Source organism: Lepisosteus oculatus, chromosome 7 (assembly GCF_040954835.1).
Source record: "Lepisosteus oculatus isolate fLepOcu1 chromosome 7, fLepOcu1.hap2, whole genome shotgun sequence".
In the NCBI taxonomy this organism is placed as follows: domain Eukaryota; kingdom Metazoa; phylum Chordata; class Actinopteri; order Semionotiformes; family Lepisosteidae; genus Lepisosteus; species Lepisosteus oculatus.
In genome coordinates, this window is record NC_090702.1 from 17,773,281 (window position 1) to 18,293,383 (window position 520,103).

Below are 520,103 nucleotides of genomic sequence, written 5' to 3' on the forward strand. Positions count from 1 at the left end.
GATGACCTAATCTGCAATTCAATCATGCTACCCTGCCCTCCCTGTAGGAACAGGCCCAGGAAACTAGCCCAGGGTTCATCTGAATCTGAAAAAAATATATATCTATGACAAATTACTGTGATTAAGAATTTTGTTAAATTAATTTATTTAATTATTCAATGCAATTATGATTTTGATTCAAAGGGTGAATCAATTTATTCATAATTTAGTTACACTGTATTGAAATGTATTATTTATATTAATTGAATATTTAACATACATGTACTGAGATATTTAAAATTAAAAGAAGGTCAATGTAGTTTACATATTATTTATTATAGTTTCTATCAGAGTCCTTATCACCAAGGGCTGTTTGTTAAAGAAGGCAGAATTTGTACACTGACTGGGAATTGAACCCAGGCATGCTGTGTGGCAGGCAAGAATTTCACCACTGTACCACCAATGCATCACTCAATTGGATGGCTGAATTTGTGGAAGAGTGGGGGCATTTGGGGATGTTAACTCATACATTTCGTAAGGTGAAAAGACACTGTAGTGTTTTTTTTTCTGTTTTAAATGATCAGTTGAAATACAATAATACAGATTCTGGATCTTTGTAAGAAACTGTTAGTTTGCCACTACAGGCTGTTTCACTGTCCTCGTCCTTTGTCACCAAATAAGAACAAATATGAATTTCAGGATAACAAAATCTCAGTATTATCTTGTATCTCATGTTTTTTTTTTCCAGTTTTGTAAAATAAACCATTAAAATTAGAGGTTCCGTGTGTGTGGACCGGGCATCTGTTTATCAATACTCCTCCAGTTTTGTTTTCTTTTAAACTAGACTATTTAAAATGGAACAGGAAGCATTTCCTTAACATCATGTACTGTACTGTAATTTTTAAACATCGGCCATGTGAGTTGAATATGGAAACAAAAAGACTACAGTTCTTGACATGTCACACAAGAGAATATACACAGAGGCATATCTACAGATACCATACAGTGCAGTACATCAACAGGAGTACAGTACTGATTAGCATAATTCTCGCAGACCAAATTTATCTAGATGCCATTACTATCACTAGCATTACTATTTATCATTAAAATTATATTGCATGAATGTTTTTGAGTACAGTATACGGTACAGTACCTCAATAGAAAATTGTGATAGAAATAATTTACACATACTGATCTACTTGTAGTATTTGTTGTAATGCAACTTACTATACAGTAAATGATTGGCAAATTTAAATCAATACTAATTTTAAATTGGCCTCTGTTTTATTATTTTTTTCATTGTATGTTTTTATTTCTTTTTTTAAAAAACAATATGATACTGTATGGTTTTAAAGCCACTACAGTATGTACAGATGCAGCCATTCAAAGTGTGCAGTACACACACGTACCAGAGGTAATTGGCTACGGCGTCGCGCATTGTGTCACACGATGCCGCGTGGTACCGCGGTACGTGATTGGTTGACCGACAGGGGCACTCGTGGTCCGTTGGTCTGTCGTAGAAAGACTTACTGTAAACGTCTTTACTGTGCCCGTTGTAGATATTGAATTTTACCACTGAAGGGAAATCTTAGTAGCTGAGCATAAAAAGAATAGGAGCATACTGTAACGCGTGTGAAGGCCATAAACAATATTAATTTTGATATAGCTGGTCTTGGTACTATAAAGAAAAAATACACACCAGTATTCCATTTCTCCCTAAACATTTTAAGCATCAAAGTCTTTAACTAACGAGATACCGGAGTCAACAAGCATACTTTTAGAATTTAATAATAATAATAATGCTAATAATGTTTAATAATAATGTTAATAATGTAAGAATGTTAATAATAATAATAATAATAATAATGTTAATTAATAATAATAATGATGTTAATAAGAATTTGATTAAATTTGAATAATTTGATTAAAAGGGGATATAATATGGAATCGTGTATCTAAAGAAATTCATGTACCGCAACACAAGAATAGTATACGCTGTACATTGTCTGTTAATAATGTTTCTGTAGTGCTTTTTCAGCACTCTGCATGTGACCTTGCCGGTGGCGCTGTGGGTTAGGTTCCTGACTCCCATGTCACACGGTCTGTGATCAAATCCCACTGTGGAACCATTACTTTTTTTTTAACAAACATTTCTTTGAAAAAATGAAACGTTTCCCTGGGTCAGAGATTAAATAAAACCTCACTCGCACCAAACAAATCTATATTTCTAAATATCACAACATGATCGAATTTAAGTCATTTTAATAACAATGAATAGTCACCTAGTCTACCTACATAGAGTGAGAGAGCCAGGACAGACAGGCAAATAAGATACACTCCACAGACATTCACAACAGCGACATATCATAAAACGTTTGCACATATAGTTAAGTTATTACTTGGTTTTCAAAGTGCAATGAAATACAATATTGTTGTTGTTGCTGTTATTGTTGTTTTTATCCTGTAAAGCATTTTGAGAAGCCACCTTTAAAGGCGATATATAAAAGCACTGAATCTTATCGAATGTGTTCAGCCGGGGGTTCAAAAAAAATTTTTTTTTAATCGCGTATCTAAGGAAATAGCAGTATACTGTAACTTTGTTCATGCACAAACAGTGGCATGTTACATTATTAATTTGGGTGTCTTCTCTTGCCAGAAAGCTTTAAATTGCATTTTGAGTGCGGTTTTGACTTTTTCTAAATTGCAACCCATAAATAAAGCTGATACAGCATAGACTTATTTTAAACTGTATTACAGCAGCACAATGGACAATGCAACGTAAATTGCAAAAATGCACTTGGAATCTGTCCAAGCCCTACTTTGTCAGGCATTTTTTTTACTGCAACGGACATAAAAACTCCCTTGCTTTTAACAGAGCATTTCATAATTTCTAACTGCGAAAATTATTTAAACTGCGACACTTATCATTCATTCCATTCCATTCCATTATCAGTCTTCCATTTCTCCCTAAACATTTTAAGCATGAAAGTTTAATGAAACTGTACCCAAATATGCGATTGCTGTATGGAATGAATTTTAATTTAAAAAAAAATATTTAACACGAAAATTAAGCTGTTTACATCTTCCGCCTGAGAACAGTCACCCGTTTCTACCCAACGCAGAAACGCAGCCACTAACTAGCAAAGAGAGGACATTAGCTAGCCAATCTGATAAAGAAATAAATGATTATTTTATTTCTTTTGCACATTTATTTGAACATTTCCATCAAACTGTCCAATCTCTAGTTCATCAGGCATTTTCTTTTATGCTGCAGGCATTCTCCTGGTCTGGCGCCGATCTGTGTCTTCTAGGATATAATGCCAGCGAACTCTTGTTTTTATGTCCACTATAACAGACGATCTCCTTTGCTTTTAACTGAGTGTCTAACCCCTCTGATTGGAGAAAAAAGACGTGCTGGTTTGCTATACATACTGTACCAGGAAGATTATTTCTTTCTATTCGAAACGTGTATTTTTAAAGTTTAAGAAGTAAAAACCTTACAGCGTACACAGATTTCTAAGCTGATCAGGATCGTTATCTTTGTCTTATCCATAATAATGTTCACCGCTCTGTCCAGCAAATTAATAATAAACTTTATTTTATATAGCGTTTTAAACTAATAAGTAATTAGATTGCTCATAAACCTAATTAATGTCTTAGCCGGAACATATCATTATATCTCATTTTGTATTTCTATTAAAAAATCGTTTGCCCAGCTTAACACTATTGCTGTTGTTTTTATCCTGTAAAGCGCTTTGAGGAGCACAGCTTTCTCACCACTTAGATTACTTTTTGATACCATCCTTACACAAAGCAGAAACTTCTTGTATTTTCCGATGACATACAAGTGGAAAGATTACAGATTTTAATCGTTTTTTTTCTGAACCAGGGAAAATCTGATCATGTTTCTCTATAACAATAATAAAAAACTTTATTTTACATATCACCTTTAAAAGTGGCATCTCAAAGCAATACAGTAGATGTAAACCACAGATTACAAAGTAAATACCCAGACAAACGCAAACGCGTTTTTAATAAAATGCTTTTATTCATTCAGCAGAGAGAGTGTAAAACCTGGGCGTAACAGCTGTTCCTTTTTCTGATCACTCGCTCTCTGGATAAACGTCTCACCTGTCCTGTTCTTTGTTTTCCTGATTTGCTGGTTATGCCTTCTGCGATCCACTCCTGCCCTCACACCTAAAGAAGACTATTTTGAATTTCTTTGCGCGGTCCATTGTGCAATTAACCCTTGTATGTGCTGTCCTTAAGGTGATATCACATAAAGGTGATATGTAAAATAATGTTTTTATTATTGTTATAGAGAAACATGATCAGATTTTCCCCTGTACAGAAAAAAATATCTAAAGTATACTAGTTTGTCACTAGTATACTTTTAATACAGCCTTTGCTGTGCTCTAGAGGATCCTTGTGATATTTCGAGCTCTGGTTGAATGATAAGTGTTGCAGTTTAAATTATTTTCGTAGTTTCGTAGTAGGGAGTTTTTATGTCCGTTTCAGTTTTTTTGCAACATGAATGTAATTATATTGTTATTAATTTCTTTAGATACGCGATTCCATATTATATTCCCTTTTAATCAAATTCTAAAAGTATGCTTGTTGACTCTGGTATCATGTTAGTTAAAGACTTTGATGCTTAAAATGTTTAGGGAAAAATGGAATACTGGTGTGTATGTTTTCTTTAAAGTACCGAGACCAGCCATATACTGTATGTTTAAGTTCCAAAATTAATATCGTTTATGGCCTTCACACGCGTTACAGTATGCTCCTATTCTTTTTATGCTCAGGTACTAAGATTTCCCTTCAGTGGTAAAATTCCATATAAATAGTCAATACTTAAACGGGCACAGTTAAGACATTAAATATACATATACATACTGTATACAGTAGTTTGCATACGGTAATATGTTTATGTTCCTAAATCAATCTCTTTTATGAGCATGTGAAAGGCATGGTGAATCACTGTACTTTGCATGATTGGAAACAAATGCGTGATTGCGAAATGCTGTGGTGTTACTTTTACAAAGACGGTCAATGAAAAAAATAATGTGGACCAGGGCAATACTTTGAGTTTACAGCTTGTCCAAAGTCATTCATTATTAATACTATTAGTAATATCTTCGTTAAAGATTTTGATGGCGACAGCTCAAACATGAGAGGTTGAGCTTTATTAGCTCCACCTTGCGGAAATTCTGGATACTATTATTTTGCTTGCGGTATTATAGGAGAATTTACGGTAACTAGCGGTATTTACCGGTAACTCGTGGTAGACTGCGTAAAGCGCACCTGAAAATAATACGGTATCGCCCGCACATTTTGAATGGCTGCATCTGTAGTAAATATGACAGTCAAAATATAAAATAACAGTTTTCTAATTACTATTTACACACAATTACTAAATAATAAATTATGCTGTGTGTAATTATAAAATGATAATGTATCAAACACAGGACTGTGATATTGTGACATACTGAAAATTATGTAAATTAGAATCATGGTAGCAATTTGATAGTCATCCTGCCTCAACAATGTACTCATTCTATTCAATGGAATTGTTTGTCTCTAGTGCAGTAACACCACCAAGGTAGCCCTTTAAACTGTTCTCTCTCCCTAATGACTGCATGAGAATGTAAATCAGCATCACCTAATTAGAAACCCTATATTACATTCTCAGGCGATTCCTTTGTGTTTGTGCTAGAACCATGCCATCGGCTGTAAAGCTAAGAAAGAAACCTTATATCCTCTAAGGAACCTTTATAATTTTCTGTAACCCTGCTGCTTGCCGTAGGTCATGGGATTGAAAAACCCTAATTTGAGTGACTATGCTCCTCTCAAGGTATTGACCCCCCCAGCCCATGATAAGGCAGTGAGGAAAACCCACACTGTTACATTAAGTATGATTAGCACAGGAAAGCTCCATGGGTCAGTAAATATTTAATACTGTAACAATTTATGTGTCAGCCAATTTAAGTATTCATTGTGCCACCTTGGATTTTTACAGAGCAGTGCAGTCCTACATCAGATTATTTAATAACTGATTTGAAAAACTAAAAATGTCGAGAGGAGGTGCTGATGTGGCATTATTTTTGTGATATGCCACCTGACACAGAATAGCTGTATCTGTATTTGAATGTTTAAATTATGGTTCTTGAAGGCCTTAGGAGAAAGGTTTATGGGAAGAGTGCAGAGCTTCTATTCAATATACTATATCTTTCAGATGGCAAGCAGTTCATTGCTTGGGCAAAGATAAAGTTTTTAGTCTTTACAATCCATGTCTGCTTTTAAAAAATGTACTAATCCAAAAACAATGAATGTCTTGATTGGTGTTAAAAGAGACAAATCCATAAACCACAGTTTGTGTTGAATTTGTGCAGGCACAAAGATTTGCTGGTAAAACTTTATTTAACTGAAAATCAACTAACAGTTTTACAAATTGGTTAATTCTATATGTAACGCAACGGGGGCTCAGGCAGGCGCCCTTGCTGCATCTGATCGGCCCCTGCACCGTCCGGGGCTCGAACCCGGGACTTCCGCGTCTCTCTGCAGCGACCTAGCCCCGTGAGCTAAAGAGAGATCTCTCCACAGCCCAGTAGCTGTGGTCCTGCTATCACAGGGAAGGGCGGTGACGTCACCCGCTCTGGTACGCCGGCTCTTACACACAGTGCTTGTCGGCCGTAAGCGTTACACATACAATAGCAAAGATCATGCCATAGTCTGTGTGATTGCATTCTGAAATTTTAGTTTTATGCAAAGAATATGGGGTTTTAAGCCTGATTTTCTTAGCTTTCAGGAGTAATTTTTTACGCATGTAACTCTTTAAGATTTTAACATAGTGCTTTATGATTTTGTTTTAATTAGTTTAGTGGAAATGCCAGAAGCAAATCGGTATGACTGGGGTAATTTCATGGCAATTAATGGAAAGCTTCATAGGTAAAACAAGTTAATAAGTGGCAAGTGACCTCCAAAGACTGTCCTTACTCACAAAGGAGTGTAAAATATGATATGGAAATACAAACTTAAGAGTACTCCATAATTATATTTAATTTAACTTTTCAAAGTTAATTAATAAAGCTGAAATATGACCTTTAAATATGTCACATGATTGTAAAATGATGTAACCAAATAACAACAAAAATAATTAGGAACATCCTTGAGTAGCTCTGAATTGTGTTTATGTTTTAGATAAAACTTAAAATTTTAGTGCTGTCTTGTGTCTTTTTTTCAGATTTCAACTACATGGTTTATTAAGCTATAAATGAATGGATGCCTAAAGAGTAACCTCAAAACCTGCTGTGAGTAAGATATTTGTATTACAATTTAATCTCAAACTGCATAGAAGATGAAAGCATTTCAATTGGACATTATTGGCCACTAAGGTCTAACTGACACTATCAATCTTGTTAATCTCAATGAATGCAACATTTTTAAGACACAAAATTAACACCCTGCTAAGCATGAGAATGGCAAGTTATAAAAACTGTGACTACCAATTCATCTTTAAGTTAAAATGAATTATTCTTTTTAATATTTGTATTGATTAAATAGACCATTAAACCATTTCTATTTATACTATGCAAATTACTGCTTTAATAGATATATTTATAAAAAGAGATGACCTTCATGTAAAAAGGGATAGATTATAACTGTTTTTTTATATGAAAGTAGCTGGTATTTTACAGTAAAATGTATAGTTGGTCTATTTTAATCTATGATAGTAGATTAAATCTACATCATATAATATTGTATTTTGATTTTGGGAGTGAATAACTATAAACTCAGAAATTATATATATATATAAGGTATACAACTTTACATTTCTAATTATTTTTTGCTTTGCTCATCTAAAAAATCATTAAAAAAATCTTAACGTTTTTCAGTTCTAACAGGTGCACTCATTCATTTCTTAAACTTTTTTTTATATAAATTCATTTTCCTGATTATTTGCCATCTATGAGGTTTTTTTTTTTTCCAACAAGGAGCCTGTAGAAGTCACAGGCTAATAGCATGCATCATCACTGTTGGAAGCAATACACCATGTAAACCTGTGAAACATTTTAATAAGGTTGCAGATGCTGTCTTGTGAGATTCTCATTCCTTGGAAACACAAGACAAGCATGTGTCTGTTCACTGATGTCTGAACCCTTGATGCTATGTGTCATCCCAGCTTATTTGTCATACAAATGTAAGATGACTCTTATACTGTATCTGGTAAAAAGGTTATCATCACAAGAAAACAACTGTTGCAAAAGCAGCATTGATCTGCTTGAATATTACAATATCATTCCAAACCCATACCAAGGGCAGCAATTTAGGACCTTGGGTTTAATCAATGGAACCCCCTTGTGTTCAGGTCTCAATTAGTCACTCCAAGTGGAACTCTTTATCTACTAGACACTCCTCCCTAGACTAACACCCTTGGACCTCCCCATTAATTTGTCTATTTTACTCAATATTACAATGTTTTAAATAATTTGTATTTTGTGTCACACACATTGACATCCATTATAGTGCCTATTCAAAACCTTGATCCACTACTGCAAGCACAGATGAGATTCTGTTTATAAAAACTCTTTCTCTTGAGTTTATTAACTGTAGTGAGCATTGGACCACCGATTAAAATGTTTTATTTCAAGATGCTTTTGGGCAAGTCAAAATGTCATGGGCATTGAGAATGGTGTTATGCTTTTATAACTTTCAAAGGGTACCATCTTTGGGATGCACCAACCAGATAAACATTTAGAAAGCAGTCCAACTTATAACATTGCTTTATCTATTGGTTAAGTTACTAGCTTTAACTTAAAAATAACAGCAGATCGTTTTACTAAAACGATGGTGTACAGTGACTTGCAAGTATTCAGATCTTTTTTTATGGTGTCCTATTTTGTGAAATTATAAATTATAAAATGTAAAAAATTAATATTATATGTAATGTACTGTTATTCAAAGTCCGAGTGCTCAAAATGAATACTAATACATAGTGATGTGAGGATTTTTAATTTACTAAAACAATTAGAAATTGTTACATTAAGTTGTGAGAGTGCCTTAAGAGCTGTGAGGAATCAATCAAACACAATAACAAGACACAGATTACAAATATATAATACACAAATGCAGCCATCTAAAATCAAGGTGTCAGTCAGCAAACTGTGGTACTGTATGCGCTGTGGTGTCATGAACAGTGCCACAGCATGCCTTCCTTATTTTTTTGAATAGCCTGATGCAGGACTGCACTACTCTGTGAACCTGTTAGGTGGTGCAGTGAATTACTAAAGTACCACAGCTGTGTGCGGCTGTCAGAAAAATATATAAAGTATAAAATGTCTATTAACCCATTAATGCTTTCCTGTGCTAATCATACTGTATGCATACTAATAACAAATAATTGAATTAAATGTAATGAGTACTGTTGTTGAAATAGGATGTTGTTACCATGTTGCTACCATAACACCACATGAGATGTCACAATACTTTTTTTTTAAATCCTACATTATATAGAATTATTAGTAATTGATTTTAAATAGTAATTGGAAAACAGATAATTTTAAGTTTTTGATAAGTATTTGACATCATGGCTTCAAACACATCATATTTAAAAGAAAATTAACATATAGAGGCCGGATTAAAATAAAGGTTTGTAGTAGTAATTTGAATGACTTTGTTCTAAACTTTACGGTACATTGTAGCTGATACAAGTGTTCACTTTGTTGAAATCTCCACTATATTTAGACCAATATATTTAAATTTCTAATATTGCAATTTGCTGTTATATTATTGACGTATAAACTGCTCAAAACATTTTCCATATTTTAACGATTCCTTGCAAAACTGGCATAAAAAATTGCTACTAGATGAAGACACTCTGCAAGAATGGCTTTAATAGTTGTAGTGTATGGATATAGGTGGGTATTACCGCATGGAATTATTTAACTCGGTAACTGATTTACATTATTTTGCTCAGTCTAACCAAAATTGTATCATGTCATAATTAGTAATGTTATGTGTTGATGTTTATGGGTTATTGTATTTGGTTTACAAATTTAAAAATAAATTATATGCTTGCTGAGGCATACACTTCCTGTTTGTTTAAAAATATTTTATAAATTTAAAATTAATTAATGCTACCAAAAAAATCCAAAACTATTGTAAATATTTGTCAAAATATATAATTAAGTCTTAGAAAGGCAATAAGCATGTCTGTTTGAAACACTATGTAATAATTGCTGAATTTTAGAAAACACATCCTTGTCACTAGCTACTTTAAAATAACAAACAAGATGTACCACAATCCATTAGAGGAACATTTTTCTTAAAATTCATCAGATATCTTCACCATAGTGTTTGGATTTAACTGGTTTTAACTGGTTTTAAAAAGACAGCAGAATATCCTGATTTGGGGCACAGCACTCATTTTTACTGAGTAGAAAGGAGGTGGGACCGAGAACAGGTGGAAGATCCACAAAGTGACCTGGGGACAGGATGTGTCTGTTTGAAAAGAACATTCCAGTTTATTTCTTCTAGGTGGTCTAGTGGTTGTTTTATTGACTACTTTGCCAACCTACTGTAGCACAGTTTAAACCTGAAGAACAATATTAACAAGAATTTTTTTTCATTTGAAATTGAAATGGTAGATGTTAAGGACACCTTTCTTACCTAATTTGCCAGTGCACCTAAAAAAAATGAGGCACACAGAGGCAAGAGACCACTACCATATATGTGATGATAATACGATTGCTTTGAAGTTTATTTTAGGTTGAATTCAATGCAAACTTCATGGAAGCTGATCTTGACGGAATGAGACAGTTTAAAATAAGTAGAATGGTACAGAATAGCAATTTTTTCCCAATAGTGAAGTCAGATGCTAAAAAACAGTATCCCAAGTGGTTCAACAAATAAAAGTAAAAATGTTAGAATCTGGTGCTAATTAATGCTCGTTCAGTTTGTTCTTCATGGATTAAAGATAATATATGGGGTGTGGGGAGAGGGAGGATTTTTCTTGGACTCTGAGTTTATATGTTAATGTAAGCTGTGCCAATTTGTCCTAGCAAAAACATTTGTGAGCCCTGCTTTTCACTGTAACAACATAAATATATTTTAACTTCCACAATCTTTAAGCAAGATTGTTAAACTTTGCCTGCCTGCACTCAAGATCCAGAGTTTTTCTGTTTGGATTTGTAGTACTAAGTATAGTAATAGGGAACTTCTGGCAACTGTGTTCTCTTATCCCTATTTTCAATTTGTTTCCTGTATATCTGGGGGTCCTTTCAATGGAACACACTAATATATTGCACATTTTTGGGCTGAGTATCGATAGCCTACATCACATATCCATTTCAGAACTAGTGCTGCGTACCTGATATTTGTAGTTTTTTAAAGAAAATCCAAAATATGAAAAATGATGTATTCCCGTCTTAGATAGATACTTTATTGATCCCGTGAGGGAAATTGCAGTGCAACAGCAGCTTAACACAGACAACACAGCCACAGTGTAACAAATTATATAATAATAGTACAATACATACAATACAATACAATACAAGAGTTACTCACAGTCCGGACACACAAAGAACAGACTAGAACAGAACAGTACACAGAAAAATCGTATCACACATATGAATATAAATATAGATGTAAATATAGATATAGATATAAATATAGATGTAAATGTATTGCACAGGTCCCCGGCATATATTGCACAAAAAACGGTTGTAAACGGGAAAAGAAAAAGAAAAAGAAAGAGAACAGATGTAGCAGTAGATGTGTGGATGCGTTCAGTTCAGAAACAGGTCACTGTCAATGTTGCCTCTGCCCGGACGCAAGGTGGATGCGTTGTACAGTCTTATGGCAAAAGGCAAGAATGACCTCCTCTAGCGCTCTCTGTCGCACCGTGGATGAATCAGTCTATTGCTGAACGTGCTCTTCATTTCTGCAAGCAATCGCTACCACTGACTGATAGAACATATGTAGCATCTTACTACACACATTGAAGGACCTGAGCCTTTTCAAGAAGTAAAGTCAGCTCTGTCCCTTCTTATAGATGGCCTCGATGTTCTTAGACCATTCCAGTCTATCGTCGATGTGCACTCCCAGGCACTTGTACGAGTCCACCATCTCCACGCCACTCCCATGGATGTAGACAGGATTAGGTTTGACCTTTTTCCTCCTGAAATCTACCACCAGTTCTTTTGTCTTTGTTACATTCAGTTCCAAGTGGTTCACCCCACACCACTCCACAAAGCTGCTGACCAGTCCTCTGTACTCCTCCTCCTGCTCACCCTTGATACATCCCACAATTGCAGAGTCATCTGAGAATTCTGCAGGTGGCATGACTTTGAGTTGTACTTAAAGTCCGAAGTATAGAGGGTGAAGAGACACCAACACTGGGCTGGTAGGCAAACTGTAGGGTGTCCAGTGATGAGCTGACCAGGGGTCTCAGGTGGGATAAGACCAGCCTCTCCAGTGTCTTCATGACGTGAGAAGTCAGTGCAACTGGTCTGTAGTCGTTGAGGACAGAGGGGCACCCTTTCTTTGGTACTGGGACCATGCATGATGTCTTCCAGAGCACCGGGACTCTCTCCAAGCGCAGGCTCAGGTTGAACAGTCGCTGGAGCACTCCGCTCAGCTGATCAGCACAGGCCCTCAGAATTCTGGGACAGATGTTATCTGGTCCTGTGGCCTTACCCTGGTGCAGCCTCTTCAGCTCCTTCTTCACCTGGTCAGCCTGGCCTGGGGGATGGTGCTCATAGTCCTTCCAGTGCTGCAGGTGTTAATGGAGGAGGTGTTGGAGAGTGGCAGCTGTGGGGGATGGGTGGGTGAGTAGCTGTTGGGGGTTGTAGCTGTAGGCGGCCAAGTTTGTGGGGGGATGGGGGAGGTGTTGGGCAGTCGCAGCTGTGAAGGGTTAGGGAGCGTGTGGCTGTGGGGGGATGGGTGTTGGGCCACAGGGGACCCAGAATCAAACCTGTTAAAGAATTGGTTCATCTCGTTGGCCATCTCCAGGTTCCCCTCTGTTGCACCCCCAGCCTGTTTGAAGCCAGAGATCTCTCTCATGCAGCTCCATACATCCCTCACCCTATTTCTTTGCAGCTTGTCCTCTACCTTCCTCCTGTAGGCGTCCTTGCTCTCTCTTAACTTCTGCTTTAGCTCCCTCTGTACACGCTTGACCTCTTCCTTATCTCCCCTCCTAAAGGCTCTCTTCTTGTCATTCAGAAGAGCCTTCAGGTCGCTGGTGATCCAGGGTTTGTTATTGGAAAAGCAGTGTATGTCTTTGGTGGGGATGGTGTTGTCTACGCAGAAGTTAATGTAGTCAGTGACACAGTCCACCATGCTGTCTATGTCGTCCCCATGTGGTTCGCACAGCACATCCCAGTCTGTGATGTGAGCAATGTTATCATTTAAAAAACTATAAAATGCTATCAGATAGTTAAGAAAACACTTTTTTTGAATGAGAATCATTTATTTTCCAAAACTGATAAAACATTGCATATTAAAAAGATTCTGCTTTCCTGATGTTTTTTTTTTACATAGAACACAATTACTAGTACAACAGTCTGTAGCAGGGATCTAACTCACAGTTGCTTACAAATTAGCAAATGTTGAAGAGCATATCCCCTGTGAAATCCAGGACAGGTACACCCCAATCTGACTGACATATGTTGTGAGGTGTGTAAGTTTGGCTCTTATGAAAGAAGACTGTAAAGTGGCAGGGGATATCAAGGTATGCAGATAACATTGCTCAGGTGAAGATTTATGCTTATGTTTAAATTATTTCATTAAAAAAAGAAAGAACAAACTTTCTTTTCATGTTTAAAGCAGTGTACGTATGCATTTATTATAGTATTTTGTGCAATTGTGGTAGTAGTTTCCATCCCAATAAATTAATTGAACTGACATACTGTCAGGTGTTCCTTGCAATTAACATAATTGTCTATACCTAAAAGGTTACTTTTAGTTTTAAATATTCAAAACTACAAAAGACACATCAGTTTAAAGTTAACTTTCAATATTAACTGCTATCTTACAATATCTGAAATTTAAGTGCATAAAGAAAAAAAAACATTGAATCAAAAGAGTAGAACAATACAAACACCCGAAGATGGCTCCACAGCTGAAATGTTGTTCTTTTCTTCTCTTTTCAGCATGGAATAAACCTTTACTTGTTTCTTTGTGAACAACACAAACTAACTTTTGCACAACACCATATAATATATTCAGATGTGTATTATTACAGCAGAAGCAAATTTTACATCATACTAACTTTTCATAACACTATTCATGCAGTAGGAATTTAAAATATAACTAAGTACTTCACAGAAGTTTCAGTATGATAGAATTGTCTTCTATGTTAAACCTCTTTTGTTGTCTAGCATTAAACTGAACATATTGTTTAAGTACGAACCTCAAGGGTATCAGCTAGGAAGTTGAAAGGCATTAGTCACAACAATCAAGCAAATTCAATTGATTAGTTAAACACCAGCACTTATTATTTATATGCTCCACTTCACTAATTAGTATACCTATTAGAGCTTCTGGTTGTAGAGGACTTAAGTCAGTACTGTAATCATTGTGAATGTTGTATTACAACCTAGTAATGACACTATTTCCTGCAGTTTATATTACTGGACAAAACCTTATACATAAAAGAAATGTTTTAAAGGGAAAGCTGGAGAGAGAGAGAGAAACATGTACAGTATATAACAAATTATCTTGATCAAATTAAATGTTCATAATCAAATACAAATAATTATATAATATCTATCTCTGTAGATATATTTATATGATTATATATACAAGATTACATGCCAAGGGTATGACAATTAAGTGATAGCATTCTCTGTCAGAGATTTTATAAATTATACTATTATGCCACATACTGTATTACTGCAGTTTTGGTTGTATAATTTGAACCTGCTGTTAGGTCTTTTTATTGATTTGTTGTGTTATCTATGCCAGTGGGCATCGACTATGTCAATTGCATGAATTTGTTTTTTAAGAATTCAAGCTCTTGAACTAAACTGTTAAAGACAGCAGACATTTCTAGCTAACTCAGTGGGCAAAATATTGATTTCAAATGCCTAGCTGGAATAGCTGTTTTTGTAGTTTTATATTCTGTTTACACTTAAGAGTTTTCCTTAAGTTTGTTTTCCTCTAACAAACAGTTTCATTTCTGAGAATATTGTTGTTTTCCTCATGAAGCTATCTAAAAAATAGCGTGTCATTCATATTTTTGTTTTTGTTATTGAATGTATTTGACTGAAGGGTTTAATCCGTGGAGGGCAATTTAAACCACAATATGTTCAGGAACTCATGCATGTGCTGTGAAACACTTTGAGGTAGCTGGGAATTTCCACCAGAGTAATAATCAGATTATGAAAGTACAAAATGTGCTTGGGCATACTCTGAAACTCTTGGATGTTGTCAAATTCTTGTTTTTTTCTTATTATTTTTTTACATACAAGGGGGTCTACTGTTTCTTTTACGAACTGAAGCTAATTTGTGTGATATAAATAAAATTTATATAATTTTTACCAGACATAATAGAAAAATATTTCAGGTGGGTAGCTGCATCAGCATGCGTAGGCTGCAAAGGAACAAGTAATAGGTTTATTCTGTGCTGAAAAAAAAAGAAAGAAAACGCAATGGCTCCAAGGCTCACACTTGAAGAAGGCTCCATGGCCGAAACGTTTTCTTTCTTCTTCTTTCAGCATAGAATAAACCTATTACTTGTTCCATAATAGAAAAATTGTTATTTGTGATGGGTTTTATACAGTTAATCCTAGCAGGGACATTCATCAAACCCTGTCTGCTTTACTCCATTAGTCTATATATGCTTTCAGTGTTATCACTGAAGCCAATGCACAAAGATAATAGATAATAAAATGCGAAAAAATGTGCCTTTAATGTACCTGATTTTTATATATACAGAAATCATCTCAGTATCATGTGCAAAAAAATTTCAACTGCTACCATTAGGAAAAGTTTAAACAGGAATGTATATTTTAACTGACTTGGTTTTTATATGAAATGGCAAATCTTTACTTTCAACAAAGCCTAAGATTTTAATAAAAACAATGTTAAACATTGTTCTATATAGTAGTTCAGGTGGGTAGCTGCATCAGCATGCGTAGGCTGCAAAGGAACAAGTAATAGGTTTATTCCATGCTGAAAAAAAGAAGAAGAGAGAAAAAACACAGCATTTCGGCTGTGGAGCCTTCTTCAGGTGTGAGAGAGACAAGGCAGTAGGCAAAGGTAATGTAGTGGGAGAACAAAGGCTGGGAGGGAGGAGGGGTTAGAGGCGGGAGCAGGGGACAGAAAGAAAGGCCATCAAGAGGTGTGAAGTCAGGATAGGTGTAGAAAGGTGTGAAATGAAACTTCCAATGTATGGAGGAAATTTAGTAGAATAGTAATCTGTTGTTAAGAGAAGGGGGAAGGTGTGATCCTAGCTGCAGGATAAGTTTGGTTTCGGTAGTCTTTCTGATGTATGAGTTCGGAAAACCATCTTTGAGAACACAGACAGAGAGATTAGAGTGGTCTTGGCCGTCAGAGGTGAAATGAGAAACAAGGGCTTGGAGAGCTTTAATCTTCACAGCCCTGACGTGTTCTGTGAAGCGGTCTCCAAGTCTCCTTCCTGTTTCTCCAATGTAGAGAGAAACTGGTCATTTACTGCAAGAGATACAGTAAATAAGGTTGCTGGAGGTACAAGATGCCATCTGGGTTATCTGGAATTGTCCTGAGGGGCCTTGAATGAGTGTGGTGTTTGAGGTGTACTTGCAGGTGATACAGCGAGCTCTGTTGCAAGGGGAAGTACCTGGTGTGGATGGTTGCTGAGGCCAGTCAAGGGAGCTGTGAACAAGAAGGTTGCGCAGATTAGGTGATCAGTGATATGAGATGATGGGGCAGTAAGAAAAAAGGGCCCCAATGGAGGGATCATCCTGTAGAATGGAAAAGTTGTTGTTAATAGTCCTGTGGATAGTGTAGATTATGCCGGTTCAGGGACGCCAAATATGTAATCATAGTGGCTTTCTGAAGGCACCAGTTCTGTAGGGTTTGGGCATTTACTGAGACAATTATTAATTGTAGCAGTAAATCACAAAGTTGATTCTTTTGATGGCTTTAGAATCCAACCATGCGACATAACTCAAACAACGCGCACACACAGGTACTAATACACGAGGATACATTTATTAATACATAGAATATGCATATAAACCTAACAGATCTTATCGAGAGGGTTATCAGAATACAAAAGATATATATTCAATCAGTTACAAAGAGTTACACATCAAGAGGACATACGTTCAGTATATCATTCATTAAGACCATTTCGTAAAGTGGACTTGGTTACAACTTCTACATTAGATACTCAAACAAGTACATAACTCTTAGGAATTAAATTGATATCAACTGGTTGGGATAACAATTGAATTCTCGTGCTGTAATGCATTGAAGTTGAATACTCATCCAATCTTTGGGGATTCAGATCTCCTGCGGGCACAAAGGAACAGTTGCAGGCTGTTGCTGTCCAATCCGCGCTCTCTGGCTCGGTGCCAGGCTGTGCTGTGCGGCTTGCGACGGTGCGCTGCTGATGCTCATTGTTGGCTTTAACTAGCAAAGTTTGTGCACAGGAGAAAAGATGACTGTGGGTCCCAGCAAGTCAGGAAGAGGACCGGTTCGTTCCTGATGAAGAGCTAGTTCTGAATAGTGATTCAGCTTTCCACAGTTCCGACCTGTTCACGAGGCCTGCTGCTGGTTACTCTCTGGCAACCTCCACTCTAGACTCTTCGAACAAAGGAAGGTTCTGGCACTCGGACACACTGGCCGTTCCGTGGTTGTCCGGGCTGAGTCTCAGGATGGTCAGGAGGCGCGCTGCGAGAATGTCCTGCCCTTGGGAGCCTTCTGCTCCTGGGCCGTCCTGCCCTGGAATTCTTCTTTGAATTCCCTTTAGAACAGTCCACAGAATCCTCTCCAGAATCTTGCTGAATCTCAATCTGAATCTCTCAGGCTCTCTGTGTTGCCTGTTTTTACCTGGAGGAACTTCAGCTCATTGATTGGCTGAAAGTTCCATGGGCATCAGAGTCCCACGTGGGTTACTCAGCCCTACCGGTCCCTGATTGGTTGATCAAGGTGAGATATGAGTCGCTTAGTCCTGACACTTAGGAATGCAATCCAGATGTCCAACTCGCACTCCCTAGACAGATAGGCGCCAATGGGTGACCATTGATCATGATAGCCAGGCTTAGCTAAGTGCATCCCCCTTTGGGAGCTGTCCTTGGACCTTAAATCACCTTGCATGAATGGTTTCTCTGTGGCTGCACCACAGAGATGAACAGAGAAATGAGGCCTAATTTGGGAAAGCTCAGAAACACTTAATTCTGCCTTATTATTAAGCCTCGCCGCTACAATAGGAAGTGTGTTAGGGTGGTAGGGAAGCACCAAAGGAATGGGGCTGTTACGGCGGGAGTACCTCATTGGGTTGATGGGCCGAGGGGTGTTTTGGCTCCGGCAAGGGCCCTGTCAATAACACTGCTGAGGTATCCTCTGTTGATGAAAAAGGAGTACATTTTGAGGGCTTGGTTCTCGAAGTCGATGTCATTGCTGCGTAGTTGTCATAGCCGAAGGAACTGTGAAAAAGGGAGAGAGTTTTTAGTATGTTTGGGGTGAAATGAGCTATACAAGAGATAGCTGTCTGAATCCGTGGGTTTGTAATAAACCAAAGTGGAGAGTCAGGGGTAGTTGATGGAGAAGTTGATGTCTAGAAATGGAAGAGTAGTGGAAGATAAGTTAACTGTGTAGCGTTGCCATAGCCGGCCCAGGGACGCCAAATTAAATGTAGTGTGCTCTCTGAAGGCACCAGTTCTGTAGGGTTTGGGCATTTACTGGGACAATTATTAATTGTAGCAGTAAATCACAAAATTGATTCTTTTGATGGCTTTAGAATCCAACCATGCAATATAACTCAAAAAACGCACACACACAGGTACTATATACATGAGGATACATTTATTAATAATTATAATAATAATTGGGCTACACAAATGCACACTACCTATATCATCCAGTCTCTCTTACACTACACATCATGCCGAGACCCAACACACTGTCCCTCTCTACAAACACATACAACCTCTCTGGCGCCTCAGTCTCAAGCCCCCAGATTGTGAACTCATAGCTGCCAGCGCACCTCACATTGTGCCCAGCCACCAATGTGTTATATCCTTGCAGCTCCTAGCACACCTCTGCAGTTGCCTGAGCACCTCATACCATACCAAGGCAGCACTGCATTACCTCCCAGAGCGTTGTAGCTAGATACAGATGCAGCCATTCAAAGTGCACGGTACAGACACGTACCGGAAGAAATTGGCTACGGTGTCGCACATTGTGACACACGATGACGCGCGGTACCGCGGTACGTGGTTGGTTGACCGACAGGGGCACTCGTGGTCCGTTGGTCTGTCGTAGAAAGATTTACAGTAAACGTCTTTACTGTGCCCGTTGTAGTATTGAATATTTATATGGAATTTTACCACTGAAGGAAAATCTTAGTAGCTGAGCATAAAAAGAATAGGAGCATACTGTAACGCGTGTGAAGGCCATAAACGATATTAATTTTGGAACATAAACATACAGTACTGTATATGGCTGGTCTCGGTACTTTAAAGAAAACATACACACCATACACACATAATGATGTGTGTAACGAAGAGCATAACGAAGGTCATAAAGGTCATAAACGATATTAATTTTGGAACATCAACATATTATGTAAACTGTATGTTGCTGTTATTGGTATTTTAAAGAAAAAATACTGTAAAATCCTGGGTTCGGTACAATGATTCAGGCATTCATGTGAAGGACACCAGAGCTTTCACTGGCTCAAAAAGACAAAAAGACAAAAAGAATAAAGGGCAAAGCGCGAGCCTGCATTCTCTCCTCAGCCGTCCACACTGCACTTTTCCCTGGGTCAGATTTTAAATGAAACTTCACTCGCACCAAACAAATTACCACACACTGAACACTGAATATGTTAACCCAAATATGTCTCACAATACTTTTATGGTACATTACTTTGCTAAAATGTATTTAAAAATAAAAACGATTACAAACGCCAGCAGAGAGAGAGACACACACACAGTTCTTCATTGTCAAAAAGTAATAGTTTTTTACTTTGTCAGCACCCAGACAAACGCAAACGCGTTATTAATAAAATGCTTTTATTAATTCTTAATCGAATTCACAAGAACTCACTAGACTCACACATGGCTAGACTTGACTCAGCTCTGGCTTTCCCATCTATACCGATGCACTGCAAGTACAACCCCCTCTCTGCGGGAATGCTGGCTGTGACGAATTAAACCGGTTTCACAGGTATTTTCAAAGTAGAAGGGGGCGAGATTTCAAGCGAAAGACACCTCCCCCCCTCCAAAACCCAGTAAGTACAGTACTTACTAGTTAAGAAAGCTAGTCTCCTCAGTGAAATCGCTTTAACATGCTAATGCATTGGTGTAACAGTCCGGGAGTGGCAAGCTTCTAACGGGCATTCTTCCTCTCCCTACATTCTCAGAGTAGAATAGAATTTTCCTTTGACAAAACAAGGCTCGCCAGATAATGTGAATCGAAACCTGTTTTTCTAGCTTTTAAAGTCGTGCGATGTGTAAGCAGGAACAAATCATTATATCTTACATATGAAAAATACATAATATAGCTCCCAAACAAACGCAAACGTGTTTTTAATAAAATGCTTTTATTCACTCATAATCTGACAATTTCAGGAAGACTAAGGAAGGACTAAGGGAATTGTCAACTGCTGTTGAAGCTCTGTGAGCTCGGTGACTTTGAGACCACTTGTTATCCCAAGTTGTTTGAATCGCCACAATTCAAATAGAGAAAAAAGAGCTAACTGACAAGATTTAAGATGTGGATAAAATGTTGGATAAAAAAAAACACGTTGCCCGACGTTAGATGCATTGCTTGAAAAATATTTTTTTTCGAGAGACTGGATAAGTAATTCAAGTGTTTTTTTAACTTCCTGAAAAACAAGTAATAATTTAACAATATGTGAAAATGTTTTTTTATGATATGTCGCTGTCGTGAATCTCTGTGGAGTGTATCTTATTTGCCTGTCTCTCCTGGCTGTGCTCTCTCACTCGCCCCCCCCCCCCCCCCTCAATTCAATTCAATTCAATTCAATTCAAGGTGCTTTATTAACATGACAGATGGGTACAATCAGTATTGAGTATTTACTTTGTAATCTGTATTGCTTTGAGATGCCACTTTTAAAGGTGATATATAAAATCAAGGCTTTAACTTGCTTGAACTCCGCAAGTCTGAGTTCTTGTTTCCGTCCTATCCGAGCCCGAAAGTATTACAATATGTATCTTTATAGCAGGTGGTGAACAGCTTTTTAGTATAGATTACACTTTTCTAAAATGTATTTAAAAAATAAAAACGATTACAATCTAATCTTTCCACGTTTGATCCCAAGATCCCAAGAAAAATAAATCTAAACGGGGAGAAAGCTATGCTGAAAGTTTATTAAGATACTTACAGATGCAACCATTCAAAATGGGTGGGGTATTTCGCGGTATACCCCGGTGGGCGTGTCGCATCAAAACGCAGTATCACGCGGTGTATCGCGTCATTTGACGTCATTCTGGAAAGTATCCGGAATCACCTTGTAAAACCGCCAGGAGGAGCCAATAAAGCTTAACCTCTCATGGACAGCATTTGAGCTTTTAAATTTAAACTGTGTATTACAGCATGTTAATCATCAGTCATTAAAAAGTTGGTATATTTTATGAAAGCAAGATTGCTCAGTTGGATAAAAGTACACAACCTACCTTTATCAGAAAAATTTATGCATCAAAGCCTTTACCGAAGATATTACTAATAGTATTAATAATGAATGACTTTGGACAAGCTGTAAACTCAAAGCATTACGCTGGTCCACATTCTTTCTAACCGTCATTTTAAACGGAAATACTTTTAGTTTTTTCTTTGACATACACCACAGCATTTCGTGGATCTAACTAACGAGGACAGGACATTAGCTAGCCAATACGATAAAGGAATGACTTTTTTTGCTAATTTCTTTAGCACATTTGTACAAGCACTTGGAATCTGTCCAAGCCCTACTTTGTCAGGCATTTTCTTTTACTGCAACAGACATAAAAACTCCCTTGCTTTTAACAGAGCGTTTCATAATTTCTAACTACGAAAATTATTTAAACTGCGACACTTATCATTCAACCAGAGCTCAAAATATCACAAGGATCCTCAAAAGCACATCAAAGACTATTAAACGATACTTGTATCAGATACATGAGAATCCAGGCTTTTTTATCAACACTTTCTTTTCCATATACCAGATATTATGGAACCACTTCAGAAGGGTGTCAGCCAGTCAGATTCCAGGAATCAGTACTTTAAAGAAAAAATACACACCGGTATTCCATTTCTCCCTAAACATTTTAAGCATCGAAGTCTTTAACTAACATGTGAAATAGCGTGTAAAAAAGTAGTAGTTTTAAGCTTTTCTGCTAATATAATATGGAATCGCGTATGTAAAGAAATTAATAACTATATGATTATATATGTATACTGCGACAGGGCTGTGTAGGGCTGTTTCGCCTCACAATCAGACAATGCAACATAAACTGGGCTGTGTAGTCTTCTACAGATGCAGCCATTCAAAGTGCGCTGTACACACACGTACCAGAGGTAGTTGGCTATGGCGTCGCACATTGTGACGCACGATGACGCACGGTACCGCGGTACATGATTGGTTGACCGACAGGGGCACTCGTGGTCCGTTGGTCTGTCGTAGAAAGATTTACAGTAAACGTCTTTACTGTGCCCGTTGTAGTATTGAATATTTATATGGAATTTTACCACTGAAGGGAAATCTTAGTACCTGAGCATAAAAAGAATAGGAGCATACTGCAACGCGTGTGAAGGCCATAAACGATATTAATTTTGGAACTTAAAGATACAGTATATGGCTGGTCTCGGTACTTTAAAGAAAACATACACACCAGTATTCCATTTCTCCCTAAACATTTTAAGCATCGAAGTCTTTAACTAACGTGATACCAGAGTCAACAAGCATACTTTTAGAATTTGATTAAAAGGGAATATAATATAGAATCGCGTATCTCAAGACATTAATAACAATATAATGATATTCATGTTGCAAAAAAACTGCAACGGACATAAAAACTCCCTTGCTTTTAACAGAGCGTTCCATAATTTCTAACTACGAAAATAATTTAAACTGCGACACTTATCATTCAACCAGAGCTCGAAATATCACAAGGATCCTCTAGAGCACAGCAAAGACTGTATTAAAAGAATCGCGTATCTCAAGAAATTAATAAGATATAATTATATTCGTGTACTGCGACAGGGCTGTGTAGGGCTGCAGATCAGTAAATCAAGGGACAAAACAGTTATTGCGCCCGGCTCCTCAATGGGCTTTGACGTGCTAATGCGTTGGTTTAACAGTCCGGGTGTGGCAATGTTTTTTATCATTGTTATAGAGAAACATGATCAGATTTTCCCTGGTTCAGAAAAAAAGACAATTAAAATCTGTAATCTTTTCACTTGTATGTCATCTGAAAATACAAGAAGTTTCTGTTTTGTGCTAGGACATTAACGGGTACAACCCCCCTCTCTGCGGGAGTGCTGGCTGTGACTAATTGAACCGGTTTCACAGGTATTTTCAATTATTTTATCGCCCGCGCATTTTGAATGGCTGCATCTGCTATGCTGAAAAGCATCCTCCATCTCTTCATCCAGCTTGTCTCAAAGGCACAGCCCAGGCATACTTGGATAACACATCTACAGTATACCTTTAAGTACGTATTTAAACTTTGTGAACTGACTTATAGTACGTCGACAAGGTGGGCTATTTCTTAAAACGAACACACATCAGTTTATGCACAGAATATGCATACTGGTCCAAGAGCCATTTTTAAATGTCCAGCTGACCCCACCAGAAACCCACTCTATTTAATAACATACAAGTCATTGCTCAGAAAAGTGTGCTATTTCAGCTTTTGGAATGGTTTAATTAGGAATTCTGTTGGTCTGAGTCTTAATGTGACCTGATAGAAATATTGTTGGAAAAAATGTCTTGTTGATCTATTAGAAATTAACATAGGGTAAGGGTTAGAAGTTGTACTAAAATTGGTTGCTATTGTGCTAATGGGGAAATTTTAGAAAATGTTAAAGAGTTAATTATTTTTTGAAGCACATATACAGTAAAGGCTCACTGTTAATAAAGAAATATTAAATAAGTGGTAAATATAAAATATAGAAGAAACGCAAAATAGCCATTATATCTATAGTTCTAGTGGTACTTAAAATACATACATAATGATTATAAAGATCCACTTTTACTAATTTTCTAACCTTAACACTAGTTTGTTACTGTATATCTAAATGCTATTGTATTTGTAATAGTTCAGATTTTGATTAAATCAAACCTCAGCATTGATTAAGACATTTGTTTTTTACATCTAGTCAACAAATTAAATAGAAAACTACATTAAGATGCAATAAAAACAACTTTAAATATTCAAGCCCTTTGCTGTTACAATCCTACAGTAAATTAACAGTTAGTTGGGTATCTGTTGTCTATGTGCATCTATAATGATTCAAGACTTCACAGCCAAAACATTGTGTTTTCTCTCTTCTCCTTTCAGCATGGAATAAACCTATTACTTGTTCCTTCACGTGATTTTAGGATGTATACACCTATTTCTGTAAGACCTTTCGGTAAAGTACTGAACTCCAGTCAAAGCTCCAACCATGAAGAGCAAAGAACATTCAAAAGAACTCAGGTATTAAGTTGTATAAAGGCACAAATCAGGATATATCCAAAACCCTTAATATCTTTTGGAGCAAGAGAAGTCCACCATTAACAATTAGAAAGCACCCAGGTTGGATTACATTTGGAAGGCCTATATCAGGCTTTCCTTTCAAACTGAGCAGTAGTGCCACTGTGATGAGGCCAATGGCATGTTTGAAAGATTACAGATTTAAGAGTATCTTGGTCAATCCACAAAGGAAGCTTGTATGGAATTGAAAAATAAATTCAAATCTTGCATGGGGTTCACAACAAAGCAAAAATGCACCAAAAGGCACTGTGGTCAGATGAGATCAAATTAGTACTTTTTCAATTAAATAACAAGCGCGTTCCAACTGGCACAGACCCATCACAGCACATCTCCCAGTTAGCACCATCTGTGGAGTCAAGCTTGGTGGTGGCAGGATCATGCCATGGGATTGTTCCTTCCCAGCAGGGATAGGAGAGCTTGTAATGGTTGAAAAAAATGGACACAACAAACCAGAGACAAGTACTAAAGGAAAACACGTTTTGTACAGGACAATAATCCAAAATTCATGTTTAAGGATACACTGGAGTGGCATAAGAATAAGAAAGTGACTGTACTTGAGTGACCCTGTCTTGACTACTGAAAATCCAGGGAAGGACTTGAAAAGACTGCTAGCCATAAGCAATCCTAAAGCAACTACCAATGAAAATGTGCACCAATATTGAATCCACAGGTGTCAATACTTACATAATCAACATATTTACTGTAATTTTGTCCTCTATAGTTTGTACTGATATTTACTGTAACTTATCTTACTTTTATAAGTCTTTAATTTGGGAATTCTGGTTTTGAATAAAGTTGGGTTTTAAAAAATGTGCATACAACATTTTTCAGTTCACAAAATAGGACACCATAGGAAGAATTTGAATACTTAAATTATGTTTTTTTTTTTTCTCTAACGGCCTTTCTAATATTTGTTTTGCCATAGGCTTTAGTTTACTTTAAAAATAGCTATTATGAGATCAAAGCCAAACATCTTTATAGCACCCATCGATTCTATACATATTCTTTACCTTAATCCATTCAAATATATTTTTTTTCTTAAATTCATGAAATTGTAAGCCTTTGTTTTGGTATCTACTAACTTAGTTCCTTTATGGTTCGCTTGGCTCTGTTTTACTTGCACTGGCAATGCATATTAATATCTGTTCAATACTCAAACGCAAGACAGTTAGCAAAATATATTATTCTCAAAGGGTCAAAATTAACATTACATGTTTTCTCAAAAGCAATGAAATATTGGAAAAATATAAGGAACATTGTTGTAGGGTTGATTAAGTGCTTCATTATATGGCATGCTTATGCATTATTATGACAGCATTTTTACAACTTGAAAATTAATGTTTATATCTGCTAAATAAAATGTGTGAGTACCTCCTAAAGGCAGTATTAAGCTTCCCTAGTAGAATTAGACCAAACTTTCAGACAGTTTTGAAAATGTGATGGATTTGACTGTAGAAATGATATATATATATTTAAAAAATTTCTTCCACTCCCAGTCTTTCTATACTTCAGTGATGTTTTAATTTTTGAATCTGTTGGAGTAACTTTGTACATACATTCTCTGTTGTCACTGAAGTACATTATAAGGTGGACATACTAAACTGGTTTGAACTGGAATGGAAGAATGCTGAACACAAGGGCTACTACGTAATTCTATACCTTGTTTACAGGAATGCGTGCTACAGAACGTAGTAACCAATTGTATCAATAATAATAATTGCTAACACTTATATAGCGCTTTCCTGGACACTCCACCCAAAGCACTTTATAGATAATGGGGACTCCCCTCCCCCACCACCAATTATTAAAAGAAGTTATCTTTGGCAAATAGGAAAGAGAAAGATGAGCGTGATTCTGGAATGCTGCCAATCTGCTAAGTACAGGAAATTGTGATAGACAACAGAAAAAATATTTAAAGACTGGTCTAATTTAATTACTTTGAACTTGAAATTTATTGCCATATGTAACTGGTACATGTACTGGTATAAAGGAATTCTTACAGAAAGTCTCTCGATTGTTAAAAAATGTGTTAAAACACAAAGTGCAGACAGTGCATCAAGACAATATACAAACAAACAGTAGACAGTGTACAAGTTAACAAGTAAACAGTTCGAATGTAAACAATGCAGACATGTAAACAATGACTAATGATGTGCAATAAATAAAATTATAATGAGGTAGATGGTGTAGGTGTGGTCCAAGTGGCTTGGTCAAATATGTCCGCCTATCACATTGCTTGTGGGTAGAAGCTATTGAAGAATCTGGTGGTAAGTGTCCGTATACTTTTGTATCTGGGGTGAAGAGCTCATGCCCGGAGTGGTGACTGTCCTCTGTCATGGCCAGAAACCTGCCACAGCAGCGTCCTCATAGAGCTGTTTAATCTCTGTAAACCTACAGCCAATGATCTTCTGGGCCACATTCACTGTTCTCTGCAGTGCCTTTCTCTCTCAAAAAGAGGTGTTGCCCTACCACAAGTTGATCTCATTGGTGAGGATGCTCTTGATGGTGCAGCGGTAGAAGTTCACCAACACAGGTACTGGCATCCCCTATCAGTTGAGGCACCACAGGAAATAGAGGTGCTGCTGAGCCTTCTTCAAGATTTCAAGTCATTGTTCACAGTATAGGTTAGGTCATTAGAAATGTGAATTCCCAAAAATCTAAAGCTGGTGACTGTTTCCACTTTGGTCCTGTCAATGTTGAGTGAGCTGTGCATGTGCAGCCTGTGTCTCCAAAAGTCCACTATTAGCTCTTTTGTTTTATTCACATTCAAGTTCAGGTTATTGCCGTGACACAAATATTGTGTCAGCAGCTGTACGACTTCATCCCTGTAAGTGGACCCGTCATCATTGCTGATCAGGCCTATTATAGTGGTGTTATCTGCAAATTTAATGATGTGGTTGTTGCTGTGACTTGCTGTGCAGACGTGACTGAATAGGGAGTACCACCTTGGACTCAGACAGCAGCCTTGGTGAGTACCAGTGCCCAGGGTGAGCAGTGTTATTGTTTTATTACCTATCTACACCACCTGTGGTCTCCCGATTAGGACGTCCAGCAGGCAGTTGCAGACAGAGTTGTACAGTCCTAGCACCCTGAGATTTGTCACCAGTTGGCTGGGTATGATGGAATTGAATGCTGAACTGCAGTCGACAAACAGCATTCTCACATGAGTTCTTAGTGTCCAGGTATTCCAAGACTATATGTAGAGCTAGGGAGAAAGCATCATCCACTAATCTGTTGTTCTGTTAGGCGAACTGCAAGGGGTCCAGGGACTCTGTGATGGATGGAGTTGATGTGTGGCAACACCAGCTTCTCCAGGCATTTCATCACCACAGATGTTAATGCTACTGCGTGGTAATTGTTCAGGCACGTCACTTTTGCCTTTTTTTGGGAGTGGAACAATGGTGGTTTTTTTGATGCAGGTGGGGACAATGGACTGCGACAGGAAGGAGTTAAAGATGTCCGTAAACACTGTGGTCAGCTGGGGTGCATGTATCCTGAGGACGTGGGGTGGTACCCCATCAGGCCCTGCAGCCTTACAGATTTTCACCCTACTCAGTTTTCTGCACGTCCTGCTCCGAGAGTTCAAAACAAACTCGTCCTGTACACTTGGGGTCTTCTCAGCAATGTCCATGTTCATTCAGAGCATCAAAGCGGGTATACAGTAGAAGCAGTTCAGCACATCAGGCAGGGATGTGTTATTCATGTCGATCTACTGTCAGTAGCCCTTGTAGCCCATGATTGACTGTAATCACTCCGGCTATCAGCGAAGTGCATTTCAAGCCGCACACTGTAGCTTCGTTTAGTGCATTTTATGGCTTTCACTAATGCATATCGTGATTCCCTGTACAGATCTTTGTCCCCTGTTTTGAACATGATGGATCTATCTTTAATTTTACTGCAAATGTCGATATTGAACCATGGTTTCTCACTGGGAAATGTGCAGATTTTATTTTCTGGTACACAATTGTTGATGAAATATTTAATATAGCTTGTTACCACGTCCATATACATATTTAAATCTGTCCGGAGCTCTGAACCTGAACCTGTACCTGCTTTTCACCTCCTCAGACCAACAGTGCACTGACCTGTAAGCAATGGGGGAGGTCTGCAGCCTCCATTTGTAGTCTGGAAGCAACAGGAGAGCGATGTGGTCTGACTTTCCAGAAGTCGGTTTGGGAAGTGCTTTGTATGCTCCTTTTAGTGTTGTGTAGCAGTTGTCCAAAATATTGCCTCCTCTTGTCGGTACAGGGACATGCTAAACGTATTTTTGCAGTACTTTCCTCAGATTGCAGTGGTTGAAGTTCCCGACTACAATTGAGACGGCTTCTGAGTGGAAGTCGTCATGTTTGCTGATAATGCCATGGAGTACGATATGTGCAGCTTCAATGCAGGCTTGAGGTTGAATGTAAATGGCCATAATAATGGTGGCGGAAAACTCCCATGGCAAATTAAAGGGTCAACATTTTATGGTCAGGTGTTCTAGATTCGGTGAGCAAGATTAAGAGATTACTTCCACGTTGGTGAACCATTTGATGTTGACAAGGAGGCAAACAACTCCTCCTTTACGTTCTCCGGTTGCTTGGTGGTTTCTGTCCATGCGGTAAACGGTGAACCCCTTTGGCTGGACGGCAGTGTCCTGGATGCATGCATTCACCCAGGTTTCTGTGAAGGCATATACACAACATTCCCTCAGGTCCCTTTCCGTGTTGATCTGAAAGTGTAACTCATCTATATTACTGTCCAGTGACTGAACATTACCTAACAAAATAGACGGCAATGGTGGTCTGTGCAGACACCTCCGTAGACGCGCTAGTACGCCACTTCATCTCCCCCGGTGTCTGCCCACCTGTTGTTGTTGTTTGTTGCATCACTGTCCAGTCCGGCAGATGGGGAAGTATGTGAAAAAGTTGATGACCCTAAGGAGTCTGTCCTCAGTTTTAAAAGTGTTTGTCTGTCATAAGTAATGACAGTCTTTAAGCGTCCAACACAAAACAAGAGCATTAACGTATAAACAAAAATGTAAACAGTCACACAACGAGAGAGCTTTCTGTAAACTGTAGTGTGCTCTCACGAGGCACCAGTTCTGTAGGGTTTGGGCATTTACTGGGACAATTATTAATTGTAGCAGTAAATCACAAAATTGATTCTTTTGATGGCTTTAGAATCCAACCATGCGATATAACTCAAACAACGCACACACACACGGGTACTAATACACGAGGATACATTTATTAATACATAGAATATGCATAAAAACCTAACAGATCTTATCGAGAGGGTTATCAGAATACAAAAGGTATATATTCAGTCAGTTAAGAAGAGTTACATATATGAAGAGGACATACGTTCAGTATATCATTCATTTAGACCTTTTCGTAAATGAACTTGGTTATAACTTCTACATTAGATACTCAAAACAAGTACAGAACTCTTAGGAATTAAATTGATATCAACTGGTTTGGATAACAATTGAATTCTCGAGCTGTAATGCATTGAAGTTAAATACTCATCCAATCTCTGGGGATTCAGATCTCCTGCGGGCACAAAGAAACAGTTGTAGGCTTGTTGCTGTCCAATCCGCGCTGTCTGGCTAGGTGCCAGGCTGTGCTGTGCGGCTTGAGACGGTGTGCTGCTGATGCTCTCTTAAGACTCGCTAGTTTGTGTTAGCTGAAACTAGCAAGAGTTTGTGCTCAGGAGAAAAGATGACTGTGGGTCCCAGCAGGTCAGGAAGAGGACCGGTTTGTTCTTGATGAAGCGCTAGTTCTGAATAGTGATTCAGCTGTCCACAGTTCCAACCTGTTCACGAGGCCTGCTACTGTTGCTAACCTCGGGTGGATCCTCTGGTTACTCTCTGGCAACCTCCGCTCTAGACTCTTAGAACAAAGGAAAGTTCTGGCACTCAGACACACTGGCCATTCCGTGGTTGTCCGGGATGAGTCTCAGGATGGTCAGGAGGCACGCCGCAAGAATGTCCTGCCCTTGGGAGCCTTTCTGCTCCTGGGCCGTCCAGCCCTGGAATTGTCTCGCACTCCTTAGAATTCTCCCTTTCAGAAAAGTCTTTAGAATAGTTCACTACAGGCTCTCTGTGTTGCCTGTTTTTACCTGGAGGAACTTCAGCTCGTTCATTGGCTGAAAGTTTTATGGGCATCAGAGTCCCACGTGGGTTACTAGGCCCTACCAGTCCCTGATTGGTTGATCAAGGTGAGATATGAGTCTCTTACTCCTGACACTTAGGAATGCAGTCCAGATGTCCATTTGGCACTCCCTAGACAGATAGGCGCCAATGGATGACCATTGATCATGATAGCCAGGCTTAGCTAAGTTTATCCCCATTTGGGAGCTGTCCCTTATCAAAAGAAAACATCTTTAAATCAGCCTCCATGAATAGCTTGAAGAGAGAGATGGGGCCTCATTTAGGAAAGCACAGCAACACTTAATTCTGCCTTATTAACAAGCATTGCCGCTACAAAACCGTCGCCATCTTGCCAGTATACTGAGAAAGGTACACTGAGCATGTCTGTTTCGCACCCATACGCATGAAATAAGTACTTTCTTTATCTTTTTTGATGGACTCCTGACCATCTTTTAAGGGGAAGTGGACTGTTTCATAAAACAACCACAAATGAAAATCTGCCCATCTTTCTATTTATTATTTAATAGTTAAGTGATCTATGAAGCTCACCCACTGTTTTTTAAACTAAGCTATCATTTTTAAAAATCTTTTCTTTGTTTTTCTTCGGTATTCTGTCTTCTTTTGGTAGCCTTGGCATATTTGTGGATTTAATAAAAAAATGTTGACAGTCCATTTGCAAGTGTTATCCCGTTGAATATTTATGTGCTTCATTTTAGGATATTCTTCATTCCATGTGAAGTCTGAAAAAATGTAAATTATTTTGTTCCTTTAACATAAATTTGGGTAATACCACAACTGTTTTTTTTTTCAAAATCATTAGGAAGATTGTTTCAAACACATTGCTAACAATCTGTATATGAAATCACTGTCTGCTTTTCACAGATGTTATTTCATGTAAATGATGATAGTACATATCACTATAAATATTTAAACTTAATTTGACAAGATACAACCTTTTTTACATAATATATTGTACTACTGATAGCTATGCATTTCATTTCTCAAAATGAAAACATTTACAATAAACACTGGAAATGACATGATATACAGCAGCTATAGCTCCAGATTTATTCATACCCCTCATGAAACTGGGAAAAAATCATACTAGAATGAGATACAGATTCTACATTGTGCTTGAAATAAAATAGTACTGAAATTTTATACTATAAATAAACAGCATACCACCGAATAAAGTTATATTTGTTGTAAAGGACTAAATGAATTCCAGAAAACACAAGGATCACATTTATTCACACCTTTAACTGTTTTTGAATAATTAAATCTACACTACACTATTGGCTCCGCCATGACCCTGTACTAGATAAAGTGGTTAGGAAATGGATGAATGGAAATACGGTAATATTTTGGTCTTCTAGAACAGTAGAAATGTCTATGAAGATTTCTTGTGTCCCTAAAGAGGAAAAAGATTGTAATATGTGAAAGTGATTAGTAACATTGGTGTCGACTGCTGAATATACCCATACAGCATGAATTCATTTTACTGTACTAATGACCATTATGACCAAATCATAGCCATTTAAATGATCAGCTTGTAAATGTCTGATTTATCTGCACTCACTGAAGAGTTTGATTAAAAATTAAAATTAAAAATATAATATAAAGCAGATACTGAATAGACTGTACCTAAAATCTCAACATATAATATAACCACTCTCTACATCTCGACATCTAAAACTACTTGCTTGATCCTCTGACTTCATTAATGGATTTTTATTCAATATCATAGTATTTCATATGTATGAAACACACACTTCAGAGGGAAATGTCTTTTGAAAACAGCCTTGTCTGGCATAGCATTCTTGTTGAAATGCATGAGAGAAACTATAAACAGAAAAGTGAACATAATCACAGGTACAGTACCTTCTGGTGTACATCTGTCACTTTGACAGTAAGAATGATCATAATCATCTCTAGACATTCCAAGCTTCTGTTCTGCACTTAAAAACAGCTGCTGCTGTAGAGAGTGTTGTTTAATGAATCAGCTTCATTAGTGTAATTCCTGGTTTATTTGACTGCTTTTAGACCATGAATATAAAGTATAGATGCATATTTTAGAAAAATATATTTTTCTTAATACTTATAATTATGTCCAATATTGCTGCATATACTCATTTGTATAATATATATAAAATGAAGAAAAATATCAGTTTCCTGATCATACTTAATTGAATAATTGTAAAAGAGCTGTCTCATCTATAATCTATTAGAAAACAACAAAATTTATGATAATTTTCTGACTGATTTATTTTGAGGATTTTTGTGCATTCAATATTCATATCAAGTTGTTATATTTACAAACCTTTTAGTTTGGATTTGAATTATTCTTATTTTGTTTTGTATTGAAAAGCACCATGTTCCACTAGAAGGAAATGCATTTTTGTTTCACAGAAATATAATTCAAGAAATATAAACCTAATAACTGGTGGGATTATCATCTAAAATACAAATATTACATCACAGTTTTGAAATTTATTATAACTATTGTCTAATTGGAGCTTCAGTCAACTGTGGTGTAGTCTGAAGCTTTGTTGACGTACTCAAGCAATTGTGGGATGGCAACAACCTTGTATCAGACTTTTTTTTTACTAAAATAAGAATGTCCGAACAAGAATGACTATACAATAAACCCTTGCTTTACTAGACTAATAGGGGGAAGGGGTTTGTGTTGTTGCCAAATGTCGGTTAAATCAATTAAATCAAAGTTGTGTTCCAAATCTCATTATTATATGAGGATATATACAGTGCCTTGCAAAAGTATTCACCCCCCCCTTGGACTTATTCACATTTGATTGTGTTACAGCATGGAATACAGCCACTCATCAACACAAAGTACTCTATAATGTTAAAGTGAAAAAAAGTAATTCACTAAATTAAAAATTAAAAATTGAAAATAATTGAATGCATTCATCCCCCCCATATTTAATACTTGGTAGGACCATCTTTGGCAGCACTTACAGCTGTGAGTCTCTTTGGGTAAGTCTCTATCAGCGTTGCACATCTTGGCATTGGAATTTTTTTCCATTGTTCTTGGCACAATTACTCAAGCTCCATCAATTTGGATGGGGACCATTTGTGAACAGGAATTTTTAAAAGTCATTCCACAGATGCTCAATTGGATTGAGGTCTGGGCTTTGACTGGCTGACTCCAGGACATTAATCTTTTTGGTTTTAAGCAACTCCAGTGTGGATCTTGTACGTTTCAGGTCATTGACCTGTTGGAAGATGAATCGTCTTCCAAGTCCCAGTGCTCTTGCAGATTGCAGCTTATATCATTGCCCTGACTGGTAGTTTTCAAGAACCTTGTCTCGGATCTGCTTGGAATGTTACTTGGTATTCATGGTATAGTCCTTCGATGGAAATGCACTCTTTCGATGGAAAAGTGGGGAAGCTCCCAGAAACAGGTGTATTTATTGTATTCAGGTTGTTTCAGCATGTTAGCTGGTAGGCAAATGTTCGAGGTGAAAATTCTTCCACAAGGAGCGTACCTTTAAAGCAGTGAAGATCGCACCAAACATTTTCGGCTCTGTATGTCACTTAATTCGTCTTTCACACTTTCTTTGGTCCTAGAGGAGGGAAGGACCTGTTACCATTTTTAACCATTCTTTATTTTATTGATTAGTGATAGTTTATGCTAACGTCTGACTTTCTTTTTTAGATGTATATACAATATTGAACTAAGTGAACTAAGTGTGACATAACATCCAGAAATACAATAAAAAATAATCTATGGTATTTGTGTTGTTTCAAATACATAACTGATTGATGAGAAAGCAATGTTAAATGAGAATTCAAAAGTGTTAAAAGTTAAAAGAAATGATTTACGTTCCATTATTACATTTTAAAGTCAAACGGACATGATCAGTGCAAAGCTACAGAACAGGAACTCCATGCCTCCTCTCAGGTCTGCCTCTTTGATAGAGCTCAGCGGGTGGTGTCCTGTTTCCTCAGCAACCGGCTGATTGCTTCACACTTCAGGAAGAGTTGAGAAGAAATGCAATTTTATCTGTACGATATGCGTGTTGCGTTTACAAAATCAAAATGTATTTTTTAACTTTTGAATTAAACATTTTAAACATCTTACACAAAGATTCTAAGATGATCGTGCATAAAAAGTGTCAATAACTATCTAAACCCATAAATAACTATCTAACCCCATTTTTTCATGGTCATGCAATTTTAGGTAGATACGCACTATTTCTATTTTTTATTTTCTTTAAATTTGAAAGAATTAGCTGCCCATCATGCCATAGAGTGTTACATTTTTATATTTTTGGTATTTATTGAACACGTTGTGATATATATCTAAGAATAAAATGTCAATATAATGTACATAATATTAACTACTTTAAATGCGTATTTGTCAAAGGAGAACTCGTCCCCTGAACAGGATTCAAACCCCACCTTCCAGAATGTGAGTCACGCACTGAAGCCATTATGCCATTAAGCCGCTCAACAGCTTAGGCTATAGCTGAAAAGGGCAGGCAAAATATTTACACGTAATCAGTGAGTGAATGAGTCATATTAATGCAGAAGTTTACAAAGAAAGTGGACTATGTTAATAATTTGAGCTATATGAATATAATTAAATCCTAAAATCTCATTATTTTCTTTAGATACGCGATTCCATATTATATTCCCTATTAATCAATTTCTAAAAAGTATACGTTTTTTTACTATGATAACAAGAGCAAGTATTCATAGAAAAGGTTAAAACTGGGAATACAGAGGGAGTTTCAGAAATTAAACAGAGGTGTGGAACACCCTGTCTCAAAAATAGACATTTAATAAATTGAAGGCCCACACTCAAACAACAGTGCTGGCAGTCACGTGACTAAGTCTGAAAGAGTGCACGAGTGGATGGAGGAGGAACGTTCTGAGCTTTGCAGTATCTTTTTAACTAGAACGAAGACGGCCGATGATTGGTTGAGAGTTTGGTGGGCATTTGAGACCCACGTACCCCACAGGTCCATGATTGGTTAATCAAGGTGAGAGACGAGTAACAATGACCTCTGACATCAAGGACTGCAATCCAGATATTCCCAAGAATCTCATATTCCCAATCTTTCTCATATATTCCTTATAAGAAAGAAAACACTTTAAATCAGAAACTACATAAATAGCTACTCTGTGGTGCAGAGGAAGAGAGGAGCCTCACTTTGGAAAGCACAGCAACACTTAATGCTATCTTATTAATAAGCATTGCTGCTAGAACATACTTAGAAATCTTACTTTCATCTAGTCCTCACCAAGTAGATAAATCTAACCTCAAGTGACACATATCAGTTGTATCAGTTAAAATGCAACTTCAACTCTGTCCTATTTCCTGTTTTTACATTTGTTTTTCAATACAATATGTTATTTAAAGCCACTATTGATACATTTTAATGATCAAAATCTAAAATAAAATTGTGTTTTCTAATTCTTAATGTGAATTCATTACTATCATATATATCATTTAGAGTTGTGGTAGCAACATTCTGTTTAAAAAATGTAATATTTTTTTATGAAACTGTATTTTGTTTGTAAGTGTACAATGTGATTAGTGCAGGAAAGCACTAATGGTTGATAAACATTTAAAATTGTACTGATTGGTCTGAACCACACACAGCTATGGTACTTTAAGGTTTTACTATGTCATCTGGCAGTTTTACAGAGTAGTGCAGTCCTACTGTACATTAGATTATTTGAAAAAGAAAAAAAAGTGATGGCCACTTTGGAATCTGAGACATTGTGGTGTGTATCGTGGTATACCTATGACACCTCATGTGGTCTAGATGGCTGCAACTCTAAATCAAAACTAATTCTGTCCCGAAACAAGCATTCCATCATCTTTCAAACTAATCCCCCCCAAAAAGCATAACAATTCAGGCTATTCATCTCAGAATATTAGCCCCTTAGGCTTCAAGTTGCTTTCAACCTTAACCGGGGGCTGGCCCTCAGTCAAGCAGTGTCACGGGAAGCCGGAGCTGACCCGGCAAGAAAAGAGCACAAGGCATGGTACACCCTGGATGGGGCACCTGTCCATCGCAGGGCAAGTGCAAGTCAATTAATCATGGGGACAATTTAAAGTAAAGTAACCCCCCACTATAGTGGGGCATTAGGACCCTCACAGACTGCAGGGTGGGCGCCCCCCACTGGTCCCACTAACACCAATTCCAGCAGCAAAAATAGGTTCCCAGGTCTACCATCCAGGTACTTACCAGAATCAACCCTGCTTAGCTTCAGTGGGTAGCCAATTGAGAGCTGCAGGGTGATGTAGCTGTTGGCACTGCATAATTGTGAGTTATTTAAATTAATTGGTTGACAACTAATAACTAATGTATAATTGAGTCTCTCTGAACAAAATAATCTGGAACTTCCTACTTTTTAAAAGCATTATCTGGTTGTTTTCATCCAATAGTACTATATCTAAAGCACAGCTCTATTAAATTTATATAATAACTTATACAATTGTGTCTTAGGACTTATGGTAAGTTCTAGGCAACAGGTCCAAAATATACATTTTTATTAATTAATTTGTTTAAGACAAACTATTTTTGAGGTTCTTTGCTCAACTATAATTTACATGATTGTAATGCTACCCTCAGAATAATTAAATCTTTCCCAGCACATAAACATTTCTTTGATTCATATAAATGTTCAGTACTACACAGCAGTTGATGTCATCATAAATACAATTTTATGTATGGATGATCCTCCACACTTAATTTTAATAGAGCTTTGTTCTGCCTCCTTTGAACTATCTGCAATTTAATTTAGACATGTTGGTTAATCTAAGCCCACTTCTACTAATACACTAAATTTTTAACAGCTTTATCTTTGCTTGCAAAGTCTTATAATGATGTAACTGAATAATTACATGCCTAGACACACGTTTGATTTTTCATCAGACAGAATGTTCATACTTCAAAAGAACACATTGGTTCTCTGAAGGAGAGGAACGAAATGTCATTGAAAAAGCACATTTAGAAAGTGTAGTAGGTCAGGTCAGGCCCTAACTTTTTGGGGCTCCTAGGCAAGACCTTGTAAAGGCTGTTGAAACAATGGGGCACACATTTTACAAAGATTAAGTATTTTAACATTACAAATAAGGTAAAAGAAACATTGATAACAAATAATGATAAATGGGATCTCTGCTGCTTCCAAATTTTGGTAGATCATAACTGACTGCATTGAAAACGTTGTAGAAATGTATTGGAGAAATAAATATAAAATTGTTTGAAATAAAAAAAAACAAGTACACTCGATAAAAAGGGAGATGAAATCATTAAGGCTGAACGGATAAAGTTTTATAAAACATTTTCTATAGATTATTTTTTTCCCTCAGGTATGTTTTAATTAACTTGAGCTCTGAAAAGCTCCTCTCTGCTCCTCCCACTGTCACTGGGAAAGTGACTGCAATCCGAAGGACTTCAGCTTGAGTTCACAATACCTATGTTCAGTGAAGTACAGGAAAAACCTCAAGGAAAAAAAAACAATGCATTAATGCTGATTATGTACAATTGCTGAACAGTCTTTTGTACCATACATTTGCCTTCACATTTATATTCTGTACTTAAGAATCATTACATGGTCGATAATCATTGTTTTGTTGTTGTTTTTTTTGACTGTGCATCCATTAGGTTAATCCAAAGCAGCAACAGAAAGAGACACTATAGGGAATTATTCACTCATATTTGTATATTTTGACTAAAAATACATTGTGTTGCACACTGAGGTGGCCCAGTGGTGATGTCGGGGCCCTCTGCAATTGTCTAGGTCACCTATGCCTATGGTGAGCCCTGGTAGAAATCCTCTAATATAAACTAATGACGCAAAACATCTGTTTAAGTTTAATATAATAAGAGTTATATTATTAATTATAAGTGTAATACTAATATTGAGGGCATAAATGCCTAAAAAAAGGTGTTCTCTGGTTAGTATATCTTCCCTACCTTGGCACCTGACTATATGAGGTATGAGGTGTCTTTGAATCTCTTCTACATGTCTTACTTACCAGACTATGACTTAGAATTTTGTTTGGCTGGTGATCTGAATGTGTCTTTATATTTATTTATGTAATTATATACTTTGGTATGTATCTTGCTAATTTATGAATTTCACAATGCAAGCACTGTAATTAATCCTTTTTTGTGCTGTAATATTTTATCAGGAAGAACGTCTTGATTTCTCTAAAAACATTTACTTCTCCATATTCAAAGACTTGGGCTTTGAGACATCTTTTTGAGACGATAGTATAGTAAGAAATAAGGATGGTCTTTTTCTGTACTTTAAAAGTTCCTGTAACTACTGTACATTCAACCATCGCTGAGTTTCCAAGAACCTTCAGACCAAAAAGGGTACGGAATTTCCCAATAAGAGGATTCAACAGCTTCTAAAGGAACAGGATGTTCACCACTTTATAACCAAAACACTCATGTTACTGTAAGTCCAGTGTGGTGGAGAGACTCAACTGAAATCTGAAATTTAAATGTATCATTATTTCACAGCTGCAAATAGGTTCAAGAACATCACTGTTTTGGAAGACCTTGTGTGTGGTTACACTTACCTTAGGACCTTTCAGTGCAAACTGAGTCACCCCAGAACATTCTCTTGAAATAGTTTAAAATACAAATTACCAAAGTATAATAATGCTTCTGAATGTCATTAACAGTATTAATTTATGACTACAAATATATTTATACAGTTGGTAGTGGTAGCTGCAAATAAAAAAATAAGGTTCCTAACAGTATTCCAGTATTCACCTTCACCATAAACATTTTCTGCCTCAAATTATTTAACTCAGACCTGATTTGCTTTTTTTAACTTAATTTTCTATGAACACTTGCAAAGTTCAAATTAAAATAAAATAAACAACATATACAGGTACTCTAATGTCATGAATCCTAATTGCATCAATTGAGTGGCACCCAGATCCACAATGAGATTACTAATCGGATTAAGAAAATTAGAGCACCTTGGTACTAAAAAACAAAGTCACAGAGACTCAAGAAATGCTTTCTCTTAGTATTCCATGCTTTCAGCGGGAAGAAAAAGATCTGGAGTCTAGCAGTACTTCATATACTGTACAATGAGCAACCCAGGAAAAGCTTTGTACAATTCTACTGAAGATAAAGAAAAAGAATGTAGCTACATCATAAGTTGAAAAACTACAACAAATTCTAAGCACCATATGAATCAACAGTACAGTACCTAGACACCTCTGCATTGATCAAGACATCTGTTTTTTACATTGTAGCTAGTCAACAAATTCAATAGAAAACTAAGCAAGAGTAATCTGTGTTTTACAATTTGAATATTAGGAAATTAAAAATTGTATTTCTTGGCTAGTGATTAGTGTTTAAAAAGTAAATTACTCTTTTAAATATGAGAGTTGGTCATAACACGCTGTGTGTACTGCATTTCAGCTTTGTAATGGCACTCGTCGCTGAAACAAAATGTCATTTCTTTTGTTCGTATTTTATTTTAATACATTAAAGTGAGTGTGTTAAATACTTTTGTGTACTGTACATTTCACTGCATGTGATAGTCATCAGAAAATAATTTCTTTAATTGCATTTAGTTTGACTGTGTAGCTGGGTATTTAACTGAGAAAATATTACCATAGCTTCAACATCTTAATAGCCCATGTCTGCATTCCTGTTTATTTCTTCAGAAGGATAAACAGTCGGGTGTGGAGTGAAAGCATTGTACAGACCTGAAGCACAGGCCCGTTACTGTGTTAGCATGGTACTATCATGACATCATTAGCACTTAGACTTCTTTAAGACTATAGTAGTTTTTAGACTGATGTAATGTGACATAGTAAGGACTAGTTATTAATAATACTATATCAGTAAGTTAAATAACATATACTGTACATTTGCTTGTCCTTTAAATATTTTTAACTAACCTATGTGGTAATTTAACTGTAGGGATTTCAAATCCAGTATTGGCGTAGGTCTCTACCGAATTAATTAAGAATATGCCTTTGAAACTTTGAAAAAAGTCCCTTTTAAAAAGTAATTTAAAAATGCCTTATGTAAAACTAAGGAATTATTATTAAAAGTGCCTAAAATAGATTCTTATTAGGAAAAGCTTATACTGTGTCTCTGTAAAAGATTATTTATTATTTATCATTTATTGTACAATTATTACTCGTATTTAATATTTGACCTCTCTGTCAATATCAATAACAAGATTGTACAACAGACGTGCTTTTTGATAGAATGTTATCAGCAGTGTGAAATATTTTCTTACAGTGACAGCTAAGGTTTCCTAAACTGTTTTATACTTGTTTCTTGATTAACATGGTAAGTTGAAAGTTGTCATACAATTACAAGCCTATCCAATTAGAATTGTTGCAATTGTAAAATAAAATGAATAAACTTAATTCTCTTAATATTAACAAGAAAAGTAGTGTATTGCAATTGTCTCAACTTCTTGTAGTGAAACATTTATTTTGAGAGTATAGAGAGTATTCTTAATAAACTTCAAAAGATATGTAACTTAATATTTTAAAATATCTGTAATTAACATAATCTGCAAAGTAAATGATTATAACAATGTCAGTGCTCAGCATTGTTTGACTCTATTTACAGAATGTTAGAAAATGAATACTTAATACTAAAATGGAGGGGTTTTCATTTAATCTTTTGCAAAATATTTGTAGATATGCTGCATTGAAAAATGTCAATGGAAATGATATGACCATGTAATGAAGCGTGATTTGGGCACTTCATTTGACTAATACCTTGTCTATCATATCACAAACATCAAAGAGGTTTTGAGCAATTGCAGTCATCATAGCCTCATTGGCATATTGATTGTTTACCCTTTTGACAATGTTTAATGGAGATGATGCCAGTAGGGGGTGTCTATTAACAAATATTCATTTAAGGTACATTATCAAAACAGCCCAGGCAAACTACAGAACATTACAACAAGAGTTAATAAATAAATGTTTCAGCTGTGCTAAACAAATTGATATAATCTTAGGTCTGATAGAAAAATAGTGCCAGTAAAGGACGTTCTGACCTTAGTGGGATCTAAAATTAGTGAGATCAACCACTCATTCAGTGCATTTGAATAACACTTGTTTCAGATAGAATAGAAAATTACTCATCCACACACCATCTCTGCTTACACAATTTCCCCCAGTAAAAGTGATTATATAGGTTTGCCTATACTTCTAAAACAACTTTATCAATATTTGTATAGTTTTTAGGATAGAAATATATTGTATGCCTTCAGAGTGTTATTGAATTGGAGAAGGAAGCAGCCAGAGGCAGGTTATAATGATCACAGACATTTATTGCCTTTAATCTTTAACAACTGTGTGCTAGTCATGGAGAGTGAGATGGAGTATATACAGTACTTCGCTAACACCAATTGTGGTATAATAAACTAAAAATCTAAAATAGGTTTTAGGAGAGTCCACCTCCTTTTATAGGGGTGATAAAGGTGCCGTGTAATAATGGTTTCCTCTGTTGTAGATAGAGGCAAGTGGGCTGTGATAAGGGAGGCCTGGGCAGAGCCCAGATAGGCAGCAAAAAGCTGTGACTCTTTTCCAGAAGCCCCCTGCAGCTATGGGAGAACTTTATTAGTGGCAGCGGTTGCTGGAAAAACAACAGGTTGTACCCCGTCCTCAGAAGGAGAATAGGAGTGCTGAGAATATGGGCATGTTTCTGGAGAGGTTGTATGCACCCCCTCCCACAGACAGCTGTCTGTTCCTGGTAAAATACACCCAGGATCCATGGGGGAGGTACATCTGGTATCTGGTCTCACACATGGCCTGAAACATATGAGATTCAAAGTCCCAGCCTTGACCAGAGTGGATTTCCTGTGGCACCCCAAAGCAACTGAAGAAGTCCCCATTTTGTCCTTTATGGAGCACTTTCCACTTTTCACCAGAGAACTGCGTGCAGTTCTAGGTCTGCTTCACGATTCTCCTCTCTTGAGAATGTGGACTCCATACAATCCAGTTCTTGATCCTTGCAGCAGTCATTCTTTTCCACACAGCCTAGACTAATGTTTATCTGATGTTCTATTCCTGGGTCAGTCGTCTAGCAGATTCCACTTCTGCATTTGTGTGCAGGCTTTGGAGGGACATTAGTGTGGTGTTCTAGAACAATCTGTCTCTGCAGTATGGAATGAACCTCCCTGGGGAAAATGGCTGGCACCACCTTTGAAGTGGTGCTGGTTGCCACACAAGACAATTGGAGACTTGCCCATGCCTAAGGGAGACTTCCTAAAGTTTCCTTAGAATGGTATGACCAAGCACACTACTTTGCTTGAATAAAAAATTGAATGTTCTAATAATATTAGAGAATTAATCTATTATTCTAAACACATACAGTGTATCATATCATAGAGTTTAATTGAAGAAAGTAACTGAATGTTAGTATAATAGAATACAAGTATACGGCAGACTGCTGCTTGCATAGATCCACAACACAGGGACTAACTCAGTCAAACTTATGTATTACAGGGTGGAAGCTTCAAATGCAGTAAGAAAGAGGAAATAAAATAATTTAAAAAGCAGTAGAAATAGAACCACAGCCTCTGAACAGTAGTTATTGGGCCAAGTCTCCTGGCACACAAACTGAAACTATCCAAGTCATAGTGAATTAAAATGTTGACAGTTGTGACACAATAATTTAATGTTTCAAATTGGTTATTAGTTCCTATTGTTCTATGCAACAGTTGCACTTTTTCGATTACAGAAAATGCATAAGGTGCAAAGTTATCTGCATTTATCATTGCTTCCATATTAATACCAGGGGGATTATAATAAAATATTCATTTTGACATTAACATAAGGCTCAGCTGTTTTGTTGCCAGAAAGCCTCACACCTTAGCTTTAGATGTGCATGTGCTGTATTGAAATCACAGATGAGAGTGTGACTAAAGGATCAACAATAGCTTAAAGCACCCTAGTGCAATTTATGTCTCTGGCAGATTGTCTTTTTTTGCTGAAATATCGAAGAAATAAAAAATTAAGAAAAGCCTTAAAAACGTGACAAATCTTAAAGATTTTTTCAAGATTTGATTTATTTTAAATGGTCTTTTTAATGTAATTTTTTATTGATAAAAGAGGGCAATGTTTTTTTTCCATAATAATTCTTAAAACAATTAAAACCTCAAACTGAAATACACAATATTAATAAAAGGTTACATTGAATTTGCTTTGTATTGAGTTTGTTCCTAAATCCCTTCTAATTTGTAGTGGTTCTAAAACTTGAGATACAATTTGCATTTCGTAGTCTTAAATTGAGCTCATGAATTATTTAGTGCTGTCTTGCAGGCATGGCTCTAAACTATAATTAGTTGTACCGAACACCTCTTGTCATGGTACGTTTCTGAGCCACAGGGGATGCATTGTTTCTTTAAGACAGAAATCTAGAGAGCAGAAAAGGGAAGCCAATGAGAGCCAGAGTGTATAGAAACAGTTAGTGACACCTTGGTATAGAGTCAGCTGAGAGAGCTGCTAGCTTCAGCAGGCAAGTGCCATTATGATGAATGTTTACAGCACTTTTTTGAGAGCCAATTATCTGCTTCTGTGTGAGTCATGGAGATCATTTAGGCTGGTAGCATGCACAAAGCAACACTGGAGCTTTCTCATTTTCACAAAGGCTGTGGAAAATGTAAAAGAATGAAATGCTTTATCTTAGGCAGGTAAGGATGCCTACTGCTTTGCAATTTCACTCTGCATTGTCTTTTTGTTAAGCAGGGCAAGGGAATCTCTTCGCTTGTGCTGTGTAATAGCTGAATAACTGTTTCAAGCTGGAAGTTTCACTACAGATAGGGAAGAAGGCTTGTTACCTTTATATGTAGGGAGCTGCTCTGGCAGGAATAGTAAGTCTTTATAAAACACAGGTATTGAATTGGATTTATGTGGAATGTTAAAAATAATTCAGTAAATCTATACTTAATTGATGTACTAGACCTATCAATATTATATATACTGTTAATCTTGTGTTTTGTTTTACGGAAATAGCAGTTTTATTTAGTTAAAAATGAAATGAAATATGAAGCTGCATGAATGAATCAAGTTTTTGTTCATTTTTGCTGTTGAATGAGAGATGTATGACTCCTAGAGCAAAGTATCATCCTCTGTGCAACTACAAGCTTTAAATCTGCAAGAATTAGGTCATTCTGGGTCAGGTTTATTTAAAAGATTTTCTTTTCCTCATTGTTTCATCTTAGTGGAAATCAAAATGTTTTAGTTAATGGAATATCTAATATAATTGTTGGCCTCTTGACTAAAGAATTAAGGACTCACTTAACTCACTCAACTTTTTTTAATACCATTATGAAAATCTGTACAAGAACAACAATTTAGTGATTGATATAAAGTCTTTCTTATTTTATACATATTTTTGCAGAATTGGAGACCTTTGCAAATTTATGATAATCATTTGTAAGAAATCTTGTTTTCCTTAAATTCTGTAAAATATAATTAACATTTGGAGACTAGTATAAATAGTAACCATATAATGAGTCATACCATTACACAGAGCTGTTGTCAATAACAGTGAATATACTGTAAGTCTTGTCTGATATCTTCATATAGTATTAATGTTGCTTACAATGGTAGTTTCAATCAAGATAATTTATTAAGAAGGTTACCTTTATAAATAAAAGCTATAAATACATTGTGAATATATTTATTTAAGTTTTTATTTTGATTTCTTAGAAATTTAAGATTAGAGTAATTGATTGCTGACCTTGCAGTATGAACTTATTTGTTCTATCTTTTTGGCGTTTTGTGGTATAATCTTATAGAAATTTTATAACTAAGCTGAGATGGCTACAAGAAAACAAATACCTTTTGAATTTTTAAACAGAATTAATTGTGGTTGCAGACAAAACTCTAGAAGTATCAGGTCAGAGAAAGATTTATCAGACAGGCTTATCTTAACAGTTATGCTAAATACAAGAAACAATGAAGCACTATGTAACTGTTATTAATTTGCACTTACCCTTGGTAATAAAAGATTACCTGTTAGAACTTCTTTAAAAATGTGTTGTCTTCAGCAGAATCCCTCTCTTTTATTTTGTTTAGTTTTTACCTTTGAAGATCATTAGAACCATAGTGGTGGAGTGTAAAGGATAGATTGTTGTCAAGGTCAGGCAAAGATTGGGCAATTGCTATGAAAATAAATCAATGCAATTCATTCTGGAGGCTTTTGTTCATTTAACAGATAATGTATGAAGCTTATAGGTTACATTGTTGATATGCACAACTGATTTTATCATGCTCTTACTCATACATTTGTACTCAACGTTAGGGAGACATACAGTATGAAAAAGAACTAAGACCCCAAAAATCATCTATAATAGTTCAACAGAAAATTCAGTAGAAAATTACTTTTAAATATGTTTTCTGCAGCAATTTTCAAATGAAAATGTTTCATTTATTAGCCATCACACTGATAAAAGCTCATGAATATTTAGAAAGGCACTAAATACAATATTCTGGCAGGTGCCAGAGAAGAGTGTGGCTTATGCCGGCATCACACAATACAACTTTTCCTAGGATTTTCAGTCGTAGCCTTCATCTACATAATCGTAAGAAAATCACAGAGAGTTGTAGAGAGTCGCCCATTACCATCAGTTGTGCAGTGTGACGCCCCCAGTGACTCAATCATAGCGCTGTTAACTGCCTCTACAACTCTCTAAACTGGTTTGTTTTTTTCGTAGCGAGTCGCAAGTCCTATGGGTGGGCAGTGAGCCAGATGTGTACTTGTGAGATAATGTGCTCATTATATTACACGTTATAGTGCAATACTAATTTGTTTACAATATTTGTTTTACAGGTGTATTATATTTTTAACTGTTTTATTTTTGTAAATGTGTTCTATATTTATAAAGAATAATATTTTTTAAGGTGTTTATTTGTGGAAAACAATGCCTGTAATACGTCTTTAAAGATGTTTACGTGCTTGTTCTCCATGTTGTTTGTATACTTTTGTGTGGTGCTCCTCCTCTTATTCCGGTGTGCTCCACATTGATTGGCTGCCAAAATGAGGGGACCTCATGGTATTTTCGTGGCATAATTCGAGATTTGGAACTGTGATGAAAATTCATCTGGGAATCGTGTAGTCATCCCCTGTGATTCCTATTTGTATAATTTGACACTCTCTAGGACAGAAAGGGCAGCAAGATTCAACAACTGCAGTCGTTGAATGTCGAGTCCTGTAGTGTGACGTCGGCTTAAATAACCAAAAAAAGTGCAAACTATTGTTCTTAATAGTACAGTTACAACTGCATGTCCCAAAAATCTCTTAGAAAAAAAAATGTCCTACCACAAGGTCCGAAGGGTTTAGAGACATATCTGAAAACTATTGTTCTCCTCACGTTTAATAAGGCAGTGGCAAGCAAAGCTGATTTTTCTTGTATTTAAGTTAGATAGAAATCTATAGGACTACAGCATTGGGGAAGATAAGATTTTTAGGAAACATCTAATTCTTTATAGCAGGTTGGAGTAATGAATAAAAAACTAACAAACAAAATTATCTTGGAAACTAATAAAGTCAGGTGGTTTTGAGTAAAGCTACTCATTAGTTAAGAAAAATGCATTTATATCCTTGTTCTTATTATTTATAAACAACCAAATGGGCTTCTCTAATTTATAAACTTTGTCCTGTTTTCTTATTATCGCTTACTTAAAGAAATTACCCTGGATGTGAAAAATAAGATTCAAGCACTTTCCAGCATAGCCAAAACCACCATAATATATATTGTGTATTCAATCTGTCAATGTATATCATTGTCTACGGGTGTGAACAAAATCTGGATTAACTTTAATAGAACAATCATTGTGTTCTTCATATCTGTTTACCTTTTAACATTGTCCTCCAGCATTTCAATAGTTTCAAGAAAGGAGCCTGGTGAAAAAACTGCTTCAGCTTCACAGGCTGTTTTTCTTTTCATTTTAAAGGGATATTTTACCTTTGAAACAGAAGTTGTTAACTTGTCAGAATAAGAAATAATTGTTCACTACTAACTGAATTTAATGCACTCAGTCATTTCTTAATTGTATGCATTGAAAAATCCTCAAAACTTTGTTATACAGTTTGTCCCAAAGGCTACACAACACGCCATTACAATCTCAAAGTACAATGTTTTTAAATTAGTCTTATTTAGGGAATAATACTTCTGATCATGAAGTCATTGTTATGCATTGCTAACTAACCACAACATAATTACATCCCATTTTAGGGTCTAGATAAAAAGCTACCAATGTTTTCTGTTGTGATACAGTTCACGCTTTGCCTAAGTAAAATGTTGTATACCCCCTGGTGAACTGGCAGAACCTACTCAATTTTGGCATCTCTTCTAAGTCTGTGCAGTACCATTGGCACTACAATGAAATTTATTGTCATGTGTCCAAGAAAGGAGATAAAATATACATGTCATATTTTAATATGCTGATCATAATCAATGATTACATTTCTCATGGAATGGAGAAATTTCATGACATATCATAATGGTGTGTTCAGTGCAGTCAAAAGTTCTAGAAATGTGGTATGCAAAGCAAGCTAAATTTACAAGATGGAAAGAGAAAATTAATTATAGGAAAAACAGTTCTGTATATTCCCCAACAAGCCGTCATCTTGCTGCTGATTTCCTTTCTACATTAGATCTCTGCATGTAAAAAGGAAACAGTAAAGATACATTATGGAAGAGCTCATATCAAATAGTGTTACAGGGACCTGCAGCTGAATCTGTTAAATAATCAAGGTTGATTGCATATTTTATTATTTTTTCCCCAAAAAATAAACATACAATGTGCAAAAATCTGGATAAAATGGAAACTTCCACACGAAAAAATGGCACAGGTTTTACAGATTAGAGAAAATGTCCAAACATGCTGTCACTGTCTCTACACTAGCAAAAATGAAACCAAGCCATATTTCTTTTCAAAGGAACCATTTCTGAGAATGAGTGTTTTAAGATAGATGGTTTGGCTGCAGATAAACCCACAGCAAAAGACACCATAACTTAAGGTTGATTGTAAGCTGGTAATCGGGAAAGAAAAGGACTGGATGAGGGTCAGCAGCATAGTCATCAGTTAAATCCAAAAGTACATCAGTCACATACTGTATACCCAAAAGCGTTCTATCACAGGACATTCCCAAACAATAGCAGGTACAGATGCAGCCATTCAAAGTTCGTGGTACAAACCCGTACCGCACGCATCTACGCATGAACCACCGCACCGTACCGCGGTACGTGATTGGCTGGCCAAAATGACCGACAGGGTCACTCGTGGTGCATTGGTTGGTAGTGAAAAGATTTAATCATTTAAGCTCTTTACTGTGCACATTTTAATCCGCTTAGTATTTAATATTTAATGGAATTTTACAACTAAAGGGAAATGTTAGTATCTGAGCATAAAAAGAATAGGATAAACGATATTAATTTAGGAACATAAACATACTGTATCATGTAAACTGTATATTGCTGTTATTGGTATTTTAAAGAAAAATTACACACCAGTATTCCATTTCTCCCTAAACATTTTAAGCATCAAAGTCTTACATGTGGTTATTTCGGAAACATTTTTACGTGCTCCTTGCTCCTTCTGACCATGCTACTGTACGTTTATATACAGTATTTTGTTAGAAAAGGGATAGTTTTAAGCTTTTCTGCTAATACGCTCAATATTTGAGTAAATAAAAGCATACTTTTAGAATTTGATTAATAGGGAATATAATATGGAATCACGTATCTAAAGAAATTAATAATGATATAATTTTATTCAGGTACTGTAGCACAAACAGTTGTATAGCAACCTGTACTTGCCAGGTACACCTTGAGTGCATCTGTTACAGAAAGTGTGGGGAGTAATCTTCATATGAAACCACTGGTGTTGTGGCAAATATTCTGTTTGAAATGAATTAGCAGGTGTTCTGAATGTGTAGAGGAAAATAAAATATTAATACAGACTGTATCCCAGTCAGGACTACAGCAGCTTTGTAGTAATGCACTGAATTGGAATCAAACATAGGAAAAACATTGAAGAGTGGTGTCCTCAATTCAAGTCTTCTTTAAGTTCTTGCATATTCCATAAACATACTGTATGAATATACCAACAACAGATATCAAATATGGTAATTGCATAATAAATTACAAATAAATAAAGTTTTGTATAAATACTGCAGGCATTATATATACACTGTATATTCATAATTCATCTGTTCCAGAAGGTTCTTGTATTTTCTGTTCCTTGTCTTCTTAGTTTACTTGCAATTGACCATACAACCAGTGCCTGCAGCCCGTAACATGGTTGAGTGGTCAGCATTTGCAACTGTAATTGGAATTGTGGAATTGTGAGCAGTATCTGCAGTTCAGTTATGGTGTTGGGGAATACTCATCTCAGGTTTTTTTGCAAAACTGAAAAGCTTAGCATATTTACTTTTCAGAGACGGCCAGATGTCTAGCCTTATGCTAAAGATAGGTATATTTTTGTTCTGTTTCAAGCTAGAATTGTAATCTCTCTCTGAGAAATCTATTAGTTGTAATTTTCAAGTTTCAGAACCATTTTTGACTAGTAGAAGCAAAAGCGGTGCAATAGGGCAGAATCAGTCCTTTAAGTGAACTTAATTTAGAATTTTTGTTTCTGTAATCAAGTCAAAGTACAGACATGGGGCTTAGTTTGATGAATGAAAATATATCTCATTATGTAAAGCATGTTGAGAAGCCACTTTTAAAGGTCTATATAAAATAAAGTTTTCTTATTATTATTTATGGAGATAACATATTGCAGAAAATACAGATTAATAAAAATAGTCAATTTGAAAGTATATTGTGTGTCTGCATAAAACTATGTAAACATTTTACTCCATTATTGTTCAGCACAAATTTGGGTTATTGCAAAGTTTTATAATAAGCATAAGTAAGTAAGGAATAAGAATAAAAACATTTTTACAAAAATAATATTCACAATTATAATTTTTTCTTAAATCGACTAGAAATCTTACTGGAAAATAATGTGAAAAATATAATTTAAAGAGAGAAAAAACTAAAAAAAGAACATGATGATAACTAGCATGCAAATGCAACATAGATGCAAATGGTACACAATACAATGGTATACTATGGAAAAATAATCCATAGTATATCAGTTTATAATCAGTGTTTTCACTTCATTTTGAAACGATATATATTAATGGTGTATGGTGAGGTATGTTTAATATTTTAAAAGAACATAGCTGCTTCATAATAACAGTGTCACTACCTATACAATTATGAAGCATCTTCAAAAGCTTAGCAGTTTATGACATTATGCAAATCATGGCATTTATTAGCAAGAGGTTTACACTGTAAGTGGTTTAATGGAGTTTATTCTGCTGAAGTAGCTGTAAGGAGCAAAGAATATTGCAACCTATGAAATTAGGGCCAGTCACTGTCATTTTAGATATTCCCTACAAGGGGCAAGACTGGAAGCATTATATCAAACCTTCAGAAAATGACTTTTATTTATGTTTGACACAATGTAAGCTCTGGTTCCCTTTTAGAACTATAATAATTGATAAGCAGTGTCTGATAAAAAAAACATCCTTAATCTTTTTTTCATTGCTTTTGATTTTTTTTTATTTAGCTGTTGAAAATGATTAAATGTGAGCTTATATCACCACTTACACTGCTATAACAACATCTATTGTTACTATTATTGTTATTTGGAATTTTAAGTTTGCTAATCATACATTTACTAATTTTCCTGCTAATGTTGAGATAATAAAGAGCAGTTACTGTATTTATGGTACTTGCCTAATGAAGATTAACTTTACTTGACCATTTATTACTTTTGAATAAATATTTAAATAGAATATGCCCATTTAAGGTCATGGCCTAACTTTTTTAATTTTTCAGACTTGTGCTAAGAGATGGACAGAAGGTAAACACGAGAGTAATCTGTTTTTGTCTATCTGGTAGTTGATACTCAGTTAACATAAAGATTTTTATTTTTCCATTATTTCCACACCCATTCAAGTAAACCTTGTTAGAAATATTACTACTGATGACAGGCAGTCCTGGCTACAACACAATAGTAGAGCTAAATATACTTAGCTTTAGTTGTAAAAATAAAACAAGTTAAAAAGGGTAAAAAATGTTTTAGAGAAAAAGAACTAGATCAGGGTGCTGTGAGAGGAGCAGGAAAGATTGCCAGCAGGGTTCATACACCTGTCACTGGTGTCGTGAATAAGACGCCTTCAGGCATAGGGGCTGAATCGACAAACCATGATGACAAAGGTGTTGGCAGAGGCTGAAATATCAAACAGAAATGATATTGTAAGGCTGTAAGTTTTGGTTAGGATGCTTGTCACAGGGGCCACCAGTAGGATGCCGACAGATGAGAAGTAATGAGCACTGGAAAGGGGGATGGTCATTACCCATATATATGTTCAACATGACGTGTGAGGGTTAGTCCTTGCTCTCTAATGTCATTTAGAGAATGGCTATATCTTTGTTTTCAGAGCCTTCTGTATTTCTTTAGGCACTCTAGAGTTTTTGTGTTTGTATTTTTATTTGTTCAGAGCTCTTCATTCAGAGAACATTTTATATTGCAGAAAAAGCAGCATATCTGCTTCATATACTGTACACTTTAAAACTGTATGTGTGTTTCTTAAGCAACATGAGTGTTCTAACAGATTTTGAAAGAGGTCAAATAGTCATTGACCAAATTGCAGGTATGTCAGTAACAGAAATGATTAAATTATTTAATGTGTCAAGGGGGAACAATGTTAAATATAATACTGGACAAAACAAGGAAAAAGAGCATCAGGAGAAGTTGTCCAAAGTCAAAGTTCACTTACAAGAATAGATGAACACTTGACAGGAAAACAAAGGCATAAAAAATTACTATATAACTTATTCTACACCTCCGTGACACAGTCTCAACTAAAACTGTATGTTGTGAGCTTCACAAAGTGGGTATTTCAATTTTAGCTGAACTTGTTTTAAATACTTGTGTTCGCTAGGGCTGTGTTTTGTCATTGTCGCCTTTACTTTTATCCATCTATACTAATGAAATGCAGATACGGAGATGATCTGACCCTAGTAGAACTGTTTACTGAGGATGATAGAGAAGGGGTGGAGAATTACTGCCAACAGATAAGTAAACTGGAAGGGTTTTGTCAGTCAAGCATGCTTCATATTATTATTGATAAAACGTAAGTACTAGCTACTTGTGACAGTCATAAGTTAGATTTTCTACCTCTCTCACTTATTAATTAATCTGTAGAAGTTGTTCAGTGTTACAAATACCTGTGAACAGTAATAGATGAACACTTAAGCTTTGCAGAGAATTGAAACTGCATTTTATAAGTAGGATGATCAACATATATTTTCATCAGGAAATTGAAAGGGTTCATAGTGGGACAAAATGTTTTAGAGATGGTTTATAGAATCTTGGTGGAAAGCATCCTTATATTTGGTATCACAGTGTTATGTAGTAGCCTGAGTATTAGGAGTAGGGGGAAATTGACCAGAATTGTTAATATTGCAAGTACAATTATTGGATGACCACAGAAACAACTGAAAGAGCTATATTATATTGCAGTTCAAAGGAAAGCTTGGCTTATCATTGATGACCGCTCCTACCTTCTTCATTCTAATTTTCATGTGCTACCTTATGGGAGAATATTTGAATGCCTGTGGATAAGTCAAATCTATACAAGACATTTTTTGTTCCCTGTGCAATCAGTATATTAAATGTAGCTATGTGACTATTTCCTATATGAAGCTATTGGATTTATAGTAATGTTTGTGTAAAACGGGCAGAGGAATATTTGGTATATGTATTGTTGAATGGCTAGTACTAATGCTAGTTTGTTTTTAATGTGGATTTTATGTTGAGTGTTCCATGTTTTGTTTTTTTTTTAACGGTGATGCCAAGGACAAAAATGGGCAATAAAGTTATATATAATATATATTTAGGGCAGAGCGGTGGCTCTGTGGCTATGGCTCTGAACCTGTGGCTGGAAAGTTGCCGGTTCAAATCCCGTGGCCAGCAGAAGAATTCTACTCCCTTAACCCCAGCTGCTCCAAGGGTCCTGTACAATGGCTGACCCTGCACTCTGACCCCAAGCTTCTCTCCCTGTCTGTGTCTGTGTGTCTCATGGAGAGCAAGCTGGGTTATGTGAAAAAGATGAATTCCTAATGCAAGAAATTGAATATGGCTAATAAAGTGATCTTAATATTTATGATAGGGCTGTCATTTTAAAACTACTTGTAACCAATATCAATGCTCAGCAATGCATAACCTGGTGTGATGAGCACAAACCTGGCAAAACCTGGTTATCTATCTTTTAACTCTTAAACCTATCTTTAATTCTTTTCCCTGCATATGGTGAGGTTTATATTTGGAAAAAGCCAAAGTAAGCCTTCAAACCACACTGCCTATTGCCAACTATTAAACATGGTGGTGGATCTGTTATGGTGGTGGTATGGACAGCTGTCTCATGGGAGTCATTGGGTTTGATTGCTACTCTGCATAGTAGAATTATGACCAAGGAATACAAAGACACTTTAGGCAACCAGATGCACCCTGTAGTGCAAACAGTTTTCTCAAGATAACCACATATTTCATGGCAAAAGTACCCCCATACACACTGCTAAATGGATTCAAGTTTGGTTCCATGATCCCTAGGATGAAGTCAAACGGCTTTCATGTCCTCTCTAATCGGGTCTAAATGTCATTGTAATATTATGGAATGTTCTGGAGTGTAAAGTGTGAAGTAGATTTCCACCTCCATCATCTGAACGAACTGGAGGCTTGCCTTCTTGAAGAGAGATTTTAGATCCCAATAAAAACAGTTCAAAACTTGGATAACTGTTTTCCAGAAAGGTTGAAGCTGTTGATAAAGCAAAGGGTGTCCCAGCTCCTCATTAGTTAATACATATTCCTATCTTACCTGTTTCCATTATTTTGCTCACCTCATGTATTTGTTGCCTCTTAAATCTGTAATGTCATGGGTGTCCATAAAATGGATAATTTTGAGATATATTAACTAAACACTGGATTTGCCAGGAAAGAAAATATGGAAAAGTGCCGCTCCTTTAGAGAAACAGCTATGACAAACAAATGATTAAAGAATGTTTATTTTTTCTTCTCTTCTTGTCAAAATGACAAGAGTAATCTGGGTGAATTTAGTCTAGTAAAATGGTGCATGTATGTGAACATCTTGTATTGGGCATGTATTTTCAGATTTGTTGGGAATATAAAGAGAAGAACAATCACCCAGCTATTACAAGCTACTAAATTTATAAGATCATTTATTGAATAAATGTTTAAATGAAAAGATATACATAACATTACACTTCTCAATAACTGCAAAGTGTTGTATTTTGGAAATAAATGTGACCTTTAATTGTAAAGTATGTGGAACAGTACAGTAAACAAAACCCTTTGTTGTATTGTCTTTGCCATTCTCAGAAATTAGGCTTTCCAGAGATGCCATAAAATGCACGAGCTACAGCTGGATATTGTAAAATGTAGCATACATATCCAGATAAATTATGAAGTTGCATTGTGCCCTGGTTAGACCCCAGCTGAAATACTCTTTTTGTTTCTAGTAACCAGGCAATGAAAAAGATGGATTTATTCTGGAACTGAAGAGCAAGAGTTATAATACTTCATGTTGAAAGAATTGTATCTATTTACCCTTAGTAAATGATTAATTAGAGAAGGCTACTAATTTATATATAATAAATCTGAAGCCGTAGATGTTGATTTATAGAACAGCACTTAAGGACCAAAGTCACACTGTTACAACTTCTTTTTTTTCACCTGGAAAGTGTTTTAATACAAAGATTGAACCTAGGTGATACACCTACTATACATCCTTCAAGATATACTTAAATAATATATTTTAGTATATAAAGAAACTGACAAGGAACTGACAAGTGACACAAAGCCACCACAAAAATTAAAAATATGTTGTATTTTTGGTATGTGAAATCAAATTTATTTGGATAATTCCAGCAGTATTTATTCCATTGTGGTCTTCTCTACTTGTTTAGATATCTTCAGTTTCTGATATATTTAGTAATACAAAGAGAGGGTAAACAATTTGGATTGGTAACAAATGTTCAGTTTTCAAGCCAGTAATCTAGAAATAATTAAACATGTTTAAGTGAATAACAAAATAGTGTAAGTAGATCATTTTTTAATTTGTTTACATGGGTGGCATTGCTGCCTTTCAGTGCTGGGGCTCTGGGGTCATTTGCAGACCTGGTGTGCTGCATGCGTGGGGTCTGTGTGTTCTCCTCCACATGGGTCTTCTCCTGGTGCTCCAGTTTTCTCCTACAGTCCAAAGATGTGATTTTTTAGGAAAACTATCCCAGGTGTGAGTGTGTCCATATTGTTGTTTGTATGTGCACTGCAGTGGACTGGTGTTCTGTCCAGGGTGTATCCTGCCATGCACCAATTGCTTGCCAATAGGCTTCGTCTTCTCTGTGACCCGGTATTGCATAAAGCAGTTAGAAAATTAATGGATGGATGGAAAAAGGTTATAATAAAGACATTTTTGCATTTAATTCTGTTTTTTTTCCCAGTATTAAATAGTAAGACATTTTACATTTTTGTAATGTTTATTGGCACTTGTAACTGTATGGTTACCTTGTCCAGTTTAAATCCAATAATACTTTATTTAATAAAATACATATTTATTGTATTTTTTATCATTCATGAAATATGATTTATGTTGTTGAAAAGGGAAACTACGCTTCAAATTAATATGGAAAAAACAGATGATCCCTGTTTTGTGCTGTAGTGGTTCCTTAAGAGTTAACAGCTGTGACTCATATGTCTGCTTGTTTGCATGCTGATTGTATACAGTTCAGTTCTTACTCACACTGGCTGTGCCCATGCCACAGAAATTTTAATTGTCCATTGGTGAGCAATGCAGAATACAAATGGCAAATATATTCTCTAGACTACCCTTTTATTACCAGTTAATATTGCACTCTCAGATGCTATAGTTAGTGGTATAGAGGGTATTGTTCCAGTTATTCAGAGTAAATAAGAACAGTTCTTTGAAATGCCAGATAGCAGGACATTATTTTCCTAAAAGCATCTTTTCAACTTGGTTGAAATGTGTACTTCTAGTACTGTAGTATGTGCTTAAATGTTTTTAATTCTTTCATTTTTATACATTGGGTAACTATTGACTAAGTTGGATTTGTTTTATGTGACTTTGTATACAATATTCTTAACTGTACTTTCACATAAATACTGCACAGTGTATTAAGATGACAAGCAGTGACCCGCCCTAAATGTTTTAAATGTCTTGTTTTATCTAAATGTCATTCTTGGGTTATTATTTAATGTTTAATGTTCAATATTTATTTTGGTGTAATACAAATCAGCTTCAGAAAGATTAACATTTCAAATGTCAAATGCCTGATATGAAATTAAAACAATAACTCAACTTTTTTAGATTAGATGAAAGATAAAATGTGTTTTGACACTTATTTTTTCTAGGATAGTGTTCCAGAGGTTTGAGCCCTAACACCAAAAGACAACATCACCCATTGGGTTTTGAGAAACAGTGGAACACTAAGTAAGCCAGCATTGGAAGAAAGAAATTATTTTTCCTTTTCTGTCCTTTTAACATGACGCAGAGGCTATGAAAACCAATTAATTAAAATGAAGGTGATGAGATCTTCAAGTTCTTCAATGCTATGAACTATTTGAAAAGCATTCATACAAATGTTTCCAAACATATAATTCATTGATATGTTGAGAATATTTTAAACCTGATGGCACACCTAGTTTACTTTAATCATTTATCATTGAAATATAGTGTACTGTTTTGTAAGGTGCCTTAGGTTGGAAGCAGTCCTTCAGTTTTTTGCTGACTATGACACTAATCTCTGCTTTCCTGAGATCAGCCTCTGCATTTACCCTTGTGTCATATTTACAATCATGCTTTTTTGGCAGGCATATGTATGCAATATCATATAAATTTCCTTCTATACATGTCTTCAAACTGATCTAAATATAGTTTTAGAGACTGGATTAGTACACATTACACTGAACCAATTTCTGGTGTGAATAATCAAGCAGACAAAAGTAGGTCACATCTATTGCAATTCAAAAATGATTTTTTTAAAAAACAGATGTTTCATGTAATGTTAAACAAGAAGAAGAAAGAAAGCCTTTAACCACTCAGGAAATTATTGCCTTTATTTCATATTTTATTATGTCACACATACAAAAGATCTTTTGCAGATTTTTTTTTAAGCCTCCAGTGCCAGGATCAGATGGAACTTTTTGATCTGATATTGCTTCATGAAAATAATGTTACCATTATTGGTTATGACACTGTCACTACAAAGGACCATGATGATGTTGATCCCAGATTGATACAGAAGTCATGTATAACCCTATGTCATGTAAGGGTTAACGCTATTCTGTTAAAATAGTGAGGGACTATGAGAATAAAAGTTAACAGAATGCTGTACACTTAGATTGTAGTTGAAAAGAGGATACTGATTCCTGACGTTTGCATTAATGGCCTCCCAAACCACTATTCTTCTACCACTAAAACAATGATTCTCCTTTCCATATAAGGAAAGTTTACATTATCAGCAAACCTTTTGAATCTTCAATTCCAGTTTTTACAACTGCTCTAAAATCTCCAAACAAGAAACAGAACTGGAAATCATCAGTAAACACAGCAATGGACAAACATCTAAGTGGTTGTCACCCTGGTTAATTTGAGTTAAAGTACTTTGTATAGAAACCTGACAACTGTAAAGGAGTTTAGGTCTGAGAAAGGGACTTCCGTGATCCAGTTTTATTTTTACTAGTTTAGAAGTTATCTTCTAGACGGGTCCGTCGAATCCAATGATCCTCTTGTGTGTTTATGTTTATGTACAGTATGTTATGCTAATGTATTCCCAGTAACTAGCTGAACATCCGTCATTCTGTATTGTATTTAACAAAATTACCAGGCAGCTAATTCAAGCATTAACAAGTCGATTTTAAAGAATTCCTATTCAGCCACTGACCCAAGTATTAAAAATTTGTCAACACAGATGTTATCAGATTAATGAAGGATAAACAATCATTCTATCATTATTTTGTGGTAGTGCATTAAAATAAAATAAGAATGATGACAAATGCTGAAAGGTATTTTTTCTGGATAAAAGTCCTGGTTAATAATGAAACATGATATTAATCTTGACTGAATGCAGGTTAATGCTTAGAAACATCTTGTCGCAAGCTATCATTTTTAAAGCTAAAAAGAAATTTGTCCCTGGTCAGAGTGGATTATCGTATCTATTGTGTACATGGGGGCAGACAATCAAGTCATTTCCTTTAATTATTTTATCATATCATTGCACCCTTTTTTATTCTGCATGACTAGAAAAGACACCACAGAATTAATGGATGTGAGATGTGAGGGCTGATGTGGGCTGGAGAGATTAGCTGTAATGCTGACACTGACAAATTTGATACATTAAGGCTTCGCTGGAGGGATCCATTGGAGGAGGAGAAGAAGAAATGCAGAGCAATCTGCATACAGTACCAAACATCGTTTCCTAAGATCTTATATAAGCTACAGAAACAGATAAATAATAACCTGTGGTATAAATAAAAAATGAAGGTGATTAATGGTATTTTCTTACTAATATTTTAATTTTGCTTGTGAAATGCTGGAGATTGGATGATTAAAACGTTCTTCTTTTTGTTAAAGAAAAAAAGACAATATTTTTTATTCCATAACATTCTTAATATGGACATTTCAATATTTTTTATATAGACATTTCAGTTGGTTAGCATTCAAGAAAAGGATGAAATGAAAAAGTGAGTAGCTTACTAAAGATTATGGCATACTTACCCATCATGTAAAATGTACTGTACATATACAAAATCCATGTATTTAACTTTATTTGTTATAAAAACAATGTTATTCCGATGTCTTGAATTTCATCATTACATCTCATATCTTTTTTATAATGTGGATTACCCTGCTGTACTAATTAAATTTAAAGGTTTGAAACATTTTCATTAACAAGGAATATTTTTGTCATCGGTGAAATTTGATGCTACCTAAGCAGTTTCTTTTTCTTAATAATATGCAGTATGTCATTTAAATTAGGCATGATTTTGAAGAAAGCTGGAAAGAAAACATATTGTTACAAGGGGGGGCGGTTTACAAAATGGTGAATTTCAGGAAGTGATCGAGCAGTTTAATCAATAAGTAAAATAATTATTCATAACCCCCAACTTCTGCCATATACCAATATACCTTAGCAGGTGGTATAGTTAGAGCCACATGATTTGTTTGGTCTCTTGCACAGCTTTGGTGAAAAGAAAATCCAGGCACACTTGGTTAAACAAATATTTATTAACAATGACAGTGACACAATACGCTACACACAACATAAAGATACAACACACAAGTTTCTCTATGTATTCAGTATGTACAGACTAGGCATTCCGGCGGGCCTAATATCCTGGTCACCCAGAAACCCCAGAATGCTACCAAGTATTTGACTCTTAAATAGTGCCTGCAGAGGCCAAAATAACACATAAGCTTGCCTTCTAAATTAAACAGAATGCACTACAATCTGCAGCTAAATCTCTCTCTCTGCAACCCCAGATCCCAGAAAACAAATAGGAGCTCATGTCCCTATTCTAAAAAAGTACCCCCATGCAGGAAGGTCTGCTTTGTTCACTTCATATTTGATTTGCTTTAGAACACCAACTGGGGGACACTGTTGAGAATACAGATAGGATATAGAGGGAACAGGAAGGAAGTAGAAAAGGGGAATGTAATAGCATGTTTTTTTTCCAGTAAAGGTTATGTAATTCATTACTTGTGCTTATTCATTTCTATACTTACAACTTCAACAGCCATTTAACCGGGGTTTCTTTTACTCATGGTACCCTAAAACACAGAATAGCAGGCTCTCTTTGGCAAGGTTCAAATACTTAGCTCCAATCGGATTTTGTCTGAATGATCATGAAGAAAAGATTCTCACCTGACCCAAGTTTCAAGTTCCAACTCCTCCTGACTTCTATCTTGTCCTTCTCCTCTTCCTTTTCTTACCTCCTGATCTGTTCTTATATGGTGTTTTTCTGGCACTTAATTTCTTGACAGCTAATTGTTTACCCACAACTTAGTTAACTATGGTAAACAAAGTTAAACTTTATGATGTACAGTACTATAATATATTACATCTGAAATACACTGAAGCATATACCCCTCAATCGGATGAAAATTAACTAAATTTAAAATTACATGTTATATTCATCTATGATGTGATGTTTTACCTCAAAGTGTTTAATCAGTGGTTAATTCATTTTCAGTATTATCACCCTGAATAAATATATTTGTTTGGTCCTTCTTTGCTCCTTTAAAGGTAATAACTGCTACTGCTATTACTACTACCAATCATAATAAATAATAATAATTATTAGTAGTAGTAGTAGCATTAGTAGTATATACCTTTAAAGGCACCAATTAAATAAAAGGCTTTTTGAATGAGAGGGTTTTGAGTCTGGATCTGAATACTCTCAGGCTGGGTGACTCTCTGATATCCTTGAGGATAGAATTTCAGAGCTCTGGGGCAGAACAAGAGAAGACAAACACCCTATCACCCAGAACGTTTGAGGGACAAACAGAAGAACAAAATCAGACAAACAGTTTTTGAGGAGGGGAGTAGAAAAATATTAAATAAGAACTAATAAGAAGCCAGTACAAGGACTCAAGCACAGGAGTAATGTGATCACTTGCACAAGACATGGTCAGCATTCTGGCTGCTGAATTCAAAATAAAATAAAAGCTGGACCATATGAGAGCAATGTCAGGAACTCCAAACACAGTTTCAACATGAGAATGTGAGATGTGTCATGATTAAGAGTGTCAAAAGCAGCACTGAGGTCAAGGAGAATAAGCATAGATAGAGAATTAGAATCAGCAGCCATAGGAAGATTATTAACTTTAACAAGGGCAGTTTCAGTGCTGTGTAATTGCGATGAGATGGCTGTTTAATTGAATGGTAGGAGTGCTTTCTACAGTTTTCACAAGATAAAGTAGTTTTGTTTTTTTCAGGAACAGGGGTAACTGCAGCCATTTTAAATGCCATTGGTACCACTCCATTGCTCAAGGACTCATTAATTATGTTGAAGCATAGGGCAGAAAACCAGGATTAAAATTAAACAATAGCAATAGGATATAATAAACAGATGGAGTATTTCATATATAATCCAATTTACTAAGGTATGCAGTGTGAAATTGAAAGAAAAGCAGTGCAGTAGTAGCATGCATGGTGAAAAAAAAATGACTCTGGATGTGGTCAGTCTTGGAAGTAAACACATGCAAAGAAGTTGAAGTAGTATGGCACTTTTGCTTAACCAGTCTATTAATGATGGAGAATAGATATCTAGGATTGTTATGGTTGTTTTCAATGCTGTGGGAGAAGTACCTGTATCTAGCAAACCTCTGATCTCTATAACGTTTCAACAGTAAAATGTAAAAAAAAATACAACTGAACATTGAAGGAATAGTATTTCTGTTGAATACTTGATAATTGGTAATTGACATTATCAACCTTTGGGTAATCTGTGTTCTTCAGAATCTTCTGATACTGCCAAATAACAAATATATAATGAGAACAAATAAATGTTGTATCTGTTAATGAACTATACTATTATGTTGACAGCTCTAAATATATGATTACATTTTTTTTACCCAAATTCTATTGGCTATATCATTATCACACAGTAGTATCTGATTTCAGTAGTATCTAAGTGAGTAATCTGATTTCAAGAATTAATGTTCTGTAGGATATAGGAGTCAATACAGAAAAGGCTTCTCTCTGACTGACTTAAAAATCCAATTTGTAAAGGACTGATTAGAACTCTTTATTAACAGAGGCAAGCTAATTATATTTAACCCAGTGATAATGATCTTAATAATTAAAGCATCTCTACAAAATTAGTTAATAGGATAGCACAAGATATTATGGTTCTACCATTCTGCTATGGTTTTACAAAAGGTCAAAATTATTTGCTTGCTTGGTATGAAAGGTCATACACAGAATATTTTTTCTCATGCTATCACATTCATTTTAAATATTAAGCACAAGTCGAGCACCTGTGTTCTACACCATATGCAAAAGCCTTTAAGTTAGGTTTTCAAGGGAAGAAAGTTCTAGCTAAAGACTATGGAGTTAATAATATCCTGTAATTTTTGTGCAAAAGAAATTAGTGTTTTTAAATCTTAAATTATTTAAGACTTGTTGTCTCTAATTAGTTGAAAAGGTAAAAATGTGTCTCTGCAATAAAAAAAAACAATTCCTAAATGTAGGTGTTAGAAAATAAATTATATAGAATAATAAAATGTTCTATGAAAAAGCTTTTATTGTGAAATACAAGTGTCAGAGAAATTGAAAGTGCTTGAATCCAAGTATATGCTGGTAAAACTGGAATTAATGCAGTCTACAGATTGTATTTCAATACTGAAGGAACTTGCTTCTTTTATTTTGTGATCTTAAGTCAAGGGAAGATGGCAGTGATTGATTTCGTTTTGTCAAAGTATGTGCACAAGATAAAATTTAAGCTCATGCATATGTCTTTTTACAACAAATCTATCATCCAGTGGCAGGACAAAGCAAGCTTCTGAACCTCCATCCTGAAACAAAAAGTAACTGTGATGTTACCATTTACTGTATGGCACCACCGTGACCAACTTCAAGAAATCAGAAATAATTAGTTGTTTGAATAGAAAATGTTTTTAAGACAAAGTGTGTTTGTAATTTTTCATTGCATTACAACCTTACTATTAGAATGAGTCTCAAGTTGAAACTGCTTTAGAAAATAATTAATTGGCTGTTTATCATCACATATCATCAGTTCATTTTTAATTTGTTTCCATGTTTATTTTGATGATTGAGTTTTCACTACCACCATGTCAAAATTTCATTTTTTCTTTCTGTGTGATGTCCACAAAAGAAACAAATGTGCATTAAAATTGCCTTACTGTATTTGGAGAAGGCCCTTATAAGCCTTAGATAGATCAAGAATCAGAACCAGTAAAGATAATATCCTGGAAATACTGCCTATCATTGCTGACTGTTGCCTAGCAACATTTTGTGTGCTTTACCACCAAATTTAATGTGTGGTCTGGAGTAGTATGAAATTTATCTTCATTATAAGTGTTTAATTATTGCTGTCAGCTCCATTCTGATGTTGATCATATGTTAGCTAAATGCTTAATGACTGACTAAATTAAAGACCAAAGGAAATTACTGAGTACAGCATTTGCTGTTTAGGTTTTAGTACTGATCAGAAACACATAAGGAATATATTCCCATCTAGGGCAGTGCAGAATTCTATTTTGTAGAAAGGGATGAAGAAAACAAACACACTGGTCGATAACAACATTCTTTGTTGATTATGTCTATCCATCATTTTGCTGACAGCCAGTCACTTGGAACTGATTGTGTAATGAGCTTACATTTATTGGAATGCTATCCTTTTCAGAAAAGTCATTGAGGTCGACTTCTCATGCATTTATGACAGGCCTTTAAGGTTATGAAAGATTTCTACACTTTTGATAGTGGTGTGTATTACTTCATTAGAATTTTGTATTTGAAGTTAATTTGTTGTCATACCCAACACAGTATAAGTAGCTAAAGAACAGTAGATATAAAGTTATAGAGTAAAAGATATTAGAAAACAGCTAAATGCTACTGTGTGTGGCTTTGAAACCTTAAATGAGTAGCTAAGGACAAGAGAATGACTATAAAAATCTAAAGATTTTTAAACATTATTTGTCAGGAACACTCCTATATATTTGAATAATTATACATGTATACAATTTAATTTTTTATCCTACTGTGGATAAAGCAAGCCACAGCAATTCCCACAAAATACAAATCATAAGGTCTTGTGATCTGTTTTTTTATTTTGCCACGGCTCCATAAAATATTAATTCATATATAAACATGAGTTTTCTCACCCAATGTCTAATTACAATCATACTGCTCTAAAAAGTCAGTATATATCTTGCACAAAAAATTAAGGGCATGCATAATTGTCTACAAATAGCACACTGAATAATTGTATGTATAAATGCTATTGTTTTTTTTAATAAAGTACTGTTTTAATACACATACACCTAGAATACAATAAATGGAACACATCCTGAAATTTTAACAGTGGATGTGTGCTTTTTTTCCACTCAAAACAGTTAACCTTGTGATAACTATATTTTCAAAAATTTTGTAAGCGTGTGGTACCATATATAGATGTTACTGATAGTATGTCTGTTATTCTCAGTCTATGTAATGTTAATGAAAAGTGTGTAAACTCCACAACAATTTAAAGAAAATTCCCTTCGTGTACAGTTACATTTTAAGGACTCTAATTTAAACCTTCACCCCTTACATACAGTATGGTGCTGATTTGGGATTCACATTGTTTATTTTAGTATGGTTTCTGAAAGAAATTACTTGTTGGAATTCTTTTAAAGTTAATTGCAATATGGGGAGGTCACAAAGGACTTATCTTGATTAATTATAATTGATTATAATTAAAAATGCTTTAAATAGCACATTAATTCAGCAAAATGTATGAGGAAGTAAATTATTAAATCCAAATTATAGTTTTTGATTCTCTCAATACTGAATCTATCAGCGATTGGCCTTTCATACATTGAAACAAACTCCAGTTGTACAGAAATTGCATGGTAGAAAAGGATAAAGTAATCACGCAAGGAGAAAAAATACAAAGAAAGGAAAACTACTGTATGTCATTTTTAATAAAATGGTGAAATTAAACATTTATAACCACCAAAACATAAGTAGTAGACTGAGGATCAGATATGTGGTTTATGATGAGCTTAGGCTTTGGAAAACTCTCCAAAAACAAATGTGTTTTAAATTTGTGAATTTATTCATTCTGTTTTAGGAATTTATGATAAGTAGTTTGGTTTAAGTTTTAGTCTAATACAGGGGTTGGCAAACTTTTTAGAGCAACGGCCACTAAAAATGTTTTACTAACCTTGCTGGGCCATCTGAGTAAAATCCTCTATTTAGCCGATAAACTCACCGACTGGAATAGATCGTGTTTCTCCGGGCACATCTCTTTCGCGGCCTCTTGCATACACTGCTTAATAAACTCACCATCCGTGAAGGGTTTGCCAGCTGCTGCTACAAGCTGTGATACTTGATAACTTGTTCAGGTAGCCACAATATTTTCTTTGAATTTTCTCTTGATCAGTTTTTGCTGCCCCTGAAGCAATTTTTCCCTTCGTCCATCTCCTGTGTATTCCAAAAACTTAGCCTGATGTTTTGTCTCGTGATGCCTTTTTATGTTGTATTCTTTAATCACGACAATTGTTTCCTGACAGATAAGACACATTACCCTTTCTTTCCAAGGGACACAAAAGTACTGTTCTGACCATTTGTCTTTGAATTTTCTACCCTCTGCGTCGATCTTTCTTTTTTTTCCCCAACATGGCAGGAATACCTTAGTTAGCCTCTTGTCAGTTATAACTTTTAGAACCATTTGAAATCATTACCTGCTTTCAAACAAGATACCATACACTAGACATCATTTGCATGACTGAGCCAATCACAGTAGGCAACAAAAACTCAAATGAACGTATGGTAAGAACCACAGGCGTATGTAACCTAGGATAAAGCTGATGTCTGATAGGCTAAAAGTAAAATGCATCGTGCAATAGGTGTTGTTCTGCAATTGACCATTAGTGCTGAGAGAGAGCAGCAGAGCTAACAAGTAGAGGCCACTGGCGGACAATTTTCAATATCCGATGCAAAAAGTAACACTCAAGATTCAAACAGTAGTGAGCTGCAGGGCCACTCAGAAAAGTTCATAGGTGCCATAGTTTTCTGACCCCTTGTCTAATACATTCTCAGTCAATTAAAAAAGTGTTAAATTATAGGTAGATTAATCCATCTAATAAATCAAAATTAGAAACAAACAAGATATGTTTAATTTGAAAAAAATACAGTTATGAAATTAGGTCATGTCCAAAGGAAAGATTAAAAAGGTGAGTTATGATTTTTTAAATCTTTCCACTGATCCTTGCAAATTTGCAAATAACATTAAATGAATTAATTAAAATTATGTGTAAAAATGCACAATAGCATTCTGTATTGTCTTATTATTATAATACTAATTATATCTTATGTCTTATTATTAATATTAAAGGTCGCATGTTTACCAAGAAAAAAAAATGTTTGAGGTCTTAATTTCTCATTATATATTTTTTTAACCTGTAACATTAGTGAGCTGTACAATTGGATCCTTTCCACACTTTATCTTGTTCTGGACCTCCGATTGAATTCATTATAAAACTGCAAGTTACTATATATTATGAGTAGCATTTTGATGTAGAATGATAACAGATAAATCATTTTGACACTTAAGTATCCAAAAGCAGTCAATGCAAATTTAAAACCCCAGTTCACAAGTTTGACAAATAGCCTGCAAAATTTAAGGTGGCTATTTAGCATTGTTACTGACAGTGAAGCAAGCAACAAAAACCTTTGATATATGTTACCCTTGCCACAATGTATTGCATCATATGTCGCCCATTGTTAGGGGTGTGCATTTAGTTTTCTGTCAATATCTTCAAGTGACACAACTCCTAAATAAATTAAGTTGAAGTTAGGAAAGGACAGTCCCCCAGGAACATCTTAGATGTCTGTTAAATGAGTTGGCCTTCTCTGGGACAAATGCCAATTCAATCTTTCAAGACATAGGACCCTAAGGGATAAGAAAATATATTAACACTTTAAAAGAAACCAGAATATGTGGAAGTTTAGAAATTCTGTGTACATTTAATTCAATATCTATGGAAATAGTTTGTTGAACTGCATTTTAGACTTAGCTGTTAGCACTTTCGACTACTGCTATTCAACTCAAAATAATACAACATTGCATAGTAAAGAAAATATAGAAATTATTTTTCTATAATTAAAGAATTAAAGAAAGAAATTAAAGAATAACAATAACATAAATGAAACTCATATTTGAACCAGGCCTAGATCTAAGATTGTTGAAATAAACATTGATCCTTTTTTAAAAAAAATCCTCATTTCAAACAGCCAATGAGAATTTCTTAAAATAAACTATCCAAAACAACGAAAAAACAACTATATTAATGCACTTGATCTTGTATGTATTGACAATGTTAGTACGAACAGTCCACCACCAGGATAGTATGAACAGTCCATTTCATAAGGCATCATACTAAACCCAATTACAAAATTATAGATATAAAGTATACTGTGAGTTAGACTTTTTGCACAATTGAAAAATACTATGTGGGATGATGACAGTGTAAAGAAATTGCCTATGTTTTACTAAACTTTAAACACCCAGCCATATACCACTGAACATCCATATAGAGAGAGCTCATGGTTTCACTCATGGTGGGGTTCCAAACACCTGATAATGGAAGCGAAATGAAGAGTTGAACTACAGAAGAGAAACAACAACAAAATGACAACATTCATGAATTTAACAAGTCTGTTGGTCTTTTTTCAGCCCCTTGGGGCAGTCTGTATAATCACTATTCCCTCCTCACCTGTAATAGCTCTCCAAGGAGGCTAAGTGTAACATTGTCCCCACAAAAGGCCAGACATCCTCCCAGGGCTGCAGACATGACTTAGTTTTAGTACTTAGTGTAAGTCCTATACTTGGACCTGGCCTACTCATCCGGCCCATCACTGACTCCATGAGTCCAACCAGTCCTGGTGCAGTTTCCCCAATTCAGCCATAAAACTTGACACATTAGCTGTTACACCACATCCGAAAGACGACCAAGCAGAGTGTGGGGGTCCTCCCTTTAGATGGCGAGCCAGCATGGTGAGAGATTCAGACAGTATCCCTTCTTCCTCTGTGAGCTGTAGTCTCAGTCTTGGATGTGCCAGAAGGCCTTCATCATTGGAAAAAGTGATGGAAACCAGGGCCCTCAGGGTCCTCCTAACTCCTGTACAAGAGCCCATCTCACAGCATCCACTTGCCCCACTGGCAGGACAGTTCCTCTGGATTGGGTCACCACCCCACCTCAGGATCTGCTGCCTGTTGCTCCCACATTCCTCAAGGGACATAAACCGTAAACACAATCCCCTCAATCTTTACCTGCTCCTCTTGAGCCCTAACAGACACCTATTGTGCAAGACAAGGACAGGGCTGTTATGACTCCTGTCCATATTGTTGCAGAAGCTGGCTGGTGGGAGAAGGTGTCTACATTCTTCTGTTACTTTACTGCATAGTGCTCTAGACCCTGCAGAATCTCCACTTAACAGGCCGTCTGAACTTCAGGCTCTGGAAGCTAAGAATCTAGGATTTGGTAGCATATGGAAAGGGGGTGAAAAATAGCTTTCACCACAGCTATTAGTTCCCATCACATAATGCAATAGTTTACACATGAGATGGGCAAAGGAACAACAACATCTACAAATTCCGAGATAAAGCAACAGTAATATGAGGTCTTTCCAATAAAACTCCTCATTTCATGAACCAGCTGGTGTGTTGAGATATTTACTGTGGTGACATATTAGAGGTTGGTAAAAACCCTTTTTGGCATGATAATGTTTCCTAGAAAGTGGGACTTTTGCATTAGGAGATAGAAATTCCTTAGACAAATTTTGAGATCCACCTTTCTTATGAGGCCCTTTATGAGGCCCATTATCCTTCTTAGATTATCCAGGACCCTGAATAGCAGGTTGACCAAGTACACCACACACTCTGATTCTTCTGAAAATGGGCACAACTTCTGGGCATAGGATTGAAATAGTTGTTCCATTGTCTAGGAGAGCTGAAATAGTGATACATGCATGTTGCCATTAACATAGCATTGTCTTTAGTCCCCAGGATACCAGGGCTGAGGGATCCAGGGTGCTTGAGGACCATCTTGAGGTCAGTATCAAAGTACTGATATGTTTGGGTGTTCTTGAAGAAATAAGAAGCTTCTGTCTTAGAGCTAAACTGCATGACTTTCCAAAATAACGGATAAGAAGGACACACTGGCTTGTAACAGCAGCATATTCTTTCTAAATCCCAAGCATTCCCACACTCCCTGTTTAAAAAATACCACAGTATTCTGTTTAATCGTCACCCATCCCCAAGAAAACAGTGTTCCTTATCATATGGCTTCATATTTTTGTATATCAGGTACTCTTTTGGTTAAAATATTCGTTTTTTTATCAATGCTAGGTTCATCATTTTCTATCACATTCATATGCTTTATATGTTAGAATTATAAGAACAATTGACAGAATGACATTTCTATGAAACCTTTGCCTACTTTTTATTTTTATAATAATAATAATAATAATTGTTTACACTTATATAGCGCTTTTCTGGACACTCCACTCAAAGCACTTTACAGGTAATGGGGACTCCCCTCCACCACCACCAATGTGCAGCATCCACCTGGATGATGCGACGGCAGCCATAGTGCGCCAGAACGCTCACCACACATCAGCTATCAGTGGGGAGGAGAGCAGAGTAATGTAGCCAATTCATAGATGGGGATTATTAGGAGGCCATGATTGGTAAGGGCCAATTGGAAAAATTTGGCCAGGACACCGGGGTTACACCCCTACTCTTTTCGAGAAGCGCCCTGGGATTTTTAATGACCACAGAGAGTCAGGACCTCGGTTTTACGTCTCATCCGAAGGACGGCACCTGTTTACAGTATAGTGCCCCCATCACTATACTGGGGCATTAGGACCCACATGGACTGCAGGGTGAGCGCCCCCTGCTGTCCCCACTAACACCTCTTCCAGCAGCAACCTTAGGTTTTCCCAGGAGGTCTCCCATCCAGGTACTGACCAGGTACTGACCAGGCTCACACCTGCTTAGCTTCAGTGGGTTGCCAGTTGTGAGTTAAAGGGTGATATGGCTGCTGGCATTCTTTTTGTTAAGAATTCCACTTTGTTTACATGTGGAAAGATATTGAAAAATACCAAAACAACCTGAGCAATGCTTGGATAATGTATTGACCGCACCTAGTCTTCTGTTCCTTATCTGGGATTCTGCCAGCTTGGCTCTATGATTTAATGAATAGCACATAATGTTTTCCATATTCCATTGGTTTAACAGGATACTTCTGGATCATATTTTATGGTAAATTATCTTAGATTCATTGACTAAGGCTATTAATTTGCTGCAATGGCATTATAAAACTTTATTTACAATCTTAATTTCACTATTAAACAGCTAATTAGTTATTGATCACTAATTACTAAGTGAACTGCACAGTTTTTTTTACAATTCAGTTCCATTAACCTTGTATACATTTCCTTAGTGACAGCATGCTTTGCTGTTTCCAGACATTTAATGTCAGTGTTTAAAATGTTGCATCAGAATTGCACATTGCCCTTTTTTGACAAGAGATCAGAGCTGTCACAAGATTATTAACAGGTCCTCACTGCTCTGGTCCCCTTTGTTCTCAGTGTTTCCTGCTAATATGCACATTCATGACAACATGTGACTATTGTTTTCAGCATGCGGGCAGTCAAGGGATTTCAGATCACTGCTTGAGCTGTCTTACATCTTAACAGCAGAGGAACATCAATGTAGAAGGCAGTTCTAGGTCCTGTCATTTGCACAGACACCACATTCCAAATTCCATCAAAAACATGAATGCCAAAGTTATATAGGTGTTAAGCAGTCAAATCAATCTAGAAATCACTGTGCAATACAAACATTGTATTGTTAAGATTCTTTGACTTGTGATGTTTTTTATGGTTGTTGAAATGTGTGAATAATGCATGTTATTTTATGTCCTTATTTTATATAATTTCTGAACAATAATTTCTCTTGGTTTCTGCTAAAATTATTTGCTCTGGTGTCACACGCCTTGTGAAAAATAAGTTTGGAATATTCCATTATATTTCGTTTTCCTTTATTTAACACGGAAAGGAGCAGGGGAATTGTATGTTTGTAAAATTCATTGTTTCACTGAACTCTCACCAATGAGCTGTACATCTTGATATAGTGCTTCTGTATGAGCCCTCTACATTTACCGACATTATTGATTTTACTGGAATATTTAACGAGGCAATTGCCAGCTTAAGCTGAAGCAATACCATGGGAGCACAGAAAATGCAGTAACCTTTTTTTAAATATATGCAAATATATGGTAATTTAAAAAAAAAACGAATGTGCTTTCATCAGTTTATGTTTTCAATATTGAATGTGGTGAATTTGTTTTAAACAGTTTGTATTTTACAGTTTCACATGTATTCCTAAACTAATCCGCACTAAATTTTATTCAGTTACTGTTCCAAGTTCCTCTACAAGGCCCAAAGCTTAATTTTCTTTATGCAAGAAAACATATTTTGGAGACAAATATGATTTCAGTGTCATGGAATAGTAATAATATTGATGTCTGAAAGCTGCGTCCATGTGATGAACTGTCCATTTTCTCACATGACATTTTTTCCTGTTCATGAACTGGGAAAGTTTCTTGTTGGGGCATAGTATACTGTATATGTAAGTCATTTTATAATACTGAGGTGTCTGTGTAACTCTTGTACCCAGGCTGACTCCAAATGGTTCATCTGTGCTTCTGAATGGCTCATTGATCTTGTATAGTACACAGTAAGGTAACTAGGGTGTTGCATTTATGGCTATTAATATATAGCTGTAGGCAGATTGAAGTAAAAGTGAATTCTGGTTAGGACCACTTTCAGCTTATAATTGAATTCTTACAGCATTGAAAGAAGAATACACATGCTGTAGACAATGCACGTGCTGTTACCATGTTGCTTTACATAAGAAATCCAGTTTGAATTCAAACAAAGTTACATTAAATTACTAACACAATGCATTCCCTTGCTGGATAAATGATGGATTGGATAAAATAAAAAAAATGTTGCTATATGTTTTTCAGTCAATGTTTTTAGTAACTATTAAATACATAATCCTCAGAAACATGAAGACATGCAATTGCGCATGTAATATTAAGACGATTAACTGGTTCTATCATGTTACCCTAGCATGACATCACAGATGAAGTTCCAGTTTAAGTCTGAAGTCTGCAGTCCAACCTGCAGATTTAAAAAAGAAATCATATCCCAAAAGTTAACAGATGTGGCAGAAATTATTTTTTATGGAGAAAAAGATTGTTTTCCAATAACGTTCATCATATTTATTAATGGTGATGCTCATGCTAGAGGTCTGGTACCCGACCCGAGCCCGACAAAGTATTGGGTTTCGTTCCGGGTTCAGGTCAGCTTTTCACATACAACTTCGGGCTCAGGCTGGGTTTGGGTTTGTTTTCTAATAAGTGATAGTGAATTATTATTATTTTATGTTTAAAATATAATTTTATTAGGAGAAATTCATTTTGCACGCTATTATGGTTCCCTCCTTTCAAAAGTATTACAGATTTAAAAAATACCAGTTTTTCTCAACAAAGGGCATTTTCTGTTTATCAGCTGAAGCGCATTGCAGCCAAGCAAAGCCGCGTCTGTGAGAATCCGTCTCCGTTTGTGCGTGTGTGTCCACTCGCTGTGAGAGGGAAAGAGAGTGACTGATTTTGAGTTTGAGTCGGGTTCGGGTTTCATATTTGGCAGCACCATTCAGGCTCAGTCAGGTCGTGTCTCAAGGTCTTGGGTACGGGTCAGGTTCGGGCTTCAATTTCATGCCCGTGCAGACCTCTAGCTCCTTGCACCACGTGACTCCGTATTGGAAAAATTGGTTAGAAAATGGATAGAAGAATGGATATTTATTTTAAAACTGTTATGTTTCTTTTACTAAAATATCCCAATGATTCATAGGAGTTATTTAATAAAGGAATAATTCATCGTGCATGTTCTGTGACAGTATATTTTCATGTCGGGAAACATGGGTCATGAGGCAGCAGTCTGTGTGCTTCTAACCCAACACAGCACCCACCTTATTAATATTCCCTAACCTTCTATGCCAATGTTTTTCTTCTAAAGAACACTCACAGAGTTTTTCCATTCACATAGTGAGTGCTGATTTGTAATTAATTTATGTAATGAAACAGTATATTACTCATAATTTTAAAGTCTTACTTCATCAGTTAGCCTGTTGTAGTTAATATATAAAATATTCTTTTCACACAATCCAAATAAAAAATATATTCTTCAGGGTGTTTTTTTTTTCTTACAGAAAGTATTTTTGATTTAAATGCCAGAGGTAAGGGGGAGCATGAGTCAAGGACTGAGTATCACTACGTTCTTCAGGGATCTCATAAACAGAAAAGAGAGCATCAACTAGGAAAGGCTTGCAAGATGTTAGCTTATGAAGAAAGAAAATTAGAATATTGTATGGTAGTCTTAAAAACAGTCTTCTTTATTCATTCTTCATCCACTTCTTATAACTTTGGGTTTTCATGTGTTTCTCTGCATTGTGGAACAAGACCTCATAGCCTTAAATATCTGGAAACACAAAGCATACAGTTTTATCAGAGCACATTGGAGACACGCATGCTGGTTGTCCCCCGCACTCCCACCCACCTTTCACTGCCAAGTTAAATTTGGTGACTGTTGCTTGGCGACAGCATGCTAAGGCACCCTGCCATGTGGCTTAATATCTATACTGAGGTGAAGCAAGCTTGCTTGGCTGTAGATAAGAAGCTTAGGTGCAACCCTGCTCAAAAGTAGCTGTCTGTAATTTATCTAAGGTTTTTGTGATTCATATATACTGTTCTATGAGCAGCGAAGCATTAAATTGCTTTCCTCTGGGAGCAAGTTGCATTCAGGGGTCGACAAAGCAATGCCATTCCATGGAGCATACTTGATTTTCTCTGAATGTTTCTATGGAGATCTTTGAAGTGACTTTGTCCACCTAATTAGGATTAGTAGTTACATCTGGTGATGCCAAACCATTTCAAACTATTATACATCTGAAGGTCAGATGCCAGCCTTCAAATGAAGATGAAAATATTACCTCTTTGCAGATCAAACCTGCTATTGACAGCCTGAGTGTAACAGGTTATAAGAAGAATAACAATTGTCTCCCTCATTTACAATACATTGTTTCCTATAAAAACAAGCTGCAGGATATGGTGTGACATAGATATAGATAATCAGTAGAAAGTATTTTTATACCTCTCTAATTTCTTTAATTCTTATGACATTGGTCCATTAAGTAGAGAAAATTCAAATTTTCCTTGCATATTAAATACATATTGCTGGTAGGTTTAGTAAAATAATAGTTAGAACATTAAAAAGTTTGTTTTGTTTTTTTTAAATGAGATAATTTTGTATTGCAAAGGCAGTTTGTGGGTACTTCATTTCGTGAAGTCTATATAAATGTGACTATATAAATGACTGCACGATATGTATAAAATACTTCACACCAGCTCAGATACTAGTATTCAGATACTGAATATCTAATAATAACAATGGTAACATGATGCTAATATTTAAAGATTTTAGTTTTGAATATACAAATACAAATAAAATGTCTGGAAAAAAACATTTAGTAGCGTGTGGCAAAAGAGTGCATGCATATTTTAATGAGCAACATAAAAATTTAATTAAACATACAGTCACTCCTTGCATTATAATGTACGACAAAAGTGATTAAAATGTTAATCACTTATAAAAAAAACTATTCATCCATCCATTATCGATAAACCACTTAACCTGGTTAGGGTTGAAGGCAACAGATGTCTTGAGAAGCAGCACAAAGAGAGACCAGAAGCAGATGACTGCTCTTCCCCAAGTCAGGACACCAGTCAATTACAGGCACATGGGGAAAGGGACAATTTAGTATAGTCAATTAATCCTAGGCAGCAAACCCACACAAATTCTACACCCACTCAAACACCTAAGGCAGGAACTGAAACCAGAACCCTAGAGGCAACAGCACTGACAATCATAGAAACCCCTTTATAAAATAAAACATAGGATAAACCTGGAAACACTACTGACAACTCAAGAGTGTTGAGTACTGCAACCTAGAAACAGATTTTTGTGCAACATGACAGCAATAATACCTATTATTTGTTTGGTGTAATATGATTTGTTTCAAAACAAATCAATAAAAAATGGAAATGCATTAATAACAAGTGACAATTTGGTATTGTAGATGCACCAGGGTTATTTGTCTTTCTTTCTTTAAATCTTATCTTGCAATGAAGAATTATTGTAGCAACATACAATTATCTCATTAATTGCCTTATTGCAATAAATGCATAATTTCTGCTACTTTTATTTTCAAATACAGCATCTATCTGAAATATGGAAAGCTAGCAGTGTGCAGAATCAAACAGTCAAGTCTGTAAATCAACTGTACTGTTTACAATATAGTGTATCTAGGTATGCCTTATAATTACTATTTTCTTTGGTTTCAAAAGATAATTTAACCACACTGTATTAAAAACATATATCAAAAAGATCCTTCATTTAGTCTAGACATCTCTAAATAAGAGGTAATTTATTAGCTTTGTTGGGATTAAAGAAAAACAGTTCAGGAAGGTCAGGCAATATCACTGTGTGTATAGGGGATAGTAAGAGGTTTTGTATAGATTGTCCATGTGCTCCACTGCGAAGTGAAGTTGTATGATGTTGAAGTCTCAAAGGTAGTTTAAAGAGTGGCCCTTGCCTTAAATGAGGATCACTGCTGTAAGATATGCTGAAGGGCAGATAAAAAAGAAGAAACAAAACATTCAGCTCTTTCATATCCTTTAACAGGAGGAATTTATTTGCATTATTATCCTCTAGGATGAAACTGTTCCTCTTCCCAAACACTTCAAAGTTGTTGTGTTTTATTTCTTAATGCATACAAATTTATCCAAGATGATGTTCCAGAAAGTGTAGCATCACAATCATTCAAAAATCCTTTGAAGTTATCGTGAGAGAAATGGGCCATTGAAAAGGTATGGTTCTCAATGGGCTGTTCTCTATTTATAAACCACTTTTGAAGTTACAAAAATAATTTAAAAGAAATGTTAATGTGACATGGGAATGCATCACATAAAATAACACATTTCAAAAAGCTATGCATGACCTTGTAATTTTTAATGACAGTTGATCTGCCTGAGGTTTGATATGGAAATTAATATTTTAAAAAAGTAACATTTCCCAGTTAACTAATGGCTGCACATTTCTTGTGAATTCTGACTGAAAAGCAAAAGAATAAAATGTGAATATCTTATGTAATTCCTAAGCTCTGCATTATTTCGTTTCAAAGTCAGCCCTATTTGTCATTTACACTCAAATGGAGCATAAAGCAATTGAATCAATATGTAGTTACATGAACTTTTTTAATCCGAACAATTTATTGTGAAACAAAGGCTATCAATGGCTATCAATTACAAAGGCTATCAATGTGTAATTTTTCAGTTGGAATTCATTTGGGTTTTGCGGCCATTACTTTAAAGCACTACCAAAATAGGAGTGATGTAATAATTTTTATTGCGGTGTTAGCACCTTGTTGTCAGACCTCAGAAATTAAATGTTATTGGTGCAGATCTACCCCAGCTAGGGTTTGATCATGACAGCTCACAGGCTTAGAGCACACAAGATACATTTATATAGTGTTAAGCTCCCCTACAGCAAAAGATGGACTCTCCTTCTGCAAGACAGTTCTATACTGTGTACGTTTTCAAGGAGGTGGCATAAGTGCTGTTACAAGCCTACCCTGGTAAGTACCGGGATGGAAGACCTCCAAGGAGCTAGTTTGCTGAAGTGGTGTTGATATACCTACAGATTGACCATTCCCTCTGAATGAGAATTTCCCAAACCAATAGCCAATTTGGTGACTGTGGACACATTCCACAGTTAGGAGCCAATGAGTAAGACCTTAACTCCCGTGACACTTCTCAAAAGATTAAGATTGTACTGTGCTCTGGCTAAATTCAACCTTGGGCACAAACAGTCTCACTTTTTCATTTGATATGATCGGAGTTTTGTGTCAACCAGATGGACACATACTGTAAGTGAAAGTTATATAAGTGAAGCAAGCCATTTGTAATCCTGTGTAATGAAAAGTACTATATAAATATATATAATTGTTATTAATAGGAGCAGTACTATTTCAAATAATTCATCTTTTCTATGACTTTCTACTGTCATAGTCATTTTTCAGTCCTACTGACTTAATAATCAGTATGTAATGTCTGAAAACAACATTATTTTCCCTTAAAATCTCTATATTGTTACTGCCAACAGTTCAGTATGTGCTATTTTCCATGCCTATAAAAAGGTATTTTCTTTCATTGTAGAATAGACAATAGTTACTATGATTCCCCCCTCAAAATCTAAAAAATGTAATTTTATGATTCTAAATATTTTATGGATAAATTCATGGAGATAAAAACTGTTTAATATTAGATTGTTTACTTAAGCTCATTCTAAAGTATCTTCAGCATGTGAGTGTGCCCATCACTTAGAATTGCTTGATATATTTTTAAAAACTGGAAGTGTATTTTCTACCTTCTACGATTGTCCTGTGCTTTTTTGTTCATGTTATACATGAGTGTGAACTTTACAGATCACTTCAGCCAATTAATGAATACAGGAGGCTTTGTCCAAAGAGACCAGACTTCTGTAAAACCATTTAATATGTTAAAACCCTTTTGGCATATACAGTAGTTGAACCAATACAAACATGATAGTATAAATCTAATTTCTTATTTCAGCTTCACAACTGGTAATCACTAATTTTCACCATTATGACCAAGTAGGTATAAAAAAGAAATGTTTTTTTATGGACATTGAACCCTGTCATGCGTTGTAAGATCAGACATACTGATAGATACAGTAGCTGTCTTACTAATGATCTCCAATAAGGGAGTAACAACAGTCTGTGATTGCTGCCTTTGACATTTATACACCAAGCAGAATACAGGACTATATAGATTTTTCTGAATGTCTCTGGGAATTTGGAGCAAATGTGATTGGCAAGTGGGCAAGGAAAATGTAGGGAGAACATGCAAACTCCATGTAGGTCGGAATTAATAAACTAATCTGAAATTAATCCCAGAACCCTGAAGTCATGAATCAGTAGTGCTACCTATCATGTCATTCTGTGAATCCTACTTTTATTGATCGGGTTTTCTCAAACCAAATGTGAGGTACTGCATTTATCTCTGAGTGTACCAAAATACAGACTTTCAGTGAACAGGTATGAGACAACCACTCATCCCTTTTCACAAAGTCTGTGTTAGAATGAAGTGAATTACACATCCAAGGGACTGTAAGTGCACAATATTGTACATGCACTGCCTACTCTTGTCAATATATAGAATCTTTGCTGTACATCAAAATAATAAAACGTGCTGTTTAGGGCTATTACTATTATTTATTTTGCAAACGTATATGGAAATTATGAGCAGAACAGATTTAAAACATGAAGGATACTTGTGCTGTTAAAGGGGTAGCATCCTTGAAATTGTATTTGTTATAGGCAGGGGCATCTAAATCTTATTCAGTTTTGCTGGTTGTGTGTATTTATCAGACCCTTTGTGGGCATACCTGTTACATACCTGTTGTCCTCCTTTTATTTTTGGAGGACAGACAATTTAAGATATCCAACTCTGGGATCGTAGTCACTTTATTTTTGCACTGCCTTGGGTGTTTTGAGTGACAGGAATATGCTTTGCTGAAGTCCCTGTGTACAGACTCTTTTATCTTTAGTCTCTGTTGTGACTAATTGCTGCATACTGTACATACATTACTATTGACAACATTTATTAGTTTTAAGTTTTGATCTTTTCGTGGTTGTCCAAAGGTTACAACAAATGGTGAGATTTTTTTTTCTTCCATATGCCATTGATTTCAGCCTGCAGTAGAGGAAATTATTTTTATTACTTGCTTAGCAGCCACACTTATCCAGGGCAAGATCAGCAGCACTGATTTTTACTGCTATGTACTGCATATACAGCAAATCTGCACATGCATATACAGCAAATTTGTACTCACTTTAATATTGCTGGCTTTGACAAACTGACAGGATTATGCTTTTTTGCATGCTTTTGTATGTCAATAAATTTGTAGAAGATAAAATTAGAATGAAAACTTTTGAAAATGTATGCAGGCACATGTTTTGCTCAAACAAAACATAATGCAGGCTCAGGGGCATTATATATTTACAGCATGCACTGAACAGATCAATAAACCTGGGGGAGTTTATTGAATTTATAAGCATTCAGTGAAGACCAACATCACACCTGCGTTAAAAGGGTGAGTAAAACAGAGAAAAATATAAAAGGAGGAAGAAGCACAACATATGTCATTAAAATCTGGTTCTTTAAAAGCCATTAATTTTTTTTTTATGTGAAACTAAAGTATACAAAAAGCATAAAAACAGGTTAAATGTGTCATATTTACCAGTTGCAAAACTACCAACAGTTCCACTAGCCATTCTGAACATATTCCAAGGGTCAGAAAAATAGTTTGTTTTTGCAGCTTCTAATGAGAGTCAATTAAAAAGACATTCTCCAGCAAGCTTTGCCAAAGCTGTAACTATATTTCACACTGCACATGAAACTGCTGCCTTGCCAGTGCCTGCAGTGTATCCTGAAACTCAGTTAAAATGCCACTGCTGTAAGAAAAGAAGACTTCTTGTTCTACAAGCCAACCAAGCTGGTCTTGAGCTCTTGGAAGAAAATGTGAATAAAACTGAGACCACCTATGAGGTGGTGAAACTACATTGAGGGTCAATTAAAGCATTATAGAAAATGTAATACATAAAATAGACTTTGTTTTTAAAGCATAATAAAAATAATTCATAATAACATAACTTCTACTATGTTTGTGGATGGTTGTGCTGTAGGGGGTGTACAGAAAGGACATTAAATCTAGGTCCTGATTATTTGGCTATTAAAGATCCTTTGGCACGCTACTGTAAAAATAGGATGTTAACTCTGGTATTCTGACTGAATCCTTTTCCATCCTACTGTGAATCATACTGTGTAGTGGGGCTACACTTCACACAAATGTGTGCTACACCTCATAACTTTTACGCCACGCCCCCAGGGGGCATTCCATCTTGCATTCCCACACGGTTCCCAATTAACCTTTTACCCTAGCCTATTTAATGCTGCTTCACACTCTCACCTGTGCTTAGTATTAGGTTTTCCTGGTTAGAACTACCCCATCTTCTTGTTATTAGTTATGTCTTGGTTTTTGGCTTCCTGACCCTGGTTTGTTCTCTGACTACGTCTTCTGGTTTTGTTTTGGTACTTTGATTATTGTTCTGGCTTAGAATCTTGGCTTTCTCGTGGCTTACGGCTCCGTTTTGAATTTTTAACTTTTGCATCGGTTTGTTTTCCTTCGGCTTTTGGACCTCGGAATGTTTAATTGACTACACTTTTGAAGTTCATCCTGATTATTCTGCATAGGGTCCTCATTAATATTCTGTAACAACAACTTGATGAATTAGGTCCCCTCCAATATATAAAGAACATTAGGATTCTTTAGGAAAGGTAGTTCCACACAAATGCAAGGAATTATTATCAGCCATAAAAGCATACGTCGTTGAAGTATATTTCAAACGTGTTCGAACATGTTCATAAACATCTTCCAGTCTCTCTGGTGTCACACCCGGGCTGGGAGCTGTTGTTAGGAGCAACCAGCACATTCACACAGGGCCCCTTCTGAACGAGATTGGGACGCTTCTCAATTAGGCCAATTATTTATCAATCAGTCAGTCAATCCACTGTTCAATCATCCCATTAAGCAGGCTATTTAAGGCAGGACTCTCCACTTGACCGGTCCTCCAACATTAGAGCTAACTACATTTAGACTACTGCTTACACGCCTCTTAATAACAAAAGCTGTGTCTCTAAAAACTGTAAAAGCACCAATCCAGTAGGGACTCTGCTTCCCCTGGAGATCCTCTTGCCAGCAATAAATTCAGTCCTTTGTGTGACCTGCTGCAAAATCCTCTGTCTGATAATTCCTGGCGAACTCTCCCCAGCAACCTTACTGTCTACTTTGCAGGCAGCTCCTCTCTCACCTGTCTCATTGCCTTCTCATTGAAGACAATTCACAATTTGCAAACAGCAGCTTTTTCTAACTCCAAGTCAAAGACTGCCTGCACGTCTCTTCTACTTCCTACTCACTGCCTTACTTCCACGTAGTCTCTCCTGAGTCTCCTGAACTTCCCCAAAGTCTTGCACTTGGGTCTTGATCTGTCATCTAGCTGCAGTACAGCTTAATAGTGACTGCAGCATAACACTTGGTAATCTAATGTTTTGTGTTTATAAAAAGCCGGTTGGCAAGAAATGTGTTTTCTAGAGTTCAGAAAACTTTCACAGAGGAGTGTGTTTTTACAGAATTCAGACATGCAAAAGCAGAAGTGAACGGTTGAATTTGAAAAATATTTCCATGATGTTGATGAAAATACATTAAACATTCTTCGAATACGTTATGTGTATGTTTATAAAGAAGTCTAAATTTAACATTTTAAATGTAACATTTTAGCAAGAAAAAACTAACAATAAATACCTGAAAGGGTATTGTCAAGTTTTTCATCTACAGTATCTCAAAAAAAGCTATATTGGATTTCTTTAAAAGTCAAGGTCATTTAAACAGATGTCCTGTTTCACAAAGTGTCTGGTAGTCTGGAATCCACTTACAGTCACTGTCAAAATGGTTTGTCAAGAAGGATAGAGTGATCTAGAGTAAAAGGCCTCTGGTAGATACACAAATATGACATCTGTCAAAGAGCACAAGCTTCACTGCCTTGAGGAGATCTTCAGTGACCTTTAGTAAGTTACAGACTCCAAAATGGTTTATACAAAACAGTATGCTAATGAAAATTGGAATAATTTCACGATAAGATGTGTAACATTTATATTTCTTGATGGTGTTTTAATGAACAGATTAATGAGAATCAATCAACTTGCTTAAAAAAACTTACTTATTTCAACATTTTGAGGTTAGGGACACAAATTAATATATTACAAGTGTACATGTGACTTTTGGAGTAAATCCACATTGACAGTCAAATTATAATTGATATGCAACATACTGTACATTGACTGTCAATCTATAGGTACAACTGTGCAAATTTTTTAAAGCCTTACTAAGAAAAAAAATGCTAAACCACTGGCTTATCTGAAAATGTTATTATCCATTTAAAAAAAGATACCAGTTGCTTCCATAAAATTCCATAAAATAATTACTGGTTGCTGATTCTTTTAAATTGAAGCTTGAAGAGGAATCATCTATGTACAGTATGTCAAGCCGAGTCAACACCACTGCCAGAACAGAGAAGAAATATGCTGATGTACTGTACCATGAAAATTCAACAGTTGCATTGTAATATTAAAATACAAGTGGATATATACAGAATCCTAAAATAAAAGAACATACGAAATGTTTAAAACAAGAGAAGTCCACTAGGAGCCTCACCTAGCCCATCTAAGAATCCTATCCAACTGTTTCTTGAATGTAGCCAGTAATTGACTTCAACAACATAATTGGTAGCTTGGTCCATACATCAACAACCCTTTACATAAAAAGTGCCTCTGTGTATAACAAGCTCTTCCACATAGTATCCACTGGTTTCCTCTGGTTCACGTTTCACTGTTCATTCTGGTGAATTTCACTTTATGAAAATTATTTAAGATTTTAATACTTGCATTTGATCCTCTCCTAGTCTTCTTGTTAAAAATTAAAAAGGTTCAGTTCTGATAAGCAAAAAAGGGTTTTTGTGTTTATTTTCTGTATTAATCTACATTTCCAATTTAATTGGAGGGCAATGTAAATAAATGAGTACATAAAGCCTACAGAAAAGTACTTTTAAGCATCTCTGGAAACATTTAGTGACCGCAGTGGAAACAGTATGAGAAACCTCATGAGAAACAGAAGGAGAAACAATCAAATGTTAATAGAGTGTTGTAGCTCTAAGTGTTAATTATTTGTATATGTGGAGACAAATGAATGGAACCATCTTGACACCTGATTATTTAAATAATCTTTAGTGGATATCTGGAGTGGCAATGAAGACACTGGTGGAGTGTACTTATTCATTGTTTTAAAAGACTTGAATAGAATAGAAGAAAGAATATGTGTTTGGAGACATTGTTTTGAAAATTATTGCTCATTCAGTACAAGAGCATCTTTAGCAGTCTTTGAAAATAATCTACCATGAGCTAATGATATATTGTTATTTTTATTCTGACAACCTGTCTGGATTACGGTCAAATAATGAAGCTGGGTGAATTTTCGACACGTGTACTGTTATTATTGTAAATCTGATTAGAAGTGAACAACATTTCAAAAAACACAAAGAACAAAGGTTTCTGCAGCTGAGAAAGAAAAACAAGTAAAACCAAAGAAAGATCTGTGAGAACTGTAGTAGAATCCAAAACTTATGCTGACCTTGGCAGGTTACTTCTAATTTAAGTTCCTCAGTGAATCCCACCAGATCAAAGCAAACAGTAAAAGCCACTGTAAGAGGCTGATATGATAAGGAAAGCTGAAGCACACTAAAAGCTCTTATTGAGACAAACCCATGGCAATGTGTAGAATGTGCACTAAGCCTTCAAAACTGCTCAGAAAAGCAATGGAGAACAATGCCATGAAAAGATGAAAAAAAATAACACCAAAAACAGGGTAGAGAATGTGTAGAGAACTTGTGTAGCGTACTACAAATAAAACATGTATTGTACATGTTCATGAGTGGGTCTGGGATTATTTTACTGGTGCACATTTGAAAAGTATAATATATACAGGAAACACCACATTTGAAAAAGTATAATATATAAAAGATAAAGTATTGTTCTATTTTCCAGCATGGAACCAATCTGTACAGAAGTCAACCTGTACCCAAAGCTATTTTCAACATGATAATAACTCTCTGTATGAACTGAAACAAAAGTTAGAAGAGGAAGGACAAAAATTTAAATTACTCTGGTTTCCAAGGTCATCCTAACTTTATTCTGAAATTGTCTTGGATGATCTTAAAAGTAGTGAGAAAGAAAGAGTGAAAAAGAAATTGCCTTCCATCCAAACTACGTAATGCAATGAATCATCATAACAACTGAATAAACCAACAGAGGAGGATATACTGTATATGGCTTTAGATATTTGATAGAATTCCTCAAGTATGGCAAATGTGATCCATCCATCTATTCGTTTTCTAACCGCTGTATCCAATTCAGGGTCACAGGGAGCCTTTCTTGGTAAGCAACGGGCACAAGGCAGGGTACACCCTGGCCGGGCCAGCAGTCCATTGAAGGGCATATACAGACACAAACAAGCACAGACATACATCTGGGACAATGTTTACAGAAGTCAATGAACCTACCAGTATGCCTTCGGACTGTGGAAGAAAACCAGAGCACCCAGACAAAACACAAACAAACACAAACTTGGGAAGAACATACTGTACAAACCCCACTCATATAGCACCCCAGAAATTAAGGGCCCCACCACTTTTAGCGGCAGCAATGCAAAAGTGTTTTCTAAAAAACATAGCTTATTTTAGATACATTTTATAGTAAACTGTTTTTTTTTAACATCAGTAACAAGCACTCAAATTTGATTTTTTTCCTGTGTCGATTGCATGAGCAGTTTCCTGTTCTAAGGAAGTTGTACTGTAAGTGTAGTCATAGCTTTCCAGTAAACAATTCTAGGAAGCTTATTAATGCACAAAATCCACCTAGAGCCAGATACATTTCTGTGCTATGAATGGTCATTGTAATTGAAATTCATGGTTTTAATAGAGAGAAGGAAGACAGAAGGAAGATAAATAAAAGATATTACAGCATATTATTGGTTCAACTTTGAAAGTGGCAAATGTATTTAATCAATTTATCAGGAGACAGATTGGCCTTTTTTCAGCTGACCTTCATGTAGCTTTAGAGTAAGATGGTATTCATTGGTTACCAAAGTTCAACAGATTGTGTGGTATTTGGATTTTTCCCTGTGTACTGTACATGAAAACCTACTTTAAAAGACTACAATTTCTAACATAGTGTTAAAATCAATACAAAAGTGATATTCATGGTCTCCAATCCAGTGTAGGCTTGGTAGTACTTGGAGTGTATTACTTGAAGACAGAAATAATTAGAAAGAGGCAGAGTGCCATATTAATCACTCTGCTACCTCACAGCATGGGTTCTAATGGACCCTCTGTGTTGAGTTTGCATGTTCTCCCTGTGTGTAGGTTTTCACTTCCATCATCCACAAAAATATTAGCTAGTCATTTCTCTCTAAATTTATCCTTTGTGGCTGTGTGTCCATGTTGTATTCCTTTCTTGCATCCTGTGTTTCAGGGATAGATTATCTGTTACCCTGACCTTTCCCCTTACAAAGCAGTTTTCTGTTAAAGAAGGAAGGGATAATTGGATGGATAAAAGGCCAAACATGTGAAGTTTAAAGAAAAATGAAGATGGAAAATTGAAATTCAAACACATCCAGAAGGTCATACAGTGAAAGGTAAAAAGGTACAAAAATATAGATTTGGTTCAAGTGGGGGTAGTGTTTTCAATATAGAGCCCTACATTCTTCAGCTTTTGATTTACACGTCTAAATTCATGGGTTATGTTCTTAATATATTTAAATTATTAATGTATGTTTTCTTGCACCTTGGGCATATGATATCCATGTGGATGGTTTCCATTACATTTTCATTGATACTTTGTGCCTTAAAAATACAGTAAATGTATATGCACCTTCCGTCTTTCTCAAAAGTAGGGCCAATTCATGAAAGTGTAGAGTTGTACTTTTTGGAATCGTGACATAACTGTACAGTATGTTTACTCCTGAAAGGGAAAAAGTTAAAAGTTTGAATTTAGAATAAACTCGGGAAAACATGCAATACCTTTTTCTATTGCAAACTGAAATTATTCACATTTATTTGTTAATCCTGGCAGCCTTTTTTCATTCAAAATTCAGTATTGATTTGAACTTATACTGTATAATATTGAATAATGTATACATATTTTAGTTCTAGTACGGTATCTTCTTAGGTGTCAGTTGTCAAAGTCAAAGACTGTACTGCATTGATTTGTAGGATGAATGACATTTTTGAAGCAACTAAAATCATTAAATGCAAGCATTCCAAAGAACAATATCCAGTGTATTATTTAAAGTTATTGAAATTTAACAGTACTACCATAATTTCTCCTTAGAGGTTTTGTTTTCGTTTCATATGTTATGACAAAATACTTTGTAATTTCTGTCCATTAAAAACAATAGGAAAAAGCCTTTCAACACATGACTGACCTGTAAATAGTCCTGCTAAACTATGATTTAACTTAACCAGCATTATATTCCCCAAAAATTAATAATAATGATTAATGCACCTGGGTTAATCTTATCAGACCAATTATTCAGTTTTAAGTGCCTGGAGTTTTAAAGGGTTTGCTCATTCTAATGGTCACATTTTAGATTTAGTTACTGTATTTTTTAGGAACAGATATTCATATTTCTTCCATTATTATTATTTCTTCAATATTATTGTTTCTGATTTTATTGTAACTTTCTGTGACAGTCCTATAATATAGGAGCCACTAGAATGTGTTGTGCTTGAAAAGCATCTAAGTATTGAAATAATTATATAGTTTTTATTTTTTTCTGAATTGAAATGAAAATAATCACTGTTAAGCTCCAATTCAACTGACTAAGATTTAAAAAAATGGCTGTTAGGTTTAATTAATGATGGAGTCTCTTTCATTTATCAGTTAAAAATAGAACAGTTAAGCATGATAGTGATGCCTCTTTTACTTCTCCTTTAGATCCAGTGTCGACTACATTTTTGAAGGATGTGTTTAGCTGCTTGTACTAATTATATTTCCCAGATAGGAATGATATCTTGATGATGCCTAGTCTAGTTTTTAATCCAATCACAGCACAGAGAGTGCTCTGGTCAAAGTGGCAAATTATCTACTTACACATGTAAATTCAAATTCTATATTTATCCATCAAACCATTTTCTAACTACTTTTTTCCAATTCAGGGTCGTAGGGAAGCCAGAGCTTGTCCTGGCAAGAAACGACTGCAAGGCCGTGTACACCACAGACAAGGCGCCAATCCACAGCAGTGCAAACACAGACACAAACACACTCACAACAGGGCCAGTTTTACCCAGAAGTCAATTGGAAATTAGCACCTAGAGGAAACCCAAGTGAACACAGGGAGAACATACAAACTCCATACCGATAGCACGTCAGGAAATGTATGCAGGGCTTCAGCACTATGAAGCAGCTTTGCTAACCACAACAGTATATGCCACTGTGCAGGCCTACTTTATTTGTGTAAACAGAAATTATAAAACATAGTTTGTATAAATTAGGTTCCAGCTCCCCCTGCAACCCTGTACTAGATCAAATGTTTTACAAAATGAGAGTATAAATGCTATACACATATTATTTCATCACTATTATATTCAGCTCATTAGGTAAGATTATTCTGTACAGTACATGAGTTAAACTTTCATTGTGTCAGTGTTAGCAAAATGATGGCACACTATGCGACTGTTAGAATTTATATACGGTATTTGTTAAATCAGGTGACATCAAAGCTACTTTGGCTTTGAGTGGCTTTCTGAAAAGACATTTTAGTCTCAAAAGTGTCTACAATCAAACCACACTTATATTAAGGCATCTATAGATTCTCAGAAACAAATTGACTAAAATAGATACAGTTTCAAAGTTAATTTTGGAACATGGAGGCTATATTGGATTCTGAATTATGAATTGAATCTCTCTGTAAAAAGCTGAATTTTCTGAACACAAATTATATACAGTACAACACCAAAATACACTCCCAACCCTATTAAACTTTGAATCTCATAGTACACAAAATAGGACAGCACGATGATGCAGTAAGTAACATTACTGCCTTGAAGCACCGGGACCCTGGGTTCAGTTCCAGACCTGGTGTACTATCCTTGCAGAGTATTTATGTTCTCCCCATGGTCATTGGTCATGGTCATGGTCAGTGGGTTTCTTCCAGGTGCTCCTGTTTCATCACATGGTCAAAAAACATACTGTGAGGTTAATTGGTACTGGGAAAATTGGCCCTAGGTGTGAGTATTACTATGTCTGGGTCTGTGTGTCTGCCTTGTGATAGTAAAAATTGGTCCAGATGTATGTTTGTGTGTTTTTGTGTCTCTGTGTGTCCTTTAATGGACTAGTGTCCTATCCAGGGTGTATCCTGCCTTGGGCCCTTTACTTGCCAGGGTAAGATCTAGCTCCCCCAAGACCTCATGTACAGATGGATACGACAAATTATTCAAGTGTCTTTTTACCATTTAAGAAAGATTTCTGATATTACATGATTTCATTCTTTGATGTTGAGCATTTACTGTAGTTCACCCATTTTATTATTGCTAAATGAAGTATTACGATGCTTTATTTTGTGGCCAATATTTTGAGCAGCTGCTTAGGTTCTAATATATAACAAATAAAAGGGACCATATTACTGCTTGCAGTACATTACAAGACTGATTTTAAAATTATTTTAGTAACCCATAAAGTGTGTTAGCACATGCGTTGGTGCAATGGTTCGCATTGCTGTCTCGCCGTGCTGGGGCCTGGGTTGAACTTTGGGCTACAGAGTTTGTATGTTCACCTTGTGTTCATGCAGGTTTCCTCTGGGTGCTCTTGTTTCCTCCCACAGTTCAAAGATATACTGACAAGTTATTTGGCTTGCGTACGCGTGTGTCTGTGTATGCCCTGTGATGGACTGGCAGCCCATCCAGAGTGTACCCCATCTTAGACGCATTGCTTGCCAAGGTTTAAGCTCCCTCTCAACCCTAAATTTGATGAAGTTGATGAAGAAAATGGACAGAGAGAACACATAAAAAAACTTACTGACCAGGTCCCTAATGACATATAAGGCTATCTGGTTTGGGACTTGGTTACACCTGCTCTTGTGGTATTTGTAATTTTATTAATCATATTTTATTTGTAATTTTAGCCTAGTTTAGAAGACATTCTTAATGAATGCATTATAATGCTAAGATTTAACCCCTTAAACTATGTTACCATTACAGAAATAATGTGATGCTCTAGGTTGTAACATAGTTCAAATTTCTTTCAAGGCCCATTGGAAATCAATTTTAAAGTTCCCTACAAACAGCAATACATAACACTTCATGGTTTTTTATTAGAAGCTTCACAAGTGAGAATTTCTTATTGTTTGTCCCATCAAAGACTCAGCAAGAAGACTCAGAAAGAAGGTCTATAATTTACTATATTATATATTAAGTTTATAATTAGCCAATGTATAACAAATTCACCTCTTACTGTAAACAGCCACCAGCTAGCTCATGTTCATGGGCTTAAAATATCCCTGAATGTCCCTTGAGACATAGAAATATAAAATACAATAAAAACAATGTGGTGTAAATCTGTTAAAGCTTCCTAAATTGATCTTTAAAAATAACATAATAATTAACTGTAATTGAAACTCCAGTTCATAAGTAAATGTCGTTCCAGTGTTTTTTGATTGCTTGTGCTTTGTGAGTTAAAATTAAAGTTTATAGTATCCACTTACATTTATTAGCCATTTAATGCAGCCAATGAATTGCATCATCAGACTCTCAATTGACACAGTGGTAAATCAGAGAATTAATACTTAAAATGCTAGAGTTAACATTAAAAAATATAAAATAAAAATTATACGCAAAATTGTTCTTATTTAATGTTCCAAAGGTTTCTTAATCTATAAAGCATTGTAAAGTCTAGTTCTACTAGCTTGTTTGAAGATGCTATTATGTAGGTAAATTACTTCCTTAAAATATAGTTATTGAGGCATTCTGCAGGGGTGATATTTCCTGTCTAATTTTATTTTAATTTCAGTGTCTAATATAACAGCAGGAATGCTGTCTTCATCAATTGAATATATACTGATTTTTGTGAAAGTATGTCCTGAGGTGAATCATTTGACTGATTGAACTGCAGGAGGGTGCTAAAAATGTAGGTCCCTGATTAGCTGTCATTCAATAAACCACCTGGGAGTAGACACCATGCTGCAAACAAGGAGTCAAGATTTCTCCTTCTGTCCTTTGTTGGACTCACTTTTCATCCAGATATTACATGCGTACGAAGCACTATTGAGAGACATTACTGACTATTTGAAACTCAAGGCTATATGTTGTTACAAACTAGCTGGTGTAACAAATTGCACCTAGTTGTTAAAATACTGTTAAATAGTCAAAATGATATAGGGATTTACAGAATATGATACAAGGATGAAAGTCATTCTCAGCAACTATTCAGTCTCATCATCTCACTTGTGTCACCTGTTTAAGTGGTTAGATACCATTTGATTAAAATTGCATATACTTTTGTAAATCTCTGATCATTATTTATTTCTTATTATTTTGATAGAAAAGCTCTTTGATACATTGTATTATTTACTGTAGTATGCCATATTTTTGGAACATTTGTCGCATGGTCTTTCAATTTGATTTACATCATTAACAAAATTAACTTAAACTTAATTTTAGAGTCAGAAAAAAAATGTTTTACACATTACAACACCATAATATCTTGATGAGAAATAGAAATGTTTTGTAGAAATTTGTCAGTTATTGCTTCTTTAGGCCTCTAAACTGGATTTCTGCATACCAAATGCATAGCAGAAAACAACAGTTGTTAAACCTGGGATTACCTTAGAAATGTTGGCATCATTGGGAAATATTGATAAAACTAGTCTATAGGTCAAGAATTGTAGCCCAACGACAGAGATTCTTTTGTCAGTTCTCTTTTTTGCTGTTTTTCTTAGCCCCTGTGTCTAATTTAAGCTTGGTTTCAGCCTCCGGTCTACCTAAAATATTTGGGAAAAGTCAAAAGTTTGATTCTCAGAATAAAACCAACAGTGATGTGGCAGTGGTGAGCTTTCAGGATAGCGCAGTCTCTGAGACTTTAAAATACTCAGATTTCACATTGATTTGAAAATTGGATTTTACTTTTGAATGAAAAATTAATGCCCATATGAGAGATACCACATTGCAAAGCAAAGCTAGACAGTCTGAAATGGAAGATGTCAAACTGGGAGATCGCTCATATATCCAGGATATCCATGACTTTGGCTGGTGTCTAGTCTTTTCCATTGTATTTCCTTGAAACATAGTAGCTATCTATATTTTCTGTGAAAAAGAAATGATACAGGAGTCACATTCGAAATAATAGGCTTTGCATAATAATATGTTCATGTACCATCTTCTGCACATAAAAAAACATAATTATATTAATTTTATTGCAAAGGAATTTTCATCTTTCTATATTGAGGTCATCAGGTAGTGAATTGGTGAGACTTTTGGAATGTGTTGACTTTGATATTATTCTGAGTGCAAATATAAATGGGGTCATAGATCACATTGTCAACAGATTAAATCAAAATAGATGTGTGCCCAATCTCTGATAACTAAGTTAGAAATAACAAAACAATGTCTGCTTTGGGTGTGAGGTGTCCTAAGATATATATATATATAATATATATTATATATATATATGGGTTTATGTGTATGTCAGCAGTTTAATTTATCATCCAAATATTATTATTTTTTCAGTTAGACATTTTTTCAGATAGACATAAATCTTACTCCAGAATAAATTATTGGATTGCCTCCCAAATTTATTTTATCCACATCCCATTGTTTGAACAAATCAGCCTCCCAAAATCTCTGTATGTTTTTTAGCTAATAGATTGTTGCAGAACACAGACTGGTATAAAATGTGTTGGACATCAAGCTAAGTTTGAGAAGTATCGTGATTTTAACTTTGGCTCAAATGCTCTCAAAGGCTTCATTAAAGATCACTACCAAATTTACCTCATAATTCCATAGATTCTACCTAAGTAAAACAGCTGAAATGGATCCCAAAGTCCTAGAACATTTTTCTTCAACTTTCTTCAAGTTTTTTTTCTCCTGATAAAGTCCTTGGTTGCAATTGTTCTATATTCTGGGCCATTATTATGCTGCATGGTGAAACACTCTCCAATAAGTATGCAAAGCATTGCCTTCTATATAAAGTGTTCCTGTAAATGTTAAAATGTATTCTGCTACTGGCTTCATTAGTTACATCATCAATAAAGATGAATAAAGCTAGCCAGTTCCACAGATGACCATGCATTTGCAGGTCTTTTCTTTTTCTACACTTTAACCTTTCCATCATTTTGTTATGGTTTTATTTTGGTCTAATTCGGGTATGAAACTTTGTTCCAAACCATTGGAAACAGATTCACTTCATTTTTTTTATTAAACAGATTGGGCAACTGCTTTCTAACCTTTCTAAGCATAATGTTTTTAAACTTTAGTTACCTTTTTTCTACTAATTCCATACCTAACCTGCTCCATTAGACTTATTTTTTAACTCTGTGTTATTCCTTCATTCTGAAGTATTAAAGACTAGAGCCACAGAAACTCATGAGGATAGAGCCCATCCTGGTTCCTGTAGTGTTAAGTGGACTAAAGAGCATATGACCATGGAATGGATACTGGTTCATTGCAGGGATTACTGCAAAACCATGTTTGTCCATATTTATACAATGTGGAGGGTTAGAGCTACTGGGGTGAAATATCTTGCTCAACAGTACTTAACAGAGTCTGCATCTGAACCCTCAATCTGCCAGTTTAAACCCTAAGGTTTACTATTTTATGCCATTCCCTGCTTCATAATATACCAGAGATTGGAGTGGCATAGTGGCAAGTATTTTGCATGTTCTCTCCGTGTTAATATGGGATTCCTCTGGGTGCTCCAGTTTCCTCCTACTGGTAGGTTTGTTGGCTTTTGTGAATTGGCTGTGTTGTGTATGTGTGATTGTTTGTGTCTGTGTAAACCTCACAAGGGTGTATCTTGCCTTGTACCCAATGCTTCCAAGGATAGACTCCAGGCCTCTTTGTCCCTTGACTGAAGATGCAGTTATTGAAAGTTATGTGATAATAAAAGTGATTCCTAAAATTAAAAACCTTTATTTTGGTCTTCATCTGTACTAAATATTTGTCAAAGTATATCATAGAATAATAACAGTTCCCTTCTGGTTCTCTCACCTCTGTTTTCCATACTCTCTCTTGATGTTTTGAAAACACTAGATCAATATAAAAATTCCCTTTAGCTAGCAGGTTTTATGAAAAAATTGGGAAGCAATCTTTAGCCATGTCTTCCACTTCAGTATTAACTGCTCACATCCCAGATGACTTTTCCTAATCTCTTAGAGGAAAGTCAAATCCTCCATGGATAATTACATCATTCTTTATAAATATTTTTCTTATTTTATTATATACGATTGAATGATTTCTATTTGAAATTCAAATTAGTGGTCTGTATACTGTAAGTCCATATCACTATGCACTCTGAAAAGTTTGACCTAACTAAATTCTGAGAGTATGGTTTCAACTACATGTAGTTTAATTTATTTGTAGTTATACAGTGCTACACCTCTGCAGTACCTCTTCTGTCTTTTCCGTTTCTTTATAATGCTGCATATCAACCAATGGTGCATTTGCAACCACAATATTTTTTTTCTAATAATTTTTAGTTTTTGTATTTTATTTATAATAGTCCTGACATTCTCCATTATGCAGCATGATATAAGGACTACAGGAAGCTTGACTTTGTCTAACATTCGATTTTATTTTTGTACCTTTTTTAGCATTCCTTTGTTTGGTTTAATGCTGAGATTCCTGTACCTGGATGTGTAATGATGCGTAGTTTAGGACCCTGTGCAGACAGTATAATCCGGAAGGGACTGGAATAAGACTTAAAGAGAAACACAGTAGGAGCAGGATAGGATGGCAGACAGGGGGCATGACTGTGGTGATCTGGTGCTCGGGGAGCGTGGCGCAGGCGAACAGGTCCAGAACAGTCCAAAAGGGGAATGCGGGGTGAAGTCCAAAAGTCCAAATCCGAGTGATTCAAACAAGACGAACAAGAAGAGGTTGAAAACCGGAACGGGATCCGGTGCTGGGACAGAGAATAAAAATGGGATGATGAGGCCAGGCGCTCTGAGCCCCAGACTCAGCTGGGTCAGGACACCAATAGGAGACCTATGCCCTCAAGCTGCGGATGCAGGGCAGTAGGCAGGCCTCTGTGTGTCCGTCTTCCAATGCAGAGCCCAGAGTAGCGAGAGTGCCCGGCTTAAATAAGGAGGGGCAGGATTGAGGGCAGGTGCAAGGAATCAGCAAAATGTGAAAGAGCCGGACCGCCCTTATGAAGAGGGATTACGATCATCATAGGATGTCTACCTGTCAACTGACTGTCCGTATAGAGTTCATGATTTCATTAATATTTTTATACCTGTACAAAGCTGTAGTTTGTAATTTAACTTCCTCAATTAATCCAGTTAATTCATTAAGATCAAGCCTTCAGCAGAATCCTTCCCAAAATAACAGATGACATGTAATGCCCATTTCATTAATTTTCATAATCTTAAACTCCTTACAGTAGTTTTTTTTTAATCTTGTAGTACCAAGGTGTTTTACATTTTAGCAGATGTAGTGTTTTTTAATGAGGATGGCCTTTCCTTGTTCCGGAACTTGGATTGATTACTGTTTACTTGTATCTATGTCTCAGTTCTGCAATGAGAGCTTGTAAGAAGGCTTTTCCCTTGGAGGTCAAGGTCCATAATAAATCAAATGGAGGCCAGATGGAAGTTCAAAAATATATTTTCCAATGGAATATTAATAACAATACAACACATGTGCACAGAATTCAAAGCACTTTCGAGGCTCCTCTCTCACTTTCTCTGTCTCTCGAGGAACAGGAAGCAATGCTGGGGAATGTAACTTTTTACCCTTACTGATAATTACATTGCCATTGCTAAAAGACCTTGTGTAAATGCAACTGTGAAGCTTCTTTCATATTCCGGATATCTGTGAACTTCCCAGTATCGACCTCATTGTGTGGCTGCTTCTGAGTCTTCCATTCCAGGGGTAAAAGATCCCTGTTTTTTTATTTGAACTGAGCTGCATTATCCCCAAAATGATCTAGTTTGGACATCGAACTTCACTTATAAATAATAATATAACGCAAAATGCAATAGTATACAGTAGCTGTAACTTACAGTATTAATATTTTGGCAATTATTAATATTTTATAATTCTAGCAAAAATTAATATGATACTATTCCTTCAAGGCCTGGATGTGTGAAACTGTCTATGCAGCCAATCTATAATCAGCTTAACTTTTTTTTTGTATCACAAGCTTCATCCAATCTTTTAGCAGCAGAGTATTTAGTATTTGGACTTGAATACCACACATGAAACTGTATCCTGGGACACTATTCAGAATGATATAACATTCACTGCCAAATATCTTAATCATCAAATAACCCTCTGTATGGGTATGGTGGACATGTTTTTACATATGTTCTGAGAGTTTCCAGATGGGGTTAAGTTTGGGAAATAGGTCTCTTTTCCCTTTTCTACTTGTTTTTCATCTGCCCTCATAAAAATATCAGAAATAGATCTGTTTGGCTGTTGTGACTATAGCTAAAAAGATTCTCTCCTCTGGCATTATTGAATCCTGTCCTATGTTGACATCATTTAGATGGAACTCTCTACTGCTTGGGGGTCCAGGATGCTGGTGGGGAAACAATGTAGGTTTGTAGTGCTGCTGCTGCTACTGATGCAGTCAGAGATTCTATTACATTTATCTGTCTAATTTTAGTTTGGCAATCCAGTTACTTTGGCAGATAATCCAAAAAGGGATAGCAAATATGGAGGGAAGAGGTTTTTTAACTACATTCAAGCTTAAGCATAAGTTTTCCAGTTATATTCATAGCATCCAGTATGTGAAAGTGGAACTTGGAGTGGGTTGTTCAAATAATAGTAAACAGTTCGTAAGCCTTATGACACTGAGTAAATTTCATTATCAGAAATAGATTAATTCTCTTTTTTTTCTCTTTCCTTTGATTCTAATTGCTGGTGAGCAGTAAATCGTTGTGCATCAATTTTATATAAAATAGTTACAGTACCTTACAGCAATTAAAACATACAGTTCTGCTTTTACCCAGAAGGGTTCTTCAGAATGATACTACAGTAGGAGTTTACAACAACTACTAAAAAATACCAGTCATTTACTGTGACTTTGCAACAATAAAATAATGTATTGATCCAACCATTTACTACAGATGTGCATAGAGCATTTGTACAGGTGGTTATTGTAATTAAAAAATATTGATACTAATTAAACCCACAGACAAACAAAAAGAGAGCAGCTTAAGTAAAGGGGACCATTGTGCCATCATATTAGTATCACAAGCCCTTCACCTCACAAAAATAATCTGCACAAGACACTTCAGTTTTCTCTCACTATCATCCTCTGCCAAACACACAAAATGTGTATACAGCAATTAGCAATTAAACTAAATTTCAACTAAAGTGACTCTTTATTAAAATGCATGCAGTGAATTAAATACTAAAAAACAACACTCTGAAACATGCAAAATAAGAACTGAAAAGGTTTGCAATATAACACACATTTACACAAAGCAAGTTTCTTGTGCCAAGCTGATACCAGCTTTTCATGCATTTTTATCACTCTTGTGACTTCCAAATTAAAAATGACAGCTGTTCAAAATTCAACCAATAGAAAAAAATATCCTGTTTAATTTAGTGACCAAGTGAAAACAAGCAGTGACATTTTTTTCTGTGCTTTCCTCTGTAAACGATGTGCTGAGGTTAAATAAGCCTGGAACAGTGCTGAACAAATTGGTCTGGCTATTTTTAGAAGCAGTCAGAAAACATGGTCTTCATGCATATACAACTGTAGATATCTGGCATTCTTGAAAAATGCTCATGGTGCATTGAATCACATTTCTAATTTGTAACAGAAAGAAGGCAAGAAAACAAGACAGTTGATATTCAAGCAAATTAATGTAAAATTAACTAGGTAAGGAGAAATAGGTAAGTATATTTTGCTTTGAAAAAAACTGGTTGTGTTGCAAAGATTCATTATTCTTTTGACCTGTTCTCTTTTGTTTCTGCTACTGTGATAGTCTATCTGTGAACAGTTTGTGTGTGCTTTTTCAATCTTCCTCATTAAATTGTGCTAAAATTAAAACCTTCTTCACTAAAATTATTTTTGCTCAAACTTTCATTTCACTTCATTCTTTCATGCACTTTATTTATTTAATTTAAAACAAACCAAAATTGAAAATTACTATTTTATCTTTAACTGTGTGTAAAATAAAATATTTAATTAGCTATTTTTTTAATTTCTATACTTAACATTTAATATTTCATGATGTTTAATTCCAAAATGCAGAGTAGATACTGGGCAGTTTGTGTGAGATCATCTCTGACCCAATTGCTAGTTTCCTGTGAAACATTACTTTGCAGTGGCAATCTGAGAGTACTGTCATTGTCTAAAGACAAGCCAACACTAGTAGTAGAGAGAAAAAAAATAAGATTAACAGTTCTTACAAAATGACAGTATGCATCATTTTCCGAATTAGGTTAGTTTTATACACTTGTATTCTTAGTGTTCTTTTTTTTAAAGCACTTTATCTGTTGGATGTGTCACTCTGTCAATACGATCTTTCTCTACACAACTGCTTGCTATGGATACATATTCTGATTTTGTGATTGATCAGGGTTCTCTTTGCAGATGCTTGAAACACTATTATGTTGAATGCAGTGACAAAAGGAGTACACTAGTACTGACTGTGCTCCCTTATGACACATTAAATGTTCTTGAAATATCCTAAAGATTATTGTACATGTTCGTTTTGACATTTCATTTCAGAGTACATATTCCTTATGGAGCAATTTTATTGGCCTACTGTACCAGATCAGTGGGCTGAATAAATGCAATCTACATTTCATTTGAAAATGTTCAGCACAGTTCACTGTGGTGAAACAATATAATATTTTGCATGTAACATTTAAACATTTAAATCTGTTAATTCATCTCTGCATTACAATGTGTTCTTTTGGGACTAATTTACTTAATAACAATAATCTGGACAAAATAGTGCAAGCTGAATGGACATCACTCTATGCAGTTACACCAAAAATGATCACACAATTCAGATATAGTGTATATAGTTACCTTCAAATGTGTGCATACCCTTAATGAAACAGGAAATGTAAACATGAAAAAAGCAGAATGATGGACTAGATAATGTGCCTTTGTTAAACTACATCTGAAAATGATATCTTGTAACCCTAATGTTAGTATTTTAAATAACTTCTTTTGGCATGGATTTCAATGACAAAATGCCTTATGTATTGAGCTATTCGGTTCTTGCACTTCTGGGAGGAAATATTTGATTATTATGCTGGATTTCTCTAGATCCTTCAGACCCTTTTTTGTTAATGCCATAAATAACATTGATGAGTATGTCCACAAAGCTCAAATTTCTCTGAATCTGACCACAGGACATGGTTCCAATTCAATCAGGCTAAGTTTAGCAAATTCGAGTCACCCATTATTGTGGTTCAACCTTAGAAGAGGCTTCTTCCTCGTACCAAGACTATGAAAGCCACATTCATGAAGCAACCATAAAATGGTAGTGTTTGATATATATATTCCGTGTTGGAAATCTCCAGCTGTTCACTTTGAGTTTGTGGTTGCCTCTTAAACCTCTTGTATCACAATTTGTGGTGGCAGGATTAACAAGTGTCATCTTCCTGGCAGGGTTGCCACTGTACTAGTGACTCTGAGAATGAAGGAGGAAGGAATGAAAACCTCTGGTGATCTGCCACCACTAAAGACGGGGCAACTATACAAGCCCCCAAAAGTGGCAGCATAAAACCAAAGGAAAGGAATGAAGGAGCTTTTAAAGGAGTGTATAAGTGTTACCCCTGTGTTTTTTTGTGAATTTAATTATTTATTTCCGATTAATACAACTGCAGTATAATTATGGTATGACATTATTAGACATTTTTAAGATAAGTTATCGAATCCATTGCTTATTTGGTTATATGGGATTTTTTGCTCCTATTCCGTCAAGGGTATGGATAAATCTGTAGGGGACTGAAAATACAAAAGGACAACACGGCTTCATAATAGATTAAGGTGTCTACCACATGGTGGATGCACAGATGGAGATATAGAAAGGTGGAAAGAAAACATCCTCAATTTGATATTCAAAGAGTCCAGCTAATCTGATCATTTAAGGTCCTAAAAAGTGCATATTCTAAAATAGCATGAAATGCAACAAAATAAAACTAACATCCTTCATAAAATGAAAATGTTAAGACCTCCTCCTAATTGCCTGGCACTCCAATATTCTACAAGTAGACTTCGATTTTTTTTTTGGGGCAGCTGACATATAGTTGCCAGCTCCCACATAGTGCTGAGCAAAAACATCAAATGTTCTTTGTGCCTCAGCATTTCTGACAGCTATATTGTGTAGTATAGATCATAACATAGTAGTTCAGGTGGGTAGCTGCGTCAGCATGCGTAGGCTGCAAAGGAACAAGTAATAGGTTTATTCCATGCTGGAAAAAAGAAGAAAGAGAACACAATGTTTCGGCCGTGGAGCCTTCTTCTCACCTGAAGAAGGCTCCGCGGCCGAAACGTTGTGTTCTCTTTCTTCTTTTTTCCAGCATGGAATAAACCTATTACTAGATCATAACATTGTAGGATTCCTTCTGATGGGGTTGTTTCTGCTTAGTTGCAGCAGTGTTTTTTCTCTGTTTGAAATTTTGATAAAATGTGATAAGGACTTGCCAAACCTTCATATAATAAGGACATGCCAAATCTTTATGAATATGCAAATTTACAACAGGTCATTTGTACTTCATATCCTATTTACAAACGAATCGCAGTGTTCATCAAAATATCATCAACCTGACAATTAAAGGGAACCAGACTAATGCAAAAATAAAAGCAGAAACTGGTCATGAGAAAATGTGGTTAATTCATTTTCTAAACACAAACAGGGTCACCGGAGAGCTGGAGCCTATCCTGGCAAGCAACAGACACAAGGGAAGATACATCCTGGACAGCCAATGCATTGCAAGGCACACACAGACACAAATATGCACACACTCTCACCAGGGCCAGTTTTCCAATAAGCCATTTAACCTATCAGTTTGTCTTTGGACTGTGGGAGGAAAACAGAGTACCCTGACAAAAACACATACAAACACAGGAAGTACAAACTCCATGCAGATAACACCCAGGTCCAGAATTGAGGCCAGGACCACAGAGCTGCAAGGCATCAAATAAATATTTTGAATAAACAAAAGTGTAAGTGGCGAATAAAAACAAAAATGATTTAATGTTTAATATGTAAATATTTTGAATGCAAATGCATGCATATATATATATAAAAACAAAGATACTGCATGTTAATAGAGTAAAAATCATATAAAATGCAAATAGGGTGGTTTATTTGAATAGTGTCTGGTGCATTAATGTTGGCAAAATCAGAGGTTGTATTGGTTTTGTTCAAATTATGTTTCTTCCATGTTTGCTGAGCCTCATAATGAACATTTAATTTGTAATCTAAAACAGTTTGATATGTCCTGTGCTTGTACTTGAAGTGTAATTCCTAAAGCTTATGAAGGATGAAACAATAATAAAGCTGAATAAAAAGAAGTTTCAAAAGAGGCAAAGACTTCCATAACTATTGTAATTTTTTGCTACATATATTTCTGTTGCCTCTCTAATGATTCACAAATTTGAATGGTTTTTCACGGCAGGATTAATGCTTTATATAGTCCATTTACTACATGAGAGTGAAAGTAAAGATATTAACTTAATAAAGCATAACACACTTAAGAGAAGGATAGTGATGCAAACTTATCAGCTGTTGTTATTACTTAGCTAACACTGCTGCTAAGAGATTTGGAGGTGAAATGTAGACTTCTGGATTAAAGATCATATCAAAGCCTGAATGGGTATATTACTTTGTGAGAAATGATCAGAAAGATAAGAAACTGGAACCAGGGAGTGATGATATTGAGGATACAGAAACAGTTTAATGCGTATCTCATGAAAGTGCTACTTGTAACGGTGGTGGATGTGAAGATTAAAAAATGTCCAGAACTGATTAAAGACATAATCAAAGCATGAAAAATTTTAATTTTGAAAAAAAGAAGAAATACGTATGTTCCATTTGTGACAGAATGCTAAACTGCAAATTGAATGTGTCAGAAAAGTTTCTGATAGAAAGTGTACTGAACATGTAATTGAATCAGGGAAAATAAATCAAAAAGGAAATTTAGTTAGGAATTATTTGCTTAATGTCTTAAGCATTACCTTTACCTGACCTTTTTTAACACTGGTATAGCTTTTTAAAGGTATGATATATAGAACTTTATTGCTTTTAATACCAAGTTAAAGTCTACGTTTTCTTAACAGTGTACAAAATCAATCTAAAAGTGAAGTGGAGATAAAACTTGACAAAATTTGTTGTATTCCTATGGCCAGGAGGCTGCCCCCTAACCAAGTGTTTTAACCTAACTCAATATACTTTAAATGTATTCAAATATCTGAATCTTGAATGTTGCTATTCATCATTAAATTGTTTTAGTAAATATGAAAGCAAAAAAAAACTCTCCTGTATAAAAGATACATCAGATTACCTTGGTCCTTCACTATTTGAAAATTATGGATTTATCATTGGTGTTTTTCCCTCCCCATAAATATTAAAATATTGCCTTAATTGTTTCTCAACTAATAAAGGCAATACTCGTCCTTAATCCAAAATTATCTGGATGATCTGTGTTCTTTTGGTGAATAAATGTAAAGACAGAGTTATATTCTGAAGGTTTAACATCTCATATTATTTTTTTATTTATTTTCCTTATCTTTCTGCAAAATAAGGATTTTCTTCTAAATATTTTAAGTAATGGCAAGCTTCATATTGAAAAATGAAAAGATTAACGGTGAAACTTTAACCCAAAATGCCCTGTGTAATTTGAGCTCTAATACTCAGTTCAACATAGAAACAACTTAAGGTACTACCCAGATAGCAAAGAACTAATTAAACTACATTTTAAGAATGACAGAGATCAGATAGCCTCAATAATTCCCTTAGTTCATAGCCCTCACTATTCTGTAATTTATTACTTGGCATTTTCTCAGCTTCCCAGAGAAGCTTTCAATTTCATTTTGCATAAAACCTCCCATAAATAATCTTAATAAAGTAATTTAGGAATCAAATTTAGGAAAACCAGCCATGTAAAATTCTTATTAAAAATGATACTGACACAGCAGGTTGTAGGTATACCTTTGTATTGCTAATTATTTAAATAATAATTCTTTCACACATTTTGTATAATGTAGTTTGTAGGTGTAGCAGAAGTTAATTAATTTATAATAACCTGCATAGCACTTCTCTCATTTCATAACTGTGTTTAACTAAATTAGATTCTGCACTGTATGTTACATATCACTGCTAATATTAATTTTATTACAGCTTGCCTACTAATGTAAGCCAAAATGTACTGTATTTAAAACATGCAAACCACAGTATTTTGACTGACAACATTAATATACAGTACACAAAGTTATCAGTATCCTGATTTAGTTTTGTTCACTAGTGTGAAACAGCAGCCTGATGTCAGTTATTTTACACATATACTGTAGCATAACTAAAAAAATCTGAAGTTTTAAAGCCTGTTTTGTAAAAAAAACTGAAATGTAACATGCACAGCTGCACAGCACACTAAAATAACTTACTGACCCTTAAATACCATACTTACTTACGTGCTACCAAGGACTTAATATTCAAAATGATTGATTTTATTTCTGATAATGGGTGGCACAATGGCATTGTTAATAGCATTGCTTCCATGCTTCCCTGGGGTTCAGGGTTCAGGGTTAAATTTTGGATCCGTGAGGAATCATGAATATGTATAATAATACATTTAATTTATAAAATACATTTCATTACAATGAATCTCAATGTGATTCTCATACAGAAATGGCTAAAAAAAGAAGTAATAGAACTCACAATATCTAAGAATGCAAATGTAAGAATTTAGTTTATAGTACTGGAAGTTCAAAGACATCCTGGTAGAGAAGGTTTTAAAGATCTCTTAAAGGTCTCAGTTGAAACGGCTTGTCTGAGATGATCGAGAAGGCTATTCCACAAATGAGGACCAGAGACAGAGAAAACAGTTTAGTATGTTGGCTGGTTCTGGGGACATGCAGCAAATTACATTGACTTGATGTTAAAAATGGGGTTAAGTTTGAAAAAGAAGAAAGTCAGTGAGGTTAGGTGGGACATTTGCTTTTTAGAACCTTAAAAACAATGATTAGCAGTATTCAAGAGGGACTTATATTCCCCCTGTATTCATGTGGATTTCCTGCAGGTAGTCCAATTTCTTCCCAGTGTCCAAAAACTTACTGGTAGGTTAACTGGCTTCTGAGAAATCTGACCCTGGTATGAATACAGTATGCACATGTCTGTGTCTGTGTGTGACCTGTGATGGACTGGCATCCCACCCAGGCTGTACACTCTGACTCCCCAACAGCCATGAGTTTGATGAAGAGGTTAGAATATACGGTATGTGGATGGATCGATGTCTGATCATTGTGTTAAATTAAAATAAACATTAAGAGAAAACTATTAGAGTTTTTCAATTTAATAGATAAGAAATACTAGATTCCAAAATAAATATTACCTTAAATATTCTGTAAAAGGTGCTCTTTGTATAGAGGTGAATTTGAGAAATATATGGATCAATTTTGTCTTGCAATATTCAGTGTAATAAGGCTTTAATTAATGGAATATACAGTATTTCTGTTTTATTAATGGAAAAACAGAATTCTAGAGGGACATTTTACAAAGTATTCAAGAACGAAAGATCGTTCTTAAGAAATATGCATTAAACTAAAGTAGAGTATATCACTGTTTTTATGTAGGATTTTATATGATAATGCAGTTATTTGGTTCATAGAAAAGATTTGATCTAAATACATATGATATGCTTTCACAGTGAAAACTGTGAAAAAAAGTGTGAACATATGATTGGAACTGTGAAGTCTATGACTGTGTTAATGTGCTGTGTATATGCTTGCTAAATATATACAGTATGTACCGGGAACAAGCTGAATTAATATTGATATTGATTGTGCCAAAAGCTGTGTGCACTTTCTTTATTGTAATCACCTAGTCCTTTGCATTTCAGTATTTATCATTTAGGTGCAGATGTTAGTTGTTTAAATTGAAGGAAGACAGGGAATTTCCAAATGACTGGTTAATAAGAAACATGTAAAAGACTTTGAATTTCTACTACTCATAAATCAGACACAACTGGTACCTGTCTAGAACTACTGTACTCAGTTTGACCAGCAATATTTTCATATAAAATACATATAATATCAGATACTGGGTTTATAGTAAAATAGTCATGAAAGCATACATTCAGATATTTTATTCATATAAATTCCTTCATATATTATAAATATAATCAAAGCATAACATTTCCATATATATTGTAACGCTTACGGCCGACAGGCACTGTGTAAGAGCCGGCGTACCAGAGCGGGTGACGTCACCGCCCTTCCCTGTGATAGCAGGACCACAGCTACTAGGCTGTGGAGAGATCTCTCTTTGGCTCACGGGGCTAGGTCGCTGCAGAGAGACGCGGAAGTCCCGGGTTCGAGCCCCGGACGGTGCAGGGGCCGACCTAATGCGGCAAGGGCGCCCGCCCGAGCCCCCGTTGCGTTACATTGGTGTCAGAAGCGGGGCGGGATAGCCCTTGAGTGTAACGCTTACGGCCGACAAGCAGTGTGTGTAAGAGCCGGCGTACCAGAGCGGGTGACGTCACCGCCCTCCCCTGTGATAGCAGGACCACAGCTACTGGGCTGTAGAGAGATCTCTCTTTGGCTCACGGGGCTAGGTCGCTGCAGAGAGACGCGGAAGTCCCGGGTTCGAGCCCCGGACGGTGCAGGGGCCGACCTAATGCGGCAAGGGCGCCCGCCTGAGCCCCCGTTGCGTTACATTGGTGTCAGAGCGGGGCGGGATAGCCCTTCGCCGGGGACGGCAATTTAAGCGGGGGAGAGTGTAACGCTTACGGCCGACAAGCAGTGTGTGTAAGAGCCGGCGTACCAGAGCGGGTGACGTCACCGCCCTCCCCTGTGATAGCAGGACCACAGCTACTGGGCTGTGGAGAGATCTCTCTTTGGCTCACGGGGCTAGGTCGCTGCAGAGAGACGCGGAAGTCCCGGGTTCGAGCCCCGGACGGTGCAGGGGCCGACCTAATGCGGCAAGGGCGCCCGCCTGAGCCCCCGTTGCGTTACAATATTTTATTTTGATCTGTAAGCCAATACTGTATGTTTAATCTACAAGTTATTAAAATAATACACAAAGATTTTAAAGTTAGTTACTCCTGATCTTGTTCCTGTTTTAAGATTTCACTGCCTTTAAAAAGTCTGTACTGGTGTTTTTAAACTTTTTATCACATTTTTAAACATTTTTTTACATTCTAATTTAAAATTATTTTTTTTTATTTTAAAATATGCAATTTCATTGTTTTTCAGATGGTTCAGGTCACACATTTTCAAATGATAGGAGTTTTAAAGGCTTTTTCAAAATCAGTTCTCCTATGCAATGGAACTATATGTACTGCTACTGTATTTGCAATCCGTCTGTGTACTGACCATGACCACTATCGCTGCCCTTCCTCCAGATTAAATATACATTTCAATTCATTTCCCAATTGTGAATTGCAAACCTAGTAGCACATAACAGGTTTGCTATGATAAAATGAATAATCATTTGGCAAATAGGGAGCTGCAAGCTATTACTGAGCTATTTATTGCAATTAGTTGATCAGCCAAAACTTAATGTAGTTCTACATCCTGCCCTCATTCTGAAGAATGAAAAACCTGATTTAGCCGCACATTTAATCCTTGGAATTTTTTTTTTCCCCAATTCCCTTCATTCCTTCTTTACTTCTTTGCTATATACTGTATACTTCCAAGCACTGTTGCCAAATTGGATCCATACATGCCAGTAGATGTCACTCTTTAAGGAATTAAAATTTTAATACCCTGTTACCCCATAACACCGTACTAATTGGGTTTTATTATAGCATTTATTGAAATGTGTTGTACTCTGATTATACGTTTGCTAGTAACACACCTTTTCATTTTCCTTGTTTCCTCCTTTTCACAAAGTTGGAAGCACACGTGTGTACCTGCACATAATTATTATTCTGTCAAGGATATTTAACGGTGACTTATTTCTATAACTTTGCCAGTGGTGGTGTGAAGAAACAAACACACTAATTTAAGCATGACACTTTACCTTTTTTAATTTTACAAAACAGGTCCAGAATTAGTTTAGCTTCTGAATTACTTTTAAAATCCTTCCCAAATAAAACTTTGATGGCTGCACTGATGTTATTTGAATTAACTTTGTTTTCATGGGAGGTACGTATTAAAAAGATTTTGTTAATTTATATTAACTGGGGACAGTAAATGCACAATTTGAAATTATGATTACCACTGTTCTTTTATGAGTGAATAATGCTGGATTTAAATAGAATATGAGAGTGCATATTTATTCTGAAAATGTTCATACTAATGAATATTACCCCACATTATTCTTTTTCCTTGTAGTATCTGGAATAATCTAAATTCTTGGCATTCCTAACTTTCATTTAAAGCTTGCACTTCCAGCAAGTCAGTCTTCAAGCTTACAATCATTTATTTAATATTTTTTATTAGATAAATGTGCTACAAAAGCAATACAAATATTCTGTTAGGAGTGTAAAAAGATAAAGTTGTATCAAGATATGTAAAATACCTTTAAATATTTCTAGAATGTTTGTATCACACTCCTGAATTGAGCTTAGCCATTGTTGCAGTTTGTTTTACAGAGCACATTTCTGAATAATAAAATAATAACAGAAACTTGACTTCTATTGTTTATGAAGTCACTGCCTTGTGTATTCATACAGCATATTAAACAGGAAATCATGAGTACAAGACAAAGGTTACAAATGTAAGAAGGCCATTCAGCCCACCTGTCTTGTTCGGTAGTTATTAGCTAATTGATCCAATCATCTCAACCAGTCATTTCTTTAAAGGAACCAGAGTATCACTTACAACAGCATAGGAGGGTACCTTGTTCCCACAATCCTTTGTTTAAAGAAATGCTTCCTGCTCATTATTTTAAATACACTTTGTGACAGAGGACTCTGTCACTAGGCATGGGTAGCACAGGAAAATCACACACACAATTTTCACCAACCAACTCAGGGCTTGGCTGGTGACTGCTGTTGTGTGTCCATTCGTTAATTTGAGGCACAGTGATGGCCAGATACATACATATTGTCCGTTTTTATGTTGCTATCATGTGAATGGAAAGTGCTCTCAATTTGTGTGGTACTTACTGTTTGTTTGATTGCGGTTTGAGACTTGTTGTGCTATAGTGTCAGCCTATGGCGGCTCCAAAAGTCCAAACCTAACCTCTAGTTCTAAAGGCATATTTTTAGAAAAAACACATGCATGTTTCAATGGGAAGAGTCCATTTTCTACTTTTACTTCGGGAAAGGGTAAAAGAGAAGTGGTAAAATGTTATTTTTTGATACATTTTTTTCCTTTCCTTTTGTTTTTGAAATCACCGTGACCAGACTGACTGAATTGTGAAATATTTTGTGTGTAAAATCAAATTAAGATAATGGTTGATTCTGAGGGGTGGGCAGGCTTCCAAACAATATAAGCTGGTCCTTAGCCTAGAAGGTTTGTTGGATGTTCTGAAGTGAAGGATTAAGAGTATCAGAAACACTGTAAATAAATTGCACTTTTATAAATCTGAGTGCTTTATGGCGGTACCATCATTTGGGGAAAAAGACCTGCTTTTGCCAGCGCTTGGGTCATTTTGTGACACGTTTACATATAGTTTCCATGTGTGTTTCACTATTAATTTATAAGATTTCCACTGGGTTGATTTTGTCAATGCCTTTGAGGATTTTGAATGCTTGGATCAGAACACCCTGTAGTCTTCATTAAGTAGAACGTAAAATGTTCCTTTTCTTGTTCCTTCTTCCTGTCACATTCCTTTACAACAATATCTGAAGTGTGGAGTCATAGAGAACAGTATTTTAGTGACAAAATTGTAAACAATATTCTAAATGTGGATTCTACAATTTTATCATAACATCCCTTGATTTACATGTAATGTTTTTTTCCACAGTGAAAGTGTATTCACCCCTTTCCAATGACACCACATTTGTTGAATTGTAAATTATGTTTACACATTTTTAATATGAATGTTGTTAATCAAAAACTCAGTGCTCAAATTGAAACAAAATATGGTGAAAGAATTTACACAAAAGCTGAGACAAAAAAATGTTTGAATTCATACACCCATATATGTTATGTTGTAAATGAAAGAAATAACATCTCCTTTGCCCCACCTGTCTACAGTACTGTAATGCATGGATACAATTGGACAGCTTCTTTTCTACAGATGTAAAAATATAGTTTTAAAATTATTTAAGCCTAATATTACGCATTCGTAAAGCAATGCTAGAAACCAGTCTAATACAAGATAAAAATGTATAGTGACAACTGTCTTAGTTAATTATACATTGCATGGGGACTGTATACTACTTTACATCGCAAAGATCTCAAAAGAGATTGGCTGCATTCACCACTGAAGTGCAGTACCCAACAAGGTTATGTACAACAGTCACTCAGTGGCCTGGTTGCACAACAGATCTGGTAAAGTGAGAAATTGTTTCCTTTATGGCAGTATGGAAAGTATGCTTTACATTCAACAAAGGAAAATAATGATTTTTTAATGTTCAATAATGCTGTTACTCAGAAAGACATTCCACATATTTTTGTCTAGTTTACATATACATATTTCAATATATTTATATTCCATATTGCTGGTTTTATTTCAGATAAAAATACCAAAATGTATTGTGTCAGTAAATGTGTCAATAAAATCATGTAATCACTAGCTGTTAATATGAACTCCGCCTGGGAAACATGGAGCTAAACTCATATAACAAACCCAAGAATTCACATAAATGAATTAATAACATCAGAGTATTTTTGTAACTTGAAGAGATGGTTTCTGAACTTTATGATGAAGGTGCATTAATTAGATATTGATGCACCATCTCACCATCTCAGAAGAATGATTATATCAAAAGCATGTTTCTCTTATTTTGTTCTCACAACACATCCTATTGTTTTTGATACACAATGTGTCACGACTATAGTTCCCCCTCCTTAAGGGTGCTCCAGCCCTTTCACTAAAGACTTCATTCCCTGCACCTGTTTCCCATTCACTGCCCACCTTAAAAGCCAGGCGCTGGCGCTCATCCGGGCTCTGCATCTGATTTCCATATCGTGCGAGTCCGGGACCAGGAAGCGCCTGGTCCCGTTAAGGTTTTAACCCCTGTTCCTTGTCCCTGTCCGCCGGTTCCGACCCGGTCTTCGTGGTTTTTAATTCTTGTTCTGATGGATCTCCTGGTTTTGGACTTTCTCGTGTGTTTTTGGATTTTCCCTAAGGATTACTCTTGGATTGTTCGCCTCGGCCACACCTCCCCTGTGCACCAGCGCACCTTGGACACGACCCCCTGTCTTCAGCCCCGTTTTCCTGCATGACGTTTCCCCAGTGTTCCCCCACTTCGTCGGATTGTGTCGTCCGCATAGGGTCCGGAAAGAACTGTTCGTTACAGAATGCAGAGCCAACACCTGGACCCCGCGGACGGCACCCTGGCAGCCTGGATTCCATCGTTTTTTTTTTTCTCCCTTTTTTTTTCTTAGGGCTTCGGAGCCGCCCTGAAAAGGAGGGGCGTACTGTCACGACTATAGTTCCCCCTCCTTAAGGGTGCTCCAGCCCTTTCACTAAAGACTTCATTCCCTGCACCTGTTTCCCATTCACTGCCCACCTTAAAAGCCATGCGCTGGCGCTCATCCGGGCTCTGCATCTGATTTCCATATCGTGCGAGTCCGGGACCAGGAAGCGCCTGGTCCCGTTAAGGTTTTAACCCCTGTTCCTTGTCCCTGTCCGCCGGTTCCGACCCGGTCTTCGTGGTTTTTAATTCTTGTTCTGATGGATCTCCTGGTTTTGGACTTTCTCGTGTGTTTTTGGATTTTCCCTAAGGATTACTCTTGGATTGTTCGCCTCGGCCACACCTCCCCTGTGCACCAGCGCACCTTGGACACGACCCCCTGTCTTCAGCCCCGTTTTCCTGCATGACGTTTCCCCAGTGTTCCCCCACTTCGTCGGATTGTGTCGTCCGCATAGGGTCCGGAAAGAACTGTTCGTTACACAATGATTTAATGAGTTAATACTTAAAGAAGTTGACAGCTCTTGTCTGAACTACATTTCCCAGAAAACTGTAGGTGTAAGACAAGGTGTAAACTGCACTAGAGAGAGAGAAGAAAGCATCCATCTGTGTAACAGGTGGAAATAAGAATTTTGTGAATGTTGAAAAAGTTTAAGAGAGAGAGCTCTTGTTTTGGAGCTTTTAAAGAAGTCATTTAAAAGCCCCAAAAAGAACTTTACGCTCAAGCTTTTGGGGAAAAAATATTTTCTTTTAGATAAAGAATAATTGAATGATCCCAGAACTCCTTTGTGGTTTTAGAGAGAGGGTAGGAAACATCTTCCTTCAATGTAGAACTTTTTGGAAGCAGATAAAAGTCACTGTATGGAAGCCATTCAGTGATGGTATACAAACCTAATGAGAGCCCTCATTACCATATTGGACTTACACTGGGAGATGCCCACAAGAGCCTTAGAGAAGGGACTGAAACTTTTTGAACTTCAGGTTGCCCAATTATGTACACATTTTATGGAGTATGACCAAAATAACAAGAGGGAAAATAAAGAAAGCGCAGCTGGAAGCAGAGCCACAACAAATAAAAAGGGACCTGATGACAGTGACACAAGAGGCCCTAGAAATTTATATAAAAGAGCAAAGAAAGACTACTCCCAGCAAGAAATAGGTTGGAGAGCAAGGTACTTGCTTTTGAGAGATATGACAATCCAGCTAGGCTGAGACCAACCACATATTGAGGTGTCTGGAAGAAGTGAGCAAAAAGTCAAAGATTTAGAAAAAGAGTGACAATTTCTAGGCAGAGCTGGAAAATGTCAGGCAAGAGATGAGTTCCTTCATCAAGCTTCCGTATAGAATGTTCAGTACTGAGATGAAAATGAAGGATAGATGTATACAAGAGGAAATTCTTCAGTACCAGCTTGGCAAGGCTGTTGTTGAAAAGAAGTAGCTGTATAGACCATGCTGGACACCAAGGGAATGGAAAAGAAGAGAGATGATATATGAGAGACCTATAAAGACTTCATTAAAGCATTCAAATGATAATAAACAATGCTATACCCTTAAACACTGAAGACTGACGATATAAAATGTTATTTTTTATTTTAAATGTGATGACATTACATTACAGCCTTGAATGATTAGTGAACACTTTTTCTTCATTTGTGGCCAAAAATCCCCTATTTACAGGCTGCACTGTGGGAGACTAAACACTGGCACCCACTTGCATAAATTAATCTCAGAGATTAACAGTACTTCTCTCCATTGGACTCTGTGTTACAGTCATAGCTTTATTAACAAAGATGTAACATGTTTATGTAGCCATACATCATAGGTTATGTTTTAGTTATTCAGTTTCCAAGAGGAAAGCATTAGATATACATTGTATTTAGACCTGTTATGAGAGTAAGGCCTGTGATGTCATGCAGCAAAATTAAAAAAACAAATAAAACCTCAGTGGCATCCTAGGTTATCACAGCATCAGTTTTCATGGGAAAGGATAGCAAAAAAATTGTAGAAAATTAAATAAAGAACAGAAGCTGGTTGAAGAGGAAGGGAGTAAGTACACTTAAATTATTTTCTTCTCTGTTATTACTGTACTATAATAACCTTTATTACAGTGGAGAAGTACTACATTTATAATAGTAATAAAAACAATGTAAAAAGTAAAGAAAATATCCTCCACTAACAATGGAAAAACTACTCTGATACAGGGTAAGCTATAATACCATAATAGTGATCTCATTCATGTGCTTACACATGCAATAAATTGAATTATAGGCATTAAAAACTGTAAAAATGAGTATTGGAATCAACAGTATTAGCTATGTTTCTATAGATATATCAATATTACAGGTATCTATGAAAATTATTTCAAATTGGAGTATTACTCTGTTATGAAGTAGCAGAAATGCAGAATTTGATGGATGTTTGTGAATTTAATTAAGACCTCACAGAATGTATTTTAAAGTATGTAATATTTAATATATTCCACAATACAATTAGCACCATGCAAGTTAACTAGGGCAAGGAAAGAAAAAGAAGATTTTCTTTTAAGGTATTTAATTATTAGTTCCTACAATTTGTAGATATCCACTGTTGTGAGGATGCTAATATTTTGCAACAGAAGTTTGTCTTTGGGGACTAAAAAAAAACACAAATTAGAAAGTACAAGATTATTTAAATATTTTTATTACAATAAATAAATATTCCTGAGAACATGAATGAGTGTAAAGTAAATCAGATTGATACAGTAACATTAATTGCCACATGTTCTATGATATGATATAATTCTAATCATAAATGCCTAATAAAAGAACCATATGTCTTTTTCAGGACTTAAAAAATTATGTTTCCACAATATTTCAAGATAACAAAATGTTTATATAAATGTTTTTATGAATCACTCAATTAAATAGAATCAGGTTAAACATCATTACCGGGACAAAAAACAAAATAGCAAATACTATATATGTGTATTATTTTCATCATCATCTATAATACATTAAAGTAGTTCAGGTGGGTAGTTGCGTCAGCATGCGTAGTCTACAAAGGAACAAGTAATAGGTTTATTCCATGCTGAAAAGAGAAGAGGGAAAACACAACGTTTTAACTGTGAAGCTTTCTTCAGGTGTGAGAAAGAAAGGGCAGACAGCAAAGATTAAATAGCACAGAAGAACAAAAGCTGAGAGAGGGGAGGAGGCAGGAGGGGCAGAGAGGCAGAGAGGACACAAAGTGAAGAAAGGTGTGAAGTCAAAGCCTGCATGAGAATAGAGAGTTTACACGAAAATAAATTGGTCATTGAGAAAAGAGGGATGGTGTGAACCTAGTTTCAGGATCAGTTTCGTTTCTGTTGTTTTTCAGCTATGGGAGAAGAACATAGCTTAGCTAAGCAGGGTCGGGCCTGGTTAGTACTTGGATGTGAGAATACCAGGTGTTGTAACCACAACCACAGGAAGCGCTCTATCTCCGCTCACTCATTTCCATTTTCAAACGTGCAATTTTTGTCCTCCAATATTGTGCATTTGTTACCCACAAACTTTTTGAAGTGTGGCTAGTTCTTCAGTGGACATGACATGAAGACAGCTTTATCAAGTAGACAAGTTAGTTTTTTTCAGAATTAATTATCATTAAACACTACAAATGCAGTTTTATAATCGTAGACACATTTTCCCAGGAGCCAATTAACCTACCAGTATTTCTTTGGACTGTGGGAGGAAACCATAGCACCTCAGAGAAACCCACACAACTACAGGTTGAACATACAAATTCAGCACAGATAATATCCCAGGTTGGGATTTGAACCCAGGACCCCATGTCTGCAAGGCAGCAATATTACCAACTGCACCATTATGCTGCCCAATTGTTAATTTATTTTATATAATTCAGTTCAGTTTATTTGTCATATCCATAAGTGCAATTAAGTGCTTATTTGCAAATATGTCCCAATACAATCACCAAAGGAACACCAAACCTAAATACAAAACAACAGGGTGTACAACATCAAAGTTAAATAATACACAACTTGAATAAAACACAAGAGTGTACAAAAAAACAGTTTGAGTCAGTGGTAGAGGTTGATTTCAATAATCTGACCCCTTGCAGAAAGAAGTTTGCTTACCATCTCTACAGCTACCTCATTGATGTGAATAGGGCTGTGAAGCCCACCCTTTTTTCTGAAATTAACAACAAGCTGTTTGGTTTTGCTGATGTTGAGAGAGAGATTATTGTCATGGCACCACTCCACCAGGTTCCTGACCTCATCCCTGTAAGATGTCTCATCCTTACTAGTGGCCAATGATGGTAGTGTCATCAGCATATCTGTAGATAGAATTGGAGCTGTGTCTGACCATGCGATCATGGGTAAACAAAAAACAGCAGGGGGCTAAGCACAGAGCCCTGAATGGCACCTACTGTATATTGACAGTCATCATGGAAGAACCCTCACAGTCTGTGGTCTGCCAGTCAGGAAATTTAGAATCCAGCTGCAAAGAGAGGAGCAGATACCCAGATAATTTAGCTTGCTGACAAGTCTGGATGGAACTATAGTATTAAAGCGGAGCTGTAATCAATTAATAGCATTCTAACATATGAGTCTTTATCATCCAGTGTGAAGAGGCAGGGAAATAGCATTGTCAGTGGACCTGTTATGCTGGTATTCAAAATGCTGGAGGTCAAAGTACTCAGGTACCATTGTGTTAATACCTCATGACCAGCCTTTCAAAACATTTCATTAGAGTAGATGTGATAGCTACTTGTCTGTAATCATTAAAACAGGTTGCAGTATTTTTCTTTGGCACTGGTATAATTGTAGTTTTCCTAAAACACACAGGAATGACAGATTGTAAAAGTGAATGATGAATATCAATATAATATTGAAATGTATTATTATTTTGAGAAACATGATGTATCCAATGTGTAATATTTAATACATAATATTAATCAGACTCATTGATTTTTTTGTTAAAACAAATTTTTAATATGTCTGCAGAATTATAAGAATTTATAAGATTTTTTTTAACAATCTCCCAGTGCAATGCTACACTGTTGTAAAAAGTTGTTACATATATAAAAAGACTTGGAAAATGAAGTACATATACATACACATTATTTCATTGGTGTAGAAGCATAAAGCTGCCTATGTGGTCCCTTTATTTTTTCATTGGGAATATGATGGATGATGTTTCAAGAAGGTTTCACTTGGCCCTGATAATGCAAAAATGCAGACAGGGAGTTTAAGCAGATAAAGATAGTAACAGCTACTCAGTGGATTTGCACTGCATTGTTTATGTGCCCCCCAAAATTGCAGCAATGAAATACTGAAACTAGAGAAAAAGAAAAGGTTTGACTACAAATGCACCTTGTAATGAGTGAAACATATTTGAATTGCAGTTAATGAGCCTGGTCATTAAACTTGAAATATGCAGTGAAAAGCTGAAGAATAAAAACTGGTGTCTAAAGACAGGAGACAGGCTGCTATATAAACATTGGAAGCAGTGATTTTGAACTTGGTTCCATTTTGCATTATTAAGTTTGGATCTCTATTGGATACCTTCTGATTGCATATATTATGAATTTACATTTTATCTAATGTTAATTCAGTTAAATTATAATTGTACTTTTTATGATTATTTTATTTTACTAAAAAGCCTCGTGATTTCCATATGAATTTATGATTCTACCAGTCGTAATGTACAAGTCTAAAATTTGCTCAGTATGGAAATAGAATTTTCAACACTTTATTTAATGGCACTTTAACTAATAATAATTGCTTACACTTATATAGTGCTTTTCTGGACACTCCACTCAAAGCGCTTTACAGGTAATGGGGACTCCCCTCCACCACCACCAATGTGCAGCATCCACCAGCCATAGTGTGCCAGAAAGCTCACCACACATCAGTTATTAGTGGGGAGGAGAGCAGAGTAATGTAGCCAATTCATAGATGGGGATTATTAGGAGGCCATGATTGGTAAGGGCCAATGGGAAATTTGGCCAGGACGCCGGGGTTACACCCCTACTCTTTTAGAGAAACGCCCTGCAATTTTTAATGATCACAGAAAGTCAGGACCTCGGTTTTATGTCCCATCCCTAGGGCAGTGCCTGTTTACAGTATAGTGTCCCCGTCACTATACTGGGGCATTAGGACCCACATGGACTGCAGGGTGAGCACCCCCTGCTGGCCCCACTAACACCTCTTCCAGCAGCAACCTTAGTTTTTCCCAGGAGGTCTCTCATCTACAGTAGGTACTGACCAGGCTCACACCTGCTTAGCTTCAGTGGGTTGCCAGTTGTAAGTTGCAGAGTGATATGGCTGCTGGCCATACACTTTTTTAGGTTTAATCCATAATGTTCAAGTTTCAAAGAAGAAAAAACAAATCAAAGATGTGATCATGCTATCCTTGTATAATCAGAAAGCTGTATGCATGGTAAATGTAAATGCTAATAAGCATAGAATTTGGTTTATACACCTTTCCTGTTAGAAATCTAAGACAAAATACCCCTGAATACAAAATATCTCTTTTCTCATTTGTTATTATTTAATAGAAAATAATTTGTCATCTTTCATTGACTGTCCTACAAATCTAATTTCCATTAATTAACTATTGGTATTTATCTAAGTTTGCAAAGGCATTTTCATTTGTATAAAAAAGTTGTTGCCATTAAATGAACAATTGAACTCGTTGCTTGTTGCAGAGCTCTGTATTAAACTTGTCATATTTACTTTAAGATTTAATCATCAGAAACTCCATATAATTTATCAAATGATTTCATTTACTGGTAAATGTGAAACTTCTAAAATGTAAGACAGGCAATATATGATTTCCTCATTAAATTAATCTGGCTTTAAATGCTTTTGATATTTCTTAGTACAAGTAAGGGATTATTGGCGTTTTATTATTGAGCCTTGATTTATTTTCTTGTAATATTTTTAATGAATTAAATACTGATAATCAAATACTTTAAAAACTATTTTTTGAACTCCTAATTAAGGTGTACACCTATTGTTTGGTTGGTGTGATTATTTGTGTAACCAGATAAAAATAACAACAGAGAGAGAAAATAAATATTTTATCCTCCATTACAATGTTGTCCTAAATCTATCTCTTAGCCTTTCTAGTTTCATTTTTATTTACGCATGCAATTCACTGTATTCTTTTTCTTTAGCTTGATACTAGTTTTTATTTGTTAATTCATACTACAGGAATACTGCTTTTCAGCCTTCACTCACTCTTGCTGTAAATCTGTTCTGTGCTTCAGGTAGAATTATTTTAAATGGTTACCAGCCATTTTCAACAGATTATATATGAATGTTGTCCCTTTCTACTTTAATACATTCTATAATCTATTTTAAGCAATAATTTCTTCCAAGTCTGCTTTCAAAATTGAAATAGTGAACTTCTGGACTCAAGTTTCTTTAGTTCATTATGTTATTAGCCTTGAGTTGTGATGACAGATTAACACATGAAATCATAACATTTGAAGTTGCTCTAATGTCACACATTTTTTTAAATGTAACATATTTTAATATTAACCACCTAAGAGTGGCCTCACTTTTTAAGCCACAAATATTGTAGTTTCAGCTAAATATTAAATATCAAAAGGGCATAAGGCCTGTCAGATTTTGTTCCAACTTTAATTGTCAATTACAATTAATTGATCTAATTGCTGCTTCATTTTGACAGCATTTAACAATTTTTAAGGTCCCTAAAAGAAGACAATAAGTTATATTTGAAGTATAATACACTACTATAACACTGTAAACCTAGCGTATTAGCAAATATGAAAGCTTTAATGAAAAAAACAAATGTATCTTTTGACTATCCAGGAACTCAGTATGACACCTCTATTGTATAATGTAGTGTTCTGTCTTGATTAAGATCCACATTTAATAACACACTATTTATCATAATGTGCTAAAGTATCAGTATTACAGTTTATTGATTTTGCTTAGTTAATTTTTAGCATAGAGGATTGTTTGTTTAGAGGATATTCACAGGATGTACCTGTAACGATTCACAATCTTACAGTTTAGGGATACTATAACCCTGAATATTTTCATCTACACTTCATCAGAAACGTCTTTTGGTTCATAAGAAAGACTAAATCTCCTAATGAAAATGGGTATTTATTTGAGCAAATCTAACTCCTTCGGATGAGACGTAAAACCGAGGTCCTGACTCTCTGTGGTCATTAAAAATCCCAGGGCATTTCTCTAAAAGAGTAGGGGTGTAACCCCGGTGTCCTGGCCAAATTTCCCATTGGCCCGTACCAACCATGGCTTCCTAATAATCCCCATCTATGAATTGGCTTCATTAGTCTGCTCTCCTCCCCACTGATAGCTGATGTGTGGTCAGCACTCTGGCGCACTATGGCTGCCATCGCATCATCCAGGTGGAAGTTCCACATAGATGGTGGTTGAGGGGAGTCCCCATTACCTGTAAAGCGCTTTGAGTGGAGAGTCCAGAAAAGCGCTATAAAAGTGTAAGCAATTATTTATTATAATTATTATCATTATTAATAATAATAATAATAATTATTATTATTATTATTATTATTATTATTGTTACTATTATTATTATTGCTATTATTATTATTATTATAACAATATTTTTAATCTAATTAGGGTCTGAAGTCTCCAGACAGTAGTTACCAGGCCCAGCCTTGTTTAACGTCTGAGATCTGAAAAGACCAGGTGGCACCGTTTACTGAAACTAAAAACTGCTACTCATTCACTCATATCTTGAATTCCTCCTAATGTGCCCTTTAAGTGCTTCCAGCAAGGTTGTATTGAAATAAATATAATGCATATAATCAATATAATGCATATAATCAAAGGAAACACTCAGCTTCTGACATGTTATTGTTGATTACAAATGAGAAAAATAAAACTCTGTAAATAATCAATGCTCACAAAGGCTTAATTGTAAAGGAAATCATGGAACAAATATATTCAATTATGCTGGTTACCAATTAATCGACAGGAAAAATGTTAAAAGTACTTGTGTGACTTGTGTGGAGTGGTTACCACAACACAGGTCTGTTAATTTGTTCCATTGGAAGTAAAATAACTCTTGTTATGATTTTTCTTGTTGGAATGTAATTAAGTTACAAAGGCACACACAGCAGGTTACATTTAATCAAAGCTGAAAATAATCTCAACATTAGGCTACCTGAACTTTTTATTTCTTTGATCAAGTAATTCTTCATCATGTAAGCATGCAACATGTGACGGGATCTAAGTCAGCACCCTGTTCAGAGGTAACAAAATTACAAACAAACAAGGAGAAAAAATCAATAGCAAGTGTCTCATGGCATGATGAACTGGCACTTCTTCGGAAAATCAATTTCACTTCTGCACAGTGTCCATGACTGATTCAGTTCCACAAAAGTATTCAGTGACCTTATTATTACATCTTTCTTTATATATTAAAGATGTATAGTGGATTTTTTCATTCCTTTATGTTAACAATTGAACATGATATACTCTCTATTTTCTCACCATTCCAATCTACAAAAACGTTTTTCTTCTCTTTCAGATTGACGGAGCATAAATGTTTGACCTTTGAAGAGATATCTATCAATAATGCTGTATAGGATACACAATATAAGTAAGTGTTGCAAGATATATTCAGTAATCCTACTGATTTCTGCCATACAATTAACGTCTTCGGTGCAGTTCTCCAGATATTTTATTTCAAGTAGATATGCCTCATGCAAAACACAACATACATTACTGTCCTGTGAATTTACCAGGTGTAGGTTTCTATATTGGCATATTCTTGGATTAAACATTCTTAAATTAACTGCTTTTCCAGTTTTAGTTTCCCCTGCTACTAGAATATTTTTATATTGAACTAAACATTAAAAAATAATAATAGCAGCAGTGAAGGAAATAAGAGTATTGGTGCATGGAATATTACTGGAAAAGAACAATGACTGTTGCCTGGTGCTGATTTCTTATTATCCCAAAAGAAATACTAGATTCCCATGTTTAGCTCATGTACCTTTACCAAATCAAATAAAGTACCAGTAACACCACAAAGATACATAATTCACAATATATGTGTGACCACTATATTGATTTACAGTACAATAAATGTCCATTTTATGTGCAACATTTGGTTTTTTGGGAAAGTAACGACAGAGGGTACAAACTTCTCTGAACGAGACCAACAGTCTTTTTTCACTTACGAATTGAGACAGATAAATGACTTTTATTTACTGCTGATGAAGACTGAAATTGAATGGTGACCCAGAGGTGAAAAGCTCCAAATGTCATTGTCAATCATGGCAGCTATCCAGTCCACAAAACTGTGAAAATTAACACAAGCTATCTGCAAGGCACATAGATAGCTGCAGCTAACAGTGATGGTGATTTTTGTGATAGAAGGAGATGGGTTGAAAAAGTATTTCATGCTTGAGGAGTTGTGGAACAAAATATATGTAGTGTGGAATTCTATCAGTTGTTTGCAGGCAGACATGTATAAAACAAATGCTCATCACAAAAGATTCATTTGACAGAAGTCATACAGTTTATTCAAAAATTGGATAAATGACTTATACTACAGTATATATGTGTTTCTTTTTTAAATCCATTTGTTTTCAGTAACTCACTGCTTCTGTTCAACATTCTGTTGTGTGTTATATTATCTTGTACAGATGCAGCCATTCAAAATGCGCGGTAAAAACCCACGGTACAGTAACCTACCCGCAGGGCACCGGAGGGCACCACGGTTAAGTGATTGGCTGGCCAAAATGACCGACAGGGGCACTCGTGGTGCATTGGTTGGTAGTGAAAAGATTTAATAATTTAATGTCTTTACTGTGCACATTTTAATCCGCTTAGTTTGGAATATTTATATGGAATTTTACCACTAAAGGGAAATTTTAGTAGCTGAGCATAAAAAGAAGAGGAGCATAACGCATCTGAAGGTCATAAACGATATTAATTTAGGAACATAAACATTACTGTATGTACATAAACTGTACTGTGTATGGCTGGTCTTGATAGTTTAAAGAAAAAATACACACCAGTCTTCCATTTCTCCCTAAACATTTTAAGCATGAAAGTTTTATGAAACGGTACCCAAATACGCCCCTCTCTGCCGGTGTAATTGTTGATATATGATATACTCGTAACATTTTTACAAGACGAACTACAACATTTAAAAAATGACTTGTATGTACTTGATATCTCTAATCAATCCACGGCGACATTGTTAAAAGCACAAGTCCCAGCACAAAACGAAACTAAAACGCATACCGTTTCGCGCTTCTTATTAGTTGCTCAAAAGTAATTTGACCGTATGAAATGCATAATATAAACCTAGAAACATATACGTGAGCAGTATTTACACACTGTAGTATCGGTGTTAAGACATACCTCTCAAATACTGTAAATCAAGTTAAAAATATTTCAAGACCGATTCTGGTCATAATGAAACCATGTTTCGTGAATGTTTTATTTAAAGTACTGAGACCAGCCATATACTGTATGTTTATGTTCCAAAATTAATATCGTTTATGGCCTTCACACGCGTTGCAGTATGCTCCTATTCTTTTTATGCTCAGCTACTAAGATTTCCCTTCAGTGGTAAAATTAGATATGAATATATATATATATTCATTCACAGTTAAGACATTAAATATACATATACATACTGTATACAGTACAGTTTGCATACAGTAATATGTTTATGTTCCTAAATCAATCTCTTTTATGAGCATGTGAAAGGCATGGTGAATCGATTCTCAAAAATTACTGTACTTTGCATGATTGGAAACAAATGAGTGATTGCGAAATGCTGTGGTGTTACTTTTACAAAGACGGTCAATGAAAAAAAGAATGTTGACCAGGGCAATACTTTGAGTTTACACTTACAGCTTGTCCAAGGTCATTCATTATTAATACTATTAGTAATATCTCCGTTAAAGACTTTGATGGCCACAGCTCAAACATGAGAGGTTGAGCTTTATTAGCTCCACCTTGCGGAAATTCCGGATACTATTATTTTGCTTGTCGTATTATAGGAGAATTTACGGTAACTAGCGGTATTTACCGGTAACTCGCGGTATTTACTGGTTACTTGCGGTAGACTGCGTACAGCGTACCGGAAAATAATGCGGTATCGCCCGCGCATTTTGAATGGCTGCATCTTTATGGTACTCCTTTAACAGCTTGGATATCTCAAGTGTTCTCCCCAGGTTTAGTCTGTATTAATTCTTCATTTTATTCCTGTTTCTAGTATCCAGATGTATAACTTTTCAATATGATAGATTGGAAACAGTGCTTTTGATGTAGTTAAACAAAATATGGGTAAACACCTAATAAAGCTCTTTTTCTAGTTAGATAAAGCATATTTCAAATAATTTGGGCAAGCTTACAGTATATCCATCAATATGCTTAAAGCCGAAATTTTGTGTTGGTTTTTTTCTTCGAAACGTTGTGTTTCTTTTCTCCTCTTTTCAGCATGGAATAAACCTTTACTTATTCCATTATTGCTGTTGCTTTATCAAAGATCTGTGGCAAGTAAGTTCAGAAAGACTCACCTTTTAAAATCCACGTGGCCAGTTTTAGAATCCTATTGCCAAACAAATGATCCTGTAGTGCAGTTCTAATCATTATTTCAATTACCTTGCACGTAATAGGACTAAGATTTATAGATGAATAGTTCCTTGGTTTAGTTGTGTCATGTCACTTGTTTGGTTTTATGAATGGGTGCTACATTTCAGGCAATGGTAATTATCGCTGTCTTGAGTAACTGTTAAATGAGTTTTATTAATGGCATATGTCTCTTGCTGCTTTAAGTGCAATAGTTAGAAAATCATCAGACCCTGATGTTTTGATTTATTTACTTATTTCTAGTACCTCCAACATTTCTGCTTCTTCTATTTGAACATTATTTACTATAGACTTTTGTTTTTCTTCAGCCTGAGAAATGTTATCCTTCCTTGGTAAATATCTCAGTGAAATATTCATATAGTGCATTTTACCAACTAAATAATTCTTTAAGATGGTTTTGGTCTATAATCATTTTGTCCACTTTTGAACATTTTGTGTAATTTGTTTAATTAGAGAATATTTTAAAAACAGAAACTCCCAAAATGACACCATTAAATACTGAAAACAAGTAACCCTTTGTTGTTAAAATCCTGTCTGCCATTTCAATCACCTGTAAAACACTCATACTTAGTGAATCACCACTGCACACCTCTTCTTGTTAGGTCAGGTTTTTCCTGCCGTCTAGGAAGGAGGACTTTTACTAAGAAAATAATTCTGAGTCATGTCTCACATTTATTTTTGAACTGCTAACAGAACTTTTGATTTTCCCAATCTATATGAGGTTAATTTAAAATCTCCCATTTATTTTCCTATATACAGTGCATACTTTTTATTTCACTTTATACTGTAAGCCTGCTGTATTGTTAATATCTGAATAAGGTAGTCTATATCATACTCCAAATACTATTCATTTAAAATATTTTTTAGAAATCTGAAACATAGAACTTAGGTCCATCTAAGCTAATTGTCTGTGCTTGAATGAGCTTTTTAATGTAGAGGGCTTCACCTTCATCTCTTCCATCTCTTCTTTATTGTCTTTTAGAGTGTTGCATTTCAACTGCTGTTGTAAATGTTATTCAGTGATAACAATTACTTTATAATTGTCTACTAAAGCATTATAATTTCAATCTCTTGTATTTTGTTTCCAATACTCCTAGTATTTCAGTACAAGAATATAATTGCTGTGTTTTTTGACATTTTGTTTTTCTTCATGCTGCTCCCTTGCAGATTTTCTTCAGAGCCTCCCCTCCATTTTAATTTAAATGTTTTTAGTTTTTTCTGAGGATCCTTCCCTCTAATGACCTGGAGCCCATCACATTCAGATACAGTTCATCATGCATGATTTGGAATGATTGGTAAAAATGGTGATAATTCTGCATTACCTGAACATTTTAGGTAGTTTTGGTAGAGTTTCCTGCCTCAGAAAGCTATCTAACAACTGATGGTTTAACAGGTACAAGCTTGCCGTCTAGTACTCTTGAGGAACTAAAAATAATTCATTTTTTTCTCTTGCTACCTGTTAGCATCCCTCAGAAATAGAAAAGTGAATGAATTCTCCAAGGTACTTAATAATCAGTCATCTCTGTGATGAACTAGAAATAGCAGAATATGAAAGACCTTGATTATTCCCCTTTGATGTCTGGGAAAGACCTATACATAAAAATGTATGGCAGCTGTTACTTTTGAGATTTCACAATTTGTCATTGTTGGTGAGTCTTTTTTTACACATATTGCGAAGTTCAAACATACAGAATCACACAGTTCAATGTTTGTTTGACTTTTTATTAAATCAGTAAACTTGTAGCTGGGTGCAATCTAGAAATGAAATACAAAATATAATCTTTTCGCCTGTTTTGTGTTTATATGGAAACTGATAGGTGGGGTTCGAGGGGAGAAGCTGGGGGTGCTCCACCCCTTTCTCTATCATTCAATTTTCTTTTCTTATTTAAACCCTAACTACACTAACATACTCGTCTAAAGTTTTGAAATCAAGTCTCTTGAGTGCCAGACCAATAATGGCTCGCATTCCTAATTCTCTGCCATCCCCAGATCGCCTTTCTCTCCTCCAGTTTGTTTTCTGCTGTTTCGCATTGTCAACCTCCTAGTTTTCAACCTAATCCACCTCTCTCCCCCTTCTCCGATGTTTCTGCTTCTCCCATCCAGCCTTGCGCATTAAGCTGGTCAAAACACTGCCGCACCACCTCGGATACGCCGACTCGTCTCTTTTACAAAGACTGGCCTCCTTTAAAGCTCCTCAAATCACTGTTCAGCAGATGTACTCCTATTCCACCTGTCTGACCATTAAGGCCTTTTTCTACTTTTATGCGATTCAGTCTCAGCTGAACCAGTTCAGCTCCCTGCTCTCTCCACTGCAGTATCTTAAAAACGGATTCCTCCTCTTTCGCTCGGCTCTTCCTTTTCCTCCTGCACAGCTACCAAGCTATCTAGTAGATACCCTTTCTCTTCAGATTTCCCAGCAAGTTTCTCAAATACCCAACATTAACTCCTGTCTGCTCAAAATTCCCTCCATACAGCTCCGCATCCTGCTTCAGCCCCGCTCGTCTCCAGTCTCCCTCTACCCATCACCATGTCAGATTTCACCCTCAGCACAGCTACTGCTCAGGCTCTTAGGCTGCAGCTTCAGTCCATCATCATATTCTCGCTCCTCATTTGCACCACAAGATTCTTGAAGGTAAAGATGTCAATCTCCTTTCTCTCTTCCTACCCAGCTCTGAGTTTATTGATCATCGAGTAGTGGATTGTGGAGATCTTGCTGTGACTCCAAAATCCTGGGACCCACGTCTTCTCAAAAGTTTAACCTTCTGCGAATTTATTTTGTCTTTCTGTATTTTCAGAGATGTCTTTTGTTCTATCTACCCTCTTAGGCGCCAGCAGTTGGACCACTACACGAACTATATTGCTGATCTTTCTGTTCGTTATGGTGTTTCTTTATTTTATAAATACCACCAAGCCTTTTCAGCTAAAGCTGCAGCTATTCTCACTACGGATAATCATATTTTGACTGATCCTCTCCTTTTTCACCAACCTTTCAGTGGCCTCAGAGCCAACAGGATTTATGCTTCTACTGCTCATTCAACCTCATTCTGTCCTAGAGCTGCAGCCTCGGCCTCTTTCTCCACCTTTTCTGTCTCTGACCCCCCCCCACCCACCTTCCCCCTTCTATTAATAATAATAATAATTTTAACCATTGTTCCTGTTCAGTTAAGGTATGCTCCTATCTGCACATTTGTAATTTCTGTGGTGATGTCCACTCTTGATTCATCTGTCTCTGCTCCAAAATGAGAATCTACCCTCTTCCAAATTCATACAGATGCAGCCATTCAAAATGGGTGAGGTATTTCGCGGGTCGCAGTATCACGCGGTATCACGCATTTCACGTGTGTCACGTGACTAACTATCCGGCGTCGCCTTGTAAAACCGCCAGGGGGAGCTTAACCTCTCATGTACAGCATTTGAGCCTTTAATTTTGAACTGTGTATTACAGCATGTTAATCATCAGTCATTAAAATGTTGGTATATTTTATGAAAGCAAGATTGCTCAGTTGGACAAAAGTACACAAGTACATACTACCTTTATCAGAAATATTTATGCATCAAAGCCTTTACTGAAGATATTACTAATAGTATTAATAATGGATGACTTTGGACAAGCTGTATACTCAAAGTATAATTTCTTTAGCACATTTGTACAAGCACTTGGAATTTGTCCAAGCCATACTTTGTCAGGCATTTTGTTTTACTTCAACAGGCATAAAAACTTCTTTGCTTTTAACAGGGGGTTTCATAATTTCTAGCTACGAAAATTATTTAAAATGCGACACCTATCATTCAACTAGAGCTTAAAATATCACAAGGAAAAATACACACCGGTATTCCATTTCTCCCTAAACATTGTAAGCTTCGAAGTCTTTAACTAACTTGATACCGGAGTCAACAAGCATACTTTTAGAATTTGATTAAAAGGGAATATAATATGGAATCGCGTATCTAAAGAATTTAATAACGGTATGATTATATCCGTGTACTGCGGCAGGGCTGTGTAGGGCTGTTTCGCCTGCCTGATCATGTGAGCTTTCTTGTAGCCTACTGGTCTAGGTGCGTGACTACCAGCTGGCAGGTTGTGTGTTCGAATCCAGCTGGTGCTGGACTTTTCATTTTTATTTATTTATTTTTTAATCGCGTAACATAAACATATTACCGTATGCAAACTGTACTGTATACAGTATGTATATGTATATTTAATGTCTTAACTGTGCCCGTTTAATTGAATTTAAAAAAAATTATTTAACACGAACATTAAGCTGTTTACATCTTCCGCCTGAGAACAGTCACCCGTTTCTACCCAACGCAGAATGGTGATTGGCTGACACTATCTGACACCCCTCTGATTGGAGAAAAAAGACGTGCTGGTTTGCTATACATACTGTACCAGGAAGAGGATTTCTTTCTATTCAAAACGTGTATTTTAAAAGTTTAAGAAGTAAAAACCTTACAGCGTACACAGATTTCTAAACTGATCAGGATCGTTATCTTTGTCTTATGCATAATAATGTTCACCGCTCTGTCCAGCAAATGAATAATAAACTTTATTATATATAGCGTTTTAAACAAATAAGTAATTAGATTGCTCATAAACCTCATCACTTGCTTTTTCTTTTTATTTAGGCTCAGATTTCAACTATAGATCGTATTATTAATAACCATAATAACAACCAACCAACAAAAACAACCATATAAACATAATGGTGGTGCTGGACCTTCCAGTTTTATTTATTTATTTTTTAATCGCGTAACATAAACATATTACCATATGCAAACTGTACTGTATACAATATGTATATGTATATTTAATGTCTTAACTGTGCCCGTTTAAGTATTGAATATTCATATCTAATTTTACCACTGAAGGGAAATCTTAACATAAACATACAGTATATGGCTGGTCTCGGTACTTTAAAGAAAAAAATACACACCGGTATTCCATTTCTCCCTAAACATTGTAAGCTTCGAAGTCTTTAACTAACGTGATACCGGAGTCAACAAGCATACTTTTAGAATTTGATTAAAAGGGAATATAATATGGAATCGCGTATCTCAAGAAATTAATAACGATATAATTATATTCATGTTGCAAAAGAACTGCAACGGACATAAAAACTCCTTTGCATGGTTTCATTACAACCAGAATCGGTCTTGAGATATTTTTAACTTGATTTACAGTATTTGAGAGGTATGTCTTAACACCGATACTACAGTGCTTAAGTACTGCTCACGTATATGTTTCTAGGTTTATATTATGCATTTCATACGGTCAAATTACTTCTGAGCAACTAATAAGAAGCGCGAAACGGTATGCGTTTTACTTTCGTTTTGTGCTGGGACCCGTGGATTGATTAGAGATATCAAGTACATACAAGTCATTTTTTAAATGTTGTAGTTCGTCTCGAAAAAATGTTACGAGTACATCATCTATCAACAATTACACAGGTTCTGTTTCCATATTGCGGATTTTGGTTACGTAATATTATTTTCTAGATTTCACGTTGTGAATATGATGGGATGTCTGATGGGATGTTTCTAAAAATCCATCCTCTGTAAAACGTCTTCTCTAGTTGTCCTGCATATGTATTCGCTAATGAAGCTGTGTGTTCTGAGCCTGGATCTCTACATTTCTGTATGAACCAGCTTAGAGGGCTAAAGACAGCTTGTGTTTAAATTGAGTGTAAGGCAATTTATGCTTCTAAAGCCATGGTCAGCATTTATCTTTGTACTGTGCTGTAAACTTGTTCTGTGCCAAGTCACATTATTTTATAGAGTTTTTATAGCGTTATCAAATACGGTGTTACTGTAGTTTACTGAGTCCCATGTCACATGGTCTGTGATTGAAACCTGTAAAACCGGTTTAATTCGTCACAGCCAGCACTCTTCAGGTGTGAGGGTCTTCTGCTCAGAATGAAACGCTAAAATGTTTGTGTATATTCTAATGGTAGTGGGGGCGGGGTGTGTGGGAACAGGTTTGGTTGAAATTGCATTGGAGATCTATGTTCTTCACACCTGATACATTTTCTCTGAAAGCATTTTCTTCGCAGTTTAACCGATCTTGTTACAGCATGTTACAGTTTACTATTATTAACCATATTAATTTTAAGTGCTTAATGTAAAATCTTGTAAAAATATATTTTCATTGTTCAAATATACATTAAGTCTGACTATCATATAATAAGTTAAATACAAAACTAAAGAAAAAATAGGGTTAAATATAATTCAAAATATTTTGCTAACAATGTTAACTGTTTATGAATAATAAAATGTATTAACTAAGGAGTAGGATGGCACAGTTGTTAGTATGTTTTTTGTTTTGTTTCTTTTTCATAAATACAACAGTGGTACCTGATGTCTCAGTGGCTTTCAAAATTAAATTATGCATGCAAACCTGTGAACTAGAAAGATAACTAAGATATCCATCCATTATATTCCATAATATCCATGAAATATATGGCGCTGAAATACAGTATGTGTGACGCATAAAAGACACCAAGGGATTGGGTGAGCTCCCATCACAAAAAAAAAAACTGCGAACCTGCACTACAGCGACCATAGTACAGTATGGAGACCAAGGCGTTTTACGGGGTTGTACTTGCAGTGCATCGGCATAGACGGGAAAGCAAGAGCCGACCGCTACGCCGCCCTCGTGTTTCGAAATCTTGTGACTTTTGAAATTTACTGGGGGTGGACCACGTCTGTAAATTTCGATGGGTCCAGAGGCAAAAGTGCCTTGCCTTGCAATCTCCGGGAAACCATTAGTACGATGGTGAATCGGAGATTCTCAATCCTTGCTGCGTACGACTGGAAAATAATTTGTGATCGGATCAACGAAATGCTTCGTAGGAGGAGGGGGTCTTTTCCTCTTGTCTAACAGTCTGCCCACAAACAAAAGATTCCTGTTAGACAAGAGGAATTGAAAAAAAAACAATTTTGTCAATGAAAACCGGTGTGTGTGTCTCTCCCTGCTGGATGTCCCTCTCACAAACTGCTGAATGAATAAAATAATTTTATTGAAAACGAGTTTGCGATTGTCTGGTCTTTAAATTCTTGAGATACGCGATTCCATATTATATTCCCTTTTAATCAAATTCTAAAAGTATGCTTGTTGACTCCGGTATCGCGTTAGTTAAAGACTTCGATGCTTAAAATGTTTAGGGAGAAATGGAATACTGGTGTGTATGTTTTCTTTAAAGTACCAAGACCAGCCATATACTGTATGTTTAAGTTCCAAAATTAATATCGTTTATGGGCTTCACACGCGTTGCAGTATGCTCAGGCACTAAGTAAAAGGAGATGCTTCGTATTGCTTGACTAATTTTAAAAACTAAGTTATAAATGCAGACGCTCCCTCGATGCGCTGCTCTGGTGCGTTGGCTCCTACACAGTGCCTGTCTGCCGTAAGCGTTACAATATACTAAATACTAAATACTAAAGCCAATACTGGCTCAATGGGCTTTGACGTGCTAATGCGTTGGTTTAACAGTCCGGGTGTGGCAGGCTTCCAGTGTCAACTCGACTTGATTGGAAGATAATGAACGTATTTTAGCCCTAAATGAATTAATAGCAAACATGGTTTACATAAAATACATTTTTCCAAGAAAGTTTATAATAATACGATCTATAGTTGAAATCTGAGCCTACTTTTAAAATAAAGGAAAAGCATTTTCAGAGAGCAATCACGCTGTGTTTATGTAGAAAAAGTGATTAGGTTTATGAGCAATCTAATTACCTATTCGCTTAAAACGCTATATAAAATAAAGTTTATTTAGAGATGAATGATCAGTGTCGCAGTTTAAATAATGTGAGTCAGGAAACTAACACAGCGCCACCGGATTTAATAACGCAATAAAAACGCTATAAAATAATGTGACACAGTACAGCACAGTACAATAATACTGACCATGACTTTAGAAGCATAAATTACCTTACACTCAATTTAAACACAAGCTGTCTTTCTGTATGAACCTCTAAGCTGGTTCATACAGAAAATGTAGAAATGCATTAGCCTGATTATGATTAAAAAACACATAATTAAACACGCGTTTGCGATTTAAATCAGAACACGATTTAAATCAACATAAATGTTTATATTGTAGCGCATACTGTCCAGTCTCCATTTCTCTATAAAAATTTACTGTTGCGCACACACACACACAATAGAAGCAGGAACCGCTGTCAGAAGGGAAGATATGTTCAAAATATCGCAAATATCGATCATGTTGCAATATTTTGAAATATAAAAGTCAATTGATTGTCCATAATATCGCTTACCTATTTTTTCGAAGAAATGTTTGTTAAAATAAAAGTCCAGCACCAGCTGGATTCGAACACACAACCTGCCAGTTGGTAGTCACACACCTAGACAAGTAGGCTACAAGACAGCTCGCATGATCAGGCAGGCGAAACAGCCCTACACAGCCCTGCCGCAGTACACGGATATAATCATACCGTTATTAAATTCTTTAGATACGCGATTCCATATTATATTCCCTTTTAATCAAATTCTGAAAGTATGCTTGTTGACTCCGGTATCACGTTAGTTAAAGACTTCGAAGCTTACAATGTTTAGGGAGATATGGAATACTGGTGTGTATTTTTTTCTTTAAAGTACCAAGACCAGCTATATACTGTATGTTTACGTTCCAAAATTAATATCGTTTATGGCCTTCACACGCGTTACAGTATGCTCCTATTCTTTTTATGCTCAGCTACTAAGATTTCCCTTCAGTGGTAAAATTCAATATCTACAACGGGCACAGTAAAGACGTTTACAGTAAGTCTTTCTACGACAGACCAACGGACCACGAGTGCCCCTGTCGGTCAACCAATCACGCACCGCGGTACCCCGTGTCATCATACCTGCGGTACGTGTCTGTACCGCTCACTTTGAATGGCTGCATCTGTACACCCATCTGTATTCCTGCCCTGGAACATGCCCATCAGAAACATCCAGGCACCCTTATTTGTTCACTACTGTACCTCTTAAGTGGATTTTCTACTGGTCTTCAATTCCAGCTTTATCCTACTCTTGTCCCAACCTTCATTCCGCTACTGCTGAACCTGAGGTGGTCACTGCCTTGATTCAAGCTGAGCTCCAAAAAAGGTTTTCTCCTTGACAACTTTCTTCTCATCTCTCTGCCAACTGACCCCCTTGCACTCGGTTTAACTAATCTCACCACTCTGTTTTCTACCCTCGGTGTTCCCTAGTCTCCTCAAAAAAGCTATAGTTCTTCTCACTGCTCTGGAATTCTTGGACATCCCTCTAGATACAGTTAAATTTGAAGCTCTCCTTTCTCCTGACAAGCTGTCTCATACTTGTTCCCTCATCTCTCATTTTCAGATTTCAAATTCTATCTCTAAACACAACTTGCTATCCTTGTTGGGGCATTTCAATTATGCTATCTGCATTATATCTCAAGGCAAATCTTTCATCTCTCGACTTCTTGCTCTTTCTACAACTGTCAAGTCTCTCAACATCCACATCGCCATATCAGCTGACACTCAGAAGGATATAAGAATGTGGAGTCTTTTACTCCGCCACTGGAATGATCTCTCTATGTCTTACAATGATTGGTGTTCTGCTTCACTCGATCTGTCTCTCTTCACTGATGTTTCTGCTGTCAGTTCTTGCAGATATATTCAAGGTTCAATGGTTTTGTAGCTTTTGGAGCTCTCCCCATGTATGATCCTCAGCCCTTCTGGAGCTCTACCTTGTTGTAGCTGCCATCCACATCTGGGGACACCAGTGGATCAGAAAATAAATTCAATTTCATTGTGATAAGAAATCCACCATTTTCATCATCAATAAAGAAACATCCCCCCCCCCCCCAATTTCTCTCACTCAGAACTTCCTTGTTAGAGCTGAACACCTCCCTGGACTTTCTAATGCCACAGCCAATGTTCTTTCTCATTTATAGATACCCAAAATCTGCAACCTGTTGCCCAATGCAGCTCTTTCTCCTCTTCAAGTTCCGGACTTCCACAATCTTCTATTTCACTCGAATCAACTCTCTCTATTCAACTTCAATTTGCCCGGTCCTAAGTGTCTGCTGTTTTAGATCCAGCCACCCAAGCCACCTACTTTTCTGCCTGGACGGCATACACCACCTGTGCATTCCTCCCAGCTGCCTTCCACTCCCATCAACCTTACTGTTGTTATCACCTTTATTGCTTATTCATCTCTTCATCTCTCTCCAAGTGCTATAAAATCTTACCTCTCAGGGATTCATTTCCACCTCAGGCTCCAGTCTATTCACTGTCCTACCCTGCTCTCTATACCAGGAATCTGCCTCACGCTCCATGGAATCCAAAAGACAGCACCTCTAATTGTCTCTTCCAAGACACCTATCTCCTCTGACATTCTCTTCATTATATCCTTTATCCTGAGGCAAGGTTGTTTTACCCCATATGAGGGTGCACTTATGAATGTGATGTGTCTGACTGCCTTTTTCAGTTTCTTAAGAGTCACAGAATTTACCAGTTCCTCTGTATCCTGTTTCCAGAATCGGGTCTTCCTCTTTGAGACCTGTCTTGTGTACCAGACTCCCACTTCATTCTCTTTCTACACTATTCTAAAACCATCCCCCTTCATCATGGACATTTCATCCAGCTATCCAAAATTCTGTCTCCATTGTGCCCTTATTCTGCCCTTTCCAACTACCTGGCTCTTCGAGCCTTTACTAACACTGCTGCTCCTTTGTTTCTCTCACCCTCTTTATCACTTGTAACCAGGCACTGGTTTTCACAATGACTGAGAAGTAACCTGGCCTCGCCTCGCCTAGCCCAGTTGTGAGGCAGCGCCTCAAAAGCGTCTCTCAGCGAGTCAGGTGATTTCTTTCACTTCCTTCTCAAGCAGATTTCTCTTCCTTCTCAACCCCTTGGGCAGCACCTCTCAAAGTGATTCTTTCAGTCAGGGGTCCTTTCTCTTTCTCCCTGAGGGACTCGTTCCCAGTTGTGAGGCAGGGTCTTTCATGCAACTCTTAGTGAGTCAAGGGGCTATCTCCTCCTTTCTATCACCTGAGGCCATAACCTGCTTGTGAGGCAGTGCCTCTCAAAATGACTCTCAGCGAGTCAGAGGAGTTTTCCTCTTCCTTCCCTACCCCTGAGGGCCCAGCTCACAGTCATGAGACAGTGCCTCTCAAGCCACTCTTCATGAGTCAGGGCTGTTTTGTTTTCATGCTCCAGGGGCTGCGGAGTCAGCCAACCCACACAGACCACTTGAGTTCCCCGTGCGGTCCAGGTGCTACTTTTCTACTTTACTAACCCCTACTTCTTCCCTTGAACTAACAAAGTCATTACCATCATTCCCATAGATTAGGGCTTGATGGGCAGCACTTTAACTCCATTTGTGGGAAAGATGCAAAGCTGCAACAACATTCAGGGAACGTAGGTGAGATTCATTACTGTAATTTAATAAGAAAGGTGTACTTTTAGATACCTATTCTAGACACAGACATTATGGACCTTGCAAATTGTTGAAAATTGACCTTTAAGTGTCTAAGAATAGACATTATGGAGGCTATCTATTTATAATGTAAAAGCAGTTGTTTTAATCATCAGTTTACATCTCTTTTAATGAATGGCTGCATATTTCCACCTTCTCTATTAAAAAGATGTAGATATGATCATTTTGCCATGTATTTCTGTGTGTGGTTCTAGGGTCCATGTTCAGGCTGAGTGGTCTTTCTTATATTTCAGGTGAAAAAAAAAACATTGGCTCTAGGATTAATCTCTGACATTCCTTCTAGTTTTCAAATACGGGTTTTCCAGTCATCTTTAGAAAGGTTGAGCTACCTTGAATATTTCTACAGCTCACATAATGTGAGAAAGATATTTCTGGGAAGGAAAAGAAAAAGGCAAACTACTCTGCTGTTGTAAAACAAATCCCAGGCTACATTGAAAGTAGAATCCTTGAGGCCATTCAATTCTTGAATTATTTATGATTCATAATTATTTGTGCATATGAGAAGCAGATGAGCCTTGAAACCACTCCATGAATAAGATGAGAGTAATGATATGGATGTGTCCGGACGTGATTTGCATTGCTTGGAGATCATTGCATAAAGATAGTGAATGTCTTATGTTTCCTGAGACAATTTTAAATCTAAAACAGGTGAGTCAAAGAGGCTAAATTGGTGTGAGTAGCTGGTGATTTCAGAGGGGAAACTGGCAGATGCTAAATGATTAGTCGGTTATTCCGTGGAGATACTTTTCTTGGCTTGAGAAAGTATAACCGTGATTATGGATGTTCTTTTCATGGGAACTGGCTACTGTTCAGGTATTTTTTTACTGTATAGGGAATTATCCTGTTGAATAAATTATACATTTTCAAACTATGCTCTGTTTTTAATCCTTTCTTAGTTATAAAAATAATTAAAATTTATCTAGGGACTTTAAACCTTTCATTCCATATATGTTTACAATTATTTCCTCATATCTGTTTATTGGTTAAATTCCAGAGATATGAAACATAAGTTTCTTGTCAAAAGACAAACAACAGTGTATAAAACACTATTGTTTATTTTTAAAATATTTTTCAGTTTCTGAACAATGGTGTCTTCCAGTTTCTTTCCTGTTGGGCTTGCAGAGCATATTTATGCACTTGTGTTCTTAATGAATCAATATAATTATTTTAGAAAGGTTTTTCAAAAATGTTTTACAAGTATAAGATCATCCTAGAAATTTTTAAATAATTATTTCTCCTGTTTCCTCCCTTGTGTACATCTTAACATACTGCATAAGCTTCTAGCTTGCTCCAGTAGTATTGTGACATATATTGGTTACAAACAATGTCAATATTTTTTAAAAAAAATGCTGTGTCCTAAGGGATATCAATGACCAATTATTTTCATCGGGTCAAAATCTAGATCACCTATTTTTATTTCATTTGGCTCTCTGCAATGACCCTTGTATCTTCAGTAGATGAGTGAAGACAACTTCCATTGTCCTTGTGATGATGCACTTTTGATCCCTCCACATATTTTCATTCTTACACCGCAAAGCACCCAGAGGACTGATGCAGTTATCATACTAGCCCAGTAATCCACAGATGGGAGGGGCAGTGTAATGTGGCAATCAAGTATACTCAATGGAATCACCCAAGATTGTGGTATTTGGTAAGCTGTGTGCTGCCAGTAGTGAAAGTTAAAGGTATAAACAATATTTTAAACAACTTCTGAATAGAGTGCCACTTGGATGTTACTACCACTCTTCTTGTGTATCAGCGGTTTGGTTAATCACAGTTCTCTCCTACTGATGGCATTGTTGATTTCATCCCACAAAGCCCAACATTGTTATCATGACGTTGTACCATTGTAATCCTTGCTCTATGTGCTATAGAGCTTATATTGTCTTCCAGGCTTGCAGGAACGCAAAAGCTGTGGACCTAAGGAATTAGGCATCGATGAGCATAAGATTACTTTCAATGTGCACATCATCACATTTTCACTGGCTCGCTGGTTGCAATTGTTGTCTCCCATTAGGTCTGCCAAAACTAAAAAAGCAGTAAATAAAACTTCCAAACACCTTTTCTCAAATAATATACGACCTACAGAAGACAGTGAATTCTCTCAGCTGTCGACATGTTTCCTCTGAACAGTGTCTGAGCATGAAAATGTTAATGCAGACAGTAAGCTACAGTACAGATGTTCTGCTGGATTTGGATTTCCAAGTGTCACGGCAATCTTAAGATAATTATACAGATATGTGACCTGTTGTGTTCCAGGACGTGGCATTCTAGTTTATGTATACTAGTCTGTGCTGATTGATGAAGTAGGATATTATTCCCTGGTTAGAATGGTTTTACAGTATAAATGATATTATTCTCCTCTTGAGTAATCTAGTTTAACCTTCATTGTTCAAGAAGTAAATGGTCTTATCATTTACTGTTCTTGCTTTAATTAAAACAGTTGCTGTTTATTCAGATTATTAATAACTTATTTGGGTCATTTTAACTTAAATGCAAACACCAAACTCCTGGCTTTGTCACGAAAGCTCAGTATTTTATCTTAGAGTACAATACTACTATCAAAACAACCAAAAACATGTCTGTTTACTATTTGAAATTTAAATAAGATTGATTAGCTTAAAGCTTCATGTTTGGTGACAAAAAAATTGAAATATTCTGTAAAAATAAATTTATATAATATTCTTTATCAATTGGCCAAAAATATATTGCAAAATCTAACAAATTTAAAATGAGTATAATTAGTTCCCCCCAATGGACTGTTATTTTGTGGTGGTAAGGAGGCTTTTGTGCTTCACACAGAGAGCTGTGATACTGGGCTTTTGTTTTTGGTTGTTCCACCCAAACAGCCAAGCAAGTTATGAATGATAAGTCAAAGAAAGAGTCGTCAAAGCTCCCAGTAGGGTTGTGCTATGAATTAACCCCTTGTACATTTAAAACCTAGTAGATTAATGAAGACTCAGAGGCTTCATGTGTTTCTTGGCATGAATGGATTACAAGTACTGTACAAGTACAATCTGTACTGTAGCTATAAAACATACTTATGCCTCTAAACTAAAACATAGCATTGTCCACATTTACAATTTTTACAGAATGTTTATAAAATAAATTATATATTTTTGTTATTTTAATTATAATCAAACTTTATATTCCTTAAATATATGATATAATCAACCAAAACACCATTTGAACTGAACAAAATGTATACATTGACTTGAATTAAAAACCCATATCTTTTGGCGAGATGGAATTTATTTAAATGAAATCATAAATCTAAAAATAAATATAGATAAAAATACAAATTACAATATGACAATGTATTTTTTACTTTAAGAATCTGTATCAGTATCACCTTAAATCATGGTACTGAAATTTACACTGGGAAAAGATTAATATTTTTTGATATTCTGTAATATCTTGTTTACTACTGCCATTATTCTGCTGAAAAATAAGGGTTTCCCAGGAAGGAAACTGATTGTAGGGGAATACCACAATTGTCTCATTTGCATTGCCTTAAAGATAAGTGTGGATGACAAGGCTGTTAATAACTGATAAATTATTCACAGAGGTCTGGCAAATCCTGACTGCACGTAGAAAGCACAATAAATTCTGAACTACAAAGGCAGCAACACTAAGGTGGCATCAGGTGAAAACAATAGTGTTTTGAAAAGGAGTTTAAATTTGTTGACTACAGCACAATATATATTGCCTTACAAAAGTTTTCAGGTCTTCCTACTGTATGTAATCCCTTTTTGTAAAATTGCAAAGTGAAACAAATACATTCCTTTAACAAACTAAAGAGAAAAAAGTGAAACATGTTTATTGATTTAATATTGAGATCTGTAAACTCAATATTTTGTGGAAAAACCTTAAACAGAGATTATGGCTGCATGTCAGGTTGCGAACGTCCCTGTAAATTCTACACATCGGTTTAGTGCAATTTCTGCCCATTTTCCTAGGCAGATTTGCTCCAGCTCTCAAAAGCTGCTTGGGGATCACTTATGGACTTTCCACAGATTCTCAGGTGGATTCAAGTCAGGACTTGAAACAGGTTTCCCCCTAGTATTTTTGTATACTCTGACATTTTTCCTTCAATACTTTACAGTTGCTGTTAAGGGGAACAGTTCTGATAGCATCATGCTAAGTTCATCATGCTTGACTGTAGAGATGGTGTTGACTGAGAGATTTACAGTGACTGTGCCAAAAGTAACACTTAAGCAAAAAGTTCCTGTTTTGTTGCATTAGATCACAAAACCTTTCACCACACATTTGAAGTGATCAGTTAAATGCTTGGTTGAAAACTCCATATAGGAATTGAAATAGGTTGGCCAACCTGCCATACTGACTAGATTTTTTTAGGTATTCTGTATTCAACCATTGGACCCTGTAGCTTTTTCAAAGTTGTCATTAGCCTCATAGTGGCATCCCAAAACGGTTTTCTGTTTGCCTGCCTGCTCAATGCAAAGGGATGGCCTGATATAGTCCAGTGTCTGGGTAGTATAATACAGATTTCATTTCTTAATAATTGATTAGACTGCTAACATCAGTATTCTGAAGTTTTCAATATTTTTTGTATTCTTTTCCTGATTTTACTTAGTGATTTTCAATTATTTTATCTCTGACTTGCTTTGAAAGCACTTTACTCTTCACTTGAAATTCATTACTTGACCAAGGAATCTCACAGAGACATGTATTTCTAGTCTAAAATCATGAGAATAACAATTTTTGCACACAGTCAGAGACTACTCAACTACTCATGTGGCTTGTAAAATAATTGCTTGTACCTAAAGTTTAATTTTGGAGAACTGGAATACTTGTACATGTAATCATGGCTATTCCATTGTCCTGTACGGTAGTGTAGCGGTTAGCATTTTTGCCCCAAAATGCTGGGACCTTTGGTTAAATCCCAGACCTGGTGTGCTATCTGCATGGAGATTGTAATTTCTCTCCATAGTGAAGTCCCATCAATGGTATATCCCACCTTGAGCCTGTTTTTTTGCCAGGATAAGCTCCAGCTCCCCCATGACCCTGAATTGGATGAAGTAGTAGCAAAATGGACGGATGGATGGACTATTCCATTATTCTTTCATATTAATTGTCTCTTTACTTATTTCCTTTTGATTTTGTTTGAATGTGTGGTGCAGGCTGTGTATGTAAAAACATAATCAGTGTAACCATATGAACTTTAATGGCAATGCAAAATAGTTTAAATAAACCATATTTTTCTGATAAGGATGAAACCACAACGGGCTCAGGAGTAATTGGCATCCTTGAACATAACAAAGCTGTATAAAATAGGCAGCACAGATAGTGAACTATATTTTAAGCCTCCCAAAAATGGGAAAATACAGGCTTTCTGTCTAATACAATAATTTCAAAATACTATTTGTAATTGTAAAAAGGTAAGTATATACATGTGTAAGAGCCATGGAAAGTACATAGGAGGTTATGATGAGGTTTAAAGGTTAGAGCAAGTAGTGGATTAAATCAAAACCTCAGTTTCCATTTACAAAAACATTTTATCAAAGACCTCATATGACGACAGGTTTGTTTGCCAATGGTCTTGCAGCTGTCCAATTAAGCATTGGTTCTGTACTTCTGATGGTGTGACACTGCCTAGGGAGGTACAATGGTAAGACTATTTTAATTAGATGAGATAATGCAACTCAAACGAGCAGAGATGACAAATATGATACAAAAGAGTGACCTTTACTGTACAATGCCATAGCAAATACCAAAAACAGAAAACAAAAGTCTGACTCAATCGAACTATCATTTTCACCAGGCAGCAAAGATATCAGAACCACAAAATTTAAATTTGTCAGCAGTCCAAAGCCTAAGTCAAATATCCTGCAGATTTACTCTAGTTTTTTCTTTGATCCCTTTTTCCTTTGCCTTCCTAGTTGTTCAAAGGAGAATCTGCAACATTTTAAGTCTGCATATTATTTGTCTTTATTTGTTGAATGCAGCACATTTCCAGTGGATCTACTTTCTAAACCAGGCAGCTTATACAGTGAATCTTCCCTCTCTGTTTTTTAAAACTTTATTCGGTACCATATGCAACCTTCTAAAGATGATTATACTGTTCACATTTGTTCACTGTTGTCTACATTTTCATACTAGGTTTGGACTTTATGTGTTATTTAAGCAATTGGTAAGCAAAAAGATATATAGTGGAAATGTGTTTATATAATACATAGAAAAACATGAAAAATGTAATCCAAGTACATCATATATTGAAAATTGGAGTCAGCATTGACACAAGGAAATTCAAAAGACATTGATGCTGCAGATTTGTGTAATTTGTGACTTTAGACACATTCTACTCCTGGAGTAATACTGAAGTTTATTTGAGAAAACAAAAACTCCCAGAAAATCTTCAAAACATTTTCATGGATCTACTCATTCTTTTAACTTTGTAAGTTTCTGTAGCCAGTGGATAGTATAGCTTTTCAAAGCTAACATTGATTAAAAATTCAATGGTGCAAGAGAGGCTTGCTGGACTTATTGACACACCATCAACAGAACATGAATCATGGGTCTAAAAGAACTAATGTCTGAGTCTGTTAAACATAAGGCAAGAAAAATCATTTTAAGAGCACAAAATGGTTTTTCATTTTAAAGTTCATTTAAGTTTTCTAATTTCTTTCAAATTTGGATTCAGTTATAATGGCAGCTAAAGCAAGGTAGTTTGTGATAGTTTTCTGTTTGGCAGAACAAAGCTTGTTCAAGTCTATTGCATGCACTATGGCAAGACTTATTCAGTTGTTTGAAAATGAAACCTACTAGTATGAAAATGGGATTAAAGAAGAGCATCCAGAGAATACTTACATGGATATGGGAAGAACATGCAAATGCAATGCAGAAAGTGCCCTAGCTCAGATTTTGTTTGGAGTTGTGTCATGTACCGTCTTTAAACAGCCAGCAGCCATATCACCCTACAGCTCTCAACTGGCTACCCACTGAAGCTAAGCAGGGTTAAGCCTGGTCAGTACCTGGATGAGGGACCTCCTGGGAAGCTATGGTTGCTGCTGGGAGATGTTAGGGAAACCAGTGGGGGATGCCCACCCTGCAGCCTGTGGGGGTCCTAATGCCCCGGTATAGTGGTGGGAACACTATATTGTAGTGGGTACTGTTTTTCAGATGAGACGTTAAACCAATGTCCTAACTCTCAGTGATCATTAAAGATCCCTGGACATTTCTCGATAAGAGTAGGGAGTTATCACTGTGTCCGGGCCAAATTTCCCCCCTCGGACTTCACCGTGGCCTTGCACTTGCTCTGCGATGCACTGGTGCCCTGTCCAGGGTGTACCCTGCCTTGCACTCGTTGCTTGCCTGATAGACTCCGGCTTCCTGTGACACCATATGGTATAAAGTGGTTTGGCAAATGACATGACCTTCTTTAAACAAAATTAGGGCATTATAATTTTTTCCTAGTTCATAGGGAAGAGGCTACAAGTGAATAGTTGTGTACAATAACACCTAAACAAAGCTTAAAGATACTCATAATTTGGATCTATTAATCGGAAAGATGCTAACTGGCTATAACTGCTCTATGGCAATAATAGAGTTACAGTAACAGTGCAAAGACCAATAGCATTATAGCTTTGCTGAGCACAATAACAATGTGGTGAGAAATTTACAGCGGTCTAATATATTTGATGTATTAGGAAATTAATTACAACTCATATTTCTTCCTTCTACACACATGGGTTGAAATAATGGTGTTATTTTATTTACATTTTAAAATATTTTAAAATGTTTAAAATATATATATTTTTAAATTCATTTTCTCCTCAAATTAGAGGGAAGTGGTAGACTTGCAATGATCTTAGATAGCATTGGTGTAATGATATTCCATCAGCAAACCAGCCAGCAGTCCCTGTACTTATGATTGTTTTCAACAAAGTTACAGGAAGATTTGTTAGAATTGTCTGTCCTTTTTCTTTTGATTGTTTTTTTATATGACAAGGATCCGAAGGATATAATTTGCTAGTAGTGGACCTCTTAAATTTGGTTTGAAACTCCTGAGTCTCTAAAGGCAATTTAGTGTTGTTTTATTGAAATCTGATAGTTAAAGGAGCTAATGCACACTAGATGGTGTCCAAGGAGGCATGGCATATGAATTGTCTGGAAAAGGGAAGTCTGACCTGATCCGAGGAGCCCATGCATATAGTCTGGTGATAGGCTGGCTCTGAGTATGCTACTGAAGGAAAATAACTGATTTGATTGGTCCGGCTAATGATTCCAAATTCCAAAGAATTAGTTTAGAGTATATTAATAGTCAGGTGTGTCTAGGGTGGGGTGTTCTGTGTTTAAGTTTCTGCCATTCAGGGAGATAGTGTAGTGGTAGAATTGCAATCATCCTCACTATATATATTCCTGTCATGTGTGATGACCTAAATAGAAATGTAATAAAAGTTGATTGTAGTTAATCTTAGTTGTAGTCAAGATGTGGTAATTAATACACAGAACTCATAGAAAATCTCTAAGATGTATTTAAATGCAAAAAAAACATTCTGCCTTTAGATGTGAATAGAATTTCCTCCACTTAGTACCACTAAATTCTGATTTTGGTGGACTTCTTCTGTGAATGTATTACCAAGAGACAATTGCTAACTTTAGCTATATTACAATGTAATTTGATTTGGTTTAAATTAATGTATTTGCTAGTTGTTAATGAAATTGAAAAGCCCTAATGCATAAGATGTTCATAAACTACTGGTATTTATAAATTATCAAGTAGAGTATAAGTAAACATGAATGAGTATTTACAAACTGTATTGTGTATTTGGTGAAGGAAAAGTAAATATGAAGCCTTTTTGCAGAAGGACTAGTTAACCTATAGTTGGCTTCTTGAGCTTATTCTCAAGGTGTTATAAAAAGCAATCAAAATCATGGCTCTGTTTATATTGTTGTAAACAGGAAGCTTTACAGCCCACGTCTCATTTTCTGGGCTGACCTCGCTGTAACTATAATATTTGCTTTGCAAACTAAGCAATTAAAAATAAGAAATATGTACATGCTACTCATTATGGATATGTCCCCACAAAAAGACTTTACAATGATAGTGTGACTATTTTAAGACTACGTTTTCTATGCAGTTTGGAAGAATGGACCATATTCTGCCACATTTCTTGAAAGTGCTTTCAAATTCTCTAATAGCACTTCCTGATGATAATTTATCTTGGGAGAGTACGTACAAAAGATAACAAGAAGTTATTACATATTTTTACAGTCATTTTGAAAAGCTTTCAGTCTTCTATTCAAATTTGTGGCATACGCAAACAGGGCATTTTTTTATTACACAATACATTAATTATGAAAAAATGTGGCGCAGAGTGATAAGAGATTAAATTAGTTTAAGAAATAGTCTTTAGTTCAGAATGCAGAAACTGTACAGAGAGACTGAAGCCATCATTTTGTGGAAGCTTTTGTCAATAAAACTATTCATCTAGGATAACCCACTAAACTAAAATTATTATTATTGTTGTTGTTGCTAGTAGTAGGTTTTGTTGACTTGCAAATGATATATACATGTTTTAAAAAGTGAATAGTAGTATTCAAAATTTGCTAAAAGTGAACATTTTAATTGATGCTAGAAATTAAGTCAGCAAACAGTGCTCCATAGTTCCACAACCCTTTATGTAGTGCCTCCTGTTTTTCATTTCATGTGCACTTCCACACAATTTCCACTCGTGTTTACTGCTTTGTGTTTCACTGTCAATTCTGCAATAAATCTGCACTGTTGAGTTTTTGAATACTTTTTTGTACCTTCACAGTCTTTTCAAGACTTAAAATGTTCAGTTCTTTAAGCTGTCAGCTTACCTTCCCTTAAGTCCAGGAATGTAACAAAATGCTCTTGTACTGTATATAATTTACATTTAAGTACCTGCATGTACAGTAATACCTTATATTTGTCTACATTAAACATCATGTGCCAAGAGTATGCCCAGTTATGAACGTTGCCTAAAAATTCACAATTGGGTTCCTGTGTACCTGAAAAACTGTGCAGGTTGAAAAGTCACAAAGTCAGTTTCTCTGTGGTAGTCAGGTAGCAAATTACAAGCAAAGATTCAAGCATGAATACTAAGGTGTTTTCAAAACAAGGGAAATTTGGAGAAAGGAGTAGATATTTTTAGTTCTTGATTTTGAACATTGGATAGATCTGAATACTTATTCAAGGCAATGCAGTATGGAACATATTCCATATTGTAACACTTAGTCTACATTTTGTTAAGAATTGAAGCAATCAATTGTCCAGTTAGATTTTTTTTCATGATTTGTTACTTTCCCTTCAGTCACCTGTGCATGGAAAAACAGATTTTAAATGTGATGATATACACATTATTTGTGTCTTACATTTTTACCGTAATGACACACATATAAAAGCATGACTTTTTGAGAATGGATTAATGAATTTTGAATTTAACGTAGTAGGAAGTCACTCTATGTCTTTATGCCACAGAATTGGATATAGAAGTTATGGGGTTGATTAAAGCTCTTTAAGTGAGATTAGAACTCGGTAATAAATATCAGCTACAAATTATGAAAGAACCTTGACCTAGAAAAGGGGGTCTACAATATAATGAAAGTTCAAACTGTTTTTCACACCACATCTACAATAAAGTTGTAAAGATTAGCTTTGACTATAATTCTATATTAAATTGCCCTACACTTGTGAGTCCCAGGGTAACAGGGTTTCTCATTTCTTCATAATGCCTTTACCTTGCTTTGTAAAATGCAATGTAAATCTGAAACCTCAATGCCTTTTCTGTATTTTCAAACGAAATAATAGCATTGATTTCTTTGGCAAAAAAAAAAACATATGCAGGGAATTATGTGGATCCTGTCACATGAAATACTTCACCTCTTTGGTGGATGTCTAAAACAGCTTCACAAAGGGTCTAAATGTTATCTTCAGTTTTAGTGTTGTTGCTGTCAGACTAGCTTTGAAATGTTGAATTGCTGATGCTGTTTATGACAGGTGTCATTCAGAATTTCTTCCAGAGATAGACGTACAGGTGATGTTAGTGGGTTTCCAGGGTAAAAGATATCTCAGTTAGAAATGTCTTTCCTTCTAAGGGTGCATTTTTATGGATATGGATGTAGGCTCCCATTTATTTTGTGACCGGGGTGCAGAGAGAGAGATTTAACTGCAGGCTGCTTTATATTTAGTTCGAAGGCAGCTCATCTCTTATGTGGCCTCTGTAGGCATTAAAGTAGCAGTCTGGGGTTTTCTGGGTGACAAGAATGTTAGGCCTCTGAAATGCCCTGTTTGTAAATACTCTACATAAGGTAACTTGTGTGTTGTATGTTGTGTGTAGTTTTTGTTTTGTCATTGTAATAAATATTTGTTTAACCAAGTATGCCTGGATTATTACTCCTCTCACCAAAGCTGTGCCAGAGAACAAATAATTCATATGCCTCTAATTGTACCAGCTGCTTGGGTACATTGCTAGAATTCACTTACAAGTTGGGGGTTATGAATAATTATTTTGCTTATTGATTAAACTGCTCGGTCAAATCCTGATTTTCAACATTTTTGTAACCCACCATTTGTAACAATATTATATACAACACAACTTTTATTGTGTTCTATATAGTACATTATCATTTACGAACCTTGGATCCCAGTACGGACACTGTAAAATTATTAACAGTATATATATGTATCCATGTCAATTACAGATATTGCTGTGTTACAGAAAGCTGAGAAAACTTTGGATGTCTAATATTCATCCGATCCTGGCAGTTTCCTTTTAGCTTTCATCCTCATTATGGAATCCCAGTGATAGTTGCCTTTTTTATGAGCTGCTCAGTGCTTTCTAAGAATTCTTCAAATCATATGACATTAAAATGTACCAATCTTGTTTATTTTGTATGCTTCACTGTTTTCTTTAGACATTAATACATTTTGTAATAATATCATCTATTTAATTGCATTGTAATAATATTTATTATTCAGACTTGACAGTTGTTGATAGTAACTTTTACTAACTTTCTCTACATAAAATAACATTTGCACCTGCTCATAGATCATTCAAGGTAAATCTATTAATTCCCATATGCAAAATGAAGATCTGTGAATGTTTGGAGATTTTAGAAAAAACTTGATTGAGTACAAAAACTGTTAACTTCTTTGCATGTAACTGCTCCATTTTACACTGTGTTTCTGTGAAACTATAAAAAAGACCAAATAAATGGCCAAGTGATTCAGGGCACAATCTAGTCTTTCATTATCTCAGATTTTTCCATTTCATTGCTGAATAATTAAAAAAAAGATTTTTAAAGAAATACAAGAGTAAAGATTTTATTGTATGCCAGATTTTGGGCTTACTCTCTGCTCCTTGATTACGCATTGATGCAAATTGTGTTTAATTTGTAGTCATGATAGTGTTTTTACTTTACACTTCATTAATTTTTTCTGCCAAGGAAAATAATTATCCAAGCTCACACTCCTTTGAAGGGCTGTAAATTTGGTGCTAAGAATAGCCATAGGTATCACAGCAGGTCAAATGTTACAACATCTGTGCACAGGTTCCATCCTTTCAAGCCAGGATGAACAGAGCTTATTATAATAATTTGCACAATGACACCAGAGACATCTGATAAAGCCACTTCAAATTATGTTATTTAGTTCTAAAAATAAAAAGGTAAATAGGATAGTTCTTCAAACTGTGGGCATTACAAACAAAGGTTTAAAATGTGCCTAAAAACTTTGAAATGTAGAATAAACAACTTTTATTTTAGATAAGTTGTAGTTAAGAGAGTATTGTAGACTTTGATAGAATTTTAGTTTTCAAAACAATTAACCAATGTAAAAGAAACAACAGTAACTTATATGGAACAAGTAGAGATTAATTAAAAGTAGAAAGTAAGAAAGAAAACAAACATTAAGGATGTGAAGCCGTATTCAGGTATGAGAAAGAAAAATTGTGAGAATTCTATGAGTTGAGAAAGAGCGACCAGTGAAATAAAAATATGGGAGGTAAATCTTAAGGGATGTACTGTATAAAAGGCAGAAATCTGTAAATGAAAAGGTAAAATGATATGGGTTATAGTGTATTTGTCAATTCTGTCCTAAAACTTTGCTAAGATACTAGTTAGTGATTACCGGTTGTAAATGATACAGATCAGTTAGTATTTCACTATAAAATCTATACAGAAATAATATAGATATAATATAAGATATCATGCAGACCAATCACTGACATTGTTTAGAAGTTTAAACAGTCTGAAATGTTGAAGAAATAGTTAACTGCCGATCAGAATAAAATGTTTATTGTACAAAGGTATTAAATGCCAATTTTCATCTCAACTAAGACCCCATGTTGAATTTACAAATTAGAATTTTATATTTAAGGACATTTTATAATACTTCTCTCTCCCAATGTCATGGTGGACACATAGTCCTTATGGTCACCCAAATACTACTGAATGTCTTTAAACTTTCACTACACTACTTACCACTACACTCTGCTACATTCTAAAATCTGCAAATGGCACTTTTTCTGTAACTGTGAAATTCCAAATATTTGTACATCATACTGTAAGAGGACCAGAAGGAGGGTCATTCAGGACAGGTATTTTAGGAACGATCTGCTCACTGTACTCGACTTAGACCTGAACAAGATGGCCGTTAAGAGAAACCAGCTGACCCACAGATGGAAAGGGCCCAGGCTAAAAGACAACGAGACGCAGGTGGGTCTCATCAGGAAACAAAATATATATGCCCCGGAAACAGTGAACCAGCGCGGAAGCCAGTAGGTGAATGTGTGTTGGAGAAGATAGGGGAGTTTGGTTGGAGTGAATAAAAATTTAAGGACAACGGATTTTCGGAACAAATAAAGGATAACGGTATACGGCTTGTGATTTGGACTCGGCGCGGATTTGTTGGATTTTACGAACTTTTGGAACATGGACCGAACAAGGACAGAGAAAACGGATTGCGGACTGTTTTGGAAGACGGACGGACGGACAAACGAAAGAAAAGGAAGAAACCTCACGAAAAATAAAAGAAGAGTTTGTGGTGTGAGTACTTTCGTACTTATTACATTTATCTATTCCCCCGGAGACACCACAATTGGTGGAGGATGCGGGCATCCGCTGATCGTGACTAAGTGACTTGTGGAAATAAAAAGTTTGGTTTGGGGAAGAACTCTCGCTAAGAACAATGGAACAATTAATACAACAATTGTCCCAGGCCACCCTAACTCAGTTCCAGGCTTTAAAGGCACAACAAGAAGCCATACAGCCACAGCAGGAGGCTAATAAGATTCAAACGGAGACGAATCAACGAATTATAGAAGAGCAGAATTTGGTGAGAAGGGAATTGCAAAGATTAGGAGAAGAAATTAGACGGTCCTCTGTAACAGGGGGAGAACCCTGTAAGATGGAAGAAATTGGGCTTCAAAAGATGTCGGAGCTCAATGATGTAGAAGCATATTTAACCACTTTTGAGAGAACAGCTGCCGGGAATGCATGGCCCAGAGAGCAATGGGCAGGGACAGTGGCGCCTTATTTAATTGGGGAAGCCCAGAAGGCTTATTACGATTTAAAAGAAGAGGATGCAGAGAACTATGAAACTCTAAAAAAGGAGATTTTGGCGAGATTAGGGGTAACCATGGCAATAAGAGCAGTTCCATAACTGGAAGTATCAAATGGACAAGTCCACAAGATCTCAGATGTTTGACCTGGTTCATCTGGCGAAGAAATGGCTTCAGCCAGAAAAGCTAAACTCGGGGCAAGTGGTAGAAAGAGTAGTATTGGACCACTTTGTGAGGAGTCTGCCTGTGCACTTGAAAAGAAAAGTGAGTGATGGGGATCCCCAGACCTTAGACCAGGCTGTTGATTTAGTGGAGTGACAGCATGCCACAGAAGCCTTGATTAAGGAAGAGGAGAGGAGGAAACCTGAGAGTTCAGGGAATGGAACGAGGTCACTGAAGTACCGGGACCATCGAGATCCTCCTCAATTTACAACATCTTTTCCGGAAAGATCGGTTCAAAGGCCCTGACCATGGAAAGAGTCCCGTAGGTGTTTAAAGTGCCATAAAGAGGGACATTTGGCCAGTAAGTGTCCCAATTGGGGTGAACCTATGCAAGTGGACACCAGAGAGGAAGCCAAATGCAACTACCTCACGGCGAGCGTTCCGTCCTGTGAGGCGCCCCACATCGCTAAAATCAAGATAGGGGAAAAGCCTGTCGAGGCCCTGTTAGACTCTGGAAGTATGGTGACCCTGGTGACCTCTTCAGCCCTACCTGAAGGAACCAAGGTCAGGCAAGTGGTGGGGATACCTATTACGTGCATTCATGGGGAAACTAAGGTGTATCCATCTGTGAAAGTTTCCATTACTACAGAAATGGGAATGTATAGTTCGACTGTAGGGGTGGTTGAACAATTGCCTTACCCTGTGGTGTTGGGTCGTGACTGTCCCCACTTTCTTCAAATTTTGAATACTGTCCAGTTGGCTAGGCAAGAACCACTCCCCGGTCCAGGAGATTCAGATGATAACACAGATTCCCCTGGAGAGGCGGACCAGCCAGGAAAAGGCTCGGAACTTGGAGATGAGTTCTTAAATATGGATTTACCAGACGGAGCCACCCGAGCATCGAGGTAGGTTCGGAACGGCCCAGCTGGAAGTTGGGAATTTAAGACATGTATGGGGACATGTGAGAAAAATTGAGGGGGAGTTATGTAATAATAATAGTCCCCTGAATTACCCCTACTTTATGGTAAAAAACAATCTCCTCTATCAGGTCCAGAAGAGAGGACAAGAAGAAGTGGAGCAACTTCTCATTCCCCGAGCCTACCAGTCGAAACTCCTCAGCTTGGCCCATAGCCACCTCTTGGGAGGACACCTGGGCATGAAGAAAACGGCTGAAAGGCTACTTTCTCGATTTTTCTGGCCCGGAATATACAAGGCCATCGAAACATATTGTCGGGAATGCCCAACCTGTCAGAAAACTGCCCCACAACCTTATTATAAAAACCCTCTGATTCTCCTCCCAATAATAGATACTCCTTTTGAGCGGATTGGTATGGACTTAGTGGGACCCCTGATTAAAACTACAAAGGGACATCAGTATATACTGGTGATAGTGGACTATGCCATGAGGTACCCCAAAGCCATTCCTCTGAGGGCAGCTACGGCCAAAAACATAGCTAGAGAGCTAGTGCACGTTTTCTCTAGAGTGGGAATCCCTAAGGAGATCTTAACCGATCAAGGGACTCCTTTTATGTCAAAGGTCATGCAAGACCTAAGTAAGCTTTTGGGTATTCATCAAATCAGAACCTCTGTTTATCACCCGCAAACAGACGGACTAGTGGAGCATTTCAATAAAACCCTGAAAAGCATGCTGAGGAAGGCCATGCAAAAGGATGGCAAAAATGTGGATCAATTGCTCCCTTATCTAATGTTTGCTATCCGAGAAGTACCGCAAGCCTCGACTGGGTTCTCTCCTTTTGAGTTATTATACGTTCGGAGACCACGAGGATTATTAGACCTGGTCAAAGAGTCCTGGGAGCATCAGCCTTCACCATTACAGACTGTCATTGAACATGTGGAACAAATGAGGGAAAGAATAAACATTGTTGTTCCCATTGTGAGGGAAAATCTGGAGAAGGCCCAGGCGCAGCAACAGCAAATTTATGATAGGGGAGCTATAGTGCGAGAATTTTAGCCAGGGGAGACCAGTATTGCTATTGGTCTCGGCCCCGGAATGTCAATTCCTGGCCTTCTGGCAGGGGCCTTATGAGGTGGTGGAAAAAATGGGTCCGGTCACTTATAAAGTTAAGCAACCTGACAAACAACGACAGCATCAAATCTTCCATGTGAATTTACTAAAGAGATGGCATGGTGCAGAAGTTTTGCTCACCCACTTCTCCCCTGATCCTTTGGAAAAAGAAACGGGTGCCGTCGCCGTGGGGGACCTGGCTCCGGCGCAGAAGCAAGAATTACAAGAGTTCCTGTCGCAAAACAAGGATGTTTTTTCCCAAAGTCCTGGTCGAACCCACCTCATTCAACATAAGATTATCACGGAACCATGAAAAAGGGTAAGGTTGGCCCCCTATCGAGTACCTGAAGCAAAAAGGAAACTAATTAAGGAAGAAGTAGAAAAAACGTTAAGAATGGGGATAATAGAAGAATCCCATAGCGAGTGGGCTAGTCCCATAGTACTGATACCCAAGCCAGACGGAACTATTAGGTTCTGTAATAACTTCAAAAGATTAAATGAGATCTCATTGTTTGACGCATACCCTATGCCTCGTATAGATGAGCTAATCGAGCGATTAGGTAACGCCCGATATATCAGTGCGCTACACCTTACGAAGGGATATTGGCAAGTACCACTAGCAGAAGAAGCTAAACCCAAAACCGCGTTTGCCACCCCGGAGGGGCTATACCAGTATCGGGTCCTTCCGTTTGGTTTACACGGCACTCCTCCTATGTTTCAGCTATTAATGGACCGCATACTCAGACCTCATCGAGATTTTGCGGCTGCCTACCTAGATGACGTCGTAATTCATAGCACAACTTGGGAACAACACCTACTACACTTGGGAGCAGTAACCAGAGCTTTGCGGAAAGCAGGATTAACTGCTAATCCAAAAAAATGTTGTCTAGGGACCCAGGAAGCCAGTTATCTCGATTATACGATTGGGAGGGGAATGATCATGCCACAAGAACAGAAGGTACAATTAATTAGAAACTGGCCTAGACCTTCTACAAAGAAGCAAATAAGAACATTTTTGGGATTAGCAAGCTACTATCGTCGATTCATTTCAGGATTTGCCGCCATTGCCGCCCCATTGCACGATTTAACAAAGACGAGTTGCCCTGAAAAAAATAAAATGGACAGAAAGGGAAGAGAGGGCCTTTCAAGAACTAAAAAGGACTTTGTCATCGCAGCTGGTCTTACAGGTACCTAATTTTCATGGTACAAACTGATGCATTGGACACTGGGATTGGAGCCATACTGTCACAGGAAATTGAAGGATCAGAGCACCCCATTTTGTATATTAGCCGTAAATTAAGCCCTGCGGAGAAACATTATTCCACAATCGAAAAAGAGTGTCTTGCGATAAAATGGGCCCTGGATTATTTAAAATATTATTTATTGGGAAGACGATTCATTTTGTATACTGACCATGCGCCACTAACCTGGCTGTTAAGGAACTTGGACAAAAATTATCGGATTACGCTGTAGTATGCTCTCTGAAGGCACCAGTTCTGTAGGGTTTGGGCATTTACTGGGACAATTATTAATTGTAGCAGTAAATCACAAAATTGATTCTTTTAATGGCTTTAGAATCCAACCATGCGATATAACTCAAACAACGCACACACACACAGGTACTAATACACGAGGATACATTTATTAATACATAGAATATGCATATAAACCTAACAGATCTTATTGAGAGGGCTATCAGAATACAAAAGGTATATATTCAGTCAGTTACAAAGTGTTACATATATCAAGAGGACATACGTTCAGTATATCATTCATTTAGACCATTTCATAAAGTGAACTTGGTTACAACTTCTACATTAGATACTCAAAACAAGTACATAACTCTTAGGAATTAAATTTATATCAACTGGTTGGGATAACAATTGAATTCTCGAGCTGTAATGCATTGAAGTTGAATACTCATCCAATCTCTGGGGATTCAGATCTCCTGCGGGCTCTCTGGCTCCATGCCAGGCTGTGCTGTGTGGCTTGCGACGGTGCGCTGCTGATGCTCACTGGCCGGCTAGTTAGTGTTGGCTTTAACTAGCAAAGTTTGTGCTCAGGAGAAAAGATGACTGTGGATCCCAGCAAGTCAGGAAGAGGACCAGTTCGTTCCTGATGAAGCGCTAGTTCTGAATAGTGATTCAGCTGTCCACAGTTCCGACATCTTCATGAGGCTTGCTAACCTCGGGTGGATCCTCTGGTTACTCTCTGTCAACCTCCGCTCTAGACTCTTAGAACAGAGGAAAGTTCTGGCACTCGGAAACACTGGCCGTTCCGTGGTTGTCCGGGCTGAGTCTCAGGATGGTAAGGAGGCGCAGTGCGAGAATGTCCTGCCCTCGGGAGCCTTCTGCTCCTGGGCTGTCCTTTGAAATCCCTTTAGAAAAGTCCACAGAATAGTCAGAATAGTCTTGGAGCTCTGTGTTGCCTGTATTTACATGGAGGAACTTCAGCTCATTCATTGGCTGAAAGTCCCATGGGCATCAAAGTCCCACGTGGGTTACTCGGCCCTACCAGTCCCTGATTGGTTGATCAAGGTGAGATATGAGTCACTTACTCCTGACACTTAGGAATGCAGTCCAGATGTCCATCTGGCACTCCCTAGACAGATAAGCGCCAATGGATGACCATTGATCATGATAGCCAGGCTTAGCTAAGTGCATCCCCATTTGGGAGCTGTCCCTTATCAAAAGAAAACATCTTTAAATCAGCTTGCATTAATAGCTTCTCTGTGGCTGCACCACAGAGATGAACAGAGAGATTGGGCCTCATTTGGGAAAGCATAACAACACTTAATTCTGTCTTATTAACAAGCATCGCCGCTACAACGCAATGGGGCCTTAGTCTCCAGAGGTTTCAGTTCCAAACGGTTTATAGACAAGGTAATGTCTATGCCCTCTCCCGAATGCATTGTTTCTTTTCCAGACAGCCCGAGGACGGGGCTGATCTCAGGGGGAGAGTATGTAAGAGGACCAGAGGGAGGGTCATTCAGGACAGGTATTTTAGGAATGATCTGCTCACTGTACTCGACTTAGAGCTGACCAAGATGGCCACTAAGAGAAACCAGCTGACCCACAGATGGAAAGGGCCCAGGCTAAAAGACAATGAGACGCAGGTGGGTCTCATCAGGAAACAAAATATATATGCCCCAGAAACAGTGAACCAGCGCGGAAGCCAGTAGGTGAATGCGTGTTGGAGAAGATAGGGGAGTTTGGTTGGAGTGAATAAAGATTTAAGGACAACAGATTTTCGGAACAAATAAAGGATAACGGTATACGGCTTGTTACTTGGACTCTGCGCTGATTTGTTGGATTTTATGAACTTTTGGAACACGGACAGAACAAGGACAGAGAAAACTTGTATAAGTAACATTAATTTAGTATGGTTGAGTTTCTTTTGTCTTGTATTGCTTTGGGTAGTCAGTGAAGGTTAGCTCAGGTGTTTGAAGACGCCGGAGTCCATGTGTTTCGGGTTTTCTTTTGTAGTTAGGTCAGCTTTCCCTCACTTTCTTAGGCAGCTCTATTTTTTTTGTTGTTTTCTTTTCTTTGGCACCACTCTAGTTCCCTATCCCGGTGTGTTATCGTGTCTTATTACATACCAGTCACTTATTCACCTTAAAATAATCACTTTTGCACTAACCCTTGTTATCACGCTTCCTAAGTCCCTCACCAGAACCCACCTGCATCCCAAAATTATTCTGAATGTTACACCCTTTTACCCCTAGACACTTGGGGTCTTAACATGAAGCAACAAATCATTTATCATGCACAAAAAATCTAAGATCTCTCCTCTTACCCAGTCTTTTTGAATATACTTTCTTATTCTCTGGGATGAGGTACCAGATACCCTATATAAGAGTGTGTCTACTTTCTTTGTTCTTAAAAGCATTCAATTGTTGAATAATTAAAAAAATGTGTTGCTGGTAGGGATCTAATTATTGTTGTTGTTGTTGTTTTAATAAGCTTATTATCTTTTCTTAACCTTTTTGGATGATGGAGTGATTTTGTTGAATGTTGTTTTGTATTATGACAAATAAGGGGTTAAAAAAATTGAAATATCAAGAAGTGACCAAGCAGTTTGGTCAATAAGTTAAATACATACTCAACTTGTAACTCCCCAACTTGTAACTTGTAACTGATTTCTCCAGAATATACCTGAATGGTTGGTATAGTTGGGAATATGAATTCTTTATTCTCTGGCACAGCTTTGGAGAAAAGTGTAATAATCCAGGCACATTTGGTTAAACAAATACTTAACAATGAAAATACAACACTACACTAAACTCCACAAACATACGAGACATAATTTTCTGTATTTATAATGAGGTTTTCCAGAGGGAAACAAAAAAACAAACAAAAAACTCACAAAATGACCACTCATAGAAACAGAAAACACCAAAGTCGTATGCTGGTACATTGCTTACTGACTGATTACTCTCGTGGCCAGTGTCATATGACACAATCTAGGACCTTCAAATCCGCTAGGTAGCGCACAATTCATACATTCTGTGCACACGACCAGTGGGTTTTGCTCGTAACACAATTTTTCTTTGACTGGCGATACCTGAGAAATGTAAGATAAAACAACACCAAACAAAGTGGAATATAGCAAATATTTACTCATTTATTTTTTACCTCAAGGACTGGTTAAAACTGGCTGGCGGGCCGAATCAATCCTGCTGCCCGTAGTTTGCCAACAGGTGATGTAGGGGCTCTTGACTGGTGGAAGCTTTAAATTCCAACTCCTCCTCTCTCTCTCTCGTGGTCAGACTTTCTTCCTTTTTTTTCTTGTCTCCTCCTTACTCTGATCTCATCTTATAGATGTGTTTGGTAGACCAAGGTAAACTTTATGATGTGCCTTGATTACAAACTCTGGACCCCTTAAATCCCAGGAAACATACCGTCTGCTTTGAAGCTGAAATATTTATACTACCAGGTGTTACACACTTTATCTAAATTCTTACGACACTTCCTAGTCACCAATATTTGTAACAATATTATGGAACTGTATTGTATTACTGTCGTATGTTATACTGTATGTTAATGAGCTTTTAATGTGCAAGATAAATTCCCATAGGTGCAATAAATTTTAATCCGTTCAGTTCAAGACAGGTGTAACATTTACACTTTGTGGGTGATACAGTACATAACACTCTGAAAGTATATTTAAGGGAAATTTCTTGTTATTTAAATGGTGTTTCAATTATACTTTTCTGATTTCAGCTGTACGTGTGTCTTATTTTCCATGTGAATCCCAAAAGGTACTGAATATATAGTTCTTGCTTATTTTCTTATTACAAAACAAGGTGCTGATAGAGACATTTTTTCAATTATTTAGCTTCCTCCGTAGTCTTAATGTCCCTTCGTATTTCTGCAAGAGATATTTCTACCTTCTTAAGTATCAGTATAGATTTATGACTCACTCAGAAGCAAGATCCTCTTCTAATTAAAATTTTAATCACTTTATATACAGTAAAAAAGCAAGGATATTGAGTGTGTGAATAGAAGGGCACTGTCTTTTGATTTAATAAAAAGCTAATTGGATTAAAACAGTATTATGCTAATAAAAAGCTAAGGTTGTATGTTTTCATTGTCATTTAGGTCATTCCACTAGTCTGTCAAAAATATTTTATCATTAAAACATTTTTTTGTTGTATACTTATATATTTGCATGCAGTTTTACATTAAATAGAATGCATATACACCTATAACAGCCTGCACACTGACAATTCTCCAACTAGAATATTTGCATATTAAGTGCTAAGTATTTTTGGGTGCCTATGGAGTAGCATCACTGAAAGAGGAGAAAAAGTTCTACAGTATGTAGGAAAATACATATGATAACAAAGTTTCCAACTGAGCAGCAATCAGTGCAAATAGTAGATGGTGGGTCTTGGATGTCTGTTACAGGATATATACAGACATCTGCAAGATGTTTGGCTCTTTTGAAATAAAACCTTCAGCATCTTTGGACTACTAGATATTCACTTTTTCTACTGTACACTCTTTTCTTGGTTATAAAATTTGGTTATATATTTGGTTATAGCCAAATTTAACTCCAAAAATACTATTCAGCTTTTCCTGAGATAAATACTCCTTTATAAATGATGTGATTTAACAAACATTTTGAGAGTCAAATTTCCACTCCCCTATGTATAAATATGCCCTGGCTGCACACAACTCCGCAAGCATCTTTTTCAGTACTTAGTATTTCAATCTCATTGGAGACAGATGTGCTTCACACTTGGTGTTATTAATACTTTACCTTTATTAGTAATGGATTGGAGTTGCTTCTTGCCTCTTCTCAATCAAGCACTTCTTCAACTTTAATTTATCCACAAAGGAACATCTGGCTGTCTCTGCTCCTGTCTGTGATATCTGCTTTTTTCATTCAGTTCTCCTGTCGTCAGCCCTTTCCAGAACTCAAAACAGCTGTAGCTGCTTTGTTGCTCTTTTCCCTCCTCTTCTTTTTCTACTAATCCCGCTCACTCCTCCGTAGTTAATATAAATAAAGCCTCAGAGTATATTCACTGTTGTATCTCTAGCAGCCCCCCCTTTCCTACCCTTGGTCATTGACACCTACTCTGCCTTGTAGGTGTGAGTGCACCCCATCAATTTGTACCATTTGTGGGCCTCTTCATTAATAGCCCTTAATAATTAATAGCATTAATAATTCCTGGTTCCCAATTTCCACTGTCAGCCCTGGCTTCTATGGCAACAATTTTTTCCCCACCCAATTACCCCCTCCATTGGTTGGTATCCCTCTGATATGGTGTCAGCCCATGACTCTTGCCCCCCCCCCCTAAACTTTCACCCATGAACATTGTTGATATATCTCCTTTTTGGGGACTGTACTTGGAATATGTTCTCATCCATTCCGCTCTAGCAAATATCAGTCAGTTGGAGTTCTTTTCTTATTTCTGTATGAGGTTGCCCTTCCAGATGGCTGCAGCATCTTCCACTGCTCATCACAGAGTTCCAGTCTAAAGTTAGCCAATGCTAGTGCTAATGCTGCCACTTGTTTGCGTTCCATCACCCAAATTATACTTGTTTCTCATTGATTTAATTCTCCAAAAGTGTTCCTCTGAAACAAAGGCAAATCTACTTTGATCAAACAACCTGTATTATACATGCTTCTTATTCATTCTTCATTCCACGCTATGTTCACATTTTGAGGAACTTCTTGCAAAACTTTTTAGCCAGACTGACCCGATCCTAGCTCCAGGTTCAATATCTGAGTCAATGTTTTGAGGGTCCTTTTGGGGATTTGTGACAGCACTGTTCATTGGCCAGTGCTTTCATTTCCTCAGCCAGGTCAGTTAATGCCATATTAAATTTGCCATACCTTTATATTCCTTCCTTATTGAAATTTCATAGAAATATTGAACATATATTTTGTTTATGATGCTAATTTGTTAATATCTTTATTGTTTCAGGTCCCTTTAAGTTGTGAAAAACTGTACTTGTCAATATTTACTGATTCAATTATTATAAAAAAGCAACAACTAAGGTATAATTTTCTGGTGAAAATGGATATATTTTTAGAATGATGTCATCTGAAACAGATAGTTTTCCTTTAGCTTTTCAGTTTAATTATTGTGGTATTTTAGATCAGATGTTTGGGATAATTGAATGTTTATGACACAACAGGATTCATTTGTGTTTTAAATGAGAATTTTAAAATGGTGAGCTGAAATAATTTCTTTTGGTGTTGACAATTAGTAGGAATTAAAATAGTCAAAGAAAATGTAAATACACAAGGCACAAAACATAATGTATACTTCAGGAATCATATTTCATTTGACATTTATGTATTGTTTCTAAACAATTGTATTAAAAACTGCATGGCAATATTCATTGTTAATTGGCATTATTCAGCACTTGATTATAACACTTCAGTGAGAGAACGACAGTTCTAATTTGTGAGGTTGTGACCTCCAACACAGAAACTAATGAAAACAGCTGTCACTATTCACACCTATATGGTTTCTGAGGTGCAGTCCTAGCTGAATTTGACATCACTGGGCTATGTCAAGAACAGGAGGAGTACATGACCTTACTGAGGAACAAGTAGTACCCCCAGTCTTTTGGATAAATTCAACAAGCACAACATGAAACAATTTAGGGACATACTTCAAATGCCTAACACAGTAATTTAATTCTGATAATATGAATGATATGCAATACTAAACAAAATCAGAGAGGAAACATTTCTGAATTTAAAACCACTTACATTTTATGAGTTAAATTATTTACAACATCCTACTAAATACAATATTTAGCATAATTAAGAGCATAATTGGAAGCATATTCAATTACAACCACTCGATTTTTTATCTTTGCTGTATTTTTTATCCTGTATATATTTAATGTAATTACCTTACATCAATGATCTGTTTGAATGTGGCAAAATTAAGATTTACAATTTTTCACAAAAAATATACATTGAATTTAGTGATGCTTAGATTATACATTAGCAGCTTCATAAAAGGGTACTGTACATAATTTGATTTGCGGAATTATGTAAAATGTAAATATATAGTCTTATATATACAGATGCAGCCATTCAAAGTGAGCGGTACAGACACGTACCGCAGGTAAGATGACATGGGGTACCGCGGTACGTGATTGGGTGACCGACAGGGGCACTCGTGGTCCATTGGTCTGTCGTAGAAAGACTTACTGTAAACGTCTTTACTGTGCCCGTTGTAGATTTTGAATTTTGCCACTGAAGGGAAATCTTAGTAGCTGAGCATAAAAAGAATAGGAGCATACTGTAACGCGTGTGAAGGCCATAAACGATATTAATTTTGGAACGTAAACATACAGTATATAGCTGGTCTTGGTACTTTAAAGAAAAAAATACACACCAGTATTCCATTTCTCCCTTAACATTGTAAGCTTCGAAGTCTTTAACTAACGTGATACCGGAGTCAACAAGCATACTTTTAGAATTTGATTAAAAGGGAATATAATATGGAATCGCGTATCTCAAGAATTTAATAACGGTATGATTATATCCATGTACTGCGGCAGGGCTGTGTAGGGCTGTTTCGCCTGCCTCTTCATGCGAGCTGTCTTGTAGCCTACTGGTCTTGGTACGTGACTACCAACTGGCAGGTTGTGTGTTCGAATCCAGCTGGTGCTGGACCTTTCAGTTTTATTTCTTTATTTTTTAATCGCGTAACATAAACATATTACCGTATGCAAACTGTACTGTATACAATATGTATATGTATATTTAATGTCTTAACTGTGCCCGTTTAAGTATTGAATATTCATATCTAATTTTACCACTGAAGGGAAATCTTAACATAAACATACAGTATATGGCTGGTCTCGGTACTTTAAGAAAAAAATACACACCAGTATTCCATTTCTCCCTAAACATTGTAAGCTTCGAAGTCTTTAACTAACGTGATACCGGAGTCAACAAGCATACTTTTAGAATTTGATTAAAAGGGAATATAATATGGAATCGCGTATCTCAAGAAATTAATAACAATATCATTATATTCATGTTGCAAAAGAACTGCAACGGACATAAAAACTCCCTTGCTTTTAACAGAGCGTTCCATAATTTCTAACTACGAAAATGCCAGGTGAAAGGATTTGTAAACATATTTTGTTAAAGCAAGTCAGTTTTTTCAGCAACACATAAAATACATTTTTCCAAGAAAGTTTAGCCTTTGTCACTAATGAAACCACTAAATAAAGACATAAATATAGAAATCTTAAGATTTGTTTTATTTAATGTTGGTAGCAGGATGAACTGTCAGAGTGTATATTTTGTCGCGAAGTTGCTGCAAGATGTTAACAGTGAAAAAGGTATTTAGAAATGAGTTATTTCAAGATGAAAAAGAAAACATACACGAAACATGGTTTCATTACGACCAGAATCGGTCTTGAGATATTTTTAACTTGATTTACAGTATTTGAGAGGTATGTCTTAACACCGATACTACAGTGCTTAAGTACTGCTCACGTATATGTTTCTAGGTTTATATTATGCATTTCATACGGTCAAATTACTTTTGAGCAACTAATAAGAAGCGCGAAACAGTATGCGTTTTAGTTTCGTTTTGTGCTGGAACCCGTGGATTGATTAGAGATATCAAGTACATACAAGTCATTTTTTAAATGTTGTAGTTCGTCTTGAAAAAATGTTACGAGTACATCATCTATCAACAATTACACAGGTTCTGTTTCCATATTGCGGATTTTGGTTAGGTATTATCAAATCCAGTGGCGCTGTGTGTTAGTTTACTGAATCCCATGTCACATGGTCTGTGATTGAAACCTGTAAAACCGGTTTGATTCGTCACAGCCAGCACTCTTCAGGTGTGAGGGTCTTCTGCTCAGAATGAAACGCTAAAATGTATGAAAAAGAAACAAAACAAAAAACATACTAACAACTGTGCCATCCTACTGCGTGATACCCCGGTGGGTGTGTCGCGGAATGCCGCGAAATACCTCACCCATTTTGAATGGCTGCATCTGTATATTTGAGTATATGAGTTTCATTAACATTTTATCCTTCCACAATATATAACTTGGATTTTGTTAATAATACAGTTTATTAGGAAACCTATAAAATTCTGTGGTTTGCACCTTTTTAAGTTTGTACCTAAGAAATAGGTAATAACTTGAAGAACTTTTCTAGCATGAACAGTTTTTTACAGTAGTGAGAACAAGTTTGTGAAGGCTTTGGAATTATCTGGATTTCTGCATGAATGGCTCCTAAAATGTAATCTGATCTTCATCTAGGTCATAATAATAAATACAGTCTTATTTAACAAACAACACACACAATATTTTACATTGTCATATCTTTATTGAACAAATGGTTACTATAAGGACAATTAAAGTAAAAAAAAATGTCAAAATGTTTCCAAGACATCCACTTGTGATATTTTAGCTGCCTAGTTACATGATTCCATATTAATATTAATACAAAGTGGTAATCAGTAAAACTTTTTTACAATAACAGCAAGTGAGGTTGTTACTACATATTCTTAGAAAAGGATAAAACATTATAACTTTTTATGAAGTACAGTATATAAACTTTAGAATTTTAGAACAAGTGTGTTAAAACCATAAGCCACTGTAAGTCATCAAGTTAAAGACTGATGCACAAAATATACAAGGTGGTTGCGTACTTTTTTATATTTAGCTACCACTACCATCTACCGTGTGTAAATTGGGCTCGTATTATGTTATACTGCTGTTTAAATTTTCCACTACCAAAATTTATGTTTGGATTTTCTCTATGTGGATGTAAAGCTAAAAGAAGCACATCACGTTCACAAGCTATATATTTTTTATATAACCGACTGAGCAATATTGCTTTTATAAAATATAGCTGCTTTTTAATTAGTTTAATATTTAACATGCTATAATACACAGCTTAACATTAATAAAAGTTTAAACTATATACAACTTAAATTCTATGATTGGAAATTTGTCCCTCAGCTTTGACCGGGATTCAAAACCCAAATGCTCCAAATGCAATGTTAATCTTTCACTGCTCCACCTGGTGGTTTTACATAGTAGTGCAATCCCATTACTGAGTATTTCTAACCAGCTGCGGTACCCTGCAGGCACTGAACTGCAAACTACCGCAGTATTCCCCGCGCATTCTGAATGGCTGGATCTGTACCGAATGTGTTCTATTTAAATTAGGTCTGAGACTGGGTCTTCAGAACACCAGCTCTTACACACTTTTATAAAGCCAAAATATACATTATATCTAATTGGGGCTGCAATTACTTATTTTAAACCACTTTCAGTGCAATTTAAATTGTCAGATATTTCACTTCCTGCTTCCCACAAGCTCAGTCATTATGGTATATGTGTTTTCTTTGAAAATCATCTGTTATTTTCCAAAGATTAATTTTCAATTTTTAGCTATGTCTTGTAAACTAATAAACATTTTTCAATTAAAAAACATATTTTTGCCACAAACAAGAATCCCCTTAATTAGAGCATATCCTTTTGGCGAGTAGTACAGAGTAGTGCAAGGGAGAAGTACAGAGTGTCTGTGAAACTGGATCCAAAGCAGCATGTTTCAGTTAACAAATAGCTCACAGTTTATTCACATAACGTATTGTGCTCGTGTGATCTCCTCTCTTGATTGCATGTGTGATAGCTATCATAATGGGCCCCATTATGAAAAAAGTTTAATTATGTGGTGTGACAAAAGAAAAGAAAGCAATGACCTTGGCTATTGAAATAGAAGTTATTAGAATAATTTAATAATGGCCAGTGATTAAATAATAGTTGTATATTTGTAAGACAGTGAACCTGGCATCATCCTCAACTTGTACTATCATATTATGAATTTTCACTCTTTAAAGTCTTAATTTTAACATTCCATTAAAGAAAATTAGAATCTTATCTTAATATTCTTTTACTGTTTTACATTGAATAATTAAGGTTTTTGTTAAATACAATTGTTTATTAATTTGTTTACTTAATTTATGATGTTTAATTATAATGTACACAATTGATTTTACCTTTTACAGTACAGTAGTTACCATTTAGTATTCTAAAATATATATGAAAAATATAGTACAACTTGGGAACCAGACAGAGGTTTTTGCATGTAAAGGAATAGTAATCATTTTTTATTTCTGAATTCTCACCTTATGAAGAGTTTCCATGGAGTAAATGTTACGGATTCGGCCAGTGAAACCGAAACCAAGTAGTGAACCCACTTGCGGGAGCCGATAGAGACAAGTCGTGATCCAAATACCATAGCCGAAAGAGAGAGCCGAGAGTCCAGGGGAAGCCGGAGAACCAAACTAGGAGAAAGCAACCGAAGCCGAGCCATAATCCAAAAGAGGTAGTAAAAGGGGAGAAACCAAAGTCAGAACCAGAACAGTACAAAGAGGTAAAAGGTGTAGCGCAACTAAGTAGCTCGAAAGGAAAAACCAATACTGAGCAAGGAGGTAGGGAAAGACTAATGCTTAAATACCAGATGAGACCGAGGCGTGGTTGTGAAAGCGTACACTGATAGGTGGACTAATGAACTAAGGCTACGCCTTCTTCTGCCTCTTTCGTTGCCGAGAGGCAGGGATCGTAACAGTAAATTATCCTCAGAAATTAAGGGATGACTGAAATTCATATTTAATATATTATTGACACTATAAAAATCTCCACTAATCAAAGTTGAAAAGTAAAATACTTACATACCATATAGTATTTTCCTGCACAAGAAACACAAACTTTCAAAGGACATGAGCTCTAATATGAAAAAATAGAACCCGGTCTCAGATAATATCATGTATTGAAATGATTGCAGGTTTTGAACTTTTTTAATGATTTATTAATTATTAATGTTTTTTACGTTTTTTTTCATTAACCATTGGCAGTAGTAGGATTATAGAATGGATATTCAGAAATCAATTGCAATTGAAGAACAACAAAAAAATCCCCAAATGGATTCCACTGGTTGATATCCACAAAGTATTAAGTCCTGAAATTTTTTAAACATACCAATATTTTGTAGATTTTTAGGGTCATGTTTAGTAATATGGTACTGGGATATTCACCTATGTTATGTTCTTTAATTAACATGATAAACGGTTGGTTTGACTATGAAAATCAATGTGCCACATATAATCTCAAGAAAATTAAATGGATGGAAATGTTAAACTCTGGGGTATTACTTCCTAATAACTACAAGCCAGTACTACATAATTATATGTCTCTCATTCTACTGCTGGACTGAGTTGTAGTAAATGACTTTGATCATCTACATGAAGGATTTTAACAAGCTACACTTCATGATATGAACAGTAGACCTAGAATAATTTTAATGAAGTTTTTCAGTTGAAACGGAAGGCCACCAACACTACTACTGTGACACTGTATTTTCAATGTACTGCATATAATTATAACTGATTTCTTACGTAGCATAAGTGGGTCAGTGTTTATAATGTATATACATTTGTTATAAATGTGTCACAATTGAGCTTGGTAAAAGTCACAGGCTACATTTTAACATCTGACAAACCTTATTTTCAGTCTGGAATTTTGATATTAGGAACACCACTTTGATGTCAGTCATGTAAAAACTAATATTATAATTTATAGTTGATCTTTTAACTATGCTATTTTGACTTTTAACTAATAGGGATGATAATAGGGAAAATCTATTTTAATGGGTTATGACAAATGTTACGAACCCTGGCTCCCGGCAACGGAGGAGGCAGAAGTAGGCGTAGCCCCTATCTATCAGTTCACCTATCAGTTTTCCCATTCACCACCACACCCCCGTCTCATCCTACTTAAACACCTGTCCTTCCCTAACTTGTTGCTCAGTATTGGTTTTCCCTATCGAGTTTCCTGGTTGCGCTTCTTCTGCTCTGTGTTTGTCTTGGATTTCGGCTTTCGGTTTTTCCCTTTGGACTTCGGCTTTTCGGATCTCGGCTTGGATTGGTGCTTTCGCTCTGTTTTGGATTTCTGGCTACCTCTGGATTCTCGGATTGCTCTACGGACTACGGCTTCGGATTACTCTTCGGCTTCGGTACACGTACCCTTTCGGATATCTTGCTTCCCCTGGACTCTCGGCTCGTTCCTACGATTACGGTTTGCTTTCGGATTACGACTTGGCTTTGTTTGCTCCTGCAAGTGGGTTCACTCACTCGTTCGGTCCCTGTTACCGAACTCGTAACAACAAAGGCATAATTGAACTCAATTAGATGGACATATTTATTATTACAAGAAGTGTAGATGGTCTAAATATATCTGAGAAAGTACAATTCTGAATGGAAGATGATTTGGAAATGCTATAGTTCTGTGATGCTTTAAAATAATCATACTCTACAGAAAAAGGAAGCCCATAACCTATAATTATTAACACAGAAACATGAAGGCTGTAATAATTACAGTTTAATTACAAGCATTATAACATAAATAATTGTAGTTATTAAATGTTATTAGACTGGTGGGGTCTACCTGAGGGGAGGTTATGTAATAGGTGGTAACATGGGTGTGTTGGTCATCAGAAATCTATCCTGCCTGCTTCTTTGCTTTGGAAAAATTGTCAAGGTAGGATAGATGATAACAAATTACCCTTTCTGCAGAGTGAACACACTGTAGTTTTTCTTTGGAGAGGGCAGATGCATTGCCAAACTAAACAGGAATAGAGGCAGACAGAATGCTCTCAATAATGGCTTTGGTTGAGAGACACCAAAGCTTTTCAGTTGCTACAAAAATACACTCCTTATTATGCTTTCTTTGTGATACTGGTGATATTCATGTCCAATTTAAGGGTATCAGAGATAATTCCCAAAAACTTAGGACTCCATCATACTCACAGCCACATCATTGATTACCAGGTGTTACGATCCCTGCCTCTCGGCAACGGAGGAGGCAGAAGTAGGTGTAGCCCCTATCCATCAGTTCACCTATCAGTTTTCCCATTCACCACCACACCCCCGTCTCATCCTACTTAAACACCTGTCCTTCCCTACCTCGTTGCTCAGTATTGGTGTAGAGAAAACCGGTTCAGGGACGCCAAATATGTAATCATAGTGGCTCTCTGAAGGCACCAGTTCTGTAGGGTTTGGGCATTTACTGAGACAATTATTAATTGTAGCAGTAAATCACAAAGTTGATTCTTCTGATGGCTTTAGAATCCAACCATGTGACATAACTCAAACAACGCGCACACACAGGTACTAATACACGAGGATACATTTATTAATACATAGAATATGCATATAAACCTAACAGATCTTATCGAGAGGGTTATCAGAATACAAAAGATATATATTCAATCAGTTACAAAGAGTTACACATATCAAGAGGACATACGTTCAGTATATCATTCATTAAGACCGTTTCGTAAAGTGAACTTGGTTACAACTTCTACATTAGATACTCAAACAAGTACATAACTCTTAGGAATTAAATTGATATCAACTGGTTGGGATAACAATTGAATTCTCGAGCTGTAATGCATTGAAGTTGAATACTCATCCAATCTTTGGGGATTCAGATCTCCTGCGGGCACAAAGAAACAGTTGCAGGCTTGTTGCTGTCCAATCCGCGCTCTCTGGCTCCGTGCCAGGCTGTGCTGTGCGGCTTGCGACGGTGCGCTGCTGATGCTCACTGTTGGCTTTAACTAGCAAAGTTTGTGCACAGGAGAAAAGATGACTGTGGGTCCCAGCAAGTCAGGAAGAGGACCGGTTCGTTCCTGATGAAGAGCTAGTTCTGAATAGTAATTCAGCTGTCCACAGTTCCGACCGGTTCACGAGGCCTGCTGCTGGTTACTCTCTGGCAACCTCCACTCTAGACTCTTAGAACAAAGGAAAGTTCTGGCACTCGGACACACTGGCCGTTCCGTGGTTGTCCGGGCTGAGTCTCAGGATGGTCAGGAGGCGCACTGCGAGAATGTCCTGCCCTTGGGAGCCTTCTGCTCCTGGGCCGTCCTGCCCTGGAATTCTCACAGAATCTTGTTGAATCTGAATCTGAATCTGAATCTGAATCTGAATCTGAATCTGTCAGGCTCTCTGTGTTGCCTGTTTTTACCTGGAGGAACTTCAGCTCATAGATTGGCTGAAAGTTCCATGGGCATCAGAGTCCCACGTGGGTTACTCGGCCCTACCAGTCCCTGATTGGTTGATCAAGGTGAGATATGAGTCACTTACTCCTGACACTTAGTAATGCAGTCCAGATGTCCAACTGGCACTCCCTAGACAGATAGGCGCCAATGGATGACCATTGATCATGATAGCCAGGCTTAGCTAAGTGCATCCCCCTTTGGGAGCTGTCCTTATCAAAAGAAAACATCTTGCATGAATAGTTTCTCTGTGGCTGCACCACAGAGATGAACAGAGAAATGGGGCCTCATTTGGGAAGCTCAGAAACACTTAATTCTGCCTTATTATTAAGCCTCGCCGCTAGATTGGTTTTCCCTTTCGAGCTTCCTGGTTGCGCTTCATCTACTCTGTGTTTGTCTTGGATTTCGGTTTGCGGTTTTTCCCTTTTGACTTCGGCTTTTTGGATCTCGGCTTGGATTGGTACTTTCGCTCTATTTTGTATCACTGGCTACCTCTGGATTCTCGGATTGCTCTACGGACTACGACTTCGGATAACGCTTCGGCTTCGGTACTCGTTCCCTTTCGGATATCTTGCTTCCCCTGGACTCTCGGCTCGTTCCTACGACTACGGTTTGCTTTCGGATTACGACTTGGCTTTGTTCGCTCCTGCAAGTGGGTTCACTCACTGGTTCGGTCCCTATTACCGAACCCATAACACCAGGGAGAGATGTTTTGGATAATTTCTTTGGAAGTCAACTACCTTTTTTCACTGTTTTAAGGGTATTTAGCTCCAGGTTGATGTTAACACACCATGATACAAATCAACTCATCTCCCTCCTGTAGGTTGGCTTATCATCATTAGTGATGAAACCTACAAGGATGGTCATCCCTTTAGGTCTCTACAAAGGTGATCATTTGCAGTCATCTGCAAACTTAATATTTGTAGACTTCCTCTGCATTGGGCTAGAACACCTACATTAAAAAAGAAAAGGTCATACTAGCAGGCAAAATTCATAAGAATCTAGACCATCCTCTTTAAATATGAAGACAAGGGCATTCCGCTACATGGCAAAATTATATTATGACAATTACAAATCAGGTAAAACTCCCCAATTCATCATTAAAGAAAACATTGGGGATTCCATGGCCAACAGTAATTAAAAAATGTGATAAATTCTTACAAAACTGCATATAAGTTTAAATGATTAATTAACAGCCTGATTATAAAAAAGTCTTAATAAATTTTATTAAGATTATTGTCTTAATAAAAAGTCTTTAATTACCTTATTAATACAGGAAATTAATATTCTGCTGTAAATTGCTATTATATATTCCAAGGTTTAAAATAAGAGATTTAAATGGTTCAGAACCATGTCTTACTCTGTCAGCATGTTCTCCCATAATGTATGGATTTTATGCTGTACTTTGATTTCACGACATATGGGCTTTGGCCCCAGAGGGCAAATTTAATTGGATTTGTGAGCTGTAAGAGCACTTCAACATTGTCCCAGTCACATTTATAGCAGTGAACTGTATTATACAGATTATTTACCCTTAATCACCATCCAGACCGTCTTTTATTTTAACATCTGTGCTTCAGTGGTATGTAGTTGTAAAAACACAAGCTGTCCTGCAAATAATACTGTTAAATTCGATCAATTATAAAAATAATTATAGTTTATGCAGCACTACAGTACATTCAGTTATGGGGAATTAAAAGAAAGTAAAATCAGAATATCAATTAGAATAAAAAAAACATCTTGAACATTAATCTGGACGAAAGTCTGTATTTTTTCATTTATAATTGACGGTTTTTCCTTTTTGCTTACCTTTCACCAACCTCTGTTTTAAAATACACTGTTGTCAACTAACTTGCTTTCCTCCTATATCCTTTTTACCTTTAATGGAGGAATTAAGACTATAACTCTTTCCTTGAAAGTACTCATTGTTGAACCATCTGCCATTTTATATCCTGCAGATTCCCAAAGTCTCAAAACAAAGTTAGTTATGAATTAGAGGACTGCAATAATTCTACTTTACTCAACAAGTCATGGGAGTCACTGTTGTCTGGCAATCCCAGGATATCTTTAATGTGTTAAGACCACTCAAAATTAAAGCTGTTTGAATTTTGCTGTGGCCCCAGTGCTTCAATGTTCTTATATTGTTCCTAATGTGCACATGTAGCTGCTGAGTTAATAGACACCTCAGGGCGTCGTACAATGCCTGTCCATTACATTTTGGGCATTTACAGCATTTGAGATATAGTTGATGTTAAACAATAGATAGATGCTGGGTTCCTTTTACAAAATCATCAGTCCTTGTCCTTGAGGCAATTGTTGGTCCAGGGTTGAACCTTACCTTGATGTAATCAAGTTTTGTTTGCTTTCATGAACCTTTTAAAACTGACTATGTGGGTTTTACGGAAACAGTTTTGTGTAAACATAAGCCTGGCTTTGACATTCTGCCCTTGAATTCTCAAGCAGAAGACTATTCTATAACTTTTTTCTGCCAATAATTGAATTATTTTGCTATTTTCTCCCAGATGTACACCTTCTTTCCTAATATAACAGACATGAATGGAAATGTGTTGTTTAAAACAGTGATTCTGTGAAATGTGTGCCCAAAACCCCTTACAGTTATCGAAAATCAATGACTATTTGATTACATGTTAGATAACATTATCATTATTTTGTGTAAAAATGTAGTCTATGCCTTTTTGTAATATACAACCTATTCTGTATTTCAGACAAAGTACCTCTTACCGAACATTCCATTAACTATAACAGGTTTTGAAAAGAAAAATGAAGGAGAGCATCCCCTGTGGCCTTCAGTGCATTGTGAATAATAAGTTGTTCTTCAGTTTTACCCCCTGATCCAAAGAAGATCCAGTCTGTAGGGATTGTTTCCTTTGGGAGCCACAATGTTTGCATTGAGTCCTTTGACATTGTCAGCTCTATTCATCATGTGGATTTTGAAATGTTAATTAAGAAAAATGATGGTCCTGTTGATGATTGCTCTTTATTTATTTATTATTAGGAAAATGACATGCATGGCTCATTACATAAGTGCATTTTATGTTTCTCATCATAAAAATAGAATACACAAAATAGAAATACAATGTTCAATATGACTGTTATAAATGGAGGTTGGAAAGGAAATGGAAGCAACAAAGGACAATGAAGAACATAACCTTTACTGAAAAACATGGCTCTAACACTCCCCCTTTTCCTACTTTCCTCCTGTTCCTTCTAAATCCTGTATTCCCAGCAGCATCCCCTTGTTTTAAGTGAATACAATATCTCCCCTTCACAGAAAATAATTACACTTATTGCATAGACTTGAAAATAAAATAACTAGTCATTTCAACATAACTCTTCTGGGGAGTTGTCCCTGTACATGATTGCATATGATATATAGTATTTGAATGGAGCATAACCCATTACAGTATGTTGCAACAGCATTTCTCAATATAGAACAGCATCAACTTTGTCATCTTTGAAGTTGTCAATCAGTATCTGTAAAGTTCTCTGTGTTAGATTGTGACTGATTCTTTCATTCAAGCTGGTTGTCTTTTAGTGCGCTCGCTCTCAGATCTAGTATTCGCCACATTAGGAGATTTTGGATTAGCTCTGCTATTCTTGTCAGCAGTTCAGTTAAAGTCTGAAGGCAGCATTGCTAGATGTGAAGCATCCTAGGTTCGTCCATCGCTTGGTTAGTACAGTATCTGTGCGTTCCTCTTTTCCTTGTGATTTGAAGAGGGTCAGTATACTTTGGCTTTCCTTTCTTCACATGAATTGGTTTTCGCACCCAAACAAAATCACCTTCTTTGAACCTTGGGGTCCTAGCATTGCATTTGGCATTCATGTATGTTTTCATTTGGTGAAATTGTTTCTTTTTCCTTGATTCTTTCTTTCACTTCCTTTGTTGCTGGGCTCTCTTCAAAAGGGGATAGAATGTTCAGATTAGTCCTGATCTTCCTCCCAAACATAAGTTGGAAAGGAAAGGTTCCTGTAGTCACGTGAGGCATACTGTAGCTCTATAGTTTTGGTTGAAATCAAATGTTTTCCAGTACACTCTTTCGCTTCCTTAAGTACTTTTGTTCAATTTTTTCACAGTGCCGTTTCCTTCAGGATAATATATGGAAGAGCAAATGTGTTTCACACCTCTCTCTCGCAAGAATCAAGTAAACTTGGAAGAAAAAAACTGAGGTCCATTGTCATTTACAATCTCTAGAGGGTTACCTATCTGGCTGAAAGCAAAAACTGGCAACAAAAAACTAATAACAGTATTGGCTGTCATTTGTGCTGCAAAAGCAGCCTCTGGCCATTTAGAATAGTAGTGTAATGACAAACTTGCAGTAACCAGGCCTCAGTTTCAAAGGGACCTACGATGTCTATGGCTATTTTCTGCCAAAGACTAACTGGGTACTGTGATGCAGTACTGCAGTCAGTGGTGCAGGCACAGTCCTAGCACTCTTATCACGCATGTGAAATTGCAGATTGTATGTCTGAGTCCATTTTTGGCCACCAGTATAGAAGTCTCAGCCTTTGTTTTGTTCGTACAATGCCCTGATGAATTTCATGAGCTAATCTGGCCATGTGTGATCTTAGAATCAGTAATACGAGTACCCTAGGAGTTCCTCCTAGTATATAGGAGTCATGAATAACGACTTTAGCTCTTGCTCGAAAGTATAGAACCGTGTCAGCAGGCAAGTCTTAAGATGTGGCAGGCCAACATTTTTCAAGGCACAGTAGGTGTGTAGTGTACTTAGCTTGGGACAGAAATTGCAGGCAGCAGCAAAGTTGAGCACGGGCACAGCAGAAAGCAGTGTGGAGACAGCAGGCACAGTATTGGGCTCAGCATCCAAGGTCAGGTCATCCTTGTTAGGCAGTGGCAGATTGGAAAAGCAATCAGCATTTTGGTATAAATGCTACATCTGTAAACAATGTCACAGTTGAAACAGAGGAGTCTAGCAGTCCAGCATGCTATTCTCAGACCAGCGTGTCCCATGCCCTTAGTGGGTAGGGGTGTAGTTAGGGCCCAGTTGTCTGTTCTCAATGTGAATTCTGTGCCCAATAAGTATGTTTTCCATCATTCCATAGTCCAGACACATGCAAGGGCTTCTGTCTCAACGACTGAATACTCCCTTTCTGTGGCTGTCAATGTTTGTGAAGCAAAAGCTACGGTCCACTCCATTTTATTTGAAGGAGCTAAGTCAAAACATCTCCTATTACTCTGAAGCATGAGTTGACACTATAGTAGGTAGTATTGGGTCAAATAGAGCCAGCGTAGAGCTCTCTGTAATAAGCTGCTTTAATTTTTGGAAACTGTGATGTGCTTCATCAGTCCGTTTGAAGGCATTGGAAGCTCTCAGTACATTTCTCATTGGTTTTACAATTGTAGCATCATTAGGTATAAATTGGCATACCACGCAATAATGACTTGAAGGTTCCAATGGCAGAAGGATTAGGAGCATCACGTATGACCTCTATGTGCGTGTCGTCTGGCAGCAGACCATCTTTGTAGATAAAGTGACCCAATAATTTGAGATTCTCCCAGTGAAACTTGTACTGCTCTTTATTCAAATGCAAACCCGTCTCCTGTAATTTATAAAGTACTGACTTCAGATGAACATTGTGTTCTGGAGCAGAGCTTCCATACACTATCATCTAAATAACACTGTACACTTGGGAGTAGTGTACACTTGAGAAGAGTAGTCATCGGCTTCTGAAATGCTGAAGGTGCAGAGGAGAGTCCATAACACACTCTTTTATACCTGAATAATGCTTCATGTGTTATGAATGCTGTCAGGTCTCTGCAGTCCTCATGTATTGAGAGCTGGTGATAGGCACTTCCAAGTTCAATAGTAGAAAATATTGTAGCACCTCTCAATTGTGAAAACAGTTCTTCAATGTGTGGAATTGGGTAGACATCCATAACAATTGCTTTATTAGACCCCCTGAGATCTACACACATTCTGATACTCAAATTTCTTCTGAGTTACCCCAATCACTGACACCCAGGGTGAAGCATCCACCTTCTCAATTACGTCAGCCTCCAGTAGGATGTTCAACTCTGCAGACAAAGCATCCCTGAATGAAAAAGGCAGATGGCAAAGTTTCTGTTGAACAGGTGAGGTATTAGCTCGCAGTTTAACTTGATACACAAAGGTCTTTGCAAAGCCAAATGCAGGTGCAGATAGGGTGCATCTATGGTACCTGTATAAGTTCAGTGAAGTCATCAGGTCCGTGCCAAGAAACGGAGTCCCTGTTTTCACTATGTAAAATGTGGCTGATACTGAATGTCCTTCATGTTATACCCATGTACAACATGTACCCAAGGACAGGTAGATTTTCTTTGGAATAAATAAAAGGTGTACAATGGTATTTCAGTGAAGTAAGGTTTGTAGAAGTCTTCAGGTAACAATGAAACAGAAGATCCAGTATCTAAAATCAATTAGATAGGTTGAGTACCTGTTGATGTGCCCAGTTCAACGGTGCAGATAATTTTGTTTGAAGCAGGAACTGTATTTGTCATGTACAAAATGGTAAGTGCAGAAACGTCAATTTCTCTAACTTTACGTTTCTCAGCAGAATAAGTTAAGTTAAGATCACTTTATTAGCCATATACAATTTCTTGCATTAGGAATTTGTCTTTTCGCTTACCCCAGCTTGCTCTCCATAAGACACACAGACAGAGAGAAGCCTGGGGTCAGAGCACAGGGTCAGCCATTGTACAGCGCCCTGGGAGCAGTTGGGGTTTAGGGCTTTGCTCAGGGGCCCAACGGAGTAGGATTCCTCTGCTGGCCACGGGATTTGAACCAGCAACATTCTAGCCACAGGTGCAGATCCTTAGCCACTCTTGCAAAATGTCCAGTTTATCCACATGCTTTTGAAGTCTTTTCCAGAGTGGACACTACAGTGAATTTGCTAAATGATTACTTGAATAACAGTGGAACCATTCACCATCTGCGCATGCATGGCTCTCGGATCTCCCTGGTTTATTAGGACCTTTATGCAATCCTTGGGTTTTTGGTTTCTTTTTTACACAATATTCTTTGGACTTGGAATTCATCTGTTTTTGTCAACTCATTTGCATTTGCCACAGCATTCTCTACTTGGCTAGCGATTTGTATTGCTTTCTCTAAAGTTAAATCAGCCTTGAGCAAATGTTCACGTTGCAATTACTGTATGCTTTTTCGACAAGCTGGTCTCTCAGCATTTCATCCTCTTTATCCCCAAAAGCACACAATGAAAGATTGCAATGTAATGAAGCCACATACTGCGTAATTGTTTCATCCTGTCTTTGTTCCCTATGGCAAAATGTATGTCTCGGCAATGACATTAACTTTTAGTAGAAAGTGCATTTGCAAAGCATTTAAGAGCAGACTTGTATGTCGTACCAGAATTGGGAAGAGTGTAAAAAAATCTCTGTGCTTCAGTTCCCAGAGCATGAAGTAGAATTGCATGCTTGTGGGAGTTGGGCCATTCATCCCCTTCCACATGTATTGCAAGCAAGTAATTTTCAAACATTTGTATCCACATTGAAAATGAAACTTACCTGGACATGGTAGGTACAGTGTATGCAGGAGGTAGGAGAACAGACATCTCATCGCCAGTATTGTTGTGTAAGTATCAGTATAGAAATGAAGAAGTGCAACTAATGAAGAACATAACCTTTACTGAAAAAGGTGGTTCTTACATTCCTCCTTTTCTTCCTTCCTTCCTGTTACCTTAAAATCCTATTTGTATTCCCAACAGTGTCCCCTAGTTGGTAACAAAAAGCATTTCACATATGAAGTGAACACAGCAGATCGACACAATTCAGAAAGCTTAGAATAAGGATGTGGTTTTGAGCTGCTACTTTGCTGTATGAGGAAAGTAAACACATGGCAAGATACAGATGATCAAAGAATATTCCTATGAATAATAATTTATTCCACAAAAATAACTTCACAATGAATCATTAGGAATGTCATTATAAAGACTTACATTAACATTTAATATTACAGCTACTAGCCATTCTAAAGGAAGTCATTCAGACAACCTTCCTAGAAAGGAACCACAGTGTAAATACAGGAAAGACAGGATAGAGAGTTAAAATGAGGAAGAAATTGAAAGAGAGAGGAAGAAGGAAAATCATCATCATCTACAGATGCAGCCATTCAAAATGGGTGAGGTATTTCGCGGCATACCCCGGTGGGCGTGTCGCGGTATCACGCGGTATCACGCAGTTCACGTGTGTCACGTGACTAACTATCCGGTGTCGCCTTGTAAAACCGCCAGGGGGAGCTTAACCTCTCATGTACAGCATTTGAGCCTTTAATTCTGAACTGTGTATTACAGCATATTAATCATCAGTCATTAAAATGTTGGTATATTTTATGAAAGCAAGATTGCTCAGTTGGACAAAAGTACACAACCTACCTTTATCAGAAATATTTATGCATCAAAGCCTTTACTGAAGATATTACTAATAGTATTAATAATGGATGACTTTGGACAAGCTGTATACTCAAAGTATAATTTCTTTAGCACATTTGTACAAGCACTTGGAATCTGTCCAAGCCATACTTTGTCAGGCATTTTGTTTTACTTCAACGGGCATAAAAACTTCCTTGCTTTTAACAGGGTGTTTCATAATTTCTAGCTATGAAAATGATTTAAAATGTGACACCTATCATTCAACTAGAGCTTAAAATATCACAAGGAAAAATACACACCGGTATTCCATTTCTCCCTAAACATTGTAAGCTTCGAAGTCTTTAACTAACGTGATACCGGAGTCAACAAGCATACTTTTAGAATTTGATTAAAAGGGAATATAATATGGAATCGCGTATCTAAAGAATTTAATAACGGTATGATTATATAAACGTGTACTGCGACAGGGCTGTGTAGGGCTGTTTCGCCTGCCTGATCATGTGAGCTGTCTTGTAGCCTACTGGTCTAGGTGCGTGACTACCAACTGGCAGGTTGTGTGTTCGAATCCAGCTGGTGCTGGACTTTTATTTTAACAAACATTTCTTCGAAAAAATAGGTAAGCGATATTATGGACAATCAATTGACTTTTATATTTCAAAATATCACAACATGATCGATATTTGCGATATTTTGAACATATCTTCCCTTCTGACAGCGGTTCCTGCTTCTATTGTGTGTGTGTGCAACAGTAAATTTTTATAGAGAAATGGAGGCTGGACAGTATGCGTTACAATATAAACATTTATATTGATTTAAATCGTGTTCTGATTTAAATCGCAAAAGTGTGTTTAATTATGTGTTTTTTAATCATAATCAGGCTAATGCATTTCTACATTTTCTGTATGAACCAGCTTAGAGGTTCATACAGAAAGACAGCTTGTGTTTAAATTGAGTGTAAGGTAATTTATGCTTCTAAAGTCATGGTCAGTATTATTGTACTGTGCTGTACTGTGTCACATTATTTTATAGCGTTTTTATTGCGTTATTAAATCCGGTGGCGCTGTGTTAGTTTCCTGACTCACATTATTTAAACTGCGACACTGATCATTCATCTCTAAATAAACTTTATTTTATATAGCGTTTTAAGCGAATAGGTAATTAGATTGCTCATAAACCTAATCGCTTTTTCTACATAAACACAGCGTGATTGCTCTCTGAAAATGCTTTTCCTTTATTTTTAAAGTAGGCTCAGATTTCAACTATAGATCGTATTATTATAAACTTTCCTTGAAAAATGTATTTTATGTAAACCATGTTTGCTATTAATTCATTTAGGGCTAAAATACGTTCATTGTCTTCCAATCGAGTCGAGTTGACATTGGAAGCCTGCCACACCCGGACTGTTAAACCAACGCATTAGCACGTCAAAGCCCATTGAGCCAGTATTGGCTTTACTATTCCCCCCTTCTCCCCTCAATTCAATTCAATTCAAGGTGTTTTATTTGCATGACAGATGGATACAAGCAGTGTTTGGTATGTATATTGTAACGCTTACGGCAGACAGGCACTGTGTAGGAGCCGACGCACCAGAGCAGCGCACTGAGGGAGCGTCTGCATTTATAACTTAGTTTTTAAAATTAGTTAAGCATTACGAAGCATCTCCTTTTACTTAGTGCCTGAGCATACTGCAACGCGTGTGAAGCCCATAAACGATATTAATTTTGGAACTTAAACATACAGTATATGGCTGGTCTCGGTACTTTAAAGAAAAAAATACACACCAGTATTCCATTTCTCCCAAAACATTTTAAGCATCAAAGTCTTTAACTAACGCGATACCGGATCAACAAGCATACTTTTAGAATTTGATTAAAAGGGAATATAATATGAAATCACGTATCTCAAGAATTTAAAGACCAGACAATCGCAAACTCGTTTTCAATAAAATTATTTTATTCATTCAGCAGTTTGTGAGAGGGACATCCAGCAGGGAGAGACACACACACCGGTTTTCATTGACAAAATTGTTTTTTTTCAATTCCTCTTGTCTAACAGGAATGTTTTGTTTGTGGACAGACTGTTAGACAAGAGGAAAAGACTGCCTCCTCTTACGAAGCATTTCGTTGATCCGATCACAAATTCTTTTCCAGTCGTACGCAGCAAGGGTTGAGAATCTCCGATTCACCATCGTACTAATGGTTTCCCGGAGATTGCAAGGCAAGGCACTTTTGCCTCTGGACCCATCGAAATTTACAGACGTGGTCCACCCCCAGTAAATTTCAAAAGTCACAAGATTTCGAAACAAGAGGGCGGCGTAGCGGTCGGCTCTTGCTTTCCCGTCTATGCTGATGCACTGCAAGTACAACCCCCCCTCCATCTCCTGAGTGATGGGTAACAGTTGGATATCTGGGAAAAATATTTGTCCCACTGGCGTCTGTGAATTCCGCTGTGCTTCCTGGGGGGAGATAGACGGCGGGGACAGCATCAACAGATTCCTGAGCGGTGGTGAACTGAGAGGCCGGGATGGAGTGTCCTGAGGCGGTGTGTGCTCTGCGGGGGGCAGAGCTTCCGCCAGGCATTGCAGCCTGCGCGGCGGGGAGAGGCACTTTTCGGGAGACAGCTGCTCAACTGTTTGACTGCTGGAACTCTAGCCTCCCAATCCTCCCCAGTAATGCATCGTAATGCTCCCGCTGCTGCCAAAATGTCTCCATACAGGTGCTGCTTCTACAGGTTGGCACCCTGGCCAGTGGCCGAGAGCAGAGACCCACGGCCTGTGGCAAAATAACATAATTCATGTAAGAAATAAAGTCACACAGTAGTATTCATCAGTCGCGGAACAGAAGTCAAAATAAACTTTTCTTTTTTTCCGTCTTACCGCTTTCTTTTTTACTGTCCTGGTGGTAGATCGTTTTGCCCGTGCGGTGTTTTCTTGAAGAACAGGCTACGAAGAAATAATTATAATTGAATTTAAAATTCAAAACGGCAATAATACCTTGTAATATGCGCTGTAATCGCGTATTTCAGATGAAGTCTGCTGTATTTGCTTACCCTTCGCTCTTTGGAAGCTGGGGCAGCAGAAGCACCCCGTCTCTTCCCGTAAAACGCCTTGGTCTCCATACTGTACTATGGTCGCTGTAGTGCAGGTTCGCAGTTTTTTTTTTGTGATGGGAGCTCACCCAATCCCTTGGTGTCTTTTATGCGTCACACATACTGTATTTCAGCGCCATATATTTCATGGATATTATGGAATATAATTGATGGATATCTTAGTTATCTTTCTAGTTCACAGGTTTGCATGCATAATTTAATTTTGAAAGCCACTGAGACATCAGGTACTACTGTTGTATTTATGAAAAAGAAACAAAACAAAAAACATACTAACAACTGTGCCATCCTACTCCTTAGTTAATACATTTTATTATTCATAAACAGTTAATATTGTAAGCAAAATATTTTGAATTATATTTAACCCTATTTTTCTTTAGTTTTGTATTTAACTTATTATATGATAGTCAGACTTAATGTATATTTGAACAATGAAAATATATTTTTACAAGATTTTACATTAAGCACTTAAAATTAATATGGTTAATAATAGTAAACTGTAACATGCTGTAGCAAGATCGGTTAAACTGCGAAGAAAATGCTTTCAGAGAAAATGTTTCAGGTGTGAAGAACATAGATCTCCAATGCAATTTCAACCAAACCTGTTCCCACACACCCTGCCCCCACTACCATTAGAATATACACAAACATTTTAGCGTTTCATTCTGAGCAGAAGACCCTCACACCTGAAGAGTGCTGGCTGTGACGAATTAAGCCGGTTTTACAGGTTTCAATCACAGACCATGTGACATGGGACTCAGTAAACTAAAACACAGCGCCACTGGATTTGATAATACCTAACCAAAATCCGCAATATGGAAACAGAACCTGTGTAATTGTTGATAGATGATGTACTCGTAACATTTTTTCAAGACGAACTACAACATTTAAAAAATGACTTGTATGTACTTGATATGTCTAATCAATCCACGGGTTCCAGCACAAAACGAATTTAAAACGCATACCGTTTCGTGCTTCTTATTAGTTGCTCAAAAGTAATTTGACCGTATGAAATGCATAATATAAACCTAGAAACATATACGTGAGCAGTACTTAAGCACTGTAGTATCGGTGTTAAGACATACCTCTCAAATACTGTAAATGAAGTTAAAAATATCTCAAGACCGATTCTGGTCGTAATGAAACCATGTTTCGTGTATGTTTTCTTTTTCATCTTGAAATAACTCATTTCTAAATACCTTTTTCACTGTTAACATCTTGCAGCAACTTTGCGACAAAATATACACTCTGACAGTTCATCCTGCTACCAACATTAAATAAAACAAATCTCAAGATTTCTATATTTATGTCTTTATTTAGTGGTTTTATTCGAAGCTTACAATGTTTAGGGAGAAATGGAATACTGGTGTGTATTTTTTTCTTTAAAGTACCGAGACCAGCCATATACTGTATGTTTAGGTTAAGATTTCCCTTCAGTGGTAAACTTAGATATGAATATTCAATACTTAAACGGGAACAGTTAAGACATTAAATATACATGTACATATTGTATACAGTACAGTTTGCATACGGTAATATGTTTATGTTACGCGATTAAAAAATAAATACATAAAACTGAAAGGTCCAGCACCAGCTGGATTCGAACACACAACCTGCCAGTTGGCAGTCACGCACCTAGACCAGTAGCTACAAGACTGCTCGCATGAACAGGCAGGCGAGACAGCCCTACACAGCCCTGCCGCAGAACACGGATATAATCATACCGTTATTAAATTCTTGAGATACGCGATTCCATATTATATTCCCTTTTAATCAAATTCTAAAAGTATGCTTGTTGACTCTGGTATCACGTTAGTTAAAGACTTCGAAGCTTACAATGTTTAGGGAGAAATGGAATACTGGTGTGTATTTTTTTCTTTAAAGTACCGAGACCAGCTATATACTGTATGTTTACGTTCCAAAATTAATATCGTTTATGGCCTTCACACGCGTTACAGTATGCTCCTATTCTTTTTATGCTCAGCTACTAAGATTTCCCTTCAGTGGTAAAATTCAATATCTACAACGGGCACAGTAAAGACGTTTACAGTAAGTCTTTCTACGACAGACCAACGGATCATGAGTGCCCCTGTCGGTCAACCAATCACGCACCGCGGTACCCCGTGTCATCTTACCTGCGGTACGTGTCTGTACCGCACACTTTGAATGGCTGCATCTGTATCAGTCTCCTCTTCCCCCCAGAAAAACTCAAGAAATGCAACCGATCTTGTGGTTTTGTGGAGCCTTGGAAATAAGATTTTGGTTAGGTAACCTTCACATTATAGAGATCTACCAATTTTATTCTGAATTTGTGTATTGTACACTCCTCAGACTAAATATATTCTCTCCTAGTTTCACAATGCTTTATAAGAATAAGGAAATTGATCCTCAATCCCTTTTGGGCATCCATGGGCATCCATGTTATATGAAGGAAGATTTAATTGCATAGAAATCACTTTTACTAGGACATACAGTAGGTTGTTTACCTCTTTGGCCCATTTAATTTCTTTGTGAATTTAAGGAGCAGAATTCTGAGTTTCTAGGTTGATATGAAATAGGACTCTGAATTATCTCAATTAAATAATTTGCCTCATTAGGATACATTCACAAAGGTGATGTTGCAGAATGGCTAATAAATACTGTACTGCTTTGTGGTTGCAAAGGTTTTTGTTTTCAGCTAGGTAGTGACCTTTCTAGAAGAGAGGTTTCCTCTTCTTTCAATTCCATATTTGAAAGTGTACAGAATGTAAACATTTTACCAGTTTCCTTTTCAGATCGCAGTGTACTGCTATAATGTGTTATGGATAACAATATATTGCATACAGTCAAGGAATGGCACTTCAGCTCTGGAGAAAATAAATTCAGTACACATTTCAGACTCAAATGAGCAAAATGCATTAATATACATTAAGCTTCTGTGTCTGATTATTGCTTAATATGTAAAGTGCTTTATCAGAAGCTTTAACAAATCTTTTGCCTCCGAAGTCTTGTAGATGGAAAATTTAATATGAAGGTAAAATAACAATACTTTAATCATATTTTAAAAAACGTTCTCTCAAAATCTTTGGCAACAGGCTTAGAAGTTCCTAAAATGTAAATTCTATACTCAGGGGGTGTCAAATTTCTTATTCAGATGACAAAAAGAAATTACTTTTAATGCATCACACTAGTCATTTACTAGCAGTCCATTTACAGCGTAATGGAGCAATAGCAAATATACCATTTATTAAAATCACAAACGGTGACATTAACTCAGTCCCAGACCAAATTAAAGAGCTTTGCCTATTTTTATTCTGCTCTGTAGAGTTCAAATGTGTCCCCTGATCAAAAACCACAAGCATCTGCCTTAGATAACTTCTCACTACCTTGTTTCTCAGAAAGAGAAGCTCTCTGATTGGCTCTGATCACTCTTGTGGGAGCTTAATGTTGCACTGAAAAGAACATTAAACTGTTTCTGCCATGTTGTCCCTAGATGAAGAGAAGGTATTCATTTAGTCTAGAGTGGGATTACGTATGGGCTGTTCTGCATCTCAAGGGTATAGATTAGGATTTTAAGTCTCCTGTATCCCAACCCTTTAGCCATGATTTTTCAGGTACTGCTCACTTCAACTCAGCACTTCTATACATGCTAAACAGGTCTGTCCTCTCACGTCTGTATTATTTGTGCTGTGGTAAGTACAACCAGCACAAACGTTTATGCCAGTCCCCTAATATTACAGGTACACATCTAATACTCTCTATGCCAACAAAATTTTAGATTCTCTCTAATGAAAAAAATTAACTGGGGCGAATCATCCCTTTTTCCTGTAAATCAGTAGTTCTTAACATGGGGCGCACACACCCTCTGGGGGTCACAAATTACTTCAACAATGTTCGATAAGGGAAGTGAGAACATACTTTGTGAACCAAAGGGGTGCAGAACAAATTATGATACCCTGCATTAAATCTGCTTTTACTGCTTGCTAACGTGTCGGAAATTGTATCCAAACATCTCAATAGCTGAATATCTTAGATATCGGGGAGTTAACATTTATCCTTCTCTCACAATTTTGGGATGAAAATTATACTTTTGATGTTGAGATACATCAAGGGGCGGTGTGCTGTTGTAGTGATCTTTTAATAGACAAATCCCAGGAAAATAGACCAACACCGCTGTAAGGTAATAAAATAAGTGCCCTTTATTTACAATGCAGGGAAATATAAACTACAAAGAAAACACAACTAAATCTCCTTTTTGAGGTAATAACTTCAGGTCTTCTAAGTGTCCCTCTCTATAAACATCCCAGTAGCTGAGCTGCTTACTCAGCTGCTAACTTTGGCTTCAAAATAGTCTTTCTGCAACTTTCCCCCCAAAATTTCTCAAACTTTTAGTCTCACACAATACAAAGTCTTTCTCTGTGATACTGAAAGAAACTCACATTTCATTCCGACTAACTTGTTGGTCAGTTGATTGTTTACTTCCTCTGCAGCAAGCAGAGGTCAATATCCCCTTGGGAGCTCAGCTTCCTAGTTTTCAGTGTCACCCAACCATTTGTCGTCCCCCAGTTGGTCAGGTAACAAGACAGCAGGTCATTCTCCATTGCCGTCTGAGGTACATGGTTTCAAAAAAGAACTACCATCTTGCCTGATCCAAGCTCCATTTTACAGTATGAAGTTTGGCTGGAAGCCTATTCAATTCAAGCTCAATTAAGCTGACTATACTGTACTGTACCTACCTCTGAAAAACTTTGTTATTCTTTTAACTCCTCGTAAAGATACTGGAACATAACTCATTATTTTCTAATTTATTTTGTTAGGGCAAGGTAGCAGTTTTTAAAATTGCTGTGTACAAATTCTAATGGAGGTTTGGGTCTATCAACTTTTAAACAAGTTTTTGGGCATATGTCCTTCATCTGGCAACTAAAGGATATGGCTTTTATCCAACTTAACCATTTCATCATCATCAGCATAAAACAAGTTTAGTTACTCCTCATAGGTTACAAGACTAAATTTTCTCTAAGGCTTCTATGAGAGGGCAACCAATTTAGCCCTATTTATTCCATATCTAGTTATGATTTTGTGTTTGGCAGTGAATCATATCATACTGAAACAAAAAAGGTTTTTAAAGTCCTCTCTTTCATAATGGTTCTACTGACAAATAATTGCCATGTCTGTTTATGTATTTATGTCATCTCTTTATTTTGTTCATTTTTCTTTAATGATCATCATCGGTGACATCCTGTTGCAGGTGTTAGTGTATTCAGAGCTCACATGACATTCCAGGTTACCTATGTAATGGTAACCTATGGGCTGCTATTCTCTTATCATCAGATTAAATTTCTTCCCCAGTCATTTGGTCAACAAAAGAGCCCTTCATGGGAACATTTGGACTAACCCAAAAATCCCCAAAGATAAGATCACTTTATTGGCCATATACAATTTCTTGTATTAGGAATTTGTCTTTTCACACACCCCACCTTGCTCTCCATGAAAGACACAGACAGGGAGAGAAGCTTGGGGTCCAGCACTGGGTCAGCCATTTATACAGCGCCCCTGGATATGGCTGCGGGATATGAACTGGCAACTTTGCAGCCACAGACGCAGATGCTTAGCTACAAAGCCACCACACCACCCATATATGCCTTTAAAAACAAAGATTAAATGGTCTATTACAAATTTTATTAAATAGGTCATGTTAACACAGCAATAAACTAGCTCTCCAGAATGTACCCTCAGAGTGTGGTGGAAAATGTTTAATTATTTGTGAGAATATTCAGAGGTCCACTTTTCTGGGAGAATATAGAATAGTAACAGAACATTCCCCTGTTTTCCATAGCTACTCCTATTGAATGATGATTCCTTACTGAAACAGGCTAAGTGTTTTTTTTTCAATCATTGGCTTTGTCATAATCTGGCATAGCCTGTTTGTTGTAAGAGTAATCGATCAACTACTGTACTTGATAAGGGTCGGGTCTAGTCTCAGACCATGTCCCAAATCCCACACTAAACCCTCTGCACTTCCTTCAGGTCTGCATTTCTGTGTCATTGTCAGGGAACCTATACGTGGAATAGGAGGATCCTTATGCGTGACCGGAATCCCACAGGACGCAGAGTAGCAAAGGGACAATCCAAAAGACAAAATCCAAAGGCTGGGTGATAAGGGAGGCAGAGGGTCCGGTAACGAGAGATATTCAAAAACAATTCAAAAGACAAAATCCAGAAGGCGAGGTCAAGAGGTGGAAACAGAAGATTCGTAACGAGAGATCAGTCAAAAGGTTTGGGAAACACACACTGGAGAATAATAAGAAAGGCTTCTCAATAGTGAGCATAGGAAGGTGTGCGAAGGGGGTTTAAATACTGAAAGGAAAGGGGTGTGATTGGATGATTGGTTAGGGAGTGAGAATTTTAGGAATCTGATGCATGTGAGAATGTGCTGGGTTCAATCAGGGATGAGATTGGGAAGCAGAGGTTCCGGGAATGTAACGTCGTTTGCAAGGGAGAGTGTGGGGCGTGACAGTCATACTGCAAGTGTGTACTTAAAGTGTGCAAACCTTCAAGGGTGCACGATTAAAAAGAAGGTAATGGAACACCCTCGCACGACATCACTTGTTGGTTATAGAGCTCACGGTCTAAATGCTTTCTGTTGTTGATTCTTATTTTCCACTGACCAAGTGCACATCTGCAAATACTTTTTTAAAGATTTCTTTATTTTCCGCTTGCAGTTAGATTGAATTTAATTTAATCTTGTTTGTCCAATAGTGACATACCTGTATTGTGTTATTTTTGTGTACAAAATATACTGTAGGTAATTATCATTCATCAGTCGAAAAGTGGTGATTAAATAAAAACTTTGTCACATCGAATACATATGAATCTAAAGTAGCCTAATGAAATTTTGATTTTACATAAATTATTGTGAATTTTAACATTTTAAATTAAATTTTACTAATACATAAATATTTCTCCATGGCAACTTCTTTCTGCTTGGATAGGTTAGAAAATTAAACATCACCATTCTTCAAAGAATTGGGGATAATTCCTTTCAGCAAAGTCTGCTCCTATGTGGACTTGAGAGAAGGTTGCATAAAGGGGGCATTGGGGGCACTCTTGAGCACTGCTGTGTAACACAAATTAGAAATGGGACAGACTTGAGCAGGAACGTGCATATGAAGGGTACAAGCCGCGAGTGTGCATATTGGGACAAAGCCTTAAACGAGAGATCACTGAAGGAAATGAGTAGGGAATCATCAGAAAAGTAAACAAACAACTACAGAGGATTCAGCAGAACCGACTAAGAAATATGTTCTAAATTAAATCAGTCAAGATGTTTTTAGAAATTATTCGAACCTATGGTGTTACTAATTGGATTATTTTAAGAAGACTTTTACTTACTGCGAGAGAGAGATACGTACACTCCAGGAAGAAGGAAGAAGCTATGATTAGAAGGAAGCTCAGTTGGTTTTCTGGGTTTAAACTATCTGCAATATTATTTCAAAGCTTTCCCTACCTGGACTACCTTTTGTCTTTCAGTAGAATAGTTTACGTATTGATGAACTATGGCTGGAATAAGTAATTGTACACATTTCTACCTGTAATATAGATGTTTTTGTTAAAAACTGAAAAGCCTCATTCATTGTATATATACATTTGACATTTCTAAACTTTTTATCCTATCACATTCCTTATTAGTCTTGTGTGGTATCTTTTGAACATCTCAGTTGTTATAAGGTATTGTAAACTTTTTATTTTTTAATAAAAGTTTGAAATGTCACTTTAGAAATCAAAATAATTCAACAGCAATGTTTTATTGGAACTTAACTGCTTTCCAGTTATCCAAGTTTGTGCTGTTAATGTTTTCAATTTCAGGTTTTCTAAAAATTGGACTGCTTTATCTCTTAAATAACTGTAGTAGATACAGTACATGCAGAATGTTACAAGGCAAACAATGCTGAACTGGCTGTTTATTTTCTTTTTTGCACACATTGTTCACATTGTTACATTACTACAAGTCATGAATCAGTTTAATTTATGTATAGACTGCCTGCACATTGCTGAATGGCTTTATGCAATAAATGCATACTAAGATATACAGACAGTAGTTGACCTTTGTAATTGTATGACTATCACAGAAGAATAAAGTGTATGTCAGTATGTGCTGACACCAGAGAACCACAATTTAAAAAATACAACTACAGTATATTGTTAAATTTCGACAGTTATTTTTTCCTTTTATCCTTATCCTTAATGTTGATCTTGACACTTTTGCACACATTTCTATATGAAACATAAGCCTTGGATTAAAATGTTTGAGTAGGTTTGTTTGTTCCACTACTCACTTTGAGTGAAAAAATATTTTGACATTGTTTCAAAAAATGAAAATGACCTGGTTTTCACCCTTTATGTATCACAGAGTATTTCATATTTATGAGACAAAAGTTAAAAAAAAACCCTGCAAGAGGAGGTTTCAAAATGTGTACAGTATGTTCTGTATATAGGTGCTTGAAACATGAAAACATTAGATTGTATTTATACATGACTTGATAACAATCTGAAACATTGCAACATTCTCTATTACAAATGATGTATCTTCAGATTAGATACACTGACAGAGATGTAAATGAACAGCCGATGTAAATGACTGGTCTGTGACTGGAGATGTGCATGATCTTTTTAAAAAAGGAAAGATTTTCAGATGTGAGTGTGTTGCCTTATAAATCGGCATTTATGTTGTTAGTGTAGTTTTTTAAAATATACTCTCATCCTCTACTTATTTTAAATATTTGGAAATAATATATAATATATAGAGAGAAACTGTATCTTTAGCTTGCTGAATAGCTGACCCGTCCTCACAAATGTAATACAGTCATTGAAGAGGCAGCTATTTCATAAGAATGATGGCAGCCTAAATCTGTCCTCCTCCTATTATGGATTTTGCACACCTGAGGATATTACATTTGATGTATGACTCCCACTACTTCCCTCCCCAGATGTACAGCTTTCCAAGTTCATAAAGGACACAGTAGACTGTCAGTACAATTACACATTGTTTGCAGATTGTTGTTTAAGAGAAGACTCATCTTTGCCATGCTATCTTTTCAGAGATGCAAAGGAGTGAATATAGAGGTTACAGCATATAAGCATCTTTCCATGTGTGTTTTAGGTGGACCTGTGATTTTTGAATACAAGAGAACGATTTTCAAACAAACAAATATTTACTTCTGTTTTAAAAACAATCATATTTTCAGATTATCTTCAGCGTGTATGTGCATAATGATATGTTTCTTTCCATGGCCTAAGTGTTCTATAACATTATATCAACAATCTATTAACATAAACTGGTGAAATAATTGTTACTGTTTTATACCACTAGCCAGTTAGGTTTAAGGGATATGATGAGAATTGCAATTTTATTACCAACTGCATAATTTCTGTCAAATGTATTAATACTGTACTTAATAATGCAATTTCCAACCCCTATTCTAAAGTAGTATTATACTGTATGTGCATCCCTTGTAATGTTCCTTTCTTAAGTAGCTAGAGTATACTGTCTACATGCATTTGAGGATTTCAGACAGTCTTAGCCAGGGCTCACTTGCAAAGGGAAAACGGCACAGCTGAGGTAGTTATCTTGTAGTGTTCAAGTGCCTTGATGATGAATGTTTACAGCTCTTCATTGAGAGCCAATTATGCTGCCTTTGTGTGTGGCTGAAATATCCCTCTTGCTGTTAGTGTGTGTAGAAAGCACTGCTCCATCTTCCTGTGAGGATCATTTTCTCTGTAGCTGGTAAGGCTGCTTTGTGCTGTACCTTTCCCCTTTGGAAGATGCACTGAATACTTTGCATGGTTCAGCCTTGAATATACTTGACTTGCTTTGTGTCCTTGACAAGGCAACAGTTGTGAATGAACTGACAGGTCCGTTTCTCTTACGTTTCTGAATGAAATTTCCATTTTTGTTTACTGGCTTCTTTTTCTTCTTTTTCAGATCAATCAAATGATCATTTGTTGTCAACTTTGCTCAGTGCCAATATGCAACACAAATAGACGTCCCTCTTCAAAAACCTTTAGCTTCTTAAGAAAGGTATGTTTTTTCATGACATTGCATCCATTACATCTATGCTCTGTTTGATTTTTAGGTGATTGTACAAATTTGGAATACTCAAGATACTGTATCTTATATTAATGTTTTTTCTTGCTTATCAAAAGAGACATTAAAGTTTTCCTATATTTTTTTTGTAGTGTAACATATAAATTGTCAAAACTTTTTGTTTCTTTCCAATACAAATATATTTATGCTTGTGTATGTCTTTGAAAATACTGGTGTATCGCTAAGGGTGTAGTCTTCCCTTGCAACTTGTCCTTCTGGGATAGGCTCTAAATCACTGCAGACCATACCAAAAATATAAGTAAATATGTCTGCTTTCAATTTTATTTTTGATGTCCAGTCATTGAAGTATAAGTATAATATTTAAACATTTGCGTGACTTAGAGAAACCCCCAACAAGTACTTATTTTGTATTTTGTTGTAATATGTTTAAAGCTGTGTATTTCACTTCAGAATGACATATTAAAGTGTGCCTGAGTTACAAACCCAGATCAGGTTAACTTAAATTTATGTGTGGCACAGTTTGGACCGAACAAAAACATTACATTTGTTTGTGTTTCCCTGTACTGTATGTTTTCATGGCAAGTTTATGACAAAAGGGAAACTTCTGACACTGGATTAATAATTATTTTTCTCCTCTTCATTATATTGTTCTAATTACCAAAATATACTGACAGTCCAATTGGCAGTTAAGATGGAAAAGCTTCATACTGTAAAGTGTATGATTAATCTTTTTATCTTAATTGAACAAGAAGTACATTCTTTATGTTGATAATACATGCAGATACAGAAGAACTAAATGTTGAAATAACAGCTATAAGTAAACTTAAGACTTAATTTTTCCTTAAATTATTCAGTGTGTCACTTTAATGCTTTAATTTAGTAAAACTGAACCTGTGCTGTTTTAACTTTTCTTTTATATAAGGTACATTCCACATTCAAATAAAAACTTATTGGTTTATAAAAAAGGAGTAATAAATTTAAGCAAACATCAATATTATCTATACATTTGGGAATATGCTACAAATGAATTCCAGGACCACATTTAATCTTTTTTAAGGGAAATTACTGAATATCAAAATCAATTTTAATGGACCTCTGATTTACAGTACAGCTGTTAAAGTATATTCTGCAATCTTTTTTATTGAAATAAAAATTGTATTTGTGCAGTGTACTGCATTCAAATAGCCCAATCTTTAATGCTGTTTTTAAATTTAAAAAAATTGCAATGGGTTGACAAACTTTATGTGTGCTCGATTGTTCATTTGGAGGCTTTCTTCAGATAATAGTATGGAAAACTTTTGACTGAATTATTTTTATCAAACATGAAACAAATGAATTGCACAACCTTTCTTTTAATTTCTTGAGGCATCTGAATAAGCATATTTTGCTATTATTTGTTAGTGTTTTTGTTATTAGTTTACAAAAGATGCTCTGACATACTTTTGTTTTGTCAAGGACATGTTATTTAAGGAGTTAAGTGTCTCACTTTTCAAGTGCTGTAAATGCATATTAAAAATTCCATTAATTTGGATATAAAGACTTGGTATTGCATTAAAGGTGGAAGAAAAGTATAACCATAAGGAATAATATTTAGTTCTAACTATTCCATAGAGAAACTCAGTGGTGTGGCATGCCGTATAGTTTTTGCTACAAATTTACTTGCTAGTTAATCTTTCATTCAGTTTTCATTACATTTGTGCTTTCTTTAGAGTAAGGGCTTGGTTTAATGTATTTTGTCTCCTTGCAGTCCTTAACAGCCCCAAGGGTTCAGATTGAACAAAATATGGTTTCCAGTCTGCTTAATGGAGTTTAGATCTCTTATGTTGCAGTCTTTTTGTCTACTTCTGATGATGATGATTCCTCTTTATTTGTGCTTACTCTCTTGCTGTATTTGTGATTTATGGCTGACAATGAATTAACAATTATCTTAACTTGAGGAACAATTAATACAGATGCTTTGCTTATCTGTGTCTTTGGTCATGTTTACTGATTTAAGAAAAATAGCTAAACCCCCAACCACATTGTTTTGTTATATTACTGTTAAAAATATAGATGCAGCCATCAAGAATTCACATCACAACTCATGACAGTAGAAAGCTCAAGCTGTATATTGCAGTCCTGTTCACCATACCACTTTCAGCCCTTCAAAGCTCAAAACAGATCACTGGGTTTTACACGTTGATTGATTTTACACCATCATTACATTTTTTAATGTGTGTGGAATATTGGGAAATGTAGTTTTTTTTTGTCCATGTATTTGGCTCTCAGGCCGAATTAAGAGCTAAAGTACATGCTGTGCTTGGTATTTTAAAAAAGACTCTTAAAAAAACATTTAAAATTATTTTAGAAATGTAAAATAAAAAAAATGACACTGGCAAAATACAGAAGTATTGTAAATATTTGTTTTTTTGTCCCCTCATGTCAGAGCTACTAATCAAAATATATGAAAAGGCTTGTGTGGGACCTGCAGGACAGAATGATTGATTAGAATGTTTGTGTGAAAAGTGACAAATAAAAATATTTTTTTAATATTAAAAAATTAATATTAGTCTGTAAATAGCCCTTCCAAAGTTTTTTTTTGTTTGTTTTATTTTTTGGAGGAATCTGACTGCGACGCGCAGCGCAGTCGTTGCTCCGAGGGGATCTACCAGCAGTCCGGCTGGCTAGTAGAAAGTCTCTATGCACTGAGTGTGACTGCGAGTCCTCACAAGTCACTCTTTTGCCTGGGAAGAAGCTGGTTCGTTCCCGGTCCAGCGCTGCTTCTGAATAAGCTATTCAGGTTGTCGACGAGGGTCCAACTGTAGGCTGCCGTTGATCAAGCGGAGCATTCACGTTGGTAGAATTCTGAGTACGTACGGGATCCTCGGCCTCGCGCTTAGAACAAAGTCCAAGTCCTTTTGCAGACAACAGCAGTTGTCACGTGATTGTCTCTGAGGATGCGCGAAAATGGCCAAGGAGAGCTCCGATCTGAGCTTGCGCTCCCTTTTTGATCAAGACCCAGATGTGTGCTGATTGGTTGAGAGTTTGGCGGGCATTGGAGACTCATGTGGTATTACCACGCCCTGCCAGTCCCTGATTGGTTGGTCAAGGTGAGATATAAGTCACTTACTCTTGACACTTAGGAATGCAGTCCAGATGTCCATTCGGCACTCCCTAGACTGATAGGCGCCATCAGTGCAATGGATGACCATTGATCATGTTAGCCAGGCTTAGCTAATTGCATCCCTGTCTGGGAGCTTGTTTCTTATCAAAAGAAAACATCTTAAATCAGCCTGCATGAATTCTTTCTCTGTGGCTGCACCACAGAGATGGAGGGTGAGATGGGGCCTCCTTTAGGAGCATACCAATGCTCAATTCTGTCTTATTAACAAGCATTGCCGCTACAACTGCAAGGACCTGTGAACATGACCATGGCCAGGCAGCACAGGGACTTGTGATGTAGATGTGATTGGGAAGTGGTCCAGTGGTTTTATGGGAATTCTGATGTTGATATTTGTTCAATTTTCATTTTTTGGAACTTAGATTGCGTTTTAACAAAATGACCTAGTGATATCAAACAAATTCATAAAAATTATGTTTTGTCCAGTGCATACCTCAACAATATACTGTACAGTAATGGCAAATTGCAATATTAACAATATAAATGTATTCATCTAGATACAATGCAGACCTTACTAAGCTGAGCACTTAAATCTGCTATAATGCAGCTTAGAGTATGAGACAAAGTAATTGAAATCCGTATTCGTATTTTTATTTTAATCTAGCCTCTTTTTTGCTGTTTTTATGTGATTATTTGCTTTTAAATATTATATTTTTCAAGCCAGTATGTATAATATAATGTTTTATAATTAAAATCTAAACCTTTGCTGTTTTCTAATTACACAATTATTAATAATTCTATGTAATGTGTGTTATTAAAAAAATCTAATTCTATTAGTGTTATACAGTATTGTGGCATATCTCATTTGGAGTTGTGGTAGCCATGTGGTAACAACATCCTGTATCAACAATATAATCATTTGTGAATGATTAATCAATGGAATTGTCACTAGTATGCATACAGTATGATTATCACAGGATAGCACTAATGGGTTAATAAACTTTTAATACTGTACTGATTTGTCTTACAACTGAGGCTGCACTACCTGTGATACGGAGGGTTAGCTATGATTGAAGTGAGAGGTGGACCCCATGCGAAGTTTTGATGAGGAAGTATACGTCTTTAAAAGAGTTGTTATGTTGTTCAGCAAAGTTGTGAGTACTTATCCAAATGAAGGTTCTAACAGAGGTGCTGGAGACAAAATCCAAAAGCCATAGTTAAGGGGAAGTCTTGTCCAGAAACCAGGAATTAAACATACAAGAAGAGTTTTTCCATAAAGCAGGAAGTTTAGCTCAACTGGTAAAACCCAATACTGAGCAATGAAGTTACTGAGAGCAGCCATAAAGTATGCTAGGGCGGAGGTGTAGTGATGAACAGGTAAGCTGATTGGCTATCTGGCTCTATGTGGTCTATGCCTTCTCAAATTGACTGAGGTAGAAGTTTGTATCTGTGATGTCCTCTGGTTGGGGGATATCGTAACACCTGGCAGTTTTACAAACAACTGCAGTCCTGCATCATATATTCAAAAAAATAAAAAAAGATAATGATGTACTGCAGTCCATTGTTGCAGCCTACCTCAATACAGTATATCTGCTGACACCTTGCACTTTCTAGAGGGCTGCATCTGTATAAGGGGTTAAGAAAATATAAATACTAAGCAGGATGCAAGTTATTTCATTTACAAACAAGGTGTTCCAGAGGCCTACGTCCTAAACAAACAGAAAGACCCAGAGTGCTAACCCAGTATTAGAAATCCTATAAAATGCCTAACAGAACAGGAAAGTTAGTCCTGTGTCAAAAATAAAACAGAATAATCTTATCAGAAGTTGTAAGGGTATTATACTAGCTATAGTGCAGAATAATATTTTGAACATATAATTAGCAAAAAGAGTATTCATTCATGAATTTGAATGTTTGATTGTTATGAGGCGGTGAGAAGATGGAGAAAGCCACATCTTGCTGACAGGCTGAGGAATCCAAATGCTTGATTCCAGTAAGGCTTGTAGAATGATGAGAGCTGACAGAAATAGCTGAACCAGATCAGAGTATGAAGGTAGACGAAGATAGCTTAACAGGACAGGTGATAGTAGGCGGGCTGATCCTAGACTGAAGTCAAGCGCAGCTACTGTATAAGGGCTGAGGAGAACAATATAGCTGCACCAACATGCAGGGCTGTAAGGCAAATAGTACCATTCAATGACAGATGGGGTGCTGACAGGCAGAGCAGGTTCAAGACCGAGAAATACATGGACTTAAGTCAGACTGGTTGTCCTTCTGGGAAGAGGGCTCATTGTGCTTCAAGCACTACCCTTGCCAGAAGGTAGCTCAGTGACTGTTCAGTGACAGATCAGGGTTTAAATGTCCTGGACTAATTAAATAATTATCCATTAATATTGGAGGCAGGTGGTAGGAGCAAACAGCTTGAGTTAGTGCTCGTGGCTCCAGGAGGTGTTTGACTCTCCATGCAAATGTGGCCAGTTCCATAGAGACTGAAGGCTGTCAGCTTTGGAATACCTGGGTGTAAAATGTATACAGTGATTTTTTTTTGCATTTTGATTATCTGCACTATGCACAGTATTGATATCACCAGACACCTCAATGCTTTATTTTACTTTTAAAGTTATGAGTTCTATACTGTATTTGATTGCAAAAGGTTTATTAGCATAAACTATTTGTGATTGTTAATTAATCTTAGTTAGTTCATGTCATACTTGTTCATGTGTTCTATGGAGATCATACCATTTTTAAAAAAATTGTTTTAAAAAAGTTATGCTTAACAAAAGAACACAAATTACAATACAAACAAGAGTACATATAACAATTCAAAACAAAAATATAGTCAGGGGTACATACTACTACATAAATTCTAGTTATAAAAAAAGATTAAACAAATTAAATAAAAATAATGTCCGTACCTCTTTCATATTTTTGCATTTCGAAATAGTCTGCAAATACCCCTTTACTTCCATTTTAAAATACTCAAACACAGGGTACCTCCCAGACCACTTCATTTTATGTATGTGATAACGAGATCATACAAATTGTGTTGTCACCATATAGTATGGAGTTTAGATTAATGTCCATAAATAATTTGGACACAAATCAAAACTCAAATGTTTTATGTCCAGTTATGAGCACTTGGAATGAATCAGAGACTTTGCTTTTACAAGTTTTCACCCATGAGCAGACAGTGTACTTGAGTGTACTTTACCACTGCCACCAATCCATGTGGAAATTGTCATCTTGCTGACAGTATATTTACACAGTTTCTTGTTTTTCATTTCTCAAACAGATAACTAAATGCAAATTAACTACTTCTGGACAAACAAGAAAAACATCGAAATAAATATACATTATGCATATATAAATGTGTCAAGTTAAATAATTTATCCAGGTACACCTTTTGTGTTTTTGTTGTCATAGATTTAATATTAACAATGCTAAGCAAGTCAATTTCAATTCCTGCTGGAAACTGAACTAATGATCAAGTGACCCCAGTTAGAATAATGGCTGCTTGTACAGTACTTTTTATAATAGTTTTATAATAACAATCCATCAGAAACCATCACTCTTAATCAATCAACAGCTGTTCTGCTGGATTTTCATACAGTAAATAGATGTAATGCATTTCAGTGCAGTAGCAGAAATGTCAGTGATTAAAAAACAGGGAAATTTAAGTGGTTTTAAAATAAATACCAAATGAAAGACTTTGAGACCCATAATGTAATTTACATTAAATTCATACAGTGTGTAAAAATAGGGAAAAAAACTCCACATGACTTAAGGTTTATCAAATAATCACAAGGATAAAAAAATACAATGATATCACGTCATTCTCAGTTTAATTTAGTACAACAACTTCTTAAAAATGTAGTTTATAAACAAGAAGAAACTGCTAGGTTTCCAGAACCATTCTTACACATACACAGTACGTTTTATAAGTAGTTGTAATTTTAAAATAAAATGAATGTGTAAAAAAATACATATTAAATATACAGTATAATATAAAAAATTATATATTAAAAAATTATATAAAAGTAGTAAACAAAGTATCTGTAATTCATTGATTGTTTTTTTTTTAAAGCTTTTATTTGAAAATTGAAGGACATTTAAACAATACAAGCCACCAAATATGCATCCATTTTGGTGCTGCAATGTAATTCAAGCAGTGGAAGCATGAAAATTAACTTATCAAATCCATTGTAATTGACTATTTGGCAGCAAGTACATGTGATCTAAATTAAATCTGTTCTAAATATTCTTGGCTTCATATAGATACATATATATGTGCCAAATATATAATTAGAGTTGAATACAGAAAGTTCTTAGGATTTCAAGTTCAAACTATCATTTGAAGATAAACAAAACAGAAGGTAACATGTACCAAAATAAATGTAACATTTGCAGCTTGCTCTTTGTAAAAGAAAACATCCAGAGGTTTAATACTAAGGGGAGAATTAAACACCATCATTTTATTATTTATATAATTTAAACATAAATGCAATGAACTGGGTTCTGTAGTCCCACTTTTTGACCAATGCTTCCAGAATAGGCCTTGAGTTAGTGAGACCCTCTCTAGAAATAAATGGCTTTCTGATAATGGATATTATCAGAAAATATAATGAATTCCAAACATATGTGTGAAATGCTCTCTTCAGCTATTTGCATATATTAACAGTAATACACAGTAATGAGAAATGCAAGCTGATCACCAAACTGGTTTTGGTTGCTTGGCAACCAAAAACCAGCAGCAGAAGTAATTTTCAAACTTGCTGGATCTATTTGTCTTCATTATATCTTATTTACATTGAGGCTGAATTGAAATTGGTAGCTAAAATGCATTTCTGAAGGGGTTTATAGTTGACAATGCTTGTTTGTGCATAAGAAAATGTTCAGATGTGTATCTATGACAGAGTCATTGCTTTAACTGCCTATTTGGCAACTCACATAAAATAAGCTATGAAAAATTTTAATTAAGTAACAGATCCTGATTCTTAAACAGATGGTCAGGAATCAATCTGTGACATTCTGCGCTATTTACAGTCAAAGGCTGAGGACATCTCAACAGAAAATTAGACAAAGTAAGAAGCCTTCTCTTCAAATACAGTACTACTACACTGGGAAAGTAAATGTGTTATCTTTGATTTTCAGTTTTCTGAAGTATATGATACAAGAAACAATGGTCCATAATTTCAAATTCATTAGCAAATATGTATGTTACTTCAAACATTTTGAAACACTAAAAGAATTAAAATGAAGTATGTATTGTTGCAAAACAACAGTTATAAAAAGCTTGGAATCAGTATTTCACACATATTTACATATATTTTCTATAAACAATTTGGGTAGTGAAAATGTTTATGTTCTTTTTCATGAATGTAAGCTCTTAAAACTTTTTCACTAGTAAATAATGTAGAGGGCCATTTTGTAATAGAATAGTGGCCCTGAGTACTATAATCTTCAACATAATCAATCCCTTGCCCAAGCAGGTTCATGTCATTCAGTCATTCAGAGATCTTTCTTGCAAAGCAATCTCTAGCATAATCTCTTGCAACAAAAAACAATCATGAAATTAATCAAAACAAACAACACAGAATCACACATAATTTAAAAAGTATAGTATGATACCTGTATAAAACCAAGAGCCACCATTTATAGCATGAGCTGATCTTTTAGGAAATATATCAAAGTAAAAATTAATGCATTTTCAACAATCAATTTATGTGGTTTGGAAATAGTCTGAAGCCTTTTGGATTCCTATAATGGATATTTCTTTTATTTGCGATAACATTGCAAGTACCGTAACAGCCACATTTCCACGAATTACCCATTCCCACATCACCATGAATTAATTCCCTGTGATCAGTTTTCAAAAGTGCATGTTTGTGTTTTGAGCTAGTCTGTATCTTGTAAAACTACTCCATATTTGACTGACTAATTTATAGGTGCTATAAATAAAATCTTCCGAAAAGATCTTTTTGGTCATGTTTGAGAATCACAACTCTTTTATACTAACGTGATATATCACATCATACATCGGTACTTGCACTATTAACATTATATTTCCTATTATTTCTTATAATTGTCTAATTTGGTTTGACACATTTGATGATTGTGAACATAATTATTATTAATGATAATAATACCACTTGTAGCAACTGAGATTTCCATGAGACTGAGATGAAAATTGTTTGTTATCTCCCCAGAACTAAAGTTTCTGATCCAAATCAGCTAGAATAATCGAAAGGCCTCTCGTTTGTAACCATTCTTGTTCTACAGTATGCATTTCTGCTACCAGTACTAATAATCTCTTTGTTCTGTTTTATAAAGTATTATACAGATGCAGCCATTCAAAATGGGTGGGGTATTTCGCGGCATACCCCGGTGGGCATGTCGCGGTATCACGCGGTTAATCTCGTCATTTGACGTCATGCCGGAAACTATCCGGCGTCACCTTGTAAAACCGCCAGGGGTAGCTTAACCTCTCATGTACAGCATTTGAGCTTTTAATTTTGAACTGTGTATTACAGCATGTTAATCATCAGTCATTAAAATGTTGGTATATTTTATGAAAGCAAGATTGCTCAGTTGGACAAAAGTACACAACCTACCTTTATCAGAAATATTTATGCATCAAAGCCTTTACCGAAGATATTACTAATAGTATTAATAATGAATGACTTTGGACAAGCTGTATACTCAAAGTATAATTTCCTTAGCACATTTGTACAAGCACTTGGAATCTGTCCAAGCCATACTTTGTCAGGCATTTTGTTTTACTTCAACGGGCATAAAAACTCCCTTGCTTTTAACAGGGCGTTTCATAATTTCTAACTACGAAAATGATTTAAAATGCGACACGTATCATTCAACTAGTGCTCAAAATATCACAATATCCTCAAGAGCACAGCAAAGACTGTATTAAAAGATACTTGTATGAGATACATGAGAATCCAGGCTTTTTTATTAACGCTTTCTTTTCCGTATACCAGATTTTATGGAACCACTTCAGAAGGGTGTCAGCCAGTCAGAGTCCAGGAATCGGTACTTTAAAGGAAAAATACACACTGGTATTCCATTTCTCCCTAACGATTTTAAGCATCGAAGTATTTAACTAGCATGTGAAATAGCGTGTGAAAAAGTGGTAGTTTTAAGTTTTTCTGCTAATATAATATGGAATCGCGTTTCTAAAGAATTTAATAACAATATGATTATATTCGTGTACTGCGACAGGGCTGTGTAGGGCTGTTTCGCATCTCTCTTCATGTGACTTCCCTTGTAGCCTACTGGTCTACTTGCCCGATTACCAACTCACGGGTTGTGTGTTCAAATCCAGCTGGTGCTGGACTTTTCTTTTAACAAACATTTCTTCGAAAAAATAGAATAGCGATATTATGGACAATCAATTGACTTTTTTATTTTAAAATATCACAACATGATCGATTCTAAGTCATTTTTGATAACAATGAATAGTCACCTTCTTCCCTTCTGACAAAGGTCCCTGCTTCTGCTTCCTGTTTCTATTGTGTGTGTGAAATAGAGTAAATTTTTATAGAGAAATGGAGGCTGGACAGTATGCGTTACAATATAAACATTTATATTGATTTAAATCGTGTTTTGATTTAAACCGCAAATGCATGTTTAATTATATGTGTTTTTTTATCATAATCAGGCTAATGTAACATAAATTGATACAGTATCTTTGTCTTCTAAGTATCTTAATAAACTTTCAGCATAGCTTTCTACCCATTTAGATTTATATTTCTTGGGATTTTGGGATCAAACGTGGAAGGATTAGATTGTAATCATTTTTATTTTTCAAATAATAATAATAATAATAAACTTTATTTTATATAGCGCCTTTAAAGGTGGCTTCTCAAAGCGCTTTACAGGATGACAATAACAATAAATAAGAAGACTACAACAATAAATAAGAAGATTTCACAAGATAGGACACAATTATAATTACAACAATACAACAATAACAATAGAGGAGACCGTGGAAGTTGGTATTAAGAAGAGCAGAGGGGTGAAGAATGGAACCAGTTAAGTAAAGGCTTTTCTGAAGAAGAAGGTTTTGAGTCTGGATTTGAAGGAGTTTAGAGAAGGTGACTTTCTAATATCCTTGGGCAAAAAGTTCCAGAGCTTGGGGGCATAGCAGGAGAAGGCCCTGTCGCCCATACAATGTAGACGGGCTTGGGGGACAGTAAGGAGGGCAGAATTTGAAGAGCGGAGGTTGCGAGATGGGGAGTAGGGCGATAAAAGTTCAGACAGGTATTGAGGTGCCAAGCCATGTAAAGCCTTGTAGGTGAGCATGAGGATTTTAAAGTCTACGCGGAATTTGACCAGAAGCCAGTGCAAGGACTCCAGGATAGGAGTAATGTGAACACTTGCACTAGACCTGGTCAGGATTCTGGCTGCTGAATTTTGGACATACTGCAGCTTGTTCAGAGTAGATTTAGATACCCCAGGGAGTAGAGCATTGCAGTAGTCAATTCAAGAGAATACAGATATGTTGATCAGCTTTTCAGCCACAGTTAATGTTAGCATAGGGCATAGTCTTGCGATATTTCTAAGGTGAAAAAAAGCTGTTTTGACAGTATGCTGTACATGTGGGTCGAATGTTAAGGCAGAATCGAATATAACCCCAAGGTTTTTCAATTTTGATTGAAGCTCAAGTACAGAGCCATCTACAGACAGGGTTACAGGACTGGCTTTATGAAGTTGATGGGGGTACCAATAAGCATGACTTCAGTCTTGTCATAGTTAAGATGAAGGAAGTTTTGAGTCATCCAAATTTTTATGTCAGAGATGCAATTAGATAGAATAGGGTGGTATGGATGTATATTTGAGTATCGTCAGCGTAAAAATGAAAGCTGAGGCCATGTGATCTTAAAAGCTGACCAAGCGGGAACATGTAAATGCTGAAGAGCAAGGGGCCCAGTATTGAGCCCTGGGGGACACCAGACTAAAAATATGTTTTAGAAAAGTGTAATCTATACAGATGCAGCCATTCAAAATGGGTGAGGTATTTTGCGGCATACTGCGACACGCCCACTGGGGTATCACGCGGTTCACGTGTGTCACGTGACTAACTATCCTGCGTCGCCTTGTAAAACCGCCAGGGGGAGCTTAACCTCTCATGTACAGCATTTGAGCCTTTAATTTTGAACTGTGTATTACAGCATGTTAATCATCAGTCATTAAAATGTTGGTAGATTTTATGAAAGCAAGATTGCTCAGTTGGACAAAAGTACACAACCTACCTTTATCAGAAATATTTATGCATCAAAGCCTTTACTGAAGATATTACTAATAGTATTAATAATGGATGACTTTGGACAAGCTGTAAAAGTATAATTTCTTTAGCACATTTGTACAAGCACTTGGAATCTGTCCAAGCCATACTTTGTCAGGCATTTTGTTTTACTTCAACGGGCATAAAAACTTCCTTGCTTTTAACAGGGCGTTTCATAATTTCTAACTACAAAAATGATTTAAAATGCGACACCTATCATGAAAAGAAAAAAATACACACCAGTATTCCATTTTTCCCTAAACATTGTAAGCTTCGAAGTCTTTAACTAACGTGATACCGGAGTCAACAAGCATACTTTTAGAATTTGATTAAAAGGGAATATAATATGGAATCGCGTATCTCAAGAAATTAATAACGATATCATTATATTCATGTTCCAAAAGAACTGCAACGGACATAAAAACTCCCTTGCTTTTAACAGAGCGTTCCATAATTTCTAACTACGAAAATGCCAGGTGAAAGGATTTGTAAACATATTTTGTTAAAGCAAGTCAGTTTTTTCAGCAACACATAAAATACATTTTTTCCAAGAAAGTTTAGCCTTTGTCACTAATGAAACCACTAAATAAAGACATAAATATAGAAATCTTAAAATTTGTTTTATTTAATGTTGGTAGCAGGATGAACTGTCAGAGTGTATATTTTGTCGTAAAGTTGCTGCAAGATGTTAACAGTGAAAAAGGTATTTAAAAATGAGTTATTTCAAGATGAAAAAGAAAACATACACGAAACATGGTTTCATTACGACCAGAATCGGTCTTGAGATATTTTTAACTTGATTTACAGTATTTGAGAGGTATGTCTTAACACCGATACTACAGTGCTTAAGTACTGCTCACGTATATGTTTCTAGGTTTATATTATGCATTTCATACGGTCAAATTACTTTTGAGCAACTAATAAGAAGTGCGAAACGGTATGCGTTTTACTTTCGTTTTGTGCTGGAACCCATGGATTGATTAGACATATCAAGTACATACAAGTCATTTTTTAAATGTAGTTCGTCTTGAAAAAATGTTACGAGTACATCATCTATCAACAATTACACAGGTTCTGTTTCCATATTGCGGATTTTGGTTAGCTATTATCAAATCCAGTGGCGCTGTTAGTTTACTGAGTCCCATGTCACATGGTCTGTGATTGAAACCTGTAAAACCGGTTTAATTCGTCACAGCCAGCACTCTTCAGGTGTGGGGGTCTTCTGCTCAGAATGAAACGCTAAAATGTTTGTGTATATTCTAATGGTAGTGGGGGCAGGGTGTGTGGGAACAGGTTTGGTTGAAATTGCATTGGAGATCTATGTTCTTCACACCTGAAACATTTTCTCTGAAAGCATTTTCTTCGCAGTTTAACCGATCTTGTTACAGCATGTTACAGTTTACTATTATTAACCATATTAATTTTAAGTGCTTAATGTAAAATCTTGTAAAAATATATTTTCATTGTTCAAATATACATTAAGTCTGACTATCATATAATAAGTTAAATACAAAACTAAAGAAAAAATAGGGTTAAATATAATTCAAAATATTTTGCTAACAATATTAACTGTTTATGAATAATAAAATGTATTAACTAAGGAGTAGGATGGCACAGTTGTTAGTATGTTTTTTGTTTTGTTTCTTTTTCATAAATACAACAGTAGTACCTGATGTCTCAGTGGCTTTCAAAATTAAATTATGCATGCAAACCTGTGAACTAGAAAGATAACTAAGATATCCATCCATTATATTCCATAATATCCATGAAATATATGGCGCCAGGGCCCCTCACCATGTCAGGCCACCACTGCGTCACACATATTTCAGCGCCATATATTTCATGGATATTATGGAATATAACGGATGGATATCTTAGTTATCTTTCTAGTTCACAGGTTTGCATGCATAATTGAAAGACATCAGGTACCACTGTTGTATTTATGAAAAAGAAACAAAACAAAAAACATACTAACAACTGTGCCATCCTACTCCTTAGTTAATACATTTTATTATTCATAAACAGTTAATATTGTTAGCAAAATATTTTGAATTATATTTAACCCTATTTTTTCTTTAGTTTTGTATTTAACTTATTATATGATAGTCAGACTTAATGTATATTTGAACAATGAAAATATATTTTTACAAGATTTTACATTAAGCACTTAAAATTAATATGGTTAATAATAGTAAACTGTAACATGCTGTAGCAAGATCGGTTAAACTGCGAAGAAAATGCTTTCAGAGAAAATGTTTCAGGTGTGAAGAACATAGATCTCCAATGCAATTTCAACCAAAACTGTTCCCACACACCCTGCCCCCACTACCATTAGAATATACACAAACATTTAAGGGATTCATTCTGAGCAGAAGACCCCCACACCTGAAGAGTGCTGGCTGTGACGAATTAAACCGGTTTTACAGGTTTCAATCACAGACCATGTGACATGGGACTCAGTAAACTAACAGCGCCACTGGATTTGATAATAGCTAACCAAAATCCGCAATATGGAAACAGAACCTGTGTGATTGTTGATAGATGATGTACTCGTAACATTTTTTCAAGACGAACTACAACATTTAAAAAATGACTTGTATGTACTTGATATCTCTAATCAATCCACGGGTTCCAGCACAAAACGAAAGTAAAACGCATACCGTTTTGCGCTTCTTATTAGTTGCTCAAAAGTAATTTGACCGTATGAAATGCATAATATAAACCTAGAAACATATACGTGAGCTGTACTTTAGCACTGTAGTATCGGTGTTAAGACATACCTCTCAAATACTGTAAATCAAGTTAAAAATATCTCAAGACCGATTCTGGTCGTAATGAAACCATGCAAGGGAGTTTTTATGTCCGTTGCAGTTCTTTTGCAACATGAATATAATTATATCGTTATTAATTTCTTGAGATACGCGATTCCATATTATATTCCCTTTTAATCAAATTCTAAAAGTATGCTTGTTGACTCCGGTATCACGTTAGTTAAAGACTTTGAAGCTTACAATGTTTAGGGAGAAATGGAATACTGGTGTGTATTTTTTTCTTTAAAGTACCGAGACCAGCCATATACTGTATGTTTATGTTAAGATTTCCCTTCAGTGGTAAAATTAGATATGAATATTCAATACTTAAACGGGCACAGTTAAGACATTAAATATACATATACAATTGTATACAGTACAGTTTGCATAAGGTAATATGTTTATGTTACGCGATTAAAAAATAAATAAATAAAACTGAAAGGTCCAGCACCAGCTGGATTTGAACACACAACCTACCATTTGGTAGTCATGCACCTAGACCAGTAGGCTACAAGACAGCTCGCATGAAGAGGCAGGCGAAACAGCCCTACACAACCCTGCCGCAGTACACGGATATAATCATACCGTTATTAAATTCTTGAGATACGCGATTCCATATTCTATTCCCTTTTAATCAAATTCTAAAAGTATGCTTGTTGACTCCGGTATCACGTTAGTTAAAGACTTCGAAGCTTACAATGTTTAGGGAGAAATGGAATACTGGTGTGTATTTTTTTCTTTAAAGTACCAAGACCAGCTATATACTGTATGTTTACGTTCCAAAATTAATATCGTTTATGGCCTTCACACGCGTTACAGTATGCTCCTATTCTTTTTATGCTCAGCTACTAAGATTTCCCTTCAGTGGTAAAATTCAATATCTACAACGGGCACAGTAAAGACGTTTACAGTAAGTCTTTCTACGACAGACCAACGGACCACGAGTGCCCCTGTCGGTCAACCAATCACGCACCGCGGTACCCCGTGTCATCTTACCTGCGGTACGTGTCTGTACGCCTTCCTTAACCCCGCCTTTCACTAGTGTCCTGCTCTTCCCCGCGCAACCCAGCCGGGCGCTCTTCGGCCTCTGCCCGGGACGAATGTATATTTTGATATTTACACCCTGCGCGGCACCGAGGGAGCGTCTGCATTTATAACTTAGTTTTTAAAATTAGTCAAGCAATATTAAGCATCTATTACTTTTAAGTCCCTTAAATACATTGAGCACAGCTTTCTCACCACTTAAGATTACTTTTTGATACCATCCTTACACAAAGCAGAAACTTTCCGATGACATACAGTACAAGTGGAAAGATTACAGATTTTAATCGTCTTTAATTTTGTTACGTTATATGTTTTAGGAACATTTCATCTAAACAAACACCACAAAACTATTCTCGATTGTATTTCTGAATGTTATGTTACATAGTTCACTGCTTTAAATACATCGAATTAAGAAAGTTAGGTGTAGCACTTTAGATCTTTTTTTCTGAACCAGGGAAAATCTGATCATGTTTCTCTATAACAATAATAAAAAACTTTATTTTACATATCACCTTTAAAAGTGACATCTCAAAGCAATACAGTAGATCAAAAAACAGTTAAAAGGGACCAAAGTAAATACCAGACAAACGCAAACGCGTTTTTAATAAAATGCTTTTATTCATTCAGTAGAGAGTGAGAGGGACACACCGGTTTTCATTGACAAAAAGTAATTGTTTTTTTTACATTTTTTTTACATGTTTTGTTTGTGGACAGACTGTCCACAAACGTGACACTGTCTTTCTCAGACTTACATTCCCGAAATCCCCCACCCCAGTCAACAATCCTAGGAAGAACACGAAACAGCCTGTTAATAAAATTCTTACAATTTTGATCGGTCAGTTCTTCCTCCCAGAATTTATAGATCGCATCGATCAGTTCCTGCTTTGTGACGGGCTTAGCAGTTTTCCGAACGTAGTCTTTCAACGAATGCCAAACCATCTCTATCGGATTTAGATCTGGGGATTCGGCTGGAGTTTTCACCCAGTTCACTCCTTCTGCTATAAGCCTCGCCCTTGCTGCTGTGTGTTTCAGATCGTTGTCTTGAAAGAGACGGTGCCTTGATCCAGACTGCTCCCTGATATATGGGGCATCATGCTGTGTGACCACGACTTCCTCGAAGAATTCACGGTCCATAATTCCTTCGAAAATAAGAAGTGGTCCCGGGCCTCTTCTAGATATACCCCCGTGAACGTGAACCTTCAGTGGATGTTTGGGCTTTGGCTTGTCCACATATCTCCCCTTTTTTGCAAAATGCCATTGTTGAAAACTGTTCCAGAGCCACTGTTGTTTCGTCGGTGAAAAGTACATCCTGAAATGCCTCCCCCTGTTCAATCCATTGGAGCGCTTGCTTGAGTCTTTCCTCTTTGTTTTTTAGCCTTATCATCGGGCATGTGTTGGTTTTTCTGTATCTCCATCCAAGCCTCCTGCGTACTCTTCTTATCGATGTCGGGCTAATGGTCGCACCAAGGTCAGTCCATAGCTGTCTTTGGACTTGCATCGCCGGTAGCTCATCATTTTCATCAGTCAGTTTGTTGATAGCTCGCACAATAGGACTTGAAAAAAAAGAGATCAACAGTTAGTTTTAAAAATAATGTGCGTAGTTGTATTTACATGCAAGAAAGGTATTTTTAGAAATTTATTTACCTTTGAATCGTCCTCGGTTTAGATTCTCTTTGCCTCCTCTCCCCTTTATAATGCCTTCTCACTGTGCTTTCAGAAACGAAGATGTCAATCGAAGCCAACTGCTGTACAATGTCCCGTGTTGACTTCCCGTTTCTTTTCCTCTTCATTATTTGGTGTGAGAGAGTCTTCGTGATTTTGGCCATTGTCTGTCTCCTTACCAAAGCGATACAGTGGTGCAGCTTGAGTTCTGTACCTATATACTGTATGGTACGGTACAGATAAAACATACAGCATACCAATGAGTTAATATCAGGGAAAGATACTCCTATTTTATTTAAAAAACAATACACCAGGAAATGTGTCTGATGCATTAGCAAGTTAAAACAATTGGGTCGAAAACCTGGGCGTAACACCATTTCCTTTTTCTAATCACTCGCTTTCTGGATACACGTCTCACCTGTCCTGTTCTTTGTTTTCCTGGTTTGCTGATTATGCTTGCTGCAATCCACTCCTACCCTCACACCTAAAGAAGACTATTTTAAATTTCTTGGCGCAGTTCATTGTGCAATTAACCCTTTTATGTGCTGTCCGCGCTCAATATGCAATTTAAAAAAAGTCAAAAACTGCGCTCAAAATGCAATTTAAAGCTTTCTGGCAAGTGGAGACACCCAAATCAATGTAACATGCCACAGTTTGTGCATGAACAGGGTTATACTGCCTATTCCCTTTGATACACGATTTAAAAAAAATGCTTTGAATCCCCTGCGGAACCGGGCATCCATATGAATCAGGTAACAGGTTTATTCCATGCTGAAAAAAAGAAGAAAGAAACACATTCCATAAGAATTGACTGAGCTCCACTCTGTACCACGCAATGATCCCCCCGGAGTCTCTGCCCCGGGTTATTTGGGTTTTTAGACAGAGGGTAAAAAACTCTCTCTCTGGCTTGACCTCCCCCTCCATGGGTATTGTCTGTTTTTTTGTTAACAAGGCTCGCCAGCTAATGTGAATCGAAACCTGTCTTTCTAGCTTTTAAAGTCGTGCGAAGTGTAAGCCGCAATTCAAATAGAGAAAAAAGACCTGGCTGACAAGATTTAAGATGTGGCTGTCAATGTTGGATTAAAAAAAACACATTGTCTGATGTTTGTTGCATTGCTTGAAAAATAACTTTATTTCGACAGACTGGATAAGTAATTCAAGTGTTTTTTTTAACTTCCTGAAAAACAACTAATAATTTAACTATATGTGCAAACTTTTTATATGTCGCTGTTGTGAATGTCTGTGGACATGTGCTGGCTGGACAGGAGGCTCCACTGTACATAGAGAGGGGCGGGAGGAGGGGACAAGCCGATACATACTCTTAGAGTTTGATTAATAGGGAATGTAATACAAAAATATAGTACTAAAAATAAGATACACTCTACAGACATTCACAACGGCGACTATCAGAAGATAGGACACAGAGGCTCAGGCACCCGCTGAATGGAAAAGGGGCACTTTAATGTTCTGTATGGCTAATACTAAAGCCAATACTAATATTCAATACTTTAATATTCTTTACTGTATGTTTAACAATAGTGGGTACAGGCCTAATTCGTCCCTGCTCCCGTTGTTAGGTGTTAATGTGTTGTTAAGTGTGAATTTGTACCTGTTTCCCTGAGGTCTGGCTTTTTTTCTGGAAAACCATAACTCTTGTCCAGATTGACTGTTGGCGCCCAGGTCTGACAGTGCTGCTCCAGCAGTGCCAGGTTCTGGCGCAGCCTCTGTTCTGTGGGCGACAGCGGGACCAGGTCATCAGCAAAGAGCAGGAACTCGATTTCCATAATTAATGCAGATCAGTAAATCAAGGGACAAAACAACTATTGCGCCTGGGTCCTTAATGGGCTTTGACATGCTAATGCCTTGGTTTAACAGTCCGGGTGTGGCAAGCCTCTAATGTCTCCCGACTTCGGCAAAAGGCACCCGCCTTTCATTGGAAGACAATGAACATTCTAGCCGTACATGTGAATATAGCATAAATACACCAAGGGATTGGGTGAGCTCCCATCACAAAAAAAACTGCGAACCTGCACTACAGTGACCACAGTACAGTATGGAGACCAAGACCTTTTACGGGAAGAGACGGGGTGCTTCTGCCGCCCCAGCTTTCAAAGAGCGAAGGGTAAGTAAATACAGCAGACTTCATCTGAAATACGCGATCACAGCGCATATTACAAGGTATTATTGCTGTTTGAATTTTAAATTCAATTATAATTATTTCTTTGTAGCCTGTTTTTCAAGAAAACACTGCACGGGTGAAACGATCTTCGAAATCTACCACCAGGACAGTAAAAAAGAAAATGGTAAGATGGAAAAAAAGAATAGTTTATTTTGACGTCTGTTCCGCGACTGATGAATACTACTGTGTGACTTTATTTCTTACATGAATTATGTTATTTTGCCACAGGCTGTGGATCTCTGCTCTCGGCCACTGGCCAGGGTGCCTACCTGTAGAAGCAGCACCTGTGTGGAGACATTTCGGCAGCAGCAGGAGCAGTGCGATGCATTACTGGGGAGGATTGGGAGGCTAGAGACACTCCTGAAAATGCAGAGGAAGGAGACAGTATGTTCCAGCAGTCAAACAGTTGAGCAGCTGTCTCCCGAAACGTGCCTCTCCCCGCCGCGCAGGTTGCAATGCCTGGCGGAATCTCTGCCCCCCGCAGAGCACACACCGCCTCAGGACACTCCATCCCGGCCTCTCCGCTCACCGCCGCACAGGAATTTGTTGATGCTGTCCCCGCCGTCTATCTCCCCCCAGGAAGCACAGCGGAATTCACAGACGCCAGTGGGACAAATATTTTTCCCAGATATCCAACTGTTACCCATCACTCAGGAGATGGAGGGGGGGTTGTACTTGCAGTGCATCAGCATAGACGGGAAAGCAAGAGCCGACCGCTACGCCGCCCTCGTGTTTTGAAATCTTGTGACTTTTGAAATTTACTGGGGGTGGACCACGTCTGTAAATTTCGATGGGTCCAGAGGCAAAAGTGCCTTGCCTTGCCTTGCCTTGCAATCTCCGGGAAACCATTAGTAGCATGGTGTATCGGAGATTCTCAACCCTTACTTCGTGCGACTGGAAAAGAATTTGTGATCGGATCAACGAAATGCTTCATAGAAGGAGGCACTCTTTTCCTCTAGTCTAACAGTCTGTCCACAAACAAAACATTCCTGTTAGACAAGAGGAATTGAAAAAAAATAATTTTGTCAATGGAAACCGGTGTGTGTCTCTCTCTGCTGGATGTCCCTCTCACTCTCTGCTGAATGAATAAAAGCATTTTATTAAAAACGCGTTTGCGTTTGTCTGGTATTTACTTTGGTCCCTTTTAACTGTTTTTTGATCTACTGTATTGCTTTGAGATGTCACTTTTAAAGGTGATATGTAAAATAAAGTTTTTTATTATTGTTATAGAGAAACATGATCAGATTTTCCCTGGTTCAGAAAAAAAGATCTAAAGTGCTACACCTAACTTTCTTAATTCGATGTATTTAAAGCAGTGAACTACTGTAGGTGCAACATAACATTCAGAAAAACAATCAAGAATAGTTTTGTGGTGTTTGTTTAGATGAAATGTTCCTAAAACATATAACGTAACAAAATTAAAGACGATTAAAATCTGTAATCTTTCCACTTGTACTGTATGTCATCGGAAAGTTTCTGCTTTGTGTAAGGATGGTATCAAAATGTAATCTTAAGTGGTGAGAAAGCTGTGCTCAATGTATTTAAGGGACTTAAAAGTAATAGATGCTTAATATTGCTTGACTAATTTTAAAAACTAAGTTATAAATGCAGACGCTCCCTCGGTGCCGCGCCGGGTGTAAATATCAAAATATACATTCGTCCTGGGCAGAGGCCGAAGAGCACCCGGTTGGGGTGCGCGGGGAAGAGCAGGACAGGAGTAAAAGGCGAGGTTTAGGAAGGCGTATATTTCTTGACATTAGTATTCGTTTGACACTTTTCATAAAAGCATACCCGATTCTGTTTTTCAAAGAAGCCCAATATTTACTTCACTGTGGATGCCAGTATTTATAATTTTATTCTGACCATTATGCCATTATCTCTAATTTGTAACTAACCTGATTACATTCAATTTAGAATCTCTAAGTGCTAATCAACTCAACTCACTACTAAGACTCCTGTAGTATTTCAAGGGAGCTGATGACCATGAATGCTTTCCTTTGTTAGATGCACTTTTCAGAACCATCTTTCATCTTCTGCACTGCAAGTCCTACACTGCCCACAGGTGAGGCAGCGTCGATTGAACAAGTGACGTGGATCTTAATGACAAAACCACAAGCTCAGACAAGTGTTGCTACTACTTGAGACACTACCAAGCCATCCCTTCATTTACAGTACAACACAGTGCAAAAAATCTTTCTTTAGCTTCAACATCAATGAATATATTTTGAGACACATCTGGTGTAATGCAGTGAAGTGGTGTCACAGCCAAAGAAGAGAAATATAATTCTAATTACCAAAAATGAAAAATACTGTTTTCTTTCTTGATTTTCAGCAATCCAGATGCTCAGACTGTTAGCAGATTGAATCTGTGTGACATACCATACATACACTGTTACTCAGCAGCACCAACACAGATGTAATCTCTGACCGGTATTTGTTGTGCTTCTTTGTGTACTGCAGGGGATCAATCTTTCTTTCTTATGCCCTGGATAGTTCTTGAATAAATTACTCTTTGTTTTTTGGAAAGCTATGGTTTTCCCAGTTTCTTTTCTGTATAAATTAAAGTTTTGTTTTTCCTTTTACAATGTTTGTGATGAACTGGCGTCCCATCCTGGATTTTTGTACCTGTTGCTTGCTGAGATAGGCACTGGCTCCCCTGTGACCCTGAATTGGAATAAGTGGTTAGAATATGGATGGGTGGATAGATTGGGTAGCAGATCTATAATCTAAAGGTATATGAACTGCTTAAAAAAATCTAAAAAATCTTACATGTGGAAATTAAATAAGGACACCACACACAGTACATGGTTTAAAATACCAAAAAAAAAAATGTTACCCGTCTGCATTTTGTAAAGGTCAGAACTAATAACGAAAGGAAATGCAATTTTTCCTGCACATCTTCTTTTTAATGATTAGTATATCCTTCTATTAAAGGAGCACTGAAATGTGGGGCTGATTTTTGCTGTATATTTATTCTTGAGAATTGTGTTACATGTATAACAGTCTGTAATATTCATTATAAAATAAAAAATATAATTGAAGTTATGCATATATCTCATGAATCTCATATATCTGAAAGTGATCTCCACTTACATTCAATCTTTAACAATTTTCTAAACATGTCTGGATGTCCATACCTTTCCTGTGTTTTACCATGCTTATAACCTGCATTCTTTACTCTGACATAATTTTAATAATATACAGTATTACTTTATTAAATTGCTCTATGCTTCTGCAGGTTTTCTGGCATTATTTCACCATAGCAGATCTTAAAATAAGCAAAGACATACAGTAGTAATAATTGAATAGCTATTGAATATCTCAACTAAACTTTTAAATAATGAACACTATTTTATAAAAGTGCACCTAGGTTTTTCAATCTATATGATAACATTTTGTGTGCATCTATTACGAAGTATAGTTACAAAATAGACAGACGTTATGAGAGATACTGTATATACAATAAGCATTTTATTTCAAAATGTGCATATGAATTATACTTTATAACTGTGCTTCAGAAGCAATTTCAGATGGACTAAGATATATGACCTTGAATGTAATGAATATAATGTACATGTATATATAAATATCATGAAGATCTGTCTCTCAAATTCCAGTCTGATATATAACAGTGCAGAACCCTTTTATGATTATGTGAACAGAATAAAGCAGGGTCTTAAGTATAGATAGTATAAGTTAAGATAATAAACAATAAAAACAACAACCACAATAATAATAGATCATAAAATTTGGATAAATTAGCAATTTATGATAAATATTAATAAAATATCCATAGGAAACAAATACACCCTTTTGAAATTCTTAATTTTCCAGAGTTAATTAAGGCACAAAAATGACAACCAACATATTCAAAGTCCCGTGAAATAAATGATTAATATTATGCTCATAATTCACATTTCAGCAGTTAACAGATCTAATCATCAGTGTGAGAATCTCACATATTTGTTTTTTATTCATTTCCAAATGTTTTAATGCTCTCTGTACATGTCAGTCAGAGTTATAAATGCAATAAATGTAATCCTATGTGACATCATGCCACTTTTCCAGCCGAAGAGCTTAGTACAGTAGCTGAGCTCCAGACAGAAAACGAAAAACAAAGAGATTAATGTAGATCCATCCATCATCACCTGGCAGCTGATCAAAAGCCAACATTGGCAGATATTGGAGCTGCAGTTTTACTTTCTACTAGGTATCTGGAGAGATATACTGTATATGTAGTATCTGTTTTTGGGCAGGATTAGAAACGTTGAAATGTCACTAAAATTGCTGAAGAATTGAAACATTTATGATGGGTATAGTCTGTTGTGTTTGGGAGGAGAGGATATTATTACATTATATTAAGCCTGAGAATGTAAATTCCTATAAATTGAGAAGATGAAATCATAAGATCAGGGAGGTGGCAACATCCACTTTTCCACTAATTACCCATTCCCACATCACTATGATTTAATTCCCTGTGATCAGTTTTCAAGAAGCTGTTTCTTCGTCTGCTGGTGATTGCTCTCTGCCTGATTTGTTTGATCATGTCATGTCTTTGATCTGTCCCTGATGTATAGTATTTTTTAGTCCTTCGACACTTCAGCTTCCCTATAACCTCATTGATTTGTTTGCTCCCTGATTGGTCTTCACCTGTGTTGAACTCTTTCAGATATTAGCCAGCCCTCTCCCAATCCCACAAGCTGGCCCTGATACCCGCTTTTGCATCTATCCTCTGATTGACGTCTGGCATGGTTGTGCCCCTGTGCCCTGCTCCAGTAAGGACTTGTGCATTCAACTGTCTCTTTGCCTGCTGGATTTACCTATGCTGCCTATGCATGTGGCTGCTTTCCCTTGGCCCCAAGTTCTGTCATGGGTTTGTCTGCAGAGCAAGTACAGTAGCAAGTTTGTCTTCTGTTTTTGTTCCTCTGTCTGCTTCTGACTCTAAAGATGTTACTGTGATGTTGTAACTAACCCCCCCACCCCTTCTGTCACTCCCTGTTTTAGTCATGACTGCTGCAGACCCCATTAATGTTGTACTATCAGACTTTACTCACTAGCTATATCCTATTCTGTATCTTGTCAGAGCTCTTTCCTGCTCCCTTTTTACCACGTTACTTTTCAGTCCCAGTTTTCATAATCTGTAATTATCTATTTTGCTGTCTGTTTTGGATACCCCAAAGTTCAGCCCCCTTCCTATGCCTTTCATCCTCAGCCAGTTGAACCTACGTAGTTTCCGCTTTACTTTGTTACTTAACACATTCCACATTTCTACATGCGACAAGCTGTGTTCTGGCTTCCTGCTGGGTTCTTGTTTATTTTCAGATATTGTGGGTTGACTCATATTCACCTTGTCTGCTCAAATCAACATTCATCATTGCCTCTTCCTCTTTCTGTATTCTCCCAATGGAATATTGCATCATCTGTCTGCTCACATCAGTATTTCCATTTTATTACCTGCCAAGCTATGGCTTTCCATCTGATCACTTCATAGCTGATTCCCTTCTTTCTAATGAACTTGCTCAGAAATTGATTAGCTTTTTGAATTGCCCACTATTCCTTGTTTTCCATATCACACTTTTTGCTGTCAAACCCACACATTCTAGTAAAAAGCATTGCTTTCAACTTTTCCACTACAGTACTGCCCTGCCATGATCCTAGCATAGATTCATTTCCATCTTTGCAGTCTTTAGGGATGCTTGGATTGCAAAGGCCATTATTTTCTATGTCTTTAGGATCTTGCTACTTGATTCTGAATACTGCCAGTTGTATTGTTTTTACTGGCATGGCTCATTTTATGAATGATTACCTCGTCCAAGATTTCCTATTTAGAGGTGAGCCCTCAGGTAAGGAGTGTAAAGTGTTGTATTTTACAGATTTGATAGTCCTTCCCCTGGGGAATAAACAGTCACCCAGCTAACCTCCTTTGGATTTGTAGCCACTTTACCTTCTTCCTCGTCTGGAAAGCACCCAAACCATTTTTGATTTATTTGTTCTTGCTTACATTTCCTTTATTGCACTAAGAATTGGCTTTTTGCTCTTTCTCCAGAGTGATGGGAATGTAGATGGAGAAAAAGACTGGCAATTGAAGAAAACCTTTCAAACGTTTATCAGAATATACTTGATACTACTTGAATCTGAGTTTTTGTGGGAAACTTGAAAACCACTGTCCATAAGCTATGTCAAAAGCATTTGCGAGAATGTGATCATATTTTCCAAGAAGAAATTGCACCATGCCAGTGTATAATGTAGGTACTTACATAAAAAGTCTTGCAGATCTACTTTATGCAGATGCAATTGCATTTTGAAATAGCAAAAGTGTTTCCATCAGATACTGAGTTCACAGATCTGAATACTGAAACCAGATGTCTCTTTATCTTTAGTTTTTTCCTTGTATTTACTACAACACATCATGCCCATATAAGTCTTCAATTTGAGTTCTCATTTCAATTAAGTTTTTAAGTATAAAAAATGTGTTTGCATCGGCTTGTAATTTTGACACCACAAGAAACATCTGAATACTTTTGCAAGGGACTGTTTTAATTTGTTAAACTTTAAAATAAGTAAAAATAAAATTTTAAATTTTAAATTAAAAAAACTGTTTTGTAGTTTCATTTGTTTCACTGGCTCGGATATAAAAATAACCTTTTTAGTGGGATTATGGATTAAAATAAACACAGAAATAACAATTCAGTTATGAGCCTCAATGGTCTGCAAGGCAATTCACTATGTACAAAATGTAGCTTAATTGTTCTTCAATTTTTACAGTTATTATCACTTTTTTGTCTTTATATTTTCACCTTTGACAGCCAGGCCTAGACATTTTAACAATGTGTTGCTGCTCAGTAGTCATGAATCACATAACTATTGTAGTTACTAAAGTGATCCTGGATAACCAATATTAAAATAGAAAAAAAACAACAGTCCTAAAAACCCACTGGGTGTTTCATTCTCTTTCAAGATGTCTTACGTACATAATTAAAATTATATTTTTTAATTCCTCTTCTGACATAGCTTTATTAATTTACATATTATTTCATGTTCTTACATATTATTTGATCAACATGGAAGAATACTAAAAGAATGCAAAATATTTCATTTAAGCAAATGATGGTATAACTCATAATAATGAATAACATACAGTAATAAGTTGAGAATTGTAATTGGGTGTACAGGGAAGACAGATACGAGAAGACCTCATGACCGCAGATTGACATGAATGGTATTGAGCAGATATGCAAATTTATTTTACAGAACTGAACTGCAATTTCTTTTTTCCAATTTTCTTTTTCTCTCTATACTTAAATGTAATCTATAGAACAAAAGTAATGGTATTCAAAAATAGCTGAATTCCAGACTGACTTTTTTCTAGATCAGCACTTTTATCCTTTGAAACATCTTGAAGATTATTCTATTTTTTACTCACAGAGATTACAGTGACCTTAAAATTGCTGGTGACATCTACAGGGACATGACTGGGAGCTTCATAATCTAATGCAAATGTACTCTCTCACCCCAATCTAGAAAAGTAATTATAGAAAGCTAGAATAAATTTTATTTATGGAGTATGAGGAAGGAAAGTGTCTGATTAAGGTCAAGCAAAAAATACATCTTTTTGAAACACATAGACCCTATTACTTTTTCTCTGCAATTGTATCTATATGGAAAGATAGAATTCCCCTCAATTGCTCCAAATCCTCTTAAAAAGAGCAAAAACAAACTTTCAGTGACTTTAATAGGATAGGATTTACCTTTTCTCAGTTAAATGTCTGATAATGTACTGCTAAAAGTGTTTAGAGTACTCTTTCTAATTTAGAGAGTATTAAGATGCATTCCAATACAATTTGAAATTGTTTCCCAATACAGTTAAAAACTTAGGAATTACCTTACACAGTTGAAACAGTGTAACAAATTGAAACACATTTAGGAGTTCCGTTTTATTCACCTCCCACTTACAAAGGTCTTACATAGGGGGGTTATTTTGACTTAAATTTTTCTTAAATTCATGACTTCATTAAAAACTCAAATTAATTTTCATTACAGTTACCAGAGATTATTTCAGCTTCGTTTTCATATTCAGCTTTGCACAGAACCACTGCACAAGGCCATCACCAAAACAGCATTGTTTTCATCAATTTCCTTTTAAGTATTTTATTTGGCCTTCTGGTAATACAGAGCACTGTTTTATATAATTATTTTAAATGGAAAAACTTTGCCAAAAATGAACAATTTAATTTAAAAAATACATGAGAATACTTGAAGAATACAAGAAATGAGACACCGATTGGCATGCCTCTTAACACATTTGATATACAGATTTCCTTCTCCAACCCTGGAGGTTACATTGATGAAAACCCCTGTGGTTAGCAGAACCACAGTCATTAAATATTTCAGTATATGAAAATAGGGGTTGGGTTCCCACTATCCATGTTACACTCATAATGTACCTCCAGATCCCCCTGTTTTTACTGTTTTTATTTGTTGAACCATTTGTAGCTAATCCTGCTCTTCAAGTTTAAACTGTATAAATCTGAAAATGTATATGCATGGTTGAGAATATGATCGTCGGGTAAAGCATATCCTAAATATAATAAGTTTAAAGTATACTACAAAATAACATAAGTCTCACTGCATTTCTTGTGATATCAAATACCTCTTTTTGCACATTTTGCCTGTTGCACGCCTCATCCACTTTTCCACACTTCTCACTCTGCAACAAAAAGTGAGAAGAAAAAGGAAAAAGGGAGGAGAGAATCTTAACTGTTTGCTAATCTTAACTGTTTGTACTGTAGTTTATTGTCTTATTAATACTACTTTCTTATTTGAGATTTTAACTATGAAAATATATTACACATAGGGACTTTAATGTTAAGTATTTAAAAACAATTATGCATTTTTGCAATCATTATTTTCATAATGTTTTGTGTATAAGAATTCATGGGGTACACATTTAATTTTTTTATACTCATAGCTTTATTTTCATTTTGTCATTATACAGTACCTTGGTATAAAATATAGGAATATCATTGGATGTATTTAGTAATTCAAGTTTTCAGAGATACAGTATTATCACTAGAAAAGATCAGTTTTAGATCCTCCTGTATCGAGGTGGAAAACAATTCTTTGAAATGTTGCTCCATAACATCTACTCAGTGATAGATAAGTATTATTGTTTCTACTGAAAGTGGGGGATGTCTTTCAGAGGACAAATGCTAACATTTATTTAAGTGTGAATCTGCTTCAATTCTTTCAAACCAATTTCTGAACTTCATACTTCTAGACCTTATAGCAAGTGTTTTTTGTATCCTTTTACATAAAATATCTTTGGGTTTATGCAAAGAAAACTATTTTCCTTTAATTACTATATTCTTTTTAAAAAGAAGGACATTTCTGTTTCACTTAAATGTATTTACCATTCTATATATGAAGAATCTCACTATTCCAAATTTCTGAAACATGTTATTAAATCTCAGTAACAAATTATTTAATTGACAGAATTTATTGCCAAAGTTTACAAATTAAGCACAAAATCTTGAACTTTCCGCAAGTGTTGTATTGTCATGTTGTTTTTAAACTGCTGGTCTCACCACGGACAGGAGCGAGAAAACCATCCTTTCGTGTTCACTAGTTACTGTAATGACTAATGGAATGTGATGTATGAGCAAATTAGTACAGGTTGTGCAGTAGACATTTCACCACAGAAATATTCCAATGTGATCTGCATGTAGAGTTAACAAGGAGTATTTGTTGGCAAAACCTTCTCAAAGTTGATATGTTGAATTCAGTTCAATTGCACTCATAGAAATTAGCAGTCCAGTTAAAGTATCTAAAAATGTTACCTTGTATGTGTCAGTTTCATAACAATATGTATGAATTAATACAGTAGAAAATTGGCATGTTCTAAAGCGTATGCTTTATTGCAACAGAAATAGATTGTTTTCAAATATTGTTAATATGGGATAGGACATGTGTATTGCAATTTTATTGGGTTTACATGATAGCCTGACAGTACATAGTATGAAATATATTTTCATTTCGGATTATAAACCAAAACTTGTGCTAAAACCAGGTGCCATTCCTGCTATTTTTGCCCAATAAGAGGGTGATAGCAGTGGTTTATAGAAAAATAGACAAAGCTATCTTCATGATTTAAGTGATTATTTGTATCATAATTATGTTAAAGACCTAAGTTAATATGAACTTGAACTTGAACTTTATTGCCATATGTAACCGGTACTGGTACAATGGAATTCTTACTTACAGAAAGTCTCTCGATTGTAAAACAAGTGTAAAAAAAAGACAAAGTGCAAACAGTGCATCAAGACAATGTACAAACAAACAATAGACAATGTGCAAGTAAACATGTAGACAGTTTGAATGTAAACAATACAGACGTGTAAACAATGACTGGAGATGTGCAATAGATAAGAAATCATAAAGAGGTAGATGGTGATGGTGTAGGTGTGGTCCGAGGGGGATGGCTAAATGTGTTCTCCAGTCTCACTGCTTGTGGATAGAAGCTATTGAAGAATCTAGTGGTAAGTGTCCGGATGCTCTTATATCTCTTGCCTGACGGCAGTGAGGTGAAGAGCTCATGCCCGGGGTGGTGACTGTCCTCTGTGATGGCCAGAATTCTACCACGGCAGCAGTCCTCATAGAGCTGTTTAATCTCAATGAGACCGCAGCTGATGATCTTCTGGGCCATATTGACCATTCTCTGCAGTGCCTTTCTTTATCGCAAAGAGGTTTTGCCATACCACACGGTGATCCCGTTGGTGAGGACGCTTCTCGATGGTGCAGCGGTAGAAGTTCACCAACACATGTATTGGCATCCCCCATCGCTTGAGGCACCGCAAAAAATAAAGGCGCTGCTGAGCCTTCTTCATGATAGAGTCAGTGTTCACAGTCCATGTTAGATCTTTAGAGATGTGAATTCCCAAAAACCTAAAGCTGGTGACTGTTTCCAAATCCGTTCCATCAATAGTGAATGGGCTGTGAGTGTGTGGCCTGTGTCTCCGAAAGTCCACTATTAGCTCTTTCATTTTCTTTATGTTCAAGTCCAGGTTATTGCTATGACACCACCTAAGCAGCTGTACAACTTCATCCCTGTAAGTGGACTCATCATCATCACTGATCAGTCCTATTATAGTGGTGTCATCTGCAAACTTAATGATGCGGTTTTTGCTGTGTCTTGCTGTGCAGTCGTGAGTAAATAGGGAGAACAACCTTGGACTCAGACAGCAGCCTTGTGGGGTTCCAGTGCTCAGGGTGAGTGGTGTTTATGTTTTATTGCCTATCCGCACCACCTGTGGTCTCTCGATAAGAAAGTCCAGCAGCCAGTTGCAGACAGAGTTGCACAGACCTAATCCCCTGAGCTTTGTCACCAGTTTACTGGGTATGATGGAATTGAATGCTGAACTGTAGTCCACAAACAGCATTCTCACGTACAAATTCTTAGTGTCCAGGTGTTCCAAGGCTGTATGCAGAGCCAGGGAGACAGCATCATCCACTGATCTGTTGTTCTGGTAGGCGAACTGCAAGGGGTCCAGGGACTCTGTGATGGAGGAGTTGATGTGTGACAACACCAGCTTCTCCAGGCATTTCATCACCACAGATGTTAATGCTACTGGGCGGTAATCATTCAGGCATGTAACTTTTGTCTTTTTGGGGGTTGGAACAATAGTGTTTTTTTTAAAGCAGGTGGGGACCATGGACTGTGACAGGGAGGAGTTAAAGATGTCCGTAAACACTGTGGTCAGCTGGGCTGCACATGTCCTCAGGACCCGAGGTGGTATCCCATCAGGCCCTGCAGCCTTATGGATTTTCACCCTGCTCAGAGTCTTCTGCACGTCCTGCTCTGAGAGTTTCATAACAAACCCACCCTGCACACTTGGGGTCTTCTCAGCATTGCCCGTGTTCAGACTATCAAAGCGGGCATAGAAGTGGTTCAGCTCATCAGGCAGGGATGCGTTGTTCGTGTCAATCTCCTGGCTGCAGCCCTTGTAGCCTGTGATTGACTGTAATCCCTGCCACAGCCTCTGGGTGTCAGTGCACTGCGTTTCAAGATGCACTCTGTAGCTCCGTTTGGTGCGTTTTATGGCTTCCTCTAATGCATACTGTGACTTCTTGTACAGCTCTTTGTCCCCCGATTTGAACCCGGTGGATCTATCTTTTATTTTATTGTGAATGTCGTTGTTGAACCACGGTTTCTGATTGGGAAATTACCTAATTTTCATTTCTGGTACACAAATGTCGGTGCAGTATTTAATATAGCTGGTGAACGCGTCCGTATACTCATTTAAATCTGTGTCGGGAGCTCTGAATGCGTCCCAGTCTGTACTATCAAAGCAGTCTATTAACTTGCTTTCCGCCTCCTCAGACCAACAACGCACTGACCTGTTCGTAATGGGGGAGGTCTTCAGCTTCTGTTTGTACTCAGGAAGCAACAGGAGAGCGATGTGGTCCGACTCACCGAAACTCGGTTTGGGAAGCGCTTTGTATGCTCCTTTTATTTTTGTGTAGTAGTGGTCCAAAATATTGCCTCCTCTTGTCGGTACAGTGACATGTTGAATGTATTTTTGCAGTACTTTCCTCAGATTGCAGTGGTTGAAGTCCCCAGACGGCTTCTGGGTGGGAGTTTTCGTGCTTGTTGATAATGTCGTGGAGTTCGCTATGTGCTGCTTCCACGCAGGCTTGAGGTTGAATGTAAACAGTTGTGATAATAGTGGCGGAAAACTCCCTCGGCAAATAAAAGGGTCGGCATTTTATGGTCAGGTGTTCTAGATTCGGCGAGCAGGATTTAGAGATTACCTTCACGTCGGTGCACCACTTGCTGTTGACCAGGAAGCAAACGTCTCCGCCTTTGTGTTTGTCTGTTGCTTGGTGGTTTCTGTCCATACGGTAAATGGTGAACCCCTTTGGCTGGATGGCGGTGTCCGGGACGCATGCATTCAGGCAGGTTTCAGTGAAGGCATAAACACAGCATTCCCTCAGGTCCCTTTCCGCGTTGATCCGACAATGTAGCTCATCTATCATATTGTCCAGTGACTGAACATAAGCTAACAAAATAGACAGTAGCGGTGGTCCGTGCGGATGCCTTTGTAGTTGCGCTAGTACGCCGCCTCGTCTCCCCCGGCGTCTGCCCACCTGTTGTTGTTGTTCGCCGCATCTTTGTCCAATCCAGCAGGTGGGGTCCAGTACGTGAAAAAAGTTGTTTGATGACATTAAGGAGTCTGCACTCAGGTTTAAAAGCGTTTGTCTATCATAAGTAATGACAGACATTGAGCGTCCAACACAAAACAAGAGTATTAACGTATAAATAAACATTAAAACAGACACACAACGAGAGAACTTTCTGTAAACCATTGCATTGCCTTGTTCTGAATTGCTGACAATTATGGCAATATGGTCCTGCACATAATGTACCTGGAAATTATGTGACGTACTGTAAATAGGAGGTTTTACATGTTACAGTGCACATTTTGCTTTCATTTTTGTTTGATGCACTCATCATTCTTTCACACCCCAAAACATAAAAATAGTTTTACAGTTCCCCTTTAACAGTAACTAAACAAGGGGGAAAAAAGATGGATGTCCTTCTTTGATTTGAAATATTTCTGATGTTGTTATTTTCCGAAAATAGTACCATCTACACTTTGGATATTTCAATGCTCAAGCCTATTACTGTTTATAAAATATGTAGAACTCTAGCCTGTTGATGTTATTTACATTTCAAAAAGATTTCATGCATATAAATACTGTGTCTAATAAATAAGCAGCACCAAACACAGCATTCAATTTCATAGATAAAAGATTGCAATCATACCAGGTTAAAATGCATACATTTTGAGAGGAGGAAAAGTATACGAGGAAGTTTGATTTTCATCTATAAGTAATATAGTTTTATGGAATGCAATTAAATAAATGGAGTCGGACTATTCACTATATACATTTGACAGTTTTGGATTCCTAAGAAAAATAAGTTTTACATATAAAACATATAAAAACATATAAAAATAAGGCAAGTCAAACTTTGAACCCTTTGTGTAAGGGGTTTAATTTTTATGTACAGTATATAAGATAGATTGACCGATTGGTTGTTGTTAATGTTTACAAGACTTCTGATATTTTAATTTACTTTCAGTAAAATAAAAGACAAAAATGAAGGAGACAAATATCTATTATTTCTATTTTACTTTTTGACCCAGGACAGAATAAAGTAATCATGGCTGTACCAACAATACTCAACTCAACTGGATTTGTCCTCTTCTGCAGATTCACTAAGTGATGGAAATTGTCCTCCAGCTCAGCAACCTTAAAGTCCAAACTCTCTAGATTCATTGCATTAACATTCAGTACCTTTAAAACCCCAGCTGTTACAGCAATCCAAATTATTTTACTTCTTTTCTAATTGAGAAAGAATTGGGTGATGCATGAGTTCACCTTCCACTGCATCACTAACATTTCAGACAGCAATGTACAAATCAACAGGTCAAAAGGTGGAATAAAAATGGCAAGTTGGATGGGACACAAAGGGAACTCTATCTAAAGACTACAATTCTTGTATGCCTCCCTATTTCTGTTATAAAAATGTAAGTAAATCAAACAAGGCTACATATTATATTTAATAACTGGTACATACTATACACATTGACTGAAGGTGTGGATTTAAACATGGTTCATTTTTCAGTGATTACATATTTTAGCCACACAAGTTCTCGCAAGTTGCCAGTGGGAATTTCACATGGAGATTTTTTTTAATCATTATGTATTGTTTAAAAATTTTAAGATAGAAGAAAAATAAAGTTTTGGATTTAGAAACTGTTATAATGAAACAGAATAGCGTCTCGTTTAGTAGAAATCACTATTTTATGATGTTCAGCCATGATGTATAGACGTATTTATGACATTTTTTTTGCAGCACAGCACATGCAACAATGATATCACATGCCCTGTCTGGGAATACAGCACAGCTGTGTTGAAAAGCGTACTAATTCAGACACAGTGGGTTAAACAAATATTAGTTAATAATGACAATGACAACACACAACAAAAACATAAAACATACAACTAACACTATTTACAAATTTACAAACAAGGCATTATAAGGCTTACATCTTGAAGGCCCAGAAAACCCCAGACTTCCAAGTATTCAAATCCTTAAATATACTGTATGCCTACACAGGCCCTATTCTAAAAATGCACCCACTAACCAGGAGAGGCCCTTTTTAACAGAGAGATTCTTTACACTAGAAATCAGATTTCCTAACAACAGAATGGCAGACTTTCTTAATAAGGTTCAAATTCTTACCTCAAGTCTGGTTTTTGAGGATGATCTGGACAAGAACTTCTTGTCTCTCTGTGTTTTTGTCTGTTGTCTTCCCTCCAGTCTCTTTCCTCCTCCTCTGTGTGTTTCTTTCTGTACTTGCTTGTTTTACATTGTATTCCTAGACTATTTATGACACTCCTAATTATTTAACAAAAACTTAAACTTAAACTATAAACCAAGGTAAAGTTTACAATTTCTTTGAGCACCGAATCTCACACCCCTACTTCTCAGCAAACATCTCCTTGCTTCGAAGCTCCCGAGAACTGGAAATGCTGACACAAGCTTACCCATTGTGTCTAGAGTCTTAAAGACACTTAATTACTCACAATACTATATATATATATTTTATCAATAATACCTAAAATAAAATAAAATTATTGGTGATTCTAATGACTAATAATTAGCCTATTATAATAATATATGCTGTATGTAATTAAAAAAAAATTATATTAGTGTTATACAGTATTGTGACATATCTCATTTGGAATTGTGATAGAAATGTGTTACCGGCATACTCTTTTAAAAATGTAATAACTGTATTAATGAAATTGTCTGTCATTAGTATGCATACAGTACAGTTAGCACAGGAAAGCATTAATGGGTTAACTATTTTATCCCATATGGTGACACAGGGGCACCAGAGCCTATCCTAGCAATCAACTTAAACAAGACAGGGTACACCCTGGACGGGATGCCAATCCAAACACACACTAACTCACACCAGCGCCAATGTTTCCACAAGCCAATTTATCTCTTTGTACGTCTTTGGACGGTGAGAGGAAACTGGAGCATTGGAAGAAATCCATGCAAACACAGAACATAAAAACACCACACAGATAGCACCCCAAGTCGTGAACTCAGGGTCCCAGCACTGCTAAACACTGCCTCAATATGATGGAAAGTAATTGATATAAAACAAAGTTTTTGTACACAAGGTTTTGAAAGTACTTTTGGTTAGGAAAAGGTCATTTACATAGATCAAATTTGTTATAAAATATATTCTCCATCAAAAGTCTTTCCTCATATTAAAACAGATTCAAAGAGTCCTATCAGGTAAGGTATCTTTACAATATCATGATTCAGGGGCAATATCTCTGAAATGATGCCTTAATGACAATTTCAGGTAAAAGCATATTCATATCCTATCAGATATTTTGCATATGCATTTGGTTATAGAGTGGCAGCAGCATCATTGTAACATCAAAGCTTAATTATTCTTCTTATATGAATTTGTTTATAATTCAAATTTCTTTGAACATTTGAAAAAAAACATGACTGTTTAAAAAAAGAATACTGCAATACTGTATTTAAATGTGCATACTTTAGCAGTAATATAAGATAATTAATTGCAAAATGTGTTGCATAATAACTAAATACATTATTCTTAATGGCTATCAAATTAGTAATTAATAAAAGTATGATTTACAATTCAAATTGTAGATTAGAAACTAACATGAAGGACTATAACAAATTAACTAATGTTTCAGTTTATTTGTCTGTTTTGGTTGTTCCATTATTTTGTATTTAACTGGAAATTACCTTAGTTCCAGGCCACATTTGCTTCCATTTCACAGAGGATGTCTGGAGAAAATAATTGAGTACACCTGCACGGTACCTTCTCACTCAGAAGTAACTCCTGTGCTGGTAAATAACTTGCACATGGCAGTTTTCCAAAAGCACCTTCTAATTATCTCAATACTATCTAAATTTTTAAAGCTGGAGACCAAAGCAAGGTGCATATTATTTGCTTTTCCACCTTGGTAATCAATGAAATATAAAAGTAAATTCAAACATAGAGTCAACATGAAAATCTAATCTTTTTCAAATACACAACCAATTAACAATATACTGCTGAGTTTATTGCCAGCTGCAGGCTATGCAGTCAAACTGAAATTTATACAGACCGAAATTACTCAGACAGATTACTTTAATAAATGTGTTGACAAAGCTCTGGCTTTTCCATTTCATGAACCAAGATCAAATTAAACAAAATCAGTTAAGAAACTATAGCAACACATCCTCTATTTCTAGATTGCTCCATGCAGGTTAGTTCAAAGTTAACCTGACTTTGCAGTTAAAATCACATCTCACCAACCAATCAGTACCCTACAAAACAATAACATCACCTTTCTTAAAAGGTCCAGTTGCCGTTAGAACTTTGTTTAGAAATCACCAAACCTTCAGTTCACCAATATGTTATGTTTGAAAGTTACTATTTCAGCAGACTATAATATACATTTGCAATCTCATAAACCCATATATTGTATTGTTAATGCCAATCATCATAGCCCAGCATTAACAGAAACTCAAGTTCTGAGATTACTTTTGACTGGTGCGGTTTTTATTGTGTTGGTGACTTGGATGACTTCAGTAAAGCACCGGTGTGTTCAATAAGAAAAGTGGTGTTTGCACTAAAACAGTCTTGCATGGTTTTTCACATTAGTGAATACTATGAAACAGGATTTTCATGAAATAGCAGGTACTGTTCTTACTTATAATTCTATCCACTGTGCATGTAGCTTCTCTTCCCTGTTGCTACAGTATGTACCATGACCTACACATTTTCTTGCAGCACTTCTGTGCAGTCCAGAACACAGCATAATACAGTTGCAGCCATCTAGAATGCATGAGGTGTCAGTTGGTATACTGTTGTAGGCACTGTGATATCTCAGACAGCATTAAACACAGTACAGTATTACATGTTTATTAGAAAATGTTTGAAAAATGTGAGACAACAAATGTAAGATATTATTTTGTTTGTACCATGCTGTGCATAATATTCCAGCATAATGGTCTTTTTTATCTTTTGATATATATACATATATACTAAACACTTTATTACAAATAAGTAACAATAAGAATAAGCTTTAGCAGCTGTTAATATCTTATTGTACAGTATGTTACAATTTCATCACAGCATGGTAAAATCATAAAAAAATAATAATAGACCTGACAGACGATAAGAAAAAAAGGATATCTCGAGGATACCTATTATTTTTTATTTTCGTTAAAATTGGTGATTTTGAGAGCTACAAAATTAATTCCATATGTTGGAAATTCTGTGAACGTTCTGCATAGTACATTTCCACAGTCTAAGACAGAGTCAAAAATCCTAATCATTTAAATAGCTGCATTTATCAAAACATCTTCTGTAGGGTATTAATTTGTTGAGTTTAGAATTGAAGGTGTTTTTACGTTCCCAGTGCAATGTAATTTCCATAGTCCAGATACTGTATATAAAGAACTAACAGAATTAAAAATTTATTGAACATACAGATTTGAAGTGATTTTCCGAAAGTTTGCCACTAGTTTTCCATCACCAGTAACCACTCCATCACCACTTTATTTATCATGATGTTGGTTTTAGATAAAAATAACCAGATTGAAATATTACATTGAAGTGGCTTGTATCTTGTACATTCTGCAGCTTTCTTGTATCTTCTATATAGCTTTATTTTTTTCAAAATTGCTTTGCCTAAAACAAAACAGGTTTTCCACATAAGCTTTACTTTCTGTTTTGCTATTAAATTCTTTGTTGCTTTAAGAAGCTATGTTGCTTATTGACAAAGCTTAGTATTTACATTTTCAATTTAACTGATTGGTACAAAATAGTTTGACTCTCTTAAACAGTCATTCATAATGACCCAAATGTAAAAATCTTGCCAGCAGGTCAAAGGTTATATAATCACCCTGATAGATCGTCATAAAATGCCAGAGAGCAAAATTAATGAATCAGGTTATCAAAACACAAGTAAGTGTGATGTGTATCTTGAATGTTAGTCACTCAATAAAGAATTAGTGAAGAGTAGTCCAGAAATGCATAAACATAGTAGGTTTCATTTCTTTATTCCACATTTTAATAACATACTGCCTTTATTTGTTATGTTACATGTTAGTTTGGAATTTATGTTACCAAAAATAATTTTCAACCACAGGTTCAATTAATAATGCAGAATATTCACATTTAAGGAAAATTGGTGAAATACACTTTAAGCTGGTTCTGAACTACCTTAATAAAAGAGAAAAAAAAACAGAAATACAAGATATTATATTTGGTTTGATTAGAATTGGTCCAGAAAAATGATTGAGATTTGATAGAAAAATAAAAGTATTATTTTTTTAGCTTTTTAATCCATTTTGAATAGTTTAACATTAAGGTATATTGTAAAGCAATCTGAGACAAAAAACTGAACTATTATTAAAGAAAAGACACAAAGTCCAAATAAATGTATTCAAGCTGTCATGATACAGAAAAAAGCTACTTTGCATATTTGATTTATGTGATTTTGTACCAAAATTTATATAATTTTAATTTTATTGACTTGAGAAAATTAAGGAGGCACCTTAATGGTCACAACATGAAGATCAGTGAATCCTAATGATTCATGAAAGTTTTTAAAAAAGAGAATGCGCTACAAATTCAGGGACTCTTATAACTCTTTTTGCGTAACTTTGATTATTTATGTACTGTATGTGGAATTTGAATCAATGTCATCTGCAATCTGTATAGTCAGAAGACCATTATGTGTCTCACCATAATTGTAGCAATCTTTCAGTTGTATTTGGATTTTGACACTTGGATTGCATTGAAGTTATTTAAGGGCACACCACAATGTGGGCTTATGTTCAAAATCTGAGCGGCATGCCACTGAATTGTCACATTTTTTAAACATCTGAAAGTACCTATTAATGTTTTGATTGTTCCATAACTGGGATCTGATTTCCCTCTAAGTCATTCTGCCTAATCTCAAGTCAGTATTTAACTACAGTATTTAAAACAGACACACGTCTTTTATGGGCATTGAAGCTAGTTCTCAAAATAATAACATTAAAAGTGGATTATGCTGTTTGATTTTTCAGTATCAAGAGGAACATAAGAAAAACTTGTATACTGTCAGATGAAAAATATCAGTATCAATCGCAGACAGATCTAAAACATAGATTAAACTGGTGGTGTTATGTGTGCACATTTAAAATATTTTTACTAAACAAACTGTTTGGTTTATTGATATCTTGCTGTGGAAAAGTCCCAGATGTAAAGATAAAACAGCCATGTTACTATATATTTGTAGGCCTTTTCATGGGTGACTGAGCTTTTATGAACCTTAAACACACCAAAATTAGTCTAGGGAAAAAAAGATTTTGAAGGTCTGAAGAATTAATAAGCCTTTCTCATTTGTATGCACCATTTGCAGCAGCTAGGCCTACAAAGCCAAAGTTTCGCATGTTCTTGGAGACGCCTTTGATGATTGTTGATAACACTTTCCAGCTCCCAAGAGACCATATCAGACAATTAAGTTTAGGGACTCTGTTTGCTGAGAATAGCTCTGCTGATCCAAACAAGAATTTATTTTCTAAATTCTTCTGAGAATGTAAGGTCTAATAAATATCTCATTTACATATTTTTGATTAAAAACATGAAAATTTATGATGATTAAGGAAATAGTTGATATAAATGGGCCCCTCTTCTGCTGAAAAAGACTCTTGCTGCAATGTGCTAATTTGAAAATTCCATCCATATAGATGAAAAGGTTTTTCAGTGGATTAGCTGTTGTTCCAGGTGGCAATATGAAAACAAAATTGTAAGTAAACATTGCAGCTCACAGGGGACAGATTCCCGACATAACTCTACATGGACCATTACAGTTAAGAACACGAAAAGGGTCACAAACAAGAGGATGCCTTTCAGTCCATCTGGCTTGTTTGGTAGTTAGTAGTTAATTGATGTTATCCATTCATTTGTTGAAGGAAACCAAATTATTAGCTTGAATCACATGGCTGTGTAGCTTGTTCCATAAAGTAGTGCCTATTCTCCTGTTCTCAGTTTCATTTGCACGTCCTCATATTTTTCTAGTAGTTCTCTGATTCATGCTAAACCCTAAGGTTGTATGTATTACAAACCATCTGTTATTTATTTGCCCAACATTGAAAATATCAAAATCTATTTCATGTGCTGCTTTTATGGTGTTAGCTAATACTTCCAATTTTGTATCATCTGCAAACTTAAATTTCCTGACTACAGCAGAATCTAGTTCATTGACATAAATTATGCAGAGCAGTTGTCCTAGTACAGATCGTTGTGGTACTCCACTAATTACATCACCCTAATTAACCCCTTAACTGTACACTTTTTTCATTTTCAATCCAAATGAACCTGAATGCTATGTGTCCGCAATTTGATAATTAATCTTTCAAGGGGAACTTTATAAAAACGAAAACATGAAAATCTAAATACACTGCATCATATTTTCTTTGGAGTCAGTTACTGTAATTGCTTGTTCAAAAACCTCATCAAGTTAATTAGGCAAGTCTACATTTTCTAAATCCACGTTGACTATTCCCTGGGATGTTATTTCCACATACAGGTAGGTGATCCTTTAGTTTAGTTCTGATAATTGTTTCTGTAATCTTACATGTAATAAAAGTCAGACCTAACGTAGGTCAATTTTGTCACCAAAAATCATTCGGACGGGAACTCCAAAGGTTTGTGCAATGATGCATCAACAGCAGCCTAATTTTGAATGTTAATAAAACAAAAGAAATAGTTTTTGATCCCAGAGCAGTTGGTGATCACTCATACTGTATGTAGTAATCCACAACAAACCTATCACTCATGTTGATTCATATAAGTACTTGGGAGTACACATAGACACTAACCTGTGCTGGACTACTCATGTTTAGAGTGTTTGCTCCAAAGTTCAGCAGTGCTTATATTTCTTGCGAAGACTAAGAGTGTTTGGGCTTTGATGGGAAATAATGCTACTCTTTTACCACACTGCAATCGAGAGCATTATCGGATATGGTATAACAGTGTGGTTTCGTAATTTATCAGTTCAATTGAGATCGCAAATTACCCGTCTCATCCAAACAGCTTTGAAGGTCATTGGAGTGAAACAGCACCCCTCCCTGCAGACAATCTCTGAAAAATTCATAATCAAACAGGCAGAAAAAATACTGTATAACAGATCCTTTCCACATCCTCAATTCTGAATATCAACTTCTTCCTTCTGGCAAACATTTTAGGGTTCCCAAATGTAAGTCAAATAGATACAAACATTCCTTTGTTCCATTATCCATTAAAGCTGTCAATGCAAATGGCAAAGATAAACACAATTTTTTACCTTTACAATCCACTTGTGTGCAATAGGTTTTATAATGTGTTATAAATGATATATGTTGTAATGTGTTATACATGTGCAATAGTATGATGTGCAATGTTTTGTTTTGGGTTTTTTTGGGGGGTGTGCATTATATTTAAATGTACAGTAGATGTACCGAGATCATCCAGATCAATATTATTCAACAGCCACTCTGTGAGTAACAAGACAGTCTTATTAAATTTATAAGAGGTATGCAGTAAAAGACAGCAAGAAACAAAGAAAGAGCAGAAGAGACACTTACAGACGGTGTTATTTGTTCCAATCAGCCTTAAAGGCCAGATATGAAGTATTTGAACCTTGTTAAGAGAACTTAATTGTATTTTTAGGAACCTATAATTTCCCGGATAGAAAATCCATAGGTTAAAAACAGCCTCTCAGGTTAGTGGGTGCATTTTTGGAATAAGGGGATAGGTTTCCAAATTCCCTTTATAGTATCCAGATTTATAGAGAAAGAGATTTAACTAAAAGTTGTATTCTCTTTGGTGCAGAAGTCATGTTTGTTGAAAATTAATAATGGACTAGAATCTTCAAGTCATGCATTTTCTTGGATTCAACTCTGTTTTTTGTTAAGCCACTTTTGTGTTTAGATCATTGCTAAAATTACAATTTTTGACCACGTTTTAGATTCATGGGTGACACAAGCATCTTTTCCTCTATTTGTTTTCTTACTATTTCTTACTACTGTGACTTTTCTACCACTTACTTACAGATGCTTCTGCTGTTGCTTGACAGTTGGTATGGTGATTAACGGGTGATTTGTAGTGTTGGGAATGCTCAAAACGTAACACTTTGAATTCAGACCAAGAAAATCACTCTCATCTGAAAATAAAGCTTTCTTCTACAAGACAGCAATATATTTCTTATGAGATTTAAGATGGGATTTTTGCAGTTAAAAGCTCTTTCTTGTTACACACTAATAAAGGACAGTTTTGTGTAGAGTCATAATGCTGTAGATATACTGTTACAAACAGATATACCGTATATCTTCACAAATGTTCAAAATGAAAATTGTTGTCTTCACTGTAGTGGTTTCCTGCTTTTCTGTCTGCTCAGTTTGGAACTTTTTTATGGTTAATCTCTTGAAATGTTTTGTTTATTGTGGCTTGAAATTCAGTATTTTTTTTCCTTTAAATTTTACACTGACCGATGCATGTATTCTGAACTCACATTGAAGTTTGATTGTACACAGACAGAGACAATTACACTAAATTCAAAACCTTTCAAACTATGTTTTAGCAACGATAGGCTCCAGCTCCATGGGTGCTATATGAACTCAAGCATCCCCAATGGTTTTGATCATATTATTGCTATAGCAACGTGACTACATTTTACTTTGTGTTTGAGAGATACCATAACATTGTGCATACACAAAGCAAATTAGATATGTCCTGTCCCAAGCTCTGTAATTAACTTATCTGACTATAAATTATGATTGTAATCATAAGTAACTGTGTGCAAGAGACAGCTGCAGCTAATGACTGAGCTTAACAGGAGACATGTATTTGAGCAATGAATGCATTTGTGATTTGGAAAACCATCCCTACAAAAACATCTCTCAAATACCAGTATCTGAACTTACTTTGACTGCTGAAAGTAACAGAAAATAATACACCAATGAGCTAATGATGGAAAGAAAGCCAGCACCTAATAAAAAAAAAGAATGGCCAGGCATTTCAGCAAAAGTGGACATCAGCTATGGCTCATTTTTACTGGCTTTTGACAAATATTTTTAAGATGCAAAAGGTTTTGGCTGAACAAAGTTTTCTACAAATGTGAAATTTATCAAGAATTAAAATGACAGAAGGTCAAACTTCTGTATTGATTGTGAAACCTAAACGGACTAAATATAAAGTTTCATTTAAAAGTGTGATGATTTACAAACTCTGTTGGCAACAAAATGATGAAAATGTGCTGGAGATCTGAAATATTTTGCAAGGCACAGTGTATAATCAGTAGACAGTATAAATAAATGTGAAGTAGGAGTTCAGCACATTTTGTAACTTGGGTACTTTGAAAAATTTATTGTGGTATAAATAGCAGTACCAATTACTCTTGACCTTAGAAGGCAGCTATTGCATTTGGTGAAACTGTGTGTGAAACAAAAAGAGTCTGGCAGTGCAAGAACTCATTTCACTTTAGCCATAAAACAGCTGTCAAGTTTAAATAACTCTACATCACTTGCAAGATGAGCTACATGTGGCTACATGCTTCACTGTCAATAACATTTTTCTTTTTATAGTCCTCAAACAGTGAGAAAATAAATAATCTGAAAATAAGTATGTCTCCATTTTTGTTCTCGTATACTTAAAATGTTATTGTTATCAAACAACAATTGGATTTGAGAATATAAACATGTTTCATTCTAATTCTTTTTCTCTCACAATAACAGAAACAGATCTGGAGCTAAAAAGATTGGTTATACAGTGGATGACTCTCCATTCCCTCCCCTTAATCACTGTATTCTGTCCTACTTTAAGATTATTTCTTAATTCCTGGTTTGGGATAGTTAATGCTATGTTGCTTGGTACTTCTATTGTTGTTGTCTGGGTTGATTTTTGGAGGACCTTGGGTCAAAGATCAGAGGTGGGAATCACTGATGTTAGGCCAGGGATGTGGAGCTGTATTAGTTTATTCTGTGTCTAGAAAGTCTAAATCTAATAAAAATTGGATTACAAAAAAAGAGAATGTAAACATGTTAAGGTTTACAGTATACAGGAATTTTGTCCTTCCTATATATTGTACCATATATTATATGTTGAAATGCAAAAGAAAATTATCACAAGTGCTTAAATGAAAAGGTTTTAGATGCTTTGGATGAAGGAATTTTGCAATACCTCTGTGTGGACTGATGAAATAGCAGGGCCAGTACCATAAGTATAGTTTCTCATTGGGAGATCTTTTGTAGGTTATAGCTGTAGTGAAATTTAAACTGAAGTGACACTTAGAAAGCTGGGCACAGGGAGAGAAAATGAGCTTTTTAAACGAAGCGGCCTATTGAATAGTCAGATTGACAGTTTTAACAGTTCAAGAAGATGGAAACTGCTTGTTGCTTTTGTGGCATTGAGGATCAGGATTAAAGTAATGCAGTGCTATTACCACATCACAACGCACATACACAGAGGTTGGCCCTATCACTGAGCTTCTCAGTCATTATCAATGAATGATAACATACTCAACAGAAGCAACTTAACCGGCAAGGTGACAATCCTCTGTACATAAGTCCTGTATATGCATATTCTGCATACATATTTTGTTAGTGTGAGTGAGCATACAGTATCTTGGAAACATTTACCACACATTTTCAATGATGATTATCTCAAAATACAATTATTTTGAATTATAAATGATGTATACCTATTTTGAAAGTTAATATTTCAATCAAAGCTTGAATACACAAAATAAATAATATAACTGTTGAAATAAATCAAATGTCATCCAAAAAAGACAAAAATCCAAATGAAAATTTGTTGAGTTCATAGGTTTTCACAATCTTTGCTATGACGCACCTAAATTAGTTCAATTGCACAAAATTACTTTAACAAGTAACACATTTAGTTGAGTGGCTTCTGTCTGAATGTCTGAAATATGGGGCGGAGCGGTGGCTCTGTGGCTAAGGATCTGTGCCTGTGACTGGAAGGTTGCCGGTTCAAATCCCACGGCTGGCAGAGGAATCCTACTCCGTTGGGCCCCTGAGCAAGGCCCTTAACCCTTACTGCTCCAGGGGTGCCGTACAATGGCAGACCCTGCACTCTGACCCCAAGCTTCTCTCCCTGTCTCTGTGTCTGTCTCCATGGAGAAAAGCTGGGGTATGCGAAAAGACACATTCCTAATGCAAGAAATTGTATAGGGCTAATAAAGAAACATCATTATTATAAATATGACTGCACTAAATATGAAATTCAAAAGACATTTAAAGTTTCCAATCATCAACAATACATTCTTTGCTTGGTTGGTGAGGGAGACACTCAATGATTTATATTTTGTCTTAATGCTAATTATGCGATCTAAAGGACAGAAGGAAATTTAAATAAGACATTTTATTCAATTTTCGTTAATATAAAAAATAATGTCACATTCCTCTGTTTAATTAACTTGTTTTATTGCTTCCTGGGGCTGTGGTAGCTCCGACAGCAAGGGCATCTAGCACCTAATCAGAAGGTCCCAGATTCAGTCCCAGGTAGGGGCAAGTGATTTAGCTCCAGGTCCACTCAGCCTGCTTGCCAAATGAGTACTGGGGGTTAATCCTTCAGGGGGTAATAGGCTGGCCAGAGTGTGATGCTGAACACATCACCTCCACCTCCAGTGTCGTATGGTCAGAGAAAAATGGTGGCCCTTGTCCCCCATTCCCCATGGGCCTTTATGGCCTGAAAAGGGAACCTATCTACTTCTATTGTTTCACAAATTATTCAATCATCCTATAACAAATCCTCTTCCAGAAATACAATGTAAAGTTTGCAGATCTCTGTTTAACCATGTCTCTAATCCTTTCCCAAAGATGAGATGGATTTGATTAGATCAGCCAATCAGACTAATATCTACCCTTGTTAGGATAGCATACAGTACAGTAAGGAATACAAGAATTTAATTTATATTGGTTTCATTCAGTATGTTTATGAATTTAATATTGAAAATATAAATTAATCAGTGTGTTTAAAGCTCTTTTTAATATATACTGATCTGACCCTGTCTAAAACTTGATCCCTTGGTTATTTACCCCTGAGTTGTTCTATCCTTGAGTCCCTGGTCTTCATTGTTGAATCTGCTTAAACTTACCACCTAACTGAGGGATCTAATGTACTTTGTCACCATTTTGTCCCCTACCAACTTGATGTGTAAATTTGCAGCTAAAGTTATACCATAAGCCACATATTCTTTATCATTTCACAAAATACCACACATGAACGTGATCTCCAAAATCCTGTAAATCTAGAGTACATGTGTTTTCCCAGCAGTGAAACCATTTCCGAAAAAAACAACACGCTGAAAACATACAGTCCTTCCCGAAATTTTCATCTTTCAAATCAAATCAAAACTCAGCACAACAAGTTGCTGCCCTATGTCAACCTTTTAAATAAAAAAAAAATGTATGAACATAGGAAGCAAAATGTTAATAATTTAAGCTTTGTTAAACATTTGTTAAATATTTTTTCTAGTTTTTCATACTACAAATAGATTAGCCAGAAAAATTATTATAATTATACATTTTAGATGAAAATAAACTTTTAGTATTCTAGTTTTAAGACATTAACTCAAATGTGTGTAGCACAGTTATCACTTGAAAGATTTAATAGTGTCAATGGTCAGGGAGGGATGAAAATACAATTGAGTAATTTTTATTTGGTAAATAAGTTATTAATGTTATCAGTAGTATCACCAGTACTCTCTTTGATTCCTTTTGAAAGCAACAGTTTAATATATAGTACAGAATTAATTAATTTCAATCCTGGGCTGAAGTTGTGGGGTTAAAAAAGAGCCTCTTGTCGTGCATTTGTTACCAATACCAGCTGATCACAAGGATTACAAACATCTTAAATTTAGAACTGCAAAAGGCATATTTTAAAACTATTATATTGTGTTTACAAGCTAACATTAGGAGTTGGGTTTTCAGGTACATCCACAAATTGACAGTTTTATTGTTAAATGAGATGAAGTTAAGATCATATGGCAGAAGGGTTTATGTATGGGCAGAATAATAGTATGAAACAGTAGATGAGGGGTCTATAAATTGTTCCTGTGACCCTTGAAAACAGATGAAAGGCCACAGAACTTCATCATCTTGGGACCCAGTGTCCAAAGTGAAAAAGAGTGAATTGTTCTAACCATTCATGAGTTTTCAAATTGTAAGCTCCGATTAAGATATCCCAAGCCAGCACAGTTTTGTTTAGAACATACTTTCTGTGTGCTCTCCATTGTTTTACAATAATAAATGCATTTCTGAGTAACATTGACTTCAATAATATAATTTAAATGCTTTCTTTTTTCACTTGGATGCTGCGAGGTACAATTTTTAAATGGAAAAAAATGGAAAAAGTCTGATTTTGGGCTTTAGGGCAAGTAAAGGTGAACATTTTGAAAGGGGGTGGTGACTTTCTATACCCACTGTATGTACAAGACAAATATCTTCTTCTGGGTTGTAAAAGTCATAGAATTAATCAAGAATCCTAATTATGAAGATTACATTGTAAAAGTACTTATTGAACTTGTACAGTTATGCAGTCATTTTTTTCTTACTTTTTGGGGGGCAGATGTCAGACTTCTACAGCATGTACATACAGACCATTACTATGGAATACTAATCTGAATGAAACAAAATGACATTGATAGCATACTGTAAAAGTGAATAAATGTTCTCAGTGTTGGTTGCAATCACATTTTATTTTGCTGCCATGTTAGAGGTGCTACAGCACATGCTTAGTACTTCTGTGCGTGGTTCACTGGCCAAAGATAAAAGATAGATGACATCTGTGGTGCATTAGATGTTAGTAAAACGATTGCTTTATTCAATGTTTCCATATACTTCTTTAAATCCACTTAATGTAGAATATAAATATGGAATTATGTCACTTAAAGGAAAATTTTGGTAGCTAAGAATAAAAATAACTCTAAACATAATTAACTATATTAATGTATTAATTAACTATATTAATCTCTAGTATAGAAGGTAATGGTAGCTGAAAATAAAAAAATAAGGTACACAACAGTATTACACCTTTTTCATAAACATTTTCTACATCAATATCTTTAATGTCGGTCACTTGCTGTGGTTATTTTAGAAAAGTGTTGCTTTGGAACTCAACTCAGACTGACACATTGGTAGAATTCTGCAGTTATGCAATAGGGTCTAGGTTTGATCCCAGTGAAAATCCAAGTTATCTTCTTAACAAATTGTCCCTTTGGCATATTAAAGATTTTCTCTAATAATATAATGATATGTGAATTGTATTCACATTTATCTTAATTTTATATGTGAAATAATATTTGACAGTGTTTCAAAGATTAAAATAATATTAATAATAAAGTAATAACATACATGAACATCCCGACCAACAATCTCAAGGATGCTTGGAAAGATCAAGGGAATTTTAAGATGCCCTTAAACAGAAATCGCAATTGAGGGTTTTACATGCCTTCACTATTTAGTTTTAATTACCTCTATATATATAGTGATTTTTTTATTTAAACTCTAAATTTTGTTTTTTTAAACATGTTTATTTCAGTCTTTTCTGATGTAGCACTGCTTAGGAACTCTAATTCGCATAAACCTAACGGGGCGACTACCTGGTAGCATCTACAGTTCATCTACAGTTTTAACCTGTTTACCTTCCTGTAGGGCATGTTACAGACCAAAACAATCTAATTCAACTGACTGCTCAACAGTTGTTTTATTCTGGACTTTTTGTGTTCATTTATTTTTAAATATGAAGTTTTTAAAGCCACTTTGCCAAATGTACACACCATGATCTCACATGCAGGTGTGAAATACAATAGGATTAGTAACTTCTGTATAAAAAGATTTCAGTTGTTTTTGTTTTGACATTTGTATCTGTTGTAACTGTTAATACAATGGGGAATATAATTGCTATTCTACTGTTTATAGCCTAATACTGAGAGTCATACACGTGTGTTGTTAGTTGGGTGTACATTATTACGTACAGGTTTAGTCTTAGCATTCTAACATTGAAAAAAAATACATGTGCTGTGTTGATGTTAGGGGTTTTATAATAAATCAAATATGTATTTTTTATTTATGGCATATTATTCTTGCATATTGTCATCACAATGTTAGACTATATACTGTGATGAGTAACACTTCTCCACTAAAGCTTCTCCCAGCAGCAACCTTAGCTTTACCCAGGAGGTCGCCCATCTAGGTACTGGCCAGGCTCACACCTGCTAAGATCCAGTAAGTTGCAAGTTATGAGTTGCAAAGTGATATAGCACAATGTGTTAAATCACATTTTTGTGTTATTAAAATAATCTATATTGTGTCTTACTGCTAATTTCAGCAGCAAGTACTGTCAATTAATAAACAACTTTACTTTAGTTATGAAAAATATGTTTCACACATACAATACTTTAGTAACAATACTTTATAACCACACAATATCATACTGTATTTACTACATATACCATATATGTATACAGTATACCAATCATACTGCAGTTCATTGACTTGTACACTACTGTTTTGGCATAACTGTAAATATGACTTCATGTGATTCTTGTGTGTGACATGTCGGGTGTTGTAGTCTTTGTTCACATACTTGATTCATGTGGCTGATGCTTTAAAACTACAGTACACCCTGTGAAGGAAATACTTTCTGTTTTAAATAGACTGTACAATGTCATAATAATAATGGAGTTGGACCTTCTTTAATGCTTTTGTAAACCTGAAAAAAGTATCGTGTTAACAATGGCCTATAGTAATAAACTATTTTTTACATATCTGGCTGCGTAATTTTGCTTTGTGAATCAGCTTTACTTCTATTTTTAATATTAATTTAATATTTAACACACTGTGGTATACGAAATTAATTTTAAAATGTCAATATAGTAAATAAATAAAATGTATTATCTTCAAGGGGCTGGGGATTGATTCAAACACAGGTGATTAGCATAAATTTGCACAAATTCTCCTATACGCCACATTAAGCATTCATTGTGATACCTGCCAGTTTTACAAAGTTTTGCATTACCATTGCGGTAAAACATGGTACGTACTGTAGTTTGTAATAACTCATTATGACTTGAATAGATGGATCTGTATGCCAAACAAGCAAAGAAAACTGAAACAAAAGCTAGACATGCATTTTGATATGGGTATTTTGTAAACTTGTAAACTTTTGTAAAAATGTAGAAACCTTATGGGATCCTGAAACAAAAACAATAAAATTCTTCCATAAAGATGCTGAAGTAATTGCTTTTGTTTTTCACAAAACAGCAACTGTATATTCTCCATGATAAGAGATCTTTTCTGAACTACATTCCCCAAGAAACAGTAGGGATTATGAGCTGGGACATCATCCTGTTTTTCCCTCGTGAGTTATCAACCATCCCCCCACCGAACTCCTCCCAGACTCAGTCGTTTGCTTCAGAGACCACCATAGCTGCAGCCCTTTGGCCTGCCACTACTTCTCAGCCAAGTCTGGAGACTCATCCACATTGCACAAGGAATGTATGGAAGTTCATTCTCTGAGTTGACAGCTTCACTCACTACTGGTGTCAAACAGCGGGTCCCAGGGTTCCTATCATAAGAGGTGTTAACCACCTTCTGGCCACAGCTCAATGCAGCCAACTCAATGACTGCAGTTTTGAGCAAGATCCATTCAAACTCGGTGTCCCCAAACTCCCCTGGAATAGATGAGGATCTCTTTTAGGGATTCTTACAGAGGTGGGAATGAATTTATCCTCCAGGGAGGCAACTGCCAGGTGTTCCCTAACTACCATTTGTGTCTCCTTCTCTCTCCATCTCTCTGAAACAAATGGTGATCAGTTGACAGCTCTGATAGCTCTCTTTATCCAATTTTCCAGAATAGAAAGCCTAACATCTGATGATACAACTGCTAAGTCAATATTGACCTACAACCCAAGGTGCTCTGGTAAACTTATGAGCACCCTTGTGTTCGAACATGGTATTCATTATGGAAAGTACATCACAAGCACGGAAGTCCAATAACAACTCATCACTTGGGTTCACATCAGTGAGGCCGTTCCTCTCAATCACCACTCCAGATGAATGCCCCTTCGGGTCTCTCTGTCATTCCCCTTGTGAGCATTTAAAACCTCCCAGCAGGACTACAGTAGCTGGCACCCTATTGACCAGTGCAGCCACTATCTCTCTTTTCTCAAATACTCTGAACAGTTATTATGTCAGGATACAGTAATAGAAAATTCTGCTGTAAAAAATGTAACAGTCTGCAGTACCTGTCGCAAAAAGAACAGAATTTACTGAAAGAAAAAAATTGCTCAGTGTTACTTGCAGGGATAAACTCATGCCAGTAACTTTACATAATAAAACCTAGGACTGGTGTTAATCACGTTGAACTAAAAGCTCTGATCCCTTCAGTGGCACCCAGTCATAGGTAATGTAACATTGGTCACCATGACTACTAAAACAAAAACAAGCCACTTACTCTTCCCTTCAGATCATCCCAGTTAATTGAAAACCATTTTCCACTGGATTCAAGATTTCGTTTATCTAATGGTCTTTAGCAGGTGCTTTTGAAAGTCTCATTATTATGTCTTGATGTATTGTGTCAGATGTGATTTCATGGCCTAATACAAAGAACTATAAAGCCTCCAAAGTGATTTCTTTTTCTGAGAGCTGTAAAAGGTTTCTTTTTCTTATTAAACCTTTTCTGGAGATTAATGACACCCTAACCTAGCATTCATTTTATATACTTAAATCTGAGTATGACCTAATCATCTAAGGTGGCCTGTTCATTCATAACACAATATATAAACAAAAATACACGCAAAAATACCATACATGACATACAATCACGTGTGTAGTGTTATAATTACGGATGTTGTGCTCTAGCACATTGGTGACTTGTTGAAAGAGGATAATTTGTCACTGAAACGTGATCCTCATGTGGTGGACTAGTGCATGTTTCCTTTTAATACTGCAGGCATACATTTATTTTGTGACTGCCTCCTACAATATAATTTTCTTTAGCCTGACAGCCTGTGAGCGGCTGCAACGCAATAATGTGAAATTGATTATATTCTTTTTCAAGTGCAGAAAGGTCTAGATGTGTTTTTGGCTCTTTTTTATTAAACAAATTAGTGCTATGTGTTGGTGTTGATGGATGTGCAGTATGGCTATTGAAGCAAGAGAAGAAATAACTCTAGCTGGAATTTATCACAGCGTACAGGTTACTTTTTTATAAATCCCTAAATTCTGTTCTTTGTAAAAACTGCATTGTATTGTCCTTGTATAAACCTATTTTCTTCTATTAATGGGGATATTTTATGAGCCTTGAATGTCAAGAGACTGGATATGTTCTATGAAAATCCCATCTGCAGAGCTTTGCAGAGACTTATCTTGATCTCATGATTCATTGAGAGATCAATTGTTCATCAATAATCTACAGTATGTGAGAGACAAAGCAAAGTCAAGCCCCAACTTAAGAATGAGACTCAAAAAAGCTAATACAAATATTGAAATGGACTTTAATTTGTCACTTTGCATGCTCTCTACTTGCACAGTTCTACACCAGGCATAAGAACATGTCACACTTGGGATAAACCAAGTTAAATAATGACTAATGTGTCATGAAGATTAAAATTGAATGTAATTGAATTGTAATTACACTGTAAGAATAAGGTATTAATAAATACTGTATGTAGTGATGTGAGGGATTATAATTGATTAAAATAATTATAAATTGGAACAGTTAGTTGCAAAAGTGCATTGATATCTGTTCCAAAATCACCCAAACCAAAATGCTAAGCAGGTAAATGCACACAGACTCAAATTATACAAAATGCTACATATTGATACAAAATTAATGTATTAACTTTGCATAGTAAACCAACAGGAGTAATAATATACTGTATACAGATGCAGCCTTCTAAAACGTGCAAGGTCTCTACAGTGACACAGACTGCAGCGTGGCATCACTTTTTTATTTTTTCTAATTATCTGATGCATGACTGCACTATTCTGTAAACTGTGGTGCAGTGATTCCTTAAAGTACCACAGCTGTGTTTGATGGATAAATCAGTACAGTATTAAATGTTTAGTAACCCTTTAATAGGGTGATACAGGATGTTATGACCATATTGTTACCACAACCCCAGATACTATATAACAATAATAGACTTAACCTATTTAATTACATACAATGTATACAATTATTAGTAATAACGTATTAACAATAATGATAAAACTGATCATTTTATTTAATTATAAGAAATACTATACATAGTAGCTTTAAAAACATATCATATTTAAAAGCAAATAAACACACAAAAATGCCTGTTTAAAATAAAAGTTTTGAGTAATGTAGTGTTAGTTTCATTGTAGCTCACATAGGTGCTCATTTTGGGGAAGTCTATACTATATATCAATACAATTCAAAAATTTAATATTGTAATTATATTGTTGTGTTAGTATATTAGTATCCGTTAGTATAAATAATTTTATCTAGATTGAGGCAGTCTGCAAGAATGATGGCAATAGATGATGTACAGTATTAATATCTGTGAGAATATTGGAAAATGTAGTTTTGTCTATATATTTGGCTCACATGCTCAATTAAAAACTATATGTTGTGCCTTGTGAGAGATAGACTTGAATTCTAGTTTAAATAAACCCTTTAAAACGACATAAAATAAAGTTTTTTTAGAAATTTAAAAATAAATTATATGACACTGGCACAACTCAATAGTATTGTAAATATTTGCCTTTGTTTTAGTCTCCTCACGTCAGAAAAAGTAGATATAATACATAATACATCCTGTATGGACCTGCAGTGCTACATTACCTATTTGAAACAGATGGACAACTCTATGTCATTTTATTAAGATGCAGAAGAAGTTCCAAAAAAATAAAACTGAGTGAATATCAAACTGTGAGCTAACTTTACCACAATTCAACAGTTCTCTTTTGTTTAGACAGCAGCCAGAAGCAGCAGTGAAAAGGTTGCTTGTTGTGTGCGGTATTTGTGAAACAGCACTAATCTTAGTAAAGGTGTGGTTAACAAGTTTTTCACTTGCATGTTAATTGGTTTCTGTTTAAGGGCATTTTTAATTCCTTTACTCTCTCTGAGCATCCATGAGATTGTAGATCTCACGGAAGGTCCATATAGTAGTAAACCTGTTTTTCTTTCCTCCTCCTATGACGGGGTTCGCATATCCTAGCTCTAGTACCCTTCTTCCTTTTTGTAACACCAGATAAGGGACTAAAATGCAATGGTAGTCTAATTAATGACATTTTAAGAACTGTCACTATCCAATTTATGGATTCAAGAAGATTTATTGACTTCAAAGGAAAAATATTTTTCTACTCATTTTCTTGTCATTTATGACTAGAAATGTCACAGGGCTTGTTGATGTTCATAGTCATTCAGGCCTGATCTTTTTTGTAATGGGAAGTTATCTTAAGTACTTTATAATCTGTTACATAAGCCAGAGCTTCAGGGATGTGTTGTTGGTTTAAAAAGAAAGCTGTTAATTTTGCAAGACGAGCATGGAGATGTTTTTATTTTGTATTTTTAACTCTGTTATTAAAAGATTGCTTATTTTAATTTTTTCAATCTGTTAAATTGTCTGAGACATCCACTATTGCTGAGAATGTATTATAATATTGTATAAATAATTTTGCATGTTTTGGATCCCTAGTGTCTTGCTTTAATTTTTATTGTGACTGCCATTTTTATTAATATAATTATAATTTTTATAATGATTTGGCTTCTTTTAACACTAAAGACTTAGAAGCGTTTTCACATGCAGCACCTTTCAGTATAATTTTTCTGTTTAACAAAGGAGTGTCTGGCGCCTTGATAGTTTCATTGTCTCCTCACAGTGGGGGTACAGGGAGTGAGCTGCACCCCTTTTATTATCCTTGATATGTCAAAAAGCAGAAACTGAAAAATCTATATGCTCTAAAGTTTGCTATATTTCTTTAGAGCAGTTTGCAACATTGATTATTATATCATTGCAAATGGAGCTAATTTTCAATTAAACAATCATTAGGTCATCTACAGTAGGTAGCTACAAACCAAAAGTTCTATTGAAACACTGGATTTTTCCCTTTGTGACTCTGTGTGTGACGTTTATATGTTCTGTTTCTTCTACTTCCCAATTCCTGGCTCCTTAGTATGAACATGTATGTTCTGTGACACAAATCAGGACATTCTTTTGGGCTTGCTTTTTAAACCCAGTTTATGTAACGGTTGCCGGGTGAGGCTCCCGTGGAAAGAGTATTTTAAGACCCTAGGTGAGGCGACCAACCCGGAAAGGAATAGTGAACGGACTGTAGGGAAGACACACAAGGTTTATTGGTGCTCACAGTGATGATAGGGAAGTTCATGCAGAAGTGAAGGGTAGGTATCCATTGCAACAAATCCAGGGAGGTCCACAGAAGAATCAGAAAACAGTCCATATCTCCATTATCGGGAAATCCATCTGGAGACAAAACAGGAACAGACACTTGAAAAACAAGAACCAGGAATATGGGGCTCAGAAGGTTAGGGTGACTATTACTGGTCTATGCCCTCAGATTTCCCCGTGAAGCCTGGACATAGGCGGGCCATGAGACAACCATTTTCCAAAGCTGAGCCCCAAAGGCTGGGGGAAGAAAACTTAAGAGACTTAACTACACACACCAGGAAGTAATAATTAAAAGGACTATCTAGATAGGATTAGAGCGCTCTCTGGAGGAGAAGATGTCGACCGTGACAGTTTATTCCATGTGATGAATTTTAATAAAAGTATTTTCTTCTCATTTTGATATTTGGTATCAAAATCTGCTGTACATCCCCAGTACAAACAGTTATGCACAATTAATGTAAAAAGCTTCAATAAACTTGGCAGAAGCAAGTTGTCTGCAGCACATCTGGTTTTTGGTAGCAGGTAGTGACAAGGACTTTTTTTTCTGAATTCCAGAAATTATCACGTAATGTAGTATTTCACAAAACGTATTAATTTGCATTTCAGTTATGCTCTGTGCAGGTCCCATCCAGGCCTTAATATATATTATGACTACTAGCTCTAACATGAGGGGACAAAGGCAAAAAAATATGGACAATGGTTTTGGATTTCCTGAGTGGCATTTATTGATTTTACATTTCTAAAATTATTTTAATTTTTAAAGGGTCTATTTAAAATGGAATGGGAAGCACAGCACGTGGTTTTAAATTCAGCATGTCAGCCAAATACAGGGAAAAAAACACTTCCCAATGTCTCAAACATGTTGAAGACCTCTGTAAAGTAATATGAGCAGATAACCTTACTGAACATCATCTATCACCACCGTTGGTGCAGATTCATCTAGATGCACATTTTTACTTCACTGTTTCACAAGCAATCATTAAAAAGATATAAAATGTCTGGAATGGTGTAAAATTAACTTTTTATTAATATTAAATTATTATTCGTATTAAAGGATTAAATTAGTATTCGTATTTTAAATTAAATTTTGATTAGTATGTAGTCACTCCATTAAATTAAAATGTTTTCTGAGAATTTCCACAAAACAAGGCACATTAACAAATTAAAGTCTGATCCAGTCTCCATTTGTAGCATGCAATCCCATTAAAAGAAACTGTACAGTCATTTTGAAACAGGAGCTAGACTATGTATTTTATATATTTATATAACATATAAAATATTTTGTATCTCAAGAATTATGATTGTTAGACTAAGAAAAATCAATTTCATTAATATCTAATGCTGTACAAGTGCCATCTAGCAATCAAGAGTTGTGAAGGACTGAAGGCAGTGTGCCACACAGGCCTGTGGTCCAAATTGTGCTTTAGGCTGACGTACGTTTTGATTCACTTTCTAGATGATTGCATCTGTAAATGTGAATTGATCTGCCATGACATAAATTGTTGATTGTTGACACAGGTATTACTAAGATCAGAATTTATGATATTAAGTTTAAACTATAACTATAATGTTGCTTCCATCACAGTGAGCTTCTAAATAATTTTAATGAAATTCCATCTGTTTGACAAGTTTAAAACCAATACTCATCAGTTTAGTGGAACATTACAGCATTTGTCTTCAGCTCAAACAGTATCCTTTTTGACAAGCCAAAGCAGATCCATGTCATTATGGAACTGTTGCTTTCTTTGACAATACACTATTTTTTAAATTTTGTCTAATAGTTTTTAAAATTATTTGACTAAATCCATGCATGTACTGTATTGCTTTTTTAACATCAGTAAATAAAGGTTTGTCTCTGTCCATTTTGGTGCATTGTATTCATTGGACCTAGATGTATTAGTGTCAAAACTAAAGCAGAAAAATATGTTATATAATTAATATAAATATATATGTATCAAATATACATATTTCTTAAAAATACAACTTGCAAACCATGGACCTTCTAGCTCACAGGTGACAATTCTACTACAGAACCAAATCGTCAATCAGTTTGAATGGCTTGTTTGGACCAAGTTTCTTTTTCCATTGTGACAATCATGGCAGAAAATGAGGTTAAAATAAGCACAAAGTCAAAATGTTTCCAAAATAACCACAAGTGATGGAGTTAAAGAATTCATTGTTTTAGAAGAAAGTGGAATATCCTACCAAAACCGTTTAAATTAATAGATTATATTTATATTAATACATTTATATTGTTAATGATGTTTGGAATCTTATTTTTATTCTCAGTATCCAAAATTTCCCTTTAGTTACATGTCTCCATATTAATATTCAACATTAAGTCGATTTAAAAAATAATTAAATTTTTGTTGCTGTATAGTGTAGTGTGCTCTCTGAAGGCACCAGTTCTGTAGGGTTTGGGGATTTAATGGGACAATTATTAATTGTAGCAGTAAATCACAAAATTGATTCTTTTGATGGCCTTAGAATCCAACCATGCGATATAACTCAAACAAGACACACACACAGGTACTAATACACGAGGATATATTTATTAATACATAAAATATGCATATAAAACTAACAGATCTTATCGAGAGGCTTGTCAGAATACAAAAGGTATATATTCAGTCAGTTACAAAGAGTTACATATATCAAGAGGACATACGTTCAGTATATCATTCATTTAGACCATTTCGTAAATGAACTTGGTTATAACTTCTACATTAGATAGTCAAAACAAGTACATAACTCTTAGGAATTAAATTGATATCAACTGGTTGGGATAACAATTGAATTCTCAAGCAGTAATGCATTGAAGTTGAATACTCATACAATCTTTGGGGATTCAGATCTCCTGTGGGCACAAAGAAACAGTTGCAGGCTTGTTGCTGTCCAATCCGCGCTGTCTGGCTCGGTGCTGGGCGGCTAGCAACGGTGCGCTGCTGATGCTCAATGACCGGCTAGTAAGTGTTTGCTTTATCTAGCAAAGTTTGTGCACAGGAGAAAAGATGACTGTGGGTCCCAGCAAGTCAGGAAGAGGACTGGTTCGTTCCTGATGAAGAGCTAGTTCTGAATAGTGATTCAGCTGTCCACAGTTCTGACCTGTTCACGAGGCCTGCTGCTGGTGCTAACCTCGGGTGGATTCTCTGGTTACTCTCCGGCAACCTCCGCTCTAGACTCTTAGAACAGAGGAAAGTTCTGGCACTCGGACACACTGGCCGTTCCGTGGTTGTCCGGGCTGAGTCTCAGGATGGTCAGGAGGCGCGCTGCGAGAATGTCCTGCCCTTGGGAGCCTTCTGCTCCTGGGCCGTCCTGCCCTGGAATTCTCCTTTGAATTCCCTTTAGAAAAGTCCACAGAATCCTCTCAGGCCCTCTGTGTTACGTGTTTTTACCTGGAGGAACTTCAGCTCATTCATTGGCTGAAAGTCCCATGGGCATCAGAGTCCCACGTGGGTTACTTGGCCCTACCAGTCCCTGATTGGTTGATCAAGGTGAGATATGAGTCACTTACTCCTGACACTTAGGAATGCAGTCCAGATGTCCATCTGGCACTCCCTAGACAGATAGGCACCAATGGATGACCATTGATCATGATAGCCAGGCTTAGCTAAGTGCATCCCCCTTTGGGAGCTGTCCCTTATCAAAAGAAAACATCTTTAATTCAGCCTGCATCAATAGTTTCTCTGTGGCTGCACCACAGAGATGAACAGAGAGATGGGGCCTCATTTGGGAAAGCACAGAAACACTTAATTCTGTCTTATTAACAAGCATTGGCGCTACAATAGCAAAGCAAAGGGCAGTCACTGTAATGTGTCAATGAATTCTACCATGCACTTTGTACCATAGCTTTTTTAATATGATAAAACTATAACAGTCCCATAGTTTTTAAATGACATTTTGCATTAAATTATTAATTTGTCTCTTTGATCAAATAAAGTCAAAGCCAATACATGCTTTGTATTTAGACTTTAATAAAATGTCCTTAATTAGAAATAAACTTAATTTTCTTTGACAGGATAATTTGAAATAATTAATTTTATTTAATATAATCCTATAGTGAGTTCCAATACAGTGATTAATCAGTTGCTGTTTATAGCTCTTTGTAGTCTGGATTTTATTCAATCCTGTGCACACAAATGACATTGGGCTATTTGAAATTTTAGTAATAAAAACATGAAGAATCAAGGACACAGAATCTTGTACAAAGGTAGAAAGTTCCATATTTAAAAATACAAGAAAACTGTAATATTACCAGGAGGTTCCCTGTGTTTGTTTATTTTTGAAAACTTTATTAAGTAGTCGATTGATTGTCTGGTACACACTATTTGCCCATAAATATCTATGATATTGATGTAATAGCCTTTTTAAATCTTGGGAGGACTGGCTGTTTGTACTATAACTTTATTGTATTTTTTTTGTAATATATCAGAGGTGTAAAGTATGTGGATGTTGCAGAGTATTTTTGTTATCTTTTAGTTGGCACTTGAATACACACGTGAATAAACTACTGTACATACATACTATATTCTTGGTTTTATCATTGATCATATGCATATGGATTAGGTTACTTGATTGTTACTTGTCTAAATGGTCTCTTAGCTCAATTTTTTTTTCATTTAGATAGGAGATTATATGTTGATTATATATTTCTCCAGATATTTTATATAATGTGTAAGTTTCCATTTTTTACCAAATAATTCATCCTTTGGTTATTATTTAGATTCATGTTGCCAGCTTTAGACCTTAATATTTTGTATATTTTGTAGTCTCTTTTATTTCTGGAAATATTAATTGAACAGAATAGAAAATAGCTTATGTGTGATAGTGATCTATATACAGTACTGTACTACATATACTGTATATAAATACAGTATGCTATGTAATGTTTTTGTGAGTCTAAATTATTTTAATATTCACTCATTTTGAATATACTGTAGGCAATATATTCTGGAGGATCATTTTGCATTGGTGAACTGAAAACATCTGATTAAAAAGAAATTTGATCTTTTTATATTTTCTAAAAAAGGTTTTTGTTAAATGTAATTGAGTCCCATTTTGAATGAAAATATAACTGATAATCCACCAGCATTAACATTAAGCTTTGCTTTTCCTTATTTTTTGGTGATAAGGAGAGGGGGGGATATTATATTTTTGTTACAGAAGATCTTGATGACATGTACTTTTCTTTAAAATGAATATGCTTCACTTAAAGATCAAAGATTAAATTAAATTATATTTTAAGGTAGAGTAAGTGCTCTATGAGTCTGTTAGAGGCTTGAGAAAAAAATCACAATTTAATGTACCTTAATCAAAAAACCACCACAACAACAAATTTTATTGTGCAACTCTGTCTTATTCCCTCTTAGTTGCTGGGCTCTCTGTCTAACCTATTTAAATAGAGAGAAGTGCAGTTATCAGGTATCAGAATTGTAAGTGGTGACAACTACCCCCTCTCAAAAAATGATTTGGTTGACTGCCTACCACAGAATCTAATACTTAATTTAATTTATATAAATTATAACTTATAATTACAAATAATAGTAATTTGCAACTCATATTACAGTTCATACCAGTTTGGTATGAACAATATCAGACATAAATGTTAAAATAGTAATAAAAATAGAAAACCATTAATAGAACAATTCTAATTGTTTTATTGATTAGAAATTAAAATGACATAGGCGGCACAATGGTTAGCATTCCTGTCTCACAATGCTGGGGCCCTGGGTTCATTTATGGACCTGGGGTGCTCTCTGTTTGGAGCTTGTTCTGTATGTTCTCCCCCTGTTTCTATGGATTTCCTATGGATGCTTCAGTTTCCTCCTCCAATTAATTGGCATCTAAGAAAATTACACTTGGTGTGAACAGTAGGTGTCTTTGTGTGTCCTGTAATGGATTGCTGTCCGGTCCAGGTCATGGCCTACCTGCCTGATGCTTGCTGGGAGAAACTCTGGGTCCTCAATGATGTGAATTTGATGAAGTGGTTAGAAAATGGATTGATGATGTAAAGAAAGTACATTAAAACTTTATTACATAAAATTACATTAATACCAACATGTAAAAATTATTTGACAGATGCATTTGGATCATGAATATATTTTGGATGTAATCAAATATTTTCTAGTTATTGACAGTTATTATCACTGAAAGCTACTATTTATTGATTATAGCAGGATAAATAATTGATTATTATGCCAGCTAAGGCTATTTTGCATTCCTGTAATGTCCTAGAAAACTTCAGGCTTTATGGACTCTACCAGTCAACACTAATCCTATAATTTACTGTAATGTTTGTAAACTTTCAAAAGATGAATGGCTAGGACAAGGCAGATTACCCTCTATGCCCTTCCTCTTTTTTTCCTTCTGGGTACACTGGTTGTTGCTGTCACCCAAGACTTGAAGAAGTAACTGGCAGTTTATTTGTATTTTTGATACATATGGGAAGATTAGTAAAAAAGAGAATTAAATAAACTGAGCGAGTTAAATAATTAAAGTAAATAATGGTAACCTCCCAAAATGTAAAGATTTTGCCAAGAATAAGTTATTTTTCTCTAGCACAGCTTTATGAAAAGAGTAATAAATCAGGAACACTGGGTTAAACACATATTTGTTAATAAGGATCCAACACAAACTAAACAACACACAACATTAGCATACAACATACAATTTACAAACGAGACATCTCAAAGGCCTACATCCTGACTAACCACAAAAAACCCCAGACCGCTACCAAGCATTTGAATTCTACATAACACCTAACAGACTCCAAAATAGAGAGAAACCTGCCTTCTGCACCAAACAGAATATGACCTATAGTTAAATCTCTCTCCGAGAGATGCTACAAAGTGAATGGGAACCTATCGCCCTCTTCTAAAAATGCAACCCCTTACCAGGAGTGGCTGTTTGTAACCTAGCGATTCTCTATACATGAAATCAGAGTTTCCTAAAAATGGCAAGCTCTTTTAATAAGTTTCAGATGCTTAACTCAAATCTGGTAGAGACTGATTGGAACAAGAACCTCCCGCCTGCCAATGTCTCTTCTCCACTCCTCTTCACTTGTGTTTCTGTCCTTTCTACGGTGTTCTTCTCTCTAACCTGTATCTGCCCCCCTTCCTGCCTATTTATAACCTCTCTTTCTCTACTCTTGATCACTCTAAATCATTTGCCATGAACTTAACCACGGTAAACTAGATGATTCCTTTCATCAGTGTGTTTCAGACCCTTTTCCACTTGGCAAACACCTCACATCCTTTTTGGTTTTGAAGCTCCTAAATATAGACACTAGCTGGATGTTTGAAAACTAGTGTAACTAGTGTTTTATGATTGTCCATAATACAATATACTGTATTGCGAGAACTACTATATCCTTTCTAATTATGCAACTTCTATTCTGTATCATTCACAGTATTCTTTGAAATCTCTCTTGCCTGCATTGGCATAAGAGAAGAAATATATACCGATTATTGAGTTTTCTGAAAAATTAGATGAAATTTTAGGAAATGTAATTTAAAAGTCTACATAGTATACCATTCATGTACTCATGTACTTGTGTAAACTACAACTACTCATGTAGTTTACACAAGTTATTATGGACCATTATTAACTTGATAAACCATTATTAACATAAAATTTAAATTCCAGTTTCTGGGATACATATTTTTAAAAAATGTTTTTAACTTTAATTCATATGGACATCCAATGCATATTGTTTACAAATTTTCCTTCCGCTATTTCATATAATTCCAATCCAATCATTATGTCATTATTCAAAGCTATGAAACTGAGACATAAGAGGTGACAATAAATAATGTCTACATCATATCAACAATGCAAATATGGTTTAAAAAAGTTCATGGAAAGTGAGAAATGTACTAACATTTGTTCATCTGTAGACAGAGTGTTTATTGAAATAAAATTGTAAGACTACATATCATTTATTCTTGTCACTTGATACAGTTTTGGACTTATCCTTGCTTACAGTAGTTGCACCATTTTGTTCAAAAAGAGGATATACTGTAACTCCTTCTGCATGATTTATGAAACCATGAATTTCTAAGGTAAAATTTAGACTTTTGAGTTCTCTTTTTTGAACTCCATGCTGCAGATTGTAATTTCTTCACTCAGACCACCCCAATCACAGGCCCACTTAATAAATTAAATCCATGCTTCACATAAATCATATTGGAGCACTTGACAGAGATTGACTGCTTCTGACTAATCTCTGGGCACTCTACAATTTTGTATTTTAGAAGCCAATTTAAAATCAATCAAACCTGATATGAAACATTCCATTTAAAATGTATTTTCTACCCTGCGCTTTCATGTTATATAAGCTATCGCTAGAAAAGCTAAAAAAGAAACAGATTCAATGAATCAGACATACTGTACAAACCTGAATCACAAAGCAATACAGCAACAAACCAAATTGAATGAATTTTCAAGAAGTATTATTACAAACATGTGTACATTAGCCCTTAGTTGTTGTACAAAACTGAACTATTTATACACTGCACATTTGTAACTACATTTAGTTTCTATCAGTTTGCAAAACTTTAAGACTGAGTACAGATGATTGACAGATGCTGTGTAGGCAACATTTAATCTTGTTAAATTCTAGTTACCAACATAAAAAATGTGGACCACTAGCACAGAAAAGCAAAGATAATGAAGGTTATGCGGTCCTTTGAGTTCTCTTTCCTTCCTGAAACCATCCACCATAATCTCAAAGGACTATAGTATCTCTATGAAAGCAGCTCTGCCATTAGTTCCAATTACCCAGCATACTCTGTGGATGTTTCTTATGCTCGTTGCTGAATCTGCATTTACAGTTTCCCATTTTGACCTCTACCCCAACTTTCAGAGTGTTTTTGGTAACATTGTTTTTCTCTTGTTATGTCACTGTTAATCCTTGAACATAATTACCATATGGTCATTTGTTATATTAATATGTATTAATTTCAACATTTGCAGCACTGTTAATTAAGCCAAGGTCAGAAAAGGGAACAAAATCTTCAAACTGTCATACAAGCAAAATTGCAAAAGCCTAGATAAGCAAGTCAGATTTTTATAGTATAAGTCTTATCTGACTCAGTCCTTTGCATTTGTGATAACTATAAAATAAGCTAAGCTTGTTGTATTTATTTGTTAATTAAATTTAATATAATTTTTATAATATTATCATGGTACCATAAAAATAATGCTGTATTGCTATAGGGAACCATCTGATTATGTCAATAGTCATACTAATTTTTATATAAATTAATATTTTGTTAACTCTTTATCAAGTAGAATCCATTCATAATTATTTTTCATTTCTTGTGTTCTTGTTTGCTCTCAAATTTCCTAATTTCCTTATTTAGCTCTAATATCCAAAAAATTGAAAGTACGTGTCCTCAGGTTTTGTTTATTTAATTCAATGTTATTAATCAATCAATCAAGGTTTATTTATCAATGCACTAACAGTACAGCATACAGCGGTGTTGTCGGCAATGACATGCTTTGTCCACGAGCTCGTTAAGAGGGATAGAAGAGTAGAAGGACAGGAATTTATAGGGATTAGATTAACGAAAAGAAAAAAAAATTAGGATGCAATAAATTACACAATTGCAATTTACAATACAATTTACAGATTGTGCGAAAGTAACACAAGGATAGGAGGTATTTAGCGCTCTTCATATGTATCCTGAGAGTGCCAGTGCACCTATCGGTTCAAGGAAGTAATTGCAGGCATCTGCTGTGGTTGGCTGTTTAGCGGTCTCACTGCCTGGGGGAAGAAGCTGTTATGAAATCTGGTGATCTTGCTCTGTATACTTTGGTATCGTTTTCCGGATGGTGGTAGGGAGAACAAGTTGTGGTTAGAGTGACTGGGGTTTCTGGATAGAGCCGCCCTTCTTGATGCATCTAACTGAATAGATATCCTCGATGTTCGGTAGCACGCAGCTGGTAGTGTTTTGTGCTAGTTTTACCACCCTCTGGAGTACCTTGTGCTCTCTGGCGGAGCAGTTACCATACCAGGCAGTGATGCAGCAGGTTCGGATGCTTTCAGTAATTTCACATTACTGAATTGACCTTTAGTTAAGCCAAGAATGAAAGACTCCCATAACTCTTTTCAGTCTGCTATACTAATCTGAAAGCTCCATTGGTTTTATTCTGTTCTTTTTCAAGGTCATTGCTCTGGACAGCCATCTGAGCAACGGCAGCAGCTTTACTCTGCTAAGTCCTGGAAGACTTCTCAAACAGAAAATAAAAACACAGAGAGTTATACAGATATACAAGTCCATAACATTTCCCTTGACTCCTCTTTTATCATTGGATTTGCTTGCCCAACTTTGGCACAAATTTCCAAGTTACTGTTTTTTGTTTTGCATATGCTTTATTCCCTAAACTATCAAGAACCTTTGTCAGCTTGATCCTCCAAACTTTAATTTGCTTTTGCCTTCTATAATGTCTGAACTCTTTAACCTTTCTTTTTGATCAGCTCAATTGGCCCCTTGTCAGTGCTGAGTGTGATGCTGAATCGTTTTCTACTACTGCATCTTTGCCTTATACGGTATGTACATTTCATCAGTATTCTCAAAACCTTATTGATTCCCCAGCCAGTGTTTCAGGCTCTTATATCAACTATTCATTGCAATCATGCCATTATTTGGTTTATAAGCTGCACATTTCTATTATTATTATTATTATTATTATTGTTTGTGCAGTAGCAGTGTGATGCAGGAATACTCACAAGCAGTAATTTTAATAGAAGAAGTAGTGTAGTAGTATCTTAGTAGGAACAGCATGTTAGTGAGTATTGGAATGGTAGTATCAGTGGAAAAAGTAGTCATATAGAAATTCTCATAAAAGCCAACAAACAATACAACTGTGGCTTTCACATAAGTCATTAAGTAAAGTAAAACCAATCTGATCCACATTCCAGTGTTATATAATTTAAAATGCTATTCAAGAGCAAAACAAGAAAGGAACTGTACAGTAGTTGTCAAACCAATCTCCATTAAGCAAATTTAAATAGTTTGTAGTGCTTATCTTCTCCAGCCAGTTTTTCACTGATCAAACGCTTAGTTTACTGTATATTTAGAGCGCATTAAAGCTAGAAATTAATTGCATTCTGGCTTCAATATTTCTCACTGGAGATCAGTATTGAAAAGTGTAATAAATGTTGTGTTGTTTTTCACCTCCAGAGTTAATAGGTTAGCAAATGCATTTTTATTTGTAAAATGGTTGGATTATGAGAGTCTACAGTATATATAAAGCAGCATTTGTCTTTCTAGTGATTATTGGGTTTCAGATTCCAAAATAGTTTATTCCTTAATAATAAAACAAGCTAAACTCAGTTGCAACTGCATAGATATGGCTGTAGCATGTGTACTCAGAAATAGGTATTATCTTCAGAGCGACACATCTGATCTTCAAACAGCAGACACACACACACAAAAAAAGGAAGGTTAGATTTTTATTTTTTTTTGTTAGTTGTCCGTAAAGTCAGATTAGTCTGCACTAGCTATGGTTTTGTAATCCCTTGAATACGGCTGCTTCATATAAATTCCTCTCTGTAAAGCACTTGACGTTACTTGAGGTAAGACAGAGTTATTATATGTTTAACATTATTTTAAGGTTTTAATTCTGCCATGCATAATTTCACTCTTTAATAGCTAAAAATGTTTATTTTCTTGGTCACATTTTTTAGTCAGATAATAGACTGAAAACAATGGAGGATTGTTTTGTGAGAGCACTTTAGTTCTTAGGCATCAAGGGTGGATTGTTTTGCCTCACTAGACTGAAAATTTATAGACCACAGTTGTTTTGTTTTTCTCTGTTCAGATTTATACTGTTAGTAGTAGCCAGCACTTGACCACATGTTTTTTCTTCTACTGTCATTGGGTTTACAGTGAAAGTATACATACTGTAATAGGATAGTTTTGTTTTTCCTGCAGATTGTTGTAACATCAATTAATAGAAAACAGCTGCAGAATGTATTTTTAAAGAAGGTAAATACAGAGTAAATTAAACACACATATGCAATAATGAAGGAATGATGATTTGATACAATGGTATAATCTGGAAAGACGAAAGTTAAGCTTTCTGTTCATAAGGAGATATTTCAGAAAAGGAGATGAGCTGCATGTTTCAAGTGTGTGAAATCTAATAGGTCTTGTAACTTTAGACTTGAATGGTATTATCATAGCAAAGAAGACACTATTTTGACTATTTCTGTGCAATTTAAATATTAAATGGAAACCTAGTTAATTAGGTCAGAACTGAAATTATACTTTGTATCTTTCAAAGATATTTGATTAATATCCTTAATAGTCTTTAATATATCTTCACTATTACTATCACTTTTTAAGTTAGAAAAACGTGACAAAAAACAGCAAATGTTAAAAGACAGAAATTTAACAATGATAAAGGGATAGTTAGAAGTATAGTTGTGCTGCAGCTTATATGGCTGTTTTTTGCTCAATTGTATTCACATGCATGAGGAATACTTTCACATTAAGTGCATTTTCTTTCAAGTTGCATTTGGTGCAAACCAAGATCCCTTATGTACTAGCAGCAAAGCTTTCCTATAAGAAAACAAAAGTAAATCAATGTTCTTTTCAGTGGCTGCCCAATGCTCACATCTAAATCCAATTTTAAATCTGGGGGATTTACACAGAAAAGAAAATGAATTACTACAGATGTCAAAGAGAGCATGGTTAAATAATTCAATTACCCAAGTGTGGAATGACATTTTATCTGATTTTGTCTGTCAATGCCACAGAGGTCATGAAAATGAAGGTGGCCTACTGCTAAATAGTGATAAGGCTGCAAATTCTAAACTTAAACAAATATTAATAGAAATTGTCTTAGGACAATAGCTATCAGCTGTGTCTGAGATTATTATTTTCCCCAATCTCTTCATTTGTGTACTTTTCTGCTAAAAATGTGGGAAGTTTAAGGACTTTATGTATATTAATAAGCAAAAGAAATGACATATCATCTTATTTTTAAAAATAGCCCTGTATGAAATTGCACGTGATGGTGGTGATGGCTGGGGATGGGGGGAAAGATATTTAAAGCTTAAAATACCATGGTGGTTATTTGTATTACCAGTAATGTTTCATTATCACTGTAAAAAAATAAGAAAACTGATAATTGTTCTAATAAGTACAGGAAAATTACACAAGTATAAAACAAGAATTGTATTAATTTTGATCTTATTGTATACTGTATATCACAGATATTAAATGAAATCACATGCACATTGAAATGTATAACAAAGCTAAGCAAAGTTTAAGTATTCTAAAATGTTTATGTCTTTAATATATTATCTTATTACAAATTAAAGGCAGGATCTCTGCTCCTACTATTGACAGTTTGCAGTATGTTATATAACTGATTGATGGTGATGAATTAAGCTTTGATACAAATATGAAGTTAAAGGTATAAATTGATGTGATTAAGTAGTACAGAAATCATAAAGCCTTTATGGAAAAGGTATGTAGTTTAATTGCTTTAAAAAGTTATGTACAGTACATGTGATAAATGGTAAAAAATGTCTGCTTTTACTGCTTTTTAGATGCACCCCTAATATTTACTTGAGATTTTAAAGATTTTAATTGGTTATTTGGCTAGTTACTAACTTTAGTTATTTTTTCCTGTGTGAAAAAAAGAGTGCTAAAGCACACGTTTTCTAAAAACAAAGTCAAAACAATGTTTTTCTTTTCTGTCACAGTGTCCATTGCTCTTTTTCCCTTGGAGTCTGGGCTTTTCCTGCAGAACCCTAGTGGTTGTCTTCCTCAGTTCTTTATCTACTGAAGGCAGCACACTTTTACATGGAGAGGTCCGCCGTTGTCAGATTATATGAGTTGATGGCCTGTCACACTCAAAATACAACTGTTTATAAATATTTACAATAAGTGTGAGTACCTGGGCCCTGCCTTTTACAGATCTAAAACTAAAGCAAATAAGCAAACTATCAGAGAAAAACATGCAATGTACTTAGTGCCTCATGGATTATACAAATACCTCACTGTTTCCATATCTAGGCTACACAAAAACCGACATGTATTGAACTGACTGGTGATTGGATTGCTCAGTGGCTATACAATAATCTATATACAGTAGGTATCTCTAAGTAACATCTGACCTGACAAGTAACTGTATGTATACTTGCATATACTGTATAGATCCCTTATTTTAATGGAAAGAAGTGTTATTTTTTTCAACTTCAACTTAAACCTTTTGTCTTTTTGGTGGAATAAACACGTACTGTAAATATAACATCCACATGGGGACTCAGACAATAGAGGAATGCAGATGGTTGACTATAGTCCCACCACTTAAATATGCTGGCCAGTTAGCTTACAGTTGTATGTAGAGACACAAATACTGTACAAACTGCTATATTGATGGGAAAAAATGCATAAATAATTAAATCATAAAGCATATTGTATAGATGTAATGGGTATATCTTAAGCTATTATATTTCTTTAGCAGTCCATACAGAAAGTGAGTAAGACTCTTTTTCCTCACATTTGATGTGAGGAAACATGAAAAATGACATTTTTTGAGGTCAGAAAACAAAGGAAAGACATTGTTAATAAGTCTATATCAGTCTGTTTAGGTGGGTTGCAGTTTGATAGTCCTCCTTTGCAGGTGAGCAGTGATTAGCTATATTGTAAATTAATGATCTCAGGTAAATTCTGTAAAATATGTTTGTATGTGTAAACAGTATCTTTCCTATAAGGTGGTTTAATAAAATAATAGATAAGCAAGACAAACATATATGTGAAAATAAATAATAATAGCGTACCCCCAACATGCTGTTTTCTAATAATAATATACATTTCTGATCTCTATTCTGATATCTGATGATATTTTATTTAATTGAAATATTGATTTATTTTTACAAGCAGTAAATAGGTGTAGATACAACTAAATAATTCAGCCATCTTCATGACAACCATATACTATACAGTATGTGATTCAATGGATTACAATTATTTGAATTATTTCACAGTGTTCAATCTGTTGCTTTATTATATTGGATCTGCACGCATTTCTAGTTGCAGAGTTTTTGACAGCCTACTAAAACAAAACATGCAATTTCCAAACAGGTCATAAAGGGTTCTGACTCTGAGTGCATTTTCAGTAATATACAGTACCTATTGTAAATATTTCAAACAGTGTTCCGTGTGTTAGTTATTTCCTTGGGGGGTCTCAAGAAGTGTACTTGTTTTATGAACAACTCTACTCTAAAATCTGATTATTCTAAATTTTGTGTACTGTGGAAGTACAAATGCTGTACCACTGTAAAGTATATAAATATAACATTCCATAAACTACTAAGAAATATAAAAGAATAAGAAGCACAAAATGATATTTCTGATAAATTTAACAAAGTTGTATCTGCTAGAGAAATCATAATGAGAAGGAATCCCACTATTTTCCGTCTCAGACTATCAATTTTTTTCCATGACTAAATATAAACCTAGTAGATTTGCCCATCTGTCTCATTGCTCCTTATAGTCCAGTTCTCATTAAAATATTGCATTTGACAGTATTACTACAGCTCTAGTGTTGCAATATTGGTCTTTTTCCAATAATAACTAATATTTTCTTCCTATCCTCTCTACCTCCTGCTGTCGTTCAATGCATCCCTGGAGGTCTGCAGAATCTGATTTTCTCATACATCGCTAATGATGAGAAAGCTCTAAGGTCCATTAAAAAGTGATTTTGACTTTTACCTTACTAGTGAAAACCATTAGCATATACGATTAAGTTGTGTTTCTGCTCTCTGCACAGAAAAAAAATGAAGCAAATTAATGTTCTTGTTTGACACAGTGAGTGAAAATTATGGGATAATATAATCATTGTTACTAAAACAGTAGGGAAGAATCAGGATACATTGATTAAAAAAATAAGAAAAAAATATTTACCTCAAGACTGAGGATATATTTCACTGTACTTTTACTGCAAATTTCCATTACAATTTTCCTAGGATGGCTGTCTCAGGTTTTATTCGGGTGTCTTAGCAGGTTTTACTAAGCCCTTTGCTATTTAGTATTATATGTTACCCCTTTGGTCCAATTACATGGTCTGATGATATCTATATACAAAACCTCATACTAAAAGTAGCAGTTTGAGGATCCTCTCATAGTGTATTTCATACAAAACATTTGAATGACATTAATATTTAGCATTAGCTGTGATAAGACTGTACAACATAAGCAATTATTTCACAACTTCGCTACTATCAATTATGTAAAAAGTTTACTCTGAGTAGTCCTTTACTGCATGCATTGTATAAGAGCAAAATAAAATTAACAAGTGAAAAAAGTTTATGCAATATAACAAAACAAGAGAGAAATATTTGACAGAAATGCCAATAAATAACAAAATGTGTTTATAGCTTTGTGTCTATTTGGATGACATGCTGTGTTTAACCAATGTTTGGTCACATCCTCAGTCAGTGCTATGTACAAACCTTTGTGTCCTGCACACAAACAAAAACAATGCATAAATACTGTCCCTATTTGGTGGGAGATTATACTTCATCTGCCTTTCACTATTAATTTCAATTTATGGGGTCACCAAAGCTGCATTCAAGACTCTGTTTGAGAATCTTACTGTGAATACAGGGCAACAGGTAAATTCCTATTATTATAACTCGCACAAGTACATATAACAACATAATAAAGGTTGCAAATGAGAGAAATACATTTTGTGCATGTACTGTAATTTGTGTAGTTGCTAGTTATTATGTTATCCAGGGAACTAACACTTGTTTCTTGAAAGAAGCCAGAATAACAATTTCATCAGTTCACTGGACAGTATGTTCTAGATACCCACAACAATTTGTATAAATAAATTAATCCTATTTGCACTTTCCTAGTAGTTTCCAATTGTGTTCCATGGTTGCTACTTCACTATTGATTATAAAGTACTCCATTGGGTTTGTCAATGCTTTGGAATATTTCAATCATAAACCTTTTTGTTTAAGACTGAAAATGTTTAATTATTAGCAGAAAATGTCTTTAAACCCAGTAATGTGCCTGGTCACTCTTCTGTTTCTATAACAGCAATTTCATTTAATTTATAATCCTGTAGTACAGCAAAAGAGAGTTTTGACTGTTCAGAAAAAAATAGTTTTGGCTTTTCAGTGAATAAAACTCAATTCAGCAGCTGAGAACTGTTGTCAGAATTATATTGGGATTCCGAAAATCACTATCAATTCAAGATCTGCCTTGGTTTAGATCTGTGGCAGATTTTTACTGAGTTTACAACATAATGGAACCACTGGTGTTTTTAGGTTGAACTGTTCCTATCTATCATTTGGTAGACAGATAGAAATTATTGTATGGTGCAATTTACTAGGTAGAAGAACCATATTCTTTGAGACCCCTTTATTCCTGAAGTGGCATTATCCTAATGTTCAGTTCTTGCGTTTTTTAACACATATGTTTTAATTGGTGTTTCACACCTTTTTAAAAGGGAGTACACATGAATGACTGGTAATTCACATTGAAATATCTATCCATTGATTAATTTTCTAACCACTTCTTCCAATTCAGGGTTGCAGGGGAGCCAGATAATATCCTGACAACCAATGGCCATAAGGCAGTATGCAGCCTAGATGGAATGCCAGTCCATTGTTGGGCAGACAGAAACACAGAAAGAAACACGCATGCATGCGATCACACCAGGGCCAATTTTCCCAGAAGCTAATTAATCAACCAGTATGTTGTTGAACTGTGGAAGGAAACCAGAGCACCTGGAGCAAACCCACACAAATACGGACAGAACATATAGACTCCATGAAGATAACACCCCATGTCTGGAGTTCTACCCAGGGCCCCAGTGATGCAAGGCAGCAATGCAACCTACTGTGCAACTGTGCCGCACTAAACCACTCTCTTTACAGTGAAAATAAATCATCATTAATACTTTAGTATACAGTAAATAGTAGTAGAGATATTTATATTAATACTACTAATATAATTATGAAAACAATAACAACATTGCACAGGACATTAATTATGAAAATAGAAAATTATACAGTAAATCCTTGGTTTAATGGACAAACTCTGGTAAAGGGGATTTTAGTCAGAAAGGGACATCAGTGGTGTTGAATTGTGATCTCCAGCCCATATAATAGCAAAAATACATTAAACTGAGTTTTAAATGCAGTGACAGATGACTTTGGCAATTTTGTAAATGTCATGATATTGTGAAATAATCTATTGTGAAGCTCTGAGAGCACCAGTGTTAACTCTGAAGAGTTAGAACCATTCCATAAGAAATATAATACATTAATCCAAGACGAAGCTGTCGTATTATCCCAACTTTACAATGACTATGAGACTGGTCTCTTCTGGCATTCACTCATGGAAAATACCCAAGCACACAAACACTAGGACCTCTATGCAAGGACAAAACATTAAAGACTCTTAGCATTAAAAACTTACCCAGATTGACACCCATAGCTTCAGCATGTCACGGAGACTGAGTGTCCTCCAGGATATGATGAACAAGTTTCCAGTACCGTATTACCACTCCCAAAATTCTTGGTTTACCATCCATCTGTTTTCCAACCACCATTTTTTTTCTGAAGCCAACTATCCTACCAGTATGTTTTTGGATCACAGGAGGAAACTTTCAGTTTCAACTCAGTTTCAGTTGTTTCAGTTTTGTATTTGTCTGAACCCTGAACTGAAAAGGGGGTAATAGATGGATGTGACGGTATCATATTTCTTTTGCAAGACAAAAATATCAAATTAATTTGTACTGTAAACGAAGGTAAAATGGTGTTTGTTATTTACTTAAGGGTTCATGTCAGATTTTGGAACAATTAATCTATTCCCAAAATTCTCGTAATGTTTGTTAAATATGTCTTTATCTCAATATTAGTTTTCTATGGACATTTTTTTCATGTAGTTCACCCACAGCTGTTTCTTACAGTCTATGTCTAGTGATTGAGAGGGAAAGATTGTCTTAACAAGCTAAAGACTCCCTGGTTATCAGTTCTATCCCCAGGCTGTAGCTTTTGTGATCAAAATGCTGCACTCCTCATAGAAATGCAAATTTTCATCAGTGCAGTGAAATAGAAACAGGCTATTATAAAATATCTTTTGTACAAAGTATAGTCTATTTTTATTCTTAAGCAAACATGTTTAAATGATGTGACTGGTATATGAAGGTCTACTTGAAATAATATTAATTTACATCCCTTTAATTTAGAGTAAAGTATCTAACTGCTTAGGTTACTTCTTGCAGCCCTTTTATTTTGTACTGTGGAAAAGCCATGTCACCTCACCACTTAATTTAGACTGTCTCAATGGCTTCCTGATTTGGCATTTTCAAGAGTAAGGCCAGCAAAAAAAGCATCAATACTATTCGTTTTGTTCCAGGATGGTTTTCCCCCTTCCGCAGTCTGAAAAAAAGGACTCTGCATGGTATTTACTACATACTGAAGGGTGTTTTCTAGAGTGCTGTGGATATTTGTTCCCTAAACAGCAACAAATGATTTTAATTTCTTATAAATATTTATCTTAAACTGAACGTTGGAAGCTGCTTTTAAGGATTTTTGCTATTATTATTGTAAACACCTAATAATGGTCTGTGATAAGTTTTGATTTATTTTATTTTGATTTGTGAGCAAAGTAAATGGATTGTATTTTTAAAAATCCCAAATATATTAATTTCAGCATATATTATGGGGGCAGCATAGCATACTAAACACCATATAATAATCTGAACATTAATTAAATGTTAAAGATAAGTTTATATATGAAGAGGTACTTGAATGCAATATTAACAGTGTGGCAGGGAAACCAGAGGCCTAACCTGAACGTTTTTATATGTTTTCTTAATTTTAACACTGCAATATTTGTCTGTTTTGCTCTTATTGATTTAGGCATTGATTTCCAATATTCCTAAATTAAGATCTCTGGCAAGTATTCCCCAGGGCAGAGAGACCCTGTATTTGTAAAAGAGGTTAACTGTGTCTGGGCAATTTAAAATCACTATGTGAAAGGAAGAGAAAGTAATATATATAGACAGTATATGTATGAAAACTACAGCACAGTCTTCTTTTAATCATCTCTCATCCATAACAAAATATCTCCCATGCATTTCCAATTTGTACTGTATCTCAAAGGACAGCTAGGTCAGGCAATGAAAATACACATTACAAAACAAAATCCTAAGCACCAGATTCTCAAAGGAAGAATTCCTAATGGACACTAAGTGCCATGTCAGTAATATGGAAACATGATTCCATATGGCTTCTTCAGGAAATCATCTGCAAAGATGCATTTGATGGAACACCACAGCTAAGCAAATCAGTGACATAATTATATCCTGTCTTTATAGTGAATATATTAATCTTTTTGAACACTTGGGAATTCAGCTTTTTTCATTTTAAAGGGTTACATAGATCACATAATAATGTGTGTTGATTAAACAAAACAGAAGCATGCACTGTCATTTTATCAGATACTATGTTTATCATTGTGAAGCAGTAATTTAATTTGACTGCCATTTGTCACATTTCCTTGAACTAATTCTGTTAGAATTTGTTCTGTTATTTTAAAGTAGACTGTATGCTCCAATCAGGAAAACATACAGTATCTGTTATTTTTAGGTCTATTTGATCATGTAAACATTCAATCTTGATTCCTTAGACACTTATATTGGGTGACTGATGAGAGACGAAGAATTAAATATAAATCATTATATTATTTGATTTTTATAAACTCAATTAAGTTCTAACCTATTTGGACAATTAAACAAATTGATAGTATTAACATCAATCATTCATTTTGACTTTGTTAAAAAGTGTTTGAGGTCTGTAGGCAAAAGTCAAAATGAAACTTTCTGTTAAAGAAAAGCAGGTGATTTTGAAATTGAAAAACACAGAATGCCAAAACATTAGGCATACTGTACAGCACCAAAACCAACAATTTTAAATACACTGAAGAAAAAAGAAACCTAAGGTAAATTTACCTATTAGCCAAGACTGAATCAGACAAGAAATCACAGCTACTGTTGATGACTGAAAAAATAATATCGGAGCTGTCAAAGCAAACAACTGTCAACTGAAATCTCCAATAACTTAAAGAATGCAAGGATTAAATATATCACAGTCCACATTATACAGAAGGGTACCACAAAATGTAATCCTCTCATTAACACTATGAGTACTGTAGAATAGTTTGATTACAATTTGCTTGGAACTATAAAGATGAGACACGAGAGATTTTAAACAAAGTTTTATGGATGGGGCTTTGCTTAAGTGATGGACAGGTTAAAGTATGTAGAAAAAAGGGAGCTGCTGATGCTCCAAAGAACACGACTTCATATGGGAAGCTGCATGGAGGTAATTTTATGGTCTTTGCATATACAGTATTACAGTCTCTGGACCTGGCTCCTCTTTCTTGATGATTTACTGTAAGTAATAATGGCAGTGCCAGAATGAACTCTGAAGTTGACTGAAACATTTTTATCTGCTTTTATGGAAGAACATGCTTATATACTGTACTTAGTGGGCAGTGCTTCACCATGTATGAAAAACATACAGCTAATGCAATCAAGGAGTTCATCAAGAGAATGAAAAAGAGCAAATGGAGTTAAGGTGACATTTGAGCTCTTCTAGTACAATATCATGTCTAAATAACAGGAATTTGGTGAGGTTAAAAGAAGTTGGGGTAGGTTTGGGCCTGTGTTAGATTTTACTGTAAATTTAAAGTTTCATAAAAGTCATCATTTCATTTTTAAGAGCATCACTTGTATGGTTTGGATGGCACTGAGGTTATTTTTTAAAATTGCTTTTTGGTAATGCCATGATACAAATGAGAAGGAAAATAATGATCACTTTTCATTATGTGTAATGCTAAAAATTGCTTAAATACCATAGTTTCCACAAAATGCATTTTATTTATTTTTTTACTTTATGTGAGCAGTCCTCACAATATACCCAAAGCTCATGTTCACTGATTGGGGTATTGTTAATATTTTGCATCTCCTCTTCTGACATTTATTCTCCATTTTAAAGAAATCATGTCTATCGGTAAAAAATATAATTGGATACAGATTAATTATACATCTCAATTAGTAAACATTTAGTAAACATTTCAAAACAACTTTAATTATGTTGGGTAACATATATGATGTGTATTTACATTCTTTTAAATTAAAAGAAAATTAGTATTCCCATCTTCTCTAGCATTTTAATTTGCTAGTATAACCTTTCCTAAACAAAAACCCATACTAGAAGCTCTCATATCATCCATTACAATGAATTATAATGAATTCGGCAAGCAGTGTTGTTATACAACAACAAAAAAGAAACATGGAATTAAAGTCAGTGAACAGGCATTATACATAAGATTAATTATGCTTTAAAGCATATTTTGTCTTCATTATTATTCTGTCTTGTAAATAAATTGACTGCAATTATAATGCATATTAATTTATTGGAAGCCTGGAAATCAGGAATGTTGCCCGTGGAAGACTCATAGCTGACAATGAGCATAAGTAATATTCAAAAACTCAAAGCCTATGTCTAGCAATGTAACTAAAGATCTTAAAAATATTATAGTGCTTAAGTAGAAATGGTACTGTATAGCTGTACAATAAACAGGAACACAGTACACTATTGTGTGTTTTTTGTTTTAGCATTTACTATACTCTGTGATATCCACGGCATGATATATTTCCTAAATTATACTGAGGTGAATTTGTAGATATTTGGCAAACCATGTAGAAAAAAATCAAGCTGTTTATTTGCTTAGTTATTTGCATCAGCTGAATGAATTAAAATCTGAAGATGCTTTAAAAAACATTCTGAAAAGTATTTATCATACAGTATACCCCTTTTTCAATAATGAAAGGGAGTTTGAGATTATAAAAGACTTATAAAGCTTTCTCCTTTGTTTAAGTTATGCTCAGCTTTTATACCACCTGTTGGCCAATACCACCTTTAAGATGCACAGAGCCCGAATGTACGATAAGTTTACAGAGCAATGTGAAGTGGAGGAAGTGGTAAAAATAATGAAATCAAAGAAAGTGATGCTGTAATCTTTGGCAGATAGGCAGGTCCTGTTCTCTCATTATAAACTCATTCCACATGTGTTTAATAATCTAGGTAGTATAACCATGGATGTTAATATGGCAAAATGAAGGATTTGAATATCTGTTCAATTAAATTATCTAATAACACTACTATTAATATTGCCACTGCCATTTTTTTAAGAAAAGCAATTTGATGTCATATTTGTCTGCCCATCTGTCTTTCTCTTTCTACCTTTGCTTGTTAAAATGTACAGTAGTAATTTAGCTGTTTGCATACTAGGCCCACACAAAAAAAACAAACTAATTCATATTCTTTGCCAGCTGCATTATGTTTTTTTTAAATGATGGTATAAAATTTTCACTTTGTTTCTTTTTTTGTTTTGCTATTAATCTTTTTAGTTTAGGCATGAATTACTCTTTTATAGTGAGATGAATACATTATATCTACCCACAGGTTAAAAGCAAATAATATACAGAGAGAGTGGGATAAACAAATTATTTTCTTTCATTCTTCCCTCATATTCTTGGTTTACTAAATTTTTTTGCATCCTTGAAACCTTTATTTAAAACATAATTCTATTGATGTAAAGACTGTAAATGAAACCAGCATACTCACACATTAAATAGGTTGTTATCTCTAAGCACATTTTTCCATGTTATTTACAAGTTTTTAATGAGCTGTCATTCTTGTTGTAATGCAATGGGGGTTCAGGTGGGCGCCCTTGCCTCATTAGGTCAGATCTGCACCGTTGGGGGCTCAAACCCGGGACTCCCGCGTCACTCAACAGGGACCCAGCCCGGTGAGCTAAAGAGAGATCTCTCCACAGCCCAAGGGCTGTGGTCCTGCTATTACAGGGAAGGGCGGCGACATCACCGCTCTGGTAAGCCGGCTCTTACACAGTACCTGTCGGCCATATGCGTTACAATATTAATGTAAAAGCATGTAGAAATAAGGCACAAATAATAAGTTTATTTCATGCTGAAAATAGAAGAAAGGAAACACAACGTTTCGGCTGTGGAGCCTTCTTGGAGACTACGCATGCTGACGCAGCTACCCACCTGAACTACTTTATTTTATATTGTACATAGCTTGTACTGTATATTGCATTGTCTCTACTCTTCTCACTGAACATTTTAGAGAAATATACAGTATTCTAAGGCAATCATCTGCTGAAAATTTGCTCTAAGCTATCACTTGATCTTAATAGTTTTTTACTACAAAACTTAATATTTGTAGCTTAAAAGAGTCAATAAGATTTCTAATAAAGGTGATGGATTAGTTTCTACAACACTTCAGGATGGCATTTGTGTGTATGGTTTTATTACATGTTGTTATGATAAAAAATGTGGAAGACTCTGACAAATATGAATAAAAGATTTTCAAGATTGGTTTCTACTCACCAGTAGTAAGGTACAGTATATTAAAAACAGTTAAAGTTATAATAATAGTAAAGAACACTAATGTAGGGTTTGAGTAAATTGTTGCTCATAACGTGCAATACAGCATGCATATCGGAACAGTTCAAGTACTGTAGGTACAATAGCTGCGTCAGCATGCATAGGCTGCAAAAGAACAAGTAAATGTTTATTCCACACTGAGAAGAGACAGAATGTTTGGGCTGTGGAGCCTTCTTCAGGCCTTTTTCTTCTTCAGCCTCCACACACGTAAAGAAGGTTCCACAGCCAAAACATTGTGTATCTTTTCTTTTCAGCATGGAATAAACATTTACTTCTTCCTTTGTGTATTGTAACTCTTGAGTGTGTCTAAGATATCTAATATTTGTATACAGCTGTGCATATACAGTAGGATGCTACTGTACATTTAGCTGTTTAAGGGATATTGAATTGTCACTCAAATCAGGCTTACATCCAGTGCAGTGCAGACAATTGAATACACTGGTACTTTCATATAGAAGAGTACAAATTTATATGAACTTTAACTGAACTCATCATTAAAATTCTAATACTTTTTACTTTTCTTTCATAGACTCAGCTGTACAGGAGGGTAATAAAATCAATAAACAGTGTTAATAAATGGAACTTTTATAAGATAGTATTACCAGTATTTTCTTTTATTGCTTATTTATTGCTTTTCTCATGCTCGTGTAAGATCCTTTATTCCCAAATGCTGTCTATTGTTGAAGAACAGACACAATTTTCCTCTGGAAACATTAATAATGAAAACAGTGTGGATATTACTGGCCCCTAATCCTATGTTCTTCAATGTAGTAAAGTCCATATTGCCTAATCTTTTTCCCTACCATTAAATGGATTATACCTGCTCTAAAGTTATTTCAAAAAGACTTTTATTTAATTAGAAGATATCATTGACTGTTCTGAGAATTAGATGAATGCTTGCAGGGCCTGTTTCAGCTATTGCAGGTTATGGAATAAGGTGTTCTGCAAAGATGTGGACATGGTATGTTAAGTTGATTTCAGTTTAGTCAGCTGGATTCAGCAGGGTTCCTGTGTATGTGCAGTTTAAAATGCAAAGAAAGTGTTTTCTTTGCCAAGGGCAGAATACACAGTTTAAAAGACTAGCATTGTTTGCAAAATGTACTTCAATTTGTTTAACAGAAGCATTTCTTTTGTTCTCTTCCATGATAAAATAAGGTTTAGAAACAAATTGTCTCAAGCAGTTACAGCTGAATGATGAGCATTCTTAAAAATGTCTGAAATGTGATAGTTAAAATGCAATATTAGAAATATTTTAAGTATTATAGTATTGTTTCAAAGTGAAACCTTGAATTTTAATAATAAATCAAATGTAAATGGAGGGAAACCAGGCATACACCTAATCAAAATAAGAACGTTTAGCAGATCATATAGGTTCTAATTTTTTTAACACAGTGGAACAGGGTGGAGTCACAAATATTTTTTTTTAATTCCACAAATAACCCAATTTTAGTTGCTGTATTCTTTCAAAGTGATTTAATCAATCTTTGTGGAACTACAAAACATTCGTTTAAATTCAAAATGACAAAATGTTTTATAATATCCTTCAAAGCAGAGCTGAGCGTAAAGGCATAAGCCATTTCTTTTAGTATAAACATTAAAGTCTCTCACAGATATGAGTCTCAGCAGTAAAAACTGAAGATTAAAAACATTATTGTACTTTTGTACTCCTGATGTTAATGAAAGCATTTTGTTTTTAACTTCTTGAATACTCTAAAACATTCATCTCTGCTATTTCTTTAGATAAGGTCATGTTTAAGAGATAGACAGTAAATGTTTGTACATCTCGCAGTGAAGCGACTCTCTAATACTTCTAATCACTGATCTCTCTACCTTTCCCTTGACTACCTAAACACACCTACATTAGCTTATAAACTCTGAAGTATAGCTGGCAGTTTTACCATACCTTCAGCAAACAAGTACATTGAGGCAAGGTAAATACACATCCATTTTACAGTATAATGAAATATGATAAACATGGCAATTTGAATGATTATCTTGCCATTAAATGAAAAAAATATATTATTAGAATGAGTCACACATTTTCTATTTGGTTATGGGGAGGAAAGGAACACTTCAGACTCTTAATACCCTTTAATTCTATTTTGGTGGAGTTAATTCTCATACAAGATCTTTGGTTGACATATGCATTACACATGTGTCTGTTATACTCTGCCCCACTGAAGTGCAATGGCGTAAACTAGCATTGCCATGGAAACTGCACCCACCTATTCCCCTAGTCTGTTATGCTGATTGCCATGGATTTTTAATCAGACAGTGACCTGGGCCTCAGGTGGTTCAGGTTACTTGGACGTACAGTAGTTCAGTGCTCTGGTATAGAGTTTGCTTGGAGCCTCTCAGTGCTTTGACTCAAGGTCCTTTGTTCTCTGAGCCTTGAGTTTTCTGAACTCCTATGTCCTCAACTTTGCCTTTCAGATTTTCCTCACTTTATTATTGTGTTTACTGCTCACCACAGACCCTGCTTTGCTCCTACTTTGTGTTTTAGATTTCCCTTGTTGCCTTGGTACTGTGTTTGCTGCTGGCTACAGACCTTGATTTGTTCCTGACTTCACCCTCGGACTGTGTTTGCCTGCCTGTGTACTTTGCTTGCTAGCTCCCATGCCTGTGCTGCCTGCTCACGTCAGCTTGCTTAGCTCCTACTGCTTTGGTTCTGTACTCGCCTGCTCCTGGCTTACCTCTTGCACAATGGACTGATGCTTAATTCCCACTCGAACAATGGATATCATAGTGTTAGCTCCTCGTAAATTATGATAGAGGACAATTCATCATTAACTTAATCATTAATTTATCATTGCACCAAGGGCCATTTCTGTTTAACTTAATTGATTTGATTGAAAATGCAACAAATCTGGAGTAGCAGATGCAAGTGAAGTATAAAACATGGTGTATATGAATTTCTAGAAAGCCTTTGATAAGGTATTAAAATAATTCATAAATTGAAAGCTGTGGAAATCCAAGGCAATATTATTTGTATGGATGGACGGATAACTTAAGTAAACTAAGGGAAATAACTTAAACTGGACTGAGGTAATTAATGGAATAAAAAAATGGTTTATTTGTTATTGATGTAACCATAAAGTATGGTCATTATTTTAAGAATATTGTTATTTGATAGTTATTTTATTACATTGGTTTGAATATTCTGTATTAGAGAGAGATTTTGACCCAGCAATTACTGCAAGTGTCTAAGAGATGGAGAGGGGACTCATAGATGGCAAATTAGACAACATTATTGAACTAGAAACTTCTTAGACTTCATTCCAAACGCATACGACAGTGAACAGAAGTGTACTTGTTAATTAAAAATGTAATTGCTTTATGACTGAACAAGTGCTCCTCTGATCCATTCCATTAGCTTATTACCGCTGTTAAAATTGATTCTTTACCTGTGAAGAAGATAATGACGCTTTTGTTCTTCAAGCATAATTCCATAACTGTAGATTATTATATACTATATGGTGTTTTTTTTGTGGGACTAAAGTTATGCCTAGCAACTGAATGTTGGTGGGTCAGTAACTTTCTTTCTGTGCTGAATTTTGGGGATATATCCATGCCACTACATATTGTGTAATTTATTACTGGCTTTGTAAAGGTAGGAGTGCGACTTACAGTATTACGTTACATTTTTCTTATGTTACATTTGCGACTGATGCATAAAAAATTAACATAATGCATTCTGTGGTGAAAAAGATATTGAGGATAGAACATCTTTCCTCCTGTTAAAAGAATTGCATATGTAGTTTATTATCTGAGCAAGAACAGAAATATACAGAAAGAGTTTCACAAATTAAAGAAAGGTTGAACCCATGTACTGTATAATTGTAGAGTATTTTATGTTTGTGTTATTCTGCATTATACAGTATGGCCAGGTGTTTCACATATGTAGCTTTTGAATAGTAATTCTCACATTATGAATCATTATTATGATGATGATGATGATGATGATGATGTCATTTACCAAACCACTTTATGTCATATGGTGTTGCGAGAAGCCGGGCAGGGTACACCCTGGACAGGGCACCAGTCCATCGCAGGGCAAGTGCAAGCCAATCATATATGGGGACAATTTGGAGGCGATGGTAAAGACCAAGGGGGGAAATTTGGCCCAGATAATGGGATAACTCCCTACTCTTATTGAGAGTTTAACTTCTCATCCGAAAGATGGCACCCAATACTGAATAGTGTCCCCACCACTATACCAAGTATACATTACATTACATTACATCAACTGTGTGTAAGCAATTGAGAAAAACTGTAATGGAGTGTTATGTTTATGTCAGAAAGGGCAAACTGCAAACAATTATAAAACAATTTGGGAGAATGTAGTCCACAATGTTGCTGTTCAGGGTGAACAGTGAGAAAGTGGAGCACAGGCTCTGTTGAGCCCTGCAGCCAAGAAGCTGGGACTTCTAGAAGCATCATGTGAAGGAAAACTCAGAAGAAATGTTGTAGACAGGGCAGCTGGGGAGAATACTTACAGTAGGTACAGTAGGAGACTTTGCTCAAATCAGTGATAGAACCTGAAGAGATTATTGAGGATCAAGAGAATGGTGACGGAGAAGTGGAAATGTATTAAAAAATAGTTTTACAGGGGGAAGAATGAGAGAAAAACTTAAATACATTCAGATTCCTGTACAACAAATTTGGAAAGTGAACAGGGCTGGCTCTTCTGGGGTTCAGTGTGCAGAGAATGCTGTGGATGGTAGAAGTGTCAGTTATGGCATAGTGAGCAGGGAGCCAGTGATACAGATTTGTCATGTAGTTATGATCCCTTCCAGCCATCCAGCAGCCAAGAGAGTGTTATACTGCTAAGAATATTCAACATTTCTTAGAGGTTGTGAAGGACAGAAAAGGGGATTAGTATGAATGATCACTTAGCTTAGCTATTGTGTATGTTCTGCTAGGCAGGGGATGAAGGATGCAGTAATTTTAAGACATGGAAAAATTGAAAAGCTTTATGTATTGGATTAGAAAAGTTTTGTGTTCCCTTGAAATGCACATATAAGGACTAGGTCAAAACAAAATCTTTTCCTTTTTACTTGATTTTCTTTTTCCTTTGAAGATTTTCTAGTCTATAGTTTTGTCATTTATTAGATTCTTCTGAGAACTGTAGAATATTATGTACAGGTACCTGTAGTTCTCTATTAGCATGGTAATATGTTCCTAAAAGATAAGGTACAACTCATGTAACAAATGTGTGGGGGGGTGCATTCCAGGTTCACTCCCCAAAAGAAGAGTGAACCTGGAATTTTTTACTTTTTGAGAATTAGTTGGAAATTTAATCTGAGATAATGTTCTGTGAACTCAGAAAGAATACTTCCTAAAAAATTCAGAATTATTGATAAACAGCAGGTCCAGGGTATTGTGAAACGTGTTTTGGTGTCAGATATTTTCAATTTTTGTAATGAATGAATCATCTGTTATGTTATTTTGAATACATTATCAGTTCAATTTGAGTTTAAATCATCTCTGTAGTCCTCAGATGTCACTTATAGGTCAAAAGATGCAGAGTAAGGCCAAGATTGTTCTGTCTGCACTCCAAATATTACCCTAAGGATTTCATGAAGTTTGTTTACTCATTAGTCCCTAGAGAACCAAAGGAAAACAAGACTTGATTAGCTTTTAACATGGTTTGGTAATCAGGAATTTAAAAAATAATTGAATTATATTCAGCTACTGTAAGTCCTGAAAACTCCAAATTTAAACACTCTCATGAGTGGAGCATACAAAAATATTTTAAATAACAGAACTATTTGTCTTATTGAATGTCAAAGTAAACAGATAATCATGGATCATTAGTGGAAAATGTGTGGCTAGTTGACCTGAGACTTTTCACGCACATGTTTCCTTAGGACTTCTCATAAAAATGTGAAAACAAGATTGGAGATGCTCAATAATAAACTAACACTTTTGCTGACACTGTGTTAACAAAATAACACTTATAAATGAGAGGTCATCATCCCATCTAGATTGCTTGATAGTTAATATCTAATTGATCTAAGGATCTCATCCAACTTTTTTTCTTGGAAATAGCCAGGTTATCAGCTTCCACAATGGTTGGGTAGCTTGTTCCATAATCTCACAATCCTTTGGGTAAAGAAGTACACCTGTTTCTATGTTTTATGTTTTTTAATTATTCCCCCATTGCATTTGTTTTTTCTATCAGTATCTGGATTTTATAGGAGTTACCAAAAATGTAGTCTGGCTGCTTCTTCAGGATTCACAACATGTCAGAAAAGGTGTAGATCACTGGTTTAAACACTATTTTTGTGAAATATTAAAGAAAGAGTTTTGTTGTTGTTTTTGTTGAAGAAGAAGAGAAAGGGCTATACTGTGCTGTTTCTCTACAACTGCTTAGATGCTGTCATCTTTCCTGATTACAATTGCCATCTTTTCAGTTCCTCTTGTGACACTTTGTTCTGAAAACCATCTCTGTGAACATCAATCTGTTTGGCCTATGCACACACCTCTCCTACAATACAATTTCAAACTTGCTTTTAGGAAACAAAGATAAATTAGTGATTACAATAACTACTTTCTGGTAGACAAGTTTTAATCAAGTAGAAAATGGTCTTCACCATTTCACTGGCTCGGTTGATATTCCTCTAAATCATAGGGCCCTGTATATTCCCTCTCCTGATATCACTGGATCCTGGCCTACCTTGATTTTACTTATACAATATTCACATTTTAGGGATCCTTAGTTATAAACTTTTAGGTGCGACAAAGAGTGATGGGTGAGAAGGGATTGTGAAGAGGAGTTATTTAGGATTTTACAAAATATAAAAAATAAAACATTTGCTGATTTACAATGTATTTAAAATGCCCATGAAGTATACTAAAACTGCAGGCTATGTGATGCTGTACATGACATTTATTTAAACTGGTGTTAAAATAGCTTATCAATTTTACTTTAAGAATAATTACAACTTTTAATGAAAGGTTCAGCGATGTATAAGATCCCTGAAGGTGCATTTAAATGAAAGCTCTTATTAAAGTTATTTGTCATTGTTTATGACCTGTGGCTGTGTTAATATGTTAGAAAACCAGTGGCATCAACAAACTAAAAACGTTTCTATTTAAATCATGACTTTTGCACCATAGTTTTTATCTCATAACATCCAGATGTATAGGTAAATGTATATTTTAATTTATTGTTTGTACAGTCCAGCATCACAACTTGAACGTAATCAATCATTTAAAATATTATTATTATTTTATTGCACGTGATGTATTCATAAGTTATGTGATTATATAAATGAACATAACCCCTACATAGCTAAAGCACAGTGTTACAAGAGAAGTACTTTCTTGTTTATATTGTACTATAATAGTCTGATAATTGTGCATCATAGATCCAGTGGATTTTTGGTTGGTTATCTACTCTACCATTATAAATACTGAAGGAAAAGTACTTGTTGCCAACAAGACAATGACTGGAATAAAAAGTAATACATCTGGTAAAAGGATGTTTTTAAAAAACATTTCAGTGTTTAATAATAATAATAAAGCAGTTGTATCCAAAGTATCTATCGATCCATTCATTTTCTAACTGCTTTATCAATATAGGATTGCAGGGGAGTCGTAGCCTATCCCAGCAAGCTACAGGCGCAAGGCAGAATACACCTGGACAGGACACCAGTCTATAGCAGGGCACATACAGACAACAACACCACACACTCACACCAGGGCTGTCAGGGAGGATTGGACTTTGGTGGATTGGGATCTTATGCGAGGCTGTTCAAATTAGGAAGGTTAGGAGTAGAGACGGGATGCAAAGCCGTGGTCGTGTACTAGTGCTTGGGTCAAAATCCAGGAATGAGGATTTGTCGGTACCAATTCGGGAGGTGAAGACGTAGTTGAAGGGAAGCGTTGAGTCGAAATGCCGGGGGTCTAATTACTAGTTTTGCGGGTAGGGAATGTATGAATACGGAGCTCAGGGAGGAGACATCAATCGTGAGCAAGGAAAGGAAGACTAGTAATGGTTTAAATAGTTCTGAGAAGATTGGTGCGTGAATGCTTAGGGAGAGAAGAGCTCGTGGGAATGTGGGAGCGCTTACATGTGCGAGTGCGATTCATGACAAGGGCCAGTTTTCCCAGAACCCAACTAACTGACCAGTATGTCTTTGCACTGTGGGAGAAACCCAGAACATTCCCAAGAAATTCACTCCAATATGGGAAGAACATACAAACTCCATGAAAACAGCACCCCAGGAACTGAACCCAGGGCCCCAACACTACAAAGCAGCAATGCTAACCACTGCTCCACCATGCCACCTTATCAAAATTATATATTTCTATACCTGGGTTGTTTTTTTGAACATTGACAGGGAACTGATTATATACTATAAGTGACATGCAAATATCTATACTAGGTGAATATGTCTTGCCACTTAATGTCTTATTGTCAGCACTACTGAACATTTCATCCAAGCATTCAGTGAGTGGTCTCATTCATACTGCAAAAAACATGATTATTGCCGTAGTGCACAGGGGGAGCAAAGTACTAACATTTCTTAGAGATATACCTCCTTCAGACCTCCTTCAGGGAATCTGTGGAATTACATGAAAACCTCTGCTGTCCAAGCAATCCTAAAGCAACTTGAGAGAGTTTGCTCAAATTTGCCAAAATGAATGAGCAAGGCCTGCACAAATACAGATGCAGCCATTCAAAATGCGCGGTAAAAACCCGCGGTACAGTAACCTACCCGCAGGGCACCGGAGGGCACCACGGTAAGTGATTGGCTGGCCAAAATGACCGACAGCGGCACTCGTGGTGCATTGGTTGGTAGTGAAAAGATTTAATCATTTAATGTCTTTACTGTGCACATTTTAATCTGCTTAGTTTTGAATATTAATATGGAATTTTACCACTAAAGGGAAATTTTAGTAGCTGAGCATAAAAAGGAGAGGAGCATAACGCATCTGAAGGTCATAAACGATATTAATTTAGGAACATAAACATTACTGTATGTACATAAACTGTACTGTGTATGGCTGGTCTTGATAGTTTAAAGAAAAAATACACACCAGTCTTCCATTTCTCCCTAAACATTTTAAGCATGAAAGTTTTATGAAATGGTACCCAAATATGTGATTGCTGTATAGAATGAATTTTAATTTTTAAAAATTATTTAACACGAAAATTAAGCTGTTTACATCTTCTGCCTGAGAACAGTCACCCGTTGCTACCCAATGCAGAAACACAGCCACTAACTAGCAAAGAGAGGACATTAGCTAACCAATATGATAAAGAAATAAATGATTATTTTGTTTATTTCTTTTGCACATTTATTTGAACATTTCCATCGATTGTACAAGCACTTGGAAACTGTCCGATCCTTAGTTCATCAGGCATTTTACCGGTCTGGCGCCGGTCTGTGTCTTCTAGGATATAATGCCAGCGAACTCTTGTTTTTATGTCCACTATAACAGACAATCTCCTTTGCTTTTAACCGAGCGTTTAATAATTTCCTAAAATGAAAATGATTTACTTTATTTCCCTCACGGGATCAATAAAAGTATCTATCATCTGTCTAAACTATGGAACAGAATTCTGGGGTCTCCCCATACCAGAGATTATGGTAGGGCTTCAGAATGGTGATTGGCTGACACCATCTGACACCCCTCTGATTGGAGAAAAAAGACGTGCTGGTTTGCTATACATACAGTACTGTACCAGGAAATTGATTTCTTTCTATTCGAAACGTGTATTTTAAAAGTTTAAGAAGTAAAAACCTTACAGCGTACACAAATTTCGTTATCTTTGTCTTATGCATAATAATGTTAACTGTTCTGTCTAGCAAATTAATAATAAACTTTATTTTATATAGCGTTTTAAACGAATAAGTAATTAGATTGCTCATAAACCTAATCACTTGCTTTTTCTTTTTATTTAGGCTCAGATTTCAACTATAGATCGTATTACTAATAACCATAATAACAACCAACCAACAAAAACAACCATATAAACATAATACCAACCAAAAACATAGATAACGACCACAATACAAAATCAAATATATCAAACCATTATACTCTCGCAAATTCCTCCAATTATCATACTCCCACCCCTTATGCAAAAGCAAACCCTCCTCCCATCCCAGTTTATCCTCTTTATCATCCTCAAAATCCACCTCAATTTTCAACATACAGCATTACTGCTTACCGGGTTTTTGAGGGGGAGGGGAAGTGTCTTTCGCTGGAAATCTCGCCTGCTTCTACTTTACGAGTACAACCCCCTCTCTGCCGGAGTGCTGGCTGTGACAAATTAAACCGGTTTCACAGGTATTTTCAAAGTAGGAAGTACAGTGTTAAGTGGTAGCTGGGCTCCTCAATGGAATCGCTTTAACATGCTAATGCATTGGTTTAACAGTCCAGGAGTGGCAAGCTTCCAATGTCAACTCGACTCGATTGGAAGACAATGAACGTATTTTAGCCCTAAATGAATTAATAGCAAACATGGTTTACATAAAATACATTTTTCCAAGAAAGTTTATAATAATACGATCTACAGTTGAAATCTGAGCCTAAATATAAAGGAAAAGCATTTTCAGAGAGCAATCACGCTGTGTTTATGTAGAAAAACTGATTAGGTTTATGAGCAATCTAATTACCTATTCACTTAAAACGCTATATAAAATAAAGTTTATTTAGAGATGAATGATCAGTGTCGCAGTTTAAATAATTTTCGTAGGAGGGCTTGGACAGATTCCATTTTTGCAATTTACGTTGCATTGTCCAATGTGCTGTTGTAATACAGTTTAGAATACAGTTAGTCTATGCTTTATTTACGGGTTGCAATTTAGAAAAAGTCAAAAACCGCACTCAAAATGCAATTTAGAGCTTTCTGGCAAGAGGAGACACCCAAATTATAATGTAACATGCCACTGTTTGTGCATGAACAAAGTTATACTGCAATTTTCCTTAGATACGCGATTAAAAAAAATACATTTTTTGAATCCCCGGCGGAACACACTCCATAAGAATCAGCGCTTTTATACAGTATATCGCCTTTAAACACATATATTTAAACACGCATTTATGATTTAAATCAAAACACGATTAAAATCAATATAAATGTTTATTTTGTAATGCATAGGTGACTATTCATTGTTATTAAAAAGACTTAAATTCGATCATGTTGTGATATTTAGAAATATAAATTTGTTTGGTGCGAGTGAGGTTTTATTTAATCTCTGACCAAGGGAAACGTTTCATTTTTTCAAAGAAATGTTTGTTAAAAAATAAAGTCATAGTTCCATGGGATTCAATCACAGACCATGTGACATGGGAGTCAGGAAACTAACACACAGTGCCACCAGATTTGATAACGCTATAAAAACGCTATAAAATAATGTGACTAGGCACAGAACAAGTTTACAGCACAGTACAATAATAAATGCTGACCATGACTTTAGAAGCATAAATTACCTTACACTCAATTTAAACACAAGCTGTCTTTAGCCCTCTAAGCTGGTTCATACAGAAATGTAGAGATCCAGGCTCAGAACACACAGCTTCATTAGTGAATACATATGCAGGACAACCAGAGAAGACATTTTACAGAGGATGGATTTTTAGAAACATCCCATCAGTGACATCACTGAAGTCAACTCCTAGGTACTGTAACTGTCGTGTGGATAGTTTCACAAGAATCAGACAAAGGTTTAAGCATCGCTTGTTCTAGATAAAACTGCAAAAAAAAAACAACAACCCATAATGTACTTCTTTGCGGCTCTGTTTGCCCAAATCATATATTCACAACATGAAATCTAGAAAATAATATTACGTAACCAAAATCCGCAATATGGAAACAGAACCTGTGTAATTGTTGATAGATGATGTACTTGTAACATTTTTACAAGACGAACTACAACATTTAAAATGACTTGTATGTATTTGATATCTCTAATCAATCCACGGCGACATTGTTAAAAACAAAGTCCCAGCACAAAACGAAACTAAAACGCCCTGGGCATACCGTTTCGCGCTTCTTATTAGTTGCTCAAAAGTAATTTGACAGTATGAAATGCATAATATAAACCTAGAAACATATACGTGAGCAGTATTTACGCACTGTAGTATCGGTGTTGAGACATACCTCTCAAATACTGTAAATCAAGTTAAAAATATCTCAAGACCGAGTCATAATGAAACCATGTTTCGTGTATGTTTTCTTTAAAGTACCAAGACCAGCCATATACTGTATGTTTATGTTCCAAAATTAATATTGTTTATGGCCTTCACACGGGTTGCAGTATGCTCCTATTCTTTTTATGCTCAGCTACTAAGAATTCCCTTCAATGGTAAAATTAGATATGAATATTCAATACTTAAACGGGCACAGTTAAGACATTACATATACATATACATACTGTATACAGTACAGTTTTCATACGGTAATATGTTTATGTTCCTAAATCAATCTCTTTTATGAGCATGTGAAAGGCATGGTGAATCGATTCTCAAAAATTACTGTACTTTGCATGATTGGAAACAAACGCGTGATTGCAAAATGCTGTGGTGTTACTTTTACAAAGACGGTCAATGAAAAAAAGAATGTTGACCAGGGCAATACTTTGAGTTTACACTTACAGCTTGTCCAAGGTCATTTATTATTAATACTATTAGTAATATCTTCGTTAAAGACTTTGATGGCCACAGCTCAAACATGAGAGGTTGAGCTTTATTAGCGGAAATTTCCTTGCGGAAATTCCGGATTCTATTATTTTGCTTGTCGTATTATAGGAGAATTTACGGTAACTAGCGGTATTTACCGGTAACTCGCGGTATTTACCGGTAACTAGCGGTAGACTGTGTACAGCGTACTGGAAAATAATGCGGTATCGCCCGCGCATTTTGAATGGCTGCATCTGTATAGTGTGCAAAAGAGTGAGAGACATACAGAACCCAGAAAGATATGAGCCTATAATTGCTACTAAAGGTGTGTCCATCAAATATTGAGTTCATTTTTCTGAATACTTATGCAAAGAACCTGTTTCAATCTGTTTATCAGATCATCATCATTATGACGCTGAGACAGCTAAGGTTCATAGCAACAATTGGCCATTGCATCGCTCTGTGGCCCGAGTCCACTCACACTAGATACTGGATTCAGTGCCATTACCAATTTTCTGCACCCAAGTATGCCTCGGATGACCTGGGGACATTTTCCAACCTGGCAGCAGATGCCATTCTAGACCAGTCCGAGCACTGATATCCATGTTGTGTATGAAGTTGAACCAGCAGACTCATATGGAATGCTTCAAGCCTTTGAATGTCTTGCTTCAACAAGGTCCAGGATCTGGTCCATAAAGTAGGATAGCAAGGACACATGTTTGATAGATTTGGACCTTAGTTTTGTCTAAAATTGTGTATTGATGCCAAAATCAATGAAGTGCTTGCATCACAGATACAGCCAAGCCAATTAGCACAAGCATTTCTTGCTTCCGAGATATACGATTCCTCTACTGCTTCGACTTCTTGTCCTCTAACAATGTTTTCAGGTTATTCACCAGCACCTAAGTTTTGTAACTTCTGCCATGAGATATGTAGATCGAGAGATGCCCATTTCTCATTAGTTGTCTTTACTCCGACAGAAGATAGCGACGATGCACAGAAAGATTACTTTTATAATCAGTTAGCGGCTTGCATACAGTCAGCACCTCTTCAAAATGAATTACTAGTTCTTGGCGACCTGAACGCAAACCCCGGACCAAGGGTACCCAGCTTCGAGAAAAGTATTGGACATTTCAGTTTCGTGACAGTGAATGACAACGTGACAAAGTTTATACAGGGCCATCAGGCGAGTACCTGGATCCTTCAACACAAACACCTCTGTCCCAATACTTAAAATAAATGGCACATCCTGCAGAGCACAGGACTATTCTGAGTAGTCAATCAAATGTTTAGGGCATGTCAGTGGAAGGTGGGAGGAACCTGGGACATCCAGTGCAAAGGTGAAGAGAGGGAGAACAAGCAAACTTCAATGGCATCAATTATATTGTATTTGTATAATAATCTACTAAATTTAAGGAATTGAAGTTTCACATTATCTCATTATCGTCTTACAAATGTCAGTGTTATGGTGTTTCACTATGAATGATTAGAATTATATTAATTTGCTCTGACAAATTCTCATAATATGTCGGATATGTACTGCATATACAGTAGTACAAAGAAGATTATTTTCCTTTTCTGCCTGCATACTCTTACGCTGAAATAAGCTTTGCGTCAATAGCTACTATACTGTAGGTAACGTGACAGACCTGATTTTTTAAATAAGATACTCCTGAAACAGTTTTATTTTTCATATGATGTTAATGATAAAATAGTTTTGAAATGGGAATATTGTTTGCATACAGTGCCTTACAAAAGTATTAGGACCCTTGCAGAGCTTTTAAATATTGTTCCTGTAAAGCTTGCAGTGAGGACACTTCAAAGTAGCAATTAACAAAAACAAAAGAAAAAAGTAAAAAGATAATTAAAATCAAAGACAAATGGAAAACTTCTGAATGCATACTGCATTCAAATCCTTCACTTTTCTAAAAATAAATTATAGCCTCTGTTTGCATGCAATAGTAATTCACATGATTTCTAAATGAAGACAGCTACAGTAGCTCTGTAAGGTCCCTCAGTCAGATAGTGAATTTCAGGCAAAGATTTAACCATGAAGACCAAGAAGCCTTTAAAATAACATGAGTATGAATTTGTATAAAAGAACAAGAGAAATGTATAAAATATTTAAAAGGCTCTTAATAATCTCTTTGCCTATGGTGAAGTTGATCATTAAGAAGTGGAGAACACCCAGACACTGCCTAAGCCATGCTCTTCCTCCAAACAGCAGCCTGATCTATAATGCCACCATTAGGCCAATGGCAATTTGGAAAGATTTACAGAAATCAATGGCTGAGATGGGAGAAAATGGTGGGTTGTTTGGAACCCAGGTTGTATGTAATCCCATGCTTTGGGATTACAATAAATAATTTAAGTCATACTGCAAATGTGTGGCAAAATGTTTTGTGCTGCATAATATATCATTTAGACAACAACATCAATGTTACTACTGTCATTACCGTCAAGTTTGGTGGTTTCATATTGCAGTTCTCCTTGTCAACAGGGACTAGGAAGCTTGTCAGAACTGACTGCAACATAGAGTACCCAGAGCAAACTTCTGGAAAATCATAAGGAAAACCTGCTTCAGACCTAAAAATGGAACAAAAATCCAACTTTCAGCAGGTCAATGACCCAAACCACAAGGCCAAAAACGTGGCTTAAGAATAAAAAGTAAATGTCCTTGTGGAGCCCGGTCAAATCCCTAACTTGAAAACTGTGTTCAAGGATTGATGATCCTTAAACAATTTGAGAGTGCTTGAACAAATCTGTCAAGAACAACTGGAAAAAAATTGCTTTGGCCCAGTGTGCAAAGGTGGTAGTGTCTTGCTCAAAAAGACTGCTAATTGTGCTTCCACCAGTTATTGGGTTCTCAAATCTAATAATTCAGTAATCAACATATTTCTTTTTTTGTTTGTTTTTGCTGACATTTTTTGTATCACTGTTACTGTATCTCACCCTTAGAATTTGTCACCTTGAGCATTAAAGTTGCAAATAAAAGTTCAGGTAAAATAATATGTACTGTATGCATCAATTTATTTATAGGGTATTTAAATCCAAGCTATATTTAACATCCTTCCTATACTTGAATGGTACAAGCCTGTTGATGCTGAATAACATTATTATTTAAAGGATCCTTTATTATTATTTAAATCCTTTTGGATTTATTTTCAAAACCACAAAAAAGGGTATCAAGTAACTGTGTTTTTTATTTTTCAGGTGAGGACACACATCTAATGGAATGCTTTTCTCCCTAACCAGTCCAGTCTGTGTTTTTCACTCTCTTTCTTCAACACTGCTGAAGCAGTGGCTGGTTAGTTAAATGTAAGATAAATTGTTCTTTGAGATAGGTCAGACCAATATTACCTTTATAAAATATTAATGATGAAAGCTTTGGGGACTGGGTGGATCTCTGGCTATAGGGTATTTGCAACAACAAGGCTTCTAGAAGTCTCTAACCTATTTTCTTTTACGGGGTTGCTAAAAAACAATTTACTGGGAAATTTGCTATATAATGCACCTGAACTCCAATATAAAGGTAATGGAATTTTCCTCTTTTTTCTACCTTCATAACTTCATAACAAGTTATTATGGCTTTCTCACTATAGTTAAATATATTAGTCTAAATGTTTTATTCTGTAAAACAAATGTTGAACAAATGGTTCCTAGAAGTTCTGGTATGTTTCTAACAACTAAGTTACTTTGGTAGTTGTTGATGCTGTGAACTGTAAAGAGTCCTGAGTAATAATTGTGCAAACTAGATGCATATTTTTAACATCTGTAAAATAAATGCCTTTGTAAAAAAAAATCTATCCTAACAAAAAGTGGAGTGCATGTTACAATAGGGATTCAGTCAGAGGTACATGTTTATTTACAGTATTCATTTATGATCTGTTTCTATTCCTAAAATGCATATACAGTAGGTCTGTACTATGAAGAATCTTATTTTTAGCAGTTGTAATGGAGTTCATACTGAGGTATATAAGTTATATACTGTAAATAGGTATCCTTCACTTCTACTGTATATGTCCTTATACAGTATGTAGCAGTTTCACCTATCTTATACATTTCAATGCAAATTTATTTATTTTTATTCTGAAATCTTTAAAATGTGTAATGTAACTAAAAGCACAAATAGGTTGTTAAGCAGAATAGTAATACTGTAAATAATCTGATTTTTACAATATTTTGTAAAATTGTATTTACAATATTTAAATACAATACAAAAATATTTAAAATATTTTTTTAAGAAGCTAAAATATAGCAATTTTAGGATTGTCAATAAGCTTTCCACAATTTCACAGTGTGGGTTTTAGTAATATATTATTATTTCTTTAAATCAACACAACTATGCAAAGATCATTGTATTACAGTTCATAGGGGTGGTTGGTGGGCCTCTATTTTTATATTAAGTGACACATGCTATATACTTACTTTATTTGCATGTTAAAAATGGATTTAAAACCATGGACTTGTGTTTTTTAAAGGAGAAAAGCAACACTATTTTTACATTTTGGGGTTCTAAAGAATTGGCATCGATGAGTTCATTTCAAACCACAATGAAAGTACAAAGTACACGTTAACATGTAAAATTTCCAATTTACATCACAATATAGACTAAATCTCCAGGTATACTCAGTGTCATATTGCCGGCATTGTCTATAATTCAGAACAAGGCAGCAAAACATCTGGTGATGTGAAGCAGTCTTATTACATTGTATACAAACAGGCTTGTGAATATATCTTTCTGATAGAAATATTGCTCTTAGTCCTAAAATCATATCTAATACACACCTCAACTTAGGTCTTAAAAATAATTTTGATACAAAGGATCATTTAAATTGAGAAGATATTTTTATTTCTATTTTTTTATCCAGCACTGCTCACTGCATTATCACCCACTCACTACATTCTCTTTACATTGGTTGGTTTGTGTAGGCAAAAATGGTAGGAATGACATTTGAGCACAAGTTTTGGTTCAGTCTGAAATGAAAATATATTTAATATTGCAAACTATCAGGCTTCAAATAATATTTGTAAAACATATATATATATATTTCTGTTACAATAAATCTCATGATCTAGACCAAGCAAGAATAGCTACTGTATTAATGTATATACAAGGTTATGAAAACGACACATACTTTAACTAGACTGCAGATTGGAATGTATGCAATTGAATTAAATTCATCAACAACTTAGAGACAGTTTTGCAGACAAATACTACTTGTTAACTCTGCAAGCAGATCGTGTTGTAACATTTCTGTGGTAAAATATCTGTGCACAATCTGTACTTATTTGCTCATACTGTACATCACATTAACCTAGTCTTTACAGTGACTTGATTCCAGCTCATTACAGTTAGCAGGAAGGAATGATTTTATGTCACAATTTGCACAAACCCCCGCTCTTGCCTATGGCAAGATTAGAGGTTTGTGAAAACATGGCGACTTACAGTACTTTCACAAAGTTCATGATTTTGTGCTTAATTCAGAATTCTTCAAATTTTGCAATGCCGTCAATTAATTAATTTTCTAACTGAAATGTAATAACCAGACTGAGAAATTTGGACTGCAGTCCCCCTTTAAATCTCTTTTTTTTTATGAAGACACACTTTTTTGTCCCACATACAGTAGTACACTTTATACATATTAATTATTTGCACTTTCTAGCCCTCAAGCTATTCACTTTTTATTCATGGGACCAAGAAGTGATCTCAACATGTTTTATTACTTTTAATAAATGTTTAGTTATATTTTAATGTCTGAATCCTGAAGATTTTTTATACTTCCGACAGGAGCTTGGAAGCTTTAATTGACATCCAACAATGGAACTAAAGTGTAATTGTTGCCACAGTAGAATATATGTGGTCTTGTTCTGATTTACCTATAAATAGAATGATGATCCTGTAAGTAAGGAGCCATAGTATAAATATATTTAATGACTTTTTATTGCTGTGCTGTACTCTTTTTCCTGTGCTTTAACTCCTGTTGCAGGAGTATTAAAAAAATCTATTAATTAGAATAATTTCTAGTGTGTTGTAATGAGTGGACAGTTGTAGGTGTTTTGTAAATTTACTGCAATAATTTATTAATTGTAACAGTAGATCACAAGGTGATTTGTTTTTGGCTATTAGAGGATCAATCGTCAGAACAATCAGCAATGTACACACAAAATACATTTATAAATACATAAAACTGCATATAAAAATATATCAGTCTGCCTGGATACAGATGCCAGACCTTACTGTGAGGGTTACCAAGATATTGTAGAATATCACAAGAGATAGAAAACACAAAGATATACAATACAAACAAGGAATATGCTTTAGTATACTATTCGGCTATACTATATTGTTAATCAGTCTCATTAATACAGATTCTACATTTGATACTCATTACTAAATGCATTGCTGACATGAATTAAATTGATATCAACCTGTGTTGAGATAACAATTGAATTCTCAAGATGCAATGTAGAATATTGGGTTACTTATCCAGATATGGATGTGAATTTCCTACGGACACAAAGGAACAACTGGCAGGCTCTGTCACAGCATCCAATCTGTCCTTCCCTGGCTCCTGGCCAACCACTCCTGGTGCAGTCGGAGGTGCGGGGAGAGAAAGAGAGTGTCCATCTGTCAGCTGCACTGGACAAGGGTTTACTCTTCATGGACCACCTAGTTAGCCTTGAGCTGAACTAGGAATTCTCTGTGCACAAAGGGGTGACTGCGTCGGTCAAATGCGAGTCACTCTTTAGAGGGAAGAAACTTGGTTTGCTTTCAGCGTAGTGGCTACTTCTGGATAAGGGTATCCAGTTGTCAACAAGGGTCCGGCCATAGGCTCTGTTGATCAAGCAGGCATTCACGGTGGGTTGCTAGCGTCCACGAGGTTTGCTGAGGACAAATTCTTGGGCAGATATGTCTATACGTAAGGGCTTCCTCTGGCCTAACGCTTGGAACAGGTGTAAGTCCCAGCACTCAGACAACACTGGCAGTCACATGATTGTCCAAGCTGAGCACGGGAAAAGACAGAGGAGCAAGGCTGATGATTGTTCGAGTTTGGTGGGGATTCAGGACTCAGGACTCAGATGCCCTGGAGGTCCCTGATTGGTTGGTTATTTCTAGGGATGAATAACAATGAACTCTGACCCTAGGACTGCAATCCAGATGTTCCTAAGAATCTCAGAGACAGATAGGTGGCAGGAATGGCAATCGATCACGATAGTTGAGCCATATCTCCATTCTGGGATGGTTCCTTATCAGTAAGAAAATGAGAATGTCCTCTGTGTGTCCTGCACCACAGAGATGAGAGAGCGGGACCTCTGGAAGAGGCACAGCAAAACTTAATTCTGTCTTAAGCATTGCCACTACACCGTCATGTTCAATATGTGAAGATATTATTACACAACTTCAGAAAATAACTGCATATGTAAGATACTGGTGCAGACAAACATGCAGTACAGTACAATTTATTAACAGATACTGTCTTTGGTTTATTAGAGCATATACAATACAAGACAATTTAATAGCTGTAGCAGTATTAATAGTGTACGATTATGACCAAAGCTAATCTCATTTAGTAAATGTAATTAAAAAAGTGTTATGTTTTAGGCTATTAAAATGTATGGGGCCAGTAAAAACAATCTCCAATGTTCTCTAGCAAAGGTGAAATACCACACTAATCTAGGCCAAAGTGTGCATGGGAAGTAACTGGATTATTTTTAAAGAAAATTAATAATTTGCTTTGTGTATTGTTTTATTATATTGTTGCTACCTTTTATATAAAATGCTGGAAAACAAAACTCTAAAGAATATTAATAAGAGTTAGATTGTGTAATGCAGAAGTGATGATTAATGTGTTCCTTTGAATGGTGGGTAAAACATCTGAGTAGGAGAGGGCTGATAAAAAATATTCACATGGTAGTTCTTGCACTAACAACTTAGTGTTGGTAAAAAGATAAGAAGTCACATTCGCAATTTGGGTTAATTATATCATTACAGTAGATTATACTCATGATTTGCAGAACATTTTCAGCTTTGGGTAGCAGTCTGAAGAGACCTCTTTCTCTTTTATGTAGCTTGACTATGGTAGTCTGTGTGGTCAGGAGGAAGGGGAGGTTTTGTGCTTCACCTGGTATTTCAGTTCATGGAGTTAGGGGTTAAGGCCAGATGGAAGAGCTAAAAGAGGGATTACTTCCACTTGTAAGCTTCAGCTGCATACTACCCCATGATTTGCATATTTTGTCCAGGAATCCTGGTCATTGACTGTCCACATGTTACATTCATACTGAATGTAGGGCAGTTGGATAATATGATTTTCTAGAAGCATTTTGGACTCTGATGCAAGGGTTATTGGTACTGAGCCCAGTTTCTGGGAGGGCTGTATAAGGGGTGCAGAAGGAGTTTCTGGTGGCAGAAGTGACCCCACCTATGGCAACTGTTTTAGAAGGAGGTCCCAATCTTAGTGGAGGGGGAACAACAGGTGGATTGGATTCTTCCAACACCTGGAAGAAGGTGTTGGGCAGGTATTTAACAAGGAGTTCCAGGACGTTTAATTAAAAAGTGGTTTAAAATATCCATTTATACAGCTTTTAAAATCACAAAATGTTTGAGTTAGGCAGGAACATGTCATTGTATGTTATTTATTTATTTTTTAAATAAAAAAAATAGTTTGCCCGTCATGTTGATAGGCTGTTCTCCGATTACCGTAATTGTAAAAAATATAAAACCATTCCCCCCTCCCTTGTTTAACTTAAAGATTTCCATTAAGAAATGCTTTAACACAAAACCATCATGTGCCCTTCTTTCAGTTGGGAATGCATGATTAGCAACACAGGGTCATTGTTATGATTTCTCTATTATTATCAAATCCCTCAACTTGTTCACTTGTGTTTATTTTGGAAACATTTTGACATGTTCCTTTTAACTACATTGCTGTCGATATTGTAGCAATAGACAAAATGAAACTCTTGGAGTTTGTAATGTAGGGCGCTCTGAATGAGTAAAACTTTGTTGCAGGACAAATAAATGTATTTCGCAAATAAATTATTTGTTATTAATAAATCACTTAGCTTCGAACGTGTTGTGATATTAAGAAATATAAAAATTGTCAATATAGTGTCCATAATATTTGCAATTTTAGTTTTTCAAAGAAATGTTTATTTGTTAAAAGAAAACTCATGGTAACAGCTGGGTTAAAACCCCCGACCACCAGCATGCAAGGCACACACCTAAGACATTACACCACACACGTAATAACAGGGGAATGAGTTAAACTGATGCAGACATTTCCAAAGAAAGTGTACTACCATGATAATTTGAGCTATATGAATATAATTCTATAATTATTAATTTCTTTAGATATGCAATTCCATATCATATTCCCTATTTAGCGGATTCTAAAAAGTATTAGGTTTTTTACTGCGATAACAAGCGCAAGTATCCATAGAGAAGGTTAAAATATTATAACTTTTTATAAAGTATATAAACTTAATATAGTCAGAAGGAGCATGTAAAAACAGTGCAGCCTGCAGCCAGTTACAAAGAAAGTGGACCACGGCAATACTTTGAGTTTACAGCCTGTCCAAGGTCATTCATTATTAATACTATTAGTAATATCTTCTGTAAAGGCTTTCTATGCATAAAACATGTATACATAATTAAAATATTTATGATGAAGGTGGAAGGTTGTGTACTTTTCCCAACTAAGCAATCCTGTTTTTATAAAACATACAGAATTTTTAATGTTTAATGATTAACATGCTGTGGTACACAGTTTAAAATTTTTAAAAATCTAAAGAGTACACAACTTAAATTCTTAATTGGAAAAAGATTTTTCCTCAGCAGTGACTGGGATTCGAAACTGGGCGTTTTCTGACAACAGCTCAAATGCTGTATATTATTTATTAGCTCCACCTGGCGGTGTTACAAGGTGATTCCGGATTTTTGACGCAGCATACTTTGCGCATTTTGAATGGCTGGATCTGTACATTATTGAGCTCATAATCACATAGAGTAAGGAGTGGGATTTACATTGGAATTACTGTACAGTATGTTGTAGATTGAGAGATTACATAAATAACAAACAATACAAATAGAAAATAATTAATGATAAAAAGTTGTATTTTGTATCTTCTCTTGTTTTTCTTGTTTTTACCCAGTGCACCATATTTTTCCTTTAAGGGTTTAATGCATTGTTATTAAAAAAAATCATATCTGAAATCCATTTAAAAATAATAGCTGGCACTAAAGTGATTAAATTATTAATTAAATCCTGATTTGAATTTTATAAATTAAAATAGTTTTAAAGGGATTATTGCTTTGTCTTCTAAATATAAAGACTTTAAAGATTATAAATTAAAATTACTAAAATTACCATGGAAGGCTCATTTTCCTACTACACTTGATGATTTTAACTCCAGAACTGGAAAGTAAATATTACGTTTTAAATTAATGTACTATAATGACTGTGTTGTGTATAAAGGCTAGCATTGGTGTTTAGAATGGTGAGGTGCAAGGACTTATTTTACAACTGCATGCTCTACAGTGCTTTAAATTTAAAGTATGTACTGTATGCTTTTATTACTTAAAATTTTAATTTGTTATATATATATATTATAGTGATTTTGATCACAGACCTTCATTTTCTCTCACTGTCAGTAAATTAAAAGCCACAAACAATAAAACGATAAATTACAAAAAACACTGTTCATTTTACAATATGTCATTCAAGGAAACACAAAGATCAGGACCTGAATAAATGGCTCTAACTTAGGAATGTATTGATTTCTTTTCTGTTTGCAAGATCCTCTGTGAAAGTCAATTTCTGAGCTTTGATATATTTACCATTAATCTTTTTTTTATTATGATTTTGGAAGCCTTTTGGCACACACCTTACAGAATGAGCATTTTCAAACAGGGTGAAAACATTCATTTTGGGCACAAGGTATTCTGGATTACAGACCTAGCACCACAAAATGGCCTATCTTTAAAATCAGCACATTTAATTTTCCAGCCTGTCGAGATTGATTTTTCCCTTTTTATATATATTTTTTTTGTACTGTCAGGTCATAGAGTTTGTTCACTGCTTTCATTTTGTGCTACATACTTGTATGAAGGATAATTTGCATACAATTCTTGTTTTAGTATTGAGTTTTGACTGCCATTCCTATGTCAAATAGGATTATTCCCCATGGACAAGTACTGTAAGAATGTGAAAATAATACTATACAGTACTTAAAATGTATTCTACCAATGCCAAACAGACATGTCTTGCGTGCCTGGCTTTATACTGGATTTATGGGGGATTAATTTACATCTTATTTTACAGTTCTCTTAGTATTTATTTTTAGTAATATATTTTGAGGATCTTCATTGCCATTATTTTTGTTAGCTTTTTCTTAGCATATTTTTTGTTTTTGCTTTTTTATTAGTTAGTTGTTTGTGGTCTAAAAGAAAAAATATATATTCTGTTTATTCTGTTTAATTGTCAGTCCAAAGACATCAGCCTACCTAATACTTTATTATATCTCCTTTCATTGTTGTACTAGCTATGAGGAGAAAAGAAAAAAAAAACAGCATAGAGTTGTATCTTTAGTGTAAGATTAATGTATAGCATTGAAGTTGTCAGTTGAGGTTGTACATGTTATATAATTGAACAAGTAATAGGTTTATGTGGAGCTGAAAAGACAAGAAAGATAACACAATGTTCCAGCTGTGGAGTCTTCTTCGGGTGTGAAAAAGACAAAAGAACAAAAGCTGGGAGAGTGTTGGAGGTGGGAGCAGGGGAGAGGCAGAGAGGCCAGGTGGTGTGAAGTAGAGGGAGGTAAAGAGATGTGTGAAGTTGAAACCTGCAAGAGAATAGAGAAGATTGCACGAAAACAAGCCTGTCATTGAGAGAAGAGGGAAGGTGTGAACCAAGTTTCAGGATAATTTTTGTTTCTGATGTCTTTCTACTATGGGAGTTAAGAAACCCTTCTTTGACAACACAGACAGAGAGATCAGTGTGATCATGGCCATATGAGGTGAAATGAAAAACTATAGGCTTGGAGAAATCTTTAATCTTCACAGCCCTGACATGTTCTCTGAAGTGGTCTCCTAGTCTCCTTCCAGGTTTCCCCAACATAGATAGCTGGGCATTTTGTACAAGCGATACAGTATATGAGGTTTCTGTAGGTACAAGAGGTCACCTCGGTGATCCAGAATTGGTCTGAGGGGCCTTGAATGAGTGTGGTGTTAAATCTGTACTAGCAGGTGATGCAGCAAGCTCTGTTGCAAGGGAAAGTACCTACAGTAGTGTGGGTGATTGTTGAGGGCGGTCAAGGGAGCTGTGAACAAGAAGGTTACACAGATTAGGTGGTCGGCGATATGAGATGATGGGGCGGTCAGAAAAGAGGGCCCTAGTGGAGGGATCAGCTTGTAGGATGGAAAAGTTGTTGTTAATGGTCCTAGGAATAGAAAGTTTGTTGGGGTGGAAGGGAAGCACCAAAGGAATGTGGTTGTTAGGCCAGGGGTTCCTTATTGAATTGATGGTCCGGGGGCTGTTTTTGGCTTGGATGAGGACCCTGTCAGTAACATGGGTGGGGCATCCTCTGTTGATGAAAAAGGAGTGCATTGTGAGTGCTTGGTTCTGGAAATCCATGTCATCACTGCAGAGTCGTCGTAGATGAAGGAACTGTGAAAAAGGGAGAGAGTTTTTGGTGTTTTTGGGGGTGAAATGAGCTGTACAGAAGATAGCGTGATAGTGTGAATCCGTGGGTTTGTAAAAGACTGAAGTAGAGAGTCTGGGATGGTTAATGGATAGGTTTATGTCAAGAAATGGATTCCCATCACTAGGCAATCATGTTATATAATTGCCTAGTGATGGGAATCAATTGTCTGTAAGGTGACAATAATGTGCCAACACAAAAACCCAGTTCTTACGATACATGAACAGAACAGATAGTGATGACATGCCAGACAAGGTTAGAACAATGTACTGTAGCCATTAGATGTGTTTCAGAACATTGTTTGCTGGTACTCATTGAAGAACGTAATGGATATAACCAAATGAACTTTGTCATAGGGATCCTTTTTCTAAACCATAAGCAAAACCATATAAACCTATTTTCACGGGGGGGGGGGGGGGGGGGTTAGAGTTGTAGCATCCTATTAATTTTTAATTGTTTTTTTAAAGTGAGGTATGTGCTGAAGTTGAAGTATGTACTCTTTCAAGACAGTATGCAATTACAGTATGTAAAGCTTAATAAAGACTTGCTGCTCTGCACATTCCAGTACTTCTGTGGTTGAGCCAATGGTTTAGTGTACACTGGGTCATTATGAGACACTTGACAACAAAGTGATAAACTCACTTGCTTAACCTGAATTATTAAGACAAATGAAAGCTGTCTAAATGTAATGGGAAGTAATTTGAAGAAAAGGAACTATTATACAATGTCCCAGTGGAAGTATCACATCAAGTCATCTGTTTCAAAAGGACAAGAGAAAAACCACTGTTTTTACTTGTTATTGTCTATGTTTTCTTATGTTCAAATTTAAGCCTAAGATCACTAAATCTGTTCCACTTTCTTTTTTATTGTTGACATTTTCTACAAATGTTTCACAACCCTTCTGGGTGTATTGACAGGAGAATTTACTTGCAATGTACAGTACGTACTGTATTTATCCCTCTTTAATGCATCCTGCATATGTTCTTAAGCTTTCCTAGATAGGAAAAGCACAAAAGAATGCAAATGAGATTATTTTTATTTCTATAAGCTGATTTTAATGCTGCACTCAACAAAGTTTCTGGTTTTTAATTGCTTAAATGTTTTTAATTTTCTTAAAATGGAAGAAGAAAAGACACCCCAGCCCACCCCCCATTCAGGGACTTATCATTCTGTTCTATGCTACTATGTTGTTATCAATAGAAACTGCTCGTATTTTTTTTTTCATTTTGGTTGAGAAAAAAATCTATTGAAGTAGCTGAAGGTCTGACACAAAGCAACTGCTGAAATCACGAGATTCTTCTGGCTTAATTGATTATTTGTGCAGAGCTGTGTATCTGTGAAGTTCAGAATTCCCTGGGGAAATAATGTAAAATAGGTAAGAAGATTAAATGTGGGAAAATTGCTTTCTGTTGGCTGCATTATTAATCTTTTTCTCTTTCAAAAAGGGTTTTTCATCAAGGTTTCTCATTAAAAGGTGCTCCCTATAGCTTCATGATCATTACAGAAAGCTTCACTAATAGAGATTTTATAAAGTGATAGAGAAGACAAGGAAAAGTGTTCATTAAGGTCTTTTTTGGTGTTCTTCAGAAAGAAAACACTTTTTTTTTTCTCCCAGGAGAGTTCATTATTATTTACGCATAACATTTTTGTTCCTTTAAAGCTGAAACAAAATGAATTTAGAAAAATAACAGAGCAATTTTCCATTATAGTTTGACTGTATTTTTTATGTTTATATTTCAATTGAATATAACATTCAGTTTACCACAGTAGTCCAGTCCATTCTTTCAATTATTTCAAAGTAATGAAAGAAAAAGCTTTAATTTCACTGATTGCAGATTTTGTGAGGTTGAAAAGTGAAATTGATTTATCTTTTTAAATGTTAGATACATCTCGTATATTTTATTGAATAGTTTTTCTATTATTGAATTATTTGTGTGATTCTTTCTGTTATTGATGATGCTCAAGTTGAAATATTTTTGAATCAGTGCATCTTCAATAAATTAATAAACTTACCAAATGTTATTGATCTTAAACTGTATTGATCTTAAACCTTTATTAATGACTCAACAGTGTTACGATACCCACTTCCTGACAACAGAGGATCTCTTGTTTTGTCTGCAGGGGAAAGCATAGGATTAGTCAACCTATCAGATCACTTACTCTCCACCACACCTCCATCCCCCAGTATACTTAAGCACAGTTTTACCTAGCCACCTCGCTCAGTATTGTTTTTTTGTAAGTGAGTTACTCTTCCGGTCTGCGCTTTATTCTTTGAAGTGATTACAGTTTTGAGATACTCTTTTCTTCTTTGTATTTCTGTGAAGAAGAAAGCCTTCATCTTCTACATTGAACTTACCGTCATAAGAACATGTTGTAACAAACAAATAGTTTCTGGTTTTGAGTTTATTGCATGAGTTTATTGCATGCAAGGAACAATATATTGTTCAGAGAATTGTTGTAAAGCTCCAGTTTATATAACAAACTTCAGCCGTTTCTGACGCAAATTGTTACCATGGTAATGGGGGGAGGTCACCTGTCTTTGGACATTCCTAAGACCTTGAACACTTTGAATGGCCGATCTTATCTTCCCATAGTTAGGGAGTCTCCATCTCACACTTGGAATCTCTTATCAGTTAACTCCCGTCCCTGCCATAACTCAAAAGAGCTTAAGCATGGAATGTTTTGTACCAAAAGAAGCCAACCCTTTTTTCACATCTCATATCCTTCTTCAAACATAAGATGGGTTGCACATGAGAGAAGGTCACTTGACTCATTGCGCTCATCTATTTTCTAGTAGCTTATTGATCTTAAGGTCTTGTCTAGCTACTACTTTAAGGGTCCCAGTGTACAGTATCTACTTCAACAGCATAGCTGGACAATTTGTCTCAGGTGCCCATAGCACTTTCAGTTAAGAATACCTCCAGTTTTCAGTCCTAAATGCACTCCCTCTTGGTGCCTAATTGTATCTTTGGGTCTTTGTTTCAATGCTGGTTGTGAAATAATTCTTTAGAATCACTTTGTCAATACCTTTCATGATTTTAAATGCATGTATCAATTCCCTTCAGTCTTCAGTCTTCTTTGCTCAAAGCTAAAGCTTTGAGGTTTATCATTGTTAATTCTTATCATCTTATTACAATAATATGATTATAAATACTGTGTTAGAGTTAGAATTATACTAAAAGTTATAATTAAAGTTTCTATTTATCAGGAAAAGTCATATACTGTATAATATTTATCATCTGACATTTTTAAATGTGGATTTAATTAATTTATCAGTAAACTAACAGCAAACACGATTTATAATGTAAAATCATGCTGTCATTTCTTTTTATGTTTATGATATGATATTTGATATACTATATTACATAGATTAGCAAGAACTTTCTATTTTTCTTTAGGACTGCACTAGAAATCTTTGTAGATAAGAAGAGATTAAAAGAACAAAATTCAATATATCATTTGTAAGCAAAGGACTGGCTTTTGGGGGATTGTTTGCAATTTATGCTGTTGTCTCTAGAGGAATTATGTAAGGGGATTTAGGTGTAATCTCTGGATCGAATATAGCTATTTATCTGGTGAACCATTGTTCAAGGACACCTGAAGAAATGATTGACTGAAAAAATCCATTGTTTCAGAAGATAATGAAAATGGGACGTTTCCAAGATTTATAATAAGTTGTGTTCTTTTGAATGTTGAGTTTTATGTGATGAGGCTCAACATGAATTTTATCTGAGAAATCAAATACAATAAAATTATAAAAATAAAATATACTGTATTCATACTTTAAATGGAAATGTATGATAATGTATGACAAGGTTTGAAAATATCATATTATTACAAACATGACTTTGTTAAACAGATTTAAGACGTGTATGGTTTTCATAAAAAATAGTATTCAGGGACTGGAAGATGAATGTCAGGGAATTTAAAAATCTGAACAAAATAAATAATTATAATAATATTACACAGAGAAACAAAATCATTTTACACTTAAATCTACAGTATAACATCTGTAATAATTAAATCAATCTTAAGCACAGACTGATGACACGACACTAGGATATTGCAAAACCACTTTAAATTAAATACCCCACAGATATTTAGCTCATTTTGAAGCCCTATTCCCTCATTCACTGTTCAAATTATGTTTTCAAAATAATGTGTACAGTGCACAGTAAGTTCAGACTTCACAGCAATGTTCCTTCAGAACCTATTTTTTTCAATAAATGGAACATAGCTGTGTATTAATTTAGCATTCAGAAAATGACATGTTGCTAAAGGCGTCTTACCTAAAAACCTTCCAACTCATTTGTGAAAGGTAAAGTACAGTAGTTTTCTCCTGGTATTGATTCTAGTTTAGCCGATTGTGATGGATTGAAGGTGAAAGAGGTATTTGCACCTCTTCTGTGTCTTTTTGGCAAGCTTTAGTATTAAACTTTGAAAATGTTTTGTACTATAGTATGTGGTTTCTAGAACAAATGAATACTGTATCACCATGGCTAGTGTATATAAGTGTATATAAATGTGATATAATACCTTCTTTCATGCAGTATATATTGCATACTTCCAATCTGGGCCTTAATTGCTTCATTTCTCCTAAACATAAATGTGTTTCCTCACTGGGGGACCATCAACCTTTGATTCTTTGCTTGAAGGCTTGACTGCTGCCTGGCCTCAGCTCTTAAGGGAACTCTCCAGACAGAAAGAGTGGAGGACCCCGGGGCCAGACCTTTCACATTGAGTTTAAGGCCTGTTTTGACATTTGCCAGCAAAAACTGCACAAAATTGAACTCAAGAACAGTTTCCACATGATTGTTTGATTTTGCTTTATATATATTAAATATTTTCCAAGATGATTTTATTTTTGACATGTTGAATTTGTATACTTGTTAGTGAAATTACTCTAATAGACATCACCTAAATGTTAGTGTTTCTGTGCATACAGAATATATAAATTGGTAACAAGGCAATACAATAGAACACTTTACACTGGGTACAATAGAAATATTGTATGTATAGCAATAGTGGGCAATGTTCTGTTGGGGGTGCAGTCCTCTAGATTAAATAATAAATGAGTGTCTTATACACAGAAAAGTTTGAAGTCCCATTAGCACATTTCACAATACCAGGGGTGTTTCTATTAACAGTTTGCCTTTAGTTTGTTGTCCACCAGTTCAGAATTGCTCCATTCCAGTGGTGTTCTGTTTTAGTTTTTTTTTACATAGGGTGGTGCTTCCCAAAAAATAATGTAAAAGTTACATTTTACAGTTTACATTTGCATTCTTAATTCTTTGCATCCTTTGGTATACAGTGCATTAAGAAAAGACATAAAAATATTTAACACCACATGCTTTGAAAAACATAAATGATGAAAAGAATTACTACGTTATACAGTACAGCCCTTTAGTTCATAGACTATTTACAGTAATACCAAGGTGATTACCTCGGGAAACTTGCCTGAATGAGAATTAAGTACAATGAAGTCATTATTTGTCCACCTCTCCAGAAAATTACAATACTCATCTTGAATTTGCAACATTTCTTCCATTTTATAAGACTTTGAACTTCAACTGCAGTACATTTACATTTACGATCCCATCATTTCCAGCTCCTGATGCACTTTGAGGTGTTTCAACTTTGTGGTTACGACTTCCTTTTTTATTTCAATTTATTTTTTTACTCAACATCACAAGGTACAGCTCCATTTGTGTTATTGAATGCTGAGGCACCTTGCAAACATAAACAAGAAACACAAACTGAAATTAGTATAGGGAGTTGTATGTCAGCCACCACCCTCAAGTACTTAAGTACAAGTAAGTATGCTGTAAATAAGGCAGATGAGTAACATAACTACAGGAGTTTACATTTCTCTCTGAGATATGCAAGGTGATTAATCACTTTTTTTATTTCCAGTTTCAAGTTTCAAGAGCTCTTTGTTTACCAAGAGTCATTTGAATGGACAAATTTAAGGATGCTACAGCCTGCTGGCGGCTTGTGGAAGAGAAATCACTACTCTAATCCAAAGATTATTGTTTATTTATAGTTTATAATATCAGTATGAGTACCAAACAAAATTGAGTACATATATTATGTGTCTTCCTTTTCTCTGCATTAAATAAAACAGACTTTTTTATTACCTACACTAGATTCATACTCGCTTTAAGCAGAAGTGGAGAATGATGTGAAATTGTATTCAAATCTTGCATCTCTAGATACATACAGTATGGACATACTATAGTTTTTTAAAAAATAGTGGAAAATTACTTGCAGTTTAGAAAGAAAAAGTACCGAATATTATACTTTGAGAAAACAGATTTTTTGAAAGCAGGCTTATTAGTCAATATAAGATTTTCATGAGAAAATAATCTTAGATTTGTGGCAAAGAACATAAATGTGCACATTTTCATACTGTATATAAAGGGCTGGACAATACTGTTCAGAGGACAATTTTCACTTCTACTTTATAAGTTAGATAAAGCCATGTGTTGTCCTTTAAACAATATATATATAGTATATATATATATATTCTCTGTAAGATTTTCATGTATATTGAATCTCTGTCAATAAAGCTAAGAAAAGTTTATTTGCTAATAGAAGTTGACACACAGTACTTGATTATGTTATGTAATGTGGTTTGGCAAACTATAATTTACCTCAAATTTTCTCAGAAAAAATGTACAGCAGTTATAGAAAAACAAAACTACGAAAAATTTGCTGTAACAAAATACAGAAGAAACCAAAGTAAAAACCAAATCAGGGAATATGAACACTTCTGTTATATTGTTGTATTTTATTTCCTATATTTAATGTATGAATATAATGGATCCTTCTTACATTGTGGCTCTTCTTCTTTTTTGCTGTAGTTCAAGCTCGATTATGAACATTTTTGTTTTTGATTGAGTCTTGCCTCTTTGCATTACTAATTATGAGGTGGGCAGGTTTTGACAAATGTGCTCTGAACAGTTTCAACGAGGGATTTGGGGGATTTTATCAGAGCATGTGGAGAATTATTAAAATGATCTGCTGAGCGTTAATATTTATTATAATGAAATAAGTGTTGTATTCAAATATTCAACAGAATGCACAATGGCATGAACCGGATAATTTAAAAATTATTCAAATGCATAATTGTGTATTCTGCTTGCTCTGGACTGAGAGATTAATTTGTTTTGTTTTTTACAAATGTGCGCAATGTCTTTTACAGAGTTCAGTGAAAGTGTTAATTCAACCTGTATGCAGTTAGATTTCCATTTCACAAAGAGTTACACCCAAAATTAAATTTATTGAAAAATTCCTTATGTGTTTAGTCATAGTAAGAATTAGTTCTTGCTTGGATGAAGGCAACTCCCTGGCTATTGGACTAGGAGGATGGGTCCCCCATTCTGAGTGAAGATCTAGCCAATGGGTAGCTGCAAAGTTAGAGATGGGGTGAAGGAGAAATGCAAAAGACAAATGCAAAGTAGCAATGGCTTATGTACAGTATTTATACAGTTAAATATTGAAACAGTTTTTTTTAATTGAATAAATGACATCAGAATGACTACAAGTTAGAGTTGCTGAGATGAGATTGAACTTGGCTGCAGCCATCTCTCCCAAACTTTTATTGTAAACTGCATTCAGTTTTCAACTGTATTCTCCTTCCCAAAAACAGATAGATATGTTTGAACGAATATGTTTAAGCTTATTTTCGTTTCACCGTGCTAAATGTACAGTAGTGGAGCTGTCCAAAATGACTTCTAGTTCCATACTGTAAAGCTAGTTAGGAGCTATAGATACAGTAGCTGTTTCTCCCCTTACTAGGGCTCATCAGCATGACATACTGTAGCTCACTAGATGAGTGAAACAGATGTATTTCACTGTTTTACAAGGAAAAGCTTTGCGATCTCTGCTTATGTTTTAATAGCATAAAACCACTAAGAATAATGTGAGTGAATTTTAACTAGCTCTTGGCATTTTCATAACACTGAGGATTGTAAACCAGCTGCCCATGACTATTTACTTACCCTTTTGTATATGCAGAAGACAGAAGCAGAAGTCTCTTTCGAGACTCTTTAGGGTCTGTCCCTAGCATTGTAATACATCAAGAGCTGATTATAATATATAATTCTCATAATAGATAAGTGACCACTAAGAAATAGTGTGAAAGCTTCCCTGAAGATATGAAAAGTACTCAAGGCAAATAAGCAACGGAACTATTAGTACATTTAATATATATAAATTGATGTAGGTCTCCTGATAACAGAGTACGAATAACTGAGAAAAGCAAAAGGTAGAGAACACAGCTGTGTACTGCATTTGCAAGCCCCACTTTCAATTTGAATGAAGAATAAACAGCATTGCAGTACATTCTGCATTTTGCAAGTGAAAACACATATTCTTCTAAACAAAATAAAACAAAATTAAAGATGGTACCCTGAAAAGGGTAAGACTAATATAATTGAGAAAGACAAAGACTTGGACATACTGTATGAGGGATTTAAGACATAACTTGTATCTATTGTACTTTTTACCTATTTTTCATTTTTTAAGTTAGTGCTGTTTGCTAAGGATTTTCAAATAGATTCAGAAAACTGAATTAATGAACAAACTATATGACACTATAAACCAGTATTCTTCTTCATAATTGTTATAACAACAGAAACCATTGCATATACTGTGGATTGAAACTGCTTTTCTACATTTGCACAGTAGATGATATGTGTTGACAGCATTTAGCCTATATGATGGATAACCAGGTATTATTTGTGTCCACTAGTCATATGGGTCATTACCTACAGTATGCCCTTACGTCCTAGTAGCACAACAGTAGAAACGTCCATGTTGTTAAAGAGAAAAGGTACTTACTGTTCTTTCTATGGAGTAATATAAATGAAATTGTTGCCATTTTCCCTTGCGATTTTCTTACACAAATCATGTATTAAGGGTCCCAGAATGGTGTGACATATGAGAATCTAGTACAATATACAGTACAGTACATTGACTCATCTAGTGATACAAAAGAATTTGCCCTCCTCTAGAAGCCATGCAAAATAAAATTATGCAATGTAATAACAGTCACAGTTAGATCAATAAAAATAATGTCTTTAAAGTTTATGGATACGCTTTAGACCTTGTATTATATACTGTGTTTTTTTTAATTTCTAACCACAACTTCTTTACAATTAAAGGTATTCAAAAAGAAACAAGACACTTTAATCATTTAACCATTTTTTTGCACTTAGAACTAAAATAAGTTGTGGCTAGAGATCTCTATATGCTCTCAGAAATTTGCAGACAATGTTCGTTTTCCAGTTCAAACTGCCAGAGTCATCAAATAAGAAACTGCAATGTTCTTCAGTGATGGTGAATGCAGTTTTTACTGCTGAGTCAGACATAGTAAAAGGTTTTGAAATGTCAGGTCAGAATAAATTTTTAAACTTCATGTCATTCCAGAATGCTAACTGTAAGGTGAATAGTGATTTTAATTGGCTTAATATCATCTCTGTATTGTCAACATTGGACAAATCACCATTATTAGTCTTGGTGTGTTGATTGAAATGTAAGGCAGCATGTTGGCACAGTGTTAGAGCTGCTTCCTTACAACTCCTTGGACTTATGTATTAGTCTGTGTGAAGTTTGCAGTTCTCCCTGTGTTAACATGGCCTTCCTCTGGGTTCTGTAATTTTCTCCCATCTTCCAAAGACTTGTTGGGAAGGCTTAACAGGTTATTCTGGCTGCTTCTATCTTCCATGTCCCTCTGACGAAATGTCATCCTATACAGCAGGAGAGAAGCTGCACTACCTTAGCCCTGCCTAGTGTCTATTACTTCTGGTCAAATCTGTATTTCTACGACCCTTATTGGGATATTCAACTTACTGATAATGCATGCATGGATGTTTGTGTGCAAATGTAGTCATGTACAGTACGATAAGCATGATTATAGTACAACTACAACACTAACAATCCTGAAATTTCCACAAAGTTTAAATAGTATTTAATGTTAGTGACTGTGCATGATTCACAAGTGAACCTGAAAGAACAAGATTTTTTTTTTCAGTTTAAAATGTTAATATATCAATTAAGAAACCACAACAACAATCTAGAGAAAATTGAACCTAATAATGAAGACCAATTATAGCTATTTTGTACAGTAATTGTACAATCACACTAAATCTTAATAACCTTAGGTTGATTCTGTATCTCATATGACAAAAAGAAAATTAAAGTAGAGATGATGCTACTAGCCAAAAAATATAATCCAAAGATATGTTAATTCATCAGAAGTATAGTTTATTTAGGAGACATTAAGCTGCAGTCTATACTGTGGTCAATAAAGATCTCATTGCAATTGCTGTTACATTGTTAACCCCAGTTTCCTGGCTAAATTCCAGTCTGAACAATCTGGCCTTCCTAAAGTGCCCCCTTATTTTATTTGGAGCAGAAATGTATTAGTTCTCTACCTAATCTTCTCTGTAGTGTGGTTTCTGGGACACAGTACTGTAACTGCTGCACATTTGTTGATGGGAAAAGTGGGTCTCCCTCCTATATGTAAAGATATTTGGAATGAAAGATAATATACAGTATACTGTAAAAGTTCATTCTAAATACTTATGGTAATAATTATTCAGATTCTGCAGTCATACGCATTGCGTGAATGCTTGTAAGACTATTCTTAACACAGTACTCATGATTGTGGATGTCATATTCCATTTCTGAGCCTTTACATTACTGCACACCCACTCCCTGACCTACGTAAAGTTTCTGTTCCACAAGTCTTTATGTACTGTAACCTGAATTTTTACCTACAGTAAATTGGAAGGACCCTTCTCTACACAAAGCAGAGAATTGTCGCTCATTATATTTTTTTACCCAAAAACAAGAATAATTAAAAATCATACAGTATGTACACTTAATAGACTTAAATATACAAAGTTATACAGTAAAAGCTAAAAGAAACTTTGGAGACAGAGAGTTCATTGGGGAAAAACAGATTCCACAATTATATGAAAACAAAGGAAGGGTGTAAAATGTTGCCCAAGTGGATGATGTTGGTGATTGCATTATTCTTACTCTCCACAATTCATCTGAAGAAAGAAATAACTACAATACTTACTCTTTACGTTTATGCCAGCAACCATATCATCCTGCAACTCACAACTGGTAACCCACTGAAGCCAAGCAGGTGTGAGCCTGGTTACTATCTGGATGGGAGACCTCCTGGGAAATACTAAGGTTGCTGCTGGAAGAGGTGTTGGTGGGGCCAGCAGGGGGCACTCACTCTGTGGTCTGTGTGGATCCAAATGCCCCAGTATAGTGAAGGAGACACTATAAAATGGTGGAATCCTTCAAATAAGACTTAAAACTGAGGTTCTGACTCTCTGTGGTCATTAATAATCCCAAGGTGTTTCTTGAAAAGAGTACGGGTGTTACCCTGGCATCCTGGCCAAAATTCCCATTAGCCTTTACCAATCATGGCCTCCTAATAATCCCCGTCTATGAATTGGCTTCATCACTCTGTTCTCCTCCCTACTGATAGCTAATGTGTGGTGAGTGTTCTGGTGCACTATGGCAGCCCTCACATCATCCAGATGAGTGCTGTACATTGGTGGTAGTGGATCATGTCCAGATGTGCCTAGAATGTTCTGCTAGACATCCAGATATCAGTAGTGGAATTCCATCATTAAGAGTACTGGTACTGGGTATCCCTTATCTTCCCACATGCAAAGATCACAAGGTCATTCTGTGGGTGAGATCACAAAGAGGCACCTCCTTAGCTCCATTCCTGTACCCTTACACTTGAAGACACCAGGCTGCTTGGTCAAGGAACACATGATTAGAAATCCTTAATAACACTTAATTCTAATTAAAATAACTGTCCCTACACTTTCAATATAGATTCTAACATATACAGGATCTATGGCAGTGATTATTCATGTTGATTATTAAAAATTATCTGTCCACCACTAAAGAATCAGAATTTTGAAAATAATCAGAATTTTTACTACCTTCAAGGCTTCATCTATTAATGCTCCATAAAATTTGTGACTGGAATGCATTGGAACCTTGCAATGTAACAAATACAAAAGAAACAAGGCAAAAGTATAATATTTTATTTGGCCTGCGTAATAAGAACATAAAAAAGGTTACAAACAGGCAGAGGCCATTCAGCACATCTGGCTCATTTAGTAGCTGGTAGTTTTGTCAACATTCATTATCCATTTATTTATGAAATATCTCCTGAAAAGTATCATGGTGCAGAAAAAGTGTGTATAACCTAAACCTTGGCCTAATTGCCAAATTGACAGATATGTTTATTGATTGCATAGTATAGCCCTAAAGATCAGTAAAGGTCCCACTTAGGGCAAGGGAAAAATCTATATGAAATGTCTTTCTTCAATATTGAGTCATCACAACAAATTATTCATGTTTATTTATGAATATCTATTGAGAAGGGTGAAAGCTAATCCATACAACTTTATTTCTTTTTTATTTCTTACATTCTGCTTCAGTTATGTTTAATTCAATAGAACCATTGGTCTCAATCATGTGTCTGTTGATTTTTGTTCTAATTCTCCAGTGCTAATCGGGGCCTGTAACTGATCTGCTTTTTTCAGGTTAGACATTTTTCAGCCTTATTTCCAACAACATCAGCACACAGAACATTTCAAAGTCTCTCCTCAAATTACTAATTAAGAAGGTACTCCCTTTTTTTTGAAGTACACTGTTCTTAAGAGCTGATCTTTGATGATGAACAGACTTGAGGGAATGACAGTACCTCACACTCCCACTGCGCTTCAGTGCTTTTTACCTTCTGCTTGAGTCCAATTGGTTAAATTTCAACTTGCACATTCGAATGAAGGTTGTCTTGAAACCTTAATTAGCACAAGATTTATACCAATTATAAATCTTATTCAGCTTTGTAGGAGCTGAAAGCACATTCACAAAAATATATCAAATAGATAATTGCAACAAATTAGCTTGTGATTAAGAACTTGGCAAAACCAGCAAACACATGAATACTCCAGGACTAGGACTGAGAATCGCTGTGCTAGTTCTTGTGTACAGTATGTAAAAAAAAGGTTAAAAATACAGCATAAAAAAATTGCTTGGTTACTGTTTCTAAACATTTGTCAGCATTCTAAGTATTCTAAGTCTGTTGTTTTTTTAAATGATGCAGTAGCTAGCATTACTGCCTTGCAGCACAGGAGCCCTAGGTTTAGTTCCTGGAGTTCCTGTGTGGAGTTTGACTGTTCTCCCTGTGTTTGCATGGGTTTTCTCATGGGTGCTCCAGTTTCCTCCCACAATCCAAAGACATACTGTTAAGTTAATTGATTCTGGTAAAATTGACCCTGGTTTGAGTATGTGTGTGTGTTTGTGTCTGTGCCTGTGCCTGCCATTGGATCCCATTCAGGCTTTTTCCTGCCTTGTGCCTGTTGCTTGCTGGGATAGGTTCCAGCTCCCCCGCAACCCTGTGTCTGATAAAGAGGTTAGAAAATGTATGTATGAATGACTATTTTCATAGGATATTCAAAACTACTCATACATCAAGATTTATGAAATGGTGATAATTTGATCAAAGAGTGCATAGCTAATGAAGATAATTTTGTTAAGCTTAAAATTACAACGGTACACCTGAGAATGTGCACTATCACTGCATGGTAACAGGACTGACATCAATTCAAAGCAGATCAAAACAGCAGTGGGGATATGGAGTAGAACCATACAGGCAGTAATACAGGCAGATATAATAAAACAGACTGCTGTCATGTTCTGAAACACTCCTCAGTATAAAATTGTATTAATGTAGTGCTTGGATTAGAATGGTTGTCAAATGAACCAAAAACAGCAAACAAAAAATTGTGAAAAAGTCATCATCCAAGACCAAACTCAACCAAACAAAACTGCACTATGCAGTAGAATACAGACTTATTAACTAAAAGTACCAAATATATTTGGACTTCCTTTAACTTTATAAACAGAAAAAGTGGACAGTCTCCCAGACAGATCTTTAGTTTAGATCGAATACAATGCTTGAAACAAATAGTTTCCCAAGCAGATGGTTAAGTTAAATGATAACCAATGCCATCCCATTTCAGTGCCAAGAGAAAACTGACTTATGAATGTGCTCTATTCTGTTAAGTTTACAGAATTTCAAATAGTGCATTATTTAAATTTTTAACAGAATTGGTATTAAATAAAAGCCAAAGTTTAGAGTTTTATTGGATATAAACCATAGGAGAGTGCAATTTTGGAGGATTTGGTTTACTTTTCATCATCAATATTTTCATGGGCAAAGAGAAATGATCCTTCAGAAAAAAAAGTTTAATCCAGGCACAGTCTAATCCAAGATGGCTATCAATTTCTAATATTCATGAACCATCCATTGCAGGTCTCTGATGAATTACTGTTACTTTGCTCCGATTAAAGAAATGGTACATTTAATTGGATAATCACAAACTCGTTAATGAAAACAATCCTAAGAAAACACTGTATATTAGCAAAATTGATATTATTCAAACATAGAGCATTAAGTTAGTAATACATAGGAAGTTAAAAAAATATACAGGTGTGTTTCCTGGAAGTCCATACAGCCTGTAGCAAAATATTTACTTCAGTAAATATTACTATACTTTACTATATTTTACTTAAGTAAAACTAAAGACTTTAGTTTGTACAGTGCCATCCAAAATAAGCAAACCCAAATTTGCTTTAGTCAAGCAATTTACATTTCTTATCAATAGATTAATATAAATGTACTGTATATATGATCAATAGAGTGTAATGTTTTATTTAGGGTAATCCCATGCATAAGTTTAATCATATTAGAAAAAATATACTTTATATTTAGCCCAGTGATTTCAACTGATCATATATATTGGGATACATTCACTTTTTTGTAAATATCAGAGAATAAGAGTCAGTTTATACTTGCATTTTCCCTTGAGCTCACTACATGTGTGCTCTCCTGGCTGCTGGAATGGAGCAAAATAGAGCAATGATAATATGTTTTTAAGGATCAGTGAGAACTGTATATCAGTCTGCTACTGTGAAATATAAGGTACTTTTTCCCTGGTTAGATTTGTCTAAGGCATGTTTGTAGTCTACTGTTTCATAGACTTACAAAGATGAAAACTCTGCTGCCTGTTGGACCTATACTCTTATGCAAATATATTATGGACTGTTTGCCACCAGATAAAATGTATTTTATAGGTAAACATACTGTATCAGTCTTGAGGCAGTTAACACCTCATGTTTCAAGTGAACAATGCACAAAGAAGTAATACCTTTGTTCTTATCATACATATAGTGTACACAGGTGTAATACTTAGTTTAGCACTAGTATCAGATCAGCATTGATTTTGAATTGATGTGTACCTTTACTGCCATCTGATGGCTAGATATCTAAATCATACAATAAATAACTTTGATAGAAAATGTAACTGTCAGATCAAATTGTGTACTATTTGTAAAATGTTACAGACTGTCTAGAAAAAATTATATGACGTGAAAAATGTTTGCATTTATATTCATCTTTAATCAAATGAAAATTGTATAAAGCTGTTTAGATAGGATAAAAATAGGATAACTGGAAGAGATACAGATTCAGCTGCACATTGACATTGCAAGGCATTTGCTTTAAAAAACAAACTGACTAAAAATACAAAGGCAAACTAAACCTACCCTTAAACCTACAAATAAAAAACTATGAATAAAAGTTGCTTCTGATTTACAGTTCTCTTGTGCAGAAAAAATATATCTTGAATAAGTGAAGGCAAGTAAAGTACAGCATACTAAAGAAGGAAAAAAAAACAAAATAATGCAAAGAAATGCTTTCTGGATCTAAAGCTTCTGAGGGGGACTTTCCCTTTAGCTACCACTAACTAGGACTGCATGCCCGGCCATGCACTCTTACAGTGTATGACCTACTTTTCATTCATGCTATTTTTAATTACACAAATACTACAAAGATGACCTTGCAATCATTCATTGATTGAGCAAAGGCTGAAAAAATGAATCTCACACAAGATATTTCCCTAAACTCAGTTATGTGTGCATTTACTTAACAGTCATCCACCAATCTAAAATAAACAGCTATTTTTCCTTGCAGTTGCAAGCATCTAATTTAATTGCACTGTAAATAAGCTAAATACATGACATAATTTTGAAGGGATCACTGTTGAAATTTGGGAGGAAAGGATAATCTAAATGTAAACATTAGATTATTTATTGGAAGAGACTAGACTATAAAACAATGTAGACATACTGAGTTTTGCTAATTAGATGTACATTTTTGTTTACAGCAGGTTTTTGGATCTACCTTTTTATCATGCGGTTGATTCGGAAGTATCTGGACAAAATGAGGTGCTTTCGGAAGCGTTCAGCTATCCCTTTCTTAGGTGCCCTGATCACTTGCCTTCTTTTTGTGAATCTTTATATAGAAGATGCCTATGTATTGGTAAGTACTTACTATGTTTTTAATTTATACAGTACAAAGCCCCTCATCCTAACACCTGTTTTGAACAAACAAGTATTAAAACTAAAATGTTCTAATATGGAAAATCCCTAACTGTTAGTTAAGTGAATATTTGATTATATTATTGTGACTGGAGAATTTAAGCAAGGTCAGCAATGTTTCTAATTATCAGCAAAGTTACCTTATACTGAAGGTTTGAAAAAATGGGTATTGTTTTTCCATTTTTACACAGCTATTTTTGCCAAGAACTAGAATCTAAAAATGTCTGTATGTAAGTAAAGTATGTCCTGACTTAGACAGACAACACCTCCAGTGTTTGGTAATTCAATTATCAAGAGGATGTAGCATCATTTCACCTTCTCATTCAGGCATGAGAACTCCTTCCCAAGGTGCAGGAATCATATTTGTTTCTCAGGACTATGCACAGCAGAGTTGTGATTAACACAGTGGCAAACCTGCTCTCTCGGGAGTTGTGACTATACAGAATGGCACCTACTGTACAAATAAAAGTAGTGCCACATATTTAGGAACATGTTAGATGGGCAGAGGTGGACCTGTTTGCCTCTGCACAGTAAATAACCCACTGTTTACTGGGTTTCTCTTTCAAAGATTGAGAACCTCCTAGAAACTAGTAAAACAGTACACCTGTAGCTCAATAGTAGGTAGCTTGGACATTATTATTGGCCCCATGCTGTCTGAGAAAATTCTAATTCCTATTTCTATCCTTGCTAGAGTACATGCCAACAGTCTACAGTACATGCCAACTGATTAATGGCTGCAGCACCTTTTGGCATTTCCAGAGGCTGTCAGACTTAACTGTGACCCATACAATGTACACTGTAGTGTTAGCACAGGCACTGATTGATGTCTGATTGAATAAGACCTTTCTGCTTCAGATAAAGATTAACATACATTTTTCCCCTTAATTTGTCTTCGGAAAAAAGATCATTGCCAAATGACATGGAGGAGTTGAAATGTCATTGGATAGTCTTGATATACAGATGTAGCCATTCAAAATGCGCGGTAAAATCCTGTACCATGGGAAAACATCTACAGCCTACTGCGGTATATGATTGGCCGACCAAAATGACCGACAGGTGGCAATTGTGGTGCATTAGTTGTTAATGAAACGATTGCTTCTCCTTACTGTGCATGTTTAAATCCACTTAATATGGAATAAAAAAATGGAACCTTACAACCTTACGTCATAAACGGTCATATGATGGTCATAAACGATATTAATTTAGGAATATAAATATATTATACAAACTCTATATGGCTGGTATTGGTAGTTTAAATTAAAAAAATACACGACAGTATTCCACTTTCTTTATAAACATTTTAAGCATCAAAGTCACTCGGTGGAACAGTGGAAGTAAAGAAAAATGTTTTTATTAATTCAGTTCAATTAAAAAATACTGCATCCCAATGGGGCAATTCAAGACAAGCCTTTACAACAAGTCTTAAAATGAAAGAGTATACTGTATATTACAATTATAATCGAGAATAACAAAGCGATATTAAAAACACCACTGAAACCAAACTATGATAACGTATCGGATCACTATTAATTATATTTAATTATTAATTATAGCAATTTCAAACTTTTTTTTATTTTGTTCACGGTTATTTGTTGCTGTTTTCACTTCCTTTGCTTTCTTATTAATACTCCTAAGTTTGAGACAGGATTTTTCAGATCTCAATAACTCAACCAACAAATGACACAGAACCTTCAAAACACAGGCATTTTTAAGATTGCGATTTGTGAAATTCTCTAACATATCTAGTATCTAAATATCTAGTACCTGGTTGCATTTTTACAAACCTTAGTTTGAATTAAGCAGATCCCAGGTGTAAAATTATTTAGCATTATGCTACATTTTTATTCATCAGTCAAAGTGTTCTGTAGACTCTCAAAAATATAAAAATATAACAATATTGTACTGCACTATGGGCAACTGATTCTCTTAATGTTAAAGGAAATTCCTAACAAGAAACAATAGCTTGGCATTCCCTAAATTAGACATTGTTTGAATTTAAAATCCATTAATAAAACAGGTTTAGATAGTTATTTATGGGTTTAGATACAGTAGTTAACATTTTTTCTGCATGAAAAATGGGTGATTTTTATTCATCGTGATCAGCTTAGAATCTTTGTGTGGCTGAAGCAACATACAGAGCTAAAACATTTTGATGCCGGCTTCTCCACTTTAAAGGTACCTTCCTCGTGGAAGAATTTTCACCTTGAACGTTTGCCTACCAGCTAACACGCAGACACAAACTGAATAACAATATAAAATGCATTGCAAGAATTTGCAATTACAAACATTAAAAAACGTACTTGCAAGATCATAGTAATACACTGTTATACAATCACATTTCTTATAATTGTATATATAAATAGTAATATTAATGTGAGTAATAATGTAATAGCAAATCAACCTTCAGACTATCTCCAAGATGTTCTGAAAGAGCTTGGGAGGGATTGCACGGTGCCCGCCAGCATATTATCATTTCGTACCAACACTATTTAAACCCTCATTCTTCTTTTCTACCTCTCTCACTATTGAGGTCTCCTCCCTGAGCTCAGTAACTTGTTACTTGTCCCAGAGTTTTTTCAAATACTACTCTTCTGGCTATTGACTCCTCGCTCTCGTACTAGACCACGTCTTCTCCTCCCGTTTTTGTACTTAACCTCCTCGGAACCCTTCAGGCTTTTGACTCCTAGCTCTCATTCAAGACCACGACCTCATCTCTTGATTTGGCACCATATCACTATGGAATTCTATATACCACCTGATCAGACTCCACCAGAGTACAGGGTCCTACCTCCCATTGCTTTTTGGAACCAGACACAACCAATTTTAGCTGTTTGTCAAAATCATCAAAATTTGCAAGCAATGCACGACTTCTCAAAAGGTACCTTTTGTTTCTCTTGCAAACTCAACAAAGGTTTATTTTTTATCATTCCGAAACTCATACGATATGCCTCAGGGACTCATTAATAGTATTGTAGCAAATATGGTTCACGTAGGAAAATCAAAATACCACCCCCCTCCCAGCTGGGTCTCGCCTCCCGCTGTTCCAAAGCCATAAGGTTTCAAAATATGTGTGAAATATTTTTCTTAATCCATTTATTAATCCAATCTATTTTTACTTATCTGGCTATGTAAAAAAATATAGCCAAAAGGATCGCTCTAAAGGTTAAATTCCAAGCTGAAAAGACGGCTCTTTGTAACTCTTCAGTTTTTCAAAGTCCATGGTCAATTATTATTATTATTATTATTATTATTATTATTTCATTATTGCATTTAAATTGGAAAGTTTTTACAAATATAAGAGGCGATACACAATATGTCTGCTCTATAAATCTTAAGTTTACAGCATAATTCCTGCAGAGCTACACAACATCATTATAACATATTGTAGTAAACAACAGTGGCTGGGTCACAGTGTAACACGTCTGTCTTAACTGCCACGGTATGGTTTCAACATATTGATAAGCTGTTCTCCGGTTACTAGCAATTGTAAAAATTACACTTCTTCCCTTCTTTGTTTGACTTAAAAGAATTCCGCAGAGAAATCCAAATCACAAATTAATCACAAAACCATCACTTATAATAATTCATCCAGATACTTACTCACGCCGGAGCCAACAACTAGCTATAATGGACTATTTTTATGTATTTGTCTGTAGCAGCAAGGCTTATTAATAATACAGGTATTAAGTTTGTTGCTCCCTTGCCAGTCCCTCTCTCCCTCATCTCAGTGGTGCTGGACACAGAGAGGCCATTCCATTTGGTTCATATTTAAGGTGTTTTTCTAGCTGATACATTTAAACAATGAGCGACCATAGTTCCTCCAGATAAAGCAGGTAGCACAGGGCCCAGAAAGGGCCCCTCCAGGACATTTTCAGATTCAGCTCTGACAATCACAGACTTTACTTTGTTCTAAGAGTTGAGACCGGACATCGCCTGCGCATAACCAAAGGATCTGCCCGAGGTTAGCCCAGCAGTAAGCCTCGTGAAACGCTTGCCTGATCAACAAGTGAACTACGGTCGGAACTGTCAACAGCTGAATCTCAGGATTCAGGACTAGCGATACATCGGGAAAGAACCTGTCTTTTTCCCGTCTAAAGAGTGTGACTTGCTTGGACCCACAGTCACTATCCATTTGCACAATCTCTGATAGCTAAGCCAGGACTAACTAGCAGGTCTTCAGAGAGCCCACTGCCAGCGCGCCGCAGCAGAAATTTCTCCTCTTTCTGTGTCCAATTGGACACAGCAACAGCCTGTTGCTGTTCCTTTGTGTCAGCGGGAGATCTGAATCCACACAGATTGCATGAGTATTCAACATTCTGCATTACAGCTTGAGAAATCAATTGTTACCTCAACCCCAGTTGATATCAATTTAATTCCTACGAATGACGTACTTGCTTTTGAGTATCTAGTGTAGAAGTTGTAATCAAAGCTCATTAACGAAATGGTATAAATGAATGGTATACCGAATGTATACCTCTCTTGGTTTGTAACTCTTCGTGATTGAATATATGCCTTTTGTATTCTGCTAACCCTTACTTTAAGATCTTTTATGTTTATATGCACATTTTATATATTAATAAACAAATTGTTGTGTATTAGTATCCATGTGTGTGCGTTGCTGAGTTATCCCGAAAGGTCACTTTTCTGATAGCATCAAAGAATCATTTTGAGACTTACTACTACAATTAATAATTGTCCCAGTAAATGCACAACACCCCTACACATCTATGTAAGAAACAAACTGAAAGAAATTCTCCGATCGGGCTTTGAACCACCTGGGTGCAGCACACTACATTACAATCCATTGCCCAAGATCACTATAAGGACAATAAAAGTTTAAAAAATGAATGTCAAAATGTTTCCAAAACATCCACTTGTAAAATTTTAGCTGCTTAGTTACACAATTCCATATTAATCTTACTATCAAGTGGTATTAAATCAGTACAACTTGTATTTTTTTACAATAAGAGAAAGTGGTGTTCTTACTACGTACAGATGCAGCCATTCAAAATGGGTGGGGTATTTCGTGGCATACCCCGGTGGGCGTGCCGCTGTATCACGCAGTATCACGCAGTATCATGCGGTTAATCGCGTCATTTGACATCATGCTGGAAAGTATCCGGTGTCACCTTGTAAAACCGCCAGGGGGAGCTTAACTTCTCATGTACAGCATTTGAGCTTTTAATTTTGAACTGTGTATTACAGCATGTTAATCATCAGTCATTAAAATGTTGGTATATTTTATGAAAGCAAGATTGCTCAGTTGGACAAAAGTACACAACCTACCTTTATCAGAAATATTTATGCATCAAAGCCTTTACCAAAGATATTACTAATAGTATTAATAATGAAAAACTTTGGACAAACCGTATACTCAAAGTATAATTTCTTTAGCACATTTGTACAAGCACTTGGAATCTGTCCAAGACATACTTTGTCAGGCATTTTGTTTTACTTCAACGGGCATAAAAACTCCCTTGCTTTTAACAGGGCATTTCATAATTTCTAACTACGAAAATTATTTAAAATGCGACACTTATCATTCAACTAGAGCTCAAAATATCACAAGGATCCTCAAGAGCACAGCAAAGACTGTATTAAAAGATACTTGTATGAGATACATGAGAATCCAGGCTTTTTTTATCAACGCTTTCTATTCCGTATATCAGATATAATGGAACCACTTTAGAAGGGTGTCAGCCAGTCAGATTCCAGGAATCGGTACTTTAAAGGAAAAATACACACCGGTATTCTCCCTAATGATTTTAAGCATCGAAGTATTTAACTAGCATGTGAAATAGCGTGTGAAAAAGTGGTAGTTTTAAACTTTTCTGCTAATATTATATGGAATCGTGTATCTAAAGAATATAATAAGAATATGATTATATTCGTGTACTGCGACAGGGCTGTGTAGGGCTGTTTCGCCTCTTTCTTCATGCGACTTCCCTTGTAGCCCACTGGTCTGCAGTACGTGCCCAATTACCAACTCACGGGTTGTGTGTTCAAATCCAGCTGGTGCTGGACTTTTCTTTTAACAAACATTTCTTCGAAGAAATAGAATAGCAATATTATGGACAATCAATTGGCTTTTTTATTTTAAAATATCACAACATGATCGATTCTAAGTCATTTTTGATAACAATGAATAGTCACCTTCTTCCCTTCTGACAAAGGTCCCTGCTTCTGCTTCCTGCTTCTATTGTGTGTGTGTAATAGAGTAAATTTTTATAGAGAAATGGAGGCTGGACAGTATGCGTTACAATATAAACATTTATATTGATTTAAATCGTGTTTTGATTTAAATCGCAAATGTGTGTTTAATTATATGTGTTTTTTTAATCATAATCAGGCTTATGCAACATAAATTGATACAGTATCTTTGTCTTCTAAGTATCTTAATAAACTTTCAGCATAGCTTTCTACCCGTTTAGATTTATATTTCTTGGGATTTTGGGATCAAACGTGGAAGGATTAGATTGTAATCGTTTTTATTTTTCAAATACGTTTTAGAAAAGTGTAATCTATACCTACCCAGACTGTACGCCTTCCTAAACCTCGCCTTTCACTCCTGTCCTGCTCTTCCCCGCGCACCCCAGCCGGGCGCTCTTCGGCCTCTGCCTGGGATGAATTTATATTTTGATATTTACACCCGGCGCGGCACCGAGGGAGCGTCTGCATTTATAACTTAGTTTTTAAAATTAGTCAAGCAATATGAAGCATCTCCTTTTACTTTTAAGTCCCTTAAATACATTGAGCACAGCTTTCTCACCACTTAAGATTACTTTTTGATACCATCCATACACAATGCAGAAACTTTCCGATGAGATACAGTACAAGTGGAAAGATTACAGATTTTAATCGTCTTTAATTTTGTTGCGTTATACGTTTTAGGAACGTTTCATCTAAACAAACACCACAAAACTATTCTCGATTGTATTTCTGAATGTTATGTTACACCTACAGTAGTTCACTGCTTTAAATACATCGAATTAAGAAAGTTAGGTGTAGCACTTTAGATCTTTTTTTCTGAACCAGGTAAAATCTGATCATGTTTCTCTATAACAACAATAAAAAACTTTATTTTACATATCACCTTTAAAAGTGGCATCTCAAAGCAATACAGTAGATCGAAAAACAGTTAAAAGGGACCAAAGTAAATACCAGACAAACGCAAACGCGTTTTTAATAAAATGCTTTTATTCATTCAGCAGAGAGTGAGAGGGACATCCAGCAGAGAGAGACACACACACCGGTTTCCATTGACAAAAGTAATTTTTTTTTTACATTCCCCTTGTCTAACAGGAATGTTTTGTTTGTGGACAGACTGTTAGACTAGAGGAAAAGAGCACCTCCTTCTACAAAGCATTTCGTTGATCCGATCACGAATTATTTTCCAGTCTCACGAAGTAAGGGTTGAGAATCTCCGATTCACTGTGCTACTAATGGTTTCCCGGAGATTGCAAGGCAAGGCACTTTTGCCTCTGGACCCATCGAAATTTACAGACGTGGTCCACCCCCAGTAAATTTCAAAAGTCACAAGATTTCGAAACACGAGGGCGGCGTAGCGGTCGTCTCTTGCTATGCCGATGCACTGCAAGTACAACCCCCCCTCCATCTCTTGAGTGATGGGTAACAGTTGGATATCTGGGAGAATTATTCATCCCACTGGCGTCTGTGAATTCCGCTCTGTAAACAGTGCTTCCTGGGGGGAGATAGACGGCGGGGACAGCATCAACAAATTCCTGTGCGGTGGTGAGCGGAGAGGCCGGGATGGAGTGTCCTGAGGCGGTGTTTGCTCTGCGGGGAGCAGAGCTTCCGCCAGGCATTGCAACCTGCGCGGCGGGGAGAGGCACTTTTCAGGAGACAGCTGCTCAACTGTTTGACTGCTGGAACATACTGTCTCCTTCCTCTGCATTTTCAGGAGTGTCTCTAGCCCCCCAATCCTCCCCAGTAATGCGTCGTACTGCTCCCGCTGCTGCCGAAAAGTCTCCACACAGGTGCTGCTTCTACAGGTTGGCACCCTGGCCAGTGGCCGAGAGCAGAGACCCACGGCCTGTGGCAAAATAACATAATTCATGTAAGAAATAAAGTCACACAGTAGTATTCATCAGTCGCGGAACAGACGTCAAAATAAATGTCTTACCGCTTTCTTTTTTACTGTCCTGGTGGTAGATTTCGAAGATCGTTTCGCCCGTGCGGTGTTTTCCTTGAAGAACAGGCTAGAAGAAATAATTATAATTGAATTTAAAATTCAAAACGGCAATAATACATTGTAATATGCGCTGTAATCGCGTATTTCAGATGAAGTCTGCTGTATTTGCTTACCCTTCGCTCTTTGGAAGCTGGGGCAGCAGAAGCACCCCGTCTCTTCCCGTAAAAGGTCTTGGTCTCCATACTGTACTGTGGTCGCTGTAGTGCAGGTTCGCAGTTTTTTTTTGTGATGGGAGCTCACCCAATCCCTTGGTGTGTTTATGCTATATTCACATGTACGGCTAGAATGTTCATTGTCTTCCAATGAAAGGCGGGTGCCTTTTGCCGAAGTCGGGAGACATTAGAGGCTTGCCACACCCGGACTGTTAAACCAACGCATTAGCACGTCAAAGCCCATTGAGGACCCGGGCGCAATAGTTGCTTTGTCCCTTGATTTACTGATCTGCATTAATTATGGAAATCGAGTTCCTGCTCTTTGCAGACGACCTGGTCCCGCTGTCGCCCACAGAACAGAGGCTGCGCCAGAACCTGGCACTGCTGGAGCAGCACTGTCAGACCTGGGCGCCAACAGTCAATCTGGACAAGACCAGAGTTATGGTTTTCCAGAAAAAAAGCCAGACCTCAGGGAAACAGGTACAAATTCACACTTAACAACACATTAACACCTAACATGGGAGCAGGGACGAATTAGGCCAGTACCCACTATTGTTAAACATAGAGAAAAGAATATTAAAGTATTGAATATTAGTATTGGCTTTAGTATTAGCCATACAGAACATTAAAGTGCCCCTTTTCCATTCAGCGGGTGCCTGAGCTGCTGTGTCCTATCTTCTGACAGTCGCCGTTGTGAATGTCTGTAGAGTGTATCTTATTTTTAGTACTATATTTTTGTAGTATATTCCCTATTAATCAAACTCTAAGAGTATGTATTGGCTTGTCCCCTCCTCCCGCCCCTCTCTGTACAGTAGAGCCTCCTGTCCAGCCAGCACACGTCTACAGACATTCACAACAGCGACATATCATAAAACGTTTGCACATATAGTTAAATTATTAGTTTTTTTTCAGGGAGTTAAAAAAAACACTTGAATTACTTATCCAGTCTCTCGAAATAAAGTTATTTTTCAAGCAATGCAACAAACGTCGGGCAATGTGTTTTTTTTAATCCAACATTGACACCCACATCTTAAATCTTGTCAGTCAGCTCTTTTTTCTCTATTTGAATTGTGGCTTACACATCGCACGACTTTAAAAGCTAGAAAGACAGGTTTTGATTCACATTAGCTGGCAAGCCTTGTTAACAAAAAAACTAATAATAATGTAACATGCCACTGTTTGTTTAATGAACAAAGTTATACTGAGATTTCCTTAGATACGCGATTAAAAAAAAAATCTAAAAAAATTTGAATCCCCGGCGGAACACATTCCATAAGAATCAGCGCTTTTACAGTATATATCGCCTTTAAAGGTGGCTTCTCACAATGCTTTACAGGATAAAAACAACAAGAACAGCAACAACAACAATATTGTATTTCATTGCACTTTGAAAACCAAGTAATAACTTAACTATATGTGCAAACGTTTCATATGTTGCTGTTGTGAATGCCTGTGGAGTGTATCTTATTTGCCTTACGTCCTGGTTATCTCGCTCGCCCTCCCCCCCTCTCTCCCTCAATTCAATTAAATTCAAGGTGTTTTATTAGCATGACAGATGGGTACAATCAGTGTTGGGTATTTACTTTGCTTTGAGATTCCACTTTTAAAGGTGATATATACAATTTTGACTAAAATAAATTGATACCTTTGTCTTCTAAGTATCTTAATAAACTTTCAGTTTAGATTTATTTTTCTTAACTAGTATACTTTAGATCTTTTTTTTTCTGAACCGGGGAAAATCTGATCATGTTTCTCTATAACAACAATAAAAAAACATTATTTTACATATCACCTTTATGTGATATCACCTTAAGGATGCGCAAAGAAATTTAAAATAGTCTTCTTTAGGTGTGAGGGTAGGAGTGGATCGCAGCAGGCATAATCGGCAAATTAGGAAAACAAAGAACTGGACAGGCGAGACGTTTATCCAGAGAGCGAGTGATCAGAAAAAGGAACAGCTGTTACACCCAGGTTTTACGCTCTCTCTCTGTTGAATGAATGAAAGCATTTTATTAATTATTTTATTTGTCTGAGTATTTACTTTGTAATCTGTGGTTTACATCTACTGTATTGTTTTGAGATGCCACTTTTAAAGGTGATATGTAAAATAAAGTTTTTTATTATTGTTATAGAGAAACATGATCAGATTTTCCCTGGTTCAGAAAAAAGACGATTAAAATCTGTAATCTTTGCACTTGTATGTTATTGGAAAATACAATCAGTTTCTGCTTTGTGTAAGGATGGTGTCAAAAAGTAATCTAAGTGGTGAGAAAGCTGTGCTTCTCAAAGCGCTTTACAGGATAAAAACAATAACTACAATAGTGGCTGGGCAAACGTTTTTTTTATAGAAATACAAAATGAGATACTGTATAATGATGTGCATGAACAAAGTTCTACTGCAATTTTCCTTAGATACGCGATTAAAAAAAAATATATTTTTTAATCCCCGGCGGAACACATTCCATAAGAATCTGCGCTTTTATACAGTATATCGCCTTTAAACACATATATTTAAACATGCGTTTACGATTTAAATCAAAATGCGATTCAAATCAATATAAATGTTTATTTTGTAACGCATAGGTGACTATTCATTGTTATTAAAAAGACTTAAATTCGATCATGTTGTGATATTTAGAAATATAAATTTGTTTGGTGCGAGTGAGGTTTTATTTAATCTCTGACCAAGGGAAACGTTTCATTTTTTCAAAGAAATGTTTGTTAAAAAATAAAGTCATAGTTCCATGGGATTCGATCACAGACCATGTGACATGGGAGTCAGGAACCTAACCCACAGCGCCACGGTCACATGCTGAGGGCTGAAAAAGCACTACAGAAACATTATCGACAGACAATGTACAGATTTGATAAAGCTATAAAATAATGTAATTAGGCACAGAAGAAGTTTACAGCACAGTACAATAATAAATGCTGACCATGACTTTAGAAGCATAAATTACCTTACACTCAATTTAAACACAAGCTGTCTTTAGCCCTCTAAGCTGGTTCATACAGAAATGTAGAGAACCAGGCTTAGAACACACAGCTTCATTAGCGAATACATATGCAGGACAAGTGGAGAAGACGTTTTACAGTGGATGGATTTTTAGAAACATCCCATCAGTGACATCACTGAAGTCAACTCCTAGGTAACTGTCGTGTGAATAGTTTCACAAGAATCAAACAAAGGTTTAAGCATCGCTTGTTCTAGATAAAACTGCAAAAAAAACAAAAACCCACAATGTACTTCTTTGCGGCTCTGTTTGCCCAAATCATATATTCACAACGTGAAATTAGAAAATAATATTACGTAACCAAAATCCGCAATATGGAAACAGAACCTGTGTAATTGTTGACAGATGATGTACTCGTAACATTTTTACAAGACGAACTACAACATTTAAAAAATGACTTGTATGTACTTGATATCTCTAATCAATCCACTGCACTGCATTAAAACAAAACAAAAACTAAAACGCCCTGGGCATACCGTTTCACGCTTCTTATCAGTTGCTCAAAAGTAATTTGACCGTATGAAATGCATAATATAAACCTAGAAACATATACATGAGCAGTATTTACGTAGTATCAGTGTCAAGACATACCTCTCAAATACTGTAAATCAAGTTAAAATATCTCAAGACCAATACTGGTCATAATGAAACCATGTTTCGTGTATGTTTTCTTTAAAGTACCGAGATCAGCCATATACTGTATGTTTATATTCCAAAATTAATATCGTTTATGGCCTTCACACGCGTTGCAGTATGCTCCTATTCTTTTTATGCTCAGCTACTAAGATTTCCCTTCAGTGGTAAAATTCCACATGAATATTCAGTACTACAACGGGCACAGTAAAGAAGTTTACTGTAAATCTTTCTACGACAGACCAACGGACTACGAGTGCCCCTGTCGGTCAACCAATCACGTAAAGCGGTACTCCGCGTCATCTTGCGTCAAGATACGCGACGCCGTAGCCAATTACCTCCGGTACGTGTCTTTACCGCGCACTTTGAATGGCTGCATCTGTATATGAAGTACAGCATATAAACTTTATAATATTAGATCAAGGACATTAAAACCACAATCCACTGTAAGTTACCAAGTTAAAAACTTTTATGCATAATTAAAATATTTATGAAGAAGGTGGAAGGTTGTGTACTTGTGTCCAACTGAGCAATCTTGCTTTTATAAAATATACCTACTGTTTACTGTGTTACATGATGTAATCCAAAGTTTAAAATGATCAAACAGTTTACAATGTAAATTCTTTAATTGGAGAAAGATTGTCCCTCAGTATTAACTGGGATTCGAAGCCAGGCGGTTTCTGGTGACAGCCCAAATGCCGCACATGAGACGTTAAGCATTCCCACCTCCACCTGGTGGTTTTACAAGGTATTTCACCTAATTTTAAAAAAACACATAGTATTATGCAGTACCTTTTGGCATGTGCACTGCAATTTACCGCAACACCTCTTGTGCATTTTGAATGGCTAAATCTGTATAGTTTCAATAACATGACGCATATCTGATGTAGTGTCAAGTGATACCATGTCTGAGTGAAACTGAGAAAAAAATTGAGATGAACATCTTCATTTCACATGTTTAAATTATTTTCTTGTAAACTTGTTTTTAGGAAGAGGACAAGAGACAGCTACGAGAAGCATCAATGCATCAACTGAATTCTGAACGCTATGTTCCTACATTTAAAGACTTATCTAACTTCACTGGAACTATAAATGTCACATTCCGCTACCTTGCTGGATCACCTTTAGCTAGAAAAAGTGAGTAGCATTTTAAAGTATATCATAATCCAAATAAATCAATATTTACAGTAAACTTTTAATTCAGAATTAAATTGTCATATATTATAGTTATGAGAGTAAATACCTTGTACCAGTGTTGTTATCAATGTTCCTGATTTTTTAATTGCCTTGGGAGAAAAAGACCTCATTTTGCCCAGTCCTCACACTGTGAAGAATTTGTTAATTGCCCATTGTGAGAATAATATAGTTTGATGTAATTTAAAACTTCTCTTAAGTTTTCTTACAATGAAAAAAAATTAACACTCCTCAATACGCAAACACACACTAGTTATGTCTGAAAATTACTGTCGGCAAAAACTCTACAACCAAGTGTTTAAAGAGATACAATACATCAGTAAATTAGAAATATTCAGCACTATTTTAGCATGTCATCACACTCATGGTTTATTATACAAACAGTAACCTGTGTATAATAACAGTATCATGAGGTCTTTCAGGTGAAACTATGAAAATACAAAAAGGCTATACATCGTCTAATTTAAGCATTACACCTTCCCACTGTTCCTTATTTGCATAGCTTTCAGAGCAAAATAGGCATTACCAGGAAAATGAATGCCTATTTGCACTGACATACCAAGTCCATGCTAATTTCACAAGAATAATTTCACAAAATTATGCAGTAATGAAACACACAGACATAAACCAAAGCATTTCCCATTACTTTATTGTACTATCATGTGCTGCATGTGTGATGGTCATCTTTGTTTTTTTCTTTTTGCAGAATACTTAACCATTGGACTTTCATCTGTGAAAAGAAAAAGAGGGAACTATTTACTAGAAACAATAAAATCAATTTTTGACCAGTCAAGTTATGAAGAACTAAAAGAGATTGTAGTTGTTGTTCACCTTGCAGACTTTGATTTGGCATGGTGTGAATGTTTAGTGCAAGACATCTCCAGAAAGTTTGCCCACCATATTATAGCTGGGAGACTACTGGTTATACATGCTCCTGAAGAGTACTATCCAGCTTTAGATGGATTAAAGAGAAACTATAATGACCCTGAAGACAGGGTCAGGTTCCGATCTAAACAAAACATTGACTATGCCTTCCTTTTAAGCTTTTGCAGCAATCTCTCGGATTATTATATGATGCTGGAAGATGATGTCCGATGCGCAAAAAACTTCTTAACTGCTATGAAAAAAGTCATTACCTCACGGGAAGGATCCTACTGGGTTACACTTGAGTTTTCCAAGTTGGGATACATTGGGAAACTATACCACTCGCATGATCTTCCACGTTTGGCTCACTTTCTCTTGATGTTCTACCAGGAAATGCCATGTGATTGGCTTCTCATTCACTTTAGAGGGCTTCTTGCACAAAAGGATGTCATACGATTCAAGCCATCTCTGTTTCAGCACATGGGTTACTATTCTTCTTACAAGGGAGCTGAGAACAAATTAAAGGATGATGACTTTGAAGAGGACTCTTTTGATATTCCTGATAATCCATCTGCCAATCTGTATACAAATATTAATGTATTTGAAAATTATGATGCCAGTAAAGCATACAGCAGTGGAGATGAGTACTTCTGGGGCAAGTCACCTTCTACAGGAGACTTCTTTTTAATTGTATTTGATAAGTCAACCAAGATTAACAGAATAAAAATTGTCACCGGCACAGATGACCGTCAAAATGATATTTTGCATCATGGAGCCTTAGAAGTTGGGGAGAAAATTGTGGGTACTAAAAAAGGAAAACAGTGTTCAGCTTTCATTACCTTAGGTGAATTTAAAAATGGGAACATTGAAGTCCTGGATGTGGAACATAAAATTTCATTTGATATTGAATGTGTAAGAATTGTTGTGACAGCTAGTCAAAAGGAGTGGCTGATTATAAGAAGTATAAGCCTCTGGACTACACAGCCCTCAAATTAATAAATACAGGTTTTCTGCTGGAATTTCATTTACACAATATGTGTTAGTATTTATTTATTGATTTCATTTTAAATGATTGGGAAATAAAACTGAAATAATGATGAGAGAAAAATCCTCATAAGCAATATCTGTACTTGTTTTGCAATGAGAATTGTCCATTGTTTACTTTTAAGTACTGTACACGCCACTCTTTCTAGAGAAAATACCATTATCCTTCATTATCCTAAACCAAAGGAACAGTTTAATTCAGTCCACAGTTTTCAGACCCTTTATTGTATACAATGGATTGTTTTCATATTTTTACTTATAATGTTAAATAATTTACATATTTAAAACACCTTTTGTTTGCTACAGCACATGACCTGTCATATCTAAGTATGAAAACCATGAGACCTTCTTTGAAAACTAAATACAAAGGTGACTTTTCCATTGTTGAGTAGGACATAATTCAAGTGAAGCAAAGAACAGTCATTGATGTGTCATTTTTGCTTATGGACTATTCATTGGGAATTGAATTGAAGAATTTACATGTCTGTCTTACATTAAAAGAACTTAAGCAGCTGATGAGTCTGACCTCGTAGAACAAGGGACGTAATGTTTAATAATAATATTGTATCTCAATGGATCCAAAAACATACATACTATATCCATACAGTATAGGAAGAGTCCCATTTCATTCACCACTGAAGAGCACCACCCACCAAGGTAACACATGGCTGCCATTATAAGCCGTCAGCCCTACTACATAAGAGATCAGGTAGAGAATTACTTTATTAATTGAATTAGCCATGTCAGAAAGGTTAACACTCCTGTTCTCGTGCGTGCAATGTCATGCCGTCTTAATTAACCAAGTAGTTAGGACTTCAGTTTAACATCTCATTCAATTTACTTCACTCCTAATCAGGAACAACAAAGTTTACCCGTTCACCCACCTACTTTTTACATTTTGGTCCATGGGGAAGAGTTCTCACTATTGATTCACCATCATCACAGAACAGAAACACAGTCCATAAACAACCTGGATTTCCCAACTGAGGATTGAACAGCCCTAGCCTTGCTTAGCTTGGATTTAAGAATGATTCACAATGATTAACGGCATCCCAGAATCATGTGCTTTGTGAATGTTTATTGAGTATTTTAAGTATGATACATTTTGGCTTAAGCTCCTTGGTTAAGGGGTAACTTCCTGGCCATAAGATGAGATACCTTGGGCCCCCTGTTCAGAGAAAGGAGTTAACCATTGCAAAAATAGAGATGGGGTAGAAGCAGAAAAGAGAAGAAACAAAACACAGCTGTGGTTTCGGGTGTGGGGTCTTCTTCTTAAAACAAAGTGTTATTTTGAATACTCACAGATAATCCACAATTTTTCCATCTATCAATTTTCATTTGACTTTTCTCAGTGAGCATCATGGCATGTATGCTTCTCGCTGTTTTAAAATTAAAATGACATGAAGTGAAATAAAATTTGTCTAGGCTTAAGTTTGGTTTTGAATATACCAAGATACTGAAATACACTGACATCAGCCAAAGGGGAATATAATATATTTTACTTAGATTGTTAAATCCAATTTAGAGAAATAAAAACTTGTCAGAAGACAGAAATAATTTAATAATCTTAACCTCATTTAGACTTCAAGGTCAGCATGAACCACAAAAAAGAGCATTGAATTTTCTAAGAAATGCTCATTCTATACATGTATAATTTTCTATACATGTATAATAAGGGCGAGGATTTATTTCCTTGGTGGCAGCAATGCGCTCCCGTAATATTGCAATTTGTGCTTGAAGGAATGCTGTGTACTGATGCCACTGTCAACTATAAAACCTCCGGATTATGATTCTCAACATCTAGGCCGAATGTGATGTTCAATTTTAAGTGTATAAACACTGAACTATTTCTGATCCAAATTTAAAAATGAAGTGCTGTTTAAAAATAGATTTGAATTCTGAATAAATGTCAATTTTCACAATTGTCAAAACTGAGACAACACTCTGAAAGCATCATTTCAATTCCCCCAAGTGCAGTCTACAGCCGTGCTAGCAGCCACAGACATGAACATGTGGTTCAGGCGCAGTGCACAGTTACAGTATTTGCTGAACATCAGTAAAAATTGTTTTTTTCTTTCTGTTTTACTTGTTCTGTAGCTAGATGACATGAGTAATTGGAGGAGGATCAAACATACTAATTTTAAATGTATAATAGACAATTCGCTTTTTTTTTACTACCATCCAGTTTACGATCAGCAATTGTTAATTAATGTATTAATTAACTTCCAATACTATCCTTATACAGAACTTGTAAAGGGGAGATAAAGCCAACATGAACATATCCTTTCAATTGGATGCTACAGTATGAAAAGCTCTCCCTGCTTTTTTGGAATTCATTCCCAGCTGCTCATGGGCTCCGAGTATGCATTACAACACTCTGAACATAGTGGATAACTCAGCTATGCCAAAAGACTGGTCCTCTGCTATTGCAGAGTTCTACACTGTCTAGTTTTCAGAGGGTGATGATGTCACTTATGTAATTGATCAAATTAACAATTTGCCTTACGAATGACATCACAATTGCATTGACATTCATACTGTAGGTACTGTATCGCTATTGAATGGCGCAACTAGGACAACCAGTGTGTGTCCCCCGAGCAAGTGACTATAATCTATTACTGCATGCTATGTTTTGTATATGAGTATAACTTATTTCTATCTGAAAAATTAACTTCTGCATAAATTTAATTATCCAGATTTTGCAATTGAAGTATCTTCTCTGATGACCCAAATTCTCTTCAATACAGTATATTGTCACTGCTGTAAGCTTCTTCATATTGGTAAAAAGTGATTTCTAGGGTCATGAATTCGGGGGAGCATTTGAAAAAAAACAGGATATTGTAAAAAATAAATCCCAATGTAAAAAGATAATATAACCATATACTTTTTAAAGAACATACAATAAAAGGAGTTTGCAGTGGATATTGTCTTCCAGAAAATACATAGCTCAAATCATTCATGCTTCCATGCTAGAAAATAAAGAGAAAAATGTAGAAATTAGGAAAAATGACCATTACATTTAATACAACAATATAAGAACTGCTCTGATCATCTCTAATTCTATATTAACATTTAATTGCACAAAAACCCATATTCAAAGGTCTGATATTGCTTTCATTTTACTCAGACCATTACATACAGGGGAGGTGATAAGACAAGTACAAAGCAACAAACACTTTGATTTTGAAGGAGAAATGTTCTCTCAAAGTATGTGAATTATAATGTAAAATTAATAAGTTATTATTAAAGATATTTGTTTACAGACATAGCCATTTTTAAATATTTATTTTTGTATCATCTATGATTACAAGTGATCTAGTGGAACAAATGAATATTATTACTTCTAATACAATTACATTAGTCTAACAAGCCTGTAGTTATTTTAAGACAATTGTAAAGTTTCGCATGATGTGATGTTTTGAATGGTGTATCATTTAAGTCCATATTTGCATTTCATAATCACCATAGTGCAAGGGATATAATTAATTATGTAAACCACCTAACAGTTTGGTGTATGTTTTTTTCATTAATCTTTGTAGAAACTTTTTGGCAAACAAAATATCTGTGTGTGGGAAAAATATTCAGTAGACCTCAACAAACAATTGTGGAAATTAACGTGAAAGTAAAGAGATATTCTTACTTAATACAGCCTTATATTAATAACTTGTAAAACGATGTAATTATGTATATAATTGGGTCAGTCAGCAGAACTCAGCTGAATCCACTGTTTCATACTATTGTTGAAGTGTTGGAAATTACACAGTACACGACCAGAGATGAAGAACTTAACAATATATGGAATTTACATCAATTTCCCTGGTGAAGGATATAAATTAATAAGTTATTTTTTTGTTCTGTTTTCCATGTGTTGTGTTTAATAAAAGGCATGCATTTATTAAAATAAAGCTATTTTTTTAATGGTAAAGGATTCTTTGATGTTTTGAAAGCATTCTAGAACTGAACTAATATACTGTATAATTGTTATCTTTAATTAATGGGTATACAAAATACTGTACATACTTAAGCTATTTGAACTGTCTTGTATTCTTAAGTATCAAGCCTAATTTGAGACCAAAAGGACTCTTTTTGCCAACAAATAATTTTATGATACACTGACATAATTCTATTCATGACAATTATAACAATACTTTTAGAGTAGAATATGTCAAATAAAAAGACATTAAGCACTGATAATTTGAATTAATTTGAAACTGAAAACAAATATTCTTAACCTAGAACATAGAACATGACTGTGGCAGTTTACAGTTGATGTTTAGTCATGCTTTAGGCAAATAAAACTAATTATCATATGTTTAGATCACATTCGATTTTAAAGTATTCTTCAGTAATATTAAATTGTTAATTGAAAGTGGCTTTCCATAACTTTATGTTACAAATATAGAAATAATATTGAAAATGTATTATCTGTTGTTATCTATTTACTGTATACACATTTTTTACTAGTACTTCCAGGCTACATCACCATATTTTTTATTAATTTCGAATTTTTATTTTTAAAAAGCCAAATTGTGATTTGAAGTCTTGCTTCACAATTACAGTACTAACCCCACCGCTGCAGTCAAGGCAGAATTAGGAAGCACTGGCAAATTCCTCTAATCCACCCACCTTTAAACCTCTTGTATTTTAACACAGACAACATTGCCTCATACTGGAAATTATGTTCTGACTGGAGGAGTTACTGTACCAGTAGCACCACATGCCTGCAATCACCCAAGCTGTTGTAGGGATGTCTGAGAGCTGAGTAAGCCCTGGCCACTAATCCCACCCTATCCTCTCGGTGGTCCTCAGCCAATTGTGAGCAGATATCTAGGACATCCCAGTCACAGCTGGCTATTGGGATGACTAAGGCTTGAATCTGTGATCATAGAGCACACATAGAGCTTAACTAATTGAGTGCAACATCAACATATTTTATAAGCATAATATTATAAAACATAATTCAAAATCTTCCATTATCTTCATAATGGAAGTATACAGTATGAAGTTATGGAAAAGCATTTTCTGGTCTTTGCCAATGTCGACTTTTGTTATTTTCAGTAATATGCTGTTAATACAGTATGTAAAAGGAGATGAACACAACAGTATAGTCTTGGAAATATTTATGCATAATTCTTTGAAGTTAATCCCAGGGATCCTTTATTTGTTCATTAATGTTACATTTAATTAAACAGCTTTGAAAAAAAAATTGGATTGTGCTTCAAAAGGTCTTCATCTTCAAAGGAGTAATAAAAAACTGAAAATAAATGCATAGAGCATTTCTTTTGTAAAAAATGAAGGATAGAAGTGTTCTTGATGAAAAAAATATAAAAATAATTTCTAAATCTCCTAAACATACAATATTGCTAAATTCTTGAAAAGAGCATATCCATATGGTGGTTCACAATTCAAGATTACTTTTTGTAATTATAAAATGCTAAATGTATCTGCATGTAACTTAAATGTATTTGTATATGATTAAAATCCAAACATAAATTCCACATGTACAAATCAAAGAATTGCAAACATTTTTTTTTCAAAGACCCCACTGGATTAAAACACATCACCTGGTTCTTGGTGTTTGATTCTGTGATTTATACTGTAGATGTATTTTTGATATGTGAATATATATGTTAATATTGTGAAATGTTGTTTTTTTTTTATCCAAGAAGGGTTTAGGATTTTTTTTTTACCAGAATACATGTATTCTTGTAACTCCCCTTTTAAAAATAAATAACTTTTTAAAACTTTTTAATCTTTTAAATTATTTCTGAAGATTACCCAGAAAAATGATTTAGAATGCTGTAACAATGGCATTTTGTAACTAAAGTCATTTGGACTGTGAGCCATGGTGTGGGTATACTCTTTTTTTATTTTTGTCATAGCTTCTTTGCATATAAGCAGCTTTAGTTTGATCATTGTTGCATATTTTGAATTCAAATGTCCCAAAAAGTAAAAGAAATAAGAGTAAGAGAAGTCTCTGATATAAAAAGCTTGTATGCACAAGCTTGAAAAAACAGTATGTACTGTAGTTTAAGTTAGAAATGGTTAAAGGCTCCTCACATTTACTGCCATATTTAGAGTGTTTTTACTGCACACACAATCCCTTCACAGCCACAGATATTACAATCATTACAACTGAAAGGCATGATTCCTGTACAACATTTTGCTTCTGTTTAGCCTCTGTTTTACTGTGTACAGGTACTGTGCTTACATTGTGAAGGGACTGTTTACTTGTAAAAATGTAACTTTTCTTTGGCACAAATTGTTTATTGTGAATGTACTGATGTGTTTATTCTGGAGTTTTGTAAAATATGTTAAATGTTTTTCACTTTGTTTACATCATGGAATTTGTGATATGTTTTGAAAAAAAAGAGATAAGAATTATATGGTTTGTCATAAAATGGCAGCATCGTGTCTGCTGTAATAATAAAGAATAATTTTAAAATGATTTAAAATGTTATTTCACATCATTGATACATTTTGTCACATTTCCCTAAAAAAATAATGATGACCATCTTTTAGGATTTATAAGGTTTTCCTCTAAGAGTAGTTATTTGCTTCTGCTACAGGATATTTAAATTTATGCCAGGTTTATGCTCCTCAACACAAGATGTTAACCATAAACAGAAGTGTATGGAATATTGCATGGGGCAATATTATTGCATATACATTACTGTAAAATGCAATATACAGTATTAATATAATAGGCAACAAATTAACTATGTTTAAATGGAATAATTTTCTTGTATAAACAAGTATAACGCTTACGGCTGTCAGTGGTGTGTAAGAGCTGGCTTACCAGAGCGGTGACATCACCGCCATTCCCTGTAATAGCAGGACTACAGCCACTGGGCTGTAGAGAGATCTCTCTTTAGCTCACGGGGCTGGGTCCCAGTTGAGTGACACGGGAGTCCCGGGTTTGAGCCCCAGACAGTGCAGGGCTGACCTAATGCGGCAAGGGCTCCCACCTGAACCCTGTTGCGTTACACAAGATACTTTCCTGTATAAACGCAACAACTATCTTGTATAAATGAGATACTTTTCTCATATGAACAAGATACTATCTCATATAAACAATTTTTTTTTTCTCTCCATGGCGCTAATAAGCTTCCGTAGAAGTGACTGTTTTACAAAATTTACAAATTTAATTAATTTAATAATTTCAACATTTTACAAAAATCCAGCTGTCAAAAACAGGGGGCCACCTGAAAACCACACCAAAACACAACTAAGAAATCAATTAATGCAATTCAGGCAAGAAAATAATTTCATTTTACATACTGTACAAAACAAAGCACTAAAATACAGTACATACTGTACTGTATGTGCCAATAATATCAGAAGATTTCTCACTGAATGCAATGTACAGTACTTGGCCCTTTGCATGTAGCAAGAATTGTCTTCATTTTTGCAAGACATTTGTACAAAATTCAGCTTTTGTCTTCTTTTTCCTTGAAATGTGTAACATTAAACATAAAAACAACATATGTATAATATTTATTTTGAAGTAGTGTGCATGTACAAACTGAAGAGAAGGGGCAACTATAACATTTCTCTTGTTTGAAAAAAGTCTCAGTGGAAGGTACTGTAGCACCTGCTACACATGATTTGCATTTACAAAGAGACTATTCTATCAGATGATACTACTCAAAAGGTGCATCAGTGTTTGACAAGTTTTTCATTCATACTAAGTTCTCCATAAAATGTTCATAGCTGACAGCTAAAAAGCTCGTTAATGGGAATGTAAGTACAGAAAAAAAAACATTTAAAAATACTAATGATGCAAATTAACAGAGATGTGGGTTTTCCTATCAACTCTATCCAGCAAGAAAAATAGGTTTGTCTCAACAGTCAATAATAATATAAAGAAGAGAAAAATATACTGTAACTGAGATATTTATTTCCTATTTGGGATCCAGCCATTAATTTGGGTTTATTCAATTTCATTTGAATCATCCAGCAATGTTAACATATGAAGGTAGACCCACTTCATCTGACACACAGGTGTTGTACCCACAACTACTGTACACAGCAAATTACTATGTATGCAAAGGTTCAACTAAAGATTAATTTTAGGCATCCTAGGCTGAGCAACCTTAGCAGAAAGGTTGTTTTTTGAACAGTGCTATTAGATTTTTAATGAACACAAATTTAACTTCTCCATATAAGTCCAGTGTTTCCTATAGAAGAGTGTTCCCTGAATTTATTCTGGGCTATTAGGGTGGACATTTTACCTTATGATCTATCTACACTACTTCCAGAAGCAACCCCAGTGATTATCCTTACTCTTGCTCAGCTTGCAGGATATATTCTGCCTTGCACCATTTGCTCTCGAGGATAGGTTCGGACTCTTCTGTGACCTTGTTTTGGATAAAGTGGTAAGAAAATGGATGGATTTAGGAATGTTTACTGAGAAGTCAGGCATAAGATGTTCTTACTTAATTAACCCACCTGGTAATGGCCAACCACACGGCAACAGGACAAAGAAGGAAGAGAAAATACAAAGAGAAAAAATAAAAAAGGAGAGGCTGTGAAGGTGGAAAAAGGGTGAAGGAGGGATGCAAATAGACAAATGTGAGCACTAGAGAGGGGCTTAGTATGATATTTATTGTATTTGTATTGTATTATATTTATCGTAAGGATCCAAGAGGGACATCGTGGAAATAGCTATCATTTAGGAGGATTTTGCTTGTCTACAGAGATCTGCATGGAGTACTGACATACAGAAGAAGTGATGTATGGATTAATACCCTTATTCATTTATTTTAATTGTATAATGTTAGCATGTCCAAGGGGGTTGGGCAGCCAGTTGACCCAGTTGACCTTGGACCGCTAGAGGTTTTTTTTCTCCTTACTAAGGAGTTTTTGGTTCCTCTCCTCCGTTGTCTCTGGTCTTTTCTGTTCTGTATTCACATGTATGGTCACTTGCATTGTTAAGCGCCTTGTTGTGATACCCGCTATATAAAAATAAATTGAATTGAATTTAATATTTTTAGGAAGTGACATCATGGAGAATTAGGAGTTAGAATAGCAGAGATTAGAAAAAACTTGGTTGCTGTCATGCAACGTGTTACAGTACCATCATCCAACCACCAGGGGGCTCCAAACCCACAGACAACAACCTCAGTTACGTAGAGAAGATTCACACCACTTAGACCTCGTCAACCAATCCCAGCACCTCTTCACCACCACGCCTCCCCTTCCCAGCCTACTTAAGCCCAGCTCTCTCTCTTTTCCCTGCTCAATATTAGGTTTTAACTGTGAGAGCTACTATTCTTGCTTACCTCTGGACAGTCTTTGCTTCCCTTTTGGCCTACGGATTTGGGCCTTACTTTTGACCACAACTTTTGGATTCTCCCTCAGGTATTTCTTGCTTTAACACATTTTGGCTTTCAACCTACTGCTTGTTTGGACTTTGTATTTGGGTTCCCCATGTTTAACTCTGTTTTCAAGCTCCAGAGTTCCAAGGAATTGTATAGGGTCCATTCCTTACTATTTCCCTAACAACCTGAATGTTTGATAAGAATTCCATGTATTTGTAATTACACAAAATAGACAAAAGTGCTTTCTGTGCATTAAATATAAGATATTTGAGTTTATAATTATAGTAATTGTATGAAAGGGTACACTTTCTTTGATATTAACAACTGTTTCTTTTATAAACTACACAGAGGACATTTCAGTTACATGACAGGAACTGAGAAATTAATATAAAAAGTATTAGATTTGACACCTCCGTTGACTGCAAATACTTATTGCACAGAGAAGCTCATCAGACAATGCTAGTGTTGAAAAATATGAACATACCTTGAAAAGGCTACAGCTGGTTGGAAGGGATCCATACTGTTTCTGTAGATTCTGTATGTATCAAAGGGAGTCCACCTCACTGTGCTAAGGATTCTTTGTATACATTTCAGAATTGCATTACAGTAGCCTGGGAACTAATAATTCATCATAATGAAAGAGGACTGTAAGAGAAACCATGAAATCAATATTTGGTTGCTATGGTAACAGAACAGACTTTAAATAGATGGCAGATTAGAGAATCAGGTGCTTAGAAATGAGCACACCTGGCAAAACAGAATGACAAACAGAAGATTATCTGAAATGAAAAAGTCTAGAACAGTCTATACATAGGATGAATAATACAAATTACACAGCAGAATATGAACAGAACTGAATTTTCTTCATTTGATCTGTTTGATAGGACTGAGGATTTTGATTAGAAATAAGATAACTTCAATAGTACAAAGAAATTACAAAAGGAATCATTTTTTAATAATAATTATTTTTTAATAATAAGATAATATGTAATTTTGCCCATAAGGAGGGCATTCTGTAATAGTAGCACATGAGATAACTATATTACTAGTCCTAAAAATGATTTAGTATGAAAGCTTTAGAATAAGCCTATTATATGACATATACAGTATTCATAGGAGGGATCAGATTCCATTCCAATAAATATACCTATTTTTTAATTGTAAAGAAATGACAAACTGCAATGAAGAATAAACACAAAGTTTTCTCTGTTTTACCTTCTTCAGATCTTAACCTTTCATTGTTTCTTTGCAGCTAGCAACCCAAGCTAGCAACTCCCTGCCTGAGCCTAAGTTTCTAATTTATCCTCCTTCTAGCCATTCCTCTGTAGGGTTCCTAGAGAATGACCTTTATCAGCTGTGACTCAATAAAAGAATCTAGAAACAGCCCGGTCCTGTAGCAGACTGAGCTGGAGTACTGCATCTGTGCTTTGCTAGAGTTGTAATAGAAGTCTATGCTATCTTCTGTCATTTGTAAATATAAAAGGCAGCATTATACCTTGGTGCCTCAATATTAATTGCATTTTCTGTCATTACCTTCAATCCTATTATTATCGTAAGGAAACTATAATTATATTCAAAAATTAAAAACAATTAAGTTAAGTTCAGAATCATTTCTGAAAAATGTGATTGTTGTTTCCTTAGAGCAGTTGTTCCCAATTAAACTGGCTACAACTACTGATAAACAAAAGACTGCTACTGTACTGAAGTTTTGTTATTCAAAGGAATCTTGCATTTTGGGAGTACGGTGCTGGTTTGGCCTGGCTTTATCAATATTTTGTACAATATTGAATTGTTACTGTATGTAATTACAAATACATTCACCTGTGGAAATTGCTCATAACATTTATTTTCTGAATTCTGATTAGTAGACAGAGATGTCAGCACTGCATTGGCAGTATTAAAAATTAGATGGAAGTGGGTATGTGCTTTTTATAGTGAAAAGGTTAAAGTAAGAGGGGTATGGATATACGAAGCAGATGGGTGCTCTCTTCCAGTTATCAGGACACCTGAATGATGGGTGACAGAACTGTCTTGTGGAAGTAGACAATGTCTTCATGGGGTCTGTTAAGACATCATTCTTGATAGGTTAGTGCAAGAGTATGTACTAACCTTTTGGCATTAAATGTGAGAGTTCATCTAAAAAAATATGTTCCCTTTCATCCCCTTACAAATCTGTTACTTCTTTGTGTGCTGCAAACTGTGATGAAAGAATGTATTCATACAGTGTATTCCTGCAGGTTTCTGATCATATTGGGAGCCTTTGTGTTCCCTGACTTTCAATATCCTAGGATTATAATGGAGGATTGCATATTCTCCTTTAATGTAAAAAAAGATCGTCCTTTGACAGGTGTGCACTGACAGACATAACTGGCAAGATAAAATAATAAGAAGCCATCTTTTCCATCCATCCTTGATGTGGAAATAACTACAGTATGTGCTGATGCTGTATATTATGGAATAGACTGAAAAATGGATGGGCAATTGCCAAAGGTCACTCTGCCCTAAAACATTAGTATCAATGTGAATTCAGTTTCCAAGACATGAGTGAACCATGTACTGTAGTAGTGATGGATGCAGTAAGACTTAGCAGTCTACTAGCATATCTGTTTTCTGACACTTTTTAAAGCTTCTCCCTTAAAATGGTGTCACGCTGACTCCACTGTCTTTACAAATTACTGCTAAGGATCACAAATTGTCAGAGCAAATCACTCATCAAGGAAAAATTATTTGCTTCAGATAATGCCAAAAACTAACTTTGGCAGCTGATGTTTTACTATAACTACCTTTTGAAGCTAATGAAGAGCTGGTGTTTAAATCTGCCCTGACCATTTCAAAAAGGAACAACATTTAATCAAAGCATGAAGCACAGTAAATCAATGTAATCAGTGTTTATTTCGATGTAATATCAATTAATTACATCTGGAAAAAAAAATACAGTTGAGCTACTTTTGTTATCATACTTTCTCCAGGTTGAACAAATGAATCGAGTTTGTAACGAAAGTTCGGGAGGGATGACAACAACCAAGCTCAATTGGACTCAGCTGTCAGTAATTAGCTCCTGAAAGCCATTCCTCTCCCAAAATGCTATAAATACGAGATCCTATCTCTCTCTTGCATGAGTCTCACTGTCTCGAGTGCGTCCTTGCACAGACAGTATTATAACGCTGCCTACACCATACAATCAATATTCCCATTTGCTGCTCCGATGCACAGTTTGATTTCAGCCATGAACCGCAGATTTCCTCAATCTCCGTGTACCAGCTAGCCATTGATCTAACTCTTCATCACTTTTCAACATCTGCCAGCTGCATCTGCAAGTCTTGCCTTTCCGAAGACCGAGATCTGCCATTGTCAACCCATCCTTTTGAAACATCTAGCGTTTGACTATCCAGTTACTTCTACTGTTTAATTTTTAATGGGCTGCTCTTGGCAAACGCACATTCGCCACCATGTTTGCAAATCTCCCATTTGAAACCTTTCTTCCCATTATCACATGAACAGCACAACGTCACTAAACTGTTAAAACAGCTTTTGTTCAGGATGTACATCTAGGAATATTACTCATTTTCCTATCAAATATATTCCTAATGTATCTTGCGCTCTCCCAACGACATCATCAGCAACGCTATACTCCAATCCAGGGCAAACCCCGAGCTGCCAATGAAGCCAGCCTGCTGAGCCAACCCTCTCATCCATAGAACTGTGCTCTGGATTAAAAAAAAAATGCTGCTTATTTCATATTCGCCACCTGCATTACTAACGTTAGTTGCATACATTCTCTATGCGTGGACCATGCTTTCAGCCACAAGCAAGGAGGAGAAAAGTGCAGCAAACATGCAATTTCCCCCAGTTTTTTTAAAAAAGCTTACGTTTTTTTAAAAAGCTTTTAAAATTCGAGTAATAAACAAACCATGGCTCTTCAGCACACTTCTGCTCAGCTCACAGCAGGACAGAACCTCCGAGCCACCATCACTGCAATCCCATGACCACCCATTCTGCAATCTCCCTGTGTTTCTTCTTTCAGTGGTCTGTATTTGTTTTCCTTATCATTCCATGTAAACTCACTCCTCTGAATTTCAAGCCCCTCTGTTCTTCCTCCATGTCCTTTTAATCTTGCTTTTCTCCTGTGCATTTAACTGTATCTTGTGTCCCTGTCCCCAGCATTCAATTTGATTCAGCCCCGGGTTCATTCCTCCTGTCTCCGATGCTACTGAGGCCATTTCCTCAGCCCTGGGTCTGTCCGGCATCCTACCCTCAACCCAGTCAGCTGTTGTCCTGTGTCTCTCGTCCCTATCGCCAGCGTTCAATTCAGCCCCGGGTTCCCATCTCTGCTGCTACTGAGGCCATCTCCTCAGCCCCGTGACTGTCCGGCATCCTACCTCCGGCCCAGTCAGCAGTTGCCCTGTCTTATGTCCCTATCCCTGGCATTCAATTCATCCCTGAGTTCCAGTCTCCTCTACTACTGAAGACATCTCCTCGGCCCAGGGTCTGTCCAGCGTCCTACCTCTGCTTCAGTTAGCAGTTGTCCTGTGTCTCATGTCCCTGTCGCATTCATGTTTCTGTGCCCGGTGTCCAACTCAGCCCTTATGTCTCGTGTCCTCGTCTCATTGTGTCTTGATCTCCGGTGTCCAGTTTGGCCTCAGGTCCATCCCTCTGGTCCTCTGCTGCTACCAAAGCTTGATATTTGTACAGGTAAGTCCTACTTCTTATCTCCCTGACTCATTCATGTCTCTATCCCCGGCGTCCAATTCAGCCCTTGGTTCATTCCTCTCATTCTGCACTGCTACTGAGGCCAACTTCTCAGCTCTGGTTCTGCTCTCACTTCACTTTCCAAGCTACATCTGCTTCTGGGTCAGTCCAGTATCTTCCGAGTTACAGTACTACACGACTGAGCCAGTTTTCCTCTTCACAGTGCCCACATGGGCACTGAATGGTCAACAGTGCTTTCAGTCCTGTTCCAGAGTCCGTAAGAATCCAGGCAGTTAGTCCCTTATACTTAACTTGGCCTCGGATACCAAGGGGTAACACCTCAACAGGTTTACATGCCTCAGCATTACACACTCACTCCGTTTGCCCAGGAGACTCTTATGAAATTCAATAGTTATAGAAGGCCAAGATGTTGCCATTTACCTCTGTCCTTCATTGTATTCACAGTACAAATAAAGCAAAAGAGTCTCCAATTTCCATTGCTTTTTTGGGGGGGCACAATTGGAAACTTTGGCCCTTATCCATTCCGATAACGCCGCCATTTTTAGTCGATTTAATAATACCAGTGACTCCCTTTCCCTCTTGGTCACCGTGCATGGGGATCCTTGCCTCCTTGTCCAATGGTCAGGAGGTCAGCTCTCAGGCAAGTGGCCTAAGCTAAAAGTTTGCTCCATAATCCTTTCATGATGCTTCAATTTTGGGTGTTGTCATTCCTAGTGAAGTCATGATCATTTTCACATTTATTGTAGGTCAGTTGATGAGTCTGAAGAGCTTGCATAGGGACTGCTTTGAGAAATTGTGAAAAACAAGTTGTATAAAGTTGTATAAATGTATAATTTTCAATAGTATCTTAGTGTGCTTTAACTCCTAATATTATCTAATTATCACTTATGTTTCTGTAATTTCAGATAGACTAATTAGCAATTAGGAACTCCAGTTCATTCAACATTATTTTTTATTTATAGTTTAATTAAAAAATATTAACTCTTAACCTTTGTATAATTTTGTCAATTTATTAATTTATTATTGATGATTTTATTCACATAAGACAACCCATTTTACTTCTGTGATTGGATGATGAGCAAATATATCAATGCTTTGGAAATATTCTTGTTCCTTTGGAAACGCAGCAATAGTTCGCAGTTGTGATTTACATTGCTTGCTGCAAAGCCATACAACAGCTTTGGGTATTGAGATTGGAAACAAAAGCCATATGCACGCTAGTTATCTACTTTGCACACATGAAAACTAGATTGTGTATGTTATACTATCATCTAATTCGTAGAATCAGATTTTTCACAAACTAATCTAATTCCTTCACATGTAATTATCTTGATCCAACTGCCTGCAACTTAATGTAATGCTCATGCAAACAAATTCTTTCTATTGATTATGTTATTCTGAATGCTTCTGAATCCTATTACAAAGTGAAATAATCAATTTGCATTTGAATTGAAACTGAATCAAAATGATTACAAAAAAAAGTTCTGGGGTATAACTGGGGTATCCCAGTTAAAGAAAAGGGAGCATTTGCTTTGCGGGCTCATATTGTAGTTTACATTTTCTTGGAACTTGTAGCCTGCATAAATAATACTGTTACTCTACTCTACAAAGAATTATTGAGACAGTACATATGCAACTGGAGAATCTCTGTTTTTTTAAGACGGTACATTTGAATATTAACAGATAAAAAATGAAATGTCAATCCCCTAACTTTTAGACCAAAAAATAATGACAAATTCAAATTACGTGTGCTCTGAGCTCCCTCTTGTGGTGAATTTTGTTAATATATTTTGTGTTGCAGGTTTTAGTTGCTGTAGTATTGAGGCCTGTGGGATAAGCTTACACTCCTTCTGACTTGTGGTAATGACCTTGTTATAATAACTATAATCATTACTATTATTATATGAATGGCATGATGGCAAAGTGGTTAGCTTTGCTGTGGGGCCCAGGACTCAATTCCTGGACATTGCATTTTGTCCTAATGCTCCAGTTTCCTTCAAACCACGTCTAAAGATGGTAGATTCATTGGCTTCTGGGTAAATTGGTCCTGGTGTGAAAATTGACTGGTATTTCATCAAGGGTGTATTCTGCCTCATGTCAGTTGCACAGTAGGCATTAGCCTCTGACCCCCTTGCAACTGTGTCCTGTGTTGGATAAAGTGTTTAGAAAATGTATGGATGGACTATTATTGTGTTACCTAGAAACTTTTTAAGTATGAAATGAGAAATGATTTGACAAAACATTCATGGTATGAAATGTGTACTTGTGAGTGTACAGCTGCAAGATTAACATTTACAACCATAAAAACATCATGGTTTATCATATTGTAACAATGCATGCTGGGAATGTTGCTGGCAGAAACCTTATAAAAATGTTTATTGAACTTCAATGGTCACAATCATTCCAGCAGCAGGTTTGAAAGTTTTATAGATCACTGCACAACATCATGTTAGCAACATATTCATTCATCTGCTCCACCAATTGGTCATTGAGACATGAACATGAATATCAGTATGATCTTCTAATATTTAGGGAGGCAAGCAATACAATTCTTGTACCATTTGATTTTTGTTTTCTTATGCTGTTATTTTTTAATGTTAATGAAATCAAAACTCCTCAACATAACCCAAAGAATCAGTGAGATTTGTAGTGTAAATACCTATTAGAAGTTGTCAGCATGAAAGCTATCCTGGTAGGTTAAAAGGTTTGCTAAGTATTTTGTCACTGATGCTTTTTTTTACCAGATTGATTTACATTTATACCCATATACTGTAGATGTGCTATAACAATTTGAATAAGGTACCCTTTTCTCAAAAAGTACTATAGTCAGAATCCAGAATCTTTACCAGTGATCCATAGGGTTGTCCCAATGCATGTTTGGAAAATTAATAGTGACAAAATTACTATTCTCAGAAACCAAACATTTTAGAGGTTTAAAACTTGGTGTGCTATTTTATGCTGTATCTGTGATACGTTTGCTCATGACAGGTGATTGGTCTGATGATTTGCACACTATTTTGGATTTGACAAAAAACAGTTGAACTTTCCCTGAAAAACCATGAGGTAGAACGAAGCAAAAAACAGTTTACACACATTTGGTCATGTCTGTTAAGAAAGCACTTGGTAAGGTTCTATTTACAACATAAACTATATGGCTGTAACAAGCATTCTGTATGTATATACAGTAAAGTAAACATATATGCTTTGATCAATTATATGTTCCATTACAGTATATCTTGATTACAAAGTAGCAGTTTTCAGGCTATTGTCAAATAAAATCAACATTACTGTCTTTACCTACTGTATGTGGTCCTTGTTCTAAGTTTTCACAATTTAATAGTCAGTCAGCAAATCAAATTGTCAACACAAGATTGTATTAAACAATATTTCATTGCTGCACAGAATATTTTATTTCTCATATTTCTATTTTTTTATTTTAGCATATTTTATCATATGTACTTTGCTTTACAGTGGTGCTAGAAAGTTTGTGAACAGTTTAGAATTTTTTGAATTTCTGCATAAATTTGATGTAAAATGTGATCAGATCTTTATCTAAGTCATATTGTGTGTTTTATTTGTTTTATTTTCTCTTATGTTAATGAAGATCTGATCACATTTTAGGTTGCATTTATACAGAAATTCAGAAGATTCTAAAGGGTTCACAAACTTACTAGCACCACTGTATATACAGAATTTCTACTGATTTTTATTTTTTCCTTTACATAGAAGTTGCTAAGGAAATATCAATTATGACAACTGATGTATTATACATTTCAAAATAAATATAAATGTATTATTTAGGAAAAAAAATGTAAGGATTGCTGGATTAAAGTGCAGTATGTCACTTGTTTTTTCCATCTATACATCAAATTTCTAAACATTTAATCCAATCCAGGGATCCAGGGAGACAAAGCCTATCTTGGCCTATAATATTGAACAAAATATACTGATGGGGAAAAAAGAAGCACAACATTTTCTGGAATGAGAATACCATAGTTATAGCTTACTTTCACAAAAAGTGGTCAATTTGTTTTAAGCCCTCTGACCAGCAATACAGCTTGTGCAATGAAGCATTGCAACTTGCCAATCACACAGAAGCTTGTTAGGTGCACTTATACCCAATGAGGTCCAGGTGGATCAATGCCTGATCAGGTCACCTTTAAAAAAGCCTTAATTCGAAGTTTAGGTCACTGCAAGAAAAAGGCCAAATTTAATCATTTTTCTGTGCATTCCATAATGCCTTGAATGTCACCAGAAGCAAGGGAGAGGGCCGTTGGCATGCTGCAAGCAGGCATGTCATGTGCCAGTGTTGCCAGACATTATGGATTAAACTGCTCCACTGTGTCCTGACTGCAGAGGAGGTTTCAGCATGCGGGCAGGACAGATGACTGTCCAAGATCTGGTTGCCCTCGAGTGACCACACCAGAGCAGGACCGATACATCACACTGGTCCATCTGAGAGATCGTTTCAGATCTGCCACCCGTACTGCTGCTGAAACTGCCAGCAGCAAAATGCCTGCATCACTGACAGTGAGACTCCATGCTCACACTTCCTAGACGTCACACCCAACAGGCTTGGACCAGACAGAGGCTCCAATGGACTTGTCAGCAGTGGCATCAGGTCCTCTTCACAGATGAGTCACTCTTCAGCCTGTTCCACGTAGACGGGAGGGCCAGAGTGTGGAGGAGGAGGTGTTGCCTTTCTTTTTTCCATCGGTGTATATTGTACTGCACCATAAAAGTACAGAAATTAATCATATTCTCTCTGACTACATAAACCTGTTTGTTTAATAATTTGATTAAATTTAGGATTTAATCCCTGTGATCAATTTTACATTCTGTAATTGAGACACTCTCAAGAACTCAATAAATTGAATCAAATGAAGTTGTAGCAAAAGAAGCCAAACAATATTTTTTATGTTTAATTAACAAAACTATGACAGCAGAGGGTACTCTATTAAGTCCATTGATTAACTGGAATAGAAATGAAAGCACAGAGTGGATGTGTGTTTGTGGTTTAGTTAAGGTCAGGGTTTCTGTCTTTGTTCAAATGCAGTGAACTAATTTACTTACCTGCCAAATGAAAATGTAAAATAAGAAATCTAATCAATGGTTGTAATGCAAAAGCCTAATTAAAACTGAAATATCCCTGTTGAATATAAAAATGTCTCTAAGTTACAGAAAAAAGTACTCATACCACTAGGTGGAGATCAAACCAAATGTATGGCACACAATCCAAAATTCTGAAATGTTGTTTATAACATTCTTTCTCTTACTCTAAAAAATGTTTTAGCACATTACTGTGATTTACCTTTGGTGCATGCTGTATTTAAGACTCTATTTACAGTATATTGCACAGTATATGCACATTGAAATAAGCGCACATACTCACCATGATACATTTTTTTCCTTGATCATTTGTTAATCCTTTTACTTGAAAAGTGTATAATGCATGTGCAAGTACATTTCCTGATGTTTTAAAAACCAAGATCTGGATGAATGGAAAAATTAAAGGTTTGATTTAATATAACTATGATATTGTGTTCTTTGGTTTCTTTTGAAATGTTTTGAAACTTTACATGTAGAGTCCAGAACAAAGCTTTACAGTTTCATGAAAGCAGACTCTGAGGAAATGAGTGAGTGCGAAAGAATGAAAGCATTTTACAGATATTCCACTTGAAGCACAAAATGAGCTAACCCCAATATTAAAGCAAATTCATGATTAGAAAACAGTAACATAAATAGTTTATTACACCAATTATGAAAAATATACAGAACAAGAAAATGCTTTATAACAGAATTGTTAGACATAATTAAAAGTAACACCAACAGACAGAACTCCCTTGTGGAACAGGAAGGTCAGTAAGACTAAGGTTAATTATCTCGGTGTGTACAAGATATAATTTTGATGTCAGACTTGATAATGCATTTTGGAATTTCTGAATGGTTGTTGTGTCCAAGTTTTGATCTGGTTCAAATTACTCTATTTGGATTATTTTGTAGAGCTACTGTATTCTGTTAAACATGTTGCCTTGTGAATTAAATTCAAATTTGTGATGTGTTGTATAGAGAAAGTTGAATTGATCAGTATATTGACAACATATTTATCATGTGTTTACAGGCCATATTGAGTTGATTATTAAATGAACTTCTAATTGACTGCTTTACATCTAGTCATTAATCATCTTGTAAAGAACTAAATCAGGCCTATCATAAAATCCTGGTATTTCTCTGAAAGGATAATGGATCTAATTGAATACAAATATCTTAAAATCCAGCTCTTAATTTGCAATGGAAAATGAAGTAAGAACAAAGAGTATATCTAAGTTTGGGGTACCATAATTGATTCTTATAATTAATGTATGCTGTGAATGCTGCAAATCTTTAGATTACTAGTTTCCTACACTTATATATAAAAACTAAATTCAGTTGTTATGATTGCAGTACATGTCACTTAACTATACTTTACAGTCGGTCTGAAAAGCAATTTCCTAATTTTACATGGAATATAAATTAGCAGCGACCATATACAGTATTATTGTTATATTTATATTCTGTTTTTCTTTTCTTTGCCACTTACACTATAATTTTGGAGATATATCTATAATTATCATTAAATACATTTGGCTTTTTTTCTTTGTTTCCATATTCTGATTGTTTCTGCTTTGTTAGTTTTCTTGATACCTATTTTTCTATTTGTGTTGGTGCCATGGAAATTCAGTGCCTCTTCTGTATTGTTTGAAAAATTATTCTCAGCCCAGCACCAAGGCAAAGGTGCACCTTGTCAGTGATTGCTAATGTATGGAGGGCATTTAAAGGGACCGATATCATTACTGGCACATCTGAGAAACTAAGAGTGCTTGGAAAGAGATGTTTTCTTCTTTAAAGGTAAAACTTTTCAGTTTCCTGAACTGCTGCCGTGATTTAGGGAATTATTTTGAAACTTTAGAAAGCACAAGACCAATAATAATAATAATAATAATAATAATAATTGCTTACACTTATATGGCGCTTTTCTGGATACTCCACTCAAAGCGCTTTAGAGGTAATGGGGACTCCCCTCCACCACCACCAATGTGCAGCATCAACCTGGATGATGCGACAGCAGCCATAGTCCGCCAGAATGCTCACCACACATCAGCTATCAGTGGGGAGGAGAGCAGAGTAATTAAGCCAATTCATAGAGGGGGATTATTAGGAGGCTATGAAATTTCTGCAGTTATCTCGGTGTTGGTGGATACTTGTGAATCAAAAGAAACCTGTTAAAGAATGTGTAATTTATTCAAGAATATACAGCACATCATCATTTATCCAGTCCCCTAAGAAGAAAAGGATATTCTGATTTTCAAAACTAATGGATAATTACAGGGTATTATAGTAAATTATTTTACACATTATTTTATAACGTTATGGTTTTAAATGTAGGTTTTTTTTTACTGCTTAACAAAGTCTGTAGTCCAAACAAAACAAAAATACACTACATATTCAGTATGTTTAAGGTAAGACATTGCAGAAAAAAAGTGCTGTACAGTGCACTATTATTTCAGATTTTTTTTGTACAGTACCTATTTAATGAGAAATAAAATATTGTTTGAAAATAGTGCATAATATTCCTTTGCTGGGTTGGCTTGTGAATGTTGGAAGCTGGAGTAGATAGATAAGATTTTATTGATCCCGAAGGGAAATTGATGTGTTATAGCAGTCCAGGCCAAGACAAGCAAAAACAGACATCAGAATAGACGAAAAATTATACAAAATAAATAAATAAAAATAAATACATAGGTGTGTGCAAAATATGATGACCATAGTCACTGTAAAAACAATAGAATATGTGCAAAATGTCCATAGGTTTATACAGATTGATTGTCCAAAAGTATAATGGAGCAACATGCTGTCCATAGATGAGCAAATGAAGGGCTAACAGTCCTAGCCTAGGGCAGCGTTATACACCTTGACAGCTGCCGGGAGGAAAGACCTGTGGAAACGTTCCCTTGAACACCGTAGCTGGAGCAGTCTGTTGCTAAAAGTGCTCTGCTGTCTAATAACAGCCCCATGTAGCGGATGAGAGGTGTTGTTCATGATGGCTGTGAGCTTGGTCAGCATTCTCCTCTCAGCCACCACCTCCAGGAGGTCAAGGCTCAGCCCCAACACAGAGCCAGCCTTCTTGATAAGCTTATTGAACCTACAGTATTTACATCTCTTGTCATGATGCTGCTGCCCCAGCACACAACAGCGTAGAAGATGGCCGCTGCCACCACTGATTCATAAAAAATGCGTAGCAGTGTTCCACACACCAAAGGACCTGAGCCTCCTAAGAAAATAGAGTCGGCTCTGACCTTTCTTGTACAGGGCGTCAGTGTTACCAGACCACTCCAGTTTATCATCCAGGTGTACCCCTAAGTACTTGTAGGACTGCACCCCCTCTATGTCCTCACCCTGGATGGAAACAGGGTTCAGCGGAGACTTATTCCTTCGAAAGTCCATGACCATTTCTTTGGTCTTGCTGGTGTTTAGCTGGAGATGGTTAAGATGACACCACTCCACAAAGCTGGTATTAAGCTCCTATATTCCTCCTCCCTCCCCTCTCTAATACAAAACACAATTGCAGAGTCATCCGAAAACTTCTGCAGATGACATGCCTCAGAATTGTACCTGAAGTCAGAGGTGTAAAAAGTGAACAGGAATGGAGCAAGGACAGTCCCCTGTGGAGCCCGTACTGCTAACAACCTGTTTGGACTCACAGCTCTGTAGCCGTACATAATGTGGCCGGCAGGTTAGATAGTCTATAATCCAGGACACCAGGGGAGTGTCCACCTGCCCCACCCTTAGCTTATCTCTCAGTAAAGGTGGATAGATGGTGTTAAAGGCACTGGAGAAGTCAAAGAACATAACTCTCATAATGCTGCCCGTCTTCTCCAGGTGAGAGTTAGCTCTGTGTAGCAGATACATGACTGCATCCTCCACTCCACTGAGGTGGTCCAGTACAAGCTTTTCCCGAGTTTTCATTAGGTGTGATGTCAGTGCAACTGGTCTGTAGTCATTCAAGACTTTGGGGTGCCTTTTTTTGGGTACTGGCACCAGGTAAGATGTCTTCCAGAGCAAATGAGTATCAGTCAATGAATAATCAATGATCTACTGCACAAGAATATATACTCTATAACTCTGTGAAGAATAAAAACAGTAGTGTGGTCAACAAGAGAAAGATAAGACATCATTCCAGTTCATCTATTTTTAAGAGTCTGTGACATGGTTACATGTTTGAAGATTACTTGTTGTGGTTTGCCCAGCCTGTTCATTTGCAGTTCTATTTATGTTTATTCAATTATTCTACCTTTAAATGTATGATTAAAGAGTATAATGTGTATATTATTATATATATCAATTATGGTGATGTTATCATCTTAATACTTACATTAATTTTTACTTCAACACTTATATAATTATTTAATAAAGATGTTAGGTTTAAGAGATAGCAAAAACTCGAATTTATTAAAAGCTGTAAATACCTTTTACTCAGCAGTATTTAACCTGTTTGAGCAATATATGTTGTTGGCATAAATTGATTTGTGTGCTTGATATAATATAACTGAAAGCTGCTTTTAAAGAAAAATATAGCTGTGTCAATGTGCTGCATGTTGTTGCATAAATAAAACACAAGAAAAGTAAAACTATCACAATATTATATCACAAAAGTCTGAGTACAACTAAAACAGACTAAAGCTACATAATTAAAAAAATGAAAAAAGTCAATGTTGGCTTTAAGAAAATAGGGAGGTGCTTCCTGTAATCTTTGAATATGTTTATGCCTTTGTTGATTTTGTCATGCACGACTTTCCCATCTCTTTCAGATTATACCATTTTCACTAGGGAATGGCTTCATTTAGTTCATACCACATTTTTTCTAAAGGGCTGAGGTCTGTAGGTTGTGCTGGTAATCTCATGCATTGATTTTACAATCCCTTTATCATGAGACAATAGATCTGGAGATGTGCTTCAAGTTCTTATCCTACAGGGTCTTTTTAAATAAAATATAAAGTATTAGCATACAGTATAAAGTATATCTAGATGCATTTATTCTTTTTCACAGACGGGAAGACTTGAATTTTAAAGATGCACTCCCTTTTTGGTACTAATCAATCTGTTGAAAAGGCCCACAGAGAGTTCAGCTTGTTTAATCAAATCACAGGTCCCATTGCACTTGTGCTCATACTGTATGTTTTCTTTTTACATTGTCATGGAATACTGCTCAAGACTCCAGATTCATGAGGTCAGCCTAGAATGTCCTATGGATATTGTATCCTAAGATACAGGATAAAGGTTTTTGAATATTCTCAAATGCTGGTCATGAGTTATGCTTCCAAGCCACTTTTCTAATTACACTTTTACCGTAAAAGTGTTACAGTACATCCTTTTACTGGTGGAGTAGCATTTATCCTATTAGAGTTCAACTTCTCGCTGATGAACACAACTAAACATGCTCATTTTTTCTTGGTGATGAAACTAGGAAGTCTTAGGAATTTTTAAAGCTGTCAGAGAGGTGATTGAGGTCAATAACATTTTAGTTTAGACTTTAGGGCAGTACCCTATGGTAATGTTGTACTGAGTGTTTTATTTCTGTGTTCAACCACTTTGAATGCCCAGTGACAATCAAAGAAGCCTCAAAGCTACAGGCTTTGAAGCTTCTGTAAACTGTGAGCCTTTGTGAAACTAACATACTGTATGTCTGAAAAATAGAGGATTAAATGTGCAGCTTTTATGTTCAACATATTTGGCTGTGTGTAAAAAAGATTGAACATAATATAAATAGAAAAAAATGCAATTTTGGGGGCATATTTGTTTTAGTTTCATCCAGTTCCAATAGGCTTGCCAGTATTCAGGTTTTCATTTTCATTTACTTACACTGAAAGCAGACTTGCATTTTATTTTGCTAAGAAAGTTTTGGAGTTAACTTGACAAATGCAGAGAGTAATGGATATGATGGACACAGGCCATTCACATGGATCCAGGATGTTGAAGGCAATGTTATCAGTAGTTAAATAAATTTTCAGATAAATAGCTGTCATGTAGTGTTTGAGCAGATGTGAAAATAGCTCATTTGACGTCTATTTAATCACATGCAAGCAGCTGCCTCATGAATGTTCCATAGTGACAAAAAATAAATGGATCATTGTTTCCTTTAAAAATTCAAGAAATAGAGGAAGTGGTGAGCTGTTCATATAATTTGGGCCCAGGAAAAGTGGATCGTCATTCTTTTTGATGAGGAGTCTACAAAATAATTAGCCATATGGACTTTTATGGAGAGCACTTAGTCATCAACATTTATGAGCTGTGATGACTGAAAAGACACTGTGGCAGCATGAAGCCGTGCTGAAGAATACTCATGAGCTCTCCTAGGACATTTCAGCTGCATGGTCTAGAGAATGACGCATCATTTGTGTAGTCCTTGAGAGCTGCAGAGCGTTGATATTTTTATTTTAAATAGTCTCAAAAATACGTCATTGCATATGTCACTTGCTTAGGTGGTCAAAATAAACATTTTCCAAGTGTTTAGAAATTGATTGTATAAGGGCTACCCATAGGACCTGCAGGATTCTGGCTCTCCAGAACCAAGGTTTGCTACCTTTGTCAAAATCTGAATGAGCAGTGTTTTCATATTTCTTGTGTATTTAGCAGAATTTAAGTGCACTTATTGAACAAGTCTTCAGGGACAGTTATAACGGAGTAAAGATTGCTAATGTTTTGTATTTTATTAGGATTAATTTACTTTGATTTAAATACAGTAGCACTAGTGAGTTCTCTCTTTTCTTTAGAACATTCTCTCTGGCTATAATAATAACGTAAAGGAATCATTTTTCAGTTTGGTGCTATTGAAGTCAAGAGATCAACAGAAGTGCAGAAAAATGGTATGGTACTGTAGCCTTGTTTAGAGAGTATAGAAGTACAATGTAATGTAGTTTAGCTAATTTAAGTAAAGCAGCTATTTTGATTTTTACTTGGACTGAAGTGGAAATAATATGGAGAGAGTGCGCTCTCTTGAACACATCCTTCACTTCCCCCATGCCTGAATTGCAAGTATCTCAGAGTCCATCTCTCTGTGCATCTCATTCAGCAGTCTTTCTGTGTTCTGTGAATTAAGGACCCAATTGTGTCCGTGTCTACACAACTGAATGAGCTTTAGCTGGATATTAAGTGCTTCTTATAAATTCACACACCCAGTGTAAATTTAAAATGCCAAAAAACAAATTATTAATTTGACAGTGATGTGTTCTGTAACTTTGAATTCCATCCCAACACTATGCCACTCAGAATTTGCTATATAACAGAAAAAAATAATTTCTAAATACATTTGTGCAAAAATCTCTTTGTATATCAATAACTGTTTAGTTTTACCTGTTGAATTTGCTCTATCTGTATACAAGTGCAAACTCCATGTTCAGCGAAAGTAACAGTATTTTAAGTAAATTACCTTGACCGATGTTTAAAACATTGTAGCATATTAAGGTTTGGCAGTTTGTGTTATTTTGATAAAACCTATAATTTTCTCCTTTTCTTAATTTCAATAACACCTCTCATTTGGAGCATTACACAATGTTTTCAACGTTGGCCATTTAATATCCTCAAACCAAGACTGCTGTTTCTGTTTTTCTATTCCAATTAAAATCAGAAGGTCTGAGGGTCCCTTCATTATTTGTGTACATGTATACAGTATACAGAGGATGCTCTCACAAACAGCTAATTTTTACAATTATGCTATTTAAAAAATATGCAGATGCATGCTTCATTTGAAAAGTAACAATCCTGCCGATCTCTGAGTAATGATTGAAATTCATAAAAAAAACATACTCCTTCAGAGACTGTATTTTACATAGCATTATTTTTATACACAAAAAATGTTTGAATGCTAAATAATAAATCAGCCATGTCAACAGGGAATGTTTATTGACAAATTCTGCTGCAAAATAACATACTGTACTGTAACAAACAAGACAAACTCAGATAATATAATCTCTCCATAATAAAATAATTAAGTATAGAGATTTATAAAATCAAAGCTGAATACCTTGACAAAACAGACATAGAGTTTACAAGGTTAACATTGCAGCATCACTTAACACAAACAAATAATAAATAAGTGTACAATTAATACAGCCACATATTCACAAATGTATAATGTCTCTTCTAAGAAGTGAGCAGGTCAGTAAAGTGTACTTCGTTTCAGGATATATGGTCTTCTGGGTTTGTTAATGTGCAACTGTCTTTTCAAAATATATGGTGATTTCCTCTTTAGTGGCCCCTCATTCTTATAGTCTTGATCCAGATAATCTTCAGTCTTCTGATTGAACTAAAAACAAAATAAGAAAATAGGCATTAGTTAAGTTTTTTTTCCCTTGACATATCAACTCCTTTCTCTCTGCCTTTTCTTGAGAAAATGCTTCAGAAAACAATATATTAAAAAAAAAATATTTCAAAACATTTTAGTAAATGTATGCATTGTGTACATCATTATCTGGTCTGCACACCCCTACTGTATACACGTTACATTGATTAACCCTCTGGCATCACTCTGTAAACTATACTAAAGGTAATTTCAGGGTAAAGGTTTCCTTGACTGTCTGCAGTACCCTTGAGACACTAACCGGGCCATGGTATAGGTTATGTTGGACCTGGAGAGTCAACACTTCACATCATTTTTGCTTTCCAGGATCGCTCTGGGACCCCCTCATATATTTCATGCAAATCCAAACAAGGCTAGGCCTGGGTGCAATCCCATATATTATATATCCCCAGACACTAGTTACTAGAACTCTGGTAAATGAACCTTTCTACCAATAAACCTTTTGCTCAATATCAGGGGTCCTTAATGCTAGGGCTGCAGTTCTGACCGCTTTATAAGTCTATTTAAATAGCGACAATTCAAGACTGAGGCTCAGAGTTAAGTTAATTCATTTGAGTTAATAATTTGTTTAATTTTCATATTAATCATGGAATAACATCAAAAAAGAGCTATCAACTCAGGAGACTAGGAGACGATCTCTCCTAAAGGCTAAAGACTAAGGGGAAATTGGTCTCATTTTATTGATTACAAAGATGCCAACCAACTATGAATGTCTTGGTATTGATATGATCTCATATTTTTTATAAATTTATATTTTAAGCAAAAACATTGATGTATCATGTTTTAAAAGATTATGAGTCTCTGCATACTATGAGGATCACAAGAGCCCAGGATATTGTGATGTCATACAGTACCTTGCATGTTTAGCCTGACAAATTAGAAGAATAATGAACAAACAGCATGATTAATGATTCTGTTTTCAGCAATGGAAAGTAATGTATCACAGATTTATTTGCCATATGTTTTAATTTTTTGTTTCAAAGCCTCATTAAAAATCAGACTTGCACTGGTACAGCTAGTCATTGCTACAGATTTATCTTTTCAGAATATTTACCTTCTTAACCCACTGATAAATGTTCAAAAAAACATTTTTTACCCCTGATATGTGTCCTTCTGTTCTCTGAAGTAATTTAATCAACTGATTGTAAAGTTAGAACTTACAGTGACACATCTCAGTACAAACGTGCTGATGAACTCATGTGAATTTGGGTTATTTATATTAATTAAAAATAGTATATACTGTATATATTAATATTAAATATACAAAAATATAAATGAATTGCAGTTTGGTTTTACACAATATTACTCTTCGTAATTCTTCAGTTTTCATAATAGTTCTTTATCAAAATAATATTAATTGCCAAATTACTGTATAATGCTGTTATTATACAGTGGCACAACGGTTAGCATTTCTGCCTCGTAGCACTGGGGTATTATCTGCTCGGACTTTGAATGTTCTCCCCATGTATGGCATTCCTCCAGGTGCAGTCAAAAGACATACTGTACTGTAGTTGGTTAATTGGCTTCTGGGAATATTGGCCCTGGTGTGAGTGTGTGCGTGTTTGTGTCTATATGTGCTTTGCGATGGACTGTTGTCCTGTCCAGAGCGTACCATCTCTTAGGCTCCAGTTCCTCTGTTACTCTGAATTAGGTAAGGTGGTTAGAAAATGGATGGATAATACTTGGGAAAAAAAGTACTGGAAGCAACATCTTCATGTTCATTTCAACAAAATACATGATGATTTGTGCCCTATTTCAGAACTGTACCTAAAAATACTGTGAAATATCATTATAAAACAATGAATGCATGAGGAACGTAATTAATAATATGCATTGCAAAAGAATGTAAATCTAAAATAAATAATTTTAAAATAAAACAAACTAGTTGTCACAAATGTTATTTGTTTCTGTTTACTATAAGGACTCAATTCATTTTGCTTACCTCCCCTCCGTGAAGTATTCTACACAGGTTTTGAAGCTGATAAAAGTCCGCCAATTTCTCTAAGCTGAAGCTATCTGGAAATGTTGAAATTTGTTCCCTTGAGATGAACCCCTCTTCATCACTTGTCCACACATCATCTCCTTGTCTACTTGGATCATTAATAAGCCTGCACATGTTTAGCAACGACAACTTCCAAGACGGGAGCCTTTGTTTATTCACCTGTAGCCATAAACCATAGATCTCTTATTAGCTTATTCATCAAACTGCAATGGTTTCAGTCAATATGACACCTTCAAAGTCATACAGTTCATACAGTAGCCATCCTAATAATAACATAACTTTTCTATTATTTTTAACTATGATAAAAAATATAAGGGTTTTAATATAGAATGTATAAATTTTCCAATATGTTTTCACGGTCAACATAACAAATTCAAGGTCTTTTTCAGCTAAATTAAACTGATGGCAAAAGCATGTACATACAATTATTAAAATAGCAATTTTGTTAGGTAGATTTTTTGCAGTCCAGTCTCAGAATAATGTTTTTCAGAAGTTTGAGTGGATCCTGATGAATGTGACGAGATACGTAGAGATGAGATACGTAGAGTGTATTTGGCATACAGTGCCAAAGAGTCCCAGAAGGGTTTACCTGCCCAGAACCCCTCACTACTGCAAATATTAAGCCAGAAAGTTACTGCACGGGTGTAGATGGGGTAGCAGGAGGGGTGTGAGAGTGATGCGTGATGGGATGTCCAGGGATGTCCTTTCTCCTAAAATTCTGTTATAAACTCCATTAAGTAAGTAGATTAATTCTGGAAGATTTGTTTGACAGAATTAAGATGTAAATCTGTGGCTTTCTTTTATTTGATTGAGGTACGTGTAATTGTGATCCGGTACATTTCAGAACTTAATTGGAATTGACCAGACTAACCTGAAAATCCCTTCCAACACAACAGTTGCTCATCTAACCACCTCGTGCAACTAATTAAAAAAAAACCCCAATAAATACTTGTTTTTTGAATGAAAGAAGCATTTTACATACAGTATAATCACCTCAGATTTAAAAAAAAATCAGTTTGGACAGAAGAATTGTTATTTATTGATGTAATATCAATTATGCAAATCAGAAGTAGTCCTCTAAAGATTTTCTATAATATATATGATAAAGCAAGAACTGTAAGTATTTTCCTACTTTTTTTCTGCAATAGTGCTACCACTACCACATTTATTAATATTGATCACGCTATACTGTATCTATATATAATCCCAGTCCCTATAAATAGTGACTGGGAATAAACCAATTTGTAGTAGCACATCTTGGCTTCCTCTAATAAATCAACTAATATGTCCTTTTAGGTAATAAAATATAGTAATAGGAAAATTGTGTATGTTTTATTGGTATTTTATAATCTAATCTGTCACGCTGTGGTTGAAGAACTTAATATTCAGGTGAAATAAAATATTTCATCCACCTGAGAAAAGTAAAATCCAAACTCATCACTTAATATTGACTTTCTGTTTTATAAAGTGTACCTAAATATAATTTGCTATTGACAGGTTGGTTGAAATTTTGATTTAATTTGATTTAAAGAGATTCACAGGGCCTCCTTTTTAAGAAAATGTACTGTATATGGTTCCGAATCAGTGTTGGTGGAACATTAGGCTGTGCTCTTCCCTAGTTCTACAGTATGTATCTTAACCAGAAAAATACACCATTAATGTCTCCTGATGAACTTGATAATTATGCAAGTTTAAAATTGTGTTTACTATTTTTAAGCAGACTTGGGGGCTCTAAGCAACACCAAAGCAGGTGAAGCAGATTAATGTAGTACTGATTACATTTAGTCATGAGTACAATTAAATGTTTTATTGGCTTTAGTGGTGTATAGTGTACTAGTACTGCTGTGTTACATCTCAAATATGGCTACACTACTGTAAGTGCAAGACTGAAGGTCCATTATGGAGGTCTTATGGTGAAGTAATTATTATGATGATAAGCACCATAGGAATATTAAATTTACACTATGCTTATTACAGTTACTGTATTGTGTTTGTGTCACGAGGAACAAAGTTTTGCACAGGACAACAGCAAGTCACGGAAATGTGATCAGAGCTGGAACATAGTGCGTTTCAGTATGCAAAATCTTTTTTTTATCTCACGTTTCACATTCTACAATGAAGAATAAGCAAGACTTGCTTGCTTTACTTCAAATATCTACATGAACTCATTACATAATATGGTGAAACCTACATGCAAATAATTATCCACAAATTCCACGATCAGGAGGTGATCATGAGAAAATGGGTCTCTATCTAAGTAAAAATGAACAATTAATATTCTGCATGAAATAGGAAGCTCAAAGGACTTAACACGTGCTCATTTTTCCAAAAGAAAAAAATTTAAAACAACAGTGGAGCATAATAACTCTGTTGCATGTACGTCTAATACATAATATATACAATAGTATCTGCTCTCTATTAAGAAGATGAAAATATTCATATATGACCTTCATTTTTAAAAGTTCACGGAACTACGGTACTATTAAGATGTTTTTTTTTTCCTTCTTTCTCATAAAACGAAATCTATAGCATTAAATCACTTTTTAATCACATTTTAATTTAAAGATATTGTACTACAGGTCCTTTATATTAACATCAGAATCACCAAGACAATAAAATTACGTCTGCATAAAATTCTCCCTCTGGCACAATATCCATTCTAGTGAAGACCAATAATTCCTTTAAATCGTTAGATGTCAATTTCTTCATGAGCAATTAGGAACACAGCACTGCCACAGAAATTTTAAGTGGATTTGTTTAGAAACTGTTCATCTTATTAAATTTGTTCTCCTCATGAAAGCTAATACTGCATGCACATTTAGCAAATGGCTTAACCCTTATCATCCCTTTTCATAATGGTTTCATTATGGTTTCATCAACTCACTCAAAAATATAAAATCTTAGGTATTTGGTATGGCTAAATATTTTACCTACAATACCTATGGTGCTTATACTTATCTGTTCACTCATAAATATCACAACATTTGGAATGGAAAAGTTATAATTATGCAATCTAACATGAAGCACTGTTACATAATTATCTTATTTGTTGTACAGAACATCATATTTGCAAAATGTTAAGGATTTTCTTACATGCACATTGATACAGTATTCTATTGACAAAAATGAAGTACCTTTGCTGTCCTTACATTGTGAACACTGTGAATACCTGTGGTCTGAGTATTTAATTTCTTCATGTCTGTTTAAGTAACTGCTATAAGGTCTTTCTCTTAATTAAGAGCTAACTTGGTTTGTCTCAAACAGAAAATATGTAATAATTTACATATATTGAAAAAGAAAATATTCTGACACATCTCTTATTGAAAATGTTAAATGTGATATTAGTTCTACAATACCTTTGAAATTGTATTCTCACTTTACCTTTCTCAGGAACAGTATGCATTTTTTAAATTTCATTCCATTTTGCCACCTCTACAGATTGACATGATAAGGTTTGGTTTTTGTTTTGCTACAAAAGGTCCTTTTCAGCCAGAAGGAAATGAATTTAACATAAAGTTGTCTTAGCCCACTTGCTTTTATAAACTGGCCAACAATACAGACCACAAAGCATTTCCACTTTCAAGATTGATTTTTCTCTTTAATGTCTGTTATGGACTATATAAACACTACACAATGAATGAAGAGGTGCAGATGATTTACTGTATTTACAAGGGAAAGAGTGTTTGGAGATTACATGAAAGAGCCGTACCAAATTGAAATATGGGTGGAGTGGCAAAAACTACTTTGTATTTGGCAGTTTTGGGCTTCAATCTGGAAATGTAAAGATACATACCTTTGTAGTGTAGAGACTGTTCAGTAACTCCTCTTCTATCATTTTCATTTCCTGGTCAGAGTCTGCAGTAACAACAAACACAAATATTTGCTTTTTATTGGCAACAAAATGAAAAATATTTAATTATCCCCTTTTAGCGGTGTAATAGTAAGATTAAGGGTGCAACAACATTGTCTCATCTGGGTTTTAATCCCACAACCTTCCATTTACAAGCATTGCCAAAATAATTTGATTAATTTGATAATAAATGATACTGACATTGCATGGACAGCTGGTTTCAAACTTGAGAGGTCCTCTCTATAATACAAGGCAAATCCATGCCAAGCTTGTAAGGCCTGTGGAGATCTCCTACCCTCTAATGTTCCTCCTGGCAAATCTGTTCTTTAATAATCCAGTTCTGCATACAGTTGACACAGTGCAGGTCTAACAAGCTGATTCAGAGTACCATAATGATATAGAAAGGGGAACCACTTAACCTCAGAACTTAATTAATTAGTTTTATACCGGTAACATTGATCATTCTTATTCCTGTGTGGCTCTTTGATGATAAAGAGGATTTTCTAATCATCTCACATCTAGTTTAAAAGCCTGCAGCACGAGGGGTTGTTTAACATACTATAAACCTTGTGAAATGGGTTATACCTAATGTGATAATTTTACAAACTTTATTTAGACCCTATATTGTGTTCAAGAGCACGTAGTAAATATTCAGTAGATGCAGATATCTAGGATTTAATATTATAAACTATTATCTACAAACATAACAAACATTCTCAAGATAAATTTCTTACAGTATGTCAAACGTATTGCATTCAGTCTTTAGAAACACCTAGTCATACAAACCATATGCCACATTTATACCTCTGTTTTACATTAGTGTTGAACTTTATATCTGAGGAGTAACAAGTCACTTGGTGAGCAAAAAATTGTAAGACTTGAATGTGTTCCATCTTGACTCGGCCACTTGGCCATTCTCCTGCTAAAGAAGAATAATTTATTGATTATTGTTTTCATTGCTTTGTTTGTCTGCATTACCATGGTGTAAACCTCTTACCCCAGCTGTCATTGTGTTCTTCATTGAGTTATCTAGATACCTAAATGTTGTTGTTTTTTTATTTCAAGCATACAGTACTTGATTAAGACCCTAGTAGGTAGTTTGTTAAAACTTATTAACAGCATTCATAGTCATGTTCCCGAAATTTGCTTGTTAAATGGATATAGTTGTGAAATTAATCTGAAGTATAATGAAGCCTGAAACAGATGTGTTATAGGGCTACAAATGAATTGATATTTGAGGGTTCTTCAGACCTAAAAGCTAGAACTTTGAATGGATGAGTAAAGCTTTTGTGATATTTTTGCCTTAATATTGATTAATGGTACATAACCATTTATATTTATTTACATAATTCTCAATAGCATCTTATCTACCACCTGCTAAAATGCACGAGACGAATTAGTGCCCAAAAAACTAAGAAGACGCATCATTGAAGGTTAATAAACTATACTTAAAACTAAACAAATGGAAAACCTTGTTTCAGACTTATGGTGCCAACATAGTATGATGTGACAATAAATAAGAGATAATGAATTTTGACTTTTCTGCTTATGAAATAAGTCTAAGTGTGAGCCATTATGATTCTGTTACCATCCAAACTGAGGTTGCAGACCTCAGAGTCACATGACTAGTCTTGGGTTCCCTTGATATGTTTGCTTGCCTGTGTGTTGTGAAGCTTTTATGTTACTGTGAGATACCTTAGAAACAACTAATTGAATGCTGGATGGGGACAAACCATGCTAAAAATATTACTGGTCTGAAACTTACAAATGTTATCATTAATACTGTACATGTCATTAGTCTTTTTCCCATCATGTCCAGGATAATTCACTGCAAGTTGAAACTCAGATAAGGACTGTGGGAGTGAGGAACAAACTGCACAGCCTTGATATCCTGGCTTCTTTCAATGAACTGCTGGATAAGATCTTTGGATCAATTAGCTACTAGGAAACAAACAAGCCACTAGTCACTAATTTTATGCGTTTACTTAGTAAACCTACCCTAAGTAAAACTTCATGATTTAGACCGTGATAAGAAATAAATATTATGATTTTTCTATGATCTTTTTATCAAGAATGGTGAAATGTTTCAGCAATATAATATTTTCCCTTAATTATAATTTACCTGTTTAACGGGAAACAAAATGCCATAATTGTTTTGCCCCATTTAATGTAATGTTGAAACAACAGGACAAAGAAAAAAATAGTATATAAAAAAAGTAGAGCTTTTAACAAAAATGTTTGAAGTGCTTGAGCAAGGGCCATAACAATAGCCCAAAACATCCTTTGGTCCCTTGGAATTCTTAACAGTTGGTGATTGAATTTGAAGTAATATTAAGAGAGACAAATTAGAGGCACTCTTAACTTGGCTATCAAATATCTTTTTCTTAACAAACGTAATACAGAAATAAAATACTTTTATACTTCAATATAACATTTTGTTCACTACACAATTCACTTAGTATTCATTACGAATTTGGGGGATTTAGTGATCATTTGATATGTATAATTTCTAACAGAGATATTTAATTCATTATATAGTGTTTCTTCCTTATTTCATTCATTATAAAAGTGACTCGTAGTCATTATTTTAAATTATTTCCATAGTTCCAAGTTATGTACTTTTAATAAATCAATCCAATATGTGTTCTAAAATTGGATTCTAGGATATCTGATGTGGGTGGCATGGTAGTGGAGTGATTAGCATTGCTGCCTAGCAGTGCTGGGGTCCTGGGTTCGATTCCTGGGATGTTCTATGTGTTTATATGGGTTTGCTCTGGGTGCTCCAGTTTCCTTCCACAGTTCAAAGATATACTGGTAGATTAATTGGTTTATGGGCAAATTGGCTCTGGTGTGTGTTTGTCCTGTCATAGACTGGTGTCCTGCCCAGGGTGTATCCTGCCTTGTTTCCATTTCTTGCCAGAATAGGCGCCAGCTCCCTCACAACCCTGTATTGAAAAAAAAGGTTAGAAAATGAATGGATGGATAGCTGTTGTAATTTAGAATATTGGTAGTTGTGTTGATGTCGAAGGTTTGATTTAGTTTTGAAAATAGCAGAAAATAAACAGCAAATATGAGGTTCACAAGAAAGGTGAAAGCATGAGGGAGCCAATCAAATTTTGAGATATCAGCACTTACAGTACTGATATCTGTATGTAAAAACCATTATTCTAATGATTTATGTATTACACATTAAAATAGGCAATTCAGGAATATATGTCTCCTAGTGATAATCGTTTTTGATCTTTTTTTTTGGTAGAAACATGTCTTCAGAAATCAGAAATTACTTTTGATCATGCAACAATTTGAAGGATTTTGATAAGCATTTATGTGACTAATTTCACTTCATAACATAATGTAACTTGAACTGAAAAAAATAACTACTTTAATTTAACAGCAGAATTCATTGAGATCTTTATAAGCACATTTTCACATTTATTTTGCAGCATTATACACTTCAATGTATTTTTTCTTAATGTCGCATTGTTAAAAATAATTTTCATACTTCTACGACACACATCACATTGTTTTCTTATTAAGAGTTGAACGTTTTGTATTTAAATTTAACTTAAAAATAATAGTTTTCCAGAAAACTCAACATTTTAAATTATTTTTTCAGCTTTTTTTAATTTTTCTCAAATTATTTCTCGTGAAATAATTCTACCATTATAATATGTCTTTAGTGGATTCATCCTTTATTATTAAGGTTTCCGTATGTGTATTCCATGTTACTTTCTTCAATACTTTGGAAAGACCAGTTTCCATAACAAAGTTTTTATATCAGTGTAAAAACAAAATCCAAAGAGACTTAATGTGCAAAAGCAATACACTCTCTTCTGTGTTCATCCTACCCTGCAATATAAAGTATAAATATAGCAAATGTGAGACCTGATTAATAGCAGAGATTTGTTTTTAGATTTGTACAACATTAAATATTGTTTTCACATGCTAAAAATAATATTGGTCTATTTAAATGAATAGACCAATATAGACAAATAGACTCTAGATGAGTCTATTTGTTAAGGAAAAGTAATTTTATGTACTGCATTGTTTAGATGAAAAAAAAAAACGTTCTTTGAAGTCATTTCAGACTAATGTTTTTCTTAATCTTTTTATGTAAATGTAATATTCTTTCAGTTATTTGTTTTACATTACATTACATTGCATTGCAACTGAACCTAGTCTTGTTTGCTAATCTGTTTCTAGTGTTTTATTATTATTAACTATAAATATTTGATAAAAGTAAGAGAAAATAGCAAAGACAAAGTGTTTTACATAACCAAGGATTTATAGGGAAAGTTATGGTGAAATGTAGATTCCCACAGATGATAATGACAATCACAACTACTTGTAATGTTTGAAGAACAAGTAGTAGCATCAGTAGCAATAGTGGTAGTGATGGTACACATCAAGACACACAATAAAAAAAACACATTTAAAAGCTTAAAATCTCAGAATATTAACACTGATAAAAGAAAACACTGTTTTTATATTATCTCAGATCAGACACCTACTGTAAATCTTGCCTGTGTAGCCTTTTCCTGCTGCAGTAAATAAATTAGTGACACCCACCTGAGCACATCCCATCAGAAGCCGCAAAGAGGAGCACCAGACAAATAAGTTGAAATCTCATCGTGTGAACTCCAAGTTATTTTCTGTCTAAATAATGATGAAGTCCATATGGAAAGGATCAGGAGAGAACTAAAACACTCTCCTTGTGCTTGGGTGCAGAATAAGGAGCTCAGGATTCCATTCACTCAGTATATAGGCAGCTGCATGATGTCATGAAGACACTCCACCCCCTCTACTGTACTACCCAAATTCAAGAAAGGCGTCATTCATTAAATGTATTGCGCATTGTCTATTGGATAAGCAGGCAGATCTGCCCTTTGATAACTGAAATTAATATCATTATGAAATTTAAATCAATTAATTTTTTTAAAATCTAACTATATGTGATCTTTCTGTGGAAATGTAACAACATTTTTTTAAATTTCTCACAAGAATGTGAAAAAGAGAAGACACAATGCTAGCTACTACTCACTCAATGTTCAATCAATGTCTGCCTTAGATCATTAATCATTTGGGAGAATCTTATTGACTGACAAAAAGGAAGCATTTCAACAATTTGCATGCAATGCTAAGGATAGATTATAAATTTTGTCTAGCTGGTCATTAAGAAACATAAGCAAGAAAAGCACCATTTTGCTTCTTGCCAAATCTTGCCATGATCATTGAAATATACACCTTGTTAGTTCTGTGTGAAAGAAGGGTTTAAAACAGCATGGAAAAGAAGAGAGATACATGAAGCAGTCACAAGGGTAAATACACATTTGGGAATATAAAGAATTCTATAAAGGGGCTGCATGTCCCACAAGCTCCTGGTTGTGTTTAACTGTACTGTATGCTACAGAATGTAGAATGATTCAAACATCTTATATGTTTATAGTTATACAGTATATGCACAATATCTGATACTGTATATAGTATAATTACTGTATACTGATAAAAACTATAAAAAAAACTACTTACAGTATAAGCACAGGTAGTGTTACAGGACTTGTAAGAAATATGTGAATAGCCCCTTTTCACTACCCTAAAATCTCCTTAATCAGCCGTCTTAAAAGCCTTTAAGAAACTTTCAACAGTGTTGCAAAAATTATGATGGAGTTTACATTTCTATGCATTATGTTTCGTGGAATCTCCACTGAATGTCTTGGGTAAGTTGGTGAATTACAGTATTTTTAAGTCTATTACTTGAAATGTATATTGTATCTAAATGTATTCTTTAATGTTAAGGATGAGTGTACTGTAGGATTTACAGTTTTTAAAAAAATGCCACTTCTATACTCTTAATATATTTAAGATAAGAGTCACAAAATATTGGAACCTAAAAGCTAATATTAGAATGAACATCAAATGTAATAGTAGAGAATGAAAGTATACTTATTTTATTGTCACAGGTTAGTATTGGCAGAGTGCAGTGCTTTGTATGAGGTATAATGCTGTATAAGTTCAGTAAAGATCTCAGTAAAATGTAGAGAGCAGGCATTGGACAGCATTTTCATATCTTTCATGTATAATGCAGATATTTATGCAAATTTTAATAATTTGCCATATATATCCCTTCTATTATATAGTATATTTAATGCTAACATTTCAGCATTTCTCTACAAAAAGGTTTTTATGACCAGAACTTTATTTAAACTTTATTTAAAAAATGTACAGTTAGGGTATGCCAAAAACAAGACCAAGAGCAAGTGCAAGATGACTCTATTTCACACAGCCTTGTCAATGATCAAACAATAGTATTCCACTTTCTAGAACTCATGATTGTGTTTAATTGTATGCAATACCAAGAGAACCCATCTCAGGTTCAGCCCAAATTCATCTGGTGCCAAGAATATCAGGCTTCCAGTTTTCTCATACTGGTAGTGGGCATGTTGTGTTAAGAGCAGACTGTGAAACTAAATGAAAGAATAGATTCTGCAGAAGTACTGCAACTGCATATTTTATTTACTGGGATTAATAAAACGTGTCATTTTTCTCTTTTTAGTATATTTTTATTGTGCTAAAATCTGAAATCACTTACATAAATTAAGACAGAACTTCTATTATAGTAACTCCCTATGGGTTATTCACTTCTGAATAGCCTTACTATCTGGGCTTACTTGTCAATGAAAAAAACATGTATCTTTAATTGTCACCAATAATAAACAAATTTGTACGATATAGATACACTACGAGATAAAATAATAATTTGTTTCATATTTAAAATAATTATATGACACCTGACATTAACTATTGCAGGTAACAAGATACCCACTGGTCGTCTCCCTTGAGCAAATGGTTACGTTTACATGTTCATCTACTGTAGTTTGACATTAACGCAACGGATTTAAGAGGATGGTGAATGTCTAGATTAACTTCAAACATAAGGAAAAGAAGATAAAGCTATTGTGCAATATCTGTTCCTTTATATTCTGTATGTTAGAATTTCAGAGGATGAATTAACACTACCAATTGTATCATTGCAAAATTGGAACAAGCTAGTGAAAGACAATTTTCCTTATTTAAAGTTTTACATTATAATCTGTTAATTTAATAATGTGATTTTATCAAATACATACGATCGTATCACGATATATTTTTTTCTCAGTTGTCCAATAAAATATGTCATGTGTACTGATCTGATTAGAGGCAGTGAAGAGAACTTGTTAACGTTAAGTTATAAAACAGGAGTGCTTTGCTGTTCAAGGTGGTTACTACTAACAAAGACGTTTTTTTTTATGTTGATCAGCGTTTCAAAAGGGTGTACAGAATTTGACTCTTTTGTGCCACCACTTGGAAATCCGTGCAACGGTTTGTTTTTTCTAAATGTTGGCATTCAGAAATGAATTACAGTATGTACGGTATAAAAATGCCAGCAATTTTTTAAAACACTTGATCAAATATTTCAGTCGCAATAAAATGAACACGCGTTCTAGATGTCTGTTGGGCCTTCCTGAGCCACGGCATATAATGTTTGTTCTTAAGATCATAAGAAAGGTTACAAACGAAAAGGTAGTCTTACGGCCCATCTAGACCATTTGGTACATTGGTATTTAATTGATCCAATTATCTCATCCGGCTATTCCAGGGTATTGGCTTTAACAACATGGCTTCAGCCATGCTCCTACAATTCTTTGGGTAAAGATCTACCTTCTGTTCTTCATTTTTGATGCACTTCCACCATGTTTCTTTTGTTTGACTGACTTTGTCAATGTCTGAGGATTTCTAAATACTGTACTTGTATGAGGTGCCGTTGAAATCTAAAACTGCACGTTGAACACTAACAGACGATTACGTATGCACCACTTGATGCAAGATTTTAGAAATCCAAGGGAAAATATTCATGTATTTACATGCAAAGTAAATAGTTGGATAAACGATCACACATTTAATCTGTTTAGGCTAGTATAATTCACGGCTCTGATAAAATAACTTGCCAACCCTTATAAATGTCAAAATTATGTTTTGGTGCAGAAAATAACACATGAAGACAAATAATAAAACATATTTTCAAGAAGATTTATAGAATAAGTTACGTTTGACTAATATTCACAACATATTGTCTTCTTACACGTGTTATAGTCTGTCAATACTAGAAGGAGAGCCAACCCTTCAGGCACAGGTCGCAAAGTCATAGCACAGACCGGACATGACAAGTGCTCATTGCATAGCTCAGAGGGCAATTACTAAATACTAATTATTATATCATAATCATGTTTATTATATAATTAACTTTGGGAGAGTGTGTTTGGAATGTGGAAGGAAACCGGATTACCCGAGCAAAACCCATACTAACGCATGCATGAACACTCAAATACGAATGCAGAACACATGTAAATTCAAAAGAACAGCGTAGAAGAAGACGATGATTTTCTGTCATTCAGATTTTGCTCTAAAACTTAAAATTGAAATTATCACTGAATGAATAAGGGTGTCTGCTAAGCAAATAAATAAATAATGACTTCATCATGTATGTAAATAAATGCATAAAAGATGTAAACATGATTGCCCTCAAGTGTTGCAGATCAGCTGCCTCCAAATTCCATGCAAAGAAAAAAGTAAATTGTTATTCAAAGTCCAAAACATAAATTCACAAAATTCTTTGGACTTTGAATATTCTAAAGTTTTAGTAAAAGTTTGATTTCTCATATTAAAATACTTTCCAATGATGAGAATGATAACAAATGCTTGACGATGATAAATTCTTAAAAATCAATAAGAGCAATTGATTGTTTTTTACTAATATTCTCATCCATTTCGCTTGCCTTGGTGAAATCTTTATCAAAATGGGCTGATGTTACATACATCCATACCTTTGTGTTTCTTATAGTACTGCATTTCTACCTTGTTTTGAACGTGGCAACGTGGCAGTGATTATTTGTACAGTATGTGATTATCTTTAAGGCTTTTAATAAAGATATCCATGTTATTACATAGTCCTTGTCTCCACAGTCCATTTTTATGGATCAATACTTTTTTATGACTATACTATGTATTTGAAGAACAGGTTAAACAAGGATGTACGAGGGCTGTAGTGTACTAATTCGAAAGATTTTTTTTTGCATAACGCCACCTTCAGTGTAGGAATGGGACGGGCTACTCAAGTACAACTAAACCAAAGAGAGAACAAAGTTAACAGTTCAAGTCCGCCCCCACCTTCAGTCTAGTCTTTCGCTGCTATGAACTGTAAGGGCTACAGTCAAATCATGCTCCTTGTTTAACATCTCCTGGGATTTTTGTAGTCTTTCAAGTTACCATGGCTCCCTTTGGAAGGAATTTCTTAAAAGCGCGCCTGAAAAATAGGTAATTTATTCCTTCGAATTTTTCCCTTTATTGAACTATTGACCGCTTCACTATTGTACTTTAACGCAGCTAATTATTGAACTTGAAAGCTGGTTTATTCGCCGTTACTTCTCGCTCTCAAACTGCTACCCGTAAACCTGAACCGTGAAGTTCTTCCTGAACTTAATGTTAATTTATGTGCCTTGTTCAAGGTAAATTCCTGGACAGGCTTTGTGTGTGCTTGACTCAAATACTAGCAATGAACTTACAAAGTGTGTTTTCGAAGGAGGTTTGTAAATTATGATTTGCCCCTTCTTTGCTAGTTTTCCTGATCATTAGTAACATTTTAGTTTTAGTTGTGCGTGTGTAGGTAAGGGTTAAGCGTTTCCATCAAAATCTCTGCGACACGAAATCCCAGTCAGATGTGTTACTAAACTATTAACGTCGAAAAGATGTTCAAGCTTTAAGCAAATGAATGAGTCCATATTTCCACAATTAGAATAAATGTGTATCAAAACACTTTAAATGACTTTAGAAACTTAAGTTACCCATGGTCCTTCACATTAACGCAATACTGCACTTCTAGCTAAAATATTTATTTTACTTCAACAACTGCACGCATTTCTACTAACCCCTTGATTAAATTCCTATTTGTATTTGATATTACTTAATGCAGGATGAAGGGAAATGTTTTGTTAACTTAGTAAGTAAACTGATCGCGTTACATAACGATACATTTAATATTGTTGTTGTATCCAGTAAAGTAAATGTTTTTGGTCATTGTTCCAAATTTTCGAGGCTGACGTAGCCAATTAACCAGGGCTTGTAAAGCGCCTGTTGAACAGAATTTGAAAATCAAAGAGATTTTCAGAGATCAGCATGGTATACAATGTTTATCCCTTAAGCGCGACATAATTACAGATGCGTGGTGTTGCGTGTTTAATTCAGTAGTTTGAAAACTCATTATACTTCATGACAAACTAATTCGTCATACTGTTGTTATGCTAGAACTATAATGCGAGTCATGACTTTGAATTTTGGGATTCCCCTCAACAGTCTTGTGTTTCAATTATTTTATAATCATGGGCATACAAAATGGTAATAGAGTAACTTAGACAAACAGAATATTTATCTTGTCACGATGAAACATTGCGTGACTAATGATGGAATATTAAAAAAAAGAATTGCTTAAATTAAGGTAACCGTAAAATAAAGCTAAATTGAATAGGTTTAACAAAAATCATATTAAAGCTAGTTTTTATCAGCATTTGGCATTCTAAAAATACATTAACTTGAGTTTATGAAATTCTACTAAAAAATGCTATTGTTATGATAGCTTTTATCATTCTTAATTATTCAGATCATGTGCTATTGAGTAATATTTTAAAATACAGTTCTGAAGTACTTTTTATCAAATAAGTATTTAATTTTATCTCCTGCAAAGACAAAGCTAGTGCAATAATTCACATGTCCAGGTAGGAGTGCTATAAAGAAGAATAGCAGATGTTCTAAAATATTTAGACATATTTAATGCAGTGCAACAATTGATTTAATTATTTTCCATTGTATTGGGTGCTATTAATTCTTAATGATCTTTATGATAAAATGGGATTCTAGGAGGACAAAATGTGATCATGTCACTTACAAAGTCCATTTGTGGATAATTTCCTGTGTTATCAATAGGAAAGAAGAATAACACGATCAAATTAAATGCAATACTAAATGATTTTTGACTGTGAGCAACATTTCTTTAAATACTTTATATTTTATTGTATTTTGTGGCTGAAGAAATATGCCAAAATAATTAGAAGAATGTCAGAAAAAGATATCTCTAGTATTAGTGATAGCTTAAATACAATAATGGATCTTAGATGGCATGTTCTGTGAGGCGCACTTGAGTGTATCTAGTTTGAAGCCTAGCCAAGCTGAATTGCCAGTCTCAGTTTTGACCTCTTTATTGGCATCAGCTAGAGGATATTAATTCTTTCAAGTTAAATATTGTGTAAAAGGAAACCATTTAAACAAAGTGAGATCTTCTTGAATTCCTGTCATCTCTAAAACATGACATGATAAACATTCACTGGTGGGAATGGCATCTAGCTAAATGATGACTGTTTATCTATAGTAAGACAAAATGTGGGTGACAGAGAGGCACAGAGGTTAGCAGTGCTGTATTACAGTGTTAGGACCCTGGGTTTCTGAGGTGATACTGTATGTGTGTGGTGTTTGCATGTTTTACCCTTGTACACATGGATTTCATGGGTTTCTTTTGGTTGCTCCAGTTTTCCTAACATAGTCTAAAGACATACTGCTAGGTTAATTAGCTTCTCTAAAAACTGGCACTGGTGTGAGTGTGTGTGTTTGCATTTCTCTGTGCATTGCGATAGACAGGTTATATCCTACCTTCCACTTGCTGCTTCCTGTGCCTCTGTTACCTTAAATTGGATAAGCAGAAAGTGGATCTACAGTCCACAACATACCTGATATCATGTACAGAATTTCACATTACATAATTTAGTTTATTTCAGCCTTAGACACTGGCAAAAGAACAGGTTTTAAAGAATTTGTTTCTCAAAGAAGGCCAGAAGAAGGGCATTCCAAAACAATAGAGCAGCGATAGAAAAAATCACAGTCCAGTCACCAGAAGTCTGAGATTTAGTCCCGGGTACAGTGAGCAAAAGATCAGTCTCAACTGAATAGAGCCTGCAGGAGAGAGTGTAAATACAGAGGAGTTCAGAGATGTATAGTATAAGGGAGCCAGATTATTTAAAACCTTGAAAAACAGTAACAAGATCTTGTATTGAATGACTTATGACTTTCATGACTTTAAAGGTAACCAATATAGGGATTTACAGTAGGTGTAGAAGCGATATGCTACTCAGGTATGGTGTGGGTTAGAAATGTAGCTGCAGAGTTAAGTCTTATAGCAGCTTAATTAAGAATAGTGTTAGGAAGCCCATAAAGTAAAGAGTTGCAGAAATTAAGCCTTGATGTTATGAATACATGAATTGGGTACTCAGCATCGGACATTGATAGAAATTATTTTAATTGCCAATACTCTTAAGGTGAAAAAAAGGGGGGATCAAGTGCGACCCCCAGATTCTTGATGGCTTAAGCCTAAATTGAGGAACCATCCACTATTACCGTGAAACTCTCCAGCTTTTTCAGTTAACATTTTCTGTCCACCAATAAAATTTCTGTTTTGTCATTATTTAGCTTCAGGGAATTTGATGTCAACCAGAGCTAAATCTATTTTGTCTTTATGGCTGATCTTATAGAATGATCTTAATTTCTATATCTGTTTAAATATTCGCTATTTTCTACTGGCATTATATTTTGAGGTCAATTAATTAAAGTCTTAATATAGACGGCACAGGGGCATAGTGTTTAGCATTGCTGCCTCACAGTGCAGGGGCCCTGGGTTCAGTTCAGGCCTTGGGGTGCTGTGTGCATGGGGTTTGTGTGTTCATTCTGTATTTACCTGAGTTTCCTCTGGTTGCTCTGGTTTCCCTCAAAGTCCAAAGACATACTGGTACAGTAATTGGTTTCTGGGAGAATTGGTCATGGAGTGAGTGAGTTTTTGTCTGTGTGTGCGCTGCAATGGATAAGAGTCCCTTCCTTGGAATACCCCACCTTTTTCACATGGCTTGCTGGGATAGGCTCTGGCTCCCCTGCGACCCTGAATTGGATGAAGCGGTTAGAAAATGGATGGATGGACAATCCTATTGCATAAAGTGGTTATTTACTGTAAGTTGTTGTTTGCAAAAGAAATGTCCAAATACTAATAACAAACCATGTTTTTGATTTTTGTTAGCAGCTGTTTATGACAGTAATATATGCAGCATAAACAGATAACTTTCTCTTACAACTTTCTCTTTTAGTCTTGAACTTCTGATCTGCAAACTGAGCCACAGCAGATATATTTAGAATTCATTTGAAATTGAACAAGATAGTGACTGTCACTTCCTTTGAGTTTAAATAAGTACCCCAGTAAATACAGCTAAATCCCCTAATTAACAAGTTTGGATAGATATCTTGGGTACATTCACCAAAACTACAAACTTTTTGTCAGTTTTAAATATATATTTGAAACTTTATGCATATTTTAGTATACTGTATCTGATGTTTATTTCTTTTTAGATGTATCCTTGTGTTCCTTGGTCTTGGTGCAGCCTTTGATAGAGTAAATCATTCACTGCTTGAAAACATTCTTGTCTATCAATGAAATTGTCTTTAACTGGTTTTGCTCATATCTGACTGGCAGGCAGCACTTTGTTTCCCTTGGTCCTCATAAATTTCCCATGACCTCATTCAAGCATGGTGTGCTACAGGGTTCGATCATTGGTCCATTATGTTTTATAATTTATATGTTTCCACCCAGTCAGATTATATGCAAATGTGGTCTTCACTTTCATTGTTATGCAAGATAATACTCAGATTTACATTAAATATTCTTCCACCTCTGATCTCCTGCCTCTGTCACTTATCTCTCATGCGCATGCCAATAAATTGCTCCTCTCCTTAGATTCGAAGGCAAACTGCTATACTGGAATGTTAAGGTTTTACATTTTGGTGTTAGCTACAGTACTGTATATCAATTTAATTAGCACTTATGGGCCCATTCTATGTGAATAGGTATTTCCCCTCTGTTTAGCTGTGTCCTGTACCTGTGGCAACAGATATAAAGACAAGTGTCATGTAAACATGACACCTTGCTATATTGCTCTTTAATCTCCTTTGTCCATAAGGCAAAAATAAAACATGAGATCAGTTACAAGTTCATTTTGAGTTCAGGTTTGCTTATTTCTCCATTAAATAGCATACTAGTCTAGGATTGATGTATCTGACAGCTCTAATAACGTGTATTGAAATGGTGAATCTTTATTTTCATAACATAACAATACCTTGATCAGTTTGAAATTTAATCATAATCTTGGCATTATATTCACCTTGCATCCTTTTTGTGTAGAACCTACCTTTACATTTTGTATGACAGCACTATAAATATATGTTCAGGTGAGTAGCTGTATCAGCATGCTTAGGCTGCAAAGGAACAAGTAATAGGTTTATTCCATGCTGAAAAAAAGAAGAAAGAAAACACAACGTTTCAGCCGGCCGAAACATTGTGTTTTCTTTCTTCTTTTTTTCAGCATGGAATAAACCTAATACTTGTTCCTATATATATATCTATCTATTATATAAATACCTAATACATCAGTCTATAAACAAAAATGAAAAAAATAAGAGAATACAAGCACATTTTTTCTCATTTTTATAGAGCTGTGACAATAAGGTCTTTTTTAAGGTTTAATCGCCAATTAAGAAATTCAGGATAGTCCAGAACATTGGTAGTTTTGTCATAGTCAAAAAATCATTTTATCTTGCAAGTTTTATAAATATACACAGTACCCATACTTAAAACACCTTCAAAATGTCCCTGTGCTCCATATCAACTTTCTTGCCTCACCTGTGTGTTTAAAAATTCAACCCTATTGAACAGATTCAAATAATGGTAATGACTGGTGTCATTTCAAGATTCTCCATTCTGCCGCAACAGCTTGCTTAGCTGACTTATAGGTTGTATCATTTCTTGTGATAGTAGCCCTGTCAAGTCAAGATTTGTAAGTACAATAAGCCCAAAATAAATGTCATGGAAGACTTCAGGAAATCTGAAAAGATTATTCATCATCCTGGTGGAGTAACAATTGACAATGGTGATTTATGAAGCTATGTTTATCTGGAGCTGTGTCACAGTTTCTTGTTGCTTTAGTAGAGATCGCCATCATTGACATACATACAGTAAGTTATAAAGTAGAATAGTACCACTATAGATAAGAGATTTTCACAGTCTCAGCTTAGCTAACATTAATTGCTATTTCAATGAAAATTAGGATGAAATTTAGAAAGCTTTGTGTATGTGAGACAGAAAAAAAAATCTATTCAGTAGCTGATGGTATGGTAATTAGTATTGCAACCAAAACATTTCTGTAGTATGTTCATTTGAGATAGGGGCAGAGGTTACATTTGTATTGTTAATTTGTTTATCCAGGGCAGTTTACTAAATACAGTATTCAAAGTTTGGTGCATCCCAAGTCATATGATACATGGATAAAAATACTTTAAAAAATGACTAAGAGTATTACAGGCTTGAAGTGTAGTGCAAGTATTGTGCTAAGGAAAACAAAACAGTAAGAACTACTGTTTCTAAGTAGCAATAAAGTGGATTCATTTAGGTCAGCCACAAGAAATGTGTACATTTGGTATCCTTGTAGTTCATAAAAGGGGAATGCTGAGAATGTAGTAGTTAGGAATGACTCATTTTGGAGAATTGAGGCCTTTCAGTTGAAATGGCATGAAAGATACAGTAGCTTTCACTTAAACATAGACTAAAATATGTATATAATTTGAATGTACTGTAGCTGAGCAGAAGATTAGCTAAATGGAAGTACAGTACAATGGAATGTAAGGGACATCATCAGTACAGTATGCACCATATGTTTATTTCAAACACTAAGCTGCTGTTAGAGTGACAGTATCCAGGTATTGGAATATTTATTTTTAATCAAAACCATGAAGGAAAGCAATCCATATAATACATTTCATTATGCAGAGACTTCAGACTGCAGTTTCATTATCACATCACTTTATTAACCCTATACAATTTCTTGCATTAGGAATTTGTCTTTTTGCATACCCCAGCTTGCTCTCCATGAGACAAACAAATAGGGAGAGAACCTGGGTCAGAGCGCAGGATCAGCCATTGTACAGCACCCCTGGAGCAGCTGGGGTTAAGGGCTTTGCTCAGGGGCCCAATGGAGTAGGATTCCTCTGCCGGCCACGGGATTTGAACCAGCTACCTTCCAGCCACAGAGCCACTGCTCCGTTTAAATTTAAATATTATAATTAATTTTGCTTGCTGGGATAGGCTCTGGCTCCTTTGCAACCCTGAAATGGAAGAAGGAGTTAGAAAATGGATGGATGGATACTTAATCACAGTAATTTTTTTCATATTTGTATTTTTTAGGGAAAAGAAAGCATTAGAAGTGTTGTCATTATACAGAACATAATGTTGAATTTCATAAATGTAAAGTAACATTTAAAATATCCCTGTTACTAGTCCCTGTCAGTGTCAGTGATGTAGATAGCAATATAAAAACAAAAAGCATATATACATTTATATATATATATTTTCTGAAACCAAGTGTCTCATTAAAGAACAGGTGACAGAGGGTAAATGTTAGTTTTACACATTCTTTAAGAGCCGTGTTATGTTTTTCTCACTGAATTAAAACAGCAAATATTAGACTCAATAGATTTTCCTTTTGAAGTTTTACCTACAGTATAAGGAAAGATTTGAGAAAGCAACAGGATGTTCCCAGTGACCTGTTGATTATTGTGTAGTGCAAACACAGGTGCTTCCTCTGCAGATATGTTGATATACAGCTGAGTGAGATTGCTTTTCTGATTAAAGAGAAGAGGATTACAGAAAAAAAAAAACATTTCATCATTTTGTTCCCTGGAACAGAGGAATAAGTTCTCAACTATTATGGATGACAGGTTTTTACAACTATGATAGTGGATGTGTATTAAAAGGTAAAGTACTGTATTCATACGAGAACCATTTAGAAATCACACGCAATAGATACTGGTAAAATATAAGGAAAAATTCTGAATAATTCTTTTATCTTCAGTTTTTTTTCTGCTTAGCAAAATAAATTAAATTCCTACTTTTATAACTAGTATTAGTTATACAGTGGTTAGCATTACTGCCTCACAGCACTGGAGCCCTGAGTTAAGTTCCGGACCTGGGGTGCTATCTGCGTGGAGTTTATATGTTCTCCTCATGTTTGTGTGGATTTTTCCTTGGTGCTCCAGTTTCTTCCCACAGTCGAAACACATACTGATAAGTTAATAGGCCTCTAGGAAAATAGGTCCAGGTGTGTGAGTGTGTGTGTATGTGTCTTTGTCTTTGTCTTTCTGCCCTGTAATGGCATGGCATCCCACATTGTATGGTCTTAAATTGGATGAAGTGATTAGAAAATGAATGGATGGATGAATTAGATCATGATGTAGCCTTTTACTTCTAATTTGGATTTATGTGCTGTTTTACAATGGCACAGCATTTTGTATTTACATTAGACATTTTGAACCTAATTAGTGTATTTTGTAATATCTGCAATATATACTGTACAGCTAGTGAGCTGGAGCATGACTCTGCAATAGTTTCCAATGTTCCAAATCATTAGATTACAAGAGTTAGTGCAATGGCAACGTTAGATCATCATGTACCTGACACATCATTTTCTTAAAAGTCATGTTTGTTCTTTGTCAGTGATGCTTAGACTTCTGTATATCTTACATCTGTTTGCATTTACTGAAACTCTAGGGGACATTTCCTCTTGCCAGTACATAAAGTTCAAATATTATTTGAAATGCCAAACTGATTTTAAACTTGACCTTTAAGTGTTCATACTCATGTAACAAAACTTTCTGGTTTGCATTTACTTTCACTTGTAATTGTTGAGCACTACATGGCTACAAAGTAATTAGCAAAGATAATCAGATTGCAGTTCCTTTTTAATTTTTATGTTTTCCATCTCAAACTGGGTCTTGCTTAATACACTATTAATCTATTAATTTTTTTCCTTGTGATCCTTGGATATGTGACATATTTATAGTCACCTAGACGTAACATACTGTATACTTCAGAAATGAAGCAGTTGCTAAATGGAAATAATTGTCTTTGGTTAAGTCCTTATAACATTCCTATTTATTTGCTAGAGGGGTATTGTTTTGTTTGTCTTTTGCATAGTTCACTTATTTGTCTTTGCTGAATTTGGCTCTTGGAACACCTAAACATTAACTAGCCTGTTGCCTAGGTGCATATCTATTACATTCCTAAGAGGTCATTTATTACTTTAAATAAATGTATACCCACAATGTGCTTTCTTGTTTTTTTATTAGAACACTGTGTTAGCAGACAATAAATCTAGAAGAAAAGACAATATCTAACACTTGTACAGTCCGAGTTTTCAGTCAATATTTTTGTACCAGTGTTTTCTTGGAGCAAAATAACATTCAGGCTGTTATCTCTTCATCTACCCTACAGTACCTGAATTTGCTAGAGGTTCAGCATTTGTCATAAATATCATCATAAGCTGCTAGCAAGACCTAAGTGAGATATTTTACTCTCATTCATTAGGCTGTATGCTTTGAAGTGTAGTGAATGACCTTGCTTGAGGACCAATGAGTAATAGAATTTTACTGAAAGGGACTACCATGTTCTAAACTATCTAGCATTATAGTACTATAACAGACACAGACAGGGACACTGATTTTAAATTGCACCAGGTTAGAACTGGTTGTGGGACACTGCTTTCTCGATAACCTTCTCTTTCATTAGATTCAGCTTTATAGCATTTGATGCCTTGAAATGCATGCAATGATATATATAACGAATACAAAATAATCAAGAATAATTTACCAAGCGCTTGTAATGATGCTAAAATAAATATCATGACCTTCATACATAATGTCATTTGCACATGTCCCCATAAAGCGCTATACTGAACATGTGATTATGCCATGTACAGTAGTACTTACAATATGAGGGAATTATGAAGCTATTATGCAGCAAAATTCAAATAAAATGTTACAGGCATATTTACAAAAACTTTTACCAACAAATAAAAACCTAAGCAAAACTATTTTTTTCAACCAGTGTATGCTGTATATTTTATCTACTTTTACTAGTGTTTAAAGTTCAGAAAGTATGTATAGTTTATGCTAAAGCTGATCATACTCAAAAATAAAATATGCAGAATAAAATAATCCAGATTTATTAAGTCATGAAAGTCAATTAACTAATAAGATATAAAAATTATACTCCTAAATATTTATGAATAATTTGCGTAGTTACTAGAAAGATACTATGAGATATTAGCACACAATTTGCAGATTTACCTACGTAATATATTTATACATTTTTTTATACAATAGCATGTATAAAACACAAAATACTCAAGTTTTTTAAATTTTAAAGGCATAGCTATTTAGTGGTAGACTTTTAATGGACCTTCTGGTTTGGAGTAACAATAAAATCCCCAAAACAATGCATTGCTTTTCTTCCAAGTTTCCAAACAGACTTCTTAATCATAAATCACTCTTTTAAGCACTCTACCCTGACCAGGTTGCATAGTTTACTGTTGAGTAAGTTTGAACAAGGGTACTTAAAAAGATATTCACTGATTAAAAGAGCTAACCACAAGTAAGTAAGCAATATAATACACTGATTTTGTTTTTTATGTCTAGGATTTTATCATTTATCATATTTATGTAGCACTTACTAGTTAGAAAAGTGCAAAGGAAACTGAAATGTGCAAGAACTAACTAGCATGCCTTGTCAAGGCACCATTTTTAGGAGGTTGTTCGGTGTAACGTTATGTGTGTTATGCAAGATTTCTTTCTAATACTGTTCTTTTTTCCTAGATCTGCTAGTAAAGACACAGTGTCTGGCAAAAATGAAATTCAAGTATGGGTCTGCCAAGAAGAGAAGGTGGTTTCAGGACTTACAAAACACACAACCTGTGCAGATGTTGTCCAGGCTTTGCTGGAGGATCATGAAAGTGCAGCTGGAGACAAGAGAACTCTTCCTGGAGATTCAAGGGATTATTGCCTCCTGGAAAAATGGAAAGGATTTGAGAGAGCTCTACCTCCATTAACTAGGATTTGGAGGCTTTGGAAGGCCTGGGGAGATGAACAGACTTATCTCCAGTTTATTTTAGTTAAAGCTGATGACTTTATGCCTCATTCAGGTTGGAGGACATCAGATTCCAAAGGAATGCCAGCCAATCAGAAACGATGGGATCGGGGACCTGCTCAGTATGTGAAGTCCTTGCCAGTAGACAAGCAGCAAAGGATGGTGAGAAAGGCTTTCAGAAAGTTAGAAAAGATGAGAAAGGAAACAACAAGGAAAGACCAGGAAAGGATGGAGACCCTTGTTCAATTAATCATATCTCAGGACCTCACTATTAGGCATCAGATTCAAAGAATGAGGGAGCTCGATATAGAAATTGAAAAGACAGAATTGGAGTTAAGTTTTGACAAGGGAACCACTGAAGAGGAAGGGTGTGCTGAGGATGCTCTTTTATCAAACTTCAGCTTAAAAACAGAAAGTCAGCCAACAGAGAATCCGTCACAGGACAACTTGTACATTAGCAATGGGATTGGACAATTAGAAGAGCAACTGCAAAACCATGCAGATCTTATTAACAAGTTATCCAGTGACATCGAGGAGGAGATCAGGAGTATTTGGTTCCAAGACACTGAGGAGCTAGAAAGGGCAACAACAAGCACTGGCTTAGATCTCAAGGATGAAGAAACTGCTTCTGTATTAGAGAGCATGAGGGTGGATTTGGAAAGCAGTATGTGCAAAGGCTTATCAATAAATATGCAACTGACTGAAATTCAGAAGGAACTGAGACAAAATGACTTCTTGTTGCATTCAAAAAATGAGGAATGTGAGAACTTGGAAGCTCATTTTAGCTCTTTGCATGTAGCAGAAAATGTGGAATACATTTGTTCTGTAGGCTTAAAAAGCCAAACAAGGACCAGTACAGTGAAGAATAAGTTTTCTCAGAAGCTGTCCAAAACAGATATGACAGACACAGATTCAGACACAGGGATAAGTTCTACTCATAGCCAGGACTCATTGTCCCCCTCTGGGGAGGTCATGCTCCCATCATAGTAATTCAAGACACCACTGTGTAAGCTTTCTGTCATATACATTTTAAATTATTCTGAAAATGTTAAAATGTACCTCTTTTCTATTGCATCTTGCCTTTATTTGTGCTACAAGAACAGTTTTGATTAACTGCATGCTTGAAATAATGTCAGTTATAAATCATACAGTATATAGTGAATCACACATCAACTTAATATTTAATAGAGGTAAAACTTTCAAATTAAAGAACATAGTTTTTGACAGAAAGGCTCCCTATATTCATATCTAATGCTGCTTACTGAAGGGTCCAGTAACATTTTCTAAGCCTTTTAAACCAGTGTGCTTGACTGAGATTCCTTTGTACTTACAGTAATTGCTGTACTGTACCCACTACTCAAACTTATAAATATTTATGTTCACCTATGCCTCCAATAATAATTCTATTTTAGTGACAGGAACTTTGTGTTATACATAGGAAAAGTATTATACTTAGTTTGTGACTTATTTTTATATATATATATTTTCTATTAAAAAGTGGTGTTACAATATGTACTGTATTGGATGTGAAATAATGATGTTCCCTGGCTGAATACCCTTAGTCTTTCTCGGATGTATCAGTTCTGGAATCCAATAGACAAGCCATCTTTATTCTTTATTGAAGACTAATCACATGGTATCCTGAGCATATGTGCTATCCCATTTCTGAGGGCTGAATTTCAACTAGCCCTCACACTGTGGAACACAGTCCCCAAAAAACAACAAATACCACTAGACATTATCGTCTAAATCTCATCTGCAGAATAAAAGAAAATCTACATGTTGCATGTTTTTCTAACTGCATGCAGTAGAATTAATTATTGGTTATAAATGGCTTTGAATATAGAAGCAAATGCTATTATACACAATATTTAAGTTTAGAAGTCCTCGTTAACTACTGTATGTGTACAAGAAAAAAAGGACAAATAAATCTTTTTGAACTGTTTTATGTTCATCTTGTAGATAAGATTTGTTTTTTGGCTACTTATACAATCTGCTGAAACAGTTTTAAATAAATCTTTAAAATATGGAACAAATGCAAATTGTTGTAAGTATGTGATCTCTCCTGAATTATAATTCAGACTTTGTGCCTAACATTAAAGTCTACAATCATTTTTTAGATTTTAGATTTTAATACACAATTGAAACAAATGGAAACTTGTTCACCTATAGACAGTACTGTATGTGTCACTCCCAGGAACGGGGTACCGTAGCAGTAACAGATGGTCTCAAGAAAACAGACTCACATGCATCTGTAGGGTGGAAAACAATGCTCTTTATTTACATTGTCTGTTAGCTGAAAAGTAAAACAAAACCCTAGCATTCGCAGAGCTTCTACTATACTTTGTCATTAGGCAATCTCACTCTATCAGTAACCAGGCAGTTAAGCTGTTTAGAGACTCCATTCTTCTAAAATGCTTCCTCACTCCCTCCTCCTTCTAGTGCAGCACATAACAGATGCTATGTTCTTTTCCTAGGGAGCAGAAGATGACTGTATATCCAAGTTTTGAATCGTCACTTTACAATTATCCTCTAAAATTTGGTCAGGTGACTGAAAATGGCAGGTCATTCCCCACACGCTTTTGAGGAAAATGGTTCTTAGAGGAACCACTATGTTGTTTCTATCTGTTTCCCTCTTATAGTACTGTTTAAGAGGGCATTAATATTTCAGGAGATTTCAGTACACATCATTTACGTTAGATGTGAAGAAGCAATAAAAAGGGAAAATGTTAGAATATAATAGTTAATATTACAGACTTTAAATTAAGGATTGTTATGTTAAAATTGACAGACATAATTGAAAGACACCATTTAATATACTGTTTCTTGTGGGGGGCTGTGTTAGGTTGTTGGCTGCAAAGGAACAAGTAAAGATCAATTCCTTTCTGAAAAGAAGAAAGAACTCATAAGTGTTTCCATCAACGTTTCAGCATGCAATGTTCCTCTTTAGGTTTTAGGTACAGTTTTCGTTAGGGTAAAAAAGGTATTGCTGCTCTGGAATTATTTTGAGAAAAGCAACCAAATGCATTCCTGGACATAAAGGAAATTCCTGCACTTATAGGGTAAAAGAACTGAACCTTTTTCATTTTTAACTCGGAAAAAAAAGGTACGGTAGATCTTTTCACAAAGTTTTGTGGGAGGATGGGACATGCGACCAAACCATATTGTTGAAGACAATATCTTGACTTCCTTCAAAAAATGGCTGGAAGAGAACCTTGGGAAAATTTGGTACTAACACTTAAGCAAATTCCAATGACATATGATATCCCTTGTTTGTAACCTTTCTTGTTATTGTATTTATATACTGTTTGCATATACATTTTACTGACATGCTAAAGGCATTTTGGCATCAGAACTGAGAACTAACTTTTAACTTTAAAGGCCTGTCGGTTAATCAAAGTACCGTTGGCTGTGTTTTCTACTAAAGCTACATTGCACCACTGTTCATTGTAGCATATGAATGTTTATTGGATTAAAAAATATTGAAGCTTAAAATAATAAAATAATATGATACTGAGTTATACAAACTTTAAAAACTTTAGCAAATAAATTGGACCCTATTTTCAATTGCTTGAAGTGGGTTACATTATATTTACTGTACCTGCAATTCAGGAATATATAGTCCTGTTGGAGATTGGAGGCTTTAATGTGCTGTAAAAATCAGAAATTGTAACAGTAAATTGCAAGAGTATTGAGGACATTTAGGAAGCAGACAAACATGATAATTCATTCTCACACATGAGTTCTAAATATATAAAATACATTTTACTGATGTAACCAAAATGTGCGTAACAAAAGCCACGTAATAGAATATACAGTATCTGTGAAACAATCCATTGTGATACAACAGCTGATTGTTCACTCAGGGATTACAAAGTTATAGTTAATAACTTCAGAGTTAAAATATGCATTGATTATGAAGTGTTACAGTCTAGCTTTGTAGGTTCTAAGAAGTCTCATATAACTAAATCACATTTATGTAATTTAGTTATACTGTATGCATTTACTATTGTGAACTAAACATCAAAACATGTACATGCATTTGAAATAATATTTCGAGAATTATGCTGTGAATAATGACATTTTACTAAAATAAATCTGCTTTATGATTTGACCTTCGTGCTAACTGACTGAGCTGGGTTGGGTTGGTCTGTGGCAGGGAGGGTCCTGATGCAGACAGTGGAGAGAGAAAAAACACTTTTGTCTTGCTTTGCCTAGCAGCTTGAGTTGGCCTTACACAGCTCTGCCAAAGCAGCATCTTGCTAACTTTGATCTTTTAAAACAGTCTCCACAGTTTGTCTTCTTGAGGTTCAACCACAAAGTAGACAAGAGAACTCAGTTATTCCTGGCAATAGCTTTTCAAAATATGCTTGGATATTGGATATTTTAGATGCCCACAAAACGAAAGAGTCCAACTCTAATTTCATTGATCAAGCAAAAATAATAGTGGGTTTGCAAACACACGATTTCATCTGTCAGGATGAACATCCTGGGCAGAATTCTGTACTTTACTTACTCACTCTCTGTCTGGCTTACTTGCCATCACATGGTTGTAAAAGTCAGTATGCCACTTAAGACAGAGAGAGATTTCAAGTCAGTGAGTTAACTGGGTTCAAGTTTATGTGGGGTGATATCACTTGTTGGTGATTGGCTGAGATGCTATCAGGTTTGGTTCTGGTACCCACCCTATAGATCGATAATTGGTGGATTTTCCTTTGGGTGATGGATAGTGACCTTTGGTTTTTGGAAAGAAACTAGCCTGAAGATTTGAACTAGCCCATCTGCACTTTATACCATTGATACAGTTTTATGATGTTGCCTCTCTAGCCACATTATGCTGCTGTCTCACAGACAGCACCAGGCTGGGTAAGACCCACAAAGATTATTAGAGATGTTTAACAACATTTAATTCTAAGTGTAATAATAGGCCTTGTTCCTATAGTCTTCATTTTTTTTTAATTTAAAGCTGTCAGTACTGGTATGCATGTCAGTTTCCTCCATGTGGAGATATTTTATTATTCTGTACCATAACTATCTGTAAGTATGCGTCCAGCACATAAATATGTAATCTAGATGCATACAGTAGATTCTACAGCGGCTGTCATGCTGTTAAATGGAAAACTTTACATCAGCAATGCCTAATATGCCTACATATCGGAGGTTACCTACACTTATTTGCTAAATTGTATTTTCTGAAAACTCTAAATTCATTAACTTTTGTTCTTCAAGTCATTTAATTATGTTTGGCAGTACTATATCTTACTTTAACAGTATATATCAATGTAATATACCCCAAAAGCAAATCACAGGTGTACTGTATACAGTACAGTGCCCATAGAACACCTACTGTACACACCCTTTCCAAAGTAACACATTTTGTGGCCTAACAGCTGAAAGCAAAACACATTTAAATCAATTTATTTTACCTTACGTCACATTGTAACACACAACCTCCAAGTGAAAAACATGTTCAAGCGTTCTGAAAAGTAGCTAAAAATGATTACCTAGAAACATTGGTTGGATAAATGTACACACCCCTGTATAACTACTACTTCACAGATGCAGCTTTTCTTGAATTACAGCCATCATTTTTAATTGTTCTAAATACAGCAGCATTTTATCACTAATTCAATTAGGTTTAGTTTGGGTACATGGATAACTTAGCCAAAGTTACCTTTCTTCTTAACTTTTTTCTTAACCCTGACAGTATATTAATTTTCAATTTCCATTGCTTTTAACACCCACTTCTACTCTTCTGACTTGAATTCATGAATAAATTATTATAAAACCATAACACTTCAAAGCTTTCTAGAAAGCCCTCTTTGTGCAAATGTCTCCTGAATGATACCAAGACCTTTTTTGTCCTTGCTGTTTACAATCTGAATCTTAGTTTTTAAAACAGTGTGCTCAGCTGTTGCAAAGAGGCAATCATTGAAGGAATTCATAGTCTCTTGATTTCATTTTAATTTGTAGTGCACTTAGTATAATACATGTTTCTAAAACAGAAAAGTTGATGGCAGGCTATGTCTATGTTTTAATTGCTACTTTAATGTATACTTGTTAACCAAGGCTGTAATTGCTCATGTGAGATGTAAAACATTCACATTTTTCTACACAGTAGTTGTGCTTTAAGAAAGGATAAATAAGGGTTTAAGGGCCCTATACATTATGTAACAAAGTTCATTCTGAAGAACTACTAATCTTATTGCAAAATCTACATAAATGTTACAAATAAGTGGAGGTCTTTCAATCAGTCAGTCTAGCTTCATTGGTTGTAAATTGCTAACCAATCCAAATAAAAATGGCTTGGACTTATATAGCGCTTTTCTGGACACTCCACTCAAAGCGCTTTACAGGTAATGGGGACTCCTCTCCACCACCACCATTGTGCAGCACCCACCTGCATGATGTAAGGGCAGCCATAGTGCGCCAGAAGGGTCACCACACATCAGCTATCAGTGGAGAGGAGAACAGAGTAATAAAGCCAATTCATAGATGGGGATTATTAGGGGCCACGATTGGTAAGGGCCGATGGGATATTTGCCAGGACACTGGAGTTACACCCCTAGTCTTTTCGAGAAATGCTCTGGGATTTGTAATGACCATAGAGTGTCATAACCTCAGTTTTATGTTTCATCCAAAGGACAGCACCTTTTTACCATATAATGTCATTGACTATGTCATTATCCTGAATATTATTATAATCCTGAGCAACCTGATTATGAAGAACCTATGATTGAATGTTGTAGAACTTTATGGAGACATTCCCTATTCAGTGTAGTTACTGACACTTCTTCGAATATTTTGAGAAAACAATCATTATGTAAGAATGTGTTTTGTTTTAATACTGCTGAACACTAATGACAAAATTTGTCTGAATATAAACTCTCCTTTTTTACATTTATCCTCCCTGCCGTCCATCATTTGATCAGGAATATGTGATAAATTTCCAAATGGCATGGCAGATGAAGTGGCCAAAATGATTGTACAATAAACAGCTCTGGATAAGTTATTAATATGTAGTGTAACAACATTTATTATTATGTACAGTAATATCTTCTTTCAATTAGCCTGAAGTAGGCAAAAAACAACTGGCAATTATTGCATTACATACTAGATACTGATTTTTAGAACACTGATTAACATATAGTAAAATCAAAATAAAAAATGCACCACACCATATACTTCAGGGCACATGGACCTAAAGAGAGTTTTTTTTGCTTACTTTTTCTCATGCTATAATAGATTTTTTTTTTCAAAAGAGCAGAATGTATTGTCTACTTTGATTCTTACAGGATATACAGTAAAGTTGAATCTAAAGCCTTACATAACATTAAACACCATTTTATTATTTCTTATTCAATATTTAACATACCTTTACTCTATAAACAGATGTTCTTATGCCCATTGCATTTGCAACAGCACAGAACATACTGTATCTTTAAGGAAGACAGGGTATAATTGGCTTGGACCCATGACTCATTGCCACCACTTTAGCTTTTTGGCAAATCAAAGTTGAGAGGTAAAATAATCTTCAGAATATATTTTCTTTAACCTTTCAGTAGATTGCATCCTAGACTTCAAATGTAATATACTCCAGCATAAGTGCAATATAGCAAGGAAATGAGATTGACTGTTGCAGATTAAGTTCAGTGTGCAGATAGGGACTGTGTATTATGTAGCTGAAGTGGGCTCTTTGAGTAGAATGGTTATATTCATTAGCAAAGAGCAGGAACTCTTATATCTAGGTTTCCTACACAGTAACAAATTAAAGTTTACAAAGATGCAAACCATGGGACATGGATCATTATTTGTGTAACTGCACTTCAAACCTAAAAATGTAAGAAAGGTAACACATTCGATGAAGAGATTTAGCCTATCTACCCCATTTGGGAACTAACCTTTAAATTTTGACCTGAAGTACTGAAATACTAAAATAATGCCAAATTTCTGCACTGATTTTATACCATCAGCATTGCTGAAAACAGGCTATGCTTTTAGTTATGAAACTGTCTTAAGGCTAATGAAGGTGGAGTAGCTTTCTTAGCTTTCACTGACGCAGAAAAACAATGTGTGTCATACAAATTGTGATCATTCCTCATTTTTCTAATAATACCTGAACTCTCCTGTCTATGGATGTTCTTGAGGCGCTTTAATCTGTGTTACCTGACAAGCTGCAGGGGAAAAAGGTGCCATCTGTGTTCTCATCCAGAAAGCCAACATTTGAACCTGTACTGTTCATTGTACTACATTTTTAGTTTTTGCATATTGTTGATTGAAAGCCTGATTTTAATGCATCTGGTTTGTCTTAATAATCTCTTTACACTTATGGTAAATAAACAAAATAAAGAAATAGCTGAGGTGAAATGTTGGATATGCACAAAACCGTTCTGTTTGAAAATAAAATATTAAAATAATGAACATTGCAGTTAATGCTAGATACTTAAAAGCTTGTGGTTAATAGGTTGTCGCTGAACAATTATCCTTGCACGTTCTTGTTGTCAGAATTCACGTCCATTTTAAAATCCTGCTTTTGCTCAAGGCTCCTCATAGTATGTTTCCTCATTACCTGGATGATATGTTTCATGTTTTCTTTATTCCATGTAACATTTACCCAGCTGAATCTGACATTACATGTGTTGACATGGTCTTTGTTGTTATACCACAAATATCTAGCACAGGCTTACTGAGTAACTCAGATAGCAATAGTAGCTGACATGACTGCAATGATGATTGCTTCAAGTGTGGGTCATATCAGAAGCTGATTATGACTGGGATTTCCCAGCTGCATTGTACAATTGGTTGGGCACTGATGGGGGTACTGTGAGATTAATTATCTAGGGCTCTTTCAGTTCTCAGCAACACTGTGATCCCACCTGTCAGTAAGAGATGCATCACTCTTTCAATCAGTGCTCAACCTTTGGTATGGCACTGTGTTGTTAAAAGATAAGTTGTTTGAAGGTTGGTGGGACTTAAGAAATCTTGTCATTGCTAATTTATTTCAGGTGTTTAGAAATTGATAACTTACTATAGTATTAAATTATTTAAGAAAATGGTTTAAAATGAAATATACTGCATGTACTACATACTGTATACACACATATATATATATAGTATATGCAAAATAATATTTGTTTTAAATACTGTACACAATACAGTATATATCTACAGTTTATATCTATACCTAGCCTGGCTGAATAGGGTTCTCCAGGATCAGACTCATGTTCAACTGCATACTTGAAGTTATGTTGGGTACACTGAATGATATAAAATTGCAGCTTTAAGAAGGAAACTGTAAAACATCCAAAAACAGGATGCCTTTAACATATATATACTGTATATGTTTTAGAACCACTTAACAGACATCAGTGTAACATAGCCAACATCCTCATATTATCTTTTGCCTCTATTTCTCAAGAGTTCTCCATCTTGCAAGAAGTTCAGTTTAGGGGTCTAGTCTAGTCAAACCCCCAATAGAATGCTGTATGTATCAGTGGCATGTGTTTTTGAAAAAAAAACTCTATCTTGAAATACCCATTTGTAATCAACCTGGAAATTCCTGGGTCCCTCTCAGTTGTTATGGTAATATGCCTATCATCTATTAGTGATGCTGAAAGCTATTCCAATGAAAGGAATGCTTCTTACCTCCTGGTAAACGCATTCTGCTTAGGGCATTCACACTTGCCTAGTTTATACTGGAACTTGCAGTCATAGACACCTAACGCTAGACTCAGTGTTGAATTCTAGCCAAAGCCATTAGTATAAATGGTTTCCATTCATTTAGAAGACTTTGGCAAGGTCTGTGTGAGTTTAGCATGTGTTTGCCTAAAAATAAGAATTACACATCTGATCTCCAAAAATATCTTTCTCTATCCGTATTTACTTTTTTTAGCTGATACCAAGGAGTATGCCATATACCATATTGTATCTAGTATCTGAATTTGAATACGCTTTCAAAGCCATATGGAGATGAATCACACATCTTAAACACATGTGGCCATTGCTACAGTATGTACAGTACCAGCACATCAGATAACATGAGAATTGCAGTGCAGCTTGCATGAATACATTTTTGAGCCTTTGACCCAAAACCCAGTGGATCTGCTCCTGATTTGACATTAAATCCTCTATAGGATTTTCTTTCCTGGTTTCCTTATTACCTGCTTTCTTGGAACAGCTCCAAGAAAGATTTCAGTTCAGGAATGTTCTTTAGTTGTGGAGCTTCTTTTCAGGCCCTGCCCTTCTCTCCCATTTGGTGCAGGCTGGATGCATCTAATTCGAAATCTAGGTACTGCATGTATCATTAAAAGCATAAAAAACACACTTGTCTGTCTTAAGTTACATGCTTGATTTAGAGAGCATGTATAAAACATCTTTAAGTTTTCAAGTGTTCCTAGTCACGACATCGGGGTGCATAGATACAGTACATGTGATATTCCCAAAGTGGATTACAAGAAACAAACTCTCTGAGTGTTTGAGGAATCTGCCATGGATCAATATTTATATAACCTCATTTTCAAGTAAACATTGCACAGATCAATTTTTAAAACTGATGGGGTAACAGGCATTGCTCTTTGCTTGACTTTCTCCACATAGGTCACTATTATATTATACTATACTATTACGAGTTGCCCACTTAGAAAAATGAACAGTTTTAATAACCCTAAAGTTTTAGCAAGCAATAGATTTCCTGGCCTTCTTTACTTTTCTTGGCATTGCGAGCCAGTCTTTGGTTAACAACCTTGGAACAGCTTCTATCTCCATGTGGATCTTATTCACTTTCAGCATAACTAAACCACTCAGAAAAAGGTCACTTACTGTATAAACCAATGCCCCAAAGGTCCATAGTTTTTACGTAGTCCCCTGTATATACAGTACAGTATTTGTAGCATTATATCCCAAATGTTCACTGTAGTTTTGTATGCCACACACAGATTTTCTATAGGCTGACTCATTGAATATTAGTAAAGATCCAGTATTAATTTCCATAATGATTTCATTTTCATTTATAAACTGAACAACCAATAATGGCTTTTCTTTGTGATTTGCTTTCTAAAATAAATATTGGGTTGGGTAGACATTCCTATCTTCCTCTATCATACACATGATTAGAATTTTAAATACGACAGCTGTTGTCTCAAGATGGAGATATCAGCAGCTGATTTTATAGCAAAACATTGTCTGAGCATTGAGAATTCAGTGACACAATTATTGATCAACACAAAGATAGCACATTTTGTGAAATTGATGATGAATGAATACGTCTTATTTCCTGAAAGTTAAATAGGCATATGGTATTGAATGTGCTGTGAAAAATAATTCCTTCCAAAAAAGGAGTACCACAAGACTCCACAGGTACTTAATGTTCTAAACAATACATATTTAGCAAAATACAATGCTATTTTTTGACTTTTTTGATATTGCAGGCCATCTTCATGTTTGGCATTGTATTCTATAAAATACATTTTCTTTAACATACCTTACTGTCTGAAACAAATTTATCATTGTCACCAGAGAAATCAATCCAGACATGCAGTACTCTCAGTTCATGTTTTTATTTTATGAACATGAACATTAATGTATTAAAGTAACCATTCCTTTTCCATTTCTCCCTGCCTCCTCACCGCAGTATCTTGTGAGAGATTTCGTTTTACTACAGAGTTAAAGTAATTCTACAAAGACTAGATTTTTAAGGGCATATGAAAATAAGAAAACATGCAAATAAGGGGATATCATTCAATTTGTCTTGCTGAGAATCTTCGTAGCAGCTTTGTTTTTCTCACAACGTAAAACAATAATTCTATCTCCCTTCGTAGACAGTAGTACTGTATGTAGTTATGCTATATTTTCCAGCTTGACAAGTTTCACCTTTACCAGTTTGACCAGTTCTTAACTTTTTGTCACAGAGATATGTTGTGATATATTTTAAAAAAGCAAACTTCTACAGAGCTAGACAGTAAAATCAATTGATAATGCTTAAAATTAAAAGTCATTAAATGAAAGGAAATGTTTAGATATGAGAGGATATAATTTTGAAGGAAGGGATATCATAACACAAATGGACATGCATTAAATAACTGATATTCTTCTTCTCCATCATCATATTCTTCTTTTCATCATTCTTAAGACAAAATGTATTTTAAAAATCCTTGAACCATGAACATTTGAACTCTTCAGAGAAATGAAAAGCTAATGTTTTGTAACATGTCTTTGTTATACATATACATATGACATAAGTACATATACTAAGAACATGTTTTTTTCACAAAAACATCAAATGCAGTCATTAATTTATTTGGTAACAATTTTAATGTGAAATGATCAGATCATATGCAATTTCATATCAAGTTTATTAATCCATTCTTTCTCAAAGACCTTGCATTTATTTAAACTTTATTAAACATTTAAAAAAGTTAAGAATATATAATGTGGCTTTCCAAAACCACTCCTCAAGGCTGCCAATGCATTTTATTTTTTCACAGAGCATACTTAACAACATAATTTATCTAATAATTTACTTCAAAACCAGTTTGATGTGCTTCCAAAGCCTTTAGCACATAATGGATTTCATTAAACGTTTAAGAACTGCAAGGTCTTATCTTTCAAGAATGGATCCATTCAAAAAAAGAAAAGTACTGTTGACATTTTGCTCTATTTGTTCCAATGTCAACACATTGTGCATAACATAATGTGCAACCCTTTAAAAACATTTTGTTTGTTAGGACTTTATTAGGACTACTTTGTTCTATTTTCCTTACTTGCTCTATAAACATGAAAATACTGCATTACATGTTTTGTGGATTTTAATATATCATACACAATTTTGAATTTCTAATCATTGTCCGCAGCCAATTCTGAATTCTAACATGTGATGAAGAGTTAACACAGACTGAAACAACATTGCTTAACATATTCATAATTCTAATAAAAAATATACAGATTTGGGCCTTGGCTGTTGTAAGTCGAGTCACACAACTCACTTTGCTTAGTTTCTGCAAAGTAAGGACCCTTCTTGACCTGCTGGAGCTGTAAAACAAGTCTTGCTTTCATTCACATGGAAAGTTGCGAAAAGCATGTCTGAACATTTTACTTATTACAACTTAATTGCCTCAGTCATTACCGAACCTAGTTGCTATCTTTACAGCTTCAAAAAGCTATAAATTATATGATAATGAAAGCAAAGATAAGACATCAAAAGTCCAGTTTAAACAAGATAGAAATAGAGTAGAGAAGGCGTTACAGTCATTTCTCAGAGAAGGTGTAATTAAAATGTTCAAATTTTCTAGAAATATCCTAAGAGAATGATAAATTGTGAAGATTGTTCTGGCTTCTTAATTCACTAAACCAAAGGTGCTTTACTAAGCATAATGTTAATTCATTTACGAAATAATAAATCTATACATACTGTACATACTGTATAAAATTATCTTTCTCTCAATCTTTCCATATCCCATAAGATCTTAATTGTGCTGCACAATAAAAAAGAGATGTATATTTACATCAGTTTAGACTACCATCAGCTCAAAGAAATGTTTTTTTTAAGAGATACACTGCCAATCATTATGATATAAAAAATATCCCACAGCTAAATTCAGTAAACTTCTATATCTGCACCTCCCACATGAATGCTTTACAGCAAATCTCAAAGAAGGGTATCAGGTTTGGATTAAATCTTCACATAAGAACTTTCATCATGTTTGGTGCCTTTAATTTCTGCTTAAAATAGCTCAATTATTTAGAGACAGACATTAAAAGTTTTTTCATAGTTTATTTTACCGCAGGTGTTCACTGATTTTCCTCTGCCCACCAATCTACCAAGTCTCTCATTAAAACTGGAAGCAACTGACGGCAGCACTTCTGAGATGAAGATACCTTGACGTGTATGCAAATAGGGTGGATGACAATGAAGCTTCTTTTATCTGAAGAAAGACAGACTTTGTAGTTTTTTTCAGTAGTGATGCCAAAAGCAAACTAATGACAAAATAAGTCACTTAAACTCCAACAGGGTGGGATACGGCAAGAAAAACGGCCTAATTAAATTAGATGGTTCTAAGGTGATTGTTTCAGCATACTGCAGAGTCCAAATGTCAAAACCTATCATTTATAATCCTTTATAATCTAACAGCTCTTTACTGTAGAAATATCTTAAATTCCAATTGACATCAGTAACCTAAGGAAAAGTGTGCTAAAACAAATCTGAACTGTGAAGCTTAATTCATTCTAGGATTTATAAGCAATATATTATTTTGATATATTAGAAAAAATGTTGTGAGGACAATTAGTTTTTCATTTATTCTAGATCATTATGTGTGAATATGTAATTGCAAACTACAAGCATCGATAACCTTATTGTGCCTTAACACTGCTGCTTGCAATGTATGAGAAAAATTATGCTTTTATCTTTCTTATATTGTCACATATGTAAAATGAGAAAGTATTACCATTTAGGATATCATTTATTTGTGTCAGGTTAAATATTAATGCTACTTCAACCATTGAGGTGGAATATTATGTAATTTTCTATGGTTTTGTTTTATTATTTTCACTAGTCAGATAATTCCAGTGATTGCCTGGAATTAATACAAGATAAATATATATCAGAAGGAACCACAGACCTTTCCACACATATGTACTTCAGTATTGACCATCATTGACTGTCTGGTAATTGCAGTCTGTTACTAGAATAAGCTGATGATTACTAATGCCCATTGTATTGCACACTAGTCCTTATCACTGTATCCACACTGAGTCAGATTTAATTATTTTAGTGATTACGCATATGTGATTTTTTTCATCTTCTTAAGTGATAAGATTTAGTTCGAATAAACGTTTCTTATCTATTCTGATAACTCAAGAAATATTAGCAGGTATTCAATTAAAAATACTGAGATCAATGACAATTCAACCTAAACCAAGTGATTAAAAACAAGATAGATAAGTACGTGTTTACGTTTTCATTACATAGGAATTAAAAACATCTGCAATTGTTATTATGAGTCCATCCAAGAATACACAGATGTACAGTATACTGCCTTGAATTTGATATATAATTATGTCTAACCACATTTCCTTAGAGAAAGCTTACTTTGCAAAACAAATTTTAAACTGTTTTTGTCATTAATGTGTATTTACTCTTATACACTTCAAGACAGAAAGATGAAGGCTGTTGTCACTTCCAGGAAAGTACTATAATTAACAACACTAAAGCTATTCAAGTGAAAACAATCATACCTAAATTAGACTGCATGAAGGATGGCAATTAACTTACTTACAGTATTTAGTAGATGCTTTCAAATGTTTTTTTACTTTTGTAACATAGAACAAGTATTGTGCAGCACCCTCAATTTAAAACAGCTTCCTAAAATAAATGTGGGCAAACATTTTCTCTCAGAATCTAACACCATTTTAAATGCAACATACTGTATACATTGTATGATAAATGAAGTCATGAAGTATGCAGAACCAATGGTCTAATGGGAGATTGTAAATGATACAAGTACTGTATATTAAATAATTATTCGCCTGAGTCCAGGGTACAGTATGTGTGGAATGGATTGAGCAGTATGCATGAGGAATGTCTAAAAACTGATTATTTGTTTCACTTCACAGGTTCTGGAAATTCAAATTGTGCCTTAGAAAACAAATTTATGATCCCTAAATCCTTTGTTCTGTCTTAAATCATGTAACCAATCTTCAGTTTCCTTAGTCTGAAAGTGCATGTTTACTCAGTTACTGATCTTGATGTACCTCCTAATAAGCCTGTTTCTCTGATGCTTGAATCTGTTTGGAAAATTAATCTTATTTGGTGGTAATTTCCTAAGAAGCTCTTTCTGCATTGACTCCGCAGGTTGCCATGGTTACTAAATGTGTGTGAAGCTTTGCCAATCATTTTCAAAGCCCAATGGAAATGAGAAGTTAAAACTGTACACACATGCACACTGCTGATCTGCAAGATGAAAATGTTTTAACAAATTATTTGGCAAAATAAATATGGAAAGAATAGAATAAATTAATACACTTTAACATAACATTTAGAAGGTATAATCAATTGTTTAGCTTTTACTTGCAACATGTACAGTATGCTCATAGCTTTTATTTAATATTTCAGTAGAGTATGTAGAGTAGACAAATGGGTTGGCCCTACTAATCTTATTCACAATCAGTTATGAAGAAAATGTAGCTGGAAGAAACTCTGAAACCTCAGTCCTAAACAATGAAATAGAATACAACACATAACATACTTGTAAAGGACCAATAAGTCTTAGTGAACAAAATCAGACTCATGGGCTTCTATTTAGAGATAAAGAAATTGTTGTAGATTTTTTGGAGAAATAGCTTTCAGTTGTAGTTGTCAACATTTCTCTCCAATAAAATATATTAGTGTAAAGAAACCCCATCAGGCCTTGGTCAGAACACAGACCTTAATCTGGATTATCTCACATAGCATACCATGGAGGCTGCCACCACCTTTGTTTTCTCAGTAAGGTCTGTGTAAAATACTGAACACAATGATTTAATACATCACACATGTTTATCAACCCTCAACAAGAAAGCTGCAGATCATCTACAGTTTCCATAAGTATTGACAGAGTAAACCACACCTCACCAGGTATAAGCTCACCCTATTACAATAAATCAGGACAGTAAACTTTTCTTTGGGGAGTGCAACCTCTCCTTACTAATAAATAATCATAATTGTCATACATGTACTTAAACACAAGAGCAAGTAGTAATAAATTAGTTGTTTATGATCAAGGCTAATGGGACTGTCCAAACTAAGTACTGATTTCCAGTTTTTAGACTTATAGGCTTGTATTTTCCTGATTATCACGTTTTTGAATTTGTTGAAATTATATTATTTTATTACTTTAAAGAGGCCTGGGGAGAATGGTTAGATATTCCTGATAACATTTAATGACAGCAGAGGTGTAGAATGGCTCTTACTGTATAACAAAATATTAAAGTACTAGGATGTCATTTTTCAGTCAAAAGGCCAGCCACTGAAGTGCAAATAAATGAAATATAACAAAGTCTTTTCTCAGACCTTAAAGCTCTCAGGAAGCACTTAGCACTTCCAATGCTTCCTTTTGATTTGAAATAGAATGTACAGTACAGTACCTAGTACATAAGAGTACCTAGATCCTCTTATGTGCAGCAGTAGTAGATTTGTTTCCAGCATTTTGAAATAATAATATCATATTTTAAAAGAGACACAAGATTATCATGCTTGAAGTGACTCAAAAGTGACTTTCTTTCTTATACTGTATGTTAATATTTGTGATTATTTGAACTATGAATCTCATATTGCTAATGTTAGTAACAGTACGTAAAAAGTACAGTATGAGCTAGATTTAGGTTACTTCCCTTTTCTAAATAATAAATTACCTTCAGATTTTTTTTTCCTCTAAGGGTATTCTGATGTGTGGGCTCCAACTACCCCACAGCCCTGTATTGGATTTGGGGGTTAGAAAATGGATAGATGATACTATTTTGCTAAATACTATCACTCTCTCCTGAAGAGTTTTGATCACAGGCTATAGTATACTTTGAATTGTATTATGGTATCACAACAAAAAGTTTTGACTTGGGAGAGTCTATTGCTTATTTAATTATTTAATTTAATTATTAATTTTCTAATTATGCATTAATTTATAATTATTTAATTAAATAAATTATTCTTGTTTTCTTGATATAATCAGTATTTCCAGCCACGCACTTTGAATAAAAATGTTTCTCTTTCCTTTGGCTTTTCCTTTAATGTCTTTGGGATCAAGATTGCACAGATACCAGCTTTGGAAGCACTTTGCTTTGGTTTTCTTATTGTTCAAAATAATCAGATTCTAAGAATTTAACCACTCTGTTTTTAGGGAAATTGTTTATTCAGTTTTTTCAGCAGCCCTTTCAACCATTTTGAACAGGTTTTCCAGTGTTCATAATAATAATAATAATAATAATAATAATAATAATAATAATAATAATAATAATAATAATAAAATTGTTGACTACATTAGTGTCTTTAAGAATCTGGATACACCTGGCTAGTGTCAACATTTCCAGCTTCAAAGCAAGGTGAGGTTAGATAGGCAGATGTAGGGGGTCTGGATTCAGTGATCAAAGCAATAAAACATTGTTTTACCTTAGTTAAGTTCCTGGTAAATGATTAAGTCTCAATTAATGGTGGAAGAGAGAAGAAAAGGGGGAGACAAGTGGGGTGAAGGGTGAAAGAAGAAGCAAGTGCTCCTTGTTCAGATGGGGAAGACCTGATTGAAATATTTGAATTTAAGTATCTGAACCTTATTAAGAGAGCTTGGTATTCTGTTTTTTTCTGTGTAGAGAATCCCTCAATTAAAAACCAGCCTCTCCTGTATAAGTATATATAATAGGGAAATAGATGTATGTTTATGTTGTGTGTAGTTTGATAAGTATTTGTTTAACCATGTGTGCCTGAATTATTCACAATGTATAATAATAGTAATAACAATAATAATAATGATATTAATTATCATCATCATCATCATCATCATCATTATTATTATTATTATTATTATTATTATTATTATTATTAATAATAATAATAATGATTGTGATCATCAGACTTAATAGGCAATAAGTATTGAGACATACTGTATGCGTAGGAGTGATTTGCTGCCAAGGTCTGGTATGAATTAGATGTCTATCTGTAGAGTTTTGAACTTATTGGGAAGGTTATCAAAATGGGATTTGATGTTACAAAATGGGATTTGAAGGTCGAGGGGATTGTTGAAGAAGACCAGTGTGGCAAAGAACTGGATGGTTCATGGGTGGAGCTGGGAGGCTTTCTGAGAGTATATGCTTATGTCATGTAGTGTACAGGAGCTGTGTATCAATTTCCCCTTGATACAATGTGTGGCTTGCATACAGTATGTTACTGCCATTCTATCTAGGGAAAGTAGTGCTAGAGTACCTTTGACATGTTTGAAAACTTTTTTGTGATTGTCTTAGGAAGTTGGGTGTAACTTCTATTTTATTCTTATCCAGAATGATGCTTAGGTCACAAATTAAAAAAAAGGTTTCTTAGTTTTGAATTAGCAATAGTCTGACCAGTTACTTTCTATAAAATGTCTTTATTATTATTTAATATTTAATATTATTGTCTTTATATTGGTGATCTGTTTTTCTCCTAAGCTGTATTTTTTATATATTTTTAATATATTATATTCATAATATATTTTAAATAGCATTATTTTTGTTTTTTTAGATGCATATGTTAGAGTATGCATTGAGAATAGAAAGTATGGGCAGACTGTGCAACACAATGAGCTAATGAGCTTCTTCTCATTTACACACACATGCCACACACCTATAGTACATTGGATTGGTGTTGCACTACAGGGGAATTGTATTGCTAAAACCTTGGAAGTCCTTGCAATTAAAGAACAGATTTGAAGATATGAATGGAAAGTCTAAGTCCTCCAAGCTTCTGTATGTTTTTAAATGCTCATTAGAATCTTTACATGCTTAAAAGAATGGAACAGTTATCAGAGAGCATAATATTATCAAATACTATAATGGATGAGGACATTGGTGTCATCAGTGTGCAGACAATTTCCCCATGTAAAAGCTAGTGAGTGAGTGATCCTGGTCCACACATGGGAGTCAGACCCTCACTGGTAGATGTAGCAATGAGGAGCTGGTTCTCATGAGGGGACACTGGAGGAAAATAAAGATAAAACCCTGGAAGGGGCAGGTGCCAGCAGCAATCTTGGAAAGGACTGATAGATGCTGCAGACAGACTGTTCAGAGAAAGAGGGACCAGGTCTGTCTGAGTAAGATGTCTGTGTGACTGTTCAAAGAGTGTTGGAGGGAGTAGCAGTCTTGGTAATTTTCATGTTGGCTCGCCAGTTAATAAGAAGGTGGCCAGAGTGTGTCCGGCTAGAAAAAAGTTACTGAGATGAGGTGCTTGCCAATGCTATTTAAATGATGTGTGGAGAGAAGAACAGTAGCAGTGGAGAGAAAAGGAACCTAAGGCGCACAAATAAGAGACCAAAAACACCAGCATTGGTGTGATCATGGTTTATTTTGAAGATCTCGTTACAGCAGGCCCATGGGTGTGTCACATACAGTAGAGTGTATTTTGCAACATGTGCTAATTTAAGTAGCTATACTGTCTATAGAAAGTCTACACACCCTTTCCTACGTGACATTATTTTGTGGCCTAATGGCCTGAAATCACAACACATAAAATTTAATATTTATTTTATCTTTGCCCATTGTAACATAACCTCCAAGTGAGAAACAAATCCTCCAACATATTTATAGTAATTAAAAAAGAAAACCTGGAAAAATGGGTTGTATACAGTAAGTGTACACACCCTTTATTACTAGCAATTACCGTATAAATTAGTTCTGATATAACCAATTGCCTTCCAAATCCCACAACAAGCTAATAAACCTTTGTTCATCTTCATTTGCAGTGTAGTGCATCTCAAACTAAAGAGTCAATGATGGGTACCATTGAGCTCCAGGGTAAAGCTGTGAAAGGGCTCAGGGTAGGAGATGGATATAAAATGATTTCAATGATCTTAAATATCCCTTGGAACATAGTCAAGACCATCATTAAGAAGTGGAAGGTGTATGACACCACCAAAACCTTGCCTAGATCATGTCGTTTCCCCAAAATGGATGACTGAGTAAGGAGAAAACTGATCAGAGAGAACATCAAGAACTTTAAAAGACTTACAGGCCTTTATGTCAACAACTGGTCGATGTGTACATATCACAACAATATTCCAAGATTTCCACAAGCCTGGGTTGTATGATGGCACGAAGAAAGATATTACTCAAAAATATTACTATATTTTACTCACATTGATATTACTCACATTGAATCTTGTTTGAGGTATGAAAACCTGCAAAATGGTATGTTTAGCACAAAACCAATGCAGTACATCACCCACAGAACTCTATCCATACTGTAAAGCAAGTTGGAGGCAGCATTCTGTTATGGAGGTTTCTCTGCCTCAGAGACTAGGGCAGTAGTGAGGGTTGAAGGAAAATTGGATGAAGCAAAATACAGAGGGATTCTTGAAGAAAGCCTGCTACTTTCTGCAAGGAAGCTGAAATTGGGAAGGGATCTTACCCTTCAACATGAAAAAGACCCTAAGCACACAGCCAAAGCAACATGGTATTACTAAAGAACAAAAAGGTAAACGTTCTCAGGTGGACCAGCCACAGCCCTAACTTCGACTCAATTGAAATTTGGTCTAATTAAAGGTTGCGCTCCATCAACAGTACCTCTCGCAGTCTTGCTGAAATTGTACAGTTCTCTAAAGAGCAATGGGCAAACATTGCCAAATCTAGGTGTGCTACATTGGTACCTATCAAAACAGAATTATGTAATTCAAGCAAAAAGTACTTCCACCAAGTACACACGAAATGGGTGTGTATACTTTGAGTCTGTTTTTCTATGTTTTTATTTGTAATTACTTTTCAAAATATTTGAGAATTTTCATCTTTACTTTTTGTGTTATAATGTGTTAATAAAGGTAAATAAATTCCTTAATTTCAGGCTCTTAGGCCACAAAATGCGTAACTTTGTAATGGGTGTGTAGACTTTCTACAAGCACTGTACATGTAAGTTATATGCAGTATACTATATACTGTTTTGTGTTACTGTATAATTGTATTTTGCAAGCCAAGCTAACAAAGACCCCTGCAACATTATACACTTTTATAAGTTTATAAACCTTACTACCGTCTGCACTAATTTTCCTTAGAAAACTGCTACTGTAGATGGGAAATCATTACAGGCTTTACCAAGTTGAAACAAATCTCATTAAGGAGTATAAATACTTCTGTAAAAAGTAATATGTTTATGTTTTTTAAACACGATATCGTATTCATATAATATGAGTACCATGTTCAAAATCTGCAATATTAGAAGACAAATAAATATTTTATATACTTAGCATCAATAATAATAATAATAATAATAATAATAATAATAATAATAATAATAATAATAAACTTTGTTTTATATAGTGCCTTTAAAGGTGGCTTCTCAAAGTGCTTTACAGAATGACAACAACAATAAATAAAACAAATACACAAGATAAAACACAGTAACAATATATAGAGGAGACCGTGGATGGTAATACTAAGAAAAGCAGAGGGGTGAAGAATGTAAGCAGTTAAATAAAGGCTTTTCTAAAGAAGAGGGTTTTGAGTCTGGATTTGAAGGAGTTTAGAGAAGGTAACTCTCTGATAACCTTGGGGAGAGAGTTCTAGAGCTTGGGGGCATAACAGGAGAAGGCCCTGTCACCCATACAATGTAGACGGGCTTGGGGGACAGTAAGGAGAGCAGAATTAGAAGAGCGAAGGTTGCGAGGTGGGGAGTATGGCCATAATAGTTCAGACAGGTACTGAGCCATGCAGAGCCTTATAGGTGAGCATGAGGATTTTAAAGTCTACACGGACTTTGACTGGAAGCCAGTGCAAGGACTCCAGGATAGGAGTAATGTGAACACTTGCACTAGACCTGGTCAGGATTCTGGCTGCTGAATTTTGGACATACTTCAGTTTGTTCAGAGTATACTTAGATACCCCAGCGAGTAGAGCATTACAGTAGTCAATTCGAGAGAACACAAATGTGTTGATCAGCTTTTCAGCCACAGTTAGTGACAGCATAGGGCGTAGTCTAGCGATATTTCTGAGGTGAAAAAAAGATGTTTTGAGAGTATGACGCACATGCGGGTTGAATGTTAAGCCAGAATCGAATATAACCCCAAGGTTTTTCATTTTAGATTGAAGCTTAAGTACAGAACCATCTGCAGATAGGGTTACAGGACTGGCTTTACGAAGTTGATGGGGGGTACCAATAAGCATGACTTCAGTCTTGTTGCAGTTAAGATGAAGGAAGTTTTGAGTCATCCAAATTTTTATGTCAGAGATGCAATTAGATAGAATAGAGACAGCCACATCAGTTTCAGGTTTGGTATGGATGTATATTTGAGTATTGTCGGCGTAAAAATGAAAGCTGAGGCCATGTGATCTTAAAAGCTGACCAAGTGGAACCATGTAAATGCTGAAGAGCAAATGGCCCAGTATTTAGCCCTGAGGAACACTAGACTTAACAAGACCAATTTCAGACCTGTACCTATTAAGAGAGACAAGTGACAGCGATCAGTGAGTTAAGATTTGAACCATTTGAGAGCAGTGTCAGAAAACACAGTCTCAAGATGAGAAAGTAGGATGTTATGGTCAACAGTGTCAAAAGTAGCACTGAGATCAAGAAGGATGAGTATAGCAAGAGAACCAGAATCAGAAGCTATTAGAAGATCAAAAGAAATTTCCTAGTTATTACTGTGACAGATTTCTAAATCTATTATCATTTTTGTAGCAGGCGCCTTGTCATGAATAATCATGACATGGGAAAATGTTATTTATTATGAAAATTATATCGTCTTACATATTAATTATGCTGATTCACATTTGTTATCTGCATGGGATTTACTATGAGTCACAGACATGTAGTGTGTTTTGGAAACAAAACAAGCAGGACACCTGGAATACACCGTTTGCACGAAGTTGAAGGTTGATTCTGTTCTATTCCTTTTGTAGAGCCTGAATTAGCACGTAAATGTTCACAGGATCCATGCATAGAGTGATATGTTTGCTTTCTCAAAACAATATATAGAAATTTGAGTTAATTACATAAAACACAGGGGAGGTGCTTTTACAGTACATGTCATAATAAGACTGTGACTGTCTGCATGGGTTAGCTTGCACAGTTGTTGGACCAGAAATATTGTTGACTACTGTCTGGATCAATGAGACAATTTGGGAAGACAGTGTTCCTGGACTGTGTTAACTGACCTTTGTTATTCTATTATTGATTTATGGTGTTTTGGTTCTGTTCTGTAAGTCAAATGGTGCACTCTATCCATCAATTATCAGAAAGCTCTTTATTACTGTTAGGTTTCACAGCTATCCAGAGCAGGACTCGAGTCTGTCATAGAGTACACACGCGGCAATAATTAAGAGACACCAATTAACACACCACAACCAACATGTTTTTTTTAAGGTACTACTACACCTACTCAAAGACCAACATAAACACATGCAAAACATTCAAACTCAACACAAAATGTACCCATTCCCAATTGAACCCAGAACCCGATTCATAACCACTGTACAGTACTAGTGGAGCATGCTCTTCCCAATGGTTGTTACTTATTCTAATTTATTTAATTTGTGTGCATTTACGTAAATGCATCTACATTATGAGTCTGTGAGCCCAGGTAGATTCAATATCCTGGATTTATGTAAAAGTGCACTTGTATTGCCTTTTTAGCTACAAAGATGAATTTGCTCTTGAACAAAGCTTTATTCTGCTTTGAACTCTCTTTGGCTGTGTCTTCACCACCACAGACAGTGTATTTGTTACCATGCTTTGTTAGCTTTTAGATATTCCAAGATCACAAAAATGGCTGCAGTCCTGTGACTTACGATTTTAGAAAAATGGTCCAGAAAAATTAATTCAAAAGTTTTACAATAAAACTGGGGAATAGGGAATAGAATCTAAAAGTAATTTGCTACAACTCACTCCGTGAAAAGATTGAATGACTGAACTCATTTAGTTTGGCAGCTCATACTGTTTAAAATAAAATAGGTACTTATTGATAGGAGATCAAAAAATAATATAAATGTTCACTATTATAAGGAGCTCCATTTATTACAGAAATGTTTTCAGATAGCAGTGCGTAATTACAAGTGTGTAAGTTGATTATCTAAGGAACCTACCAAGGATGGTGCTTATCTAATACTATAATCCCTAGTAATGGCGAAATAATTTCACTTTTTCCTGTGCAGAGTCAGTTATAAGTATAAGTGGTAGACATATAATTTCATATTGATTCTCATAAGTAGTACTCTGAAACCTTCTGTTAGGTCTCTAATTATTTCCTTTGTCATCCGGACAGTATCTTTTGATTCTATCAATTTGATTGAAAAAGTGAATATATAATTCAAACTATGCATTACAGATTAATATATTTTGTAATGCCTACCTAATACAATATGATACTGGTGTACTACAATGCCCTTGGTTGCCAGAATATCCATCAATTAAGTGACACATTGCCTCTAGGCCTACAAAAGTATAGGCAATGATACCATTGAGAGTTTTAATCTGCAATGAACAATATGGCTCCTGGGAAGGAAATCTGACATGAATAAACTTTAGAATAGATATAAATATTTGAGCTAATGACGCCTGTTCATTAGAATGACAGATTGCAGCTCAATTTTCAACTTTCACTTTGTGCTTTATATAGTATTTTGAAGGTGTTTCTGGAAGCGCTGATAGTGAAATAGGTTGGAGAAGGAAAACTCAGACTCTCCAAAACTGTTGTCTAATTCCTCAGTGTACATGTACAGAAAGCAATCTTGTTGGAAATACAGGAGTTAATGTTTCTTCAAGAACATTAAGCTACTGTACACATTAGCAAAAAAAAACTAAGAAAAATGAAGGAAACTTTACAAACAAGACAAAGCCACTTGGTCCATTTAACCCATTTGAAGAGTTATTAGCTAATTGATCTGAGGATTCCATCCTAGTATCTCTTACACTAAGCTAGTGGCCAGTTTATTTCATACTCCACCCACTCTCTGAATAAAGTGCCTCATGGTTTCTGTTTTAAATGCACTCCAAGTAGTTTCCGCTCGTGGCCAGAGGTTCATGTTTCATTGTTGATTCTGACGTATCCAATGGGCTGACTTTAGCAATACAAAATTTGATCAGATCTAGTTGAGGATTTTTTTGTTCAAGACTGAATAGGTATAGGTCTTCCAGTCTGTTAGTGTAGGATATTCCTTCAAACCTTTGAATGCAGCCATCTGCTCTTCTGTGGCTAAAGAGCAACAACGTATTACTTGTAACATGGTAACCAAAGTTGAACACCATACTGTAGTTTAAATGAGACCATACTAGTGGATTGAATTCACAATTCTAGATTTTTAACTAGATATCCTAACATTTTGTTTGTCTTATTGTTGGTTGTGTTGTTTGTCTAGAAGATGTAAATGCTGTAATGATTATGATCAACATAAAAATCTCTTTTTCATAAGTACAGTAGTCTCTTCAAGCTCAGTGTTTCCTATTCTTATCTATTGTTTATGTTTTTGCTATTTGCACATATTGTAATACTATACTTTTTTCAATGTTAAATATTATCATCTGTAAGCTGTTTTGCCATTCTTGGTTTATCTATTATGCTGCTTCTGTAGTGTTTGTTACAGTAATCTTCACATTGACATACTGTAATCTGTGAATTTGACTATTTTACTAACTATAAGAAAATCCAGATCACCAATACCAATTAGGACCTGTAGTTTCCTATTGCTGTTATACTGCACTAATTACATCTCCTGAATTTGAACATTTGCATATTTATCTGTACTCTTTGTTTTTTACAATAACTACTGTATCTCTCAATCAAAACAAAAGAATTTCAGTGTATGACCAGCACATGTGAATAGTGAGGAACTCTATCAAAATCTAACTAGTGTACACAATATTGTTTGTATTCAAAATCAAACCGATCAGTTCCATGACACATTGTTTTTTGAGGTTTGTTTCCTTAACTTAATGTATTCTTCCAATTCCAAAATTAGGTGATTTTTAAAAACATAGTTTTATTAGAAATGCAGGTGGGTAGCTGCATCAGCATGCGTAGGCTGCAAAGGAACAAGTAATAGGTTTATTCCATGCTGAAAAAGGAAGAAAGAAAACAACATTTCGCCTGTGGAGCCTTCTTCAGGTGTGAGAAAGACAGGGCAGTCACTGCAAAGTTGGGTTTAATAGTGATTATGGGCAAACATGTACAGTAAATCATGTCAGAAATTTAAGATTTCTAAGATTAAAGATTTTGATGGTATTTTCAAAGGGTGCTTTGTTTCAACCTAGGAGCCCCAATTTACCCCCCAACAAAACTACATTTCCTAACTAGTTACAATATAGTGGCAAATCTCTGTGCTGCTCCATTAATTACCAATTATGCATTTTTAACATTTCCTTGAATCTCCTTCCTTCTTGTGTAATGAGCTGATATTTCCACTTTCCAAAATGAATGGTCATTTTGGCAGAAGGATTTCCTGCAGGCACTCAACTATTAAATTTATTCAATCATTTCAAGCAACTGAACACAGAAGAAAAACTGTTTAGAGTATATTAGCTGCAAAGTGATTAAAATCTATAGATTCATCAGAAGGGCGAAATGGCTTTCTCACTTATGTAATACTTCTGCTTAGTTTATGAAGTATGAAGTATCTATTAATTTACAAAAGAACAATAAATTGGAGAAGTATATAACAAATTATGTTTATGTATCACACCAATAAGCTATACGGTTATAACTATTTTACACTAGCCATATATTCCAAATAAAGGCTGAGTGCACATTTTTTATATAGGTATAAAGTAGTGTGCTTAGTAATTTCTAAAAGCATTTTTTCATCTGTTTGATGTCATTATAATACATTAAATACGATGCATTTCTGGCCAGTACTTTTGTGTGAAGCTGGGTTTCCTGTTTTGCCCTTTCCTTCCCTTTGGCTCCTTGCTCCAGACACGGTGAATTTTCTCACAAGCTTTTCTTCCAAATATGCAAAGACATTGTCACTTTGGAAGAAAACAGCCACTTATGGAAACCTGACACTAGAGGACTGAAAAGGACTACAATGCTAGACTGTCAGTACGTGACAATGGATAAATGCTGCATTTCATATAAACCGTGAGAATGCTAAAAGAATATATAAGGGTCAAATGAGGCTCTACAAATATACAATATAAACAATAAAACAATGTAAAAAATAGAACACTATTTCTAGCAAAAGCTTTGAGATTATATCAAATATTAACTATATTTAGTATAATACTAAATTAACTCTTTATTTAGTTCAGTGAAAAACTTACTGGAAATATACAGTATGGATGAAATCACCTTTTTTGATTAACTAAATGTTAAGTTTTTAGTAATCATGAGTCTTTAATTATGATTCTTTGAATAACAGATATCCATTGTGAATGTAAATGTGAGGTTTTGTCTGGATAATATTTTCTTAGAGACTATATATCATGCAATAGCAACATTCATAACCCTTTATAATCATCCTACAGTAGGAGTACTGCCCAGGTGAATTGTGGCTTTGCTTCTGAGATCTGATGAGATCAGGCTAGAATGTGGTAATGCTGCTGTTAATAAAAAAGAACCATAAAAAGTTAAAGTCATGATATATACAATCATTGCATGATAAATTAACAATTTTGACGTGGAAGTTAATATTTAAATAAAAAAATATTATTTATCAAGTATACTGTATCTTTAAGAAGAACAGAATATTACTGTTAGAATAGTTCTGTTTTTTTGTGATCAAACACATTTTAAAATGTTGTCTTACATTTATGTGTTGACAAATATGATTATTCAGTAACAAACTAATCTAACTGGCTCAGAATTTATAAAATGAAAATAACTTTTCTTTAAGCATAATAAACCTTTCTGTTCCACAACTAAAGTATTATGACACAAGGAACACTGTAGTTTAGATTTCGTCTTGCCTCAAGAAAAAATAATGGTAGGTTCAGTTTACTTTGCAGCAGTGTATTTTAAACTTTGCATTTAAGGCATACATATAAATATAGTCAGTTCTACATTTGTACATCTACAGGTAATGTCTACAGGTAAGTTGACATTCATAGCAATTATCTTTATTCCGCAGAAATTCTATAGTGATATAATGCACAACACAACTTCAGTTTTATGTACTGAAGGGGAAGCAGACTTTTCAAGTAAGAGATCAGATGGCAATAATAAGGTTCAGCCAGAGGCTATCAATTAAGAATGCAGGCATCTCAATGCAAGTCTGCTGGTGCACGCAGTTAGCAGGCATAGAAGACTGATTCATGAAGTGGAGAAAAGGAGAAAACACAGCCTGTCTTCCCAAAAACGCCTAAAACTGACTCTAATGCTGAAGACTAGAGAAAGATATTACTTACCAGTATATTACATGTACTGTATGCTTTTTCATATAACCAGTGCCTAAATGGTTCAAGCATATCAGCCGTCTACTGATGATCAGACAGGCATATTTTACAAAAACAAAAATGCTTACATGATAGTAGAAGAAAATAATTAGCACATTTCATATAAAACAGCAATTTTAAATAAACTTAAATATGTGATGATACCATTATATTGCTATAGCTGATTGTCCTTTTACTTTCTTACCCTCTAAATATGTACTGTATATGGTACTGTATCTAACATGTTAATGAGAAATTTTATTTTCCATCTAATATTGTACAGTATCTATTTTACCTTCTATATAATCAATTATTTTCTCAGTTGCTCATAGCCTAAGACAGCAGTATGAGTCACAGAATTCCTAGCTGTTATAGAACACAGAAAATCAACTTTTAATAATGGATTCTGTGAATCATGCAGTAACATTGTCCCAGCTCAGTAAAATGCTCTGGGCATGTTCATAAATTTATTAGGGTAATTAGGGTCTTGCTTTCCACCAATGCTAGACTCCAGTAGTCCTAAAAAACCTAGTAATTCTCATGAAACACCATGGGGAACAACCTAAGGCATTACTTTTTTACCTGCCTATGCAATCAGACATCACAGAAGACATGTAAATCCACATAAAGTCAACAGTTGCCTTTGAATGACCCATATCCACTGCAAGAAATCCTAAACAAAAATGTTATGACTTAACTTTGCAACACGGATGACAAAGCAATAAAACATGTCCATTTAAGTATGTTTATGAATAATGTCAGAGGGTGGTGTTCTTTGATGAATCTTCTATGTATTGTAGTGATAGTAGAGCATGTCTATAGAGAATCAGGTGTTCATTAAGTTTTGTGTAAAGGTATGGAATAATTTTGGTCATAGTGCCAGAATTCTGTGAGGACCATTTATGGATTTATGCACAATTGATTTACCTGTTGTTATAATATGGAATATCAAGCACATTTTTATGTCTACATTTTAGAGATCTGTGTTCCACAGGTGACTATGCATATCCATCCACCCATCCATTTGCTAACAACTTTATCAAATTCAGGGCCACAGGGGAGCTGAAGATTATCCCAGCAAACAATAGGTATAAGGCAGGTTACACCCTAGATAGGATGCCAGACCATCACAGGATAGTGAAGACACAATCACACTGCAACCAATTTTCTCAAAAGCCGATTAAACTAGCAGTATGTCTTTGAACTGTTGGGAGAATCAGGGTATCTGAAGGAAACCCACACAAACATGCAAACTCCAAATAGATGGCAGCCCAGGTCTGGAATGGAACCCAGGACCCCAGTCCTGTTAAGCAGCAATGCCAACTACGGTGTAACGAAAGCGTTCTTTCTGGACCCTATGCAGACGACACCATCCGGGGATGAGTGAGGGAAAACAAGGGGAAAAAAGCATGCAGGAGTCGGGAATGAAAACAGGGGGCATGTCCATGGTGCGCTGGTGTTCGGGGAAGGTGTGGCCGAGGCAAACAGTCCAGAAATAAGTCCAAGGGGGAATCTGAGAGGAGGCAAAAGTCCGAAGCCAGGTGGTCCATCCAAGACAAACGTAAAAAACAGGAACTGGGTCGGAACCGGTACTGGAACAGGAACTAAAAACTTGACGGGACCAGGCATTTCCAGGTCCCGGACTTGCCTGGTAAGGAAAACAATGCAGAGCCCAGAACAGTGTAAGCGTCTAGCTTTTAAGGGGAACTGAAAAGGGGGCTGGAACAGGGAGCAGGTGCGGGAGATGAGTAAAAAACAAGGAAGGGCTGGAGCGTCCTTCAGAGGAGGGGTTTACGAATGTGACACACAGCCCCACCTTGCCACCATGATTATGAATATAATCCCTTAAATGTTTACATGTTCTTTGTCACATACTCTTCTACTAATGGTCCTCACATACTGTACCAAAATCCATGCACTCAAAAGCATACATTTATTTACTGGGTCTCGAACCAGTTAAACACCTGTGACATTAGTTGGGTAGATGCAGGTATTAGTTTCAATCATTGCCCAATAATATAACTACTCTGACACTGGCACTATAAATAGCATGGAAACACAGAATTTTTCTGCCAGCCTGTACCACGCCAATTGTTCATTCTAGTGGCAGATGTAGCAGATATTGATCGTGCACTGTATGTAATGGTACCTGAATAGAATGTAATATAATGACAAATACCACATGACATTTTTCGTGTCAAAAATAATGATAAGGATGAATGTGTGTCACAGGTCATATGTCACGATCACTAACCCCTCCTCTTAAGGGCGCTCCAGCCCTTCCTTGTTTTCTCCCATTGTCTGCAACTGTTCCCTATTCCCGCTCCCCCTTAAAAGCCAGACAAGGACTTCACTCCTGGTTCCTCATTGAGTCTGGTCTTGACTTCGGTGTGTGGAGTCTATAATAAAAAATCCAAATGAAAGCCAAAGAACTTCTGGTTAAAGAAATACATTCTATTTTAAAGGTGTCAAAAAGACTTTGCAACAGAGCTATAGCACAGGAGTTGAAGGTACCTAAATTAAGAAAAAAATGTAATATAGTGAAGATAATGAATACATACTGTAGGTATAATTACCAATTTGCCAAGTAAAAAAATCAGGAGTTGTTAAATTTTCAGTTAATGCAACTTGTACATATAGTGTGTAAGATTCTGGGTGAAAGTTCTACTGATATTCCTGAAAATATATATGTTTTTAGGAAGAAAACCCAAGATTTTCTAAATGATAGTGTAGCGGCGAGGCTTATTAATAAGAAAGAATTAAGTGTTCTGAGCTTTCCCAAAGAGGCCCCATCTCTGTTCATCTCTGTGGTGCAGCCACAGAGAAACTATTCATACAGGCTGATTTAAGGTTTCCTCTGATAAGGAACAAGCCCCCAAAGGGGGATGCACTTAGCTAAGCTGGCTATCATGATCAATGGTCATCCATTGGCGCCTATCTGTCTAGGGAGTGCCAGAAGGACATCTGGACTGCATTCCTAAGTGTCAGGAGTAAGTGACTCATATCTCACCTTGATCAACCAATCAGGGACTGGTAGGGCCGAGTAACCCACGTGGGACAATCAACGAGCTGAAGTTCCTCCAGGTAAAAACAGGCAACACAGAGATTCAGAGAGATTCAGTAAGATTCAGAAGGGATTCAGTAGAATTCTGTGGACTTTTCTAAAGGGAATTCAAAGGAGAATTCCAGGGCAGGACGGCCCAGGAGCAGAAGGCTCCCAAGGGCAGGACATTCTCACAGAGCACCTCCTGACCATCCTGAGACTCAGCCCGGACAACCACGGAAAGGCCAGTGTGTCCGAGTGCCAGAACTTTCCTTTGTTCTAAGAGTCTAGAGCGGAGGTTGCCAGAGAGTAACCAGAGGATCCACCCGAAGTTAGCACCAGCAGCAGGCCTCGTGAACAGGTCAGAACTGTGGACAGCTGAATCACTATTCAGAACTAGCGCTTCATCAGGAACGAACTGGTCCTCTTCCTGACTTGCTGGGACCCACAGTCATCTTTTCTCCTGTGCACAAACTTTGTTAGTTAAAGCCAACATTAACTAGCCGGTCAGTGAGCATCAGCAGCCTGCAACTGTTTCTTTGTGCCCGCAGGAGATCTGAATCCCCAAAGATTGGATGAGTATTCAACTTCAATGCATTACAGCTCAAGAATTCAATTGTTATCCCAACCAGTTGATATCAATTTAATTCCTAAGAGTTATGTACTTGTTTTGAGTATCTAATGTAGAAGTTATAACCAAGTGCATTTACGAAACGGTCTTAATGAATGATATACTGAACGTATGTCCTCTTGATTTGTAACACTTCGTAACTGACTGAATATATACCTTTTGTATTCTGATAACCCTCTCGATAAGATCTGTTAGGTTTACATGCATATTCTATTTATTAATAAATGTATCCTCGTGTATAAGTACCTGTGTGTGTGCGTTGTTTGAGTTATGTCGCATGGTTGGATTCTAAAGTCATCAAAAGAATCAACTTTGTGATTTACTGCTACAATTAATAATTGTTTACATTATATATCAGCACACAGTAATATTTAATCTGTGTGTACACAAGCAATTGAATTATTGATTCTAGTACAGTTGTTCCCAGCTGTGTTCCATAGGGTCCAGTACCCAGCAGGTTTCCTATATCTGTGTGTACTGTACTTTAAGGCAAAAGTGTAGTTATAAACTTGTCCAGTTAAATTTTAATTGGATTGATTTAACACTTTTCCTAGGTTAAGAACTGTTTCTAATCGAAGAAGACATAGAAACCCTGCTGGACATACAGTGAGAACTAGAGTCGGGAATATCTTCTTTAGAAGAACAAAGTCTCTTCTTGTTTGGAGATAGTAAAGTGTAGTTCTAAAATAATGAATTTTAGTTTCCTATTAATGATCTGCAGCTGTGAAATGTAACGAGACAGACTGTCTAGCTGTTTAAAGGATTCGAGGGCATGTACTTGTTTGTATTTTCTGTATATTCACTGACATTTTGGCTACAATTAGTAAATTATAAATTTGACCCACATAGAATTAATTATATTTGTGTTTCCACCAATGTAGATTGAAAAAAAACCTCTTTTGAAGGAAGGCTGGCATGGAGGAATGATTGTTAACATTGGTGAGATTATGCATCGTGAGTATCATTCTGGTGATGTTCTCTGTGTTCAGTCTGTAATTTCTCTGGCTGCAGGAGTTTTCTCTCTGTGCACTGGTTTGTTTCTGTAGTGCAAATCCATGCATTCCAGGTTAATTGGCAAATGTTCCCTATATATACTGCATGTGTGTTTGTACCCTGCAAATGGACTAGCAATCCATCCTTGCTGTATCCTGCCTATTGCCCATTGTCTGCTGGGTTAGGTTGCTGCTGCCTGTGGCCCTATGTTGGCCTGCACACTTACTGTAAATTAATGGATAGAGTTTTGAAGAAGGCAGACAGTACCATACTTAAAAAATGAAAGTAGAGAAGTTTGCATAATCTTGGCTATTTCTCTGATACCTCTAAAAAGCAAGTTACTAGAGAGAAACAATATCAGTATAATAAGGTGGTATTCAGCTTGTTATGTATTATTTACAACATGCTTCCCAAAAGATTGATCTGTTTAAATGGATTTAATGAGAATTTTTTACCACTTTGTTTGTGGTATTTTGTTTATAGTGAAATTGACTAGTATTAATGTTATTAATACTGCCAGCATTATAACCGTTACTGTAGTATTTTGTTTTGTGTTTTTGATTGTTTCGTGTACACATTTTGTGCTTCCATTGCAATTTGCTACTGACAAGCTTTTGCTCTCTCTGGTACTTGGAGTACACTTCTAATTGGAAACAATGCTGTATAGTCTCCTATGCAAAACATTATAGGCCGCTGTCTGAGTCCAAGGTTGTACTCCCTATTTACTCACGACTGCACAGCAAGACACAGCAATAACCGCATCATCAAGTTTGCCGATGACACCACTATAATAGGACTGATCAGTGATGATGACGAGTCCACTTACAGGGATGAAGTTGTACAGCTGCTTAGGTGGTGTCATAACAATAACCTGGACTTGAACATAAAGAAAACGAAAGAGCTAATAGTGGACTTTCGGAGACACAGGCCACACACTCACAGCCCACTCAGTATTGATGGAACGGAAGTGGAAACAGTCACCAGCTTTAGGTTTTTGGGAATTCACATCTCTAAAGATCTAACCTGGACTGTGAACACTGACTCTATCATGAAGAAGGCTCAGCAGCGCCTTTATTTCTTGAGGTGCCTCAAGCGATGGGGGATGCCAACACATGTGTTGGTGAACTTCTACCGCTGCACTATCGAGAGCGTCCTCACCAACGGGATCACCGTGTGGTATGGCAACACCTCTTCGCGAGAAAGAAAGGCACTGCAGAGAATGGTCAATATGGCCCAGAAGATCATCGGCTGCGGTCTCACCGAGATTAAACAGCTCTATGAGGACCGCTGCCGTGGTAGAATTCTGGCCATCACAGAGGACAGTCACCACCCAGGGCATGAGCTCTTCACCCCACTGCCCTCAGGCAAGAGATATAAGAGCATACGGACACTTACCACTAGATTCTTCAATAGCTTCTATCCACAAGCAGTGAGACTGGCGAACACATTTAGCCATCCCCCTCGGACCACACCTACACCATCACCATCTACCTCATTGTAATTTATTAATTGTACGTCTCCAGTCATTGTTTACACGTCTGTATTGTTTACATTCAAACTGTCTGCATGTTTACTTGCACATTGTCTATTGTTTGTTTGTACATTGTCTTGATGCACTGTTTGCACTTTGTTTTGTTTTTTACACTTGTTTTATAATCGAGAGACTTTCTGTAAGTAAGAATTCCATTGTACCAGTACCGGTTACATATGGCAATAAACTTCAAGTTCAAGTTCAAGTTCAAGTTCATACAACAATTTATGTCAGAAACACTCCGTATTGCTGTTGAAGTTTGGAAAGATAGATTAATTCAGTATCATATTTGATAAGAATGTCAAGCTAGATTCATAATGGTATACTATTTTACAGACTACTGAGAACATGAGTACCATGAGCTGTGTGTCGTGATTATGAAAGTAAAAAAAAACAAAGTTAATTGACAGTCAAATATCTCTGACTGTCAATCACTGTCAATTACAAATATCTTTGACTGTCAAAGACCACCGAAACTAAAATTATTCTGCAGTTAGGATCACACATTCTCCCTTCTGTTAACGACAGACTACTGTTCTTTTAAATTTTCTCCATTCATTGGAAGTTTCATTTCACACCTCTCTTCCCCCATTCTGACTTCACACCTCTTGATTGGCCTCTCTTTCTGTCCCCTGCTCTCGCCTCTCACTCCTCCTCCCTCCCAACCTTTGTTCTCCCGTTACTTTACCTTTGCCTACTGCCCCGTCTCTCTCACACCTGAAGAAGGCTCCATGGCCGAAACGTTGTGTTCTCTTTCTTCTTTTTTTCAGCATGGAATAAACCTATAACTTGTTCCTTTGCAGCCTACGCATGCTGACGCACCTACCCACCAGTCAAATATCTTGATGTCATTGTTCAGTACCAGATCAATTTCTGATAAAGACCTGTGATAGACCTGTGAAGACAAACTATAAATTAAGAAACTAAGAGAGCACATACAGTAAAAGACTGTTAGTTGTGCTACTGATTTGGTAACGAATGATGTCGTTCTGGCTAGAAGCATGAGTGTGGAAAATGAACAGATGGATTAGCCAGATGATTTGTCAAGTGAAGAGGATATGGATGTCAGTAACAAAACATGAAAATGGTGCTTCTGACCATTTGGACTACTGAACCTTTAAAATTTCATCAAATCAAACCCGCAGAAAATTACGTATAAAACAAATCCTTGCTGTATCATATGTTGAAAGAAAAAATGTCTGATTTCTTAATCTTTTAAACTTACACTATTTTTTAATGTTGAAAATGATGAAAAAAATAACAAATGTTATCCTTAAACGAATAGGTTTTTTGTCAATATGGTTACTCAAGGGCTAAGTACCGTATAGAGTAGTGGGAGATTATACAGGATACATCGACTTTTCTCTGTCATTGACATCACAGTAGCTCACTCAGTTAAAGAATACTAGTTTTAGGAACTCCCAGACAGAACATTTCAGATGTTCTACTGTAGTTCTCTATAATACAAAGTGTTATAGTCAGCATACATGTTCTTTTTATTTAAGTTTTAGCATACCCATTAGAGGTCTTGCTTTTCTTGGCACAGATGCAACACAGGAAATAGCCTAACAAGTCGCTACAGTATAAGACATTTACACTGGTGAGAGAAGATATTGAATATATACAGATCATGTGTGCAGTCAGATTGTGAAAGTTTTGTGAAGCCTGACAAGCTTTTTCTCCAGAAAATCACAGTTAATGTGTTTAGTTTGGCTGATGATGGAACTGGTATTTTTTTATGTCAGGAGATGATGTCACAGTGAAAATTATGCACACCTGCTGATGTGTCCAAAAAGACAGCAGGGGAATCACAGAGTCAGGACCTTATGCCTCTGGAAAATATCAAAGTACAGGAAGTGAGCAAATTCTTCATTTAAGTTCATATTTAATAAAGAAACCATCACTGTACATCTGTTCCACACCCTGTCATTTGCAGATCATGATTAGTGGAGTCCTTATCTCTAAACATAGGGAGGAAATTTTAAAACCTCACATGACTACTGTTATGTCCACACAACGTATAATAAATTAGCTGAGAGACTGGCAGCTTTGATTTTAACAGGAAACACCCTCCATTGTTTGGAACCGGCAACCAACACCCTTAGAGGTTTGAAAAATGTTAACAACAAATACCAGCTTCACTTTAATTAGGTTTTACATTCAGTGCTTCCCTTCCTTCAGGAAGGCTATGGTCTTTAATAACATTATTATACAGTTCCCAAGGAGGTCATTAGTATGAATAACTTTATTAATTTTAAATTAGAGTGAAGATTGTTTTTCTCTCCATCTTACTGTGATTGGGAATCGGTAGTGTTTATATCACTAAACAAGATAGCATTGTACAGTATGTATATAAATTAATTAATTATGTACTTTCAAATCTACAGTACAGAATAAGTTATTTAAATAACACTATAAGCAATACTTCTATTAATAATATTTAAAATAAATAACATATTTACAGTATATACTGTATAAGAGCTTGTGGATTCATCTAATGGCCTTGGACTAATAATGAGCAATTTAATCACCAGTACAGAATTTGTCAACAGTACTTGTTAACCTTTCATAACTCTTTCCCTGAGGAAGAAAAGTGAATCTGATTTGCATATACTAAAGAAGAAAATTATTTTGTATAGATGAGTTGTACAGTGAACCATCTGTGATGTTTTAATGGCCTCTTACAATATTCACTGCTACAGAAAAATACAAACATACCTCATTAACCATGTAAACAATTTGGTGTTTGTTCTGAATGAATAAGAGCTGATTTTCTGATTCAGTAGATTTCTAAGAAATGCACAAACAGTAATGAAATCAAGCTCGCACAGCATTCAGGCAATCTGGACGCCAGTTGGGATGGACACCTTTCACTGCAGCCAAATTAAGAATACCTAATGGTGCAGGGGCTGGGTGTGAGTGCGGATGGAATGAGCAGCAGGAAATGCAAGTCAACATTGTGCCCCGTGGAAGCCAGTAGGCAGAAGGAAAAGGCCAGAGTGTGAGGCCGATGACACGGAAAAGAAGACGGAGGTTAGTTATGAGCTTGCTCATCCTGTGCTGCATTGTACAGCAATTGGGATAGATGTATGAAAGAAGTGAAACGGGGGTTAAAGCTGGAGTTTCCCTGCTACTGTACTGTAGCAGTAAGAAGGACATTTTAGGGAATGTAGGAAACAATAGATAGTGGAACAAAATCTGTTGCTAAAGAGAGCTGGGGAAAGGCTCAAGGGTAAATTAATGATAACAGCAGGTGTTGCTAATTGCTAGGGAGTGGCAGTGAATTATGAATAATTTAATCTGTTTTGAATAAAAAAATATCCAATGAGTTTTCTGTAATTTAATCATGTTGAATTGTTAACTGCAAGTAGGTTTTTGCTCTTGAAAAGAGAAATGAGAAAAATGGTTTATGGAGGACAATCTGTAAAGTGCCTTTTCAGCCCCAACCACACCTGAACCTTTAAGAATAGATAAAATGAACCTAACATCAAAATATAAAAAAATAACATGGCAGGAACTGGCAAAATTACAGCCCTGGTTTTTGCTACATTTCCCAGAAAGCTGCGAGGAATGTGCTGGCATTCTCAGCCACCTAACCAGCTGATCTGGTGGATGGTCAGGTGGTGATTTAAAACCAGGAAATGGAGGCTCCCTGACACACAGGAGAAGATTCAAGTCAGAGAGAGAAGAAAGTGCAGAGGATTCTCTGTTTGAAGAATAGAAAAAAAAATAAAATAACCCTGTGCGGAATGGTGGCTGTACTGAATCTTGTAAAGGACCATAGACAAACCCTTGGTAGAAATGGAGAGCTGTGAGTCTGAGTGACATACAGTACAATATATGTTTTGATTTTTAAAGTCCTGTGCAGCTTAGCTACCCTTGAAATATTAGAGAGGCTTGAAGAAGTTTAATAAGAAGTTCAAACAGGAGCTAGGCTTTTGTTGTATTTTGGTGGAGGTATTATCTTATGTTCACTGTAAATAAAGAGCACTGGTTTTGAACCTTATAGCTGTATTTGTCTGTTTACTTGGGACCCACCTACAAAACTCTCAGTCACTATGAATTACACCCAGCCCTCAGGATCATCATAAGATGCCAAAATAGTAAACAAGCTACAGAGAATGAAGCAAGATAATAAATGTAGAAGCTAAGAGGCAGGAGTTAAACTATGAAAGGAGGAAGGAATTGCGCATGCGTACAGTATATTTGTTGAGTAAGTGCTAGAATTAACAGGTCTCCTAATATACTGTAGGAGCCCTGCTGCCAGTGACACATTTTGGTTTGGTTATTGCTATTGCAGGAACAGAGATATGTTCACCTGATGCAGAACTAGCATAAATACAGCTGGGATAACTGATTATAAAACTATAATTTTTGTGAATGCCTTGTGATTTAAAGGTTAAAAGGGAAAAAAGAACAAAGTGTACAATGTCCATATTGACAAGTGAGATATACTGTAGCAGGAAGTAACGTTTGGGCACTTGCTTCCAGTGCCATACAGTAGGTTGGGCACCTATCCTTGCAATGCCCGGATGTAAACTAGAGATAGGAAGGCAGTATAAGCCTGTTCAATCAACAGTAAGAATAAAGGAATAGAACATATTGGACACCGGTTTGAAAAAGGCGAAGTTTGGATATTACAACTGCAGCAGGAACCAGTTTAAGAGGTTGGCAGACAACAACCTCGTAAAATGCGACTTAGAATATAGTACCTCCCAAGAGGAGAAGAGCAAATAAAAATGTTTAGAAGAAGACAAACTGCAATGGTGGTAGAGTTCCAGTCACTAAGGGATTTTAAACATTTACTTGCTGCCTGAGTGAATGTCAAATCGAGAAATGAGGAGATGACAAATATTGAAGGCCTGGTGCTTGTTCCATATTTTGGAAGTTTGCTGTTGCAGTGGTCAGGACGCATATCTTCTGCATCAGTGGCCAGTAGTGGTACTATAGCCGGGGCATGATTTAGAATGTACTGTAGGTTGGATGCCAGTTTTGGTCTAAATCGGGACAGAAGTCAGGGGAAAACAAGAAAGAACAGAGACTTATCTGATTTCTGGTAGGTGCATCTATAACAATGATGGGATGTCTAGCAGGTATCCAAAATTAACGGGGGACAGAAAATTTGCAGCAGGGTGATTAATATCATGCATAGAGTTGACTAGCCTCTAGCCAGGACAGGCAATGACCCAGTAGATGGTGTGCAGGAGCGAAAGACATTGGTATAAACAGCATATTTAACATCCCAACCAAATTCAAACAACGCTGCAAGAACTGAAAAAACAGGATAAATCAGTGTTTTTCTTACAAATCCTTCCAGCACTAGAAAAAGGGTTTACAACTGCAAAGATTAATATGACAACATGGTGTTTAGAAGATAATTTGGTTTCTCGTCCACTGAAAATCTTTCCATGACGAAGGCCGTCTTTGCAGATTTGACAGATTTCTGAAAAAAACATGAACAGTTGTCTTTGCACAAGGATCTACAAAGAAATCCAGAATTACTGAAACTAGAAAGGAGGGGGAAAACAAAAGAATGTACAAAGGAATTTGCACTAGGAAGCAAAGATATAAGGAGATATAAGGAGAAAGAGGTAATTAAATGTTTATATCTAGATGCTAGGAGCATTCGAATCACTGTCCAGTAACTGGAAGCTACAGTACCACATTATCAGGTAATTATGGATTACAAAAAAGATTAACTGAAAATTATGGAGATGAATGTAACATTAGGAGGTACTGAAAGCTGTGGAGGAGGTTTAGCACTATATGCTACAGTATTCAGGTTCAGGAACTTGCATTGCATTGTGTCTTTTCAAACAATCAAGAAAGATTGAGGCAAACAGAGGTAAAAGAACCATTAGAGAACTATGATTACAATATGGTGTGATATTACGTTTTGAAACTTTTAAAACTGAGTCCAAATTTGAAATCTACTATTTCAGGAAAGCAGAATTGAAATGGCAAGACATTGTCTAAGAGAAGTAAAATGGGATAGGATAGATATGGTATCAGTGGTGAATGGATGGCAACAGTTTTAAAAAAAACTTTTCTTTAAGCACAAAACAGATTTACTCCAGGACATAACAGATCAAAATCTAAACAGTATTCCAGATGTTTCAATAAATCAAAGAAAACATAATTACTTTTTTTAAATTATTAAGAAATAAAATTCAGTTAAAGAAAAGAAGTATAATGGACTGAAAGTACAAATTAAAAAGGATATTAGACAGAGCATGAGCGAGATAGAAGTTAATATTGCAATATAGGCTAAAAAATAATTTTTAGTACTACAGTACAACAGCAAAATACACTTCACAAAGAAGGATGAATTGAAATGTATCTGAGACAATGAAGGTGAACCTCTAGATGATGAAAGGACTACATGAGTATTTTACTCAGGTGTTCATTAAGAAAGACGCTAAGAGCATGTATTAGGCAGCAGAAGCAAGTTCTTTATTAAACAGGATTAGCATCCTGTAGAAGCAGAAGTGTTTCAAGTACTAGAATGACTCATGATCAGTTCCCATGGTCCAATGACATCTTACCAATTGTACTCAAGGAAATGAGAACTGTTATTCAGATGCCACTGACACAACACAATATTTGCTCAGAGTATGGTTAGTATCCATGTAATTTAATAGCTAATTACTCTCATAACTCCAGCAAATGAAACTCCATCATATTATTGTTACATAAATTCTCTCTTGTTCCATCTTTGAGACACCTCTTTACCCAAAAGATTGTGGGAGTTTGGAACAAGCTTCCCAGTTATGTTTGAAGTCAATACTTTGCCTTTCTTTGGATCATAAGATACTGAAGACTTAATGAGCTAGTTGAGTTGAATGTTGTGTTTTATATGTTACTAACTCCATTTCAGGATGAACTGCACTTCAGCAACTATTTATTGGTGCCTCAACCAATACATTTCAGAATCATTTACAATGGGTCCTTTACACTGTTTAAGCTTTACCTGAAGAGATTATAAAAAGAGCTCTTATCCTCACTCTTCATTTTCAAACACTCTAAATCTTAAACTGTGTGCTTGGCTTTGGCTACTGAGTACTATGACAGATAATGTTTGGCCAGAGTGCAAATATTAAAAGATAAGACTGAGTTTCATCAACAATCTGACATGATAACCGTCACTTCTAGCCTAGCCTTTTAGTTCTAAAAATTCCCCTGCTCTTGTGTATTTCTAATACATTGTTGTACCCATAACTTTACCAATCTTCCACCTAATGTTGCTGTCTGGCTTTGCATACTGGGAAATCTGCGGTCCCCGGGTGTTAGTGATCTACCTAAGTCCTTGTGAGAATGTGGATAGAGCTCTTTCATTTGCTGGACTTATGATGCGATATTCAGGGTGCTTTGCTCTGCCTTTCACTCCTCCAATGTCTCTTGCTTCATCACACTCTCTACCAAATTAAATCATTATAGCTTTTTAAAATAGTTTTACAGGTAATGATTTAGGAATAAATAATTGATGCAATTAAAAAAGTTGAGGATACCATAATCACAGCACTAGTTTTTTTTAAGCCTAAATAGGGAGTATTGTTGACATTTGAGTTTCTTTAATCCTGCTAAGCACCTCATTCAATCTCCAATTGCAATCTTATTATGTCTTGCACGAGTGCCAGACACTGGGTTCTACAGGAATTTTATTGAAATTCCTCTTTTTTAGTGAAATGTAAACATTATTAATAAATACATCAAGAAATGCTGATAGTATTTTTCTGTACAAATAGAAGGTTTCAAAATCTGTCTTGCTCCAGTAATGTGTGTAGGGACTTTTAAAAATAGCCTTCCATTTTAAAAAAATTGATTTTTAGTAAATTAAGGAATAGATTATTTTGGAAAATCAACTCTACTACTTTAAAAAGTAAAATGATTGCTAAACCATAGAACAAAGAACATTAAATGCAAATCATCTTGTATATTTCATGCTAAGGCTGTGTTTTGTTTAAAAAAACAAAACAAATGTCTGTGTTAGATACAGTACATAGCAACTAATGCAATGTATTGTACTGTGTACTGTAAAGTGACAAGGCACATTATTACACTAAGATAAGTGTTTTTAATGATTTCTAAAAATCTTTCTTGTGTGGCCTTGATGACACTGTAATTTGGCATCTTAGACCTCTCTGTGACTTCAATTTGCTATTCCCTTCTACCCCTGACATTGGGTCAGAGGTCTCTGTACTACTGTACATCATCCAAAAGATGACCAACCAATGAGGAACCTGTAGGTTTAGATAGGATATTGTTTACCATAACCAATCACCAACTGAACCCATTTCTTTGCTCACTCGCCTGCTCTCTATTCTTTTCTGTCCATCTAACCCAGAAATCTGATTTTATCAACCACATGACTGCAAGCTTTGTTTTTGGACATCAGGACTATGGAATGAGTCAGTAAAGAATAGAATTCTGCCCAAGAGTCTCTCTGCAGCCGGATAATTTTTTTTTCACCTGATCAATGCAATTAAGACAGTTAGGTTTTTTTGTCAACAATTTGAATATTGGGGCATACAGTATTCAATAAAAAGCTATAGCCAATGAACCAAATTCCTCCCACCAGTCTGACTTGTAGTCAGACCTGCGCAGACTACGTGCACAGATGAGCTGTGCTCAACAAAACGCTAATCAAAAGTTCCCCCCATCTCTGTCCCACATCAGGACATCTCCAGCTGAAAACAGCTGACAATTTGGGTCAGAATGAATCAAGAATGGCTGTTTTCAGTGGGATGTTAAAAACTCATCAAGAAACATTTAGCTACAGTAATTGATCTTAGAGAGTTAAATGATTATTCCAAACACATTTCATAAAGTATACTGTAGTTCGCAATAGTAAATCCATATTTACTTGCTTTAAGAATATGAATGTGATTAACTACAGTATATGAGACTGATATCATATTTGGAGTTAGATAATTAGAAATGTTAGAGTCAATATACTTTAACTTTAACATTAGTAATTGTCTTTGTAACCCCCTATCATTTTTATTGTCTCCTTATGCATTTGTTGTATCAGGAAATCGTACATTGTTTATTTACAATTTGTGTATTAGACTATAAATTATTGTATTTTATTGATTCCTAACAGTTGTCAAATAAATTTCAGATTGTTTTAATAAATTAAAATTTCACTACAACTGAATTGGTTATTTTAGGTTTATCTCTAATAGATATTTTAGGTGTTGATTTATTATATTTTACTGCAACAAGTGAATGAGTAGCACACAATTAGGAATGTGTAGTCTTTTTTTGTTGCAAGCGACCAATAAAGCATCTTTCTGAAATTCACATTTTGTTTTGCGTTATGCAATTGTTCTGGAAACAATTGTGAGGATGTTTTTTAGAACTGTTATGCAGGTTGTCTTATTTCGTATTGGTATTAGGTAATATACTGTAGGTCATTTCAAATAATTCCCATTCATTTCCTAGAGTGAATTGTGAGTTCAACCCTTTGTAAAGTCAGTTTTTGAGTGCTGCTGTTGAACAGAGCAGCTCGTTTGTGTGTTACATATCTGTGTGAAAAGAACAGTGCAATTCTACAAAGCTATTATGAACAAGGGTAAGCCCTTGTTTTTAGTGAGTATACAGAAACACAGTTTTAACATTTTCCTGTAAAGAAGAGAATTCCTCAGAATAATATAATTTAAAAAGAACAAATGTGTAGTTTTGTGTTAAGCTTTCTACACTGTAACATTGATATTTTCATCACCACAGAAGGTAATTTAAAGTGGACATGAGCAATGGTTTGCAGAAGTCCACCATCATAGTAAATGAACTAAATAAATATGCTACAAAGGGGCTGTACAAAAAAAAAAAATTGAATACTATAACTACTGGAACATGGGGACACATTGTACTCCTTCAGAAAGTGTAACAAATGTTGGAACTGGAAGTTACAATTTTAATAGATGACAAAGAAGTACAATGCAGCACCAGTTACAGCAACTCTTGCTTTGCTTATTATCTTAATAGTACTGTATGCTATCATAGTCAAGGTTTTAACTCCTTTATATTGAGCCTCACACAATTTAGTCTTATCTCTTTGGCAATGTAACATTAGTTCCACAAGTTCAGATAAATCTAAAGTTTTATACATGTTCATCCATGTACTGTACTCATATTGCTTATGGATATTATCAAACAGTGAACCACATAATTAAAATGACGACTAAATAAATTGCAATCCTCTTAAGAACTTCCTCATGGAAGACAAATTGCAAGGTGGTTTGTTATGTCTAGGAAAAGGTCTATTTGCAGTTTTACCAATCTGTCATTACCTGTAGTGTCTTTGGGATCCATATCAATCCCTCTTTCCCTGAGGGTGGAAAAAAGGTCTGTTCTAACAGACTATGCAGTGAACCTGTAGTCTAATTTATCTGTTTCTCTCCATAACCTTGGATATATAGAAGGTACATACAGTATAGAAATATATTGTAAATATTAAATCCACATCAAACAGATTATTTTATGAGCTACCACTACAGTAGAGGTAAGTCTCTCATTTAATTTCTTTGAACAAGTGATAATTTATTTTCTTGTGGGTGTTTACAAAATTATTTCTGTTTTAAGTTGTATCTGGTAAAGGGAATGGATTTTGAAGGGAAGGCCATACAATCCATAAAACTATAATTATAAACTAATTAGAAAAATAACATACATTTCAGTACCTTAAATTTAATTACACACATCACTCATTGTGTTCTTATTTTCAACATTAAGCTGCACTTTTATGATAGTGGTTGCTCTGTAAGTTGTAACCTAATATTAAATACTATAAATTCAAATTATAATAATAAAGTACTAGCAGAACAGTTGAAAGTGCAAGACGTCTGTATGTATTTTTAGGAATCTTTAGGACTGAAAACCTGTAGATACTGTACCTTATACTGGCTCTCCAGAATTGTGGCCTCTGGATTTAACTATATTAATCATATGAATTATATTCTAAACAAAATTGCCAAACATTTCGCTCTTCCAAATGTGTTTAAGATTATTATTGTGATCTCCGTTAAGACAAATTGATTGTGTTTTCACATCAAGATACTGTATAAAATAAATCTAAAATATTGGAGGCAAAACTGTATAAGGGCTTTTTTCAAATGTGTATCTCAGAATAGTTGTGATGTTTCTTTTTTAACATGTTTTAACATTTCATCTTCATAATTATGCATCAAATACAAAAACATATAAAGAATTAGAACTCTACATACAGAAAAATGAAAACTTGGGTCAATTAATTAAGTTCTTATGGCAAGAAATGGCATCTGAATACAGTATAAACTGAAATACTGTAGTTTTTCAACAGCAAAATGTAAGCATGCCATGCTTCTTATTATAAGCAGAATGTGTAAGAACAAAATATTTCTGATAGATTTCTGAATTATTTTTTTAAAAACATGAGATCATCCTATTCAAGAACTGAAAATCCAGTGTAGTGTTGCATTTTTTTTTGAAGAAATTATTCTAATGCAAGTGTCCTCATATTTTAAAAGACATTGCGTGACACAGAGTAGTGCAGTTGCAACTCATTAGTGATGATCAGTTAATCCTTTTAATTGTTTTCACACACAAAGCAAGAATATTTGTTAACATCTGTTGAAGTGAACATATGATTCGATTTTATAGTTGATATGACTATGCAGATCTGAACTAAAAGGATTTCCAAAGGCTAATTGCTTCCACCCCTTTAGCAATTTGAGAAAAGAGCAAGGATTCCCATGTACCAGCATGGCAAGTCATAAAAATGCCTTTGTGAAGTTTGCACGGAGAGCCAAATAAAACCACAAAACAGATTTCTGATTTTTTTATCTTTCATCACCTTTTCTCAGACAGAGGATGTTATTTCACAATAGTAGAGAAGTCAAATAACAAATACCAGATGGTCATATAATGACTTTAAATACAAGACCTGAAGCCAGAATGTATATTTTCAGAATTTTCTTTTTATAACTTAATCATCATGTGTGGTCTACTACTGTGTGCTTGATCTGCATTAGTCTCCCTTGCTATTTCTACTCAGATTGTTATAAAAGCCTTGAAAAAAAAAAAAACAACTACTGTACCTTGATTCTATGATTCTATGTGCTTTGAGAACTGCTTGGACAGCAAGGTAAGAAATTGCCATTTCCATTTCATAGGCAGATAACGAGGTCTAAGGAGACAATGATTAAATGATTGATCCTGGTACTGTTAGTACAAGGCCCAAACCTCCTAAGCCACTTAGGAAACCGTCATAAAACTTTCCACCACATCTTGTCACACCATAAGGTACAAGTGATTTGTTCAGAAACTATTTTATTTTCAGAGGACTCTCTGTAGAGCATGTAAAAATCACAGACTGTAAAAAATGTTAAGAATATGGATTTGTATTTTGCAGTATGGAGAAAATAAAATAATTTAAGAAATATTATTTGCTAATTTTAAAATAAATGTAAAGGTTTTTAGTTCTACACTTTGAGCTTTCATAAAATGATTGTTGCTATTGGTTTAGGGGACATTTTTCTTCACATGTTATGTGTTACGGACGCTAAAAAGCGGAGAATTACAACTCACAGACTTTTATATGCATTTATGAAAATTTAAAGGAAGACTGTAAAATGCCATAATCTTTGCTGATATAACATTTTGATTTTTTATGAAGTTACACGGACATTTAAAGAAAGATTGCTAAACCTTTGACCTGGTTCAGAATATCAGATCTTTTCATGTTTACATCTAAAACAGGTCTAGTTTGCTTCTATTTCCAGTTATATAATTTTACTACCTCCTTTAGGGCATTAATGTTCTCATTTTAGAAAAAAAGACAGACAAGTGAAGGCATGACTAAATTACTCTTGCATTTTTAATAAAAAAGAACGTTTTGATGTGCAGATTCTAACGTGTGAACTCCACTGATAAAGGTAAACCTGTAAATCCACACTGCCACTGTAAGTCATTTGCTGGCTGTTTAGGAAAACCTTTCAATATTTGCTCAGAACCAAACATTTTGGTCAAATTTTATAGTAGTTTAGTTAAATTCAGGTTTGTAAGGTTTGCTCTCATAAAGTTTTTCTTTTGAAATTGGCATTTGTTTTTATTTTGAAGAGAGGTTTACATGTTGCAGAGTCACAGTTTGATTTATTATTACATTTTTGCAGTATTTGTATTTTTCATGCAGTAAGTCATTGGTGCCTTTAGCTAGCTCCTAATCTCACAAGTGATTTTCTTAGATTCTTCAAGAAATAGCTGGGTTAAATGCTTTGATTAATTAGTTAAATCAGTTGTTGTTTTCTGCATTCCTTCTACACTTATTGTATGTTGTGCCTTCTGTTAAAAGGATCTGTGTGGCAAATATTCTGTTAACACTGTGCAATTACAAATCATAAAACGTTTACCAGATGAAAAAAATGTGAAAAATCCCTATTGTATCTGTTACAAAATTATTTTGTGGGGCATCAGTTCCATCAATGGTTTAGCAGCAGCTCAATAGATGTAACAGTCACTGCTTATATTTAATAAGAGATTGTTTAATATAATTAGTTAAGAGTTTAGATGGATTGCAAATCAGAAGATAAAGGTGGCCTTTAGTTACCTAAAAGAAAGCATGAATACACATGCAGCAACCAAAACAATTTTGGTTTAAACTGTTATAAAATAAACAAATAAAAAAGTTTAATAAAAATAAACATTAAAATATTTGTACAATCAAAACTTGGATGACTTAAAACATCCTTCACTTAAATTGTGACCAGACTAAAAGCACATTCAAAGCCAAGGCAGTAACTCCATCTGTGGATGGCACTGTACTTGAATTTCAATCTAAATTGAAGAACTTGTGGGTAATATTTGATCCAGGGTGCTTATGTTAGCTGAGACATTAGTGGCTGCTCCTTTTCTTGACACAGGGAGGTAATAGGACACATCAGTTGTGAAACTCACCTCTTTGGGTCCCCATTTAGCTTCAAACAATAATTGCCTGTGGACATTTGTTCATCACTTAATGAGATTAGGTTCACTTTGATTGCCTCCCCCAGACCTAACAAGGTTATGTTAGTGTCTATAAAAGTTTTGAAGGAGTTAACTAAAAACAACAAAAACTATATTTGTACTGTAAGTGATGATAAAAAATGCAAATATTTAGCTTCCAGCCATCCTCCTAGTGTATTCAAAAATAGATAGATAATACTTTATTAATCCCATAGGGAAATTGATGAAAATGAATGAAAGAACAGAGTAAATTAAAGTAACTTTCTTTACATTACGAAGCAGTCAAAGCTCTAAGACACTGATAAAAGAAAATAAAAAACAGAATAAAGACCATTTTGGGTCAAGCATTTATGGCTTTGCCCCCTCCAACCATGGATATGTGATTAACTCAGAGCCTCATATTTAATTGTGTGTTTTTACAGTACACAAATGATGCCTGTCATTTACCATGAACCCTTTAGCTGTTCAGACTTCTCCTCAACTTTATAAGCTAAAGGTAATATTTAAAGAAAACTGCCTTTTCCATAATCATGGAGTAACTGATGACATTTGCAATAGCACAGTGTAATTAAAATTATTTATTTTTCACAGTGGTCAGCCCAGTGGAGTTTCCAAGCAATTAAATACATGATATTATGATATCCTATATATTATATATTATCCTATATAATATTATGAGAGCACCAGATACTAAACTCAGAATTATTAGCTACAACAAAGCATCATAAGAACTTTATGATAATAATTGTTTATTTTAGTGATTGATTTGAATGGCTGTATATCATAAATATGTAGACTGTTTCATTAAAGTTAGTGTGTGTAGCGGAGCTAGTTCGGATACGGTGACGTTAGCGCCCTCCCTGTGCATAACTGGGACCTCAGCTGCCTGGGCTGAGGGAGGTCTCCTTTAGCTCATGCGGCTGGTTCCCTGTTGCGTTATGCCGGAGACCTGGGTTTGCGCCCCACGTGTTGCGGGACGAAACGGGTGGCGGAGTGCAGGAGCCCACGCGGAACCGCGGCAGTCGCATGTGCATGAATTAACTGAAGAAAGCAAGCATCAGTGGTGATGTTGTGAACAGATAACCTTGAAAGGGCTGTGACAATGCAATTATTCATGATTTTTCTTCTTAGTACTACTGGCACTATTGACAGAACCTGAGTACATCATCATGATGTAGCGGCAATGCTTGTTAATAAGACAGAATTAAGTGTTGCTGTGCTTTCCCAAATGAGGCCCCATCTCTCTCTTCATCTCTGTTGTGCAGCCACAGAGAAGCTATTCATGCAGGCTGATTTAAAGATGTTTTCTTTTGATAAGGGACAGCTCCCAAATGGGGATGCACTTAGCTAAGCCTGACTATTATGATCAATGGTCATCCATTGGCGCCTATCTGTCTAGGGAGTGCCAGATGGACATCTGGACTGCATTCCTAAGTGTCAGGAGTAAGTGACTCATATCTCACCTTGATCAACCAATCAGGGACTGGTAGGGCCGAGTATCCCACGTGGGACTCTGATGCCCATGGAACTTTCAGCCAATGAATGAGCTGAAGTTCCTCCAGGTAAAAACAGGTAAAACAGAGCTCCAAGAACTATTCGGACTATTCTAAGGACTTTTCTAAAAAGGAGAAATTCCAGTAGGAGAATTCGAAGGAGAATTCCAGGGGTGCGAGACAATTCCAGGGCTGGACGGCCCAAGGGCAGGACATTCTCACAGCGCACCTCCTGACCATCCTGAGACTCAGCCCGGACAACCACGGAACGGCCAGTGTGTCCGAGTGCCAGAACTTTCCTCTGTTCTAAGAGTCTAGAGCGGAGGTTGCCAGAGAGTAACCAAAAGATCCACCCAAGGTTAGAATCAGCAGCAAGCCTCTTGAAACTGGAACTGGAACTGTGGACAGCTTAATCACTATTCAGAACTAGCGCTTCATCAGGAACAAACTGGTCTTTTTCCTCACCTGCTGGGACCCACAGTCATCTTTTCTCCTGTGCACAAACTTTGCTAGTTAAAGCCAACACTAACTAGCTGGTCAGTGAGCATCAGCAGCGCTCCATCGCAAGCCGCACAGCACAGCCTGGCACCGAGCCAGAGAGCGCAGATTGGACAGCAACAGCCTGCAACTGTTTCTTTGTGCCCTGAATCCCCAGAGATTGGATGAGTATTCAACTTCAATGCATTACAGCTCGAGAATTCAATTGTTATCCCAACCAGTTGATATCAATTTAATTCCTAAGAGTTATGTACTTGTTTTGAGTATTTAATGTAGAAGTTATAACCAAGTTCATTAACGAAACGGTCTAAATGAATAATATACCGAACGTATGTCCTCTTGATATATGTAACTCTTCGTAACTGAATGAATATATATCTTTTGTATTCTGATAACCCTCACGATAAGATCTGTTAGGTTTACATGCATATTCTATGTATTAATAAATGTATCTTCGTGTATTAGTACCTGTGTGTGCGTGTTATATCGCAAGGTTGGATTCTAAAGCCATTAAAAAAACCATTTTGTGATTTACTGCTACAATTAATAATTGTCCCAGTAAATGCCCAAACCCTACAGAACTGGTGCCTTCAGAGAGCACACTACAATGAATACACCTATGCTGCTGATGTTGTCTTTGGAGATTTCTTAAATCTACTTGACAAGCATTATGTGGACACACAAACGATAACTATACTGGATGAAGTAAAGCCATGAACTTTTATTACTATCACTACTAGTATTAATTATTGTTATACTGTATTTGTTTATTATATATCTCACAGTATATTTCTAATTTCACTTTTTTTATTTCAAATTTTACCCATTCACTGGATAACACTCCTACTGACTTTTAAATAGACCAGACCTTCTTTTGTCTTCTATGTTTTTTTCTTTAACTACTACAGTACATATTAATTGTTCTGGTTCTGCTATTATGTTACTATAAAGTACTGTCTACATTGTGTTGTCTGTTGTACTGTGTATATCCCGAGAGATCAGCTCAAATAAGAATTTAAATGTACATGTACATATGGCAATAAACTCTTCTATGCTACTCTTTTAAAATTTGAGCTTTTTTGATCTAAATGCAAAGCCTTAGATCTGATGCATACCCAACACAGTGCTATACTTAATCAGCACCCTTCATACTGTCAGACATGATGGTTGAAGTATTAATTTATAGTTCTTCTTCTCATCAGCAAGAACAACAACGGAGTGGCTTAATAATAAAAAAGGGAATTTCCTTGAGTAGCCCAGTTAAAGTCCTGAATTGAGTCCTTTTGAGAATCTATGGAAAGGCTTCAAAACTGCTTTTCCTAAGCAATACTCAAGCAACCTGAGTGAACCTGTGCAAATGTGCCAAGATGAATGGGCAAGACTGTACCAAGACTGTGAGCAAAGTTGGTTGTGCAAAGTTAATTTACAGTTCCGACAAAATGCAAAAAGTCCTTTCACAAAATATTGAACTCCCAGGTCTGAGTACTTCTCAATATTTCAGTTGTTTGGCATTTTAGGTTTAGTAGATATTTACTGCAACTTATCTTAAATTTTTAGAAGTTTTCAGTTTCAGGATTCGGTTTTGTAATAAAATATTAAGCTTGAAAAAATGTATATGTATCATTTAGTAATTTCACAAAAAGGGACACTACAGGAGAGAATTGTTCTGTGTGTTTGTTGTGTTTTCATTTAGTGGATTATTTTACTGTATATACAACTCCCATCTTATGGAGGTCAATCACCATTTGCCTGCAGTCTTTACGTAGTTCTCTGACTTTAACCATGATGATGTACTGTATACTACTACTGAATGTTTTCTTGTTTTCTTGTATTATAGTACAACCTAAAGTATATATCTAAAGTAATAATTTAACAATATATGTAAATGTTTTAAGATATGTTTATGTTGTGAATGTCTGTAGATTGTATCTAATTTTTAGTTTTGTTTTGTTTCAAATGGCCTTGCAGATCAGATACTGTATCAAGGAACAAAACAATTATCACGCCCAGCTCCTCAATGGAATCGCTTTAACATGCTAATGTGTTGGTGTAACACTCTGTGTCTACAGTACATTGTGAACAAACCAGTTTCACAGGTATTTTCAACCCCCAACCGATGTTGTTTCATCGGTTGTTATCCTGTAAAGCGCTTTGAGGAGCCACCTTTAAAGGCGCTATATAAAATAAAGTTTATTATTATTATTAATATTGATCATATTATTTCTCCCAGAACTTGTAAATTGTTGTTGTAATTGTTGTTGTTATCCTGTAAAGAGCTTTGAGAAGCATACTGTCCAGCTTGTCAGGTGCATTGTTTTGTAAAATAATAAGTAGAGCTTTGGGCTTATTAGTGCTCCACTTACAGCAACCAAATGTAAATACATTTTGTCTCCAAATCCACCACCACTTTTATGAATCATAGCCCTGCCAAATGATGCAAATTCCGCTGCAATGGTTGTGTGAAGGAATTATTCAGTTTGGCATCTCCATGTTCAAGTAAACACTGCTCTGTGTGCAAATGCATTTAAAAAACGTTTTTTTTTTTTGAAAAGCCACATAAACTATATTAATTTTGGAACATAAACATACAGCATATGGCTGGTCTCAGTACTTTAAAGAAAACATACTGTAGGTGGCCATGAGGATTTTGAAGTTGATATAAAACCTGATAGGTAGCCAATGCTAATATTAATATTAATAATATTAAGATTTTGCACATCTGGGTCAAACGTCAAGCCTGGATCAAATATTACCCACAAGTTCTTCAATTTAGATTGAAATTCAAGTACAGTGCCATCCACAGATGGAGTTACTGCCTTGGCTTTAAAGGTGCTTTTAGTCTGGTCACAATTTAAGTGAAGGCCGTTTTAAGTCATCCAAGTTTTGATTGTACAAATATTTTAATGTTTATTTTTATTAAACTTTTTTATTTGTTTATTTTTCATATACAGTATGTCTGTCAGTAATAAAACTGTGTAGTTGTAAAGAGGGTATATACTGCATAAACCAGAATACATAGAAATAAGAAATCCTGATAGTAAGCAGAAAATATAATTGTCATGCACACAGCAGCTGCAATAATTTTGCAGTGTTCTGTAACATCATTTATTCATTTTCTTTTAACAATACTCTGCAATTTAAAATCAGCACCTTTTATTTCTAATTAACATAGCCTTAGCAGACATCATGTATCTACTGAAGGTTTAAGTACATCTATGTATTACAATGATAAAATGTATCTGATTGTATGATCTTGAGTAATGTCAACAGAGGTTAATTGCTTTTAAAAGCAAATACCAGTTATGACTGCAGAAGGTAAAAAGAGAGTCTTTTGTATTTTCCTGTGTTTAGGTGACCTCAATGCTACCCTTCAGAGATGTTTGATGATTATAAAGATTGCAAGTGAATGACACTAGTTTTCACCAAAAACCTGTCACAGCCACTTAGAAATACAATGATATAATCTTCCTACCACTTGGTTCTTTTGGCCTTAGGGAGAACAGTCTTCCACACAGCTGCACAAAGCATGTTGGATCAAATGATAGCAATGACAGTCCCTCCAGGACCACAAATAAAAAAGGACCAACTATATATTCATTTGCTATACTACCAACAGTGATTAAATATAAAAAGGCCTCAATGGCAAAAAAGCCAATGTTATAATTAAATCCCCAAGAATAGAAAGTAGAAATATTAAATTATACAGTAAATTAGGTTAACAGCAAACATTCAATAACAAATTAATATAAGGCAGATTTTTATAACAATTGATGCTATTAATAATGCATACAGTATGTCACCGTAGTACTGTATATACCCTGCAGTGGACTGGTATCCTGTCCAGGGTGTATCCCATCTTATGTTACTTAATGTTTCCCACTTTCGTCCTGAATTGATAAAGGGTTATTGAATGTGATTAGTGTGTGACCCTAGTATATTTTACTGCTGGTTGCTCAAGTTTCTAAACTTAATTTAATTGCACTTATTAAGGGAGCTTTTATTTAAATCAAATCTACATGTATTACTTTATTGTGTTTTAATTCACTTAGCAGATATCTTTACATTAGACGACGGGAAATAATAATTCAGAAACGTAGGCAAACCTGAACTTAGGCACAGAAGAGGTGTGATTCAAACAAATCGCCATTCAACTGCAAGCTGAGAGATTACATGTGCTGCCAAAACAGATGAGTCTTGAGCATGCTGTGAAATTTGTAGTCAAGGAATGAACAGTTTATATTTCTGTGGGTAGTCATTCTGCCACGGAGGAGCAGGAATGAAGAATTAACACAATGTGGAAGTAGAAGAGTGGTGATAAGATACAGAAAGCCTGGTGGGAAAGCGAGAGAAGGTATAGACATAGATAAGAGAGTGATGAGAGGCTAGATCAGAGAGGTTGACACAGCTCTAGCTATGGTTTTGTAAAGAAGGCATGCAGCCAAAAAAAGCATTGAAGGGACTGGAGTAGCATACATGTATTAGGCATAGAACATCAAGGAAGAGAAATAGCAAGGCAAATAGAAGAATTCTGGATGCGTTGGAGTGGACAGATTGTTTTGTTAGCTGAACAGGAGTTACAATAGTCCAAGAGGAACAGTACCAGGACATGAGCTAGAAGGTGTATAAGATAAGATCACTTTATTAGCCACATATAATTTCCTGCATTAGGAATTTGTCTTTTCCCATACCCCAGTTTGCTCTCCATGAGACACACGGGCACACAGACAGGGAGAGAAAAGCTTGGGATCAGAGCACAGGGTCAGCCATTTATACAGCACACCTGGAACAGCTGGGGTTAAGGGCCTTGCTCAGGGGCCCAATGGAGTAGGATTCCTCTGCCGGCCATGGGATTTGAACCTGCAACCTTCCAGCCACTGACACAGATCCTTAGCCAAAGTGCCACTGCTAGAATAGTTGGTAATGCAAAGTTGGATTCTGCAATGATAAAAATTGCATAAACACACTTTAGACTAAGTGTTTTAGCAGTAGGAAAGGGTCAAGGGTGGTGTCAAGGTTTTTGGTAGAAGAAAAGAGACTGAAGATGATGGAGTCAGGAGAAAGAGAGTTGTGGAGATGCATAAAAATGGAAGCAGAGGAAGGGAGGAAAAAGAGAACAGATTTTAGAAGGCTGAGTTTAAGATAGTAGGATTACATCCAGGATGAGATATTGTAGATACAGTTCATGACAGGCAGAGGTAGGAAAGAAATCAGATTATCAGAGGAAAGAAAAGAAAGGAAGATTTTAGCATTGTCAACATAAAATGATATAAAAAGCTATGGGAAGAAAAGGCAGATAGAGAGACCAGACTTAGAAAGAAAGAACAGTAAGTGAAATAGGACAATATCTTGGAAGCACCAGTGGAATGAGATTAAGGAACAGAAAGTGAGTGCAAGAGACCTGATATGTGCTATCACTGAGGGAAGACTGCTAAAAATTAAAGAAGTCAGTGAGTGTTGACGGGAGAATAAAGAGATCCAAAGTGTCAAAGGCAGCAGACAGATTCAGAATGATAAAGACAGAGCTGAGGAAGACAGATTGAGCTGAGTGAACACAATCAGTAACAATGAGGAGATCAGTTTCAGCTGAGCAGAAACAAGACTGAAGAGGAAGAATCAAGAGGAAAGCTGAGAGTTGGCAGTGCACTGCCGTCTCAAGGGTTTCACAGAAAGGGAGGCAGGGACACTGGATGACCTTCTGAAATGACTTTTTTTACTGAGTGGTTAGATATTGAATTATTGTATTGTTTGTAATTTACTCTTCTTATTTCCACAGGTGATGTGTAGGCTTGTAATCTTACTAATGCTTTGCAGATATACACTAGCTCATCTACTTCAGATATTACTGGTTGAAGACTCATTTGTCTTTAAAACTTTAAGGGAAGATACTAACTAGAGCAGGTTATGATAGCTTGTATGGGGAATTTGTGTGGGAAAGAAAGAGACATGTTGAATTTGCTTTGTTCTGTTGTGTTAAGGTTGTGTATTTTTCTGTTTCCTGTGATCAAGAGAGAGTTGGACTGTGGTCTCAGAATTTCCCTTTGCCCTTTCGATTGCTATCACTGAAGAAGGTAAAGTTAAGTTAAAATTAAGTGACTTGCCGAAACAAAGAAAGAAACCAACCAGGTGTTCCACCTGCCTTCTTGCTTACAGGAATGAAAAGTGCCAGAACAGAGGCCAGTGGAGTTTTGAACTGGAGCATTATTACAGCTTTTTATTACCCCCAACCCCCTACAGTCAGAGACATGTTTCAGGTTCTGCTTGTTCTGTGCCCTTTCTCTGTTCCATCAAGCAGCTACTGAATCTCGAGTGCAGCAAAGATGTGCAATACCTGACTGAAGAAGAAATGAGCCCCTCATTTGTAGATGTTTGTTTTTTTTTTAAGGATGTTTTTAAGCCTCAGTATTGGCAATGCTTGCAGTGATTGTTGCAGTAGAAAGTTGTGTTTACGTTCACATCACACTGGTATTTATCTTAAATTGTTAGAGTCAGAGTTGGTGTGTTTAAAAACGATTTAGCACACCATAAATTATTAGTGCTTAGTGGTCAGTCCCGATTCTGTTTCCTATTGTGGTTATACTGGTTATGCAGGATTCAGATTCAGAAGATTCGCAGTGTGAGGTCTAGACCAGTAAATCTGGTAAAAAATGAACACTGGGTTAAATGATTTACCTTTTCCTCTTGTGAGCCTTTCTCCTGTTGCCATTATGAAAGGAAAGAAAAAGGGACATAAAACAGAAGAGAAAGTTTCTCTGCCATAACTGTTATACAGAGTTAAACAAAGCTTTTATCTTTGATCTTCTTTCCGGTGATGGGGAGAATTCAGTAGAAAGCATTTCAGTCTGTGAAAGGGCAAGATTATTCTTAGTATCCTCACATAACTGATACAGTATATACAGTATAACCTCAGCCATATACTGCCTTTAAAAAAAAAACCTGAACTAAACAAATTAAATTTATCCAGAGTAATGACACTATTATGTATTGTAATACTTCAGTAACTTAATTTGTGACAAGTCCAATTTATATAACCTTTTACAATACGTTAACAGTGTTTTAAAAACAATAAAATACATTCTGAGAGATAAAATAACAATGTCACTTCCACTGTAGAATTTCCTTTGTGTCAGCAGAGAAAATTTTGCTTGTTTCTTATGGTACACAGACTACTTATTAATCATGTCTATATAGCCACTGGTGCTATGAAGTAAATATCAAGTGCTACTCATGTGAATTTAATCTGTTCTTAGATTTTAAACTACAGTATGTACTGTATGTACTGTACTTTACTTCAGTAAAAATAACAGGTAAAGTGCTTCAAATTAATGGACTTTAAGTTTTTAAATTTGAGTTTTCATTAGAACTTATTTTTAGTTTCTTTAAATTTTAATTATTTAAACATAGTTCTAATCTTCCATATATCACATATCTTAAGAAATTCATTTGTATAGTTAAACCAGTTTGCCATCTTTGTTGGAAACACCTTGCTCTCTGGAAAACGTTCTGGTTTCTACTCAGATTGGTCACCTTCATCTTATGAAAAACATCAAGGAAAAGGGGAAATTGACAACTGTATTTCTACACTAAAAACATTAAGGAGGAAAAACAAATCAAATTGTGATGCATTCATTCCCTCTATGTTACAGTGGGCAACATTTATAATGTTCAATTTTAATAAACACTGCTGCACTCATTAATCCTAAATAATTGTTTAAAATACAGGTAAGTCCCTATCCTGCCACTGCACTTGGCAAAAAATAAGTCCTTTACATGGAGAAATAAGCAAAAACTAGTTATATAAGTAAGTAAAGCCTTTTTCTTGTAAGACACTGCCTGTTTTGAGCAGCAAGCTGTGGTTATATTTTAATAGCAATTATACTGTGTACGGTTTGAGTAATTAGGTTAATTAAATGAAACAGCTGTGTGTTACGAAGAATGCACGACTTATCCAAATAGTTATTATTAGAGGGGCACTAAAGGCTGAGCATTAAACCCTCAGCACAATTACAGTAATTTTCTGAGTGTGTGAAGACTAAAAAGGTGTTAATTGGTGCAGCTGCTAGAATATAAGAAAGCTTGTATCTTATTCTTTCCTTTTTTAAAGAAAGCCTGTCATATCTGATGCACCTTACATCAACAACCTTTGTTCATATTTTCTGTTCAACAAGACAGTCAGGCCTTGTTTTTTGTTCATATTTTTGGAAAGCTGTTTAACAGCTACTTTCTGAGATCAAAACAAAGCAAAAAAAATATTGCTTACTGGAAATCCAATGTATTTTACTGCGAATGTCCACCTGGAAATGTAATTGCTACTCTCTTAAATACATACCGATATACAGTATCTGTCATTCTCAAATCAACATTCTACACAACATGGTACTTTAGAAGGCAAAACCCATAGATGTTAAGACATTAAGAAGCCAGTGGGTCTAATTTAGAGAGTGTGGTGGGTTTTAGTGTGTTTTTTTCTTTTGAAGTGCGTGTATCTGAACAGTGAAATTAAATTAAATGGCAAATTAATGTGTTTAATAAACTGTTTTAGATTATACAAAATAACAAAAGTAACAAACTCAAATCTAGCTTCTTTGATTGTTAGTATCTAATTCAAGGATCACATATACAGTAGACATTTCTTAATAGAACTCAGAGTATCTGTGTTGACAACAAGGCTGGGTTGCATATTCCAGCCTCAGTCCTTTGTGTAAAAACGTGCCTCTTGTTCTTTGTCAAATGAATTACCCCTTAGTTTCACCTTGTTGTCAGATTAACATTTCACTGTTAAGAATCCTTTGGATTGTCTTGAGTATGTTCTCAGGGCGGACAACTGTCGGTCCTTTTAGTCAGCCTTTTAAACCCTGCAAATGTATGGACCAGTAACCAGTTCTCAATCCAAATAAATACTTTATCAAAACAATACCTTTATCATAAGCCTGCTGAAAATTTTTATATTCTTTGTCATATGTTCTGTTTGTATTCCTTAGTCCTATTATTCAAAAAATACTAACAAATTAGTAAAGCAATACATGCATCCCATTGAATCCTATTACAATACATATGAATTTTTATTTTTTTCGTATTATCACTATAGCCTCACATCATAACAATTGCAATTATCAAAAGAATGATCAAAATGAGAATGTTACAGAACAAACAAAATAAAAAGTAAGAATGAACCGAATGTTTCATCTATACCGTACTGTTGCAATACTAAATCAGTTCCAGATTAAAGAACAGCAAAAATTAGAAAAAAAAGTTTATTTTACAAATTTATACAATAATAGAAAATACAACTTTGTTGTTCATAATCCAACAATTATAATTAATAAAAATGTTTAAAGATGTTAAACTAAGTTTAAAGAAGAAACAAATTGAGAAGAACAAAACAAACATTCTAGATAAATGGTGAACATTAAAATAAATAAACAGTTAGTCTTTTGAATTGTCCTCCAAATCTACAGAAGCAAATACAGTGTACCCCCTTTATTCCATGCAGAAAGTATGCAACCAAAATACCACTACCCTGGTAACTCTGACCACAATGACTTTGTGGCATCCTGGCAAGTCAGTACTTGGTTCTCCAGAGTTTAAAGTTAGATACAAAAACATCTGAATAGAAGATCTAAATGAAGAATGAAGAATAAAATGCAAGTTCACTTTGATTAGCATATTTTTCCAATTTTATTTGAATACTTTTCATTAGCAGTGTTAGGAACTGATTGTACTGTATGTGGTTGTGCCACAAAATCTTAAGATTTTCCAAATTAAAAATTCTGTTCTGGCTAATGATACCAAAGGTGTCCATTTTGTGTAGTCTGATGACTACTCTACATATAAGATAAGTGCTGTTTTATAATTAGTTCAGTTTTGTCCACCTTTTTGTGAAATAATGGCAGATTCATAATTTCGCAGTCGATGGGTATTAATTGTAAAGTTGTTAACTATATACAAATATTTTTGCCATTTCCATGTCTTAAATTTTCACATGTGAGACTCTTTCACCTTTAACTCTCTGTTTACTGTTGAAGTACAGAAAAAAACGTATTATGTATTTTAGCCTCCATGGTAGTATTTATTGCTTTCATTCTCATTTGCTATGGGAAACCTAAAAACTGGCTAAAAGTCTATGGAATCCCCAGTGGATTCTTGTGTTTTTTTTATCATTTTCTCTATAATAAGGAGTCAGCTAGATTCCTTCTGGAAAATTCATGGAGTGGGTATGTCAGAATAGTCCTTATTTTTCTTCATTGCTATTCCAAATGCTTCCTTTCTCATTTGCGGTACATGGGCTAGGTTAATAAAGTACATAAATAAAATTATTTTTTGAGGAGTAAAAAGTACAAATAATGTAAAAAAAACACGTTTCATTTAATTTATTTTTCTTTATCTTCCAAATTCCTGTTTGTAACCATAAATCACAGATAAACCACATTACTGTATTACTTCTACAATATAGACAAGGAAAGAAACAAATACTAGGAGACACTGTCAGTTTGTGTTATTCACTAAACTTTAGTTTTATCTTTTAAATTTTCAAAACATCAGAAAGGTAACAAAGGTGGCAGAGGAAATAAAAACAAAACATTTTTCTTTCAGTATCTTTGGTATATAAGTTAAAAGACCATAATTTACCATACTTTATTTTAAGCAGGTTTATGAGAAGCCTGGTGCAAACAATGGTGCTATTACAGTTTTTAATGTATGGAGCACACTATGGCTATGTAGTTTGAATAAAACATAATTATGCCAATGACATGTGGCTGGACAACTCATTATACAGCAATTAAAAAAATGTTGTTTCAGTTATGTTTGGATTTTAATGTCTTTATTTTGAAAACATCATAAAAAAGTGCAGGTAATGGTATATACTGTGCTGTGATGAATTAGTAACATGCAAAATTACCCTCTATGTTTAAATACAGCACATTACATAAAATTAAATCAATGCAAATTAAGACAAAATGCTTGGTTTTCACTGTGAACTAACCACCTGTCTAATTCTCTGGTCAGTTTTCTCACAATGTAGCCTTTAGTTTCAATATATCTGCTTGAGATACTCACTCATAAGGCCCTCAAACTTAAGGGAACTTATCCAGGTCAATTATATGAAAAAGGAACCAAAACAACAGGCTTCTTCAATAATCTTGTTTTCATGAAGAAGAACAGCCACCAAGCTTTTCAAATTATTTATCACAAAGCCTTGTGAGCCCTACATTTCTGTGGATTTAGGAGTTATCAGGAATCATGTTGCTGGCCTATCAGTAGGAGCAACCTTACATATCTTGTAAAGGAGGTTATATATAAATTAGGTTATATATTACATTTCATCACTGTTACATATACTGTGTTCCTAGCTGTGCTTTCAGATTTCAGATCCAAATATCTTTAAAAATATCTTAATTCTAACTAAGTCTGTCACTGTTGCGCCTTGATGCCTTATTATTTGTTGTCAATGTCTAAAAGAGAACCATAATTAACTGTACTACATAAATAGGTATACTATATTATTTTCTATAGCACTGATAATAAGGACGTTGGTTGAATTAACAAAAGAAACTCTTAAGACAGAGGAACAAAGAGTTGTGTTATGATCCATCCATCTATTCATCCAATCCATCTTCTAAATGCTCCTTCCAATTGAAAATGGTGGAGGAGCTGCAGCCTAGCTCAGCAAACAATGGGGGCAAGGTAGGATATACCCTGGATAGGACACCAGTCCATCACAGGGCAGACACAGACAAACACACACTCATGCTAGGGCTAATTTTCCAAGAAACCAATTAACCTACCAGTATGTTTTTGGACTGTGGGAGGAAAATGAAGCACCAAGAGTAAATCCACAATAACACAGGGAGAACATACTGTACAAACTCCATTTGACTTTGCGATCAAATGTAACAAAACAAATGTGACCCCGAGACTTTTCCTTCATTTCTTGTGCCCTGTTAACACCATAGACCATAGGGTCTAGACAGAAAGGGATATGAGCTAAATATGAGCTAAATACGTCAAAACTCAAGGAATTGAAAACAGTTACACATTCTGACATTTATGTTTTAAAGGTCAGTGAAGATTTAATCTGACATTGTTGTGAAATGAGCTCAAATATGCCTTTGCATGAAAAGGGTTTTGAATACCTCCAGAGGTATTTTTGTGTTTTTCTTGTTTTTGAGAATATGAAAATTCTAGAGGATTAATCTGTTCCCTGCACACCAGTCACATTCATTCCTTGCCAAATCTTAATATCTTATTGGACCAATGGAGTGGATAAGTAGTCAAATCATCTGCATTTTTCTGGTTTTAATCAGGTCTTGATAAAAAAGTGACCAGTAACCTCAGGATCTAGAGTTGGTGACACCTGAGCTGCAAAGAAACAATTATAGCCTTATACTGTAGATCCAAATTTATCATGTATATGGTATTATTAGAATTTTGCCAAATCTGTCATTTTTATACATTTAATATATATTTACAAAATATATAAACTTAAGTCAAGTATAAAAACCTGGGATAATAATGATGCAAAAAGCAGTTTAAATGTCTTCTCTTTTTCAGTTCCATATTACAGTACACAGTACGTGTGAACCTGAAAGTCTCAGTACTAATATCAGCTGTGCAAAATTTCAGTTTACAAAATGCCCTTCAATCCACATATGTGTGAGGTTAATTAAGGAACAATATGAGATGTTAGTTTCTTTATGAATTTAATCATACCAGTACTTTGGTATAAGTATCAGTACCTTTCCAAAGTCTCTTCAGTCAGTCTGTACATGATATACAGTAACATCTAAACTCATTATCTTTCTAGTAGCTTTCTTCACTCTTTTTTTAGTGCTTTATTAGAAATTGTATTGTTACGTCACAGGGTGTGTTCTGTGTGTGTTTTTTTCTATGTTCCACACTGCTGACCCTTGATTGTTCTCCCTTCCCCATTGGCCCACCATCACTCCACTGTTTCAGTATGATGTCATCATTAATTAGCCTCAGCCAATCAGAACACATCTTATTCACTATATAACATGGAGGCTTTCAGAAAGAAGAGGCCTTTTGTTTGACTTCGGTCCTGTTCGGTTTTGGTTATCGCTTCGCTTCGCTCCTGGTTATAGCTTCGGCTTCATTTGCTGGTTTGTTTTGCTTTGTGTGTGTATTTTCCTATAGCTTCGGCTTTGGTGTTGGATTAACGTTGGATTTACGTTGGTTTCTTTGTACTTTCGTTTGTTTGTGTGTTCATCCTTGTTTTGCCATTACCTTACCCCAGTGTTACATGTTCAACTTTTGTGTTCTTTTTGTACCCTACTCCTATTTATTACTCTTGTTTTCCCTTATTTGTCTTCCTGGTTCACTTGTGTTTTTGTGTGAACTTTTGTATATAAGGTTAGTTTAGGTTGTTGGGTACACTTACACACTTAGTTGATTTTGTATTAGTATACTAGTTTAGTACGGGTGAGTGCCGTTTGTCTTGTATGGTTTTGGGTAGTCAGTGCAGGTTAGCTAGGGTGTTGAAGACGCCGAAGACCGTGTGTTTCGGGGTTTCTTTTGTAGTCAGATTAGCTTTCCCTCACTGTCCTAGCCAGCTCCATTTTTGTTTATTTTCTTTCCTTTGGTACCACTCTTGTTCCTTACTCTTGTTATCATGCTTCCTAGTCCCTCACCAAAACCCCCCCTGCTTCCAAAAGAATTATCCTAAATGTTACACCCCTTTTCCCCTAGACACTTGGGGTCGTAACATGTATTATGGGACCAAAGGGTCTACTATCCTATGTGAATTATCTATTAGATAAATGCAGTGTAAAGCTATTTTGATTTTATCTTTATAACAGTATTTATGTCTGTAAAATACTGTACCCATGACCTATAATATTTTTAAGATTTCGAACTGGTTTAACTATTTTTGTCTCTTGGTCTTGAAAGTATGTAAAAATATACAGTATAAAATAATTTATAGTTCATGAGTTTTATCTATATTGGGATATTAACACAGGAAACAAGCATACAACTGAACAAGTGTTTAAGAATTATTGTCTTCATTGTTCTTTATGGTTTTGTCTACTGTCTGGTCAGATTGTTGTAATGCAGAGGTCAGCCAAAGTTCCCAAGAAAAGAACAAAGACAATACCAGCATTTAGTTCTTGTATTAGACTCCAACAGTCACTTAAATAAACTGTTTTAAAGTTGATCTAAAAAAGCAAAACAAAACAAAAATCTATGAATCTGTCTGAAAACACACATTGGCACTGCATCACAGTAAAAAAAATGCCTGCATTATGGTTCTTAAGATTGTTTATGAAGAGCACTAAAGTGGTTAAGATTAAGATCTCTTTTATATGATTTTAAGCAACATCATTCCCTCAAAGTCTTTTCCTACCTCTAAAAGAGTAAATATTTTGTATACCAACTAACAAATGAAATGGGACAGAAATTGGTAGGAAAAGTTTGAAATTCTAATGTAATACTTCAGCCTATGACCACAAAATCAAGGTCTGAATACTTATGAACATCAAACAAAATGGTGAACAGGAGATTTGGTGTTTTTCTTAGATATAAAATTGTTATATATTACCATTGCCATTCCTACTGAAGTAGCCTTCTTTGTAACTTATGAAAGCATCATAACCAAAATGCTGTGATTGCTTATTTTTATCTGCATCAATATAAATTACCAAATTAAAGTGTGTTTTATCAGTTGAAATGCCAAGTTTATCAGGGGCCAGAAATAAAAGCTTTTGGATTAATACCACCTTGGTAACGAGGCTGAGTTCATTTATCTTTTTAAAGGCCTTTTCAACTTTCTCATACATATTTGTGATGCTAGGTTTATATTCTGAAATTCAAACAAGAAACCGCAGAGACTGGAACTTTGAATTCTTACTAAAAAGTAGTACAACTAATACTAACAAGATACAGTATGTATTCATGTTATGAACATGTTTGTTACAATGTTACTGTTTTTTCTAAAATCGAGGTCCTCATGGCAAAATGGAAGTCAGAATAAGCAATTCCTTACATGAAGGCAGCATGTAAAAACAAATAAGATTAATTAAAGTGTGTTTAGGAAACCTGATCTCCTGGTTTACATGACCTGAAACAATTTCCTGGAGGAACCCTTATTTTATTCGGAAACATGTTCTTCTAAACACAAAACATTTGTTCATTGTTCCATAATAAAAAGAAGGGTCTTTATAACTGATATCATGGATTTATTGTTTCTTTTTCTTGGTATCTGTGTATCGATTTACAGTAAGTGCACAAAGGAGTGTACAATGTGTTAACTAAGGCTTTCACCAGGCTTACATCAGAAGCAATTCCTAAAGTATTAAAATACAGAGGAATACTTGCCTATATTTTATGCTATTGGGAGGATGTTTTGTCATACATTAAGTTTTTTCATTTTACAGAACTAAAAACTTGTTTTTAAAAGCACAATGAAGGAATCTGCATAAAGGTAACCCTCTTTTCATATAAAAGGTACAGATAGAATGAGGAAATCGTATTGTCACAAAAATACACAAAAGGGTAAATCTAAAATTGTATGGTTCCTGTCATTTGAAAAAAACCTTCATTTAAAATCTTTCTGTAGTGTTAGTTATTTTTGTGGTTGTATCTGTAATTGAAACATATGTGCAAGGATTTGTCTCATGCTTACATTATTGTTCTGCCAGTATTTACAACTGAATACTGGTATTTGTAATCCAATCCTGAAAAAGAGTATTTTCCATAAAAGAAAGAAAGCTAAGGACCAAACGTTATCCATACATTGGAATTAAGTCATTAAAGAAACAGATTGTTCTATTTGGTAACTGTAAATACCTAAAATCCCATTATGCCTTACTAGAGTATTATGTCCTGCCAAAAAATGTTATAGTTTAACATAACTTCAACCAGTGTACATCCTCCACTAAGATAAAACAATTCATTGGCAATCTTGTTTTATTTCACTGTTTGTTCATGTTTTTATCTTTTAAGAGTCTAATTGAAATCCAGTCGGAATACAACTGAGATGTTGGTGGGTAAGCTTTGTTTGATCGAGGTGGTTCAGATATGCAAGGTTTTGGAGGTGCAGTAATCAGAGAATCAGTGTGCTGTGGATTGGATTGATTGAGAGCACGTACTGATGATGCAGGTAAATCTGATGCAATTCAACATTCAGGTGACAGTACAGCCAATAAACCCTAGATCAGTAGATTTAAGTTCTGTTGTTCATCTGCACTGACACAGAAGTAAAATTCAGATCCAGGATAACCACGGACTAACCACTTGTTGATGTTTGTGAGCAGGCTGAATGACTGATGAAAGTGGGGAGAGTAATACAAATAAAGAGGCACAGGTTGATAATTGGAATCAAGCTTGATGAACTTAATGTGAACTCTCAGGACTGGTCTGTTACAACCAATAGAGGAGGAGTGATTCTGCGCAGAACCCCCAAAAGAAGAAAAAAAGCAGCCGATGCAATGTTAATAAAATAATGGTCTTGAAGCAATAGCCTTTGCAGGAAAACAAGAACATAAGCTGGGGTAGTAAGTGCAGTGGGGTAGGTTACTTCACCAGATACTGAGAGAAAGGAAGAGAGACAGGGAATGAGTGGACATTGGGAAATAGAGAGGTGGGAAGAAAGAAGGGAGAGAGCAGGAACATGAAAGGAAGATGCTGCTGCTGTTCTGTAGTTCCAGGGTGGGGTGACAACATCAGAACTAGAAGAAAAGAGCAGATACCATGTCAGGTGCAGGGAGCCAGTCTTCTCTATGGGGAGGTTGAGGAGGTTAAAAAGGTGCTTGTTCAAAAAGCATGTGACTCCCATCCTGGCCTAGTGGATGTGAACATGGACAGGATTGCTGAGTCTGGCCATGCAAGAAAGGTGAGCCTAAGGGGTGATGAGGTGCGGAAGTGACAATGGTAAGGTCTAGAAACATTGAATGTGGGAGATCCTGTGTGAGTAATTTGTTTTTGTTCTTTTTTTCCTTTTTTTAAGTCAAGAGACATGGACACTTATTATAATTGCATGTAGAGTAGCATGTAGAATAGAAGTGTAGTATGTCTGTCTTGTCCTAGTGTGTGGGTGGACACTGGTGGATCTGTGAGTCTTGATAGCCTATGTGAGAAAGAAGGGTCCTATAAAATCACTAGGTGGCATGGAATATGCCACTAATGAACAGTTCTAGGGAAAGTTCTGTTTAAAATGTAGTCCATGACAGTTACAGTGTATAAGTTCTTTAAGTAAAGGGTTAACCTTTAAAAACATGTTGGGGGCATTTGTAAAAATGCATCACCTACTGTATAGTTTTCTAGTGTGGGTATGGTTGCTACATACATTACCTCTTAAAAGCACTTAACCACCATAATGGAAGTTTAAAGATTAATCCATTATATAAGTAACTTGAAAATATACTTTTAATAGCTTTTTAAATTATTTTTCCCTAATGCTGCTCAGGAATTACTTCATTCCACATTCCTCATTCCACATTATATTATCTTAGTGGGGTTAGATTTTTGATAAACTGAAAGTCTATTTATACATAATATTTATATGTAAGTAATATTTATTATTGTGTTTGAGATACAGTTAAAACCAGATGATAGAAAAACAAAAGCTAGAAACCAACTTCACCTTATTCTATTCTTATACCTGTAGAGAAGAAATAGTAATATTGTGAAATATAAGGAGATGATCTTAGCTTGGAGGAGATCTTACCTTAATGGCACTATGGTGGACAAGTACTGTCCTTCTCCAACCATTATCTGGCCATTCATCTACAGCAGTAATAACTGTGCAAATATTTGAATTCACAATGTTTTCTAGTCTATCCCGCACACCCATACTTACAGTAATACATTTGAGAGATGTATTTTCAAACACAGAAATGGGAAGTCTTGAAGTAAGTAGATTACTGGATATGACTGAAAATGTCTGGACACCACACTAGATTCAAAGTAGAGAAAACATTTTCTGAAGAGAGGGTAATTGCATGCTTCTCTTTTGTTTCAGTTGTCATTTAAGAAGGCAGTTTGCATTCGCTTGATGCTTAAGTAGATTTTCAAGATTCCACTTTATCATTAACTTTTGTCTTCCTGCTCTGCAACAGCATGCTGTAATTTCAAAGCTGATCAGTCCTTCTTTTCACATCAATGTCTTTGTTCTTACCCAATTACATAGCAAGCCTCAAACAAATCTTATCACTTTATTTATGGCTGTACATTTTTAGACATATAATGTATATAATTCGGGAAATAAATTTAATTTTGTGGTTGTTTTGAAAAATTGATTATATATTATTTATTATATTACACTCAAGTGACACTGACTCTTGTATAAGCACTAAATCACTATATTAAAAAGCTGATTGGGGACAGCCAAAAGGGAGATTTAATTTGTTGAATGTCACGTCTGGTGAAAATAAAAAAAAATACTGAATGGAACTAATATGTTTTGCTTGTCAAGCAAATGGTGCCTTCAAACCATTGGCATGTTGAATTGTGGTTAAAGCCAACATACAGATGCTCACTGTGTAAGGTGTTCACAGCCAGCACTTTCAAATCTATCACAACATTAAATCTTACAACATTCCATCAATGACAGGACAAATCTGGCAGAGCTCAAGTCAACACACCTTGCCAGGTTTGACATGTAGACATGCTCTATCATTGTTATCTTTTTTTCACTGCCAGTTCCACTGCATCAGGCATGTCAGCTTTTAACACGTGACTGATAGCAACCTGAATGCATTTCTATAAAAATAGTCTCGTAACATATTTTTTAATATGTTGCATTTACACAGTAAGTGGTAGATTTCTTGATATCGTTTCCTGATTATGTATTTTTAAAGCTTTGCTCTATCTGACTGAGGAATATCTATGCTGTACTGTTCAATTATATTTCTTCCTTATTATTTGTACATATTTTTACTGAAAATTATAATAATACATCTACTTAAATATTATGTCTATCATACTATAATAATAATTATAATGTAATAATTCAGAATGCAAATTTTGAAAAAAAATGAAGTAACATTATTTTCATGTGTCTTTATTCATGTCCACATCCTTATAACTTGAACTAATCCACTTAGGCATGTGCTTACTCCAGGAATCAGTATGTATTAACCATTTGGACTTATTCTTCTTAATTATAAAACAGAATAAATTATTATTCATTGTTTTTTTGTTATTTTAAAGTTTATTTGTACTTGAAATGTTGGGGATATTGAACATCAACTCCAGAACTTGACTTTTCACTGAAGAGAATAAATGAGAATGTCAGTCAATGAGCACCAAAGTGCCTCTTAATCCCAAATGTCAGCTGGAGAATAAGTCAATAGTCTATTATGTTGTTAAGAGAGAAGGTTAATGTTCTAGCAGGAGAGCTGTAGCAGGTTTCTTCCATGATTCTTGCTAAAGGTCAAACTTTTTTAGTGTCAGTTTTGATATTTTATATAGAAATCTAACTATCGGATTGTGAAAGGGTATGCGGCCTGTGTACTATTCACTTATTTGGTACTATATATCATTAAAATGTATATTCCTTTTAGACCAATTATATAAAAAATGACTATTTTTCACATACCGTCAGCAGTATAAATACTGCATTTTAGTCTTAAGTGGAGGTTACGATATCGCTTTCATATAGTGCATGTGTGATGACTAGATGACACACCCTAGCCCAACTACATACTATATATTACCTTCAAAAAGTACTTACCACCTTCCAATGATGTTCTTTGTTGATAAATTAAAATATATTTTAATCACAACTTGATAGCTCAAACTGATCTACTAAAACAACTTCTATTGGTGAAAGAACTTACAGGTAAATGTCAGGAAAAACTTACAAAGAATAACAAAAATAAAATATCTTGATTAAATAAGGTATTTAAACCACCACGTAGAAAAGAGCTTAGTTTAGGGGGTCCTTGAGAAACAAAAGTGTTTCTATTGCAGTTGGTTTCTCTGTAAATAGTCATGTGAAAAGGTGTCTATTCTCAAGATGAGAACCAGATCAGTTTAGTCTCGTGGATTAGTCTTGTGGTGAGACAAGTAATTTATAGTGGGTAAATTATAGTAGTAACTATAAAAAAAATGGATATGTAATGGTAATTCCCAGTGGTTAGGGAAAAGATTAATAAGTTTAGCTACCATTAGTGAGCTCACTGTATGCGGAACCTTTTTGCTCCATTAGGAAAGAAGTTGGGAGCTTCTGAGTGGACGAAGAAACTTCAGCTGCTAGATCTGGTGTCAGGGAACCAGCAGGTAGTTTTCTGAGGATCCAGTGCGTAGCTGTGAATTCTGTGGGATGCAGAGGCAAACAATCCAAAATTGTAATCCAGGAGCAAAGTTGATAGGAGAAGCTATAAATCAGATAAACAGATAGATCCAAGACAAACCGACAAGACAATCCAAAAGGCAAATTCCAAGAGATGAGATTGAAAAGGGGAAAAGTTAGGTCCAAAACCCAGGAAATCCAACAAGCCAAAACCACACACTAGGGAACTCTGAAAGAGGCTTCTCAATAGTGTGCATGGGTTGGTGTGTGAGGGAACTTTAAATACTGAAGGGAGAGGGATGTGGTTGGATAATTGGTCCAGGAGTGAGAATCTATGGAATCTGGTGCCTGTGAGAATGTTTTGGGATCAGTTAGGAATGAGATTGTGAAACAGTGGGTTTGGGAATGTAATGGCATTTGCGAGAGAGAGAGTGTGGGGCGTAACATCTGGCTGATTGAACCGCCATTAAGGTTTAATGAAAAGGTGGTAGGATTATTGACCATATTAGGTTGGGAAGCTGATTTAATTACACCAGTGGTGGTCAGGTCTCAGCCCTGATTCTGACCTGTTCTGACCAGACATCAGCCCTGGTTCTGGTAGTTATTGTGAGAAGGTTTTCATACACCATGCTACAGGTTAAGTTGGACCTGATACACAAACATATTATTGTGTTTGTACAATATGTGAATAATACGGAGATATATATTGTAAGAAATTACACTGCACAAAAATGTATTCATAGAGGAGGTTAGATCCTAGGTGCATGTATTAGGATCAAATTATTCAGTATTTCCTTACTAAAACAGAATATACAGAATATATAGTGAATATAGTTTGAATACCAATTCAGCTTGAATGTGTTTTGTTCATTATTCTTTTTAATATTCTAGGGAAAGAGATGTAAAACCACAGAACACAGAAAAGGGTATTTTTACATAAACTGTGTTTTTTAAATATCTGTCAAATATCTGTAGGTTTCTGTAACATGCTACATTTGCACAAGAATACAGTGGGAATCTTATGCTCCACATAGAAAAGATTCTGATCACCCGATTATGATACTTATAATCACTGTGCTGCATTTTTTGCAATTAGTATTCAGCAAGGTAAATCATAAACAAAAGGGACAGTATTTTTTGGTTTTGATTCATTATTCAATTTAAATTTAAATGATATTTTAAAGAATTAAGTAAGATACAACAATTTGCTTTGTATAAATTGTCCTTAAACATTAGACGTTCAGGGGGCTCCTGAGTGTCTCAACCAATTAAAGTGTTTAAACCAGAGTGCACGCTGAGATCTGTAGCTCATACTTCACCAGTTCAGGTCTAGGTCATGTCATTAGCTGACTGTGACTGGAATTCTCCAAGCAGTAGCAGTTGATTATTGTTTCACACTGATGGGGCTTGAAACAAAAGTTTCCTCAGCAAGCCATTTTCCTGCACCTCCTGGGTTACATACAGTAGTTGGCTAAACCAGCCTTTAGTCATGAGAGTTAGGAAGCCACATGGCCTTGGTGTGTGTACTGTGGTAGATAGGCATCCCAGGACATCTTGAATAACACCTACAGTATTGCATTTTTAGATTAAAATGGAATATCCCATCATTTTCAGCTTCATGAACGGGCTCTTAATTTTATACTTCAGAACGTTTTCGATGCTTTAAATGACAAAGTTTCAACTGATGCACAAGGCATCGATGTTTATAATGGTTACAAGATTTAAACATCACCCTGTAACATTGATCTTATTTATAGTTGCTGTATTTTTCGAGTTGCCTATCCAACATGATGCATCAGAAATATAGAGACAAAAGCAATGTTTTTTTTTAGAAATCCAAGTCAAGAAATAATACCTATTTATTGGAACCATAGTTCTGCCAAAATATGAGTAAACTTTATATTTTGTGCTGATGTCATTTGCCCCAGGCAAGGCAGGATGAGACTTACATATTGTAAGGATGAGATCAGCAGTCCTGGTCTACATGCATCCTTTTCTAGTTTACAGGGATTGCTGAGGAAAATTCATATTTTTTCAAAGAGAGTTAAGTGTGAAGATATTCCATGGCATAACACGTTTAGGGCTTCATCAGAAATGATCCACTTCCATACACGTAGAATTAAATATTGTATTTTACCTTACCTTGCTTACTTTCAAGCAAGTATAAGTCATTTATCTTTCATTTCAGAAACACTTCTTGTTTAGACTTACATTTCAACATCTAATCCATGCATTTTTCAAACAGTCATTATCTGATTCACCTTTAATTCTAAGAAAAAGAATAGAAAAATTAGAAATATACCTGTAAAACGTCTGATGTATCATGTAATTTGGAATTATCCATGGTCATTTGTCTTGTTTTAGCATATGCTTTAGCTTGAGTACTACCAGTAATGTAAAATTGTAGGGTTGCTTTGAGAAAGTTACCCAATTATTCTGTTTAATACCTTTGTAGCCGGTGAAGTCATTTTCTCATGCTAGTGTGTTCTTGTAGAATTATGTCATTTCCATTTTTGTTAAATAATTTATTACTTGGTCTGCATATAAACTGACATATTCTTGAATCATTAGCTAAAGCAAAGGACTTGGGTACTACTAATAAGATGAATATGCTTTAAGTATGCCTGGAATTTAAAGGACTAGCTAAATAGACCCAATTGTGCCAACATCTCATGTATATAAGATGTCTTGCAGTCACTAGTTATTACATGTCTGAAAAAATATGCTATTTTAGAGTTAATCTTTTATTCATTATATGTGACAAGGGTGCACCATTACAGTTCTATTTAACAGAGATAGTTTACTATTTAATTGAATGATTCACTTCAGACATCAAATACCACTTCATTGTTCTATGCTAAATAACTCTTTTTTTCATTGTTTTTCATTGTTTGTTATGCATTCATAAGTTGCTCTGCTGATCTGTTGTTTTATATTTGTCTTTATTGTAACCTAATAATTAACGTTAAATTGCTATAGAAATTAAAATTAAAAATGTACTATGAAATTTAAAGAACAAATTCTAAAAGCACTTTGCTGGTATAGAAGTAAATTAGAATTAATTCATTTTCCCTTCATGTTTAAAAATCAGGCCACCTGTTGTGTGTCTCTGTCACAGTGAAGGGTTTTTATTTGAATTGATTAGGACTGGGAAATGTGTGACAGATGCCATTTTTGGAGGTTTACAGTATCTGAAAATATCCACCCATTTTCAAACTGCTCGATCTAATTCAGGGTTGTGGGGGAACCGGAGCCTATCCCAGAAAGCAATAGGCACAAAGCAGGGTACACCCAGAATGGGATGCCAGTCCACTGCAGGGAACATAAAAACAAAAACATGCAAACACTCACACTAGCACCAGTTTTCCCAGAGGCCAATTAGCCTACCGAAGTATGTCTTTGGACTGTGGGAGGAAACTGGATCACCCAGAGGAAACGCACATGGACACGTGGGAGTTCATAAAAACTCCATGCAGAGTTCCAGAATTGAACCCACAGGGCCATAGGGCTGTGAGGCAGCATTGCTAACTACTGCACCACCATGACACCTACAATATATCCAAATGGTATACTGTATATTAGAATTAATATTGTTAATCAGTGTATTTCATCCAAATATAATTTTCAAATGAATGACTCTCAAGGGGTGGGTTAGGAAAGACAAAATAAATCTTACAGTTTTAAATGTTTTAATGGGGTAAATATTTAGAATTCCTTTAAAACCACAAATGTGCCAGCAGACACTATGACTATAGTCTATTAAATTAATATTAGCATCATCAAAACAAAAACACCAAGCAATATGTGAAGGAAGCCAAGAGTATAATGTCAGTGTACTGTTCAATTTGGACAATGGATAAAACAGCTCTGAAAAGATGCTAGGACTGGTTTCAAAATAAAACAAAAATACTGCAGGCTTTAAGGGATGTAAAGTTTGGGCAAACAACACTAACACTAAAATGTTAGGGAGACTGACAAAATACATAATTATTTTTTTATGTTTTTCATTGTATACTATGGAAGTCCGTTTCCGCCAGGGAGTAAAAAAAAAAAAAAACGTGCTATGGTATCTCAGAATTCCGATTTAGTATCTCAGAATTCCGACTTAGCAACTCAGAATTGCGACTTAGTATCTCAGAATTGCGACTTGGCAACTCAGAATTCCGACTTAGCAACTCAGAATTCCAACTTTATATCTCACATTTGTGACTTCGAAATAGCCATATTTCATTGTCTGTCCTTTGTTATTGTAACGGATTCAGGTTCTAGGGCTTGTGCCCTCGCTGCTCCCACCCTAGTTCGTGCCTCACTGCACTGGCTCGAACCTGAGTCTTGCCAGCTGAGCTAAAGAAGACCTTCTTTTTTAAGTAAAAAAGGACATACAATGGAAATACGTAAAAAGTATGTTTCAGCTTTTATAATTGTGAATTCTTCTGGATGTGAAGTGCCTATTTCTGTATCTTATTTCATATTCTGTCTACGTAAATAAAAACTATTTTTAAAAAGCCCACCGTGCACTATTCCATCCGGGTACTATGGAAGCCTCACTGGCGGAAATGGGATTATTAGTGTAATTAATTTGATTTTTATCAGGGCACTGTACAGGACCAGTCTTCAGGCTTATAGATCCTATGATCCTGTACGATTCATGAAAATAGTGTAACGGAACGGCCGACATACAGGTTGTACGATCTGGTTGCAGTACACCACCCTCCCCTGCGCATAACAGGGATGCTGGCCGACGGGGTTAAAGAAAGTGTTCTTAAAGAAAGTGAGCCAGTGCAGCGAGGCACGAACTAGGGTGGGAGCGGCGAGGGCACAAGCCCTAGAACCCAAATCCGTTACAATAACAAAAGGACAGACAATGAAATATGGCTATTTCGAAGTCGAGATATAAAGTCGCAATTCTGAGTTGCTAAGTCGCAATTCTGAGATACTAAGTCGGAATTCTGACTTACTAAGTCGCAATTCTGAGATGCTAAGTCGGAATTCTGAGTTGCTAAGTCGCAATTCTGAGATACTAAGTCGGAATTCTGAGATACCATAGCGTGTTTTTTTTTTTACTCCCTGGTGGAAACGGGCTTCCATAGTATACAGTGTGTGATAACATTTGTCTGTGACTATACAGTAGGTGTGTACCCTCAGACAATACCCATATACTGTATCTGCACATGTTTAGTCTTAGGGATGTAGAGTAAATCTCCAAGACATAAGGGAAAAAGGCTGCAGTAGTAATGTGTTGGCTGAAATCAGTGTCTTGAAGATCAGATTTGGTCGCTGGATGAGAAAAATAAAGATGACATAGAGCAAGCACAGAGGTGCAAGTGGGTCCTTCTCCTGCCTCCTCTCCATTCCCAGCTCTGCAGTCAGAGCCCCACAAACCCTCCTTTGTTGGACAAGAGGCTCCTAGTTCTGTCTCAACCGGGGCTTTTTAAACTTTCTTAACAAAGAATCCTGACTATTTCCCTGGGGAGGGGAAGTTTTGTGTGGGCAGGGCCAGCTGCCCAGGGCTCATTTAGGATATGGCTATACAGAGCTGCCCAGGTGAAATGATGCATTGTTTCTTTGCATCCTGTTCTTAGGCCCCCTTCTCAGTCATACTGTAGGTCCATCACAGAATGATGTGGTAAGCCCGGCACTTTTCTTAAGAAGGCTTTTAATAAGGACAGGGAAGTCCAAGTATAAGTCTCATAACTGCATCAACACTAGGGTGCCACTGGCTCATCAATGTGGCTTCACACCAGTACAACACTCAACACCTGGTGCCCAAACACCCATGATGCAGGCAGTGTCCACTGATTTTTAGATGCATCTAATGTTTGCTTTGGTTTTACTTATAATCCAGGGCTATTTCAATAACATCTTTGTTCCTAACCTCGTCTAATTTCATTAATGTCATTTTTTTATTTACGTCCTTGATAAAGAGAGACAACATAGCATGGAAAAAATGCATTGCATTGGATCTTTCATGTCAGACTGCATTGGCCTACCTGGAGAGTGAATTGCCCATATTTAAATTCAGTGGGTCACCTTTGAAATTGGAAGCAGAGAGACAGAATACAAAATGTGTTTGTGTAAACACCTTATTATATGAGTAAACTGTGGTAGAAAGCTGTGAACCAGGATATGGGTGAATTGCATGAGATATCAATGTTCTAAATCTTTAATATTGTGCATAATGTCTCTAACTCAGGAAAGCCTATCTTTGGGAAACTGTACTTTGCGTAATACTGTATGATGTCTTCTTGCATTTAGTTGTTTTTGCCAAACAATGTGGGAAAAAAACATCTTTAAGTATACTTATGGGTACTCAAAGATAGGTAGAATCAAAAATAGACGCGTCTCAAATAAGTTTTCATTACATTGTGTAATTTCTATTTCAAGTTGTCGTGTAAGTACAGTAATATGATGAAACTAGTAGATTCAGAAGGTTCTCAGGAGCTTTTAGGCAAGTTAAGACTAGCAGTCCTTCTTAACACAGTATATTCTGTACACAATGAATAATTCAAAAAGAAAATAAAGAACTTCAAGCACAAAGAGTTATCCTAATATTGACTTCCCCATTATAGACCTCCTAAGAAGAGGGCAGCAACTGATGTCATAAATGTAGGTTTCTGGTATATGCAAATCCCAAAATTTGACACAACTTAGACAGAAGAACATTCAGTATTAGCGCTAGACATGCTCTACAGTCTCAAATAAACAGGGCTCGGTATACATCTCTTTAAGTATTCTGTATTAAAAATCTCAATTGTGTCCGACAAAATGCTAAGAATATAAATTGATAGTTTTATATTAAAATATCAATTTCAAATGCAGTCAACATCATTGACAAGAAAATTATTAATATCTCTGTACAATGGAGAGAAAAGTACAGTATGTGTTTTTCATGATGTATTTCCATCTGTTTGATGGATGCAAAATAGTAAAAAAAAATGTTTAATAATTACTATATTTTGTTTAAAATACACATGTAACTCAGGGAAATGCACAGCTTATCTTCAGTTACTGATGCAGTAAATATATATTTCCTCCAAATGTATTGGAAAAACAAAGTCTGAGCAGTTATTTTTGTATGACAGTCAATCAATTTGGATATTTTATCATAAGATGAATATCAATATGTATAATATAATAAGAATTATATGTTTGTTAATTCCTTTGATGCATTTGATCAGATTAAATCAAAAACATATTTTATTACTTTATGTTCAGTCCTATAATTAAGTGGCCATAATTATGGGGAAACATTCACTTTAAGCAAATTTCAGAGTGTAAGTCAGTATTTGGCTACCCATTCCTTTAAGGTTTGTTGCACATTGAGCTTATAAAACTGTGTGTTAATAATTGAGATGCTTCATTACTACAACTTTTTTGTCTTTGTCTCTGTCTTCTTTCACCTTTTCTGTTGCATGTGCTACAGTACATCCAAGCTGCAAAACAGAGAGACGTTAAAACAACCCATACATCATAATTTAAATACTATTAACATATCAAAATATTTTTTTACTGAAAGGGACAGGAAAAGATTAATAAATAGCATTCATTCCAAATCTTTTTGAAGTTTAAATCACAGAAAAAATCACCTATCCTCTTCAACATGAGCATGCAGGTAATTACATTAGTTCCATGCTTCTGCAGAAATTGAATATTTCAGATATAATATATATAGCAAACCAGTACTAAAAATATACTTTTTGCTAATTAGTAGCACACATAGCTCTAATAGTTAGAAACAAGGAAATACTACTGTTTAAAGGTAAAGACTGGTCTTAATTCCTGTCTCTGGGAGATATCAGATATGATAGTACCTTCAGAAATGGAAATGGGACATGAATTGAAAGTCGAGTCTTTAAAATGTTTCATTTTCAATATAAACTTTAGCACAATAAATCTGTTTTATTATAAACGTTGCCACAATCTGTTTCATTTTCTGCTTCCTAGCTCACAAATTAATTGAAAACTCATTCTGCCAGTCTGGCTTGTTTGGTAATTAACTGTATTCATACTTGTTTTGAAAATTAAAATCTCTATTTGTTTTTCACAGACTTATAATTAAATTAACTAGTTCTTCAATGCATGTATTTCCAAAACAGGTATAGGAGAAGGCTCATATTTCAAAGCTTTTTGTTTTAGATTTTGTAAATAGTAAAAGGTTTTGTGTGGGGATGGATGAGATTAAATTCAATTTAATCAAACTGTGAACGGAGAATGAAAAATTATTTTAAAAGTTATGTGCCTGCATGCACTTAGCCACTGGAAAAGAAGCATCAACAACAGAAAGTATTTTGACTCTGAGCTGTGTAACCAGTGAGTGACGTGAATAACGATGAGCTTGAAGTCCACACTGCACTACATCACAGAAGTGCAGACTTGGAGGAAGGGCTTTGGGTGAGAACTGGGACTTAGCCTAGTTTTTTTGTAAGAGCTACATGCCACAATTCACTTTTGAATGTTATCAGTGTATATATTCTTTTAGATATATATATTTGTATTTTTCTTTAGTCAATTGGTGCTTTTTTTAGCACTTCTATGCAATTGTGGCTGTACCATCATTACTGCTCAATACATCTGCACTTCCAAACACTATTCAATAACGAGACTGTGCCAAAGGTGTTTCAGGCCTTTCAAAATTTGACATTTTGCACCAGTGGACCTAGCTGAGGCTGACCCTATCTGTGTAGAAGTGTCATTAAGCCCACCCCCACACAGATTCACCTATTCAATCCAGAGCAATCCAGAGTTTTTCACTGCTGCCTTTGTTGCCTTCTTGAAGGCTCTTATTGTCCCCTGTGATACATACTGTAGAATTTGTTGAGGGATTGCCCTGCAAATCACCTACAGCCTACTTCAATAGGTACGGTACTGTACACTTTCAATCGTCCAGTCTTCCAACCTGGTCTGTGCCAAAAACTGATCACTCCCTTGTACAGTATGTCTTCCTCTTCCCCTCATTGGCTTCCTGCAATGGATCTTCCCAGGGAACTGTCAGATCCAGCACAATGATTGCTTTGATATCTCCAAGTACAATATCTGGCCTCACAGTTTGTTACTCAATCACTTCAATTGCAGAGCCTTCCCTTCATGTGCTTCCCTTCAGTCAAGTGCTGTTGCAAGATTGCCTGTAGATGATTTGCCTCAACTGGATTCCAGCTCTAATGAAGATGATGCAGGACATAAATGCTTGTTGTCTGCAATTCCTTTTCAGATTGTCTTCACAATGGTTTTAAGGACCTGGTCCTCTTCTTGTGCTTTTAGACAGTGCTAAGGATGTGCTCCAATGTCCCAATGATGACTCAACTTTATCCCAGCAATAACAGGTTGGATGGACTATGTAGAACATCACAGATGGCCTTGATCAGGACTTGATATAGTGAATCTCTGAGCAGCATAGGTCAGACCATGAAATTGTCCTGTCAATCATCTGTTCCCATCTTAAACAGACTCCCTGTAGTCTCATACTTGCTGTTTTGCTGGCTCTCTTCTCTTCCATTACTGCCTACTATCTCATCTTGAACCAGTTTAGCCCCTCTTTACCTTTGGAAGTAACATAATGTGGAATCACTATATATCCAAGTCCAGCCCTTCCCAAAGTCAATCTTTTTACCAGCTCTCTACGGCAGAGTCAAGACTCAGCCTCCTACCCACAGACCTCAACTTTCTTCTTGTCCTAATTTCTATTTGAGTCTGAGACATTTTTGTGTCACTTGACTGCAGCATCTCCCTTTTACAGGATACCTTGAGTTACTCATTCAAGGAAATGAAGGGAAACTTCTGTTTGCTATTATTACCATATAGCGCAAAGTTTCTTAGGCTTCAGGGAAAAAACAACCATCTACATAAATAGCTACTGACTCTTCTTTCACAACCCTCCATGTGGAGACTGGCCTGGATAGAGGCTATGTAGCACACTGTCAAATCTCCCTAATGCAGGCTTTTGTCTGATTTCTCAGGAACTGAGAAGACAAGATTTTTGCGATGTAAATCCAGCACTCATCCACCATCTTTCCCTTCTCTAGGACTAAAGATCTGTATTTTGCATGCTTGAAACTCATTGGGATTCACATCAATAATTATTTCAGCCACTGCAGAATATAGATTATACCCGAGGTCTCCAAACACTGCAGTCCTCTTGGGGTACCTCCTTTCTGCACTGATGTGTTTGTATAATAAAAAAAAATAAAAAAATAGACAAATAGTTTTATTGAATCTCTTTTGAAGGGTATATGAGTGGTGTCTCTGGTAAAGTCTGTACATAAAGGACCATGCATCATCATTACATAGGTAGAGATGTATAATCTCACCTGAGGTGGTCTGTATTTGTAATTGGGAAGCAATCTGATTTGATTGGATGATTGTGACTAAATCACCTGTGAGTAAGTATAGGGTCACAGAAATAATACAAATATGAGTAAGCCAAAGAAGAGTGGAAAGATAAATCAGGATCTGTAAACTGACACAAAATGGTGAAATCAACAGACAAGGAAATGAGTGTGGACCCACAACAGGTAAGAAACACATGAACAACCAATACACTTATTAAATTAACTGCTTATTGACTGAAACATTTGTTTACACTATCTACAAAGTAACTGTGTTTATATTTATAATTATATATTTTTTTTCAACTGAAACATCTTCCTGTTCAGCTTTCTTAATAGCTTTTAGGTCCAGCTGCTTCTCTTTCATTGACATTTCATTGATTACACATTTCAGAAGAATCATCCACAGGCAACATCAGAGAATTGATGTTCAGTTTTTGATTTATGTTCTTTCAGTATCCTTTTGTTTGTGCTTTTCTTCAGTTAAGCACATACTGCTTCTGTCTTGCTGAGTCAGACAGCAAAGGCTCTTTGGCGAATTTAATGTTCTTGAATCCACAGATCACAATATTCCCAGAGGTTCACATGTTCTTCAAAACACACACTAAGAAAAAAGAAGTTTTCTTCTTTATGTATTCCAATACCTGTTTTGTTAATGGAAGGGCCATTGTCTACAGAGATTTGTTCACTATCTCCCAGAGGTTCCAACCCTTATTACTTGCCTGACCTGAAGAAAATAGTCTAATCTTCAGAGGGATTGATCAAACTGGAGGTAATTGTCATTGGTTCTAGAAAGGATTACAAAATCCCTGAAGTCTTTGATCACATTTTCTTTCTGTGAATTGCCTAAACACTTCTTAATGCCTGCAGTGATTTTTTCAGCAGTCTTCAAATTCATCAGTGTCCCAAATTAACTGCCTTGAGCCCAGCCATTCCATATTTTAATTAGAGAAAGGTAGTGAGGGCTTTTTCAATTAGTTTTGTCACTGTAACATTAGGAAAAGTTTTGCATCTATTTTTGCTGTAAACATATTTTTCTTTGAAATTTGGCTTGGCCCAGAGCTAACTTCAAAGACTTCTTTATTGTTTGTAATGTCAGTCAAACCCTCTGAAAACAAGGTTGATGCAGTTTTTTACCGTTTCTGTTACATCATCTTTGATATGCATCAGGTCTATTGCAACTTTCAACAAACTTTCAGAAAGAAAAGATTACAAGTGCTTTGGACTATGAATTTAAGACTTAATCTTTGATATGGAGCCTTATCAAAAGCTTTCTGAAAATGTATCATGACATATGTTTTTATATAGATATTTCTACTGTCCTAGTTGCTTGTTCAAAGAGTATAGTAGCAAGTTAAAAAAGCAAGATGTTTCTCTTCTAAGTCCATGTTGGTTGGCTCTTAAAATGAAATATGCTGTTTACAAACATTCTTTTAGACTAATTAGCCTATAGTTTCCTCTTTTAAGTTTATCCCAATTTTATGATTTGCTATATTTTTAGTTCCTCAATGTGCAGGTACAGCACAAATTCACAGAGTTCAGATATCTTTATATAGAGTTCTGTGCAGAACATTCCTCATTTATTTAGCTACAACAGGAAAAATAGTATCAGGTTCCAGTGATTAATGAGTTTTAAGATTATCATGTTGCTATATAAACAGTATTATACTAAAACTACTTAATGGGTAATCTTATATGAAATATGTCATTTAGACATTTTACTACTTCATTTTCATTAATTAATGAATTAATTATATTTCATTTGTTTCTTTCATTATTAATTCCCTATTATCTAAAACTACAGCTGAAAAAATACCTCCTTGAAATATAATCATTATTTTTATTCTGGCACCAAATCTACTTATCTTGAGTCTGCTGCTTGAAAACCCTATCATTCATAGTCTGCTTAAGTTTTAGAAGCCTAAATTTTAGATTAAATCATTAGAGATTTAATTTATAAAATACATAGATTTAATGTTATATTAAGGTAATATAACATTACCAAGATGAGACAGTGTGATTACATTATATCATGGGCTTATCAGAACCGTTCTTGTAATTACTGTATATAATCCTTATTTTCGTTAATATCATGAATATCCAGATTTTTTTTAAAAGACTGGGAATAAGAACATCTTCCTAGTAATGGGCTTTTACAAACTGAATTAAGGTTTAATCATGTCCATTGCAGCTTCTGTATTGCCTATCACTATATCCCAATATATGTATAAAAATGCAAAATCTTCTATTACTCAAACACCACTGTTACTACAGTACATATCCTTTTTCTTATTAATGTCTAATTTAGTTTGTATTAAGTCTCATTATAATAAGCTGCTTGTGGCCATGTCTGCAGTAGGTACTGTAGGCTGTAGCATAAAACTATTGTTAAGACCTGTATGAATTTCTAATTTCCTTTTTAATTTATGATTTCTAAATTGTTGTATTTTTGATTGGATGTATTAATTTTTGGTCTGTTCATAATGTTCTCAAGCTTATACTGTGATCTCGGCTCTCCAATTTCTTTGTTTAAATTTGGGTGTCCATTTCTATGTTTACAGAGCAGAGTGTTGGAAGGTCCTGTTGTCTAGAATATTCCATAAATAACTGTTTCTCGCAAGGCATAAGAAAGGTTACAAACAAGGGAGAGCGTTCCACATGTCTCTGACATTCTATTGTGTGGATTTTGCCCCCAGGGAACAACAAGAACATTTTTTTCATATGTTATGGGTATATTCAGATGTCACCTCTGTTTCGCAAGCAGGTTAGGTCATCTTCATCTGTAGTTCATGATACGAGTATTCTTTGCTCTCTGCTTGTGCTGTTGTTGAGTGGTGATTCATCTCATTTTGTATGTGCAACAGTGGTAAATGTGACTTGCTAGCTTTGCGCCTGCCAAAAGAATAAAAGTTCTACATTGACACCATTACAAATTCAATTCCCTGGTGTCAATGGACCTTGCCTTTCTACGTAGATATTGAGAATGGAATTTTCTACTGCTTGTGTCTTAGGTCATCAAGGAGAAGACTGTATGGGCCTGGGACACTGTGGCATACTTCATTTCAAGAGATACATCTTTTGCTATTTGATTTAGATTTTTAGGGACCTTTGTAGAGTGGCTTTGTAGACACTGGGATGTGGGTATGTGGCAACCAGGAACAAGTTCCAGGAGCAAAACCATTAAAACAAACATTTTAAATTGTGTTCAACAAACACAGAATAGCACCCCAGTTTCAGCCTATGCAACACTAATGTATATGTTTCAGGACCAGCACTGAGATTCATTACTAAAGGTACAAGTTTATGGCTTCTATTCTTCCAATAATGAATACTCTTTTTGCCATGAATTTAATCTTTCATGTTGGTTTTGCAACTATTATTGCAGTTATTGACATGATTTCTGGGCTCAGAATGTCATTTTATTTAGTGATGTTTTATTTTCATACATTATGTGGTTTTCATTGACTGTCAAGGTTTTTTTTCAGAGGATTTACTTGATGTAAGGAGCCAATCCATGAAATGGAATGTTTAGTTTTATGCTTGGTTTAATTCATAATTTGAATCCTTGTGGTAAAATGCAGCTTTATTTAAGGATATGTGCATATATATTTCTTATAATTAAACACATATATATATATATTTGTTATAAAACAAATCTGCTGTAAACAAGTATATACAATTAAATTAATGAAAACAATTCTATAAGCGTTAATCCAAGGTGCTCCAGTTTCTGTGGCAATCATTTTGTGAAACATATTTGTCCTGTCAGACTTATTGTTGCAGTCTCCACAAACCTGTACACATTGCATAGAACTACACAGAAAAGTGTTTCCTATTAGTTATTAGTTTCCAATGCGCACAACCATATGAGATTAATAATTAATTAACATGTATTAATACCTTTTCCCTTTTACAAGGTTCATTCAAATAAAAATAGATTAATATCAACACAGCATCAGTTCAACAGAACAGGAGAAACATCCCAGCTGGGAAAGAAGAAAGGCTTTCTTTGTTATCATTCATTCTAATATGCACAACAGTAAAAAAGTTAAAATAAAGATAAAATGTCCTTACAGACAAAACAAATGAAGTCAAGTGGTTGTAGGACTGTGTGTGAAAACGACTGTCAGAAAGAACGAGAGTAACAGGTTTATCTAGAAAAGGGTTAGTAATTACTGTAGATAACTAGAGGATGATGTGGAGGAAAAGGCACTCTTGTGTGAATGTGATCATTATTGAAACATCACATTTTAATGAGAATGATATTGGAAAGTTTTAGTTATATTAATTAAAAATAATCTAATTGGAAATGGATATAGAAAGGTGGCAATTCTGGATTTAGTCCAAGGAATAACATTTTATAGGATTACATTGTATTGAATAGCATTTGTAGGATCCAAGTTGGTTCTTTGTTCCAGTATGCAATGCTACATAAAATAAAATGCCAATGAATCAGATTTCAGGTGTGACCATTGTGACTTTGTCCCAGACCCAGCTGCAATACTGAGTGCATCAGAAAGGCCTAGACAATTGCAGTGCAAGTACAAAAGGCATTCAAGGCTACACTCAGTGAAGACCAAGAATGGGACTGTGAAGTATCTGGTAGTATATAAGAGGGATACAAATAGCAGCAGAACATTGATAAAAATCAAGAAACCACATGGGGGAAATAAACTCTGACTCCAATAGTACTACAGAGAACACTGAGTGTGACTCTGGCAGTGAGGCTGTTGAAAATGAATATGAAATAAATGATTTTAGACTGCAAGTCATTAAGTAAATAGATCATTCTTAAATGATAATGAGACTGTCTACGAATCCTATACAAATTTATTTTACAGTGAAAGTAAAGTGAAAGAGTATAAATTAATATTATTTAAATGCAAAGTAAATAATACTCCCAATTTTTCCCAGCAAAATTAATTAGACTTATCATATGGTTCAATTTTGTGGCTCAAAATATGTTTGAAAATGCTTCTTGAGTCATCTAAAGAGTATGCTAAAATTGCACACAAAATAAAAGAAAATGTAGCTGAGAATGTATAGTAAACATCAGTTTAAAATTACCGGGACATTGTTAGAAAGACCTTTATCCCCTTTGCCCCTTTGAATTGAATTAAGGAGTTATCTCCTCTGGGGAGCCTTGTTAGGAACAAAAACGTATCCACACTCCAGTTAGTGGACTAAAACCATGAAAAAGTGAGTAGGTATAGTGCTTAAGTGAAGTTAAGTTTAGCTGAATAAACATAAACAAAGCACAATGAAAATAAAGATATTAAGAACATAAAATAAAAAATGTGGAAATGCTTACTATACAGTATATGTACAGTAAAGCTACATTATCTACATTTGCAATACAACATACAGTACTGTACATTACAATAAAGTATGATTGTGCTTTAAACACAGATTCATTCCCTAAGTATTTCAGAAAATCAACTAATTCCCTGGTTAAATAAAGATTTAAAATTCTTTGTATGAAATTTACAATTGTGTTGTAAATTTAACACAGTTAAATGTGAGGTAAATGTAAACATTATAAATATTAGATGATCATTGTGTTTGGGGATCTATCAAAAGAAAAATTACGATAATTACTAAAGCATTTCAAGCATTGTTCAAAACTCCAAATAGAGTATACTTGCTTACCTACTGAAGCACTGCAATTCACAACAGACAGAAAGACATCAAGATGTCTTAAAAATAAAATTACTTAGTGATGTCAAAAACCACAGACAGATGAACAAACAAATCATTAAACCTAATATTATTACAGTGATCTTTGAACATAAATAAAACAGGGATAACTTTAATTTCTTTTTTTAAATCTTTAATTAATGCACAGTGCCCTCCAGTGGGCACCCTAGAATTGAGGCATATATGTATAGTGATTGTTAGACTCTGTTCATTCCTTATTTTTAAATAAAGTCCGACATACTGTACATTCTCGTGAGCACATATGAAAAGTCACAAACGAGAGGTGTTTATTTGTTGATTTTCTTCAGACTAGATCACATGGATCTCATCTAGTTCTTTTTGTTTAAAGAAGACAAGGTGTCAGTTTTAATAACATGTGTGGTTAGCTTGTTTCAGACTCAAACAATCCTTTGTTTAAAAAGTGCCTCTTTTTCACAGTTCTAAAGCTGAGAACCAACTGTGTACTGTTGTTCATACAATGAACTTTTAATTCTAAATAAGTCAGGTGAGTTGAATTTCTCTATGACTTTGAAAATGTTGAATATTGATTAAACTCCTCTGGCCTTCAATGTACATTAGGAAAAATATTCACTTTTTCAGCCTTTCAGTGTAGGAAATTCCTACAGTTCCTGTAATGCATCTGGTCACTCTTTGGACTGATTCTAGAGTAGCAATAGTTTTGTAATGTAATCACCAAAATCATGAATATTCTTACAAAACATTGTACATTTTTGCATTTGCATTCTTTAATATAAATTATACTGTATTCATATACTGTAACAAGATACAAAAATATTCTGTTTACTACCTACAGTATGTATAACATAGTATGTATAACATACATACCTTGTTACCTTATATGCAATTTGTAGTTTTCCAGTAGGTCCTTCAGATTTTTCCTTCTTGAGGGCAATAGTGTTTCCTCTTCTATGCTAATAATATTTAATTTAGAACTTTGCCTATTTCCATTTAATATACTATATACAAATATACAGAAACACTCACTCTGGGGCTAGCTGTCAGTTTCTCCCTTGGGAAACAACTGAGTTTTAAATGTTTTATTTACATTCAAAACTTGCCTAATCCATTTTCCTTTCATTGTTAAAGGTTACCTAATTTGTTTCCTATCATCTTCAAGTTCTGAGTACCTGCTTATGAGTAAAGTTGAAGGAAGAAATGAACTCATAGCATGATTAGTCTAACAAAGGTTAACATCTTTCTTAATTATAAATCTCTTTCCAGTAATATACACTATCTTTGAATTTGTAATCATCAAACTCATTAATTAAACATTTTTAAAAGTATTTCAGCATATAATTCATAGCTAAGACACATAATCACTTTCAAAATAATATTATTAAAAAAGAATTAAAAATGTTTACATTGAATAACTAACAGTTCACTTCAGAACTGCTTCTGTTAATGAACATAATTTATTGTATCTGTGATGTCAGCAGTATCCCTAATTTGTGGATAATTACATAATATTTACAAATAGCTCTCTTTGCTGTTTAAAATGAAAGTCATCATTTATTTGTGATTCAGCAATGACCTAAACTACATTATACAGTATCTTATTATATTATACCTTACATTATAATTTGTATTATGAGATGATTATGAAAATCATTTCCATTTATGCATTAGGAAAGTCTTATTGTGCTGCTGCATTGTAAAGTCTTTGTTAAAATTGTAAAACTGTGATTTTGTGCATGGAATCAACAGTTAATGGTCAAGAAAACAAGTGAATGAATATGAGCTAATTTTGAAATCTAAACACTAATGTAAATGAGGTTCCTGGGACTCCTCTCTACTTAATGCTCAGAGCCTAAAAAGGTGATACAAAAAGTAATCTTTATTTACCCTAATATGAAAAGCCATACAAGGAAATACAGTATGATGGTTTAAAACCAGTAATCCATCTTTTAATGATTCAATTTTCAAAAGGCTGATGGAATATCGCAAGATTAACAAAGTTTGTTTAGCTTTATTTATACAATTTGTATTTACTAAATGAATCTGTATGTTTTTCTTTTTTTGTAAAAGAGAATTTTGTGTTCTGGCACCACGCAACTGTGCAAATAATACATAATCAAAAGTGAAATTAAATCCAATAATCAAAGTTTAAAGTCACACTTATTTAGAATCGAATTTAGAATCTAAAACTAATATGTTAATTTTTAAAAGTATAAGTATTTAAATAGTATAGTATTTAAATAGTATTTAAAAGTTAGAGTTTGATGTAATACAGCAACAGCATCTTTGTGTCCAATTCCATGTGCTTTGTAAATACTTTTTCCTTCCACCGATGGAAACACAATGTTTTGTTTATCCACTCATGTACTGACCATGCTATAGTTATCAATGTAATAGCGCTGCACCATTCATCCTTTAGAACAGCAAAAAAAGTAGAACTTCTCTAACCATCTTCCTCAGTAGTTATATTTTTGGGAGGGCTTACAACTGCTTCTGATACAGCTCTTTCATTCTTTCATATAACTTCTGTGGACTCTCTACTGGTTGTGTGTTTAAGGCTTAGAACCGGTGTCAGTATACATCTGCATTGCTTTCATAAATGTTTGAATAATAATCATATTATGTTACATATCAATTATTTCCAAAGGCACTGCACTTTCATCTCCTCCCAACAGCTACTTCTTTGCAGCTATGACAGAAATGTCACAAGTAAATGGATTGTCCACAAAAAGGAGCAGAGGACTTAAAACTTGTCTTTCAAATGAGCTTCCTCAACTTCTCTAACAATGTGTGAAAGTTTTTTCTTCTGATTTTCTTCTGATTACAAAAAAGTGATAGAAAGTGTGTAAAGTTTGATTGCTGTAATTTGTTGATAAACAGGTCCAGCTTTGCTTCAGACATACTAATTTAGTTCTTTAATGTGGATAAAATTTAGTGCCGCCCTTGTAATTTTGAATTTAACATGTATGGTGTTAGATGGTGCGTAGTAATTGTAAAAAAATACCAGTCTAGAGATAGAAACTGGATCCTCAAGGTAACTGAGCAACTTTTCCGTGCATTTCTCCTCAAGGAAAGGCTTACCTTCTTGAATCAGATTGCAGAACTGCCTGTGGTTTGGGGAATTAGTTCATGACCTTTCCATTTTATGCAAAGGGCTTGCTGGTGAATAATGCAATGATAGGTTTGGAAATCTGGGAAATCGTTATCAGCTATCAAGAAACCATTGAGTCCTGCTTTCCTTCCCACTATTGCTGGTACAACATCCGTGGTAACTGAAATAAGCTTCTTAATGTCTATGTTATTCTTTAGCAAACAGTCCTTGAGTACACTGTATACTGTATGTCTTTGGCCTGAGTTGTATTTCAGAGGGGCAACAATGCCAACAGTTCTACTTTGAATTCAAATCCCACATCAAACCAGACAATGAATTATTCTGTTTCGCTAATGTCACACAATTCATCCAATGCTAGACTAAAAACAGATGTATTATTCAAATCATAGACTCGCTGATTGAATATGTCATTGTACAGCATTTCAACTTGTATTGCCCTGGTCTGCTGAGAAAGCTGAAGATTTGAGATCTGTTTCTTGATCTCATTTTCGTTCTGAAACTCATTCTCAAACAAAGAATCAGCACATTCTTTTTAACACTCCTTAACACTCCTTTTGCCATCTTAATCTGGTTTCTGTTTTTTGGCTAAAACCCAGCTAATCTTTAGGGATGCTTCGTGACATGGTTGCTTTCACTCATCATTTGCTGAAAAATATGCTTTTGACCATGTGAGTTCCTTTTTAGAGAATCTACCTTGTTTTCTCTTACCTTGGTACCAACTGGAAAATTGTTATGCATGGATGTGTAGCGTCAACAGGCTTATCACCAGGGATCATGAACAAAAATTCAGCATAATTTTGCATTCTCTGTTCAAGTATTTGGGATGTTTATAAGCTGGGTCGGCAGAATTGCCTGCTGTATTTGCTTCACTTGCCATTTTTGAAACACAGTAAGAAACTGTAATAATTAAAATGTATTACTTTGTATGAAATATTATATTAAAATGAAAAACAAATGTATGGGTCTCTTTAACAGCTTCCTCATTCCTTTATATCTGCATATCATTTATTTATTATAGTAAGTTCATTAAAATGGGGGAAATATTTTGTTTAAAACTTAAAAACTATGATTAAAATATACATGAATTATTAAACAAAAATTGTACGTTTTATTAATTTACCTATTACATTCTGCAAATTTGGCAGACCACTTAAAATCTGTTTGCAGGCTGCATGTTGGACAGCACTTGTCTATGGTTATATCCACACCCATCACATCAAATGCGTTATAGTCATTTCTAATCACCAAAGGAGTCAGCCTAATGGCCCACTGCCCTATGTGCCATGTACAACCTGTATAAGTTCTTTCGAAGTTAGTCATCTTTTGTCCAGTATCATTGGACTAATCATATTTTAATAGTTTTCACCAAGCAAAGAGATCTGGGCTTGGTTTACCTCCGGTACTTGGACACATTGAGTGACTTCACATCACTTCCACTGTAGCATGCAGATGTTGTGCTTCATCTGTCTAGCAGCTTCCTCCACTTGGATCCTCACTTTATTCACCACATTCACCAAGTTATGGAGTAAAAGAAGTGATATTGTTGATTAATAATAATAATTGCTTACACTTATATAGCGCTTTTCTGGACACTCCACTCAAAGCGCTTTACAGGTAATGGGGACTCCCCTCCCCACCACCAATGCGCAGCATCTACCTGGATGATGCGATGGCAGCCATAGTGCGCCAGAACGCTCACCACACATCAGCTATCAGTGGGGAGGAGAGCAGAGTTATGAAGCCAATTCATAGATGGGGATTATTAGGAGGCCATAATTGGTAAGGGCCAATGGGGTAATACAATTAAAAAAATAATAATTTATTAAATTTAATAAATTAGTAATTTATTAATTAGTAATAATTAGTAATAAAAAGGAAAAAAATAATGAACAACTTCTTTTACCAGCATTTAGGCAGAGGGTAAACACGAGAATTCCTGAAGATCACCCCTTCCCCTCACCATTTAGTCTAACCACTCTAAATTAAAAAGAGAAAAGAAACTAAAACATTTACATTTTAACAATTACAGGTTTCATGACACATGCCACACAAAGATACAAACATAAAATGACGTACAATATACAGTTTCAGAATAGATGGTGCTTCATAAAGCTATGACTTGCCTGTCTCCACCTTTAGAATTTAGAATTAAAATAGATAATAGAAGGAAAACACAATTTAAAGGGTGCAGCAGAAATTCTACCACCAGTGTATACGTTCTCACAAAGATCATTAATCAATGGCATACTCTTATTGCAAATCTTTCCTCGGTTTTTAAGTGACATTGTCAAATGAAATGTATAACTTACTGGAAATGTGCACCTCTTTATCCAAGGAAGTCTATTCTGCAAATAGAATCCCAGTTTCTCTAGACACCATTCACAGTTGCTGCTCCAGTATTTTTTACTTTTGGTTAGGCTGTTATGTGGTGAAGTTACAGGATTTGGCAAAATCTTATAGTTTTTCTACCAGGGTGAGGCTTGCACTCATCACAAGCAAAATAACAAATACCAAAATGCAACTCAAACCAGTGGATACATTTTTATAAGGAGGCACCTACCCTAATTTGCAATATAAAACTGAAAGTATTGTTGAAAATGAAAGCTTTAGGTAGTAAAAATGCAAACATGTCTGTGGTTATTTACATTACTCTGTTTTAGTAACAAGAAATGATTATTCCACACATCCCTCTGAATGTTGGCTTGCAGGATTTGTACAGTATACACTTCTGTTCCTCTGGATTAGATTGTCTACCTTATTTATCACATCCTGTTCCTCTACAACCTCTTTTATGGCTCAGGTCTTCTTATTGGTCCAATGGGCTTTATTTGGACAGAGTCAGCTCTTTTCCTCAGTCAAAACAAGGATAAATGTCAAGTGAATACAGTTGAAGTATGCATATTTCTGCACCTACTTCCTTACATTACTCCTTCATAGTACTTCAATAAAGAACTGTTGAAAAGTATTTGGAAAGCAGGTACGTGGTGAAATATTCCACAATGCAGTTTGTCAGATAGGTTTATTTTTTGTTTTAACCAATTTGCGTAATACATATTTTAAATGTGTTTCATAGTATAATGAGTTATATTAGCCTAATATTAGCAACAACTAAAGTTAAACCTGCAAAGAAAATTCCAAAAACAAATTACCAGCTGTTTAACTCCTGTATTCAAGTGTGACTTTTATGCCTTTAGATATACAGTATAAGTTTCTTCAAATATTCATATGATTTGTTTTTTCCATGACCATGTGAGTATCAAGTACAATATATATTTTCCTTGTTTTTCAAGTTTGTTCAGTATGCAACTTGAACACATAGCTTTTTAGACACTTGCACAAGCTTTTCTCTCAAATGTGCATCTGCAAACCACTTCTCATATACAAAAATGCTCACAGAAACCAAGCCATTGATGAAAGGCTTGTATTGTACCTCTGTCATTTAAGATAGTATTGGGCATCCATAGGTGATGTACAGAGAAGCATTATGCTGGTGATAGATATCTCTATAGCTCGACAACAAGGAGGACCAAACAACAAACCTTCTACATCAAAAAAGAATCCATCAAAGCAACTTTTTTGATTTACAGTCATACTGTTGTAAAGAGGCAATCAGATTTTCCATTTGAGGCAACATTTGATGTTCTATGTACTGTCTGTTTTAGGCACAAAGGTTTGCTCAATGCATCAGAATATAACGTAAAAAAATCTAGTTTTCAAGGATGAAAAATAACATTGTATGAAGAGAAAAACATTCCAGATTGTCTAGGAAAAATTCATTTCTGATGAATTTATTTAAGGATCAAGTTGTACTCACAAAGCAATAAAACCTCTAATCATCCCACACAAATGGAGGTCTGTTCTAAGGAGTCTCAACTGACCTTCCCAATCACTTGTCTCCTAGATGAAGTGATATGTGGAGGAGTGGAAAGCAAGAGAAGATAAATTGAGCAATTAATAATTAATTCAATACTTTGAACAGTGCATATATCTACATTTAGTATGACTTCTTTATAGAGCATAAATCTATAAAACAATTCCTTGGTGACTAGAATTACATACAGTCAACATTTCAGTGTAATGAAGTTTCAAGTAACTGCAAAATGTCTTTTAGCGCTTCATATTCTCAGAACACATGAAGCATTAAGATGGTACTCAACCACTAGGGACAATAGGACTTTAAACTGTTTGATGTAATGTCAGTCACAATTCTCTTGCAACACGTTTTTTACAAGCTTCCTTTTGGGCATGACAAAGGACACCAGTGTTTCAGTTTAACAGCTGCTGGCTTCTGAGGCAGTAACATTCAAATTGTTCAAGGACCTGTATTAAACCATATTTTAATGCTCTTAGAAGCTATTATATACTGTAGTAGTAATATTTATTATTATTATTATTATTATTATTATTATTATTATTATTATTATTATTATTATTATTTTTATTGTTATTATAGCATGGTCTATGTATTAGAGATCTTTCTGTGCTTGAAAGTTTGTTTGCTTGAAAGAAAAGCTTAAATACCATTCCTTCTCTGTACTTCATCTTTATGGATACTTCAATCAGACACCCAGAGTTACTTCTTAATTTCTTAATATTATAGATATAACAGTTTTTTTTTCTTACTTGTTGCTCTAAGCCAGAAGTGAATATAATATTGTAAAACAATGATGAACCAGTTACTGAATTTCTTAGAAATGTGAAGCTGTTAAGATTAACACTGAGTAAGCGAAAGTTTCTTCAGTTATAGCAGAACTCTGGAATAAGAGTGGAATAAAGAAAGGAACAGATGGTAGTTTGAATATTCTCTTTTTTATTGCCACCTGTTGTTGAAAGGGGCTACTCCAACAGTGGGGTTGACAATTGCAGAACAACAAAAGGTAGGGTTTTTAATAAGGGTTTTGGATGTTTAGAGTAAAGAATTCAAAACCCCAAACATTCCCTTTTACTGACTCATTCGTTTCAGAACACATACGTAAATCCATTCTACAGTAATACCAATATACCTTGCAGAAACAAGGTTGTTTAAATTAGTCTAGATAGTTTAGAACCTTATCAAAAAAACATAAAGAGAAGCATTTCTCTTAATATAACACTTTAAGGTATGTTTTCTAGAATACCAAAGTCAAAATGAGTAATTATAGTAAATAGTTTTTTTCAGATACTGGACGGAAATTCAATTAGATATGGAAGAAATGTCAAAGATACTAATAAACCATATAATTATGTACTTTGCAAAACATCAGAAGCATTCTGTACACTATGCTTTTGCTATGTTTTAATGTGAGCTCTGTTTAATCTTTTGAAGTCTTGCTATTTTTGCTTAGCTTGTTTATATTCTACTGTAGTATGTGGACACATTTACTGATCAGTTATTCTTATTGTTGTTGAGATGGTGTCACAAATACTCACTTTTTTATTTTTTCAAACAAAGACATATATTGTACTTCTTGCAGAGCCCTATACCAAAGCTCTAATGTTTTGACACATTTTTAAGTTATACAGTCCAATCACGTATTAGGTAATATATACTGAAGACCAAAGTAAAACCATCATTATATGTATGTGTGTATGATAGAAAAATAATGTATCTAGATAATGGTTTTAGAACAATAAAGTATTGTAGATAATGTGGTGATTTAACTTAGCTGGTGAAAGGCAAGAAAGCAAAACACAAAAGGAGCTGAAATATGCCACCTGCCAAAAATACAGGGAAAGCAGGGAAACCAAGTCTTCTTTAGCAATGAGTCAAGGTTTTTGTAAAGACCAAATGGATGTCAGCAATTGTGAAACACAAAATGAAACACTGATTTGTACAACAGACAAGATGTTGCAGAGATTCAAATGTGATAGTCTGAGCAGAATTGTCTAGTTACTACACTTCAGCACTTATAGTGATTGATGGCAACCTGACTAAACTAAACTACACTGATGATGTTCTGGGACCAAACATTCCCCAAATGAAAGAAAAGAGTAAAAATTGAATTTTAAAGTTCTTATGACCATAATTACTTCTTAATTTAATAATTGCTTAATTACTTTTCAAGTAATTGCTATAAAAAGCTTGGGATAAAACATTTTACCCCAATCATTATTCACAATTCACTGTAATTCTTCTTGTCAAAGGACAGCACTGTTTTAATGTGTCAAAGATGGAAAGAACAAATTTGATAAATGTTTTCTGTTAGCCCACACACCTGTACATTTCACCTCCATTGAGTTGAAAATATTAAGGTTTAAAAGTGATTTGCCACACTGCAAAGTCAGATATAGTATATTTTGATAAATATCTCAACTACTAGTCTATGGAAAAAATACATCTGTACATAACAGGATTTCATACACCATTGCTTCATCACAAGACATTTTCATAAAATACTTTTACTGAATAAAATCAGTGCTTTGTTACATAAGTGTTGAAAATTAATTACAAGCAGCAAGAGAATGAGAACAAGCAGTTCAACAGTATCTACTGTCATCACTTTAATTCACTCCAGCTGTTCTCATCACTTACAAAATATCTGATATCTGATATCTGAAATCACCCATCTCAGCAAGACAAAACTTGTTCTGTTCTGGGGTGTCAGGATATGCCAATCATTTATAATTTCCAATTACAATCACAAGGAAATCATAATTATAGACAGTTATACAACTTATAAATGTATACTGTATCTCAAAAGTAATATAACTACAATCAATAATCCATGTTCTATAGAATGTAGATTTGTAGAATGTTAAATGTAGATTTTGAAAATATTTAATTGCATTGTTTTATAATAAGATTTCTAGAAATTTTAGCTGATGTTTATGGTATAATTTCTGGAGTGTAAGGGTGAGTGGTAATGTAAAACACTAGAGCTAAGAGTAGGCGGCTAAAGACCTTTGACCTCTTCAGATGAGAGTAAACAAGGATCATTTTCTATATCAGTTGTATAAATCAGGCTGGCTGGTGACAAATATGTTAGTTTTAACAGTTTTTCAAGGGAATTAAACTCATCTCCTACAATGTTGCTGAAGAAGACCAGGGTTAATGTTGTCAGTTATAAAACAAATCAGGTAGTTGAATGGTGAATAAGGTGAACATCCTGTTGGGGTTTCTAAATTAATTTGCAAATCAGCCTGAGCTGCAATTGGAGGACATTGTTTGTATAAATGGATTCATGGAATTTCAAGTGGTGCTTGCAGTCAAATGTCATAACCTCTGCATATTTAAAGGTCATTGACTTGGATTTTCAGAGTTCTTAGTAGACAAACATATAACGTTTAAAAAGACAGTGACTGCTTCGGATTACCCTTCAGCAAATGTATTCTCTAAAAATGTAATTTTCAACATTAGATTTTATTATCACACCTAGAACTAGAGTTGTATCTATAACGAATTATTAACTTTATGTTCTATGATAAATTAGTAAAACCCGTTATGGATTGAATAAAATATTAACATAAAGTATTGCCAAGGGCAAGAAGAGTAGAAGTAAACAGCATGAGTTTCTCTTTCTATTTGATGGCTGCAATTGTTAGGCATTTAGATACTTTGAGGAAAATGAAAATAAAACTGGGCATTAAAATTGCTTCTCTACCAGGTAACAGGGAATGTTAGTTCAAGGACAGTCTTGGTTTTTCTTAGGAAAGGAATAACCCCCTTTTATCTGCACTATTTGGTTAGTAATATTATATACCCAGTATGGTTGTATATTACTTTCATTCTATGTAAGACTCTACTTGACATAAGCCCATGTACTGTATGTACATGTACTAATGTGACTAATGTACATGTACTGTAAGTTGAAGAACCAATTTTTATCATATGAGAAATTAGTTAAAAACATGGCTTTGTATAATGCATTCACCCTGCAGTAATAACGGACATTATTACATACACAGTACTGAAAAAAAGCAATCTGGAACAGAAAAAAAACACAGAAAAGTAAATTATAGAATTTATGACAAGAAAAGAGGCTTTGTATTGTGAGAGATTAACCTTTTATCTAGCGTAGATAAGACAAAATGAATGAAGAAGAAAGAATGTGTTATTGTATTTTATAAACATGAGACATTACAATCAGAACCAGAACTTGTGAATACTGTACCTGTTTTATGTTACAGAAAGGTAGCAGTAGAGGGCAGGACTGTGTCATGTGTTGATTATTATTATAGTAATAACCGACCTTGGAAAGGCTAAAAGAAAAGGAAATACTTGTTACTCGACATTGTGATTACTTGCCAGGATAAGGTTCTGGGGGGAATCTAGAGAAACTAATAGGACACAGACAAACTGGGTCTTGTGATAAAGTAATTGTAGTTGTGGACTTGATGACATTAGCAGTGTATATAATTGTCCCCTCCACTGATAAAAAATTAAATACCATTTATGTTATATGGCACATGTAAAAGCATACAGAATTATTTATGCAGAAAAAAAAACACAGTCCAAAATAAAATTATCTAAAAATAATGTTAGGACATATATTTTTATAATTTCATAGCTTTACTTATAAAAATACGCATACCCACATAAGACAAATTCCATAATCTAAGTGAACTAATGAATCATAAAATTAGCTTCACAGGCTGGAATTGCTGTCTTGTTTTTCAGTAAAGTCACCTTGCAGGTCAACACATTTCTGCTTCAATGTTATGGAGGACCTTTCAATATTGTGTGAATATTCTATTCAATTCTATTCAATTCTATTATTTGGTCCCTGAACTATATACTATATATATATACACAAATGCATGTAATATGTATATTTACTGTATATACAGTATGAAGTGAAGTGCACATGTAAGTGTTGTTATCCTGAATCTTAAATTTGTAATCTCTTTAGAAAATCACTTGGTAGTACAAAAGGGTGTCCCACAAACATAGGAGAGGGTTTCATTGACTCATCTGTAGACAAATAAATTATTGAATTTATGATGGAGATAGGAGATGCCAACAGGCAGGTCAGCAGCTTGTGTGAATGTCTGAAATGCATGTGTTTTCAACAAACCTAAATGCAAAGACACACATCAGTATTACCCGTTCAGTCATAACAATTATAGGCCAGCAAATGTTTAGCATAGTAGCTGTATCCAACATGTTGAGCCTAAAGGATTTAGTTTCTAATTGAGGTAAAGGCAAAAATGGTTTGAAAACATGCTGACCTTTAACCAGCAGATGTCACTGTGATATAAAATATGTGTGTGGCACAAGGCATAGCTTCAGTGAATTTGTATATTTGAAGAGTGTATTCCCAGATCTGGATGCTACATACGGCATATATTCCTTTCGTTATATAACTACATTTGTATTCTAAAATGTAATTGATAAATCTTTACCATATTATCAATTAAAGTTTAAAATAAACATGATGTTGTGCTACTTGGTCTATCTATTCTCATATAGGTATAGGTATGTGGATGTGTTTTTTTATAATACACTGTTTTTGAACAGTAACACCCCAGTAAAATATAAAATAGTAATACAAACATTTATTAAGAGAAAACAATCTTCCTGTATAGTAAGGACATAGAGGAGAGTGAGCCACCAAAGTCTCTCTGTTTATGGTTAAGTAAGAAGCACAATGCTACCATGTCCCCTTAATAACTAGAATGCAATAGCAATGTTTTGTTAATTAATACTCTTTTAAATGTTTTTGTTTTCCCCACTTGCAAAGAAGCAAAGTTTGTAGGCATTTGAATCGGTACCACATTTCATAGGCTCACAACCCATGACCCTGCAGTACTAACCACAATGCTACCATGTCCCCTTAATAACTAGAATGCAATAGCAATGTTTTGTTAATTAATTGCATTCTAGTTATTAAGGGGACATGGTAGCATTGTGGTTAGTACTGCAGGGTCATGGGTTGTGAGCCTATGAAATGTGGTACCGATTCAAATGCCTACAAACTTTGCTTCTTTGCAAGTGGGGAAAACAAAAACATTTAAAAGAGTAATAGTTTTACTTCCATACCATTATAGAAAACCGAAAGATGTACTAGGTTTAAAATATTTTTTAATAATATTTCTAAGGGAAAAATGTAAATGATTATTTTCTTAAGTGGCTGCTCCAGTGTTGTAAGTAGTTAGTGAAATGTTTAGATTAGCTGGTGTCCTTAAAAATGTGTACACAGTATGTGTGTTTGGTAGCATCTCATCCATTTGTAGTCCTGCCTTGCAGTCTAAGCTTCTAGAATAGATTGGGTTGCCAAAACCCTTATCAGGTGTTATCATTTTTTTTATAATGGAGGGACAGATGGTTTCTTTACATTTATGTCATTCTATTATTTAAATGAAAATCAACATCCAAAGAACGTGCAATATGTGTATACAGTGCCTAGATAAGGTCAAGTTTGAGCATTTACACTTTAATTAACAATATTCACTTTACAAAATATGTTATATCATTTGTAATTGGGATATCGTGGGAATAAAATGGGATATCATAGGAATATCACATTCAGCAAAAGTGCTGAATACTTTAGCAAGGACTGCATATAACATCGACAAGTTAGTTTGGCTCTCTAACTGCAGTTTTTAAAGGAGAGATCAGCCCAGTCCTGAAGGGGCTTATCTTCTTTTTACCGTATGGTTTTATTTCAATCCTCATTGCTTGATTGCTAATCTAATAATTTACTTAAATGTTCAATGTGATGTTTAAATGTGATGTTTTGATCACTCGCTAGTAGGGTAAGTTAGATGTCAAGCCAAATTTAATTTGCTTTGGGATGTAAAGCAGGACGAAAAGAAAGTCTGGAAAATGATCATCTTTGAAATAATGCTATAAACATCATTAGAATTCTTTATTTTAAAAATGTATAATTGAGTTACTTTATGAAATATGAACTGTAAGACATATCTAACAATGCATAACATACTGTATATAAGAATATATAAGCATATAACAAAACTGCAAATCATCAGTTTTTTATTACTTTGGAAGGTTATAGAAAACAACACTTTTTAAATTAATTTATTGCCCATTGTTGCAGGTTATTTAAGATATCAGTACAGCATTGTGAATTCATTAAGACAACAGGGAACATATACTATTTGTATTTCTTAGTTGTCCCTAAGAAAGGTAAATGATGGTCTCCAAGATTTCCTTAGAGGTGACTAAAAAAAAATGTTTGTAATAGTCCCTAATCACTCTGGCTATGGAATTAACACCAAAAACAGTTTCAGTATAATCTTTTAAAAACTCTCAATTATGAACTGTATATGCATTATACATGCATGTGCATTATAACCGTATGTAATTTGTATTAGGTGGTTATTGTGTGATTTGGTTTAAAGGATGTTACTTTGGGAGTAGAGTAGTACAGTAATTTACACTATTACCTTACTGGGCTGTGGGTTTGATTCTGGGCTGAAGTGACTTTTGTGAGTCCTCCTTGTCTTGGTGGTTTTCTCCCACCTCCAAATTAATAATTTGAATATGCAATTAATGTCCACCCAGGTCTGGACTTTGTTCTCATTAGCTAATTAAATATGGCACGAGTTGCTATATCTGAGGCACAAGTCTCACTTATGATAGATAGACAGACTGTGGGGTGCAGTGAGATGTATTAATATTAAAGCCTAGAAACTGTGCATTGCATTATTCTGTTAACACAAATATTACAGTAACGAAAACCAAATGTAAAAATACAGCGTTTTAGTTTTCAAGTGGGTTAAAGAAATGAGAATCTAAAAAGATGCAGACCACAGTCAGTGAAGAGCCTGTCACATTTCAACAAGTTAGCTCAATGAGATTTGTAATAAGTAATAAAACATTTTATGTCTTGTTTTATATTACCCTGTTGTGACTAGTCTTGCTCCTTTTTCTTCCCTACCAAAACAGGTAAAATTTTTAAATGTGCAAAAAGTAGAAAAACTGAATTATTATGCAGAAGACACAGCTTCACAATATCCTTCTGTTCCTGGCTGTTACACAATCAGACCTAAGTAGTATTATGCCAGCAGTCCAATTTCATGTGGCTAGATTATGTTTCTGGAGTGTTGAATAAAATCAACAGCATGAATCAATTTCCATCAAATGTCAGAAGCAGATTCCAATAATAAACTGTTTATTATTTAAATGTACTTTTCCTACAGGTCCTGTCCCATCCAAGACACACAAAAGGTTCTTTGTACCTCTTGTAAATATTTTGCTTTTGCTGGAAAGTGGATATTTCGGTCTATCATGCATCGAAGTACACCAATATTATACTGTATATATATAAGCTTACTAAGTACAAACAGCTCCAGGGTCCTGAGTTCAGATCTGATTCTGTCTGTGTGGAGTGTGTATGTTCTTCCTGTCTTCACATGTTCATGTTTCTCCAGGTACTCATGTTTTTACCCACAGTCTTGACACAAGCTGTGTGTTTATACTGACACAGGTTAACTGTACACTCTCATTTGCTCTTCATATGTGTGAGTAAAACATGAATTTGTGTTTATGTGTGTCCTGAAATGTACTGGTCTTATGTCCAGGGTGACTATGGGCCTGCCAGGTTTAAGCCATTACTGAAAATTGTTGTATGTACATTTGTACACTTTGGACTTAAGCTGAATTTGGTTAATATTCTATGACCCCAATGATTCCATCTCATTTGCAGGCTTTTCCTATGTTCTTATGGTACAAAATGAATGCAAACGTTTACCTCAGTAGTTCACTGGGCACAAACATAACGTTATTTATATTTTAAAATAATGAGCAAACAAGTTTATTGATTGTTTGAGTCATACTGTCCCTTGAAATAAAATTCCTGAGCTCATGTCATGTGCTTTCATGAGTCGGTGCTTGCAGTTTGGTATTTAATTTCAGTCATAATTGCCCAAATGAGTTGATAAGACTATATAAATACTCAATAAGAAAGACGTGATTTTAACTAGCACAACATTAAATGAAAAACATGACCACGTACCACATGAGAAACAAAGAGTGCCTTTCTGCTATTCAAATGATCAAAGACAGGTTGGTTGCAAAATACGTTGCCCAGAGAATTGAATATTCTCCTTCAACAATCAGGAGACTAATCCAGAGAAACTATGAAGCTGCCTATGTGAAGGACAAGCCGCTGGCTGAAGGTTAGCACATGAGCCCAGGATCAATATGTCTGCTTAATTACTACAGTACTAGAAAACCCAGAAAATAATAACCCTTGCATCAGCAGAATGACTGTATCTCACCTTTTGCTTGAAAATTATCTGAATGCATGGTTTCTGTTAAACAGTAATATATAAATAATTATTATATGAAATCAACATTTTCTGTGGCCCCAAGTATAATGTGATGGCAGCAGAGAGTGGAAATACAGTATGTTTAATTCACTGACAAATGCTGTTTTAACCTTGACAGATTTGACATAAGACAATAGTGAGTGCTATAGTGGCTGTTGCATAGTTCAATCAAACTCGTTGTGTGTTACAGTTGTGATGATGTGAGACAGAATCTCCTTTAGCTGAAGAGCACATTTGTCTTTGAGTGAGAAGTTACTCTGTTTCCGCAAGTCAATCTGGAAATTTTGTAATGTTTTAATTTTGACAGTGTCAAGTTTCATACTGAAACCTTGCCATGGTGCTTTCATCTTTATTCTTATTCACATTTTCTTTGATTATGTTTTAGATTTATGTTTAAAATACTTTATGTAATCCATTAGACCTGAGATTGGTGATTGTTTTGTGCAGGAGTGCAAATTTTATTATTTTTTTTGTTTATTAATTGAAGCACAATATGTGAGAGTTCCTTTTAAAATCTCATGTTTAAACAAGTCCCATAGACTTAACTGGACAACTTACTGTCTTGTGTTGAAGTTTACTTTTTCTTTGTTTTATTTGTGGCATTTGTCTTCTAAGTCTGTACCTCATTATCATTCCTGTCATGTATGCAGATAGGTATGCCTATACAGGGTTAGTCAAAATGCTGTCGACAACTTTGACAGTTTATTACAAATTAATTACATGGGTTACTGTGACAAAAAAGGTTTAAAACTAAAGCATAAATATCAATGTTTCTAACAGTTACCTTACAATTCTTTGCCATCTGTGGAGGAGAAAATGAAACTTTAATAAAATAATTGGCATTAATAGTTTTTGACTAACCCAGTATTTTTTCACATAAAAACGCTACTACTCGCAGTACTGTCTTCAATAAATATATATATATATTTGAATTCAAAGTGAATACACCCACAGAGAACAAGAAAGAAATGGGAGAGGGTGGGTAAAATTGGTAGCTTCCTCTTAGACAACTGAAATATAATGAAGCATAGACACAAATACACACTCTGATGTCATCTGCATGCTGTCATGCAGACTTTCTTGTATTTACCACCAGGTTGTAAGTATAAGGGAGGAGAAGAACTAGACCAATTTCCCAGGCTCATTAATTAGAAGCAGAGTAGGTATCAAGCTTCACTCATTATGTGATAGGATGCTGTGGGAGAAAGAGAATAAACACTCAGGCGCATCACTGATGCTGTTTACTTATTGCTACAGCACCAGGCCATCAGAAGGATCCCCCAGGGTCTCTCTAGTAAACTAATAAAGAGTTCCAAAGGTTTATCTTGCATGCTGTGAGCAGCCCCTGTCAATCAGTACCAAATAAAACTTGGGATCATCTCAGAAAGCTGTGAGACTTAAAAAAAAACAGTTTAAGTACTGTAGGGTTAATCTAGTGATCTGTTTAATTTAAGTCATCACAATTTAAAACACCACATTGTGAATTAGACTTACAGTATATGCCTACATTACTTAATTTAACAAATGGTTTGATATGTATACAGACACACTTAAAAATGAAGTCTAAATTAATGTGGACTAATAAACTTGAGATCTGAAGTTTACCCATGGATGTATTTACCTTAAGCAATATTCAGATCTCCAATATGTGACTTTCTACTTATTTCTTCACTGAAGGCAACATCTTTGGCTAGTTCACAACATTTTGGCTGTGAAGTCTTCTTCGGGTGTGAGCTCCACAGTAGGCTCCACAGCCGAAATGTTTTGTTTTCTTTCTTCTCTTTTTAGCTTGGAATAAACCTATTACTTGTTCCTTTGCCACCTACGCAGCTACCCATCTGAACTATCTTTGGCTAGTGCCTCTCAATTAGACTTATTGTGTATTCCCATGTTGACTCCTTGCAAATAGTTGCACATGAGACTGTGCTTAAAAGTATTGCATACATGCTTTCAGACAGTTTCAGCTTCTTCTGACAAGGGTACAATAATCACTACTGATTTTCCAGACTGCCCCTTTCCACTTTTTGTTTTTTAAATTTTGAAAAGTGGATTTTTTTAAAGACATTTATAATTGAACTTCTGATTTCCTATTGCTAGTCTGCATAGTGTTTTGTTTTAGTGTTACAGACACATTATGTCAGAGAGCTACTTTGAACTGCACGTGGCATGTACATATTTGTCGTCATGTGGTAAGAGGATAAAACTGTAATAATAGAGTGACTAAGATTTCTTTTGATTAGTTTTCCTAAGGCCTGTCTCTCTTCATGTCATCACATTTTCAGGAAGAAGTATTGGCTGAGACTGGCCCAGACAGAGATATGTAGAGTGCACTCTTACTGGAGAACTTGAAAGTGACATTCTTTTGCTCAGGATCAGGTTTTATTGCCATGTGCAGAAGCTGAAGGAAACCACAACCCAGAATGTTGCCTCCCACGTAATCTTTCTTGTGAATTTGGTAAGTCGTAAAGCCTGCAGCTTTGATGGCTGGGAAAACTAAACTGTAAGGTTTCTGAGCATTCCTCTGTAAGATCCTTAGTAATTAAAATTTTTAGTTAAAATATTATTCTGAATATTGACCTAACTACTAGCATTTGTATGACCAAGGAATATATGATTTTATGTAAATTACTGTGGATGTATAACCAAAGAAAAACTTGAAATATTCAAGCTAAACTAGCATGTATGGCATTGTAATATTGAAAGGACGTACAAAAGCTAAAATAGCTAAGAATAAAATTAATACTTTCAGCATGGTGGGACAATGGTTAGCATTGCTGCCTTGCAGCACTGGGGCCCTGGATTCAATTCCAGACCTGGTGTACTATCTGTCTGGAGTTTGTATGTTCTCCCCGTGTTTGCAAGGGTTTCCTGCTGCTCTGGTTTTCTCCAACAGTCCAAGGACATACTGGAAAGTTAATTGGTTTCTGGGAAAATTGGTCCTAGGAGTGAGCGTGTGCGTGTCTGTGTCTTTCACAGATCTTTCATGATCATAAACCTCATATAGCTAATTCATATAAACTTTCATCAGATTTACTCTTTGGAATAAAGATCTGAATGTTACAGGTAAAGAAATATCTGGGACAATATTTGAGACAACATAACCTCAACATCCAAAACCCCTTGACCCTACATAGAAGCTATCATACTGTATCATGTTTACCCCTAATCCATAATTAGTCTAGGAACTAAATGTTATAAGGACATATTTGCACGTTTGGGAGAATTCAGAATTCTTTACATTTTCTAAATGTTTTCTTCTTTGTCCACCATTCTAAACAAGAATATTACATATTCTCACCTAGTACTCTAGGTGACAGCACCAATCTTGGCTTCTTGCAGTAGCAGAAACACATCTCGCTGGTCTCACCACTTCTAAAAATATCTTGACATTGTGTTCAGATACTTTGCATTCCCTACCTTGGTATCATTTGATCGAGTCCTCTTGAGACATTATTTACATGCAGATCTCTGCTCAGATCTAATTATTGAAATCAGTTCACAAAAATAATGAAAAAGACAGAGATATTCATTAATCAAACATCAGATCATCAGAGGGTTTTGACCTGGCAGTGAGGATACTTGAAATAGAAGGCATGCAGGGTTTTTGTGTACCATAAGAAGGAGTCTCTGCAATATCAACCCCCAACCCCCACCCCCTCAGAAATCTAGCTTCAAATATTTGAAAGTGTAATCCAACCCATTGCCCTATATGGCAATGAAGTGTGGAGTCCAATCACACACCAGAATTACAGAATGTTCTATAAAAACATTCTCCATGTGCAGAGAAAAATACAAAAAATGTGTGCAGGACTGAATTGGGTCATTACCCACTGCTAATCAATATACAGAACAAAGAGATTAAATAATGGCTACACCGAAAAAACAATAACCAGAACTCTTCCCACCACAAGGCCCTGCTGAGCCAAGAGCTGAGCCCAGAGAGAAGAGCCCCCTCAGCCAACTGCTCTTGAAGCTCATTGCCCTGAGCCACACTCATATAAACAATCCTAAGGACAGTGCTGCTAAAACAGCACAAATCAAATTCAACCAAACCACAGCACAAGTCAAACAACACAAATTTACCCACTGGGACACACAAATACCACAGAAACTAGAATCCTATCAGGCCTGACAATATGCACTAACTGAGTACTGACCAGGATGCGGGACAAGAAGGAGAAACAGACCCTGACAAATTACAGCCTTGCCATCGAACTGGGCAACACAGTAAGACCAGGCTAACCATAGATAGTCTGTGCTCTCAATGCCAGCAGGGACCCACACTGCAATTAGCAACAAGGCAAGCTAGAACTGTATAAGTTTTCTTTTTGAATGGCAGCAACAATTCCAGGGGCATCAGGAGAACAAACACATAGGTTATTATCTGTAGTGATAAAAAGATGGTCAGATATGGTGATTTCAGTTCACACCTACAAAAGATTAGATTGAAAACGTGATCACTACCTGTGACAGATGAGGTGGAGTGAGCAAACCCCAGAGAGCCAAAGAGCAAAAGAATACCATTAGAAAGAAAAAAGAATTGTTAGTTTACACGTTGAATGTTAGATTCACCCTGGATGGATGGATGGTCTATGTTAGGACAGATATGGACAGGACCTTTGAGAAATTAAATGCAATAAAATAAGTATATATAATTATTAATAATGTGCATACAATTTTTATTTAAAGCAGATTACATTTTTACTCATTAATACAACGGGGGATTTAGTGGTGCAAACTGGGTGAAATACCTTGCTGAAGGGTACACCAACACTTACCAATAAAAACAACAACAATAATAGTATAGGTATTAATTATTTGTATGTTAGAACTTACACTATGTGGACATTCTAGAACTAAAAGAAGGCCCAGTTTTTTTATGGTACAGAATGTTGCATATGACCACTTATACTGTACCTTCATTCTTCTGACCATTATACAGCTATCTTTATACTTACCATTAGAACTACAGGACTTTTCATCTTCTTATAATATACTGCACAGGGCTTTATATTTATAAAGAAGATAAGTGCCAGTAATAAAATGTAAAATCAAGGTTATTAACTGGAGGAGGCCATTTAGCCAGTTTAACTATAAAAATATGCCTTCAGATTTTACAAATTCAAAAGGGTTTTCATACACATTTACAATTACCAAAGGTAAATAAAATAAGTCAAGAATAATTTAAATATATTTTTAAATAATTATTTATTTAAATAATTAAATAAAGAATAAAAAAGGTTTCTAAAGGTATTTTGTCTATGGGGAAAAATCTGCTAAAAAATCTCTTCTCTGGATGTGTAAAAGCTATTTACTAAATCCCTTACTCTTTTCTTTCCAGATGTGTGGTAGCTACTGTAGTACTGCAGATAACACTGCTGTTGATACCTTTGTTTTCCCAAGGGGCACCACGTCACAGAGATGCATACTAACAAGGGTAAAAGTGCATTGAAAGCATTAGCACCTCTCCAAACAAAATAAGATGACCTGCTGAGGGATCAGCAGTGAGCTTGATTAAGAAGGAGGTGGCAAAATATTTGTTAGGGCTGGAGACTTGACTCAGCATGCACTAACAGCTTGCTTGGTAACTCAGTAGGTAAGAGCAATTCTACAGACTGGTTAGTGTGAGGCATACCATAGGCAGGAAAGTACAATCTGGTTCTTTTAATTGGCTTCAGATCAAGGTAGAGGGAGCTCACCAAGGGGGTCTGGAACCCATCTTAACAGTTCACTGCAGGGTATGGCTTCAGGGACTTGGTCTGGGCCCACATGAAAGGGAGATTATAGTATAAACACTTTAATTAAAGCAGGACACTGTATCTGCAACTCCGAGAAGGAAGCTTCAGCCCTGCTATGGCTATGTGGTCCACAAAATAAGTTGAAATGAAGAAATCTGTAACCACCTTGAAACTTTTGTAAGATCTGCAGCTTTTAATTAAGATCAGCTGCATTATGGCATGCATTATGTCAGCTATATGATCCTCAAGGGGTTCCAGCACTTGGGCTATTGTTTATATGCATATTCGCTGTGTCTCTCACAGTAAGATACAACACAGCTTGAGGAACGCTGACAGTATTATTATGTACCTGTTTACGTAGTTGAAATTAAATGTACATTTCTTATATTTTATCATGAGCCTCATTCCAAATAAAAAGCATTTAAAATGATTAAAATTATTATTTTAATTATTTTTTTTAGCTTGTTTTGAAACTGCAGACATTTTGAGAATTAAAATGTATCCCTACCCTAGGCACAATGAACAAGTGTTCTATACATCTAAAATATAATTATACTGAGATATCTTTTGAAATCAGCTATGCTTACTGGCATTTCTATCAATTAATACACTTTTTAATGTAACTACTTTTATGGAAAGCTGTTACGAGTTCCCAGTGAGTGTAATAATTTTAGCTGATACAGAAGTATCTACCAAAGCAAAACCTAAGCATTCAGCAAATGTGAGTAGAGAAAGATGGGATTATCTTAATGCCTGAGTTAAGGCAACATCAACAGTTAAGACAATGTTACTTTTTGCTTTATCATTCTTGATTATAAATTTTAAATAAAATGGCACCGGTTTATAAATATATTGTATGTGTTGTACATGCCTAAGTGCCATATACAGTGCCTTCCAAAAGTATTCAGACCCTTCTTATGGTGTTCCATTTAGTGAAATTACAATACATTTCATACTGTACATTTAAAAAAAGACAAGATTTTATTCTACACTTGAAAGCTCAAACTGAAGACATCTAATGGTAAGATATGTTTCAGAAAATGTCGGCAATATGTTGATTGCATAAGTTTTCAGACCTGTGAACTTTTTGTTGGAAGCACTTTTGGCAGCCATTACAGCTGCAGGCTTATTTCAGCAAGTCTCTGCCGACGTTGCACACTGGCATGGAACAAATTTTGCCCATTCTTCTTGGCAGATTTGTTCAAGCTCAGAGATCGCTTATGCACAGTAGCTTTGAAGTCTGAAATCTTGAAGTCATGAAGTCTTTCCAAAGATTTTCAAAAGGATTCAAGTCAGGGATTTTACTGAGCCACTTGGATCACTGTCCTGTTGAAAGGAAAACTATAGTTCCAGGTTTAGGTCTGAAGCAAGTTTTCCTCTAAAATCTGCCAGTGCTTTATTCCATCTATGTTCCCATCAGTCTTGACAAACTTCCCAGCCCCTGCCATGGAGAAGCCAAACTATAACATAATGGTGCCACCACCACATACTTGGCTAGCAGGGATGGTGTTGTACTGACACAAATCCAACATACAAACTGTGATGCACTCTGTTGATGTTTTAGGTCAGATGTAATGCTTTGGAATAAGTTTCAATTTTGTCCTGTCTGATCACAACATCTTTTGCCATTTGTTAGCAATATGACTAAAGGGGCTTTGTTGCAAAACTCCATGCAGGATTTAAGATATGTTTTTTGTTCAGTTCCATACCAGTCTCCTTTGTGCAGTCATAGAGATATTTCTATCATCACTTCCATGCTTCCAGGATTTGTTATACACATCCCTAAATGGACTCAAGTACAGTATATCCCATTCTACTCTACTTAACTGTTCTACTATTTTGTCAATTTTTGTGATATTTTGAAAATTCTTTATTTTTTTAGTTTTTAGTAAGTTATGTTCCTGATTGGTGCTTTATTGGTAACAATCTTTCCATGAAAAACTTTGGCAATGTCTTTTTTAACCATGCATAGCAGTCATGGCAGGTAGTTAATTAAAGAATCAGTATCTCTAGACCTGTTGTCTGACTGACTTGTATGGAAGTGCAGCTGAATGCCTCATTCTCATTGCCTGGACAATAAATCAACCATCTAATTGGGGAGATGCTTTCAGCTACATACAGTAGGACCTCTGTTGCTATTGGGTTGTTAGTGACAGCTCTTTCTCCATAAGGATCTTGTCACTGCATCAGATCATGTTCAGTGCCATACTGTATGTTAGTATGATCCATGATCCCCATTATTTCTGCCAACAAGAGTACTTGAATATTTCTTTGAAATCTCGGTTTTTGTGCACTGATTTCCGAAGCTGCTTGTGCTAAAATGTATACATTCACAGAGAGGCACTATCCACATGTTTCTGATTCTGCAAGCCTTCATTTTATACTTGGATCTATGATGCTACACAGCCTTCGGGGTCTCCTTTGTTTGTACTATCACAGTACCCTAACAGCAGTGACTGACACATTCTGTCATGCATTCAGTGGCTGCCTTTGATTGGAAACACTACATCAAGAACGATTTCCTAAAAAGACACTTGTGTTCAAGGCAGTTTCTTCCAGGTGCTCCAGTTTTCTCCCACCGTCCAAAAAAACACACTGTTTCTCTATCAAAATAAACTTTATTTCACAATAAGTAATCTTGAGTACACACTCTAATAGACCATTAAACTCTAATCAAATAAAAAAACAAACAAAAAAAGATCAATGAAAAACATTCTCAATCGGATGATTGTACTTTATCAATTAGAGCAAGTGGATGCTGGGGCTACTGCAGATTTGCACACTGAAAGGGTCCCTCCAAGCCCTACCACTTGCTGTTGTTCATGCCCTTTTCCTGTCCCAGCTCTGAAACTGCAGTGGTCCAGTCCTCCACAGGAACTCAAGGAACAGTTTTTTTCTCCTTATGGCCCGAAGTCCCTTCCAGAGCTCCTTCGCCACAGAGAAGCATCATTTGGCAACCTTGCACTTCATCCTCCCTCTGAGGTTTGCCAGTATCCTCTCTTCCAGCTCCCTCACTCCCAATCTAAGCTGTGCTGGATGAGCACAAACCAAAAAAGTACAGTATGTACCAAAAACACACTGGTATGTTAATTGGTTTCTGGGAAAATTATCCCTGGTGTAAGTGTGTGCATGTTTGTGTTTGTGGGTGCCTTGCAAGGTGTATCCTGCCTTGCTCCCTTTGCTTGCCAGGATAATCTCTCACTTCCACATAATGTATTGGATAAAGCGGATAGAAGATGGATTGGTGTAATACTTGAGTTGAAAACATTAGACAAAGATGGATGGAACCTATGTGAGAGATGTAATTGGCTAATGAGCCCATAAAATATGCACCAAACCCTGAATAATTCAAACTATTGTAATTATTGTATGAACTGAATGAAGCAAATTTAAATGAATTATGATTGATCAATGTAGATTGAAGACCAGAAAACTAAGCTTGAAGAAGTAACCAGTAATTTGTAGCAGATATAGTACTGTAAATACACATATTTAAGACAAATAGTGCTGTCAAATGCATATAATAAGAGTGAAATAAAAAGGATAACCAATTAAATACAAAGCTGGAAGGAAAAACCCTTTCTTATTTCATAAATCTTCAAACAATACATGTTCATGCACAAAACGTTTATTCACATATATTTCTAAAGCATGGACATGACTGTTGCTACAGAAACAAAGATAAGTAAAAAGATGCATAAGACAGCAGACATCAGTGTGTTGTATTATTGTTAACGTAAAGAAAATAAAATTGAAATGGAACAGATATAGGCAGCAAAGATGCACAGTGTTTAGCATTGCTTCCTCAGAATGCTGGGATGGCTGGGTTCAGTTCCTGGGGTGCTAACTGCATGGAATTTTTATGTTCTTCCCATTTTCACATGGCTTTCTTCCAGGAGCACTGGTTTCCTCCCATAGTTCAAGACATTCTGGTAGGTTTTATTGGGTTCTAAGAAAATCTGCCCTGGTGTGTGTTATTGTTTGTGTCTGTCTGTGTGCCCTGCATTGTACTGGCATGCCATCCAGAGTATATCTCACCTTGTGCCCATTACTTGCCAGAGTAATCTTTGGTTCTTCCAAGACCTGTATTGGATAATGTGGTTAGAACATGGACAGATGGAATAATGATATAACAATAAGAATGGATTGACATTATGTAAAGAAACTTTGTAGAAGTTGAATTTTAGACAATTGTAGCACTGTTTTGGATGCAAGAAGTTGAAGAGAGAGAGCTGTGTAATGGTCTAGATAAGAAACTTAAAAAACCTAAAAAGGTAAATACCCCACAATCACATTGTTATGTACTGTAGTTCCAATCTGTATGAAAATGAAAACACAGAAAGCTTTACAACTTAAATGTTTCCAGAAGTGTGGTTTAAATTCTTCAATATCAGCCAATTAATTTTTACTAATTCTTTGTAGTTCAGATTTGCATTGTGTACTATATAAAGCTTAAGATAAGTATTCTAGTTGACTAATGGTTTATTAAACAGGATGTACCATTTTAAATCTGTATTTAGATCATATTTATATTTAAAATATAAGCACAAAATAATAAGTTAAGGTACATCGTGACATCATTTGTATTGTTTTTCATTTTGCTTCATGAACATCTTGGCTCCTTAATTTGATTGATTATTGAAAGACGTCAGTTGGCTAATAAGAGCAGTAATTGTTTGTTTGTTTTTGTAGGTTTAATTGCGTGTTTATTTTTGGCTCATTCTCTGCAGTCACAAACATCATTATCACAGCTGGATACTTGCAGATTTGAATATTCATAAGGTTGATTTTTTTATCTACTAATGTGTTTAAATTGACTAATGATGCTGCAAATGATTTAGTCCATCCACAGTCCTTACTGAGAAAACAGGAACTGATCATGACATGACTTACTAATCATGAGTTGAAAGTATTGTTTTGGTTTTAAAAAATGCTTTAAACATACTTTTAAAACATTTACTGTGTTGTATTTCAATTATTTTTTACTCTCTAAAGATTTTTTTTCATTTAAAACATATTTGCATCATATTAGATTTTAAATAAAATTTTAGTTCTAGAAATTTGAATGACATTACAATTTTATGTGGGTGTAAGTACTTTAAAGAAGTAAAGGTTTTTGTTCCAGTTTGATTTTTTAAATTTTGTGGATGTGTAACCATAGGTATATCCTTGTCTTAGTTTTCTGTTGAAAGATCTTGTTAATGGTCACTGAAAAAATTCCTTCAGTATAAAGGGAAAAATACCACCATGTTCTCTTGATTTATTACGTTTAAGCAGCTGTAACACTTCAGCTTTACAGAAGAAAGCCATTCTTTATTTTGTGACGAATTCTTAGTTCCTTCCCTAGAAAACCCTTAATGAAAATATTAATTGAATACACTTATAATTTTTTTTTCTAAAAGTATTCTTTTTGACACTTCATCATCTTTTGCTTTTCTTTAAGGCATCTTCCATTGTTTACCTATAAGAAATGAGTGTGGACTTTGTTTAAGCAACTTGCTAGATTTCTTTAAATAAAGTCCTGACTCTCTGTGGTCATTAAAAATCCCAGGGCGCTTCTCAAAAAGAGTAGGGGTGTAACCCCGGTGTCCTGGCTAAATTTCCCATTGGCCCTTACCAATCATGGCCTCCTAATAATCCCCGTCTATGAATTGGCTTCACCACTCTGCTCTCCTCCCCAATGATAGCTGATGTGTGGTGAGCGTTCTGGCGCACTATGGCTGCTGTCGCATCATCCAGGTGGATGCTGCACATTGGTGGTGGTGGAGGGGAGTCCCCATTACCTGTAAAGCGCTTTGAGTGGAGTGTCCAGAAAAGCGTTATATAATTGTAAGCAATTATTGTTATTATTATTATTATTGTTGTTGTTATTATTATTATTATTAAAGTACTGTACCTGCACAGATTCAATGGTGCATAATATATGTAGATGTCCAAAGGTCTATGACAGATTTCCACATAAAAAATAAAGATTCTACAAAAATTTAGGAACTCAAAGCAATGTGTGGATGGGAGCTGAGAACCGATTATTATAAAAAAAGCACAGATAATGGAAAAAGGGAGAAAGCTGAGAGAAAATTTAGTAACATAAACTGTAATAAGACTGTTCTTATTCCTAACTTTCATGAATTATCTTGACTCTGACATAGATAATGAAACTTGTTAAAAATGAAACTTGTTGTGCTGATAATAGTTAATTGGGTGTACCTTATATGTGAGGAGCAGGAGTTAGTGTTTGTTTTAAAAACTGTCAAAACAGTGAAGCAAAAGCAAAGGTTTTTGGAACTGGGAAGACACCTGACATTTAGTATGAAAAAGTGCAAAATATTGCATGAGGTAGCAAAAATGTACACAGCAAATATAAGATAGGTAGCATTGATAAGGAGAAATCAACAGATGAAAAGATGTTTTTTTAAACAAATGTGAAATTCGATAAAATGGTAAATCAAATTGTTAGGTTATGGTGAGTATAAATGTTTTGAACAGGTTTATTCACAATGTTAAGAAAGTAAAATTGATACCCAATAAAGAGTTCAGGGAAGAGTGAGCATAGAATTACCTGATCTCAAAGCAATCTTGTACAAAGGTAAAGGTTCAAAAACTTAATTCCACATGACACTGAACAGAGGAGGTAATGAGGGAACTAGATGGAAGTTTACAACAGAGCAAGTAACCAATAGACCAACCAACAGAGAAAAATGGAAAACAGGAACAAGTGGATATCAAGAGGAAGTGTATTTGGTACTGAAAGGTGAAGCCATTCTTTTTTGAAAAATGTTCCGGTGTTTGGTAATGTATGTAGGTAGTAATGTTAATGCTGATGCTCTATAAGATAAATTCTGCTAATACTAATCAAATAATACTGATCATAACCAAATGAGATTGTTTCTTCTTTGCAACCTATGCATAAATGAACATTATTGTTCCCAACAAAACCACGTCTCTCTAACAGAGGAAAGTACATACTGTATAGTTTAGTTTCTACTAATATACTGCTGTATAGGAGTAGCCTCTATGCTCTGAGGTAAAAATATTTAAAATGTTTAACAATTTCCTTTGCAAGAGAGTTCTCAACATGCAGATATCTACATTATAAAAAAACAATTGTGAAGTAAAAACCATTAATGTCTGCTTTACATAAACAACTCACAATTCCCTTTAAAAGTTATTGATGAGAACAATGGTACAAATTATTATTACTATTATTACTAATTAGAATACATTAAAAAAGTTACTCTGATGAACATAAGCTATGCTCACACTCTTCTTGACAACTTTGATAGTGAAAAAGATAAAAGACAACTGGTGTGAGTGTTTGTGTCCTGTGATGCACTGGTGCCCTCTCTAGGAAGAATCCCTCCTCGAACCTGTTGCTTGATAAGATAGGTTCCAGTTCCCCCACGACCCCATATTCTATAAAGCGGTTAGAAAATAGATCAATGTTCAGTACCAAACATTAGTGTGGGAAAGCACTTGCAGACAACCCTAAAAATACAGTCTAAATGCCATGTTTTTTTGTCATTTACATACTGTAGATTTGCTAGAACACATTTAAAAAAAATAGCTAGTCTGTCTAGCTATTTTCTAACAATATGACATTAGGAACTTTTGAAATTCATATTACCTAGTAGCATAGAGAAATGGTGGATTGCAATACTTTGTTCTGTTACTAGTCATGTTTACCATAAGTAAACAGCAATAGCTTTTCACATGATCAGAAATAGATTTAAAATTAGTTCAAAGCGTGAAATATTTGAAAAGCCTTGCATGCTGCACTCCCTTAACTGTTTGCATTGAATATGTCCTATAACTTCTTCCAATGTGCAGAACTTAAACTTTATCAACTAAGAATATAGTGTACCTGTATTTTAAAACAATATTTAACATCTGCAACCTTTAAATTAAATGAATGCATTTACAGTTTTGAATAGTTAACTGTCCATTACTATGTTTTAATTTGCATCGCATTCCTTTTTAAAAGTGATTCTTTCAATTTGACGTTTATTGCATTGCTGAGTCCTTTAATGCTTTGTGCTGCCATGACCTAATGAAACCAGTAAAAATCTTTCCAGAAGTTATAATTCATTTCAGATTCCTTTTTGGGGAGAAAAGTGCTCAAATGTTTTAAAGAAACTTCTGCAATAAATCAACAGGGTTGATGTAAAACTAGCACCACAGTTCCTTTTCAAACTCTATAATGGTCTATGTGAAGTCAATGAGGGCTGGCTTTTGAACTAATCAGTTCTGTCTCTTGGGGATTATACTTGAATGATAGGTCCCAACTGATGGCAACTTCACTTATATTCTGCTTTACTGTAGATTACAAATGGAGTTTCAGTTGTCTGAGATGTTAGATTTAAAGTAGAAACCAGGTACAGTACATAGGAACATCAATAAATTTTAAATACATTCATTATAGTGCTCTACTTTTCAAATGTCTCAGAGACATCTATTTAGGGTTATTAATATAATCAGTTGCATCCATACAAAGTTTCAAAAGTGCTAATCTTAATATAAACAAGAAATGTAATCTAAATTAGTATATTTACTGTAATTTATTTATATTAGCATTTATTAAGAATGCTATCATTACTAAACACAATACTGCCCAAATCATATATACAGTACTGTACTGAAAGGCATTGGCTGGAGAATTATTTGAAGCATTTGGTGTTCAAATATATTGTTATATTACTATATTTGCAATATTTATTATATTACATTGCTATTTCCTATGCTATATAGGTTATCATATATTTTTTTTCCGCGAGACTGCATTAAAACACCCTAAGGTACCCACACATAAGGCCCCATACTACTCCATCTAACTCTTCTAGCACACAGCAGACTCCCCATAGAGGTTCACTTATTAATTGCTTTGGTCAACCTTTCAAGGTCAATTCCATTCTCCAAATGATTTATGTCAAATGCAGTGACCATAGAGAAATGTTTTCTTTCACTTGTGCAAGTTCTGAAGGATCATTCATCTCTGTGTGATGTAGAGAAAAGCTCAACCTTTCTCTGGAGGAGGAGGGAGTTCCAAAAGGGCAACTGATGGCCAGATGGATATATTGCATTTCCCCTGTGAGAGCTTACATGTGTAGCATAATCATCTGAAGAAAACAGCATCACCTTTCAGCTTGCTTGTTCTTCTCTTTTCAATCCATCCAGCTACATCAATGTGCATGTTTATTCAAATGCGACATCATTAAATATAATAATACAAATATTCTCTTTATTTCGGCAATGGTATGAATGCATTTCATATAGCAGAAACAAATAACAGATAATATACAAGGATTTGTTTTAATTTTATACTTACCAGGGTGGCACAGTTGCCATACAGTGATTATTCTGGTTTTCTTCCCACAGTCCAAAGAGATATTGTTAGGGAAAATTAGCTTCTGGGAAAATTGGCCCTGGTGTGAACGCATACATGCATGTCTGTGTTTGTGTCTGTGTGTGCCCTACAATGGACTGGCGTCCCATCCAGGGTGTACCCTGCCCTGCACCTGCTGCTTACCAGGACAAGCCCTGGCTCCCACATGACTTGGAAGAAGCAGTTAGAAAATGGACTGATGGATAGATATACTTATTCCAAGCTGAAAATGAATTCCAAAGGGATCTTTACATTTTGTCTCCCAGTGACAAACATGGTCCCCACAACATGAGAATGAGGAAGTTCACACAGGCTCCACTGTCTCACCCATCCCTTGAGACACTCAACTTTTTGACACAAGATGAATATTTAATTAAATTTGATTTGTTCTTTTGTGTAAGCTTTTTTATTATTTACTACACTTGATAACTGAAGTAATGGTACTTCCTTCATTGACATGGTCATCAAGTAGGCTCCTGGGAAGTCACAAGGGTTGCTGTTTACAGGGAGCCATGAGAATTCTGGATGGCTAAGCCCAGCAAAACACCCAGCACTGCACAATGCTGCATTTAAAGGTATAATGGTCAAAGTGGGCTACTGTCATGAATACAGGATCAACCTGAAATATCATGAGCATAGAATTCAGTGTGCACTCAGCCCGAAAACCTTTACTGGTCTCTGCTCCACTTGAGAGAACCATTCACAATGATCCTTTAAAAACCTACTATGTAAAGTCTTGTTGAACTAGTAATCATCTAATACCCCCATAAACAGGAAGATATTTATAACCTTCCACTTAATTCAAACTTTTTTGATCCAGGCTACAAAAACTGCAAGTAAATTCCAGACAATACTGTTGGGATTTTGATTAATTGTTAAATGTATATTAACATACTGTATATTCCTTATTCTTGATTAGAAAGATAATAATGGCAAATTCATCAATTGATCCATTTGGCAATTCTAACAATATAATTTACCCTGCATAGATCTTTGTAATGCTTTTTTCTCAGTCTTTATATTACATTTAGCACACTGGTGGCAAAACCTGTATTATATTAATAAATTTCATGGTCAGTCTTTGAAAGGAAGAAGAAGTTATGGTTTGCTGTATAATATGTCACTTCTCTTGGCAGTTAGTTAAACTCCCTTGTCCAAAACTGATATAATTTTTTTCTCATTGCTGAAAGGCACATAGTTCAACTATTAGATAATTTTGAAAAACTCTTGAAAATGAAAAAGTTTGAATAAACTTCAGACTTCATATTAATACTTTATACTAATAATCATATAAAATCCAGATAATCTCATTTTAGGTTATGTTATATGCTATGCACATAACATATATATACATGTTATATATATATTTGTATTAATATTTTCTTCATCTTCAGCTACATAGATTTATATGCATTGTACAAATTTCAGCTCGCTTTATTTAAAAAGTTGAAAATAAAATAAACAACTGCCACTGTAGTTACAGAATATAATTTTTAAAATAAAAATCTTTGTGATCATATTTGCAGAATAAACCATGAAAATGTTGTTTTTAAGCTTGTGACTGGCGTTACTATCCCCCCATGTCTGCATACGCTGTAGTAAAAAGAAAGCATGTGAACTCATTTTGAATGAGTTTTTCAAATCAAAGTTACATTTGCATACTACAGCTAATTAAAACATTGCAAACAATTACTCAGTTACTTCATGTCATAATAGATGTACTAGCGACAAGACATCAGTCTCAGTAGTTGTCTGATGTATTAGCATAATGTAAGTTCTGGTAATAACACAATAAAACCAATTATGTAAGCTATTTTTTGTAACAAAGTTAATTCTTTACAATTATTTGTGATATCATACCATAAGCCAAGTCTGAAAGGCAATCTGTATTTTTAAAGGTAAAATAAGAAACAGGTTGAATTTGATTAGCTAAATGATGAGATTGCAAGACAGTTATACTGATCAAGTAGTGCTGAGAGCTTGCAGTAGTGGCAGCAGTATGACGGTGGTGCTCACTTCTGTCCATATTCCTTACTCTACTGTTCATATCTGTCTATATTTCAGACATTCTACACTATTGCCAGTACAGCACAATGCTGATGAACATACCCAACAGTAAAAAAAAAAAGATATCAGTCTTCATACTGCATCACTGGAGAACATAAACAATTTGTGTTAATAGTAGCATTGCTGTCTTGAAGCTTGATTTCATGAGATTAGAAAAATTCAGAATGGCTAAATCGTTAAAACTATTTAGTGAGCAATAAGAAAATCAGTCTGCTGCTGTGAGTGGTATTGCTGGACAAGTAAAATCAAACATTAAAATATAATAATTGCATTACTATTTACCCCTTTGTTATCAAACTCTTCCTTCTTTATCAGATTTTCCAAATAAATGCCTCTATATGGCAACACAATGCTAATGATAATGTTTCTTTATTAGCACAATTTCTTAGTTAGGAATGCGTCTTTTTGCATACCCCAGCTTTTCTCTATGGAGACACAGACACAGGGACAGGGAGAGAAGCTTGGGGTCAGAGCGCAGGGTCTGCCATTGTACAGTGCCCCTGGAGCAGTTAGGGTTAAGGGTCTTGCTCGGGGGCCCAACGGAGTAGGATTCCTCTGCCGGCCACGGGATTTGAACCAGCAACCTTCCGGTCACAGGTGCAGATCCTTAACCACAGAGCCACCGCTCCGCCCAATGCACTTCGTTGCAAGGTGCTGCCATCATTCAGATAAGATATTAAAATGAAGTTCTGATTATTCGATCAATAATGATTTCATGGCACTTCAAAACTTAACATTGTAAGAATAGAGAGTGAACATCAGTGTCCTTGCCGAGAGTGTCCTTGCCATGCTTGATTAATGTGGCCTACATAATTTAAGCCTACAGTATATACATTTTCCACTTAATTCAAACACAAGGCCAACAACAACTTTGAAAAAGTTACAGAGTTCAATATCTGTGATGGTGGAAAATCACAACAATATTCTAGTCACCTCACCAAACTGACCAGTATTGCAGAGTGGCAAGAATAATGACAAATATGCTGTATGCATCTCACTCCCTAAGTGGAGTTTGCAACAAAGCATTTAAGTGATTTTACAAACATGCGGCAAAAGGTTTTGTGGTTAGACAAGACAGAACTGAAACCTTTTGGACTGAATGCAAATTGTTACATCTTTGACACAAACCCAACACAGCACGTCAATATTCAACCCTATCCCTACTGTCAAGTATGTTGGTGAAAGAATTGTGTAATGGGGTTGCTCCTCATCAGCAGGAACTTGGAAGCCTCTCAAGATGTCAATCTCTGGACCAAAGAATAGGCAAATCTTAAAGAAAGACTTCCTTCAGTTTGCTTGAGACCTAAGACTGGGATGAAAAATCACCTTTCAGCAGGACCATGACCAAAGCACAACACTGAAACTAACTACAGCTTATCAGAGCATCTTATAAGAAGAAAACAAATGTCCTTGTAACTCAACAAAATGGGACAAATTGGGGTGACTGCCATATTGCAGTACACTGTATTTGTATCTATCCAAGCAATTTTCTAATCTCTTCTTCCAATTCCTGTGCCCTGTGATGGATGGGATGCCAGTCCATCACAGGGCAGATACAGACACAAACCTAAACAGGCACATTCCAGTGCCAATTTTCCACAATATTTGACTGTGGGAGGATACCGGAGCACCCAGAGGAAACTAACACGAACACGGCGAGAACATTCAAACTCTACTCAAATAGCACTCCAGGACCAGAGTTGAACCCAGAATCCCAGCACTGTAAGACAGCAAACATTGCACCACAGTGCTGCCCCTGTACATTTATACTATATTACTGTACATAATATTTTAGTATGCATACTGTATATACAGAGAGTTGTATAATCTCACATAAACCGTTTTAAAGGAACATCAAAACTTCATTTCAGTTAATCTATGCAAATTACATTGGAAGAAAGGAGGCCAACCACTTCAGTTCCCAAGAAAGAGTAGAAGATAACTGTATGACTGATGTTTCCACAACATACTGAAGCTAAGGGCTTATGCAGGTATACAGCTATGTAAACATCTCCAGCAAACGTATACGTATCAAGATACACATCTGACATTGATTTAAATTTTAATTAGATTAGGATGATTCATACAGACCAGTTTTCTGGAAGAAGCCAGCAGATAACTATCTTTTACTAGGGAAGTGATCTCATAGATCAACTGTATATAGATATGAACAGTTACATAAATGAATACAAACTTGTTTTTTTCTTAATTCTTTCATTTAGTTTAAACACTAGTTATAAAGTCAAATGTTGGTGTACTACAATTATGGTAATTACAGTTATGACAATTGTTATTCTTGCATATAAGTGTATGTATTTATAAATGCATATACAGTACTCTCAGATGTTTTATGCTTTATGATAGCCCTTCTCTTTATTTTGTCAAAGGGGACACAAAGATCAATTCCGAGTTCCTTCAACATCATACTGTATCTTGCAATTCTTATTATTCTGTAACAGTGTTTTTTCTTGTGAGTTATGACTAGAAATCAGCAAATGATGTTTTCTTTTTAAAAAACAGCACAACTAAAGGGTTTAAAGTAAATGATTCAAAATATCATTTTGGATACCCTTTTAAAACACAGGAATTAAGATATGAATATTCAAAAAACAGTATGGAGTAAGCCTAAAATGGCAGACTGCTTTGAAGTATTAATACTTCAGTGCTGCTTCAGGACAAAATGTGCATACGGCTGTGTTTTAAGTCATCCTAAAGCTTGAGGACTCTAATAAATTTAAGATGTTTCTGAAAGATGACAAAAAAGGGGAAAATGGTCCATTATTATCACCCTCTAGGGATAATGGTTTTCTCCAATTATACTACAGTTCATATACAGTATATGTACGCAATACTATATACTGTAAACCGTATGAATACCAGTGCCTTGGAAAATTTTAAGATATTCCACAGTTTGCACATTTTGTTGCTTTAAACTTGCAGTCATGACACTCTGAAGTAGCAGTTAAGATTTATATATATACAGTAGCACCTACATATGGAAAGCAAGAATTTAAACAAAAATAAGTACATAAATAATGTGAAAAAACTGGAATCCATAATTGCATAAACATTCAATCCCTTTGCTGTGGAAAAGTTCATTTATGTGCACAAAATTACCTAAATTGGTCAGATGAGGTAATAAGTTTAGTTGCCTTTGCGCACAATAATAACAGTCATTCACAGGATCACAGGATAATTAATACATATGATTCTGCAAAGTTCATGAACTTCAAAGATTCAACCATGAAGACCAAGGTTCTTTGAAAACAACTTAAGCATAAAGTTGTAGATAGGCACAGACCACAAGAATGGTGGAAAACCGCTAAAGACTTAAAACCGAGGAGGAAATTCACCTGCAGTAAGACAGTGATTAATCAAGGCCAAAGCTGCACTGAAATGGCTGAAGAAGAAAGTAAATATATACTGTATGGGTGGAGTTTCCCATTCAATCTTCTCACTTGAATCTTATTGAGAACAGGTGAAAAGACTTGAAAACTGCCATGCATAAATGATCCCCAAATCAGCTGAGAAAGCTTGAACAAAAAAATAATGTGCAAAGTTGTTACAGACTTAACCCATAAAGCATGCAGCTATAATTGCTGATTCTGTCAGATATTAAGTTCACTATTCTGAATACTTCCACAATCAACATATTTCTATTTAGCTTTTGCTGCCATTTACTGTAACTTATCTTACCCTAAGAAGTCTGCAGTTTGAGCACTCAGGTTTTGAGTAAAATATTAAGTTTTAAAACTTATAATTTTACAGAAAGGGGCACCGTAGGAAGGGTGTGAATATGTTTATACGGCACTGTATACTATGTATCACACAAAAACGGCATCTACACTTTGTTCTACAATGCACATTTTACAGCATGGAATGTGTACGGAAAAAGACAAGACAAATGAATAGAGTTTGTTAATTTTAATTTGATTTTACAATAAAAAACAAAACTCTTTTTGTGCTTTAGCACAAAATGAGGCATAGACAGGTAAGAATAAAGAGTTCTGCTGCAAAACAAACAAAAGATGTAATTAAATATGCCAGTTTTTAAAACTTGGTGACCCCAACCATTGAAAATTGTGTGTAATTGAATCATCAGCATTGACTTTGAATGGCACAAAATATCTAATGAGTTGAGGGAGTTATTGAATTGTTGTGTCTACATAGTTACTTTCAAGATACAAGGGGTAAAACTCCAAATTTTTATTTAACTTAATAGTAGGAATAGTGGTGCTTTAAAAGAGCACCAATGTTTCAGAAACATCATGTCATTATGTGGTTTTAAAAAAATATTTGAATTGGCATTAATAGCATTTTACTACAGTAATTTCTCAAGTAATTACTGTCTGGTGTGTTTGATGTCTGTTTAAAACAAATGAAGCATTATTATTATTATTATTATTATTATTATTATTATTATAATAAATGAAAAGCATTTGGCTTGATTTCTTACATAGCCCATGAAATGTTAGCTGTGTGCTCCTTTGCTTTCATTCGAAGAACTGCTATACTAGAGGATCTCCTCTCAAACTCAGGTTTTGTTTCAAATGCATGTCCATTAGGAGTCGTAGAGAGTAAAGAGTCAGTAAAAAAGTTGTTTAGAGAAACATGGCTAAATTGGTTTTGCTGGTTGGGAAATCCCACATATCCATGGTCATTCCGGGGTGAATGTGGGTATGAGGACATGCAGGGAGAAGAGTCACGTGGTATCATGCATGAAGAAACCACAGAACCACTCGGGGCTGGTCCTGTCCACAAGTTGTTTTGAATCTGAGATGAATAAACAAAGCATCTATTAACATTTTCATCTAGAAACATTGGAGATTTTATTTTGAAATTCATGTTATTATATTGTTGGCATGTGTTTCTTCTTTATCTTTAAAGTTCAATATATTATATTGAAATGGATATACTGTATGGTGCCTCCAGTTAGTACCAATGAACCATCCTCAGATACCAAAAAAGCAATGTATGTTTTGCAATGAAAATAATCTACTGTATGTATGCAGAAATATATGCAAGTTTTTATTTATATGTAACACATGCAGTAGGGAGTCTAGGTTCTGCAACAGGACATTTCAATTTGAAAGGAACCTATATTTTTTAGCTGGTAACTATTTTCTGATTAATATTATGAACATTTTCAATGTTAATTATTTGACTTCATATAAAGGCAACGTAATGAATTTTACAGAATGTCTACTGTTAAAGTATTGTTTTAATAATGTTAGTAATAATAACACAGGTCTTTGGGTTTATGCTGGTATTTATGTAGAAAACAAATGAGAATAACAGATTAAAACAGGCCTAGAGATTGAATATGAATGTAAAGTCAAATCAGTTAAGTTGAATACATCTTCATTTTCCATGTAGACCTATAACTACTTTTATTAATTAAAAGGGATTTTTGACTATGAATTTAAATTTAGCTCGCTGTCCTGGTTGTTGAAGACCAATCAAGGCCAAAAATAGCAAATAATGATTCTGAACCAAGGATGGGATACAATCCATTAATACTAGATACTAACAATAAATAAATTCTTTGATTCAAAGACATTCTTAAGTTTTAAAATTTCTGTAAATGTGAGGTAAATCTTGTCTTGAACAACATTTATGTGGTCTGATAAAAAAACATATCAGAAAATGTATGTATTTTTAGTAAGAAATTAATATTTCATGATGTTTTGATGAGTTCCATTTATAATAGATTTTTAATAGATCCTCTTTCTTACTTTTTGTTTTTGTTTTTTTAATTTAAGAATTCAAAAAGGGTGAGGCAAAATGACTAAATAACCTTCAGAGGCACTTTTAACACAACTGCTCACTCCCTTCTTGTCATAAATTAAAGATATACGATAAAATAGTGACATAGAAAATAAGAAATAATACTGTGCTTCCATAGAAAGTAAGAAAACTCATACATTGTTTTCTCGACAAAACTGAGAACTGCCGTCGGCTGTCTAAAATGAAAATAACTAAACTGCTTCAGATTTCGGACAAATTAACTTTCTAGTACATTGTGTTTGCAGAGATTTAATTCTGATTTTGCTTATAAGGGGAGTTGCTAATGGAAATAAAACATACGGTAACACAAACGATACCTTAACTGCTTATATTCCACTTGTGGTATAATTTGTTCCCATTAATTACCGGTGGCGAAATAAACATTTAACTGAGCATACCGAAAACGTTAACGATTATTTAGGTTAAGCAAAAAAACGCACTTTCGATATCTTACTAATTATAAACTCCTAATAAGTAAACGAAAAGAAACTAATTCAAGGCTGGCTACACTGAGAGATTCTTTCGTGGAAGAATTTAAACAGCTTATTTCGCGTTTGAGTGGCACTTTAAATATCAAAAGCCTGTCAATGGTGTTTCTATTTGAAAGGGTATTAATATTAAATTAAAAATCGCAAAACATACAGTAGCAAGTAGAGCACGCACGTACAAACCAATTACTGACGTTTATTATCCTTTAAAACAAACCCTGCTTGTTACAGCAAGGTACAGTATATCCAGGGTACTGACACAAAACCAAGAATAGGAAAAAAAACCTACAGTACCTGTGAGTAACTGTCCGCCCTTGGCAAGACCGATATGTCGTAGGTAGCTGCGAAGTGGCTTTTTGCTTGTTGAATCTGGCCATAACGCTCTCTTTTTCTCCATTTAGCTCTTCTGTTCTGAAACCACACCTACAAAATAGTAAAAAATTAAAAATAAACCAATGTATCTTACCGATATAATGAATGAAAACATCGATAGAACTGTATACACAGCTGTCACAGCTTTCAAAGAGTCTGCATGTCACTTCAAGTGTTTAAATCACCCATTCCTAATCGTTTAAATTATTCCTGACAGTATAACGTCATTACATATATAATTATAGTTTACATATACAAAATGTTCCCAGAATGTTTTGACTATTTTATTAGTTGTTGGGTCTTTTTTTTTGCATTAGACCTATGTAATGTCTTGATTTGTAAACCGCAAAACAGAAGAAAAATTAAATTTAGCAAGAGAAACCAGAAGAAACGTCTTCAAAAACGCCATCCTCCATACTCTATAGTCTAAATGTTGAAATTATTAGTTACATCGACAATTATTATCTTCGTTATCTGTAAAAGACGCTAACTCAGGTCACCTGTACTCTAGCTTCCGTGAGTTCTGTTCTCATCGCCAGCTGTTCCCTCACGTAAACATCTGGATAGTGAGTTTTCTGGAAAACCTTTTCGAGTTCTTCCAGCTGTATGCTAGTAAATGTTGTTCTATGCCGCCTCTTTTTGCTGCTGGACACGTTGCTGTCGCACTTCTCGTTGATGTCGTCCAAGTCAGGTTTCTCCTGGCCCTGAGTTGCCGGTGATACTCTCAGGTTGCAGCAATTCTCCATTGACCTTCCTAGATCTGTGTGGAGACTTTCCTCCTCAGATTTAGGAACTCCGTAGTTCGCTGAGAAAGTAATACAAATTTCGAAACGTTCCATTAAGTATTCGCATTTTTCTCTTTACCTTTTATTAAGAAAATAATGCTAAATTATGAATGCTAATAAACATTCATCAAATATGAATCAGTGTTGTATCAGTTGTATCAAAGTACAACTGATACAACAAAGTAAAATATCCACAGAATTAATAAAGTGACAGGAAAACAAAAATCTTCAGGGGGGAATCGGCAATATAAGAATATTTGATCGCGTATACAGTAACCTGGTAGATGCATATTTCATTAGGTCCTGACAGATGCCGTGAGAACCTGGGTCTGAGAGGAAGCAATAAACATTGTTCATGTACTTGTAAGCATACTTGTATAAATCCACTTACATTTTACATGTTACAGGAAGTCAAAGTCTGTAAGACGTTTTACATTGAATTACAAAGGAAAATTACAACTGAGATTTTTCCGAACTTGGTAAAACAAAAATGACAAAACGAAACACTCCTAAAATCCATCAAAAAGAAAAAAAAAATATTTCGCCCTTTTTTATTTTGTGCATTCGTGCCTTGAGAAAGCCTTGCTATTTCAAAGAGTAGCTGAAGTATTTAAACCCTTTCCATAAACAGAACGTCAGAGCCTTTTGAAATCTTGTGTAACTCATGTTTCAGAGAGGTTTTCTTGTTGCGTGTTACTGCAGTTAAGACGCCTTCTTATGTTGTATCTAAATTAAGTTTGAGAAGTAAACGACAGTTACGTTAACTTCCTGAATGAAAGGGCTGCTTATTTAATTAACCATTAATGACATTAATTGATTGATCCCTGTCCCACAGTTTTGCTTTGAAATGCAGGAATATTCTGAAAATATTGTCCTAGGTATACAGTACATATTTGGTGAAGTGTCACCAGTTGTAATGCAAACCAGGTATTAAATACCAGGTATCACTTCATATTTATGATTTAAAATTATACAAATATTTATACAAAGTGTGTGTCAAATATTGTGCTATTACTACATATTTAATTAGAGTACGTTTTAATTAATTTCACTGCAATCTTAATTTCAGTAACGCTTACAGTATAATACATCATTTAATAAAACATGGTAAAACACATACTGTATTTGAAGGCCTTAAACAAGGCCTATCAATGCGCATCAAGTGTTACATAAATAAACAACTATACTGTATATACTGTACTCAAGTAAAAAAAAAAATCTAGTATGGTAACTGCATTACATATTCACTTGATGACCATAACAAATTGTTCTGGTTTGGAAATATGAATAGTGTATTGTTCTTTGTAAATAGCATGCAAGAAAAAAACATTTTATCCCTGGAATATTGCCTCCAAAACAATTAAGGGGAGTAGAACAAAATTATTGTGCTTTGATGTTAACATGCATAACAGTTATAAAGCTGAATAGAAACGCATACAGTAAATGACCTGCTGTACAAAATAAACATAAATTAAAAGTCATAGAAAAATTAAGTTGAAAAGATTTCTTACTAATAATTATAAAACAAAAATAATAAGTTTGAAAAAAAAATACTTCTTCAAACAGTTTACCACCAATCTTACGTCTGATTGGATACACTGATAATGAAAGCGAGTGTCTCACCGTTTTGGTCCTTACAAGGTGATGATCTTTCGAGTCGTCCTTGGTGATCATTGTTCTGAAGATTAAAGGCCTGCCCGCATTTGAGTGAGGTCTTGTTATAGAACTGTACACTCTCTAAGCTTTCCATAACTTGATCCAGCGTGCCTCCCGATCCAATGTAGAAATCATTGCCTTTAACCGCTTGGCTCTTCATAGAAAACTTCTCATTCATATATTCCATAATCATCTATTGGCCTACTGCTTTCCCGATGCTCGATAACTTGGCGCATGGGATAAATGTTCTGTTTAAATTTTTATAACGGCAATATGTCTCCCAGATCTTTTGTTTGCAAAGGTTGTTAATTTGTCTTGTCTCGCTGTAAACTGAGGCTTCTTTTTATATCACGAAGCCCAACGCATTCCCTAAAGTAGCCTCCCAACTTCTAATGAATATGGAAAAGTTAAGACTCCTCCCAGACACCAAATCCAAGCTAAACAGAACTTAAGTGATAGTAAAACGATTTGAAATAAAAGGAACTATTAAATTGACTTTCATTTGCAACATATGTTGTGACATTCCATGTAAAAAAACGTGTGATGATTTATGAACTCCTCGTAATGAATAGCCTTGCTAATTGATTGGAGATTTTGAAAAGTCGAAAGCTAATTGAAACACAACATTTACATTATCCAAATAATCTAAACCATACCACAAGTCACAGGGAACGGTATTAATTTAAATATAACCACACACTTTCTGAATGTAAAAAAGACCAGCTTGTTTCATGATTTAAAAATACATGTTTTATTAATGTAGACCTTTCAAGTAGTTTGCAGACATTAACTATTACTTTAAATAAGACCTTTGGGAAATCTCCTTTGGGAGATGTTGAATACAGTTATGTTTTACATTCTCAAGACAGATAATGTAATTTGCTAATTGCACATACAGTAAGATGCTTACTGTAAACAATGTATACAGATCCAAAGAACTGACATTACGGTATACTATATACTGTATGCACAGTATCTGTATACCTAAAATTATAACTATTGCATGTGTTTGACAGAAACGTCTTGGCTCGACCACTTTGTAATCGCCCCATTTATTTTATTAATGATTTCGTTTATGTTACTGTATTGTACCACCATGATTGTTTGGGTGTACGCTTAGCAAATAATAATAATTTTATAATCATCACAGCGATTCCTCGTTTTACAACAGTGGTTTATTTTGAGTGCACGGTCGGTTTTTATTCAAAAAATTGCGAAAAACAAGAACTCCCCGCTAATTTAATTTGTGTAAAAAACATAGGGAAAAAATGGTGAAACCTTTGTATTCAGGAAGAGCGCAACATTTTATTTTATAATTTAGCAAATGTAATTATATTCTTAAAATAGTTTTCCATTTCTATAAAATACAATTTTATAAACAAAACGTTCTTCTACTTTAATGTGTTAGTTTTGTTGATCTGAAGTGACTGTAAACTATAAAACAAATGTTTTTTTTTTAACGACAACAACAACAAAAACAAGAATAATAATAATGGCATCATGTACGGAACCTGTTGCGTATCTTTAAAAAAGATTCATCCATGATACGGCATGTCGGCACTTTTGTCAGTTTTATCCAGCGCTTCATTTATACGGTTAAGCACAATAACTTTAAAGTTGAAGTTAAACGAAACGATTTTCTGGAACGCGCTTTATGTGTTTTCTTAACATATACAGTAAATTTACAAAAATGGTTCATTTAAAACACTGACTCGCAAGCACAGACCGGATAGTAGATTTTCTTTTTAAAAACAATTATGTTGTCTAAGTAAAAGCAAAAAGCAAAAAAATGTTTCAAGACAAACCATTGAGGTTAAAGCTAAAATTGTTATTGACATCAGTTGAGCTTGTTTCGTGTTCCAATAGTCAACAATGTTAATTAAATTTCACCAAGAATCCATGGAACTTTAAAAGTTTGCCACAAACTTGAAATAACAGGGAACCAAAAGATCACTCGTATTTCCATTAAACAAAAGTAGCCTAGAAATAATATTTTACATCAATCGTTTAAAACACAGACGTAATATATACATTTAATAGTTATGTTTTATGTTGTTGAATTTATTTGCTTTAATATTCATAATATTGAACAATAGAGGTAAAATGCATTCAATGACCAAAACATCTTAACTAAATACGCGCAGCACTTGAATGCATACCATACCCTAGATTAAATTTACTGAATCAATAACTCTGAACTCGTCAATCAATCCACGTACTGTATAATGGGAATAAGAACAGAATACACCACCCATTCAACTTACAAAGAAATAAAGACAAGAAAACAGAAATCGTTAGATACAATTAAAATTTTTAAGTAAACCTCACCTGCCTCGTGATTTCCTTTGGGTACAGACACCAGTAGATATCCAGTATCCATGGGATTTTAGAACAGCATAACTTAAGATATAGTTTGAAACCACGTTGAAGTGTTCATACTATAATCACGAACCACTGCTTGCTCTACCAAGGACACAAGACCAGCAAATACTCACAGTGGTTTTGGGCATGTACAAATTAGAGAAAAACCTACAGCACATCAGTGGAAGGATAACAAAAATTATCAGCAAGTTTTCAGTAATATTATACATTAAGGTCTGGGAAAAAAACCAACAAGCATTACTTTGTAGAATTACAACCAAATTTAAATTGGTTATCTAAAATCTGCTAGTTTTAGGCTTGGATATTTTATTTTCAAGATCTTTTTCATCATATTTTTGTTGTATATAGTAACAGGATCAGTATTAATATGGGTTGTAGTCAAATTTAATTTTTGTGATTGTCAAATATATGTAATCAAATACTTTCAACAACTTTATTTTCAAAGATATGATGTAAACTTCCCAACACTGATATATTCACATTCTGTCATTGAAGTATAAGGTTTGTAAATATTTATATATGCATAATGACCACAAAAGCTGAATATGGATTGTAATGTTATACCTTTATGCTTTCTTAAAATAATTGTATGTAATTATAATAATGCAAACACCGTATTTGAACAAAATCCTCTTTAATAAACCATCTCAGAATACAACTTCAATACTGAAGCAACATGTGATTAGAGTCTATACTGTTTCCTCTTTTGTTAAATAATATATTGAGACTGAAAGAGACATTGATTCAGATTTGTCAAGGATCTAATTATTAAATTGGTTATAGGGTTTATTTTACTTTTTGATGTACATAAAAAAATGTCTAAAGTTATATTTAGTGTGCAGGCTTAGACAAGTACAGACATCATGAAAGCATACTGTATTATTATTATCATCATCATGAACATCATCAACAACAACAACAACATCATCATCCTTGGATGATTAGTTTTGCAGCCAATGCTGATAAACAGTACATTTACTCTAGGTTTCAGTGTTTAGATTATTGGCCATTTGACAGAACCAAGAGAGATCAAGAAACCAAGCAAAGTAAATAGATGTCAAGACTGAATCATTTTTGAAATCCCTGTTTATGCTGGACCATACACAGCACTGAAGAAATATGGGCACAGCAAATAGAATGCCTTCCGGTGTCACCTTATGCTGTATTCAAAATAATAAAGTATTTACATTTCGTGTGAACAAGGTTAGCATTTCTTTTGTTTTTCTGCCATAGATAACTCTTCCATTCATCTGTTTTCTTACTGCTTCATTTAATACAGCATCATGGGGGAGCCAGACCCTATCTCTACAAACAATGGGAGCAAGGCAGATTCACCTTGGATGAGACTCCAGTCCGTCGTATAGCACACACAGAGACAGATACGCACACACTCATACCAGGGACAATTTTCCCAAAAGCTAACCAATCTACCAGTATGCCTTTGGATTATGGGAGGAAATCACAGACCGAGAAAACCCATGCAAACATGGGGAGAACATACTGTACAAACTGCGCAGATAGCACACTAGGTCTGGAAATGAACATCCAGTGCTGCGAGGCAGTAGTGCTAACCACTGCATGCCATTCTAGATAACTCTTTTCTTATATGAAATCAATCTGCTTCCAAGTTGGATAGTAGTCTTGTTTAAGATGGAGACTGCCAGTACAAGTCAGTACTTGCCTTCATGTTTTGGGAGTGTTCTTTAACTGAGCACTTTTGGATGTAGAAGTCTATGTTTTCAGATATGACTGGTGTTATCACTGAAACCTCTACTCAAACTTCTACCTCAACCGCTACTGTACATCTTTATGACAATTCTGAAAACTGCAAAAATGTTTATAGATGACATCATAAAATAAAATGCCTTAGAGATTACCCATGAGCATCTATCAATATCCCTTAGAATGCTCCTCTTCCAAGGTCCATAGATTATTTTGTTAGTGTCACAACCATCAGCAGAGACTTTCTCTGATCTTCACCTGTTCTTATAATCTGACTTATTATAGTTCTTATTATGTGACTTGGATATATTGTACTCTATACTGTACATATCATATACAAATGTCAAGGTTCTCCATTTACAGTATGTCAAATTCTCCTTTTTCTGTCAATTTTGAAAATAACCAGTAAATACTGATATCTATTTTAAGAATTGGACTTACATTGTGTACTTAATTTGTAGTTTTGATACAGCAGGTGTTCTTCAAATTAATTTTAAGTAATTAACAAGTCTGAAAATGAATGGGTAGCCAATATTGTTGTTATATTCTCCACATATTTTCAATAACGAAAAGGCTATAGTGTTACATTTTGTGAATTTTTAGATTTAATAATTATGGGGATTACCACAATAGGCATTATGTAATTTATATATTTAATTTATGTGTTTAAATGAATATTACTATAGCTAAGTCTTATCGTTTTTACTACAATAGTCATCAAATTTAAATCCCTCAAAACACTTGCTATCAAAGGAGCTGTTTTTCTTTTAAATCTGACTATATATAAACAATTGAACAGCTGATTCATGCTTTATTATTTCTTTTCTAAGAATTAAGAGCCATATGATCGAGTTTGTTAAAAGTCAGGGCTTCATCAAATATGTCAGTAAATGTTTATGTGCATATGCCTCACAGTTACTGAAGTAATTAAAACAATAATAAACCTCTGTCATACTTCAATTCCTTCAAGAGTTGTAATGTATTCTGGCATGAAAAATTCCATCAACCCAAAGTGCAGTTGACATTAGTTTGGAAACTGAAATCGTTTGAAATTTCTCTAAGCTAATTCTTAAAAAGCAATAAAAAACTTGAATACAAATGTCCATATGGTACTCAGTGATAAGAGGGCTACAAATACAGGCAGTGTTTTATTTTTGCTGAGCATTAAGAGTAGTTTTTTTTCCAAACCTGCATTTAGAATAAATGGTTGAATTCAAGGCCCAATAATATGTGAAAAGGCAAAGCATACAGTAAGTTGCACAAGGAAACTAGGAAACTCCAAGCCACTTAAAGCACATCCCAACCCACTTATTGTACATGAATAGTGTGAGTCACAGTAAGAGACTGATGAAAAGGAAAACCAGAATGATACCTACAAATTTTGTAATTCTGTGACCACAAGAATGTTGCAAGAGCAACAGTTAAAATTACAGGTTGGTTTCATTTCTCCAAGCAGGTGATTACTGGATGTGGGTGTATAAAGTGTTATGAGGTGAAACTCATTATCAGGTCTCAATGTAATGAAACCTGCCAAATGCAAGGTTGACCATTGCAATGGTTACCTAGACAAAACAGATGGTATTCTGAAGACTGCAAACACAATGATAGTCAAAGGGAATGCAGGAACCCGATTTTGCCATATATAAAGTGTAATGTCACTAAAATCATACTGTACCTACCATGTTTAGAATAAAAACAACCTAACAGTTTTTGCTCAGGAGCAGATCGTGGTACTAGATGAGTATTGAGAAAAGAACAAAATGGTGGTCAAGCCACCTTCCTGGTTTACGCACAAACTCTATTTCACTGTATTTTAATTGCATTGCAACTTCAGTGAACACACGATGTTTGAAGTTAAGTGGTAAAATAATCCTTGCACAAGAGCAGTTTGCGTAAGAGACTGCATTTTTCCAAGAAGTTAATGATATGGCATAGGTAGAAGAATTATCACAGCAACTTGTGAGGTTCATATTGAAAGGAGGTTTGTTTGTGAAATTTACCAAGTTTTGATTCATTTGTGAGGCAGTTCAGTTGCAAGACAAAATTGCCAGAGCTGTATGTGTTATGGTTCATGTAGTCGTAAGTAGGTTCCCCTTAGACCTACAGTAAGTATGTGCCAACATTTAACTAGTGGTATGACTAATCGTGAGTTTAGCTTTATATGTTTTTTTTAAATATAGTAAATAATATACTTATGACTAACCTGTATTTATACCACTTACTTTGCAAGTCTTACAGTGTATATTATTCTCTCATCATTTGTTTTTGATCATTTCAGATTTTTCTCAAAACAGAATCCGGTTCTGGGATTGGGTATATGGATAAAATGTATTAATTAAAATATAATTAATTGGCTTATTTCAACAATGAGTCGTTGAGTCTTTTGCAAATCCATTGATTATTGAATTTTAATTAAAATAATTTTTAAAATATGAGTCATCACAACAATACTTAAACGTTACTAAGTTTCAGGACTAAAATATAGATGTTTTTCCATGCTGCAACTAACAAAGAGACTGAGAATGTAGCTAACATCACCATGTTGCTACAACTCCAATTGATATTTTTTTAATTGCATGGAGTATACAAAACTATTAGTAATCGTGTATGAATAGTAACTATAGAATAAAAAAATATATATTTTAGATTTGGATTATAAAGAATAATTTTTACTTAGTGGGTTTAAAATATCAGTTGTAAAAGCAAATAAACACGTAAAAACTAACTTTGTTGTGTTGCATTGTACAGTTTCTGATAGAAATCTGAACAAGATTTAAATCAATATATTTAAATTGTTAATATTGCAATTTGCTGTTGGGGTACTGTATGCACTGCTCAAACATTTTAATATAATTCTAATGATTGCTTGCAACAGTGGTGTGAGTAATGGCATCTACTAGTACATCCTGTGAAAATGTTGCTAATACTATAGTTGATGTACAGTGTGGATATCTATGGATATTACTTCATGTTTTTTTTTATTAGTTTATAGTCACTCCAATCCAGGCTCCATTCGTGGCTTGTACTGTAATCCCCTTTTTAGAAAAAAAACTGTACAGCCACATTTTAATATGATAGCTAGGCTATGTATTTTATATATTTATATATAAAATATGTTGCTTAAACCCAAATAAGTCTCCACTGCCGAAACATTGTTTTTTTTCCTCTCTTTTCAGTATGGAATAAATCTATTACTTGTTCCTTTCCAACCTATGCATGCTGACACAGCTACCCACCTGAACTAAATATAAAATATGCTATATTTTCAAGAAATAGAAATAGCTACCCACCATTGATTTTTCTTCATTGATTATATGGAGCCCATTACATTAACTTCTGCTATTTAAAAACCATTTGGTCAATTAACAACTAAACATAGTATCAGTGTAGTGAGGAGACAGTTTACTCCTGATACACTGTTGGTCCTGCATATACAAAGATACCAGCTATACCAGAAAGTGACTTTTGTGCAATACAGTATATAATATTTTTGTCGATCAACCTCCCCTATTCCTTGATATCACAGACTAGCATCATCATTATAAAATAAAATAGCCTACTTGCACCATGAAGTTCATCATCGAGCTGAAAAACAGTGATTGTCTATGTCAATGTCTCTCAGTAAAAATCTTTTAAGATTTTCTGTATACTATTTTCTATCTCACATTTTCAATAAAATGTCATCTTCCAGATGAACATCACCTGACTCCAGTTCACTGCATGATGTTTTAGGGCTCATTTCTTCCAGGTGGTAATGACCTCTGGAAAGCTGGAGCTTTTTTAAAAAAAACGTCCTGTCTCAACAATGTAATCATTGTATTTAACAAAAATGTTGCTAATATGCTACAGAATGATTAGTACAGGAGTGCACTAATAGGTTAATACACATTTTATAATGTACTGATTTGTCTGACAAAAATATACAGCTGCAGTACTAGATTCACTGTGCCACCTGGCAGTTTTACAGTGTAGTACAGTCCAAAATCAGATTATCGAAAAAATAAAAACAGTCACTAACATCTTGCGCATTCTAGATGGCTGAATCTGTATGACCCCAGTTTTTCTCACGTACTGTATTTAATAGGTTATTTATCCCCTTTGGTATAGCTGCTGAGTATGAGTTGTTACGCTGCCAGGTCTTCAAGCTCAAGCAGTTTCAAAAGTTGAAAGAAAACAAAATCCTTACAATCACTGTAGGCTTTCATATAGTGTATACCTGGATAAAAATTCTGGTTTAAAACATGGCAAATTAAATATGTCTCTCATCTTTTGATGGCTGATCACTGCTTAGTATATTTTACATTGAATGAATTGCCAGCAGCCAGGAAATAGTAGCAAAGAATGAATTCATTTTGACTCCATGTCAAAGTTAACTTTCTGCAAGATTTGAGGATCAGTATCTAGAAACATGAAAAGCTTCTGTGAGACTTCTGACAAAGCAATTCATTCAAGGAAAATGTAACAAAAAGTAACACAAATGCATATCTCCTGTGTCAAAGACTGCCAAAGATTTTGGTTTTCCAAATCTAGTGCTGACTGGCATTTTTCTTGAAATTGTATTTAATGTTCATACTTTAGATGAGTGATTTCACATCCTCTGGATTCAAAAGCAAGGGGATGTGAATATAGTTTAGTTTCATTTATAACCTTAACTGTATAAAGAGAATCCAGAAGAGATTTGTCCCCAAAGGAAAAGCAAAGTTATTATTCAAAGGAGCACCCTTTTGGAAAGGCATGTATCTCATAATTTATACTATGACATTTTCCATGTGAAAACATCTGTTATTTTAGAACCTTATACTTAAAACACCTTTAAATAATAACACAA

At 35.4% G+C, this 520,103-nt stretch overlaps 4 protein-coding genes and 1 long non-coding RNA gene across 10 annotated transcripts; 2 read left to right on the forward strand and 3 right to left on the reverse strand.

Annotated features, from left to right (window-relative positions):
* The first annotated feature begins 44,487 nt into the window (after positions 1-44,487).
* Positions 44,488-334,170, forward strand: mgat4c (mgat4 family member C). Of its 5 annotated transcripts, XM_069192227.1 has the most exons (9): positions 44,488-44,697; positions 69,895-69,946; positions 120,175-120,246; positions 189,506-189,601; positions 256,745-256,816; positions 286,636-286,740; positions 312,405-312,559; positions 325,619-325,766; positions 326,530-334,170. In XM_069192227.1, exons 7-9 carry the CDS (start codon positions 312,431-312,433, stop codon positions 327,681-327,683), a joined length of 1,431 nt encoding a protein of 476 aa, XP_069048328.1. In that variant the 5' UTR covers positions 44,488-44,697; positions 69,895-69,946; positions 120,175-120,246; positions 189,506-189,601; positions 256,745-256,816; positions 286,636-286,740; positions 312,405-312,430; the 3' UTR covers positions 327,684-334,170. The 5 variants fall into 5 exon arrangements, with proteins under 5 accessions (XP_069048328.1, XP_069048329.1, XP_069048330.1 ...); XM_069192228.1 differs by lacking the exon at positions 286,636-286,740; XM_069192229.1 differs by lacking the exon at positions 256,745-256,816.
* Positions 326,462-337,648, reverse strand: LOC107078031 (uncharacterized). Of its 2 annotated transcripts, XR_011190062.1 has the most exons (6): positions 337,539-337,648; positions 336,018-336,091; positions 330,632-330,700; positions 329,034-329,110; positions 326,960-327,195; positions 326,462-326,553 (listed from the first exon to the last, which is right to left on the reverse strand). It is a non-coding gene; the product is annotated as an uncharacterized lncRNA (long non-coding RNA). The 2 variants fall into 2 exon arrangements; XR_011190063.1 differs by lacking the exon at positions 329,034-329,110.
* Positions 337,649-354,686: 17,038 nt separating this feature from the next.
* Positions 354,687-365,737, reverse strand: nts (neurotensin). The gene is made up of 4 exons (XM_006633610.3): positions 365,582-365,737; positions 360,956-361,017; positions 357,103-357,321; positions 354,687-355,106 (listed from the first exon to the last, which is right to left on the reverse strand). Exons 1-4 carry the CDS (start codon positions 365,640-365,642, stop codon positions 354,960-354,962), a joined length of 489 nt encoding a protein of 162 aa, XP_006633673.1. The 5' UTR covers positions 365,643-365,737; the 3' UTR covers positions 354,687-354,959.
* Positions 365,738-370,212: 4,475 nt separating this feature from the next.
* rassf9 (Ras association domain family member 9) lies at positions 370,213-383,137 on the forward strand. The gene is made up of 2 exons (XM_015352763.2): positions 370,213-370,363; positions 380,831-383,137. The coding sequence occupies exons 1-2, from the start codon at positions 370,317-370,319 to the stop codon at positions 382,086-382,088; spliced, it is 1,305 nt and encodes a 434-aa protein (XP_015208249.2). The 5' UTR covers positions 370,213-370,316; the 3' UTR covers positions 382,089-383,137.
* Positions 383,138-506,063: 122,926 nt separating this feature from the next.
* Positions 506,064-511,496, reverse strand: alx1 (ALX homeobox 1). Its single transcript, XM_006633549.3, has 4 exons — positions 511,139-511,496; positions 509,231-509,535; positions 508,653-508,781; positions 506,064-506,856 (listed from the first exon to the last, which is right to left on the reverse strand). Exons 1-4 carry the CDS (start codon positions 511,362-511,364, stop codon positions 506,536-506,538), a joined length of 981 nt encoding a protein of 326 aa, XP_006633612.1. The 5' UTR covers positions 511,365-511,496; the 3' UTR covers positions 506,064-506,535.
* Between the last annotated feature and the right edge of the window lie 8,607 nt (positions 511,497-520,103).

Coding starts and splice junctions, on each gene's coding strand:
- mgat4c (XM_069192227.1), top strand. CDS start 312,431: ATGCGGTTGATTCGGAAGTATCTGGACAAAATGAGGTGCTTTCGGAAG. Junction 312,560..325,618: donor TAGAAGATGCCTATGTATTG/GTAAGTACTTAC, acceptor ACTTGTTTTTAG/GAAGAGGACAAGAGACAGCT. Junction 325,767..326,529: donor ATCACCTTTAGCTAGAAAAA/GTGAGTAGCATT, acceptor TTCTTTTTGCAG/AATACTTAACCATTGGACTT.
- nts (XM_006633610.3), bottom strand. CDS start 365,642: ATGAGATTTCAACTTATTTGTCTGGTGCTCCTCTTTGCGGCTTCTGAT. Junction 357,322..360,955: donor ACAGTCTCTACACTACAAAG/GTATGTATCTTT, acceptor TTATGGCTACAG/GTGAATAAACAAAGGCTCCC. Junction 355,107..357,102: donor GAATACTTCACGGAGGGGAG/GTAAGCAAAATG, acceptor TTTTGTTTTTAG/TTCAATCAGAAGACTGAAGA.
- rassf9 (XM_015352763.2), top strand. CDS start 370,317: ATGGCTCCCTTTGGAAGGAATTTCTTAAAAGCGCGCCTGAAAAATAG. Junction 370,364..380,830: donor AAAGCGCGCCTGAAAAATAG/GTAATTTATTCC, acceptor CTTTTTTCCTAG/ATCTGCTAGTAAAGACACAG.
- alx1 (XM_006633549.3), bottom strand. CDS start 511,364: ATGATTATGGAATATATGAATGAGAAGTTTTCTATGAAGAGCCAAGCG. Junction 508,782..509,230: donor TCACGGAAGCTAGAGTACAG/GTGACCTGAGTT, acceptor ACTATTTTGTAG/GTGTGGTTTCAGAACAGAAG. Junction 506,857..508,652: donor GGGCGGACAGTTACTCACAG/GTACTGTAGGTT, acceptor TATTCATCTCAG/ATTCAAAACAACTTGTGGAC.